General features: G+C 40.2%; 6 protein-coding genes and 1 pseudogene across 21 annotated transcripts; 3 read left to right on the plus strand and 4 right to left on the minus strand.

Moving 5' to 3' along the window:
* Positions 1–66,378: 66,378 nt before the first annotated feature.
* Positions 66,379–114,714, minus strand: YTHDC2 (YTH N6-methyladenosine RNA binding protein C2). Of its 6 annotated transcripts, XR_015700931.1 has the most exons (31): positions 114,359–114,706; positions 113,858–113,948; positions 109,591–109,787; positions 107,600–107,799; positions 106,811–106,977; positions 102,483–102,585; positions 101,116–101,272; positions 99,491–99,598; positions 98,258–98,406; positions 97,716–97,851; positions 97,224–97,350; positions 96,099–96,164; positions 94,966–95,144; positions 94,695–94,791; positions 94,522–94,609; positions 94,342–94,422; positions 93,309–93,391; positions 92,171–92,276; positions 91,909–92,028; positions 91,267–91,539; positions 90,598–90,724; positions 89,865–90,070; positions 89,126–89,321; positions 87,871–87,980; positions 86,067–86,359; positions 85,459–85,636; positions 84,225–84,428; positions 82,203–82,385; positions 80,901–81,004; positions 77,183–80,732; positions 66,379–68,612 (listed from the first exon to the last, which is right to left on the minus strand). XR_015700931.1 is itself a non-coding variant. In XM_087741419.1 (30 exons), exons 1-29 carry the CDS (start codon positions 114,555–114,557, stop codon positions 80,924–80,926), a joined length of 4,305 nt encoding a protein of 1,434 aa, XP_087597545.1. In that variant the 5' UTR covers positions 114,558–114,707; the 3' UTR covers positions 66,385–68,612; positions 80,901–80,923. The 6 variants fall into 6 exon arrangements, 5 of the variants coding, with proteins under 5 accessions (XP_087597545.1, XP_087597544.1, XP_087597548.1 ...); XM_087741419.1 differs by lacking the exon at positions 77,183–80,732 and having other exon boundaries at positions 66,385–68,612; positions 114,359–114,707; XM_087741418.1 differs by lacking the exon at positions 66,379–68,612 and having other exon boundaries at positions 76,821–80,732.
* Positions 114,715–137,401: 22,687 nt separating this feature from the next.
* On the plus strand, positions 137,402–354,132 carry MCC (MCC regulator of Wnt signaling pathway). 4 transcript variants are annotated; one of them, XM_087742443.1, is made up of 19 exons: positions 137,402–137,674; positions 159,728–159,975; positions 173,650–173,861; positions 281,955–282,068; positions 288,974–289,116; positions 295,379–295,515; positions 299,498–299,661; positions 304,843–305,049; positions 315,232–315,378; positions 315,704–315,793; positions 316,479–316,627; positions 318,362–318,502; positions 319,703–319,803; positions 322,467–322,650; positions 330,532–330,766; positions 336,898–337,104; positions 338,090–338,187; positions 349,454–349,576; positions 350,620–354,132. In XM_087742443.1, exons 1-19 carry the CDS (start codon positions 137,538–137,540, stop codon positions 350,798–350,800), a joined length of 3,018 nt encoding a protein of 1,005 aa, XP_087598569.1. In that variant the 5' UTR covers positions 137,402–137,537; the 3' UTR covers positions 350,801–354,132. The 4 variants fall into 4 exon arrangements, with proteins under 4 accessions (XP_087598569.1, XP_087598570.1, XP_087598571.1 ...); XM_087742444.1 differs by lacking the exon at positions 315,704–315,793; XM_087742445.1 differs by lacking the exon at positions 159,728–159,975 and having other exon boundaries at positions 137,545–137,674.
* A 645-nt stretch (positions 354,133–354,777) lies between these two features.
* DCP2 (decapping mRNA 2) lies at positions 354,778–388,900 on the minus strand. 2 transcript variants are annotated; one of them, XM_087742150.1, is made up of 11 exons: positions 388,771–388,900; positions 374,776–374,927; positions 372,983–373,110; positions 372,474–372,572; positions 366,549–366,701; positions 364,770–364,882; positions 364,558–364,665; positions 363,655–363,778; positions 362,979–363,086; positions 361,188–361,239; positions 354,778–360,494 (listed from the first exon to the last, which is right to left on the minus strand). In XM_087742150.1, exons 1-11 carry the CDS (start codon positions 388,821–388,823, stop codon positions 360,331–360,333), a joined length of 1,254 nt encoding a protein of 417 aa, XP_087598276.1. In that variant the 5' UTR covers positions 388,824–388,900; the 3' UTR covers positions 354,778–360,330. The 2 variants fall into 2 exon arrangements, with proteins under 2 accessions (XP_087598276.1, XP_087598275.1); XM_087742149.1 differs by having other exon boundaries at positions 354,778–360,497.
* LOC148050453 (endogenous retrovirus group K member 24 Gag polyprotein-like) lies at positions 385,471–388,384 on the plus strand (annotated as a pseudogene).
* Positions 388,901–403,782: 14,882 nt separating the features above from the next.
* REEP5 (receptor accessory protein 5) lies at positions 403,783–427,505 on the plus strand. Its single transcript, XM_087742091.1, has 5 exons — positions 403,783–403,997; positions 404,208–404,301; positions 417,322–417,460; positions 423,605–423,773; positions 425,142–427,505. The coding sequence occupies exons 1-5, from the start codon at positions 403,880–403,882 to the stop codon at positions 425,189–425,191; spliced, it is 570 nt and encodes a 189-aa protein (XP_087598217.1). The 5' UTR covers positions 403,783–403,879; the 3' UTR covers positions 425,192–427,505.
* Positions 427,506–431,389: 3,884 nt separating this feature from the next.
* On the minus strand, positions 431,390–439,295 carry SRP19 (signal recognition particle 19). The gene is made up of 5 exons (XM_087742362.1): positions 439,186–439,295; positions 438,055–438,130; positions 436,956–437,027; positions 435,651–435,762; positions 431,390–434,570 (listed from the first exon to the last, which is right to left on the minus strand). The coding sequence occupies exons 1-5, from the start codon at positions 439,227–439,229 to the stop codon at positions 434,437–434,439; spliced, it is 438 nt and encodes a 145-aa protein (XP_087598488.1). The 5' UTR covers positions 439,230–439,295; the 3' UTR covers positions 431,390–434,436.
* An 11,876-nt stretch (positions 439,296–451,171) lies between these two features.
* APC (APC regulator of Wnt signaling pathway) lies at positions 451,172–546,382 on the minus strand. 7 transcript variants are annotated; one of them, XM_087741345.1, is made up of 17 exons: positions 524,219–524,330; positions 512,663–512,815; positions 496,204–496,288; positions 495,058–495,259; positions 488,404–488,512; positions 486,644–486,757; positions 481,596–481,679; positions 472,868–472,972; positions 468,962–469,084; positions 466,012–466,390; positions 464,737–464,832; positions 463,654–463,793; positions 462,114–462,191; positions 460,685–460,801; positions 459,790–460,004; positions 453,502–459,359; positions 452,984–453,148 (listed from the first exon to the last, which is right to left on the minus strand). In XM_087741345.1, exons 2-17 carry the CDS (start codon positions 512,795–512,797, stop codon positions 453,120–453,122), a joined length of 7,869 nt encoding a protein of 2,622 aa, XP_087597471.1. In that variant the 5' UTR covers positions 512,798–512,815; positions 524,219–524,330; the 3' UTR covers positions 452,984–453,119. The 7 variants fall into 7 exon arrangements, with proteins under 7 accessions (XP_087597466.1, XP_087597465.1, XP_087597467.1 ...); XM_087741342.1 differs by having other exon boundaries at positions 453,250–459,359; XM_087741340.1 differs by lacking the exon at positions 524,219–524,330 and adding an exon at positions 546,367–546,382 and having other exon boundaries at positions 451,172–459,359.
* Between the last annotated feature and the right edge of the window lie 30,334 nt (positions 546,383–576,716).

Genomic DNA, 576,716 nt, shown 5'->3' on the forward strand with positions numbered 1-576,716 from the left:
AAAGGGCATTTAGCTATTAAAGGTCAAAACTCACAGTCTTACACAGATATTTCAAATTCCTTTGTGGGATTGTAACTTGAAAATACGCTTTTCAAATCAAAACAGATGTGTATAAGGAGAACATTACTAGATAAACAACCTTCACTTTGAAGAAAAGAGAGAAAGTTTCATTACAGCAAGTGAAAACACCTAGGTGCAGGGATGTGGGGGAGCAGGAGGATGTAGAGATGTTTCCTGAATACATCAAGTTTAAAAATGCCATGTTACCTGTTGAGAAAATGCCAGCTGCTGGCTGGAACAGAGCATGGAGAAGGTGTGCATTCCAACCACAGCCACTCAGCCGGGCTTGGAGTAGATCAGAGAAGAATAAAATACTGAGTCTTCAGTGTTTGTTTCAGTTTTGAAGAAAATGTTGACATGTTACTGAAGTATTACCCTGTTAACACGCAACTAATTCATCCTTACAGCAGCTCTGTATTATTATTATAATTTAAAGGAAAACAGACATAGGTCAGAATAAATTATTTACCGAAATGACATGAGGCCAGTGACAACACCAGCATTAGACTTCCTGTTAGCTCTAGGTTCAATACACTTGGCATATCAGATAAAAACATGTTAAAGCGTTCACCCTTTCCATTAGTTCACTGTGCTGGTTTTGGCTGGGATAGAGTTAATTTTCTTCATAGTACATAGTATGGGGCTATGTTTTGGATCTGTGCTGAAAACAGTGCTGATAACACAGGGATGTTTTAGTTATTGCTGAGCTGTGCTTACACAGAGTCAAGGCCTTTTCTGCTTCTCACACCACCTCACCAGTGAGTAGGCTGGGGGTGCACAAGAAGCTGGGAGGGGACAAAGCTGGGACAGCTGACCCCAGCTGACCAAAGGGATATTCTGTACCATATGACGTCATGCTCAGCATATAAAGCTGGGGGAAGAAGAAGGAAGGGGGGGTCATTCGGAGTGACAACGTTTGTCTTCCTAAGTAACCACTATGCATGATGGATGCCTTGTTTCCTGGAGATGGCTGAACATCTGCCTACCAATACAAAGTAGTGAATTAACTCCTTGTTTTGCTTTGCTTGCATGTGTGACTTTTACCTTACCTATTAAGCTGTCTTTATGTCAACGCACAAGTTTTCTCACTTTTACTCTTCTGATTCTCTCCCCCATCCCACTGGGGGTGGGGTGGAGTAAGCAAGCAGCTGTGTGGTGCTTAGTTGCCAGCTGGGGTTAAACCACGATATGATTTGAACACCATACCTTCAAATCAAACCTTACATTCTATACAGTCTTTGAAAATCAACAGCCATAAACATATATTTCCAAAAAGTCACAATCACAGTGAAATTTGAAGCAGTAAGAACAGTCTGCCCTTGAAGGGAAGTGAAAAGCAGTTCACAACACTGCAGCATTTTTTCTTTTTTTTCATTTGGGATAAACAATACATGGCTCAGTATATTTGCCATATGACCAAGGAGCCATTAGAAGAAAACTTTTGTACCAGGGTTTTGTCACCACCAAAGCACTTGTAAATTAATTGTGCTACCAGAGGTTTCCACAAAGGAATTCCTGCCCTGTAATCAGGGGGGCATCCAGGTTTTCTGCAAGAAACATGTAAGAGTAATGCTGGATCATGGAGGGTTAAAAGTAAATAGAGAAAGTACACCTCACCCAGCTATCTCCCCATCAGGACTTCTGCATCTATGAATTCTATAGGGCAAATAAGTGCCACATAGACATCGCCAGCCTGAGGAACAAGCAGAATTTAAGAAGTTCAGAATTTGCACAGCATTTTACACAGAACCAAGTGAAAAGGATCCTAACCAAAGAAATTTGCAATGGGCAAAGCTGTCAGGGCAAGGAAAATCTGCTGGTGTGAACAAAGTAGGGCAATGAATGCAAGTACATTGGGTAACAACACGGGACTGTGCCCAGTGCATATTTCATGCCACCCCAGTACAGCTGCAGATTTTCACTGTCCTATTCACTCTAGACAACAGGGCAGTAAAAGAAAAAAAGCCCAGGGCCAGCAAGGCCCTCCTGGGTGGGTTCCCATGGCTGCCCCATGGTTAGGCAGCCTCCATGGCTGCCAAGGTGGCTGAGCTGTCAGAGGGACATCTCCATGGTGGACAGCTACGATATGGCAGGAGAGGGTCCAGTGCTGAGAGCACACCCCTGTTCCTGGCAGACAGCCCGACAAGGGCATGAGGGAGGAGAACAGCAGCCACACATGCCTCAGGAGTGACCGGCACAATCTGGGCCTTCCCAGCTGCAAAGAAGCTGGAAGACCCCCTCATCTGGAGCTGCATTGGCATCTGTTGAGATGCACTCTGTAATGCTCCTGGTGCACACATAAACCATATGTGCTGTGGCTATTTTCGGAGCCTGGTGCTTAGAGTCAGTGATTGCTCATGCCACATTTGTCAATGGCTATATTTGCGGGTTTTATAGTTCTTTTGTTTTCCCTGCATATTTTTATTTGAAAAATTGCAAGTAACTAACTGTCACATATGGCTATGCTGAGACTTAGGCCTTCATATTCATTTCTATAGCAACACACTGATTTTGCATTCAGCTGGGTGTGTAACACAAAATAGAACGGCAACTGTTATTCAATCATAAGCAAACTAGAGCTAATGGGAAGGGTTTTTTTATTCCCAAATTGGATCTACTGAGGATATATTCATATGGTATATTCAGTGAAATTCAACCCTCCCACACTTTGAGCTATTCTGCGCAAACCATCCAAAAGCTACATGGCTACAGCCAGTACAGCAGTAAGCCTGACTTGTGAGCCCTGTTTGAGAGGCAGGACATATTTGTTCAGCCTCAACACACTGTGGCTTTTGGTTGCCTCAGCATGCTGGCTGAGCAGTTTGGTGTCTGCACAGGTTGAGGTGTATGGGAACTTTCTGCCAGAGACTTCCTTTATCAGCTACCAGAACTAGTGAACTGGAGAGCAGTCCACTAAAAAATAAAAGGTAGGGATCTTGTTTTCACATGTAAAGATTGATACTTCCTGCAAAATAGACTGAAAGATCCCAAAATTATTATAAATGCAATGGCCTGCTGCCATAGTGTGTTTTATCTCATTCTGAAAAAAGCCTAAAGAATTTAACAAAACTCTGCCAGGTAACCAGTAACTCTTCAATAGCAGCTACATGCTCCTGAAGCATGTGCCCCCTGCTTCCCTTTGGAACTAAAAGTTTTTACCGTATAGCCCTTGAACTATGCAGCTATACAGGATAATTTAAAATAAATAAACAGACGAGGGAGGTCCATTTTGACTATATTCATGAGGACCTCACTGTGATTTCTGTTACATTTTTACAAAGTCTTAGGAATTTGTTCAAATTATATTTCCTAAGTTTTTGGGGGCAACATCAGGAGATATGCTCTTTCAAGTTTCTGTCTATAAACACAGGTACTTCTCTGGAGCATGGGGCCATTCAGAACACTGGGGACTCGATTATATTCACTAGAGGGACATTGGCTCAGCCTTGCATCACTTCATTGCTAGGCACAGTGCCATCTAAACACCAACCTGGTTGGGTCTTTGGTAGAGGTGGTGAGGAAAAGAAACCTTTTCATTTCTATATTGACACTAAATTTTAAAAACCACAGAGCTTGAAGATTCACCTGGGCTCAAACATGTCAACTCCCAATTTACAGTGGAAAATTGGAAAAAATACTCAGTTTACAGCTGCAGAGCTATGGATGGAGGGCAGTGTTCTCTGTTTGCCAAAATCTGAATGTAATTGAAAGTCAATGACTGTCTGACATAGCCTACCTTTTCACCTCTAGAAACAACTGAAACCTCCTTACACTTCTAGACACAATCTATTTCATATGTGGAAATCAAAATGGATCTAATAATTTTCCCTTATTTTTATTCCCACATTTTCTAATAAACATTTTAAATATCTGGTGGCATTTTTGCAGGGTGCTAGGCCTTGCTTTCATACTAGATGCTTGTTTTGTTTTACTGGATAGTTAAAATTACTGAATGTTGGACCAGCAGAAGAAGCTACTTGATGCTCTAGGACTTTCAGAAACATTTGTCAAGCCTGTTATAGAAATGCTCCCCATAGCATCTGAGTGGGCAAAACAAGCATAGCACTCAGCTGGAGCCAACACAGCCATGTGTTGTACTGTTTACCACTAGCAGGAGCTTGACAGAAAAGCCACAAAGTCACACAGGGTCATATTGACACAGTTGTTGTCTGCAGGGTGCATAATCCTTCTGTTCTGCTTAGTGTCCAGTTGCCTGTTCAGTGGGGACAGAACACCTCAAGAACAGTGTGGCTCAACTAAGAAGAGGCCAGATGAGTCCAAAAAAAGGCAATTAGAGATTCAAATACGTAAGGAAGACAAGATGAAAATATGTAATGAATTGAGTTGCTGTGGTTAAGAAAAGACTGGAAAGAGAGCTGAAGACAGTCTGCAGCTATGCAGAGAATTTCAGCAGAGAAAGAAGGAATATTTTTCAGCTATTCTGTAAGTAGGACATAAAATGAAGGATTCCTCTCAGAAGTTACAGGGTTTTCTGTGTCCTATTCTTAGCCACCCAACTCACTCCTTTTACCCCATAGGGACCCTAGGCATCTAACTTTTATCTTGTTCCTTTTAGTAGGTAGATGAACACATAAAAGTTACAGGCTACAAAGGCAGCTTTAAGGCACTTAGCACTAATTCCTCAGAGAGAACCTAAGCTGATTCTCAACTTTACAAATAATATTATAAAATAATAAATATTATGAAATAATACAAATTTAAATGTTAGCTAGTTTATTTCAGGCAGAAACAGTAATTCATATTTTGAAAGTGACTAAAATATCAAGTTACTACTTTTCATTTTATATCTAACACAGTGCTTCCCTTTGTTGACAATTCTCATTAAGAACAGTTGTCACGTATGAATGGGAGCCACATCTGCTGTAATTGAATCAAGAAAAATATCACAACAGAAGTCTCTAAAAGGTGTTTTTTTCCCATAACAGCAAAAGCCTTTACATTTTAAATGTTAATGAGCAGTTAGAAAAACTTTTCTGACATGTAAAATAAAACACAAATTTTAAAAAGTTTAATTATTTTTTATTCTTTCAGAATCCAGATGAAAGCCATTAACATTACTAAATGGCTAGAGAAGATTTAAAGAAGAGGGATTACAAGTAAATTGTCGACTAAGCTCAGCCTTAGTAGATGTCATAGTGTACTCCAAAGCAGTGGTCCTACTTCCAAATGATTGGCTATTCTGGGAAAAGCAAACCTCATGTTACAGGGCTTAAATTCATTATTCATGAGCCAGCACACCTCTTGCATGCTTGACTGCAACCTGAAAAGGATTGAAAAGCCTTGATGTAATCGGTCTGCTGAGGGCATACTCAAAGCTGGTGGTGCAGACTGCAGGCTTAGGAGTGCCATCTCAAGTACGCATGGAGGCTACCCCATCCAAGCCAAGCAGCCAGGACCTCCTGCCTCTTCAGGCATGCCCTTCCTTCCTGGAGGTTGTCAGCACTCAGCAAATACAAGGGGACTTGACACTGCTTTAGTAAGAATATCGCTGAACAGTATTCAAGCCTTACTTTATTCAAAACAAGCTGCGTCAAACCAACTTACCCTCCATCATTGTTTTGTGTCAGCAGGTAGAGCTAGATGGGACGTAACTTTAGATAGATAGGCTTTAAGATAGACTTACATCATATTCTCAGAACCAAACTGAGAAGAGAAATGTGGCCAAGATAAACTTACTGAAAAGCATGATTAAAGGTGAAAAGTGAAGTCAGAGTAATTGACCAGAGGCTCACTCTCAAGTAGGGAGGATGCATCAAACATGGCCCTGCAAAAAGCTGTTCTGAGTGTGATTACTCTATACCACAATCAGTCGTATAGAGCAGGAAGCATTCTATGGACAAATCTGTGGACAACTAAAAGCTTGAGGGGTTACGAGGACTGCAGAAAAGGAGTAGGATTCAAAATGGTCTTGATAAATTGGAGAAATTATTTGAAATCAGTAAGATTAAAGTGCACAGTAAAGTGGAAAGTAGTACATATGTTGAGGATCAATCACATGCATACACATGCAAAATCAGGGAAGGGTTCTGGAATGTATCACAAACTGAAGATGAGTGAACAAGACAAGAGTATGACAAAAAAGGCAAATCTCATTTTACAATATTGTATGCAAGACACAGCAGCTGATACTCTGCTTAATTTAGTTCTGGCAAGGCATTAGCTGTAGTATTTAATCTTGTTTCCAACACACGCTTAGAGAAAGACAGACTATTTAGAGAAAGTTCAGAGGAGAGAAACAAAAGGTACAAGAAGCAGGGAAAACAGCACCCAAGAAAAAAAGCTGAAAGAAATGGGCTTGATTAGCCTACAAAGAACATGGAGACTGATCATCAAAGCAATCTGCAAATACATAAAAGGTTGCAAAGAAGAGAATAATGATCAAAAGTTCTCCATGTCCAATGCATGATGTGACTCAGAAAAATATTTATTCACAAACTTAAGATAGATATTTGAGAAAGCTTCCTAATTATAAAGACAATTAAAAAGCTCCAGTAAGAGACATTCCTCAGAGAGACTGTTGTGGTTCTGAGAAATTGTTTGCTAAATATCTTTGGGTGACATCACCTTAGTTTACTTGTCCTTGTCTCAGAGCAAATGAATACACTGTCTGACTTCCCGAATTTCCTTCAATTAATATTTCTGATTATAAGCAAAAGCAAACCCACAACAGCCCATAAAAATACAGAAATAGTAAATAAATGCATCTAAATCATTTTAGAAAACTTAATTTATGTGGAAGGGTTTTATTGTAAAAATACACTCAGTCACTATTGATGTAAAGCACTTAATCTTTTTTAATTTCCTTAGATACTGTAAATATGTTGCTGTGAAGGATTATCTAAGTAAGTGATATTTAAAGGAAAATGTAGAGGCAAGATTCATTTTCTGTCTTTGAACAATACATCACAGGAGGGGAAAGTCCTTCCAACATCCATTTCAGCTCTGTCAGTTCGGGATTGTGAAGAGAGAGGAGCATTTAGGAGCATACTTAAATGTAGATGAAGAATACCTCTTTCCAAAAAAAGCCCTGAAGTTCCAGGCAAGAGGGGATTTTCAACATTTCCACAAACTCAGAATTTTACATAAAAAAATTGCTCAGGAAATGCTGAAATAGGAAGCTATCTCATTTCAGGAACACCTTGAGCCTGCTGCTGTTCTGATAAATTGCCATGTGAATTTCCTCAGAAAATGCATCTGGGTCTTCAAGGTGGCATGCCACGTTTCCCTGACTCAGATGCCCTGAATCCAGCATCAACAATTTCAGGCCCAGAAAATCAGCTCGGCAGCCTGGAAACATGGAGGTGTCACAGCTGCTGTCTCCCAGCAGGAACACCAGCAGCCAAAGAGCGGCAGGATTCAGCTCTTGGAGCCTCAGATCCTCACCTACGTAGAGAGACAGGAAAGCTTGGCTTGGCTGGCGGTCCCAAAGGTGCATGCCTCTTCAGCTCCAGAGTAAAGTTACAAGATAGATTTTCACAGAGCTGGGAAAAGAAGGAAAGTCTGCTGGGTATTTAGACAGGTTCTTTCAGAAACCCCTTTTGGATTTGGGCGAAAATTGCTCAACAGAGGATATTTCAAAAGAGGCATTTTTTGCACAAAATAACTTGCACTTTCTGATCAGATGAATTATAGAGTAGTAAAAGTGTATGAGAACATGTAGAAAGAAATAAATCTAATTGTGAGATGAGTGCCCAGCATATGCTCTACCTTTCTATTTCAAATATAAGTAAAAATAAAGCAAACCTCTAGCACAACCCAAGTAAAGGGTAGCAGCAGAACCAATTTTAGAAGTAACTGGTTTTCAAATTGCACTCACAAAATCAGTGTATGGATTTTGCTTCCACAGGCAGAAGATAGGAAGTTTGAAAAGATTCTGTCAAATACAGCTGTGCACTAAGCTGAAATTCACATGGTATATATTTTCATCTTGAAAGTATATTAATGGGAAGAAATGGTACAAGTCAAAATTTTGATGTGCTGGCAGGCTGTTACCTCAAAGCCAGCTATGAATGTTTCACAAGTGAGCTTTAGCTATGCACCATTTTCTTTCCAAATTACTTCAGTGTGGAATAAATTTTGGGAAGATTTTTACTAGCTTCCATGTTTTGCAGGAGTTAGTTATGAGTTTCAGACTGTAGATTGGAAATTGCTGCTGGAACTTTCTAAGCGCCACATCTCATTTTTCAGACCAAATTGATAGAAAAATATGTCCCCAAAAATGATGGATCTTGAAGGCCTCATTTACTTTTGAAGCCTTTATTTACTTTCAACCTAAGCCCTTTTCAGGATTCCCTCAGGAAACAGTAGGATTTTTTGCATAAGTAAGAAATCTGGGAATTTGCCCAAACACAGGGCAGCTGGGGAGACAGGAGAAAAAGTAGCAATAACATTAAATTACTCTAACTAAGGATTTCTCAATAAAGGAAGGAGAAAAGCATTTTAAGGGAAAAGTTGGAATGATTCAGGACAGAACAAGCGTTCCCACACCTGATGAGAGGTTTTCTAACATTTTGATATTTCCACACACCCAGAAAAGATACTATCACCATGGGGACACAATATAATAATAGTAAGGAATGGAAGAAATGTATTTATTTGTTCATTCCTCTTTCTACAAAGTCTGCCTGCACAGCCATCCCAAAAGAACTGCCACAAGTATTCCTAACCTTTGTGTGTGTGAATGGCTGCAGAAATAAGGAAGGTCTGGAAAAGGCTAGGGGTGTTAACAGGTAACATAATCAGTGACAGGCAGAGTGTTGATGAGAATATAAAGATGTGACTTGTGACATATGTGAGAGAGAATAAGGATGGAGGGGTATAAACACTGTGTGGAGGGCAGTATACCTCCAGGGCTGAAGAGAGTGGGAGTTGTTGGTGGGAGCTTTCACATCCCTTAGCTGCCGAGGTCAGCAGCTCTTGGCTAGGACATCCCCTATGTGGAAGCAAGACATAGAAAATTTGGGAAAAGTTGTCACAGGATCTGAGAAGAAGCAAGAGGTGGGAGAGAGGTTTAAGACTTAAATTTATGCCAGTTCATATTCACATGACTGCCATGCTTTTCCTCTTATGCAGGAGCTAACTGAAGCTACAGCAAGTCAAGACCTGGGACTGGAACCAGCTGTGTTTCCTCAGTTGCGTTCTGAGGGAGGACTTGTGATGCTTACCCTGATGTGCATTCACTGAAATCTCAGGACCCATCCCCTCTTCCCAGTGCTCTCCACCAGGTTGCTACCAATCTTCATAATGCAAGACAAATGACTACAGCCATTGCATAGCTTTGGAGACTGAATGGTTAAACTGTGAATATGTTTGTTCTCTCAACACTGAAAGGGTAACACTGTAATATAAATATCTCCCTCAAAAAGAGGATTCCTGGCAGACATTAACAGACCTTTTGCACTGTCCCAGCTAGTGAAGGTTTCTCCAACATAAGTATCATAAATACTCATCCAGATGAGTGTACCCTCATCCCTGGTCTGAATATGTCAAAGACAGCATACATTTCACTGTCCAGGACTAGGTGTAAATAGATCTGGAAAGTATAACTACAGAGGAGATAGGTTAGAAAATACAAACAAACAAACAAACAAAAGAAAAAAACCCAAACAAACAAAAAAAAAAACCTACTAAAAATAAAATAAAATAAAAAAAATCAAGCTCCTGGAAAGAGCAAAGAAGCAAAGCTGCCAAAAAGCATACAAGCTGACCAGGTCAGTCAGGCTTTGGTCATTCTGCACTCCAGCTTCTCTTTAACTCACCATATTTGCTGATCTCCGTTACACACTGTCTGCAGCTTTCATTTTCGCTATTCTTCACATGTCATAAATTGCTCTTCTCCCTGTCTTTTGCCACAGCAACAGTATCTCCCCTCACCTCTGCTGCTGTCACATACTGACAGACTTAAGCTATCAGAACGTGGCTTTCTCAGAGAATATTTCTCCCAATGCATTTATTCTGCACTTGCTTTGGGAAGTGACAGTGCTCATGTTCACAGTCAGCCAGCTGTGACCTCTTCTCCCCTGGAACTTTTCTCCTGATTTCTCCAGGGTATAGACCCTGCAGAGACAAAGAATTTTGTATTGAGGAATATGTCCATAAGCCTAAAAGGCCCTTGTGCATTTCTTGTATGAATTCGAAGGCATCACTAATTTATACCACAGTTGCTCTGGACTTGTAGATGCAGTGCTTAATTTGGGTCAGTCTTATTCAGACTTCATTAGGATGATGTGAAACAAGAGCTCAAAACCTTCTTTGAATCATAAAGAAGTTTCTCTCTCTCTCTCTCTCTCTCTCTGCCAGTTTTATTGTTCTTCTTTACTTGCTTAGGCTATAAAATACATCTTAGCATAACAGTATTAGTAGAGCTACAAAGAGTCATTATGCTGTTGCCAGAAAAAGAATACTTGTACTGACATCTGTGTTCAGAAAGTGAACCTGACAAGAGCGTCAGCCCTGCTACTGATTCCTGATGCCCAGCACTTTGGAAGTGATTTACCTCACTGCCAAGCCAAAATAAAATTCTCGAATAACAGTATTTTAGTAATCTTTGCATTCCATTTGCACTCATGTAAGTCACAACACATTTGACACTGAAGGAGAGGCTTGTCTGTTTCATGGAAAGTTTGTAATGTGACCAAATTATCTTTTTGAAATCTTTGTGTTGACCACTTTGACCCTGTTACTGTCTGAAATTCAATATAATACTAGCAAAGCTTGAAATTACATTAAGAAAATGTCAGTAGTGAAAAGTGTATTTGTAAATCCAAGGAAGAAAGTGTTACAATTTTTAAATTATTAGATTTATGTGACATTTTGACCTTGTTACCTTCCATAAAAAATATAGCGCAACATTTAGATTATTTGCTTATCAGTCTTTTTAAAAATGTATTTATAGCACATTTGCACAAAATCTCTATACCTCCTTAAGTCAAAGGTACACACTCCAGCCAGTGTGGGTATTGCAGCTTTTCTAGTCCAAATATAAAGAATACAAACATAGCCTGTAATTTTACAGACTACTATTATTGTAATTTATTTTTCCTATACCACTGGATACAACAGTACACAAGATACAGCATGCAAAGACAAAGGAAAATTACTGTCGCTGCACCAAAGACCTAACACAGTAAAGAGAAGGGTTTCTTGTGAAAATTGCTGGGTTCTTTTAAAATTTAGTATTGTGATCAATTCCCAATACAGTCTTTCCATGTTCCTACCATAAACTCACTAACCATGCTCAACCTAAAAATCACACATGATGTCATCTTTCATCTCATATAAAACTAATCATTCATCCTTTTGACACTGGGCAGTCAGGAACTAGAGAGGGTTACTAAACTTACCAAAAGTATATTCCTAACCTTCCAGAAAAGCAGTCGTCTGGATATAAGAATATTTAAAAGATGCGAATTCTCAAGTCTCTTTCCCAGAACATGAAATCTGAGATTGTAATAATGTGTTTCATCCTATGATGTTAGAACACTATCAAAGTATTGCAGAGGTATTGTAATAGACTGCTTCAAAAGTGCTGAGGTTCTTAAAGCTGAAGAAAGTTCCCAGGTAGGAGTTCCAAAAAAACCCAAAGCTGTATACCAACATCCTTGATTTTAGTGGAACAGAGACTCCAAAGCAGTTTTCAAAGGACCACTAAGTATCTGTCTACAACTTTGAGCACCAGATCTTTTAAAAAGTCTGCCCCTAGAGTTCATGCCACTTTCCATTTAAACTGGAACAAGCCTACTTAGGAAAAAACAGGCAAAAGTCTCCAACAGGGCATTATTTTTAGGTAGGCTTCATTTTGCCAGATTTGAACTTCAGTACATAGTCACCATTTTCTCAAACAGTATGTCAGAGGTGACACCCTTGCAGACTTCAGGATTTGCTTTTCTTCTCAGTTATGAGAGTATAAATCACAAATATCTCCACTGACCTCATTGAAATTCCAAGAGCAAAGGACTGGAGAACTAAGCTCTTGGCATCTACTCACAACAGCCTCTAGTAGATTGTGTATGTGTGTAAAAGAAACCAAATTGTTCATAAGGATAAGAACAGAAAAAGTAGAATTGAACAAGTGCAGAAGCATTCCAAGTGACACATGCACAGTCATTCCTCATTTTGCAAATAATTGTCACAGAGTGAGTGGGAAAAATTGCAAAAAGGAAATAATTTTCTTAAGCTTAAGTATCAAACTATTAAGGGAATAAAGCAGATAATCACTTAACTAGAAGACACATAGATGTAATAAATTTTGAAAACACTGATATAAAGTTATTGACTTAAATTTAAAGAATGCTGTATACTCAAAGCAAAATTGAAGACCTCTAGCTGCTACTAAATTAATATTCATTTAGCAACATGCATGGACTAGCTGCTCTAACTAAAGGATTTCCTATCAAAGGCCAAAACATAGGGTATAGAAGACAGCAATCGAGTTGTCTGACGTGGCATGAGATGGCCAGGAGCATCCCTTTTGCAGAGGAACTTTAAGCAGACATATCTTCATCAACAACATAGACAGTGGGATCAAGTGCACCCTCAGCAAATTTGCAGAGGACACCAAGCTGAGTGGTGCAATTGACACATCAGAGGGACAGGATGCAATTCAGAGGGACCTGGACAAGCTCGAGAAGTGGGCCCATGTAAACCTCACGAGATTCAATAAGGCCAAGTGCAAGGTCCTGCACCTGGGTTGGGGCAACACCCAGTATCAATACAGGCTGGGGGATGAAGGGATTGAGAGCTGCCCTGCAGAGAAGGACTTCAGGGTACCGGTGGATGAAAAGCTGGACATGAGCCAGCAATGTGCTCTCGCAGCCCAGAAAGCCAACCGTATCCTGGGCTGCATAAAAAGAAGCGTTGTCAGCAGGATGAGGGAGGTGATTCTGCCCCTCTACTCTGCTCTGGTGAGACCCCACCTGCAGTACTGCATCCAGCTCTGGGGTCCCCCGTGCAGGGAAGACATGGATCTGTTGGAGCAGGTCCAGAGGAGGGCCACAAAAATGGTCAGAGGGCTGAAACACATCTCCTATGAGGAATGGCTGAGAGAATTGGGGTTGTTCAGCCTGGAGAAGAGAAGGCTGCGGGGAGACTTTATTGTGGCCTTTCAGTACTTAAAGGGGGCTTATAAGAAAGAATATAAGAAAGAAGGGGACAGAGTTTTAGTAGGGCCTGTTGTGATAGGACAAGAGATAATGTTTTTAAACTAAAAGAGGGTAGATTCAGACTAGATATAAGGAAGAAATTTTTTATCATGAGAGTGGTGAAACACAGGAACAGGCTGCCCAGAGACATTGTAGATGCCCCATCCCTGGAAACATTCAAGATCAGGTTGGACGGGGCTCTGAGCAACCTGATCTAGTTGAAGATGTTCCTGCTCATTGCAGGCGGGTTGGACTAGATGACCTTTAATGGTCCCTTCCAACCCAAATGTTTCTATGATTCTATACATCAGACATATTCTACTTAGCCAGTAACTCCCCACTTTCCAAGTATTAAGAAGAAGCAGGACACTTTCTAAGCATAATCTAAAGCATGACAGTAGGAAGACCACATAAAAAAATAGATTACCACAACTGTTAAAGGGACTCTATCCAAGTACTGCAAGTCAGGCTCGTTACTGAATAGATTTATTTTGTGTTAGTATTGAGGTTCCTAACTTAAGGAGCTACAAATGGCTGTGACCATCCATCCTTGTCACAAGTTAAGACTTAGATGAGTAAAGACCACTTCCTAAAGAACAGTAGATTTTCTGGACAATCAATTCCAATCCAGGTTTCTTTTTTCCTTGTCTTGTTTTGTATTCCTTCAAAGTATGCCCTTCTTAGCATCTAATATCCATGTGCTACTTATCTTTGAGTATGCCATCAGAAGCATATCAAATCTGATTGCATTGGGATCATTCACCCTTGAATGTCCACAGAAGTCTTTCTTCCCATATTTTTTCTTGTTTCCTTAAATCAAAACAGAGTGTGTTCTTCTTGGAGAAGAAGAAAGTGAAACATGGCCTTGCACTTTTAGAGACACATGGTTTATGTCTTATTTTTTCCATTATTAGAGAAAGACTGATAAATTTTATGACTAAATTCGGGCCTTGTTTATCTCAATCAACATCTCATCCTTGTGTGTTTTTATAAAAAGGTCTCATGTAATAAAAGTTTCAGACTCATCCTGACATCCATTTTTGCTCATTTCTGTAATGAGCATACGAAAAGTATGTCATGATTTAACGCCAGCTGGCAACTAAGCACCACACAGCCGCTCGCTCACTCCACCTCCTAGCCCCAGTGGGATGAGGGAGAGAATCAGAAGAGTAAAAGTGAGAAAACATGTGGGTTTACAAAAAGACAGCTTAATAGGTAAGGTAAAAGTCACACATGCAAGCAAAGCAAAACAAGGAATTCATTCACTACTTCCCATTGGCAGGCAGGTGTTCGGCCATCTCCAGGAAACCAGGGCTCCATCATGCATAGTGGTTACTTAGGAAGACAAATGTCGTCACTCCGAACGTCCCCCCCTTCCTTCTTCTTCCCCCAGCTTTATATGCTGAGCATGACGTCATATGGTACAGAATATCCCTTTGGTCAGCTGGGGTCAGCTGTCCCAGTTTTGTCCCCTCCCAGCTTCTTGTGCACCCCCAGCCTACTCACTGGTGGGATGGTGTGAGAAGCAGAAAAGGCCTTGACTCTGTGTAAGCACAGCTCAGCAATAACTAAAACATCCCTGTATTGTCAACAGTGTTTTCAGCACAGATCCAAAACATAGCCCCATACTATGTACTATGAAGAAAATTAACTCTATCCCAGCCAAAACCAGCATGAGGTGTTTTTCATCTATGCATTTTTTGCTAATATATTAATGATCAGTAGGAAGAAGTACCTGAGGATCAGGTGCAGTTGACACAATGGTGATAGCTCTGCTCTGAGAAGTAGTTAAGCCCCAAGGCACGTAAAGTGCGAAAGATTGAAACTGCAACCAGATTTTTCAAAAGTAAGCAAGATGCAACATAAGGATGCAACCCTAAATCTGTGCATTTAGCTTTACAATCCTACATTTAAAGGGTTTACCTTAAAAGCCTTTCATATGTCCAACACAGACAGCCCATGAAAGATCTGTGAATAGCCCATTGCTATTTCCTGGTTAAGCCATGGTGCCTTTCCTTCTGCTGAGTGCTCTCCTTCACTGTCAAAGGCCAGGCTTATTGATCTGCGTAGGAGCTCGCTGTACTGCTGCTATTAGCTTTCAGCAGTCCTTGTGGTACCGCAATATCTTCCAATTCTGAATGTTAGAAGAATTCCAAGGGGGACTGTGGCTCAGCTTTCAATGGGCTCTGGAAAGTCCATCCATGATGAGCTGTGTGACAGCTGCAAAAATGTCCATAAAAGTAACCCCCATATTCGAGATTCCCTAAAAAATTAATCATAGAATTGTTAAGGTTGGAAAAGACCCTTAAGATCATGAAGTCCAACTGTTAACCTAGCACTGCCAAATCCACCACTAAACCATGTCCTCAAGCACCACGTCTACCCATCTTTTAAATACCTCCAGGGATGGAGACTCAACCACTTCCCTGGTCAGCCTGGTCCAGTGCCTGACTACCCTTTCGGTGAAGAAGTTTTTCCTAATATCCAACCTAATCTTCCCCTGGCACAGCTTGAGGCCGTTTCCTCTCGTCCCATTGCTTGTTACTGGGGAGAAGAGACTGACCCCCACCTCGCTACAGCCTGCTTTCAGGTAGTTATAGAGAGCAATAAGGTCTCCCCTCACCCTCCTCTTCTCCAGACCAAACAACCCCAGCTCCCTTAGCTGCTCCTCATAAGACTTGTGCTCTAGATCCTTCACCAACTTCTTTGCCCTTCTTTGGACACACTCTAGTACCTCGATGCCCTTCTTGTAGTGAGGGGCCCAAAACTGAACACAGTACTCGAGGTGCGATCTCCCTTGTCCTGCTGGCCACACTATTCCTAATACAAGCCAGGATGCCATTGGCCCTCTTGGCCACCTGAGCACACTGCTGGCTCATGTTCAGGTGGCTGTCAACCAACACCGCCAGGTCTTTTTCTGCCAGGCAGCTCTCCAGCCACTCCTCCCCCAGCCTGTAGCGTTGCGTGGGGTTGTTGTGACCCAAGTGCAGGACCCGGCACTGAGCCTTGTTGAACCTCATACAGTTGACCCCGGCCCAATGATCCAGCCTGTCCAGGTCCCTCTGTAGGGCCTTCCTACCCTCCAGCAGATCAACACTTCCATCCAACTTGGTGTTGTCTGCAAACTTACTGAGGGTGCACTCAATCCCCTCCTCCAGATCACCAAATGAAAGTATTGAACAGGACCGGCCCCAATACTGAGCCCTGGGGAACACCACTCGTGACCGGCCGCCAACTGGATTTGAATCCAGATTTGACTCCAGACTCCAGATTTGACTCCAGACTTTTAAATAAGCGATTTTTTTTTTTCCATGAAGACCAAGATGGTTGTGTTCCTTGTAATTTCTGAGAGTCCACCACTGCTGGTTTATCCAGTCCCAAAGGACAGGTCTAAGTAAAGAACATGTTCTCTCTCTGCAAAAGGAGTTAAGGGAACAATAATAGTTTTGGCCAGTTCCCTCCCTGCAAGTAGTAATTGAGCGAGAGAAGTTAGCAGCTATCCCAAGAGGTGTAACAAAGACTATAAGCTCTGAAAAAAAAAACAAATTCTTGATGTTTGTATGACAGTTAGATAAAGCTGAAAGTCCTAAGTGGACTGGGAGATTAGAGTGAGATACAGATGCACCTTGCCAGCACACTGAACAAGAGATGAATGTCAGGGTTTTCATGCTCCCTCTTACGTATGTTTTTTCACTCACTCTTGGTAAGACCCATGATATGAAGCAAAACAATTTCTATCAACCCAAATACATGCGATGAGATGTTCTTAAAAGGAAGAAGATACGGAAGAACTGTCATTGGTAGACTGTATACCATTTACAGATTGCAGAGAAAAAAATGAAATGTTTTTATGAAGGGAAGAAAAGTTTTCCATTGTTTCAGGAAAAGCTCCAAATGCCTGTAGCTGCAATATATTTTCAACTAGTCTTTACCTGGAAACATTGCATGCAACACAAATTGCATTATATCAAATTAAAATTATATGGAATATGCAAAGGAAGATTAAATTGGTACAAAAATTAGTAGACTGGCTTTTCTTTTCACCACAAGGCTCCCCCTTTATATATTATCTGAGAAAAGCAGAAATCGTTCTAATTGTTCATTCCTGGACTGCATTTTAATTGTGAATTAGATCTTCTGCCCTGTAATGGGTCTGGCTGCGACGGACTAAACTTTCCCCAGTGCAGCCCATCTAGAGCTGCGCTTTGTATTTGTAGCTAGAGGGGTGTTGATACCACTCCAGCGTTTGGGCTACTGCTGAGCATCTCTGGCATATCTCTCCAACACCCCCACACACCCCGAAGGCCAGGAGGCTGGGGATGGGCAAGAGGCTGGGAAGAGACACAGCTGAGACAGCTGACCCCAACTGACGTTTTCTTAAGGAACATCATGACAAAGATATTTTGCAGCACTCATACCCGTAGAGTTTATTAGTTCTTTTCAGTCTACAAAAAAATGCAACTGGAATTAAACAATTCAAAAAGAAAGAAACTCTTTGAGTTTCTCAACTGGTTCAGCATGGACATAATTACAATTCTGTTTTTTCAATTCCACTGAAGAGGTAAAAAATACATTATTTACAAATTAGAACAATTTTGGTCTGGGTACTCCACTGCAAGACAAACTCTTCTGTCAACAGCTACAAATTTGAATTCTGTCTCAGGAGATATAAAACCAAATAATTCTCATGTTAAGATGGTTTTCATATAAAGAGCTATGGCTACTGCAGTCCTGTAGTCTCCATAAACGTGCCTGAACCATGGTCTCCTGATACTGACTTACTTCCCACTTGCACGTATATCACTCAGCATAGTGTCATCAGTGCATCTGTTCCAAGGGCTGCCGAACCTGGTGTCCTATACCTGCTATACTTGTAGGTAAAGAAATTTGTTCATCTTACAGTGGCATCTTCTTACAAGTTATGGCCAGAAGAGCAATATGAGGTACAGCACAAGGAATTCTTCCCTGACTGGGGAGAACATGTAACTGGGGTCAACAGAGGGTAACCTGGAGCTCACTGGTCCACGAGTTCAGGCTCAGGAGTCTCCTAAAAGCTCAAACAGCAGAACTGAGTGCCCTTTGCCAAGCCATGGAAGTTCATGGTCTTGGTTGCTATGCCCGCTTTGGCACTGTATTAAAAAATTAATGCTCAATAGCAGAAATCAAAAAAAGAACCATCCCCACAGTAAGAGGAGTGATCAAATGCTCTTTGTGGGTGGAGGCAGACAAGGGAACAGGAAGCAATTTCTAGTACAGTAAAAACAATTGCTCCTCCAATCAGACCTCAACACTTGGCCTTGTATGTTTCTTATATTTTTTGTTGATGGCAGGGAGCTTTGATAAACAAGTTTGTACATAGTGAGAGCTGCATTTGCCAAGATCCTGCTCCAATCCAGTGCCATCGAACGGCTGCAAGATTCACTGCTATTCACTCCACACTGGGAGAGATTTGGCAGTTGTCAAATGCCATTCCTTACCACCCTACAAAATGTTTTAGCAATGAGTAAACATGAAAAATATCATACTGAATTATAAGGAATAAAGGAAGAGAGGACAAGGGGAAAGGAATAATGATGACTATGATGATGATGATGGTGATAGTTATTACTGTGACTACTATTATTAATGATAGTGAAAATTAGTAATAAATATTCCAAAGTATTAGTAAAGTAATGGCACTCTGTAAATGACAGTAAAAATAATGCAGTGATTCCATGGCTACTTTTGCCCAACAGTATCTTCTTCAGTCCTGATTAGGTTTCAGATAAACACGTATTTTCAATTGCCCTCTTCTATCACCCCAGTCTAGATGCTGAGAGTAAAGGTGGGCCCATTCTTTTAATAAAGATTTTTTTAGGATAATTCGTACTCGCAGTGTTCTGCAAACATGTTTTCCGTGGTAACTGTGACACGCATGAAAACACCTTTTTTCTGCCTTTACAGACATGATTTGTAGAACTGCCATTGACCGAAACTCTGTTGGTAATTCTGTTAGTGATACATTGGAAGAAATACAACACAGCTCTTTGTATTTCCATTGCTAACAAGAATAAAGTAGCAACAAAAAAAATTTTCTAAAATCACAAAAAAATTATTTAATAGCTTCAGGAAAGTAACTTTTTGAGCAGAAGTGCCAGATATACATGCACATTTCAAAGCAGAGCAAGAGCGTTCTTTCAAACACTGGAGAGGTCTACTTTTTAAACCCAGTATTTCAGAAGCTGTGATCTCCAGATCTGCCTGATTCAAGATTCAGGTTTCTGTGCTTCTTCTGCAACAGGTAAAATCTTCATGTGTTCTGTTGCAAAATACGTGCTCCACACACATGTCCATCACCTGTTGAACTTTAAAAGTGCACATTAACCTTCAGAACATGCTAGTACTACTGAAAGGTATATTTGGAAATTAGAAAAAGAAAAAAAAAGAACACCTTTGAAACTATACTTTGAAACTATAATCTTTTTTAAACATTACTTAAAAAAATACATTTGATCCCGCTGTCAAGAATTCAATTAGGGTATTTCACAGGTAATGATTTTTTATTTTCCAGTTCAATCATCCATAAAATGGAATCCTCTGTGTGACTACTGAGACATTTTTAATTGGGCTTTTCCTTGCAACCAAGCAGAAGGCCCATAGAGTAAGAAATTAATTTAAAAGTTTGTTGTATCCTCTAGCTTTAGAGGGAAAACATTGTCATAAGGTAAGCATGGAATTGCCCCTCACTTCCAGAAAGAGACTGTTCAGACCATGCAGTTTGTGACTAGTGAACAGGGAAACATCGCTTCTACTAAGCAAGCTTTTCCTAGGCCATAGGATGGCTCACAACCCGGTGTGATGGGCATGTCAACTGCATGTTGGCCAAATAAGGGTAGATAGTGCTGCAAGGCAGCACTGTTTGCCTTGAATGAGAGAGAAAGCTGAGAAGAGAAGCCCCAACAGAAAAATCAACTCCCTGAAGATAAGTTCATTCCAAGACCTATCAGAAACCCCTCATATGCAACAGCCTCTCTCAAAGGTGAGAGTGAGTGGTTTAAGCTGTTGAGATTTCTTGGTTAACTGATACCTACTCACGATCTGATGGGAAATACTGTTGGAAACAGTATTATCTCTAAACGCATCCCTTGTCCTCAGAAAGTTCCTGCTGATTCCCCTCATTTAAGAGTCTGTACCATGGTTTGTCAAAGGTTCCCATAATGATAGTGATAGCCTTTATCCATAGACCCTAAAAGAAACAAAGACCAAGAACAAGCCATGTACCAAAGTTTGCCAGTGCATCGACTCAGTGACAATAAATGTTTATCCAAAACAGAAACATCAAAATCCATGAGTCCCTATCTAGAATATAATGTACACTGGACTGTGTCTGACCCTGATCACTGCCTCTGGCACTGATCCTGACCTGGACCTGCTGCTCCGCATTCCACCTTTTTTTCAGTGAGGTCCCCACTCCCATCTGCCTTGTTACCTTGCTTGGCTCCCAGCTCACCTTCTCTTACAGAGCAGCCAGCCCTCACTGCACCCTGGCAGAAACAAGGTGTGTGAAACTGAGCAGACGACAAACACTAAAATTACTTCACACAGACTAAAAAGGACAGACATAGACAGTGACCAATGGGGAGGCAGTGTGATGTCTTACATCTACATCTATAAACATTCTAAAAAGACAGGTCTGGGAACCTTCATCCACCTAGTGGATGAAAGGAAGGCAGTGGATGTAGTTTTTCTGGATTTTAGTAAGGCTTTTTGTACCATCCTTCACAGCATCTTTCTGGACAAGCTGTCCAGCTGTGGAATGAGCAGGTTCACAGTGCGCTGGGTGAAGAACTGGCTGAAGGGCAGGGCTCAAAGGGTTGTAGTGAATGGGGCTACATCTGGCTGGTGACCAGTGATGTTCCTCAGGGTTCAATTCTAGGGCCAGTTCTGTTCAGTATATTTATCAACAATCTGGATGCAGGAGTTGAATGCACCATTAGCAAGTTTGCTGGCAATACCAAACTGAGAGGTGCTGTTGACTCTCTCAAGGGACAAGAGGCCTTGCAGAGGGATCCAGATAGATCAGAGCATTGGCCAATCATCAATGGTATGAAATTTAACTAGAACAAATGCTGGATTCTACACCTGGGATGGAGTAACTCCACGCACAAGTATAAATTGGGAGAGGAGTGGCTGGAGAGTAGCCCTGAAGAAAGGAATTTGCAGGTGCTGGTTGACAGCAGGCTCAACATGAGTCAGCAGCGTGGCCTGGCAGCCAAGAGGGCAAACGGCATCCTGGGGAGCATCACACCCAGCACAGCCAGCCAGTCAAGAGAGGTGGTTATCCTGCTGTATTTAGCATTGGTGCGGCCTCAGCTTGAGTGTTGTGTGCAGTTCTGGGCCCCACAATTTAAGAAGGATGTGAAGGTACTTGAATGCATCCAGAGGGGCCACCTCATTGCTCTCTACAGCTTCCTAAGGAGGGGAAGCGGAGAGGGACGTGCTGATCTTTCCCCCTGGGAAACAGTGACAGGAAGCATGGGAATGGTTCAAAGCTGCATCAGGGGAGGTTCAGACTTGACATGAGGACACGTTTCTTTACTGAGAGGGTGGTCAAACACTGCAACAGGCTTCCTAGAGAGGTGGTTGGTGCCCCTAGCCTATCAATGTTTAAGAGGCATTTGGACAATGCCCTTAATAACATGCTTTAACTTTTGGTTAGCCCTGAAGTGGTCAGGCAGTTGGACTAGATGATCAAGGTAGGTCTGTTCCAACTGGAATTATTTTATTTCTATATCTACAATTAGTAAGGTAACTACACACTAAAAATCACAGATTCAGCCTTGGTTTTATGGTTCATCATAATGGTCAAGCATTGGTTTTATGGGTCATCATAATCTTCCTCAAACATCACATATGGTTAATTTCTTTTTGTCCAAGAAGAAACAGTTACTCATCTCTCTCTCTGCCCTAGGAGCTAAATGAGCTGCTTGGCTGTCCCTACGCTAACACCTCCTATACATCACCTCTATAAGACATCATTCCCTCCAAATTGTCTAGTTTTTCAATACAAGCTAAACTCAAGGCATGTTCTCAACCTACAGCTAGTTTGTCAGATAGCTATTTCTGTATGGGTTTTTTATGTATGTATGTGTGTTTGTATGTATTCTGTATCTTTTATTTCTGTATGTATTGGGATGTATGTATTCTGTTTTTAGGGATTGTGTGCCTAAAAGTTTGTCTTTTTTTTTTTTAGCTACATTGGTTGGTCTAAGAGCTACCACCTCTTGCCCTACAAACACTGGCTTGCCTAATGTCTAACGGCCTTTATTGCTTCTAATAAATTTCTCTTAGAAGATCAGGAAGGAGGATTTCACACATAAGTGCCAGACAGGAAAGACAGAGTGCAGACTAATTAAGGGACTAGCTCTTGATTCAGGAAAGAAATATAGCTCTAATCAGTTATAATACTGGTTAGAAGTTATATGCATGGGAGAGTTTCCTCAGTGTGGTCTCTCTTCCCAAACTCCAGTTGAAATACCCCATACAGATCACGGCATCCCCTTAGGTGTTACTAAATTCAACATAAGCATGATCATCTTTCTTCATCAATAAGGCTATAAATTAAGCCCTTCAATTGCTAAAGCAAACTGTAATACACACACAGACAGTTTATGCCATGATTATGTACAAAGCCCCAAAAATGCTGTCTCCAATCTTTTTTTAAAGACTTAATGTTATTCTGAGATAGTTTCATTTTCATTCCCTAAATACTCAGGGACTGCAGGATCAACTGTAAGTGAAGGACTATGGAGCTATCCTCTCCTATAGTTCTTGCTAAGGTGTCCAACTGTCATTGCACCAAGTTCACAGTAGGGTTAAATTCAGTCATTTGAATATAATCAGTCAGAAAGTCTGGTGTCAAAAACCAATACAAATTTAAAGCTGAAATTGAGCTTACTTGCTTTGATCTCCCTTCTAGAGACAATACCAAAAGATGTGATAAACATGACACGTGACATGAGTCATATTAACTACAGTTTGGCTCCATCTGCATCACTAAGAGCCAGGCAGGTTGTAAACCTGCTAGGAGAGTATGGTGACCTGGTAATACAGGTAAATCTGTAGGGACACTTACTGAAAAATTTCCCAGTATGTGGATGTTTTTACAAAATTAGACATTCCAGGACATATGAAGACATGCTTAGTGACCTCCTTTCTTTCTCGAAGCAGGTGATGTTCTTCATTACCAATGTCCCTCAAATTCTATTAAGTAAATCATAGATAACTGATCACATAACCATTTATGGGATAATAAGATAATGAGAATTGCAAAAGAGCAATTAGAAGAGATCATTACCCTAGCCACTGTCAAGATAAACATAACAGAATGAGACAGCATATATTGTATCTGACAAGCTCTCTGTAGTGAAATCACCAGAACAGTGGCCATCAGGGGAAATGTAGCGTAGGGGAGCAGTTATTGCTTACCTTTAAACTGATGCTGATGGGGCTCTGAAAAGGCTTTAGAACAAGCAGCCATCAAATACAAAAGAATTTCCTCAACTTGTAGTTCCAGGAAGAAATATGAGACATAGAAGGTCTAACTTTGGGGCTTATTTTATTATACTGTGACATTATGTCATCTTAAACAGCTCCTGCCCTGTTGACCTGCCAAACAGGAAGGCACGGGCACAAGCCCTGACTGTTAGTTGGGCAAGTTCCCCAGCTGTACCTCTTCATCTACTTCTGATCATCTCTTCAGTGTCATGGGAGCTCCTGCTGCTGATCAGAGGATTTCCCTGTCTACAGGAACGTGATGGGGACCGACATACTGACACCTTTAAGGTCCAGTACAAAAAAGACAGTAAGCAGAACTGGAATAACCCTTTTATAGTTCTGTTGGTTTTACTGATATGCACAAAGACAGGATCTCACTCAACATGCTTAGGCTGTCACTGAGTAAATAAAATTTAGCCTTGATACAATTAAAGTCCCAAATGCAGTCTACACTGCCATACAAGTAAGTCTTTTGGATTCCCAGGAGTCGGACAGCTGACCTTCTTATGGAGTCAAAAGTCCGTATCTTTTCCCACTTCAGATGTGCTCTAACTTTAAATTGTTAGAGAAAAAAAAATTCTCAGCAGTGTTTACCAAGAGCTGCTTGCAATGCACAACAGTCAGTCCTTCTGAACTCTTTAAGAGTTTGTATTGTAGAATTATGTGTCTCTTGTACTAAGAAACTTGAGGAAAAATTGCTATTAAAGGCTTCATGTCTCCTAGGATTTGTAAGTCTTGTATGGATGATTCTCTTGGGATTTTTAGTCCCCAAAAGTATCTAAGTTAACAGCTGTCAAGACTAGTGCACTGGTAGTGTCAGTAGCCATGAGAATTTCAGTCAATATCTTATGTGAATATTTAAATTACATTCCTAAAAAAATAATTAAAAAACAAACAAACAAATAAACAAACAAACACACCAACTTAATGTATTTTCGTTGTCACAGGTCAGGTATTAATTGTTGCAATCTGTGCAATTATTTGTTACTTTGTTAAATTGTATTTAAATTTTATTTATTTTTTTTTATGCATGGTTGCCTTTCTCAGGCTGCTTTACCCAATTAGCCTGTTCTTGAACATGTACACTCTTAGCTTACTGATAATTAAAGCTTCTCATTGTTGAAAATAAATTGCACACTTATCTACCACTTTCCAGGAAATTAAAACAAGTCAGACAATGAACCTGATAGATCCCTGAAAGGGATTTCCCTGGCTGTATAGAATTTTTCTCATGGGGAAGTTAAGTATCCTCTTTGCTTTAATGCCATTTGTACTCAAAGACACTGAAGTAAAACATAATGATCCTTTTTTCCCTCAAGGTGGTTGCCCTGTCAGGAATCCACAAGCTGATGCACAAGTTAGCATAACTTATCTAATGTTAACATGACCACAGCATAGCACATGGTCTTAACCCTTGTGACAATTCCCCCTCTTAGAAAGGAGTGGATGCATGCTCTCATAATTACAGGAGACAATCCATGGAATAGCCTAGCCTGCTGCAAGGAAGCCATTATGTAGAATTACTTTAATCACACATCTTAGAGCTGTGTAAGTAAACGTGGCCTCAGTAGGAGCTTAATGTTTATTTCACCTTCATCTTCTTCTAAATAAGGATGATCAAAAGTATGTAACTGCCTCCTTAAAAGTACCTATTCCCTATTCTTCCAGTGCAGAATGCAAGACCATCAAGTGAAGCTAGGAGGAACAGGATTCAAAACAAACAAAAAGCAATTGTTCTTGCTGCCAGGGGTGGTAGCACTCCAGAAGGCCTTACCAGCGTATGCTATCATGCGAAACATGTATTGGGTTTCAATGGAAGAGCAAGCAAGCACTTTAAAGACAGATCCTTCAAAGCCTTCTAGACAGACAAACCACATCAGATTCACAAAGTTGCCCTCTGATAAACAAAGTGCGAGGCTTGGGAGAGTACCTGGAAAAAAGTACAAAGTATATTTGCCCTGTTACTGTTTTCCCTGGCATCTGCTCAGTGGCTACTGTTGTGGAAGCATACGGCACTGGCAGGGGTTCAAGTACAGCTCTTGTGTCCTAGCCCACCAGCTCTTATGTTCTAGCCCACCATCCAGTTCCCTGAGGATATTGAATAGTGCTGGACTGTGAGTTGAGTCCCAGCATTATATCCCTGCGCTTGATCTCTCTCCGTTTTGACAGTGAATGCTACAGTAACAGTCCAAGGATATCTTGGCAAACACAGGAGCAGAGAGATTATAAACTTGATTTGGACTATGCCTACATACTTTGTAAGAGTATTAGATGACACTACCAAAATACCACTATATTGTTACTAATATGACATGTACTGCTTTCTCCCTACTAAAAAGCCTTTTGAGTTCATTCTTAGCAAATTCATGTTCACTGTTTTCCTTGGTTTCTTCTAGATTCAAATATTTTCTTTGGTCATTTTCTACAGACTTTTTCCCTGGCAACTGAAGATAATGGCAGTTGATTTTCCGTTCTTCCTTCACTTTCATTTTTAAATATAGATAACACATTTGTTCTTGTTAATTCTTCCATTGCCTCACTGAACATTCTCTGGTCCTCAAAGATAATTACTGCTTGCTCTGGGACTGCTGTAGGCACTTCTTCAAGGAGGACAAAGCTCTGTAGTTACATATCAAGCTGACCTGAGAACACTTTACTTACCTAGGTACTAAGTCGTTCTTTCCCTGTTACACACTGAGGTGTTATCCCTTGAAGATTATGCTAGCTTTCTGATTGTGGTTGATGTCTTTGGTAAAAATCACTATCAAAAGATACTAACTTTGGCCTTCTCAAATTCATGTGCCAATAATTTTTCTTTTTTTGGCACACCAACCCTTCCCTTGTTCTTCTGTTTACTGCTAATACACTAATAAAATGACTCCGTGGTACCCTGTTAGTTTTGCGACTGTTTTGTATTTTGTTTTTTCTTAAGCTTATGCTGTACTTCCATCCTCACACTTACTCATCTGACCTAGTTTCCAGTTCCTGTAAAACACCTTATCTTTCCTCTGCAATGGGGTGCAGTTTTGCACTTGTGCATTTTTGAATGAAAGCAGGTATGGCCACTGTGAATTCAGCATTGTCTATGTGTGTGAGTCATGTTCTAAGCTTGACCACAAGACAGTAAGGCTCAGAAAATCTAACTAATCATCCCACATCTGGAGCTCTGTAGGGCTTGTGTCGGCGCTAGGCACCAACATGCTCAAACAGATGCGCTGGCAAAAAGTGCATCACAGAGTAGCAGATGCCTGGGGAGCTTTTGTATCACAGGAAGATGTAGTAATGTGCTTGAGCCTTTCCAGTTATGGGTGGGTGCTCATCCGAAGTCTTGTGCATCCCTGTATCCTATATAGGTGACTCAAGTCTTTCTTTCAGTCTGACACATGGTCTCAAGTAACAATAACCACTCATTGTCTTTGCTGATTTTCAAGCGAAAAATTTTTTCACTGATAGACAGGCAAGGTCAAATAGTTGAGATAACTCAATACTTCATAAATGTTCTTTTTCTGGAAAACTTATTTTTCTTCCACCTGAAAGACAGAAAATCTTCACCCACAATCATGCACAATAAATACTGTCCCTGTATTACAAGAAAATTGTTAAAGTACTTGGCAAAGCTGTCTTATTGGTATTGTATTTCTACACTAGAAAGGAAAGGAAGTAGAATATTAGACTCTCTGGGGTGAACCTTCCTTAAATTAGCACTGCACAGCAAGAAAAGACATTAACTCTACAGTACAAAAATGACCGCATCATTCATCATAGATCACCAAGGCCTGTAGTTTTCAAGGTTTCCATACTAAAAATACAACAATTTAATTAGTATTATAAACTGTGCAATGCTTTACTGCCATCTATTTAATATAAAAATGTCCAGATTTTGGTATGATAAATATCCATTCCTCATCTAATATCCAAAGGCATCCATTGCTGATCAGCTGTCTCTGTGCAAACTATGATAGAATTTATAATATAAACCATTGTTATTGGGATGATTAAGTACAAGAAGTTGAATCTTGCTCTCTGTACAGTGGTGTAAATGCAGAGTAAGACCATTAACTTGCACGGCATTACCCTACATTTACATTGACAGGCAACATGTTTTCAGTTATAGACATGTTAGTAACAGATGAAGAATGCTCCATACGCCAGTATTCTGCTGTTTTACACGCAGGCTCGCCCTAGGTCCTGTTCTTCTCCCTCACCGCCCTCCTAAATCTTAAATATATATGTTAAATCTAGAATCATCGAGTCACAGAATGGTTTGGGCTGGGAAGGACCTTTGAAGATCGTCTAGTTCCAACCCCCCTGCCATGGGCAGGGTCATCTTTCACTAGATCAGGTTGCTCAAAAGTCCCATCCAACCTAACCTTGAACACTTCCAGGGATGAGGCATCCACAACTTCTTTAGACAACCTCTTCCAATGTCTTACCACCTTCATTGTAAAAGATTTCTTCCTTATGTCCAATCTAAACCTACCCTCTTTCAATTTAAAACTGTTGCCCCTTGCCTTGTCACTACAGCCCCAGGTAAAATGTCTCTCTCCATCTTTTTTATAAGCCCCCTCTAAGTATTAAAAGGCCGCAATAACGTCTTCCCAGAGCTTTCTCTTGTCCAGGCTGGACAACCCCAATTCTCTCAGCCGTTCCTCATAGGAGATGTGTTTCAGCCCTCTGACCATTTTTGTGGCCCTCCTCTGGACGTGCTCCAACAGATCCATGTCTTCCCTGCACTGGGGACCCCAGAGCTGGATGCAGTACTCCAGGTGGGGTCTCACCAGAGCAGAGTAGAGGGGCAGAATCACCTCCCTTTACCTGTTGGCAATGCTTCTTTTTATGCAGCCCAGGATATGACTGACTTTCTGGGCTGCAAGCGCACATTGCCAGCTCATGGCCAATTTTAATCTACCAGCATCCCCAAGTCCTGAGGCTTTCATTAATCTCCTATCTTTAATGAAAACCCAAGAAAATCAGAATGTATAGACTATAAAGCAGTCTGGGGAGTATATGCATGGAGGGGAGGCTGTGGGAGTGGCAGTGGATGCCACTTCACTAATATCTGTCCATCACTTCTGAACCCAGCGGGTTATGCCAGTCCTATAGTAAATCAGTGTATTCAGTCACTACACTTACTCTGCCATCCCAGCCTCAACATTTAGTAAACCTTCACTCCTTGACCCCAATCCCAAAAGCCGGTATGGTTCCTCACATAGTTGCTTCTCTCACAGCTGCTATGGGCTGTAGAAGGTAGGCACAGAAGGTCCACCTCGCCTCAGCAGTTTGGGGAGAGGGAGAGTGGGAATGGGAAAGCAAGGAAGAAAGCAAAGGTCTATGCAACCACAAAAAGTTGGGCTCTTCGTAACAGAAGAATGGAGCACACAGCCCACCAGAGGCAGCAGAGTACCAACGTTATGTACAAATGACACAGGCAGCTGCTTGGAAAATTTTGTGTCCAGGCTGCATAAACCAACTCAGCCTTTCATACCGAAAGTTTTACCTTTTGTACTTATTATGAAACCATAATCAGGATGAAATCAAAATGATTCTTTATAAATTTATCTTAGAAAATCTGCAGAATTACTAAAGTAGATCCTGCTTTGTGGTAGATAACTCTGCAATAAAATTCTATTAAATTCTGTGGGACTTACTGTTCAGCAGAGAGGAATTTGGGGACACAATAACCATTCTAAACCTCTATGTTTGTTCTCTAACAGGTCCAAGAGAGTTTCTCTGCTTGTTTTTTGGAAACAGTAAGAATGTTCTGTTTCCTCTTAAGGAATATCACCGACATACAGAATGGGTTGGGAAATCCCAGAATGGGCTATGAAAAATTAGGCTTCATGAAATTCAACATACAGTCTGAGTGAGGTAAGCAGTTAATTTTTAGGAAGCAATCCATTCTTGTCAATGTGTTCATGTACTTAAATCAAACAACAAGCAGAGCAGAACTTCCGCACAATAGCTACTGGAATTCTACCAAATCTTAATGGAAAAAGCTTCCAAAAAATAGCTTCAAAAAGCTGCATTTAAAGCTAAAATTATATAAACAGTTTTTTCACTTATAAATCTGTGTTCTGCCATCTGTAGAAATGGAGACAACATGCATTCTTACGCTGGATTGCTTACCTGCATAAGTCAGGCCTCAGATCCACACCACGTAACATTCTAATCTTTAATACGTTTGTTCTATAGGTCTGCTGTGTGCAGAGATAAAAGCATTATTAATAGTGTCCCAAAGTAGCTCACAAAACATCACTTATTATTCTTGTAAGCAAAAAGTGGAAAGAAATCTATAACCTTTGGGCTTTTAAGAAAAGCAGAGAATATAATACGGATGAGTAATTGGATACAATTTGTCTTACTCATATATTACTAATATTGACATTCACACAATCTGTTTCATACACTTTACAAATTAGGGGCTGAATTAAAGGAAAATTCTTTGGTGCTGAACACATTTTACTTATTTATTTATGATTAAAAATGTAATCACTGTACAGATGAACAGAAAATCTGGAAGATTTTTGTGATGCTCCATGCAAAAGATAAGAAGCAGGCAACACACCAGGAAATCTGGTTCAGCAACACAGCTTTAAAGTCCCTATCATTTCTTGACACTTGAGGAACATTGTGTTGAAGAGCTAGGATGCTATCTCTGTCTCAGTTGCAGGTTAATCAATCGTGGCAGATCTCAGACTGCACCTCTACCTTCAGCCAACACCTGATACAGAAAACAGTGTCTCTAAGTGAGGAGATGCTACTGCTTGTTGTAATTAACAAGACTTTAGGAATAATGGTCTGAAAATAACAAGGAGAACTTGCTTTGCTGAAAATAATGGCCAAACAAAGAAACAAGAGGGGAAATTACTGCCAGCATAACAACAACTTTGTGTAACAAAGGAAAGCTGCTTCTCACGACTGCTGTGGCAATGGGAAGAGCATTATAGTTGACTTCACAACTGCCAAAGACTTTGGGCAGATGCCTTGACTGTATTACCTTGACAAGAGCAGGTGTCTCGGCTTTGGCCTTGCTGTTTTTAAACAGGCTGGGCTCTGCAACTGGCAATGATGCAAGCCAGTATTTTTGCAGGAACACTGAGGGCATATGAATAGAAGAAATAAATTAATTATTATGCAGCATTTCATATCCTAATTACACATATGGATACAGCACAAGTTAAATAGTACTTGTTACAGCATGATTAGTACAAGGTACAGAGACTGTGAGTGGCCCTCCCCCAGCATAGTCCTGATGTTATCCCCTTCAAAACATTTTCTGGAAAAGCATAGGTTGTGCTTTGTGGGGGCTTCTATTTTATCATTATGCTATTCATTCACCCAGCTCAAAATTACAATTCAGTTTTGAATGGGTATGGAAGAACAGAGTTCAGAGTGGGCATTTTTCATCCCTATCTTATACCACCCCTTGCTGCAGAGGCACTGAGTGTTGGTCGAGTGTGTCCAGACCCACAGGGTCTTCCTTGCAGGAAGGAAGGAAGGAAGGAAGGAAGGAAGGAAGGAAGGAAGGACGGAAAGAAGGACGGAAGGAAGAATGGAAAGAAGGATGGAAGGAAGAAAGAGCAGGGTTTGATGAACTGGTCATTGCTTCACTTTGTATGTATAAACCCTGGGAAGGTGATGGAGCAACTAATCCTGGGAACTCCTTCCAGGGGCATGAAGGACAAGAACGTCATCAGGAGTACTCAGCATGGATTCACCAAGTGGAAGTCATACTTGACAAACTTAAGAAACTTCTATGATGAAATGACTGGCTTGATAGATGAGGAGAGAGCAAGGGATATTGTCTACCTAGACTTAAGGAAGGCTTTCAACAGCATCTCCCATAAGGTCTTCACAGAGAAGCTGATAAAATACGGGCTGAATGCACAGGCAGTGAGATGGACTGAAAACTGGCTGAACAGGCAGATCCAGGGAGTGGTTATCAGTGGAACAAAGTCTAGTTGGAGACCAGTAACTAGCAGTGTAACCCAGGGGTCAATACTAGGTCTAGTCCTGTTTAACATCTTCATTAATGATCTGGATGATGGGGCAGGGTGCACCCTCACCAAGTTTGCTCATGACACCAAACTGGGAGGAGTGGCTGATATGCCAGAAGGTGGTGCTGCCATCCAGAGAGATCACGACAGGCAGGAGAAGGGCCAACAAGAATCTTAGGCAGTTCAACAAGGAGAAGTGCAATAGTCCAGCACCTGGGGAGGAACAACCTCAGGCACCAACACATGCCGGGGGCCGCCCAGCTGAAAAGCAGCTTGGCAGAAAAGGACCTGGACATCCCAGTGGACACGAAGCTGAACATGAGCCAGCAACATGTCCTTGACCCAAAGAAGTTGAATTGTATTCTGGGCCGCATTAGACAAAGTACTGCCAGCAGGTCAAGGGAGGTGACCCCTCTCCTCTACTCAGCACTGGTGAGACCACATCTGGAGTGCTGGGTCCAGTGCTGGGTTGCCCAGTACAAGAGAGACTTGGACATACTGGAGAGAGTCCAGCAAAGGGCCACCAAGATGATGAAGGGACTAGAGCATCTCTCCTAGGAGGAAAGGCTGAGAGAGCTGGGATTGTTCAGCCTAGAGAAGAGGAGGCTCAGGGGAATCTCGTCAATGTATATACATACCTGAAGGCAGGGTTCCAAGAGGGTGGAGCCAAGCTCTTTTCAGTGGTGCCCAGTGGCAGGAGCAGAGGCAACGGGCACACACCGAAACACAGGAGATTCCCTCTGAACATCGGGAAACACTTTTTCACTGTGAGGGTGATGGGGCACTGGCACAGATTGCCTAGAGAGGTGATAGAGTCTCCATCCTTGGAGATATTAAAAAACTTGAAGACACAGTCCTGGGCAATCATTTTGTTATTCTGTGATTCCTCTACTCAAGCAACCTTTTGTGTTTCTGGGGATGTAAGACTAGGGAAACTGCTAGTTTGAGCCAAGGCAGCTGTGTTCACTAATCTTACCCCCCAGTACAGCTGAGCTCACCTGAAGCAACAGTAGAAGGACAATTATGGGATTTGCTGGCATGCTGAAAGGGAGACAACCCTTCCTCCCTCAACTGCTGCCAGACTTCCTCATTATCAAACCCAATTTCTGGAACCAGATGCTAGCTGCAGAGTTCACCGCTTTGTAAATACATGTAAATATGAATTATTCCTGCCTGGTGTTATTTCTCAATCATATGAAATGGGAATCCTACCAGTCCTCTGATAGGTGAAAGATAGGGTCTCCAGGCCAGTTGTGACAAGGTATCCAGCTGTCAGTTGGCAAACCTTTCTACCAGGACACTAACATTTATTCTGTATCTCTTTCTTTACCAATGAACCTGCCCAGTCTTTATCATCTTCATACAACAGTTGGCTGCTTTGATACTGTTAGTTTCCTTTAGCAATGGAAGTGTGTTCATGCTAGACAGAGATTGTTTCACATCAAAAACGTATTTTAGAGAGGCATCTTCTGTGTCAGGGAAGAGAATTTGTAGTGTCTTCACACCTTTTAAACATAAAAACACACTTAAATCTCAAATATTCAGTGCAGAAAATGTTATCTCCTTTTATCAGCATTTTCAACTACACAAATTTTACCAAATGAACTAATCTGACACCCTTCTTCCTAGACACAGACAGACATTTGAAGAAACACCTCATTAACATATTTTTAAAAAGCATACCAAGCTGGATGAAGCAACAAAGATTTTAATGAGAAGTTTTTACTTTGCTAGGATTGCAACATTTGACAGTTTTCCATTTCATTGATTTAGCACAGCTCTTGAATTCTTACATGGCTTCAGAGTTTTTAAAATGACCAAGAATAAATACTATTATATCATTAAGGATTCTGAGCTAGACTGATAGCTTAGAGCACAAACAATTTTCACAGAGTTAGACTTAAATTCTGTGGTGATAATTTAATACAGAATTGAAATCTTTATTCTCCTTTAAAAAGAAAAAATAATTTCTGCTCTCAAAAGTCAACAGCCTACCTATAAGAGACTGGTGGAAAGTTAGAAATAGTTTTTTATTTAAAGGGTCATTGAAACACAGCAATGCAAGCAAGGTTTTCTTGTTTAAATTCTGTATTTAACTATCTTTTCAAGTTTCCAAAACAGTAGTGATGACGTGGGGATTTCACATCCTTGTTTTGAAAAAAACATTTTCCTTCTTGTCATCTTGTTTCTGTTTGGAAGACAGTATATATAACTAGATGAATCTAGCTGAGTATACCTACCTATCACTAACCATACACAGTCTGCTACCAAACACAGAGTGATATGTTCGCAGTTTATGAAGACTGACTTCTAGGTTTTCTCCAATTTTCCTCTTATATAGTCATCTGATCTGTCGTTTATAAGCAATCATTGATTAAAAACATTTTTTTTCTGATAGGACAGTAATATCCCAGTAATTATTCTTAGATTTAAAACTCTTATGAAAGCATGAAGCAGTGATTGGACTCAAGTTGAAGAAGGAAAAAGGCAAAAAGGGGAAGGAATAAGGATGTTAAGTGGAGATTACAACCTGACTTTCAGCTGGAAATGTTCACATTAGGTGGCCATAAGGGTTCCTTCCACAGCATAAAATGATGAGCAGTACTACAGAAATTTATGCTGTACTATGCTAACAGAACCAAAACATTCCATACCTGGGGCATAGACAGCCTCAAGAAAATTCTCAGCCTCTGACAAGACTAGGAACTATGTTATCAGATTAAAAGTGCAATTTCCAATCAAACTCTGAACCTTGAATAGCAGCTAAAAGTAACAGATCACATGGTCCATATGGATATTTTCTATGGACCAGGAATTCCCATGGAACTTAGGAGGAAAAAGGAAGTGTATGGCTTTGAAGGCAAGGTCAGGCTACACAGGAGGACTACAGAGTTGCTGTATGCCACTGTAGCGAGAAAATTTGTATGGCCAAAGCTGAATTGCAGTCAGTCTCACTTTGGTGCCTGGTAATATTATGGAGAAGATTATCTGGGAGTTACTGAAAAACAATTGAAAGACAATGCAGTCATCAGTCAAAGCCAACATGACTTCATGAAGGGAAAGTCATGCCTTACTAACTCAATATCCTGTGATGACAAGGTTACTGCCTAGTGGACAAAGAGAAGGTAGTGGATGTGGCTTTTTTGGATTTTAGCAAAGCTTTTGATATGGTCTCTCACAGTATCCTTCTGGACAGTGTCCAGCATACAGCTGAACACATACACAATATGATAGGTGAACAATTGACTGAAGGATTGGGTTCAAAGACTTGTTAGTAAATGGGCTGACATCTGGTTGGTGGCCAGTCACCAGTGGTGTACCCAGGGCTCAATGTAGGGCTTCTATATTTGTATTAGTTACCTGGACACAGGAGTTGAGTGCACACTAAGTTTGTTTGCCAGCAATACTGAATTAGGAGGCACGATTGATTCCCTGGAGGGCAGAGAGGCCTTACAGAGAAAGGGATTGATTAGAGTGCTAGGCAATCACCAACATATGAAATTTAACAAGAACAAATATTGGATTCTGCACTTTGGGATGGGGTAGTCCTGAATGTATGTATAGACTTGGGGACAAAAGGCTGGAGTGCAGCCCTGCGGAAAGGGATGTGGAGGTTTTGGTTAATGGTTCTCTCAATGTGAGTCAACAATGTGCCCTGGTGGTCAAAAGGGCCAACCATATCCTGGGGTGCATTAAGCACAGTATAGCTAACTGGTTAAAAGAAGTGATTGTCCCAATATACTCAGCAGTGATGCAGCCACACCTTGCGTGCAGTTTTGGGCTCCCCAACATAAGAAGGATATAAAAATATTAGAAAGTGTCCAAAGGAGGACAATGAAGATGGTGAAAGGACTACAGGGCATGGTTTATGAGGAGCAGCTGAGGATGCTAGGTTTTTTCAGCTTAGAGAAGAGCAGACTGAGGGGTGACTTCATTGCTGTCTACACCTTTGTCATGAGGGGAAGCAGAAAGGGAGATGCTGATTTCTTCTCTCTGGTGTCCGGTGATGGGATGTGAGGGAATGGCTTAAAGCTGCGTCATGGGAAGTTCAGATTGCATATTAGGAAAATGTTCTTCATTGAGAGGGTGGTCAAGCACTAGAAATGGTTGTAGCCCCAAGCCTGTCAGTGTTCAAGAAGCAGTTGTAACATGCTCTTTGATATATGGTTTAACTTCTAGGTTGCCCTGTGTGGAGTCAGGAGTTGAATTCAACGATCCTCATAGGTCCCTTCCAACTCAGGATATTCTATGATTCTTTAAAAAATTGATTTGGTAACCCAATATTCATGAAACAGCACCTCAGAAGTACTGTCTCTCTCTCTGAGCATGCTCTTCTGCAAGCTACTTTGTGATGTGGAAACTAACTATGATTCAATATGTATTGTAATAAAATTAACTATTGGATCATTTTTGGCAAAAAACATGCTAATATATTTGCATTCTTATAAAGATTACAAATGTTGTTGACAGGTCCATCAGTTGTATTGTAAAAGAGAAGATGATCAAGTCATGCAGTTTATATTCAATGGGGTTATGGTAAGCTAAGAGGAGAAAAATCATGTCCCCGGAGGAGATTGTGTGCCAGGCTTTATTTCATGAGATTCTACATTATAGTCCTTAGTGCTATTATTATTCTCTTATTCTCTTGCCCAGCACACCAACTTTATTCCCAAATGGAGGCACAGTCCTATTTATGCGTATGTTATCATCATGCACCAGCAGGCTCTGTTCTGGTAGTCCAAACTGAGTTAGATCAGCTGTATCACCATGTCTCAGATCACCTATCTTTCAAGCAGCAAAAAAAGAAGTGTACATTGTAGCTCACTAGTATTTCTTACAATCATCTAACGTATTAGAGAAGAAAAACATAGGGGAAAGGCTTGTAGCAGTCTGGTACCTGATGAGATCATACCCATTTTCCTAACCTGGTTGATGCATTAGTCTCATCAGCACAACATATTGCCGACACCTTATTGCCACCAGGAAAGATTAGCAGCATTTCAGGGTGTGTATTTGTTGCGCAGTCACTAAGGACTTGTATCTGTTCCTATTCTGGCAGTACTTGTCATAACAATGAGCTCCTTTGGCTGCTGTCTGGACTGTCATCTTTGCACCTCTGCAGAAAATTCAGTTACAGCCTGGTTCTTGCAGCACTTAATTCAACAGACGGTTTCTAATTGACTTGAATTACAGCAATAGGCTTTTAGAGTGCCAGGTTATACAGTAGGCTAAGACAGAATAAAATTCTTCTGTCTTTAAAAACAGAAAAATAGAGGGGGGAAACGGAAAAAACCACATACAGATATGTGGAGAAAAGGGGATGGGGATCGGTCATTCATTATATGTGTGCAATGTATACCTGCAATGCCGAGAACAAAATTACAAAATAATATTAACAATGTATGGGCATACCTATTTTTTTCTCAAACCAACTTTTACTAACTTGTTTTAAGATTCTTTCCTGGGATCTTGGACAAAATGTAGGAAGAAGGGAAACGGAGGCAATCAGAGCACTGAAAAACATCAGAAAAAGAAAATCACTTTAGTGTTGTGGCGATGAAGACTGCAAGGAGATGCTATCTACACTGAAATTAGAAAAGGTAAAAAACAAAAAAAAAAAAGAAAAAATCTATAGCTTTCAAGGCTTACAAGAAATTAAAAGAAATAAAACAATGTTGCCAAAATGAAGATTATATTGCCATTGAAAAAAATCACCTCTGTTACTGAAGACATAGGTGAGCTAAATCTATGCCCTTTGAGAGGCTCCCTACACATCCTGACCTCCATCAGCTGACTGAGTCCAGGATAGCACATTTCCCTGATCCATCCCAATCTCTCCATAAGCTGCAAGAACAAAATCATTCATATCAGTGAGACTACAAATTCTCACAGCTCTGCTCACTCTTACATTGCGTTTTTCAATATGTAAAACCTAGCTAACTGCCTTTATGATCTCAGAAAACAAAGACTGTTAGAATACAATAGCAAATGCTTTTATAAGTTTTTTATCTTTGTATTTTGTGAGGTTACCTTAAAAATAAACTTTTTGGGTTTGAAAGTCTAATAATACTGGTACTGATAGGGGAGAGCAAGACTCCCTGGAAATAGGACAAAATATTTGCATTCATTGGTCTATTTTTTTCATCAAAATGATATTTTAGTTTCTGAGGAATTATAAAGAATGTCAATAATAGTATTTAGCAAAAAAAATCTGGAAAACCATCTGCACTAGAGGATTTCCATTAGATCAAAGAAATAACACATTCAAGGAAGCAGCTACCACATTAAATATTTAGAATATAAATGGCATCTACAAAAGATTGGACCTCTCTCTGTCTTCTCTTTATCACTTATTCCTATGATATACTATCAAGAGTTTATTAACTGTAATTTGGGAGCTATTTGTTGAACATCACCATTGCTGAGATATGCAGGAATCTCATGCTTATTTTGATAGAGCTTTTATATCACTTATTCTATGGTTTTAAAAAGTCCTTTTCCTGATAAGAGGAAGAACATACCTCTGGGACACTGGGCTCAAAGATTTCTCACATGAATATGGAAATCCAGCCCATACAGTTACTACATGAATGGGCCAGAAGTCTCCTGTAACTCCAATCTTGTTCCCATTTCTCAAAGTGCTGTTGAGTAAGAATATTCAGAATAAGGAGTGGCAACATCCACCTGTGACTGACACTTATGAAAACTTCCCATTATCTGGAAGTGTCCATTAAGGATTCCTGGATCTGACTGGTTTATGTCATCAAAAGTTACAGATCCTAAAGTGCAGCAAAAGTACTTTAGCAAATTTTGAAAAAGAAAAAAGAAGGATAATATACTTGTTATAGTATAGCTTTGTTCTGTGTTTCACCATATTTACATAGTACAGGTGTCCTTTTTAAACTTGCTACTGGTGGTAGAGGCAACTTCTTTCTTTTTTCCTCCAAGAAAATTTAGAATGGATTTAACCTTGCAACAAAGCTTCAATATAAACTTAAACTTAACTTCCTTTTTTCCCCCAAATTCACATTTTCAGGATATTTTAATTCCATATTTACTTGTGAAATAAGTTCACGCTGCAAGAGGTATCATTTTTTGTTTACATTTTTTTTTCCTCAGTTCTGTACAACATAAACATCAGAGCAGAATTCACTCTAGTCTCTGGCAAATATTTCCATCTTTGACTGATTTTGAAGATAAATACCCTAGTGAATCACAGGAATTATTTCCACCCCCACAAGTATGAAGGTAAACAAGCATAAGGGTAAACAAGTTTTAAAGTGTTCCCATTCAGTGCCATGATTCCTCAGAGGTTCTCACACCAACACAACACAGGTTAGAGAGTTATCGTTCATGTCTTTCAGTCAGAAGCTGCTGTTCAGGTTCACATTCATTTCTGAAGTTTACTAAACTTTAAAATCTTCCCAGTGAGACTTTACAGAAATGTTTGAGTCTGTACACAACTTAAGAAGAGCTTTTTACATGTAACTTTTATATGTAATGACTATAACTTAAAATTAAAATGGTAGTCACCACGTAAAGCAACAATGGTTTTAACAATGCAAAACAAGGCAAGAGACATAACAGGAGAAAAACTATATAAAAAATTTCAGGAGGGTCAGGAGCCAATAGCTCTCACTCTGGTGAGTACTGTCTTTGACTCCAGCAGTTCAGCCAGCCCTGACTTTTGATCAATCTTCCACAAAAGTGGTGGTTTTCAGATTTCAGTGACCTGGATGGGCCAGAGGCTGCTGTGGCGGTCAAAATTGGACATTTTGGAAAAAATTGTGGACAATTCTGGACAAAATTTGGCTGGAAGGCAATAGGGCTGAGTAATTAGTCTGTTCACGCTAGTGACTGGCATGCATCAGCACAAAGAAGAAGGGTACCCAGGATTTCTTTCATGCTTCAGTCCTGGCTACCAGCAAGCAGCCAGACAGAAAGCTGAATCTTAGTTTTCTCAAGCTTCTGCTCAGTTCAGCAGGAACTTGGCTTTATCTCCTTTTCTCTGCTGTCTGCAAACATAACTCTGGTTCTTGGATTTCACAACAGCGATAAAATGGCAAACCCAAAACTGCAAACGCTTGTTGCAGGTTTTTGCGGGAGTGCAAGAGAAATATTCTTTTGATAACGAAGAGCAAGCTATAGCAGTCAAAGCTGACTCTGAAATTACTCACAAGTGGTTTTAACATAGTTCAGTGGATGATTCATTACAGATTATTTTGCTAGGCCGTTTCCCAAACTTTCAGTGTTCACTTTCACGCTTCTCAGCCTGCAGACTGTCCATAGAGAAGGTGACCAGGGGGATTCTTTATGCTGCTGCTCAGCAGTAGCCAAATAATTTTATTTAGACAGTGTGCATTGCTGATGTCCTTTCACATCTAAGCCTTACTTCTGGTGTAGAGTCCAGCCCTGTACTTTATTTAAAGCTTAGCAGCACTGTATGTTTCACGAATCCAAGCTATAATACATCTTGAAAGCTTCTTTATCCTGCAGAATCTGAAAAATACACAGCACAGTCAGGGCTTTTAATTTTTTTCCTGTATTGTCAAACTGATTGTGCAGATACAGAAAGTTGGCCCTGGACATTTGGATGGATGGAGGACAGTAGGAAGTTCATGTCCTTCCTGGGTATGTACTAAGTCCTGCCACATAATGGCTGTTGATAAATACCTGGTAAATGATTTCTCCTTCACCTTACATTCATCACCTGTAGTGTAAGGCTCGATCTTTTTCATCTTTCAGCAGTGCTGGAAAATTATTGCTATATGTAAACTTCCCTGAGATTCTTGAATGAAAGATCCTATAGAAGAGTGACATAGAAGATAGAGGAGGGAAGTTCTCTGGATAAAAGTTTTACTTAATTTGACATTACAGTGATGATGAATTTATCTGTCTTGCAGAAAAACACTTAAATATTTTCCATAGGAGAATGCATTGATGTGTGTGAATACTCAAAAGAGAGGAATATGCCTGTTTATTAGTTAACACTCCTTTAATGTTGGTATTAAAAACTTTGAATAACAAGTGCCTACAGACAGACTGCATAGTTTGAAAAGCAGTGGCAAGGGACTCAGTGATTTCTGAAGACAAGTGAATACAGACAAGAGAAGAAATGAGCAAGGGAAGGATTTGATTAAGGACGCGTGCATCGAACATGGCAGTTCATAATTCTAATTATGTTAATAGGACTAACATGCTTCAGCCTGTCAGTTGTATTTAAAATTAGCAAAACACAATGCTCATTCTCAAGATGTGCACACCCTTTCCCTCTGAGCTGCAGGATGTTAGAGATCACAAAGCAGCCGTCACACGAACAGCAGCAGGCAACAGCAACAGGGAAATGAAGACCATCTGGCTAAGACAAACTTAAGTAGTTTCCAGTCTATTATGTTTATGCACTGAGCAGAGATAGTGCTATGTTAGTGGTAGAAGGCTGTCTTGTTTTCCATTTGACCAGAAAACAGAAAGACTGCATGAAGCCAGAGCAGCAAGCAGCTCTAGCAGAGAGGTCACCCTCCCATGTATAACTAACCAAAAGTACCACTCAGGGCTAGCAGAAGTGAGGGCTGGCAGGGAGAGGTGCCTGGGGGACACAGTCTTTGGCCTCTCTTTACATGTCAGGTCTAGAATTACAATGACGTCATGTGCGAAGTGGTTTTGGTGTGCTGGTCAGGCCTCTCTCACCACCTGAAGAAGGACGCAACCACAGCAACGTACTGTCCCACCTTTGAATCCTCAGTATTCCCTGGCTTTGTAGACCAAATCCACACAAGTGATGCTGACTTGTTTTGGCACTGTCTATCTAAGCACACTAGCTTAAACAAGCCAGCACTGCAAACACGATGGCTTGAGGGAAGACTTGGGTGTTGCTGGCTCAGAAAACTTCTTGTGCCTTGTGACATTGTGTTTCTGGCACTTTCTACTAGGCAGAGCAACATTTCACAGATATAAACTATACTCCTAGGGTCACATCTCCAGTGCTTTCTTTCCTGTGCTGGCCATTTCCAAGCAGAAAAGCAAGGGTGCCACAACAAGTAAGTGTTTAAGTGTGAGGAGTCTCACACTTCCCCTGCTCCTTTCGCCAGTAAGATCCCAACGAGTGGAGGTGTTTGCAAATAATTTTTTAAATGGCATTTTTCCTGATGTGAAGGAAGGAAGATCACAGTACTTCCCTAATACTGACTCACTGGAGCCTACATGGAATAGTAGGAGTGGATGGTAGTATCTGTAGGGTTCACCAGGCTTGGCAGCCTCTTGGTGACATCGTGAAGGCAAGCCTCCCGGTAGGCAGCCAACTTCTCTAGAGAACCTGTCTGGACAGCAAATGGGTGCTTTGGTGCCTCTCAGTAAGGCATGTCCAACCACTGACAATTTACATGTGTTTCCGGTGGCACTGGTTCCAATACGGGTGGATGGCTGGATGAGCTTTGCATGGTGGGCTTCTCCTGGACCCTGTCCTTTACTCATGTGCTGGCTGGGGTTAAACCATGACAAGCCCCAAGGCAGCAAGGCCCTCTCATCCTCTCTCTCCAGGTGCTGCAAGCAGAAAAGACACCCCCTTAGCAGGCTGCAGGGCCATGGGAGAGTGCAGGACATGGAAGAAGGGCTCAAATCACCCGTGAAAGCTCACACTTCTTTTATTGGTGGCTGGGAGATATACACCGCTGGCTGCACTGAGGCACCACTGCTTCCTACCTGTGGTTTGCCCGTCTTGTCGGCCACCTCTCTGCTGCCTTCTGGCAGGTTGCTGAGCCTCTGGCCAGGAGCTGGGCCCAGGGTGGGGCTATCGGTTCCTTATTATCCTTTCTTGGATATTTAGAAAGGGGCTGCAGAGTGACAACATCTTTGTTTGTGGCGAATTTCCTCTTCCTCCCTTTCTGCGCCACTGGATCTATCCTTCAGGCTTTGCAGCACACCACATAAATGTTGGCAGTCCCTGCCTGATACTTGCCTGCACTCAGCCTCCTCCAAGTCTCCTTGGTGCTCCAGGAGCCAGAAACTCATCGAGTGGTGGCCAGCCGCAGGGGTGCCTTTTTTATGGGGCTGGTGACAGTGGGCAGTGAGGTGGTGTGTGCCATCAAGAGGCTACTGTGATGGTGGCCCACACATGGCCAAATATGCCTCCAGGTGGTAGCATTAACTGCTGATGAGGGTGCCAACACAATAAGATCCTGATTCCTGTGCAGTATGAGCTGGGGCCACTCCATGGCTCCAATGCAGGAAAGCTGAAGGATGAGAAAATTAAAGGAAGGTGCTCGACACAAATTCAGCCTGGCTGGGGAAGACAAACAATTGCAATTACACTCTGTTTTACAATCATACCCAAGTATGTTACAATTCAAATGTAACAGAATGCCAGCTGGTATCCACTCTTACCTAAAAACCTCATGGTAAAGGGGGGGGGGGGGGGGGGGGGGAGCAGGGGAGGAAGAGGAAAATTAACAAGAACAGGAATAGGAAAAGCAGGAGAAACAGGAAGAAGAGAAGTAGGAGAAATTGGAGGACGAGGAGGAGAAATCAGAAGAGGAGGAGGATGCAGAAAAGGAGGAAGAGGAGGAGGAATAAGAGGAGTAGGATGAGCAAAAGCATGAGATTGTGAAAGCAGAGGATGACGACAAGAAAGAGGAGGAAGATGATCAAAAGCAGAGTGAGGAGATGGAGGATAATATGTGGGGGAAAAGAACAGGAGAAAGAAAATCAGAAGGAAGTAGAGAAAGAGAAAAAGAAAGAGGAAAAAGAGAACAGGAGGTGGAGGAGAAATAAGAGAAGGTGGATTAAGAACAGAAGGAGGAAAGGAAAGGAACAAGGGGGGAAGAGGAAGAGGACAGGCAAAGGAACAATAGAGGGAAGAGGAGGAACAGGATGAGGAGAAACAGGACAGGAAGGGGAAAGCGGAACAGGAGAATTAGGAGGAGGAGGAGCAGGAGGAGGAAGAAATGGAGGAGCAGGTACAGGAAGAGGAGGAGAAGGAACAGGAAGAAAAGGAACGGAAACAGGAGGAGCAGGTGGAGGAAGAAGAGGAGGAAGAGGAGAATAAGAAAGAGGAGAAAGAGAAAGAAGAGGAACAGGAGGAACGGTATGTGGTGGAGGAGCAGGAACATGAGGAGGATGTGCAGGAGGAAGTGGCAGAACAGGAGGAAAACAGGGACTGAGACTAACAAGTCCCCATGGTCACCTGCTTTCCCTTTCTCTTCCAGTTGATGCTGATCAAGCCCCAGGCATGAGCAACCACATTTGGAGTACATCATTCCCTATTTGATGGGTTGATCTTGGCTGGCCACCAGGTGCCCTCTCACTTCCCCTCCTAAGCAGGACAGGGGAGAAAATAAGACGAAAATTCATGGGTTCAGATAAAGACAGTTTAATGAAAGGAAGCAAAGGTCACATATGGAAGCAAATAGGAAGGGGGGTGGGGGGGTGGGGGTGGGGAACATACAAAAAACCAGCCAACCAAACAAAAAAACCCCAAACAAACAAAAAAAACCCCATCAAACCCAAAAGGTTGTGTCATCTGTCCCAACTATGTCCCCTCCCAACCTCTGGCCCACCCCCAGCTCACTGGCCTTTGTAAGGAGAGAGGTTGCAGAGACAAACCTGATGCTGTGCGACCACTGATCAGCAGTAGCCCAAACAGTGGTTTGTTATCAACACCTTTCTAGCTGCAAAGACAAAGCACAGCTCTATATGGACTGCAGTGGGGAAAGTTAACTCCATCCCAGGCAGACCCATTACAGATGCACACAACTTCTCTGACAACAAATATCTGATGCAAGTTGAATAATACACTATACCTCCAGAAATTTTGTTCGTTCCCCTTGAGCTGTGGGAAGGGGGTCTGTGAGTGCATTTGTGAGGCAGATCTGCTTTCTCTAATTTTTATGCCTCAGCAAAAACATTGCAACATTCTCCTCCTTCTCCTGCTTCTCCTCCACCTGTTTCTCCTGTTCTTCCTTCTCCTCTTTCTTCTGTTCCTCGTCTTCTTCTTCTCCTCATCCTCCTCCTGCTCCTCCTCCTCCTGTTCCTCATCCTCCTGATTCTTCTCCTTCTGTTTTCCTATTCCTTCTGATTCTTCTCCTTCTGTTTTCCTATTCCTTCTGATTCTTCTTCTGTTTTCCTATTCCTTCTGATTCTGTTCCTTCTGTTTTCTAATTCCTCCTTCTCCTGTTCCTCTGTTCCTCCTGGTTTTCCATTTCCTCCTCTTGCCCCTACTGCTCCTCCCGTTCTTCCTCCACTGCCTCTTGTTTCTCCTCCTCTTCCTCCTCTTGTTGTTCCTCCTGCTCCTGTTCCTCCTCCTTTTCCATTCATTATCCTCCTTTCCTTCCTTCTCTTCTTCTTTCTCTTCCTGTTTATTCACCTCTTTCTCCTCCTTCTCCTCGTCCTTCTTCCCCTCAAATTCCTCCTACTCCTCTCCTTCTTCTTCATTCTCCTTCCCTTTCTTCTCCTGTTTCTCCTGTTCCTTATTCTGTTCCTCCTCCTCTTTCTCTTCCACTGTACTCTGTTCATTCCCCTCCTCCTCCTCCTCCTCCTCCTCCTCCTCCTCCTCCTCCTCCTCCTCCTCCTCCTCCTTCTCCTTCTCCTTCTCCTTCTCCTTCTCCTTCTCCTTCTCCTTCTCCTTCTCCTTCTCCTTCTCCTTCTCCTTCTCCCCCTCTTCCTCTTCCTCCTCCTCCTCCTCCTCCAGCTACTCTTCCTCTTTCTGTGTTTTTTTCCTTCTGGTCCTCCTCCTCCTGCTGTTCCTTCTGTTCCTCCTGCTTGTCCTTCTTCTGCTCATCCCCCTCCTTCTCCTCCTCCTGCTCTTCCCTTCCTTCTTCTAATCTTCTCCTCTCTGTTGTCCTTGTGTTCCTCCTCATTCTCATCTTCCTCTTTCATCTTGTTAATATCATCCTCCTCTTCCTCTTCTTTTTCCTCCTCCTCTTCCTCTTCCTCCTCTTCCTCTTCTTCCTCTTCCTCCTCCTTTTCTTTCTCCTGTTCTACCTTTTCCTCCTCCTCTTCCTCCTTCTGCTGTTCCTGTTCTTTCTCCTCCTCCTTCTCCAGGTTTTCCTTCTTTTTTCCTTACTGTTCCTCCTCATCTTGTTCCTCCTTCTCCTTCCCCTCTTCCTTCTGCATGTCCTCCTCTGCCTGTCCCTCTTTATCCTCCTCCTTCTGTCCCTCCCTTTTCTTTTTCTCTTGTTGTTGTTCCTTCTGTTTCTACTGCTACTATTACTGCTACTATTACTACTTCTTTCTCTTCATCCTCCCGTTCCAAGCCTGTTTCTCCTTCTCCTCCTGCTACTCCTGTTCTTCTTTCTTCCTTCTCATTTTCCCTGTTTCTCCTTCACCCCCCCTCCTTCTGTTCCTCATCATGTTACTTCTCCTCCTCTGCCTCCTCCTCCTGTTTGTTCTCCTCCTTTTCATGTTATTGTTCCTCCTCCTGCTCCTTGTCACATTCCTCCTTTTCCTTTTCCTGTTCCTAGTGATTGTCCTCCTGTTCCTGCTCCTGTTGCTCCTCCTTCTGTTACTCCTCTTCCTGTTCTTCCTGTTCCTTCTCCCCCTCCTCCTGTTCCCCCTTCTTTGTTCTGTTCTTAAACATCCTACTCCTATTTCTCCTCCTCTTGTTCTTCCTCCTGTTACTCCTTTTCTGCATCCTCCTCCTCCTCCCCAAGTTCCTCCTCCTCTTGCTTGTCCTCCTCTCCTTCATTCTCTTCCTCCTGCTTTGCCTGTTCAAGTTCCTTGTTATCCTGTTGCTCCTCTTCCCCCTGTTCCTCCTCCTGTTTTGTCTTCCCACTCCTCCTTTTCCTCCTGTTTCTCCTCACCCTTCTGCTGTTCATCCTCCTCCTGTCCTCCATTCTTCTGCTCCTCCTTTTCCTTCTTCTCCTCCTGTTTCTCCTGTTACTCTTGCTGTTCCTCTGTTTCCTTGTGGTCTTCCTCTTCCTCCTCCTTCTCTTTCTCCTTATCCTAGTGTTTTTTCTCCTCCTTCTTTTCCTTCTCCTGTTCCTCCTGTGCCTCCTCCTCATCCTGTTCCTGCACTTGTTCAACCTTGTCCTCCTGTTTCTCCTCTTCCTCCTCCTGTTGTTCCTCCTCCTCCTATTCCTACTTCCACTGTTTCTCCTGTTCTTCCTCCTTTTTCTAATTTTCCTCCTGTTTCTCTTCCTCCCCCTGTTCCTACTTCTACTGTTCATCCTGTTCCCTCCTCTTTCTGCACCTCCTCCTTTTGCTCCTCTTCCTTTTCTTACTGTTCCTGTTCCTTCTTGTGTTCTATTGCCTTCTGTTACTCCTCCTCTTCCTCCTCTTATTCTTCCTGTTCCTTCTCCTGCTTCTCCTTTGCCACCTTTTCTTGTTCCTCTTCTTTTACCTTCTCTTCCTCCTTTTCCTCCTCCTGTATTCAAGTAGTTCATCATCAGTCCTGAACAAAGCAGGTGAATTTGTAATGCTACTGTGACTTCTTATGTGATGGTTTCCATTTTCACAACATGTGGCATGGTTGACCTCTGCTCAGTCTGAGACTCACTGCAGTTCACAAGTATTTTCCTCTAAAGAGCTGTTGACTAGTTTCCCTGTTCTTTACTGGAGTGGTTTCATCATGCCTAAGATTGGTGCTTTGAATTTGTTCCTAATCTGTGCCTTAAATTGCACAGACAATTTTAATTTTTGAGATTACTTTAAATTCTAATCTCATTCTACAAATCTGCCATCTCTCACAGCTTGATGTCACCTACAAACTTATATATTCTTAAATTGGAATGCTTTGTCCCTCATTAAGGAAAACATAAAATAACACTAAGAAAGAATTAACAGGGCGTTTGTGAAAGAAGCTCATGTGTCACAGTTCTACTAGAGTTCCCAGAGGGAATCCACAAATATGTAAATGCAGGCGAGGGTTGATTTCAGATTATAAGTTTATGACAACCCGGTCAGAGTCACCCAAAAAACACTAACAAAAAGATGGAAAGAAAGATCCTCTCATGCATGATAACAGCGTAGAAGTATAGCACTGCTCAAAAGGACAGAAAAAGAAGTTGTATTTTTTTGTATCATCAGTCTCATAACTTAGTTGGCATTCCAGAGGACAAATCTCTGGTTTGTGCAGAGCTCCAGGAAAGTCTCTTTTATTCCTTTTTTAAGTGTAAATAGAGCTAATAAGCCAAGACATGTTATTACCAGCTAAACTGACAGTAACAGCTGTCCCCAAGCCCCAAGTTATTTTCCCTTCACATGGTCAGTTGTTCTTATATAATTTGTCTTGCAGCAAGCTGTACACCACCTCTCATTCGGGTTTCTGTTCTTCATTGCAAATGAGTTTGTGTTGCCTCCACTGGCACAAGAACATTATCAATCATGTTGTCTCTTCCTTTGGATGACTGGAATCAGTGGCTTTCCTTCTAGGATTTAGCTATCCCTTTGTTTTTGCTACTATTGTAGTTCACATGAGGGAAAGAGAAAAAAAAATGATGATGATCAGGAGAAAAAGCTGTGATAACCAGTCTGACTAGTGCTTCGCATTTGGGGCAAACATTGAATATTTTACAGTCCTCTCCCAACTTTAGTATAATGTTGCAGCAGTTGTGAGGTAAAATGTATCTGCTTAATACTATTACTGGTTTTTATATCAGTAACAGATGCAGTCTCTTTGAAGTCCCTGCTTAGATAAAGGAATGCATTAAAGCGAATACTATTTCTTTTATCTACCCTTATGAGAAAGAGAGCAATGGAGAAAAGATGTTTTCCTTTTATTTGTCACTATTGTGGGACAGGAAGTTCCTCAACTGATGAAAGAAATAATCATTATATCAGTTGGCCTACTTAGGCAAGAGAAAGACATGAAACAGAATTTCAACCAGCCACACCTCCTGCCTTCCGATCATTTGTCACATTAAAAGAAAAACTCCTAGGAGCAGGAATGGAAAGTAGTTGTCAATGTAAGGTTTAAATTCATAGATCACAAATGCAGCTGAGATGTTGTGATTACAGTAAGTTGCCTAGAGATGCTCAGGTCTGCAGCAAGATGCTGCCAACAAACCCTTATGTTGACTTAATTTCGCTGCACAGATCCATTCTAGTCTCCCAGTCCAATGTTTTTCTCATCCTGATTTTGTATTACAAATTTCATCCTTAATTACATTTAACACTGTGCTGCTTCTGCCAAAGGACACCAGACACTAGGTAGATCTCCAGTAACTCAGATCCACTTGAGGAGAAGCCAAACAGCAGTTTTAGGCTCCACTGCGCACACAAAGTGAGAGTAGCTGGGGGGTTGCAGAGACCATGTTCTGGGCAGGCTGCAAGCTTCAGAGTGCCCAAATCTCGATAATTGCCTTACACTGTGTCCCCAGAGAAACAGCAAATTTTGAGACAATCTGAATGACCATGTGGATTTTCAAGATCTTGACCTTTTAAACAGCAATTCACCATCTTAGCTCTAGCTGAGCTAGCACACTGCTATAATTCTTTTAAAAATACAGAGTAGCTAAAGAGTACTGAGGTCTGACTGGCTTCACAGTCAGCTGACAGTAAAGGCTGCTGGATCATTCATCTTCTGGGTTTCACAAACTCTATTGCTGCAGGCTAGCTTGTCATTTAAGGGTCTTAGGCCCAATAGCCCTCTGGTGAGAGAAATCACTTAGCTTCCTGGGAGAAGGGATGAATCCCAGGTCCCACCATTGAGGGCTGTGGATGAAAGAGAGGACTGCAAGAACATGAAGAACACAAAGAGGTACAGATGGGGGCCAGGAAAAGAGATGGAAGCTAATCTCAACAGGGAAAAACTGGACTGAAGAAGGACAGGAGCCTTCTCAGCAGCAGTGAAAACCCTGATGGGAATACCTACAGCAGAGGTATGCAAAAGCAGAGACATAAGCCTAGCTTTTGGCAAGCTGCACCCTGAGGAAGCTCAGACACAAGCTGCTCAGACTGGGAGGTTGCCCAGGGCAACCCAGGATGCGTGCTAAGAGAAAGACACCTCCATTAGACTTCAGACAGGTGTTTGCCCTCTTTCACTAATGTTGAACTGTGCTTTGGAGAGATAGACAGGAGACCAAATAAGAGGGCAGAGGTGGGGAACATAAGAGGTAGAAAATGGCAGTAGTCAACTTGTACAAATGTTTGGCATCTGTTTTTATTAGATTTATAATATTTCCATCAGTCTACAAGCCCCAGATCTTAGCAAAAAATACATTTGCACAGTTTGCAGGCAGAGAGGATTACTAGATACAACTGCTTTTTAAGTGCGTCTGGTTTCCTGGTATCCTAACAACTATTTTCGGAGCTGTTAAAGACTTCACTTGAATTTCTGGTCTAGCTTCAGCAGTAGCAGCCAAGACCCTCATCTCCATCCATAAAACTATCTCCAAGTTACACTACAATGGCCCAGATCAGGGCATGTATATATTGGCACTGGAAAACTTAGGGTTAATGGGCCCTAAATCCAATACTGACTATCACTGTAGGGTAAAATAGCATGACCTGCTGAAGTGTATAAGCCACTATCTATCTCAGGAACAGTGGAAGTGGTTCAGCTCTTATTATACTGAAGAAAAACTACTGAGCACTGAAGAAATAACTTCCCTTATGCCTTTATCCCGACTATTTGTCGTGTCCCCGTATCTCTCATCTCCTGTTATCTTCCGTGTGTCTTTTAAAGTTCAACATTTTAATGTTTCCTACTTTTCTCTACCATTTGGGTGCTTGGCTAACATTTTTTACCCATAGCAGCGTATTGTCACACTCTTCTGATAACAGATGTGAAAGTGAAGGTGACATTCTGCTCTTGAAGAATAAGACCATAAGAGTACTAAATAAAACCTAAACACATTCACACACTTTAGCAAGAGAAAGCTGAAAATCCCAAAGTTAAAATAAAAACAGATTGCCATAATCTAATTACCTTTTAACTAGTAATATACTGGGCAGTAATATAGTCAACTGGAAATGTGATTTGAAAACTTATTTATGTATATATACACATATGTATATCTATATTTTTCATCTGTATTTATATAGGTGTACGTAGTGCATAGCTTGAAAAGGAACTTACTACAAATCTAAAATATATGCTAAAAAGCATTTTTTTCTAATCCACAGAAAATGAGCAGAATCTCTGTTGGTTACACAACACGCCAGGCACAGTTCCTTTCTGAAGATAACAGAGTTTTCAACAACTTTGAGGAGTTTTAACAGTGTGGAGAAAGTTCCACTTTTTGCCAGTTCCAAAAGTACTTTAAGAAACAGTACTTCAGCTTTCATGCTGATTTCACACTTTCAGCTGTATTGCTGACTCCGGAGGTGACTTATAGCTCACAGATACCAACTTTTTTTTTTTTTTTTTTTAAAAAAAGAAAGAAAAGGAATAAAACTAATGTACAGGAATTTAAAATTCAGAGTCAAGCCTGATTCTTTAGCAAAGTCTAAGTTTCATCCATAACCCTTCCGTTTGTAATACATAATGTTGTTGCTGGGGTTTTTGTCTCAGTTTGCCATTAGAATTCATAACCACAATGCAGAGACAAATTTATTATGTAGTGTGATGTATTACTAGAGGTTGCCCTTAAGATCTCATTGGCTTAGATAACATTACCTCAAGATTTACACAATATTCCCTATACATCACATAGAGAATACTGAAAAGAAGATAAGGCTATTTTTACACTTTTACAAGTGTCCTTGTAGAGTCATACAGAGCAACCCCACCTCTGTAGTTAGGATCTTGAAAACAAAAAATGCAAGTGAACACTGGGAGTAAAAACGAACACAAGGAAGAACTGCTCAAATAAAGCAATTGAGGCAGCAGCAGGCACACATCTGTTGTTGCTGGGTTTAAGAATTGTGAAGGTCAAGCTAGCACAACAGCAAAATTTAAGGAAGGCAGCACCAGCGCAACTTTACAAGGTGCAGACAGGAAAGGCAGGAGGGAAAGACAAAGTTCCCAAGATAAGCAGAAAAAGCAGTTTTTGTACCCCCAGAGTACGGGCTGCAAGCACCCCAAGGCACATGGCCATTTCTGCTCCAAGACAGGATGGTTTGACTTTCCCTCCTATGCAGGAAAAGGGAATTTTGCTGTTGCAAGGGGCTGCCGCATCCTTCTTCTCCCCGGTTCCTCAGGTGATGTTGCCTAAGCCGTGGAACAGATTTTAAGGGTGACCTTTTGCGGCATACGGCACCTCTGCATTGCAATCACCAATTGTAATGACGACAGCATCACAGGCAGAGGTGAAATGATCCTATAAGGGATTTTGAACTATAATAATTCATGTTTTCAGTCTCTCACAGAGACTGGAAGAGTGGATTCAGGCTAGACCCATAAATACCCTTGGTAGAGGATAATTAGGAAGGGTTCCTTATTAAAAAGTATCCTACAGCTGCTGTCACTTTGACAAAAAACAGCATAGGAAATGACAGCTCTGACACTTAATAAGAGAGCGTCATCACTGGGGTAGAGTACAGGCATGGGAATTAAGAGATTTCTTTCTTGTCCAGTCACGGATTTGCTCTATGGCCACAGTCAGCACAACTATTCTGTTGTGTTTTGTTTAACCTCTCCATGAAAGAGGAAATTGCAGGCACAGCTCACTGCATGGTCAAGCTAATCTGCTTAATATTTGTAAAGCTGAAAGGGCAGAAGGCAATATCAAACTGCAGGGTATATATTTCATGAACTAATTCAGTAGTTCTCCAATAAATCTGGCTTACAAAATGAATTTCTGTGCTGAAGCAATGTTGCTAGCAATTTGCAATTCCCCCGGAATATGTAATATATTTATATGGAAACCAAATCTTTGCATTACATCATTGCCAAGAGGAAACAAAATATACATTTATTGCAGAAAATGCATGTAAAGAAATAGAATAAATTAAAATAATACGTGTGTGTAAACAAGGACTTTAAACAACTTGAAGTATCACTTCTTTCAGTGAAGCATTTGGAGCTAAATAACCTTGAATATAAATTTGTGCATAGCAACAGAAGTGAATTTGACAGTCAGCTGTATTTACGTTCTGTGCTATTAGCTTTTTAAAACATAAATGTCTTGCTTTTACCACTCATCTGGTATAAAAGTAACTTTTATAGGAGAAAATTTAGGGTTTGATCCTCATCACCCTTGGACAGCAAGGAAAGAAAGTGCTTGAGTACAACTAGAGTCTCAGGGGCAGAAATTAGGTTTTACAGAAAAAGAGAAGTGGAGGAGAAAGAAACACTCCCCGTTCTCCTTTTGACTTACTGCACTTACTGGTGTACCATTTGACCCCATTGGTAGGCTGTCTCTGTGAAAAGGATGAAGATAACTGTCCTCATTTCTGGCGTGGCCCCCCTGTTATGCTGTGTTGCAGCAGCTTTCAATCACTGCACTGGCCCATGGTCACCTGGAGGTCTGAGCACCATTCCTGTTGCGTACGTGAAAAGCAACTAAGAAAAGCAATTCATTGCTCTGAATTCACTTGACTGCTGTCCTCACCTCAGATGGAAAATTTTCAAGGGTGTGCAGTCAGGAGGATGCTGTATCACAGCGCCGACTGGCACAAGAGAGCATTGCAGTTGCAGGGCAGAGCGTACAAGCGTGGGAACCTGCAGAAACAAGCTGCTGCGCAAACGTCTGCTTCCCCCATTTCCCTGCCCCATTGCCCGAGGCTGCTTTGCAGGCTGGGGTCTTCTGCTGTTGCTCCGTGAGCGAGGGGGACAAAGCAAATCGGTCTATTTAGCACAGAGTGCATTGTTCCCTCCTGCCCCACACATTCAAGCCCCATTGTTAATGCACAGCAGCTGTGTACGGATTCAGCCCCCCAACACACACCCCCCTCCTGTGGCCAGGTGGCAACAGCCCCCACAAAGCGTGCATGGACTGCAACAGGAGGCAGCACACCAAAATCACGCTCAAGCCCTAGGAAAACTTCTTCCCTCAGCAGCTGTCCCAGCAGTGCACTGACCTAACAAAATCAGTTAGAGTGAATGGAGAGCTTCTCCATCACCACCTTTTTTCCTACTTTGATCCTATTTGTGTCACAGACTTAATTCTTGTCCTGGAGGAAGGATGCTGTGGCCATGACTAATGCTCCCTTCTCACAAACATGTCGACTGACCTTCCCCATCTCATCTTTCCCTGAAACCAGGCTGGTTTCAGATCAGGCGCCTACTGGGGAGCCCCATCCTGACAAAAGGATGGAGGCTACTGATTAACTGCAGGGCTTTCTGGGTTTTCACCATTCATACTTGTAAGAGCTGAAACCTTGCAGCATGAAACTCAGCAAAATATTTCCACCACCACCACGCAGACACACACACACAAAACTCAGCAAATTGCACAGAGGTTATGCAGAACATGGAGTCGGGATTTCATTTATTTCTTTTTAAACACTCCAGCATCAAATCTTATACCAAGAAATTACTTTGGGCACACAATGAGTGTAAGGAACCTCAGGGTACCAAGTCAGATGAAACAGGCTAAGCATGATTTAGATTAAACTTTTATTGTTAGCTCAAGTTAAATAGTCAAACCTAAATTTTTTCTCTTACTTGGGGAAAAAAATCCCAAGTAACTGGAGAGTGGAAGTCCACATAAATCTTTTAGATCTCATATGGATTTTCTTGTTAAAAAGAAAAGAAGGATAAAAATATATTTTTTTTTCCTTGAGAAGATAGTGTCAAGAACAAACCTATCATTAAAAATATGAGCAGCAGACTGGGGATCTCCCCAGTCAGCACCATGTGTCTTCCAGGCGAGAGGAAAACTCCCTGTAAGGCAGACAGGGAGTTTGAATTATTAAAGCTGAAGGAATAATCTACTCAGACTTATCAGAGCAGGGTTCTCTCTCGAGAGCTGGTGGGGTTTTTCCACTGGCAGGCAGACTACGTCATACGTGAGCTGCATTTAAAGCAGTCACCAGCATATTTCTATACTGCTTTCTCAAGCAGAATTTCTATTGCCGCAAGTATTTTCCTAAAAAAAAAACAAACCCACCATTCCACCAGCCCCCCACTGTTAGAGATGTTCAAAAATCAAATGAGAAAGTAGGGTTAGATTCTCTGGTGAATATAATGTAATTTCCCCATCATTTCACTGATTCCACAGGAGGGATGTTTTTTAATTGTAAGTAAGTGCACCTAGAAGTGCATAATGCAGCAAAATGAAAATCCATGGGCACAGGGTTTCCCAGGCAACCTCTTATCAATTGTTTGTTTCTCAGTGATACCATTTGCTGTGCTATAAAACCTTGAACATCCTCATCTGTTGCAGACTGAAAGAAGGGGGGGGGGGGGGGGGGGGGGAGACAGAGGGAATCACCAAAACAAGAGGTTCATTCATTGAATATATGAATGCTACATGATTATTTTGATTCCTAAGAATAATTTTTGAGCTATCTGCATGCACATGCTGGTTGTAAAGCAGTGCATTTAAGCATGAAAGGAACTTATTATCCTAAATACTAAAAAAAGTATTTTCAGTCTCCTACAGAAAATGTATCTTGTATCAAAAAAAAAAAATCCTGGAATCCCTGTGAAGTATTTCTGGCTTCTTTCATAATTCAGTTGTGTCACTCACATTTAGTACGACTTTCACCTCCTGAGGTTTCACAAGAAGAAATGTCAATCACACTGAAGACTCATATATAAACGATCACTTGAATTGGAAACTGCCTCAAAGAGCCAGGCATAAGGGAAAGCAACGCTGACGTACTGCCAGTCTCTTCTCTCCATGTCAGTTGCTTTGTTTCTAAATTCTCCAAGATGAGGGGCAGAGGAAGATGCTGGGGGCTGTGCTCTCACCTGCCAGCTTTGCCTGGTGTTATCACAGGGGGCTGGAAGCGCCAACAGAGCTGAAAGCTTATGTTTTGGAAAAGTATTTACACGTCACAGAGGTCCCTACCTACACTGAGAAAACAAATTAAAAGCCTCCAATTACTAAACCCAAAGGCTTTTCAGGTAACGAGAACACCACCAGCAATAAGCTTTCCCTTCTCACTGACAAAACACTTGCAATAAAAATTCTCTTGTGAATTTATGCAGCAGCCACATCTCCCCCTCATCTTCCCCTCCAGCTCAGTTCCCTTTCCCTGCCCTTTTCTGTCTACTCATCTGCATGAAAAACTGACATTTGGATCAGTTCTGCCAAGGTGGGAAAAGGGGATGATCCAATAACCTAATATCCATGCAGTTACTACGAGATCACGAGCATATTTCAGGGGCTGTCTTTCACCTCCCCTCCTGCTGCCCTAGCCACTCCAGCTCCTCAGCTACAAAGAGAAGGAACACCATGTTGTCTTTTTCTCCCTCTGTGTTCCCTTCAGACAACGATGAAAAAGCACCCCACATCTTAGCGCGTACACACAGAAGGAAACAAATCCTTGGGTTTTTTTATTGTCACCTCATACAGCAAAACCACTGCAGCCTGTTGTCATGGGCACACCGCTTTCTGGATTTGTCCCTAATGTGATTTAGATTGGCACTACATGGAATCACACGGTCTGGAACCTGCAGATCACTAATAATTAGCAAAGAGGTAAGGGAAAATATTCATGCCAATAAACTGAAAAGGGCAAAAGCTGACTCCATACTTTGAATACTAAACAGACAAGCACCACCTGGACACGTTCAATTACACTTCTATCTTTTTACTGCAGCTTGATTCCAAATTTTATAATTAAGTCACGAGGTTAAAACACTGGGCAGAAAGGAAACGTGACCCAGCTTTGGTAACTGCAATAACTGATAAACAGCAAGTAAAGCAAAACATGCACCAGCGATAGCTTACAACTCAGTGAGAGAGAGCTTTTGAGACTCCCAAAGTAACACCTGGTAACAGTTATTAAAAAATTACAAAAGGAGATTTATTTCATTTGGTACCCATACCAAACAATATAATGCAATTTAGTCCAATTGTTTATTTTTGTTGGCTATAAGTAAATACCACACAGATAATGAACATTTCACAAATAAATTGAAGCAGAAGACAAAGAAATTCTCCTAGGTCCCATCTACAAGAGCAGAGGGGAGATTATCCAGCATTACTATTTCACAAAAGTTATTCTGGAACTTTTAATCCACTTCACAAGGCAGTTAACAAATCTAGACCCTGATCAGTTTTTATTGCAGAGCGGTGCCTCTGGATGGGAAAGCATCTTGCAAGAACTGCTTCACTGTTGCTTAGTCTGCGACAGGCTGGCCAGCCTGCTCTTCATGGAGGTAAAGCGCTGGACGGAAAAGAGAGGTGTACGGTTGGTATGGGTTAAATCACTTTAACATCACAGGCACCACTTCTAATTGCAAAACATCGCCTTCACAGGAGTACTTCAGTGCAGAAAGAAGTCTCACCAGCATCAATGCCCTGATACTGTCAGGAAGCAAAAGTTCTACGGGACTTCCTTACATGACATAGCTATGGAGGGCAAAACAACAATGTCATTTTTTAACTTTATAACAATATACACAAAATATGTTAGAGCTTCTCTCCACTCCAGACCTCCAATGAAACTTATTCTATAGTAAGAAGAGATTTTGGAAGTTTTAGGAAAAAACCCCAACTCTGCTCCGGTTTTATTCACATTTTTCTCCACAATACTTGTCACCATGCAGACAGGCCATAGTTCTCCTGAATTAAAGCCCTTCACCGTCACCTACCTTCACTGTTACCTGCTGGCTGCTGGGTAATACAGAGCTTAGACTAAATTAGACTCACAGTTGAAGAAATCAAAACTAGAGGTCTTTTTCCTCAAGAAAATGAGGAAAAAAATATTGGGATGCAGCCCATGATCTTGCCAATATCAGTCTCCCCTTGTAAAATGTTTTATTAGCTTATAAAAAACCTTACAAAACATGATCTCATTACAGCTGAGTAATCTTAAATCTTCTTCAAATAGTTTTTCCGCATATACAGATGGCCATAATCCTTAAAAGCCCTCTATTAATTACCTCAATTAGATGTGCAAAACATAATAGATGATTGAGAAGTTCACGGAAGGAGAGAGTGGCTCACAGGCACAGAAACAGTCAGTTTTTGATGTGCAGAACCCTTCACCTTTGTATCACCAGTTCAAAGCTGACCAGTATCAAAGGATAGAGAGGTACCACCATCTAACAGCAATTACATGAAATAGTATGAAATTACTGGGTGTTTCCATCCCGGACCCAAAGAGAGTGCCCTCCTCAAATCCAAAATCTCGCAGCTGTAAGGTGTAGTACAAGGTTTATGTTCCCAGTAAGCAAAGAGCCTATGCTACCCTCCCATTGTATTTGTGATTTTCACCACGTTAAAGGACTTGCTGCTCGTTTCACCATCCTGCTTAGGCAGTGAGCTCTGCTGTAGGCACAGGTCTGCCTCCTGCAACCAGGCATCCCAGGACCACCCTGCAGCCACAGGCTCCCGTGATGGTTTTGCTGGGATCGACACCACCAAAATGGCTTAGCTGCACAGACATCTCCAGAGCGTTTTATGAATGAAAAACTTCCAAATTAGAAAAAGTAAATAAAATAACTGTTATGATAATCCCATCATTCCAGCAGCAGCAGAAAAAGACCTTTATGACTGATTTTTCAGCAGCAGTTTTACCTGGTATAACCTGAAGAGACCAAACCAAAAGCAGTTACCTGTGCACAACCCTGGCATTAGAGTGCTGTCAATGGCTCTTTCCAGTTCCAAAGTTAACTGAAGAACCAAAATCTCCTTTCCCTCTAAAGAAGTATCAGTTAAATTTTGAAAGCTTGGATCCATTTTGAATACATCACCAACACAGCTAACAGGCTTCATCATTTTATTACTTTGCAATAAAATCCAAGCAATATTGGTATTATTGAGACCTCCCCTGCTACAGTATGAGAGAAACAGAGCTACTTTACTGATGGTACAAGCAGGAGCCTCAAAGCCTAAATTGTGTTTTTTTCCTAATGCTTCATAATAAAGGAAAAAGTGTGGCATAATTAAATATATTAAAAATGAGCTTTCTATCAAGGGTAAACAAAATGAACCTAAAATATTATCATAATTACAGCTGATCTGCATTCATTTCAGATGTGGAATCTGCAGGGTTACTAAGTAGCAGCATTAAAAAGCTGCAAAACTAAAAAGTTATTACAGAATTCAGTCACTTACAGAGGCAGCACAATTTTCACATATAAATATGAATCATGTCCTCTCAACCAAAGCCTACTTTTTAATACAGAAAGCACAGCTGAAAGCCTATTTTTTCAGAAAATGTAACAGATCTTCCTTATGAATGAGGACATTTCAAAGGCTATTAGAGTTTTCAAAAGGACTTAATGCCATCAGCCTGTGGATTTAAAATGTTTACCTGCAAGGGGAATGTTCTAGAAAGTGCTGTTCACTTTCTTATTAAATATGATTTCTGGTTAAATAAAAAAGTGAGCTGGATACTCACAGATGCCTCCTAAATGCTCCTCTGACCAGCAATGCTAGGGCCTCATCCACTGGATGTGATAAACCCAGGTAAGCTGAAAGATAAGCTTCCTCCTCTCCTGTTTGATACATGTCTGTACTTGGCTGTAAAATGGGAGCATGACATTAGAAATAAGTGTAATAAACACAGGCATCTTTATAGGAGTACCATAGTCTGATTCCACAGTGTCCTGACAGTTCTCCAGCAGTCTTCAGTATTATAGTGATGGGATGTTTCTGCCACTCTTACAGCCCTCTTGTCTTCCAGATATCGTCAGTAATAGCATCTTGGTATTTTCCACGCTGGAAAAATCTTCCCTTTGCAACCTGATTTGACAAGGCATAAGCAAGAGATAAAAGCCTTCAGCTGGGGCAGTACGAGCTGTGGAGCTGCACAGGGTGCACATTTCCTGGCGTGAAAAAGCAAACTAACATGGTGTGGTTTGATTTTTAGCTAGAAGCCACCTCCATATCAGGGGGCATCATCAGTACCCACAGTGACACTGATATGGTGATGCTGGAGTAGCCATGACATTTAAAAAGGAAAAATGTAGAATTAAAAAGTTCATGAGATGAAAATTTAAAAGTCACTAATGTCTCTCTTAATTTCTTGACTGCTGCCAGTAAGTACGCAAGAAGCTCCTCTAAAAGGCCTGGTCTACAGCAGAGAAGGTTAACGAACCCTCACAGGACAGATACAGCTTACACAGCAAGACTGTGCTGACGCAGCTTATTACTACTGCCACAAATGAAATAACCTATATTGACTTGTTTGTCAAAATGAGTTGCATTTGCACTAGGTATTTGCTCTGCTGGTATAAAAATGCTGATTGTTTAATTTTTTACCCCACAACCCTCACAGACATCACTAGACTTGAAAAAGCTCTTTGCAGCAACCTGTCCCAATGCCTTTTCCTCTCCTTTCTCTATTGTCTGCATTTCAAAAACTACTGTTCGTAAGGTTGGTGGGTAGCCATATTTCTGTATAAGTCCTTAAGCATTTGTTGTTTACTGCCCTTAACAATGCTTTCTTAGGAAGTATTTTTCAGGGGCAGAGGTGAGGGAGGAGCGTTACTTTTTATTTTTAATTAATGAGACCTCAGAAATTAATTTTGGAGTGCAATTCTCAGGAACAGGCTCCCAGTGCAAAGTTTTGGTGGTACCATTCGGCACATGCACAATTCCCAAAAGACATGTAGGAATATCTAGACAGGTTGCTGTGGACTTGGGAGAATATTTCTTCCCCCCCATTGCCTGTCTAGTCCAAAATCTGGTGCTCATAGATTAAAATTTCTGATAACCAGCATGATCAAGGATGACCATCCAGAAGGTTCTTCTATTGTTTCATTGCTTCCAGTGTTTTTCTGCTCCCTCTTGATCTATATTAAGGATATTGCAAAGACAAATAACTTTGCAGATGTAGGAATGGTAACCAGTCTAAGGAAAATTGTATTTGCTGGAAAAGGAGAAGCAAGCTACGGAGAAGCACATGTCAAAGGACAGATAAGACTGAATCCATTTATTTTAGCACACAGTTACTCTGTATTCCCTTGCAAGCTTCACAGCACAGGCTGCAAGCAGCAACTGCCAGAGAAAAAAGAATTGAGCATGTCTTTTCCGTTTCTTTTTAATACATAGGCAAAGACCAAGACTTGTGCCATACTTTGGAAATGCAAATTCTACCCATATCATCAAAATTTTGGGGGACAACTGGAAATGCAGTAACTGTGATAAAATTGAAGGGTTTTTAACAACTGTTGAAAATTAAGCTTAATAAGCATTATGAACAGATGGTTCTTCTGAAAGTCCAAGTCCCCTGCACATTATTCCCTCTGATACAAAAAAACAACTATCTTCTCATTTAAGGGAAAAGACCATTCTGGTTTTGAAGAACACTTTTGTGTCTCCTTAGAGATCAGGGAAGCATTAGACAGTGCAAATACATTTATCAAAACAGAATCTTAGCATAACCATATGTCAAGCTCAGCACTTTCTTTACTCCCTTCTGTAAACTGGCTCCAAGCATATTTTTAAACACTAGCTTTGAAAATGCAATATCAGATGTCACCAACCTTCCCAAGGTCTTCACAGCTATAGTGCTAACTGCCTGATGATGGAAGACGTAATTATTCACATACACTCTCTCCTCACCCCCAGTTAAATTAAGTTCCATAACAAATCATTTGTCAGATTGAATCAAATCGACCAGCAAGAGGTTTTTTCCAAACTTGCAGTTTCTTATGACAATGTAAAGACAAAGCTACAATAATTAAAGAATAGTAATCTCTGTGTTCTGTGGTCTTCTTCGTCCTTTATTCATGAATCTGTACTTCCCACATTTTACGCTTTTCTTGACAGAACATCACCACCTAGTGACTGTGAGTGCTTGTGGGAGCTTCCAGAAACCAGATTAGCAGACCTTGAAAAGAGAAGGCTGATAGGAAGAAAAAAGAAAATGAGAGTGGTGAACAATGCTTTTTGTTATTTACATTGGAAAAATTTCCTAAGCAAGCTGAAAGAAGACATTCTAATGAAATGCAGGAAGATTTTTACAGGTTGATTAAACGATTAACAGTTAATTAACAATTTATCATCTTAGATAAGAAAAGCTAGGCTTTTAGCTCACATTATCTCAGACCAGTTTAGCTCAGGAATAACAGGTATAATTAGAATTAAACTAAAATGTAAAATATTAAGAAGGAGGCAATTCAGACGATGTCAGGAAAGCCTTCCCAGCAGCAAGACCTATTCAATGGAGATACAGTGTCTTAGTTCCGTGTCATATTTTAAAAGCAGGCTCTACGTACTGTGGAATTCAAGCCCATATTTACCACCACTGCATAGAGTCCAATGGATATTTTCTTTCTCAGATTTTTTTTGGCTCTGAGATATCTAAGAATCAAGATAGAGATCTCATTTGTGGGTAAGGTTCTCATAGATAAATTGCATATTATTGCAACCATTATTAACATGTTCCTTTCTGTGAGACCATACCACCACTCCAGTTATACTCTGTTCACCTTCAGAGTAATTTTACAAGACAGAAATACGAAATAAAGACTAACTCAATAAGTATTTTACCTTTTCCAAATATTAAAAAAAAAAAAAAAAAGAAACAAACCAGATTTTTGAAGATGTGTACATAGACCTGCAAAATTATATGTCATTGTTACCTTGTGCTGAACATAAGCAGAAGATAACACACATTTAAAAGCAGGTCAAATGATGTTGTTCCCAAAATCATTTCCCCGAAGTGGACATAACTGGAGTTTATAGCTTGATCAGACACTGAACACAGCTATACCTAACGCTGAGCAGTCTCACGAGTCTCTGCCAAAAGTAAGGGAATAGTCAGACAATTAAATTGCCTCACAATCAGTTTAACTTGGGAATAATGACCTCGACAGCAAGGGCTCTTCCAGGGAAGTTCACTCCAGCATATTGGTAAAGTGCTTTGACTCTTAAAATGCTTGCTAAAGCATTTTCTCCCCAATTCTTTCATTGCTTAGAAGTACATTGAAAGGATCATATTTATGCCTTTCCTGCCAATAAAGTTCAGTTCCTGGTCCTGTTCCAAAGCTTTGTGAATGACTTTTCCCACAGCTGCCAGGGGGAATCCTTTAAGGGAGAATTGCACATGTATCACTGTGATTAAAAATAATGGCAGCAGAAGTTAACAAGAAACAAAGCAGGGTAAGAAATAAAGGTGCCATTTGAATGCTCTATGAAGAAAGTTGAATTCAAAAACCTGAGTACAGGCCCATTGAACCAACACTTGTTTTGCTATAGATGTCAGTTAAAACAGGGTCAAATCTAAGTTACGATACCTGGCTTTATGCTTGTCTTTCTTAACTTCTTAAAGATGATATTCATTCAAATAAATCTCTGTTTTCTTATTGTTTGCAAGAGTACAATCTTTTCACCGTGAATTTGACCTAGACCAGTAACCTAATTTTGTATATTTGAGAGGCATCACTAATAACAATTAAGTTGCTGTCAAGCAATATTAGCTACAAAGTAAAACAAACTAAAACAAAAGTAAAATGTACACATATCATACTGTACTTCTTAAAGAAAGCAGATAAGACAACTTAGCATGCATCATTGCTAGGCTCCATCAAAAATATTCTTGAAGCTATTGAGTACACCCTGGTTCTAAGCCTACAAATAAATACACTCCTACTAAAAATTATTTTCCTCAAAAAGCAGTAGCTGGAAATTGTGAAGAGGTGGTCCAGTAACAGGCTACAGGCTAGTTTTATTTTAACACTAAGATAAGGTGGCACAGTCTTATCCTGTGATGATATTGTATTTTTCAGTGGTCAAGCAAAATATGGACTTTATTCACTAAAACTAAATTGCCCAGTGATGTTCTAATTCACTTACTACAGTGAATTATTTCTTTTGGCTTCCCCTGCCCTGAGCATCAGCTTTAAAGTCAGACTTCTGGAGTTAATGATCATAAATGAATCCAAAAGTAATCTGAACTGCCTTTTCCAGAACAAATCCTATTCAACAGCCTTATTAATTTGAAATTAGCCTCCAATGTTTATTATTTTTGTTTATCATCATAACTTTCACAGTTTCTCTTGTGCAAAAGAAATGTAACTCTACTTCTCACACCTCCAAAGCAGAGACTGTTACTCTTCTAAGATTTACAGGAAATTATTTAAGGCTGAATTAGGCAGTAAGAGGGAATTTTTTCCCACCTAAAAAAAAAAAAAAATCAAAAATTCCAAAGTTATCTATTATTTTTAGAAATTCGTTCATGTTACGAAGTTAATAGAAAACTTTTGCTTACTCATCTTCCAAACAAGGCCACTGTAGCAAACTCAAACATTGCTCCTCTCCCTGACTAAGGCTGGCTACTCCCTTTCTCCAGCCCACAGACTGCCCACTGAGGAAGCATTACTCAATCAGACCAAACATTTCAAAACCCAATAACATGTTATCTTGAAACATACAGTATTTTGTGCCTGGTGTAGCATATATCTGGATATTTAACAAATTAAAAAGAAATCAGCTATTAAGCTTCCATTTTATCATTATCCTGGCTCTCTAAACGTATCACAAACCTCATTACATTGCTAGAGGTCATGTCATCCTGTACATCTATTAGCATCTGGGAATCTACAAGAAAGGAAGCACAAAGTCCTCGAGTCTCTTTCATTTGATTATAGACTAACAGACTGACGTCAAGGTTAGTAACTGCAGGGAACCTGGTAACATTCATTCTTCCTCTTTACAAATGGCAGCAGAGCCCCAGAGCAAAATAACCATAGCCAAGCTTTAAAAAGAAATGCAACCAGCTATGCGTTTTGGAGTGAACTTACACCCAAAAAAAGGGGGGACAAATCCTGCTTCTGGACAGAAGCACAAGACGTCATTCCCTTTGAAGTTTAAAAAGTTTTCATGCAGTGCCAAACGGCCAGGAATTTCTTCAAGAGGCAGGTCTCCATTCTGGTGTCCTTAAAGCAGCCCTTGAGAAAAACAGTATCAACCTGTCCTGGAGACACATGACAAGAGAAATGCTTCTATTTTAAAGCACGCTGCATTCCTGGTTGTTTCCCAGACTATTTGCTGAGTTTTTGCTGTATGTCATGGCATATGCAAGCAGAAATCTAGTTGCAAAAGACTCAAGTTGCGGACACAAATATTACTACTACATCACACTGCAGGCCAAAACATTGATAACAGTCACAGCTCTTTGTGCTAGGTATTGTATTTCAATATGCATGTACTACTAGGAGTTTGTGATTTAAAGGAAAACAGGCTGCAGTAAGTGAGAAGAGCAAGACAGCTATAGGAGATTAAATAAGAAGCATACTAATTAAGAACAGAGCACAGTTACATAGGCTGGGTTTATAAGTTATCAGTTTCAGTTCAGGTGTTTCCAGAACAGAAGAATAAATACACAACAAATTAATCCGAGGTGAAGATGGGCCTTTTTGGCTTCCTGACCACAATACCATTGGCAACATTCTCTATTACACCTCTTCACAATAGCCCATTACAGCTCTGCTGTGGTTTCATATCACTTTCATAGTACAAATTTAATTCTAATCCAATGTCTAGGGCCAATGTGAATTATAAAATTACCACTATTACATTATACTTACAAAGACTTAAAATTGTGATCCAGCCTGGGCATATTGGGTCTTGTATGGTGGTAGATAAACTTGGAGTGTGAGTACAGGAAAATATGGAAAACTAGAAACTAGATTGGATTAAACAAATCATATTTGGTAGGGAAAGAGAAAGGAAGAAGAAAAGTTTCTTTTCAAATCAATCTAAAATACAATGATTTCTCTAGGGTCTTCTTAAGTTTCTTGTTTGTTCTCTGGAATAAACTTCCAAACAAAGCCACCATTTTCAACTAAAAGAATAAAGCTTTAGTTTCCAAAATTTCTGACCCGAAACTTCTGTTGGCTAAATACAAACCGACTCTGCCATACTTCTTGGTCCAAAACTACTAAGTTTACTCTTAGACATTAGCATATTGCTTACCTATAGTTAAAATAAACCGTTAGAACAAACGTAGCTATTTTCTTCTCAATAATGATACAGTCGTTTTAATATATAGTGAGAAAGTTCAGCAGCCCCTTTATGAGTGTTCTTAGATGTCTGTAAACCATAAACCAGGAGGACAGTGAAGGGACAGAGGCAAGGAATTGGTTGTCTGCGACAACAGACACCCTGTAGTAACCAAGTCCCCTTTTGCCCCTGCAAGCCTGGTTCAGAGCTGTCTGAGCAATTACTGCATCTGCAGAAACACAGCCCTGCCTCCCATGGTGCCCGGTGCTGCCCGCTGCATACCACAGGCTGAAGGGGTGGGGGGAAGGGGCTTTTTTCTCTACCATCTTTTGCCTGGAACTAAAAAAATCTGAAAATTTACTCCAACTTCCAAACCACAGTCCTTATGGAAAGAAGCCTATTACTGGAGTCTGGACGAAACACAACTACTATCTCTAACAGCATAATAAGCCTTCAGGTACAAGGTAGGTTTATGAACATCTTCTGTGCTAGGTCAGACTTAATGGTCTATGTTGTACAGGAGATGAAAATATACAATTTAATGGCTTTTTCTGTCTTTAAAGATTGCGTAAAGTCTGGGAACATCCTGAGCAGAATAAACTGGCAGTCTCCCACAGGAAATAGCAGAGAGAAAGCAGCCCTGTGAAGAACCAGGAGTTATTTGAGCCTCAGCTGAAATCCAGAGAAAGGAGGAGGGCCAGGTAGAGGCAGTAATGCATGACTTCCTCTCCTTTCCCTACCTCAACACTTCTTTCACTAGGCTTAAAAATTCTGCGCACTCACCTTGCTCAAGATGTGCATGATCAGACATTATTTAATTGGGTTTTGAAGTCTTTGAATTATGGTAAGAGCATGCGATACTTGGTCACCAGCAGAACAAATAAAACAGAAGCTAGAAGCTTCCGGCAATGAGGAAAAAAAAATCACTTCTTTGCAAAACAGAAAAAACAAAGTACAAGATTTATAACCAAACATTCAAGTAAAATATGTGGAAAACAAAACAATCCTGGCAAGCAACAACCAGAACCTAACTGTTTGGACTAACTTCTAGATGTCATTCCCCAACTGTATCTTGGCATTTGCACCCTTTTCTTCCCCTGGCACAAGCCCAGGGAACTTCAACCAGTTATTCTCTAAGCTTTCACTACACTTCTCTAGGAAGGTCTATTTGTTATTCCTGTCACAATAGACTTCTTCCCACATTACACTTCAATTAGGTCTAGGATCACCACCAAAGGAGCCAGGTTAGGCAGCCGATTTTTTCCTCTGATTTTGGCACCTTCAGAGGCAGTGCATCAGCCTGATTCACCCCTGCCTGTATTTGGTACTAACTATTTGCAATCCAGCCAAACAGGATTCCCCTGCAGAGTATGAAAGAAGCCCAGCTGCAGCACAATTCACAGTCTATGCATAAGTAAAGACAGAGGGATCTATTTTAATGAACACAGCAAAGCAGAAAGCACTATGAAACTCCCCACCTCTCCAGCATGGAGTTGGAGCTTAGCTCCATGCTGTACTTGCCTTCACCTTTCCTTAAAGCAAGTGTAGGTGATGGGGAGCCTTCTGGTGGTCCCTCCAAATTCAGAGATACTATTTTGTTCTATCTCTGCTACTCAGCACCTTCTCTCCATCAGTAAATGCAAACCAAACCCAAACTTTCATGGTTCCCTTAAACAGTAAATAGGTACATCCTAGTTTCCCCACAAACCACTGAGACAATGCTCCAGGACACTGCAGAACAATTCACTGCAGAGCCACTTCAGGCCAGATCAATACAAAAGCTTTTATCTATTGTTTCATTACACAATGCTTCATACAGCTTCCACTTTGACAGCACAAAGACAAAAAAAAAAAAAAAAAAAAAAAGGCTGGAGGTTAGAGAAAGACACCGGTCCATAAAAGCTGCAGTTTATGCCAGGTACAGAGTACACTGTGCAATGGGAACACTCAGAGACTGAAAACTTAGTACAAATTTTCTCTCTCCCTTCAATAAAAAACTGGCTGACAAGCCAGTTTGAGACCTAGGAAGAAAAGGCACATTCCACCTTCTACTCTTACAAAGCAAGAAATTTATTTCTTAGGGCATAGGGGTCCTTGTAAGTAGACTTCCTCTAAATGCCATGTTAATGAACAGGAACGACCACTTTGATCACACGGAGGGAAAGGGTTGCAGTCAGAGGGAACAGGGCTAGCACCTTAATTTTTCACAACCAAATTACATGTCCAGCATAAACTCAGTCTCCTGGCTTATAGTGTATAAAGCGCATGTTTGTAAGAAAGATAACAATTCTTTCCTCCTATTTCAATATGAGAGCTGATGTATTTCAGCAAAATCATAGGAAAAACAGTTACTACCCTTAGTCCCCACTTTAGGGGGAAGATCCTCCTCACCACATTCCTGCAGTCAGACCCAGATAAAATCACAAGTTACCCAAGATAACAAAGTGATGGAGACAAATCACATAGTAGCACAAATGACAGTAACAGCACAGCCTTTTTCAAAATAAATGCCACAAAACATTCTCTGTATAATGAGCTGCTGTTTCTCTCCCAATCCCAATTGAGGGAATCAGAAGGCTTTTGAAATGCCAGTCAGAAACAGTTCCAGTGCCTCCCCTGCATCCCAATACCTAGTATGGTTTTTCTTAATTACTGTTCTGCAGATGTCATTTTGTGGTGCTCCCTGATGATAGGAATCATTATTCAACTTCCCTTTAAAAAAAGAGAGGAGGAAATCTTTGGAGGGTCAAACTGCTTCTGCCCTCAGAGATGACAGGGTGACAGATGGTGTCATTTTGAATATTCATCAAAAGCCAAAAGTAATTGCATTTCCAGTGAAGTGGCAAAAAGAGTGATGGAGGTCAAAGTTTCTGAGGCTTCAGAAGCAGCTGGGGAAGAGGGCAATTCAGGAGTCCTCAACGGAGATGTTCAGTTGTCATTTCCCTTCATCGTGTAGTAGCTGTTTTCTTCACCTGCAGAGAAAGACTTGAATACTAGAAACTGTCTGCTTTGTGAACACATCCACACCCAAAAGTGCAGCAACAGAGAAAGGCTGGACCTTTCTGAGCTTTCACAACTCATGGCAACATTCTACACTTGGAAAACAAAACTTCTAATAATTCCATAAAATGCACACCATCAGGTGTCCTCTATGGCTCACATTAAACACAGTTCCAGCACGAGTCAAAATAATGAAGAGGTTAAGAGCAGTCCTGGCAAGACTACAGCAGTGGAGAACCCATATGTCTTCATTTGTGCACAAAGTTCAGAAATATTTCATATAAATGGGTTCAGTTGATTTCCTGTAATTTTTTTTAATAAATTAATCACAAAGTTTCTTTTGCACTCTCACGCTAAAAACTAATAAAAAGTTTTATATACTTAGCACTTACTGCAAAATTTGAGGGCAGAATAGCAGATCAGGTATCTAACTTGGCTAATTTGTTTTTATTTTTCTTACATTGTGTACACATCCAATTAAAACTTTTTTTTTTTTTTTAGCCTGCTATGTTGGAGTTTTCTACTAAGTAAATGCGTTCTTTTTCCCTTCTTGATCTGGGGGCTCTTTTGTTCATTTCTCATTCACATTAGATATTCCCCATTTTTTACTTCCAGCATTCTCAACAACTAACTCACATACACCCCTCTGTTAAATAGAACTGACAGAAGATATTCCCACTGAGAGAGCCAGTTTTCCTATGGCTGATTTTGAGAGAGAACAGTTGCAGTGCAGCTAAAAACTGCCTTTGACTTTCCAGCTGTCTGCTGCCTCAACCAGACAGTGGATTCAAGCAGAACCTGCAAGGCACAGCTTCTTCTTGGGAAGGCCTGTTCCTGAAAGGATTGCACCTTGATCGGCAGAGAGAAGTAGTAACATGCCAAGAATTTGATTGTTATCCAAGTAGAGGGTTCTTGTAGGCTATCTTCACCATTTTTAGATAAATTAAATAGAGTGCTAAAGCAGTAATAAATCTATCCCAAGGGAAAAAAAATAGGAGACAAGGATTGATTTTAAACTACTTGGTGCAAATGAGTATTCAGTTCTGGATTCAAGATTAAAATATGTACAGTTTTTTAAAAAACTTTTTTTTTTCTTTAAAGCTTAAAGCTTCCTTTTCTTTTAAATCTTTAGATATCTTTTTCCTCTCCTTCTTTCTGATCCAGTGAGCCATTCATATCCCTGGTAACCTTTTTAGTGGCTGCACCAGGTCCTGCAGTAGCCTGTTTTAGGTCTAACCTAACTTTCTAATCACACTGTGCCAGAGTTAAGGCCCAAAAAGTTAAGGCTCTAAACATCCAGTGGCATCGGTCTGGAGCCTTTAGAGTTGTGCACTTTACTTTTTTTGTTGTTCTTGTTTTAACATTACTGCAAGTAGCACAAGTGCATATTATAGCAACGTCTCAAGCAAGTACAAGACCGCTGAACCTTCTCATCTCTCTTCTGCGTGTTCATAGCAGTCACCGAGAGCAGAAATGCAGATACCTTTCCAATGTACATGGAATTGATCTTACCTCTTCTTGAAAATCTTACAGAAGTAGCACAAAAAAAGGAAGAAAGAAAATCATAGAATCACAGAATATCTCAAGTTGGAAGGGACCCATAAGGACCATCGAGTACAGCTCCTTGCTCCTCGCAGGACTACCTAAAACTAAACCATAAAACAGAGCGTTGTCTAGATGCTCCTTGAACTCTGACAGGCTTGGTGCTGTGACCACTTCCCTAAGGAGCCTGTTCCAGAGGGTGAGTTCACCCTCTCAGTGAAGAACCTTTTCCTAATGTCCAATCTGAACTTCCCCTGATGCAGCTTCATTCCATTTCCTCGTCTCCTATTGCCAGTCACCAGAGAGAGGACATCAGCACCTCCACCTCCGCTTCCTCCTGCGAGGAAGGTGTAGACTGCCATGAAGGGCACCTCTCAGCTTTCTCTTCTCCAAGCTGAACAACCCAAGTGACCTCAGCTGCTCCTCCTAAGTCTTGCCCTTGAGGTCTTTCACCATCTTGGTTGCCCTCCTCTGGACACACTCCAGTAGTTTGATGTCCTTCTGATATTGAGGCACCCAAAACTGCACACAGGACTCGAGGTGGGGCTGCACCAGTGCAGTGCAGAGTGGGACAATCACCTCCCTTGACCGGCTAGCTCTGCTGTGCTTGATGCACCCCAGGATGCGGTTGGCCCTTTTGGCTGCCAGCGCACACTCATGTCCAACTCGCCATCAACCCAAACCCCCAGATCTCTTTCCGTGCTGCTGCTCTCCAGCCTCTCATCCCCCAATTTGTACATATAACCAGGATTACCCCATCCGAGGTGGAGAATCTGGCACTTGCTCCTGTTAAATTTCATACGGTTGGTGATTGCCCAGCTCTCTAGTCTACCCACATCTCTCTGCAGGGCTTCTCTACCCTCAAGGGAGTCTACAGCTCCTCCTAGTTTAGTATCGTCAGCAACCTTACTTAATGTACATTCAATTCCTGCATCCAGATCATTTATAAAGACATTAAAGAGCACTGGCCCTAAAATTGAGCCCTGTGGAACCCCACTGGTGACTGGCTGCCAGCCTGATGTCACCCCATCTACTGTAACACTTTGAGCCCGACCCATCAGCCAATTGCTCACCCATCGTATAATGGACTTGTCTAGTTGTGTGCTGGACATTTTGTCCAGAAGGATACTGTAAGGGACAGTGTCAAAAGCTTTGCTAAAACAAAAAAATCTACTGGCTTCCCTTGGTCAACTAGATTGGTGACCTTGTCATAAAAGGAAATTAAGCTGGTTAAGCAGGACTTTCCAGTCGTGAACTCGTGCTGGCTATGACCCATAGCTGTGCTGTCTCTCAAGTGTTTTTCAGTATCTCCCAGAATAACCTTCTCCATAATTTTACCAAGCACTGCAGTGAGACTGATAGGCCTGTAATTACCAAGGTCTTCCTTCTTACCCTTCTTGAAAATTTGGACAACATTTGCCAGCTTCCAGTCAACTGGGACCTCTGCAGACTCCCAAGACTGTTGAAAAATAATGCAGAGAAGTCCCATGATAGCATTGGCCAGCTCTTTCAGTACCCTGGGATGAATCCCATCGGGCCCCCTAGATTTATGCACATCCAGCTGGAGCAGCAAGTCTCAAATAAATTCAGGGTTGGCTGGGAGTTTATCATTCCCCCAGCTGTGGTCTTCCAACACAATGCTCCAGGAGTCCCAGGGCCCATCATCGGTGTTACAGATAGAGGTGAAGAAGGCATTAAATGTCTCTGCTTTGTCTACATCCCTATTTGTGAGGTGACCCACATCCTCAAGCAACAGACCAACGTTACCTCTGAACCTCCTTTTGCTGCTAACATATTTTAAAAAGTCCTTTTTGCTGTCTTTCACAGTGCTGCCCAGCTTGAACTCTAATCAAGCTTTGGCCACATGGATTTTATTCTTACAGTGGCAAACAGCATCTCTGTAGTCCTCCCACGTTGCCTGGCCTTGCTTCCAACATTCATACACTTTCCTTTTCCGCCAAAGTTCCAGAAGATCCCTGCTCAGCCCAGTTGGCCTTCTGCCCCGCTTGCTTGACTTCTGACACTTTGGAATTGCCTGCTCCCACACTCTGAAGATATGGCCCTTAAGCTTACAGCTCAAACAGAGTAAAACAAAATCATTCCAGAAAAATTCTGTTGCTAGAAATCTAGGACAACAGAAACAGCAAGGAGCAGAGCTCAGACTGTTACAGAGAAGCCTAGTGATGTCTGCACTTCAGCTGGGCGAGGAGCCACATTTTCCATGTGCTAAGGGACCAAGAGCTAATAAACAATCTGTAAATCATTTTTATACACAGTATTTCAGTAAGAGGCACTTCACAAGCATTGCCTAGAAAGCTCCTGACAAGCAATGCAGACAAACACCTCACTAAGAGGCTGGGAAGTTATAAGCAAGTTAAACACTTTATCAAGTTATAAAAGATCATGGAGAGAAGCCACACCAGGGCTGGGAGCTGGATCCTGAACCCTGTCCTGAGCTGACCTTTTTACGAAAAACCATCCTCATGTCCATCATTTCTTGCAGGTAAGTAGTGTTCCACAGAAGTAATGTTTACACAATAAAAGTATTAATTAAAGCCTCTAATAACTAAGATATCCTTATTGCCCTGGTCTCATACTGTCTGCTTTCCACAGCAGGGGGGAACGAACCTTAAAAAACAACTTTTAAGACAGATCTTTTAGTATCTACCTGAAGCCTAGTATCTCTTGTCCTTCTCCTCTTTAGAGAAGCGCAAACTCATGGATGAGTATGTCAGATATAAAGCAACAGGCTACCATAGAAATTCCTCTCCATAATTCACTGCTGTTCCTGGGGAGAGGCCATTTCATTTGCACCTGCTAATAAATCTAGGTTTTGTTTTAAAACAGTCCCCAGCAGACAAGAGCTCATATGCTAGCCCACAGCACCACCTAGCTTTGCTCTGAAGGATCTTCAGAGTCCTATTTTTCAAGACACCAGTGTTTATGTTCCTTCAAGGTGAACGCTTCTTCCAGTATCACCCCTACTCATCTGGTGTCTCACCACTGATACAGCAAACAATTCAACAGCTTTGGCATATTCAAAGCTCAAGAAACTTCTCACCTAAAAAAAAAAAAAAAAAAAGTAGTACTGATGTTCATAGGAGTGTTACAGAGCTACTTTATTTACCCTTCCATTCTTCTACTGTCTGCAAACTGGTGTGACCTTTCAGCCCACAGACACTTTCTGTAACTCTTGTGTCCGCATTTACCAAAACCTGACAGCATCTGTTGTTGGTTTGATTCGTTACTGAGTGGAGCACCATCGATTAAAACAAACCTCAGTACCTATGAACTCCACCACTTAACTGATTTTGTGTCTGGGAAATTAAAGGCTCCCTTTGTCCCATTTCCAGCAGTATTTCCCTCTCTAGGAGTGTTAAAACAGGGTGCCTGTGATCTCTGACTCCAATCAAAATTGTCCAGGCTTTTCAATGAAAAACGGTACATTCCCACTAAGTTTCAATTCTGACAAAAGCACGTTTTCTACAGCTTTCAAACTTGAGTACTGGGAAACAAAATAGCAGATTCTGTATGCGTCCCGTGGGTAAATGCACCATGGCACAGTTTTTAATTACCTTCTGACCTCATCCAGCTTCAATGCTCTGAAGAGGAATGAAAGCAGAACAAAGTAGCTAAGCTATACCTCAATGTCAGACTAAAAAGCAATATAAATATGGCTACTGCAGTCTTCTAATCTCCAAGCTCAGCCACTGTCCTTTCTAACAGATTGGCTCAGTGCCTCTGAAGACAGAAGACCCAGAGAAATTCACAGATGAAATCTACACCACATATACCTCACTTTAATCAGTTCAATTCAATCAACATAAAATAAACTAGGGCATTAGTTCATGAGTCTCTTGGAAGCTTCACAGCCTGTTTGTAAGGTGTCCTGTGGCCCTTCTTTTCTCTTTCCTCTCCCTCCTAGATTGGTACTTCTTATCAAGTCCTGAGGCTTGTCCTAGAATAAAAGGTATATCCCTCTTTCGTATAAAAGCGGTGGACAGAGCACAGTGATGACACCTCATTTAATAAGGTTTTAGGGCATGTAAAAACCAAGTTGCAAGACAGATTTCTTCATTACTAACTGCATTTAAACTAATACAAAAAGCATGAGTACAAAAGAGTTCCTTAATCTGAGTAGAGCCATGAAAACAACCAAAAAAGGAAGGTTTCTGCTCTTATTTTGACAGGACACACTATAAGCTAAGTCACAGCAAGCTTGTCAGCCCACCAAAGGCTGGTACCCTTTTCTGCACAGCTTGCTTTTAAAAAAATTATTAAGATGTTTTACAAGAGCGGAAGATATTAAATCTATTTCACATGTGTCACACAATTTCACTGTCAGTTTCTGCCAGTGTCCAGAACATCCTCATACAGGAGCAATTTTGGGAATTGTGTTTCGTTCCTTAATCGTATTTGATTGCTGCTAGGCTTCATCAGATATTCCCTATAGATGGAACAAAGCAGTACATTTAAGAGCCTCGGGCTACAACCTTTGCTCATACCTCAATAGTACCAAATGCAACATGCCCATTCACACAGCCAAAGTTACAAGATCAGGCTGTGAATCTCAGAGCTGTGGATTATCCAGCATAAGGCAAAAAATAGTAATTTAACACCCACATGGTATGGAATTAGCTTTAAAACTCCTTCTGGGCTTGACACGAATAAAAACACACCCTCCCTTCTGAATTGCCTCATCCAATTATGTGCTGTGCTTTTTAGTATTTTCAGGACTCTTTTAACTTTTTGTTCTCTAACGTGATCCAAGGTATTCCCTCAGTCTGCTTTCCTGAGAACTGATTTGTCTTTAAACCCAGACTCATACTTTCGTTTTAGGCGACACTCTTTCGACATCTGCCAAAAGAATCAAAACAACAAATAAAGCTTTTAATCCAGAGCAGCATCACTCACTTTCTGCTCTGTGGTACCTGTTAGAAGATGCAACAAAGACAGCGGCAAGATAGCAGCAATGATGGCTGAAAGCAACACAGCATAATCCACAGGGAAGGAAACAGTACAGCTAAGTGTGAGTAGAAAGATGTAGAGCAACAGGAGACAAACTGCTAATGCTATTCAGATAGTAAGGGCAGTGACTGAATACATCTAGAAATCGGCTGCTCTGGAACAATCACTTCAGCCCCATATGAGAAAAAAAAAGAAAAGAAAAAAGAAAAGAAAAAAAAATTGAGGAGCTACAGAAACGACTCTAATTCACTTTAAAGACAAAGCACCTAGGGATAACTACGAACTGATCCAACCACAACTCAGAGAAATTGGCCTGCCGGGTGTGAGCTATGATTTCATTTTGACAACAGCCAGTATCAGGCATTTAAAATGGAAGCTGCAAAAAATGCCACAGTAAAAATTTAAGCCACAAGCACCAGAGGAAATGTCTTTGTAGATGTTGTGATGATGGAGCAGAAATTATACCAGTTCAATAGTGGCAAAAAAATGCAAAAAAGCAAATATTGAAACAGTTGCAACAAATAAGCAATTTTAGCCTACAAAACATTTAACAAACAAAATATTTAACAAAAAAAAAATATTTAACAAACTTTCTTTAGTTCCTAGAGAAATGAACTAAATTCTGTCTGTGGCAAAACAGCTTGCCACCTTTACCTTATTTTCAGACATATATTCCTGAGGAGGCAGCACACTTCAGCCTTTTCTCACATGAGCCACTGGCAATGCTCTTACCTACTGTCTTGAGGAACATGACTGGTTCCTCAATCAGTACTGCTCAGATAAGCTTTGCTTATGTCCTGAATCAATACTGCTCAGATAAGCTTTGCTCATGTACGAACAAACTTTGCAAACCTGTGGCTGTCATCCACAACCCTATTTCTGTTCCCTTCCTCCTCACTCTAGTGTTTATGGACAACTGTCTAGCTTGCAAGAACTTCACTTACTCTAAAGCAGAGTAAACCAATTCCTGGCTGACAGCCTCTAAGCTGGGATTTTTACTGTTGCACAGAAGATGGTGATGAGCCATTTGTCCCATTTGTCATCACAGATACAAGCATTCTCTGAACTGCATGCTGTTGCTGCCCTGGTATTTTTCAGATTCACCTCCTTGCCCTTCATGATGCTTTGTTTTCACTTCAGGTCTAATCACATTCAGTCATTATCAGGCAGAATCCTGGTACAGAGCTGCAGTGCTGGAGTTCTTCCACAGACTGATAATACTGCTGGTATCATCACACACATGGCTACCAAGATAACTCTCTGGAGACCAGGGTGATACAAAGAGCAGAGTGAAAACAAAAAACGTCAATACGCAGGGTCAGGAAACGGGAATGTGCTTGATGGCTCAAAAGAGCGCTCTTCCAAAACATTCAATGTGGTGGTTTTACAGACATAACATGAAACCAAAGCAGATGATTCTGCAGAAAGAACTATCCGAAAATTCATTGCTGCACAGTGAAGTAACTGTAGAGACACTTTGCATGGATTCAACTGAAGTAATGTCTGGCCATAAAGACACCATTATTTCCACTGGATGAAACCTAGCAAAATTTGTATGGATGACAATGCAGAAAATAGAAGGAATTTACCTGAGAAAACAAGGTCACTTTCCTCTGAGTTTCAAGAGTGGAATATTTTACTGTAGACATTCAGCCAGACTCACTCAAAAATAATTTATGCTGATTTATTGAAAGTTACAGTTCAGAAATGTGTATTACTACGGTATTACCAAGAAACAGTTGTTCATTTCAGATTAAAAAGGGAATGTCAGCACATTGAAGAAGGGATGACACCACATGTATTTTTATTTAGAAATAAAATATTTCTGCAAATGACTTTGCACAGCAAAACAAGATTGCTATGCAACACATTGTTCAGTGTTCATTCATTCAGAGTAACTTCTTCTAGTAATTTAGTTCAATTATGAAAACACTTAAATCTGCTTTAGATATAAAATATACGATATGACGCTCCCTGCCAGACTGCGGCATAGACCACTCGCAGTATTGCTGTTTATGGAAAAAGCATTTACCTTCAGTTTTACAGACCATCTGTTACTGTTGCTGAATGACAGAAGTCCACAGGACGAGCAGCAGCAACTACTGGTTGACTCTGAAGTGGTCTCAGAAGTCACTAGGAAGCGCTGATACACTGTGGCACTGAGCGTACAATTACAGAGATCAGAGGTAAGCTGCTTTTTTTTTTAAATCATCATCATCTAAAAACCAGTGTAATTATCTCCTTACAGATCAACTTTCAATTCTTCAGTAGCTTCAAGAAGAGTCCCCTAGATCTGTTCTCTAGACACTACTCATCTCTGATACGGTCTTTCCTGAGTTCAGATGCTAACAGCAATCCTGAATGCATATGCATGAAGTTATGTGCAACTTCACAGGAAAAGGAGAGAAAGCAGAAAATACAAACAGGAAAGCAAGACAGAGTAAAACTGAACAATGGATTTTCAGCTTATTAGAACCAAAAAGATCACATTAACTGTCCACACCGTCAGCATGGATTTACCCTCGTTTTGTCAGCATTAAAATCAAAGACATGTGAAACGAGCAACATCATGTGAACCTTGTTTTACAATACTTGCTAAAATGAAACCAACTGTATGAAGTCTGATTGCCATGAAAACGTTTGCAAATCCTGCAAGAAGAGGAAAGTAGTTTCAAGTATACTTTAAAGCATCTCAATACATAATTAGCTCCTGTGCACTCCTCTTCTTTGCAGACCCGTAGGGGCATTTTTAACTACCTGCACATGAGGGATAAGAATGGGCATGGCAGAAACTACCTTTTGTAACAGCTGGGTCCCCATGGGGCTGGGTGCTGTGCCTGTAAGACCAGTGCCTATTGACTTTAAATGGGCTCTGAGTGGAACAGGACCCATTTTGATTAGTGGGCGTCAGTGGGACACGTGGGACAATGCCCATATAGGTCTTCCTCTGCCACAAGGGCTACTTCTGAAGTGTGATTGATAACCAGCCTAGCGATGCTCAATTCCCAATCTGTGGGCTTGGCCCAGGGAATAGCCAGGGGCCTTCAGTCATCTCAGTGTACTTCTCTGAATATACGCTAGTGCTGCCTGGAAGACAGTATCTACACTTCTTGTGGGAAGCTGTAGTTGGATCCTAGACCCCAAAGTCAATCTCCAGGCTTTCCAGTCTGAAATTCAGATGGTGTCCCCCCCAGTCACGTAACATATTTGCAAGACAGGTTAAATAATCCACAGTAACAGATTTGTGGTAGCACTCGCCTAGTTTGGCTAGGTCTGTGCTCATGAAAGAGCATGTACAGGCACCTGTCATACTTCCAGTAGCATCATACTCTGTTTTAACAACTGGTCGGATTACTAAGTCTTCAGGAAGGGAGGGATTTGACACAGCACTGTCTGAATCTGAATCAGATTAAGTATCATCCCTGTCTTCCAGGTCTCCATATAAAGGAACTCCCTTTTCCACAGCTTCCAGATGATGGGCAAGTTTTTCCCTGACAGATACTGCTACATGGAGGACCATGTGTTGCTCTAGTTTCTCCACCTTAGCCGGACAGCTTTTAACACAGGCAGGAGCTAGGGTCTTCTCCTCTACTGCAGCCCCAGTGTCCTGCTGGGTGTGGGCCAGTTCTTTTCGCAGGTAGCCAGCTTGGGCCTGGGCTGCTTTCAAACGCTACTCGGTATCTCTACAGCAATGAGATAACAGATATAAGCAGGGGAACTCTCCCTTTGTGTTTCTGTCTTTCTGACTTTCTCTAATCAAAGTAGAATCTGACGTTCACGGGCAGGGCAAGGTCCCAAAATAATCGACTAAGGCACCCACTACAAGGTCAGGGCTAGTCATGATGCAGTGTACCATATCCCACTTCTGACACCAGAGGGCTTAAGGCAGCTCTGCCAAGTTATAGGTTCAGGATATGGTAAGAGACACCAGACCCAACAGCTTCAGGGATAAAACAGTTTATCTCTAAATAACAGTACATGAAAAAATACAGATCAGTAGTACAATTACCTGGGTCGTAACAACAGCAAGTCAAGTAATTCACCAAGACTGGACTAGACCTAACATCCGGGCATGCAAAGACTTACATGACCATGGCTGTCAGGCAGGCAGCAGGGCACGACCTCTTCTCCAGAGAAGTAACCCAGACCAGCCAACGGCCTTGGGGAATGCAAATTCCTTGGCTGGACTGTCCTTTTTATCACTGAGCCGCAGAAGCACTATATGGGCTTGTTAACCAAACATTACACCCCACCTCTGCTCCCACTTTGTGCCAGCTCTGTCCCTGGTGTGCATTGGGCCCAGGAATCCTGTACACGGCAATACCGCCCGAGATTCCTTTGTGGGCACGGGCCTGAAGTATCGTGTAAGGCAACGTGAGCCTCACAGCTCCCTTGCATGCACTGTCTCCAGAAATACCGTATGAGGCAATGCTAGCCTTATAAGGATCCAGTTAGTCTTGCAAAGGCAAAACCAACTGTTTACGTATGGAAGTCACAGATTGCAAGAATGAATACACGGGGTACTCTGAACTGTGCAAATATTCTTAGCAGGTATGAAAAACTTCAGCACAGGCTCAGAAAGCAGAAAAAGCTCTTGGTTTAATCTAAGAATGACCACGAACGTAGTGCTGACAGTGAGCAGACTGAATTTATACCAGCCTTATATAACAGTTTGTTAATGACCCAGGAGAAGTCCAATAAAACAAAACAATAGTAGTATAGAAGAAGAAAGAAATTGAAAGAAGAGGTATAGAAAGCAAGCATGAAGACTACATTGAAAGATGAAGGAAGCTGTACTGGTAATTTTTTTTTTTTTTTGAAAGAAATAAAAATCTTCTAATAATGCCCAAGTTGGTGAACTATTAAGAGTACCATTTGGCAGCAGGCCTCTGAAAGACTGTTTCAGTTTGCCAAAGTATGAGTACCTTCAAAAGGTGAAAAATAACTGAAACTGCAAACACCACTGGACCAATCCACTCTCAAAAGTCCCATGTTCCTTTCACTTATGTATTTAAATTAAAATTTTACATTCTCCAGCTGCCCAGTTGTTCATGTGAATGTATCCTGCTCTCTCACACCGTGCTTATAGAAGTTCAACAAATACTTATGGAATCTTCCAACACATTTGGAGACATCTATTTTCAATTTATTTATTTTATGCAAACTGCAAGACTGATTAATTACTATTACACTGGTTTCTCTCATACATTTTACTGTGTTGAGAAAGCTTTAAATGTAAACTGTATATTTAAACTGTCTGCTGTGCTATTTTAAACCCACAAACAACTTATATGTGGTCCACTGTTTCAAACTTAGTTTTGAACTTAACCATGTTTTTAAATATCAACTGCACACTACTGTAAAAAAATAATTCAGTCTAAACAGGCTGGTGAATAATGTTATGACATTTCTTAAGACAAGGACATACTGAAACCAACATAATTCCCTCTTATTTTTCCACTGCTAGCTGCACAGCATGACTACCAACTGCAGGAGCTGCTTGTGCTGCCTTCTTCCACATCTTTATATTGTAGGCACGCTGCTGGTTCTAGTGGTTATAGCTGATGTTTCAACAACCACAGCTAAAAAAAAAAAACAACAAAAAAAAAACAAAAGGAAGAGAATATTTAGTACTACGTGTACCTGTTCTTCCACAAACTACAAAGGAAAGACAGTACTGTAATGATACATTGTATATAGATATCTTTTCCTCTATCATAAAAACAGCAAGTAATGCATGAAATAACTACCTCTATCACATTACTTGACATGCTCAATCAGTTGAGTTTTTTCCCGCCAAAGGAATACGGTCCCAAAGCTGTAGCAACTGCTCTCCAACTTGTGGTTCCAGCTCCTAGAAATGAGCAGGAAATCAGAGAAGTTATTTGTACTGCTACTATTGAACATACAGAAACTATTCATAACAAAATTGTTAGATGAAGTTACTGGTGATTGCTTTCAGTCTTTCTGAAAGAGCTTTTCCTTTTGCTATTGGGACATATATGAGAACTCCCTGAACAGGAAGTTTTTTTCACTAAGGCTCAAGAGAAGGTAAAAACTTTCATAAGCAACCCTGGCCTACGGGTTGTTGGGGGCTTCTTTCCTTCACACTAAGATGTCAGTTCTTAAGAGGAGAATTCTGAGCAAACACACCATATACAAGAACATATGCACCCTATACTTTGTACCTCCCACAGGTCACTTACTTATTAACTAAAGATCATTATTCTCCACATTTTTAATTTTAATTCCATCAAGTGTGGTGGAGAATGTGGAAAGGCAGGTCACAGGTAATACAGCGGCTCTTGGTGGAATCATAGACATTAATATAATGTTGTTTTTAAGATTGTTAAAGACTCTTTAGATCTTAAGAGCCACTTACAACAGAAGTACTGTTAACTCCATCACGTTACGTTCCTTTCCTCATTCTTACAGTATGTTCCTTTTCTCACTCTTACAACTGGAGAGGTTTTGGGGAAGTAGTGAGAAGATGATACAAAAAGTTTAGCTCTAGAATCTCGTATCAAGGAGATATTTTGGGAGGGGACTAGGGAGAGTGCAGAAACTGCCACAGAGAACTCTTGTGCCAATTCTCTTCCAGCTTTTTGTAGCTGCATTTAGCTTTAACAGATCGGAGAACTGTCCTAAGCTTTATTCTACCTCCAATCTCAAGATTCTTTTCAGTCTTTACAGGAAACTCAAAGCTATAATTATGAATAGTTATTTGGGTGTGACAGACTATCTCAGGAAACAAATTTGAACAACACAGGGAAAAAATCTCCAGAACCAAAATTACAAATTCCAAAAAGCTTTTATTTTTGGAAGCATCCAGCTTTAAATCTTTTTTTAAATGCATACTAAGCAAGAAACTGCTTTGATTTTATCAAAAAGCCTCCATCACTTCAACAGTAATGTACAATGTGCATCAATGAACTGTGATTCAGATTAACAGATATACGAGGACAGTTGAGATAAATGTTAAGGCTAAACAAGGTAATAAACAATACACAGTTCTATTAAATAAAGAAAACTTTAGAAGAGAATAACATTACCTGGCCATCTCTGCTTATTTGTACTTTCTTATTGTCATTCCAAGGGTTGAGCAAATGGTGTGCAAACTGAAAAGGAATGCTTTCTTTTTGGATCCACTCCACCTTAAATACACCTCCGAAACCAGCAGATCCCCAGTCTTGACTTTTCTCAGACCCTATCTCTGAAGCCATTCTAGCAAAACCCTGGAGCAAAAATTGAAATATGAAAGGAAAGACATAATTAGAGCCTATCTGCTTACGTTGGAATTAAATAAATGACTGGACTTCATACAAAACTTTCAAATTAGTTTCCAAGTGATTGATACGCTCTCCCCCATGAAGCTGGATCTTTTAAAATGTTTACATCTAGAAAGTTAAAAGACGTATCATTTGTTTTTCCACTTCAAACATCCCTTCTAGAGTTCGACCACAGAGAATGTCTCTCAATTAATCTCTCACAATTACCATTAAAAGTTTTTTTAAGCTTTGTAACAGAGGTTGAAAACCTGTAAAAACATTTGAAGCATAAGGAATCAAGATGAATGTTCTACTATATAATAGTCCATTAGCTATTCTGTTAGTTGTAGATATTTTTTGCAGAAATCCATTCCTCCCTTCCCATGTTCCCCCTACGATAACAAACTTTCACACAGAATTAAGAGAGTGTAGCTGTTCTTCAAAGAAAGAAGTCAAAGTTGCTTTTATTTCCTTCCTCAACGAAGCGGGAAGAAATTCCAACAAGGTAAGCATTCAGAAAGAAAATGAAAGAAACCCCAAATGCAAGATTGCTTCTAACTTATTTAAGGACACCCCTCCTTGGCCACACACCAAACAAAACAAAACCAAACCTACCGCACACCCAACTTATCAACTATTCAGGAAAATTTATGCCAGTTATGACTTAGGAGTCCAAGAGATGCAGTGCACTGCATAAGTTAGCACTACACAGTACTGTTTTAAGACATGCAGTCCCAGATAGCTCAAGCCAGATTTAAATGGAAATTAATAAAAGGAACAGAGGAAAAATAAAGGTGGAAAGTAAAGACAATACTAATAGGAATGTTAATCTTGCATTCCCATGAATGTCCAGTGCATTGTCAAAACTGGAAGGGCAAGGTAACATCAACCACCAACGCTCTGGACTTCAGCACGACTTCCCCTCCCAGCTTCCTCGTCTAAGACCACAAATACAACAGCCCATTTTCAGTATCATGGAAAGTAATGCTGGAAATTACTTTCTAATATTACATATGCATTTGCCAAATCATCATATGTGTATCTCACTGTAATCCTTCAGTGGTATCACCAAGACAGTTGTATTTGGACTAGTTCATTAGATTTTAAGCTTAGCTGACTTTTATGAATATATGAAGAGGTAAGTTGTACTTTCTTTACCTAGAACAACCGAGTTCAGCCTTCTCTACAACACAGCTAACATGCAACTTTGCTCTACCAGGTCAAGTCTAACTTCAAATTGGCTACAAATTTGTCACCAAGTTGTTGACAAATACCTTGCTAAACCTGAAGTCAAGACACAGCTCTGGAAGAATCATGGCCATGACTTTCCATCTTCCTAACTTTTAGAAACTACAGTTCAGGCAAAACAGATTTTATTAAAATTTGCAATAAAGACAGCTATGAGTTTCCTGGCTTTAGAAAGCTGTGACTTGATTATAACTACTTATTCACTTACAATATTTATTTTGGCATGCAGAGAGAGAAGTAGCAATCCCCTGCTTTGTTTGGATTTGTTTGTTTGTTTGTTTTGTTGTTGTTGTTTTAAAGGATTAATGTAGGGTATAAACATTATTCTCACTCAAGATGTTTGGAGGCCTTTGAATGACAAACTGAGTTAGCTAAAAGGGCATATTTCAGAGAAGAATGAAGTACTCTTCCCTCAGCAACCAGATACATTTGCTTGCTACTCTACTTACTAGAATGTCAGAAGTCATAAACAAAACCCTCCATACTACACATAGTCATTTGCTGCACTCTCCTAAACCATCAACCAAAGCTAATATTTAGTATTAACTAAGGACTCACCTGAAAGTGTCCAGACCCTTGAACAGAAAAGATTAAGTAAACCATGCTGCTCTCCCAAAAGGCTCTATTTAATTTTCGTTCATTACTTGGTGTAGTAGACCATATACCCTTCTGCTGAGAAATATCAATGTTTTGCAAGTTGCTACTTTTCATTATAAAGTACCGAACTGGCATATTTGTTCTTGGTGAAGGAGATTTGGAACCCTGGAAAAATTAAATTAAATTAAGCTACAATAAAATAAACCAGGCTTTAGTTCTAAAGTTTTACACACATGAAGACAGAAATCCCGTGTCTGTGCTCCTACCCTCCTCCCCCAGATTCTACCAGTTGATACTGTCTGAATTGGTTTTAAAAAGCATTTCACATCTATTTTAGATTTTTTTAAGCACTTTCCAAAATAATAATTCATTCATGAGAAGCATCAAACAAGTATAGCAGAACAGGCCTAAATAATGTAGTAATTAATTACAATTTGAAGTCTGACATACCTTCAGATGACACAAAATTAATCATTCTAGACTGTAGGCTGAAGCACACTACTCACATTTCCACCTTCAGGAAACATAAGTTTTCTCCCTTTTACATTAGCTAAATTTAAAAACTGAAAGACTTAAGAGGAAATATTAAATCCTGCAATGAGTCCATGCCTAGAGGAACAATGGATCTTCCTCTCAGTGATCTGCTTAATATTACTGCAGTTTACTATTCAAGTACATAGGAAGAATTATGCCAGTAACCTCATTAAAAATGTGTGCTTTGTTAAAATAACCATCATAAAAAAAGCAAGCAGTCATAATAAGGCAGATAACACAAAACTTAAAGAGAATCAGTATCAATGTATGCTATTACAGAAACAGAGGAAAGCAGAATCAAAACAATTCCTAAGTGCGTGTATACTAATTTAGAACAAAAACTAATACACCTTCACTGGTTATTATATCAAGTTTATAAAAAAATTCTGATTTTTTTCTACTTTGAATAGCTTTACCTCAGCAGTCTGCAAAGAATAATATTTTTACTGTATTAAACTAATGTAACAAGGATATTTAGTCTAGATTTTAAGTTCCAGAAAGAAGTAAGTATTATGCTATGCAGTTGTTAAAAATGAAAATCTAAGTCAGGTTCTTAATTTATCAACATAATACCTGATAGTTACTGAAAGAGATCAGCAAATTTATTTCTGAAATTCTATTCATTTTGAAGAGTGGGGTAATTTGTTTACGAGAACTCTACCTTTCCAGATATTGGAGAAGAAGGACTAGCACAGGGGCTAGGATAGCTACTGCTGTCTGTAGACTTCACTGATGATTGATCTGACCTGTCATCTGAAGTTCGTTTGGAGTGCAGAATGTTTTTTTCTTTGTACTTCTTTGGCTGGTGAAGTGCGGGAGGCGTAGATTTCATTAAAACTCTAAAAAGTAAAGGTAGATACAGGACACACCAGAGTTTCATAAGCAGTCACAGAACAATTTATATCTTCATATCAGTCTATTGCATGACTAAATATATTACAGTAATTCCAAAACATACTAGACACTAACTAAAAAAATACTGATAATGCATTGTTTTTGAGTGCTTAGGGTTAAACTTCTTCTGCTACTTCTTCCTAGAGACCACAATTCAAGGACGATATTCCTGACTGCTCTCTCAAACAGCAGGCACACATATGAAATACTTCTCAATGAAATCACAACTACAACACAGCATAGGACAGTATCAATTCTTTCAACTGTATTTCTGTTGTTTCTTCCTTCCTTTTTATTACTAGCAGAAATACAAGTGATGCTTTTATAACCAAATAAATTACAACCTACAGTCTTTAGAAGATCTCAAAAGCTTACTTTTCAGCATTAGAGGAGTCATCAGAGAATTCAGTTTCTGCTGAGCTTTTTCTACTGTTGGTTGACCTCCACGTAGATGCTAAAGGAAGTTCTTCAGAAGTCATAGGTCTTGGTCTCTGACCAATTCCTGAAGGCTGCTGCAAACCTGCAGACTGTTCTTCAGTACTTAAAACAGCTACAATTGCTCTTACAGTTGTTTCATCCACTTGAGACCACGGTTTAGAAGGAGCTCGCATACGACGCAGAAATAAGCTATGCCATTTCTGTCTGAGTTGCAACAGCAAACCAGCAGCCTGTAATGAATTTCAATTCTGTTAAAGACTAATAAATATTAGATCAGACAGGTAAGGTTACCCTACGTCTTTCCTATCAGGCAGTATCTGGCATTCTAAAATGAACAGGGTCCAAACTGAAAGGCAAGACTGAAGTGCCGGGGAGGGGGAGAAAACCCCACATTTAAACTAAGCTGTTAAGTTACCTTTTCTTTCCTCAGGTGTAAGATCATTTTATTTCATTTAGCTCTGCACCAGATTTAAAATTATATTGTAAACCCACAGGATTTTTTATTTTTCACTTTAAAATTTTATCTTTAAAAAAAACCCCATCTTTTCATGCTTTATGCCCTTCTTCTCAATTCAGTCTGTATTTACGCACTCTTCATTCATACCTGAGGGAAAAGACCTCAAAGTGACATTATTTTTCTTACGCAGGCTTCTGCTCAAATGAGATGACTGAATTTAGAAAACTACAGTCTAATCCCCACGTTATCAGAAATGCTTTCATTTAAAAAAAAAAAAATCACACTTTTGAACATCTCTAGAAGAGACAGTACTATTATTAGATCTGGTAAGTCCAAGTGTTTCATAACCCATAAACTACTCTACCACAGCCAGAGCTTCTCAATGACATGAAGACTTCTATCTTCAAAAGGGATTTTTTTCCCCTTTTTCTAAAATTGGACAGCAACCTTCTTTCAGCAACTCCAACTTCAAATGCTTCATTTTGATCCAACTTTAGTCATCCTTTCAGAGAAGGAAATACATAATATGCCATTGTGACTGCTCACTCAACTCCTGCTCAGGTTTTGGCTAACCCAGCTCATGCTACGGCTTGATGTGTGCTGGCAGCAGTGTCATTAGGTCAGAGCAAGAGCAACACACAGGCAGGAGAGGGGAATAGAAAGAGCTGAAGGGCCATTATGCAGCCACTATCACCTGCAGTTTGCTGTCTCCTGCAGCCATTATCTTTTGTCTGGTAGTTTCATCACAATCTGCTAACTTACGGAAATGGACCAAACCTCCAAGCTGGAAGGTATAAAACACAGCTTACCCAAAAAGCTTTTGAAGCAGATCCAACAGCAGCTGGACTGCTGAGGCTTTGCTGCTTCCTGGTGTAATACAGGGGACACCTGCACCGTGACGGAGGAAGAAACATGAGCACTCTCACCGTCGGCTACGGAACTAATCCTTTTTCTCTTTTTGCTCATAGGTGCACGAATTGAGAGTTACAGGTTGTAACTTATGAAACCTTACGACTTGAATGGTGAATAAGTGAATTCACATGAGAGGCTAGTCTGGGCAAAAGGGGATTGAGCCCGTTTGTCTGTTGTATTTCTAAATGAGCTCATGAAATAAAGGTTAAATAAGACTACATTGTCCTGTAAATTTGAGAGAGCCAAACGGACCACAACAGCCATTCTTACAGAAAATTATTTGTTACTCAAATGTTTCAGAAATCTTTTTAGGAAGATACAACACAAATATCCTTCTACAAGAAACAAGCACTGAAGTGATACATTACTTACTTCAGGGTCCAGTTTGAGATGGAGCCATTCATCTAGCTTCAGTAATGCCAAATTAGCAGTTGTTTTGTCCTCCATCTCACTATCACTGTTATCATTAGATACCCCATCCCCTGAATTAAATATAAAAGGTGCATTAACATTTCTATATAATTTCCACTTACATACAAAAAACTGAACACTACTGTATTACCAGCAATAAACTCATTTTCCTTCTAAATTTTATTTTAAAATGTAAACATTTGTAAAACCACTTTTTATTTTCTGCAAATACATCTCAGTGAAAAGTCTTTGCTTTAGTTAGCGGAACTCAACTATCCAGACCTGCTGAGGACCCTGCTACATAAGCACCTGTATTGATGTGATCTGACTCACTCATGTACCTTCATCAACATTAACAAGCCATTACCAAACTTTTGCCCGACGCTATCTGCAAAACCACACCTTGCTCTATGCTTTATTTCCTAGTAAAACAGCAGATTGTAAGACCCATTATGAAAAAAATAAATAATATATACATATGGCTATTAAGTAAGATTCTATTTTTGTTTTTTAAAGTGCAATGCAGTCAGTATAAACACTGTTTTAAGGGTAACAGTTTAAGAGCAAGACAGGAAAGCTTCAAAAATAACTTGGACTCTTACTTTGATTCAAACTACTATTTCTAGAGAACTGGCAGCAGGATGGACTATTTTTGCTTCTACTCCTACAGCACTCCATTTAAATAAAAAAAAAAGAAAATTTCTATATATTCTCTGTTACTTCTAATTAATAGTAGAGCTAATTGTCGTTAAAAGTTATCAGTAGAAAATAATCTTTAAAACACATCTTTCAGCTGGAAGCAATACGTGTATTTGGCATACTGACAGTTTCTAAATTATTATTCAGTTTGAATAATCTGGTTCAAAGTATCAAATAAACTAGTCTGTACAAAAAACATACATACTACACTTTTCAGCATTAGTATTGTCATTAGACTTTTTTTTTGCATTTTTTATTTCATTACAAGCTACATTGTAATTTCTGAGACTTCAGAACTACGTAAGTGTGATTTATGGATATGAATCTACAAGGATTCACAAAACCGAGACATTTATTACAGAGTCTATAAACTATTCTTGAACAGCTACAGGAACTATAGCTCTGTCATTTTAAGAATTAGCCAATATAAGTATTAAATATTCTTGAAAAATAAGCCTTCCGTATCACATACTAGTATATACCAATGGAAACATTCCAAATCCAAACCCCACTATACCTCGAAAGGAGGAAGGTTCCTGCAAAGCATTACTCGGTAATCTAGCTGGTCCACAGAAGAGTGACACAGTGACAGGTGTTACAACAGAACAGCATCTGATATTTGCTATCCTGTGAGCTCTCGTCATTTCATCATATATAAGCCAGTCTGTAGGGAGCGCCTGAATGGCTGCAGCTTGCCCATTTGCTGGGGGAATCTGTGCAAGAGCAAATAAGACTAGGCTATTTTACCCTGTTATTTGTAATTAAAATGAATTTTAACATATTCCTTATTTTATATATGTAGAAATAAATACATAAACTTATACACACAAATAAAAAAGCAAGAGATAATTCAACCAGACTCACAAATTGTCTTACCGCCTTGAACCAGAATATTTCGCTTTAAAAAAGGATCTAAAAAAATATCAGTTTCAGAGCAGAACTTCTTCCTCCTATTATGAGCAGGGATTGTTACATCTTTAAAACAGTTTCATAACTAGGGGTTTTTTTTACCATTTTGTCTCATTCCATCTAGAAGAAGCACTAACTGAACTAAGTTTTGATTAAATAATATTGGAAAAACAAACAAACTTCTAGTCTTTATTTTTATCAACTCCCAGGAAAAATATTTTCTAAAAATGTAGTGTTCAATGCACATGCTGCTTTTAAAGTACTGAGAACTATGAAGAGACATTTCTAAAATCTTTGATAGAGTATAGTGCTCTTTTTTGTGAACTATAAATTCAAAGTGGTTTTACCTTTTTATACTGAGGTTGACTAAGAACAGAGGTAGGATGAAATCGCACTTTCTTCTCCTTTGGTCCAGTCAAAACCAGGCTTTCTCTGTCTACATGCACTAGATTGGGATACATCCCAGCCACTAAGGCCGCTTTAACTACAGCCCAGTTTTCAGAGTTAGTATTAACATCTCTAATATCGGCTCCTCCTCTGGCTCTAACAAAACCTGAAGAAAGAAGAGGACAAAAACGTGTTATATTCGCTTGTATTTAGGATCTACTTTTTTGCTTCTCAAAAGGAATTTGAAGAAAAAAAAAGTGAAATAAACTACAAATTTGTTGCATTTTTCACTGCTGCCAACCTTAACAGCACCAAGAAAAAAACATTATACTGAAATCCTTCCTGATAAGGGGTTTTATACTAACATAGAATAGAATTACTTTTTACAACACAAAGACATTTGCTATGGAAATAATCTACTAGAACGTAAAAATCCAAGGAAACCTATCTCACACTGAAAGCCAGTGGCATGTGGAACAATCAGGGCACTTTCAGTTAGATCAGCTGTTCCCCAGCCACACTTCCTCACTCTAGCATCTGCACCATGCCCAGCATGAATGTGTACTGGTCTGTTTCAAATTAAGGAAGGAAAATGACACCAGTGAACACTATTCTTGTTACAATTTGTATACACTTGTACTAGGTATACACTTGACTCCAAAACTATGTCAAAATTTTTTCTAAGCTATTTACCCGAGGCTCTAAGCTGGCCAAGCAACTGTGTTCTCATTCCTACGATGATTTCCATCGTGGCTTGAGACAGGAAGTTCCTTTCACAGAAGGGTCTCTCCCAGCCATCACTGCGCGCCTTCTGCCATGCCTGTAAAGAGTATTTTTCACATTTGCCTATTAATTTGATTAGCTAAAATTAAAAAATGCACTTTTTTAAAAAAAATGACATTTACATCAATAAAACAAAGGCAAAAACCATTCTGAAAGAAAGGAAATGTATCAAATCAGATTTTTTTTTCTGGTTAAATACTAGATTCTCTTTATCCATTCCCTAAATTAATATAATGACCGTTATGTTAAGTTATTATAAGATCATTGTATTAAGTTATTATAAAGATCATTATGTTAAGATAATTATTTTAAGTTATCAGTGTATCCTTATAAAGTGGCACCTTGTTGGACCATTCAGAATTTAACCAGGTTTGAAAAGATAAACAAAAAATCTGACAAGAAGTGTTCCCTCAGAAATTTATGAGTCCAATACACAGGAAAGACACTAGGCAAAAATAAAGTTTCTTCTCTAAGGACTTAATCATAGTCAATCATTCTACATCCAACTTGATTGGTACATCATTTACTTTGATATGTGATCTGTTGCCATTAGTACTCTTTCTGAAGATGAAATAATACCTGGAAAGCCCTGAGAAGCGCCATATGGTCACTAAAAGTTCCTGCAGTAAAACGTTTTCTGCACAGCATGGCTGCACGCTTTTGAGAGGCCAGTGTAGGTAGGACAAAAGGGTCTCGATATGCAAGAGTGCAAGCAATAGTAAGAATAGGATCCAGGCACTTCAAAACAACAGCACACAACACCATTTTACCAAGGTGTGGCTCTACTGGTAATTCAGTGAGATGATAACCAAGTTCAGTGAGATCTTCCCAAGGGTCCATGGCATCTATTGTCTGTTAAAAAAAAAAAAAAAAAAAAAAAAAAAAGGAAAAAAACCGTGATGGGAGAAATGGGCAAAATTCATTTACAATAGAAGCAGAAAGGATGTGAATACTGGGCATTAACTAGACTTGTTCCCAAACACTAAGAAAGCAAGTCAAATTCTTAACAGTTTGAGATGAGATTTTTAAGCACTCTTTTCCCTTAACATTGAAAAATACATCCACACACACAAAATGAAAATAGACAACACACAAAAACTCAAAGCATCCTTAAGTAACTAAACAACAGTCTCAGTACAGACAACACTCACTAAGATACGTTGCCACGCCAAAAGTATAGAATCAAATACAATTCCCATCTAAATGTATTCCTCTGCTGACCTTAAGCATTTGCACAGCATTTCTCACAATTAAAGCTGGTGGAGGATCAGGAGCTTTCATCAGAAAGTCAACAATTGAACAATTAATTGGAGCAAGAAGTTTTGTGTGTAAACAAAGCTCCTGCAAGTTAAAAAAGCAGAAAAAGATTGTTAAGATTGCAAAAAAAACCCAATCACCCACCACCAAACACTTTTTGGAGTTCGTAGTACGGTTTGATGGTAATACATTTTTTAAAAGTTATAATTTGTAACTGAACATGCACCTGCAGCGGCATTCTTAGAAGTTCTGGAGTCTGAAATTCCAGCATATTCTGAAATCGGAGCCTGCTGAAGAGACGAAAACAGACTCCAGGCTGACAGCGCCCAGCCCTTGAAAATAAAATATAGGAAGTCATTGAAAATTAGAATTCCTTTTAAATATATAAACAAACAAACAAACCAACACACACACACAAACTTAGAATGGAAATGTAGAAGCAGGTCTAAGAAAAGGGTAATTTTGTCATTAAGTGTAAGTCCCATATTTAAGGTGAGTTTTCCAGTACATGAATTATTTTTGATAGTATGGAAACGTGTTATTATAATTTTACGCCAACAAGATCTGGAAAAACAAGAATAAGGCCTATCTAAAAATCAAGTGATGTGGGTTTTTTGCTAACCTAAGATCAATCCAAATCTCAACTGTCCTTTGCTGTAAGGAATATAAGTCTTAAACTTCATTTCTTGCTTTTCACATCCCCCAAACAGCTGGAAGTTACTCTGGGAGTAAAAGGTAGAATGAAGAGCAAACAACTTGTGAGTGAGGGGACAGAGACAGCAAATGTTCACATTTACACTCAAATTCCTGCAAGTTAATGCCAATATCCTATCATCAAACATAGGCATTTTTTGTTACGTATGCTCGTAGCCCTCACTCAGTGTTGGGAAGAATATGATAAAGGTCTGTTAAGTCATGAATAGTTTGGAGAAGGTGAGTAAGGAATTACTGCTCAACATCTCTTCTAACATAGGGATGAAGGGGCATCAATTAAAAACTAGCAATAGGCAGCCCTTTGCCCACAGGTAAGTTGTGAAACACCTTATTGGACACTGTGGCTCCTGGTGCTACATGGGAGAAAGAGGAAGGAGAACATGTTCACGCGGGGAAAACAACCTAGTCCTAATGTAAGCTTTGGGAAATCCCTCAGTGTCACTTTTCTACACCTTCGGAAATGACTCCAAGGAAATACATGCTGACCCTTACTCTTCTGTAGAGAATTAGCATTGGCCATTGTCCAACATGATACTGGACTAGGCTAGTAACATTACCCAGTGTGGCTGTTATTACGTTGTGTACTTTATCCTTAACATACAGGACAGTGGATATCTGCAAAATAAAATTCAGTATGAAGCTTTTATTACCTGCCTTTTCTCTGGATAGCACTGGCTTTTGAAATCCACACCATTTTTAGCATTGTAACACAACTCAGTGCATCAAAAGACTTCTATAAAAGCAAAGCAAGGAACATAAAACCAAGATTGAATAGGGTACGTGAAATAAAAGTTACTAATAATTTAGATGATAAACAGAAGTTCTCTAAAAAAACCAAAATAAATAATAAGCACCAGCACCTTCTGGCACAAAGGTATGTTCTAAAGTACTTAGTTGCAAGAGAATTTGTGCTACCTCCTTCACAGTATCTTTGTGTCACACAGTTTTCTAAATTAAAGTTTTCTAGTCAATAGGTAACTGTAAGTCAATAAAAGACACAGATTGTGTTTTGTCGTTTCACAAACCAAGCAAAAACATGTTATTATATCGAATAACATTTTCCTCTTTGTCTCATTTGGAAATTACATCCTTATTTTCCTCCATTTGATGCAAAATTGCAAAAAAAAATGTATTACCATGACAACGTCAGAAATTTGGTGTGCCTATCTCCTATGAAATCCAATTTATTTTCTAAGCCATATACTAGGTCTTAAACTGCCTCATTATGTTATCTCACTTTTCTTGAACAAGTAATTGGGGAATGGGCATTCAAGACATCAAAACCAATGCTTAAAAACTTAACGAATTCGACTTGGGCTAGATACAATAGTAAGACAAAGAGAACTCCCAGTGTTCTCTACGTCTCAGGAAGATGTCAGTCTAAACTGATGGAATTGTTTTAAAAATCAAACAAAAATACTAAATTGAAAAAAAAAAAAAAGATACAGATACATCAATATATCAACCTGCAATAGCTTTTCCAGGGTTTTTAAACAGCTAGCTATTTACAGTATTTGTCATAAAACAAATGGATGCCAAAACTTCTCAGTGAGTTTTGTTGCTTGACAGGCACTAGCTCTCAGTCTACTATAAAAAAAAATAGTTCTCCAAAATTTATGTATTTTTTATTTTAAAATAACACTAGGAAGTTTACTTCCCAAAGAAAGTTTAAGCCAATCATACCTCTTTCATCTTGCCTGAGTCAATAACAAATACAACATCATTGACTGTTATGCTGGTTTCTGCAATGTTAGTAGAAAGAATCTGCAAGTAAAAAAAAAAAACAACACCAAACTATAGCAACTACAAAAGCAAAGACAAAATAGATCAATATAATATCTGCCAAAGTCCTCTGATACTTGCTATTTTGCGGACGCCAGAAGGTGGACTTTTAAGCACCTTCTTCTGATCCAAAGTCTGCATATTTGAATGAAGCATGAAAACTTGGTATCTAATGCAAAATAAAGAGCACATTTCAGGGATCTTTAAAAGAAACAATAAAAACTCAAGACAACCATAGAAACGAGGGGTTTTACCTGTGAGCATTATCAGCAAATCTCTTGTCATCAAAAAGAATACGGTCCCTCAGGCTAACTATCTCATCATAGCCAGGAAGAAATATTAAAATTGCTCCTAAAAAAGAAGTTGGTTTGCAGAGTTAAGCAGAAAGTTCACTTCGAATATATGTCAGTACTGCGTATACTAGCACTCAGAAGGTTTTACCTATTTGGTATTACTGAAAAAAGAGCACAATTAATCAGAAGCTGAATCCACAGCAATTTATTGGGAGCGTGTGTATATACCTACCAGCATCACAACTATGACAGATGTTATAAAGTAAATGCATAATCAGGTCCAGATCCACTTTTTCATCATCAAAACTGTGATGATAAGCTTTCAACAGTTCTCTGTCCTCTGCACTAAGGTCACTACCACTTGTTTGGACCAGGGAACTTTCATCCAGATTTCCAAATTCCACTGAAGCACTAAAACATACAAATACACAGGCCAGAGTCAAGGTTGTTCACTTCAGGTTTGCATTCAGCCATCAATTCAAATTTAGATCACGACCAACAAGACTACTTGTCTCAAATTTTCTTTTTAAAATGTAGCAGAACAGCATCTCCACAATATTATTACTGTTCGCTGATTTAAGTGTTAACCCAGCAAAGCATGCAACTTCAATTTTTAGCATTATCTTTATTATACCTCATTGGAACACAGCCATAAGCAAATGTGACAGAACTCAAAGAGTAACGACATCATTTGTTTCTCTGTTAAAGGAAAAATATTTAAATGAAATGTATTTTCTAAACACTTCCCTGCCGTAACAGTTAAGCAGGTACTACATTAACTGAGGCTACACTAAGAGAAATTATAATATAGCTCTCTACAAGACTGTAACTACGGTAAATGTAAGTTAATAAAAAAACAATTCTTGAATGGCCTAGTGTACATGTTACTCATATAAAGTTTCTTTAATGTGGCTATCATGTACCAACAATACACAGATAAAAACACACAATAGATTTGTTTCCGAAATAAGCATCTGAAATTAAAGTGGAACATGGTATAGAATCGGCATCTCCTCTGCATATTTATTTAAGTTACTATAATCACATCCTGCCTAGATTTATAATCATGATAGCAATGTCCATATCAAGATGATAAACACTAATAATATAAAAGAAGTCCTACACCACTACAGCTATATTTATCCTAGGAGTTGTGCAAACATAATCACTACGATACTGAATACAAACAAACTTTTTTAAAAATAACTATGTTTTTGAAATATTCCTATTCTTAAATAAATCTTGCTATTTAGGACAGAGTTTAAATCATAAAAAGCTAAAAAATGTTCTGACTAAAAGAAGACAAAACATGAATTTCCCTTCACCATGTTATACAACTGTTTCTGCAAAGTAGTTATAGCTTACCTGTAGGACTCCAACAAGTCAACAACCTCTGTCTGTCCAAAGCGTTTAGCCCAGTCCAAAGCCATCCTGAAAGAGTTGTATAAAAATCTTTATGAATTTCTCACTTCGAAAGAAACATATGAATAGGACATTACATGAGGAGGCAACTAACACCACGCTTTTCTATCAATTTCTGCATTATTGTTTAATCAGTGCTGTTATTGTTGGATCTGCAACTTCCCACTTTAAAGTGCATAAACAGATGTAATACCTATATGATTCTCAGATAACTGCAATTCTTTCCCAAGAAAGAATCCCAGTTTTACACAGAAATATATGCAAACATGCAGAAGGAAATGAAGAAGAAAAATGTGCCATTCCTTCAAAAACTGCACACCAATGTGCAGAGATAAGCCATGCCTTTCTGCAGTACCCTTTACTAGCTTCTTTAAATCATGCTGAGAAGTCACACCCCAGACATTTTTCTCCAAAATGTGTGAAAACATTGGGTTTTTTGATGTCTTACGGAAGTTGCGCACCTTGCAATGCAGTTCACTGCTTTCCCTTTAAACTGCATTCCTTCCCAAGTTTTTCAAGTGGTAGTACCAAATATCAGACCCCTGGAATCCTAATTCTTGTCTTTCCATATTGCAATTATTTACTATAGTTCCCTGCTTATACGAAGACACAATTCATGGACACAAAAATCTTAATTTTTACAGATTCACAAATATTTTTACATGATACAATATATTTACAGATGTAATACAGTAAAGATCTTTGCACCTGTAATTCACTATTTTTAAATCTGCTATAGATTACTCTCTTAAAATAAGAATTGCCAAACATTTCGGGTCTAATTCAATCAACCCAGTGAAAAAGATTCCTATTTTTCTTCTTACCAGTGTGTTAAATCAGACTCATTGAAACCAAGAGTGTATATGCCATATTCGAGACTGTTTAATTAAGAGTTCAATTTAGAATTTACAGAAAACAATGTGATAACAGAAGTTAGAAATTGTTCAGACTGTCAAAACCTATTAGTGCTTACAGTAGTCTGATAAGTTAGCAAATTAGTTTAGATGTTACGGAAATTTCTTTCTCATTTATATATTGACAAACAAATCAATCTCTGTTTGTTTTTACCAGCCATTGGATGATTTGCAGTGGATACTTGCTCCCATACTGATCAGTTGTTCTACTTGACTCAGAAAGCCTCTCCCTGAAGCAATCATTAGTGCAGTCGCGCTGGTTTCACTGTGCCTATAATCAACTGAGAAGTTCAAAAAAAGATCAGCAAAACCAATACAAACGTTGTTATTTGTTTATCTATCTGTAGTATGAATATGACTTTCAAAACCCAGCCCAAAGAGAATTTGTTTCCTCACTTCATCCCACCAGTCTGTTCATGTGAATTTAACACTATTTTAGAAACATATTACAACATCTGTCAATACTTCAAAACAAGTACAACAACAAATAACTACAAAAGTCATTAATTCTGCTAGCCATATTCATTTTTTCAACAGGCATCAGAATTCAAAGGTAACAACATTTGAAATTGGAGATAAAGTAGCCACAGAAATTCAAGTCATTTTGTGGTTGTTTTTTTCTCATGTAATAAGATGAGAAACTTACCACTGACATTTTCAGTTAAAATGAGATGGAACACCTGAGCAAAGGAATCAATATCTTTATGCAACCAGATATCAGAAAGACAAGAATCCATTTCTTTTATTAGCCATGGTTCAAGGCAATTCGCATCTTTTTCAGTCTGAAGAGAAAAAACAGTATTGAAAGATTAATCTCTTCAAAGAGTTGTCTTTATTCTCATATATTAGACACGACAAATTTGAACAGTTTTCCAAGTAACAACCAGAAACAGAGCATTCAGATATCAGTTAAATACAACACAATAAATGTATTGTATCATATGCAAGTACTTCAAACAATAGCAGTCTAGCCATTTGAGCTAAATAAGTTATGTACAACCATCATAACTGAAAAGCACACTCTAGCTCGAGTAGTTCATGCTAATAAAAAAAAAAATCATGTTTTAAAATATGTTAATATCCTTCTAGAAACTCTACAGGAGAAATATCTTTAGAAAACAGGTTTTAAATGGGTAGACTAATACAACATGGATTTAAACATCTCTTCCAACAAAAGGAAAAACTTACCAGTTGATTAAATACTGTGTCACCACCATCATCCAACAGATTATACTCTTCAGTTGCACTTGGGACAGATCTTTGTCTCTGAGCATCCAGTTTGCTATTATTTTCTCGAGCAGAACACCACTCAGTAAGAGTGCTTTGTTGTTTTTCTTCTAGAATGCATAAAGTATTTCCAAAAGACGTTTTAGAGTTATCTAAATTATCCATTGTTTTCAGTTACAAAAAGCAGTTATATCAAGTCACAAAGTTTTACCTATTCAATCTCCTTTATTTAATTAACACTGTTACCAGTCCAATATAAATTCCACAATTATGGGCACCCAAAGTGCACCATTACAAATAACTGCTATAAGAACAAGGTAAACAAAAATACCATTTGGGTGCTTAACCCCCTAGTCTCCAGTATTCCAACTTACTGCATTCAAATGAGCTTCCTAAGTAAATATTTTCTACACAATTCTCAGTCCAGATCTTTCTCCAGAAGTGAAATACCAAAAAGAAGTTGATATAGTTCCTGCATGTAACAACTAATTTTTGTGTACAGGTAGAAGAAACAGTAGAAAACACCAGTGCCTTAACTGAACTTTTCTATCCACAGTGATCAGAGCTGAGCACCACCATAAATGTACAGTTAGGATTTTATACTATAGCTTTGGTTTTTGCCTTTTTTTTTTTTTTTAAATACACACTAGGATCATTACTTTCAGCTGTCAGGAAAACACCCCCAAATAATATAACTACTTAATCAGTTGAAAAACAACTATATTAAGTTCAAGTGTGCTAATGCTTCTGAGGTATATATACTAAATACATCCATGTCTGAAAAATGCAGTGAAAAACGTGACTAATAGGAACCACTTCTGTGCAAGATATACAAAATCCTGCCCTCTTTAATTGCTGCACTTTAATTTGCACCCAAAAGTCAGCACATAGTTTTCACAAGGGCAAAGGCCCCAGTTATATGCAATTCTACTCCATAATAATTAGGAAAAATACAACATTTATCAACTGAAAGCAAAAAGAATGCAACCATTGAAAGAAAGTGAAAAATATTTTTTAAAGTTACATAATCTAATTCAATAATGTAAATACTGAGAGATTAAAGAGAATTGCTGTCATCTACACATGTCTCATTTAAAATTCTGACTGGAATTTTAACAGAGAATCATCCTATTCAGTTGTTCAATCAATCAATGAGGCTCACTGCCAACCCTAATAACTAAGAAGTCCACCAACCTCGCTGCTTCTCTTTTTTGTACTTTACCATCTCTTTGTTTGTATACCCAGTGCTTCGTAAAATGTCCTCCAAAAACATCTCTTTAACTTCAAAAGGTCTTCCTTGTACTGAAAGTATAAATAATTCATAAAATATTAGATATTCCCTAGCTTCACTCATAATCTTAATTTAAGAAAAGTATTTTTGTAGACACAAAAAGTGAATTAAACATTATTAGGGCCTGATTTAAGGAACTATTACTTTCCTTGAAAAGTCTTGTAAGAGTATCTTCACTGGAGTTTATTTTCTTAAGATTACTGGGCCACAAAACAAAACAACATTTCAAAAGGGAAATGTCAGCTGGGTACCTTGTTTCTCATTAACCTCTTCAATTCTATTAAGTGTTATAGCAAGAGATGTTCAGAAGACTGACAGTTATTATTTACAATTTTATTGCAATGAGAGAAAGAAAATAGCTATTTTTTTTAGGGTTCAAAAAAGAACTCACTGTGTAAGACTGCCACCTGGATTACAAAATATAACAGCAACTAACACAGCTTTAGTGCAAGATCCCACAAGGAGACAGCCACCTTTGTATTAAACTACTTTTTTTCATGAGAAGTATATGAGATGAACTTCACTCAATTTCCTCAATCACTTCAGCCAAATTTGGCTTTCTTTACTGAATACCTCCTGATACATGAGACATTCGAATGGTCATTATCTCCTAATAATTTACCCTGATTTCTTTTTCAATTATCACTGTTTTCTAGACCTTATTTATGGACATTGAAGGATTCTTTTTCACAGGAAGAATTAAAACCTCTAGATCTGAATTTCTGGTCCCTTAGCAGACATTTGCCATAGCTGAGTTTAAATCACCTAGGACTTCCCTCTTCTTCAGAAAGAACTAGCTAAAATTCACATAGTTTTAGAAGCTGTCATGGAGGAAGTCTTCCAACATTGATCACAAACTCTGTGTATAACAGGAACCCACAAGTACAAAATGTTGGTTTCTGTGGTCAGGATTTTGTCAGCTATATTGCTGAGGAAGGATCAAATCTTTTTCATTACATTAACAGACGAAGTACCTAAACCCTCTTCTTTTAACTCTTAAATTCTCAAAAATGGAAAAAGGAAAATGTCTTTTCAATTGTGATTAGCCTGTGAAGACTAGAATCATGTGATTAAAACAGGAAAACCCAATTTGCCTCGGACTGTATTTCTGAAGTGAACAGGTGCAGTTTTCTGTGTTTTACCCAGTAACCAGTAGCAATCGCTGTGAGGACTGAAGAACTAGAATCTACCGGAATGAATTAACATATACCACACTCCTGTAGATATAGGGTCTATATCACCATGGATATCAGCACTTTAAGAACCTTCTCCTGCTTCTTGAATTGAACATGATGGGCACCAGGACATCCCTGCACTTACAGAACTCCCTGAGATAAAAACACTTCACCCTGAAGTAGGTGCAAATAATTAAGAAACAACAAAAATGAACAAACAATGAACAAGCATTGCTGTAACTCTCAGTGTATTTATCATGTTCCCTTATTCAGAATGGTTTGCTACAGTTTAATAAGATCTGTAAGTCCTGGAGCAGGTACACTCAGATTTAAAAATTTACATAAATACTTACTGTGTATTACTGGGCAACTTCCAAAATACCTGATGAAGAGATTTGCATCTAGAGCAGCACTAGAAATAATTAGTTTTAAATTAGTCTGGTTTTGCAATACATCTCTCAGTTTTATTAACAGGAAGTCACTGAACCTATCCCTCTCATGTACTTCATCCTATAACAAAAGGAAAAAATAAAACAAAACAGTTAAACACCACAGATCCAAGACTATAATTTTTCACAAACAGGAACTTTTTTAAAAACTAAAATACATAATTTGCTGGTAAATTACAAACACATTAAAATGCATAAGTCTAGTTTAAGTTAGGATTTTTTAAAAAACTATCCAAAAGTCAAAAGATATTTCAAAAAGTTTTATAAAGATATCAGAGCAGACTGCACTGGTAATGCACAAGCCACACAGATCTCTAATTCAGAGGTTAAAGTGAACTTCTGAAACTTTTCTAATTCTTATATTTGAATCTCATTTTCAAGATAACGACATAAACCACAAATCTTACAAATGTTATTTTAAAAAATTCTCACTTCGTAACTGATGAACATTTAAACAAATGTATGATACCACATAACCAGAAAAAAGTTAGATAGCTTACATCCATTAAGTCATGCACAAAGCTTATCATCAATTAAGGCACATGATTGATTAATCATATTTGTTGGTGTGTGCTTCTGTTCTATGTTATGAACTTATGAAGCAGGGACCCAAATACAACATTTTTAGACTGAAGTCAAGAATGTATAAGTCATTCTCACACTTTTGTCAATTTGGATAAACAAGCAGACACCTAAAATTATCATGAATTTTTCTGTCTTCAGCAGTGGAGAACTTAATCTTGCTGTAAACATTCTGGTTCCACTGACTTATCAAACTCCACAACAGGAATATTCACATAATCATAAACGAACACACTTAAATAATATGCTGAAAATTAGACTACTCATCATCTTGAAAACATTTGGGCAAACAAATAGGCCACAAACCTGTTACTGCTAAAACAAGTACCTGATACAAGAAATTCTGACACACTTACATTGAATCATATCTACATAAGCCTCCCTAAGGCTTTTCTGCTGTCTGACAGAAAAAGCTTGGAAAAATTTAGAGCTCTGTCCTCCACAACTGCATCATGATTCCAAAAATAATTATTAGCATAAACCTAAAATAAGATACTTACACAAAAAAACACCCAAATGTGTACATGCTACAATAAAGAGTCAGTAAGTCTTTAACATTAATTCAGATTCTAAACAAACAAAAATGCCTTAAATGCTCAGAAATTAATAAAGAAAACTAGGATCTCATCTTCCAATTAACAAGTAATACATACTGCTCCACCTCACATGAAATACAACAGGATTCTTACCACAATAATATGTGTCACAGTTGATAGAGTGCTGTCTCCTGCCATTAGCGTGCGAAGTAGTATGCCATTAGTGCAAAATGTTAACAGTGTCTTTGGAGAAACCCTATTGAACAGTTCATAAAGATACTTCAGGTTTTTGCGCCATTTAAATGTTCCTAGCTTTCCGCTACTTACTGAAAATTAAAGGATTGAAGAGCTCCTCACCAGAAGTGGAATTAGATCATAGTTCACCAAAGAATTCATGCATACTATTTTTTTTTTAAACTATGCCTATTCCTAGAGAGTTCCTAAGAAATCTTAGTGCTTATGCTCCAAAACTTCAGACAATGGGTTAATTAACAAAGCAAGACTCAAATTTATGTAAATAAATAAGCAAATGAAAGACAGCCTTAAGAACCCCTCCTATGTTGTTTAATTTACTGGAAAATTCAGTGTGGACTGCTTTGGAAAAACAGGTTCCAATTCTTCAGCATATGCTTGGATACAATACAGTCTTTGTATTTGCCCATATATGGTTGATTGACACTGGCTGGATGCCAGGTGCCCACCAAAGCTGCTGTATCACTCCCCTCCTCAGCTCGACAGGGGAGAGAAAATACAACGAAAGGCTCATGAGTCAAGATAAGGACAGGAAGAGATCACACACCAATTACCGTCATAGGCAAAATCAGCTTGACTTGGGGAAATTAGTTTATTACCAATCAAATCAGAGTAGGATAATGAGAAATAAAACCAAATCTTAAAAAACACCTCCCCCACGCCTTCCTTCTTCCTAGGCTCAAATTTACTCCCAAATTCTCTACACCCCCCCCCCCCCCCCCCCCCCCCGAGAAAGGCACAAGGGGATGGGTAATGGGGTTGCGGTCAGTTCATTACACGTTGTCTCTGCCGCTCCTTCCTCCTCAGGGGGAGGACTCCTCACACTCTAACCCTGCTCCAGTGTGGGGTCCCTCCCATGGGAGACAGTCCTCCACAAATTTCTCCAACACGAGTCCTTCCCACGGGCTACAGTTCTCCATGAACTGCTCCAGCATGGGTCCCTTCCATGGGGTGCAGTCCTTCAGGAGCAGACTGCTCCAGCATGGGTACCCCACGGGGCCACGAGTCCTGCCAGCAAACCTGCTCCAGCGTGGGCTCCTCTCTCCATGGGTCCACAGGTCCTGCCAGGAGCCTGCTCCAGCACAGGCTTCCCATGGAGTCACAGCCTCCTTCCAGCATCCACCTGCTCTGCTGTGGGGTGCTCCATGGGCTGCAGGTGGATATCTGCTCCACCATGGACCTTCATGGGCTGCAGGGGGACAGCCTGTCTCGCCATGGTCTTCACCATGGGCTACAGGGGAATCTCTGCTCCAGCACCTGGAGCACCTCCTCCCCTTCCTTCTTCATGACCGTTAGTGTCTGTAGGGTTGTTCCTCTCACCTATTCTCACTCCTCTCTCCAGCTGAAATTGTGCAGGTTTTTTTCCCCCCCCCTTCTTAAATACTTTATTGCAGGGGCACTACCGCCATTGCCGGTGGGCTCAGCCTTGGCCAGCGGTGGGTCCATCTTGGAGCCAGCTGGCATTGGCTCTGTCAGACGTGGGGGAAGCTTCTGGCAGCTTCTCACAAAAGGCACCCCTGTAGCCCCCCTGCTACCAAAACCTTGCCACTCAAAGCCAGTACATCATACTTGACTGAATCACAAAGAAATCAACTGATCCTTTCCAAACGCTTTAATTTTTCTCTTCAAGAATTTCAAAATCTCTAAAAGTTACTATTCTAGTACCTGTGGCAAAGTTAGCTGTGCAAGTAAAACCACTACCTTCTCCAGCACTGCCACCTTAAGTACTGAAAGGTTCCTTTATATTGTACTCTGCAATTGTTTTCTGGAACACATGAGCTTGCTAGTTATCATATGCATATTTCTTTCGAAGTCTGGAATTCATTCCTCCTTTCAAAAATCCTCCTACATATTAAATTCAAGTGTATTGGATTTGTGTAGAAAGGTTTTGGTAGCAGGGGGGCTGCAGGGGGGGCTTCTGTGAGAAGCTGCCAGAAGCTTCCCCTGTGTCTGATAGAGCCAATGCCAGCCAGCTCCAAGATGGACCCACCGCTGGCCAAGGCCGAGCCCATCAGCGATGGCAGCAGTGCCCCTGCAATAAAGTATTTAAGAAGGGGGAAAAAAAAAAAATCTGCGCAATTGCAGCCGGGGAGAGGAGTGAGAATAGGTGAGAGGAACAACCCTGCAGACACCAAGGTCAGTGAAGGAGGAGGAGGAGGTGCTCCAGGCGCCAGAGCAGAGATTTCCCTGTAGCCCATGGTGAAGACCATGGCGAGGCAGGCTGTCCCCCTGCAGCTCATGGAGGTCCATGGTGGAGCAGATACCCACCTGCAGCCCATGGAGCACCCCACAGCAGAGCAGGTGGATGCTGGAAGGAGGCTGTGACTCCATGGGAAGCCTGTGCTGGAGCAGGCTCCTGGCAGGACCTGTGGACCCATGGAGAGAGGAGCCCATGCTGGAGCAGGTTTGCTGGCAGGACTCGTGGCCCCGTGGGGTACCCATGCTGGAGCAGTCTGCTCCTGAAGGACTGCACCCCATGGAAGGGACCCATGCTGGAGCAGTTCATGGAGAACTGTAGCCCGTGGGAAGGACTCGTGTTGGAGAAATTTGTGGAGGACTGTCTCCCATGGGAGGGACCCCACACTGGAGCAGGGTTAGAGTGTGAGGAGTCCTCCCCCTGAGGAGGAAGGAGCGGCAGAGACAACGTGTAATGAACTGACCGCAACCCCTATTCCCCATCCCCCTGTGCCTTTCTCGGGGGGGGGGGGGGTGTAGAGAATTTGGGAGTAAATTTGAGCCTAGGAAGAAGGAAGGCGTGGGGGAGGTGTTTTTTAAGATTTGGTTTTATTTCTCATTATCCTACTCTGATTTGATTGGTAATAAACTAATTTCCCCAAGTCAAGCTGATTTTGCCTATGACGGTAATTGGTGTGTGATCTCTTCCTGTCCTTATCTTGACTCATGAGCCTTTCGTTGTATTTTCTCTCCCCTGTCGAGCTGAGGAGGGGAGTGATACAGAAACTTTGGTGGGCACTTGGTGCCCAGCCAGGGTCAACCCACCACATCAAGGAACACATCCAAGATGGAATTGCTTTACTTTACCCATCTCTACTCTTCTGTCTTCTTCAGTAGCCTTCTAGAAATCATCATTGCTGCCTAACAGTTAATAAAACTTAAAAAATTAGACTCCTGTGTGACTGTGAACACCTCCACTCAATGTCTTTTTTGCCCAGAGTTGGAAATATTGCCATCTCTCCCTTTTGCTCTCTATTGAGTGAATCTATTAATTCTTTTTAAGCAGGACTTTTTGCACTGTTTCCAGTAATTCTTCCATTTGGACCTGACCTGACCTATACTTTGTTCTTCTTCAGCCAGCGTAATACTTCCACACATTAATCATCACCTTATTTGCAATTCATCTTTACTAACTCTTTTAATCCCTTAATAGCCTTGTGAGCTGTTGTACACATATTCAAATTCTTCTTTAACTTGGCTTTGTTGTTCAAGTGCATTCATTTTCATTAGCTATGTGATACCTTCATCCATATAAGCAACATAACCAGCTATACCTTTTGCCATCTTCTTCTCACTCATATCCCAACTGCTGCCCATTCCTGGAAACCCCACTATCTACACAGTTCAAAGAATTTAGAAACCACACACAATCTTCAGACTTTCATCCATTCCTGCTCTGCTTCAGGAACAAATTCCTCAGGTGACCTAGAAATGTCTATTGTTTTATCACTTCATGCTTTAAACATAAAATCTGAAACACAGTAAATTTAACCCAAACTAGATTGGTAAATAATGCTTAACTTCATCATTCATTTTCAAATTTTGCTTTTTTTCCTTTTATGTTCCCTATCAACTCTCACTATATAGCATTTGTTACAGCATGCTGGTCTTCCTACCTATCTTTGAAGCTTGCAGAACTTTTGGATCTATATATGTTAGAAGTAGGGAGGAAAAAAAAAAAATAAGAAGAGGAAAGTGTAGACTTGATCTGAAAATAAGACAAGGAATTCCACACACACAGCCAACAAGAAATCAAGAGAATGCACCTGCAACTCACTTACATAAGACAACTTACTACATGAAACTGCAAAATACTGGAGGAAAACTGTCCTTTTCACTCTTAAGTATTCCATTACCTGAAATAACATATCCTGCCTATACTTTACACACTGAGGTTTTACTAGGCTGTATCCCAAATATACTGTAATTTAAATGGACACAAGACTAAAGATACCAACACAAGATCAGCTGACTTTAAGACAGATCATTAGTACCTGCTTTCTAATCGGATCTGATAACCAATTGTCTGGCCAATCTTTTCTCTTCTTTCTGCTGCCACTCTTTCAGCCACAGCAACAGCTGCCAAACGTCTTGGCTGAGTGCAAAATATACGACAGGGAGTTCCATTTTTGTAACAGTCGTCAAGAAGGAACTGAGGGATCTGTAAAGAAGTGGTTTAAATTTACTTTTTAGTTTGATAAAGTCATAGCTTTTTTACCACAGTGAAACAATTTAACTGCGTCTCAACATTACACAGATTGCAAAAGGATTCACAACAGAATTATCACTGCAAACAGACTTGAAGGGGCAGAAAGGCAGCAAAAAAAAATTTCTTATTTTACATTTAATCTGTTTCAAAAAAAAAAAAAAAGTTGAAGCTTCTCTCTCCTGCTTCAGAGAAACCTATAAAAAAATACCTGTAGGTAATCTTTCATTTTAACACAATAATATTCTACTGTAGATACTAGGAACAGAACTACCTTTAGAAGAAAAAGGGCTATAAAAAATCATAGCTATTTTCTCTTCAATATTTTATACTATAGTAATGAAAAACTAGCATCTATCAGAAAATTGTGCAGAACGATTTCTGCTTTTAGTAAGTATCTTCTGGCTTAGTATTTCAAAAGCAAGAAAGTGAATTAAAACACAAGACTTTCAACTATATAGGAAAACAAAAGCCTTAAAACGAGCATAAAGAAATCCCTTATTACATAAATATTACAAAATTGGCAGTAGTTTTGTATAAATACTGTTATCTTTTTTATTTCATTAAAGAAACATACTTGAGTAGTTTTTCCTGATCCAGTCTCTCCTACAATCAAAACAACTTTATTGTCCTTTATTATTTTGACAATTTCTTCCTGTTTTTCAAAAACTGGTAGTGATTGTCTAAAGGAATCAAACTCCGATTCCCCTCTTTTCACTGGAACCTGGGGGATACCATTGTTAAGTCGTCCACTTGTCTTGTTCACTTCTCTGTTTTCTGTGAAGAGAAGTTAACAATTTACTTAGATACAAAAGAAAGTCACTAAAACATTGCTTAAAAATCGTACCTAAAAATGAACATCTCTGACTTTATATGCGTTCCTATAGATAAAGTGACAAAACCATCATACATTTAAAAGCCACATTCATAGTAACACATCCTGTTACAGTGCTTGAAATAAATATTGTTCAAAGGAGTTATTACTTTCCTAGACACTTTGAACAGACTACTCCAGTGCATTGCTCAACGTCAAAAAAGGCCAGGAAGAGCAAAACAAGTAGAAACTAAACCCAAGAAAAGCAACCTGACATATTTTCTTGGCCTTTGTATCATGTTTACACAGTCACACCTCCACAATTTGCCTAGAAACATTCACTGTACAGTTAAACCTTTAAGTTATTCCAAACTGACCAGCATGTCTTCTCAGAAAAAGATAACTTTATTGTGACTCTCATGCCTTCTTTCACATCCTCCCTGGCCCTTTAGGACCTCCTTTCAGTCCATCTTACATAACCTAATGCTCTAGTCCGTAAGATTTGTCTTAAATCATACAAATTGAGCCATGCTTTATCTAGACCCCTGGACCCACACAGCACAGTGTGACGTATTAGAAAGCAATGCCTAAGCAGCCAAAGCACCTGCACGTCTTCAGAGGAGACTACTTCAAATCCAGCATTGTAAATGCTATTCTATAATTCCTTAATAATTATTTTCCAGAAGAATGAAAAGCTTGTTGTAAATTCAATCATACATATTTAATGTGATTTACAGATCAATATATTAAATTACAAGCACTGTCTTACCAAGACAGACACAGGCTGACAGATTAAAAGAGCCAAAAATCATTCTGGAGAAGTAAAGAAAGATAAAGTTTACAGTATTCATTAGTTTATGCCTTACATTCCTAAGGAATTGCTTTTCAGTACTTTTATTACAGTTTCTCTCTGTTCATTAAACAACCCTATAAAACAACTGAAACAACTGAAAAAGAAAACTAGCAAAGGAAGCACTTAAAGCATGAACCATCATAAATCAGAAATATCCAATAAAACAAGGCATACTGGTACAAGTGTTTTCTGTGCACTACGCCCAGCTTTTTGCACAGAAACACAACATAACTCTTACGCTCATAACTCTCAAAGCAATAATCTTGTTAAAAGCATTGTTTAAAAAAAAAAAAAAAAAAAACATAACACTTCATAAGTTTGTCTTCCAGTGAAGAAGGAAGACAAACTTTCCTATTCTAGAAATCAAGAAGTCTAGATAGTAGTCTGTTAGGGACAAAATCTATTTTAGAAGCCAACGGAACAAAAAAATAAACTTATTTTATCAAGAACAGGAATTTCTACAAGCAGAACAGCCAGTCTCATTTTCTCATAAGGGTGCTCTTATATGACAGTCACGGTAACACTCCTCTCTTCAATCTCACCTTATGGGACTTGCAGGAACCACATTTTAGAAATGTACTCTCAAAAAAGTTTGGTTGGAACTGGCTCAAAGATTCAAAAGTAACATGGCATAAGGGAGACATTGGAATGTGGGTGACATGACTGCCTAAGCTCCTCATGACACCAGTTTTAAAAGACCCTATATTAACAATTAAAAGTCAAGAAAACTAATGGGTTTGTTTGGAGGAGAGGGTTTCAGTTGGGACAGGAGGGGAGACAGAAAAGAAAGGTTTTTGTTTTGTCATTGGGTTGTGGGTTGGTTTTTTGTTGTTTTTTGTTGTTGTTTTTTTTTAAGCAGTGTTGATTCACCAGTCCATATCAGAAGACACACTGAACGTACCAGATTCAACAGCACACACACTTCCTCGCTCTGTCTTTGGCAGAAGTTCTGTTCGTTCTTTATTTGTGACAGGAAATCTCTGAATTAAACTCCGAACAGCATGTTTCGTGCTGGGAGCCAAGCAACAAGTCATTACCGCACGTGTTAGTTCTGATCCATCCTTCTTCCTTACAGTCAGGTATCGATTTGCTCCTTTTCTGGGAGGAAAAAAAAAAATTTATTTTAGGAATAAGTAACCTATTTACCACTTTCATAATCTTTCACCATAATCTTTCAAGATGGCTGTCAGATTACTTTCAAATATAATGTCATAAATAGAAACTTCCAAATAATGTCCTATGTAACATAACACACATCAAAATAACAGCAGCACCCAGAATATCCACCACCAAAACCACCCACTATTCACACGAGGTAGTGCAGCACAGACACTGCAGACTTCAGATGACTATGCCCAGCACAACCTTACAATTAGGCCTCCGTAATGTAACGCTGTTCTGCTGCCTTTCTGTTAAAGGTCTATCACTGCATTTGCTTCCCAAAAGACAGCCAGCTCCATCAATCACTCTATCAATCAATACTGAGAGGCATTACACAAAACTGATTTCTAGACTAATATAAGAGATTTAGAGGTTAAAAATCAACAAATAGACATAACAGACAAACAAGCAGCCTTCTAGTGATATTCCAAGCCTTAACGAAATCCAGTAAAACAAATTAGATTCCCAGGTTGTTTGTTATCAAAGATTGACAACATAGAATGAGAGCCAAAACACTTAATTATAACACCGCATTTGTTCTCAGACTGAACTCAGATACTGAAATGCAAAGAACTGTCGGAAATATGTTTGAAACTGAACTGTCTTGTGCCTGGGCTACAACGACGTATCAACACTTTGAAAATGTCTTCTCAGGATAAGAACAGAAGCTCACAGTAAGAGCCCAGTGCCCCGTCCCTGGCAGGGGTGGCACAGCAGTGTGTGCGTACGGGGTGCAGGTACCCAGGTGCTGGCAGAGGCAGCCTCTCTGAGGAGAGGCCGGGGCTGCCCTGTGCCGGATACAGCCAGCTCCGACAGACCCACCGCCGGGCACAGCTGAGCCCCTCAGCCACAACAGTGGTGGCTCTAATAACATACTTAAGAATGAGAAAAAACGCTGCACAGCAGCTGTGAGAAAAAGGAGTGAGAAAAATGTGGGAGAAACAGCCCTGCAGACACTAAGGTCAGTGAAAGAGGAGACTGAGGAGGTGCTCCAGGTGCTGGAGAAGAGTTCCTCTGCAGCCCATGGAAGAGATCACAGTAGGGCAGGTTTGTCCTGAAGGAACTTCAGCCCGAGGGAGAGACCCCATGCTGTTTTCTCCCCATGTTTTGTTGAGGACGTTTTAAGCAGCTTAGAACCACAGAATCACAGAATTGTTGACACTGGAAGGGACCTCTGGAGGTCCTCTGGTCGAAACCCCTGCTCAAGCAGGGTCAAGTTGCCCAGGACCACGTACAGACTGCTTTTGAATACCTCCAAGGAGGGAGGCTCCACAACCTCTGTGGGCAAGCTGTGCCAGTGCTCCATCACCCTCACAGTCTGTGCCCATCACCTCTGCTCCTGGCAGTGGGCACCACAGAAAAGAGCTGGGCTCTGTCCTCTTTGCACCCTCCCTTCAGGTATTTACAGATATTGACAAGATCCCCCTGAGCCTTCTCTTCTCCAGGCTGAACATTCACAGCTCTCTCAGCCTGTCCTCATAGGATAGATGCTCCAGTTCCTTCATCATCTTGGTGGCCCTACACTGAACTCTCTCCAATGTGTCCATGTCTCTCTCCTACTGGTGATCCCAGCACTGGACCCAGCGCTCCAGGTGTAGCCTCGCTAGTGCTGAGTAAAGGGGAAGGATCACCTCCCCTGACCTGCTGGCAACACTCCTCCTAATTGGGGGGGATAGTGGGGAGCTGGAGAGACAGCCCTGATGCTATGCGAGCACCGCTCAGCAGCAGCCAAAACATTGCTGCGTTATCAACATTGTTCTAGCTACAAATACAAAGCACAGCACTAGGAGGGCTGCTATGGGGAATGTTACCTCCATCCCAGCCAGACGCAATGTAATACACTGCTAACGATGTCTAGAGGAAAACATACTACCTATGAAGTGTTTATAGTAAGTTCTCTATAAGTATTCAACATACGCTTGCTTAACTCAAAGGAAAAAACTATGGTTCCCAAGCAATAGCTTCCCTTATTTATCCACTCAGTGCAACAAGTACAGATACAGTAATGAATATTAACATTTAAATTATACTCCTATCTAGAAATTCAATGATGAAAGCCAATCATGATCAAGCTTTTAAAGACTGATCATTTCAAAAGTTATTGCAAGCATAAATACTGAGGAAATCTGGGGAGACTAAACACAAGTAGAACGTTTGACTTCTTTGTAAAAGGAAATCTATGTTTCTTATATGTGCAATATATTATTATAGTAAAAAAAAAAATACAGTTTATGTTTCCTGGGTGAATATTCCCTTTTTCTCAGCTTTTTAAATTTCAGTTCCACTATTCTCCGAGCTTCATGTCACCCTGAACACTCCACAATTTAAAAAAAAAAAAAAATGGGGGGTGATTGTTGCACTCTGCACTGCACTGGTGCAGCCCCACCTCGAGTCCTGTGTGCAGTTTTGGGTGCCTCAATATCAGAAGGACATCAAACTACTGGAGTGTGTCCAGAGGAGGGCAACCAAGATGGTGAAAGACCTCAAGGGCAAGACTTAGGAGGAGCAGCTGAGGTCACTTGGGTTGTTCAGCTTGGAGAAGAGAAGGCTGAGAGGTGCCCTCATGGCAGTCTACACCTTCCTCGCAGGAGGAAGCAGAGGTGCTGATGTCCTCTCTCTGGTGACCAGTGATAGGAGACGAGGAAATGGAATGAAGCTGCATCAGGGGAAGTTCAGATTGGAAAAGGTTCTTCACTGAGAGGGTGGTGGGTCCCTGGAACAGGCTCCTTAGGGAAGTGGTCACAGCACCAAGCCTGTCAGAGTTCAAGGAGCATCTGGACAATGCTCTCAGTTTTATGGTTTAGTTTTAGGTAGTCCTGCGAGGAGCAGGGAGTTGTACTCGATGATCCTTATGGGTCCCTTCCAACTTGAGATTTTCTATGATTCTATGAAAACAACCACCAAAAATACCACAGAATCTACTAAGAAGCTGCTCAGAAACACTTACAAAGCTCTACAATGAATCAACAAGGATTCAAGCAGCGTTTACTAGTTACAGTTAAGGACAGGCACCATACAACTCAAGCATATTCCTGCTAACCATTCACACATACCTGACAAGGCTTTCTAACACCCCATGTTCCCAAAATATGATGCAAAGATACACAAGTTCAGCCAAATTTATTGTCTCAGGCATCTGTGGCAAAACTCAGCTATAACACTCGCGAGACTGGAACCACATTGGTAGCATAACCTCACTTGAACAGCACTACACTTGAATAAGATCTGAAACCAAACTACACATTCAACACAATCAGTGCTGTACAGCACTTACTGCCTAATTAAGTATAGATCAAAGAACTAGCATTTTACACTACCTTTGCAAGAATCATGAAGTATCACCAAAAATGAGGAACAGCAAATGCTGCTACCATTTTACAACAGTCCCTGCCCCCCCCCCCCCATTATACATGACACTCCATCTATCTGGGTTTTTCCTGCAACTTTTCCTTTCCTGTTGCTTTGCTACCTGAACTCCCAAGGGAATCGGATTCTCAGCTTTCACACAAGCTCATCAGGTCAATGAACATGGGTTTTCTCTTCAAAAGACCAGAGCAAAGTAAGAGAAAGAAACATCATCATACCTGCATATGAACCCTCTTCTCCTGCACTTCTCAACAGAAGCGCTCTTTCTGACGTGCTACTCCAGCTTACATTTTATCTACCAAGGTATGAAACTCTATGCAAAACCCTTGGGCACACAATAGTGCATGAAAAACAGAACCGATCTTGGTGAGAAGTCTTTTATATGGACCCATGAAATCCACAAAACAGTACAAGGGCAAGCTATCTCAAACTAAGCACGTCACAAGTTTTTTTAAGCAGACATAAAGCAGAGCACAAAGATACTTATTTTTATCCTACTTTTAAAACTTTTTTCCCTTGTACTATTCCCCGCAACAGTGCAGGATATGCCAGAGAAACAGATCATTTTAGTGCTAGTCATGAAATTCCACACATTTGCACCAAAAAAAGAAATAATAAATAAAAATCAGGCTCCAACTTACCCTTTACTTTTAGATATCAGCCCAAGAGACTGACAGAGCCGGTGAACAAATGCTCTTTCAGTACTAGTGAAAGAAGAAGGAAATTCCATTTCTAGAAAGATAATTAAAAAAAGCAAACATAACAACGCAACATGCAGTATTCTTGACATATTATCTCGATGTTATGAGTTTTTCAGTCCCCAAACCTATCTCGTTCTCCCGTGAACAACAGGACCGACGGCAGCGCTGTATTTTCATACCTGTAAGCGACGCGGGGTTCACGAGCAAGCCGTCTTATTCGGGCAGAAAGGAGCTGAGGAGCGGCTTCAGCCGCTGAACTGACGAAGAGCCTCCGGGCCTAGATGTCCGTCACCCCCACCCGGGGCCTCGCCTCCCCGCGCCGGCCCAGGCCCGCTCCCCGCAGCCGCCCCGGCTCCCCGCAGCCGCCCCCGCCTCGCTGCCGGCTCCGCCCGGGCACACCTGGCAGGCGGGCCGCCCCGCCGCCGGGCTGCCGCTACGTACCTTTCTCCTCTCCGTACCGGAACCGCTCCAGGGCGAGGTTCACCGCGATCTCCACCTCCTCGTCGACGCGGATATCCTTCAGCCCCTTCCCCCGGCCGCGGCCCGCCGCGGGGCTGGCGGAGGCGGCCGCGGCGGGGGTGGCCGAGCCCCCCGGGCCTCCGGCGGGCTGCCGCGGGGAGACGCTACTGGGCCGGGACATGGCTCCGCGACCGGCGGTGTCGCGGCGACGGCGGGGGGGACCGGCGGCGCGGGAACGGCGGGCGCAGCAGCGCCAGCCAGCAGCGGGCCCCCGGCGGCGCAGCGTCGTGACGCCAGGGCGCAGGGGGCGCGGCAAGAGGCGGATCCGGGGGCGGGGGCGGAGGCGCAGGGCGGCCGCCTGCCCCCTGGCCCCACGGGCGGCCTACCTTCAGCGGCGGGCTGCGGCAGCGGGGCGGCCGGATGGTTCTTCCTCGGGCGTCCGAGGCGCAGGTCCCCGCGGGGGGAGCCGCCGGCGTCCCGGCCCAGGGAGGGGGAGGGTTATTTTCAGTCAGGGACGCCCTGGGAGCAGTCAGCAGGAGGAAATGGCGCGGGCGGTGCGGCGCGCTGGCGGCAGTCGTCAGCGCGGTTACGTCGGTGAACGTGAAAGCTGAGTAGTGAGACCTGCCGTCCTCCGCTGGGAGGGGTGGCGAACGGGCTCTGCTGATGTCCCAAGCACAGTTAGGGTGGGGTGGTGCGTCCCCAAAATTGAGGTCAGCTAGATACAAAGTTGTATTAGAAATGGAAGGAAATTGTTGTTTGTTTGTTTGTTTGTTTTCATTAGGCTATTAAAGCGTGTGTCACTGAAATAGTGTACAATCTGCAGTGACTAAAAAAGTTGCATTGATACCTGCCTGGTCATAAGTTATGTAATTTAATTGAATGACATTAAACGTAGGTAAGATCATTGCAGTCCTCACTGCTGTAGAGTCCTCAATACTGTAGAGTATTAGCTGCCCTCAATTTCGTAAAATGCAAGTAATTTTTCAAGATGGCACTCCAAGGGGAAGTTGTTCAGCCATTTAACATTACAGGGGATTTGTTGGTGTCTTGAGTATTCTTTAGATCCGTAAATAACCCTTTGGCTGAAACGATTGTCTTTTCCTGCTGTCCTTTGACTCCACGCTGAGGACATGAAGAAAAAACCAAAACCCTCTTGGACATGACACAGGATTAGCTACTGAAGGTTGCTACTTGGGAAATGTCATTCAGTCAGAAGAAGAATACTTTGAAGAAGAGCGAATTATTCCTCAAGTGTGAATGTAAGTGGAGAACTAAATAAATAGCAAATAAAGTGACTGTCTGATGTAGCTGCTGGAAAAATCTCTCTTAATAGTCCTCTACCAAAGCTGTATACAGAGCTCACTTCAGCATAATTCTGCACTGAGAAGCGGCACTGGAGCTGAAGGTTTGCTCTATTGTAAGGTTGCTTTCAGAATTTTCTCAGTTTTTTTAATCCAGGTACCTTCCTATATATCTGTCATGGTTTAACCCTAACAGCAACTGAGCACCATGCAGCCACTCGCTCATGCTCCCCCTCCTGCTGGGATGGGGGAGAGAATCAGAAGGGCAAAAGCAAGAAACTTCATGGGTTGAGATAAGAACAGTTTAATGATTGAAATAAAATAAATTATTATTGTTGTTGTTATTTGTAGTGAAAAGGAAAACAACAGTAACAAAGAGAGGAGCAAAACTCGGGAAAAACAAGTGATGCAACCGCTCACCACCCACTGACTTACGCCCAGCCAATCCCCCAGCAGCGATCAATGCCCCCCAGCCACCTCCCCCCAGCTTATATACTGAGCATGATATCATATGGTATGGAATAGCTTCTTGTGCACCTGGCAGAGCAGGGGAAGCTGAAAAGTCCGTGACTAGTGTAAGCACTACTAAAACATCAGCGTGTTATCAACGTTATTCTCATACTAAATCGAAAACACAGCACTATACCAGCTATTAGGAAGAAAATTAACTCTATCCCAGCTGAAACCAGGACAATTTCCACCCCTTATTCCATACCATATACATCATGCCCAGGTCCCGCACTTTCCAATACATTCCAGTTCATCACCACCACTTTTCCTGTCTTTTGATATATACACACAGATATCATTCCCTAAGTCTACGGGCCATTCCTCTAAAACGTCCGTTGAGTTCATTCAGTCCACGACTTTGGACTCCATCTGTCATAACAGTCTTTGAGGGCAGGAGAGATGGTGTGTGGTGCTGGATTGCTGCATGTTGAAGCCAGTTCTGGTTCCATCACCTCTGCACTTTGCTCGGTTTCCTCAAAGTTTGTTCTTCATTAATCTGAGTGATTCTTACTGTAATACCATTGACATGGCATATAGCTACCATACAAGTGATGATATATAGTATGATATAGTATTATATAGCAATTACATCATACAATTCTGTTCATTGACTATTTTCACTCAAAATCAAATCTCCTTGAGGTACACATTGGACTTCCCCATCCTTCCACATCACGCACCAAGTGCACCCAGGTCCTTGAGCAAAAGCCATCCCACGGATGGGTTTGCCTTTCCCTGAGGCAGCATTAACCCAGACTGCCTTCCCCAGCATATTTTTTATGTGCACTACAGGGACTTTATCCCTTTCTAGAGTACATACATGTTTTGACTGGACAGGGCCAGCTTGATTGGCAGATGCCCTAGAGTTGACTAACCAGGTGGCTTTTGCTAAATGTGTATTCCAATGTTTGAATGTCCCAGCACCCATTGCTCTCAGTGTAGTCTTCTGCAATCCATTGTATCGTTCAATTTTCCCAGAGGCTTCTGCATGATAGGGGATGTGATATACCCACTCAATGCCATGCTCTTTGGCCCAGGTGTCTATGAGGTTGTTTTGGAAATTAGTCCCCTTGTCTGACTCAATTCTTTCTGGGGTGCCATGTCACCATAAGACCCAGGATGTCACCATAAGATCTTGGGTTCAAGGCCCAGGATAGCCTTCTGGGCAGTGGCATGGGGAACGGGATACGTTTCCAGCCATCCAGTGGTTGCTTCCACCATTGTAAGCACATGGTGCTTGCCTTGTCGGGTTTGTGGGAGTGTGATATGATCATTCTGCCAGGCCTCCCCGTATTTATATTTCAGCTATCATCCTCCATACCAGAGAGGCTTTAACCACTTGGCTCGCTTGATTACAGCGCATGTTTTGCGTTCATGGATGACTTGCGCAATAGTGTCCATGGTCAAGTCCACCCCTCGATCATGAGCCCGTCTATATGTTGCATCTCTTCCTTGATGGCCTGAGGTGTCATGGGCCCACTGAGCTAGAAATAGTTCACCCTTATGTTGCCAGTCCAGATCCACCTGAGCCGCTTCAATCTTAGCAGCCTGATCTGCCTGCTGATTGTTTTGATGTTCTTCAGTGGCCCGGCTCTTGGGTATGTGAGCATCTACATGATGTACTTTTACAACCAGGTTCTCTGTCCGGGCAGCAATATCTTGCCACAATGTGGCAGCCCAGATGGGTTTGCCTCTGTGCTGCTGTGGTGGTGCATTCACACCCCCCCAACTCTTTTCTTCTTGTGCCCCTGGCAGAGCATTGGACGTGAAGCTGCTTTACAATCTCAGTAACTCCCATCAAAACTTGGCCTTTGTGTAACATGTTTGGCAGTTAAGTGTCCCTTGACCGTATCAAAACTCTTACATGGCTGAGGTGGGAGCAGCACTGTCTGTCCCAGGGAGGCAGCCCTGACAACTTTGGAACACATTTTTCGTCTGTACTAGTCACCACCTGGCAGCCTTGGGGCCTGTCTTATGTAGGCTGTAACTCAGGAGGATCTGTACCAGCATCACTGGAATTTTTGAGAACTTTAGTAATCTTCAACACAGGCTGTGAAAGTAGAAGGGAAATTTACTGATGCCTAAAGTCAATCATCTCATGACCCTATAAACAGTGGTGCCAAGTTGAGACCCTTTGAGCTCTCCTGGACCACAGTGGGCTGCACCAGAATCTCCCTCTGAGCGGGACGCCTCTCAGAGCAGTGAACTCGAGCTGATCTCTGGTGCTCCTTGCTCCTCAAGGTTTGACCCTCGCCCGTTGAGACAGTCATTTAAAGTGAGCATTTCGCTAAACCCGGGGGAATTTTTATTGGTACCTTTAACTGCACGTATAATGAGTACTTAGGCCTATTGTGCATGTGTGATATAAATATTGTAGTAAGCCTCATTTAATCACTTTGTAGATGCTAGATTAATTAATGATCAGTTATAGCTAAATTTTGTGATTCTCTCCTTGCTGCAAACAAACCTTAAACTGTTGCTAGACATGTATAATCCTCCTTTTCCTCCTTGTATTTTCTTCCAACTCAACTTTCTTTCTTTCTCTTTATATATATATATATTCCATTCATTTAATAAGTAATAGAGTGAACCTTGCCATCAAACTCTGTTAAATCACACTTTTATAGATTTCTATTAAAATCGCTATTTGCAAATATCTTTGATGGTGATTTTTTAAGTAGCTTAACCACTCATCCATGACAGCTGCCAGTTGCTCTGCTTCCATTGCTGTAACCACCCCCACAGGGCATTTGCCACCATCCATGAGTCAGTATAGAGATAGACCACTGGCCACGTTTCTTGTTCAGCAGTATCCAAAGCCAGCTGGATGGCTTTCACCTCTGAAGACTGACTCGATTCACCTTTTCCTTCAGCAGTTTCTACAACCTGTCGTACAGGACTCCACACAGCAGCTTTCCACCTCCAGTGCTTCCCCACGAGATGGTAGGACCCATCAGTGAACAGGGTGTATTGCTTCTCATTTTCTGGCAGTTTATTATACGGTGGGGCTTACTCAGCATATGTCACCTCCTGCTCTGGTGATATTCCAAAATCTTTGCCTTCTGGCCACCCCATGATCACTTCCAAGATTCCTGGGCGACTAGGGTTTCCTATTCGGGCCTGTTGTGTGATCAGTGCGACCCCCTTACTCCACGTAGCATCAGTTGCATGATGTGTACGGGGGACCTTCCCTTTGAACGTCCAGCCCAGCACCGGCAGTTGGGGTGCCAGGAGAGACTGTCCTTCAGTACCAACCACTTCTGAAGCAGCTCAAACTCCTTCATATGCTGCCAATATCTCTTTCTCAGTTGGGCTATAGCCAACCTCGGATCCTCTGTATCCCTGACTCCACAACCCTAGGGGTCGACCTCAAGTCTCCCCTAGTGCTTTCTGCCAGAGGCTCCAGGTAGGGCTGTTCTCCCCAGCTGTGGTGTAGAGCAATGGGATGGCACGCCAAAGTTCAAGGAGCTGCGTGCTACTGAGATTCCTCAGGCTGCTCCACGAGGCAACAGGCACAATGAACCACACTTGAAGTGTTTCCACACAAATGCACGCAGCCTGAGGAACAAGCAAGAGGAGCTAGATGCCTTGGCCCAGTCCCAGAGATACGACATCATAGGCATAAGCGAAAGCTGGTGGGATGAGTCCTGTGACTGGTGTGCCATGATGGATGGTTCCAGGCTCTTCAGGAGGAATAGGCAGGGCAGGAGAGGTGGGGGGTGGCATTGTATGTAGTGGAGGGGCTGGAATGCACAGAGGTACCAGTTGGCAATGGCACAGTTGAGAGCCTCTGTGTAAGGATTAAGGGACAGACAAATAAAGCAGATGTCATTATAGGAGCCTGGTATAGGCCACTCAGCCAGGATGACGACACGGATGAGTTATTCTTTAAGGAACTAAGGGATGCTTCCAAGTCATCTGCCCTTGTCCTTATGGGGGACTTCAACTTGCCAGATGTCAACTGGGAATACCACACAGCTGGTACAAGCAGGTCTAGAAGATTCTTAAAGCATCTGGATGATACCTTCTAGGTACAGGTACTAAAGGAACTGATCAGGAAAGGTGGCTTCCTTGATTTGCTGCTTACTAACAGAGAGCATCTCATGGGGGAAGTGGCGATTGGTGGCTGCCTTGGCCACAGCAGCCACGAAGCAGTCAAGTTTAAAATCTGTGGTAACAGGAGGAAAACTGCCAGCAGGACCTCAACTCTGGATATGATGAGAGCTGACTTCAAGCTGCTCAGGGAACTACTTAGTAAGGTCCCCTGGGAAAAAGCTTTTGAAGGTGCTGGGGTCCACCGGTGCTGCTCACTTTTGAAGTACCACCTCCTAAGGGCACAGGACCAGGCAATTCCAAAATGTCAGAAGTCAAGCAGGCAAGGTAGAAGGGCCGCTTGGCTGAGTAGGGATCTTATGCTAGAACTAAGACAAAAAAAGAAAACGTATGAGCAGTGGAAGCAAGGTTGGGTGACAAGAGAGGTCTACAGGGATGTCATTCGCCACTGTAGGGAGGAACTATGCGTGGCCAAAGCTCAGCTGGAGCTGAAGCTGCCCAGTACTGTGAGGGACAATAAAAAGGGCTTTTTTAAATATATAAATAGCAAAAGGCAGGCCAGAAATAACATTGGCCTGTTACTTGACGAGCATGGTCACCTCACAAACAGGGACATAGACAAAGCAGAGACGTTTAATGCTTTTTTTGCCTCGGTCTTCAACACCGATGATGCGCTCTGGGGTTCCCAGGTCTCTCTGGGCTAGAGAACCATGACTGCGAGAACGACAAACTCCCAACCAACCCCAAACCTGTGCGGGATTTGCGGCTCCATCTGGATCCCTATAAGTCAATGGGACCTGGTGGGAGTCATCGCAGGGTACTGAAAGAGCTGGCTGATGTCATCGCGAGACCTCTCTCAATGATTTTTCAATGCTCTTGGGAATCTGGAGAGGTCCCAGTTGACTGGAAGCTGGCCAACGTTGTCCCAGTCTTCAAGAAGGGCAACAGGGATGACCCCAGTAACTACAGGCCTGCTAGTCTCGCCTCTGTGCCTGGCAAAATCATGGAGATTATTCTGGGAGTTATTGAAAAGCACCTGAAAGACAAGGCAGTCATTGGTCCCAGCCAGCACGGATTCATGAGGGGAAAGTCCTGCTTGACTAACTTCATTTCTTTCTATGACAAGGTTACCCACCTAGTTGACCAAGGGAAGCCAGTTGATGTTATCTTTTTGGATTTCAGTAAAGCCTTCGATACTGTCTCTCACAGTATCCTCCTGGACAAAATGTCCAGCATACAGCTAGATAAACACATAAGGCAATGGGTGAGCAATTGGCTAATGGGTCAGGCTCAAAGGGTTATAGTAAACGGGGTTACATCGGGTTGACAACCAGTCACTAGCGGGGTTCCGCAGGGATCCATCTTGGGGCCAGTGCTCTTTAATGTCTTCGTAAATGACTTGGATGCAGGACTGGATGGTTTGTTATCAAAGTTTGCTGATGACACAAAACTGGGAGGAGCTGTTGACACTCTCGAGGGCAGAGAGGCCCTGCAGAGAGATCTGGACAGATCAGAGACCTGGGCAATCACCAACCATATGAAGTTTAACAAGGGCAAGTGCCGGATTTTGCACCTGGGACAGGGCAACCCTGGATGTACATACAGACTGGGGAACAAGAGGCTGGAGAGCAGCCCCGCGGAGAGGGATCTGGGGGTTCTGATCAACGGCAAGTTGAACATGAGCCAACAGTGTGCCCTGGCAGCCAAGAGGGCCAACCGTGTCCTGGGGTGCATCAAGCACTGTATTGCTAGCTGGTTGAGGGAGGTCATTGTCCCTCTCTGCTCTGCACTGGTGCGGCCTCATCTTGAGTGCTGTGCACAGTTTTGGGTGCCACAGTACAAAAAGGATACAAAGCTACTCGAGAGTGTCCGGAGGAGAGCCACAAAGATGGTAAAGGGTTTAGAGGGGAAGCTGTATGAGGAGCAGCTGAAGTCACTTGGTCTGTTCAGCCCAGAGAAGAGACCTCACTGTGGTCTACAGCTTCTTAACGAGGGAAGGAGGAGGGGCAGGTACTGATCTCTTCTCCCTGGTGACCAATGATAGGACCCAAGGGAAGGGTAGGAAGCTATGCCAGGGGAGGTTTAGGTTGGACATTAGGAAAAGGTTCTTCACCCAGAGGGTGGTGGAGCATTGGAACAAGCTCCCCTGGGAGGTAGTCATGGTGCCAAGCCTGACAATATTCAAGAAGCATTTGGACACCACAGGGTGCCCCATGGTGTGTACTCTCTATATTCTCTCTCTTGAGCAAAAGAACACTGACTCCTAATAGCTGAGATACTGGTCCATACAGGTGGGGAGTAGGACATATCCTCTTTAAGTTGCTGGGCCTCCCAGGACAGTTTCTCCACAACTGAAGATGAGGGAGGAAGAGAGACTTCCTTCATATTGCCAGAGTTGGCCAGCCAATTCATCCACCGTTTGTCCTTCTCCATCTTTCCAGGTCATTACTGCCAACAAGTTGGTATACAATGCTGGTGTGCTCCGCACAAACTTCTGCCGAATGGGTCGTGTGCACTTGACTTCACCTGGATCTTTGGATACCTGCTTGCTGTCCAGGTCACCATAAATCACCTCCAGCATGGCTAGTTCCCTCAGGGACTGGATACCTCTCTCCGTGGTGGTCCACTTGCCTGGGTGACATACAGCATCTTCCCTGAAGGGATATCTGAAGGGAATGAGACACGGACTCCGCATATGAGTTCAGGTGAAGACAAGTGAAGACCCTTTATTTTTACAATCTATCCATTTTATAATATGATCTAGTGTTCACGAGCAAGCAAAACTTATTTCATTGGTTACTGTCTTACATTCACGCATCTCTTCAGTGTTACTTATTGGTTCTTCAAGCTGGTGCACACGAATTCCTCTTTCAGGGATGTATCCAATCTCATCCTTATTTTTCTGCCTCTAAGTTTCACAAACTTGTTTGTAACAAGCCTCAAGGCCACAGCTGCATTCCTGCGAACCTGTAACAAGCCTCAAGGGCACAGCTGCATCTCGTCAAAGTAAAACACGATCTCATTTATTCCCACAGATATCTTTCCTTCATGCCTGACAGGAGTCACCTCCAGAGGCTGAAGGCTTTTGCCCCTTTTCCAATCACTTTGTCAATGCTCCCTTCTCTAGAAAGGGATCCCAGCTGCTTGGCTTCCCCACCCTCCAGTTCCAGGCTACTGGCCCCATTACCCCAGCATCGGAGCAGCCAGGTGACAATGTGCTCGCCTGGACGACAGCTGAAATCATCTCACATATCTTGCAGCTCACTCAGGGATAGAGACTGGGTTGTTACTATCTTGTTTATGAGTTCTGCCTCTTACTCCTCCTGTTCTCATGAAGGCCCTGTTTTAGCTAGTCTGCCTCCTCGCCATAGAGACAGTATGCTTCTTCCTCCTGCTCCCTCTTAGGAGAATCGTCCTCATCCCTTTCTAAATGAGCTGACTTTTGCTTCCAATATTTCTTCTTGTGTATAGGGGCAACTGATACCAGCATGGCTTGGTTCCCTGGTTTAGCTGCAGTGCCTGTGGCCAGGGTTGGAGTAGCCGCTGTGGCTGTTGATTTGTTTTCCCTCTCTTCTCCCTGAGGGTGCTGCGTAATACCAAGCAGTGTTTGGTAGACACTAGGCACGGCCCAGCACAGTGCGATGAGTTGTGCCTCTTTGGAATAACCACAGCATTTTTCTTTCAAGCATTCTATTACTTCATCAGGATCCTGCAGTTGTTCGGGAGCGAAGTTCCAGATCACTGGAGGTGAGAATTTCTCTAAGTACCATGCCATGCCACCCTTGACTGTCCAGTGTCAGGGCAGATCTCTGGATAGTTTTTTTAAATAGTTATTTAAACCTAAACAAGATCTGAAACACATTCAGGAGACATAGCAATAGGAGAATGCTGGTTTGAACATCCCAAGAATATTCAAAATTCTTGAGAGCTGGTGTAACTAGCCAGAAGGAGAAAGGGAAGGTGAAAGAATGGGGGAAAGCATCCCCCCGTCTTCCCCATAGATTGGTTCTCCAAGGAGAAAAAGTGAAGCATGTCATTATTAATAATTTCCGAGAGATGGCGCCGGAGGTACGGAGATGACAGCTATACCAAATAATTAAACCCAAATGAGTTTTTTTGACTAGTAATATCGTATCGTAAGTCGATGTTACACGGTATAGTAAAATGACAATCCTGATCCACCTCCCAGAGGTGATAAACAGCACCACAGGGAATGCATACTGCAAGTAAGGAATCACATAATACAACCATGCGAACAAGTAAAACAGCATAGTGACCAGAGGCTATTAAACTAATATAATGAATGCTTATAGCAAATTTATTTTAACACGCTTTGGTCAGATTTGTCATTATCTCAACCTTTTGTGCCCCATGTGGGGCACCAAAAAGGACTGTCCTGGTTTAACCCCAGCCAGCAACTGAGCACAACACAGCTGCTTGCTCAGACTCCCCAGTGGGATGGGGGAGAGAATCAGAAGGGCAAAAGTAGGAAAACTCAGGGGTTGAGATAAGAACAGTTTAATAATTGAAATAAAATATTACAACAACAATAATAATATAAAATTGTAGTGAAAAGGAAAACAACAACAACAAAGAGAGGAACAAAACCCAGGAAAAACAAGTGATGCAACCACTCACCACCCACCAATGCCCAGCCCATCCCTGAGCAGCGATCACTGCTCCCCCAGCCAACTCCCCCAGTTTATATACTGAGCATGACGTCACATGGTATGGCATAGCCCTTGGGCCAGTCTGGGTCAGCTGTCCTGGCTGTGCTCCCTCCCAGCTTCTTGTGCACCTGGCAGAGCATGGGAAGCTGAAAAGTCCATGACTGGTGTAAGCACTACTTAGCAAACACTAAAATATCAGTGTGTTATCAACATTATTCTCATCCTAAATCCAAAACACAGCACTATACCAGCTACTAGGAAGAAAATAAACAATATCCCAGCTGAAACCAGGACAACATCTTCAACCAAAGTACTTGATGCTATTTCCTTATAGCTGTTTCTGTGACATTCAGCACTGTCATGTTAGAGCACATCACGTTTATTATGAAAAATTAAACTCTTTAGCTTAACCAAACAAGGATTCCTCTTATCTTCCTTAGTATCAACAGTAATAAATGAGAGATCGTAACTCGTTTGAAAGAGTCACATCAGAAATGTTTAATTTTGAACCCAGATCTGTTACCAATTCCTGTGTCTTAACAGCATTATCTTGCCTTCCTATAAAAAAAAATATGTGATTCTGCAAAATGATTCCTCAGGCCTCATTCTGATCTCAGTTTGCAACCTGGTGTATACAACAGCTCACAGAGATAATAACTAGCTGTTATGTTAGGTCTCATCTATATAGTTAGGAGTACGATAAAGCCTCGGTGCATCCTGCATAACAAATTTCTTAATACATAGCTTGCTTCTTTCATTGCTGTGTTGGCTCTCCAATGCTATTAAGTGTGAAAAAACAGGAAAGTGTAGTCACTCAAATAAAAAGACATGACTCAAAGCACACAGTGAGGATACACATGGAGAAAGAAAGAATCATTTTTATATACTCCTGCTGGAAAATAAAGCTGCAGCCTGAATTCACAGCTAATGTAACTCTGTTGGTAGCATTACACTAGAAGTTAATCTGTCTCCAGGAGTTTAAGACAGGAACTCATAAAATATTAGTGAAATAAAGGGAAGCCTGGCTTAGTAAAGTAATAGTGTTTGAATTTAACACATTGTAAAGATGAGTGGAGTGCTGGCACACTGAGCATGATTTAAACTATCTGCTTGCTATAGATTTTCACTGTAAATGCACCTAAAAAGCCCTCAAACAGCCAATAAATCATTCTTCCTGCTGATACAAATTGAGGGAGTCAGCATTTAGGTAACAAATTCTACTGAACACAGAGTAGTTCCATGCTACAGTGAAGCAGGAAGAAGATTTTCTTGTTAAGGAGTTGTCACCCATATACTGCATGCTGCAACGAGTGCTGTGCCTTGCTAACTAGTGCCCTGCTAGTGTAATCTGCACTGAGTGTACAAAAAAAAAAAAAAGGGCGAAGACAGAACTGTGCCTTAAGCCCACATCTTGGGGCAGCTGTGCAAACCAGTCTCCTGTTCTGGTGAATTTACTTCCAGATACACTAAGGGTGATTCTAGATCACCTTTGAGGTTGCCCTCCAGAGCCAACTGGCCTGTGTGCAGGCGACTGCCCTGGGAAGGAGAAGCAGCAACATGCTCTCTGGAGCGCATGGGATCCAAACATGTCCATACTAGCGTGGCATAGGGCATGCTTCATCATGGTGTAACACAGGTCCAGCTTCCCATTAGTTACGTCTTCTCTCAGGCTTTTGAGAAAAGACCTTTGCAGACATAAAGTTTCTATGCGCAAAGGAAGTGCTCTTCTGCATTCAGACAGATCTTCACCCTGTCTAGCATTCTAGCTCCAGCTCAGGTCCATATGAGAAGTAAAAGTACAACAGGAACATACAACAGATCTTACTGAAAAACATACATACAAAACAGTTTTTGTCTTTGTTTCTATGCAGGTTCTTAGACAAGGTGGTTTGTATGTATTCTTTATATATTTTCTGGTAAGAAAAATTACTGGCTGTAGATTTTCTTATTAGAATTAACTACTTGTAAGACTTTTAAAATCCTTTTTCATGGTTGGCCTCAGAAATACCTTCTGGCTAAGGCTTACACAAAACTAATAACTCCTGCAGTAAGAATCATTTTCTTCTATCACCATATGTCCAAATGCCCATATATTTTTTTATGAGAAGCATTAAAAGGCAGCAGAGTTTTATGCTAAAATACATCTGCATGTTCAAATACAATTACGCATTCTTATTTTACCCTCCTCAGAGGCACTTTTATTATGTAGCAATTTTTGCTGGCTTCTTTTTGCTTTGCAGAATATTTTCTCTCTCGTGAATACTATAAAATTCCACAAAAGATGCCACTTTTGAGAGAAAAAGAACTGCAAAATAAGTTTGTAAAACAAAATTATCCATTATGTGCTATCTATGTAAGTGTATTGTGTCAGATATGAATGCAAAATAGTTAGTCTTTTTGTGATTTTTTTTTTTTTTTTAGATTTTAGTGTTGTAAGCCTTGTCATCTGTTGAAATATCACGCAAGAATCACTGATGAGCTAATATTATTCTGCAAGATCAGGTTAGTGAAAGAGCATAAGATTTTTTTTCTTTTTTCCAGTTCCTTGATTTCAAAAAAGACATTGTGATATGTTTTTATTTTAGGCATCATAGTAAACTTGTAACCAGATAGGCATTGGCTGTTATGGTTATTAATGATCCCATAAAATGAGCTATGTATTTACACATATTTAGGGAAGTATGGCTAATGTGAAATTATAATGGGACATATTTGTTTAATAAATTATCTCTGGTGAAAATGGGCATCTGTTGCTTTCCTGCACATGACTGTATACACTGATAGTTCCCCAGAACTTTTGCTGCTGATGCAGGCTGTATGTGGATGATTGCTTCCTCCCCATTTATGTTACCTCTTGTATCATGTACTGACACATAATTTCTTGTTCATCTGTTCTTCTACTGCCCTTATTCACTTTAATTTTTATTTATTTTTGAGACATAAGGGGAAAAGTCTATTGATCAGTTTAACCAATGGTCTATCAGTGTGCGTGTAGATAAATATTTATATGTGTTCTTCTACCTGTCTGCTCTCAGTCCTTCCTTAAATAATGTTGGAACCTTTTCAACAGTTTAAACCAAAAACGAAGGAGGGAGTAAAAGTCTCAGATGCCAAATTCCTCAAAGTTTAATGAAAAGAGACAGCAGAGTAGAAGATAGAAATCCTACTCCTATTCAACTGAATAGAAAGGCCGCAGCGTGAGCTCACAGTCCTTATTATGTAATGGAAAGACTTAAAAAATGCATCAAGTCCAGGATAAATGTTGGTCAAAGTTTGTATCTTATTAAGTCTAGAAAATCCAACTAACTGCACACCTCTGTTAGGGATTCATGGAACCAATTCTTTTATTCATTGCCACTCTTTTACGAGTTACACTAATTTTTTCTCTGCTCTCATTCACTGCCAAAACATGTCCTCACGAAGGGTTTCAGGACAAGGGTGGTAGGAGGCCTCAGAGGCAGGGCAGTATCATCTGGTAACATCCAAGTTTGGTGGACATAAGGTAAAGAAGAAAGTGACAAGCTATAGTTTAAGTCTGCAGTCTTTGCCCTGGAAAAATACTGCCATGGTTACTTACATTTGAGTCTGTCTAAAGGCACAGAAGCTGTATCTATATATACAAACCACACTGTTGTTCTGAGTCAATTCCTGGGAGCCACAAGAATTCAAGGCACCAGCCTTACACACTCCCAGCTAACCTCTTATTTCTGAATCATTTGGCTCACTTAGGTTTCATTTCATTTAGGTTCCAAGATAGGAGTTTCTTTTCTTTTTTTTTTTTTTTCCCCCAGAATGGAACATTCAAAACAACAATATGAATCTAGAAGGTAAAGTCTCACTTTTCTGTTCAGTGGAGAGAACTGCTGAGAGCAGGAGTTAGCGTTGACCTCAACTGGTCCATCTACACCATACTGGAAGCACAACACAAAGGTATCAATCTCATCAAAGAAAGCAGCAGAGCTGCACTAGCATGGTGCCATGCTTGAGCCAGCTGGGACCAGGATGAGATTTAGAAGCTATAGTGACAGCTTCCCTTTCCAGAACTAACACTCAGTTTTCTTCAGTCAGATTTTTACATTTTTAAGGCATATGTAGTAAAAACCAAGCTCCCAAGAAAGATACGTAGAAGAGTTTCTCTACGTACGATAAAAACAAAGAAAAGGCATACTGGTTATGTAATTTCTTTTAAAAATTCTGACCAAATCACTCTGAACGATAAATTACCCCTATGGGTCTGCAGTAGGCTTTTCTCTTCAGTGAATATACTGAACTGCTTATCACTGCTTCCTGTTCCAATTTATGAAGAAAATTATCTCCTCTACTCTATTTTGGAGAGGGGAAAATGCTTAGATTTTGTTTGTTATATATATTTTTGTTGGCTGGGAAAAAAGTTGTAAAACTGCATTGTCTAGCACAATTCTCTGTCTTCTATGATAAGACATTTGTCAAACAGATCTCACAACATGAAATCTAATACTGGTTATGCACTTTTTGTTGGACCTTAATGAGTTTTCTTTGCTTATTTTGTGCTTCATTAGTTCATTTTTGTATTCTTTCCTGTTTATATATTTTCCATTGTTAAATATGGTATTTTTTGATACAAAATAGAATTCATGTAACAGTTTCCTCATTGACACGTTATTTGATGGTCTTTCCTTCAAGGTTAGTGCTTAGAAACCAAGCTGTAAATCCAGTAAAATGTCATATTCGTTTGTTATAAGTAATCTTTCTCTAGTAATAATCATATATTTGTCTTTGGTTTGGCTATCCAGATCATGATCACCCTTTTAAGTACGTCTAACTGTTACATAGTACAATTGTCTCTACTATATTTAGGATTTAGCTTTAAAGTATGTAAAGGATATTAGCTACATGAGTCTCAGTTACGGCATAATCTGTTTCACTGTAGCTGATTCAAAGTATATATTGTCTGTACAGACACCTCACTGACTTTATTGGGGATTTTTACTTTACCTCGAATACCACATAGCACCTGTAACCCAAAATCACTTTCAATTCTGCACAAATCCTGCATGCTCAATAATTTAAGGCAGAAATCTACGATAGCAGCAGCAGCAGCAGCAAAAGGTGAGCAATATTATACATCAATCTCTTTTTCTTCTTTGTAATTTGCTCCTTTAATATCCTGTGGAACTTGGAAACTCCATAAAAACTGATGTTGAAGGTTACACAGTTCTCTAATTTATTCTGTCATTGTAGAACTACTTCTCTCAGGTCCCCACTTTGAGCAGTCCAGAGCTTGGGCTGTTGAACCTTCAGGGGAAAACAGCAACCTCCTGTGGAGCCCAAGGCGTCCAGAGAGCTCAGCAATATATCCAGAATGAGGGCTGGGAAGGACATAGTTCCCAACAGGGTCAAATATGCCCCAGCTCTTCCCATAACTGTCTCTACTACTGCTCCCTCCTAAAATGAAAAGCTGTAGTTTCCAGGGCGAGCAAATGACAGAGAGCAGGAGGGAGAGTTCAATGATCCTGCACTAACAGATCTTACTACATCTGGAACTGTATCATAAAGGCAGCATGAAAACTGCAGGGATCCCATGTCTTATCAGGTTGAGGGGTAGACTGAAGGCAGAAAGATTTCATACCTGTCATTCATGTGCTCGTGTCTCTGCTGAAACTGGAATTCAGTGGAACTGGTATGTCCCCTAGAGAGATTTCTTTACACTGAATTGTCATTTCCTGATAGAATACTGTTTCACTGAAATATTTTGACCTAAATCACACCTGCGCTGCAGGAATTTTCTGGAGCAGTGAACATGTTTAACTATTGCAGCCATCAGTAGTCTGCAGAAATAAAAAGTTATCAAGATTACCTCATCGTCACAGCCTACAAAAAGGCCATTTATCTTTACAAGTGTCCCCATTTTTTTCAATCAAAGTAGTATTTTGTTAACAGAGATACAGATTCAAAGAATAAACTTTGATAAAAAACAGTGGAAATATTCAATATCTTTGTTTACGTGTATATAAAAGAAATGCAGGCAATAAACATTGTCATGTATGCAGATCCAAATTGTGGATCCACACGCAAGATCCAGGACCAGCAAATTGTATTGAGTAGGAGAGTGGTTTAGGACATTTTTGGAGAAAGGGGCAAACCTGTTCTCATTTATATTCATTATCATCAAGCGAAAGTAAACTTTTTAAAACAGAACAGTTTTCCAAGGTGGTTGAGCATTACAAAGGTGAAGAATGAATAGGAGGCTTTGCAAAACATGGCATTAATATTCTATCTGAATGAAACTATTTTCAATCTTAGATAAAATATCTCAATTTTCTTTGTTTCTCCTTTCTCAGGAGAAAAAAATCACAAAAAATTGTCTCACCAAAAAAGTTACTTTCTTTTGAAAATACTGTTTTAAGAATTTTCAACCAGCTCGGCTTGATAAGAGCTCCACAGTAAAGACTGCGTAAGACTTATATTTGTAGCTAGAGCTTGAAATCTTAGGTCTGTGATACGAGGTGGATCTAAACGAAGTAATGTGAGAAGGATAATACAGTGACTCCAGACATCAGGATTTAGATGAGAATTTAACTAGCAATTTCCTAGCTAAATCATGGCTTTGTTGGTATCAAATGCACTTTATTGTATATGAAGATGTTTTAAATAATATTTATTTAAACTCACATTATACGTCTGTTACTTTAAATTTTGTTATGGTGAAGACCAATAAACAAAGATGGCCTCTATCTGAAGCTTGCTGAAATACAGGATAATATCTCCTTTGATACCACCAGGCATTGCTTACAATCCTTGTGTGCGTCAAAATCTTCACTCTGAATATCTAAGCAGCTGCAGCAATTTAAATAGCTAACCGCCCTGATCTACATTACAGTAACATCAGAAGTATGCATTTTGTAAGTAAGTTATGTAATAGAAAATAAAGTATTTGTGTTAATTTCACTTCCTTAATTAAAAAATATTTTTACATAGGAAATAATTTTTACTTAGCTGCTACATAGGTTGGGCACAGATTGCATAGCCTAGGCACAGATTTAGCTAAGGTGTATAGATGTGAGCATATCATCCACATCTTATTAGTGTGGTGTACATGTGCAAAGTCCTATGATACGAAAGTGCCTGGTGGCCGAGCCGGGCCCACCCGCGGGCCCACATCCCAGCCTGGCCTTGGTTGTCCCCAGGGAGATGCCCAGGGGCTGACCCCCTGCCCTGCTCCCTGGCTCTGGGTCCCCCCCGTGACCCCCCAGCTCCCCAGCCCCCAGAGCAGCCATCCCTGCTGCGCCCTGGCAGGATAAGCCACTCTTCGTAGGAGTCCCAGCCGTACCTCAGCTGGTGTGCAAAGATGCCTTGGGCTCCAAAGGCATTCAGGATCATGTCTGGGAAAAACGGCTTGAGGCGTAGGACAGATCAGCCAGCCAAGCAGTTTCCAAATCATGCTTATCTGCCACGATTGATGGCAGCACATTCTTGTTTATTTTTGACAAAAAAATCATGTGCCTACAAAACAGATATGCAAAACTTCCACAGAAAGTGACATTTCCACAAAAATAAACAACAAAAAAAGAAGCTTGGGACATTAAATGGTTGCACTTTATTAATTGCTTTAAAACCAAACTGTTTTCTGTAACATTTGTAACATGTTCCTAATGCCTGACATTTACTGCTGTCTTGGAATACAAAGTCTTTTCTTCATTTGGCAGAAGTAATGGTGCACCAAATGCAAAGAGTTCAGGGATTTTGAGGATTTTGAGAGATGAGGTCCAAGTGTGCCAGACTTGGCACTACCTCCCCGCTGTTCCTGCTATATTCTCATTTTTCTGTTGTTGCTCTGTTCTTGTTTGAATAACTACGTAATTGGCAACTCTTAAAATGTGCTGTGTTTATAAATGTGGCCTGAGCTGCTGGCAGGTATAAAAAAAATTGGAACGATGGAAGCTACTTGTTCCTCTTGCCCCATTTCTATTTATTGGCTGAGGCAAGGGCAGAACATTGCTGTCCCATCACTGAAGTGTAGTCTGAGGCCCAACTACCACGTACAGCTAAAAAAAGTGGGTAGCAAATTGGCTTAAATCAGCTAAATAGCCTGCCAGATTGCACTGTCTGTATAGGGGTGCGTGACCAGTACCCCCTGCTCCTGGTAATGTGGTTAGCATAACTAATGCCATTTTCTAAGGCAAGGAGCAATTCTCTGTGAGCGAGGGGGGTCACACATTTGCTCCCTTTCCCTTGTTATCAGGCCGTCACGGCCCTGTGCACCCAGCAGCCAAACCAAACGGATTTCTTCTTCCCCTCCCTGCTGGCCTCAAGGTTCCTGGGGGCCAGGCCACTTACTCCTTCCTTGCCGGCCTTGAGGGTGCCAGGCACCCGGCCAACCCGGTGGTGGTGGCAGCCCCATCCCAGAACAGGGAAGCGTAACAGCACCCAGAGCACTGTCCATAAAATCAAGCAGTTACAAGTCCTCATTGGGGAACCTGGACCAGAGCTGCTGTGGGACAGTGGCACCTGGGACCTCCCAGGGGCCAGGGATGCCTCCACCGTCATCTGCTTCCTCCGCAGACTGAGTGACTCAATTTCTTCTATATGTTTTTCGAGTCTAGATTACGATTGTTATACAGATACAGCAAACCATGTATTAAGATCTGACCCAATCTGCAGAGGGTCCAGGTGATTAGAATTTATAAGTTAAGTTGTATTATAAATTCTGTATTATGCCACTTATAGATTCTCTATATTGATTTTGCTTGTAGAAATCCTGTGCCATTCTAATCACAAATTCTGTGCTATACAAATCATAATATCCTGTTAAGAAAATAAAACTTTAATTGTAACTACAATTTAGTGCCGTCATCATTCTGCCAAGGATCCCTAGAACAATTCGTCTGTCCCCTTAGCGTCGGGTCACAGTGTGACAGCCACTTTACAGGGAATTGCCTGTTACCTGAGACCCTCATGGAGAAACAGGGAACTCTAGGAGGTGTGTTTGGCATAACTCGAAAAGGGATGGATGCAGTATTTAGGAAATGGGAAGGGACAGTATTCTGGGGAACTGGACTCCCAATGCTGAGAAAGTTTTGCGTTGCACACCCTGGCTACCTTGCTTGAAGAAATATTACTAAGTTAAAACTTACTGCTTGAAATCTTAAGTTACTTGTTGTTTTGTCTCTTGGTTTTGAAGGAGGTTAATTGCAGAGTGCTATGGCTGGAAGCTAGGTAGCAGGAAATTTTTCTCTTTTTTGGTCAATTGATTTTGGTCATTTGGCAGTTTTCTATGTAGAGTCACCTTAGCTGCTTTCTTCTGCAAAACCATATATAGTTAAATTTTGAGACATGTACAATGGGTTTCCTTTTCCATTGTTCAACACCTGACTTGACTTTCAGATACCACACGAACTTAAAACTCCTGTTGATTTGGTGTAAAGTCTTAGGAGCCCAGCAGCTCTGGAAATCAGGTGTCTCATGCTTATGTTTCAGACATCTCAGATTTTGTGTATATAAATACTGGAAAATAAATGCAGCTGGTACTACTACATCATTGTTATTAATTTTTGCAATGGCTGTCTGGTATATTTTTATATTTGCTTTTGGAAATCAGGTCATTATGGAAAGCTGATTGTAGAAAATAATCTAATATTGAAAAATTATGGATTCATTTAACCTAGATGAAAAGATAAACAAAAACCAGAATGATGGTTAAGATCCCCAGTTTCAAAAATAAAACCTACAAACTCTTCTTTTAAGAAACGGCAAGCCTATTTTCCGAGAGGGGACAGGCAGCAGTATGGAGATCTCACTCCTTGCCCTTCTTCCTTGTTCTCTCTTCATAGCTTTCCAGACACCACGCACCCTTCCCACCAGGGACAGTGAGAATGCACTTCAGGAAGGATTGTACCTTCTACTGCACAGCATATTCTCTGTTTTAAACATGGTTTTTAGGCCATCTGAAACACATTTTTGGCTGTAGGAGTGAACTGCCACATAATTCATAGCAGGCACCAGAATCTGGGGAACTACAGCTTAGAGTTCTGCCTCCCAACCAATGTGATACATCTTTTTAAAAGTTAGATGTGGATCATGATACAAGCCAGCAAGCTCAGCTGGTTTCACTGTCTTGCATGCCATACCACAGCTAGGATATCAGCTGGTCCTGTCAGCTAGGAGGAACTGGAAGGAGTGATTTTTTTATTAGGAAAAGTCAGAAACTGCTGCAGTGCGTTTTCTTGGGACTTACCTTGAAGATGCAAAAATTAACTGCAACCGATCCCTCAAAAGGGGAAAAGCTAGCAGGAAAAACTCAACATATAAATAACCAACTCAGAAAGGTCACTAGCAAGCAGCAGAGCGAATATAAGGAATGGATGAATTCCTGATCTGCAAAGAAAGCGACTGCATGAAGCATGCGGATAAGATGAGAACAAAAGATAAAAGCGCCAACTGGGAAATTTAGCTAGATTAGCGAAGACGTGGGGGATTAGTTCAAAAAAAGAAAAAGGTGAGAACTGGCTAACTGTGAGGCTTGGCAGATAGCATCAGGGTGGAGGGAGGTCGTTCTTGGAGATTCTCATTGCTGTGTTTTGGATCCGGTGTTGCTACATTGGTATTGGTGGCTTTGTCAGGAAACACTGTTTCAGGACTCTGTATGGTTAACAATTTTAATTCTTAATAAGAAGCAGCGTGTGCTGTATTTGCAGAATGTGTGCAACAATTCTCATGTGTGGTGTGGAACAGCTAGTCTATGGGATCTGGCTGAAGAAAATGGTCTTGTGACTGCCCAGCTCATCCCATCCTCAATGTGAGACAAACAGCTGCAGTAAACAACTGGTCTCACACATCAGCAACATCCTACATAGGAATGAGAAAAAGCACGTGCTAAGACTGAGAGTCGGACCATTGTAGGTCAAAAGATGGAACGTGATGTAAATCTTCGAAGATGACACACTACAATCTGAAAGGAGGATACTTTCAGTATTCTCTGCTTTCATTGTCATGAGAGTATGGAAGGGTGTTGGCTCGATACCCCAGTGCTCCGGTCATCCAGCAGGAACCAGCGTGAGCAACCTAATTTGGAAAACTGCAGAGACAGACAGAATATGAGAGTGAGTGTATGCATGCATGCACTTGCAAGTAGTTTTAGTTAATAAAACACCATAGAGACTCTTTGCCTTGTAATGACTTACTTAATCAAGGTACAATAAATATTAACGGTTATATCTATTGCCATCAGTTATTATACTTGAAAGGGACTGTGCAACAAGAGAAGCGCGATAACTTTGCTGACTTTACATATTCATGAGCCATTGTCAACAAGAAGGAAGATCAGGTTGTTATGTGAGAAGAACTGTATATCTTCAAAGACTGCAGTAAGAGGAGAAGGATAACATCTGATACTATGGGAGAAATGCATGTCCATAATAACAAGGGGTTTTTTTTCCATATACAGAAATAGGTTAGGAAAAAACTTAGCTGACCTAATTAATCACAGGACGATGGAGTAAGAAACGTAATGCTACTGTGAAACAGGCAAATGCTGTTCTAGGCTGTTTCAAAATATGTCTTTCCAGTACAGATAAAAGATATTGCCATTGGTGCTGTTGGTGTATCAGTTCTTTTCACATGAATAAGAGGACTGATTAAAACTTAATTAGGTGTTGAAAAGGGTGCCAAGGATACTAAAGGAAATGAAGAAGCTATCCTACACGTGTGAGATAAAAATGTTTTTTCATCTGTCACCATGAAGACTGCAAAGAAAATGACTTTTCTCTGAACCCAAAGGAGACAGAAAGACAGGGAGGGTATAAGCCATGAACAAGTTCAGAGCACTATCTGACGATGAATTGTTGGAGCAGAAAACCAAATTACATACTTTTCAGGTAAAATTTGATCAGCGGAAAGGAACTGGATGCTGGTGTGCTGTGCCCCAGAACGCTCCCACCTGTTCAACAGCCCATCGAACAGCCTGAAGTGCAAACACAGGGCTGCCGACTACGTCGGGTTTGGCGGTAGTTTTTCTAGGCTCGGCTTCCCCAGGCCAGCCAGAGCCAAACAAGGCTGCGGCGCTGCCGGAGCGGGGAGCTGGGCCTGCCCAGTGAAAGGAAAACAAGCGACCCCCAGGCCCCAGACGGAGTACGGTTTGCCCAGCTATGAGGGCAGCTAGCCCCGATTTGGCTAGGCCACCGCCGACGGTGCCGCCCTGGTTTCTGGCACCGGGAAAGAGGCCGGCGGAAAGATGGGCCACGGTGGAGGCATGGAAGCACGATGCCGGCGCGCACAGGCGGGGAGCGGGGACCCTTCGCCGCCTTCTCCCCGCTCCCAGCCCAGGCGCTCTGCGCTGCCAGCGCGGCTGCCGGAGGGCCCCGTCCCAGGCGGGGCTGCAGCGCGGTCGCCCAGGCCGGGCCGGGCCACGCCGGCCTCCGGCCGCTGCGCCCCGGCCCCCTGCGCGCCCGCCCCCGCGGGGCCGCGCCTGGCGGAAGGTGGACGCGGGGCCGGGGCGGCGCGGCGGGGCTGCCCGCCCCCGCCCCGGCTTTGTGCTGCCGCTCGCACTTTGCAGGCGCGGCGGGACTGGGGATCCCGGGCGCCTGAGGCAGCCTCGCCTTCTCCTCCTCCTCCTCCTCCTCCTCCTCCTCCTCCTCCTCCGGAGCCGGGCGCATGATGGCGGCAGCCGCCGTAGCGGAGGTGAGCAGCGCCGGCAGTAGCAGCAGCGATACCTCCAGCACGGGCGAGGAGGAGAGGATGAGGCGCCTCTTCCAGACCTGCGACGGCGATGGGGACGGCTTCATCAGCAGGTAGCGACGGCGGGAGGAGGTTCTTTGCGCCGCCGGTGCGGAGCCGTCCCGTCCCGTCCCGTCCCGTCCCGTCCCGTTCTGTTCTGTTCTGTTCTGTTCTGTCCTGTTCTTCCCCCCCCGCCCCCGGCCGCCCGTGAAGCGGCGCCTCAACTTCCCGGCGAGTTGGAGGAGTTGGCGGAGCGCAGCCCCCGCCGCCGCCAGGCCGGGCCCTCCGGACCGCCCGTCTCCCCGCCCCGCTGCCCGCTCTGCGCGGCGCGGCCAGCCCCGGCCTGCCGCGGCCGCTACCTCACCCGGCGCAGCGGCCGCCCGCCCGCCCGGGGCTCTCCCTCCCGCCGCGGGGACGGCCGCTGGCTCCCGGCGCCAGGGCTCCGAGAGCAGGGCTCTGGCGGTGCCTCGGGACGGAGAAGCCCCGGGGGAACGGAGGGTGGGCAGCCAGCGCCGGAGGGCTGCCGCTGCCAGCGGGTCTGGAAGGTGACGCCTTGGCGCCTGGGTGGGCTTTGTCACCGAGTGCACTTGGCGGGCGATTTCTTCACGGGAAGAAGCAAACCTGGTCACAGGTCATCTCTGAGAAACTTCGTGCTGATCTCCCAGATCACCTGGGTTTATTTTTTAATATGTTTTTATCAATATCCTTGTTATACAATCTCAAATTCCTCTACGGGTCCCCAGTTCGTTCTGGGATTGCGACCCAGGGTGGCAGATTTTGAGGGGGAAGTGGTGAGCTTGTACCTTTGCAGTAAATAGCTGGAAATAAGCCGTAATGAAATGCTGATGTGTGTGGAAGTACTGTCAGTGTGTTTTGGTCAGGACTGGGTTTTATTGGAAGGATATTTCTGGAGCTAGTCCTCTGCTCTCACACCACACTTCAAAAAATACTGACCTTCCAAAGGCGAGATTTGCCACAGGTGGTGGGAACTTGCATTTTCAAAATGAAACCTGTGCTAAGTTGCAGTTGGTAAGTGCCTCTAGAGAGCTGAGTCAGAGCGAGGGAATTTAAGTCTGTCATCTAACCTGAAACCTAAGAGTATGACCCTGCAAAAAGGCTAAGTAAACTTCAATCCCCACTGTCATCTCTTTGGAGCCAGAAAGTTGTTGAAAATCTGTAACAGCTGGCAGTCACTTTAAAAATAAAATTTAAGGGTCATGATACGTCTTATCTAAACAGCTCGCCAAACACCCTTTTTTGCCCCAGTCTAATGATTATTTTGACAGTTGTGGTTCTGAAATGTAAACTTTGAAAATGTATGCCTCCAACCAGTGTGGTGAGATCGCTTCTCTTTTAATCTGTTTACTGACTTCATGGAAATGATTCTGATGTCTGAAAACTTGGATGTTCACTTAAAGCGTATGCTGCCTCCTCAAAGTACACTTGCTGATCTGTACTCTGATGCTTTTCTGCAGTGTAAACTCAACAGACTTCTGTGTATTTAGAATTTAAAGACTTCGCTGAGCAAATGTTATAGTGCTTCATATGGACAGTTGAGGGATGCTACCGTGACACAAGCCACTCATTTCTGATTGACTTTTTTTCTAAATTGCCTAAGTTTTGTTCCAAATTTGTATTTCAAAGTGGGTGTTTCTGAATGTTGCTTGAACTACACTGTTGAAAGCTTTGAAAACTCCAGGGCCTGTCTGAGGAGGGTCATTGGATTTCAGCAGGAAATGGAAATAAGGCCCAGAGGACAGTGGTTGGAAGTCCTTCAGAGTTGGTGGATCCGTTGTTGAAGGCTGCAGAAGGGAGTTGTGCCTTCAAGGCAGAAGGCCTTGATGAGAGAACACAGTGTTATAAATTACTGTCTTCCCTTACATTTCCATATTTGTGAGAAAGTAGTGAATGAATATTTAACAAATTATCTTTGACATGAGAGGGAGTCATTTACTTTTCTTGACTTCATTATCTAGCCTGGGTAATTAGTCTTGTAAACGGAATGCGTTCCTTGCTTTGTGTAGTGTCTCAATTTCCCTCATGATCTATTTTATGGCAATGGCTTATGCAGGAGCAGACTTGCCCAGTGGTTTTTGGATGTATTTGTAGTATGCACTACCATAGTCTTAGAGACAGCTCTTTCTGATTCATGGACACACAGTGTCCCTGTTAAAAGTATACCAGTTGGGGTTTTGTTGTTGTTGTTTACAGTCTCAGTGTTTAGGTAATTTCATCTTTTCTTAGTGTAATGAATTAAAGACAAAAAAGTTACATCTGCTTTTACACTAAACTTAATCTTGCCATTCTGTGCGTACTGTTTGCCTTGCTTCTGCTTTTTGTTTTTTCATACAGGCCAGTTGCTTGGTTTACCTGTACCCTCTTCCCTTGCTTCCTTGGACTTTCCTTTGCTCATCTTTGAGGGTAACTATTTCTTTGTTGCCTTCCTTGTAGCCCCAGTGGAGATGGTAGGCTGACTTCTGCACGTTACTGCGCCTTTTACAGCAGGTTAAACATTGCAATAAATGCCGGACAGAGAAGCCAGCACTGTAAAATCGTCTGCTTCCTTGTGGACTGGAACTGCCTTTTACTAGTTTGAGCCTTTTCAGAACTTACTTATTTTCAATGCAGTGGGGTTGAAATTTGCAGTTTCGCAGCTGTTACTCAGCATAAGTTGTCATATCTTCCACAGTGAGTATCCCTTCTCTTTTGCTTGCAGGGCTGAAGCTTGGTCCGTCATTTGTTTGCATAACACATGCAGCAGTTTGTTTGTAAGATTTCTTTCTTTCCAGCTCCAGAGCTGTTACGGAAGAGAAGATCTTTATTCTTGCAGCAAAGGCAGGCATTTTGTATGCATGTTTATTTAGTTCATATTGCATGGGGAAAAGAGCTATTTGCATTCCTAATGAAGTAACATGGTGTCTCAGCTGTGGAAATGCTTTGGTGTGCATCAAACTGTAAACCTCTTCACATAATAGCAGGGAAGTAAAGGCACAGATGGAGAGGAGGAGCATGTCCTGAGATAGTGATTACTTTTCAGGCTCTAAATAGTTAGGATGATATTGAAATGATAAAGCATAATTAAGTGTGTACCGTTGGTGGTTATAACCCAGAAGAAGCTGAATGACGGGGTGTGAAATGCTAGGCCTGTGTCTCTGAGCATTGCATGTGGCATGTGCATGTTGAAATTTTGCAACATCTAGTTACGCAGAAGTCCTAAGAAAACACAAGAGTTTCAACTTCTTGGTTTGTACTGTAATGGTTTTTGCTTCTTTTGGGTTTAATGTTAGATACTTAATTATTTTAACATCTTGTAAGCGCTTGGCATTCTTCTGATACTTCAACAATGAGAGGTAACTTTACCGAAAGAAAAACCCAACTGCAAAGCAGTTCCTGATTAAGGCTGAATTCTGAACGCTTGAGTTCAGCTGGATCAGCCTTGCTGCGAGCAAAAGGCAGCCTTAAACACTGTTTACAGCATAACTTTGTTTTTGCAGCTGTAGCTGGATTGTGTTGTTATTAACAAAAAGCTGTTAACTGAAAAAAACACTGATTGCATTCATTTGTTTTGCTTTTTATTCTGTTTGCTTTGAAAAGCTTCAGAATCTGATGTTACAGTTAAAAATATATTCAGCTTCTGAGGGTTGGTGCATGTGGGAGGACACCTGCTGCTTCTCCCCCCTTCCCCCCTTTTTTTAAGGTCAGCACATGTGGCCTTGGCTAATGTCGGTGAGGAAAATGAGGGCGTACTGGGTTTTTACAGGTGGCGGGTTAGATTAATGTCTTCTTTAGAAACTTCATTGCCTTCTAGTTTTATTATATGTGGATTTTACTGAAGTTCCATTTAGCACATAACAATTTCATCTTTACGACAGAAGTCACTAAATGGGTTTCCAGATTATTCTATTCTAACACTGCAAGGTCTAAATAGGGTAAATTTGAATCTGCAGGAAATACTTTTGCATAAAAAGTGAAGCTGTGAGCTATGGTGATAATGGGTGAAGGAAAAAAAAAATCATTATTGAGTTACAAACGTGTAGTTTTCTGATTTTAACTTTTGAGCATGGATAAGTAATTTCTAGGGTTATGAAGTAGAACGGTAAAGCTAGTGTTTAATTCAGAGGGAGAATTGTCACCGTGTTAACAGTAATGGAATGAAGTTCTGTTTGTAGAGTTTGTTTGAAACTATTTTCTTCCATGTACACAGATTTTTTTACACTGGGGTCAATATCTTACAGAAAATCTTCGGTAAAAGTAGAGTAAGATGTTTAAAAACCCATAAAACTACCGATTTTGTATCGAGGTTATATAGCCTGTTAAAAGGACGTGCTGAAAGACTGCCTTGAAGGAACTTGTTGGATTTGATCTGTTATCTGGGTGGCTTTAGTGGTACATAGCTTTGGGAACTCAAAACCTTTGCAAGGACAAGCTGATACTTCCCTGTTTAATGGGCTGCAGGAGCAGGGCGTTCCCAGCCTTCCTTCTGAGTGTATTTTGGCACCCCCCTCGGTGTTTCTGCATCCAGTGGCCACATGCTATTAGAAAAGAAAAAAAAAGTCTTTTCAAGAAGACAAAGTATGTATCTATTCATTATGTTTTTAAGGGAAGAGGTTTATGCTTCTATGCTCTCTGTTAGTCTCCACCACAGCCATTATCATTAAACATTTTTAGGTGACTGCTTTTGCTAATGTGCTTGAACTTCTGTGCTTAACATTTAAAGAGGTACCTGTTCAAGCACAAAAGGACTGATTAAATGAAAGGAACAAAATCAATGTGGGCTGTCTGTGACCAGCCAAGTTACTGCCTTGGCTGTTGTGCTGTTGTTATTTGGGGTATATAAGACTCAAAATACATATGCTGTGTCATAGCAGGTTAGTAATTCAGGCTGACATCCAGTTAAAGTTTTTGGTGTATAATTAAATAAGCTGGGGTTTTGTAGCTGTGGAAGAAATTGTGAAAGTATTTATTGCTATAATCCAGGTTGCAAACTAGTGTTCATGTAAATTCATTTATTAACTTGGTTCAACTAGATCCATTTACAGGATCCTTGATTTTTTTTTTTTCTTTTCTTGCAATTTTCTTTAAGTAAAATAGGTACTTCTGAGAAATTAAGTGCCCAAACTGACTGCCTTGGAATCTTCTTAAATAAGTGGGTAGAGAGCGGCCTTATAACTGGAGAATTTTGGAATAAAAATAATCCTTTAGTTATTTAAAAACATATGGTCCTTATGTAAAACATGAGGTGTTTTACTCTTTATTGCCTGAATGTGGGCCAAACTTTTAATTGATTGTAGTATAGTAGCACATAGTTTGTCCTATTGGGTTTGACTTGATGGGTCTTCAGGAGAGAACATGTATGAAACAGAACTATGAAATGACAAAAGTGTCCTTGATTTTTGTTTTTAAAAAGTAGTATTAAAGTTACTTTTTCCTTAAAACAATCCTTTGCTATTCCTTTTTTTACTCTCCCCTTTAAAAATAGGTAATTATTGTAAAGTGTTTGGAGTGAATATAGATGTTTCCTAAGACTGTAATCTAACTCCTTGCGGCTCTTTGAAGGGGATACAGTATACTTTAGGCTATAGCTCCATATGAAACCACAAATCAGGTTCATACAAAGCATTGTCAGACATCTTGTCCAAGCATCATATGTTTTGAAATTCAAATATAAATTAGAGGTAGTGATCTGAATGTCATAGAAGATGAGTAAATGATGAGCTCAGAACTGCACGGTACCTTGTTACGAGGGGGGAAAAAAATGAAGAAGCCACTGGTGTGGGGTAAATTGTGATGAACTTGTGAAAGGTCCTGTAAATAAAATAGGTAAATGAAACAAGTGCGTAGTATTTAACATAGATACTTAGTGAGAACTAAATGGATAGATTGGAGTTCCAAATGCATCAATAGGGTAACTGTTACACTTTTACTAGAATTACAGACGACGGAGGTTTGGCCTTGTGTGGTTGCTAGCCTGTCTCTTCTGCTACTCTTCAGTGTGCGGAGGCATGCTGTGTTAATGTTGAGGTGAAACATTCATTGCTCCCAAGGGAGCTGACTGCAATATGTCGAGGTCTTCAACCATGTAAGGAATAGACCTACTGCATGGCCATGAGGTTCTCAGACTCTTCCTTTCTGCTGTGTATTTCTGTGTTTGGCAATTAATAATTTCCCAGTGTTGGTGGGAGATGTCAAGCAGAATGCACACAACTCTGTTGACAAGAGCAGAAGGCCTTTTTCCGCAAAGGCTGTACTTACCAAAGCAGTTTTGACAGTGGTAGCCACAAGAAAACATAGAGGAAAAAAACATGAGCAGGCTCTTCCTGTCACTATGTTTTCTTTCTTTAACTTCTGGTTATGGTCTGCTGTGATTAAATTGCTTTCCTTTCATAGATAGTCTCAGGACAAGTAGGGTAAAGGTGAGCAGAGGCACTTGTATGGGTGTAATAATGTGGACTTAAGAGTGTAATGTTAAAATGATGCCTCTTCTGAAATAAACCCAGCATACAGACCTTGCAAAAAGATCGGAACAAGAAGCTTTTCTATCATATGGTCCGTATATACACTAGTAACCTCCTGGAGACTGTTGTAACTTGGTAGTTGCCTCTAAAATGATACCAAACTCTGTAAATGTACAAACATACACAGGCAGGTTTGTCAAAGATTTTATCAGCCTCTTTTGCTGTTGAGTGCATAAAGCTTTACATACTGTACATGCAGTTCTGCAGCCCCGTGGTGGTAAAACACGGGGATTACGCATAAGATGATCATTTATGAGCCCATGCAAATACGTATAGTCAGGATCTCTGAAAACTTCATTTGGGCATGAGTTAATACTCTGCATGTAGATGCTTTCTAGTCCCTGCAGGCTATTCTGTGCTGGTTGGAAGCAGCATCAGGAACAAAATGTGTAAGTAGAAGCTGCCGTGGGTGCTCAGGTGTCAGCAGACTAGGGAATGATAAAGCCATATATCCTATAAGTAAGAGGTTTAAAAAGATCAACTCTGTAACAGAACAGGTGGAAATAAAAACTTCCTTTGAAGACTTGTGAAAGAAGTAATATTATTCTGCTAGTTTAGCAGGTACTGGGGTTTCAAATTTCAAAAGCAGTTTGGTGCCAGTACTGTACAGTTCTAAGTCTGGCCTCAGTCCAGCTGTCTAATAAGGGAACATCATTTAGAAGCAGTCTGCACAATGTCACCAAGATGGGGACAAGGCTTTGCTTAGTCCTTGCGTTCAGCTGGCTCTTCATATTGCTGGGCTGTTCTTACCGTGGAGTTGGAAAAGTTGTTAGGCCCCAGTGCAAGATTTTTATTCTCACTTGAGATCTGGACTATTTGCTCTGTGTTTGTTTGGTTGGTTTTTTTAATCACCTGAAAGCATCACACAACTCAGTTTTAGGAATTCAAGCAAAAAACTGCCTGAACCTTAATAAAACGGACTTTGTACTTGCACTAGTTTTTGACTGTGTCTTGAAAACAGTTTCAGCTCCCAGGTTCTGTTCCTAGACTTAATTTTATTTTTCATCCATCTCCATTAAGAAGCTGTCACAGGGTCTGTGATCCATGTAACTGAAGGAGTGCTTTTATATGGATACATGCACAGTACTTACTGTATGCCACATAAGATGGTGAGTGGAAGCACTGTGCTGTTTTTTACATGATTGTAGTCTGTTTTCTCTGTTTCTCTTGGGACTTGCCTTAGTCAATGGTTCCACAGTTGTACAGAATTCTGGGGGTATTAGTCTAACTTTGTCCTCTACAGGTCCTCTCAGAGCATTGTAACAAAAAAAGGAGTAAGTTATGGGGGAAGACAGGTGGGCAGATACAGACGAAAAGCCAGAGTGGTACCCTGCATGCTTAGTTTAGGATGAAGAAAAAAGTATCCCTTTGTTAAATATTGATCTAGAAAACATACCAAGAATCAACATTCGTTAAAGGCTTATGTATTTCAACTGTATTGTTACAACTAATACACAGTCAGAGGAATATGTTCCAACTTGAATTTTCTGAGCCTTTCATATTTTTTAATTAGTTAGCTGTCCAGTTCTTATGTACACATCAGACACATGAAGGGGTATAATACATTTTAGCTGGACCTATTAATGTTTTAAACTTAGTAAAGTTAGCTGGTGTGTTTTATACAGGTTATTACATTTTTCTTTCCTCATTGGTATGAGTAATCTGGGAAAAGTAACTTAAGTATATATCTCAGGCTTGTTTTTACATGATGTTATTGTATTATTTTTCTTGGGGGCTTGATGTCCAGGTAGATTGTAATGTAGAGAAACTGAGCAAACAGTGAGTCACTTGAGAATACAATTGCCAAACTTTTTGATCCGTTTGAAAGTTACCATCAAGTTAACTTGTAAGTGCTGAAGTTGCTTCTTATCTTTATTAATTTTTATTGAATTTTATTAATTTTTAATGTGGTTGTTGCTAATACCATGTTATTGGGGTTATTACTGTAAGAGAATTGAACCTCTCTTTAAAAGTCACTAATTTCCCTTTTGTGGCCCTGGAAGGAAAAAAAACCTAGTTGTTAAACTGGGGTTTTTTGCCTTGTGTTTTCTTGGGTTTCCTGGTGGCAATTCTGAAAGATTATAATTTCGCTAATATGCTTTATTACTCTCCTCCCAATGGTGATGGGGAGCAGGGGACCTCACAAGATGCTTAGGTGCCTGGCCTTTCTAGCAAATCCATAGCCCTAGGCTTATAACATAGAAAGCACTGGTGGCTATACTGGCAGTATGGCTGGGACTACAGTAAATACTTGAATTTCTCCTTCATGAGTGATTGCATCTTGTTCTGCTTATGGCAGACAAGGCAGTGAGCATCCTCCTTAACGACTGTTGGTTAGCTCATGTTTCTAAGGAGCAACTTTCTAGATATTTTCAGTATTAATTTGCCAAAACCCGTAGTTTGAAATCAATGGATGGGTTGACTGCTTTGGGAGGCACGTGAAAGAAGAGTTCTGCCAGTGGGTGGTTAACACCTTCTATTTGTCTGTCTCCTATTGTTTGTCCAGTTTGAGGATGCCAAGTGCAAGTATTTTGCTGGCCATTGTGAATGGATTCTAAAACCATTAAAAAAAATTATTTGTCTTTGATTGCTGAGGTAGGGTAGTTAGTGTCTGAAATTGATTCAAGCATCAGGTCATGCATGTTTTGATGGGGAACAAGGAACAAGATGGCTGGGCACCTGGCCTTCCTTGCAAATATACAGCCCTAAGCTAGGTGCCCGCACTCCTTATGAAATGAACTGGGAAGAGTAAGTGGAGGTTTCATGTTTTTTTTAAGTCGACCTATGCTGCCAAATGAGTTGTTCTGCTGTGCACGGTCCTGAAGTTTCACTCTGTCTGCACTAGAAATTGTTTGGTCAAAGAACTGCCCTGGCTGAAAACGAGCTCAGTAAGAAATATTTCTTTCCAGCATGGTCAGTTCATGGTTCTGGCTCGTTATATGACTGTGTGACTTTTAGTGTTCGCATAAGACAGGGTAAGAAACTTTAGCCTGGGGTTTAGTTGTGATCCCTCTGGTTATGTCTGCTTGATTTTTAAACATGGTTCACTCCAGATGCTAAGAAACATCTCTAAAAGTTAATTCATGACCATAAAAATGGCATTGTTTTAAGAGATATCAACAGCAGAGGTTTTATTTAGACTCTTGGTATCTCAGCTGGTAAATGAAAGAGATTAACAAGGCTAGTGTTGTGCCTAATTGTGTGTTGTCCAAAGGACGGGCTTCAGATGGTGTCTGGAGCAACATAGTTACGCTGTGGATATATGGCTTTTCAAATCCACCTTATTTTTACTGTGAGTGTTCACATGTGTCTTTTAGAATAAATAGTACATATGTGGAATTCATCCTAGCATAGTGACTGTTGGTATGCATGACCTTGTATGTTAATTAACATAGCTGTAATGAGCCGTAATGATTAATTGTAACCAGCACATTTAATGTCTGCTTTCTTCTGAGAATTTTTCTGCAGCAGTACTTTCTTATATTTAATAGAACAAAACAGTATTTATGTACTATTAGCAGTTATTCAATGAAATCCCATATGCAATTTTTAAGGGTAAGTTGGGTAACAAAGACCAGACTACCTCTGAACGAAAACTATGCTCCCTGTAGTTCCTACCATGTGGTAGAGTCTGTAGGTTGAACTGATACTGTGTTTTAGCAAAATTTGAAACTATTAAGCAGTACGAAGGAAAGCATAGAATTGTTATCCCACTTTCACTCAGTGTGCAAAAAGCCGAATAACACACAGAGTCAAGATATTTGTTAATTTCATGTCTGCGTGGAGATGGGTGCTAGGTGGTAACTCCACAAAGCTAGCACACCGTGGTTAACAAACAGTGACATTTTTATACATTCTGAGTAGCTGTTATCAGTATTTTCACAATTCCACTTATTCATCCTTGCTTCTATTGGTTCTCGCAAGCCTCATCTCCCCTTAAAGGTACAGCATGTTTTAAATTTACAGAGCATTCTCTGTACGGATCTTTGCTTGGCGGGGGGAGGGGGAGGGGGGGGCTTCATTGCGGGAGGCGTGGTTTTTACTATGTTAATTAGGATAGTTCAACTGATTCTCACTTCTGCTTTATCAGTGGCCTTGTTTTCTCGTGCTTATCTTGGTAGTTCCTTGCTAGACTGTTTTGTGGTGTCCTCCTGTTTCTTCTCTCAGGCCAGGCCTTGTTAACTATTTACAGAGGTTGATGAACGTCCTCTGCCTTAACATCCTTTGTCTTATTTCTCACATATCTCCAACAGAATGGCAGAGATTTTATTGACAAGCTCTGCTTCTCTGTTGATAAATGGACCTTTGTTTGCCTGCAACAGTTCTATCTCCAGAGATTCCAGCCTTAGCCAAAAATGGACACACTGTTCTCACAGGTCACGAGATGCAGTTTGTGTTAACAGTTTGATGTAGATGTTCAGAGTACACCATTTAAGTGATTTCTAGTGAGCAGAACGCGTGTTTGTTGTGCCGTCTATAAAACACACGTTTTCACTCTGGAAGTTGCCGCGACAGACTGGCAGTCTTGTCCATCTCTAGTATGAAATAGGGGAGACACACACACTGTGGTGGGAGGTATTGACTGTCGAGGGAACCTTCCCCCTGCTCTTCCAGAAGAAGGAGTAGTAGTGTAGGCTGCCTGCCTGGAATAGTACTGTGAGAGGTAGCCAAGCCAGGGCAGAGCTGCGAAAGTAAAAGCTTAGCTGGTTGAATTATGGATAAAACATACAGGGTTTGGGGGCTGGTTGACTCTTAACCCTGTCTTTTTCCTGCTGCTGCTCAGCATGGTGGAACTGGGTCAGGTTGCAACTTAATTGTGAACTGACAGAACAGGCATTGGAAAATGCAGGGCAGAAAATGAAACCAGCAAGGAGTTTCAAGTGTAACAAAAAATGATCCTGGAGCATGGAGACAGTAACAGGAAAACCAGGGAAAGGGTACCCAAGAGAGGGAGCCACTGAGCTGTGATGGCTGATGCTGAGAAGAGTGAGATGTTTTCTCTTTTTTTGTTTCTCACACTGAAAATATCAAATATAGTGAGATGGTTCCTGCGAATAGGACTGGTCACAAATACCTTGGAAGGAATGGGGGAGAAAGAAGTTAGAGAGTACTTGGATTTGTTTCAATTAGTTGTACTTGAAAATCTTGATGCAAGATTCTTAAAGACAGCCTCACGAAATATCTTGCAGGTTTTTTTCCTGAGATATTCCAAAAGATAGAAGTAACGGAAAGTGGGGAAGAATAAAATATGCTTCTTTTATTTAAAATTGTGGTGAGATGGGAATCAGTCTGCAGACAGCCTATAACTGGCTGAATATGGATTTGTTAAGAAAAAGTTCTGTCAAATCCATTTGATTGTTCTCAAGTCTAGTAAGAGCAGTTAGTGGTGGAAGAGAAAAAATAGATACCTTCTGTCTTGTCTTTATTAAGGCTTTTGATGTTGTTTTACGATGCTTGTAGGCAAGCCAGGCAAACAGAGTAAGGGAGGTTTGGTTTGGGGTTTTTTTCAAGCTATACTTAGAGATCGTTAGATACTAATAGTTTGTTTTACAAATAAAAGACTGTATCAAATTGAAATTGGAAGGATGGCCTGGGCCAGATCAGTACTATTAAGATCTGGATGACATGATAATGAGTAACCTGTCTTAAATTTGAGATGACATCTTCCAAGCTAAGGAAAATTGGAAGACATGTTGGGGGATAAGATTGGAGTCAAAATTAGTGTTGACAAATTGAAGGTATGGTCTGAAAAAAATCAAGTGAGATAAAGTAGGGATAAGTACACGATAACACATTCAGTGGTAAAAATACAGGATGTGTGATTGAAGAAAATCCTTTGAGATTTATAGTAGGTCTCACGTTAAATTTGAATTAACAGTATCATGCTATTGTAAGACAGGACTTCTACTTTCAACTTTTCTACTGTGTATGCTTTAAGCTGGTGTCTAGTTTTGCATGCCGTCATCCATCAGGTTGGTGGATCAGTTGGAGAGAGACAAGAGCAGCTCACTGAAGATGATCAGAGATGTAGAAATTGGAGTTCTTTACTCAAAAGAAGGTGGGACATCTGATGATGGGTTTTAAATGTGTAATGACTGTTTTTCTTATCCACTGTGATTGCAGAAAACAGACTGTTGACTTCCTTTCTGAAGTAATGTTCTGAATTGCAGCTGGGAAGCTTTAAATTAGGAAACTTGCAGGAGAGGACAGTGAAGCACTAGGACAGATCACCAACGGAGGCTGTGGCAGCTTTAAAAACAGCTTAGACATGCATCCATCAGTTATGATGTGGGTATATTTTTTCCTGTCATTGGGTACAGTGTTGGATAATTTTCCTTTGCAGTCCTGTCCATGGTCTCATTACGTGCTATATTTCTGTGGGGTGAGATTTTAATAACATAAGGCTTGTTCAGCTGACCTATACAATTCTGAGAATGGAGTTCTGCACTACTCCTCTTTAGATTTAAAACACAAATAAAATCTCCTTGCTTTTCCTTCATCTTTTCATTCAGTTTCCTAGAACAGACTCGTACCAGCTTCCTTCCCTCCAAGCTATTATGTCTCTTTTTTCTTCTCCTGAAGCTTCTCTGACTCTTATTTTCCCTTGATCCCATAACAGCAGCTGTGTACCCTGGTTCTTTTCACTATGCCATGCTGGGAGAATAGATCATGTTTGAGAAAGCGGGAGTAGTTTTTCTTTAGAATGGTTTGAAGCAATATTGTGCTCCTAGTGCAGAGGTTAATAATTTCTGTACTTTAAAAATGCTGGCATGATGTGGTCAGTGCCATGCTAGGGTTAGGGTTAGAGGGCCTAACACTCCTCTGTTCTCTCTCCTTTCTTACACAGGCTAATTTTCCCTCTGAACATGGCCACCTTGTTTACTTCTGCAGCACTCTTCTTGTCTTCTTTTTTTGAGTCAGATGTGTTTTCTCCATTGTTAGAACTTCATTGCCTGTCTTCCACTGTTTAAGATGTTGTTTGCTGAGTTTTGCAATTTGTCTCTTGTGCTTGTAGGATAATCAAGCAAATGTGCAAGACTCCATATAGTGCCACATAGACTCCAAATATGCAGAACCCGGTGGCTGTGGAATAAATACCTCCTTGTGGGACTGTGGTCTCTTAGTGACCTTCCCTCATGCCCCACCCCCATTTGCTTTCAACTTTATGTTTACATTTTGCTTTCATTCCTACATATTTGAGGAAAAAGTAGAAAAAAAATCCTGTAACTAGCAAATGTCAACCAATGCTCTTATGTTTTCCCAAGTTTTCATGTAGCATGAAAAAACATCTGCGTGAATTCCCTTCCTGATCACAATGAGATGTTAAAGCTGAAGCCTCAGTCTGAGTTCTCAAATCCCAATATCAACAGTATCGCTGCTCAGCATTTTAACAAGTGTGTCCAGCTAATGTGCCTATTCTGCATCCCATCCTGCCTCACATTATTCATGGCTTGCCAAAAACATCAGCTTAGTTGCAAATGTCTCCTTTACAACTTTTACCTTGTGCTGACAAGATATTTCATACACAGAAAAGAGAAAGTTTGGGGACAGTAAAAAGGAAATGGAACTTTACATAAAAAATGAACAATATGGGCATTACTGCATGTCTTTTACATTAATTTAAAAAGTGGTTTGTAAGTGTAGGTGACTACAACTAGGTACTCTAGTACTAGGCAATAAAACCAAAATGAATATTCTTGAAACAAAATTCATTTTGTTAAACAATGTATTGTCTGTTCCAAATATACATGTAAGAAATTGTTTACACATCAATTTGTCAGTCTTTCTGTGTATGAATAGTAGTGATGCGACTGAATGCACTTTATTAAACTGAGATTAGAACTGAGGGCCTTCTCCCTTAACAGCAGCTGCCAGGCAGATGTATTGTTGCAGTAAGTTTGTAGTTCTTAATTCTTTGCCCTTTCTTCAGGGTGTCCAGGTAGAGTAGTAGGTGGAAAGTTCCAGTAGTTCTGAAGTTGTCCTGATTGTTACTTCAGAAGCTGTAACTACCGTCTTGCTTTACCTCTTCCTTTAAAAGATAACATGGAAATGCTGAATGAGTCTATCAGGGTGATCTGCACCTGAGGTAGTAATGGCTTTTATGTTAAAGCATCAAAATTAGCAATAATTGAGTGAATTGGAGAATAAAAAAATACCTATTAAAGTATTTATACGTGAAACGGTCTGTGGAAACTGGTAACTTGAGATTGTGATAAAGGTAATGAAATCTCATGTTTCTGAGTGTAAATTGAGTAGAGGATCAGAATGTTCTTTCTTGTGGCCATTGCTAGTTCTGAAATAAGCATTTTGTACAACCTGCTTCATGTGATGCTTAGGGCATGTTATCTAGCCATTTCTTTCTCCATCTAAAATTCTGATAGAGGTTATCCTCTACTCTGAGCAAAAGGTGTCACTCTGTGAGCCTTCTGGAAGTTCTGGCTGAATATTGAGCTCAGTGAAAACCTACCTGTACTTTGTTTTGCAGGTGTTACTGACTGTTTTCTCAACTTTCCTCCCAAAACTTTACATGAAGTATTGGTCCATGTAGTCTTTGTGTGATGCTATAGTTTATCAGCTGTACGTTTGTACTGACTTCAAGTTGTAAGAATGAGATGATGAGCTTTTATCTGAAGGCTTTTTCATTGATGGCCAGTTAAACAAGTGAGCTGGAGGACAGCTTTTTTTTATAAAGTTTGTTGATGGATGAATTTGTGTGAAGTCTGAGTATTGGTCAATGTGATGCAATTGCTCTGTCTGTTGAAGGTCTCTACATGTAAGAGAGTTGCCATAGGTCCTGTGTTGCAAAGGGGAAGATGTGATTGCCTGTCCTGGTAGGACAGTGAGTTGTGGAAAGTGAAGAAAATGAGCAGGCTGTCTAATGATACAGGTAAACCAGAGGCTAGTTTGCCTCTGAGGGGAATGGTGCTGTTATTGGCCTAGTGCTGGGTTATCTTCCTCTGTAGTGAACTGGTGTGTGAAGCTAAGTAAACAAAAACTATTCCCTCTCTTACGATCAGTTTTGTGCTGGTTTAACTGCCTGCTGAGACAGCCCTCGTGGAGAAAAGTGTGGGGAGACAGGTGGGAGAGTGGGATCATCACTTTTGACAGCAGCAAGCTGACCTACTGTATCCCAGTTTCTTGCTTCTACTTCTACAGAGAAGTAGAAAACAGAGCAAAGGAAGCTGGGGACAGACTGCTTTGGGAAGCCAGAATGATGGGCAGGAAAGAGGACTAGAAAGATAGAATTTCAAAGTAGAAAGCTGCTTTCCCCTCATCTGGAGGGAAGCTGATTGGCAGGGCAGAAAAGACTGATGATTTGCAGGAAATCTTTCGTTGGCAGAAAGAAGTGAGGTACTTCTTGGGAGATTTTATTTGACCTAGGTCTAAATCAAAGACTGGTGAAGACATAGAGGCAAAAAGTATGTTTTTGTTTTTGTTGCATCCTGCTTTTATGCACAGTCTCAACTAAGAGCAGTTTTAGAATTCTGCATGCAGAACACGTCTTATGAATTTAGACAGGTGTTGCCTTTGCTAGATCAAATCCCACACAGTGAGATTCCTGGGGGAGGATGTGGTTAAGGTATGTGGAAGTCTTGGTCTTACTTGCTTGTCTTCAAGCTCCGTGAAGGCAGTGACACCAGCTGAAACCTGTAGAGGCCACATAGTTGAAGCCCAGACATAGAAGTCTGGAGGATGCTCAGCTGAAGGGAGAGACTGTTGGCATTTTCTGTGACATGGCAACCTTCATTCAGACCAGATTTCTCTTTTTCTCTTTTGCAAGGGCCCACAGCTTCTTAACGAGAAAGCAAAATCAGGTATTTTAGGAAAGTACTCTTAGTATGAGTAGCAAGTGTGAGTTGTTTGAGAAAAAAACAATTCTGAGATTGTTGCCAGGATTGTTTCCCTGCAGTTGCTCGTAGAAAAGTCAAAGCTAGGGAACTGGTGTAATTCTATGACTTAAGCAGTCAGGGGCTTGACTTGGCTGTGAGCCCCAGAAACAGAGCAGTCAGGTAAGTGCCCGGCAGCAGGTGCTCTGGAGATTTGTGGCTACACCAGGGAACTAAATTAAACACACTCCTACCAAGCATAAAAGTGATCTAACTCCAATCATCCCAGTATATATTTTATATCGGCAACTTCTTATTGCTTCGTTTTCTGGGGATGCTACAGAGTACTCCCATTAGACAGGCATTTCCAGGTTAGTCCTTTTTAAATTAATGTTTCAAACAGATCACTGTTTATCTACAGTATTGGTCTAGAAGTGACTCATGACACAACTGTGTGGAACAGGTCTTCTTACATTGTTTGTTTATTTACTCTACTTGCCTCTAGGGAACTTGGGTGCATCTTTAATTTTGACTTTTATTCTTCAAAGGTATTTGTGCATCTAGACTGCAAGTTGCATAAGCAAAAATTAAATGTTTCCCAGCAAAACGACCATACCTTTTTAGTAGCTGAAAATGTACGTAGTGGCTCTTGGTGTTATAGAGTGGCTGTAGAACCATCCTTACCAGACTTCCTTTATAAATTTGGTAGAACATAAGATGGGAAAGGAACAGGAAAATTACTCTACTGGTTCTTTTCAGTCTCAGAGCCAAGCCCTTGCAGGTATTGTGCTGTGTGCGTGTATGCTTAGCTAGGTAGTTCCTCATGCTTACCAAAGCGATAATCAGAACAAGGTAAAAGTGAGTACAGCAGGGAGCATGGCTGTTCTAGGAAAGAAAAAAGACTATGTTATGGATCCTGTTTTGGTGTCTAACAGAAGTCTCACTCATTTTAAGTTTGATCTTCCATTTACAAAAAAACCCAACCCAACCAACCAAAAAACCCAAATAAAAAAATAACAACCCTTAAACACTTAATCTTGTAATTTTTAGAGTATGCACCTGTATGCTTGATATATATGTTTAACTGCCCAATATTATTATAGCATACAGTACGTATGACAGTATTTTTGTATTTAATTTCTCTTGGGGGAGAAAATCTAAATGTTTCAAATTTATATCAAGTTATAAGTTGGGCTCTTTTTTTAATTGTTAGAGAAATCCTGTGTTTTTTAACTGTGTTAGTAGAAATTAAGAAGATGGAATGTGTAACAATTCTTGAAGGATTGGTGGATGGCTAAATAATTAGAACAGATTGTGACAGAATAACCTGATGTTTTCCTGTTAAAAGAACAGTTTCTTGTGACAGCAGGAGTTGAGCTTTACAGCTTCCTTAGCTTTCTTACTGGCTGTTTTCAAAATTTAGGTATCATTGACCTGATAGCTAAAATGTCCTTAAAACTTGTTACATGGTACTTTTTTTTAAAGTATGTTTTTCCAATGAAAGTTAAGTTAATTCAAGGTTAAATTAAAAGATTCTATTTAAGCAAATTATTTTTTTTTCTCCTAGTGTTGGGCTCCTTAACCTAAAAATATTCCAGATTATGTGTTTTGGAGAAAAGTTTTAATATTATGTAGCAAGCTTGCTGAATCTAAAATATCTTTCTGATCTGTGGAATTAAAAATGGTTTAGGGCCTGTGTTCTTGCACTGATGTCAGTTAATACGTATTTTTATGTGGAGTTTTTTACATGTTTGGGATATAGTCTATTGAGACTGTTAATAGAAAGTGATACTATGGAAAGTCCACGTTAGTATATTTTTTCATGTGAACTGTTACAGTTTCCATTTTGTTGTGGTTTATGTTTTCATTTTTTCATTGTCTGAAAAGCTAAACTTTAACCGCAATTGAAGTAATAAAGCTGACTGTCTAGATTCTGTTTTCCAGTTGCATACCTTGGGCAAAACCCAGGAGACTTACTGAAGAGAAAATGAGGCACAAAAAGAGAAATTAAGCCTTACCAAGATGAGAAACATTCTAAATATTTCAAAATATTACAAATTATGGTATTCATAAACCTAACTGGTCCTGTGACTCTTGTCTACTCTAATCCTGTGTTTTTCAATAACTCTGTCTATTCTGTGTCTTCTCAGTTTTTTTTCCAGTGCTCATCAGCTTAAGGTGAGAAAGACTGATTTGACATAAGACAGTGTTTAATAAAACAGTTTTGTAACAGGGTGGCGGGTATTCATATATTATGTGTTAGGTAATACTTTCAGAGCATCTGAGTAGCTTTAAATGGCCAACGGTTTGGACTCTGTAAAGTTCCTACTTTTGAATACAGGTGAGAATTCATTTGAAATATGTTTAGGTGTGTTGAGTGGGTTCTCTAACATAGAGACTTCCTGTTCCCAACTATCTCCTGTGTATCTGTCACCATAAAAATGGATCCAAATTTTGTAGTAGTTAGTAGAAAAATGTCAGTTAACTTTCACAGAATAGAGAACATTTAGGTTTAAGAGCAGATGTACTGGAATTATGTACATCTCTCTGCCAAAGATAAGCTTTTGTCTGTATTGAACTCGTGTCTTAGGAGAGACGTTTATAGTCATCTTGATTTTAGAAGTTGAATCAAAATAAGTGGCTGGATTATTTTATAAATAAAGTTATTTTCATTAAGAGGATTCTTTGGAATCTCGATTTGGAGATGTCCTTTGTGGGCTGTACTGAGATGGAGGCTTAGGGCTGTCAGAGACAGGGCTGTTGTGTAAGGCGTGCTGCCCATGCCACAGCCTGATCCCACCCCAGCGTGGCAAAACAACTCTTCTGAGGCTAGGGCAACAGACCCTGGTCCTGAAAGCCCCTGGCAGAATCGCTCTACGCTGCTTCTGCTGATGCTTATTTCAAAATTAGCACTCTCTGGGGAGCCCCTCAATCTGTGATGCTGTATCTGATCTGTTACAAGAGAACACATAGCAGTAAGTCCACAGTAGTTCCTTTGTAAATAGCTGTTCGTGGCCTTGTTGCTGTAGTTGAAGTGATGCATAAAGCAGGTTGCTGTCAGTCGGACCACATCTTTACTACCCTTAAAGTTAATTCAGATTTAGCTGTTGGCATCTGAATTCGGGCTAGCTCTGCTTTAAATTGTTAAGGTAGACATAGCTTAATTGCATTTCTCATTTCCCTTGTGAAAATTTGAATGCTTTGTCATCCTTATTTTTCTTGCAACACCTTGTGAGATTGGTTTGTATTGTTGTCTTAATTTTTAAAAATGGGGAACTGAGCCATGCTAAGATTATTTATTTATTTATTCATTGACTGGGTTCAAAGCTAAGAGCAAAACTGACCAAAATTGTAACTGCAAGTATCAATCACTTATATTTGGCCTATGTGATATAATTTAATTCTCTTATAATGAAGTTATTTCTTGTCATAAGTGGAGATTTTATTTTATTTATTTTTCTTTTGTTAAAATATGTGGCAACAATGTAATTATTATTATTATACTCCAGTTTTACTGTAAACATCTCTGCCAAGAAGTCCGTTGGCTCAGCTCTGGAATTCCTGCATGGAACAGACTTACAAAGCTCCACCCAATGTACACCTTTCTTTCTGTAGAATAGATAGACCTCGATCGTGACATTAAATTACTTAAGTGAAACTGTTCCTGCAAGAACTTTGGATATTTCACTGTATCATGTTTTCATAGAAACCTTCTGAATGATGTTCAGATATTAGTAATGAAATAATAATACCACTAAGTATGCTAATAATTCACATAATACTAATATTGTTGCACATTTCTTTTACCTTCCTCTTAGAGAAAGGTTTTGTACAACATAAAAATAAGCAACACTTAAAAGAAGACATGATGTATTCATACTATTTGTGGTAAAAATCAATGTGGTAGTATGATGCAGTCCAGCTCAGAAAGTACTTAAGAAAAGGATGGCAGGAAAGAAATAGTGAAATGTGAGAGTGGCAAAGTAGTGGTAATTTTTTAAACATTTGACATCAGAGAGGATGGAGCACAAAGAAGATTTTGATAGTGTAGAGCAGCTGTTGCTTCAGATCTGACTGAATTGGGTTACCCATATTTTATTTAGAATGTAATTAGTTGTCGACAAATATGTATCTGCTTTCCTTCAGCTGCTGGAGAAGTTGTTTCAAGATTTTGTTTCCTTCTCTCTCCCCATGCCTCTTCCTCTCTAAAGTGAGATAGGGCTAGGTGGGAGAGGAGCGGGAAGAAAAGAGGATGAAAGAGGGTCTTTTGGCTCTCCCTTTTTTTGGTGGCTGAGTCTTTCCGAGTAGCAGCAGAATGAGGCAGGCCTGAGTCTATCAATTTTGTCTCCTGCTGTTTATGGAAACTATGAGCATCTGGAAAGGGGCAGAGGTGCTTTCTCTGTATGCTCAGGAAGATTATTTGGTCTGGGTTTACAGTTGCAGAGTTGTGTTTGCCCAAGAACAGCAGTGGTTTCTTTTAGTGGTTTACATTTTGAAAAAAGACTGTATGACAATGTCTTCAAAAAACCCCTCCCTTTTCTGACCGGTTGATTTAGTCTCTGATGCAGGAAATGACTGAGGAATTTCACTGAGCTGCCTGTCCGCCACTGTTGGAGAATATCAGGTGTTTGTCTAATAGGCCACTTACATTCATATCCAATTCACATCCAATACCTTCTTTCCAGTTGTTCCCTGAATCGACTTGTTAATGGGTTTTCACCTTTCTTTACTTAGTTATCAATTTCTGATTCATGACTTTTTTTTACCAACTGCTACTGTTGAGAATTCTTTCAAAATACTTAATCTTACCTCAGTTTTGAAAAAGAAAAAAGAGTGGTAGAGAGTAAACCCCTCAGAATATGTTCTCCTGAGACTAGTGCTATACCCCCAATTAAGCCTAAGGTATGTTCTTGAGGTTCTTGTCTTCACACAAAATAGAAAATGGCATTGGTCATAGTGTTGCTGAATTTTTTGCCTGGATAGTATGCTTAGGGTTATTTGCATGCATCTCTCCTATTGTATAAATTTGTAAATGTATCGTATGTTGTAAGTATCTTCTGTGTTGATTTGGTTGCAGCTGTCTTTTGGCCACTCGCAGTAGGTGCCAGAGTATTTTTCATAGTACTGCCCTCCTCCCCCTTTTGTGAGTTTCCTTAAACAATTGAACCAAACAAGCTTCTTAAGAGGGCTTTGTAGTCAGAATGTTTAGAGACATTCTTGAAGCCAGTTAATGGAAGTAGTCATTCTCTTTTCTGCTGTTTTCTTTGTCCTTATGTTTTTCCTCTGTAGCTTACTGCTGTTGAGTGGCAAAAGAAATTTCCTTGGCCTGTCCTGAGTAAAATGGAAACTTAAGTAACCATTGATCTAGTCAGAAGATAATTATTTACTTTCTTATTATGTCACCGTTTCCGAAGATACTGTGAAGATCAATGCTAGGCTTCAGCTCTCCCTTGTGTCTGTCTCTGCTAGTAGAAGTGTTAATAACAGCATGAAAATAGAGGTTAACACTTAAAGAAAAATGCTCCCTTCTTTTCCATAGTCTTCCTGTGTTATAATTTCTTGCCAACCTCACAGTTCCTTTGTTGGATAGACAAAAACAATAGTTGGCTTATTGGTTTTGAATGTCTGTGCATTAATGCATTTCCAGATTAGACAGAGTTAGTATTCCTTTTCTTCTAAACTAAATTGTTGTTGTTTTTTTTTTCTTCTCTGTTCCCACTTCTCCAATCTTTCTTCCACTTTCATCCCTCCCCTGCCCCAATTTTCCCTCTAAAAATATCCTTAGGAATGACTTGCTGATGGTGTGCCGCCAGCTGAATATGGAAGAGTCTGTCGCAGAGATCATGCACCAGCTGGGAGCAGATGAAAATGGAAAAATTTCCTTCCAGGATTTTAGTCAGTGCCGCATGCAACTGGTACGAGAAATCAGGAAAGAGGAAGTGGAGCTTTCTGTGATATCGGATGACTCTTGTAAAAAGAAAAAGTTAAGGGATAGGATAGCTTCCTGGCCAACTAGCAGCAATAACAGTTTAGGTAGGTATTACTTTTAAACGTCATGTTGGTGTAATTTAACAAAAGATAAACTCTGGGGGTTTTGTTACCAATTTTACTGGCATCAGAATTTCTCCTAAAGGGCTTTGTGACTATGCTGTGGCATAATTTCATCATATATTAAAGTGCTGTTGTAACTGATGCAGTCTGGTCATCGTTATATCGCCTAGAATGTGTGCAGAACATCATCTTCTAAAAACCCTAGTTGTGTGAGGCAACGATCTTTCTTGAAAGGACAAGAGCTGTGGAGCTCAGCTGTTAACTGAAGATCCAGTGAGCTCCTTGTTGTCTGTAAGGACCAGACAGGTAGGTAGGTAGAAATATTAAAAATGAGGATGGAAATATTAAAAATTAGGTAGAAATATTAAAAATGAGGAGAGAAATAATCTTAGTCTTTTGTCTTTCAGATGTAATATACTGTAGGAATGTGGATGTTTCTTGGATGCTTTAAAAATCATTCCACTTGGTTGGTGATCTGAATGCTGGAAGTGCCAGTGATTTAGAGAATACAAAAATTCTCCTTACCTTTTGCCCTCCCTCTGCCCAGTACAAAAACAAAACAAAATAAAAAAACCTTGGCATGCCATCTACAGGAACATGGGATGTAGAAGGGATTGTCTGTGTCATTGAGTCCAGTCCTTGATAGTACTGTGGTCAATCGGCATTAGAGCAGAAATGTTAATACCTATGCAGTGCTTCCTTTCATCCTGTAACAGATGCAAGAGACCAGAGGACACAACAACTGTGGTCAGAAATCCCAAAATGCAAGGTACTGTGGAAAAAGCTGGGGATGTTGTCAGTGCTCTAGCCCCCTATAGCAGCTGCATACTAGCTAAACATGACTGCTGGCCCATGATCTAGAACTGACCTACATCCATGCTTCAGAAGAAGGCCATCACCCTCTGATTGTATTTAATTAGAGCTGTGTCCCCTCAACGTTTTGCTTAGGCTACATAAGCCTAGATTTTTTAAAATACTTTTTTAATAAGATCCTCCATTATTCATCCCAATAGTTTTTCTTTACATGTGTCCTACATTAAGTTAGGAATATTTTTGCAGTCAAGTATACGTCATACATTTTCCTGGAGAGTTTGCTTATTTGTGTTCCGGCTCCTCATGTAACTGACCTGTTGTCAGAGTGCAGTTCTCTCTGACCAGGTTCTTTTAGATATTCCATGCATGGAGGGTGCCATGTTTAACATCAGATTTATTTATTTGAAGATAGTTGGTGTTACACGGGATTTCTGATTTAGCAGAGTGATACAAAACATACTGGAAACAAAATACAAATACAAGTTACACATGGCAGAATATAGCAATTGCAGTACACACTTCAATCACAATACCAGTGTGATTCCTGTTACCAGGCTCTCTAATATGCTCACCATGACCACACTGGGCATCCCCAGTCTGACTGGGAAGACATCTGAGGGTTAAAGCCAGCTCAAGCCCATTGCTCTCTTTTAAATTCTTTTGTTAGTTGTTTATGTTTTTATAGACTTTATGTTGGGCTGAGCCATGTATATACCTCTCCCACGTTGGCCTGGCTAACTCAGGGAGACATTCGCACTCTTTCAATGAACATAGGGAGAAACCTTTACACCACCAGCTGATCCACTCAGCTGTTGATAGCTGTTTATCTAAAGCAAAGACCACCCTCAGGTCCCCTTGGTGTTGACATCAAGTCAGCTTCTTTGCAACAGCTGTGGTCAGTAAAACCCTGCATTATTCCCTGAGCTTCATGGGCACATCGCCCTGGCCCATCTCCTCTGAGCCTTCTTCCATGGTAGGGGTTTACTGGTCAGTCACACCTGTCTTTATTTTTTCAGTAGTCAGTCTCCTAGAATGTAAAACTGGGCTTGTGTTGGTTTAGGGGTTTGTTTTGGTGTTTGGGGTTTATTTATTTATTTATTTTTGTGTGTGGGTTTAGCATGTTGTTCTGCCTTCTAGTAGCTCTGCACATGTTTTTGGCTGGTCAGCTCAGGCATTCAGATTTTCCTTGCTTGCTTTGCATTGTTGGTGAATTCCATATCTTCGTGTTTTTTAGGTTGACTGCACTTCTCCCTCACCATCCCATCGTCTCATGCTCATTGGCTTTTCTTTTTGGCTTCTCAATGTGGTAAATCTGTTTCATAGCTCTGTTTATTCTCCATCTCATGTCTTTTACTGTTTTCATGGTCATATTTTGTCAAAGACATATTTTGTTGTTAACTTTTCCTCTGTTTATCCTTCTTCCATATATACTCTTGAATTGCAAGATGACTAACTCTGTAATGTCTATGCCCATTTCTCCATTACTGTCTATACTGAATCTTCGTAATCCTTGGGTTCAATTGCATTTCCAGCCCATGAATCTCTTCCAGGAGCTGTATCAGACAGCACTTCAAAACCAACATAGTGCCTATATTTTTTTTTAATTGGATTAAGGATGGTGTGTGTTCCCTAGCTCATATAATTATCTTCTGCTTCTGTTGGCTGTTTTTTCCAATACTGCCACTGTCGTATTTTCCTGCAAAACAGAAAACTTCTGCCCTCAGACCGCTATACAAAGTTTCCCTGTTTGCTGATCAGATTTCTGGCAACTTGGGTTTTAAAATCCTTCTTAGACCAAACCAGCCTAATAATAATAATAATAAAATATCAAAAGATAGGTAGGTCCTAAGCTTTACCAGAGAAAAGTCTGCATTACAGTCTCAAAATGTATCGCACAAAGAAATCTTACTAATTGCTGCCAAAAAATAGTTGTAGATGAACATTCAAATTTGTTAATATATATGATTCAATCCCTACTCTTTTTTTTCTGTTTTCCAATTTCTGTTAGTTGTACAAGAGTAATTTAATGCATTTTTAAAGTTGGTGCATGACTTCATCTTTCTTTTTGTAATTTTTTTTTTAAAAGTTAAGTCCAGAAGACCTTTGAATTTCCTGCCTTGGTTTATTTCCCTCTGTGCTGATGAAGCCCGACTATTTTACTGTACTGTGTTTTTAAACCTATAGGGAATTCATGGGTTTTGTACTTGTCCTGCTTTGACTCTTGCAGATTCTGTAAGACTTTTTAATAATTAGAGAACACATGGATATGCTCCTCCACGTAAACAAAAAACAGAATGGGAGGAAATAATAATAATAATGAGCATTTAGAATGCAACTGGTTTTTATTTGGTTGTAAAAGAAAACCATTGTGGCAGCCCTGTTCAAGATGTTCTACAGATCTTTTTTTAAAGAGGCAAGGAGACACCACTGTAATGTATTTCTGTGATATAAACACTGCACAGAGTATGAACCTAATGAGAGCTGAGGAATTATACTTGCAGTCAAGCTTGAATTATGATCTGCATATGCTTCCATGCCTTTCATGTCTTTGAGGGCTCATGTAACTACTCGTTAGTGATCAAAGAGTCAATTGTGTTATATTGACTGTTTGCTATTGCTTTCTAAACATTGTTTAAGATGGGAGACATCATCATGTGCAAATTCAAACATATAAACTTGGTGTTTGTTCTTTTTCCTGGGTATCTTTTTTTTTTTAGACAAGAAAACTGTTTTTAATAAACATTATTTTCAAAGATAGTTTACAGGGCTTTTTTCAAGACTAATTTCTACGTAATGTGTCAGCTGCTGATAATCCTTGAAAGCTGTTACCATGTATCCATGTGGGGTGCATAAATTATAAAATTTCAAAATTCATTTAACTGCCACTGAGTAGCAGGGGTCTTAGTGGTCTGAAGCAAAGGAAGCTAGCCTCAGTCATGGACGTTTTTACACTGTGAGTTTGTATGTAATTGTGCAGAGATTACCATTCAGACAACACTTTGCGCAGGCTTTTCTTGTAGCTGTTCACAATTTTCTTAGCAAAGAGTGCAAAAACATATGCATATATCTAAATAAAAGATTATCTTTGCTACCTATAATTTTTGCATTTCATTATAAAGAAAATAACTGGCAAAAAAAGGTCCTAAGAAATAATGACATCTAATCAGCTTTTTGCTGCTTGGATATCCGCAACTCAAGGCTATTATAACGTATTGTAGTTCTTACTCTACAATGTTAATGTCAATGGGAGCTTTAACAATAATTTGCAAGTAATAACCAGTAATTTTTCTATAAGTGAAATGGAACGTGAACTCTGTTAATATACTTCTGATGTTGTTTAAAATCTAATAAAAATTAATAAAATAACTTTTGAAAGTGTTGCTGGAGTCTTGCAATGACCATATGCTATCTGACTTTAATATGTCATTTCAGTAGGAAATACAGGAAGAATGTAAGTTACTGATCAGATCTGTGGGTCCTATTTCCAGTTATGGAGACTGAAAGCCATGATAAATAAATAAATCTGTGTGAATCATCTAGTGAGTGATGGAAGTGGGTTGCTTGGCAAAGGAGAGCCTATAATACAGCAGAACTACATGTCTAATGATTTACGGCAGAAAGTTGCCTGAACAGTTGTGGCTTCTGTCAGGTGTTTCAGTGTTATATAGTTTTATATGTCTTATGTAAAAGACAGAATTAGAATTATTTATATTTTATGTTGTATAGATTTGTCTAGTTCTTTACAGGTAATTAGCAAATTCAATTTTTTCCCATGATAAAGAATAGTCTATTTCTAGTACCCATTGGTTTTGAGGATGAACAAGAAATGGTACTGTTCATTAGTAAATTCTTCCTTTAGACGGGTGAATGGTTTTGTGTAAAGCTGCATGTACTTTCTGATTTCATATTCTAGACAAATAATTATGAATGTTAGAGTCCATAAGCAATCCTTGTCTGTAGGTTAGTAGTTAGTAATTAATTCATAGCCAACTCCCCTGTTCTCTTTACTGAAAATAAGTCCCTTGAAAATTTGATATGATAATTTATTTACGTTGTGGATCAAGCATGAGAATTAATCAAAGGAATGGTAGAAATTCAGCCTCAAATTAAGCTTATGGGTAAACATGAGAGGCAGGCCAGTTGGGGCTGAAAAATCATTACTTTTGCTTTGCATTAATTCCATGTTTGATCTTAGTGCAAATAAATTGCTTTCAAGAAACTGATGCAGTGTTTACATTTATTTATGCTATATTTAATTAAAAACTACAGAGCTCATATGGACTCAAAGGTGTGCTGCAGATTTTATTGAGATTTATGAGCAAACTTTCACCTTAGATTTGTTTGACTGGAAAAGCTGTGAATATCTGCTAGGCCAAATTTAACTACATACGAACTTAAGTTAACTGTAAGCAGTTCAGTTTATTACTTTCAAATATTCTTTTGATACTGCAATCTTTGTCCAAAGCAGCACAATATAGGTATTTTTTTTTTTTAATTTTTTTTTTTAGAAACGTAGAGTGCTAAGTTTTATGAGCAGCAAAACAAATGAACCTGGATTTCCAAGGGACTTGAAATTGACAGCTGACTAATCTTATGAAAACTGCAATGTATAGCACGTGTTAAACACCAGCAAATCTACAAAGGATGGAAGTCATCCTTGCAGAATGGGTTCTCTGGTGTCTGATAGGGCAACAAACTTGGTCAAAGCTTCCTTATGGTTTGAATATTTGTAATCTGCATTAGACCAGAGGTTATTCTGAAACGGTATCCTGTTTCTGGGAGACGCTGGTTTCTAGACTGTTGGTAAGTCATTCCTATCATCCATTTCTTGGGTCTGAATAGAGGAAATGGTTGTCATGTCTACTGATAATCTTAAATCGTTTCAGATTCAAGGACAGGTGTATGAATGTGTCATGGATAGTGTGCTTTTTTTGTTTTATGTTTCATTATTCCCTATATAGCCAATGCCAGTCTGCTAGCAAGTACCGAAACCACGGTAGTTTACAGGTATGCATTTCTGCAGTGATTGAAATAAATTTGAAGAAGGTGATTCGATGGAAATTCCACTAATATTTGTTAATGCATGGCTTGGGCTACTGGTTTAACAAGCCCAGCTTCTTCATCCACAAAGCTGTGTTGCATGACTGGAAAATTGTCATGAGAGAAACTTTTTTGTTCACTACACATAGCACTAAATGTTTTACTTTCTCAAGACTTCATAAGGAATGAGTTACCTGGTACAAACTTCAATTGTCTACTTTATGGTTTTGTTCTTGGCAAGCTCATTCTTTGTCCTAATTTTCATGCGGGCATTCAGTTTATTTCTTTCTTAAGACTTTAGGTAGTTCTTATACTTGGTGAAAATCTGCTTAGAAAAATATGTTATGGAGTGTAAAAAAATCAAAACCCAAAAGCCTAAAAAAAGAGATGCTAGCATTACTTTAGTAAGTGAGAGTGCTGGTTAAGTTTCAAACTGTTCTAATTTCTTTAAGGGTGCATTTAAGTATTTCCCAGATTTACTCTATAGTTATACCCTATAGTGAGTCTGGCAGCACAAAATTCAAGAATTCCTGAATTCTGAATATACCAGTATTGGGGATACTTTGGTGAACCTGAAATACAATTGAGGTTTTGTGATGATTTGAAGAAACATGCCAGTAGAAAGGGAAAATGTTATAACTGTAGTTCAGGGACACAGGGGAGACGAAGCGTGAGCTGACTGCACTTGGTGTACACACTACACTTACAATATCCACCTAAAACTGTGTATGAGCCTTCAGTGGGCATAGAGAAACGTAACTGGAGATTTATTTTACTGAGTTACGTCTACAGGAGAATTCTTGTCTCTTGTGAGTATCAGTTTTATATTTCTCAAAGGTAAATAATTTTACTCTTTCAATCGAATCTTGACTTCTCTTTCCATTTGTTCTTTGTCATATTTTCATGCCAAAAACATTATGCTCTATTAGGTCATTTGTTTGATACTGATGAGTATTTTTGTGATCTCTGTAATGCTATCAAGTATGTGCATGGTATTGTATGTTCCTAGTACTAGTAAAGGCATATAAAATGCTGTTCATACTCTTTCAAAGTATACTTTCTTGTCTTGGCATATCGAAGTGTTCTGGAGTTTTTGTTCTTTGAGGGGTTTAGAAAACACTAAATAAACAAAAATTATCAAAGGTGTCAGATGCATTTTTCTGAGAAGTCCAAGGCTTTTCTTTTTTAGAGCAAAAATGATGGATTTGGTTCAATTTTCCTCTTAGATCTAATTTCATTAAACAGATTTCTCCCATGGAGTAGGTTGCCTTAGTTAGTCAGGGTGGGGTATAGCTGTGTCTTCCTTCCCTTAGAGCTTGTTATCCTCACTTGCAGTCCTAAGGAGAAAGGGACTGAAAGAACATAGCCTAACGCAGTACCTTCTATGCAGTGTTCGTCAAACCAGATAAGGGTATGGTAGGAGGAACAAGGCTTAGATAGTGATCCCACAGAGCCTTGTCTTAGAGATTCCTCATTTCCCATAACTGCTTCTCCCATAGCAAATTATTTCCTTCTAGGTCACTGGAGAAGAGTTGCAAAAAGTTCTGATGACAGCTTCATCTAGGACTGAAGGCTGAGTGGAGAGTGCATTTAAAAATTATGCCTCTGCAGACTTTTTTTTCCAAAAAAAGAAAACCTATTGTGTTGTGAGTTCTCTTAGAACTTGTAATGGGTGTTTAGCAGACATCTTTCTATATTTTTAAATAAACATTCTCACCCACCTGTGTATGTGAGGATCAGTCATTATCTTCACTCTTGCCATGCTATCACTCATATTGTTTTGTCATCTGATGCAAAATAATAAATAGGTTTTAAAGTGTATTTCCTGTTAAATAGGAAAGAGTTATTCTAGGTGACAGACTTCGGACATGTACCAGGTGGTAACCATGGACAGTGAAGCTGGAGCCTTTGGTCTTTGATTCCTGTATGGGAGTGGTTCGCTGACTTGCATAGAGCCTTTTGTAATTATCTCGTGGTTTTAAGTAAGTTTTAAGTAGGTTCCATTCCAGACATAAATAGTTCTACCAGAAGATTTTTGTGAACATAAAAGCTATCCCCACTTTCTCGTTAGCTTCCTATAACTCTTCCGGGAAAAATATCACAGACAGCAGGATGTGAGAGAAAACACTTGTTTTCTAATGTGTTATGGAGAACACTGGTGTTATGTAGAAAACAATGGAAATAGTTTCAATAGTTTCAATAAGTTCCAAATGTGAATTTATAATTTTCACTTCTGTAGTCAGGTTGGCTTAGTATAAAGTTGATCCATCTTTGGAGCATAGCTTCTTTTCAGTTGTTTTGATTTACTGTACCTCATATGTTCCTTGAGCAATCAGAGCTGTGTTCAACTTACAAGTCTTCTTTAAAGTGCATTTGGCCCTTATAATTTTTGCATCAGCTTATGGGAGTTGAATGTCTGAATGTCCAAAGACTTATTCTCCATTCTTCTTGGTTTCCTGCCCTACCCCCTGATTTTATAGCTAGGCCTACTCCTTGACGTCTTATTCAGCTGACTGCTAAGTGCAAAATGGCCATTCTTTGTTAATTTTGTACGTTCTTCCCTTCATTCAGTGGTGCTTTTACCACCAAAACCTTTATTACTGGTCAGTAGGGAGCTTTGAAATGACTAGTGCTTTTCGCAAATCTCCCTGTTGCCTTCCCTGAATAATAGAATAAACACTCGAAATTCCCACTCTTTTTGATAGGTTTTCACATTTTAACTGTTGAATGAAAGACTCACAAAAAAAAAAAAAAAAAAGCTGAAAAATAGCAATTCTTCTGGTAATATAATGCTTTTGGAATACAGAAGGATTTTGTCTTCCGTCAGTCATAATCTGAATTTTGAATACTGAAAAAAATGGAAGTGGAAAAGAGGGGAACTGTCTGGCTTACCTTAAAAAACTGCAAAGTCACTGATTGCCTAAATCTATAACATGTTTATGCCTATTGAGTGATCCAGTGTGTGAAATGAGATACTAAAAATCAGATACACCATATTTTCAGGAATGGTTGTATACATATAGTAAGGCATGAAGACAATGTTTTAAAATAACTATGCAACTTCTGATTACAAAATTATGGCTGATTGAAATAGGTTTTGAGACCAGAGGCTGGCACTGAACTGAGAGGACTTAACTCTCTGCCTACTCAGCAGTAAAATCATCATATTCTAGAATGAAATTTCTCCCAGAAGCTGCGAGCTGTGCCCAGTGCGCATATGAGTTATATTCTGTGTTAAATGTCAGAGTTCCTCAAATAAGTTTAAGTAACTAAATGCCACTGATACCTCATGAAAAACAGTGATCAGACTTTGGATCTCTGCTGTTAAGAACCTCCTCATTGAGTGAGATCTAGCTATGTGACCTAGAGGCTGGTTGTGCTCATAGCGTCTTACATCGTCAGCTGTCTTCCTGTTTGCCATTCATAAGCCAGACTCATTTGAGAAGCTGATGCAGGGCTAGTCTTACAGTGCCTCACTTTTCCTGATACCTCAGATCCTTTCAGCAACTAATACATCTTCAGTACCCTGCGATCTTGTTGGGTTATCTTTCCTACTCTGTGAGCAAAGGTGAAACCACATAATGCTTGGTCTGTCAGCATAGCCTGGTAAAGCTAGCCTTTACCAAACCAAAAAGCCTGGCTGTATGGGTAGACTTGTAGTTATGGTAGACACCTGCTTCTCCTTTGCAGGTTCAGGTGATGAGGTGACACCAGTACCAGAAAACAGGCCTCTGTGCTGTTACTGAGAGATTTGCAGGTGATAAAGACTGAGCTAGCAAGAAGTCTCAATGCAGATGGACAAAGTATCCCATCATAGTAATATTTGTCAAGGGAATTGATTAAAGTTACTTTAAACAGCTTTGGTCCAATTCACCAACTGAAATTTTATCCATGATTATGGAATCTTGTATGTGTATGTATCATCAGACTAACCTGTCATTTGTTTTTCTTAAATGTGATATCATATGTCAAAGTTTAAATAATTGTAAATTGTAAGGAAATAAGCAAAAGCTGGGGCTAACAAAATGAACAGGAAAACCTGCAAAAGACAAAATCTTTAAATAAATGTTTCAGGCAAGATTTAGGTTGCCCTGCTGTGATTGATCTGACTGCTGCTAATGGATCCACACATACTCAGATGCTCTACTCACCTACTCTACAAAAGAAAGAAAAAGTTCCTATTAGGTACTGAATGTTTGCTATAACGTGAATTTTGCCCAGAATTAATTACAGGTCAAGACAGGCAAGTCCTAGTAGTACTAGGAAGGCAATTAAAGGAATACTTGTGTAGAAGCTTGTGTAGAATCAGAAGCTTGTATACTGCACTTTTAGAGAAGTCTGATGTATGCATTCAGTCCAAAAAGGATTGATTTAACTGTCTTACTCTGGAATTGAAGTGTTACTTATATAATTAGAAAACAATTATATTCTTTTATATTACTTGGCTGATACAAATACTGTGCAACTACTTTTTTTTTTTTTTTTTCTGCTTAGTAGTTGTAATAACATAAATTTTCCGGCATGCTTATTACCTGGGAATTTTCATTATAATAATTTTGTTTCATTTAATATATACATTTCATGTTTCATATGATTGTAAGTGTAGAGCAACAGGGAAAACTACTATGGGATGTGTGTAGTTCTGTAAAGACTAATTGTTAAACACCGATTTAGGAGCTATAGATACGTAGTTATCAGGTCGGCTATCAGCTTTTAGTGTGCCATCATACCTAATGATTCCTTCTTTCTGATTACTACTGCAAGAGCAAGAATTGTATGTTAATCACAGCCAACATACAAGAGTTGTATGTTAATTCCTGACTGAATTTTCAGTTACAACTGAAATCTCAGTTTTGACAACTCCACAGTTTCCCTGCAGTGCTGAGACTTGAAAGGTGACCCAGGAGGACAGCACCTTAACAGCCAGAGTTTTGGAATCTGTTGGGGAAAATAATGGGCAACTTTAGAGACTACGGTTAAGCCCAACATAAAATACTGGAAATGCCTTCCTTTGTAGCAGTCATCTCTCCTTGCATTTTTTAGTATGTATGTTTTAAATTAGGAGTGCAGAGTTGAACTTTTAAGAAAACTTGGGTTAAAAATACAGTCATGAAAACCCAATCTTTCCTGGAGTGCCTGATCCATCTGTGACTGACAGGTGACTTCTGAACCAGCTGACTATTACAAGTGCTTCCAATCTGATAGCAGATGGTGCAATCTATGAAGGCCACTTGGGTCTTCAACAAAGCTACTGTTGTTAATTGAATCAATGTGAAAGCTCTTTTGCAGAACAATGCCGTTTGAGTAACAGAAATTTAGTGCATGTACTCAGTTGAAATACATGCCATATTTAGCTCTGTAAAAAGAGGACTATCTATGTGATGTAACCGTCTCTCTTAATTCTGTGGCTATGCTTGTGCAGATAAGAGTAACAACTCTTCCCGTGTTGTTATCAAGCCTGGGAGATGGCAGAACTGATCCCCTGTCTCCCTCAGGCTCCTGAGACATTTCTGCTGCTTTGGCTCTGTGAGCTGCTGATTTTTTTGCTGTACGTTATACTGTAGCCACAGGAGGGCAGAGGTACCTAACGTTTGTGCATAATCACTAGTAATAGTATGGTGCACACAATGTAAAATATCGCTGGTAGCTCTGTTGGAAAGCTTGCAGCGTGTAGTTAGATTAAGTACGATGGTGCATGCTCTTGGTGTAAATGTAATTGAATTAATCTCTAATTGTTACCTGTACCTGTGGTAATGAATCATGGTAATTATATTAGTATAAAATGTAATTCCTTTTTCTGTTGTGTTACCTTCTACTTACATGTTTAAAGACTAGCATATTCTCATTACAGTAAGGCAGGAAAACCACCTCTGGGTTTCCTAAGTTGGTTTGTCATGCATAACTGCTTTACAGGGTGTTAGAGTGTTGACCTAAAGCTACAGATTAGGTCTTGCTTCCCCTCTGGCTGGTTTTCTATTTGCACTTTTGCAGCTTCAACTTTCTTGGCGAGGGGGAGGCGTTCTCCTAATAGTTCATTATACAGTTTATTGTTTCTCCCTGGCATTGTACTGAATAAGTAATAACCACTGATTAGTGAATGCTCACTTAGAATGCTAATGAATATTTGAGAGAGAACTAGCTCATAAACAGGAAAAGCTTTCAAACTAATAGGATGGCATTACAGACAATTACTTATGGTTTGATGATGCATGGTGGATTTAAGAGTTTTGCTCTAGTCTGTAGCTCTGGATTCTGTTCTGACTTTTTTATTAACTTAGACTGTGCGTTTGGACAAGCACTTAATTTTTTTTTTAATCTTCGTTATGCTACATATGAAATTTTACAGTGCTGCTCAGGGTTATTAAATAATCTAGTGTCTACCATGGAATGTTTTGCCATAGGAAGTTGTTAAGCCTAAAACATAACAAGATTTTAAAAGGAGTGGGACAGTTGTATGGGAAGCAGAAGCACCCAGGGATGACATAGTTACTGAGAAAATAAGAAAATTTTGTTAAATTTGATTTAGGGTTTAAGCCTCTCTCTGGCTGTAAGGAATGGGAAGGATTGTATGTGGAGAAACAGCAACCCTACAGCTTCATGATACAGGCACTTTCTCTGAAGCATTCATTGTTTGTCCCTAGCTACGTGATCATATTCTTGCATTGATTTGTAATGAAACACCTTGTGATTGATGTGTCTCTGAAACCTGAACTGAAACAAGCAATCCTGAGATAAGAAAGGCAGTGCTAACATAAAAATTGATGATCTATACAGCTAAAAGATTCGTGTATTTTGTTGGTATTCAGTAAACAAAGAGAGGTGAATTATGGTTTTCCTCTTTTGTTCTTTGATCAGTGCTGCTTTTCAATCCGACATAGTAACTGACACTTTCATTCAGTGGCCCGTAGCTATGGTAAATAACACGGTTTTTACTCTACACTAAATAATGTATGTAAATACTTTTATTTTGCCTTCTGGATCTTGTAATTTAGTAAATGATCTGTGCATTGAAAATGTTATTACCTTTTTTTTTCTTTCTGGCATTGTCAGCATGTGCAAGATGGGGAGTAATGGCGGTGGAGCTGTTTGATTTTTTTTCTTTCTGGAAAGACAAGCGGGCTTATTCATGTGTCAACAGTGTGCCCTGGCAGCCAAAAGGGGCAGCCATGTCCTGGGGTGCATCAAGCACAGCAGAGCTACCTGGTCAAGGGAGGCGATTGTCCCACTCTACACTGCACTGGTGCAGCCACACCTGGAGTCCTGTGTGCGGTTTTGGGCACCTCAATATCAGAAGGACATCAAACTATTGGAGTGTGTCCAGAGGAAGGCAACCAAGATGGTGAAAGACCTCGAGGGCAAGACTTTAGGAGGAGCGGCTGAGGTCACTTGGGTTGTTCAGCTTCGAGGAGAGAAGGCTGAGGGGTGCCCTCATGGCAGTCTACACCTTCCTTAAGGGGGGCAGTGGACAGGAAAGTGCTGATCTCCTCTCTCTGGTGACCATTGACAGGACACGAGGAAATGGAATGAAGCTGCGTCAGGGGAAGTTCAGATTGGACATTAGGAAAAGGTTCTTCACCGAGAGGGTGGTTGGTCGCTGGAACAGGCTCCTTAGGGAAGTGGTCACAGCACCAACCCTGTCAGAGTTCAAGGAGCGTCTGAATGGTGCCTTTAGTCATATGATTCAGTTTTAGGCAGTCATGTGAGGCGCAGGAAGTTGTACTCGATGATCCTTATGGGTCCCTTCCAACTTGAAGGAAGTCCACACAGTCCATACTACAATGTATTTCCATTTCTGCATTTTAGGTGCCTTATCAGGAGCCAGAGAAAGCTGGGAGTATGATTCAGGAGCAAGAGACCTTCAGAGTCCGGATCTCCAGAGTCATTTTACACTACAAAAGGTATTGGAGTATGGTGGAAGCAATGTGACTCAACAGGCTGCGCCGCAAAGACTTCTAGCTCAGGCCTCAAATTTTAGCAACTCTGTTGGAGGAAGCTACTTAGAACTTGCCAACACTGTAAGTACATTTTTGCCTTTGCTTTTAAGTTTTGTAGAAATTTTTTCTTGTGTTTGTTTGTTTGTTTTTTTTTTTTTCCAAAGAAGCATATTAATTCCAGCCTTAGAGCCTCTGAGCCTTCATGGAAACAATGCCATGCTTCTGTTGCCTTTCACTTACCGGAAAACCAATGCGATTTTAGCAGTTGGTAGGCATATAGCATTTCCAAAGCTTGTGTAACTGAATTTCATCAAAACGGGTAGGATTCTGTGAGGAGCCAAGCCGAAGTTCTTAATTTATACAGTTTAACAGAAGAGTTGTGTCTGAAAACTTCCTACCAATTAATTTTTTAAGTACGGTGTCAGATTGTTCAAAAGTGTTGTGCAGAAAAATTCTTCTCATGTTATTTCATTACTGCCCACTAGATTGTTTGATAATTGTTTTAAACCCTTGGTGTGCTAGCACTGTGCTTTTTTATTTCTACAGACAAGAAATATTCTCCGTTGTAAAAAAACATATAACTGTTGAAGGAGTAGGGCATTTTTTTGCTTCCCCATCAGTGTATTGGGATCAAGTTTGTGTTTTAATTTTAAGCCAGGCATGTTATAAAAGACCACCCATTTTGTAGCATGTTTCTTATTTATATTGCACAGGAATTTAAGTGGAGAAGTAAAAGATGCTAAAATGAAAGCCAAAAGTTTCTCATTTTTAAAATGACTATTTATTGGCACACTTGACTTTGGTGAAATAGACTCCTAGTTGATAGTATCATAGGATAATTCAAGCTGTAAGAGAACCTCAGGAGGTCATCTAGTCCAATATCATGCTCAAGACTTAATGGAAGTGATTGCTGGCAACAGAGGAAAATCGGCTTCTTTAAGCTGCCTTATTTGGAAAGAAAATGATGAAAAATATTGTGAAAGTGTTTTCAAAAACCTTCTAAGTTTTATTTAAGTTCCTGAACATGAGCTGATATAGGACCTAAAGTTTCCATATGCAGAGTGAAAATATGTAGATATTAAAACTTAGATAAGGGAGAAAAGAGTTCAAGGAATTTGACAGTTCCTTAAAGGAATTGTGTCCTCATTTTCCCTAGGAAGGATAGTAAGGGATCAACTGCAATACATCATAAACCCTTTGATCTTCAAAACTGGACAGAAGCATATGGAAACTGGAAAGAGTGGTAAACAAGCAGGCACACCTGTATTATAAAGAGGGTAAGGTGGAGGACCTGGGAAATTATAGGCCAGTTAGCAGCTTTATTTATATGTTCCAGTAGTTTTCTGGAAATGTGAGCAATTTGTGTAGATTTGTAAAAGAACAATCATGTCCACCCGATCTAATATCTCCTTTAACAGAATAGTAGACTTCGGAGGTAGAAGAGAAACAGTAGATGTTGTATTTCTCCAGTAAGACATCTGGCCCTGCCTTGAGTAACATTGGCATCATCAAGACAAGAAACATCATCTAAATATAACTACTAATAGGTGGATATTGGACTGGTTGGAAAATTGTGAGGCACTAGTTTTCGAATGTTTCCTGAGCTGTATTCTCTCCTGTGTTATCTGACTTGTATGAAAACACTGCCAAACTCAAATCACACTACAGGGTAAAACAAGTACTTCCCCTCACTGAAAACTTCTCTCACAATAACCCATTAAAAAGGTGCAAATCTAGGTCTAACGAAGATAGTCAGTGAATCAACGTACAGTTTCCTGTTCAGTTATACATGTTCCATAGGCTTGATTGCCTTGCTGAAAAATTACCATTTTGGAAAGACATGACCTGTTTCACACTTGATTAATTTAAGGGAGGTAGAATGCACTTGAACAGAAGTTTTAAGTAGAGCTGCTTAAGACCAATATACTGTGCAAAAAGAGTGGCTTGCATACTTTTGTTTCTGGATTAGGAACTGTGAGTTGCTGTGTCCTTTTTGGATCTGGAGTTCATTCAGGTTTCAAGGTGGGTGTGTACTAATACATCCTCTATCTATGCTCCTGGCTGATGATGGTTCAGAAATGATGGGCTTTGAGAACCTGTTGAACATTTGCAAATATGAAGACACAGGTGTGCAGTGTTATTCAAGAATGCATAGTGTGAAGGCTACGGCATTGCTATGACATGTTAAAAATAAAAATGCTGAAGGCTCATAAGAAATAAAGATCCCCAGGTATTATGGCTTTCTATTCCCATCTCTAAATTCCTTCTATGCTTACTGTCATGAAAGATGCCTGATCTTTGGTTTAACAAGCATCTGCTATACTTCTGCTTTTAAATATTCTTTCTGTGTTCTTTCAAACCATAGTAGAATCAGCAATATGTAGAGGAATACAATACCATCTCCATTTGACTCCTGCTGAGCATTGGTGTCATGGGTCATATGTACATTTTTGCTTTGGCTTTATTAAAATGGAGAGAGAAAGAAAGGGGAGAAAACGAAGAGAATGGTTTACTTTGTTTTTCACTGTTTACATTTATTCCCTTTACACGATTTTTAATACTGAAGGGCATGCTTACTGCAGTCTAAATTCAGTCTCTTTAAAGAGAGAAACATAGCCGCCTGAGAGCTGTGATTTAATATGGGTACTTCCTTCTCTGTCTCTTTCTCAGATTGTTTTACCTAACTGCATTTGCCACAATGACAAGCTGAGCTGCTCCCTTGCATTCATTCTCAGAAATGGCAGATCTCAGCTTTCACATTTTTATGGGTTGAATCCAGGGAACTTTTCCAGTTGTACACAGGGAGCTGGGCAGACTCCTTTATACTGTAACCAGGATTACTTCAAAAAAACTGATGGAGGTTTAATAACTGCATTTCTTCCCTTCGGGAGTCGATTTTATTTCTTTTTGTAAAGCCATGTAATAGAAGGACAAAGATTTAAAAACAGACTCTGTGTGGACATTTCTCTCCAGAACTCTAAATGCTCCTAAAGTTAACCAGAGAGATTTGTCGTCTTCAGAACACTTACGAAAAAGCAGAGCAGAGCTTTTCTGTGTCATCCTGCTCCCAGATGAACAGTTCCTGGCAGCTTCTCCCAAATGCATCGACACAGGCCATATGGACACACTCTTGAAAGCAATGTTTTTTACATTTCTTTGCAGAAGTTTAGACTTCGGACTCAGAGGTCTAACAAAGTAACTATTGTATGGGTGAACATAAATCAGCTAGGTGCTTTCTGGTTAGAAGTTATGTGACTGTTTCTCTCTCAGCACCTTGAAGTGGTTTTCCCTATTGGAGTGTCAGTTCTTGTTACTTAATTTCCTGTTTTTCTTTCTGACAGCCTTCTTTTGATTTTAAACTGTGCAGTCAGGCTAAAGATATCCCTGTGGTGATCATGTACTTCTACAGCATAGATTATACTCCTCAGCCAATAGAGAGGGTCTCCACGCTGCCCTTAAAAGTTTTCCATTTGCAAAAGCTAAACAAACATCAGTCCGCTATCACTTTGCTTAGTTTATATGAAGTGATTTTTTTTAATGCATTGTTGAAATCCTGTGAATGGATAGCTCTACAGAGCTTTATAAAAACATAATACCTGCTCTGAAGCGTTATTCCTATTCCTTCACAGAAGCAAGGCAATTTTTAAAAGTGCTGTTTGAAATTTAACCGTTCATACTCATTGCATATGTTTTTATCTGTTTGTTTCACATCATTTTGCTATGTTTTGCTTTATTAACACATGTTCAGATTCAGCTTTTGTTTTACCTGCATAATTTGTTCTGTAGTCTTCACAGGGTGTGTAACCCTTTCAGCGTTTTTCATGTTCATTTTTATACCTAAATATTAAGAACACATTTCTCTTTATAGCTCTTCACCTTGGTGCCAATATTTATGACTAACATATTAACCTTTAGTGGGACCTGTCAACACCTACTGATGATGTACCTGTTTGTGCCAGTAGGTTAAATACTACAGCAAATATCTCTGATGGGAACCCTTGTATGTGTTCTGAATGTAATCATTTACAAGCTTGGTTTGTATTGCATTGGGATGTAAATAATTTAAACACTCTTCATGGATAGAAAAGAATTCAAGCATTTCAAAGGATTTCTTTGGGTGTGTGCATGTTTGGGAGTTGTTTTTTATTTGTACTTGAATCTTCAAAGTTGGACAAGGATCACTAATGTGGATAGCCATATAACTGTAGTGAAATAGCTGATTTGTGTGGTGTCACATGTATTCACTTCCCAGGCAGCCATGCGATCTTGATGTGTTCCGTGTGGTGCTATCAGGAGGGATAGCACTCTGTTGTAGGAGCTGAAGTATCGCTGTTTTCTGAAAACATTGCACAGGGCAGCATCTTAATATGATAGGCATATTTCACATTAGAATTCCAATGAAGTTTAATAGGCTGAAGCAATAAGATTTGGATATGTTTAATTCCCTTTTCATATTGTCCTTGCACATGATTAAAATAGACCAGATTAACTTGATTTTTTTTTAGCAGAATGTGTGCATATAAATGCTAATACATGTCTGTGTGCTTACTGCTAGTTTCTGTTGCCTTAATTCAGTGTTGTTTAAAGATGGATGAATGTATTTGTTGTCACAAGTAGCTACGTTTACGTAAGTAAAACCGATTGGGATTGTTTCATTTGCCATGATGATATGATCTTGCACCTCAGTTCTTTTAGCTGTAAATAACTGGTTTGCTGAGAAAGTCTCTGCACAAAGATCTTACATTTTTAAAATATGACCCCAAGTATGTTGATATATTGTTTGTTTGTTTGTTTGTTTGCTTGCTTGTTTGTTTGTTTTAACTATCCAGTCCCTTGACTGGTGTGATTCAGGATCCTTTAATCTCTGATTTTTCCTTCCAAAGACACTCCAGCTATATTGGAAGCTCTTTGACTGCACCTTCCTTGCCAGAGCTCTTTTGGTTGAAAACATTTAGAAAGCTTTGATGATGGTATGGTTGACTTGCAGATGGGAAGAGTACAACCATATTTTTGAGAATAGAGTGTGGTAGGGTTTCTTCATGACCACTTGCTTTTAGAAACCCGTCTTGCTGTTTCCTCCTCAAAGCAGCTATAGATGTGGTTGTTCTTACTAACTTAGAGAGAAGGGCATATTTAGAGTTGCCAGCATTTCTTCCTGCGGTATCTCGTTGTTCTGGCCAACAACTAAGCAGGAATAATCCTGCTTTATCTTGTGCAGGGCCGTCAATGCAAGACGGATGTGTCTAGGTAGGAGGGCATTGGCGCAGATGGCTTCACCTGCCAAATCTGCACTTAATTCTCATCTGAAAGGGGAGCTGGTTTGGGAATGTCTCCATCAAGAACAAAACAGAAAGCTAATGCAGCAAGATTCTTAATGCATCTTCTTGTAACTACTCTGGTATATGCTCTTCCTCAGCTGTTTCTGTCTGATTTGCATGTGTGTGTACCTTATTTGGAGGTAGTAAAGACTTTGTTGACCTTGGGAATAGACCGTTTTGATCGTGCGTCTGTGTGACAGGGTATGCTTTCTGTACAGCAGAATTAAGGTGACTAAACCAAATGCAGTTCTGACTGTGGACTCTGTGCCAAATGCAGATACCATCTCTGTTGGGTACACAACCCAAGAGTTTATAAAGTATGAAGGCATATTGGAAAAATTCATAGCAAAGCAATAGGTAGTTGTATTAGCATTAGTTTCTCAGCATGATCACTAGCAGATGAGAACGTAATGTCTTTGTCTTAGGAAGTGTCATGTTCTCTGAAAGTAGATATTCTTACTACGATACCTCTTTGTTAGTCAGGCTCAGTGAATGTTTTGCGCTGCTAATTTTTCCTCCTTAAGAGCACTGAGCTGCAAGTTATGACAGACAGAACCATTGTTTTGAGAAAGCTATTCTTTTTAGTTGACATAGTTTATACTGAGTGGTAATATTCCAAAAGTCACTATTACATTTTTCAGAGACAGATGGCTTTTCCTTTTCCACCTAGATGATCTGCTCCATAATCAGGCAAACCTAACTTGCTGTAGCCTATTTATATGAAGAGCTTATGTGTATAAAAGAGCACACTTTTAAGTGCAGCTGATTCCGGATAACTGCTTGAAACAGCATTAATGGGCTGTTTCATCCCAAGTCACAATAACCATTTGTGTGCTCTGAGATGCATGTAAATGTAAATTAAGTGATACACATGTAAATTCTGTACTGCTGTCATGTTACTGAGCATATAATGGTTTCTTGCCGTGCTTTAATGTTATAAAATGTACTTAGTACTTTAGCGAGAGAATATTACAGAAATGCTTGGTATTTGGCGTATATCCACATATGACATTCTGTGATGAAATTCAGAATGCTGAATTTAATCTCTTTGTCCGGCCCTTTTTCCACCACTTCAGACCATTTGACAATACATCAGTTATTCTCTTACTTCCTACCTTACCTCCCAGTTTGACTGTAAGACAGCCAGCTGATATTTCTAGTGTCCTTTGCTGTGTGACTAGCAGGGGATGTGCCTATGTAACCAACAGTCTTTCCTTACAAAGATCAGATTATCCGCTGATAACAGATGTCTGCTTGTCCATCTTATGTATATAAGTTTTTATTTGGCACAAGTCACTGAGAAGTTAGTGTGTTTAGAGAGTAAAACCCTCCCAAAAAGCTGTAAACCTCGTATGTGTACTGTATTTTTTTTTTTAAGCTACATTTTTGGATCATTTTAACTAAGCTAGTAAATGTCGGTTTTAAAATTGACTCCTTAAAAACAGGAAGGATTGTCTGCCAAACAAAGCAACAACACTTTTGTAGGGGATGGGGAAAATCATAGAGATTTGTGGCAGTCTAGGTATACTCTTACAGATATCCTAAATACGAACCATTTTCTCTATTGTTTAATTTAGAGCCATCAGCTGTAAATTAAATATGAGTTTTACTGAAATCACACAGGTATTTCTTTTGGGAAATTATCTTTTAAAGGAGAAGTATCAAGGAAGTCTGAAGACCGAACTGTACTGTGAAAGGTAATTCCATGGTCGGGTTGTAGGGTACTTTTGTTTGGTGTCCCTGTTAATGGGAACCTACTGTAAAGTGTCTCATCTAATTTCTGAAGTTTTTATGGCTTTGTAACTCAGTAATATTGGTAGGTCCTTTTCTGGAAAAGTCTGGCCCTTTTTCTTCTCCCCCCTGCTTCCAAATCTCTGCTTTTAAATTAAGCTTGTTTGTTCCTTGGTTTGGGAAGGTCTGCTCCTTCAGCTTCCCCACCCCTTCCCTTATGGACAGCGAAATTTGGCCCCAAAGCATCAGGTATCCCATGTACTCAAGGCACATCTTTTTGGATGGGAGAGAGTAATGCCTTTCTGGTCCCTCTGCATGAGGCTAGTGTGGATAAGAAACACTTAGGTTCTGTGATTCTGTGTTTTTCAAGGAATTTATTCAGTGTTATAGCCACTTTGTAGGATATGTCAGAATTCAGTTACCTGCGCACAGATTGATTTTTCCGAAGTTATTTTGTTGGGGAGTCTGTTCTGTATTTGGAAACCAGTGCATAGTGTTACAGTAAACCGTGGGAGCCGGGTCTCTTCCTCTCCTCCCCTTGCAGCCATTTGTTTTCTGTGTCCTAAGTGCAACTTGTATTACAATTTCTTTTTCATGCCAATGAAAGCTCTTACCATAAAAATGTAGCCTAATGATTCCTTCAGCTGGAACCTTAGTACGTAGGAAGGCCTGAAGTTGAAGAAGATTCTAGTGGTGTGGACAGTAGACCCTACTCTTTACAAAAGATTTGTGCCCAAGATAACCTTGCCTTTTGTGCCTTTGCTTCTAAACTAGGCATCATTTCCATTCTGCCAGGCTAAAAATAGAATCTGAGAGTTCCATTAAAGCAAGAACTGATTATTGGAATATAGATTCAGGAGGCTTGGCTGGTCAGAAAGCAGGCACAAAGGCAGTTTTGTCTGACAGACGTTTTTTATGTTTAGGGACGTAGGAAGCTGTTTGCTGTTTGTCTTTGATTTCAAGCCAGCATTGTAATGCAGTTTGTTTGTCTAAAGCAGGCATCAGGTGTAATAAGATTATGCATTGTGTTTATACAGTCCTGGCTTCCATAGCCCTCTAATAGTGCTTAGTTATTCATTTTTCTCTTATAAGTTAAAATGGACATTATGGATTAGGTCTGCCAGGATTCATCTGTTTTATATGAAAGATAGCTTTTTTGTCTTTTGAACTTATTGGATGGTAACAGACATAGAGGTGAGCAAAAGGCAAATTATAAACTTTCTTGCAAATTCCCTTCAGTAGCCTATATGCTGAGGTCCTTTATTCCTTTTTTGGAATTCTGTTACTATTTCCATCTGCAGATGATCACAGCACAATGTGATGGGTGTCAGCACAGGGCACATTTGTTCAGGCAGCCTTTTAATAGATCCTTTTGACTGAGGCTTTTAATTGGATCTTTTATGTGACAGTTGAACAATATCTCTTACAAGCATATAACGAAGGTGAAGTGCACAGCGTGATGGGTTTTGACCCAATTCTGTGGTTGTAATTGAATGATGGGAACTGGCGTCTGGGAATTGGAAAAGAGGGTCTTAACAAGTGCTATAGAAAAGAGGGTCTTAACAAGTATGTGTAAGTAGATGTTTTGAAGGTCTACGGACGAAGTATCAGAACTTCTAATTTAATTTAGTTGCAAGGACTTTGTATCTTCCCCCCCCTCATTGCTTAGAAACTGTCTTTTTGCATTCCATTTTGTTTGCTGTAGTTAAGGGAGCTCTGGCTCCAGTGCATCTGACCACATCTTTTTACTCTTCCAAACTGTTTTTTTTCAAGCTGTCTGAAATGAAGAGCCGTTCACCTGGTACATTGGGCCAGCAGCCCTGCACACAGCTCTGCAGAATACAGTATTAATATTATTACCTCGCTTGGCAGTGGTAAGCTGAGCCTGAGGCCCAGGGTTATTCTGTGGAAGCAACATTAATCTCCTGGATTCTGGTGTGCCAGAAAGATTACCATGTAGCTGTTGTCACACGGTCTTCTGTTTTACCAGCTTTTCTGCCTGTTCTCTGGGTGTGGACTGTTGACTTAACATGGTTGCAGGTGGCAATGCTGACCTTCTGTGTATCCTCATTTATTAAACAGATGAGAAGATTTATTCCTCCTCCCCTTCTACATGCATACTAAACACTTATGTTTTGGTTACATGATATATGGGAATTTTGATAATAAAGTGAGAATCTTAACCACAGTGCACAGTTGAAAATGGACTCTAAGTGCTTTTGCAGTTCAATGCTAGTTCAGTTATAATGGAGTAATCAACCGTTATCCTGCCAAGCAAGCTAGACAAGGCAGGGTTTCCATAGAAGCCTGTCAATGCCATGGTTAAATTCATCAAGATGCTGCTGCTCCCTGGAATTGTTTCTCTGTCACTGTCAGGTCTGGGACATTGACCTGAGGCAGTGCAGGATGCCGCCACTGTTCAAACTCCCTGCTTCTCTTTATGTTCTGGATTTTTTTCAAATTAATACATATAGTAGTCAGCACAGATGTTTTGAGGAACTATTTTGGTGCCAGTGCAGAGAAAATGGGAGGTGAGTACTTCTGCACAGGTGCTCTCTTGCGCTTACTGTTTCTACTTTTTGTGAAGAACTGTTTCAGCATGATTGCTTCATTTTGGGCTAGAAAACCACATTATCACTTCTCAGCTGGGAGACAGATTATGATAATAGCTATGTTGCAGTGTATTGGTAAACTCCACTTTTCATCATGGTAGGAAGCAATCAAAGTAAACTTTGGGTTTCGGGAAGGGCAGTGTCTGTTCTTTGAAGAGTTCATCATGAAATAAGAACCCCACTGATGTACCCAAGTGAGGTTTGTGCCTTTAAGCTAAATAGCCATCTCTAATTTCCTACACTGAGTTTTGCATTACTTTACCTACTTGAAGCTATAATTTTAGGGAAGTGACTGGAGAAAAAGACATTGAATCTTTCTACCCTATGAATTTTTAAAGAGATTATAAGAGCATATTATTGGTTGAATCTAATTTTTACATGAATATTGATTGTCTGGTATGCATTATAGAAAAGGAGGAAAAATTCTTTGTTTCTGTAGCACCTGCAGGCGTGCCAGGTGTATCTTCATAATGATGAAATGTCTTGTGCCAGGATTCTAAATTGAGAAGACAGAACAAACAAGACTTTTTTTTCAGAAATGGGTTTGTTTATTTGCTTTGGTTTAGTTGATTGATAGACCCTTATCTGAGAGTAAACACTAGAAATATTTAGCAAGTCATTTCTAAACTTAATGAAGTAAAGGACTATCCAGATGAGGCCTGAAAGTAAAGAAGATTTTAGCTTTGTAATCCTGTTTCATGAACCTGAAGTAAGTGTAAGTGGCTTGAGAAAGGTGTAAACAGGTCTTGGGTTGTAGAACCAAACAGACCATACAAAAAAGTCAGAGATACCATAAATGCTGAAGCAGGGTTGTTTGCTGTCCCTGCCAATGTAAAATGAAACTGACAGATATGAAGGCTGAGGTAGAAATGGGTGAGGCAAAGGTAAGGCAGTCTTGAAGATTATGATAAGCTTAAACGTAGGAAGATGTATAGGAAAAAAGTCACTGGAGAGATTTAAAAGACACATGGCAAAGAGTTAGAAGGGCAAAAAATTGAATTTTATAGACCAGATGGGGGGGTAGAATAGAGAGCTTGGATTTTATATTTAGCTATCCAGGGAGAGAGAAAAAAAAAAAACAAACCAAATCACAGAACACAGACCTTTAGAAAAATAAATACTCATATTTACTGGATAGTAAATAGTTAGGGAGTTGAGAAGTGTTCTGTAGACTAACTTGCTGATCTTCATGAGCAGCCACTAAACTATGCAGCCAAGGAAGACAACAAGTGAAATAAACTTCCAGATGAGGGCTGTAGGAATTCAGTTACAATAATCTTAAATTTGTTGATAGTAAAATAGATCTGGTTGAAAACTAGGGGGTTTGATTCACCAGAGGTTTTATATATAGCATTTCAGCTCACATCATTGTTGAAGTAATTTTTTTAATAATTTCTGCCAAAATGAAAACTCTGCAAACCCTCTAAGTGCTCAGTGAAGTTGATGCTGCTGTTATTTAAATGCTCATGCCAGCCAAAAAGTCTTGTAGAGGTTCAAGGAGGGATCTGTCAGACACTTGCCTTGCATTTGCCAGAATTCATCTGATGATTGAAAATGTTTCAAATGGAACATTTCAGTGAATCCAAACTTCCAAATGCTTGTATATACATATATATGTACATTTATATACATAAGTGTGTGTACACACGTGTATATAATATGAGTGTATATATATGTGTATACTTGTTTGTATAAGTATGTATAGTATATATACAAATGTCACACACACTACGTTACACAAATATGTGTGTATATATACACATGTAGTCAGAAAGTATACATCAGTTCATCTGTTAAACATTCAGAAGAGATCTTGACCACAGATGGTGAAATGGGATGCTTGGCTAGGTGGGGGCGTGAAGCATCCAAGTACAGCTCTGAGGTAAACCAGGGGCCAGGATCCCTCCCCCTACTTTGTGTCGCTTACATGGTCACTGATCCAGGTCAGGGAATTGTGTGTTCAATATGCCACTGGTAATGGAAGTCAGAGTGGAGAGAAATCTTAAAATTAGGGAAAATAATTACAGACTGACCACACATAGATGTCTTGGAAGAGTTCAAGAGTAAAAGAGAAGTGGGCACCTGATGAACCGGGTTGCTGAATGTCTGCAGAGACGAGATCATGACTGTGGAGTGGGGACTGGAACTGGAAATGGGAGCGTGTGAAGGACAAGATACAAACCCAGGAGAGTTTAGGACTAAGGAGAGAATGTAAATGAGGAAATCTCACTATCAGGGATTGGGAAAAATAGGAGAGACTTAGCAGGGGAGTCCTGGCAAATCTTTCTTATGCAAGTGAGAATTTTTGAAAGAGATTCAGTTCACAACTTATAAATAGGAGGGAATACAAGTTCTGATAAAGTAGAAGAGTAGATAGGTAGGATTAATCCACAAGCATTTTACTAAGAGTAGTTGTATTTTTAGTGCAATAAGTATGCAAAACCACAGGCTCTATCTAGAGAAGTTAAATCAGAATGGCTACCAAGATTGTAGGGACTGGAAATGAATTTACCTTGTGGTTAATAACTGGAGGAATGCATGACTGAACTGAGGGAATGCTGGACAAGGAAGGGAAGCTAAGCAGAAGTATGGTGGCATGAACTGTAGTTTACAGAATGGCCTTGATTGTGTTTTTAAGCAAGGAGCAAATGAACAATGATGATAATTAGGTGTCTGCAGCATGAAAGGACCATAGAAATTGCTGCCGTCTCTCCCTGTCGTCCTCACGGACAAGTATCTAACATGAATAACAGGCCTACATTGACTTCCTGGTCCTTTTCCTATCCTGACTTAATGCTGAGGCTCTGTGGGGTCAGAGGGAATCAAACTGAGTGTGATGGCTTTGAATGAAATGACAGAAAATGAGAGTGGCTCTTTGACAGGTTGGTGAGTGGCTTCATGGCGTGAAATACTGGAGGATGGAAAAAGGGATCAAATGTGAACTCCCGAGGAGACTGGTCAGGTCAAGGACATGACTTTTTAAGTGAATTAAGTATTTGAGGAAGGGTGGACAGGTAAGAGTAGCTGATTGAAGTGCTATTTGGAAATTAGATTATTCGAGACATGTTATCTGTTTTACACTAATCGAGATGGTGTGATTGAAGGAAAGAAGACAAGTTTGCTTGTGTTTTCTTCAGAGAGAGTGCTTCATTCTTCAGTGTAAGGTTACTTGCAATTGTTTCAAATGAGTTGGATTTTTTTTCTCTCAACCTAGGTGCATAACCTTCACTAGTATTAATGAGAACAGTTTGCATCAAGAAGAGCTTACCATCCCTTTCAGCCTCTCCCTTTTAAATCATAGTGCATTAGTGCTATTGAATAAAGAATTTTCTGGAAACATTATCCAACTACTGTATTGAATTTCCGCTTCCAAGTTTAGCCTTCATCCTAACCTTCTGACTGCTACTGTTTTGTCCATGGAAATTTAGACTTTGGCACTACACCTGTGTATTTTGTGCCAGTATAAGAACAACATCATGCTGTACTCAAATTGTGTGCAGTAGATTTGCAATATTTGAAGGTGTAATTTATTTGTGTGTGGGATTGTGCAGGGTGCTGCTCTAACTGTAGGGATGATATTGAAACAAACAAATATGAACTAAATGCTCAGGAGACTTCAATTAGCTGCATTTCAATTACAGAGCTAATTAAACAGAACCAACCAAGAAGGCCTTATTGGAATTGTGATCAGCTAATCATGCATGTTCTATGCAGAGTGAAACTGCTTCTCAGAAAGTGGTACACATTATGCTGAAGAATATGTGATACATACATATTTAATAGATAATTGCTTTTATGCTGTGGTTTTCACTCCGCAGCTGTCAAAACAAGGAAGGAACAGTCCTGTGTGGCAGTTGTCACACCTGCTCCAATAACTGTTAAGAAATATTGTAATTACTGAGAGATATTATGAGGGAGAAGCCTTGTAAAATAACTACAGTGCTATTTTTTTTCCTGTGGCAGTTTCAAAAGTAAAGGTGAGAAGGGTAAGAGAGTTGTATCTTGTCCCGAAAGGATCCCTTTACACCAGCTGATAGAGTAAATCTTATTAAATAATTATTCAGATACAATAAAAAGGTAGACTCCTCAGTGAATCTCAGATACATGTCAATGTTTAATAAGACTAAACAAATGGAATAGAGTGGCCATAGGATTATTAGATCAACAATCAGCAAACTGGCCACACTAATGATTGTTACTGGATAATTCTGAAATTATCTTGGGAAGAATCTGTCAGTGCAAATGCACTTACCTACAAGCAGTATGCATCATGAGTGCTTTAGAGGTACAGAAAGCAGTAATTGATCAGAACGCACTGAGATCGAGTGGAAGCCCAGGCCAGTGTCTCTATCTTGACAGAATACGTTTGGTGGATGTTGTTTCTGAAAGCCTCGGTGACGGTCAGGTTCGTCCAGTTTCTTGTTTCCTCCTTTTTGTTTGTATGATAGTACACACTGGGGCATCCACTGAGAGCATGTCCTCTTGGGCTGAGTGATATGTATCTGTAGGTTAAGAGATTCCTCTTTCCATTCCCATCCCAACCCCCTCCCCGACTGTAGAAGCTAAAAAACAAGACAGGCACAAGATTGAGGGCAAGGGAGCATCGCTATCCTAGGCAAGGAACTGAGTCAGGGAGAGAGGGCATGAACAGTCAGCCACCGAACAGAAACAGAGAGGGACTGAGTCCAACAGACATCTCTCTCTCACTGGATCACAGGTTGCACTGTTCTTTTCCTGGCAATGCAAAATTGGCATACTTGAGATTTTCCTTTGTTTTCTTTGAAGCCTGCCTTTGGCACAAGCCAATGGGAAAATATACTTCAGCTTTGACAAAGTTCTTAGTACCCTGGTACTGTATTAGATCACTTACTTGTTTTTGCAAATGGTGATACTGCCTGGAGATGATGGGTCAGGTCTATCTGGGAATTTAATTTTGTGATGTAATATTTTCATTCAGTTAGGAAATGGTCTCGGAGAAATGCTAGATAACATGACATTTCACAGAGGAACAAGTTCTACATCTTCAAGTATTCAAAATGTGTTCTCAATGCTACTGAGTATTTAAAAAATGTGATATAATAGTAACTATTCTAGGAGAATTATTACATTTAGTTTTGGCTAGCCCTCCACAATAAAGAAATGCCTGCAAAGTTTATAAGGACATTGAAACAAGCAGTGCCAGTACTTATGGGTTAGTTAAAATTAACAGTTGATGCTTTCCGACTGAGAAATGTGTAATCCTGTACCGCTCAGTGCAAGCATGCAGAGATTGCAATGGGAGTCAGCTGGGGTTAAAGTAAAATTTTTCACCGGGGTTTGGTTTAACTGTTTCATTAATTTGCATGTGAGTTGCAATTTTTAAATTTTAAATAAGCTTTGTTCTGAAAGTATCTGCACGTATCACCCATGTTCTTGTGTGCATCTGAAACTGTGAATTCTGCTGTTGTTTTTCGGTCAGTATCTCTGTCTCTTTCCCCCATGTTACTGTATGGAGTAGGAAAGAAAAAAAATCCTGTGCAGCATATGGGTACAATACAGAGTGGATCTAGTTCAGATCCTCAAGTGTCCCGCACCATTATGCTTGGGATGCATCTGTAGTGCCATGTGCTCTGGTCTGTCTGATGGCTAGTCTGCCAGGAATGGACAACAATGGTGAGTGAGGGAAGCAAATCAAAACTTTTAATTTCTGAATGCCTGCTTATAGTCAGCTGGGAGGTATTTGGAAGTACAGGGATATAGTATGGTAAATGCAGTATATTGAAGCCATAATTAATATGGCCTTTCTTTTAGAAAAGGAAAGCCGTAGAACTTTAGTCTTAAGTAATTCTGAGACTCATCCCTGTGTTGGTGAACCTGTGATACATGTGACAGAATTGGACAAGGATCAGATCAGAGCAGATGCGAAGCAGATTATAAAAGTTGATAGGGGTAGTGATGCAAAATACAAAAACTTTGTCAGCCTCCTATTTGTGAAGGCATAACTTGGAAAAGATAAAACATTTTCAAACGTACTGTGTCAGCTGCAGGAATTTTTGAACTGAAGTTGTTTTTTTTCCTCGCAAATGAGAAATGAGGTAAGTCATTATACAGTACCTTTGTTCCTGGGTATGAAACGCTGTTCATCACATTTTAATGCACAGGAAATCAGTGTACAAAACTGCTGTGGATATGGTGTTGCATACTGCAGTCTGGAGGCCCCCGCATCTTCCTGGAGGCCCCCGCACCTTCCTGGCTTCCTCCCCGCTGGAGGGGGGACGTGCAGCCTGCTCAGTGTGGCGGTGTGCTGGTTGCTGGGGCTGAGACAGCAGCCGTCTGCCAGCAGAGAGCACTGCAGCCCCTTGCCGGTGTTTGATGGGCGATAAATGGAAACATATGGCCGGAACAAAGCGGATGAGTAAGGAGGAATATACAGAGGAGCGCTGAACGTAGAGACAGAATTGAATGTAAAGGTGAGACAGGGAGGATGCTCTCAAGGAGGAAAATAATGAAGAATGGAGGCAATGCAAGGTGGGCGTGAAAAGGGAAGGGGAAATCAAAAGATACAGACTACTAGAAAGCAAACCAGAGAATAGGAAAAATACAGAAAAGAGAAGGGAAAGGCTGGAAAATAGACCTGGAGGATGGAAGTAAAAAGTCTTGTAAAGAGATTGTGGTGATCCCCTTACCCCCTGAGCCAGAGGAGAGTTGCAGATCCTGATGCTGGGCACGGAGGAAGGACAGGGACCCAGAAAGTGCTACTGCTTTTTAGTATCATAGAGCGATATATGTGTGTTTATCTTGGTTCGTGTTCTTAATGCACTTTCTGTATTGTCATTTGGATGAGTTATCCCTATGTCTGCATACTGATATTAATCTGTGATTAAAGAGGACGAAAAAAAGTACCACAAGACAATTTTCAAAATGTTGCTCTTGAAGACCATTGTTTCCTATGTAAATGTTTTTGCCAGGGTGCAAGAATTGTGCCTCAGCTTGTATAGTATTTATTCCTGTTTCTCATGTTTGTTTTTTTTTTTTCTGAACTCATGTGACGCTTCAGTAATACATTGTATTAAGATGATCAGGTAAATTTCAGTTGCAGAGTATGGTGTTTCCTACTTCTAAGTCCAAAAGTGCATCATAATCCAGCATCACGAAGTGTGTGGGGCTATCACTATTTTAGGGGATGCAGGGAAGGGGCAAGGAGGTTGTCAGCTCTTGCAATGGGTGCAGCACATCCACAAATCCAGCTTGTTAAGGATTTTTCTAGATTATTAGTTGAATGTTGAAAGCAAATGCTTTTTTCTCCTCTTCTTCCAGTAGCATCTCCCCGAAGTCTTTGTAAAATGTCAGGGTGTTACGTAAAATCTGCAGCTCTCTAATGGTGCTTTTGGGCTTATTGTGACCTTTTGAAATCATTACAACCCCCACCCCCTAAAGCCCCCCAACTTTCCTTAGTTAATTGCACATGGGAATATGGAAATAGGAATCCAATTTATTGTTATCCAGGTGGCATTTCCTGTTACTTGGCTATATAGTTTTCTGTATGGTAATTAGTATGCGGAAAGCTGGAAAGATGCCTGTAATTCCAAAATGAACTCTCTGTAGCTCTCCCCCTCCCACTTGCACTCTCGTTTTAGTACCGCCCCTTCCATGCACCCTTTAGCCAGCAGCAAGACAGCTGTGTTTGATCATAAACCACTTAAACTCCAGGCTCACTGGCAGGGGAAACTTTAGCGTGAAGTGCAGCATTGGTTTGTCTCGGGGAGGAGAGCTTTCTTCTCTTTTCCCTTCTCCCTCCCTGAACACCAAAGACTGTAGCAGCACTCTCCTTTTAATTTCTCTGTGAACTTGCACGAAGCTCACCAAATTTTTCTGAGTACGTTAAGTGGCATTGGGAGATACCCTTAAACAGAGTTGTGGAAAAGAGCAGCATAAAACAGACAGCAGAGATGAAGCAGGACTTGCAGATGGACTAAGACAGCCCTGGGATCCTGGCAAGCAAGCAGTTCCTTCCCTGCGTTCTCTGAGCGCTTCGCAGCATTAACAAGTCTCTTGCACTAATGGATTGCCTGTGAAGTCAAAACCAGTTTGGCTCTTTTAGAAGATTTTGCATCATTAATTTAAACTATCAATGTGGAGTAAAAATGGCTGTCTAAAGCGAAATGTGTAAGACGGAAAAATTTTGGAGAAGAAAGTATTGAACCAGTTGAACAAAGCTTCGAAGCATTAAAATCTGCAGAAATCATCAAGCCCTGAGAAGTCTTAATCATGAATTCTGGAGTTGCTATGAAATATGGAAATGACTCCCCTGCAGAGCTGAGTGAGGTAAGCAGTTTCAGTGCCCTTCTTTATGCTTTAAAAAGAAACGCTCCCCTTCTGGGCTTTCAGTCTGCAAGCAATGCAATTAAAAATTAATAAAATGTGTATCTTGCTATAACTTTCTGTGACAGTCAGGAAATGACCTGAACTTTTCTGCTGCTTTACTCTGAGTGAGTGGTGAAAAGCAAATGATTGTAACCATGTAGAGACATTTTTCCTGTTATCCTGCAGCAGAGATTCCCCTGCCTCCCAAGAGCTGTGTTTATACCCAACATTCATCTTTGCAGTAGGTGAAATGTGGAGATCTCAGTTGAGATTAAGCAGATGGTGACTAATTTAGGAGGGAAGTGGGGTCAGTGGAAGATGACAAATATTTATTGGTAAGACAAAAACATTGGCAGAAGTTGTGTTTGCTTGCATTTAGCCAAGGTGATGTTGTTTCTTTAGGTTAGATGAATTAGGTTACTTTCCTTCCTTGCCTAAAAGAAAACAAGCCATGGGAAACTTTCTGCTTTTCCATTGGAAACCATAGTAAGCTGTTATTTCTTAGAGTTGTGGGTATGTCTGTTTTTTGTAAAACATGATTGTGTGTGTGTTTCTAATAAATTTGAAATTAAAGCCATATCAGATGTTATGCAAATGCTTAATAAATATTTTAGAAGTGGCATATTTTGGCAGTTACTGAAATGTCTTCAATATGTCATCCTATGGGCTTTACTGAGAACTGCTAATTTAGTTATGCTATGAAATCCCAAGCATTTGATTAAGGTCATTTTGTAGAAAATTGAATCTGCAGTCTGTATTGCCCCAGTTTAACTGAAATGCTTCTCTTGCCCTTTTGCCCATTCCTTTGATACATCTTTTAATGTAACATAGCCTTTGTTTACCTTATATGTTTGGGGTTTTAGGAATATTAGATAGGATATTCTTAGCAGAATGCGAGCATTAACAATTTCTGGAGTTAATTGTACAGAGAAAGGAGACATTGAGGCATAGAATGGAAAATAAATCAATAGGCTAGTGAGGGGGACAACAGTGTAGGGCGAAGCAGTGTCAATGTGTGAGACTTAAGCAAGTGCAGTACCCTGCCATGCAAGAGGAACAGTAGGTTTGTGACTGGGTAGTTCTTGTGAAAGAAATTTCATATGTGTTCCTCCTTTAAGTACGGAAGAGTTCAATTTCATTAACTCTGTGGTACTTTTTCAAATAGTTGCTTAGAAATTGTGTACTGGCAATGCAGCACAAATGGAGTTCATAAACTCAGCATAAAAGCCCAGGTTACTTTTGGTAGGTGTCTGGCACAGTGTTTCTGGCTACAGTTGTTTTGATGGCCTACTGATCACTGCTTTCTATCCCCTGAACATTTCATTTTCAAGACTGTGCAGGATCACATAAAGCATGGAGTGTTGCAAAGATTTGATACTTGGGTTGTTATTTGGAGCAGACAGTATTTACTAGTAGCACTGCTACCTTGAAATATTACCTATTCAAGTTTACTTCACACATCCACAAAGTAAGACTTCTGTTGTAAGAAGTACCTTTTTCTTCTGATGTTTTAACATGGGAAATATGAAAGAAGTTTGTGACTGTGCACCATGCAACATTTTTGTTGGGTTTTTTGGTTTGTTTTTTCCAACAAGGTTACTTTAATACTTAATTTACATTTGTACTTTGGCACTACAGGTAACTTAGAAATAGGCGCCTTTCTGACTGCAGACATACCAGGGAAGATCTTACACTCCTAACTTTCCGCAGCTGCTAATCATCATTTCTTTGCTGTTAGTCTTCATCTTTGCAATTTGAGCTGCTTGCGTGAGTGTGCTTTAGCCTGTGTCACTGAAAGGGCCAGGTCAGCTTCAGCATTGGTCTAGGATAAAACAGTGTGATTTGAATGAAACATGGAGGCCTTACGGAAGCATCATATTTCACCTCCCGTAGGGGAGAAGACACGTAAGTACTCTGAGATGCAGTTAGTTGCTCATCTTAACCTTTAATTACTCAACAAACTCCCTGTAATTTGTATGCTTATATTAGGCCTTTTCGCATTGGTGACTGGTACTGTTTTGCTTGCTGTAATTGCAGATAGAAAGCCCTGGGTAAAGCCTGTACATATGGTTTACAGATCTATGTTTCTCACCTCGTCATCATGCTTTCCCCCTTTTCCTTCCTTTCTGGCTACATTTTTTGTATGCCATGTTTATTTTTGATCAATGGAAGACAGTAGCATTGTGTTCATTTAAACAATGGAAAAATTTGGAACTGGCTACAATAGGAATTTGATTAAATGCCTGCTCTCTTAGTGTGTTTCCACCTGCACCTCTACCTCTGCAGTCAGCTGAAATTTTCACGTTCCAGTGGGCTGCTACCAGTGTATACGTCTGAATGGCAAATATGATAACAGACCAAGAAAGACTATGATTCACATGGTACACAGTGGGTTTTGGTGTAGGTGCCTTGATCTCTTTATCTCAGTACATGGAGCTCTAGGCATGAAACTACTGTTATTGAAATAAACAGGAAAACTGCAAAGCCCTGAAGATATAGTAAATGCATTCTTGAATGGATGCATTAGACAAAATAGAAAATGAAATTATTGCAACTCATTCCATTTGTATTGAAACTTCCTACTTGAGATTTACATCCCTCTTTGGGAAATGGGCAAAAATTAAGGCATATCTTTTTTTCAAGACATAGTGTCATTGTAGGAATTCATGTGTGGTTGATGTTTGCTGTTCCTAAACTCTTGTCCCAGAAATCTTTATAGTATTTATTTACTCCCCTTGCCCCTGTCCAAAGGTCATGCAGAAAGCAGAAAAAAAATCTGATTTCTGTCATAGGTCAGTCAGACTTCTATAAAACTCATGCTCTGTGATTCCCTCGCTCCGGAGTTCAAGCTGTTGTTTATTGATACGTGTATCAGTACATGCTACCCCACTTCTTCTGCTTCTCTCTCCCTTCAACCTTCTCTTTCTTCCATCCTAAGAAAGAAGGATTAGCCAATGTGCTGTTTGCATGGTAGATTCAGTGTGTTGTAACTGCATGGAGAGGTAGAAGAAGCATTGTTATTACATAGCAAGGTTTGCTTGGTGGTGGTGTTAGGTTTGAGGGTTTTTAAATATATCATACATTAAGAGAGGCAAATCTGAAAAATCTAGAATTTGCAGATTGTTGCGGTACTCCATAAGAACGTACGACAACCTTTGGTACCTTTGTCAATAACTAACAGTGTCCAACCAAGCTCAGTTCTACTATTATGCAACGGGCCTTCACCTGTCAATATTATGACTTAACATGATTTGCAGAGTTTGCTTTTTAAGGCTTGATCAAAGAAGGATGTGATTTGTATGCAATACATGACACTCAAATTAGGTAAGTGCTCTTTGGATCCCTTCAATTTTTTAGTCATACAATACTGTAAACCTTTAATGTAATCACAATGCATATTTTTAAAGCCAACATTGTGAACGTTACTGAAAACATGTACATGTAAACAGTTTGGTGCACAGTAACTGCAGTTACAGGCTGTTTTTTACATAGTTAAATATGAAACTTTATATCAAAATTTATATGCTTTGTACATATTCATTCAGTTTTTCTGCAGAAAGAGGTGTTTCTCTAGAAGGAGCTGGATTGTCTAATCTGTATCTTCTTCCGAATTCAAAGACACCACCTTTGACTCAGCAGGTCCCTGAGCCTCGGACGGCTTTCAGCCCCAGCATTCTGGGGAGGTATCACTACATACTAGCTTTGTTCTCACACACTCCCCTGGCCATCCACTGTTGAGATGGTGTGCTGAGGTAGGGAGATCTGTGGTCTGACCTCGTACACCTATTGGGCTAAATGTGGTCAGCAGTTATGCCCATGCCTAATTCTGGGACAGTTTAAATTAGTAGTGTAGGAACATGAAGGAAATGTAAGTACTGAGCTTAATGATATTTTTCTCAGTTGCCTACTTAAGGGCTAAATTATATCTTTGGATTAAGAGCCAAATTATGTTCTCGGATATACTTTTCATTAAAGTGAGCCTGTGAATTTGCTGATGGTAAGACTATGCCTAAGAGATTCTGTTGTGGGGTAAGGACTGGTATTATAGTATTGCAATATATTCAGCACTTTAGATGCAGATCATTTGTATAATGTAATTATTTATTGTATTCTTTTAGCACTTGCTGTATAAGTTGATGGTGTATAACTTCTAAAAAGGATATATTCTTTTCTGCACAGCAAAATTAGAAGATACCATGCTGCTTTAGGTGCATACTTTATATCTTCTGCTTCTTTCTTTCTGCTTGGAAGTCAAGTGTTTAGGATGTGAATGTTGTGCCTTGCAGCATTAGATACAGCGACATATTCTTTAACATTGACTGGAATAAACAGATGGGCTATTTGTCTTGGAAAAACGAGTAACTTATTTGTTTGCTTTAACGATGGGGTATTTAAAATTTTGGGGAGGGGAAGGGAAGACAGGATTCAAAGTTTGTATTTGTGTAGGAAGCAGAACAGAGAGTTCCTAAGAAGGGTTTCATCAAAATCTTACATGTAATACCAGATGTGAAGAAGAGAGCACCAAGTTTGAAAGACTTAAATTGTGACTTTTAAAATAATTTTACAGTAGGGCAATATTGCACTTTCTTTTAAGATTTGTGTTCCACTACTGCTAAACTTAGAAATTACACTTTGAGGAAAAAATGATGTAGAAGAAGAATTACAGAAAGAAAAGGGGCTACATGGCTTGAAGTTGCGTACATGAGGCCGGTGAGTAAATCTGAGGGGAGCTGCAGGGTGAGGTGGGTAACCAGCAGAAGTGCAGGATATTGGGCCAAGCCTCACTGGCAAGGGAGAAGTTCAACAGTGGCAACCTCCACCCTGAGATACTTTCCCATGTGTGTGTCTGTTCTTTCAGAACAAGTGTCAGCTTGTGCTTACACTGTACGTACAAGTGAGGAAATGGCACTGATGGAATGGGAAGCAGGTTTTGTATGCGTTCAAGGCTAGGATTAAAGCTCAAACGATCTCTGTGTTTTATCTTCCTGGGTTTAGTAGTCTTCTCGTTATGAGAGTCAGTGAGTGAATGTCACCCTAATATTGCATCTGCTTCCTGAATGGTCTCCAGCATGCCAGTATACTTCCAGTACTTCTTGTGAGCAGGTAAACATCATTTGCTACTGCAATTCCGTCTCTGCTACTGGATGCGGCCATGGCCGTCAGTGTCAAAGGTGTATGCAACTTGTAATGTGTAAAACTGTACTGCATCTTGCCAACAGAGAAGGTATATGTTTACCCAATCAGAAGATGTTTTGGGAAGTGTGGAAAATCCGTATTCTTAATCCTTTAAAATATTGCAGCCTTGAAATAGAGTGGAATGTGGTTATCAAATACTAAACATGGCATATTTTAGAATTATTTTAACCTTGAAAAAGTCACGTAACTGATTTCTTTGGTAACAGTAGACAAACCAAAAAGGTGAACAGTGTTTGCGAACTGCTAAAGTCTTAGAAAAGTGAGCACAGCAACCCAGTAGGGTTAGATCAAAGTATCTTAAGGAGAAACTTTCTTAAATGGATTCTAGTGGAGATCTGAATAAAACTTTCATCTGGTGGTAGCAATAACACCTGTAGCCTTACAAGAGTGTTCTCGGCTTTATTGCCTCAGATATGCTGAGGTAGAGTTTGCAAATCTTCTTTGGATGAACTCTCTCCTCTTTCCTGGTTTAAATGGGCTTTGTGAAGTACTAGTCAACCTAGCAAACCTGACATTTTCCCATACTGTGTGTCTCAGTAACACTGATGTATCTGTCCTAATTTAAAGAAAAGATTACAATGGGAAACTTTAATGGATGTGCTCCTGGACAGTGATTATCAAGTCTGAATACAACTTTTAGATTGGAGGCAGTTCTGCTCTATTTCATAGATCTACTACAGATTATTTATCTCTTTGAAAAATCTAATTTATTTTTATAGCTTATTTTGAAATCTTATGTTAAATTATATAGGTGAAAGCATCCTTTGAAAGGGGAACGTCAGCTTTTCTGGAGACATTTTGACATCTACAGTTTTTTAACAGACAGGTTTGCTGGTATGTTATCAGTGAGCTGCACTGCTGATTTTAGGAACATGAATTAGAACATGAACGTGAATCCATAGTTGAGCTGAGGGGGTTCTGGCATGGTCAATGTATGTAATTTACAGTGTGACTGATACATGGTATTTCCAGTGTAAAAAACGTAGTGACTTCAAAGAAATTTTTTTTTCTGGATTTGCGTGAGCTGCTTATCAGGCACAGAGTGTGTTCCAGGCGTGGATGTTATTAAATTGAAGCACTATAAAAAGATTAGTCAAAATGCCCAGACACTGTCAGCACAGATAATGCTCTTCTGCAGCCTCCTAATGAAAAAAAGACAAAGATTATGTAACTTATCTGCCTGATATTTTAATATTCCTTGCTCCTAAAAAAATCATTTTTGAAAAATGCTTTATGGGCTGAAAAATTAGTTAGGACAAATATATGCCTTGAAAGTAACATTAACAATGTATTGCATCCCCTAAATGCTTTTAGAGACTTGATGTTTTTATTCTTAGATAAAAAAGCCAGAGTTCATTCCTGGGAGATTTTTGGAGATAAAGATTGTCATCCTTTCCCTTCTCCCCTTCCAACCTGTGTTGAAAAAGAAAAATGTATTTTTGTCCTTGATCAGGTTTGGACATACCAGGACATGGCTCTGTGTGGGAACAATTGCAAGGCTCTCCTTCAGAAGGTATTTTTGTGTGTTCCTCTGCAATCTATGGATTTGTAGTCTGTAAAGGAACACATAAAAAGAAGCTTCTGAAAGAAGAATCCATAGATTGCAGAGTCAATGTTTGCAAAGGCAGAAGTGTCTATGCTGTATGTATGTGCGAAGAGGGGACACAGAGAGAGGCTTTGTAATGGGATTGGACAGCTATGGTAGGGTGTAATGAGGTCTTTTTGTTCTGGAGCTCTGAGTAGTTTGATATACGATTGAAAAGGAAATGTGTTCTTGTTGCTTCTGGTTTTTTTCCTCATGTTTAAGTTATGTTGTCCTTATGACATTATGTGGTATTTCTAGTTGCAGATTTTACTTGTGCTGGGAGTTTCTGCTTCCTAAATAGCATGGAAAAGCCTACTTGAGCTCTTCTGTTACGTGGAGTAATAATATACCAACTTATGTGCCCTGTAGGGAAATGTGATGATCTCTGAATTCAAAGATTCTCTGTAATGGAAGGATGGAGGTTTGGTGTGGGGATCTCTTGCTGGTAAAAATAGTGTTTTGACACTGGTGGCAGTCTGCATTAGTCAGTCCTGTGTCAGGATTTGCCATATAAATGAACCTGCTGCATGAATGATTTGTATGTTCTGAAGATTTAGATTTTTACCATCTCTAATGAACAGAAATATTCATTAAGACTCTGGAAATTGGCCTACATATTCCCGCTCTGCTGTTGTAATCATACATGAAAATTTGTCATTGAAATTGAAATATTAATTGACAGAAATCTTTTCAGTCATACAGAAATACAGAAAGAAGTATTTCTTCAGTATGCTTAGATATACTCTACCTATGTGTCAATTTTTATCCTAGATCATAAAGTTGGCTAGAGAGTATTGTCTTTTTTTTTTTTTGCAAGTGAAGCTTCTGAAAGCCTGTAGTTGGTATCTAAAATTCTAGAGAAGAAAAATAAACTGGTTTTATTTTCCCTCAGTTTTTCAGTATTGTTATTTGTGATGACATTTTTTTTTTTCCAGGTAAGACATTAAGCCAACATCTTGGCTGAAGAGGGGCCTTGGTGGTAGAATAGAGATGGCACCAGAGCTGTCTGGGACTTGGGCTGTGTGTCTTTGTGTTGACTCTAAGTAAACCTCCCTGCTGCTCTGCGCATATCTTTTCTTTGTCTTGCCTGCCTTGACTGTAAACTCTCCTAAACTAAGGATTGTTTCTTATTGTTAGTATGGTGAAGCTGTGATGGGACTGCTGGTCTCTATTTGAATGTGCGTAATTAATAAAGATTTGAGTCACTTAAAGATCCCAAGATACTTATAATGAAAAGTCAGATGTCAGCAAAGAGTTGTGGTAGAACTCAGAATATGGCATTACAGAGATGTTACGTGAGCTGGAAGCAATCATGGTAACAGGTAGCAGTTTCCACAGTGGCATTAAGTCATTCACAGTCCACTTCTCCATTTCGTGGTCTGAAATGCTGTTTGGAGTGCTAGTTTATGCTGGTGAACTGCTGTCTTGATATGCACATCAAAAAAGCTACTTCTCTCAGTGCAAGCCTATATTATACAAAATACTTTAAAACAATATGTATGTAAATATTTAGCTTTAGGAGGTGAACCTGAAATTGAAGCAGAAATGCTTGTGATGTTTAAATTTGTGTTTATTTTTAAACTTGACTTAACTGTGTTCAGATCTTTGTTTCTGCAATATCCAGGTGTCTCTGTTTTAAAGTTAAATATTTCTAAATGCAGATAAAAATGTGATCAGTGTGCGATGACTGAAGAATTACTGGCATTACTTACTATCTTAAGAGCTTTTTACTTAGAGTGCATCATTGCTTGTTGATGCCTGTATTGTTCCACTGTTTTCCTTCACCTTTCAGAAAAGGTGTTGCAAAGGACAGTTAATTATTAATGGCTGCAACTGTAATAATAAACACAATTTTTGTTATTAAAGTACAGAGCATTGAACAAAATAAGGTAGAAATAGATTACCTCTCTTAAAATACTAGGTTTGTCTTTGTGTGTTAAATACGTATAGTCATTAAGGAAATTCCAAAATTTTAGTCCAAAATTTACTTTTATAATAAAGCTTTTTAAAAATGTTTATTGTAATGTAAGACAGAGTTAATATTTTTAGGTGGAACTGATACTGACATCTATTAAGGTTGCTTCCTAATGTAAACTCCTGTTGCATTCTAGCTTTGCAGGACTTTGACCGTTGAAATTGCAGTCTTTCATAAGCTGAATTTCTTAGGAAAATTATCAGACAAAATGTTATGTTTGTTTCCGCAAATGAAGCTAGTGAAACAGACAAGCTTCCTCGTGTTAAAAATACAAGAACATCTGGTGATTCTTTCTGCTGCCATGCTGGTTTGCCGTAGAACTTGCAATTTGCCAGGGTATTGGCATTTATGTGATTTTTGGTTTAACTGATCTTGTTAAAGTATTCAGGGAAGGAGGCAAAAATGTTTACAAGTGCTCAGTACAAGATTTGTCTAGATCACTGCAGCTAAAGCTTCTGCAGTGAAGATTTCCCTGAGTGCTTTATCTTAGAGATTAGTGGAAGTCCTCCACAGTTGTTTCCCTGGGTTTTTGGGTTAGGCTAGAGTCACAGTGACAAGGTGTGAAGATGTCTGCTCTTACTCTGGCTCCAGACAATTCCCACTCTTACCCACCCAGTCCAGCCTTGTCAGTTTCTGAAGATCACGCTTTCTGATTGAGAGTTGTAAAGGACAATGGCTGGACTTGGAAATCAGGAAAAGGCACAAGGGAGAGTAGACCCTGTCTGGCAGGTACAAGGGAGTCGGGAAGGTGGGCTGGGAGGAGAAACGAGGACTTGAAGTGAGGAGGTGGCATAGAAGGACAGGGCAGCAGAGGTGCTTGGGAGTACGTCTTGGGCAGGAAGCTAGGTGTGTTACAAGGTGTCTGTGCTGGGAGATGAGAATGGGGACCTCTGAGTTTGGGAGGAGAGGGCAGCTGAGAAGAGTATGGGTGAGACCTGGCTGTGGGCCATGGAACAAAGAGGTGGGGATAGAGGAGAATGGAAAAGAAGCCCAGAAAGGAGAGACTAGATCCGAATATACAAGCGTATAGGAAATATATGCAAGCTTCCCATCTGTGCAGAGGAAAAACATCATGCAGTTGTAGTATCCATTTTAATACATTAGTGCAAAGGCTTTGAGTTATGTTTGTATTAACATTGTAAATCCAGCACTTTTAAGTTCAGCTGTTGGGTTTTGAACCATGATATTGCTTCTTTTTTTAAAACATGGTTGTTTGTAGTATTATTGATTGCATGCTAAATTTTGTAAATTACCATCGCTAACCTTTGTAGAATTTTGGAAATGCTTCAGCAGGTGGTTGCTGGATTTTATTGCAGATTACCAGGATATCACTAGAATGTAATATATCACAAAGTAGAAATTTGCATCAGGCTTATGGAAAAAGGCCATCTGCTGATAACTTAAATGAGATACCCTTTTAAAAATAGGCCATTTATACATTTTAAAATGTGAAGATATCTCAGTGTTTGCTAGAATCATAACAGCACCTCTGGTTTCTCATCTGCCAGACCAAATTTTTGAAACGTTTCCAAAAGAGTAAATTATTTAGTTGCAGTGATGGAATCATAATTGTCAACACAGAACTATGATACATGGTTGTGATGACAGAGAAACATAAGATCATTACTGTGCTATGTGATAAATCCGAAATTATTTCATTGACGACACAATGCCCTTCTGAACCACGTTTACAGAGGTTTGGATGAAGCTGGTGTTCCCACAAAAGAGCACAGGTGCCTATCTTTCTAAGTCTATCCTTTGTAGACTGTAAGCCCAAACGTATCATTTGCTTGCAAAGACATTATGTTATCTGACCTTCATCTACAAGAGGTTGAGATAACCCTACCCCAGACTGTTCTCATTTGCTATAAAGAGTTATCCTTCAGAGGGCTGAATGCATCTAGTTTGATAACGTTTTGCACTTTGCATCCTATCTAAATTGCACAGGTTGCTTACTCTTAAACTATTGCCAGGTATTAAGCAGTAGAATCTAGCATGTTGTTAACTGTAGTTGAAGTTGATACTACCATTCTTCAAGTGTCACATCAGCTATATTATTGTTTCTTGGACTGCCCGGGCTAGTGTGCTTGAGATGGATTTTGCAGCCACATACAGAAACCAAACTGGTTATTGTCATCAGCTGAAAAGACCAGGTACCCACTTAAGAATGGTGTGCTGACGACTGTCCTTTGCTGTTGCTAAATCTGCATGAGATAAGTTCATTTTTCTTCCCCTTCTTTTTCCCTTTTGCTTACATAGGATAGTACAACATATTTTTTGCAAGTTATTGATGCTGCTGTTGTCTGATTTACTAAGTTAGGTGGGTCTTTTTATTTAAACTGATTTGCAGATGTACTTGGTTCTTTTTATTTAAACTCATGGTGGTCTACCTGTTCATCAGCACGTTCTTTCTCTTTGTGTATAGTAATCTGATTCCTGTAGGAACAAATTATTCTCTCATGGTGCTTGGTATACCAGAAGTCAATGTTCTGCCAGGTATAACTAACCTGGTGGAAGGTCTGGCCCATGCTAAATAAGCATGCAGTTTCTTTCAATGGAATCAGTAAATAAATTCTTTGAGGGAAAATTTTTCTCTACCTGTAGCATGATGTGTCAGTTAACTGCTGTGAATGATACCAGTATGATAGCAATATTGAGGTGACTGCTGTACATGAAGGAAAAAAATTGGTACAATATTGCACATGATGCTTTTCTTCTGTCTTATAAGATGCTGGTTTTAAGAATGGATAGAATCTCTTTATTTCTCCTCCTCTGCTGATGGCTATCTTCCCTGTGGTGCAAAGTAGAAAAAAAGTGTATTGATTCATAACAGTTAAGCCATGATGGCATGGAGATCTGTATTAATTTAGTTCCTCTGTGAGAGATCTCTGCAAAACAGAACTACTTTTTTTTCGTGCTTTTTAAAACATACAGATTGTGTCTCACATCCTGCAGGGCTGAATACCTGTGAACACTGATAATTATTTTTCTTTGTGAAACTCCATGCAGTTGAATTTCAATACCTACCCCTTCTGCAATGGAAATAAATATGCTAATTGCTTTTCATGAAAGTAGATTTCTTCTTTCGTGTGAGAATTTCTTTAACTTCCTATATTTGTGTATTGTCCATTATGCTGAGTCTCTTTTTATGTCTTATTTAAACAGTTTTAAACCTAATAATTGAAGCCAATGAGGTTTAGGTAAGTGTCTTATCTCAGAATGTTACATGAAAATATTCTTCAGTAATGAGATTTCAGTTTCTGTTACAGAATCACAGAATGGTTGAGGCTGGCAGGGACCTCTGGAGGTTGTCTGGTCCAACCCTGTGCTCAGGTAGGGTCACCTAGAGCCGGTTGCCCAGGACCATGTCCAGACGGGTTTTGAATATCTCCAAGGATAGAGACTCCACAATCTCCCTGGGCAACCTGTGCCAGTGCTTGGTCACCCTCACAGCAAAAAAGTGTTTCCTGATGTTCAGAGAGAACCTCCTGTGTTTCAGTCTGTGCCCATTGACTCTGCTCCTGTCACTGGGCACCACTGAAAAGAGGCTGGTTCTGTCCTCTTTGCACCCTCTGTGCAGGTATTTATATACATCGATGAGATCCCCCCTGAGCCTTCTGTTCTCCAGGCTGAACGGTCCCAGCTCTCTCAGCCTTTCCTCCTAGGAGAGATGCTCCAGTCCCTTCATCATCTTGGTGGCGCTTTGCTGGACTCTCTCCAGTATGTCCATGTCTGTCTTATACTGGGCAGCCCAGCACTGGACCCAGCATTCCAGGTGTGGCCTCACCAGTGCTGAGGGGAAGGATCACCTCTCTCAGCTTGCTGGCAATACTTTGTCTAATGCGGCCCAGAATACCACTCAACTTCTTTGGAACAAGGACACATTGCTGGTTCACGTTGAACTTGGTGTCCACCAGGACCCCCGGCTCCTTTTCTGCCAGGCTGCTTTCCAGCTGGGTGGCCCCCAGCATGTCCTGGTGCCTGGGGTTGTTCCTTCCCAGGTGCAGGACTTTGCACTTTCCCTTGCTGAACTGCATGAGGTTCCTGTCAGCCCATTTCTCCTGCCTGTCCAGGTCCCTCTGGATGGCAGCAGGACCCTCTGGTGTATCAGCCGCTCCTCCCACTTTTGTGTCATCAGCAAACTTGGTGAGGGTGCACCCTGCCCCATCATCCAGATCATTAATGAAGATGTTAAACAGGACTGGACCTAGTATTGACCCCTGAGTTACACCACTAGTTACTGTCCTCCAATTAGACTTTTTTCTACCGATAACCACTCTCTGGGCCTGGCCATTTAATTGGTTTTTCACTCCACCTCACTGTTTGCTCATCCAGCCCACACATCAGCAGCTTCTCTAGGCAGATCTCATGAGAGATGCTATCAGAGACATTCTTGAAGTCCAGGAAGACAATACCCACTGCTGTCCTCTCATCTACCATGCCATTGTAGAAGCTGATCATGTTGGTCAAGCATGACTTGCTCTTGGTGAAGCCATGGTGACAACTCTTGATGATTTTCTTGTCCTTAATGTGCCTGGAAATTATTTCAAGGATTAGCTGCTCCATCACCTTCCCAGGGATTGAGGTGAGGCTGATGGGCCTGTAGTTCCCCAGGTGCTGCTTCTTGCCCTTCTTGAAGACACAAGTGACATTTGCTTTCCTTCAGTCTTTGGATGCTTCTCCCAGTCACAGTGATCAATCAAAGATTATCATGAGTGGCCTCACAATGACATCTGCTAACTCCCTCATCATTTGTGGGTGCATCCCATCAGGGTATGCACTTATGTGCGTCCAATTTGCTTAAGTCTGCCCTGACCTGATCCTCTTCTATCAAGGGTATGTCGTCCTTGCTCCAGCCTTTCCCCCTGGCCTCTGGGGCCTGAGATTCCTGAAGGCCGGTCTTGCTAGTAAAGATTGAGGTGAAGAAGGCATTCAGTACCTCAGCCTTTTCCATGTCCTGTGTCACCAGGTCCCCTGCCTCACTCAGCAGTGGGCCCATGTTTTCTCTAGTCTTCCTTTTGTCGCCTTTCTACTTACAGAAGCCCTTCTTGCTGTCTTTGACATCCCTGGCCAGATTCAATTCCATTTGGGCTTCGGCTTTCTTAACCTCATCCCTACATGCTTGGACAGTGTCTCTGTATTTCTCCCACATTACCTGTCCCTGCTTCCACCGTCGGCATGCTTCCTTTTTGTGTTTGAGTTTTGCCAGGAGCTCTTTATTCGTCCATGCAGGCCTCTGACATTTTTGCCTGACTTCCTGCTTGCTGGGATGGACTTCTCTTGAGCTTGGAGGAGGTGACGCTTGAATATTAACCAGCTTTCTTGGGCCTTGTTCCCTCCAGGACCTTATCCCACTGGACTTTTCCATGGAGATGTTTGAGGAAGGCAAAGTATGCTCTCCAGAAGTCTAGGGTTGTGATCTTGATTTTTGCCCTCCTCTCTCCTCTCAAGATCCTGAACTCCACTGTCTTGTGGTCATCAGAGGGATCAAATAATACTTCTGTAAGTGCATGAAATATTGTGGCTTTGAAGATGATAGGAGCATAGTATATATTGGAACCAAAAAGGAAAAAAAAATTAAAAAGCACTAGGGAACTTTCTGTGAATAAAAAAACCCATTCACTTCCAAGAACATTTAGTAAGTTAATTCTGTCAGAAACTTCTCTGTCTTGGAGTGGCAAGAGAGAGTAATATCCTACCATGATTAATTCCTTACAGGAAATACACATCAGAAATTGTCAGTTTATTTAAATGCTTCATTTCATTCTGCAGAATGGTATGATTAGGATCTAGTGGATTTTGCATGGTTCTGCTTTAAAAAAAACAACAAAAAATAAATGGCAAACTACTACAAAGGATGACCTATACTGCTTTAAAAAAAAAAGAAGGAACAGAAAAAAGGAAAACCTTTCCAGTGTTCCTCTTTGTGCCCTTGCTGCTAATTTTTAGGGTAAGTTATAGTAGCTTTCCATGGAAGACATTTTCCTTCCAAGAGAACAAAGGAAGAATTTTGCAGTTTTAGTTCTTACCAGATGTTGACATTATGTATGTTCTATTGCATGTATTGCTGCCTTCGTAAGGATCTGAAAAAGCAGTACTACAGAAATCACAGTAGGAAAGTCTAAATTTAGATTTTGTTTTGGAAATGCAGTAATGTGGGAGTTTCTAGTGATAATGAGTTTGCTGTTAATCCAGAATCCAGCTCGGTTTGTTCACCTAAATCATCTTTGAAATTAAACTTCCATGTCAAAGACATATTCATAGTAAATTCAATCCAAGAAGAATCTGAATAATTCCTGATGTGGGTATAGGTGTATTGGTTGTTTAGTACTGCATAATACCAAATTCCCTGGAGATGACAGACCTGTCCGGCATATCTATGTGTTACTGTCAGTGACTAATGGGACACCATTTCTGAGAAGCAGGAAATTCTGCAGTGATCAAAATCCATACATACTCTGTTTAATTCACAGTTTATAAGCACAGCTCCTAATGGATTAAAACAAAGTTAAAAATGAGTAATCCCCTTCTCCTTTCCCATGGAAGGGACCGTCTCAACACCACTGTTCTATCATGGCTACGTGAGCACTCAGTTTGCTACTTGGCACAATCAGGGTGGAAGTTCTCCACGGTGTGGGAGAAGCAGAGAACAGAAGTTAGCATCCATTGGGAGAGGGGAGGAAAAGACTGGAAGATGGCTAGAGAAAATGAACCTCAAATTTATCATACGAAGTTAAATGAGTTTCTGATTTGTGAACATTTGCCATTATTGCTGATTCATGACTTCAAAGAGGTGTCAGGACGTTGTTCTGACAACTCAGTGTTCATTTTGTAAATCTAAAAGTAGAGATTTTTTTTTTTTCCTTCTCTCTTGACTGTTTAAACTCCATCTATGGTCTTATATTCATATGGTTTCTTTTTCATGTGTCATCACCAGAGCTTAAAAAAAAGATTGCAAACACACAAATGAGCAATATTAAGTTACTGCAGAACAACACAATATCTATGGTAAAACGTACTCTGTATATAGGAAGTTAGGATATTGTAAAATATTTAAATTAAAAGAAAAGAAAATATTCCCTACTTATAAGAAATGTATATAAAGACACAAGAGGACACTCAGGAATTCTAGAACTATTTTTGAAAGGGTTTTTTTTTTTAGCTATTTCACACCACCTGTGTTTTTTCCCTTCCTTTCTTATACAGCTGAAAATACATGATCAAAAACAGGTTTGCCATTGGGTTACCGAGAAATTAAAATGATGAATTTATGTGGTCTTTTGGAGTCAATGAAGTAATTCACAGTCCAGTTATAGTTCTGTTTTTCAGTGTTTTCTAGATTATTTTTTCCCATCCAGCTGGGCTATGTCTAGACCTGCTCTTTTTATTTGGCCAAATGGGAATTGTGAACAGTTGGTAACCTGAAATTATCTGTCTGATAATCTTATCCTGGAATGGTTAAAGGACCAAGTTGCCAAGATTTAGTGGGTATTATTTAGGCGTGTCTTTTGTACAGAAAAGATAAATAGAACAACTGATAGAGTTATCTTTGTGTTGAATTTGAAATGCCAGTAATATATGATACCATTGCAATGACAGTGATGCTTTGTACTTTATAGTGCTTTTCATTTGAGGAGCTGAAATAAGCTGTACACTATTACTGATGCAGTTCTGTCATTGCAGTGTATGAGAACTTACATTTCAATTTGTTAATTACATTATGTTACATGCTTTATCAGAAATCTTGTTAGTCAAACTGATAACTCAATTCCAGCTGCCTTGCTTGGTCTTGCAGAGAGGAATGTGTCTTATTGGGGCATGGTCATGAAATTATACTTAAAAAAACGTTTTATAGAAAAGATTTTTAGAGTATTTTAATGGTAGGCTGAGTTGGGACAGTCTTACTTTATAAGAATGACAGTGTTGCAGCTTTTCAGGAGATTTGATGGCATTGCTTGAAGAGATGTTTTGATTTAGTAATTTTGAGAGAATAGATTAAAAAAAAGGTGACCATGACATATAGGATTTTTAGACCGTGGTGTCTCCTATCTGTGTATTTAAAGATAAATTGTTAGCAAAACTGTTGGCAGTCCTTTTTCTCCTACCTCGCAATAGTTGTATTTAGAGCCTGGAGGCTCAATTAGCAGATGTTTATTGAATTTTATAGTTTGCTTCTGGGTAGGCTTTTCTGCTTCTCAGTTTTCTGTGCCTGCAGCTCATTCTCTTCTGTCTTCCTTAGAGCTTTACTAAATGCCATGTGCATTCTCAGCTTTCACTAGCCCTTTCTTTCAGCCTTCTTGCAGTTTCTAATTTATTGCTGCTGCCCTTGATCCCTTTGCTTTTTACATGTGCCCATCTCCCTCTCCTCTGTCTCTGTCTTTTTATTTATGTTACACTCTGAGATTGTGCATGGTCCTCTGGAGCTCTCGCTGATAGTCTTCAGTAAAGGAAGAAGGAATCCTGACTTTTGCAGAGTTGACCGTACGAGGCTGCAACTGCTTGGAGAAAGGGGACGATTCTGTTGGCATAATGGCATGGTTTTGCCCTGTGATTAATTAGCGTGATGTTGTAGCAAATGAATAGTTACAATTAAACCAGTGTAATAACTACATACAATGAGCAGTAGCACTAAGGCTAGCACAGACATGAGCAGGGTGATTCCAGGTGATGTTGGTCCAGCTATAATGCAGTGCTGTGCTTTGACTCGAAACCACTCCTGGTTGTGTACCCATAGATTTAGAGTTCCTGAGGACTAGACAGTACTTAAAATCCTAATGATAAAAATCAGATTTCTGGAGAGCTTATGGTTAAGTGTTTTGTCTTAGGACTTGCTTTTTTTGCTGCAGAGTACGCTGAAAAGTCAAGCTTCCTTGGCAGATTTTGACATTGTGAGGAGTGGTTTTATGGAGAGCTCACAAGTACTGCTGGCCAGGTTGAGTTTTGCTGCAATCCCGGATTTTGCAAATAGCTGTTTGTTTAGATTTTATGTTGCATTACTCCCCTGCTGAACATAAGTGATAATAGATCCTATAAGGATACTTTACCTTTTCCCTGTGAGCCCTCCTGCAATCTCCTGAAAGGTCCTCCTCTTCAATAACTTTTTCCCGCTGTAGCATTTGAGAGCTGTCTGAATGTAGTTAGTTCTGGTAATTCTGAGCTAGATTCCCAATAGTAATTTGCAAATGTCAGATGTCTAGTAGTTCCTTAGCCCCAGTGCCACTACTGTTTCTTCTCCATGCCTACAGTCAGAGTCTTATGGCAGCTTAAAAGGGAAAGCAAAATATTTTAAAGAGAAGAAAACATAACTGAATGTTTTGATGTTATTCTACCAAATATTGTTGTTTCTTTATAAGAGAATAAACGGCTTTGAAGTTTAACTTCAAAGTTCTGTTCAGTCCAGTGGTCTACTAACTTCTCTTTGGCATTTTAATAGAAATTATGAAAAACAATTGATCTAGATAAACTAAGACCTTTGTGACCAGAGTGAAATCATTGACATTTTGGCACTGCTACACTCATTAGTGGTACTAACCCAAGTGTTTTGCTTTCAGTGCTGCTGCATTTCATGCGTAAAATTTTATATGCAGAAAGATAAAGACCTTGCAACCTCCTAATTAGCAAATCTAATAAGTGGTACACAATTTATGGTTATGCGCCAAGTACATTGATTATCATTATGAAGTCATTGCAATATAATAATGTAATTTGTCAATATAAATCAAAATCTTCCTCATTTAGTGAAAATTTTTGTAAGCCACGTGAAAACATTGCTTCTCATTGGGCTGAAATAAAATGAACATTGAAGTAAAAAGAGAATGCAAAGGACAGAGAGTATAGTTCTTTGGTAGGTTGTGTTACAATAAATATGTTTTGCAAGCCTGGCAATATGTTAAAATTTTAATTGAAACATATCTGTTTATAATTTGGAAAATATAAAAATAACACCCTTATTTTCACTTTTTTGGTGACTCTGTTTTTGTCAAAGAGCTTTTAGTAAACCTGAAGTGCATTCCTAAGGCATCTGAAAGCTGCAGTTTCTATAGCACTGCTGAGAGGGTTCTGTTTGGTTTTAGTAGATAGAATACTTCTATCTAAGACTGGGTGACATGAAAAAAGTAATTAATTGATATTGTTGCTTGATCAATAGTTACTGGCAAAAAATATTGATTGTCTTAGTAGTAGACTAATAAAGATCATATGATTCTATGTTAGTTGACTAGATGAGGATCTACAATCATTTTCCTTGGAACAATTCTATCTTTCCTCCTTTATTTCTCACATTCATTTGAATTCTTAAGCTTTTCCTGGATTCATGTTGCTATGTTTGAAGAGGAAGTTATTTCTTGTATATCAGAACCTTACTCTTAAATCTGTTTTTTTTTTTTTTTAACCAAACAAGGCAGTGCCAACACTGGCATTTTTTAAGCTCTCTGTTATATTAATATAACCTACAAAGTAAGTATCAGAGCCACCAGAACAGTAGGGCTCACAGTGTCTTCTGGTTTGCTGATAAACACCATGCACTTATAAAGCTGTCATTGCAATTAGGAACCCTAATAGGAAATGGCTGAATTTTAGTATAGGAGTGCACATTCAGTTGGGTCCTAAACTGCAGTACAGTGACACAATAAATTTAACTTCAGGAGCCCTGTAGAGTGTAGAGGGGAGAGAAAGGGAGAGGGAGAGGAAGCAAACAGAACGAAAAAATTGTACTCGTCATTTGGAGTTGTTCAAAATATTTTGACATGTTCATTTTTTACCAGCACACTTCATACCAGATCAGGTAATGCCTGAACTACCTTACTTTTATGCCTGATTATCTGTTGTCTGTGCTCCAGTAGTCAGTATAAAGGTACAAGCTGGTATAAATGCTGTTATCATTCCTTCTGGATTATTCATTGGAAATAGAGACATGTCACTTTGCCCAATCCAGATGGAATTTGTTCCGCTAGGGGTCTGGTGGTGTTGAGATACGGTTTTAATAATTGTGGTGCCACAGCCTAAGCAGTAGCTTTCAGACATTTATAAAGTGCAGATATAGGAAAGGGCACAGAGATGCTTGAGGTCAGTACTCTGCTTCCAGTGTTGTGCTGCTGTACGGGCAAAGTATGGAAGGAGATGAAAATCAGAGTAGAAGGAGCTCTTACTATAGATAATCTGAAAAATTTTTGGTATTTTTCATGGAGGACTGGAAGATAGACCTAGATACAGAAGGCAAGCTTGAAAGAGAAGTAATAATAAAGGACAGTAATTTTTTTTTTTTTTTTTTTTTTGCATATTGGGACTCACATGTTAACACAGTAAAACATTAAAACAAACTAACATTTGAGGATGTAACTAATCTTGCAAATGATTGATGTTTACTGAGGTAGGCCTACGCATGTTTTTAGTGAATTTTTATATGAAAGCTGAAGTTGCCAGTATGAAATTAATTCCTACTTTTATTAAAAAGCTCAGTGCAGATTTTAGCACAGCATTTTCCAAGTGTTCTGTGTCTGAATGAGAACTGGCCTAGTGTCATGTGATTCTGTTGAAAAGTTTTTATGAGTGTTGGGAAACATCATACAGGATTTTTCTATCTGTTCCAGAAAATAGATGTTGTTTGTAATTTGGAAAAAAAAAAAATTAACAGTGGTCCTATTTTTCACTTCATTAAAGCTTGTGAACTGATTGGCGATGGGTAGAGTCCATACACAGAGAAAAAAAAAATATTTTAAATTCCTTTAGGAAAAAGCAAATTAGTATATTGAAGCTGAACACAAGTAAAAGATAAAGTGCTTTCCTTTTAGATCCCAAATGACAACGTATATGATCTATTACAGAGTTTTATGCTGGAGTAGCTGCAGGACATGAGCAAAAACACATGGGAATTTAATATCCTTGAGCCTCCTAAAGCTGCAATCCAGTCAACTGTTGTTTGTGGCATATAGCTTTCAAGCATTACAGCAGGATTATTTGGACCTTTTTCAATGTGTAAGATTCTTGGCATGAATTCCAGTCGAGGTGGAGCAGAAAGCCATTAGAGAGAGCAGAGATTCCAAATGGCTAATTGTTTTAAAAGGAAGAGCAGTAAATCCATGTAGTGTATTTGTCCCAGGGCAAGGGGAAACTGGGTGATCCCTCCATTCCCATACTTAATTTAATGAGAAAAGAAATTACTCTTACTTGTGTCTATTTATCTACCTTTACGGGGTTGTTCTGAGCTTTCGTTAGTGTTTGTACAGTGTTTTGAAAACAAAAAATACTGTGTAACTTCTACATATTACTTACCCCTTCCAAACTTCGCTTGTGTAGGAAAAAAGACAGCTGGTTTTTATTTAAGTTAGAAGAAGGTCTTCTGTAGGAAAAGTATTTGCTGATGGAAAGAACCAGTCATTGTTTGGATAATTTTTTTTTAATTATTTTCTTAAGCTAAATTATTTGCAGAATCACGTTTTGGGAAATGAGGCTGACACATTCTGCTCTGTAAGTATCTGGATTTCATTTTTTCCTTCTTTGCACAATTGATTTGAACCTTCAGGGTCTGGCCATTTGTTTCTCATAAACTCTTGGTCAATAATATTCTAGCTTTGTCCTCATCTTGTTATAGTCTAAGTGGACTGCTGTACTATCTTTTTGGGCTCTCAGAATATTTTATTTTAGGGTTTTATCAGCCTCTCTAAGATGGTTCTCTCTCCCTTTCCCCCTGCCTTCAGTTTTGAATCTATGAGAAATCCAGATTTCTTGAGGAATGCCATGCACTTTTTCTGTTGCTGTTGTGCTGATACGTTTTCCTTTGTTAAGTGTGATATTAAATATGTTTTTTCCCATGTTTTTCTTCATGTTTTCCTATTCCTTTGAGCCCTGGATTGCTCTGGCAGTGTTTCAGAGCAAAGGATATTGTTTTCTCAAAGGATTACTTGAATTATATATACAATTTAAAACCTGATGATCACAAGGTCTGTTTCTTCATATCAAAATACTGGTCTTCGTTAGACTGAGCACACTAGAGAACGTGTCTGAGAGGCATGTCTGCAGTCTTACAGCCACCGTGAAAGTAGGTAGGATTAATTTTTTAAAAAAGGACCCTCTCTACTTTCTACCAGTTCTCATCCTGATTAGTTTTTGGTCCTTTTTGAAGACCGATCATTTGACCTATTAAATGAATATGCTGTTTTACTGTGGTAGTAATAATAATCTAAAAGCAATTACTTGGGCAGCTGTCTGAAGGGCTCTGGTATTTTGAAAAGCTTATCTGCTATGAATCATGGTGCAGACTGTTATTGAAAATCCAGACTGCCCAGTCTTCCAAAGTAATGTTCTGTCTGGCATCTTCTGAGCAGGGCATAGCTATCAATGAAGCAAGAAAGATGGCAGTAATTCAACCAAGTCCTTATCTCTGCTCTGATACGTAGCTAACAATAAAGGATGCGGGAAATAAATGTACTCATATTAATACATCCATTTCTGCGGTATGTCTTTAAAGCAGGTGGTGATACCTGATAAAGCAGGTGGTGGAGAGTTTTCACTCTCCTAGTAGATTTTAGCAGGTTGTAGGTTTTCTTTTTAAAGAATTAGCTCTTCTGTAAACTCAGCGTTTCCATGTCTGTCTCCGATTTAAATTATATTGTTTGATAATAGTGTACATCTGTAGCTTTGGCTGAGGTTCTTAGGATGAGAGTCTTTAACTCTAGGGCACATGATCTAACATCTCTCCTTGGCACTTGGTTCTTTTGAAAAGTTTGTTATATTAATACCTGTTCAATCTCAAATCAATTAAGTATTTATTTTGCATTGAAATTTTGTCCAGGTTTTTTCTGTGCCTCATGGTTACATCATGCTTTCGTGACTATAGCGAGTTCACTATCTTGATAAAGCAAAGATTTAAGAGAGCTACTCTCCCTTGATGACTCATCTCCTAAAGAATAACGAAAGGGCTTGATACAGGAATAAATTATTCTTTAACAGACAGTGATTGGTCTTGATGGAGATGAAAACTGTGGATGAAATAAAACAAGAATGTCAAGCTCATTTCATAAAAACTATCCTGGTATAATCATGGCTTTCAGGGGTCAGGGGTCTGTGCAAGTCATGAGGAATCATAATTTGCACAAACCATGTCCTTTTGGTCTTATTGACTGTATCTTTTAAGAGCCACAATTATGCAATGCAGTTAATCATCAAGGGAGTTTGGGTTTATGGTATGCATTCAAAGTATACTTTTTCTTGCTGGAGCTTTGTCATTTTTGCTTTGACTAAGTGCAGTAATAAATGCTTAATTCAAAGGGATGCTGTCAATCTGAAGGAGACTCCTTCTTTTATTTCACTTTTTTAGTTGAGAGGAGTCTCAGAGACTATGCCAATTCCCTTGCCAGCATTGTGATTCTATGGCCACTCTGCTTTTTGCTTTTTTCAAGGTGTTTTTCTTTCCAGCAGACAATAAGAAAATTGATTAGTGTATAATAAGCTTTATAAAATATGCAAAATGTAAAATATGTAGATTTTCCCCGAGTAATAATCTTGATATATCTGGTGTTGTGCCCTTATTATTTTTTCAACTTCAGGAATTTCTGAACCTTCTCAGCATTCAGATTCTTGATTCTTTTGTTATAACGTACTACATTCACTAGTGAGCTGAAACTTCAGTTTGAAATGTACTGTGTTAAGGAGCTGATGGACAAGCTCCTGCACATGTTGCTGCAGCAGGCTTGAGAGGCTGCCATTCACCAACTGTCTGCGCCACCTCTGTCGGAGGCTGCTGTTCAAACAGCTGCCTCTGCTTTAACTCTGCTCAGCGTAAAGCCCGGCTCCTTTTATTTTAAATCCCCATTCGTTAGAAGTATTGTCCTCTCTTTAGTGACCAGTGAAGAAATCCAGGTGGGGCATCCCGAAGTGTTTAGGCTCACCACTGCTCAGAATGCTTGTTCTGCCATTGATGGCTGAGAAGTTAGTTTCCCATGATGCTCCATAAGTGATAATATGATTTTTTTTCTTGCTTAAATGCAGTCTGGCTGGTCTGTAATAAACTCCCAACTGAATCTTAGGCTGTCATTCTTTCTGAAATGATCCTCAGATTCTATTTCGTCCATGTTCTTCCTTCTTCTAGCCTGGCATATAGTTTACAACCCATTCTTCTGCTCTCCTTTGCCTTCTTTCCTTCTTTCCAGAACAGTATGTGTCCTTCAACATCTGTGTTCAACTCACTGTTTTCCTATAGTGCCTGTTAGCTGTACATGCCATGGATGCATGAATGTAGAGACTTGCCAGTTGTTCCCATTGATGTCCTCCAAGTCCTAGCTGTGTTCTGCAGACACAGCTCAGCTGCTGTGAAACAATCTTCGGATTTTTTTCAAGAAATAAATTTTGGATATTTGTATGGGTTTCTGTGTCTGTAAGTATATTTGTAAATACTTTCAGCTAAGACATTAAACAGTACTTTCTTGTTTAATTCTTGTATTGATGATTGGATCTTGCAATATTTCTAGTAACAGTATATTATCTTGGTTTCTATGAACTTGCGTCTTGAGAAGGTCCATTTCTTTCCCCCTCTAAGTATCTATTTCATCAGCTGTTTTAACAATGATTTTCCAGTAGTCAGTGGTATAATGATGATTTAGTCTGACAGATACGGCAACTAAACCCTTTCTCTGAATTCAGAGGAATCATACCATCCATTTCTCTTTGGTGGTCACAGGTTGCATGTTGCTTCAAGGCTCCACAAGCTGTTCCACAGACTTTTATAACCGTGCACAAGTAATACGTTCTCTTCACTGAGATTTTTGAAGTTGTGGTAAGACAAAATGTTACAAATTTACTTTAATGTATTTAAGGTTGTAATAGGTAAACATAAAGTGAAATTGCTATATTTATGCATTCCATTTATTTCACTAGTAGACTTATTAGATTTATTTTACTGAGACTTTAAGGACATGGTATTGTGCCAAGTATTGTCAGCATTTGCTGAAGTTAGGGTTTAGCAAAAAACTTGATGATTTGGTCAATCCACCATCTCCTGCCTACTGTACTGAAATGAGTATGTGCTAATACCACTTGAGTGTAAAACCCATCGATGGGGTTTGAGCACAGATGAACATGAGATCATATAAGACACTGTGGTTTGTAAGGAAGTCACTGAGGTTCTGGCAGTGTCTTCTGCTGACTCTGCTCTAAGAATGGCAACCTGTGGCAGAAGGGACAGCGGGACAGTGGTAGCTTTGTAAATGGCTTCCACGATGTCTTGTCCGAGTGCTGTGAAGCCAAGTTTGCCGCTAACGTCTCTCTTTGGATGTGTTGCTCAGAACTGTGCAAATGCCACAGTGAGGGACTGCATGGTCTGTTTGTCAACGCACTTGCAGGGATACCGTCGTTACTGATGCAAGTGAAGTGCTCTCAGGTAAAGTTTTCTAGCTGTTACTCATTATGAAAGGCTTAATGCTGGTAGGCACGCATCCTTTTCTTGGGTCTTGTCTATGTCAGTGGGTTTGCTGACTTTCTGAATGGATGTGTCACTCATGCTATGTATCCAGCATAATTATTCTTTGTCTTCTTGCCAATTTAACTGCAACTGTGTTAACGTTTTTGTCAGCTCAGTTATGATAGCTAGAAACACGCTTTCTTTCTCTTTGCTCTCGGCTGAGGTAAGTGTGCTATCAAAACTCCTGTTGTGTAGATCTGATGCAAAATTCCCATTTAATTCCTCTACCTGAATGAGGAATGCAAAGTTATGTTCTAACTATACTTTACCTGACAGTGCAGAAAAATACACTGATACCACGGGAAGAACCCCCTCAAAGCAGCATCAATCAGTTTCTGTAACAAAATCACTCTTGTTTGTTTGTTTGTTTGTTTTTTCTTTTTCCCTTCCATGTAAATTGTGCCAGATTTTCTGGAAATATTTTCATGGAGATTGGATATTCTGTGAAAGCTTAGTCTGTGACAAATGCAGATCTCTTTTGCTCTTTGACGTTTTATGTTTACAGTACCTCTCAGCACCTAGACAAGTATGTGGAGGAAGCCTGATAATATGTTTGAGGAGACTGATTACAAACAGACTACTAAAGTAGCAAAGGCCTAGGTGCTTTTTACTCATCTTTTTGTACATATTGGTGTGCCCAACACCTTCATATGAGGACAGAAGACTTTCTTTAAATGAAGAATGAAGTAGACGCCTTAGGGAGTGTTAGGCAAAATGCCTTACAGACACAAACTGAGCATGCTTAAAATAAAAGCTGTTAGAGAAACTATGAATTCATACCATAGGTATCAGCATGGCTGCTGTAACTCTTAGCCTGACAAGCAAAAGTCTGGTTTTGCCTTAAAGTGTAGCATCCCCAATCTGTTGGCTACTTTTTGCACATAACTTTTTGTCACTTGTTTTAGAATTCATCTCGTATCACCTGGCATGCAGTTTCCACAAATCAGCATAGAAGCTTTTCTTGTTCACTTGAATTGTTATTTTTCCAGCCAACATCTGTTGGTAGCAGAAGAGCAAGCAGTAAAGTATTCCCAATGCTTTTACTACTTCGTGACACCCTTTGTAGCACACCCCTTGCACCATAAGGAACCCTGTGCAATACCAGGCAGAGAGACTCTGTGAATGAGACTGTGCATCGGACCAGACAGTACATGAGTCATGGGGTTTGTAGCCTTACTCTGGAGAGTAAAACCCACTTCAGATCTTTCTCTGCAGAGTTAAGTGTTGACACAAAGTGTCATGATTTCAAGTGTACTTAGTACTTTGATGCAAGCAAGCTCTGTTCCAGATGGAAGTCCTCAAACTCATCTCTGCAGTGTCTCAACCAGGTGGATTTTTTGCCTGTGTGTTAACTTGTGGATCTTTTCTTGTGCCATTTTACCCTTGCCACTAGAAATGTCTAAGATCTATTTATATAAATAAAAAATAAACCCACTATTAAGCTCATGTTATTAAATAAAATATAGATAATAGAGCTTGCAAAATTATTATAGAGAAATAATTTCTAAAACATATAAAACCATCTGCTTTAAGTAAGCTGTTTCCTACATAGCTTACCTTTATTACACCAACATTTAATAAATTATGTTGGTTTGGTTTGTTGTTTTTTTTTTTTTTAAACACAGCAATGGCTTCAGTTATTTGCATTCTATTCTAATAGAAAAACTTAAATCTGTAGCTTTTGTTTACTTACTTTTTACAGTTCAGACATTCCCTTTGCAAATATGCAGCATTTCTGAAAATGACTTCTCCAAGACTCCAACGGACTTACTTCAGACTACTCTGATGTGGTTATAACATCTGTCAGTAGAAGCGGGATGCTTATTGCACTAAGCTAATCCCTGTCTACAGCAGATTCCTGAGGCTTAGAAGTTAATGGCATGAATAACTAAATTCTTTTCAGAGTAGTGTTAATATTTTCACTTTCTGAAGGTAGCAGGAGGGCTGAGTAGCTCATTCCATTGATACATTACGTTGAGGGTGTCTTCTGAGTGACAGTCAGCCTGCTCTATTAACATTATTCTGTAGCTTGCTCTTTTGCAAAAAAACCATATATTTGGGGAGAAAAAAAATTGCAGGGACTGTTTTTCCCTTACATGTTTTGCCACAATCTCATCGTGAAGGTCATGAGATATTCTGAAGTTTTCCAGTTATCCTGGAAATATCCCACAGGAGTTAAATACTATGCTCCTTGTACACTTTGGGTATCCTGTCCAATAAAAAAAAGTCCTAAGGTCACCTAGTTTTGGGGATTTCTCTGGGTCATTTCTTCCTTAAAGTAACTTTTCAGCATTTCTGTTTATCATGGAGACTTGTATGTACATGCAATTGTTTATTCTTGAATACCAATTTCCTGCTGTCCTGTTTACTGAAATACAAATTTCAGTAAAAAGATGGCTAAAACAGTGTACATTTCAGCAGTTGCTGCCCTGAGTTGATACTAATCTCTGAGATTGTACAATGCATTGTATATAGCGACTGTGTCTTAATTTTCCTCTGTCTTAAGTAGTTCACAACATAATAAGAAAAGCAAAAGTGCAACAGAACCACATGATAAAAATAGTACTGTCAACTCATTTATCCATTTAGCATTTTAAAACAAATATTAGGAATTACTGCCTGGCTTGGGAGGGAGTTAAAGTTGCACATTTATATCCCTAAAATGATTTGTTTAGGCTTAGAATGGAACTAATTTATCTAAATAAAAATAATATTGTATATTTTATGGATCATAACATCTATTTTTACAACTATGAATATACATTTCATCCTCTGATAAACCCTGAGGAGTTACCTATTTTGCAAATAGTGAAACTGAGCTATAACACGTCAATGATGAAATTGTTCCTACTCGTCTAATTTTTGCTACTCTGAAGTTAAACACTGCTGCCAGTGATATGTCATTGCCTAGTTCTCACCACAGCATTGCCATTGATTCTGTAGTTTTAGTCAAGTTGCTTAACTTCTGCTTCTGAATTCCCTCTTTTTTCATGGACGCAGTATTTTTTACAGTTGGTATTTTTCCAGAGATACTAACATTTTATGTTTGTTTTTTTAAAAAAAAACAAAAAATTTCAAAAAGCAAGGGAGGAGCACGGGTTAAAAGCAGTAGTGTAGAATGAATGTTAAAACTACTCCCTCCGTTTAAGTGCAGGGTGTTGTCTGTTTTTTTTTATTGGTTGTTATTTGTATTTTTCCTGCTAGTAAAACGCCACTGAATATGCAAAGTGGATATAGAAGAAAACACCATGAACCCCATCTGTGACCACATGAAGCTTACAAGAAAGCTCATGGATTTCTGTCACCCTTTGTTTTTATCTGTTGCTTAGGGAACCAGGCATCAGGTATGTTTTAATCAAAAACAAGGGGAAAAAAAGGAAGGACAGGACAGGTGGAAGGGAAATTTCATCCTTTATATCTCACATCTGGTTCAAGGTTGTGTACAGTTTGTAGAGCTGAACTTTTAAAGTACTTTGTCTTCCAGTTCAAGCTACCATTCATGCAGTCAAATATGTCTGACCTTCAACCAAAGCCTAGCAAAACAGACCAATGTGATACTAACCTGTACTTGCAGGTAACAAGGTTATTTGTGTGTTACCTGTGACTGTGATTTGTGCTGCATCAAGAGCAGCAGTAAGAGGTATAGCACTTCTAAGGAAAAAGAATTTGCAGCTGGAGGGAGGAGAGAAAAAATTGAGACTACAGTATACATGAAAACACTGTCATGATCTGAATGGGCTTAACTGTTAATAACGTGCCTGAGTCTTCAGCTGATGGAGCAGCAGAAGAGTATGAGAGAGAAGTAAGTGTCTGTCTATCCACTTAGAGTTGAATCCATTTAGTTCATAGACAGGAGTCCAACACAATTGTGAATGAGAATATACTTCATGTTTACAAAATAGAAGTGCAGCAAAAATGGGGAAAAGGCATTCCCATTAGAAGTGTGCTCACATAAGGACCTGAGCTGACAAAACTGTGCCTTATCTACAGACTATATAGTTACATTGACTATTCCTGTACGTCATTCTCTATTACTTGGTCTTGGACAAGAGGTATACTGTGTGTCAGGTTTTCTTAACTTATAATGTGTAGTTCTGCTACCCTGCCCTTGTGGATTTCAGTTATAAAATTACACATGTACACACATGCCCCCCCTATTACAGCTCACTCCTCCATCCCCTGCTAAAGATCTCCCAAACCTCACATCAGTGAGCTGGTTTGCTGCTGTGACTTTCAGGTATTTAGGCTGTGAAATTAATTGCGCATCCCTTGGAGGTACCCGTACTCATCTGTAAAGTGTGCTTCATATGCCGAGATGTACTAGCAGGGGCCTTCCAGATAAGAATCTCTGGATGCTGTAGTAGTTCGTATTGTAATTTGAAATAAATGTGGTATTCCTTTACAGCTGAGTTTTTGGAAAGAGTCTGTGGAAGCTAAATATCTAAATCCCAAGGAAATCAGTTTGTAATCTGAAATTACTAGAGTAACTGGAAAACTCCAATTTGTATTTCTGGAGGCAGATTCCAAGATTGTCTCTCTAAATCTGTGCAAGACTCTAATCGTGTTTCAAGTGAGCTTTCTTCACCCGTATCTTTTCAGTTCAGAAAAATGCTGTAAGTTTCCTTGTGACATTTAAGGGAGTGTCCTGGTTTCAGCTGGGATAGAGTTAATTTTCTTCCTAGCAGCTGGTATAGTGCTGTGTTTTGGATTTAGGATGAGAATAATCTTGATAACACAATGATGTTTTAGTTGTTGCTAAGTAGTGCTTACACCAGTCAGGAACTTCGCAGCTTCCCCTGCTCTGCCAGGTGCACAAGAAGCTGGGAGGGGGCACAGCCAGGGGGGCTGACCCAGACTGGCCCAAGGGCTATTCCATACCATGTGACGTCGTGCTCAGTATATAAGCTGGGGGAAGAAGGAGGAAGGGGAGGACGTTCGGCGTGATGGCATTTGTCTTCCCAAGTAACGGTTATGCGTGATGGAGCCCTGCTTTGCTGGAGATGGCTGAACACCTGCCTGCCGATGGGAAGTAGCGAATGAATTCCTTGCTTTGCTTTGCTTACACGCACAGCTTTTGCTTTACCTGTTAAACTGTCTTTATCTCAACCCGTGAGTTTTCTCATTTTTACTGTTCTGATTCTCTCCCCCATCCCACTGGTGGGGAGTGAGCGAGCAGCTGTGTGGTGCTTAGTTGCTGGCTGGGGTTAAACCACGACAGTCCTTTTTGATGCCCAGCGTGGGGCACAAAGGGTTCGAGATAACGACAGATTTAACTGGAATGTGCTAGATTGAATTTATAGCTGTTATTGCTGTTCAGATATTACCCGGCAGGCTTTTGTCCTTGCCATGGGGCTTGCCTTACTGTATATTAGAGTCTAGTGCTCATTAGTGGCTGTCTCTATAATTAAATTAATTCCATTAAATTCCATTCTATAATGGACCAATACAGTCCAATATTAACCTCCATATATAAACAAACAGGAAAGGTATTGGTGAGTATGTGCTCTGCTTTTCTCCATGTAGCAATTTATAGCTACTAATATATAAATAGCCAGGGTGCTAATTTGGTGGCCTAAAATACCTAAAGTTAGATGGCTAAATACACTTCTAATATATGTGTTCAATAAAGTCACAAAAAATAGTAAATCAAGTCAGCTTCCCTCCTTTTCTTAACTTATTTCTTCAAAAAGCAGCCAATCTCAACACTTACCAGGAATAATGTTTATAATGGTCTTCTGTATTCTTTCAGGCATTCCTCAGTCCTCCCGAATCTGTTTTCTTGTTTGTCCACATGAAGAATATTTTAACTTTTGAGCTGTTAGGTGATTCAAAATGATACCGTTTCACATCTGAGGTGGCCATCTGAGGTGGTCCAAGTTTTTCTCTTCTTCCAGAAAGGCTGGAGGTAGAGGTAACCAACTGTTTGAATTTCTTTGGCATTTTAAAAAAATTCTGTAGATTCCTTCAATATCGTGTTTCAGATGACGATGAAAGAGGTAAAGTAATACAGTATACCTTTGCTTGGCGTTGCAGAACCCTTTAACTGTATGTTTTTGAAGTCTGTGTTAAGCAGTTTGACCTCAGAGCTTTGCTGACCATGCTCATTTAAAGAAAAAACACAGCAGTCTTGTTTTTCCATAGTCTCCTGAGCATGCAGCGCATTAGCTAGTTACTGGTTACCCGTTGTGTGCCAGCCTGGTTTCAGTATGCCTGGGACGTCTGAAGCTGGGAATGTTCCAGTGGCGGCAGCAGCAATTCCAGTTCTGATTAGTGCCAAGTCCCTTTTTTTAATGATCCTTCCAGATGACTTAGGTGAACAACAACTTCAACAATATTTCCATGCAAGACACATCGCCCTAGCTAAAGGGAGAGCTGTCATACTGTGGGGCTGCTAAAGCCAGTAATTTTTGGAAAAGAGCTTAAGAAAACAGTCCCATCTGAAAAAAAAAGTTGGTGAGATTTAATGTTCGTGTGAAAAAAAAAGCATGTTCTATTATCTAGAGTGCTGTAATTAATTAACACCCTCGTGATGAAAGGAAGTAGAGTTATTTCCATATTATATGTGAGAAAACAGTAAGGGCTTGTCCACACAGGGCTGTTTTGCAGTTGTCCTGTTAGCCAGTGCACTGCTGTATTTAAACAGCTGTAATTATACTGGTAGAATTCCCTGAGTGAGACTCTCCTCTGAGTAAAAACATGCCCTTTTCTGGTTTGAGGTGTACTGCTTTGGAAGCAATTTGAACTGAGCCAAAAAAAGAAAAACACCCCCAGCTTTTTGGCTAAATACAAAACAAGACCAAATGCACAGTAAGTTATACTTAGTAACTATGGTGTTTCAAACATTTCCCTCATCCTGTATAGCTTTCCTGGCTAGACAAGCCTTGAATAGGTTAATAATGTGCTTCTGTCACTGTTTGTCGTGTTTGTTAATACTGTATTGCTGTTTCCTTGTGTCTGCTGTCTTCTCCGTGTATAATTTCTACATATATTATAGATCGTTCGCTTGGCCTAGAGAGCTTCTTTTGCAGAAGGGTTAATATGTACAACATTAGTGCAAAGTCAGATCTAAGGGCAGTATTCTGACCTGTATCACCTTTATTACAGGATGTACAGCATTTATTTGTATTAATGTTAGATGTTAAATACAGTCCTATTAACATTTAACTGAAATGAAAAATATCCACGTGGAAAGCTCTGCAGCTCAAGTCCCACCTGTTAGATCAAACCCACTCCCAGGAAGCTAAAAAGTCTACTGCAGACTAAGCTAATTCTTGCTGATGATGTAGAACTGGGAAGAAAGTGGAAAAAGAGAAGACATTAAGTGCAGAAGGAATTGTGTCAATCTATTTTGCTGTATTCCTTTGGGTGTTTTGGTCATATGGCTAGGTTAAGTCACTTTAAATGTTCTTCTTTGCAATCTGGTATAGCTGGTATTTTTGCTTTGTTTAGAAGGCGCAGATAAGGTTTTTTTGTTTGGTTTTTTTTTTATGGTTTCATGATGACCTTGGAAATTATGTCAACTGCAAAACTATACATTGCAGATGGAAAGATCCATAAAATCATCTGTTCCATATCTCTGCCAGTTTAAGAGTGCTTCCTAATGTGTATTTTCTTATCCAATCTAGCTGTACACTTCCTAAGTCATGGAGTCTTTAGCATTTCCTTCAGGAGGTGATTATACAACTTCTATGAATTTTGTTATCAGGACCCCCCTTTTTTAAACTTTCTCTAAGTATTCTTTGTTTTACTCCAGCATTCTTACATCTACCTTTTTTTTAAAACTCTCTGCATTTCTGTATTTTCATGTGCATAAAGGAGTTGTGATTTTTCTTTTTTTAATTGCAACAGGGATGCTAATGTGAGTGCACTAGCTGAATTTTCAAGTTAATAACTTGAATGTTCAGCTGCCAAGTAGTTCCTTCTGGACAATTATTCATTCCCAGTCTTTAAACTTTAAATTTCTTTCTTGTCTTCTTTCCACCCTTAGTATGGTTAAATTACACAGTTTCTTAGATAGGTTCATGTGCTTAGTAACACCGCATAATAGTAAATTAATGTTAACCCAAGTACTATTCAGTGGAGTAACCTTTGTCTCTCAAAACCATAATTATTTTCTTGCATTTCAGTGAGATTTCCAACTGTTTCTAAATGCTTGTTGTTATATTTTTCTTCATCTGTATGTTGGTCCATATTAACTACCTCATCATTAATAAGTTGGTACAAGCCCCTCACTCATAGGAAAACGAGCAAAACAGCCTCTTCTCCTCCCAGTGAAGGAAGGAAAGTAGAAGTTAACTTTTTTCAACTCTTCACAAAAGTTCTCTTTCACAAGACAAGTGCTCTTTTTTTCTATGTTTTTGTGTGGCTGTGTACATCTTTACATCTGGATGCTGTTGGAGAAGTCTTTAATAGTCTTGCAGCCACACTGTAAGGTGTAAGAGAAGGCATTGGACGAGAAGTGTTTCTTATGAAGAGAACTTAACAACTCTTGAATTATGCCCAGTGCAGTTTCACAGTGGGAAAGTTGTTCCAGGATATACACCAGAGACTATCGCATCTTTTGTATATTTGAGTTTCTTTTTTTTTTTTCCTAGAGATAACTTCTAGTGACTGTCTTATCCTAAAGGTAGTAATTGGTATGAACTTTCATCTATGATCATTTTAAGGTGGAAGTATTTACCCCCTATGGTGTTGGCAGGTTAAAAGCAGTGAGGATGGAAAGCCGTATGAGGGGGAAGTCTACTTGTTAACTTGATTAAAAGAGCAAAGGTTTTTGGTTGGGTTTTTTGTTGTTGTTTTTTTTTTTTTTTTAAAGTGGTGAAATAAAATCTGTGTCAGCACACAGATTTTTGTGCTGTGTGTCATCACTTGGCTTGTTACTACTTTACCAGTTTCTTGCCTTGTGTTTCTGACCCATTCGTGAAGGTTTCCAACCTAAGGCTGCAAAGAGTCTTTGAACATTTCTGGGCTGTTCAAGAAATGTACTTGGGTAGCCACCAGTGCAGACACAAGAGAAACGGTGCCAAAAATGTTTGTTGGAGAATTACATAAACAAGCAGTTCTCATTGGAAACGTAGCATTTCGGAATCTTCCCACCTCACCACACCAGTTATACCCCATAATCCCATTCTGACCCATATGAGACTTTCAGACTGAAGATTAGAGCAGCAGGGTTGGCTGGTAGGTTGTGCTTTCATCAGCATTTATGTGATCTTCCAATTATGTGCAAGTGCAAACCCTTTAATTTTTGAAACTCGTTACTGGTTAGTGCTGGTTTGCAGAGTTGCTTGTTTAAAGGGTAGAACTGTCTGTTCAATGGCTGATAAGTGATGCATTAACTTTGTGAATCAAACTACCTTTTCTTCATTATTTTGTTGAGGCCAATGGTTGAAAACCATTTTTGACATGTTTACATTGTTTGAAGGAGAAAATTGTCTTAGGACATCTTGAATTAACCAATATAATTACAGTTAGTTTTCGTATTTTAGCATTCAAATAATTTGCATTGTATTACAAAACATGATGTACTGGAGAAGAGGAGGAATGTTCAGTTTTGAGCATTTAACATGACTAAAATTAGATTTAGTCATAATGTGATGAGCATTTGTGCATGTCGTTGATTTGCTTGTTTGTTTTCATAGATGCTAACTCCCTGTTTCAAAAGTAAGCATATTTATTTATTTTTGCTCTGAGGTCCAAGTTCTGACCTGTTATAGGAAGTTGGACCTTTCATTATCATTACTGAAAATTATCAACAGGTATGGAAAAGCAGAGTTATTATAATCTTTATTGTGCTTACTACCACCTTAAAAACAACAAACAAAAGGAAAAACAAAAAAAACCAACCGAACAAACAAACTGAAGTTTAAGAATTGTCATTTTGAGGAAAGCCTTCTGGACTAAGAGAACCTAAACAGCTACTCCTACCTCTGGGCAAAATATCTTTGTTTAAGGAAACATAACTTACTATATTTCTTCTTTACTTTTGTATCATTGTTAAGATGCAAATTCTGGATGGATTAATAGAATATGATGTTATCTATATACTGATTTATTTTTTTTTTTTTTTAATCTCACTGCTCAGGGCACACACACACATATGTTGCCTTGACACATGATAATCCCATGCAATGATTTAGGCACAATTTTTATTTCTTGACTTCTGATATTAATCTAGCCAGAAGTAGTTTAGGGCTGATGATATTTGACAGGAAGAACAGGAAATGCTGAAAGAAACTTTTATTTTCCTAGTTCATTTGATTTTGCTGCTGTTGCTGAAGGGTGTAATTCAGACACAGGATGTAGAGTAACTGCAAGAAGATTTCCATTCCATTTAACAGTCTAAGATTTTTTTCAGGTTTTTCTTCACCATGTGCCCCCCCAAACCCCCCCAGACACATGTGGCCCATGGCACTTTTTTTTTTCCTGTTTTTATCTACATCTTTTCTTTAGCTTTCCTAAATCAATATACTTCATGAGAAAGGAGGAGTCAGTGAGAGAAATGGTTTTCTCAAATTACATACTGCTCATACGTGGCTGTGCTTGTATGCATATTATAATCATTGCTTTGTCTCAATGACAGGTCTGAATCTATATCATTTTACTCCGCCTCTGATCTCCTGTTTTGAGATCATAGTCTCTAGTAAAATAACCCTAATACAGTCATATATATATATATATATATATATATACCTTAAAATCAGTTTATGTTCCTTTCCAGTAATCCAGGAGCCTAAAGCCATTTTCATCTGACAAGGATTCTGCTCTCTCCTCTCCTTTTGTTCTGGCTTTCTTGAGTAGAAGCTGGCCCTTTCTGTAAGATAAAAAAAATCTTACCAAAAATAACTTTTAATTGTTTTACAAATAGTACACAGTGGGAGCAGTAAATAAAGCTTACTCTGGCAATCCATAAATGCTGGAGGATGTTTAATAAAATCTGTTTAGGTAAATACAGCTATCTAAAAGTGTTTCTTATGCTTAGTTCAGCTGTTCATGATGATAAAACACTTTGTGTTTTGCAGGAGATAATGTTTCTATTGAACGGCTGCAGAGTCAGTGACAAATGCTCTTCTAGAATTAGGTGAAGATGGAGCATTGGCCACCACCAATAGTGGGTCAGATCTGTAGTATGGAGAGAAGCTGCACACAAAGGGAGCTTCTGGGGACTTGATCTACTGACCTGATTTCCCTGAGACCTGTGTAATTGTCTGTTGTGTTGTAGGATTTTCCTTGTGACCTCCTGTAATGAATCTTTTTCTTTACTGATTAAGTTTCAGTAAGACTTTCGGTTTCATTATAAGTTCTCATTTTGACATCTTAGTGTAGCATTACTTCGTTGTTATGGCATGCTGCCTTGATTAATTAGCTTTGAAATGGCTTGCTTACCTCTTATTTTAGTTTGCTCACTAATAGAAATATGACTGTAGAAATGAGCAAGTTAATGTCCCAGTGTTAAGCACTGTATGAATTGTAAATGTTGTGTAGCTGGCTATTGTTAATAAATGATAAAGAATGTTTTATTCAAATGGGAAGGGAGTCTTCTGGTTTGGGGAATTTCCAGAGTAACAGAAAACTGCTTTTACTAGAATTGCTCTCATGACTTTCTTGGCCTTTGGTGGCCACTCTAGATTGTTCCTGGTAGGGTACCTATTTTCCAGATACTATTTTTACCTTTGATTGGAAGATGCAGTGTCCAGAAATTATTTTCAAGAAGCACTACATGAAATACCTTTTGCAGCATAAACTGTGTTTGGTCAACTGAATTTAAGTATCATTTCACATTTAATTTCGTAAAGATTTTGCCCAAGTAAGTAAATAATGCCAGCTTTTCTGACACATTTTATTTTCTGGTTTTTTGAGTAGATCACAGAAGTATTCATGAGCACACAGGGAACAAATCAATTTAAAAAGTCAAGTGATGGCAGAGGTTGGATACATAATCCAGTTAAAATCCCTGGCTTTTAAATTACAGGAAAAATATTGAAGTCGAACCTCACTGAAAAGGAAGTCTACCTGTGTGTCGTTTGAAATTGGGTGATTGGATGCTTTATCACTATTGCAGTTCCAGCCATGTTAACTTTATATTATACTAGGGACTGATTTTGAAACTACAGTAGTCACCTGGACTTTGCCAGAGTAATTGAAGAACTGGCTACAGCATTTGTTGATGTGACGGAGAATATGGCAGAATGCCAAAGTTTGGCTATGGCTTTTCATGCCTGGATGCCTTTTAAAATTTTGTCAATTTTACAGGGCATCATAAGCTTTGTCTGTGTGATTTATGTGGCAGAAGAAGGGAATGTGGTTTTTTGTTTTCTGACATGAAAGATACTGAAAATGACATGTGGTTCCTGGTGCTACCAGTGAAAATAAAATATCAAGACAACTATAGCTTGTTAAGCCACTTAAGATGAATTAATTTAACTTCTTTAAATTTCAAATTTGAACAGGCATTGCAAAACATAGTGCCAATTAACAAGTTGTTCATCATAGAAGAAACCAGACGTTAGTGCAAATAGAGCTGACATGTAGTGTAGTCACATGTACCTTGGACATTTTAAGATATGCTGACCAGGTTAAATAACCTCAAAGCAAATTTAGAACAGAACTAAAAAAACCTAAAACCTTCCTGATTACTGATTAAACTCCACTTCTAAATCACAACCTCTCAAGCCATTCCTTTCAGAGTTACTGATGAGTTGGCAAGGACAGAGCGTGCTACACTGTTTAAAGTTTCACAGCTGTCAAGAAAATTTGCCTGAATGTGAGCAGGATTTCCTTCTGGAAATCAGACTAACGAGGAAGTAGCAAAAGTGGTTAAATGATGTTTCGTAACGGACTTGGCTGCACAGAAGGAATGTAACAGGTAAAAGGTCATATCCTGTAAACGAAGTTCTCATTTCTCACTTGCCAGTAGCTAACGAATTGTAATCAGATACACTGTGCAATGTGGTTGAAAGTGGAATTTTAACAGAAGATTTTAGTGGATTAACTGAATTCTGTAGTGCTTACACAAAAACATTTACAAGTCCTGGACTAGAATAGGAAGGCATGAAGACTTTTCATCTCTTATGATTAGAAAGATAGTGCTGGTCTTGATTGTGCCACATAGTTTGAGCATTAACATGGGCAGGTCAGGCAGTTTTTTGCTTCTTACAGAAAATAAGGCCAGATATAAGCGAATATTAGCATGACTTGGAAGACACTGATGGAAGACACTATAGCAATCCAGGATATTTTCTGTGTTTCTAAGATAACGAAAATCTCGTCTTCGACAGCAGTGCTGCAGTGTTGTCACTATCAAGTGAATTTAGTCTGTGCACAACTGTTGCTTTTCTCTGGACCTGCTGTGTAACAGAATCCCTCCATGATGAATGGAACTGCTTAGTGAAAAAGTATAGACTGATTCACCCACTCACTCCCCCAACCATCCCCTTTAGGACCCACTGGAAAGATACAGGAGGGAAGTGTGTGGTGGTGTTCTCTGATGCTTTGTGTGAGAGGAAGTCATGTTTTGCTGTCTTTCTCTTCTGGGTGTACAAAACATACCAGTTTTAATCATTATTACTTTAAGAAAAAAGGAAAAAAAGGAAAATCTCAGTGTATTGCTTCAAAGGGCAATATTTTGTTTGTTTTGACAAGGTAAATCTAGTGATTTTCCCTTCACTCCTTTTTCCCTCGAAAATAAAGAAATTGCAGAAACCTGCTCATATATGGGTAGAAAAATTCTCTTGAAAGTTGAGTTAGAAGTTAAACTAGTTAATTTAGAATTAAGTTAGAATAAAGGTCATTCAGAATTGAATTTTAAAACAGCAAATACTATACTGATGGACACTTTCACATCCTGAATACATTGGATGGATGCGTCTAATACAAATTTACACAAAGTAGACAATGAACCTTTTGATTTTTTTTTTTTATTTTTTTTTTGGACCAGATGATCCTTGAGGTTCCTTCCACCCTGATATTCTATGATTTTGTAACTTTTTGTTGCTCTTAATCTGTTTATTTACTCTTAGCTACTGGAGCAAAGCCAGATTTCTTCTCTCATGAAACAGAGATATACTGGAACCCTGTGGCATTTAGTTCTATATGTTTGTGCCACTGCACACAAATGGCATAGGCAACTGGAAGAAGTCAACCTGCTTAACTGTCCATTCCCCACAGTCTCTCAGAGGACAGCCAGGTTGAATGCCTAAGGTCTTCCATGGGAAGAAGACCCAGCCAAGCCATTGTCTCCCAGGAAGGAAGAGATGACTGGCTGCCCTGACCTTTGCGAGTGCTAGTAGTTGCTAGTAGTAGTTGCTGGCTAGCACTTGCGGGTGCTAGTAGTTGCCTTTTCTGGATTGGGGATTTTAGGAGGCTGCTGGCTAGACCAGTTTTTTGTGAACTGAAGTCTATTTGCCTATAAAAATAGTGGGTAAAATATAAAGGGTAGTAAAACAAACAACCATCTCTAAGGGAAGCATGGTTTATGAAGGAAAAATATTCCTTTGGATTAAAAACAGATTTTATGTTTTTCTGAGAATCCTTCTGTTGCCACTTAATATTTCTGTAGTTTTTATATGTCTTGTTTCTGTCACCATTTTTTTTCCCTTTTTGGCTCTTGTGAGAAGATTCATTCACAAATTATTTAAAACTGAGTAGCATTTTGCAGACCAGAACCGAAGCAAGCTATGCAGGCTTACTTTTGAGGGCATGATCTTGAGTATGCTCGCTAGAACAATGTTGTTTTCAGTATCACAAGGTATAAATAAATAAAGTACATATTATATGTAATGTAATAATATGAATAAAGTACAGGTACACTTCTATATGAGACCCTCAGAATAGTCCTTCTAAAACAAACAACTGTGAAAAGAGAAATATATCAAGCAGTATGAGTGTGTGGGCTCCCCTGGGTCCCTTTATGGTCTCTCCATCTCGGTGAAACCTAAAATAATGTCATGCTCTGTTGTAAAAAGAGAAATGGACTCCTTCCCCTTTCAAACAGAGAATAAAAATAAAAGTACATATCTGATGCTGCCCCGATCAACTGCCATTCGCAGTGTGCCAGGAAGACTGCTGATCATCCCCTAATCAAAGCAGCAGTGCAGGAGTTAATGATTCACACTCTACAAACCACTACTATCACTAGCACCTAAGCTACTTCTGTCAGAGATCAGTTGCTCACATCCCTCAAAACTTGAACTACTTCTTAACTTGCTTCTGCATCAGTTACATTCCCGTCACATTTTGGAGTTCTCTCTGTGATAGTAACAGCTGAAGACTGTTACTGCTTTTCAAATTTGCAACATAGAGGAGAGAAAGCAGCTTTGCAAAGGAGTTGATGTCATGTTGGAGCTCACCGTACTGTTTTCTGAGTGTTAATTCTCCTTTTCAGGAATAACATCTTGAAGTTGTGTGTAAGGTCAGAGTCTCTAAGACAGCAGAGCTTTTTCTGAACCTCTCATTCAGTTGGAATTGTAATTTAGGCATTACTTTAGTTCATTACCTCATGTAGAGGAAGTACTAGTGAAACTGTCAACTGTTGTACTAGAGAACCAATAAAGAGTAAGGTGCAGTGGAGTACCAACTGGCCCCAGTGTGCCATGATCCTTTTTGTAGCAGATTAAATACAGAGGATGTAGAATAGCAGAGAGATAAAGACGTAAGTCAACTTGGCTGAAGTTGACAGGGACTAGTTGGCTAAGTCAACAGGGACTAGTATTCCTTTGCAGTATCTCAGTATAGCATGAAATGCTTTTGCTGTTCAAAGTTCAGGAAAAGTTTCCCCAAGGAAAGAAAGATGGATATATACTTATTTTAGAAATGGGCTATTTGCATACATAGAGCACTGCATCTATTAAACACTAACAGAAAAAACTTACTGATTACCCCATGCATGTAACCTATTATTAAAATTAAGTATGTACACAAATGCAAACAGAGCTCCTCAGTGAATATTACTGTGTCATAGAGGTATAGCAGTCTTTGGATTCTACTAAAACAATAATACTGTTGGCGTCTTAGAATACAATACAATAGTTCATTTGGTAGGGACCTACAACGGTCATCTAATCCAACTGCCTGGCCACTTCATGCCCAACCAAAAGTTAAACCAAATTATTAAGGGCATTGGCCAAATGCCTCTTAAACACTGACAGGCATGGGGCTTTGACCACCTCTCTAGGAAGCCTCTTCCAGTTTTTAACCACCCTCTTGGTAAAGAAATGCTTCCTAATGTCCAGTCTAAACCTCTCCTGATGCAGTTTTGAACCATTCCAAGGCGTCCTGTCACTGGATACTAGGGAGAAGAGATCAGCACATCCCTGTCCACTTCCCCTCCTCACAAAGCTGTAGAGAGCAATGAGGTCGCCTCTCAGCCTCCTTTTCTCCAAACTAGACAAACCCAGAGTCCTTATCCATTCCTCACAGGACATGCCTTCCAGCCCTTTCACCAGCTTTGTTGCCCTCCTTTGGCTACATTCAAGTACCTTCACATCCTTCTTAAATTGTGGGGCCCAGAACTGCACACAACACTCAAGGTGAGGCCGCACCAACGCTGAATACATCTGGATAATCTCTTTTGACCAGCTGGCTGTGCTGTGTCTGATGCACCCCAGGATGCAGTTTTCCCTCTTGGCTGCCAGGGCACACTGCTGACCCATGTTGAGGCTGCTGTCAACCAGGACCCCCAGATTCCTTTCTGCAGGGCTGCTCTCCAGTCACTCCTCTCCCAATTTATACTTGTGCCTGGCGTTACTCCATCCCAGGTGCAGAGTCCAGCATTTGGACTTGTTAAATTTCATACCATTGATGATTGGCCAATGCTCTGATCTATCTGGATCCCTCTGCAAGGCATCTTGCCCCTCAAGAGAGTCAACAGCACCTCCCAGTTTGGTATCATCAGGAAACTTGCTAATGGTACGTTCACCTCCAGCATCCAGATTATTGATGAATATATTGAACAGAACTGGCCCTAGAATTAAGCCCTGAGGAACACCACTGGTGACTGGTCACCAGCCAGATGTCGCCCCATTCACTACAACCCTTTGAGCTCTGCCCTTCAGCCAGTTCTTCACCTAGCACACTGTGAACCTGCTCATCCCACAGTTGGGACAACTTGTCCAGAAGGATGCTGTGAGGGACAGTATCTAAAGCCTTACTAAAATCCAGAAAAACTACATCCACTGCCTTCCCTTCTTCCACTAGGTGGGTGACCTTCTCATAGAAGGATATCAAATTAGTTAAACAGGACTTTCCCTTTGTGAACCCATGTTGCCTGTGCCTGATGATTGCATTGTTCTTAAATGCCTTTCAATAGCACTTAGTATGATCTTCTCCATAATTCTTCCAGGAACTGAGGTTAGACTAACAGATCTGTAGTTCCCTGGGTCTTCCCTCATGCCCTCCTTGTAAATTGGAATGATGGTGGCTAGCTTCCAGCCAGCAGGGACCTCCCGAGACCTTTGGTAGGTGATCAAGAGGCGTACTGCCATAACATCCTCTAGCTCCCTGGGATGAATCCCATCAGGGCCCATCGACTTGTGAACATTCAGCTGATACAGCTGGTCCCTTACAATTTCAGTGTCCATGAATGGAAAATCGCTGTTCCTACACTCATGGTCCTTTGACTCAGAGGACCAGACAGCCCAAGGTATCCATATTACTACAGACTGAGGTAAAAAAAAGCACTGAATGCCTCTGCTTTTTCTTCATCCCTGTTAGTCAGGTGACCATCTTCAACAAGTATCGGTCTGATGTTTTCTTTAGGCCTCCTCTTGCTATTAATGCTTAAAAAAGCCCTTCTTGTTGTCTGACACAACACTGGCCAGTTTCAACTCTAATTGAGCTTTGGCCTTTTGTGTCTTCTCCCTGCATATATGAACCACAGCTCTGTAATCTTCCTGCAAAGCCTGACCTTGCTACCAGAGATTGTACAATTTCTTTTTCCTCGAGCTCCACGAGGAGTTCCCTGTTCCGCCAAGTTGGTCTTCTGCCCCGCTTCCTTGACTTATGACACAGTGGAGTTGCCTGCTCCTCTGCTTCTAAAAGGTGATTCTTAAAAACTGACTCATGGACTGATTCTTAAAAACTGACTCAAGCACTCATGGACTCCTAAGCCCTCAAAAGCAGATTCCCAAGGTACACTGCTAAGTAGCTCCCTGAATAGCTTCAAGTTTGCTCTCTGAAGTCCAGGGTAGCAACTCTGCTGTCCTTTTTTCTCCTTACACTGAAAATTTTAAACTCAACCATTTCATGATCACTGGGGCCAAGACAGCCACCTGTCATCACATCCCTCACAAGTCCTTCTCTATTCACAAACAGCAAGTCTAGGAGGGCATCTTTCCTAGTTGGCTCACTGAGTACTTGTGACAAGAAGTTATCTCCCTCCCACAAACTTCAAGAACTTCCAAGACCTGCTTGTCACAGCAGTATGATATTCCCAGTTGATGTCTGGAAAGTTGAAATCTCCCATAAGGACAGGGGCTACCAATCCAGAAATTTCTCCTAATTGCCTATAGATCTCATCAGTGCTAACACCCTGGCTGGGCAGTCGGTAGTAGACAGCCACTGCATCTTTGTTTTCCATCCCCCTAGTCCTCTCAGCCGCATTACCGCTAACTGTAAGAGCTGTACAATCAAACCTCCCCCTTACGTAGAGTGTGACACCTCCACCTGGCCTGCGCTGCCTGTTCCTCCTGAACAGCCTGTAGACCTCCATCCCAGCACTCCAATTGTGGGACTCATTCCACCAGATCTCACTAATACCAATAATATCATAGTTCTGGGAACTCACCAATGCTTCCAGTTCATCCTGTTTGTTTCTTGTACTTCGTGTGTTGGTGTACCAGCATTTCAGATATGCTCCTGAGCCCTCCGAGCTCCCAGGAGCAACATAAATGTGCCTGCTAGCATTGCCACCACCAGGCGATTCCATGCCAATCCTTGGCTTATGTTTGGCAATCCTGTTGGTATCTCCTTCCCCCATCAATTCTAGTTTAAAGTGCTCTCGACCAGTCCCACCAGCTTATACCCGAAGACGTGTTTTCCCCATCAGGACAGGTGGATCCCATCAGGCCCCAGCATACCTTGTGCCTCGAAGACTCTTCCATGGTTTAAAAACACAAAGTTTTGGAGAGGGCACCAGTCCAGGAGCCAGGTATTGATAATCTTGGGCTCACCTGTTTCTTCAAAGTCCCTCCCTATTACTGGAAAGATCGAGGCAAACACTGCTTCTGCTCATGATTTTTTTTTTTAGCATTCTTCCCAGGGCCCTGAAATATCTTTTGGTCAACTTTAGACTTTTTGTTGTGACATCACTAATACCCACAATCTCCTCCGTTTTCAGCTGGGACCTTTTTTTATCTTAGAGATAAAGACTATTTTGACTAAACATTTTGTCTTAAAATTAAAGACTACGTCAAACAGGACACTTATCTCATGATACCCTTCAAATACATGCACAGTTGCAGAGCTGCTTATCTGTGGAGTGTGATGACAGTGGTACTGTTGTGTTTATAGCTTAGTTTTCTACTTTTACTCTTTCTTTGGTTCCACGCATATGTAGAAAACCTTTGCATAAAGAAATGGTAGTGAAAATTGATCAAATGCAGTAATTCATTGTGGGTTCAGCTGATATTGAGGTTGAAGTTTAATTCAGGAGTGTTGCACTGGATTACTGAAATACTTTGGGCTCTTGATCCTGCTGTAACACAAGAATTCCTGGCTGTGTATGACTGTGTGTTACCTGGTGTACGTGTGTGCGTGCATGCATGCTTACTTGCTCATGTTACAACTCTGAAAGCTGAAGAAATGCCTGCTTTAGATATTGCTGTCTGAACTCTGCCAATTTAACAAATAGACCTTTTCCTTAAACTGCAAAAAGAATAGATGCTCTCACAGATGAAAAATTAAGTAATTTTAAAAGTTTGTTAGATGCGCTGCCAAGTCCCCACATTTTCATAGTTTTATTTTAAATGGAGATTGGGAGCTGGGACAACAAGCTGGTTTTGTGAACAAAAAACACCAAGCAACATTTAAGCAGAAATCTGATGGTTAATACTTGCTACTAGGAAAGGTCTTTTTCTTTCAAAATGTTTATTGTGGAAAATCAGTGACAGTATGTCTTCTCTACTTGCACTTGCATAACATCGTTCTCCTCCTGACACTTTAAATTTTGAAAGTACCTGAACAAAATTAAGGAGTAATACTGTGTCACGTATTTCAGTTTACTGGTGTTTTGCATGCTGGCTTGTTTTTGGAACGGTTAGATATTTTGTATTCAAAATGGACATTATTTGGAATTGTTTATGTGTAAGGCTAAAGTGAGCCTGGTTGAAGGAGGGCTTGCTACGAGTTCGAAAGGGTTTAAACATACCTGACATAATGATTGAGGATTGTTCAGCATTCAAAATAATCCTTCTGCTGTTGTTTATATACCTTCTTGTGATGTTTTTCCTTCAGATGTTTTCCCTGGTAGTTGCAAAATGCAAATACATGGGTAGATTTCATAAAGCTTGCACATTTACTGATTTGTTCCTCTTCATGTAGTTGTTTTATACATGCATATGGTAGTACGCATAGCTTCAGTCACTGAAAATGACCTTAGTAATAATCCTAGTAGTTTAAAAAAAACAACAAAAAAAACCTCTCTCCTAAATTTAGCCAAATTCACATAGCTGTGATTTCCACAAAATGTTTCAGTGATGCAATATGGGTAGAAATTTTATCATTTAGTGTCTTATTTATTGATATTGAAGATTGTTCTTGTATTGCTCATTATATTTTGTGATCTGCATGTGAATGACCCTTTCCTTTCAGCAGACATCACAATCACTGAACAACTGTATATTATATTTCACTGTTGATGAGAAGTTGGTGTCATAGGGGCCTGGGGACTGTTTTGTCCCCCAGCAGAACAGTTCATCCTGCTTTACTCCCAGCTCACATTTAAATGCCCCTGGGAAGAATGGTAGCTAGAAGCAGGCTGTGTGAATTGTTCTTGTGTCAGTCCAATTCCTGATGCTGGGAGGTGGTCAGGAAATTTAGGTATATGCACTGAAAACCCGTTCTGAGCTTGCTTTGATTTACTGGGCATGTCCAGAGAGTCTGTGCTGGCCATGGGCGCACACTGTTGGCAGTGTATGGTTTCATCATGGTGTTGTCGGAGTCAGGATTGTACTCTGCTGTGGCAAGGTTGCTTTGATGGGTATTGACCTCTGTTTAAGTATTCACAGGGAGTACCATGCTCCTGAATACTCTGGGAAACTTCAAAGTGATTTATTTGGCTTTAGGAAGGGAAGGATCATGAAGCTTGGCTACACTTGAATTCTGTTAAGGTATGTGCTCAAATGTATCATCATTTTTCTGCTGATATCTGAGTGCACAGGTATGACTGGTACCCACTGCTCCCGAACCCCTGGTAATGTGGTTAGCATAACTAATGCCATTTTCTAAGGCAAGGAGCAATTCTCTGTGAGCGAGGGGGTCACACATTTGCTCCCTTTCCCTCGTTATCAGGCCGTGATGGCCCTGTGCACCCAGCAGCCAAACCAAACGGATTTCTTCTTCCACTCCCTGCTGGCCTCAAGGTTCCTGGGGGCCAGGTTGCTTATTCCTTCCTTGCCAGCCTTGAGGGTCCCAGGCACCCGGCCAACCCAGCGGTGGTGGCAGCCCCATCCCAGAACAGGGAAGCGTAACAGCACCCAGAGCACTGTCCATAAAATCAAGCAGTTACGAGTCCTCATTGGGGAACTTGGACCAAAGCTGCTGTGGGACAGTGGCACCTGGGACCTCCCAATGGCCAGGGATGCCTCCACTGTCATCTGCTTCCTCCGCAGACTGAGTGACTTCTATTCTTTTCTATGAGTTTTGAGTCTAGATTATGACTGTTATATTGATACAGCATGTAGTAAGATCTGACCCAATCTGCAGAGGGTCCAGGTGATTAGAAATTATAAGTTAAGTTGTATTATAAATTCTGTATTACGCTACTTATAGCTTGTACTATACTGATTCTGCTTGTAGAAATCCTGTGCCATTCTAATCACAAATTCTGTGCTATACTAATCATAATATTCTGTTACAATTCAGTGCCATCATCATTCTGCCAAGGATTCCTAAAAGAACCTGTCTGTCCCCTCAGTGTTGGGTGTCAACAGATGATAATATTTCATACACAGAATGCTTTTGAATTATTAATTATGTTAAGGATTATGAAAAAGTATGTTTGTGAGCTTGAGTTATCACATGAGATACGGCACAAATCTCTGCACTAGCTTTGTTTTTCCCTTGAGCTTTATGGACTGTTGCTACAGACAAGTATTTCCTTCTTTTGAAACAGACTTAATTCTGTTTCTGCTTGAAAACCTTCATTGCCAACAGAGGATTCTGCCAGCATGTCTGATTCAATCCTTCTCCATATTTTGAATGTTTCTGAATAGAAGTCGGTAGCGTATTGTCTTCTTTGGGTCATTTTGAGATATTGTCCACAGCTTTATTTTGGGAAGAGATGTGTAGAGAGAAAGAGATAAGTAGATAAATGGAAACAAAGATATTCACACTTCCGATGTTTCACGCTGCTGGCCATTGGTTAAAGGATCCTTCTGCTTCTGTTCTCACTTGAGTGCTATTGTTTAGATCATTGCTGCTGTCATAGGGTGGAAACTCCAGTGTTCATGTGATGTTTAAACTTCTGCTGATGCGCTGCTACACACATGAAGAAAAATTGACTTTTTTATTTTTTGGGTAGACATAACTTGTCTAGGTCTTGTATGTTTAATAGACTAGAGATTTAGCTTTCAGTTAACCCACTTTGGGCTGAATTTTGACTGGGGTGTAAGCTGTAGGGATTCACAGTGCTGTTACATAGCTTACCTGACCATGCTAATCAAGTCTCACTTTTCAGCTGCAATCCTTTCTTCCAGGAGCACTTCTAACAGTACTAATCTCATCAGGGCATGATACAAAGAAAGAACAACCAAATTGTTCCTGATAGCAGCAGTAGTAGTGCTGGGGGCCTGGTTCATTAACTGGAAGTGAAGAGCATTCCACTCTTATTCACTAGTCTTCATACCTGTGTTTGTGCTGCTGAGCTGCTCTGGAGAAAGCCCTGTGCAGAATTTGTCCTTTACCTCTTTACATTAGATTCTCCCTCACAGCCCTGGTTTCTTTGGCGGTAGAAAGAAACAGTACCATTCTTAGCATACCAGTGAACATTTTCCTTCTGTAGGCGCAAACCTCCCTGTCCTGTAATATTCACCGGGTGGTTTCATCTGATACCATCACCAAAGTGGTATTTGAGATTGCAGCTGGATGGAAATACCTCTGCTGCTCATCTCTCCTCTCTGCTCCAACAATATTTTCTGCACTCTCTCAAATGCAGGTTCTTTAAAACCAAGCTGTCCTTTCTTCCTTCACACATTGCGTTCTTGGATGATTTGATGTATGAAATCTGTATGACGATGTGATCCCAGCTTCAAGGATTTTAAACTCCTCAGAAGTGCTAAACTTGTCCTCCGTGTTTTGTACTCTGTTAACTGCTCTGTATTGCATTCTCCCAAAGGAAAATCCTCTTTTTAAAATTACTTTTTTCCCATTCCCTTAGTGTTTACTTCTAAACTTATGTGCTGTTTAGTTACCTAAATCCCAAAGATACCTTGGTAAAACCTCGGTGCGTATGCTTAAAGTGCTTTCCTTGCAGATTGATCACTGATCTCATCACCTGCTTCTTCTGCTGTACTGTGCTGGACTTGCACTTCCAGTCCTCAGCTTCAGTCTCCTAAAGAACTCTCCGTCTGTTTTCCTCTCCTTTTCCTATTACTCTTTGTGCTTTTCCAGATTCTTTTCCTTTTCAGACAGTATCCCCCTGGAATTTGTTGATGTTAGTGAAAACAAGCAGCACTGAATTTGAGGGGAAGCGAGGTAAAAGAAATTGTTCTTGCCCACTCAGGCAGCAGCCAAACAAGCTGGCGTACAAGCCAAACGATTTGGCATGGGTGAGGAGGTGGAAGGTTCTGGGCAGAAAGCAAGAGCAGGGCTGGCGCTTTCCTGTCCTGAGAGGAGAGTTTCTGTTTCGCTCTGCTTCTGGGCTATTTGGGCTGAATCAACTGGCTGCACGCACTGTGGGGGTCTGGAGATGAACTTGAGGGAGTGGGACCAAACAGCTCTGTGACAAAATAGAAAATCTTTAATAAGGAAAACAAGCTTTTGGGAGTTGTAAAATTTAAGTTGATAAATGAGAAGATAATTTCTTAAGCCATGTGTAAGAGCTAAGCCCGTACGACATCAGACCAGAAGTCCAACTACCCCATGGTCTGGTTTCAAGTGGTGGCTGAGAATAGATGCTTGTTCTAAAGTCAATGAGGTACCGCTGGGCCCCACCAACCTTGTTCAGCAGGGGACTTCTGAGCTAGAGCAGGGGACTTTCTGAGCTAGAGCTGTTTTGCGGGTAGGCCATTCTGCTTAATGGTTTTGAAGGATTTTTCTTGCATTAATGGAAATGTTAGTTCTTTGAATCCATGTAAACTGAAAACATCAACAACATTTCAGGGCAGTGGTCCCAAAGCCTGGTGGCACGTTATTTGAAGGTACCTTTTTGTTTGTATTGAACCTGGCATCTGATCGTTTCCAGTGTCACAACTTTATTTTAGTATTATGAAGCAATAAAGAGTTATTCCTTGCCTTCCTTATCCTTAACAGTCAGATCTTTTGTAGTCTAATTACTTTTCTTGTTGCAGCCTTGGATTGTCCTTGCCATCCATCTTTGTTTTATTTTTAGCTCACTAATGTCTTTACATACCTGAGTTTGTTATCATTTGATGGCCTCACCCTCAGATTAGCACACCATTTTTTGTGTTTGTTGAATTCTTTTCCCAGAAACATTTTTAAAACAGATTTTCTTAACATTTCCTCCTTATTTTATTTTATAGCACAGGTATTTTTTCTTGCTTAGCATGTGTCGTGGTTTAACCCCAGCTGGCAACTAAGCACCACGCAGCCGCTCTCTCACTACCCACCAGTGGGATGGGGGAGAGAATCAGAAGAGTAAAAGTGAGAAAACTCGTGGGTTGAGATAAAGACAGTTTAATAGGTAAAGCAAAAGCTGCACGCGCAAGCAAAGCAAAACAAGGAATTCATTCACTCCTTCCCATGGGCAGGCAGGTGTTCAGCCATCCCCAGGAAAGCAGGGCTCCATCACGCATAACAGTTACTTGGGAAGACAAATGCCATCACTCTAACACCCCTCTTCCTTCTTCTTCCCCCAGCTTTATATGCTGAGCATGACGTCATATGGTGTGGGATAGCCCTTTGGTTGGTTGGGGTCAGCTGTCTCGGTTGTGTCCCCTCCCAACTTCTTGTGCATCCCCAGCCTGCTCGCTGGTGGGGTGGGGTGAGAAGCAGAAAAGGCCTTGATTCTTTCGTCATAGGACCTCCTATGGTGTTGTGTTTTAGATTTTTAGCCAAAACAGTGCAGGTAACACACTAATGTTTTAGCTGTTGCTGAACAGTGCTTGCACAGAGTCAAGGCTTTTTCTGTTTGTCACTCTGCCTGCCCCCAGTGAATAAACCGGGGGTGTGTGCAAGAGGTTGGAACGGGACACAGCTAGGCAGGTGACCTGAACCAACCACAGAGATATTCCATGCCATATAACATCATCCTCAGCAGTAAGAAGGAAAAGGACGGGGTTTGAGGGGGTTAGCCATCTTTTGCTCAGGAACTGGCTGGGCATTAGTCTGCCGGTGGTAGGTGGTGAGCAAATGCCTTTGCATGACTTGTTTAGTTTTGTTTTCTTTCTCTCTTCTTCCCCTTCTCGTTCACTTATTAAACAATTTTTATCTTGACCCACAAGTTTTCTTGCTTTTACTCTTGCTTTCCTTTTACCCTGTCCCTCAAGCACGTGCCTGTGTGATGCTTAGCTGCCTACTGGGGTTAAACCACAACAACTCTATAGATATTTTCTTGTTTAATAAAATGTGTTTACTTCCACCTTCTTGGGGAATAGAGCATGTCTATGTTATGACTGTACAGATAGAGGCGTAAAAAGGGGTTATGGGTTGGACTTGCAAGTGCTTCACTGTCACTTTCATTAAAACAGAACAAAAAGAACATTGTTTTTAACTATAAAGATTAAAAAAGGGTGAAAAATTATTTGCTGCATCTTCTGTAATATATGGTGATGGCTGAAAGCCTCTAACGAGAACCAGTTATTAACATTTGAGTTTTTAATGTTAATCGCTTGATTTTTTAGTAAGCTATAATATTACTCAGGTATAGTTTTGGAATATTGTGTGTCTGTAGTTCACTGGAGATCATGCTGAATCACCTCAGCATTCTTCCTAACAGCTTTGGCACACACTGAAACACAGGAGTTCCTCCTGAACATCAGGAAACACTTTTTCCTTGTGAGGGTGTGTATTGGGTTTGCATGGCAAGGTTTTGGTAGTGAGGGGGCTGCAGGGGTGGCTTCTGTGAGAAGCTGCCAGAAGCTTCCCCTGTGTCCGATAGAGCCAACGCCAGCCGGCTCCAAGACGGGCCTGCTGCTGGCCAAGGCTGAGCCCATCAGCGATGGTGGTAGTGCCTCTGGGATAACATATTTAAGAAGGGGGGGGGGGGGGGGAACCTGCGCAGTTGCAGCTGGAGAGAGGAGTGAGAATAGGTGAGAGGACCAACCCTGCAGACACCAACGTCAGTGAAGGAGGAGGAGGAGGTGCTCCAGGTGCCAGAGCACAGATTCCTCCGCAGCCCATGGTGAAGACCATGGTGAGGCAGGCTGTCCCCCTGCAGCCCATGGAGGTCTACGGTGGAGCAGATACCCACCTGCAGCCTGTGGAGGACCCCACGCCGGACCAGGTGGATGTGCCCAAAGGAGGCTGTGACCCCATGGGAAGCCCGCGCTGGAGCAGGCTCCTGGCAGGACCTGTGGACCCGTGAAGAGAGAAGCCCACGCTGGAGCAGGTTTGCTGGCAGGACTCGTGACCCCGTGGGGCACCCACACTGGAGCAGTCTGTTCCTGAAGGACTGCGCCCCGTGGAAGGGACCCATGTTGGAGTAGTTCATGAAGAGCTGCAGCCCATGGGAAGGACTCATGTTGGAGAAGTTTGCGGAGGACTGTCTCCTGTGGGAGGGAGCCCACGCTGGAGCAGGGGAAGAACGTGAGGAGAAAGGAGCGGCAGAGACAACATGTAATGAACTGACCACAACCCCCATTCCCTATCCCCCTGCACTGCTTAGCAGAGGGATGAGGCAGAGAAGCCAGGAGTGAAGCTGAGCCCAGGAAGTGGGAGGAAGGTGTTTTTTAAGATTTGTTTTTATTTCTCATTTTTCTACTCTGACTTTTGATTGGCAATAAATTAATTTCCCCAAGTCGAGTCTGTTTTGCCCATGACGGTAATTGGTGAGTGATCTCTCTCTGTCCTTATCTTGACCTATGAGCCTTTCATTATATTTTCTTCCCCTTGTCCAGCTGAGGAGGGGAGTGATAGAGCAGCTTCGGTCTTCGGCATCTGGCGTCCAAGCAACATCAATCCACCACAGGGTGACCAAGCAGTGGCACAGGTAGCCCAGAGAGGTTGTGGAGTCTCCATCCTTGGATATATTCAAAACTCATCTGGACACAGTCCTGGGCAGCCATGTCCACGTGACCCTGCTTGAGCAGGTAGTTGGACCAGATGACGTCCAGCAGTCCCCTCCATCCTCAACCATTCCATCATTCTGTGATTTTTTTTTTTTTTAAATGGCTAATGTTATGATGAAATATTATCATGGATGCATATTAATCTGAGGAGCTGCTTTTACCATTAATAAAGATTTTACCAGACACGGCTGGGAATGTTGTAAATGATAACTGCAAAGCAGTGAAAGAAAAGAGCAATAGTGGTTAACTTTGTCAAAGAGCTTTAGAAAAATCATTTACTTTCTACTCAAGACGTAAGGTTGTTCAGATGAAGGATAGTGATAGGAGGGGGACATGATTCTGTAAATAGTTGTTTATTAAAATATTCTGAAGTAAGGTTAATATGACTGCTGATTGGAGGAAATGTGTTCAGGAGCCAGGGTGCGTCTAAGTGTTAAGTTTGGTGCATGTGCAGACAAATCTGTTTTACATGGATGGAAGTACTGAAATAATTCTGGGAAAAGTTTTGAGACAATGTAAGAGGAAAATCAGTGGGGAGATATCTCAGTAACAGTAATTGTAGTCATGCAGCAATGTAAAAGGGAGCAATTTTGTGACATCAGTGAGAAACTGACTCTAAAATGGGGCTATTTGTAATGGGAAAATATTTTTGTAATAATAATTTTGGGTGACAAATTAATGGCTTTGATTTAGGCTTAAATTTCGACTAGAATCTGTTACCTCTGTGATGCTTATACAACAGGAGTATAACTGATCTGAAAAAGGTACAGAAGCTACCAGGTTCTCACTTTTCCGTAACTGTAGTAAATAAGGAGTGGAAGAATGACATCTGACACTGAAAAATGCAAGTGTAAAATTTACTTAATTACTATTTTATTGTCTCACACCTGAGTAGACCATGTGATCTGCTCTTAAAATATATGCATATAGTGGATATATGTCTGCACATAGAGTATGTGAACCTCTTGGGGGAAGAGTCAAAAGCATTTTTAAAAGAGGTTATCTTGAGCTCTCAGTCATGCTCTCAGGCAGGGTGAGTTTTTATGGCTGAGACTGTCCAGCTGCTGTTACTGCCTTTCCGAGGCTGCTGTTGTCTGTAAGAGGTCTGGCTCAGCTGGACATCCACTGGGCTTCTCAGCCACATCGTTTGCATTGTTATACAGTGATGCAGCCAGAAGCCGGGAATGATTCATGCTCAGCGGGGCGATGGCTGTGAGCTGCAATGGCTCGGGAAGAGGTATGTATTCTGGAGGTAATCAGAGAGGTCGGCTAGGGGGAAGAACTGCTTCAGCTGCACCCTCTCACTCTTGCTGGCAGGGTGAGTCAGAGCCATTGGCCATGCCTCCTGCCCTCCTTTCACAGCAGGTAAAGGATACAGCTGCAGTTTTTGTTACAACAAGAAATGTTTTTGTATTTCATTATAAATTCCTAATGGAGAGGAGACAAGGTTGTTTTCACAACAGCTGAGCTAAACCCCTGCAATCATCTTCTGTAATCCACCTTACCTGGTTCATCCAGTGATAAATAAAAACTTCAATGCGAGAGTTGTTATATGCCAAGTTTTCTGAACACCAAAACACATCTTTTTTGTGCTTAAGATGATGATACTGACATCCACACAACCTTGCTTTTTCAACCATGCATCTATTTAAAACTATTTCCCCGCCTGAAATGTGGAAAACAGTGTGATAACATGGAAGTATGGAGTCACTACAACTTAATAGGATTAAAAATATGAGAAGCTGGAAGAATATTTGGATAACTTTTTACAACTAAATCAGTGACCTGTATCAGAGCATTCTGCTGGAAACTTCTCCCTCAAGCCATATTGCCTGTTGGCCCATAAAACCACATCTCCGTTTGCTTAAGGATTACGTGCTCTCATGCTGTCTCTGTATTTTTATATAAAAATTAGAAGTATGAAAACAGTATTACTGCATAAAATGTTTTATGTTGACAGTGTTTTAAAGGATTACTGTATTTGAAAAAGAACAAACACAGCAGTTGTCTTTAGCTTATACACTTGTGATTATTACACACTTGAGTTGACCATGTCTCTGATAAATGCTGAAAATGTTCTTCAAAAAGTTATGGTGGAGTGAGTCTGATGTTGAACAGGGTTTAGGCAGAAGTGTCTCCAGAATACAGAGTCCTGAAGTACTGTGTCCCCAAGTATGATGTGTGTCAGGCTGGAAGCTGCCAAAAACCATACCTACACATCAGTAAAGTAGAAAAGCCGTTTTGTTCAGGATTGTATCTTTGCACTTCTGTGTTGGTATTAAACATCTAGACCATATGTGTAACTCAAAAAGAAAACCTGGAATGTAAAAGGCAGATGGTGGTTTTGTTACGTATCTTGCGGAAGATGACCGGTAGTTTTGTTAGTGATAAATGAAGCAGAATTGAATATAGTAGCTAACTTATTAGTTCATATAGCAACAGAAAAAAAAAAAAAAACAAAACAAAACAGAAAAAAAATGTTTTCTTTAACAGTACAGCTGAGCTGGTGTTACCTGAGGAGGCAGAAGGAGAAGGTGCGCAGAGCTGAAAGGTGCAGTTACAGCACTGCGGGTTTCCTAACTCTAATCATGCTTCAGCTGTTTTGCCTCCACATTCCAAGCAATTTGTAGTGCTGCAGCTCTTCCAAACAGTTTTTATTGTGTGAAATTATTAAGAAGATAGGTACAGTATGCAAAAGCTTTCTCTCAAATGCTTGATCTGCTGATTACTACTGTACTTGAAAGGGTGGGAGAGGTAGTTAACTTGAAGATAGATTTCTGAGGTAAACCACTTTGGTTATCTTCTTTTGTTTTGACTTGTGATAAATATTGAAGGAGTGAATCCTGGTTGCCGTCAAAAGGCAAATGTTTTTCTGGGAGAGTTTTCTCAGTATTGAATGCCCGTGGGTATAAGGAATGTATTAAATTAAAAAACAAACAAACAAACACACAAGCTTTTAAAATGTGGATGTGTAAAATATAACAGTTAAATCAGTTCATTGGAAAATCCTGTGTTCTAAAGAAAGCAAGAATTTAAAACTCAATTTTAAATATATTTCTGCCTGTATATGGGCTCAGGCTGTCAAAGAAATTGGTTGAAATAATCATATAAGAGATTAGGTATGTACAAAACCTAATTAAGAATATGAAAACTTGAAATAATTTTATCTTGTCAATCTAATTGGTTTTGTCTCTGACACAAAAATGTCTTTGTACTTAAAAAACATACCTTCAACGTAAATCTTACTAAAATGTTTCTATTAAAAGGGTAGGTGTCCACTACTATATGTGAATGATGTATTTGACAATGCCAAAACCAACTAGAAGGTGAATAAATGTTTTGCTCGGGTCATTTCATTTAGGTGCTATAACTGTGGGATACTTTGCTCTCACAAGGCTTGTGGAAACCCACTTAAGTCATGCAAGAGAACTGCCCTGGGTCATCCCCAGGTGCTCATCCTAAGGCAAGGTGCAATTTCTTGAGCTAAAACAGTGCATTTAGCTTTATCTGCTGTCTGGAGAGCTGCTGGCTTGACAATTGCAACTCTTGGTGCTAATGCCTGGGTGTTGCATCCAGTGCGTCCACTCCATGAGGCACCAGAGAGACGATTGCTCTGCTGGAGAGCGAGCTAATTCGGCTGCTTTGTGCAAGTTAGCGAGGGACTGCTCCGTCAGCACGACCGTGGGGTGGTAACTTGGGGCAGTAATCTCTGGATCCAGAAGAGGACAGCCCTCCGTCTTCTGGGAAGCGTGTTTGGGAGGTGCAGAATCTGCCTGATGCAGCATGCTTCAAATTAGCATTGTAGGTGAATGTTTCAAAATGGATCTGGCAAAACCAGTGTTGGTGAGTTACCATATCAAACTTGTCACAAAGGCAGGTAATTGCTGGGTGGGGTTATACAGCCTGTGTTATGCAGGAGGTCAGATTAGATCATCACTGTTTCTTCTGGTTTTAAATTCTGTGATTCTAATGCAACCAGTTGTTCCACGCAATCACTGTCCATACCTGTTTATCACTGTCACACCCAAATCAGCTTGCATCCATATGTGGCTCACACTGCAATAGAGCTGTCTATTTTCCAGGGCATGAAGAGCTTTCCCATAGGTCAATGTGGTAAGCAAAATGGAACTTTAAAAGTTATATACTTGCATGAGATAGAGTTAATTTAGGGGAAGAGAGGGGAATTGAAAATTATGGAATTTTGAATTAGAAATTCAGGTATTCTTGACTAACTTAAGCTAAATCAGTAGAACCTGTTTTAAAGGGAGGCAGCACTTCACTCAGGGTTAGAAACAGGAATAATAAAAACACATAATGCAGCATTATGTGTTATGCAGAATTATGTTATCATTATGTGTTGTGTATGTTATTATTATATATTTGGTATATTATAACATATAACGTGTTGTTATTATATATTATTATGTTCTTAATGCAGAATTAAGGACAAAGTAAATGGGTCAGCTTGCAGTAAACTGCTCTTGCTTGAAAGCCTTTTGTATGATGTTGGCCGCATTCAAATGAACATTAGTCTGTTTCCATCATTGGGATTTCAGAGTACAGGTCAGGACTGGCGAAAAGACTAGTTCAATCGGATGTATTGTATTCTTGAAAATATGCCGTTTTGCAGTTCAGATATGTGTAAGCAGCCCTATACTTGTTCTGGTAAATCTTCATCTCTTTATTTTTACAAGTGCTGGTTACAGGCATGAATTTACCTGTGCATGCAATTTTATGCCAAATCTGAAGGCCTGAGTAGCAAAAGTTTAACCCTGTTTGCATGAGAGTTACTGAGAGAGAGATAAAAGGCTAGGTTTTCAGACAGAGTTTGTATGCGTGGAATATGTAAAAGCTGTTACATAAATGTACATATATAAAAATACAAAAGAAGAAACTAACTGCTGAAACAGTTGTTGATTTTTTTTTTTTAGCTTGCATAAATATAAGTTAATTTTTAGTTCTGCAGATTGAAATCTATTGGTCATACTGAACTGGTTAATGTTACTGCAGTGCTGTTTGCCATGTTTGTGAGATATAAAGCTCTCCTCTCCCTGAGTTCATTGCTTCCCAGAAATAATTGTTTTGCCAGGCACATTACTTTTTGAAGAAGGGAAGGGAAGACATGATTTTCAAAGAAGGACAAGACCGGGATGCATGTCAGAGTGCTGCTCCCATTTTAATACGGTTTCAGTGAGCAACACTCTATGCGCTTACTGCCCTGCCCCAATTTATCTGTTAGAATACTTAGTCTGATTTGGAGCAATTCAAATGGTAGAGTTGCTATGGGTAGAGTGATTGTCATGTAATATTAATTAGGTTGCTAGTAACTGTAGATTTCCCCCCTTTCTTTGCAAGGTCTGGGATAGGATGATGAGTCTGTTGAGTGTTTTCCTCAGTCAAACAAATACTGCATCTGAGATGGTATATGAATTTTATTCAACAAAGCTCATTAAAAAATTACTGAGAAGGCTTCTTTTTAATGGAAAAATGAAGAAATACTGCACTCACTGTTATCTTTGACATGTTGCAAACATTTTTTAAATGTCCTTCTGACAGATGGTCTGCATAGCTCTTCTCTGGAATCAGCTATGCCCATTAAAAGATGGAACATAAATAGGTCAGATGAAGCTGCTAACTGTTCTAATGTAATTCAGGAGCACTGGGCATAAGACAGGGTTTTGGTACAACAGCACATCTTTCTGATTATTGTCTGAGGAATATGTTGCAACCTATCCAGAGGAAATTTGTGTATAAAGCTGTTGCTTTTATTGTATTTTTCTCTGACACCCCTTGCTGGTTTTGTTTATATGGTTTGGCTGGATATTTGGTGTGGTTTGGCTGGATATTGATTTAGTTTCTCTGAAACAAAAACACAAATTTAAAAAATAATGATTTAAAAAAAAATCTTTTTAAAATCCAGTTTGCCTTTAGAAGAACAGGAAGAAGGTTTAAAGGCCGAAAGTAAAAAAAGATTTGCTACAGAGGCTATTTTCGAGCTTACCATTTCTGCAAGGTGCCCAGGGATTACTCTGGTATTACTATCTTACTTATTTGTTAGTTGTAAACAGATATATTTTGGGTAAGTGGGGAGGTGGTTATAGCTACTTACAGCTTTTAGGGTTATCATTACTGGTTGGCAGGATGCCTGTCTGTGTCTCATGTCAAATATTTTCCAAATGGGAATGCTTCAGAGGCTGGTCTTCCATAGCCCACGCGCTCGTGTGCTCATTGGCGTTGGCCGTTTCATTGTACTGCAAATGTGAAGTTTTTACCATTTTCCTTCAAAAGTTCCTTCTTATAGTATGAGAATTGGTTGTTCATGGTGGTACAAACTATTGTCAGAAACGCCTATCTCTGGTCTGATTCTTTCAAAACAGTTTTATTTAAGTGCTTTGATGATGTCAGTGTGCTGGTCAGAACTTTGTGTCTTTGAGGATACACTTAAATGAGGATATCAGAGAGAGTTTTTCACTTTAGTTACTAGGAAGCAGTTTAAGCAACTTTGTTGAGCTGATTTCAGTTGGTTTGTTTATTTATAGCATAAAAGGGGGAAAAAAAACCCAGAAGGAAACTTTTGAGCATGCAAGAGTCTGAAGCGAATAAATCCTGAGTAGTTGCGCATCATCTAAACCATCTTTTAAAATATCTCAGTTTGATGATGAACCCGGAGCAGCTCCTCAGGGTTGCAGAGGCATGCCAGTATCAGTTATGAGGAAGGGAATTGGAAGCACAACTTGGCATGCGTCACAAATGCACAGCTCAATGGCGGTATGGCACTTGGGGCAGGAGCAGAGTCTGAAACAGCTTTGGAACAGAGCAATTATAGAGAAATTTTGAAGAATGCACTGGAGATACCTGTGTACTTAACACTGGCATAGTAGAAGAGCAGGACTATGCGGGTAACACTGTATTTTTTTTTTTTTTTTAAATCATGTAATGGTAAAGGCTTGCAAGGCAGGACGGTTGTAGAATGTATACAGAGACAATGACTTGGTGAGATAAACCTAGAATGACTACTAGTGCTATTCACCTGGTGGGTGAGGTTAGGAGCTCCTAAAACAGTCTGTCCAAGGAAGCTCCATGTCACTCAAGACAGCTAACAGCCATTATTTATGGAAGTATTGTCAAATAATTCAGTTTTGTTTAAATATGTTGCTCATCTTGAAGTAATGAACAGGATTTAATTTTCTTTATGGTATTCAATCAAATTTTCAAATTACTGCTTATAACAGGAACATGTATCTATACAAAAATATTCATGTATTCCAGTGTTTAACTCAATATGTGCGAGTGTATGTATTTAGGGAATTCAGTTTTCAGTAAAGTAGCTCAAAACTGAAATTTGTCATTCATATTCAAAACAAACTTGTGATTAAATTTATCATCCAGCCACATAGTGCCAATTAATACAGATTTTTTTGGTGACAATTTGTGCAAGAGATGGGCATTCTCTTGCAAATTATTGACTCTTTATAAAAGAGCGTCTTCTTTCCATAAGAAAGCACTTTGTAATGTTTTTGTACTAAACCATAGGGAAAGAGACAAAAATATTAGTCTGACCAGTAGTTAGTTGCCTTTCTAGACAAAGGCTTGCAAGCAGCAGTGACAAATAACATGCGCTTTTTCAAATATAAAGCATCATATGCAGACAGTAACATGACAGTCTACATTGCGACTTATGAAGTTGGCTGTGTTTTTAGGGTCTGCAACCCAGAACTTTATTTGGAATGGATTTTAGTATGGTGACATTCGTAAGCTGAGTATTGACAATGATATGCATTCTTTTTTTTTTGTCCTCTGCTGCGCTTTAGGATCCACATACATCCTGTATATGTCATGTTTTCATGGTTTCTTATTTTTTCATTAATGATGATGAGAGCTAAACATTTGGGTTTTAAGAACTCAAAGACTTCACGGAAAAGGAGAATATCTTCCTGTGTGCTTTTATACTTCTTCTAATACATGCCCTTGAATGCCCCTTGAATGGATAAAATCGTGTGTTTTAATTTGCCTTATTAAATAATGTAGTACTGTTTTGTCAAAGTGATATTTAGCAGCGCAATAACAGATGAATATGCATATCTTTAGATTAAAATAACAGTTTCCCTTTCTGCTCTGTTTCTAACCTGTGACTTTTAACCTTACGTTGAACTGTAGAGTGTTGTGTCCTCTGTAGTTGTATATGCATGTTTATTATCGTAGGTTTGTTACTTGGAAATTTACTACAAATGTGAACACCTGAAAATAAATCTTTTGCCAATCTGGAAACGTGATATGCAAAGGGAATGGTCTTCAGCCTCCAGATTAGGTCTGCAGAGTACCACTGAGACGTAAAGTAATCTGTGGTTTGGGTCATCCTGAAAGCTCTTATTGATATGAGATGAGTCTCGATGGAGAAGTCCTGCTGTCACATGTTCATCATATACCGATTGAGAGCAGGGGGGTTGACTCAGAGAGAAGGCTGAAGCTAAGGTATTTCCTATGCTGCAGAGACTGAGAGTGTGAAAGGAGCTAATGCTTCATTAAGCCGCACTGATTAAAAAATTGCAGAGTTTCGTTAGACATAAGATGCTCTGTTCACTGCTAATGGGACAAGTAAGCAGTTTATTAAGGTAAGGGCATTATTCTTCAAAAGCAGATATGAGAAGCTTTGTTTATTGTGTATGTGTGGGTTTTTAAAGTGCAGTTTGCTGCTTTGCTCTCGCCAAAAAAAAGAAAAAAAATTGGCTGCTCTGTAATATAGCATTGTCAGAGAAACAACTGGAATGCAGAAATGCCTTTGAACTCAGGATGGATTTGTTTTTGCTTCCCAGGCAGTCAGCATCAGTGTTTTTAACAAAAGGGAGGAGGCTGATTACCACAAGGTTTCCTGTTCATGTGGATAAGGAGCTTTCATAAAGAAACAGGAAAGCAGAAATTCTCACAAATAATCAGTATTCCGCTGCATTTTGTGACAATCTGTGCAAACTGTAAATGAAGCAGAAATAAGTATGTGCAGAATATGGAGGGCTGTGTGGAAGGTGCTGAGAGAAAACAACGGCCAAAAATGCGGAATTATGCCAAGTGCCCCTCCAGCATTGGGCTTGAAGGCACTTCGCGAGAGGTGTGTGGATGGGCGTTCATGCTGGTCCCTGCAGGGGATACAGGACAGCCCGGGTTTGTAGGTGAAGAAGGAGCGGGTAGAGCAGGAGGAGGTTTTCCTCCTGTTGGAAGAAGGCAACTTTACCGCTGCTGGGGGGCACGGCACTTACTCAGGGTGTACTTGAAGGACTAGTTGCTGGACTGGCCACTCCTCTCTTCCAGGGCATTTAGCTCTCGCCCCTTCCTCTCCCAAATATGCGTACACATACGTGCACACGCTCATGAACGAGAAGGGCTTTCAGAGGAAGGGCACCGTTGCTGAAACAACTCCTGTCCGCGCACGGGATTTTGCCGGGGGAGGACCTGAGCGGGGAGGAGTTCCGCAGGGCCGCCAGGCTGGGGGGCCTGGGCGCCGGGTGGAAACCCCCGCCAGAAACGCAGCTCGGGGTGGAAGCCCAGGCGCTGGGTCCTAGGTGAGTCTGCGGGTTTGTTTTTCCTTCGAAAAGCAGGACGCAGCCGGCGTTGTGTCCTGTTGCAGCTCTGTAGCCGTGAGGCCGGAATGCTGAGGCACCTTTATTCCCACCGGTCTGGCTTCCCCCCCCCCCGCCCCTCTCTCCCACAACTTTACTTGGCTTCAGCGCCGTGCTGCCGTCACGTCACGGCGACGTGGTGCGTTTTTCCCGACCGGCAGCTTTTCCTTTGTGGCCGTGGGGCGGGGGGAGGGGCGCGGCGGGGAAGGAGGTGGGGGCAGGGAGGGAGAAGTTGGCGGGGGGGGGGGGGGGGGGGCGCGGGCAGCGGGCAGGCAGCAGGGTTTTCCGCAGGGAGCGGTGTGCGGGCAGAGCCCCGGCGCCTTCGCTGCGGTGCTGAGGATGAGAGACCCAGGTAAGGCAGCCAGGGAGCAGGCGGCGGTGACCGGGTGCCTTCTTTACGTGTCGCCCCCCCCCCCCCCCTTTCCATTTTATGCAACTAAAGCTTTTTTTGCCCTGTTTTACAACGGGGCACGTACCTAGGGGGACTGCAGACAAGTGCCGGCCCGTGTGAACAAAACAGAACTTTTTTCTAATCTAAGTGTTGACATAAAAGTGCTGGGCTTTGGATAATAAATGCCCCCGTCCTGTGTGTTTAACCTCTGCGTGATCTTAACTGGGAGGAGCAGCAACTTAAAACATCATTCTGACTTTTTTTTTTTTTTTTTTTTTTCCTGCGCTGTAAATACCTTTATGTTTATGTGAACGTGGGAGCGAGTAATTAGCTCAGCGGGTATATCAGAAAGGATTGGGAGCAGCCTTATAAGTCATAAACTCTCTCAGGTGTGTGCTGGTATTGCTAGCCTGTATTTCAGAGGTAAATGTAGGTTACACGGAGAGGAAGCGCTGTGGCGCTGGGTGGTAGTTAAGCGGCCTGGTTATAAAGATTTCAGATATGTGAGATACTGGGAATGGGAGCTCCAGCAAAAGCATGGAAGGAGGTCGCCTATTGGATGTACAGGTGGGATGACCTACATGGCTGAGCTGACCATTGAAACTTTAAAAATGAGAACAAATTTTGACTTTACTAGGAAGGTTAAATCAGTGAAGGATCAAGAGAGTTACAGGGAAACTCTGTGCTTTTAAAAAATAAACCAAACAAAACCTCATGGCATAGTAAATCTACTCCTTCCCTTGATCTGAAAGCTTCTCCATAGCTTTTAATCACCTCCATCCCCACAACTAATGCAGGAGAAACAATTAACAATCTTATTCTATGTAAAATGTTCAGAAAATTTTTGCAGCAGTTATGTAGTGGAAATAAATACAGCATCTTGAACTCCTTAACTAGAATTGTCTTTCTTTTTAAAGTAGTTATTTAACAAATTCTGCCTGCACTTGTATTACAGCACCGATTGCAGGGAATACACTGTTGACAACTTTTTAAAATGGCTTTTTACCAAATTTTACCTCAGTATAAAGAATTTATACCATTATATTTTGATCAGCATTGTACTTGTATTGCTAACTGGAAATATGGCAGAGGTCAGCTGCAAGAATAGACCTGGTTTTGGTTATCAGGCCTTTTTAATTTGCATCAGTACATTTATTCTGATGCCACATACAGGTTGGTTGTACATGCTGTTTTGCTATGAACCTACCGGGCAGTACGGAAGAGCTAGAGACAAATAAAAAATACAAGATGATACTTAATTACAATAATCATTAGTATTTGGACCACACATCTGAATACACTGTATTTGAGGGAGACTTAATTTCTGTGCATTCTTACCTAGAGCGTAAGCTCTTGCAGACCAGACTACCTAGGTGTTTCCTGCATGTGGCAGGGCCTACGCAAACTCGTCTGTTGCAACAGATAATGGTAATAGAATTTTCTGATTAAAAAAATATATTTTTTTCAATGCGCATTTCCCCTTTAATCTCAATCATTGTATAACAGCTATTGTTACAGCCTTAACCTGCTTCCACATCTTTGCATACATTAAGATTCTTTTACTAGAAGACAAAGCAAACCCCCAGTCAGCTCTTGTGCATGCTAGTACAGGTAAGCCCCAGCAGCCTGTAATGCATTCGCTTTATTTCCGTCTTATGAGAAAAGGGCGCAAAGGACAACGGTGAAGGCTCCTGGAACCCTCTCTAATTAAGAGCTGCTGTGAGAGCCACAGAGCTCATGAGAATTGGAGCAGATGTAGGAAGGGGAAGAATTATACATGATTTACTCAAACAGGAAAAGTTCTTACTGCTAAGTCCACAATAAAGAAGGTAGAAAAGGGCAGTCCATTTCACTCTTTCTTTCCATCTGTGTGACAGGAGTAATGAATGTGCCTATGCTACATCCAGGATTGCTTCTAAACATCAGTTTTCACTTTGAGTTGGCCAGCGCTTCTGAAGAATGCTGCAAACACTACCTCTACTTTGTTAAATAGTTGTTACTTGTTTGGGAGGCAGAAAGGATTTATAGTACAGGATCCTCTTCTCCATTTACCTCCCTGTGGCTTAGCTCCTTTCCTGTTGTTGAGGAAGTTGGGAGGGAGCTGTGTTCCAAAACATGCTCTTGGGAAATCCAAAGAATCTTTTCTGAAGATATCTACGCTTTAATTCCGCCCCCCCCCCCCCCCCGATTCTCAAGTTTGAAGGCTTTTTAGCAGTTACAATAATAGAAGGATGTGCAGCAGCCTTCCCTTTTGCTGTGTGTTTCTTTGGCATCATCTAAGTAACATTGCAAACAATTATTGCTTTGTTTTATGCCTAACTTACTGTTTTGTTGGTGCAGGCCGTTCAAAGTGTCTGACCTTGTTTGTTTGTTTTCTTTTTTCCACTTCCTTTTGGATGTGCTTGGGCTGGTTTACATTAGCACTGTATCCGTCCTGTATGAATCAGTATACACCAAAACTTCACACCTAGAGAAGAAGCCACCACCTGTCTTTTTGCTATGTTTCTTTTCCTTCTGTTAAAGGAGAGTCTTTCCAAACTTGGAGTGAGAATGGGAGGTATGATGGGTACAGTGCCCGTTGCCGCTCTGGACTTGGAGAACTCACATTCGCCATTTACCACTCTATTAGTCAGTTCTTCACTTTGTGTCAGCAGCGAGAGAAGTTCAAACGCATTATTCACTTCCTTCATTGCTATCACAAGGGCAGCTGTTGCATAGACAGGACTCAGGTGTTTTTATTTTTACCAGTACATTGTCTATCCTGCTCAATATTAGAAAATGACGTGGTACAGATTACATCAGCCCAAATACAGTAGGGAATAAGGAATAATTTTAATCTTCCATGCAGAGTATTTCATTAACTATGTAAATTTTATTGTTCTTGTTTCCTCTGAAATGCAGGATTTTAATCAATACTAAAGACAACACCTCAGATAGGTTAGTTTTCTGATCCAGTGTGGTAAATCCTCTATTTTTGGCCAAAATATACACATTATTATTGCTATTAGAGACCTCCCTTCCCATCCCTTTGTCATTGTGTAACACTATAGCAAAGTGAACAATGAGAGCCAGTATGTGCGGTCCGAATGTTCAGCCATGTCGACGGGCCTTCCTCTTGTGCATTCTTCCTTGTCTTTGTTTGAACTCATCGTGTGCTTTACACGTCCCAGTGTCACTGGGACACTTGTCCGTGCCTGGAGAGGCAGGCATGCACGTCTTGACACGCTTGCTCACGTGCTGTCTCTGACTGTCTTTTATTAACGCTCCCAACCCAGTTGTTCACACAGTCTGTCCCTCAGAGAGGGGATAAGTTTCACCTCCCCTTGGACAGGATGCTCTGGGAGGCGTAAGCAAGGATCTAGAGGCTGAGAGGGAGAGATCACAGCCCAGTAGCAGACTTGCTCATTTCTCACTAGGGTCGCCATTCTGCTTTTCAGAACTAACTTCGGTACACCGTACTTATTTTTACACCATTAATTTTCAGATTTAAATTTGGGGAAAGCCGTCACAGTCCAGCTTACCTGACAGCTTTTTTCCCTCCTCTAGGGGATGGTCAGTAATTCAAAAAACAGGCAAAAGTGAGCCTTTCCCATGGAACTCTATAAACACGTGAATAAAACACCTGTGAAGACAGGGTCAAAAAATTCGACACAGAGACAGTGGAGATGTTTTGAGGGGTGGTACAGGCTAGGATATGAAGACAACAGCATTTTTCCATGAAGTTTTAGGCATTCTGGGGGAATTACAAGAACAGTCAAGAAATTACAAGCTTCAGGAAGAGCCTCGCTGTGAAGCAAGTAGAGTTAGCCCTTCTGTCTTGCTCGTGAGTGTTGCCAAAAAGATGGTGCTAGCTTTCCCACTCCAACGAGATGGAGATCAGGCAAAGAGAGAGATCATTGGTGCATTCCTTGTTAGTGGTGTGGACAGAAGGCACAAGTAGGCAGTATGGTGTGACTGACTCCAAACACAACTCAAGCAGGAGCTAGCAGCGTAGGTCTGTGGGAGTGTATGAAGGTGCAGGTACACATTGAAGAGACTGTGATAACAAGGAATGCAGCTTAAGCTGTGACCCATTGAGTTTCCTAGTGACTCATGAAGGATGGTCATGAGGACTGAGAAAATAGGTATTTCCTTGAAGTATCTCAGCTGAGAGAGTCTTGCTTTGTTCTGGAGAAGCCTTTCAGAAGGAGAAAGAGGTACCGTTCTCTAACAATGGAGACAGCATTTGTCCCCTTGATCGTTGCGCTGGGACTTGTTTCACTGTTGCAGACTAGTTCTATGCTCTTGACTAAGAACTGAGGTTCATGGTCATAGAATCCCTTGGGCTCGCTTCCTAAGCAGAGTTTGCTTGGCTTCCTCTATGATTTGGCAGTTAGCTTTGCTATCGTTTTTGTCCAGTTTTTTCTTCTGTTAGAGCTTCCATAAAAAACAGAGGTTTAATTGTAATGCATATGGAAGAAGTTTTATGGCCATGGCCTTTTGTCAGTTTTCACTCCAACAGAAGGAACCTTTTGAATGTGGTAAAACTCATTTCAGATGAGTTCTGAAAAGCTACAGTGCACGTAACCCCCATGTGCTATACCCATAAGTCACTTTGTGTTCTGGTCATTATAGAACAAGGAACAGATTGGTATTTGATGATTTTCCAAGTTGCTTCTCTTTGAAATTAGTTGTGCATTAGTCAGGCCTGCAGAGGCAAACCTCATCCTTGCTGAGTTGGATTACAGCCAACATGAAAGCAGCAAAGTCAGTATCACTCAGTTGGAAGTGAACTCCCTCATTTTCTAAAAGCTATTTTTAGGCGATTGTTGAAGTCTTCTCCTCTGGCACAGAGTGTTTTTTCTGCGTTTCAGTGAGTTATATAACATCTCACTTAGGTTTTGGAAAGTTCATTTTAACAGGCTGGATTAACGCATCCTTTCAGTTCTTAAATTTAGGTAGTAGATTTAAAAAAAATATTGCTAGACTTAGTTACTTCCTGCTTCTCATTTGCCCTCTTTGTCATTGTTGTAATCACATACTGAAATGAAATTAGTCTTTGGAGTGTGTTTGGGAGAAGGGAGAGGATTGAGGTGCTGTAAGTGATACGGATTCTCTCACCTGGGAATCCGCTGGGTTGCTCAGTGCTGTGGAGCACTGTGGTGGGTTAACCCCCCCTGGCAGCCAAGCCCCCAGCCGGTCACTCGCTCGCTCGCTGCCCCACAGTGGGATGGGGGAGAGCATCAGAAGGGCAGGCGTTCTCAGGGTGTCTTCTGTGGCGAGCCAGAAAGAATGCCAGCCTAAAGCAAGATTAGAAGAATGCCAATCAAAACTATACTAGGCTGTCCAGTTAATGGACTTACATGCTTTCCTGCAGTGTTGCTCATTTATGGCAAGTATGACTCTTCTAAAGAATTCAGGCACAATTCTTTTATTCTTGCCAGAAACACATTTTAAGAGAAGCTATTAGCTTACGCACAAGAGGTAGCAATACAGTAATAAAGCTCTGTTGGTATAAATCTAGTTGTGCTGATAAGTTTTCTTTGTTTTAAATGTAAGTTACATTTGTTAAGGCTTTTAGGAAAAGAATAATTCTATACTTTCATTTTTTCATGGGCTTTTTTCCCTTTTTTTGTTCTCACATATACTTTAATGTTCTAAAGACAAGGGATGAAAAGGACTAAATCCAAGGGCAGTTTTTAAAGGTGTGACAGAACACTAGCTGTGGCAAAGGCCTCAGAGATTATTTGGTCAGCTATTGCAGTTAGTGCAGGATTTCTCTCTGTTCTGTTCCTAACACTAGTGCTCAATGTACCTTTGTCTGCTACTACTGTCTAGTATTTTAGGACCTTTTCCAACTCTTCAACGTGTTTTAAATAATGGAAATCCAAAAATGTCTCTTGAGAGATTGTTCAAATTGAACAAAATCATACAGTTAGAAAAAAATCATTATATACATCCCTTTCTTATTCTTGTGGGACAAAATGCATGTCCTCATTGGGTCCATACCCTGGAATTAGCTGCTCATGCTCCTTGTCATTTACCCAAATTATGCATCTCAACTTCATGTGCCTGTACAGATGTACAGGCAGAGATGTACAGATGTACGCTGATGTACAGATTTGTTGTGATGAAGATGGCAGTTGAGAGTAGGTAGATGGGCATGGAAAGCAATCAGGTCAGTGGCTTTATGCTTCTCATTGTTTGTTTTGGTTTTTTTTCTCCTAAATTTGCCTCAGTACCTCAGTCTCTGCTTGGTATTCAATTTCTCAGGATTGAATGGATTATTCCAGACGGCTTCTTACCTGAGCTGCACAGACAAGAGCTATCATCTGCCTGACTCCCTAACAAGAGCCCTGCCATAAAGACACAGTTCTTTCTCCTGCTGCTTCACTTTCCCTCTGTGCCTCCCTCAGGGCTCTCCCACGTGTTAATTCACTCTTAGTGTAATATCCCCTCATCTTGTATTATCTGGCCTTCTTCCAAATTCACTTTAATTTCCAAACCATCTTTGTAGGTCTTTTGTATTGTTTCTCAGTCTTCACTGATGTTTCCAGCACCACCCCGTTTACTCTCATTTGCAGATGTCATTAGTTCATTTTTAGTTCCCTTTTGTAGGTATTGAAGAAGTTAGATAAGACAGGACTTGCCAGTTAATACCTCTGCATAGCTTAGTACTTTGTTTGTTTACTGTATTGTGGCATTGTTTATATCCAAGTGTAAGTTAATTAAATTTGAAATAAAGTGCTCCTGAGACACTTGAAGTTTCTACTTGAATGTATTCTGTGGTTGCAACACCTAGGGCTTTTTTGTTTGGGTGTTTGACTGGAATTTTTTGTTTTGTTTTGTTTTAATAAAGGCGTGGTGGCAGAATGGAAGTGAAGCCACTTCCTGCTGTGGCTTTATTGCATTTCTACAAGGGTGCTTGAGAAGGCTTTTTCATTATTACTTCCAGTTTATTTTTTTTTACCTCTTAGCAGCTGGGCATTATTGGTGAAGCTCTTTGGCTAACAAGTAAAAGCTATTGTGTTTTTAAATCCATTGAGCCTTGCACTCTAGATCCATTACTTTCTACGCCCATTATGGCTATGCATCCAGTTTGGGTCCTGCCAGTCCCATAAAGATAAGTGAGTCCAGTGGAGGGCTACCAAGGTGATCAAGGGCTGGAGCACTTGCTGTGCGAGGAGAGGCTGAGGGATCTGAGCTTGTTCAGTCTGATGAAAGGATGGCTTCAGGTTGGTGTAACAGGAGCCCCCTGTGCCGGCAGGGTGGTTATCACGGAGAGGGAATCAGGCTCTTGCTGAGGCACACAGTGGGAGGGTGCACAGACAATATGCATGAATTGGAATGAGAGTTAACTGAATATATGGGAAAAAACTTTCCCTGCGAGGACAGCCAAGCCTGGGAACTGGTTACTTAGAGAGGCCATGCAATCTCCATCGATGGAGGTTCTCAAGACCCAACTGTACAAAAAGTCCTGTGCAACCTTGATTCTGCTGGGAGCAGGAGGTTGGGCTAGAAACCTACCGTCCAACGTGAATCATTCTACAGTTCTGTACCATTCATCAGCCTTACACCACCGCTGGTCTTTCAGACTGTTTGTGTCTCAGGGTTTGCTTCCCTGTTTAAATAACAGTAAGTACATCAAATTAGCTCTAGTTTCATAGGTCTTTTAAAATCCAGGTTGCATTTCCAAACATGCTTCATACGTACACTGACAGATGTATTTTTATCTACTGATAGGTGTTTTGTAAAGAACTAATTTGGTCATCTTTTAAAATGAGGGCAAGAACTGTGTTTGTCAGCTGGTGCTGTATTGCCATGATGTCTGACAACAGAGCACATTACTATGATTAATTTATAATAGAAAACAGGGCGTTCTGAAACGACCGCAGGGTTCCATGAAATGTGAACAAGTTGGAACTAACATAAGCTGTATCTATTATTTCAATTCCCATCTGAGGTCCTGCTTTCTTAACTATAAATAATGTACAGCCCCTTTTACATACTCTGTTCTGGACAATAGTGCTCAGTGTAGCTTATGTATATCTTTGTTCCTTTTTAGTTTACTTTCTCCTCTGCATTGTAGCTACTGTATTAAAATATTTTAAGGTATGGGATGATGATCTATAAAGTCTTGTCTGTTTGTTTCTGGCATGGGGGGGGGGGCTGCATGAGCTTTTCTTGTTTCTCTGTTCAGCAAAGACAGATTGAAATATCTTGATGTTAATACCTACTACACAACTTCCAAAAAAGTGTTACCAAATTTTAATGTCTACAGTGGAAAAAAAACCTCATTTCCATGTGCATTGTACATGCATACATACTACAACAATAAAAGCATTTCTTTCATTCTTTCCATGTTTTTGCTTCAGACAGATAAAATCACTGGTGCATTTGTGGTTTTATGTGAATGAAACGTCTCTTCTCAATTACTATTTCAAAACAAGCTTGCTAATTCCCATTGTCCTAATCTGAAAACCTGTCAGTGTCACCTCACTTTTCATTTTTTAAAAAAAGAGTATTGACTTTAGAGTTTTATTAGGTTCTAAGAACTAACCATTTTTATATCAATAGTGTAGCGTATAATTTGTGCACAGCAGAATAGGATAGTAAGCAGTGTTAACACTATGTGGTGCCTGCCAAAATATATTCATAAAATTCATTGGGGGCCAAGATGGTTGAATGATTAGAGCACTGGTCTGGGAAATGAAACACCTGGCTTCCAGTGCCAGGTCTGCCATTCCCTGTCTGATGTTTGCAAAAGAAAAGCAATCTCATTTATTCTTGTCTGTGGAGAGAAATATCATTACCCACTTCTGTAAAGTGCTTATATGATACTTCTCACTCAAAGATTTTTTAAGCATTATTAATTTTACTTTCTGACTCAGCTTAGGAAATCCCAAGGATCCTTAACCAGTAGCATGTGGTGTTTGCAGGCTTTAATTCAGAAGAGTTGACTGTAATGAGCCTCCCGACTCAGTCTTTAAATGTGATACAGGAATTTCTAGATGTAATGCTACTGTCAGTGTTATTTGGAAGGTCAGGTTAAATGACTTGGACTCCAAAAATACGAAATTATCTGGGGTTTTTTGTTGTTGTTTTGGGGAGATGGAGGGTGGTGTTGTTTGGTTTGTTGTTGCATGTTTTTTTTAGTGTAACATGTAAAGTACATCAGTTAAATGCCACAATGTTATTTTGATTTTACCTAGCTGAGAGACTTAAGTGAAAGATGATCGATTTTTTCCTAAATCTCTGCCCATGTGATAATTTTTTTGAGTTGTTTGAAAGATCATAGTGTAATTCTGTCACACCAGGCATAGAAGAGTCTCCAGTCTTCCCATAGTCTGTGGGGGGTGTGGAGGATGTAATACTTTCAAAGTGGATGATTCAGACTTGTGGGAGAAACAGCTCCGTCCCATGTGTAAGGATTAGAAACCCAAAATCAGCTCGGGTAGAAATTAAGCTACAATGCGTAGACCTGCTGGGATTTCAGAGGGCTGGGACATTCCCATCTGCGTACATTCTGCCTGTGGCTGAGGAGTGGGTTGAGAAGACAGAGTGATTGATTATCACAGTTTCCATAATTTTTGTTGGCAGTTCAAATCTGTCCGTTGATAGTTACATAGCTGAGGATGTAAAACAAAACCTAATTTTCCCTTGGCTGATTTTGCTGCATATGTTATCTCCTGCAGTATATAGTTCTGGGGTATGAGATAACGCTGGAACTGTTAAGTCAGTAACACTGCAAAAATGTGCATGAGTTGTGCAGAAAGATGTTTATGTTTAAATGCAATGTTCTTGCCTAGAGCCATCTGGTTTATACTGTCCTCAAATTCTTTTCCAGATCTCTGTCTTATTTTCTGATTTTGTAATTTAACGGAACATTTGCTATTAATTAGAAAAGAAAAGCCCTTAATGTCCTTACTCAAGAAAAGCAGCTAACTTAAATCTCAGGAAACTGAAGTATGTTGATTCAGAGCAGGGTGGTCTAATTCATAGCACCATTTACAGACCAGGTCCACACAGACTGCCATCACAACCTTTGGGAAAAAGGGGGGTTGACTATAGGGGAAGCATCTGTAAGCCCTACAACTGAATGTCTCCATAGATGCTTGTACACAGCCTGGTAAGGAAGCTGCTAGCTGCTGTTGCTGCATCCTTGTACAAAAAGGAAGAGAAGGCAGAATTGATGATTCCAGAGTATGGCTGGTGGGCAGCAGTGAATTATACAGCCAGCTGCTTCTGCCTGCAAGGAGGGCCATAAAATAGGTGTTGCAAACCTTCTGTCACCACTGGAGAGTTTCAACCACTGTGACTCAGAAAAAGCTCTGTTAGTCACAATGCACACGCACTCCTGCTCTGTTTTCTAATAGCAGCCCAAACTGGCATGTATTCTTATCCAAACCTGGAAAAGGGAGAAAGGTTGGGGAGATAAGGGCTCCTGTGGCGTTCCACATGTTGCACTCTTGTAGACTTACTCTTGAATCTCATGCTTTTGCCAGGCAGTGGAACTGAACTCAGCAAAAAGTTTTAACCAGGTTAATATGAACCCAGTTTTGACCCACAGCACCTTGAGGAGACTGTGAAATGTTCTGCTGGTGCAGTGGGGGGAACTGTTTCGGTCTCCTAATACGTATATAAATGGAGCTTCAATGGAGATTTTGAGTGTGTATGAACTGTGCATGAGCAGAGCTCAGAGAAGCAGATTATAAATTTGGTTCTCTGCTCTTGAGACTGGACAAATGGGAAATCTCAGTAACAGGATTAAAGAGCAGTACAAATTACATTTATAGAAATACTCTACTGGAGTTATTTGAGAAGATAAATTTAAGAATCTCATACAGTTGGTGGATACAATCTGAGGAAACATTTCTTCCTTTCCTGCCCCTCACCTCCCTTCCTTCAAGAAAAACTTGCGCTTAAATTTGACTGGATGTAGATATATGGTATGTTAGGAACATGAAAAATTGCATTAAAATTTACATATCTGTGACAGCTAAGCCACACCGTACATGCAATTACACTTTTGTGATTACAGTTTCTTTGAAGTGGGAAGGGAACAGTAGGACTGAGGCTTGTTTTGTCTCTGCTATGGAAGTTTGGTGGACTATGTTTTTTACAAACTTTCTTTCTCAGTCCAGGTCTTAGAAATAGCTCTTTCAAAGTGTGTCCTAAGAGAGGTTGACGCCTTTTTATTCTAGCAATATATAGCATGTATCAGTAGGTTTTTATTTAGAGTGGCTCAGACTTTCAAATACACTGTCTGGTTCTGGAACCTTAGAACAAGAGAAGAAAATTACTTACTTTTCCCCCTTTTTCTGGGTCAAATCCAATGTTATTTTTTCCTCTTCGTTATAGTGGACATTTGGATTCCTGCTGATTAGATTGCCTTATGTTAGAGCAACTAAGTTGGCAGGAAGGTATGCCATTGTGTGGCTCAAATAGGAGCAAATTCACCGTGGCATCTGTGGCTCTTTCACCCTTCCAGTTGTTGAGACTGCAAGAGTGCTTTGCAGAGTGCTTTGAGATAATGCTCAATGACTGAAATTGAACTGTGTCTGGAGCATTAAGTTGAGATCACAAGGTAATGATTCTTCCTTCAGAAGGAAACTGTTGGCTTGCTTTTAGTTTGTTCGCCAGTCTTAAGCCCCTCAGAAATTTCAACATCTGCATGGCTAGAAGAAAGAGTCTCAAATACAGTCCTAGGTTCACTTAGGGAAATTGAGTAAACAGTTAAGCATATGTTTCAGAATCAGTTGTGTGATGCCAAGAGTTTGCTCTGAGTCCCAGGTTCTGCAGTGAGTTTTTCCAACATGGAAGGCCTCTGGTGGGGTTAGAGAAAGAGTAAAAGAAACAGTGATGGTGAAAGTCTGTTTCTAGGACAGCAAGCCTTGTACCAAGCACAGAATGCTTTCCTGTGATTGCTCCCAGGAGCGTGGGGAGAGTGGGAGTAGGGATGTGCGCGTTTGGCTGATCAGGGGTTGGTTTGCAGACACTGAGTGGTTGCTGCTTCTACCCAGGTAGTCACTTCTAGCTTTGCTGCTTGTACTTCAGTGAGAGCTATGCAACTTGTTTCAAGATTGGCTGTTTTTTAATAACAGTTTTGTGTAAAATTGAGTCTGGGTCCATCTAATAACAAATTCAACTTGCGAGAACTGGATGAGATGCCTGAGGCATAGCTGTGTATGAAAGGTAGCCAGCAGTACCTTCTTGTGTAGCTTCTTCGAACGGACATAATGCTTTCGTGTTACTTGGAAGTGGACTGAGAAAGATGGGCGGTGGGGTTGGGAGGAGGAGGAACAAGCACCTTCTTATTGCAGAGTAAGAATATCCTTGTGAAGAATTAATGACAGCTTAATTAATGTTAGTTTTCCGCAACTATCACTTTTTTAAAAAAGCTGATTTATCTTAGCAGGGTTTTTAAAGTTTGTTTTTTCAATATATATTCCAAAATATTCTGGCAAGTGATTTAGCAGTTAGGTGCATTTCAGCTAAGTTAAATCATGAAACGTTCCACAATTTTGAGCAGGTTAAAAAAAAAAAAAAAAAAAGACAAGACAGGTTACTTCTTAATGTTGCTGCTCTTTTCCAGCAGTAGCACATTATTTAGACTTGGCCCTTGCTGTTATAAATCTGATCCTTGTCACAAAGTCTTTTTTAAAATATCTGTTTATTGACTTCAATTTCTAGAAAGAGGCTTTGAGATTTTATGCTCTCTGGGGCTTAGATATCTGTGGCAGCTGAGAGTGCTGCTTCTGCTGCATACTCAGCATTGCAGCTGAAATAGGCAAAAATGGTGCCTGCAAACAGAAACAATATTAATTGCTCCCTGCAATTAGGTAAATAGCTGCATCGGTGCATAACAGCAGGAGGGAGAGGGTTAATGAGGGCGTAATTCCATCCTCAGAGGGACCACAGGGCTGACTGGAAACAGCTGCTGTACTGGAGGCCCTAGGCTGCACAGGACGATGCTGTGGTGAGCCTGTCAGCTTTGGTGAAGAGGGGGAACAGAAGAATGGTGCATAGGGATGATAATAATCCAGAAAACAAAGGACATAGAAAAGTATCCTAGGTCTGGATCCCTGAGAGAGGGAGAAACCATAACAGGCTGGAGGGAAGGAAGGGAAAGTTGAGGCTGGAATTGCAGACCAGAGGAGGGGGTGCAGTCACCTGCATGCCCTTGGCCTCTCTGTGTGAATGTCAAGGCTTACAGTTAAGTCAACATGGCATAGTGTAGGTGTAGCTTGGATATTAAAACAGCACAGCTGTGTTAATGGCATGCTTGGCTGAGCTAGCTGGCTCTGTTAGAAAGTGGGGGAATGCTGCTTAGGATGGAGGCTGGGTATATACGGCAGTGATTCACCAGAACTGCGTACTTCTGATGGCATTTGTCAAAATGTGAATGAAAATAGGAGTTTGGTTCATTGATGTCAGCAACACAAGAGTCAAGCTATGCACAGCTCTGTGGGACAGGAATAATTCAGGTATTTGTCATCTCTGGTACATACCATGATGTCATCACCTGAAAGTTGGCTTCTTTCTCTTTCTACACCTGTCGTGCATAGACATGTCCTGTGTTCCTACTTACATACCAGTAGTTGTTACCAGTATTCATACACAAAACCTTTCAGCAGATGCCTGTGCCTGCATTTTGAACTGATGCTTGCTTCTGTGGCTGAGGATTCTCGTTAAAGCCCCAGAACTGCTTTAGCTTAAGCTGGAACCTACCCACTTCATAGAGAGGAAACTGCTAATGCCTTTCCCCCTGCTTTCTCCTAAAGACAAACATTTTTTCCTGCAATTGGTAGTTAACTGAGGAGGGGGGCGGAAACCAACTTCGACCTTCTCAGCACAAAGAACCGTGGAATATACCCCAGAGATATACTTGAGAACACAAGGATTGGTTATATACAGGCTAGATTGGCCCAAATGTTAATATAGCAGAGGCCAGTGATGTAATATATGCATGGATTTAGATTGCTGACAGCAAAAAATGGTTAGCCTTGCCAGCTGTGCGGCCAAGCACTGTCCCACAGGGCTGTAATGTGTCGAGCACCAGAACTGTAAAACCAGAGTGCTCCAAAGAAGGGCAAAAGGGAGGATCAAAAGTGAAAAGAGTGCCTTCTGTTAAATAGATTAGGGCATGTCAGCCTCAGATGACGCGGGAGAAAAAGGGGTATATGTTTTGAGAGAGCATTATAAATTCATGAGTGACACGAAGAAGATCAAAAGGGACAAAAGTTATCCTTGAGGTGCAGAACATGCAAAGTAATACCCGGGAAGCATTACAAATGTGTACGCCGTTCTTATGCTTTTTCTTCAACTTCTGTGATTCAGCGCTCTCAGAGGCAGGATGCTGGACTGTTAGGCTGTGGTCTGGCCTGATACAGCACTTCTTAAGTAGGCTCTTTGAACCAGGAAATTTGCTTTAAGATGGGAAAGATGTAATCCTATTTTTTTTCACTGATGTTTCTTCAGTTAGAGTGATTACTGTTTCATTATTAAAATTATGTTAAAGATAATACTTTTTAATATGTCAAGATTTTAGAGCCCACAGAAACTATTTTTGAGAATGTAAATTAAAAGTAAAATAATGCATCAATGTAACTCTTCACCTGAATTGTCAAGTATCATGTTAGACAAATGGTGAATCCATGGAATATGAAAAAAGTAATTTCCACTCTCACTCTACCAAATTATGTGAGTAATGTGGCACATGCTGTATAAAGATACAAGCGAGAATGCTGTGTGAGTGAGGAACATGCTCTGAGGAATTAACACAAAATAGCTTTAGCTGTGGTATCAGCAACTGTTTGGGCCTATGTAATGTGCAGGGGTGAAAAATAAACCATGTGTTAAATGGATTAATGCAGTGTTGATTCTTTTCTGTCAGGACAATTAACATGAGTAAAATATTTGCCCTACTTTAAACAGATAAGGAGGTACTGTATTGTGTTCCTCTTAAGATTAATGTTCCTATATGGGCAGCAGAGAGCACAAGATTTATTTCCTGAACCTTATGTAGATTTATAGCTGTGCCAGTTACTGCTTGAAAGCTCTTTATGAGCCATGTTCACAGCGAGTCTTTTTTTGTGTATGTTAGTGAAAGTGGTCGTAAGAAAGATGCAGACATTTTGAAGTGTTAAGCGGGATGTGTGACACATACAATGCCTTTAAATTATAAATTTTGTCCTCTCATGACCCCTGATTTTTTTTTTATATGTGTGCATATGTGGGCATGCATTTGTATGATATAAACATAAAAAATGCATTTTATTAAATGCTTTAGAGTTAACTTCCTGTGCTGTCCTGACTTCCTTAGAGAATTAGTAATGTTTTTTGTGTTATTATTTGATGATTTAAAGCAAAGAAAATTACACTTAAGGAGAGAATGACAATCTCATGGGATGTGCACTTTCCATGGAACTGTGCTCTGGACTCATAAATATCTATGCGACTCCTGTTTATTTAATAGGATTGCATGGGTGAAATATGGGATTGAATTTGGCATGCAGAGTCGAAGATAAGGAGTGAACCTGCCTTGGGCTTGGTAGAGACAGGCACGTAATGGTAGAAATACTATATAAGTTGATCTCAAAATGTTAGAGCAATTGCTATTTTTAATTTTTGTTTGACTGAAGCTGTCAACTTTGCTAATTAAAAGCATCTGTAATTTCAATAAGTGCAATTAAATTTTGACTGTGTGTATATAACAGTAAAGATTAGTTGTCCAGTAGACACTCTAAAACATTTAATTCTTTATTTTTTTTCAGAGAAATTGCAGGGAAAAGGTCATATAAAATGAGTAGTCTTAACCAAAATACATAGTAGTCTGGTTAGAAATGGCTTTTCCATTTGCAGAAATTTTTGACATTTAAGAAAATTGTTATGCACTTTTTCCTGACAAACAAGGGATTTTTTTTATGTCAATTGAAAAAGAAAATAGAGGCATCCTCACTTGAAGAAGAACTAAAGCTCATCTGTCAATTCCCTGCATCTGAAATTATGATACAAAAGAACAAAAATGAGCTCATTGTGGGAGCAGAGGTTATGAGAAACAGATTTAATCTTGTACTAGGGTTTACCAGGCACTTTTTGCCACCCAGGAGCTGTGCAGAGTTGTGAACTGGGCTGAAATTCTAACCATTGCATTCATGAATGATGCTTAGTTTGATTAGCTTCAGGTTTATAATTACTGGCTATTTGTACCTTTGAATTACTTTTGATGCTATCTTTACAAATTGCTGTGACCAGTTGACTCAAACGTTCTACTATGGTTTTATCATGCTACAGACACCTGATTCTCTGCAAATTTTACAGCTACTTGCTTTTATATTTGGAGAAGCCTGCTAAATAAATGGCTGAAAAAGAATGAAGCCACTTGAACAAATGCTACAGCTGACACTACAGACAAAGATACCATGTTGGATTATTAGTCCAGTGCACAACAAAAGAAAGTATTTCTCCTGAATGGAATAATATATCCAGGTGTTACTGAAATGCTAAAAAAACCTATCTACATAAATTCCTATTCAGTAAACAGATTGAAGTGTGCCAGCTGTGCAGACTTCTGTGTGCTAGTGCAATTGATAATAAACGTTTATCAATGTTTATTTTGACCTTTTCAGTTGTTTGTGCACCGGAGGTTCCATTGCTTAAAATATAAGCCATGTAGTGACTCCAAAAGAAAAACACATTCATGCAATTGAATTTGTTTGAAAAAGTCTGGTTCATGAATGGCATATGTCTGTGCCGTCTGCTTCCTTCTGAAGGTAGCTGACATCAGGATGGAGTTTGAGGCATCATACAGAAACCTTGCGTAAGGTTTTCTGATGGTTAGCATCAGATATGAACATGCAAATAACTGGTATCAATTGGAGGACGACAAGGTGGTGGAGGGCATTTTCAGTTTCTCAGTCCTCCCACCCACTGCTTTGGTCTCACAAAAAAAAAAATAGTGGTTTTCACTAATGCTTTTTTTTCTTTTTTTTCCCCCATGTTTTTCCAGAAAGAGGAAGGGGTTTTAAGTGGAATTCTTCAGTAAGAGGTTTATTTCAAATGAGTTATACCATAGAGAGCAAGAACTTATTTGGATAGACTTATGAACTGTTTTTAGAAGGAAGGGAGTTTGTTAGGATAGAACGTAGAAATTGTGCTTGAGATTTTTCTTTATTTAACATGCTTTCATCAAGAATTGAAGTTAGTTGTTTATCTAAATATAAAAAAAACAAACACTAGTTACTGATGTACTAAAACCCAGCTAAGCAGATGCTTTTTTAGCTTTTTCTGTTGCAAACAAAATCCTCTAACAGTGTTGTAATAACTCTCTTTTTGAACCTTTTTTTTGTAACATGCTCATTTTTAAAGCTGATTAATCACAGAGCCTTATCAGGGCTGTATTTCGCGACAGTGATTGTTTTCTATCCAATTTGTTAAAATTATAGTTTCGTTAACAACATGCAGTGCAGTGGGAAAACTCAACAGGAAGTAATGCAAAGTCTCCCGCAGTTTGCCATCCATTTGCAAAGCTTTCAGTAAAATCAGTCCGCTTTTCCCTGGTGCATTGACCAGGTAATAAGAAAGAGGAGGCAATGAAAGATGCAGGACTTGAAGTCTGGAAATGCCAAAATGCACTGGATGTTGCGTGTGAGTGAAATACTCAAAGATAACGTTACAAAGGTTTATGGCATGTAGCTAGAGTAAAATTGTGGAAGCTTCCTGCAGGAACTGAAGTTATGGTAGCATAGGTGATTTTCCTGCCTATGGATTTTTATTAAGTTTGAAGAAGTTCATTCCCCTTGGGGAAATTGTGCATCCAGTTTTGAACAGGTTGGCTGGTAAAGATCGCTAGGCAAAAGAACTGAGACCTGCCTAAAAGCGACCTAGGGGACAGTCGCTTGTGCTAAGAATTGACCTCCAATAGTGAGACACTGACCTGGGAATGTAGCACGGACAAGTCTGAGATTTACAGCCAGGAGTGTAAAGGTGGGCGGTAACTTGGTAAACCATATACAACTTGAATGGTGTTTATAGAATGTTATCTTTCTAAAAACATTTTAAAAAAACACTACTTTCTTGTAAGTTGGGGGGTCACTGGAGACCTCAACTCGTTCTCTGCTTGTTCTCCACTCACCCTGACAAATGTGTAACTGGTGGGTGCAAGTACAGGTACAGGGGGTTCTGGGAGGAGTGGCTGTCAGAAGCTCTATGTTTTATCCTCAGGCTGGTGACCTGAGGTTAAAGAAGCAGGGAGGGGAATATGACGGTCTCAGAGATGCAGCTAACCTTGGAACGATGAAGTATTTAAGAACTGAACTGAATGTATTTTGTTAAACAAGCACATGCTCATCCAGGGAATTTTGCTGCCATAACTGGGGGTTTTAAAGTTGTTTAGCTGCTTTAAAAAATTGTTTTAGAGCTGTAGTTTTGAAAGCTACATAATGGATGTTCTAATAAAGCACTTTAGGGCATAAGCTGACTGAGAAAAGCTGGGAAGATGTTTTCTCTCTATGTATTTCAGACATTGGACAACTACATTCTAGGAGGTTTAGCTGATGGGTTTGGTGTGTTGTTTTGTTTGGAGTTGTTTTTTTTTTTTCCTTGCTGAAGCATCAGATTTTGGCTTATGACAGAAACAGACTGTGGTGGATCACTGATTTGACTTTGCAGTACAAATTTTGTTCCTCTAAATTTATGGTGACAGCAAATCATGTGGGTCATGCTGGAGACAAAGATCCTTCTATCACTGTACGTACAGCTTTGTTGCTAGTCCACAGTCTTATCTTTGGAAATCAGAAATAATTTTCTGGTCGAGAAGTTTTGAAAAGCACAAAGGAACCATGGGATGCTTTTTAAAATTATTACTAAATTAGCATAATAAGTAGTATCTTAATTTTTTAGTGGCTCTTGAATGGTGATCTCTGTTTTGAAAGATCTGGATTGTTCTCAGTCAGAAGAGACTGAAGTTGAAGGAGCAAGTCGAGGTAATATAAAAAATGGTGGGACCATTGGAAAACAAGTCGATGTGGATGAGCTTACACCCTGTCTGTGATGTTGTTGTGTCCAGCACTAGAATGTGGGTCACCTTAATGCAGAGGATTGAGTGAGGTGCATTCTTGGGATTAGTTTTCCACCGCTTTCTTTCCTGAGGGGAGAATGGTATACCCGTCATGTCAATGGTGGTCCTTGCAAACTGGAAGGGAACAGAGAAAAGGGTTTTGGCATCCTGAGATTTACAAGGGATAAGGATCTGCACTGAACCTCACTGTTTTTCTCCCTTCTCAGTTCATTTTCTCCAGTTGTGTTGGGTAGAAGGGGAGATGGAAAAAAATAGGCCTGTTTCCTCTTTCCATCAATTCAGTGATAAAAACGAAGAGATAATTTCCCTTACTTAAATTATATTGAGAGTAATTGTAAGGAGGGTAGGAATGCTAAACAAGTTCATTGAAGTGGGATCAAATCCTACTTAGTATGGACATATCAAGCCCTCCCTAGCTCATAATAGTGTATTAATATCAATTTTTTATTTTTGTTTAAAGAAAGGCTGTGGTTGCAGACAGCATGTTGAGACTGAGTTGAAATGAAGACAGTATTTGGTCCTAAGCGCGGTGTCCCCACCACCCCATTTCCATCCCCTACATTACTGTTACTTTGCTCCCTTACTGGGAGTGGAAGTGGCAACAGGTTCCTCCTTTGGAGGACAAAAGCAAGCCTGAGCCTTCATACATGGTGCAAAAGCCAGTAAGAGGCTATTGGTGTGGACATGTGAGCTGCCCTGCAATGGGACAGGTAAGGTTCTTAAGAATCCGAAGAGAGTAAACTTTGCAAAGTGTCGTTGTTTTGTGTAATCTCCAGATTCCGATGTTTGTCTCTTTTGGTTACTTTTAGGTCTCGCTTTTAGGCTTTTCTTCTTATGTCACCTAAAATTTTCTTTTCCATGAAGGTGTAAACATCTGTTGTAATAGAAGTAGAGCCCTTGATCTAGCCGTCCGGCACACTCAGAAGTACAAATTAGCCCAATGCTCCATTCATCAAGCATGAATTGTCAGAATAATTTTTCAAAGGAAGATCTTTTCCATGATTACTTTTTTTGGTTTTTGTAGTATGTTCTAAAACTGATCCTACTCACAGGAATAGCATCAGATTACCTGTTCCGTGACACTTTTTGAACAATCTTGTAGTGTTTTTTCTTTATGAAACACTTTTTACTGTGATGGAGGTGGGAGTTTTTTGTTTGTTTGTTTTAAGAAATGGTTTGAAATATTCACAAGTGTCTGCAAATGTTAATTTCAAGTTTAAAAAAAAAATCTCAGTTGAAACTGTTTATAAATGATGCAAACAGATTGAACACATCTTCTGCAGATTTTTCAAATTAAAACAAAGTAGGTCTTACAAACATTTGGTCTTTGTTTTTCTAGAATTTGGATGGCTCCATCCTGGCTTGTGTTGGCACATTATTTGTTTAGTATTGCACAAGCATATGAAGTAACTGTCTAATGTCTAATATGACAATAATTGCTTCAGCAGCATAGTCACAAAATGTCCATTTTGTATATCACTCTAAAAATTTGTAGGCTTTTTAGTAGCACATAAAGGTTTTTTTCAAACATAGTTTCAGGGCATATTTGTAGGCCCACCCAACAATTCAGTGGTACCGCTTTTTTAGTCATTTTGACTTTGCCTTAGGTAGTTACTTAAAGGGCTGTTGACTGTGGTATTTCAGGGCTACGCGCTAGAGATCACACAACTGAAATTGTATAGGGAATATCGAGCTGTCCTGTCACTGCTTCTGGGGGATGGTTGTTCTTTTAAGTTTTTCCACTCCATCTTGTCAGTACATTCACAGAAATGGACTTTGATTTCATCAAAGTATTTCATACATAATATGAATATGTATATTTCATCCATATTTCATATCCAAATTTTTCATCCGTATCCAAATCGAAGTATTTCATCACTTGGACCATAAAAGTACACCTTTCATGGAGCGTGGCCAGGAAAAGGTGGCATGAAAATTGTGTAGGACCGATAAGAAAAATGGTTGAAAGCAGCTACACATTTATATAACAATCACTTTAAGTGTATTATTTGCAAGTAGTGCTGATCTGTGCTCCTGATAAAATATAAACTTGACAACACCTGTGATTTTTTTATGTACAGCAAATGTCTGTAACACAAGTTCTGTATCTTTAACTTCTCTCTTAGAAAGTTTTTTAAGCTTTGCCTAGTTTTTCCTTTGAAGTGTTTTGTTTTTTTTTTTTTTAAGATGTTTCCTGGTTGTGTGAACCTGTGTTATAATTTCTTTCATATTTTTTGTTCTGTGTAAGTTTTTGCTCTTCTACCTTTATTACATCTTAAGTGTATCTGCCATGTGTTAGCATGACAGTTTCTCATTCACCTCAGCAGATGAGTGCCAGCCTTGTCTAAGCTTTTCCTGGCCTAACCCTGATATTGTTCTCTACTGCCATTAATGAAAGTTAACAATGGACAGCACAATCACAGCCCTAAGACTCCTGAAGTCAAAATCCAGGCAAGGTTTTGTTGTTCTGTGTCTTAAAATGTGTTTTTCATTATGAACTTACATTACCAACCTTTTTATTTCCTTGGCAGCAATTGTAGGTTTTAGTCATATTTCCCTCTTTCCCTTGAAGAAAAAGGGTGTCAGAAAATACAATGTGTAGGCATTTATTTACTGCCCTTTCTGCAGTTTTAGCTGGGATTCTGGCTGTATTTTCCATGCTATCCTCTATACCTCCCATCTCTCATCTTACAAAGTAGCTTGGGCTTTCAAATCCAGTGTACTGTCTAGTGTCATTTGATAACAAAAAAAATGGAGGGGGTTTCAGAGATGAGGCAGCATTCTGAATATTTGATCAGGTGTTTTTATGTATACTGCCTGTCATTAAATTAAGTAGTAGCAATACACAGAAAACATCTGTGTTGTGGGCTGTTTGCACTAAATGAAATGCAAATGGGAAACAAAAGAGAGGAGAAGATGTTGGAGCCCAGTACTCTCTGACCAGGTTCTTTTAGGTATTCCACGCATGGAGGGTGTCATGTTTAACATCAGATTTACTTATTTGAAGATAGTTGATGTTACATGGGATTTCTGATTTAGCAGAGTGATACCAAGCATACTGAAAACACAATACAAACGTAAGTTACAGGTAGCAGAATATAGCAATTGTAATACACAGTTCAATCATGATACCAATGTGATTCCCATTACTGGTGTCTACAATACACTCACTGTCACAGTGCTGGGCTTCCCCAGTCTCACTGGCAAGACGTCTGTGGGTTAAAGCCAGCTCAAGCCCATTGCTCTCTTTTAAATTCTTTTGTTAGTTGTTTATGTTTTTATAGACTTTATGTTGGGCTGAGCCACATGTACACCTCTCCCACGTTGGCCTGGCTAACTCAGGGAGACATTCACACTCTTTCAATGAACATAGGGAGAAACCTTTACACCACCAGCTGATCCACTCAGCTGTTGATAGCTGTTTATCTAAAGCAAAGACCACCCTCAGGTCCCCTTGGTGTTGACATCAAGTCAGCTTCTTTGCAACAGCTGTGGTCAGTAAATCCCCACATTATGCCCTAAGCTTCATGGGCACATCGCTCTGGCCCATCTCCTCTGAGCCTTCTTCCATGGTAGGGGTTTACCTGTCAGTCACAAGGGACACACACAGAACAAATAAATTGGTCTTTTGGTGTTTGGGTGCTTTATATTGGTATATGGGTTGGTATCTCCTTACCGTGATTTTGATGCTTTTATGGCTCCCTTGTTATATCAGAGGTTACATTTCTGAACATCTGTTCCCAAGCTGATGTGCAGCACTACTGTAGCCAAAGAAGGCAGGAAACAAGAGGAAAAAGGTAGGATTAGTTCTTTAATTCATAGAGAAGGACGTACTTAGGTCCTTTTTGTATTTCTCTGTTGAAAATTGCAAACATATGGAGTGAGTACAACTGGTTTTAGCAATATGGTTTAATTAGTCTGGTACCAGGCTGAGGGAAAGAAAAATGTGGATCAGACTTAGTGATGAGGATCACCGTTCACAGTGGCAGGGAAAAATGCTGAGTATAAGAGTAATTGTACTGCTTTGCAGTGCTTTCACCTTAACCTATCATGTTTTCAGCACCCTCCTTCATTGCCCTTTGCATCTTTCTCTTGTGTTCATGGCCTCAGAACACTTCCAGCAATATGTACTACAGACATGTCAGTAGTCCCCTGCTTCCTTGGCACTCAGTTCATATTACTATCCCATCCACTTTTGTATTCTTTTCCTGGCAAAATTCTTGAGAAACCTGACTGCCAGCAAATATTATTTTTAATTTACCTGCATAGAATATTTCACAAAACCCAGAACCAAAAGCAGTTTTTAAAGCACCATGCAAAATATACATCATTAAATCATGTCTACAGCATTGCATGAGATGTCTGTAGGAGCAGGTATAATGGGGAAGAGATTGCAGTCATGAAGGAGGCTGGAAGAGAGGTCAGGAGGTTGCTTTTCCTAAGCTTGTCCTTATTTTTTTTTGATTATTGTATCTGTTAAAACTTAGCTGTACAGTGGTTTGCGTTTTCAAGATAGCATGCTATGCACAGTTTGCGATATTATTAATAATATATAATAGTAAGTAATAATTGTTATTATATATTTAATATATAAAAACTTGTCAGGATAGTATTGGGTATAAAATGTGGTGTATGTATGTTTCAGTAAACTACCTGCTGTTGTCCTTGCAGAAGATTTCATGGAAACTGTAGCTTCTAAAAGTTAAGATAGCTGATGCCTTTTTTATTAATACTATGCATCTAATTTCTTTTCTGAAAGAATTCTTATTTCCTTGGATGATGGTAGAGAAGCAAATTGGTTGGCTTGTCTGATCCCTTTTCAATCTTTGCTCTCGCTTGTGTTGACGTTGCCTGTCCTGTTGGACAGTTTGGGTGCATCAGCATCACACAGTGGGATTTTTCCTGTTGGAATTCAATACTAGCTGTATTGGGTCAGTCTGAAGTTTATGAACAATACAGGCTTTGTCAATGAACTGTTTTCTCTGTATGAAGTAGTTCTCTGTAGGAGCTGTTGCTTAAAGGTTCAGACTGGTACCTTGTACAAACAGAAATCTTTGTGGTGTCTGCGTTAATTTTTACGAACTACTGAGGTTTTGATCTGTTTCATAATCTTATGTCATTAAGAGGCAGACCACATGGAACTATAAATGTCTGTTATGAATGTTAGTGATAGTAACTCTACCTTGTCTATCACTGTTTGCTGAGGGCAGAAAAAAGCAGTATGCCATATGGCTAGCTGCATTGTCCTCTCTCTTTCTGAGTTGTCATATCCCATAGTGATTCAATGCTGTAGAGTCGTGACTGTCATACTGCCTTCCGGTTGAGATTTTTAAAGGGAATCTTTCTAACTTTAATAGTTTGGATTATTAAGTTTGAATTCCAAATGTGAGCTTTTTTTTTTTTTCCCAGAATGCCTTTTTTTGTCAACTGTAGCTCTTTGCTCAGGTGTTTCCTTGTTTGTGTTACAGCAACATCCAAAGATCCAGTTCCCACCCTGCTGTGTGCTATACAAACACACTGGGAAGCATGGTCTGTGGGAACTCTCACACCTTAAGGGAAGATGCAGCAATACTTTGTAACACCTTTTTTAATGAATTGGGGACGAGAGCTTAGCTCTGCCAAGAATATACAGCTACACTAGCTGTGTTAACCTTATAATGTATTGCAGCAGTAGCTGGAGGCACCCCTTGCATAGGACTTACTGCTGTGTGCACTGAGTAGATACATGAAACCGGAGGGTATCCCAAGCAGCCCTCCTCTGTATATGATAACTTCCTTTTGTCTAGTCTGCCCTTTCAAGTAACTTTCTTTTTTTTTTTTTTTTTTATTGTTTTATTAGTACTGGGAAACTGGACTGGTCCAATTTATGAAAGGAAAGGGTAATTTTGGATAGTAAAGGATGCAACAAACTTTCCTTGTAATTAGTAAGGAAATCACTTGGTTACTTGGAGAAGAGAGACCCTATATTGAACGGGGAGGCTGATGTAACTCACATATTGGATACCTTTGTTTGGCAGGAGCTGCCAGGCCAGGCAACAGCGTTGCTATAAAACTAGACACAATTCATGCTGTTTCTTACCCAGTTTGGTGTGTGCTAGGGGACGTGAAGAAGAGCTGAGCCGACTGCAGTGTGGGAAGAGGACAAAGACAAATCCATAGGAAGTCCGCCTCATTAGTTCCACTGTTTAGGAACAAGTTGTTTTTTACTGAGATTTTTAAATTAACGGTGTCCTTTTATATTACCATGCCATGTGTATGGACATTATTGGTCTGGTATTTAATTAAAACCACAGCTGGCGATCATTTAATTATAGTGTACAGAAGGGAATGCTACTTACTTGACTATGTAGCATTGTTTTATTCAATTTAGAGAATTGTAGCCATTTTTTCATATGTTATTTGAAAGCTGTGGTGAAGGGTGCAAGATCTGATAAACAAACTGGTGAGCTTCATTGCAACACTTCCCCTCTGTTAAGGGAATAAGGTGAAACAGTGGCTTGTAAATTCACCAGCTTTCCTGAAAATTGGAAGTCAATTATGAACAGATTGGTACAATTAGGCTGGTTCTTGTTTCTCCACACTGTAAAATCAGTGCAGTTTCCTGTGGTAGAAAGGAAGGCCTTCTGCTGAAGGCCAAGAATAGTTAAAGATATTCAGGGTGTTTCTGGGTTTATTAAGAGATTTCAGCGTACATACTTGAAAGAAGCTGTGTAGCATATGCCCGCAGCAGGCCTGAATTACTGTTTTTTCACTTGAGAAATGAGGCTGCCTCAAGAATCTTAAACCTACTGCAACATAGAATTGTGTACGTGTATATTTGTACTGAAATGAATAACTTCATGTGTGTAAGACATTTTTGTAGCTGACATAATAAATGCTTTCAACTGAACTCACAAATGAGGATGTCCACAGCTTCTAGCATAACTAGTTACACTGCACTTAAAACTGCAGAATTCACATCCAAAAATCTTCATAAAATTGTTTTCTATCTTGAAGCCAGAGGTGACTTTTTCTGTAACAATGGGAATACTGTAAGTGAAGGAGCTGTTGCCAAATGATCTAGTCTCTTTTCTGTCATACAGCTACTTTCACATGTCAGTACGTGAAAAAACCTATGGTTTTGCTGGCTTCCAGTACTGTAAAGGTAAAACTGATATCAAAAGAGGACTCATTAGCAGATTGACTGGAAATGGAAGAAGAAAAATAAGTTAAAAGTGACCCGCCCAGTAAAATGTCAGAGTGAATGACTGAAACTGGCTGGAAGACTAGAAACAGGGTTTGTGTTTCAGTCTGAATCTTGGCAGCAAAGCAATGTTTGCTGTGTTACTTGGTCTGGTGTGAAAGGTCACTTTTGTTTTCTCACCCGGTAAAACTTGGAGTTGCTTCTTGACTACTACAAAGAAAGACTTCAGTATTAGTGGCTAGTTTTCTTCCTGGACTTCTTGGTTGTAGTTGTCAATATGGAGTGCTGAATTCTAGCTGATGCCTTCGGTGTAACGATGAATGGGGTATTTAAGGACAGGAAGAGCATGTGAATGGGTTACAAGTATAGGATTCTTTTAAGAATTGTTCTTGATTTCTGAATTATGTAGCTAACATAATTTAGATTATGTTAGTTATCCTAGTCTGCTATATATTTCCACGTGCTATCAGTTAAATGTAGAACATCTCTTTCATCAAAAGGATCTACTGCAGAAAGAAAAACAGTTCAGGTTCTTCATATGGGGCTTCAGTAGATTAGAATCACTGAAACGCACTGACGTGGGACCAAGGAGAACAACTACAGAGCAGTAGCTCAAAGTGGAGTAAGCTTCAGTTGCAAAATAAAACCAAATCCTATGCATGGAGTTATTCCCTTCACCAAACTGATAACCTCTATATGTCTGAAGGCATCAAAACATGATACACCTTCTTTTATAATACAAATCTGAGTCAGCATTTAATGTAAGGTTTTATAACACAGGATTCAAGCTATTTCCTGTTAAACTAACGTTAGAACTAATCTACATATTTCCAGCTGAATTACACTTCGTCGTATTTATCCTTATAATGTGTTTTGTGATGAAGGAATGTGTGGTCTGTCTGGAGAGGAGAATTCCATGTAAAAAGTATTTAGTAGCATATGGATTTCTTTTAGGCTTCTGTTATACTAAAGTTCATTAACTACTGCAGAAATCCACAGATATTGTAGCTGCTGTATAATACTATATCTTCTTTCAAATGCTACTGCTACATGGCTTGTGAATTGGTTAATTTGTTTCTTTCCTTTTGTCTTCTAGCTTCATTTAGCAGCCCTGGCTTCATTAAAGGGAGACATAGTGGAGCTTAATAAACGTCTACAACAAACAGAAAGGGAGCGTGACCTGTTGGAAAAGAAATTGGCAAAAGCACAGGTGAGCAATAGTTCAAGATTCTGAAGATGATCTTTGGTTTTGTGTTGTCCTTGTTCTTCAGAGAGGAATATGGTATGTGGGGAGAGGATAAAATATCTGAACAATGTCACAAGTGAAAAGAATTTTAAGACTGCAAGAAACATAGTTGCCCTGGGTTTTAAGTTTTATGTGCTGATGACATTCTTCTAAAAAATACTGAGAAAGAATTAGATTAGTTTTGTTTTCAAGCCAATATAAACAGCGACTGCTTTGAAATATTTTAGAATATAAAAATTGCAGCATACTCTCAGTGGATTAGGTAACTGATTGCAGAGCCTTCCACTCCTGGGTCGGATTCAAACACAGCACAAATTAACACTGATCAAAAGCTATTGCCAACTGGCAGTGCTTTGGTGGTATATGAGAAATGATTTGTGATCTCAGTCTAGCTTCTAGCAAGCCAGTTTGTATGTATCTGCTGTGGAATACAGTGTCAGTGGAAAGCCAAGAGATTAAATAAGAATAATGACCTCTAATGCTTTCACAGCTCTTCAAAACTAAATTTTTTTTCAGATCAAGATAAATGTAGAGAGGCAAATGCAAACAGGGAAAACTGAACTGTTGTTCTTAATATTTCCCTCTTCTGTAAATGAAACCTTTGTTTTCAGATACTGTCATTCTGGCAAATACCTTTTATAAGTACTTTACATTTCAAAACTAATTCAAAATACTTGCTCATTTATATTTGCCTAGAGACGGCCAAAGCATTTTGTCCCGTAAAGTAGAGCATCTTATTTGTTGCCCAGAGAGACTGTGGAGTCTCCAACCTTGGAAGTACTCAAGCCACCTGTACCTGGTCTTGGGCAACCTGCTCTAGGTGACCATCCTTGAGTTGGGTAAGGGGTTGGATAACGACCTCCAGAGGTCCCTGTCAGCCTCAGCCATTCTGTGATTTTGTGAATTTAGAGTCTTCAGTATTTACTGCACTTTGGTAGGGGCTTGTATCTGTGTGTTGCTTAAACTCAAGCCAAATGTAGAAATGTTTAAGCAGCCTAGATTTTAAGGCTCTTACTTCAGTCCTCCAACCATATTTTGGCCCTTGTCTGCATTCCCTGATGTTTTTTCAGCTACCTTTAAGGTTTTGGGCCTTGTAAGTTATACTCTTATGGCAGACCATCAATGCAACATCCAGAAGTAAAAAACACTTTAATGTTTTTATTCCCCTAGATATGTGAGCCAGACCCATGCTGGGAGTTAACACTGTTTATCAGCTATAATCCTGAGAGCCTTTTCTAATTTCTACTGCACTCTGAGGTGGAGTCCGCTTTCTGACATACAGTTTGATATGAGACTGCATTTGACAATCATTGAACAGTCGGATGGATCCACTGTATCCAAACGATCCACATCATTCTGCATGACTACACTGACTTTGTTGTTATTTATAATTCTGCAAGGTCTTATGGTAACCACAGGTTTTTGTTAGTGTTTTAGTTTTATTTCCAGATCTTTGTTTAAAAATACATATGTCATCTCTCAGCCAATGGAGAGTGCCTTGTAGGTGCTTCCATACGGTAATGAATCCCCATTGATGGTGACTGGGATTAAGGATCAGTCCTTAATAGCAATTCACATGTGCTCAGTTAGCACGAGATCAGTTCGTGTTTTCTTTGATGGGTTACCAATTATGCATGTGTATGTCGTGTATGATTTGTATTGCTGAGGGTTTTTACATGGTCTCGGGCTGTGTGTGTGTGTGAAGACAAGCGTAGTGATGATTGCTACCTGAATTGAGAATAACACAAAATCAGAATATCTGAAAGCTAGCATGCTTTTTAATGAACAATTTCTGTAAAGTTTTAATGTTTTAGCTCTTCTTAATTTTTTTTTTTAAAAAGCCCTCAAGTGGATAGAAATTTTTGGGCGTGTGTATTAAATAAAATACAATCTTTCTTAAAGAGTAAGCCATTAAACAAGCACAACTCGTATATTCAATGTGTTGGCTATGTTTAAGTACTGAGATAGAAAAAGAAGAAAAGGTAAAGTGGTTTCAACAGAGTTTAACTGCATCACTTCCAAGTACATGGTCCACTTCACACAATTTTTTGAACTTTTCCTCCCACTCCACAGAGATTCATCCAAATTCATATCATGTATCATATCATATCATATCATGTCATTTTTTCCTCTACAACCTCTGTCTAATGCATTTCTTCCTCACTAATGTGAATCAGAGGTTCAGAAGGCATAAATTAAATAAGAGGTGTTTGAGGTTCTGCATAACCATATTCAGATGCTAGTAGGTCAGTATTAAATCTTTATTCTGCATCTGGATTCTACTTACAAAGGTAGCACGTGTTTCATTTCAGCTGGCGTGGTAAATGCTCTCTGGAACAAATAGCTCTTAAACCACATTTTTGGTAATACCTTTCCCATCATTTCATGAGGCATGTGAGATACTTTGGAAGAAAGGATTAGTGATTTGCAGAGTGAAGGTGATTTGGGGAACCACAATTCAAGTAATAGATGACAAATGGTGAAGAAAGATAGTTGGATAGCCTGTGCTTAAAATTTTGTAAAAGGACGTAATTGATTACTGGTTGTTGTATCATGCTCATTCCAAAAGTGCAGTCTGTGGAGACCTGCTATAGCATTTGCCTACAGCCTTCTAGTATTTCAGTAAAACAGCAGATCTCCTTGTCTCGATGTTTGTATCAGTGTACAGTTTGGCAATGGAGTCACCTCTTGAATGAAATTTGCTGTAAAGTACTGGTCAACCACAACTAATGTCTTCTTCCAGAAATCTTTCTGTGGTTATGAGAAGAATAGTAGTGCTTTCTACTAGCTCTGTCTGGCACAGTATCCTGGCTTTGATAATGATAAATAGTGGATGTCTGAAGGGAGAGCATAAGAAACACATATAGAGAGTTGTCCTCCTTCATACTCCTCCACCTTTCTGCCAACATCTGTGAGCAGGAGGCTGCATCACATTTAATAGTCCTCTATGGTCCTATCCTCCGTGGATTTATCTAATCTTCTTTCTAATCCGTCTACATTCTTGGCATTTCCTACATCCTCTGACATTGAGTTCTGCAGTTTTATGATAGAACACGGGATTTAATAACATGCTGAATGTTTCAGCAAATACAACGAGAACAGACAATTCACTTACTACATCTTTCTTATCATTTCATCTGCTTTCACAAGCTAGTCCTGCTCTCTCGTTCTTTGTGGTTAGTCCTTGTAATTTTGCAATTTTATAATAGCTCTAGATACAGGGTAACAAAGACTGTGCTGCATCATTCTGGATCCTGTATCACACAGCAATAAGTCCCATTACTGCAGTAATTATTCTTTACCATCCTCTCGATTATTCGGAATATAGGGAGGGGCAGCAGAATTTCAGTATCAGAATAAAACCAACACTCTGTAGGCATATAAGAACATGTGAACTTCACAGGAAAGCTTCAGTTTCTCATTTGACAAAGTAACTTGAAATAGAAACGCGTGGTGTTCAGATGAACGTTGAAATGACTTGTTCTGTTGTGCGATCTCCTTATCTCACGTGGATAAGTCCTGTGTACTTGTATTCTTCTTCCACATCAAGTAGAGACAGAATATACCCCCAAACAACTAATTCTGACCATGCATGTTTTCGTGATTGAGGATTTTGCACGATGGACTTGTGTTTATACTTAAGATTAGATTAATGGATTGCCACTTTAAAATCTGCCACTCCTCTAAAACTGAAATACTGTATTAGTTGAGCAAAGATTTTTAGCTCCTGTGAGCCTGTTAGACAGGTTTATCATTGTGGCTTATTCAGGTGATGACTTGTATTCTTGGTGAACAATGCCATAGCCAGTGTTTGTCTCTGCAGGGCCCGAGGCGCTGGGGGTTCTCTTACGGAGCACTGATGCTGGTGGTTCTTTTTTTTGTCCTCTGACTGAACACTGCAAACTTAATGTGAAGGTTTGCGCTGGTAGTGTTTCTTGTGCTAGGAGTTCGTGTACATTAATAGGCAGTAGAATCATGTCGAGACAGTATCCTTGGGTTAAAAAATCTTCTCTTACCATCGTTCTCCCTCATACTCTTCTTGCTCTTGTGGTTGTTTCCCAGAATGAAGAGGTCAGGCAAAGGTGTTTCCAGGCATTGTTAATTTATACTGTCATTGAAACAACCTTTTTAGTCTGTACCAAAAATCAGCCAAGGGTCACTGACACTGAGAACTGTGCTGGAAACTTCTCTCCTGACGTCAATCGTTGCTCATCTTTTGCAGCCTCTCAGTGGATTATCACTGTGTTTGCTTTCTCAGAGAATTAGAGCTCTTAGTGGTTTTGATCAGAACTTAAGCATGAGGCTGGAAGAGGGATGAGGGAAAGGGTGTAAGGTATTTACCTTAAAAAGTTTGTGTGACTGACATGCAAATAAATTGCAAGAGCTAAATGTGTACACCTTGGAAAGAAATAGAAACTGGTGGCAGATCGTTGTTTTGAGGTTCAAAGGATGCAGAAACTAAAGCATATGATGAACAGGTTCAGTATCCCAGAAAAAAACTTTAGCAATGGCTACCAAAACATGCATTTGTTTCTTTTCCCTTTTAAGCTTTGAGATGAATGTGCCATAATAAGGAACAATCCTGTATAACCAGAAGAATTTTTCACTGCTGCATTTTGGGATTTGTACTGAACTATGTTTCCATTGTTTGGATGCTTTTGCCTTTTTTAGTTGAGACTTGTCATGGCTGACCAGAACTTACAAGACGTAACTCTGTACCCACCTCCAAGGCAGAGCAGTCCTTCTTGGCGCCATGTCCTGTCTTTCACAGAGGTTTCCTTTCTGCCTTTTTGAGTTACTTTTGCCCAAGATAATCCAAGAGCCCTTTTTAAAAAAATCAAATATGAAGCTGTTGTCTTATATTGTCAGACGGCTGGTTGTTCACAAAGTATGTCTGTCAGTAAATGATGGTTATCCTGAAAAATGATGACTGAAAAATGGCTGGAGAAAACAGAAAGCAAGTCTGGTAATGTGGCTGAGGTCCATTAGCAAGAGTCCATATATCTTCAGTCAAGATAAACAAATTCTGCTTTTCAGTGCACAGCTTAGAAAGACAAAAATTGTTGTGATAGCGTTTTTATTTATTGTCTGAAAATAATTATTACACACTCCATCTGAAGCATCCTTTCGGTTTAAAAGGAAAAAAACAGTGCATGTAATTGATCGATCTGAAAAATGCTTAGGTAGCGTTTGTGGGTATCAATGTGTGTCAGAGGAAATTTAGGTTTAGAAAGGCTGAATAAGCAATGCTTTATTGCACTTATATCTTTTCTAAAGCTTTTGTTAAACATTTTCTCTGTGTTATTTCTGCACTTCGAAAGCCATGGTAGTTCTTCAGCCAGATATGATGTTAAGATACAGAAACATGAGAAATAAGTTGTGGAATGATCCTACAATAACAAGTCATTAAATGTATAACCATGTCAGTTGCCAAAACGAAGTCTTAAAAGCCAGGTGAACATTATCAGTCTTCTAAAATGTGACCCTTTGCTCTCCTCTTCAGTGTGAAGATATGGTCTGTTTGCCTTAGCGTAGGTGAAAGTGCTTTTGACTCCAGCTGGAGCAAGAAACTGTTTTGTTGTAGTCTGTGGAAGAGTGCTCTAATGTCTGGGCTACCTTTCAATGTGCATATTCCTGGAACTTAAAAATACTGAAATAAATTTTATTTAAAATTAAAAAAAATGTTATTGAAGCTCAATGTAAATTTTAGTTTTCAAGCAGTCTTTCATGTAGATGACGTTCTCAAGCTGTGATTATGAGTGGCTAAAAAATAAGAGGGCAAACTATGAAAATTGGAGCATACCTGCCAGTTTGGGTATAATTTTCATATTTATGATACAAAGGGTTGAGAGAGTTACTTCTCTGTTGAGTGTTCACTTGATTTGAAAAAATAAATTTTGATGCAGTATTGTTGGAGGACCTCATACATTACTATAAATTGTAGCTTTTAGTAATGCTACTAGGTTCTTGTATTACATGTCTTCAGTTAAAAAGTGTGGGTTTTATGCCGTCAGTTGGCTTGTGAATTTTCTTTTATTGATAGCATAGTACATACCATTCTGTGGTTGCAAGGAGGCTTGACTGTTTTCTGCAGAGGGTCAGAAGCAAAAAATTAGAAGTCTTGCTCTTTCCAGCCACTACCAAGCATAACTTCAATCAGCATGCAGTGTTGGATTGTAATTGCAGTAGGTTGTAATTGTTTGCTGCAATTGATGTAGAGTGTGTGCTGGCGTGAAGAGTAAGCCAGAGAGGCTGGACTTAAAATTCTGTTGGAGAGGAAAAGGAGGATTTCATGGTACGTATAAAAAACAAGCAGCCATGTAACCTTTTAATTTTTCAAATAATAAGCATTTTATTGTAGAGGATTAAAATAATAAAAAATATGCTATGTTATCTTTAAAGGCTAATAAAACCAAATACTCATACTAGAGAAGAAGTCAGTAACCTCAAAGTGTAGTTACTTTTCTTTATAATAATGTGGTTTCTGCCTTAGGACTTGTTCTAATTCAGACCACGTTGGGAAGATCCTTGAAGGTTCATGATGCATCATGAATCTCATGGATTGAAAGATGAGATATTTATAGCTATTTTGAGTTGCAAATGGCATTTTTTGTTCAAGCAGGAAGGGCAGCTTCTGCCGTTTAGAAAAAAAATAATAAAAATATACTGCATAGTCTTTCAGTTCCTATAACCTTGTATTAACATACATTTGTGTACCTGTCAATATTTTGCATCTGTTCTTTTACCTTGCTAAGGCGGTGTTGGTTTGATGAATGAGACGACCATTAACGGTGTGCATTTTTGCTTTGTCTCTGATCTCTGTGCAGTTATTCATAAGGCCCTTTCTGTTCCTTGCCTCTCTGCTTTAGTGTGAACAATCCCACCTAATGAGAGAGCACGAAGACGTGCAGGAGCGAACAACACTACGCTACGAGGAGCGAATCACAGAGCTGCACAGTATCATTGCTGAATTAAATAAGAAAATTGATCGGCTACAGGGAACAACAATAAGGTACAGCAACTTCCTGGAAATTCTGGGCCAATGCAAGAATGGTGTAAAACATGGTGTGAATTATACTCTAAATATAATTTGATGATGACTTTAAGGTAGGTAGACTTGTTATGACTGGTACCAAGTACCTGCCCGTAATTAAGGTATGTGTTTTGCAGAGTATCATCCCAAGGCTCAAAAGTGCTACAGTCTCTCTGGCAAAATCACACTTTGCAAAACCTAATAAGCACTGCAAAGAACTGCACTGTGCCATCTGAATATTCCTCTAGCATAACATATATGCCAGGGTACCAGATAAGTGATAGCAATGGTGGATAAAGGAAGATGTAGCCACCCAGCCTGCGCCTCTGCTTTTATTTTGTGGCATCCTACAGATCACCTAAGCCAAATCACTTGTGGCGAGATATATGGCTCAAATGGATTTCAGTAGGTTTTGCACCTACTTGTGCTGGTATTTGTGACAAAACACAATGGTACAAATCATGTTGTTGCCTGTCCTCAGAGCAGCAAAGCTTGGGGTATTACACTAGGTCATTACTTGTTACTGTGTTAAAATAAACTTTACATTTGACTACAGGAAAACACTTATTTTTCCTCACTTCCTTTTACCCGTTATGCTCAACCTAGAGAAAGTTGGACTAGAACGAGGAAGGAGCTTCTTAAAGTTTAGCTTGTGAGGATGCAACTAAACTAAAATCTATGGATTTTCTCAAGAACGTCAAATTAGATTTGACACTTTCATAGGTAATGTGGACACGGTGCTCTACCCACGTAGCAAATTTTCAGTTTTCCTTGTCTATTAGCTGCAAGGTTTTCCAAGAACTGCTTCGTTTGTTCTTCCTTGTAAACGTTTCAGTGTTGTTACAACTACTCACTTAACCTTTCATGAAAATATTTATATGCAAAAAGAAAAAGGTTTGGTGTACCATAAATAAGAGAAAGTATCATCACACATTTATACTGGTATAAAAGCAGTGATAGAATCACATTATGTTAATACTATTTAAGAAGATAAATACTGCCAACTCTGAGATGGTCATAACTAGTGATGATCATGGTGAGACTTTTCAGGTAAGTATTTTCTAAACTGGTAGTACTTCTCTGAAAAAAATCCCTGTGACTCCCTTGTTCATTCATGCTTGATACCTTTGCAGACAAACTTCCCATTCGTCTTGTTTCGAGTCACCTTTCTTTTCAGCATGATACTAGCTGCCCATCCCACCCTCCTCTCTCGTAAACCTCTACCAATTGAAAAGACTGGTTGAAAAGCAAAATCTGAGAAGCTTGAGAGCTGCATTGGTATTTTTTTCTTGAATGGCAGAAGAACTCTATGACATTCAAAAAAAATATTACATAGAATCCATAAAAGCTGTTTGTTTGGAGTCCCTGTGGCAAGCTAAATGCCAAGTGGTGTTCAATTACAAAATATTGGAATCAGGTGGATGCTGTGAATGTTTAACTGTGTCCATAAACAAGTCAGCTGTGGCATGCACAGGAAAGTGAGGCATATGAACCGAGTTTGATGGGAAGTGCATGTGGCTTCTTATGAAAAGTGCAGTTTTGCTGCCTTTTTGCAGGGTGCAGGCTTTTGAAGGCATCAGAACAATACCGCTGCAACAGGTACCACACCGCTGTCATGCCTCACCTGTTTGGTCTTACTGTATGAGAGCTCATTTTGCTCAGACGGCTAGGATGCCTCTTCTGTTTTTATTTGTTCTGGTTTTATTAGTAAGAACAAAAACATTTATTAAGTGAGTGGATTTTTTTAATTTCTTTTGATGGTTGGACGAGCTTGTTTTCTTTGGCAGGCCAGTAATTTGGTGTCTGGGGAATAGAGGAGTAATATTCCTCCTAAAAATGGCAAGCAGAGGTAGAATTGGAGGCATTCCATAACGTTTGTAAAACAACTGACAGAAGGAAAACTCATAGTTCCTGCTGTGACTTTTCTGTAAATCCGCTCTGGGATCTACTTGCGTCACTCTTGAGAAGCTGTTCCATCCCACAGAGCAAGGGTGGTGCAATTGCTGTCCTTGCTGGGACAGGTGTGACTCACAGCACCCCACCCTTGGCTTGTGGGGACTGTGAGCCTGGGAGCTGGAACAAAACAGTCCTGAGGGAAAGGGTTCTGGGAGTACGGCTCTGCTAGGGCCTTGGCATTTATACTTTCCTCTAAACCAGAATGCATGAGGGATTTTGACTTGACTGTTGGATACCTGCAAGTAATACTGAGCGGAGGCTTTACTTGCGCTATCACAAAATTTAGGCTGTCTTTCTGGAAACAGTTTTCTTGAGTTTACATTAATTGCATAACAGATAAATGTTTCCCCAGTGCTGACACAGAGATGGTTCGCTATTTTCATGTATCATTTTTAGGCTGTAAAAATAAACTAACGTGTAACTTGATGTACTGCTGCTTTATGGCATTTGTCATGGTTCCTTCCCAAAATATTCTGGAAACAATTAGAAGAAACCAGAGTTTTGTGGAGGGTATTTGACTATCCTCCTTAAGTTGTATTATCTTTAAATTTGTAGCTCTTTGTTTGAATGTGAGTAGTACCCTCAGAAAGTAGGGCAGAAAGTAAGCAGGAAGAGTGCTTAAATCTGAAGAAGGTATTGCAACAGTTTGAGGGGTGTTGGCAGGCTGTATAAGCTAGTTAATATTCTCCATTCCGAGAATTTTTCTCTCTTTGTTTTTTGGTGGTTTTTTTTTTTCCCTTGCAATGTCCGGGGTTTTACACAGCTTGAAGTGTAACGGCTTTTGCTCATGTGGTTTAGTAATACCAGCTCTAGAAGAGAGCTTAAGTCACATGTCAATGCCTGTGCCTCTCCCCAGGTATATCTGATATGCTGCTTTTAGTAACAGTAATCTTACAGGAGTATTTTTAGAAGTTTCCAGGATTGTTCTAGGTTTGCTAGCCATTTCTTGGGTACAACAAGTTCCATGTGTGTGGCCACATGATGTTAGCTGCTGCTCTTGCGCTACGTTCTTCCAGTGTTCCCTAAGGAAAATGAGATCACCATGTTTGTGGGAGCCAGCCAACATTCATCTGCAATTGTCTCATGTCCCTGCTGCTGCTCTGGACAGCCCAGCTAGTTTGAAAGCCCAACCTCACCAAAAAAAAGCTGAAATACAGCTGTAACTGATTTGATATTAACGCTAAAGAGACAGTTGCCTATACTTCTACTGTGCAAATAGACGAGCCTCTTGCTTGCCTAGTTCTTCGTGTGTGACAGTGCAGAATTTACCCACTACCAGCTCAAGAAGGTAGCAATTTGGGAGCAAGAAGACACTGAAGAAGTGGTCCACTAGGATGAGGATGGTTTTGTTGTTTTTTTTTTTTTATTTGAGCAGTCTGGAGATATAAACCTTGGCTCTGTTTTTTCTTGGAGAATTATAACTGTGTGACAGTGTCTCACTGCTCTTGTCTACATTATTAGGGAGAGAGTGGGAGGAGGTGGCTAGTATTTTGCTTAAGTTCATGATAAAACTCAATTCACGGGCTTTCGTCAAACTGCAAGACTGTTGGGCAGAAGAGCCTGTGATGATTGTGCAGCACACGTTTTGTCAGCCTCTTTTACAGTGAACAGCTTTCACTGAGTGGTACTAGCTTGGCGTTCCTGTTAGCATGTCGAATGGATGCCAGTAGCAGTGCTCGCTATTTGATCAAGTTTTTCTCAGTGTCTGTGCAGCAGTTGTCATCCTTGGTTGCACCCAAACATGAGAAAAGCCATAAGTGAAGACATACCTGTAAAACACACTTTTTTGCTCCAACATTGATCCCAGGCCACTCTGTGATCTCGATCACTCTGTGATCAAGAACAGCTTGATCTGGTCTTTGCTGCCTCCAACTCACCATGACATTCCAGCAACTGGGAACTGTCAGGGCCCATAGGAGAACAACTATCTGCTTTCTCCAGCCAGGCCCTAGATGATGGCAGCAACAAGGAAACGGTAATGCCTCTGCCTTCCGGGTGGTGTGGCATGAGTTCAGTGGCTAGCCATCATCAGCTGCTGAGCACCTTGCATTTCCAATGCCACTGGAAGACTCTTCTGTTTTGAGGAAAGAGGAGTCTCAAACAACATCTTCTGTTACTGCCAACTTCAGTTTTAAAGACAGAATTTATATTTGTGGTGCATCACTCCCCTCAAATTTCCCCTTGTGTTTTTAGCCCCCTGTGAGACTGGTGGTGGAGAGACCGATTGACCTTGCTGTCGTTTTACCAGAAATGGATTTCTGATCTTTCTGGTCAGCTATTAGAAGCATTAGTTCATTCAGAAACTGACTTCTGGCTTGAACCATCGGAAGGGTGTCCGTCCTGCCATGTGACATACTTTTCAACTGCCCCAAGATACTGAGGGTGCTTGAACCCAAAAAACAGCACTAGTGCTAGCTAGATGAAGCTGTGTTGGATTTTAAACAGAAAATCTATGCAGCAAGAGCCAAAAAAAGAGTGGTGAGAAATTATTGTGTGTGACATTGTTTTATGATCAATACAGCCTCTTGTCCATTTGTAGAGGTAGTTCAGGTTTTAAAAATGTAAGGACTAATTGTTTCATAAATGAAAAAATGAATTACCCTCAGATCAAAAACATGCAACTGTTTGAGTGTTTGGCAATTGTTTTTGTCTAAAGCTAATTACTACTGGCTTGTGCTGTGGCTAATAGTAAACGAGTTCACGGAACATTAACTCACACTTATGTGTCTTCGTTACACTGTTCTAATTCCTGCTATTCATAATTTAGTTCTCACACTTTCTTAAACATGTATTGCATCGTTCATTAAAGACCTTTCTTTGATCTAAATCTCAATTTTAACCAGCTGACCTGCATTGTTGTTTAATAATAGTCACTAAGTGCTTCTGATAGAGTCAGACTTTCTTTGCACTGAAGCAAATGTAAGGGGTAGAAGAGCATAATAGTTCCTGTAGAAATTACATCTCAGTACCTTGGGAAACCCTGCTTGGCAAGCAAGCTGAAATTCCTTTTCTGAGTTGGCCTGGTTCATAAATTGTCACTTCTGCTACTTTGAGAGCAGACTTGACTTCTGTCATTGTTCCCGGTATGCATGGGCCATCTTCTCTGCTGTTTTGCCTGGCAAATCCAGACACACCTCCAGGCTAAATCCAGCAATATTTCTGCAAGAAACACTCATCACCATGTAGCATACACACAGAAGACTTAACATTACAGATGCCCCTCCCAGATGCAGATCCCTGGATAGCTCTTTGCTATTTCTTATTGTTTCCAACTCCAGACAGTTCCATTCTCACACTTTTCTGCTGAATCTGCAGCAAAATTAATCTCTGCGTTTGATTTAGTGTGTAACAAAAGCATGGCTGTTTGCTTACTTATCAGAAGGCCTCTGCACCTGGATAAGCTGGTGTTTTTCTCATGTTTAAAATACATACTTTAATGTCAAAACAGTCACTATGGAAGTTAAAAAAAAAAAAAATGAGTTGAATCAGCAAGTGGATCAAAAGAAAAAATGTTTACCAGTGTTCTCAGGCAAAGCTATTATTCATTTACTTATCTTCCTTCCCAGTACTTTGAACTCTTCGTGTGTAGACAAGAGGGAAAAGCCCTAATTTTTTAAGCTCATTAGCTTTAGTTAAAGTATTCTGTGTCCTCAATTTTATTAGTAGAACCAGCTTGACAAATAAGTTAAAACCTAGGAAACTGAGGCTTTTTATTTTCCACTAACTCCAGCAGTTCAGTGCTCTACTCACTTATCCGTTCTCTTTGTTTTGAGAAGAGAAAATGAAAAACCTACCTGTCCCCAAGAGCATTTTGATACACATATGCAGGTATGCGCATCTGCACGCTTGCGTTGCACACAAGCCGATGGCATCCTCCAACTCAGACCAAAATTGGTTATTGCTAATCCACTTAGGGATCAAAAGCCACTTGGGCTGATCAAGAATTGTCAGTTGGGGAGTTATTGCAGGGCAGCGTATGTCCTTCTTGCACACGTCCTTGCTTGCATTCAGTTCCACCCGTTGTTTCCTTGTACAGTGGTCTGTAGTAACAATGAACTGAGGAATAAAGAAATGGCAACCAGGCACTGGCTGCTGCAAGTGGATATTATGGGCATAGCACATTTGCTTTGCAGTAAAGGTTATAAACTCTTCTCTACTGGCTGGATAAAACACTTACACTTGTGTGGATTGTATCCCGTGGGTCAGCTTACAGGTCTGAAGTAAGTGTCACAGAGATACATATTTCCTCAGAGGATTTTATTTCTGCCTTTGCTCTCTCTCCCAGGGAGGAAGATGAGTATTCAGAGCTACGGTCAGAGCTCAGCCAAAGCCAGCATGAGGTTAACGAAGACTCACACAGCATGGACCAGAATTCTGTTTCGGTACCAGAAAATCAGTCCACCGTGGTCACTGCAGACGTGGGTGAGTTATACTTATTAGTAGACATAATGCCTTCTTGCAGCAGAAAGGCATCATAGCATTTGAAATGCAAATCCAAATGTTTTGTCAGGAAATAAATGAATCTAGGCTGTGTTAATCACAACAAATGCTGAACTTCTCCACAACTATGAACTTACATGTGAAGAAACCTCTGTGCCTTGATGTAGCATAGCTATGGAGTCTACAATGAAAAGATTGTTCAGGGTAGCTCATGACTTTTGAGAAGGAAGAGGGAGAAAAAGCAATTCACATACCTTACGTGTGCCTGCAACGTAGTCTAACTCTAGAAAAGAGTTGGAGACAGAATAAAAGTTGGGGGGAAAAGCATGGGGAACAGAACTGTCTGTACAGTTCTTTTACAGCCTAATTATAAAGGACGTCTGCACTTTTTGAAAATTCAGAGCCTTTTAAAGTATGGAATAGGGATAGCTTACTGAAACGGATTTAGGCAAGGATAAATCTGACACAAGCTGTTCAAATACAGTGCAAGGAGGGAGCACCTCCAGACAGTCTGTAACTAATTTTTTTGGTTAAGAACTAAGAGGGCAAGTATCCTTCTTTCAGAATTTCATTTATTTTGTCATTCAAGCACAATTACTGATCATTTGAAGAACCTTCAAGTATGGAATAATTACTCCATAAAGTTTGCAATATAAGCATGAGCAGATACCAGGCCTTCAGTATGAAAATGTTTTAAGTGTTTGGGCACAATTACTGCGCACCGTAGCTGTAGACTAGCAGAAGTCTGGTGTAATCCTCACTACAATTTCCAGAATTCTCTTCAGAATACTATTTCTCTGTATTTAAAACCAAGTAGTTGATCTTCATTTTCTTCCCTAGGTAAACTAACTGGGTGCCTCGGAGCTTCTGTGGGTGGTACTGTACATAAGCAGTGTTTTAGGAAATAAGCAAAATAGCAGTCTTAAGCCCTATTGCAGAACTTGGGATCCTTGAATATTAAGCTGTTAACTCTACATGAGGCTTTGATGGTTGTAATGCAACATGCAATCTTTGCTTCTGTGCATAAGAAACCGTATTAACCCAGTTCGCACTTGTTTGGAGCACTGCACTTCATTATTGAGAACTCTTTGCTGTTTTTTCCAGTACAGTGCCTTTTAGAGGAATGGACCTGAGAGTAGGCTGACTTTGGGGCATAGTATTCATTGCCCTCAAGTGGAGTTTAATAATGTAGAAAACATGTTGATATGGTAAGCAACCATACAAAAGAGATTTTCTGTATGATGTCTTGAACTGAAAGGAATACACCAGCTCTGGAGCTGTATTTGTTTATAAATGCAAGACCTGCCACAGAACATTTGTGTTTCAGTGTCTTTAATTTCTAGAAACATTGATAGAACAATATTAATAATAATGTAATCACAAAGTATCTGACAAACAGTGTCTGAATTCGAAGTATACTTAACAATGTTGTATGGAGTCAAGATATTTTAGCAGAGTTTTTTATATTCTTAAAAATGAATGTTTTTACTTTCAAAAGTTAATGCTTATTATTAAGTTCCTACTTGAACAGGTTTTAACATGAGGACTTTTTTTTCCTTTAACTTTCTTTCCTTTTTTTTCTCCTTTCTTTTGACAAAAAAAAAATCAAACTAATTTACTTTTCAGCATTTATTTTGGGGTTAGGGATTTGATTTTGTTCTTCATGGGGTGGAGCTGAAGCAGGGTTTGTGTACATTAGCAGCAAGTTATCCGTTTACATTTCTGCTAACAGTGGGAAACATGGCAATAAAATTAAATACAACCACGGACAAAATAAGAATGGTAACTCTGAGCATTCTTGCATTTTTTCCATGTTTTCCTTCTGTACATAGACTCTGTCCTTTTTGGGTTTTGTTTCCATATTCCTGTGAAAATAAATCCTTTTGTGTATGTGTGTGTGTGTGTGTACACACACACATATATATAGACAAATATGTCTATATATATATGTGTGTGTGTGTACACACACACATATATATAGACAAATATGTCTATATATATAGACAAATATGTATATATTTTTATATCCTTCTAGATAGAGGTATATAAGAATAAAGAATCATGACCTAATAACCATGTGCATGACCTTGTTTACTGCCCTAATGGAATGAGCATCAGTGACTTACTAAAACCAATAATATGTCTTGATACACTAATGCATGTGGATATGCTGCTCTATTGCTACAGACAATAAAACACCAAGAGCTAAAACTGTGAATGCTCTCCAGTATGTTTTGCAGAGCTTGTGATTGGGTTATATTGGTTTTCTGTGAGAAATGGTGTTCTCATTATAGTAAAAGCTTATTTTCTGGGGAAAATATTATTGTAGGAACAAAATGCAGCATACAAGGTCTTGTGAACATTGTTTAAATGGACAAAATGTCTGTTTTAGAAGATGCTATGGAAATAAATAAATTCAAGCAAACAAAATACAGGTTTTTTTAATTAAGCGTCCTGCATGGTATATGCTGCTCATAAGTGAGTGTTATAAAGAGATCGTTGGTATTACTACAACAGATGGGTGGCTACTAGTCAGGAACTAGTGAATATGACTTCACAGTAAAGTTCTGAATGTGTTGCCCATTCACATTTTTCATACAATACTGTGACATCATTCGAAACTCTTCTTTTTGGTCAGCAGTAGGTTCATGTTTATGTGCATTAGGCTGTGGAGTTAGATTTGTGGTAATGAGTGTACAGCTTTTTACTTTCTGATCATCTCATCCCTTCATCCAACCACTTTCAGTCTTCTCTTGCATAGAGACATTTCAAGGCAGTCTACAACAATCTGGTGCCTCATGTCTGTTAAATTTCAGACACAGTTCAATGCCACACTACTTTAGTCCCCTATAAGAACGACAGCTATGAGGCTACTAGGGAATTCTGACCATGATGAAACGCTTGCAGGAGTAGTATAGAAATAACACCCTCCAGCAAGTATGCCTGCCACTGTTTTTAGTAAGATATAGGAACTGCTGGTGCACTGCTGTCTCATAGTGTGCTGTGCAGTTGGTAGTTATTGCAAACTCTTAACTAGTAAGCCAGAAATACTAACTAGCACATTCGAGAGACAGCACAACGGTGAATTTAACTGTGTGTCTGCCTTAGGAACTGCCAATCTCTGTTGCCAGATGTGAGCCTAAGAAAAATGAAAATCATGTATGAAGTGAGCTAGCAAGGTACTGAGACCCACTTGTTTTCACAGAAATGGAAGACTCTGTGGCAGTGCCTAAGGCACTAGAGGAGCTTTGCCTAAAGACAGAAAAGGAAGTGATTCTCTGCCACTTTTTATAATTAAGATAGTGTTGTTGTATATGCTGCTAATATGGTTGTAGTATGGAACACAGCAAAGAACAAGGTGTGCTGTTATGATCCCTCAATATTCTGTAGTTGTGTTTGGATAAAAAATAGCTATAAAAATGAAACTTAGGCTCTAAGATAGTGGTAGGGATCATTTCTGTAAACACCAGGATTTTTTAAATTAGGCAATGCCTAAGTACAACCACAAAAATTCCTCTGAAAAATGTCAAGTCGTAATGTCAATGAATGTACCAGGCAGGAAAAAAGGTTGAATTTACAGAAAAAAACCTTTGAGAGTAATAAAATCAGGATAATAGGCCCTGAATGGCAAAAAGAATAACAAAAAGGAAGTGGCATAGTGTGTGAGCATGTGGTGTCTTAAAATGTTGTCCTTCAGAAAAGAGAGGTTTTTGAAGAAAGAATGAAACTTCAGATAAGTAGGGGGAGTGTTATTTATCAGATGAGAGGTAACTCATGATTTCAGCTGATGTGGTTACAGTATTTAAGCCTATCAGGTGGTGAGGAAAAAGTGGCAGATTGCAAGGACTTTCCTTGAACGATATCAGTCCTAGCTGTTCTGCAACAGGCGCTTCCTGGGTTAGAGCTTGTTTTTTCACTGAGGCACTAATTGTTGCAATATTTGTTTTGTTTTGCTTTCTGTTAGATAACTGTAGTGACTTGAATTCAGAACTGCAAAGAGTGCTGACAGGTCTGGAAAATGTTGTCTGCGGGAGGAAGAAAAGCAGCTGCAGTTTATCGGTAGCAGAAGTGGATAGACATATTGAACAACTCACTACCGCCAGCGAACATTGTGATTTAGCCATTAAGGTAAGGGTAACATTTCTAAATGCAGCATGTACATTGCCTGAGACACCTGATCACATCCTGTAGTAATAGCATTTTACTTCCAAAGGTATCAAAGTACTTCACAGAAATCAGCTCCAGCTCGCGGTGTGTGTTGGGTAAGCAGTAGTACACCTGTTTTACACTGAATTCTCCAAGGCACAGGAGGACCTACTAGTAGACTTTCAGTCTCCAATCAGAAACGTATTTGTCTTATGCTCCTTTCAGAGATAAGAGAAACAGGGGCACTCAGCAGTTAATTTACTTTCTGAAGGTTATCCAGCAAACAACTTGTCACTTGCCCAAAGTCACACAACTAGTCATTGATGGGTAGCTGAAAACACAGTATGTAATACTCGCTGAAATTCGAAGATAAAACGCCACAAACTATGCATAAGTTGTGACTTTGCTGTCTTAAAATATGAAGCTAGTATCTAACACAAAGCATGTGTGGTATATTAATTCTAATGAGACAAGCCAGACACAGGAACAAATAATTCAACTGATACTTGTATGTCTTGGTTTTATTGTGCATGTAACAGAACAAGCAGACGGATGCCTGATAGCACGTGTAATGAAGGGATTGCAGTTCAGAACCTGAAAGTGAAGGAACCGTAGAGTATCTCACTATAGACAGGGAAAGAGCTGAACAAGTTTTTTGTGTCAGATGGAAAGGCATCAGTGACTCGTTTATATAAGAACAAATATATTGACAGTTTGTTCTTGAAGTGAGGAGGTCCGTGACCATTCTAGACAGCTTAGACAGCCCTTTGGCATACTACTGGGAAAGGTCCTCTCTGTCCCTGGTGGTGCCTCAGGAACAGAATGGCCTATACAGAAATTACTGTTGAATAGTAGTTTGAAGAATGTGTGTATATTTGAGAGAGAGAGAGACAGACTGACTTCTGGGTCTCTTGGGAACAGTCTTAAAGCAGTTTATTTGAGTATCTCAGAGGATTAGGATCAATACTTTGAATGTTACCCAGTATTATCTGGAGTTTTAGGGTTAAGTGTTCTCAGAAGTCAGTGTCCACCAAGGGAGAGATCGTGGATCCTGGAAAACAGGTAGAGATTGGTCTGTGTGAGGTCCACAGAGGTCTCTGAAGTGAGAGGAGATGAAAACTTCTGCAGGAGGTGGGTTCAACAAAACGTCAAAATAGCTGCCATAAGCTTAGTTCTCAAGCTTTTTATTTTAACCCCTTTATTTACTGTTGATTCAAATTAACTACAGTCAAGCTTTTATGATGATAAGTAACTGTCAGCAGCTTCTTCCTGGTCCAAAATGCAGGCCTTTTATTTTCATGCGATCTCTACATGCATAGCCAGTTTTGGGGAAGGCTTTTGCCCACTGCCCATGATGTAGAGCCCGGGATTGTTTGTGTTTGACAAGTGATAGCATGCAAAGGTTATTAACCTTTCAGGAAGGTAGGAATCTCTCTGACAAGCTCTGATTATGTGCTAGGGAAGTGTGTCACCAATATGTATAATAAAGCAAATCCTACACATAGAGCCCCTCTCCACAATTCCACCCATGGCTGCAGGTCATTTCGCCTTTTCTGCTTCCTCAGACAGAGAACTGAGAGATGTTTAAAACAAGTGGAATCACGAACAGCAATCTGAAATATTCTGACTGTCTTTGCTTTGACTGTTTGCTTTTTTCTTCACTGGTGGACTAATGCATTCAAATGTTTTGAATCCTTCTGCTTTGATGGTTAAATTTCACCAGGTTTCTTTTAATGCTGTTGCTGGCAAATGTTTTTTGTTTCTTTTATACAAATCATGTGACCCTAGTTAGCTCAGTTGTTTCCGTCCCACAAAGAATGAGAAGACCTTGAAATGAGATTTATCAGATTGTATGACAAACTGAACAGTTACAAAACTATCCTATGTTTAAGAAAATTTCCACGGAGTAGACTGGTTAATGCTTGGTATATTTTGAAGAGTAAATAACTCTCACTAACAGATACCTACCACTAAAACTGTAGCAATTAAAAAAAGATGTAAATATTTCCAAACATGAACCATTCAGAACATGAGAACAGCTGCACTGGATCGGACCAGAAGTCCGTCTGTCTAGTGGCAGATGCCAATGGAAAGACTGCATCAAAAAGGACATGCATAATATGTCCTCCTTCTCCTTCCTTCAAAGATGCTTCCAGCAAGGTGGGTGTAGGAACTTCTTGAGCCAGAGATGATGTCTTTGCATTTAATAGTCATGGGTGGAATTTTCTTCCATGTTCGTATCCAATGTGGTTTTTAACCCATCTAAATTTTTGGCCTCCATAAATTCTGGTAGGAATAAATTCTACCGTTGAGTTATGCCTTGGAAAAAGTGCTGCGTTTTGCTTCTTCTAAACCTGATACTTGCTGATTTCATCTGATACGATGTCTGTAACACAACACATCTTTTAAGGAAACTAAGGCAGAGAGTATTGATAGCAATGTCAGACACAAGACTGGAATTACCATGATATGACATCCTGCCCTGTGCTCAGAACATTACATTGCAATTCAATCCTATAATCCATGCAATTTATCTGCTGTGCAGCAGCATGCCGGATAAAACTGCTCTGTAATACTGCTTTGAAGAAAAATAAACAACACAATAGTTTATGTAGATATATCCATATACAATATTTATGTTTTATTTACTGTGGAGGATGGTAGCACGTCGGTCATCAAACCGGAGAATTGTGGTAATAGTTTAGTCAGCAAAAGGATATTGACCACATCAAAACGAAGGAGCATAGAAGCAAGCAGAAAGGTCCCTCAGCTTTGTTAAGGACTACAGGGCAGCCCTTAAGTATGACTGTCAGACCCATGCTGATGCTGTCACTGCCTGAACTTTGTACTTGTGTGGCCAAATGGTAGCAATGGAGTCTGAAGAAACAGCAGCAGCCTCTCTGTCTGAAGATACCTCCATGGTGTTGAGCCACTGCTGCTGCTTCCTCATGACAGTCCTTCCTCTTTCAGCGTTGGTCTGGGCTTATCACCCCCAGCAGTGCTCTGAGGAGGAGAAGAGGCTTGGGAAAGGGAGGGGTTGGAAAAATAGCAACTCTAGGAGCATGGGGAATAAGGAGGAAGGAGGCAGCAGCAGAACTTGGCATTAGAGGGGCGAGGAAACAGCAGGGGAAGTGTGTGAAAGAGGAGAGGAGCTTTGGGGGAAGAAGGGAGAGGAGAAGACAGCAACAAAGAGGCACTGTTTAAAATAAAGCTGGCATCATCAAGAAAGAATGCTCCTGCCATTACAGAGCTTTTCTTCACATTGTAAGATTATCCGCCCTATGCTTATTCAGAACTTGAACTCATCCTCATGCTGTGTTGAAATCACTTACCTTGTCATAGTTTGAGACATACAGGTCCAAGTGAAATGTAAGGGAGAGCTGCAGCTTCTTTCATCTTAGAGATGTTGCAAGGCATTGCTCTTTTAGAAAAGTAATTTAAGCTTACTACCAAATATGTAAGCAGAATTACGGTGTAGATACTCTGTCAATGGAGTTTTACGTTTATGACCCTAAACGTATTGCAATTTTATGGAAGAGAGACATGAAATATGATTTAAAAGGATAAACTGAACCTGATTGCAAAATTTGTGTCTCTGCTTTTTCCATAGAGGTGTTTTGAACTACTTGTTAAAAATAGGGGTTTTTTTTTCCTTTTGTATGAGTGTTTTTTCTTCCTCACTAAGGAGTCTTGCTGTAGCCAAGATTTATTCTTTAAGATTAATGTGTTGATAACAATAAAAAAACAACTTTTCATTATAATGGAAAAATAATAAAATTTCACTGATAGCTCAGTGTCAGACAGTGCTGAAAACACTGGGAAGATTTTTTGCAGGAAAAAAAAGGAATTGTATTTTCAACTTGGTTTGTCATTTTCAGCTGTACTCTAGTTGGTTCTTTTAGTCCCTCCCAAATTAAGGACACGAACTTCTGTTAGTAATTTTTGTTGTATATAAAAATTAAGTCCTTTTGAATAAAACAACTAAATAGACTATTTTTAACCTTGGTGCATGAGTTATTTGTCTTCCATATTAAACTTAAAAGTACAGGCTTTAGCTATTACTTGTTCTTGGATTATCCAATGAAATGAAACTTTCTAGGTTGCTCATTACATCATATATTAATTTATTTTCCATGTTTCTTTCTACCATTTTAATGCAGACTGCTTTCAGGAGATTCAAAAGCTTATAAGCAACAATTGGAGCGGGTTTGCTTCTGGCAAAGGTCTTCCATAAGTGAAAAAATGTAACACGGGCACAGCATACGCTGTGTAGTAGAATCAGAACTGCACGTAGTTACCGGACACCTTGAGTGTTATGTTGTGTTTCAACATGTTGAATGACCAGTCTGACAGTAAATTTAGGCATGGCAGTATTCCCTTGCTGGTGGTGTGTGTGTGTAGTTTAGTTTCACCCAGTGGAAGCTGCTGAATATCCTTCATGCTGAATGGTGCCTACAAGGCACAGTTCTGAGCAAGGGGATGGGGTGGGAAATGCTGAATGGCATTCTGTGTCCCAGAGAAACCCAGCCTTTTTTTAGGCACTAGAAAGGCTGTAACATCTTCTGGTATAATGTAAGCCCAGCCAAGGCCAGTTTTCTTTCTTTATCTCTCTGTCACCTCTAGGAAAGAACATGCTCAGGGACATGGGAAAGAAGAGTCCTCTTTTTTTACTGTCCCACTCTTTTCCTTGCCCTTTTGTGGAGTTGGTCTAGAACCAAGAAAGGCCCCATGCCGTGCACATTCACAGACTGCTACTTTCTGCCTGTTACTCAGGCAGGGAAACAACAAGCACAGTGCTCACTCATGACAAGGAGTCATTAATTTGTTTTAAAGTGTTCTGAGATGAAACCACTGGGATTGCTGTTCCTCATGAGTGACCTATGTTTTATTTGCATATAAGACATCCGTCTGCTTTGGTGTTGGTCAGTATGAAATATTGTCATAAAATGGTCAAAATATCAAACAAAATAAGCAATAATTTTGTTTCATGTTACTTATCAAACAAAAGAAGCAAACTAATGGTGTTGTGGGGCTGGGTGTGCACATGTAAGTATATATATATATATATAGTTGCCTGTTACACACTTCTGTCCTGTTACCGTTAGTCTTGTTCAGTCATCTTACTCTGCTTCTTTCTGTTTTTTGACGACTGTATTCTTGCAGACCGTAGAAGAGATTGAGGGTGTACTGGGACGTGACCTTTATCCAAATCTATCTGAAGAGAGATCTCGATGGGAAAAGGAGCTAGCTGGCTTGCGGGAAGAGAATGAGAGCCTCACAGCCATGCTGTGTAGCAAGGAGGAGGAGCTGAACAGGACCAAGGCCACCATGAACGCTATTCGTGAAGAAAGGGACCGACTGCGTAGAAGGGTAAGGCTGCTGCATAGATGATGGCTTCTTTTTCTTCCTGGCCTGTATAATTTTGTCACCAGAACAGGCTTCTCCTTAGTCTCACTTCCTGTACTGGCTGTAGGGCTTTTTGTTTTTAAAGCTAGGCTATAAAAATTAAAGAACTAGGACAAAACTGAACATAATTGAAAAAAGAGTGTGTGATGGACAGCCAAGGTGTACAACAACCTGATGTCAGAAATCATGTGTTAACAGAAAACCTTATACTCACCTCCGAGGAAGCGTATGTAACTTGTCTATAGAGAAAGCAGATGTTCATTTAGTTAATTTTCCTGTGAGGCATTTTTTTCCTTGTAAACAACAAATATTTCTTTGGTTTTTATGGGAATTCACTTTGTGATTGGGAAAAAGAAAATGAGCAGGACTCCTGTCAGTGGGTAATAATTCTCAGAACTGAACAATGAGTAGTCCCAGCCATGTCCTGCTTCCCCATGTGCATTTTATGATACTGCAAGGTCAGATAAAGGCCTTGCACTTTGTGTGGAGACCAAAGTAAAAAAAAATGGAAATTTGTTCACAAAAAAGATGAAAGATCCAACAGAACATGACCTCAGTGTCTGTTACTTTTAGAATTTGTTTGCTTTATCCCTGTTAAAGCTGCAGAGTTTTGGCTAGATATGAAATAATTTTGTTTTTAAAACAGGCAGTTTCACGTTTGTGTTCAATTTGAGTGACAGTTTAGGCCACTGTATCTTGGTAAAATTATTGGAAGTATTGCTCTTTACCTACTGGCAGCAGAGCGACCTTTTATGCAAATACTGTGTTTCTAAACCAACATTGTTCTGTACTGAGTATCATTTTAGCATGATGCTGCATTGTGTGAGACTTCCAGTCTTCAGATATCGAGCCACAAATTACCTTTGCAAAACTCTCTAGCCTCTCTTAACACTAAAAAAAGGTACATGTGATGAGGGAAGAGTAGTAATCTGCTATCATATAAAACAAGACCACTTCAACTTTTCCTTTGTAAAGTTTAGTTTTCTTACATACCATAAGTGTAAGTCATTTTCAGTCCTGATGTTTTTGGACTGGTTTTATAGTTACACTTCTTTTTAAACAGAGGCAGTACTACCCCTTGAGCTACAGAAGTAGCATTTATGCGCCTGGTGAATTATTGCAGAATTGCGGGGGGCAAGCGGGCAGAGAATAGAAACATGTGCTTGTGAAATTTGCCTACACAAATGCAGATATTGACACTGCAGATGATACAGATCAATATGGAGATATGAAACAAGAAAAAAATAGATGGCCTTGAGGATAGATTTAATAGAAAAAGATTTAAATTTTGAGAAGTATGGAATGCAAGTTAAGGTGTCTAAGAGATTGATAACAAGAATTTATGCTGACAGCCAGGTGCTCCTCAGTTAAAAAACAAAAAAGGGGGAAGAATTTGTGTTTGTACCCTCTGGGATCAGCATGGCTGAGCTGTGGATGCATGGTGGCAAATTCAATACTATGATGTACCAGATATTTCCAGTAGAGATTGGAAGGACTGTATAAAGAGTGGTGAGATCTGATCTGGAATGTTATATGTAGTTCTTATCTCTTACGCTTGAAAAGGTTCCATTTAAATTGGCAAAAAAAGATGCAGAAGATGGTCAGAGAAATGGGCGGCTTACTTGGAGAATTGACTTAAAGAGATTTTCCTGTTCAACTTGGCAAAGCAAAATCTGAATTTGATTTCTCTTTACAAGTGCTGGAGAAAGCAAGTAAGAATGGGAGCTAATGGCTCTTCAAACTTCGGGACAAAACTGGAGCAAGAACAGATTAATATAAACGACTCGTGGCTATATTAGGCCAGAAATTACACTACGAGGTGTCTAACAGAGAGGATTGTGGTTCTGAAGAAACAGTAAGGAGTATGGTTACTGACTAACTACTTTGAAAATGGAACTTTAAAATATCAAAGTTGTGTTTGTATAATGAAATGTATGACTATGCAAGGATACCTACTAAAACCCAGATTGTTACATTAAGATTGTATCCAAAGGAAAGCAAAAAAGGTGTACTTTTAATTGGCCCAGTTAATACAACTGCATTAATTCTAGAGCTAGCCTTAGTATCTCTTGACAAAACTGTTATGTTTTGTCTGGTTGCCAGCAGTAGCAGAGGGGTGGATTAGATGATGAGGAAAATGCTGTTTAGTTCTGTGTATGCGGATATTTCTTGACTTGGTCAGTCTATATTGGATTCCCCAGTGAACCAGACATTTGTGGAGCCACACAAGCACTGGCTATGTTATTGACTATTTCACAATTTCCTTAGTACAGGCATGGCCTAGGACTGAAAGGATAGTGTGTTAATCATGCTGATCTAGTCGTTGCTGGCCTGTCTATTGGAACTGTTAGCAGGGATGCTGCCTGTGTTGCTTCCGTAACAGAGAGACATCAGTATCTCTGGTGGAAACAGAATTGAGGCCACCAACTTGTTTCATGTAAGTGGCTAGATAGAGCAATTGTCAGATGATAGCAGCAGTGGGATGTTCCTGACCCGAACTGTGTTCAGACGACTGACCCCAGAGAGGGTGTCTTGAATTGCTCTGTAGAGACTGTGAGCTGTCTTTCGTATGCAGCAAGCCAGTTTAAATGTTCATTCTTCTTTAATTGAGGAAATTCTTCTTGAGCAGATGGGATAGATGTCTTGCCCAGTAGACGAAGGGTTAATGTTGGATTGGCACAGAGCATAAGAAAATCAAGCAGCCCCTATATTCAGGCACAGCTGGCAGGTGGTTTTTTTTTTCAGTCATTTTCATTTAGTTTGCACCTATAGAGGACTTCATTGAAATATGGTTTTTAATATCATCCTGAACTTGCAGAACAACTGGTTTATTGCCCCCACCAGAGAAGGCTGTTCATGGCATATGACCCCCTCAGCAACACTATGTAATTGTTGCACTGCAAACCATATTTGCATTTTTAATGTAACTTTGTGTCCATAGTTGCAACAAAATAAATGTTTTCTTTGACCTATTAAATATGTTCTGTATGCCGCCTGAACTTAGAGTCACTTCAGATTATTTCCCTGGAGAGTGGGAAAGGAGATCCAACTAAAATGTAGTTATTGTTCTTCTGAAATTAAATTGGGTGAAGCGAATAAGCTTGAAGTTGACCAGATCAATAGGTCTGTTACTTTAGACCAATGTCTGTAATCAAGCAGAGTGCTTTCAATACATTTTTCTCAGGCTTGTTGGAGGTTTAATTTAATTAGGTATTTACTGTGCTCAGTTAGCAGATTGAGCCGCTTTCTAGAACAGTAGCTAAGAAACAACATACATATGGAGTTTGTTTCTCACGAGTCATTAGTAAATGAGGTAATCGCTTATTTCTGTAGGCTGCCTGCAGTGTAGGAGCTAATTTCATAACACAGAGGTTTATTTTACCTCTGTATGATATTGCCATGTTAAAAATAAAATCTGTTTAAGTCTGGGCTAGTCAACACCGTAGAAACTGCTTACGCATAGCTGACCATAATCCTGAATCCAGTAATACAGATAAGGTGCTGGGGAACTTCTGTACCAGTTCACAAGATTAACATTATTACTACATGAGAATAAGGTTGTAATCAGGTCAGCACTATTTACAACTGCTATATGCAGTAGCAGGCTTAAATAGTAGTAGAAAAAGTAATATTTGTGTTCTTACACAAAATCTCTTGTATCCACCAGGGGAGTCAGATGAGCAGCACTGATACAGCATATAAACTCCATCAAGTTGTAGGTTTTTTAATTACTGTCCACAAAAGTTTCCAGATGAGTAGTGCCTCAGCACAGTCCCAAGCAGCCCATTGGCAATAAGAAGCAGTGGTGTGGGCAGTGTTTGGGCTTCCCTGAGGCTGTTCTGAGGAGCTAAGTCTAAAGTGAAAAGGCGGTTCCAGCTCTGGAAGTCTGTTAAGTCTGTTCTCTGCATAAGCCATATGTCAACTTGTTGAGTTAATCAAATGCTTTTCGTTGTGAGAATTATTCTGTATCTGCTTCAAACTCAGTGGAATTCACCAAACTGACCAGAACAAAACCAGACTTAATATTTTAGCTGTCTTTGACTTAAGACCTTCATGAAAACATAATCTTCAGAGGAGTAGAAAAGTACCATTTTAATGCATGATCAGTCCCTCCAGCTGCCCAGATTGCCCCCACTCCAAGAAACTTCATTTTAGCATGAGGGCTCTCCCAAAATACCTTGTTCTTGCGAGGAGTTGAAACCTACCCAAACCACAGCGGGAGTCAGATCCTTGGCCTCGCCGGCGTTCTTGAGCCCACACTGTTCTCCGATGACACAAAGCTGGCACGAGCTGCTTGACTGTCCTTTGTTTGGTGTCATTCGTGTTGGGATCGGAAGGTATTGTTCCAGATTGCTGGAGAACACTGGTATGTTATGGGCCTTTAGAGATTACTGTCAGCTTGCAGAGCTTAAAGTGATCCTTGAACTGTTCTGTCTCCTTGTCTCTCGGTGTGCACCAGAAACCTGAGGTAGCAGCCAAAAGCTATTCCCATTCTCTGCCTCCTTCAGTTGCATGGTACTTGCTTATGCAGCAGTATCTCCGCTTAGCTGTTAACGAACTAGAGCTTTGCTTCTGTTTCCAAGGTTGTATGCAAATGCTGTATGATTAACCTGAAATTAAACGAGAAAAAGCCTGAGATAGGCTTACTGCCCTCACTTGTGTTTGTTTCTGCTGTGTGCTAGCCTGGATCAGAACACCTCAGTTGTGCTCAGAGCTTTTAGGGAATCCACCCTTCACCTCCCATGTCACGTCCTGCCATGTCCTTGGTTTCCGTTGCTTTGCATCCTTTATAGGGGTGCAGCACCCAAATGTTTCTGCATGGAGCCCTGCATGAGGGACTTTTTTCTGAAAGGTCTCAAAAGTGGAGGAGTGCTTGCTTGATAAAATATTTGTATCACCCAGTGCACTGTAGCCTCTCCTGCTACTTAAAAAAGCTGTATGTATAAACCCTAGTAGCGTACCTTCTCCTGTAGCTTGTTGTGTCTATGTGTTGCTCCCTTTCTCTGCTCCTCAAAATAGTTATTCAAACTGCAGATTGATTTTCAGATCTGCCAGAGGAGTAGTGCTCCTAGTGACAGTTAAGTTCTTACATATTTCTTGAAAGTAGACGTCTTTGCAGAGGAGAGAGATTCTGTAACGCCTCCTTTGAACTGATGAGTGCAGGCCTAACCTCTTTCAGCCCCAGAGAATTTGTTGAGGAGGTGGCCCTTATAAATACCAGGAAAGACTTCTTTACCATACTCGGTCAACCACAACAGACAGCCTGTAGGAAATCAGACCTTGTTAGCTCCAGTGCTCACGATTTAAGAAGAACTGAAAATTATCTGGCTGAAAATAATCACCACTAGGCCTGACTTGAAAGGTTAGGGGTGCTTTAGGCTGGGAAGGGCCCTCACCGCTCAGAGCAGCTTGAATTGTCACACTGGTATTTCATTTTCCATCTTCCCCTCCACAGGTTTATTTCTAATAAATTAGAAAGTGGGAGAGGTATATTCATTTCCTGTGGTTCGTTGCACTTCTGTATAACAGGGGAAAAAAATTGAAGCAGTATTAAAATGCTGGGGAAAAAATGTTATTACTTGAAGAGTTCAAAGATACTGCATGATGAAACAGGTCACAAGTATGGTAGAAGGAGAAGAATCACAGGCATGCCCCTTATTTGAAACTGGTTTAGGAATAAAAGCAGCCGGTGTCCTTTGAATGTAGAAATACGTGGCAAAAAGAGGCAGTTTGTAGCTGTGTCTTTTTCTTTAGAATGTGTTAGCAAATCATGTAGTTGTGAGTATGCATGTGTAAAATGCGAAGGGTAAAAACATGTTGTTTAGATGCATAATTATAGATAATGAGCATATTCCACCAAAGTATTTTCTATAACCCACTGTGCATTTCTGCAAACACATCCATGATGCCTGTTCATCACTTAAGAAGTCTTTCATAAATCCAACATTACTTATAGTGTGTTAGCCCCTTTTCTCTTCTGCTCTTGGTGTCTTTTTATTTAGTTCTTACGGTACTCATGAGAAATTATGCTTTGTTTTTCCCTATTTCCTACTCCAATTCTCAACATTCAAAGGAAAAAATGAGAAATGCAGCTAAACAATTGGTTCATATTTCTAAACACCAAATATTAATAAATAAAACTTCCAGTTATTTAAGTTTATATTAATAACTTGGGAATGTCTGTTTGCACCTGACTTACCTTGGTATCTAGGCTATCCATTGCTCTGAAGTCTAATGGCTCTGTTGCCTTGTGTCTCACTTAATGCCCTTGGTCCCACTCTTTCCAGGGTTCCAGTGCTTCTTTACTTCTGTAATCCTTTGGACTTCCTCCAGCTGTTTAGAAGATCTTTGCTCTTCCCTTTTTTTAATTGTGGATTTCACAGATGTTTCCCTCGATTTCTCCTTTTTTCCTCTGTTCTTGCTACCTCTTTTTTTTTTCTGATCATATAATTAGATCTGCCTGTCAGCCACTTTCCATCTCAGTTTAGAGTTTTAGGACTTTATGGCAATTTTTATATCCTTCTGAGTGTTTCTGTCTTTAAACTAGTGTGATGCAAGGGCTGAAGAAATCTTTTTTTACATCCCTCCTTGTTATTCCTCCCCAGCTCACAAATCCACACTTTCCTGTCTTTCAGTGGAATTTTTTTGGTTTGAGTTCTTTACTTGTCTTCACCCATCAGATTTTGTCAATTTTGTCATCCATTTTCTGTAAGATCTTCCCTTCCTCTCTCTCCCATTTCCAAGTGTTTATTGTGTCTCATGTGCAGTACTGCAATTACCTTCATTCTACTAATAAATGTAACCTTCAGAATAATTTATATGACATTCCTAACAACACTGAAGACTTGTAGAATTATTGAGCAGGGATGGCCAGACAATTTTTAATCATACTTTTTAAATTAGTCTTTTCATAACTCATGCATTCACCAATCCAGGGAAGAAACGTGCTCTTCTGAACCCTTTTTTTCTTGATCCCTGTTCTTTGGTCTTCCTTTATTTTTATTCTGTGATTCTATTTTTCCTGTAGAATTACTATTAGTAAGTAGTAAGAAGTAGAATTCTTGTAGAATTACTACTAGTAAGAAGTACTTTCTGGGGAGATGGTGCATACTGCTCTATTTATGGTGGAGCTTTTGGTGACCAGAAATAGTTACCTAAGCTGTCTCTGGGCAGTCTGGTGGGTGGGCAACCCAGTCATGAGATTCTGGCTTGGTGAATGTGTGAATTGTGAGATTGGTGATTTTACAGGTCAGACAAACTTGCCCTGTTATCCTGCTCAGACTTACCATCCAGTACTCAGTGTTGCTAAAGTTAGTGCAGTTATTTATAGCAATTAATTCAGCATGTAATTTCTCAAATGAAGGCCTGAATCAGTAAATACATCAAGAAGCATGAATAAGCAGACAGTTTCTTTAAGGTGTGGTTGCTTCTATGATACAGCATTAAAGCAGTGACTTGCATAGGTTGATAACTGTGCTGTGCTCTGAGTTTTCTTTTATAAATGCTTTCATGAGCAAAGCTTTGCCTGGCTACAGTCTTAGCTCTGTTCGTTTTTCTTTCTGTTGCTAATGTTGTTTTTCAGATCCTTAAGAATAATGGGCTTTGTAATCGTGGCCAATAGTCACTGCTCGGTAATAAAACATAGACTAAAGGAAACCTATCTGCATTAAAGTTTTATATAATATTGTCCTTACATAAGGTGGTTTTAAACTTTGGAGTCAATAAATGATTAGCATTTTAAGCAACTTTAACACTCTGTTTCCTGGTTGCCCTTAAATTTGGAATGTTACTTGCTTTTGGACTGAAATCTTCCAGGACTAGCTTCTGGGCATAGGTGAATGTTTTAGCAATTTAGCAATTTTTAAGTCAGACGTTGAGGCAGGGATTTGATTTTATGAAGAATACATCCTTGGTGGTTTTCCTGTTTGTTTGCTTTTAAACAATGTTGTAACTTAAGCACTTGGGGAATTTAGTTTGGAACAGCCTGGGTTAAAAGAAATAGTAATAAATGTGATTTTGATTTAATGAAGTTTTGGAGTTGCTTTTTTTTTTCCAGTGTTAATGCCATGGTACAAATCCTATCTCCACTGGCATTCCACATCTGCAAGCAGAAACATGCATACATGGTTTATTTCAGTTTTATGCGTATCAGCAGGCTGAAATGATTGGTTTGCATCAGTAGAGCACTTCTGTCCTTAAGGTTTGCATTAGTGCAGCTGTACCCATGTTGAAATTATATATGTCTGTATGGACAAAGGAGGCCTCAGCTGGAAATATGTACAAGATACATGCTATGAATGTGCACTTTATACACTCTGCTCAGTTAACTTCATGAAGTAATTACAGTTAAGATGTATAATTCTGGGGCAAGCACCCATATCCATTTTTCAGCAAGTTACTTTAAACATTGGGAATTTGATTTGAGGTTTTGTGTACTTCATGTTTTTTTTAACAGAGACACCAATGGAGTCATTTGAATTCATTTTGTTTAAGGTGTAGCGCTCCTCCACGACTGAACAGGGAAGTTATGAGTGCAGTTAGCCTTTATGTGCTCTTATTGTTGCCACCTACAGCTTTTTATTAGTAACATGCAATTCTTCTGCTCTGCTATGTAATACACATGTTTTTTTTCCTCTTTTTTGTAATGTGCACATACCTAAAAATTCTGCTCTTTTGACAGTAAGTCCTCAGGCAACCTGACCTTCAGTTTGCGTACGACAGAGGGAGAGGCAGGGGTGCTCCTCAGGGAAGTATAAGCAGACTGTAGGGGATCGCAGAAGGCATAAAATACTGCTTTGGTGACTGGAGAGAGTTCCAGCTTGAACTCTTTCCTCACTGCAGTAGGTTGAAGGCATCTGTATATGTTGTGCAGAGAACATGCTGACTGCTCCTTCTTCATGCAGAGACTGCTAAAGCACTGACCATGCACTTGGTGAGCCTATAGCTGAAGCAAGCCTAAGTTTTAATGCAACTTTAATTTTGAAATTTTTTGACTAAGGGGTTTTGGCTTGCTTAATCAGTTCTTTGTGTAAATGTATTTAGTATAAAATTCCACCTTGTTTTAGCAAATAGGAATCAGAGTTGCATTTCATGCTACAGGGGGATATCAAATGGACTGAACGTTTATTTTACTGGACTTTTGGTAAAATTTCACCAGTTCTGTTTTGCAGATGGACTGTTCCAACAAAATCAGCATAGAAACTTGCGTATTAAAGTAAACACTCTATATTCAGGGAAATTTCCTCTTCAGGTGGTTTCCTCCCCCTTCTCTCATCTCACACTCCTTGTTTGAGATTCTGTGGGAAAAGTGAGCTCTGTCACTTTACCTTGTGGCATAATTGTTGTGTTAACCAGACCATTTATTCTTTGTCTGTTAAGAATTTTTCCAAGGTAAAAACTATAATCTTTAGCTTAGCTATAGTTTGGCTCCTGCAGACTTTTTTTTTTTTTTTTTTTTTTTTACCCTTTAGTACTGAAAATCTTTTGACATCAGTGCTACAGGTATCTGATGTGTTATGAGGACTGTGGAGTGTTTGCAGTGTATGTTTACAGAGATCTTCTCTTTACAGAGAACTCTTGGTTCGATACTTTGCTGGTATTTTCCTGTCTGTACATTACTCACTATAGTGAGTAATAAAGGGTAGCTTTACTTAACTGTAAGCATGATTAACGTTTGAATTTCTTTGACCTTTAAATATGACAAAGTCATCCTGTGATATATCTATGTCAAGAGTTTTTTCAACACTGGAGCTTTCCATTAACAGCAGGATACTCATTTGATTTGTTTAGGCATCGTAATCTTAGGCTGGAGCATTAGCTTCACCACAGAGAGAATAATTTCTGTACATATAGTACAACTGCACTGAAGGCGTTATATAAAACAAGCTAAAACTTTGGGTAATTACTCTACAGTATTACATTGGCATATTTCCATATTGCAAATAGTTTAAAAAACTGACAACAATGGTATTTTAAAACAACCTCCATTCATTTCCTCCCCACGTGAAAACTTCACAGCCACCACAGGACAAAATACAACTTCTGTGCTCAAGCCAGAAGCAATTAGGGTTGGCTAGACAATGAGAAAATCTCCAAACTATTTAAGCCACAAAAATGGAAAAAACAGAATGTTATGTTTTATTGTAGGTTCGGGAACTGCAAACACGTTTGCAAAGCGTGCAGGCAACAGGCCCATCCAGCCCAAGTCGTCTCACTTCTGCCAATCGACCCATTAACCCCAGCACGGGAGAGCTGAGCACAAGCAGCAGTAGCAATGACATTCCCATAGCCAAGGTGAGCTATTGTATCTTGCAGTAACACTTCTCATTGTCTGGGAGAAGCAGGCTTCGTTTTGCACAGCTGCTGTGCAAGCATGTGATTAACTGGGAGATATCTAGAATCCCCAGAGAGTTTTTTGGGGTCCTAAGCAGGCCCATGAACTTGAGCTGCAGAAAGGAATTAAGTGCTAATGGTTGTAACTCTCTCAGTTACAAGACAGGTGTCAATTTTACAGTAGTTGACTTCAGGTTTGCAAGTTTAGCTAGTGAACAAATGCATTTTGTGTAATCTCTATGGAGTGTGGGCTCCTGTGTAACCTGTGCAGCATTCTGACTTACAGATTGCTGAAAGAGTGAAGTTGTCAAAGACAAGATCAGAGTCTTCATCATCTGATAGACCTGTCTTAGGATCAGAAATCAGCAGCATAGGGGTAAGGACTAATAATTATGTGCATGCATGATACCTTCTGAAGATAACCTGTGTTCCATTAAAAGCAGCGTTGTTTCCTTACTAAATTAATACATGAGCTTACTTCAAAATACTTTAGAAGTTATTTTAAGAAAAATATTTCAACAGAGAATATTTCACCCAGTATTAGGATCTAATTTTCTCATAACTGATGGCTAGAATAATTTTCTGGGTGACTTCAAGAGGATGGTTTTGGAGTCAATTCCTCCAGAATACTAGTCTGCAAGAAAAGACTGTTCAGTTGCATTTCACAACTTCCAGTCAAGAGAGAACTGGCTTCTGCTTTGTATTGCCAATGTAAACCCACAACACTGTTGTTACTGTGTGTTAATATTTGTTTCACTGAAGAACTTACCTCTGACCTTTTGCTAAGCTTTCAAGAAAGTAAATAACTTGCATATTAGGCTTTTTAAATGTATGATGACATAGTGGGCTTTGTGCTTTGGTTAGTAGAATTTTAAATCAAAATAGCTTCTTGAAGTGGAAACTTGTAAATGTTCTATTCAATGTAAAATTCATAGTAAAAGCTGAATAATGAATGCCTTGAAGTGAGCGTATGCAAGGAAATGCAGCTCTCCATGCAGACTGCCTGTGGGAGGAATCCAGTGGTTATCTATTCACAATGATCTGTTAACTGCCCTGTGCAGGTGTCTAGTACTGTGGCTGAACATTTGGCACATTCCCTCCAAGACTGCTCAAACATCCAGGAAATCTTCCAGACTCTCTATTCACATGGATCTGCTATTTCTGAAAGTAAAATCCGAGAGTTTGAAGTGGAGACAGAGAGATTAAATAGGTAAGGTGAAAAGTTAGAAATGCTGAAATTTGTTGTTTGCTATTAGCTTTGTTAAAGTTACTACTTTTTTATCCTTTTTGAACATTTCTTACTTCAGTCCCAGCTCAACTGTGGCAGCTGCAGCTAAACGTGGAATGTAGATGATGAAGAGGAGATTGAATCATATGCTAAGGATTCTTTCCATTAGTATGACAGTTTGGTCATGCATTATTAGATCAGCATGGCACCTTCATCTGTGACAATTTGCACTGCAGAGTGTCCTTCTCTATGGCTGACCAAGTAGACATGGCATCTTTTTTCGTAAGACACATCACTGCTAGAAATAAGGATTCCCACAACTTACTCTCCATCATTCTGGAATTAGCTTGTTTTGTTTTGTCCTGAAGAAACAGAACTACAGCATTAACTGTATCAATGAATCTACTGATGTATGGTGGTGTGGGATATATAGCAGTAAACAGACTTCTGTCTGCAGAAGAAAGATTGCAGCTTTCTGGTTGCAGTTAAAATACTGCTGGTATTATCATTCAATAAGCTCTATTAAAACCAATGCTTCATGTCCTCTTTGGCACATAAAATCAAAACTGTGACTCAGGAATGTGAAAATTGTGTCTCAGCATGTTTCCTTCCAAGTTCTCTCTTCCCTGTGGCTATCTCAAATTCAGTCTGATCAGTACAATATCTCTTTTATTTGTAGCTCATGTTTTTGTAGTGCTGCAAAATGTGATTCTTTGTTTTTCTTTTTTCTTTTTTTCTTTTTTTTTTTTTCTTTTTTTTTTTTCTGTGCACTGCACAATTATGATTTGACAACATGTATCCTTATAGGAGGTGTCAAAGAAGATAGAGGAGATGAAGCATCTGAGAGTTCTAGCAGCTAGGAAAGTCAGGCCTTTATTCTGATTGCTGAATAAATGGTATACTAGCCCTTCTCCTTCTTGTGTTTGTTAAGAAGCCAGTGATTTTAGAGTTCTGGATGGCACTGATTTCTTCATTAGCTAGTTGTTCAAATCTTGAAATCATTTGCCTGTCTGTTTTCAGTGTATGTCCAACTCTCATGATTAGGTGTAGTACATTGATGTGTAGTGCAGTTATCAGCAGTGAGAATAAACAGTACTGGTATTCTAAAGCCTCGCTTTCAGATTCAGAGTTAACCTCATTGAGAAGAATATTACAATTAAGTTCTGATATGAGCTGCTGTTTGGCTATTGCCAGATCTTTCGGAGATTTCATTGCCTCATTGAAACTTTGTATTTTGGAAGTTACCTCTCTAATCACAAACAAAATATTACTTCAAGTGAAACCGTTTTTCTGGATGTTTCAAAGAAAGGGGGCATTTATGCAGTTCCATGATCCCTACACACACCCACACATAGCACTAATGAACATGCCACTTAAAACAAGAAGGAAATGTGGCAGCAGGAGGTGAGGAATGGAGGCAGAAAAAATAAGGAAAAGGTTGATATGAAGCTGTCCTACGCAGTCTTGTGGCTACAAAATAAGGGTACAGCTTTCTGCTTGCTGCTGTTGCACAGGGTTATGGGAAGGAGAAGAGACTGTCCTAAGAGAAATGACTATCCTCTTGGCTCTTGATGTGGGACACAGAATGGATAGATTTTGCTGTCTTCATTAAAAACCTTGTGTAGACCAAAGGGTATTTGTTGTTTAAATTATGATTGTTCTAGACAGTGTCTGCAAGCTAAGTTTGAAGGTTGCAAATTACTTCCTTTTCCACAGCCGTATTGAGCACTTGAAATCCCAGAATGACTTGCTGACAATAACACTCGAAGAGTGCAAGAGCAATGCGGAGAGGATGAGCATGCTTGTTGGGAAGTACGAGTCCAATGCCACAGCCCTCAGGCTTGCATTGCAGTACAGGTATGTACCTACGCAGAGGGTGTCTCAGCCAGAAAAAGAGGGAGCGGGGGAGACCTGATAAAAGTCTTTGAGAGTGAAGTTGTTGGTGTACCATAGTAATACTGGGTTTTTTTGTTTCCTTCCTGAAAAAATGCCCCTTTAGTTAAACTACTTGACAAACTACAGAACTGAAGTTACTGATAAAAGGATGTTTCAACCCTAGTTCACCAGGAGTAGTGAGCTCAATCTAATAGAAATATACAGATTTATCTTTTCATTTTTAAATACTGAATTAACATTCAAATTCAGGGTTGTGTGTAGGCTCAAACTGTCTCTGCTGTATCCAGTCTTAAGACACAGGTTCTGTGTTAGGCTGGCACCTTTCACACGACCAGTAGACCGAAGAGTAGTATTGTACTCCACATAATCCAGAGTGACTTTATATTACATCAGTTGGAATTGTGGATTAATTGCTTGGTATTTGGTTACAAGTATCTAAATTTGTTATAAACTGTATGTAAAAAGATGGTGTCGTTTAACTCCTTCAACTGCAACTAATTTAGAACAGGCAGTTCTGGTCTTAAGACAAATTGTGTGCCTTTTAAAGAATGTATTCTGTTACTGTCAGCCTTGAGCAAATTACAAGGAAATGTAAATAGCAAATAGGTATATTCATGTATATATTTTCAAAAACATTAGAATGCAACAGGAATGAGTGACTCACAACTGTATTTAGAAGCTGTTGTGTTTTAAGGAGGAAAACATTACAGCCAGTACAGCGCAACGTCTTTTCTTTTTTTCTTACTATACTTTGCATAGTATAGTTGTATAGTAGAGTACAGAATACCGTATTTTGTATAGTAAGAAGGCCTGAAAACAGTTTCTCAAAGGGATCTGTTGACCACCATTCATATCGTTGACTGTTTCAAACATGCTTCTGGAGCTCACTTCACATCAGGTCATTCTCTTCTGTTTTAACTTGTTACATTGATTGAGGCCAACCTCAGACCATCATAAGGAGTGAGAGACTGTTGAATGCTTGTGATAGAATCTGTGTGTGTTATCTCATTTAATATCCCCGCTGCTAGACAAGTAGTAGGGAACCATGCAGTTCATCAGCTACTTCTTTTCTTTTTGTTCCTGTTGCAGGTATTCTTCCTCCCTAAATTGCAGATATATTTTGTGTGATTTTTGTTTTCTGTGGTTTGTTTTCTCTTTCAGTGAACAGTGCATAGAAGCATATGAGCTGCTGTTGGCATTGGCAGAAAGTGAGCAGAGTCTCATTCTTGGGCAATTCAGAGCTGCAGGTGTTGGTTCTGTTGGTAAGATGTCAATGAATCACTTTATTTAAATATTTTTTTTTGCATGTCAGTTAGCATTAGAGTTAGTTGTAATGGTGAATCATCTCATGACCCATCACTTAAGAATGCTTTCTGGTCTTTTCTTGTTTTTAACTAATTAAATCATTTTCCACACCCAAAAAGTAGGGGAAAAGAAAAAGAGAGACTAGAATTAAATCATAAAATTTGCCAGCAATTTAAATTAACCTACGTATACTATCACAAGGGGATGCCTATTCTGGCAGCGGTGAGGTTGCTACAGGCATGCAACTGTACAGAGTGGAATTGTTAAACAGTATGCATGAGCATACGTGGCTTAGGGCCACACAGCTGTGGTAACTGCAAGTACAGATTTTGTTTGAACCAGCAACATTGACCCCCCCCTAGATGTTGAGTATAGTCTATGAAAAACTAGGATTAGGACAATATAAAGGTAGCATTGAGTAGTTACCAAGAAAACGGCTCTAGTTTTTCACCCCACATTTTACCTTTGCTCTGAAATTTTAAAACATTCTATCTTATGTTTTATTGTGTTGTCGGGGATATTAGCCTATATGTCCTGGGCTTTTTTTCTTTTGTGGATAGTTAATCTTGTGGCTAGGTGTTGTTGGTTTTTAATATGCTGCTTGCTAAGTAATGGAATGAGGGACTATCACAGGTACAATTCGGAAGTATGTTTGAAGCTTGGCATTGTGGCTGGCTTCACTTTTCTGATAGAGGTGTTTACACAATGAACGTTAATCTGGGTTTTATAGTCCCATTCCTTTTACTGATAAGAGAAGGTAGCCATAGTAATCCTCAAGTAGAAAGAAGGGAAACCTTCAGAGAGAGAAGAATAGCTCTTCATACTGCACTGAGGCGGAGTAACTGCCTGGTTGAGAGAGTATTCTAGCACTAGCTTCTCAGGAATCACTGAAATGTAAACGGGAAGGTTTTAGAGACAGTGATGATCTGGCTTTAGAGCCAGAGGACTGACATGGTCAGCCTCTTGTTTCAGATGACTAGCTGCACTCAGCCCACAGTCGCTGTGCTGCTAACCATGCCCCTTATTTTGTATCTCTCCCAGTGCTAGAAGCAGGCCCTTGTGTACCTGTCTTGGCCTGTGCAGTGTGTGCTGTACACTAAATGTTAAAACGGATGTATGAGATGTTCATCCACCTTTCTTCCAGACTCTGGTCATTTCTTTCCACAATGTGCTAGGGAGCTTTCACTGCTGGCAGAGATCAGTGATGGGCAAAAGTAAATTTACTTTTGGATTTTCTGTTCACATAGGTGGCAGAAAGAAATCTTAGAAGGGAGAAATACTTTGGGTTTGAGTAGGGTTTCATGTCACATGCATTTTATGAAAGAGAATGTAGTTTAGTTTTTATAGGTGTCTGTCTACAGCTCTTAATTATGGTATTATCAGTTACAGCCCTGTGATAGAAATAGTGCTAATTTCCAATTACATAACACAGCTTGGAGGAAGTTGTGTTTGGTTTATGTACCTTTACTTCACCATGAAATTTGATTAAAACACCTAGATAAAATAGCAGATTTGAAGATCAGTCAAGTTTTATATCAACATCTGTGCGTGGAAAATCCATGGGAGTTGCTTCTGCATCACTTAGAGCTGAGCATATCCAGCTGATCCTTACAGACCATTCTCCCTTCCTTTCTTCCGCATTAATGTTATTTCTAGTGCATGCACTTCACTTAGCAAGTGTGAAGTATGGGTAATTGGTCTTTGTCTCGAATAAGAATGAAATTAAAATCTGACATAGAGCAAACTTTTTTTTTTGTACTCTCTGACATCTTTGCATTGTATTTGGTGAAGTATGAATATGTTGTAGCTTTGTTCAGACTTTCAGTGTAGCCACTGATGTGTCTTACTTTAATGACTTGACTCCAGCTGGAGTTAGGACTATAAGAATAGTGACAGCAGTGGTTTCTGTTCTGCCTCTGCTGAAGGGATGGCTTACCAGCTGCATAGATGCTGCACAACCACTAGAAATTATAGCAAATTAATGAACACCAGTGCTAGTTTTCTTTTGGTTTAGTATGCATGACTGTAAACTCTGAACGGCTGCTTCTAAGCAGAAAGGCAATTCTTCCAGCTGGAAAGGTAACCTGTAAGAAGGTGTTCTGGCAAACCATTAGGCTTGAGATAAAGGTGCTTGTGAGAAAAAGGACTGCAAATGACCGCACTGTGAAGCAGCACTGGACTGATTGGAATAAGAGTTGTAATTTAGTCTGAGGATTTTCCAGTGTATTATTAATGGTTGGATTTGATGATCTTAAAGGTCTTTTCCAACCTAAACAATACTATCAATTATTCTACTAATTTGAGCACCCCAACCTAATCCTAATGCACAGTGCACAGCCTAACAAACAGACGAGCTAGCTAAGATAACAACATCACTTAAGACGTACCCAGAGCAACAAGTAACTGGAGCTTGTGGCCGGGAGGGAGATGCATTCAGGCCGGTAGCCCAGTTACCACTGATGCTCGCACAGAAGTGAAGCTGCTTTTACATCACAGATTGGTAATCTATTGTCATAGTCTTGGTATAAACTGAGAGCGCGTAGAAGCCTCTCTACTCTCTTGCCTTAATTTCCATCACCCTCCTCAAAGCTCTGAAACAGATTGTTTGCTTGAAAACTAGGGGACCAGACAGGTGATGAAAACATCACCCAGATGCTTAAGAGAGCTCATGACTGCAGGAAGACAGCTGAGAATGCAGCAAAAGCCTTGCTGATGAAACTAGATGGGAGCTGCGGGGGAGCCTATGCAATCACTGGCTGTAGCGTGCAGCCCTGGGAAAGTTTGTCATCCAACAGCCACACAAGGTAACTGCAACTCATCTGCTCTCCTAATCACCAAGTGTTTGATTTCAGACCAAAAGTTATGTTGTATTGTAATTGCTGATTAAGTGCAAAGGTCCTGCACATGGGTCGGGGCAGTCCCAAGCAGAAATACAGGCTGGACAGAGAATGAATTGAGAGCAGCCCTGAGAAGGACCTGGGGGTGTTGGTTGATGAGAAGCTCAGCATGACCCAGCAATGTGTGCTTGCAGCCCAGAAAGCCAACCGTATCCTGGGCTGCATCAGAAGAAGCGTGGCCAGCAGGCTGAGGGGGGTGATTCTCCCCCTCTACTCCACTCTCATGAGACCCCACCTGGAGTGCTGCGTTCAGCTCTGGGACCCCCAACATAAGAAGGACATGGACCTGTTGGAGCGAGTCCGTAGGAGGGCCACGAAGATGATCAGAGGGCTGGAGCACCTCTCCTATGAAGACAGGCTGAGAGAGTTGGGGTTGTTCAGCCTGGAGAAGAGAAGGCTCCGGGGAGACCTTATAGCAGCCTTCCAGTACCTGAAGGGGGCCTAGAAGAAAGCTGGAGAGGGACTTTTTACAAAGTCACATAGTGACAGGACAAGGGCTGTAATGTCTTTAAACTGAAAGAGGATAGATTTAGATCAGATATAAGGAAGAAAGTCTTCACTATGAGGGTGGTGAGGCACTGGAACAGGTTGCCCAGAGAAGTTGTGGATGCCCCATCCCTATTAGTGTTCAAGCCCAGGTTGGATGGGGCTTTGAGCAACCTGATCTAGTGGAAGGTATCCCTGCACATGGCAGGGGGGTTGGAACTAGATGATCCTTAAGGTCGCTTCTGACCCAAACCATTCTATGATTCTGTGAACTACCTGCCTTACCTCAGTCCACTGGCTTCTTTGCTTTGATTTATAAGTCACCATGCCTCAGTGGTCTAATTGTCTTTAGACTTTGAGCAGCTCCAGCCAAGAAGGGTTTTGTATAAATTTGTTGCAAATGGGTGGCTCTGAACCTTGATCTTCCTCGTAAAGGGCAAAACCATTACATTTGTTTTACATCAGTGATTTTCTTGCTGTTTTATTGGAACTCAAATCATGTACTTCTTATTCATATCTATTGTATGCAGACAGCACAGATGTATGGAGAACCAGAGATCAGAACTATGCTTCCATCGGCGTTTTGGAGTGCTCGAGAATTATTTTCTAAATGTTGCAAATCCAGCCATTTTGTTTTAAACCATTTCCTTTCCCTTCTCATTCCCCTTTGCTCCCCTTCAAATTCTTCCTCCCCGTGCTATTCTTTCACACATGGAGTGGCAAATGAACATCATGACAGAGTGGATTCTTCCATGAAAGGCTGGATATTATGGTTTTTCTGAAGACCTATAAAATAATGAAACTTAAATGAGCTATTATTGCAGAAGTGTTCCAATTCAAATACATCTGCTAGCAACTTCATTTTGAGTCGTTGCCTGCCTGCAGTGTAATTGTACTCCGTGCAGTGAATATGTGTGCTTGTGTATGGTTACCGATTTGGCAAGCATCCTGGATAAATATAGATGAACATTTTTCTTTTTAAAAGTTATTTTGGTTTCTCAGATTCACTCTAAAACTTCATTTTAATTCAGTTTTTGAGCCAGTTCTTTATTCAAATGCTGTCATTTTTTGACACTTTTAGAAGTTTATTTTAGTACTATATCATTTCCTCTTCTTGCTGATGCCTCCTCCAGAGGAGATCTTATTTCCTGCCATGTGACTAGCATGGAATAGCTAAAAAGTGAGCAAAAAGGTAACCTGAGGGAACAGGGTCCAAATGTGAGGTAAATTTTAATTTTTTATTCACACAAGTTTTATGATGCACTTCCAGTCCAAGAAAGCTGTATCTTTATTCAGAAATTAATGTGCCAGCACCTGCACTGGTAACACATTGATCCCTCATTGTACCAAAAGCATTTACTGGCCTTGGAAGGAAATTATACAAAGCTATTTCAGGTACTTGACTTGCCTCAGTCTGCATGCACTTATGCCATATCTACACCTGCATGTGAATATGTTGTAACTGGCCACAGGAAGCAACACCTCTACCTAGGCTGAGCTTGTTTTCCATTCTATTATCTGAAATGGTCATTTTCAGGTGTTCGTAACTGCCTCAGTATTTTTCTTCTTTGTGAGATATCTGGTATGTAGTCAGGGCATAATTTTTTTTTCTTGAAAACAGTTTAGATAGTTTCCAGTATTGACAGGGGGGAACTTGGGGGGTGGGGGGGAGTGGTGTTCCTGTTTTAGTGTTTGTTCTCCTAGCCTTTCACTGAAAGTGTTTGGTAGCAGTATAGTCTCTGCAGTCCTTGCTTTGTTGAACACCATTTTTGTTTTTTTGAGGGGGAGGATAAGCGAGGGAGGTGTGTGTGTTTAGGGAGGAAAGTCATCCCTCACGCTCATTGTTTACCATGAACTTTTGGTGGTCAGCTGGCAATGTGTGTATGTGTGCATGTAACGTGTTGGCTGAGTACATAAAATTTCAGCACAGCATGATTAAAATGGCATAGGATTTCAAATTTCATCAGTATAAACTGTGTCATGAAATGTAAAAATGCAAATGTAAATGCTTCTGTGTGCAAGAGAGGTGTTTTAGCTTGAGTCATTATCATAGTAGGATAATTTTTCCTGGTGTGGAGCAAGATATTGTACGGAATAAGGTGACTATTATTATCTGCTTTGACATATACAGAACATGAGAAAGAAAAGCTTCTCTCACTCACCCAAAGGGCACACAGCAAGTCAGGAACTTGTCATATGGGCATCCCGATCTGATCATCACTTACACTTTGTCATCCGTCTCCCCTCCCTCCACACCCAGTGTAATTTGTCTTCCTAAACATACAAATCAGTGAAAATATTTCTGAAACTTTAGCTTCTCCATGAAATACAAATCTTCTCTTCTTTCCTTCTGTTGTGTTCAAGTGATGTGTGGTAGAGGTGTTTTCAGATTATTCCTTCCTGTGGACGCTGTTTCAAAATAGAGGCATCCCCTCTTCACCTTACAGACACATGACACTATGCCAGCCCATAGATGGAAAATCAATGTTGGTTCAAAAGGCACACACTTTTCTATATTTATATAAGTAAATGCTCTATCGCGGGTTTAAAAAATTGAAGATTTTGTCTATAACTCTCCCTGTCATTCTGGATCCTTTTTGTTTCTCTCCAGGACACTACTCCTGCTTTTTGGAGTTATCCTGCCTATGTTGCCAGCTCTCTCAGCCCATTCATGTGTGCTCCCTTGTCACTTTGCTCCCTGCTGCTCTAGACAGACGTCCCATTGCCGCAGCCCTCCAGCCCTCTATGATTCTTTGATGTTGATGGTTTCCATTTCCTTTCCTTTTCCATTACAACAGCAATCCAAGCAGAGATAGGAAAGCAGACTGCAGATTTCTAGCTGTTTCTGCAGGCTTAATGTTTTTTATTAGTCTTAAAGAACTTGGCAGTCTATAAAACTGGGGAGCAGAACAAGCCCACATCACTAGTGAGTGGTGTGTGAACCACCATTTGGGGACCACTGCACTGAAATGAAAACATTTTTGTATTATGTGGTTCAAACATACTCCGAATCTGCAAGACTGATCTTTTGCCATAGCTGTTTTAGTGTTGCAGGCTTTTAGTTGCAGATATGTATTGCTGCCTTTTCCCTTTGAAACCAACTGAGTAAGGAGGTAGCGGGATGATGAAAACTCTCCTTTGCTGAGACTTGTGACAAATGAGTAATTCTCCCTGCTGTTTGAAATCCTGTAGAATAGGGACTTATAATGGAATTGTTGACCCATCTTTAGCTTTGGCATTTCAAATGAGATTCTGAATGTCAAATCACTGAACACATTCCTGAGAATAAATGCTTGGTGAGCCACTAGTGACAAGTGGTTAAAGACTGTAAAAGGGAGCAACTGAAATGAAAATAAATGAAATGCAATGAAAGGGCATCACAGAAATTGTTATTGGTGAAGTGAATAAAAATAATAGCAAGCATCTCAACTCATTTGGCTGGCAGCAGCACAATAATGTTGCCGATTCGTTTTTTGAAAATAGAAATAGGTCTGCAGTGTAGTTGGAAGTCATAATTATTTTAATGGACAGAAGTTAACTATAGACCATACATTGCACCTTAAAAAGAAGGAAACAAAAGAGGACTCCAGTTGTAACACTGAGAACAGTGGATTTTATTACCTGCAGTGCTAGTAAGCCCAGCTTAACATCAGGATTCATGGGGGGAAGGATCTGGTATCCTATATGCACAGGGAATTCTTTTCAGTATTATGCAGTGTCACAAAACATCTGAACTCAGCCAAATGTAGGACTATATCTCTCATCAGAATCACCTCAGATTTCAGGTAAGTAGCTGACAGACAAGATTATCTTGGCTGAACTGTGAAAATAAGTTATTTAGAAATATCCCAGCAGATATCTTACTGTTATCTATGTAACACTTCATTGCTGGACTGAACTAGTCTCAGAAGGAAGCAGGGCGGTTTCACCAAAAGTTCTGATTTTAGCCAAATTGTCTTTTGGATGGTTGGAGTATTTTTCAGTTTCTCAGGAAGATGCCTTCTTTTGGCATTGTGCTGTTTCAGATCTCAAGCCACAGCGTACGCCTAGAAGATGGTTGGCCCATGTGTACTATGTATCAAATGCATTCTTTAAAGTGTAAGGTTGTGTGCAAACATGTAAGCAAGTTTTGTGGATGCAGTTCTGACAACATTATTTTAGTTCTATCAGCTTTTGTATTATCTGCACCATTGCTGAATTGCAGAATTATTTATTGACTTGATTTTTAACAGATGAACTGAATCTTATACAGGGTTTTATGGACAAAATTTTGTTGTGTACTGAAGTTACTCACACAAAGGCACTGTTGGAAGCCTCATTTATATCCATCCACTGCATTTTATACACGCACATGTGCATGCGAACACACATATGCATGCCAGCAAGTAAAACTGCATGTTACACTATACCAACCTGCATATTTTCCACAGGCTGTATATGAAAATTAATATGACATCATCCAGGCATGACATCATTCTAAAAGACTTGAGGGATGAAGCGAGTGGGAAGAACATTTCTCTTTGCTTCTTCTGAATACAACAGCAGTTAGAATGAGCAGATTGATGTTGTATTCCCGCCAGGTGTGATGAAATTGTGATCCTTTCTCTATCCTTACCTACGCACTTGAGAAATGAGAAACTGCACCTCTTTTGCAACAGTTTTGTGTGGTTTTTGGATGGATGCATTATTCTACATATGCATTCTGTCGGTCTGTTTTCCTTTGTCCTGATTGCTGTTAGAAGGGAGAGCAATATCTGAAATTCAGGATCATATGCTCACCAGCTGTGGGCCCTTAAACAGAGCAGCAATGGACTAGTATTATGGCTGTGGAGAGCTGTATGGTGGGGCTTTTGGGGGAACACACCCTGGCAGAGCTGTGCTGTGGGAGGTCAGAAACACTGCAGCGTTGTTTCTGTCCCTCATCATGCAACCTAATTTTTACAACAGTCCAAAGTGGGCTTTGTACCCCAGCTTTCTGCAACCCATACTGCTTCCAGTCTTCTGGCTAGGGCCTTGCTGCTAAATGTGGGGCAAGAGGAAAGGTTCTCATCCCTTTTTGTGCTGTCTGAGACAGCTTCCTTGCTAAGCTCCCCTTACCTTCTTTAAAAAAAAAAAAAAAAAAAAAAAAAAAAAAAAGAAGAAGAGCAGCTTGCTAGCAATTCACCAGAGGAGCCAACTCAGCTGCAGACAGGCAGGCAGGCAGGCAGGCAGCCAAGACTGAAGTAAAAGCAGCCTGAGTATCACTGGCAACAGCCCAGACTGCCTTCCTCAGTTTGGACGGCTCTCCCCTAAAATATACATGCATAGCTGTGGATCTTTAAGGGCCAAAATCTGTGAATATCCAGTGAGTACGAGGTCCAACACAACATAACAACAGACTTTCAGCATTTTTGTTCAGGTTTCATTCCCAGCAGGAGAGCTAGGTTTTCTTTCCTTTGCAAGCGAAAACTGAGATGAGCGCTTTGTGTCCCAGGATTTGAAGCCTGTGTAGGCTTTAAAAGCTGTCCTTCCTCCAACAACAGCTGTTTTACATTTAATCCAGAAAAGCTGTGCAATTACTGTCTTTGGGTGCTGAGGAAACTTGCAACATGACTTCAGTACAGAATTAAGTTTCTCACATTGTCTATCCCCATGATTTTTATATCAATATCTACTGCAGAGAGGTATCTTTAGACTCAGTAAAGCAAGATTTGTTAAGTGTTTTGAGATTCTCTAATGAAGAACTAAGTATGAACAAAAATTTGTTTCAACCTGAAAGGGTTTCTGTGCAGTGTAGGTACTGCGTGTTTTTAGCTTCACTGCAGATGGAAATGGATGAAAACAAAAGCAAAGACCAGTTTACCCTTGTGGTAAATATGGCACTTATTATCCCTAAGAAAAGGAAGGAATAATGGGAAATTGACAGAGAACTGTAGTAAAGAACTGTAATGTGATATTTCATGAGAGGGAAGGATTTTGAGAAATCTTTGTAGACCTGCCAATTCTCTATCTCCTCCAAGGCTGTGCTTGGAATTTGTGGGAAGATTGGCAATTATTTCAGGCACTTAAAAATCAATGTAGCTTTAGCTGAAGTAGAACCAAAAGAAAAGAGAAAAATCAAGTATATCTTGATAGGCTTCCCCTTTTTCACATGCATAATATATTTTAGGACATCATCCTGACTCTCACAGCATGTAGCGGGTGGGGCTTTTTTTCTTCCTACAAAAATGTTGAACAGCAGTGCAATTTGATACAGAAAGTGATTTATTCCCCTGCTGATAACTGAGATCATCTAGCATTCCAGACAAGCACAGTTAATGGATGACTTATCCCTCACCCGGCAGCTGATTACAGGACCTCAGGAGACAGCAGGCAGCTTTGAGTGAGGTTATAGAAACAACACGGCATTTTATTTTCCTTTTAGTGTTATTGCAACTATATTCAGCCCTGGAATGCTATGGCTGTGTCAGTCCCAGCCCCCTGCAGCGCTGGCATGCGTGTAGGTGGGTAGGCAGCACTAAACCACCCTTGCTCTAAGACATTCGTTTCTCCCTTTCTGTGATCTCTGTGTAAACATTTGTGGGGCAGACTAACGGACAGTCATTTGGTGCCTGTAGATAGGAAGTTCCACCAAGTCTGATGATGACTTTTTATTAAAAATCCTGCTAATTTATGGGTTGGTTTTAAACCCTTCCAGCCCTGAAGGAATGTCAGTGTACTGAGGAATACACCTTAACATGAATTGAAAGATGCTACCTCCTGGCATCTGCCAGTGGAATTTTGCTCAGGTTGATTCCTACAAGTATCCATTAAAAATAGCTGAGATGATAACTGGTATTGCCATCAGCAGACATAAATGAGGTTTGGGCTGATTCTTTTTTCTTAGCAGATGCTTCTTCCCAAAGAAGATGAAGACTCAGTGGCTGAGCAACAGAGAGAAGCTTGCCCTGCTAGGGTATTCCTAAGACATCTTAAGTAGCTTTTTTTTTTTTTTTTTTAAATTAAGAAAAAGTTTCTTGTTTCAGAAGACACCGTTCCAGAAAATGTAATTCAGTTACATGTCACTAGATAGCTGGCTTTGCTGAGAAGTTGTCACATGATTCAATTTTCTCATGCAGCTTAGAGAATTAATTTCTTTTCTGAATTTGTCACACCCCTCTGCATCTTCCTGAGCATTGCAACGTCCAGTCCACACTACGTGTGTCCTTTCTATGAACTTTTAAGTAAGACTCAGATGCGTTGATGAAGTATTGGGAGTGTTTGATGTAAAAATATAGATTTTTCTCCGAGATGTGTTTTTAATACCGTTCTTTCTCTTTCCAGTACTACCAGCTCAACTGCAAGCAGTTGTGATACGGAATTTACAAAGGAGGATGAGCAGCGGCTGAAGGATTACATCCAGCAGTTGAAAAATGACAGGGCAGCAGTAAAACTGACAATGCTGGAGCTGGAAAGCATCCACATTGATCCCCTTAGTTATGACGTTAAACCTCGTGGAGACAGCCAGAGGCTAGACCTGGAAAATGCGGTCTTGATGCAGGAACTTATGGCAATGAAGGTATTTTATTTGTATCCAACAGGCTAACTGCACTGCTGACAACACCCCTCTGCTAAAAAACATGCTCAGTCACACACATGGGAGGCTTTGATAGTGATCACTGGGTAATAAAGGGTAACTTTGTTGAAACAAATAATAAGGGCTGAAAATCCAGTAGTCAGAAAGTGACAGAAGGCAGTGCATTAACAGTGATGAGCTATGTGTGTTTTGAATTAGGCGAGAACTTCATCCGTGGATCTAAACTTGGAATGCTCTCCTTGACAAACCAGATGCTCTCTCTAAAAGATACGGCAGCTGAGTTGCTTGAGGGTGACCAAAAGCATGATACAGCACTTCCCAAGAGACAGTTCATTACTTTACTTACAAGCTTGCAAATGTGCATCTTGAATATTTGTGAACTGAAGCAGAACAAATTCACCTCCTTTTAATATTGCCGTGGGAGGAGGAATGGTCTGTCAGAAGCTATCATCCCTAATGCTTTCCAGCGGTCGGTCACAAGTCCAGAGCTGTTCTAGGCACTGTGTTGCAATCTGTAACTCGGTTCAGAGCCCAGGCAAATAGTGTGGTGTGTACTGATGTGCAGTAACAGAGGTTTTCAGAGAAAATTATGGTCCCTCAGGCCTGGTTCATACGACCGGTTCTAAAGATGTGATCTAGAAAAACTGACCTTTATTGACCAGGTATAGAGCTTATATCATTTTAAGTCTGGCCTCTGTATTGACTTTGAGAGAGGTGAACTAAAACATAGGAATATATTAAAGGCAATACAAGCACTTGCCTGAATTTAGAAATTGTCTCATTTTGGTTCAGTTTAAATAAGTTTAATTTCTGCATGTTAGCAAGTCCTATTTTAGTCAACTAATGGCAGATATGTCAGATGATGGTATCACATGGGACAGCAAATCCTAATAGTTTCGTAACCTTCTAAAGCTATAGATTTTGGTTCAGATGTGCTACTGTTGGCTAACTGGTAGCTTAGTAATGATAATTACGTTCTTAGTGGTGCTGCCTTTCCGTGACAAATATGATTTTGCAATAATGCATTACATATTCGCAGTTCAGAAAAAAAGATTGCCTGCTACCAGTCTGAAGATTTAAAGTCATGTTAGTTGTATCAATATATTGTGGCCAACAGCAATATATTCCCCATAACTAAAGCATACAAGATGTACTGGAAGACATTAGTAGATAATTAGATGTATATTTCAGATATCACACTTTCTTCTCCTCTTTTGCATCCAGATCTTCCCTGAAATCTCTTGTACACCATTCTTACCTCTCTCTTTAAACTGATCAGTAAAGGCAAACTGCAGAGCTATCCCTTGTGATTCGTCCCCTTGCATTCCCTGACCTGGCAGGAACACCAACAGTTGCATATCATAATTTCTGGCACAGTTTTGAGTGCTGGTAGTCCGTTTGTTCACTGAACAATCATCTAACTTGTTTTTGACATATGGTGTCCACTCATAAGTTTGGGCTGGACCTAGCACATTGGGTTTTCACTGCAGGAATTGCCCCTAGAAGAAGAAGAAATCTCTTGGTTGGTTTGTGTGCAATGCATGCTGGAATAGACACACATTTTACATAGGTGGCTGAAGTCAACTTAAGTCACCTTCTGGTACAGAGAAACTGGCAGTATAGTTATTCATTATAATTTGTTGTACTTTGCTGGAATTCACAACGGCAGGAAATCCCTAGGGTTCTGAAAGGGATATGGTGAAAACTCAAGTTTGTCAAACCTTGGGATCGGTTTGCTGGTAAGTGATCTCCTGCTGCAGAAATTGAAAACTCCTGCCTTTCTTCTATACATAAAGCATTACAAAAGGCACAGCTATACTCTGCGTGCTTTGGTCCCAAAAGAATGTGCTACCTTATGAGCATCCATGGTTGTTGCTCAGGTCTGCATTACACCTTGCTCATATGTTCAGAAAGCCATAACATAGCGGAACCTAAGGGCAGGACTCATGAATGTCTTGACTTTCTGAGTGTATTGTTTGTATCTATTATTTGGAAGATGTACATCATACAGAATAGCGTATGCATCTGTCTTCTTCTGAGACAACCAGAGAATTTAAATTTCCCTATGGTATTTTATTTAACTTGAAGCAGATGGACTCATGTGTACTGCAGAGGACTTCATCATGTAGCAGCTCTTAATTTGTTCCTTTCCATATTTCTAGCAAGGATGATACTGCTTGATTGAGCTACTCGAGGATTTCCTGCATTGCTGTGTCTTATGACCTGCTGCTATCTTCCTGAAACTTGTATCTGTGTTAGAATCTCTGCTGCATCTTTTGGCACCTTTCATTTATGACTCTCAGTAAAAACTGATTGCCACATCAGTCATTTTGCTTCTTGCATCTATGTGTTATCCTGATAATGTTCTGAAAATGCCTTTACACCATTAGTTCTTTATTAGTGATGAAAATGATCCCTAAAAGATGGTTTGGAGGTGGTTTCTTTGTTGCCCTGTTTATTTTTTTTACTGATCCAGAGCGTAAGATGTAGTGGTCCACCAGTACTTTTGTAAAATCCAATTCTTTGCTTCAAACAATAATTAACCATGTTCCCGAATACATTCTCCTCTGCGGTTTGTCATCATTCAGTGGTCTTGCTTTGAGGTCAGTTGTTGTCATGCCCCATTTAGCAAGGAGATTACTTCTGATGGGTGTAAATAATTCTTGGTTTACAGCCTTTCTGCATTTCAAAGGACTTAATCTAGATAAGAAATCTCAGCTTTCTACACTGATAGATTCTCTTTTGTGTACACGTGGTGATAATATTGCTCATAATGTGCTTTGAGACTACAGTCCCTTTCCGGAAAATGTTAAGAATCCTGTTGTCCACCTTTGTTACAGCCTTTCATGCTTTTGTAGATGTATATAGTAAAATACAGTTATCTAGAGCATGGCATTTATCTGCCCTGGTATCTCTTTTACTTCTGAAAGCTGGTATATTCCACCTTGTGTACTGCGATTGTCCTGGAGTCCCTTTTCATGACTTTTAGAACTTTTTGTCACATAAAGTCCTTTCTGGTTTATTCTTCTGACATGACCACATCCGACACAAATTGTAATTTTTTGAGGATGCTGTGGCGTTTCTGATTATATTGAGTCAGGAGTGTTTGATTTTCGTTCAAGTTTTCACCCAAATTCAGAATTACAGTATGACTGCAAGTACGAAATACTCCTCAAATTCAGTTAATTAGTCCTGAAATGACTGATAGATTTGGTGCTTGAAGCTTGTGAATTTGCATGGGTTGTATAAGTCTTCTGCAATCAACTGGAAGAGTGACCACTTCCTACATTCCTGTCTCAGGGTTTCATTTGGTAAATGGCACTTTTGCTTCAGGCCCACACTCTGAAGAAGCAAATATGTTAAACTGTAAAATGTTTCACCAGCATCCTGTAATTAGAAAAAAAAGGGGATAGTAGATATACAAAGGTGATATTGTCATTGAAATGAAATTTAGACACTATCTTTAGAAAACATATTTTCATGGAAAAAATTATTGCATATGTAAAGACTTATTAACTCTCTAAGTAAACCTGAGCTACTTAAATTTTCCCACGTGAGATGGGAAAATTTGCCTCGCAGATTTTATGTGTCCATAATCCTCCACTGTAGTTTTAGTTTTCAACTTCAACCTTTCCATTCCTTCCTGTTCCTTCCCTGGGAGTCTCTGCAAGACAGTGGCTGATAATTCTTCCACTTTTGCCCTGCCCTCGCTTCTCTACTTCAAAGTCACATTGTCTTGACATGAGAAAACTAGCGTATTGGGGGCGTCGTTTTGGAGCCCATGATATGTCTTCTGGGACAGGGTGCAAACTTGTGAATTCATATATCATGATCTAAGCTTACTGTCTTTATAAACAAAGGAGTTAACCATTGGTCCTCAAATTTATTTTGAGCTAGGATATGTAGTACAAACAAGCATCCAGTCTTTACGTTAAAACTTTTAAATGATGGGAAAAATCATCACATTCATTGTTGCAGTGGTTCAATTCACCTTTTTCTTTTAGGAAATAAATGTCCCTTATTTCTACGCTGTATTTGCCTAGCTTCAATTTCCAGCCTGGGAAGATCTTGTCATGACCCTCCCACATAGATAACCCTCTGTCAAGAGTATCTTCTGTTCACCCAAGTGCCAAAATACTCTGCTCAAATTACTTCTCAGACTTCACTAAGCAGGCTGAATAGATTAATGGCTTTAGAAATAGAGGCTTAAGAAGCTAAATGCATACACTTAAGTATACCAGACAATACAGTTCAACTTCTATAACTAAATTTCCCCATTGTTATTTATCAGTATTATGTACATTTTTACTGTTGACAAAGTAAATTAATGGTAAGTTTGCCTAACAACTAAATATCTGTAAACCACATTGAATGAAACTGATTGTGCTTCTAACCTTCAGTTAACAAAAAAGTAGATGAATAAATGAATTATTTTAAAGCTTATACAAACCTTTCCAAGCCTGAGGGTGTTTAGGATATGGATTTTATTTTTGCATGGTTGGTGATTCTGAATAAGCCAATGATTACCTGTGATTACTATATGCTGGTTGTAACTGTGCTACACGTGTTTGCACTGCTTACACTTAATCCAGACAGCAAATTTTTGGTAGGAATGTAGATTTTCTTCTACAGAAGAAGTTAGTCTAAATATGTGCCAAGATTTGTGTTTGTATAATCTTTGTTAATAATGGATATAATATAAAGAGCATTATTTTTGAAGGATAAGGTAAGATACCTCTGATATTTTTGTGACTAGAATATGGGTTTTTTCATTTAAAAAATAATTTTAAAATAGTGATTTTTTCCTAGGCTGGCCGCACAACATGAAACTTCTATCTTTCAGAGGTGTTTACACAGTGAACAAGTCTAGAACTGAACTGTAATACAGAAAATGGCTGCATGAACTCAGTATTCACCCATGAGGTGACCTAGGGCACAGCAAGCCTCAACAGTGAGAACATGATTCTGGGTTGGGTTTGTTGCTTTTTTTTTGGTTTGGCGGTCTTTTGTTTGTTTGATGGTGTTTTTTTAACACGTAATGTAAATTATGTTTTAGGACTATCTCTTTAAACGTTTTGTGGATGCTGGGTTTTCCTGGGTTCAGAAAATAGCTAGACATTTCCTGGAATAAACTTTGTTGAAGCATTGTTAAACACAAAGAGCCTTCTGATTCAGGATACCCATCAGCTGCTTTTCATGGAGGCTGGGAGCAAGTGCTGAAAGAGGAGTCACTGCACTTGTGCCTTGTTCTTACACTTCTGCCCAGCCACTGTCAGAGCAGATGTTAAAGCAGAGGTCTGTCCCCAGACGGCAACTGTTGTGTTACAGTAGTTGACAGCTCTGTCACAAATATCAGAGTGGCAGAAGAATTACACATGAGAACTAGCTCTCAGAATTGAGCTTCTTTCTATGAAGTACCAGTGTCTTTCTTCTGAGGATCATATTTGTGGAAGGATATAAGCAAGCACAATTTTGTCAACCTCCTGTTGTGTATAGTTGGGATTCTGGCCATCTAGAGGAGGGAAGTTAAAAATGGACATCTGATGGTGCCATACCCAGTTGCCCTTTTTGAGTAACTCATTCTACCACAGAGGCTGGTATTACAAGGCAGGAATATGTGATCTGTGTTTGCTGTCCTAGTCCCTCAAACCTATTCCACTGTAATGAGGTAAACCAACTCTAATTCCTATGTATCAGTAAGAAATTGGAATCTGGCATTTAGGGAGTGGCTTGACAAAAAAGTCAGACACTCCTGTTTTTAGGGCTATGGTCTCTGAAGGGCAAAGTAGAACCAAGGAAATGTCAGCAGCTGTGGCAACTCTCTCAGATCCCTGATACTCTAGTTTCAGCACCACATTAGTTGCTCTGTTGCCTCTGACCTTATTTCTGAGGCTGATTAAAGGATGGCACAGCTCATCATACTCACTTAGTCTTAGATATACTGGTCTTTTGACAAATATACTATGTGATTATAAAAAGCCTTCTGGATGCTGATAGTGTTCTCCATGGAAAGAACACTCAAGTAACAGGAGTGGATGAAGCTGTTGTTTAACCTCGTCTATCTTTAGGTATATAGTCCGTGAAGCAGCATGCTGATGATGTTTCTTCAACAGGAGGAGATGGCAGAGCTCAAGGCACAGCTTTACCTGCTAGAGAAGGAGAAGAAAGCATTGGAATTGAAACTGAGCACTCGAGAGGCCCAGGAGCAGGCCTACCTTGTCCATATTGAGCATTTGAAATCTGAAGTGGAAGAGCAAAAAGAGCAGAGAATGAGGTCTCTCAGCTCAACCAGCAGTGGAAGCAAAGACAAATTGGGCAAGGTCAGGAGTTGAACAACTTTCCAAAATCAGCATAAACGTGATTTATTGTACCCCTCCACTTCCTATAGCAGTCTTTAGCATGTTAATCATTCTCCTCTTTTGTCTATGTGTATGTCTTTTCTCTCTTCTCCAGTTGTTAGGTGCTTCTTTCCATGCTGTGACTTATGAGGACTTTGCAGAATTACTGTTAAGCTTGGGCTAACATAAGGTTGTCATTTTGGGGAGGAGTACAACAAAGCCATTCATGCCAAACGTACAAGCTACTGTGGTTGAATATGTTGTGTCTTGCCTGTTGCCACTCATTGGAAATAGTGGAAGAGAGTCTGAGCAAAACGCCATCCTCCCACTACTCCAAACACAAAATATGACAAAATAGAGCTCATTTCTATGAAGCAGTTAGAGCACTGTAATGACAGTCTCTTTTTCCAAGTCATACAGTTTGTAATGATTTAAGAATGAAGACTTTTCCCCCTTAGTATAATGCAAAATAAACAGATTTCTGCATTTACCTTACTAATTTGCATGAAGAAATAGTGACACCTAGAAAAACTTTAATCCTGTTGTTTTAGTGCTGTGTCCCCAGAAAACCTCAGTAATATGTTTAAAAACAAAATCCAGAGCTAGTGTATAACTGTGTCTTTCTTACTTGTTTCTGGCAAAGCAGCACCTGAATTGTTTGACCCAGTGCTTCTTTGTTTCAAGTGTGGTGTCAAAAGTAATATAAAACACCAGCAGTTGTGCACACTGTAGCAGAATTCTGCAAATCTGTGAGCTATTGTGCTTTAGGAAACATTTAGAAGGATTTGTAAAGTGTTAATCCGTTAGTCCATTTCTTAGTATGTTGATACACTGCCATGTTGTTGTGACATTGTGATGTTTATTTCGCCTCCATTTTAAAAGTAGCTGCAAACTAAGAGGTTTTCAGAGTTTTCCCATTAAGATGGTAAGTAACTTCAAATTAAGATGGCCTTTCCTCATTTCTCAGGAATGCAGCGATGGCACCGCGACACCGTTAACGCTAGCTGAACTGAGACCGTACAATGAGGGTGAACTGACTGCTGAACTGACAAGTGCACTCAGGCGGTAAGTGGCTTCCTTCACCAGAGACATGACTTGTTCTGTAGGTCCATGGCAAGGTTTAGTTCTGAGCCTTCGCTCTTACCCTCAAGTGATTTTAAGAGTGATCACAGATTTTGCCTGTGAGGGAAAAGGATCGAAGTTCTTCTGACCTTCTGTCTTTTGCTGTTCTTCAGCTGATGAAAGTCCTCACGCGGTGCGTAGTTCCATTCCATTCCAACCTTCTCCTTGACGTTCTCTAAAATTCAGATTAACTGTATCCCTAAGAAACCCTCAAAATGTCAGAAGTGTCCATATTCAGGCAAGAATATGAGACACAAAACAGTGACATGACTTGCTTGAGTGCATGGAGAAAACCTTCAGTGAAGACAGGATTTGAAGTGTGACCTTGGTGAAGAAGGTTGGTCACGGATTAGAACTTGGGTAGGAGTTACAGGAGTGGGAATTGCAGTGATTTTGATGACTCAGATGCTGCATTTGCCTCCTGATGATGTAAGTAGAGCCACAGTTCAATTACAAATGACATTGTTGGGTGAAGCATTACCTTTCCAACAAGAGAGAAAATTGATGTCTTGACAAACTGCTTTTATCAACAGCCAGGTTTTAAGCCACAACTTTCAGTACAGTTATCCATTAACTAGATGTTTGTTTGTGCAGCAGTTTTAGCTGCACCGGCTCTGTGGTAAACTTCATGACAAAGATATTCACTGTTTCAATAGTTGTTTCAATAGTTGTTTCAGTACTTGTTCCACCTTCTCTAAGACGTGGCTATCTAATATCTAATCTGGTTATTGTCTTTAGAACCTATCCAAAATGCTACTAAGAATTTTGGCTGGGAAGAGTGTGTTTTGCTTTTCTGGTGTTTGCATCCCCTTTAATGGTGGAACGTCCTCTCAGGCAGCTGTGGTGTTTCATTCCTGAAGTGCTTTTTTCATAGGTGCAACTTCTAGTGTTCCTAGGGACACTTAAGCCTGAAAGGCATTATGTAAAAACGTAAGATCATTACCACTGCAGAATCAATACATCTCATGCCATTTGCTTAATAGTCTGGCAGTTGCTGAGTATTTAGTTTGCTTGATGCAGGAAACAAAATTCTGTGGTTAAGATAATCAAAACTCTCATTTGTGTGGGAGCCCATAAAACCCATCAACAAAGTCATTTGCATAAACATTGCATAGAGCCATTGGCCTCCCCTGTAGCACCCCCACTCCAGTGCCGGTGTGAGCAGCTCCACTGGCATTTTCTGTCTTCACTCAAGCTGCAGCTTCTTCCTGTTCTTGTTATTTGTTCCTGGATTTTGAGAGGATGCCAGTGACCTTAGTTAGCAGAGGCTTGAGCATAGTCATGAAATGTGGTTTGCTGACAACACAGAGAAAAAAACTTTGCTTTATCTACTAGGCCTTAAGTTGATTAGCATGGATTTCCAGCCAGGGGCCTAGCAAGTACTGTTTGTCAGGCAGAAATGGGGAAGAAGAATAATCGGATTAAACTGTACATAAATTTTGGAGTAAAGACTCTCTGTGTAATGGAAATACGACTGTACTAAATGTGATTGCTACTGCCAGTGGGGCTCAAGCACAGTTCCCGTGAGCTGTGTGGACAGTGTATTTTTCTCCCTAATCAGTGTTGCCAGCCAAATCAGGCTGAATGCTTAGTCTCCTTATCCTGAAGTCTTCTCTCTGAAAGTTGGTAGAAGGTCTGTCTAGCACAAGGAGAAAGCTTACTGCAACCTGCTTAGCCACAGCTATGCTAAGAAATACCAGCAGTTCCTAACTGGCAACATGGATAAATGGAGCCTCAGATGCCACAATGAAATCTATACCATCATGGATCCACAAAAGAGTTTTAAAAATTATCAAGGTGCTTTTTCCTCTTTAAGTGCTACAACAATGCAGAATGGCCTGAAGTGACTGTGATATATTTAGGGACAAAGTGGATTTAACTCTTTGCACTTGGCATGTGCTGATCCCTCAATGCTCTTCCCGCTTGTATGGGAAAACAAGTTCTGTCACTGTGTGTGAACCAGGAGCGATCCTGGTGCTTCCCCATAGCACCCTCTTCACCCACCAAAGAAGCAGGACCAGAACTCAAAATAAAAAATATTGTGCCCAGTAACTGTGTTTGCTGGGGGGCAGGAGGGGGATGTGAAACAAGTGAATATCGCACACTGAATCTGTGGTCTAGAGGCGATATTTGAATGCCAATGTTCAGAAGTATTTCAGTGCTGGTTGCAATTAGTGCACACATCCAGCAATTGGACCTATCTGTTGTTACTCCAGGCAGTAGACACTTGTGCAGGGGACAGCAGCTGCAAGAACAGGGGCAAAAATCCATTTGCTTTTGAGTCTTCTGTTTGTCAGAAAATGTGATATCAATCAGCAGCCCAGTTTGCTGCTCCCTCCCCATTCTGTCTTCACAGAGATGAAAGCCCTGGCAGCTCCCCGCTCTGCTGCTTTCCCATTCTGTCCTTCTGTTGCTGCAGAACTGTCAGGTTCTTCTCAGTTAATTGAAATAGAGTGAAACCCAAATAAAACAGCGGGATGCAGTTACAGTTTGGATTTTGGTTTGGAAGCATGCATTTGTTCATACTCTGCAAACGGCTTTGCAGCAGAACAGTCTTATCCACAGAGGTAGCCTATCTTCTCTCTGCAGATGTGGATTTTTCTCATAAACTGGAATCCAGCAGCATGCTGTGAAGCTCCCTGAGTTGTCATTGGTAGTGCCCATCAGCAGAAATTCGAAGCAGGAGCAATTCTTCATTTATTGTTTCATAACGTATTTGTTCTAGTAGGACTCAGGGTTTCCCATAGTAGTGTTCAGCATTAAAACCCATCTTATGGGCTTTCCACAGAAATTGCTTTTCTTTTCCATGACCACTATGCTAGCTAGTAGAAATGTAAATTATCTGCAAGTTCCATGTTGTAGAAGTCACATCTAGGTTACCAAATTTCTGGTGTTGCAGGCTAAGGCCACTAATTTAGAGACACATCCTGTTCCAGCCAAGCATAAATACTTGCTGCCAGAGTCTTTAGCAATTTTGTTTCCCTGTCTCTCTGTTCTTGATGGAATGATGGAATGTTTCAATGGACATGAAGCCTCTTGAGTTTTTTTCTTAAGTTTGACATATCCATAAACGAGCTTGTTGGCAGGAAATACTTTATTCTTGGGAGGGCAAATATGTGTTCTCAGCAGCCTGACACCTTGATGACTGTGCCAGAGGCCAGTTTTATGAGAGAGGATCTGGTTGAATACCCCAAAATCAGGCACATCACACCGTCTCTGAGGGAGACCTTAAAATGACATTTTCCATGCTGGTGTGTTCTGCTCTGCTGTGGCAGGGGAAGGGAGAACTGTAGATGACTTGTATGAGTTTATAACTTAATAGGCACATACCAGGTTATAACTGCCTCCTTCCTGCCATCTCTAATGCATTTAAGAAGAATTCCAGATAGGAAATGCTCTTGCTTTAGCAAGGTGATAATAATGGTGATACAACTAATCTTTTTTTTCTGCTAAGTTCTGTTTTTCATTCCATGAAAAATGGCCAAGCTGCCAAGACTGAAACTTCTTCCTCTCCCCAGCCCATATTAGAAATGCTTTGACCATTGAGCTCCTTCTGCAGTCTCTCACTGTACTTCCAGTGCCTGATAACTTTTCTGTCTGTATAGGCTTGTATTTTGTGTATGTATGTGGAGAATCCTTTATAAGCATTAAAATATTTGGGCAGGAAGGATGTGACAATACTAGGTAAGGGCCATGGCAGACAAAACACTTCGTAACTAGACTGAGTGTTCAGACCTCAGCTGGGTCATCAGTTGGCACAGAATTATGATCTCTGGCTGTGCAGAGTTATATGAATTGTGTCTGTCTAGACATGTTTCAGTATCTCCCTCATAAAAGGGTGACTTTCCATCTGGCAACACAACAAGGAAGCTATAGATTTACTATGTCTGATGACTTTTGAACTGAGCGATAACCTAGTAAGTGATGCTACTAATTGGGAAGTCACCATGGAGAGGGAAAAGGGCGGTACTCAGTATGACTGGTAAACTGTTCTTTTTCTCTTAACAAAAAGTACATTTTGCACGGAGCTATGGTCTTGCCTCTCTGGAAGTGGAAACTGCAGGTATTTCTAGTAGAAGACAGAAAATCATCCTATTGCAATAGCTTCCATGTGTCTACTGAGACACATTAATGTTCTTTGCTGTCTTAGGTCCTTATGCTTTTCTGAAGACCACTGTCCTGTGTTGTGCCAGACTTCTTGTTTTGAGAGAGCCACTGTTTCAACAGAAAGCTGTGCCAAGGCATGGCAGTGACTGTTTCCTGACACAATGTCAGCCAGAGCTAAATCAGGCTACCTTCCTTTATTTTAAACTTCACGTGACAACATCTTAGCTTGGCATGTTTTCAAGGTCCACCCTTATTTTCATGATAGCAGGATCCAGGAGTAGGTAGAAGCATCTCTGAAATTCAGGCCTATCTTGACCATCAGTAAGGCTAAGTCTTGGAAATGAAATGAGAAACGCCTAAAGCAGATCATATTCTAATGATTCGGATTTAAAATGGCTCTTAAGAATTGAATAGTAAAATCCTCTTTCTGTTTCACCAAAGATAATAGTGAGGGGAGGGAGGCGGTGGTTGGTGTTCAGGAGCTACTGATGAGTTTTTCCAGTGCATCATCAGCTCCACTGACGTTACATTTGCTTGTTTCCTCTCATTCTCACATCTATTAAATGGGGAGATAGGCAACTCTGAGACATTTGAAAGCCAGAGACTGCCATGGATTGCAGTCATTGCAAATTTCAGGAATCTCTGTCTTTTTTTATGACTGTGCAGTCTCCTGCCGTGGTTTCCCTTGGCTGCCTGAGGGGTTCAGAAGGCATGGCCTGTCTCTGGAAATCCCCCCAGAGAGCCCCACTGGGGGAAACGTTCTCGAAAGAAATGACTCGTGGTGATTCAAGGGACAGATTCCTCAGAAGCACTTCGGGTAGCTATTTTTTCTACGTGCATCACAGATAACCGTCCTTTTTTCTTTTTTTCTATTTTTGACATCAAATAAGTAGTTCTCCTTACCACTGTGTGGTTATCTGAGCTGCCGAGCTGCTGTGCACTTGGATTTAATCGTCACAGGGAGCTCCAAATAGCTCCAGGTCTGGAGAGTTTCCAGGTTGGGCTGGCAAAGCTGGGCAGGAGGTTTGAGCAGTGAGTGCGGCAGGCAGGCTGCTGCCTCCCTCCAGACCCATTCTCCCTTTTTGCTGCCTGTCTGTTGTTTCCAGGACCACACCTGGCCTGTCTCCCTGTTGCCAGTGGTGTAACACATGCCCGTGGTACTGTCTGGTTTTTGAGATCTGCTCTGAGCATCTGACAATCTGCAAAAAAGCAGTATGGTATCTTGCACCGGCAAAGTGGTTTTTAAAAGCACTCTGTCTTCTCTGTGCTCAGAAAAGGCTACCTTTGCGTGGGCAGCAGGCAGTACAGGTGTTCTCGAGCCCATGGATGCCTGAGGAGGTAAGACAGCAAGATGTGGCATTTGAAGAGGGCGATTTTTAAGACTCTCTTGGCATTTGCGTAGTGTTGTTTTGTTGCCTCTTAAAACAGTTCTAGTATATATTAGTTGTTTTCCTTAGCAGGCCAACCCAGACCAGTGAGGCAGGCACGCGTTCGAATTGGCTGGGGGATTCAGCGTGCCAGTCTGATGTAAGATGCTAGGTTAAACTGCTGATGAAAAGATAATTTATCTGCATTCCTTTTAAATGTCCAGCTGTTATCTCCTGAGAGAAGAGGAGTCAAATGCCTACAGAAAACAATCATGTGTCACCCTGTTCAGCTGTGGAACTGGAGAAGGCAGAGAGGGGAGTGAGGGAACATGCCAGGCTTAAAACAACAGGAGGATATTAGGAAAGGGACTAGGAGTGAAGCGTGGGATGGAAGGTGTGTGCCTCCCCTGCAAAGCGGGGACCATGCAGAAAGCTAGGGGCCATGCAGGAGGTGCATCTCCTCCCTCCCCTCCCCAAGCCCCTCGTGCCTGGGGGCTGGCCAGCCTGCATGGGTACCTATGCCCAGGAAGCCTGGGGCCTCTGTCCCCCTGGGCTGGCTGCCCGGCTGCTGCGTCAGGGCGTTGTGTATGTGAAGCTCCGGGGCAGATGCTGAGCTGAAGCTAATGGTGCCACTCCAACAGGGGAGCCAGAATTTGAAGGGCTCTGCTCGTAGCAGGCGGTGCTCCCTGGTGGGTAAATGGACGTTCCTAGGGATGGCAAGACGTAGGATACTCAGGCCCCCTGACTCCTCTGCCTGGCTGTGGGAAACTTTCTTACCTCCTGATTTGGAGAGAGCTTGTTACTCCTCTTTTGCTTCACATTTGGCAAGAGCTGTGGGTGCTCTTGACCCCAGGGCAGAGGGGGCAACAGCTTCTGCTTTCGCAAGAGTGGAGTTAGCTGGGTACACTCCAAGCCAGGGGCAGAAAAATCCACTTTCTGCATGCCAGGGAAGAGCAGCTTCCTGTTTGCAGCACTGGGGAATTCTCGATGAAATGAGCAAGGGCAGGAAAATCCGCCTGGGAAGACTTCTGGCATATGAAACCCGAACATGTCTGGAAAAGCCCAGACAGGAGGGAAAATATAAGGTGCAGAAGACCTTGCTTACATTACTCTGGGCCAAATATGGTGTCATTGTGTGGAGGCCAAATTGACAGAAAGTGCAGAAATGTGCCCAATGTTATATAGTTTCCTTTACGGCTCTGGCAGAATTCCCCACTGTCAGCAGCGGTAGCCTTGAAGCCAGAGAAAACGTTAGGGCCTGTCCACTTGCTTTCCTATCCAAACCGTCCTGTAAGTCTGAAACAAAGAGCCCTTGAAAACTGCTTAGCAACTGCCCACTGAGTGTTCTGATAGTGAAAACACAAAACAAAAGTCTTTGTTACCAGCATACTAGGCATTTCACTGAGAACAGTGTTTTTAGCGGATGTTGGAGTAGGCTGTAGGCCTCCAAATACACTTATTTTGAGCTTTTCCTTGGAAAGGGAGCAGCCAGGGATTTCCCCAGCTGACTTCTCGAGCACCCCGCAGCAGAGAGCCCTTGTGTTGGACGCGAGCCATGCCCTCAGATCATGAGCTTGTTCCCTCTTCTGGGAACACGTGCTCATTTTCTCTGTGTGCACGAGGTGCTGCGGCTGTGTTTTCCGCAGCTCCAGCGGCAGTAGCCAGTTGGAAAAGGAACTGTTGGGAGCAAAAGCTGTGCTGAATTCTGAAGTCTGAATTGACTTGTGACTTGGGGGCTCACAGAAATTGTGTTCTCCTGAAAATACTTGCTTCTCCTTCCCTCTTCCTATCAAAGTACACACATAAATGCTTTCTCAGGATCCATACTGTTCTGTATTACAGCCCTGGGGCACGATAGCAGTGTGAGTTCGGCATGTCAGCTTCTGTGCGAGTTTGCCCTTCAGACTGTGGAGGGCTGCCTGGCAGCAGAAGGCCATGCCACAGCCATACGGCGATCCCTGTCGGGAGGGTGTTCGTATGGTTGTCGCATCAAATGAAGTTCCATCCCTGGTTCGCAGCTTTGACGCATTCTCATCCGGGAAAAATGCTGCACAGGACTAGGGCTATTGTTTTAAAATATTCTGTCTTATTAAGCCTGTACTGGCTGATTCTTCATATCCTGCTGATTTATAATAGCAATCAGGAAAGTGAAGTGGTGCTAGAAATCCTGTAAAGACAGCTAAGCCTGTAATGCATTAAAGGAATCCAAATAGCACCTCAGGATTCAGTATCACTCCATTCATTGCCCAGCTAAGCAATCAGTTTTGGAGAGACACAAATAAGGACAATTCTTTCTGTCCAAACTGAGGTAGTTAGTGATAGAAATGGAGAGAAGTGGGAAGAGTTAGCATTACAAGACATGGGATTTTGACGAAGGGATATAGCATTTGCTGGCCAGCCAATAAAAGGTACGGCTCTGAGGTCTCTCATCTGCTACTAAAATAGATGGTGCAGCACTCTGGGGAAATCCTTACATGTTTTTTGCATGTAATAGCCATTAACCAAGTGTACATGCATCTCCATTTCCCAGACTAAAACAAGGTATTTACTGTGCCTTTACTGTTGCTGCTGTCTGTCTAGTCAGATGTTACTTGTTGTATGAAATGCCTCTTGAAGTAAAGATATTTAGATAGGCATGTTTTAAATCGGGAACACTAAGCATAAAAGTAGATCCCTATGTGTTGTTTTTGTAAGATTTTTGGGACATTTCAGCACGTGCAATCAAACTGCCCATTGCTTTCCCTGAGATTAAGGTGGGAGTAGGCACTAGCTAGTGCTGTTTTCACTGACTTCGAGACATCAAGAAAAGCCAAAAGAACTGCGTGGATCTTGTTAACTCAGGGAATACATATGTTTTACTGATATAAATGTAAATCTGAGGCATCTATAGATGTGAAGGATTACCCACTGTTACCTGTTTAGCTAGATGGTTCAGAACTTGCATCTGAAAGTTGTGTAACGAGCCTGTGGAGGCCCAGGGTGCTTACCGCTCCGCTGGCTCTCTATCTTTGGCAAGCAGCAAGACAAAGACGTTACAGGCCAAATGTAAAGAAATACCTCTTGATGTTTAGCTGAGTTCGGACTGAACATGACTGGCTGAAAGGTGTGAGTTCAAAAACAGACAAAAGGTGATGTAATAGTTTTATCAGGTAACAGTCACCGTAGCAAGCAAACTTTACCATGCATGACAAGTTCCTCCCAAGTTTTCGCACTGTGTTTCTTTTCCATGCGGCTTTTGTTACCGCAGGTGTGTTAAGGACTTCAGCGGCAGTAAGCTGTGGCTCTACAGGGTTCTTTGCCATGGGACTGTGTGCAGTGTTTTCACAGCTATACCTTTTCTTGCACGTAATGTTAAATCAACCTCACGTGATTTTTAGTTTTCTCTCCCCATCCAAATACTGTGAATGTTTATTCCATCGGACTTGCTGTTCACGCTAGGTTGCAGTGCTACTGAGCCTTCCCCAGAGCCTCTGGCTGTGGCGTTTTTTGGAGCAGACAAGCACCAAATTTACCCTACTCTCTTCTGTCCTGTCAGCAGTGCCACACACAGGTTAGATAATGGGTCTGGCCTCTGCCAGGTCTGATCTTTTCTTATTTGTCCTCTATTGCAAGTAAAAGCTGGATTTTTTTTTTTTTTGTTCCTGTCTTCTTTGCAGAACACAGATTTTGACCGTAGACTTTGCTGAGTCTTTCTGACTGCTAAGATAGGATATAAAAAATAAAATTTATATTTGGGGTGGGTGGCAGTGAGCTTTTAACCACTAGGAAAAAAGATTGCAGAATTTGAAAACTGAGAGTATGTTACTTCAATGAAAGGACACATAAAGAATACTGATGATTCTTCATCAACAAGGCCCCTCTTATGTCCTTTTTCATTTGGCAAGTAAACCAGCGTCTGCAGTGTGTTGGGATAAACTGCTGACTTGGAATATTTCCCCGGCTGACTTTGTGAAAGCCCTTCTGTTGTTGAAGCCCGGCACAGTGGAACACGCCGCATGTGCTGTCCTCCTCTCTGGTTATAAAATGCTGCCGTTACCAGGCCGGCCTTGAAACTGCAGGCTTCCAGCAGCATCCGTGCACTCTGTGCAGAGCTGGGGATGCTTTCACAACCTTTAGGGTATGCGTTCCCATGGGGCTCAGTGGGCTTATGTGGGAGCTAGTGGTAGTCTTGTTCTTGAGAGGAAATCCAATTTACTTACTTAGCAGCACTGCACCAAAAACAGGAGGGAAAGGCAAATCACTGCAAAGTGGTTTTAGGCAGCAAAGCACAGACAAATGTCTCCGTACATGCAAAGTTCCCAAGTGTAAGGTTCGACACTGCAAAATCTAACTTTGCCCCAGTTTAGCCCACCTCCATGTCATTCTTACCCCCCTTTTTTTTATTTTCAAATGTGATGTTTTTCTCTCTGGGCTGTCTGTGCTATGAAGATGGGTCAGAGAGAACGGCTCCTGGGTCTCCACATCAGCACCCTTGCACAAGAGGTGGGACAGTCCCATGTCTGCACAGGCGCGGGCTGTGGGCAGCCATCGGCTCTGCAGCAGCGAGTTCCCCGGGAGGAAGCACCGGCCTCGTGCCACGTGCTCACCTCCGCTGGGAAATGCTTTTTAAAGCCAGCCTAAACCCCAAGCTGTAATGCTTATTCCTCCCCAGAACTCCGGTCTTGTTCGCTTTTTCTTTCCCTCATAGAAATATTTGTAATGTAAAAATATTACAAGGTACCTTCCATTTTGTCCCACTTCATGTAATTAGTTTTTGGTTCATAATTGGTAAGTAAATATTGGTAACTATATTGGCATTTTAAACCTCACTACTGGGGCTTATTTGAAAGAAAAAGAGCACCTCATAGAAGAAAATGCCTGTGCTCACTCTTCTTCTGTATTTCTTGTGCTTGTCCTTTTCTCTGTCTTCTCTGTGTTTTCTGTATTCCCCTCTCTTGTTCTGTTTCCCACTGCCACGTGGACTGGACTTGCTGGCTCTGAAAAAACCCTAGTGACCTACTGTAATACAGACTGTAGTATAAATTACTCAGGTAAATTTGAGGCAGTAACTGAAATCAGTGGAATTGTTCTGAGGGTGGTGAGGCATTGGAACAGGTTGCCCAGAGAGGTGGTAGATGCCCCATCCCTGGAAACATTCAAGGCCAGGCTGGATGGGGCTCTGAGCAACCTGATCTAGTGGAAGGTGTCCCTGCACATTACAGGGGGGTTGGACTAGATGACCTTTAAAGGTTATTTCCAACCCAAACATATGATTCTATGGTAATTTCTAAATAAAAGGGAATTTGTTTAGTAAATTATCTTTAATAGCAATCCTGCTATGCTATTTTTAATTAAAATTCCTATATCATTACCATGATGTTTGATTTCCCTTGGTAGTTTTCTTTGCTGTCTCATTCAAGACACAGTAGGTGGCACGTGCCAGGTATCCTTACATATCTTTGTGATTATTTCTTAGTGTGATTCAATACATACAAAACCAGGATCCACCAGAGAAGTTTGTTTTCTGTTTTGTCTCCTGCTTCTCTGATCCTATATTCTAAAATGGTGAATGTTATAAAAACCAATCTGTGGAAAAGTTTAATGTAAGAACTACCTCCTGTATTATCCAAGTAGTAGTAAGGAGAATATTTTCAGCCTGTCAGCCCAGCACAGGATAACCATTCATGCACTTGCAAGCTGAAGTGTTATTTGTGTTTTGAAAATAGTTTTGTCCCTCTTTTTTTCTCCTGATCCAGGGAGAAGAAACTGAAAGCTAGAGTGCAAGAGTTAGTGAGTGCTTTGGAGAGACTCACGAAGAGCAGTGAAATCAGACATCAGCAGTCTGCAGAATTTGTTAATGACCTTAAAAGGGCAAACAGGTAAAGGATCTACCAGCAGATGGATGTACCATTGACTTTTTTTTTGCCGTGTTCTGGCAATGCAGTGTAATTCTTCCCCCTACCTTAATGAGCAGTTTCTGGATCCTTGTGTTCAGACAAGTTGACTCTTTAAGGTTATAGGTAGAGATGGGGGAGGTGTAAACCTCCCATGTAGGACACTGAAAACTACATAGCTAAGAACAGAGCAGGGGAAATAGGTTCATCTTAACTGAGTTACTAGTAAAATGCATTATTATTAAAACAAACAAAACCCTCTATTTAGTCAGATTTATGAATCTGTTACTTTGATTAAAATTGCTCCCTTTTACGTGGCTCCTGCCTCTGTTAATAAACTGGCTTCGATAATCACACTTAAATTTTATTGCTCACTCAGTAGATTTTACTGGCACTGTGTCTGGATGACTGGGGATATGGTGGACTATAGCTGCCCTTCCTGCAAGGAGCCTATCGCTCACAATGTAGTTTTTATTAATAAATTATACTTGAAAGCCTTTGTGGTGTGGAGCAGTACCCATCTCAAGCTTTCCTACACAGTCAAGGTGGAGGCACAGAAGATCCTTAGCAGCTGACAAATTAGCACAAGATGCCATCCTCTGAATAGAACTTTTTTTTTTTTTTTAATGGAAAATGCAAAATCCGTGCTGGATTTTCTAAGCAGATTCTGGCCGTACAACGTTTTTGTAAATCATTACATGTTTAATGTTGTGGTATCCTGACTCACAAACAATGCTCTGCGAGGTCATCATCAGCAACCTCTAGTTGGCTCTTTGAGCCATATTTAAAAATGTTTTCAGTAACCAGTTTACTGGTAAAAGTGTGTACTCGGCCCAAAAAAGACAGAGAGATTAGCATTGATCTGGGTTTGGATCTAATGCATTTTAAAGCACTAGCAAGTTTTAGGAAGATCATCACTACCCAAACTTTGGAGTTCCCTGAAGGTGGGACTTTGGGGTGGATTTTTGTAGCACTGGCTATGAGCAAGCCTTTTTGAATGACCTTGTATTGCCTTGTATTTCTAACAGCAACTTGGTAGCAGCTTATGAAAAAGCAAAGAAAAAGCACCAAAATAAGCTGAAGAAACTGGAATCGCAAATGATGGCCATGGTGGAGAGACATGAAACACAAGTGAGGATGCTCAAACAAAGAATAGCTTTACTGGAAGAAGAGAACTCTAGACCACACACCAATGAAACTTCACTTTAAGTGCATCTCTTTCAAAGATGCTTAGTGCCATTACAAATTTCTTGCTTTTGGAGGCTGACTTTTAGGTAGCTTCAAACGCTAAAAGCTCTGAGTGTCAATGCTGACACACTTAAGCACCTTCTCCGGGATCCCAGAGAGGTGCAATGGGGATAATATAAGTGTTAACCTTAAGGACTGTTTCATAATGTAAAATGGCAGTGCCTGAATTATCATGCTATAATTATCTATATTGTCTGTGTCACTATGTCTATATTCATACAGCTTCTCTTCCATTTTATGTATGTCCCATGGGTGACAGTGTCACATAGCAAAATAATTCATGTTAAGAGGTTTTAATTTGGGCAGTTGGGGATAATTTGAGAGCTTTCCTACTTTCCGAGCTCCCTCTGCACATAGCTCTGTATTGTACCCTCAAGACTTGCTGCTGTGGTTAAATCAGTTAAATAAGCAGCTGCAGAGTGGAGGGATGATAGGCTGGCTTGCTTTTTTTGCACCATACTTGCAGTACTGTCACTCACAGGGCAGATCAGGTAGGAAAACTGTTGATTTGGAAAAAAAAAACCAAGAAACCCTAGTTGCATCTCTGAAAACTGTGATAATGGTGTATTTCTTACAGTTTGTAAGAGAACTAAAGGCTGTGAGTTTCACCATGCCAGATAGATTGTCTGTGCCAAGGTTGGGTAAGAAATTATAGGAGACCTCCTGGTATTTATATTGCATGGTGTTTGCAATTATTTTGTGAAACAGTTGGGTTTTCTTGTTAATACATTATAGCCAAGGTTTTCTTTAAGAAGCTGGACTATTTTTGTCACGTGTATAGTGCTTATTATAGCTTTCTGTGATCAAGAGGTAGAATGTCTTCTTTTTATACTTGTTTTGACCAAAAAAGGTACTTATTAGGAATGTACCTGTTTAATATTGAATACATAGGCACAAAACTATAAATGTGTAGGTGTATGGATATACAGCCACAAACAGAATGTGAATGGTGAAGTCTTCATACAGCTTCTTAGGTTAGTTTTTGTTACTGCTAACATTCTTTTCTTTTGTGGTAAGTCACATCATGTTACTGTATTATCAAACTGACTGCATTGAAAATGTTGGCCTATTATGGTAATGAACATTAAGCAAAGCATGGGGATCAGGATGATTTCTCTAGGGAGCAAAATATAGGAATCTGCCATAGCACCTGCTTTATTCAGAATTTGCTTCTTCTTGACTATGTAAAACAGCTTCCGTGTTTGTTTTAACATGCCAAACTAGCATCCATTAACTTCATTAGCCTGTTACTGTGTTACACCTCTACTTTGTATTTTTCAGGCTCTGTTTTCGAGTGAATCTGATTTCAGGAGTTGTCTATCCTTTTTGCTTTACATGTTGAGTTGCACCTCAAGTTTTATTAGCGTATTTGGAATTGCAATAACTTCTCTCATTTATTCCTCCAGCTTCTAGTACTAAGAAAATATTTTTAGAGGACTTGAACCGTTTTTGTCTACCCTTGGGTTAGGCCAGGCAGCCAAAATAGTTGTGGGAATTTGTGTTCAGAATATGGCATTATTGTTACGTCTTGGTTACATCTGAAACTGTAGCATTTGGTGTTCACAACATCTTATTCCTGTAGTTGCTGTTTTCTTCTTTTCTTAGGGCAGTGATTCCTGCTTCTCTAGAGTCTGATACATCAGCTACAAAGCCAACATCATATGTGACTGATTGCAATAGCAAGTTAAAACAATGCTGATTTCAAAACTAAGTTGTAGGCAGCGATGCCCTGGGATTGGTTTTGATCAGTGCTCTTTCTCAAGATAATTGCACTCTTAATTTATAATGCAAATGGAAATTTTTGCAAACCAGTCTGTTGAGGGAGCAGGCACATTGATTTCTTACTGTCTTTATGGTTTTGCTAAGTATCTTTCTATGGTGTTTCCCTTTTTTAGCCAAGAAGTTTCTCACCAACAGGAATGTGGGGTTTTGCCGTAAGCTTCAGTGGTAGCTGATGACATTCGTTTCACGAAGAAACACAAAAGAAAATTATCCAGTGTACTGTGGCAAAAATGCAGTTACAATTTTGTCTTCTTTCATCTGAAACACCCATGTAACCTGAGGTCATCTCAAACTGTCCATGTGAAATACCTTTCACTTAAGGTGACTAGAAACCACTGCTGCACTGCATTTCCTCTTAGGCTCAATTTTTTTCTGTCTTGGTAGCTAGAGAAGCTGTTAAACATAATACAATGAAGCTTAAAGCATTTGAACTGAAACCTGTCTGTAAAGGAAAGACACAAATTAGGAAAGCTTAAAATGCACCCGGCTTTAAAGGCATAAAAAGCTGCAGTGTCCTTCAGTGCCTTTTTCAGGCCCAACGATTTGCCGCTTCTGCATAAACTGAACGTTGTTCTACTACACTTACCGCATATCTTCCCTGCCAACTGTGCTCTAAAATATAAATCATCAGTAAATGTAAGCCACTCCCCCCTTCTTCCCACAGGGCTTGTAGATGGAAAAGCAAGACTGGTATTGTACAGCCTCAGCAGTAGCTACAGTTTGCCAGACCACCAGTTAGTTCGCCTACGCAAGCAGTTGCTGCTTCATTTGTTGGCATACTGGAAAAGGCCAGTGGGGAAGTGGTGAAAGGTTTACTGTTATTGTGAAAACCGTTTAATATTAACAATTAGCTGCAGTTTCAGTGTACCTGTTAAAATGGCACCAAGCCTGAGAATAAATGCCAAAAATGCTCCTTTTATGCAACTGTTAAATACCAGCACACCAGCCTATAGAAGAGTGTGCAAATCACCTTGAGTCACAGCAACCTAACTCACTTAACACTTGTGCAGAAATAATACATTTGCAAAGCAAGAAAAATAGATTCTTCTTGCCAACAGAACTTAAGTTGTTTACTCATTAATTAATCTTAGGGTGTTTTTTTTATTTTCTAAGTCACCAGAGTGCATGAAACTTTGTATTTCACAGTGTGTTCAGCAGGAAAGTACTTTTTTCCTAATTAAATATATAAATCTTCACCAGCTTGAATGTACTGTTAGCTATTGCGAAGCACATGTGACTAAGTTTGCATTAATGTCAGTATTGTTCTACTGGTTTTATTAGGATTTTCTCCTCCTTTAATACTGTACCATACATTGTAATTTTAGAAACTTTTCACCTTACTAAATTAGCTTTAAATGTGTTGCTGCTTTTTAGTTTCCTAGCTGCTGTAAAATAGCTATTTTGTGTTTATTTGATATAGAATTGTAAAAACTGCATTTATTTATACAGAGACATTTATAATACTTATTTTACAAATGTTCTTATATTCTGAATAAATTTCTAATGCTGTTTCTTTGCCTTGGGCGTTGTTTTACTATACCTTGTCATCTTATTGTCGAATGGGTCTGCTTAAAGGTACCACAAAGACCTTCTCCAAGGTAAGTTATTGAGGGACATGATACGACACTGTCAGGGAAGCTCCCCATAATAGGGACATGAAAAGTTGGTTAAGAACTCACTGGAGATCTGATCACAGGTTTAACTGAGCTCAGGAACATTAGTACTTGCCACAAACCCTCTGCAGCTTCAATGAACACTTTATAGAAATGGAAGGGCACATAGGAAACTGTTTCCACACATCCAGTTCTTTTAATAACAAGCTGTATGGACCAAAAGAAAATGGCTATTTCATAAATACTTTAAAAGCACTGATTGAAGTTCACATACTTCCTTTCTCCAGTACATCTAACACCTTTTAAAAAAAATTTTTTTTTTTTTGCTTTCTCTTGTGTTCAATGGACCCCTTGTCCACCTTTACAATTGACTTTAAAAAATAATACTTCTCGTCCTGGCACTGTACCTAATCAGTGCTGCTGACTGGCTTAAGGCAACATTTAAACATTCCACAGTGAAAGAATAACCTGTGCCAGCAGCACAGGCTTTACATTTCACACTGATCAGCAATGCTTATATTCATACTTCAGTACTTCAGTAAGTTTATGTATAAAGTCATTTAATTTTACAGAGAAAAATTACAGTATAGAAGAAAACATCAATTTAGTCATAGCCTCTTAAATGGTGTGCTTCAGTTTCTGAATCAGTGAATAACAAATAAAAAATCACAATCATCAGTACAACAGATGTTACAGGTAGTTACAGATTTTATTTATTAAAATTGAAAAGTTGACTAATGCAAAACTTTCTTCAAGATAACATCATGGAAGTTGAATAAAATCTGTAACTTTACATGGTTTTAACCCTATTAGCTGTACGTACTTTCTACTTAATTAGCACCGATATGCCACTTACATACCAGTGAGGAAAACAGATCAAGTTCTTGAGCTTTAAACAAACAGGAGGAAGACATAACCCTTCATGCATGAGCCATATAATAAAACACTGGCTCCCTATTTTCTGCGAGGCATGCAGTGCTGCACAGAAAAGTGTTATCTTTGGGCAGCAATACCTGAGTCAGCCTGGGTCCTGGAACATGTACGGCTACCTAGCATTATGCCAAAGTTCATGAACAAAGCCCCACCTTCTTCTGTGGAGTCTGTTTGGCTTTTTAAAGTGCCTTGCAAACCCAGCTCAACTGCTCCTCAGGGCTGACGTACAGCTTCCACATACTGCAGTGCCGTGCAGACATAGTAAAGTTACTTAAGGATACTGTTTTAAGTTATAGACTTCAGAAGTACTTGCTGAGAGCTCTTAATCATGCAGTTTTGCATACTCTTCCTGCATAACAAAAATATGTACCCAACCAGTAAGATATAAACGGTTCATCTCCCTAGTTTAGTAGTTTTGCTCAAACATGCTTAAAAAAATTTGCAAAGTAAGTTTTTCTCACAGTGGGAAGTGTGTTAGAGAGAACTGTTTGCAGTATCTATATTCTTAAAAAGATAAAAATGCCTTGTTTTAAAATGATAAATGCTCCATGAGCTGTAATCACTTTCTTAAAGACACTGAACTGTAACCCATAATGGAAACTAGAAGGTAGTTCTTCTGAGCAACAATATAAATGCTTAACAATGACAAAATACTCAGTGTTTTCAGTAAATTTCATAGTGGACCTATTCAAAGTTAAACATTCTGTACCCTGTGAAATTTTGATAATTACTTAAAAGCAAGCTTTCTTTTTTTCCTGCAAGTATTGAAGGAGGAATTGAAGACACTTCCTTCCCAGAAGTATCCCAGAGCTGAGAACAATTTAAAGATAAGGGTTTCTGTAAAGTTGAATCTATACAGTAAGTTAAGTCTAGCTTAACCTAACGTTTTCAATGAAAAGACAAGTTAAAACCCAAGCATTTAATTTTAATGTACTACTACTAATCCAGAATACTTCCTCTTGTATGATCTTGAATACGGCCAAGGTAATTGCTACATATGTTGTCTTCCTTGTAAGTAAGTTCACAATCTACATGAAACAGTGAAATGCACACACAGCACAAATCCTACTGCATCTATCAGTGCTTATGTACAGGATTAAGAACAGTGCAAATACTAGCATTCAGCCTACTTTCATTCTTGAACTACATATTGCTATAAATGCATAAGAACAAAAACCTATTATGCAAGAGTAGTGACATTTCCAAGCCTAATTTACTGTAAAAGCACCTTCAGTTAGTTTGTAGAAATTTACCATCTCTTAAATAATTTTGGTTGCTTCAAAAGCTGAAATATTGTAATAACAAAAAAAATCTGAGATTATGAAGTCATGTATAAGCACCAGATTATTTAACATTTACAGTGCAAGACTTAATTTCTGTAAATAAACTGATTTTAAATCAAGAGAGGCTATTCTACCAGTTCTCAATAATTTTTAGCTTCCTAACACATATAGAGTATAACTTCCTAAAAGATGAAGGCACCTGACTTTACCTCTGGAAAAAAGCTCTGTTGCTCAGAGTTTATAAAAAAAACAGGTAGCTGAGGATTAAACAGCCCACTGACCCAACAACTGGACAGCCAGTCACCCACAGAGCAGCAGTACCATCTTGCACCACAGGATATTAGAGCTTGGATTCTTCATGTAGACTCTTGCTCTTCACACCAGAATGACTCAAGTGCTATAAACTGCAAATCAACAAAAGCAACTCTACTACAGTAAGTATAAGTTGGAAAAAATAATTTCTCATCTGAAATTACAATCTGAGAGCACGTCTGTTAGGAATAGCCACACCTGAACCCTGCCTTGTTTTGAAAAGAAACTGTTACATTCATAACAGCCACAGGTAGGTGAAGGAAAAACACAGTAAATATTGTTCTCAAATCACCAAATTAAATCAGAAAAGTTGGAGCACAGCACAGAAGCCTGGAACAGTAACTAGGCCCAAAATTTTATTAGAAACTATTTATGCAAGTTTGGTCTAAAGAATTTACATTGTGTTAAAAAAATACTTTGATTGTGCAATAAATAAAGCTATTTCCCCTCTTCTTCCCAGTACCACTGTTTCCAGACTTCAAGCTATACAAGACACAGCTACTTTCAAAATCATGCATGTACATCAAGGAGTTGAAGTTAACAGCATTTCAGCACCGAACATACATCATTCAATTAGGCAGATGACTCTTCAGTCCGAGTTCAAGGCTTAGAGCACTCTGTGAAGGAGAGATGCTAAAAATCTCCCACTAAAGCAAGGAGTTTATGTAGTACTAGAAACTGCAAACTAGTACTAGATTCCCAGTACCCACACAATAGTAGTTCATTTGTTAAATGTTTGTTTATTCCACAAGTTCTTTAATTTCAAGAACACCAAATGACCATTCATAATCTGAATAACCCCTTACAGGCAAGCATTCTCAAACTGAGCAATGTTTGTTTTTCAAGTATCTTGACATCAGCTCTGAAGTCTGACATGCAAACAGTTACTTGTTTCTCTGTGTCTAGCTCCCACAAAATAAAAACTCACAGAACTAAATTCTATATCTCACTTGTTATTTCTTCACTGTTTTACAGAAGATAATGTAAACTGTACTTCTAAACTTAGAAATATACTTAATTATAAAAGGATAGTGAAATAAGAACATAAACAATAGTAAACAATTCAAAATGTTCACAGTGCAGGGCATGATGGAACCCGTAAGGTAGATCACATGCCACCACACTTTTACATTGTTTTAGAAACCTTACTGAGAAAGCAGAAAGCAATGCTACTACAAGAAACAGTACCCTTATACAAAGAAGTAAGTTATTGCATATTTATCACATTTATTTGCAACTCACATTAAGGCTAGATTTACTAAAATCATGACATATGTATAAGCCCCACTTTGGGTTGCTTAATGAAGCAACCAATTTCTCTTACACTGAACCAACCTTTCACTACAAAGAAAAAAAAAAAAAATGACCCAGTGAATATAGAGGGCAGCCAGCATCTCCTATTCATAGGACACACTTGCTTCCTTCCAAAGACTTCCTCTGTCCGAGATATGATCTCCCAGACAGCTGACAGAAGCTCCAAGTTCACTGTTTCATCAACATCCCCTTTATTTCACAGAGCACTAGATGAAATATAACTAATTTATCTGAAAAGTCAACTTACTTATTAAAGATTTCCACAGCCTGATATTTAATCATGCCTTAGGAGAGTCTTGTTAACTCCACAGGCAGTAGCAGCCTCAGGATATGAATACAAACTTCTGCCTCACCATGAGTAAAGGCACTTTTGCTGGGAAATCAACTACTTGCACTAAAGAAGTAACTGAAGATTAGTTTTCACCTGAAGCTGAACAACATAACCTCCTCCAGCATTATCCCACCTTCTCAATTACTGTTCTTCACCATTTACTGTTTCGAACAGCCTTTGGATACTTTTTTTTTTTTTTTTTTTAAAAAAAACAAAGTGAGACAAAGCTAGATTGAGCTATTTCACAATTTGGTCTTGAAAGACAAGGCCCTCGGGACTCTTGTCCTCCAGAAGGAGGAAAGGCTGCAGTCTGTTTCTCCTGTTGACTGATACAGAAGTCCAGCGTTCGTATCGCCAAGATTATTACAGCATTAGAGTCCCAAACCACCTGCTGACAGGCAGGTAAATAAACCAGGAGATAGTTCTAAAGCTATTTCTGAGGAAAAGCACTAGGTAACAGATCAGGTAGGGTAGATGAAGTAGGGTGGTTGAAGGAAGACCAGGATTTTGGTTTTGGATGACACGAGTTGCATAAAGACTCAGTGCATGACCATACACTGTGATGAGACAAGGGCATAGTTCATTCAACCTATGAAGTGACCAATTACTCACCTTTATTTTAGAGAAGAGTCCATTTTTAAATCTGGGACAACATGCTTGCTACCACAAGCTACTGTGACAAATCATTTCAGTGCATTTCTCTCAACTGCAAAGCATGTGTTCAAAACCCCTTAACTTGAATCATGAAGGTGATTTAACAGTTCGTCACCTCAACTCTTACTGTTTTTTTGACACCCCCCCAATCTTTGATATTTTTACTAAGAAAGCATTGTAGCTGAAAACAACTGAGGCTACATCATTTAAATGCTAACTGCAAGTGCAATTCAATACTACTGGATATATACAGAGCATACACTACACAAGAGATCTGAGGACAACAGCACAGAATACAATACTGGACACCCTTAGAATAGTTATTGCAAGCCTGATTAAGCCATTTAGTGTCACACAATGACTCTATTATCCATGCACCTGCCTTCCTCCTCAGCAAGATCTACAGAGGCTTATTTACATTCAGGATAAATTCTACACTAGTAACCTCTCACAGACAAAGTTTAAGCTTTTCTTTTTTTGAAAGCAGCTGCAACTGGGATAACACAAAATTTTGCAACTTCTTACCCAGCTGGGGACAGTGCATAAGAGTTGAAGCTAGACACTGAATGGCTAAGTTCTACCCAGTTTGTGTATCCTTACTGAAGACAGAAGCAGAGTAGGTACAAGAAGTCAACATGCTATAGATTTGACTCCAAGTACCACAGAGAGCCAGCCAACAGAAACTATCAGTGTGAAGGAGGACAGGTATTTTGGGCAAGCAACCAGGACAGAGAAATGATGACAGGCTGAGGCTAGGTTTGAAATGTGCAACTTGGTTTCAAAATCACTATAACAGAGGAGTCCTCTGAGAATCAGTTTCATTGCCACTGCCATAATATTGCAATGTACTACACAATGACTAACAAGTCCAATAATTTACATCAGAGAAGTTAAAGTTTAGCAAGCTGGTATACTCCAACAGTTAAAAAAAAAAAGTCAATGACATTCTACAAATCACACAGCAAGTTATAAAAAAAAAACAAAGAAAAAAGAATGCCCTCTAATGCACAGCTAGGAACAAGTGAACTGAACACTGGAAAGGTACTTTTGTGGACAAAGGCTATACTGCATTTAAAGTGCAACACTTGACTATGCCACTCCCATACTGCAAAGAGAACAAACCCTTCCAAACCACCAGTCAGTCCCTGCATTGCATTTAAAAACAAACAAAACAAAAACAAAAAAACTCCTGAGAAAGAGTAAGGCTGGATGAGAAACCCCCTCAGTTGCAACAGGCAAGTCTGATTTTTGTTCCTAGTAAGTTTGCTGTCAGAGGTCAAAACTTTTCATTATGGCATCATGGTCAAACTTGAAACTCAAGAAAGCTCTTGATGAGAAAGCAAATTTGTAATGGCCATTGCATGCCACAGAATGTTCCTCTACATGTTCTGGCAGTAGGTCTTCACTGGAGCAACACATCTCATATGCTGCATCTGCTTAAAGAGAAAAAAGCATGAAACAAATTTTAAAAAATAGTTATCAATAAGAGTATCAATAACAATACAAAGCCATACCTCAAATGTATATTCAATTAATATTTATGACAAAACCTGTATGTCTGGTCATAAACAGAAGAAGGTAACTCAAACAGCTGTGTTTACAAGTCAGCTAGTGGCTAGAACAAATCTTGAAAGTCACAGCAATCTGGGGACACTTTCAACAGCCAGTTTTACCCACAGGTGCTGTTTTGCAAGTCATTTCTTAATAAGGAGGAAAGAAATATGGCCCTATTTTCTGAGCAGTAAGTAAAGAACCATGTGCACTCTCCAAAGTAGTCCAGTAACAACTGCAGCTTATTACTAGCAGGACAGAAAGCCTTGAACCAACACTCAATTACCAGCATTGTGTTGACTCAGATGCTATTTTCCTAAATGAGATTTCAGTTACTTTTTACTCAGCCACCTGGTATAATCTGTCTTAATAATTAAGAAGAAGAATTGGAAAACCAACATGAAGCAGCACATGAAGTTAACAAAAAGGCAAAAAAAAGAACTCAGGCTGCTCTAGAAAATATGGCTTTATAACATTTGGTAGGTTAGCACACAAGGAAAACCCTCAAGCATCATTATTCAGGTGCCATCAGCCTGTAACACATGACAATGGATGAAAATTCAGACTGCACTTGCCTGTTTCAAAGTTATCTTGAAGTCTTCTTGGATTAAGCCTTTTTTCACATTTCTGGTTAAAAGAATGATTATACATTACACACTTCAAAAAAAAACTGCATTCTATTTCTTACGGGTATAGCTTAAGCATCAGCTAAAAGGCACGCTGTTTATATTTGCTTTAACACACCTCCTGATGCGTGAATTATTTTACTTATAACTCAGCATGAATTCTGTCATGTTACTTTATCTAGTAAGCACGTTTCAAGCCCACAAGTCCTCCAGAAGCATGCAACCTTTCAACAGTCAACAAACCATTTTTAAAATGCAGGCTTTTAGGGAAAAAATTTGAGTGCTGTCTAACGTTTTAAGCTGGAAAGGTCTTGTATATGATGTTGCAGAATCAAAGTTGCATATCCGTAAGCCTGTTCTTCAATTGGCTTGTCCCAAAAAGCAAGGGGAATGTATTTGCAAACACGCTGCTACTGCCAATTAAATTAGCATGTACTAGAGACACAAACTTAGAACTCTCCAGGGAGGAGTTAAGTTTTAGCCCCAGATATGCTGCTGTAAGTGTACAAATACAGACAAAAGTATAGCCCCTTGCATTCTGTGCGAATGAAGAGTTCCCTGGCCTCCAAATTCTATTAGAAAATTATCACTGGGACATGTACTATTTAAACTTCAAAAGACTGACAACCATGAAAATGCAAATGAAACGCCACGGAAGTATTTAGCGAAGCCTATAAAGAGTCTACAAAGTAACTGTGGAGTATTAACAGTTCCACCTGCTTCCATCAAGATCCTACAGATTCCTGTTAAAAGTTTTTTCTGTACAGCCAAATTTCTGGTCAGTCAATTCTTTGACTTTTCATTTTTCTACTCTCAGACCCAAACACAACTAACCATTTCTTGCTACAGTGAGGATTTTACAGGACAAGAATTTATGGTTTCTGCACTTTTACATGAAAAACAGAGAGAAGGTAATAACCACAAGCCAGAATGAGAAGAATCTAGCTTACAGACAGTAAACAAGAAACACTAAAGCCTGGACAAGCCAGCTGAACTGCAGGGAGAACTGGGGCTCACTGCTGCACAAGAGCCAACAGAGTAGAACTGGAGAGCCATAAAGATGGGGCGGAGGGGCAGATCGAAAAGATATTATATTAAAAAAAGAGAGCTATCTCAGTGAGCCTTCTCCCACCCAGCAGAACTGTGGGGACAAAGACAACTAGTTACTGAAGGAAAAGGTAACAAACCAGGAATGTCATACTGGAATTTACAAACTGCTGTAGTTCTACTATATGATTAAAAAATTATACAAGATTCTGGCATTCAAGTCAAGTCCGCATCTCAATCGTTTTGCTACAGAGAAGGGAAATAATAAGCATATGCATTACTACTTTGTATCTAATTGTTGCATAACAAAACTCCATGCCCACAATAATATATCACACATGAATAAATAATACACGTACTACACTGACTTATTATAACACGCTACAGTAGGCTACTACCTGAGAGGAACCTGGAAAGCTGTAGGATTGTCTACTGAAACAGCTGACAAATTTTCAACTGCTAAAATAAGACTTACTTCCAAAATACAAACTTTGAAGTTTAGTATGCTTGTCTATAGATGTATATGCATACAAGGTAAGAAATGCCGTATTTCTACAAATACATACCAAATATTCTGATCAAATATACTTTTGATAGATATGCGCTCTACTCTCTTTCAGCAGGACATTGGCCTGGACATTTGTTAAGCATTACTGGAACCTGGTAATGAGATAGTCACTGCATGTTTCTTACCAAGGTATGGTTTTGCTTGAGTGGTTGACTGTGGACTCCATTTGTTCGCTTCTTTTGGCTGGAAGTGTCTGGATACTGCTTTCTGCCATTGCTCCTCAAGCTCTGAGTCTGCCATTAAGTCCAAAACATAGCAAAGAGAAGAGTTTAAATGGCAGCATTTAACATCATTGCACTGATGCTTCCAACTTATTAGATAAAACTTTCTTCCAAATAACCTCAAAACATGTGAACGATATCTTTTGTAGACAAACTGAAGCACCCTGAAATTAACCAAACACTCATGCAAGTTACAAAGAGTCACCAACAGTTACTTAGTCTCTCTTGCACTGTTACAGACACTGTATTACACCATAAATTCAGTTCAGTGAGTTCCCATACACTGATGCATATATACTAGTGGTACCCAAAATACTTCAAAATGGAAGATGGAGGACACCAAAAGGGTGAGTAGTAATTGCTACCTATACCTGAAACAACACAGCTACCACCTGATACCCACCACCTCTAATGTCAGATAAACCTGAGAATCCCCAAGACTCCCCTCTCTGCCATGTTTTTATTTTTGCATGCTATAGTGATAAAATTCAATATTTTCGTTCCAGAGAGGAATCCTTATGAACAAAGACATGCATTTTAAATAGCCCAGATGCATATGTTTGCCTAAGAAACAACTTACCTTTATTTTCAAAACTTCAGACATCTCAGGATGATTATATGGCTTCTGTGGCTGTTTTGGCTTCACCCACTGCTCTCCTGAAAAGCCATCTGTAAACACCTGCTGACTACAGCGAAGTTTGGATCTAGTACAGGAAAACAAACAAGAGTTTACAACACAACTTCAAACCTATTGATAGCAGAAGAGAAATATGAAAGAATTTTCTGCTTTTTGAGAACAACTTAGAAGACAAGCTTAAGTAACCTAGTGTGGAAACTGTAACAATGCTCACTGCATTCACCCAACTTTGTTTTGCCTGCTGGTAAGAAACGTATGTTCTGCATAGACAGCAGGCTCAGTCCGCATTAGCATTTGTCCTGTTATTGTCAGTGTTGGTGCTGACCTGACTCAAATAACTGGAGCACAGCCTTCCCTTTGGGACTACAGGTTTTAAAGTTTGCTCTACCGCTTTTAGCTGAGCTGAATCAAAAGCCAGCAGCGCTTGTTCCCCTACTGACCCCCACAGGTTTTATCTAGCTAGCTACTTCTGACTTGACTTTACAGTCCTACTTTAGAGAGTCCTGTTTTGCCTCTGCGGAAGTGCCAAAAGCATTGAACTTCAAGCACTGAAAGTTATCTACCTGTTTTAGCTTCTGTTCCTTGGATTCCCATAGACAGGACTCAAGAAATTATCTCAGTTCTGACACATGTCAGAATTCACCAAAAAAAAAAGTGTATCATGACATTAATTAACTTACCATCCTATTTACAGTCCTATGAGATATGCCTGCAATTTTTTTTTTTTAATTAACCCATTCTATTACTGGAACACAAATCCTCAGAGAAAGAGAAAGGACAAGCACCTTTGTATGACCAATGTTTTATAGAAAGGATATAGAGGTGTTAAACTGACCTGGTTCTTACCTAGCTTTTTCCAAGTTGGGCTTAGAGGGTGTGCTCCCTGTAGATGAAAATCCATTGTCGCTATCTGAGGAATCCCCATTCCTTCTGGAAATCCATTCCCTCAACGGCCTATGAGCAAGGAGAAGTACAAGATCTACTTACTAAAACAAATCTAAAGAAATTACAGTTCTCTGAAAGGCACTGGCCTAGCATTTGCCTCATCTCAAACATACCTGATGAAGGGAATTGCCATAAAAAATTTGTTAGGTGCCAAACCCAGCTTGGACCTTGGGGTCATGTCATTTCTGTGGCATGGTAATTTGTCAATGGAAAACCACTCAATATTCTAGAAAAACAAGAAATAAAATCAAAATACCCACTACTGTAGCCTTACAGAACGTTACAAATGTGTATCAACAACAATTATTTCCCTTAATTAAATAATTACAATGGACGACTTTAATTAACGGACCACAACAGGGTTTTTCACAAAAGGTTAATTAACAGTGGGGTCGTTCTTCTGACTGCAACTACAGAGTAACAGATGGTACAGCACATACTCATTGCAAGATATGGCACCTAAAATATGAAAGGTACTGCTCAGCAACTAAATTCTGAATAAAGATTTCGAAAACCAACCAACCAAACCACTGCACACTGAATGACATAAAGGCAGAAGCTTTAAACAACTTTCAAAGCCACTGCTATTCTTGCTATTTTTATTTAAAATGCCATCAAAACTAGACCACCAATACTAGTTCAAAAATTATCAGAAAGAAGGGGATTTAGTTTGCAGAGTAAGTTTCAGTTTTTGTTATCAAAGAAAAAAACATGGGTAAAGGATAGTATTTGTGTTATAACTTATACATTATAGTTTTAACTATTAAAACTGTATACTTTGAAGAATGGGGAACGAAATCAGGAATTCTGAATATACACAGTGTAGAAGAACCCACATGTGCTTTTCTATTGCAGAACCTAGCCCCAAAGGCCCAGGTCCAGATAAGATGCATATTATGGAAAGAAGTTACAAACTGAACAGGTTTTCAACACAATTCAACAGAGAATACAAAAATGGCATGCCCGGTTGTATTACATCAGATGAAGATGGTGCTTCAGCAGGGAGACAAAAATCTGTCATGGTAAGAACTCTTCATCACCCCCACACAGATGGTCACTGTTATACAAAGCAGGGTATTTACTGTGCATTTCAAAAAACCTCAAAGTTCATCTTTTACTTTGTTTTTTGAAAAACAGGTCTCTAATGCAAGAAATTAAGAAACTCTTGTCTAGTAAACTACAAGTACCTTCTCCTATTTAGAAAGCCGGATGCCCTGTTCAGTGGCACCATCTGCATGAAAATATGGGCATAGCTGTTTTAAACTGAATTGCAATACAAGAAAGATACTAAAACTTCACAGATTATGGATATCAGGAACAAAATTTCCAACAAGTCTACTACCTGAGTCTTTGCTTCTCTCTTTCACAATACCTTTTAAAAGCCTAATGGTACACAAACAATCCAAAATAGTTCCCATTTTGGGTCCCCTTCCCAACCTCCTCCTTAAAATACCCTATTGTCTAAGTCTGGATGGTATTAGCCATGAAAGAGAGAACAAAACCCTTAGTTTCTCCTTCTGATACGTAGGCTTTTGTACATCACAATAATTACATCTTCAGAAGAATATGTAGTTATATAGCAGTTATAACTAGGAATAACATGAAATGATCAACACGTACACCACCTAAGAGAAAAGACGGGGAGAATTATAGTTTGACAGCATGCTCTAATGTTGTTTTCATGATGAATGGAGACATCAGACAGGTGGTCAAGAATGAGTCTTTGCAGTAGAGTTGCAAGACATTGACAAGACCCTACAGTGCAGAGATGCCATTTGTACCTACTGTTTGAGGTATTCATCATGCTTGGTATTTTCATTATTTTACAGACCATTAGCTTTAAAAATCAAGCTCCACAACAAGGTTTCTATAGATTCAAAGATAACACATACCCGAATTTCCCTTCTAGTTTTAGGGTTGAATTTTGTGTTCTTGGGAACTCCTGGAATGATGTACAGCCGTGCTAACTGATCATTAATTCGCAGCTCAATGTATTCTTCTTTGCAGATATAATCTTTTATGTCAAACCCAGTTTCTTCAAACACCTGAGAAGCATATAGATGAAATCAGTGTCCGTATTCAGATTTATCTTTTCAGAAACTATCAACACAAGGGAAGGAATGACTATTTTTTCAGATCTATCCATGACAGCAGACGACTGCTGGGAAAAGCAATAATGCAAAAATAAAAGCAAAAAATGCACAATAATAGAAGTATCTAATATCCTATGTGCTTTACATTTCTCAAAGACAGACAGACGTATAATAAAATTTGGAACAACTCTATTACACCTTCATGTAGCTATTTATAAATATGGATGGGGAGTCTCTAGCTACTCCTCCATGCTGCTGGATGCATGGAAATCTTATTCACAGCAAAAACTACTATTTGGGGAGTAAAAACATCTTCAAATTTTAGCAAATTTTACTTGCACCTCAATTTTTCTTCTCTTTGAATAATCCTTCTACTTCATGAACCTTCTACCCCCAATACATATAATTTTTACATTCATAACAAAACCCAGCAATAGGGTAGCAAAACTTTTACTACAAAATTCAAACTGCACGTTCACACTGACAAACAAACTTAAAACTGCATTGTCAGCTACTCTAAAGAAAAAAATACGAGTGTTATACCTGCCGGAGATTACTAGAAAGACAATGAGGTTTTAAAAGAACATTCTCTTTGCATATTTTATGGTCTTGCAGTAAAGGCTCATAGATTCACAGAATGGTTTGGGTTGCAAGGGACCTTCAAAATTATCTAGTCCAACCCCCCTGCTACAGGCAGGGACATCTCTTCCACTAGATCAGGTTGCTCAAAGCCTGACTTCGAAATATTTACTTTTGACAACATTCTCAAATATACAGGGTTTACAATATAAAAAGATTCACGACAAACACACCTAATAGCTTAAATGAGATCATGCCTCTAAGCTTGCTAAGTAAACACTCATTTTTAGAAACTTCCTAGTCCTCAAAATCTCTGCAGGAAATACAAGTACTCAGAAGACATGCAGGATTGATACCACTGTCCAAAATATTTCTGCCCAGTCAGTGGAACATGCATGTGAACAATCACTCACAGAACTGAATATTAATCCCAGGGCTATTAAGCCCCACTGCCAATAATCCAAAGGCATAAGTCCTCAGTTAAATTTTTAAAGACCAGATTTAGAATTAAAAAGAGGGACAGGATCTTCAGTAAAACCTCTTCTCAACCCCCATCTCCTGTGGGTACATACAATGAAAAATGGAACCAAAGAACTGCATGGAAAATAATAGTAGCAGAAAATACTCAAAATATGTTATGCAAAACACCAATGTATGTATCAGTTGTAAGTTCCATTTTTGAAAATGCAGAGGAAATTAAGCACAAATAGGACAAAAGCAGAAGTGTTTAATACAAAGCAAATAATTGACCAGTTAGTCTTCAAATTAGCACATACAACCCCTCTTATATCAAAATAAAGAAACAGCCATCTTCCCATGTAACTACACTAAGAACAGCAGCTTAGGGAAAAAAAAAAAAAAAAACAAAAAAAAACAAAACAAAAAACAAACCCAAAGAACCCCACCATGTGGGAGTAAATGAGATAGTCTTTTACTTTGACGAGATGCAGCTGTGCCCTTGAGGCTTGTTACAAACAAGCTTGTGAAACTTAGAGGCAGAAAAATAAGGATGAGATTGGACACATCCCTGAAAGAGGAATTCACGTGCACCAGCTTGAAGAACCAGTAAGTAACGCTGAAGAGACGCGTGGACGCAAGACAGTAGCCAATGAAATGGGTTTTGCTTGCTCATGAACACTAGATCATATTATAAAAGGGATAGATTGTAAAAATAAAGTGTCATTGTCGTTGTTGTCGTCATCTTCACTTGTCTTCGCTTGTCTTCGCCTAAACTCACACGCGGGGTCCGTGATTAATTGCCACAAATGGTGACCCCAACGTGATTTAATCCTACGATGTGACTCGATCCTACGACGTGATTCGATCCTACAACGTGATTCGATCCTAAGAACCGTGGACGAGAGAGCGGCCGGTGGCAAGCCCAGCTGAACTTTTTTGCAGCGCTGAACTATACTGCAGCAGACCAGAGAGCTGCTTGTCGACAATCAGTCGCCTTGGGAAAAAGAGGTGAGCAGCTGGGAATGGGAAAATGGGGGTGAAAATGTGCTCGGAAGAAAAATCTATTTTGCGTATATTTTTGCGAATTCTTGCAAAAAGGGACATAAATTATGATGAAGGAAAGGTTCGGTTGTTGTTAACTTGGCTGCGAAAAAACGGGCAACAAGCGAACGCAGTGACTGTGCTCTGGCGACACAGCGTTTACTGAAAGACTCTTTAGAACAACTGGAGTCAGGCCAAAAGGCTGCAGCCTCTGCTACCGCTCTGGAGCCAACCCTGCAGGGCACGCCCGAAACACCGCCATCGGGTTCGTCCCCCGACATGCCCTTGCTCGCAGGTGCTCCGTCTGCACCACCCTCCACCCCGCCGCGCCGCCCCTGCCCTCTGCGCCGCTGTCTCCTTCACCTGCTCCTATGGCTTCAACACCTCCGCTGGACCTCCCGACCCCTGCAGCCAGTACCCCTCCACTTCCCCGCCGCCCCCGGCCCCTGCTGCGTCGGCACTCGTACCGCCTTTCTCTACCGCTCCCGATGCCGATACTCCACAAACCCATAATCAATTGCCGCCCGAGGAACGGGGGGCGTCAGCCGCTGCTGCGAGGTGGCAAAAGATTAGACACCAAGCGTTGCAAGCGGGGATACAGCTTTTTGTTCAGCGGTAGCGTGTCCCGTCATACGCAGCAACGCAAATGTCCCCGATGAGCATGAACCTTTTGGCTATAATGTTTTAAAAGATCTACAACAAACAGTTGCCGCACATGGACTGGGTTCTCCTTTTACCCAATCCCTGCTACGGGGAATATTTACAAACGAAATAGTACCATTTGATATATGCACGCTTACTAATCTTATATTGACCCCAACGCAAAAGGTGATCTTTGAAAGCACCTGGCGTACCGCCTGCCAAAATGCCACAATTATCAATATGCAGCGACAACAAGGCGACCCTTTACAAGGGGCAGGACTCCCACAGCTTACAGGATTTAACAGCCGCACCACAGAAGGGCCGAGTTTTTACAAAATCGCTACAAACAGGTAATTGGGAAGGTCCTTTTGATCTGCTAACCTGGGGCAGAGGGTATGCTGGTGTCTCAACAGATGTAGGACCTAAGCGGGTACCTGCAAGGTGCGCAAGACCGGCTCTTGCATCGCATAACAAGAACGAACAGCAGAAGACACTGAACTCCGAGAAGACTGATGGGGAATCACTTATCAGATAACTCCAAATTAATCCATAGAGCCATCAAAGATTTGAAGTTAGCAAATTGCAAGTCAGTGATGGATTTGGTTGGCTGAATCACTTACTAACAAGTTGGGGAATTGGCTGGTGGATAATGTCTCTAATCAAAATGGGTTTTTTCTTGTTACTACTATTTTGCACTACAATAACGATAGTTTCTTGTCTAGTGTCTTGGGTACAGAAAATGCTGTAGAATATGATTAAACAAGCTTTTGTAGTAGAAACACAAAAAGGGGGAATTGTGGGAATAAAGGAGATAGTGTTTTACTTTGACAAGATGCAGCTGTGCCCTTGAGGCTTGTTACAAACAGGTTCACAGGAATGCAGCTGTGGCCTTGAGGCTTGTTACAAACAAGTTTGTGAAACATAGAGGCAGAAAAATAAGGATGAGATTGGATACATCCCTGAAAGAGGAATTCCGTGTACCAGCTTGAAGAACCAATAAGTAACGCTGAAGAGACGCGTGGACGCAAGACAGTAGCCAATGAAATGGGTTTTGCTTGCTCGTGAACACTAGATCATATTATAAAAGTGATAGATTGTAAAAATAAAGTGTCATTGTCATCGTCGTCGTCATCTTCACTTGTCTTCGCCTAAACTCATACGCGGTGTCCGTGATTAATTGCCACACCACCACACACTGTATAAATTAAGAGAAGATATGCTTTTCCTCCATACTTACTCTTTCTAGTAACACCAGTGTTTTCCCTTCCTAAATGATCTTTCCAGATGATTTAAGTGAATTAATTGTAGAAACTCCTTTTACCAAGAGAACCATCCATTTAGTATGGTTTTACCCTCATCAACTTCTGAAACAGTACTGAACTGGGTAGGCACTGTCCAGTGAAGACCTCTTCAGTTAGACCTTATACAGATGCAGTCAATGGTTTTAGACCTGTGCTGACTCCAGTAAAAGCAGTTAAAAGATTTATGCACAGATACTACAGACATCCCAGTTCCTGGCCACATGTAGGCCTTGAAGAATTTGTCAGTTTATCCACAATGACAATCCACCTTCACGGAAAAAGGTCATAGCAACAGTGTTGTTCACTAGTGTAATCTAAATCAATTCTCCAAATTAAAAACACCACCAAAAGATATTTTTCCTAGTATAACTGTGCCCACTTTAATGCTTTTGTTAGCATAACTTGAAGCAAAGAGGAAGGCATACTTCACGTCATTCCTTCCAGAAGCAGTTATGCCTAGTTTGTCCTGTCCACTGTGTTGTGGTCCATATAGTTTTATGGTCTCTTCTCCCTTCAGTTCAGTCCTTTAGACCAACCCTAAAAACACCTGACTAGTAAAAGTTCAACTGAACAAGCTATTTATGGGGTAGGGGGAAAGAGACATGCATTGAATAACCAAGTTAACCTAACTAATTCTCTGCTTATTGTTCCCCAGCCCTTGAGTTCTGCAATGACAGCCTGCTGCACCTGTAGCTCAGGTGTTTCCCTCTTTGGCAAGTCATTTGAACACTATATAAATAATGTTCTACACTCAGAGACCAGTAACTGCTAACATGAAAGTGTATTTCATGTGTGTCCATCGCATAATAGTGCAATGTTAAGATCTAACACCTTCTTTTGCTTTTCCAAGTCCACATTATATGCAAAGCACCATCAGGAAATCAGAAACACAGGATTTTTGATTCATGCATCTTTGACAGGTATATTTAAAAAAAGTCCATGATTTCTCAGATACTGATTCAGTCCAACCATGAAGAAAACCAATGCATCTTACTACTTTCCCTCATCTTAACTTTCCCTCTCAAAAAATCTGGATGTATTATGCTACATGAACATTGAGTTTATACCAGTAATACTCTTTTACAGGCTATTTTTAATATGCAGCTTCACTATATATCTAGGTCTCCAGCAGCGATAAATCCCACAAATTATCTTATTTTTCAGATTTTACTTGCCATATACATTGATGCTGGTTCTTGCATCACTGAAAAACAGAAAAGCAAAAGTTCTTCACAATTTTTACATAATCCTCAACTCTTTAGCCTCTTCACATAGCCCAGTGTACATAAGCTAAATTCCCATTCTTCTACCGTTTTACAGTTATGGTGGCCCTTGAAATTAATATTTCAAAAGCCACAAAGTACGTAAGATTTCCCAAGCACCCAAAATAATCCTTAAATTGATAGTTCAGCAGAGAACTTTAAAAATAGTACTCACTTAACTTAGTAAGTTAGTGCAAAACAATTAAAAACATTGAACAGTGATTTTTAAACTATATAACCACACCCTTAATTATCACTCTGGAACTCAGGAAAGCAATAAAAGCTACAGGAGAAGACTCCTGCAGGAACAGACTATTTATCTACCTGATTTCAATACAGAGATACCCAAGTAAAATGTCCTTTCATCTAATGCATATATCCTGCTCTCAGCAACATTTCATTTCTTTAGCTTAAATTTAAGGGAATCAAATATAACTCACCTCTCTAGCAGCACAGTCATGAGGAGCCTCTTCTTTATTTACTTTCCCTTTTGGAAATCCCCAACCAGACTTTGCTAAATAGCCCTGAACCAAAAGAACCTGCAAAATACAAGGGAATGCAACTGTCAAACACCCACTATTCAAACCAATTTCTATTAAATGTCTTCCCTTCACTGTCCCCTGCTTCTCCAAAAAGATACTTTACCCTGGAGGAAGGAACCCATTAGGTTTTCTGTGTTCTAGCAAGAACTGCAAAATTTTTTATGGGATCATGCAACTCAGAACAAAAAAAAACCCAAAACTGAGTAGGAAAGCAAGCAGAAGTATTTTTACTGTCTCCCATATTATATTTCTGTACACACTCAACAGCGTGAAGTAACTGTCAGGTCTTTATGAATCTGAAGCGCTTTTTTTTCCTGCAGATGAAAAATGTAAACAACAAAAAAATTACTTTCTGCCAGCATATGCCATCCTTCCCTCTAGCCCTTCACAACTATTTCCATACTTACATTTTCAAGTGTCTCATCGAGAATAATTGCACCATAGGTTGGCACTCCCATTTTGTATTCTTTCCACTCATCTAAAACCTTTTTTACATCTTCACCTTGAGGCAGTAAAAAAGGGCAGTGATTGAAGAGTACAGCAGCATGTTAAGGAAGATAAACTTAAGCATCCAGTTTCAAATCACACGCAGACATACAAAAGACACCCACTCAACATTTACAATAACCACGCTCCCTCCCCTAAGTGCTTTCAAGATATATTCTCTTGGAAGTAAAAAAATATTATGAATAATCCATTACCAAACTCTAAAGGTCGGAAAGCATCAAGTACTTTGGCAATTCAATACAAGCCGAGAGAGGAAGCGGGAGCGAGAGAGAAGATGGCACATGGCTGCTTGTTTGAAGGAAGGTCTCCCCTAATTTTGAAGAAAAAGTACCCACATAACAGTTATGTTGAATATGTATTACTCTTAAACACTTTTTTTTTCATTTTGAAGTGAGTGAGACAGACAAAAATACAGTTTCATCTCCTGCTTGAAGTAAGCGGAGATAAATTTTTCCCACAATCATTTGTTAGACTATGGTACAGAATCTGTACTTTAGTATTTACTATGCAAAAAAAAAATATTTTTAATGTCATGAAGTTACAAAGATCTAACTTCTAATACACTTTACCAAAACTCGCCAAGCAGAGAACACATGAACGACCTTTATAATTCTAGAACTTTGAAGGCAAATCTACAAGTCCTTAATGAAAGTATTAATATTATATATTACATACAAAATTATATTACCAATTAAAAATATTCCATAGCAGAGTACTTAAAGATACAACACTGCAGCAGAACTAATATTTCTGGCAAATGTGAGCTGGAGAGGGACAGATGTAATGAACAAATAATGTCTATTACACTGTATTTTTCCTGTACTGCCTCCAATTACTAGAACAATTCTGTTGGTCTGAAAATATATTTATAATTAAAAACATACCTAAAATAAATAAAAGATACCTGCATAATATCAAGCAACAGAAAATTATCATATTTTTACAGTTAATTGTTAAAAGCTGTAGTGTTTCAAAGTACATCCCTTACCAAACTAACAGAGAAGTATGTTGTGTAGTGCAACCACAGACAGTAATATCGTGAAAGTTAGAAGCAGTACTCCAATCCCGCGTCAAGCACATATGGGAAAAGGTTAAAACTAAAACATTGGCTGGATGAAAGCCAGGAGTTTTTCCCCAGCAAGGACTAGATAGCGTACATTCCAGCGGCCCTTATAAGCTATGAAAAAAGCAAAGGCCAACCGTATGAATTCAGTAAAAATGCACCCTCTCCCCACCAACAGAACTGTTTCTTGGAGCAACTGTCAGTAATTCCAACAAATACATAACCACTGCCCATGGAGGAATACATATCACCTTCAGCTACATTAACATTTATGTCACTATTTACTTGGAAAGGGATTAAATTAAGGAGACAAAACACCACAAAGAGCTCCAACAGCTCATCTTTGAAACCAACCTAATCTGCCAAAGTGCAACCATGAGGAAAAATCCTCAAAGATCAGAAATTACCTGTTTTCCATAGTTCTTTAGCAAGTCTGAGAAACACCCCTTTTGTGGATGCCACAAAATGATGGAAGCAATGAACGGATAAAATCACATACCTAGCAATACTAACTTTTAATCGCTAACACAGAAACCGACATTTTCCTGCAAGTACGAAACTTCATTAACAATATTCAGTTTGCACTTTATTCACTGAGACAGAAAACAATCACAGTAATAAAAAGGATATCAGCTTTAGCAAATTCTCTTATCCCACACTGAGGTAATCCTGGTGTGTTTTGCATGTAGAAATCCAAGTAAAACCAATGGGCAAGTTCAATCTGAAAGCACACTCTGATTGCATTGTCTCTCTCTTCACTTGGAATATGCAAAATAAATCGGCTGCCAGGAAAGAAGGAAGAGTAAGATTAGCCCAATCTATCGATTTAAATAAATCTAACAATAAAAATGCATTGCAACAGTGGAATTCCTGATCCATCAGCCCAGAGAAACAGATGAGCAGATCTTCCTGGTGGTCTGGACAGCAAAAGGTTTTCACATCAAAGTATAACACAGGCTGACACAGACAAGGTGCTGCCTTCAATAGCACCCACGTACAGGACTCACACAAAACAAAAGCACAGAGAGCCAAGTCCCCTTCTCTTCTTCAGCTGGCAGAGGCAGACGGTTGCTAGTGCAGGCACAAACTTGACACTCTCCAGGTTCACAAGTACATGCACATTCACTGTCCCCCAAGTACCAGCACGGCTCCCTCTGTCCACCCAATACGCCTGCCCAGACCCCAGGCCCTCACACCCATCACACAGGTCCCTGCCTCATCGGCTGGCCCGGCTTGAAGTTTGCCAGCAAGTCTGTGCACACAACAGGTTTGGGGAAGATAAGACACTTGCCCCCCCACCCCCACCAGCTGCCACCAGGCACATGGGCTGCAACCTACGGTTCTGCTGCAGCCGCCGGCACTCTGCCCCTCGCTCACCTCGCTCTCCCAGTTCCCCGGCAGTAGCTGGTGCTCAGGACACTCGCCGTTCCCACCCCAGAGGCTGGAAGCCGAGACCCCCACCCATGCAAGCAGCTGGCACTGAGACATCCCCCCTCACTCCAGTAGCTGACACCCTGTCCACTGTCACACGTAGCTCTCATCAGCAGCTGGCACTTCATCCTTGCAGCACACATGTACGTGGGGTAGAGAGTGAGATTACGCACAGAGAAAATTAAGAAAATATTTAACTAGGAGATGTAAGGAGGTAGGACAGACTGTGGCAATTGGGTGAAAAGCTCAGCCAGACGTGCATACTGACCCGCCCAGTTTTACAGCCCCTCTAACAACCCTTTCTGCCTACTCCTGCTTTGTCCCCACCCTGCTCCCCTTCCCCTGCAGCACCCCTCCCAGCCGGGTGCACACCCCCAGTTTACAGCCTTATCAGACGGAAACGCCAGGCTGATCTTCCTGGAAGCGGTGCCTGTGATGTCTCGATGGCCCATCTATTAGTGGGACTGGCAGGTTTGTTTCTTGTCATTGTTTCCACTTTTGTTTTCTTAGGTCTGTGTCTGTATATTTTTGGTTGTGATTTTCCCCTTTTTCCCTCAGTTTCCTAGGAGCAGGCCCCCTCTCAGATAAACTTGCTGGAATGAACATTCCCACACCCCCACACACCCTCATCAATCAGTGGCCAGGTTTGGTTCTCATCACCGCCTCCCTTATCACTCCTCCCTCAGGTTTGTGTCCCTGTACATTTTGTTTATGGCTTCCTCCTTTTCTTATTATCCTGTTTTCGCATTAAAAAAAGTCCTTGACCAGATACCCTTAACGAAGCAGATACTCTCCCTTACATAAATAACCTTATTCATTTCAACAACATTTTCCTACTTGCCAACTAAAAACTGGCAATACCACCCCCAACTGCTCCTTTCTTTTTGAAGGCTCTATTACTGCTGAAAATAGCCCTTACATATAAAGCTGCTGTAGATTAAAGGTAAAAAAATAAAAGTACATTTTATTTTATAAGTAGTTGATAATGTTTTCTTGCCCCAGCACTGCAGCTGAACGTAAATCTGAAGATAACAATATGCAGAAGTAGTACCAAAGAGGAATAAGAACATGCCAACGTTAGGCTTAGAGTCACAAGAGCAAAGCCAATTAGAACACTATTTATTAATCAAAAAGTGACCTCCTAAGTTACTCAGGGTAACTGAAGTACTAACAACAGGCACCTCTAGGCTGTAGTAGGTGCAGGCGCCCGGATGCCTGCAGCAGGGGGCTGCAGGGTGGCCCCCACTGCAAAGAGGCTGGGGCTGCCCCACGCTGTTCACAGCTGGCTCCAATGGACCCACCGCAGGGCACAGCTGAAGCCAGCAGCCAAGGTGGTGATGCCTCTAGGAAAGCATATTTAAGAAAGGAGAAAAATGCCAGACAGGCAGAGGAAGAGAGAAAAAGTGTGTGAAACAGCAGCCCAAACACCAAGGTCAGAAGAAGGAGGGAGAGGAGGTGCTCCACGGCAGAGCAGATGTTCACACTGCAGCCTGTGGAGGATCCCATGTCCAAGCAGACGGATATTGCCTGAAGGAACTTCAGCCCATAGGATTGACTCCACACTGGAGCAGGGGCAAAGCATGAGGAGGAAGGAGCGGCAGAGATAAAGTGTTACAGACTGACCACAACCTCCATTCCTCACCACCCTGCGCTGTTCCAGAGGGAGGAGGTAGAGGAGTTGGGAAGGAAAGGGTGAAGTTGAACCTGGGAAAAATGGGGATGTAGGGGAAGGTGTCGTTTAAATTTTCTTTTCTTTGTTTCTCTCTATCCAAATCAACTTTAACTGGCAACAAACTAAATTAATTTTCTGCAAGTCGAGTCTGTTTTGCCCATGATGGTAACTGATAGGCAACCTTCCTGTCTCATCCTGAGCTACAAGCTTTTCCATCCTATTTTCTTCCCCATCATGAACTGGGGGAGTGGGTGGCTGGGTGGGCATCTGGCTGCTGGCCAAGGTTAACCAACCACAGTCCTGAAGTCAAAAGATGGGGTAACAGCACTTGCTTATAGGAGAAAGAGAGCACCACGAAGCCCCAAACCCTACATTAAGACGTTGTACCTCCACTTTTTATTCAGTAAAGAACAACTCAGTAGCACAAGACAGCACGACAAAAAAAATTATGTGGATACCTGTGACTTGTTATTTAACAGAATGGGTCAGAGCAGTCCTACTGAAGTTTAAACACACAATCATTTACCAAAAATAGAATAAATTGTATCCTGGCATTGTGTGATTCTAAAGGGATTTCAGAGCCTTGGGGCGGTTGGTCGAAGGATCAGGTGCGCAGGTAGTGTTTTCTTCGATCCTTTCAGTAGCAGGGAAGAATATTGAACAGAACAGGCAGACCCAGCTGATCAAGACGTGGCTCCAAGGCTGGCATCATCAGAACATTGTTTTTTTCGATCATGGGATGGTCTATTCATCCCCAGGTCCACTGACATCCAATGGGATGCACCTTTCTCAGAAGGGGAAAAGGGTTTTTGCTCAGGAGCTAGCAGGGCTGAATTAAACTGGATTGGAAGGGGGAAAGAGACAATACCAGGCTAGTCAGTAACAAGCAATGGGATGGCACGCCGAAGTTCAAGGAGCTGCGTGCTACTGAGACTCAGGCTGCTCCACGAGGCAACAGGCACAATGAACCACACTTGAAGTGTTTCCACACGAATGCACGCAGCCTGAGGAACAAGCAAGAGGAGCTAGATGCCTTGGCCCAGTCCCAGAGATACGACATCATAGGCATAAGCGAAAGCTGGTGGGATGAGTCCTGTGACTGGTATGCCATGATGGATGGTTCCAGGCTCTTCAGGAGGAATAGGCAGGGCAGGAGAGGTGGGGGGTGGCATTGTATGTAGTGGAGGGGCTGGAATGCACAGAGGTACCAGTTGGCAATGGCACAGTTGAGAGCCTCTGTGTAAGGATTAAGGGACAGACAAATAAAGCGGATGTCGTTGTGGGAGCCTGCTATAGGCCACCCAGCCAGGATGACGACACGGATGAGTTATTCTTTAAGGAACTAAGGGATGCTTCCAAGCCATCTGCCCTTGTCCTTATGGGGGACTTCAACTTGCCAGATGTCAACTGGGAATACCACACAGCTGGTCCAAGCAGGTCCAGAAGATTCTTAAAGCATCTGGATGATACCTTCTAGGTACAGGTACTAAAGGAACTGATCAGGAAAGGTGGCTTCCTTGATTTGCTGCTTACTAACAGAGAGCATCTCATGGGGGAAGTGGCGATTGGTGGCTGCCTTGGCCACAGCAGCCACGAAGCAGTCAAGTTTAAAATCTGTGGTAACAGGAGGAAAACTGCCAGCAGGACCTCAACTCTGGATATGATGAGAGCTGACTTCAAGCTGCTCAGGGAACTACTTAGTAAGGTCCCCTGGGAAAAAGCTTTTGAAGGTGCTGGGGTCCACCGGTGCTGCTCACTTTTGAAGTACCACCTCCTAAGGGCACAGGACCAGGCAATTCCAAAATGTCAGAAGTCAAGCAGGCGAGGTAGAAGGGCCGCTTGGCTGAGTAGGGATCTTATGCTAGAACTAAGACAAAAAAAGAAAACGTATGAGCAGTGGAAGCAAGGTTGGGTGACAAGAGAGGTCTACAGGGATGTCATTCGCCACTGTAGGGAGGAACTATGCGTGGCCAAAGCTCAGCTGGAGCTGAAGCTGCCCAGTACTGTGAGGGACAATAAAAAGGGCTTTTTTAAATATATAAATAGCAAAAGGCAGGCCAGAAATAACATTGGCCTGTTACTTGACGAGCATGGTCACCTCACAAACAGGGACATAGACAAAGCAGAGACGTTTAATGCTTTTTTTGCCTCGGTCTTCAACACCAATGATGGGCTCTGGGGTTCCCAGGTCTCTCTGGGCTAGAGAACCATGACTGCGAGAACGACAAACTCCCAACCAACCCCAAACCTGTGCGGGATTTGCGGCTCCATCTGGATCCCTATAAGTCAATGGGACCTGGTGGGAGTCATCGCAGGGTACTGAAAGAGCTGGCTGATGTCATCGCGAGACCTCTCTCAATGATTTTTCAATGCTCTTGGGAATCTGGAGAGGTCCCAGTTGACTGGAAGCTGGCCAACGTTGTCCCAGTCTTCAAGAAGGGCAACAGGGATGACCCCAGTAACTACAGGCCTGCTAGTCTCGCCTCTGTGCCTGGCAAAATCATGGAGATTATTCTGGGAGTTATTGAAAAGCACCTGAAAGACAAGGCAGTCATTGGTCCCAGCCAGCACGGATTCATGAGGGGAAAGTCCTGCTTGACTAACTTCATTTCTTTCTATGACAAGGTTACCCACCTAGTTGACCAAGGGAAGCCAGTTGATGTTATCTTTTTGGATTTCAGTAAAGCCTTCGATACTGTCTCTCACAGTATCCTCCTGGACAAAATGTCCAGCATACAGCTGGATAAACACATAAGGCAATGGGTGAGCAATTGGCTAATGGGTCGGGCTCAAAGGGTTATAGTAAACGGGGTTACATCGGGTTGACAACCAGTCACTAGCGGGGTTCCGCAGGGATCCATCTTGGGGCCAGTGCTCTTTAATGTCTTCGTAAATGACTTGGATGCAGGACTGGATGGTTTGTTTCAAAGTTTGCTGATGACACAAAACTGGGAGGAGCTGTTGACACTCTCGAGGGCAGAGAGGCCCTGCAGAGAGATCTGGATAGATCAGAGACCTGGGCAATCACCAACCATATGAAGTTTAACAAGGGCAAGTGCCGGATTTTGCACCTGGGACAGGGCAACCCTGGATGTACATACAGACTGGGGAACAAGAGGCTGGAGAGCAGCCCCGCGGAGAGGGATCTGGGGGTTCTGATCAACGGCAAGTTGAACATGAGCCAACAGTGTGGCCTGGCAGCCAAGAGGGCCAACCGTGTCCTGGGGTGCATCAAGCACTGTATTGCTAGCTGGTTGAGGGAGGTCATTGTCCCTCTCTGCTCTGCACTGGTGCGGCCTCATCTTGAGTGCTGTGCGCAGTTTTGGGTGCCACAGTACAAAAAGGATACAAAGCTACTCGAGAGTGTCCAGAGGAGAGCCACAAAGATGGTAAAGGGTTTAGAGGGGAAGCTGTATGAGGAGCAGCTGAAGTCACTTGGTCTGTTCAGCCCACAGAAGAGGAGACTGAGGGGAGACCTCACTGTGGTCTACAGCTTCTTAACGAGGGAAGGAGGAGGGGCAGGTACTGATCTCTTCTCCCTGGTGACCAATGATAGGACCCAAGGGAAGGGTAGGAAGCTATGCCAGGGGAGGTTTAGGTTGGACATTAGGAAAAGGTTCTTCACCCAGAGGGTGGTGGAGCACTGGAACAAGCTCCTCCGGGAGGTAGTCACGGTGCCAAGCCTGACAATATTCAAGAAGCATTTGGACAACGCCCTCAGACATATGGTGTGAATTTTGGGGTTGTCCTAGGCAGGGACAGGAGTTGGACTCAATGATCCTTGTGGGTCCCTTCCAACTCAGGACATTCTGTGATTCTATAAAACGGCCTAGGAACTCAACAAATGTTTGAAGACACTGGGTACCTGGCTCTAGCTTTCAACTTGTTTTCACACGCTGCCAAGTAACATTTTACTCTCTGAATAAGAACGGAGGTGTAACATTTTACTGTCTGAATACAAATTCTATGTGTAGAAGTCTCTTAATTTAGTTCACCAGCAGGGGAAAAACTGTGACAGCTTGGAAAAAAAACAAAACAAAACAAAACAAAACCCAACAAAAAAAAATTAAATGAAAGTGCATTAGTGTTTTTAATCTTATTTTTGTTATCCTTAGGAGAATGGTTTTGCAATGAAAGCATTTAACAATAGTCACCACCACCATTATCCCTTATACTCAATTCTCACACAGATCTCTAGAGCTGAATATAAAAGCCTACTTGTTATTTTATACTGTTGGAAAAAGTTGTGGGGTTTGTTGGGTTTTTTTTAGTTGTGTGGGGTTTCTAAGGGCTAGCTTATACTGATGCTCTAGTACAGGTGACAGTGCTGTATAATTTCAGTATTAGATTCTGTGAAGTCAGCTATGAACATCTGACTCTGAACGTACCCATTACAGCAGGTAACTTTATATGTTGAGCTCCCCAGGAGAAACAAAGCCCAGGGCCTGAGAGCCTTTCAGCCGATGTACTTGATTTAATAAAGCCAACATGCAAGAGAATTTTTAGTAACATGCATTAAAAATTCTACATTTAAGCTTAGCTATAACCTATATGAAGTTATTATATATTCCACTGCTCACAGTGTGGAAAAACACTAAGGTTCATATCAGAGAGAACATCCACAAGTACACACTGAGCCTGGAGGGTTTGGGTTTTTTATTCTCCCACAAAAGAAATAGGTACACTGAGTTTCCCTTGTCTAATTAAAAACTTAATTTGATGCCGAATGCTACAGTTACTCCCAAATAGCCAAACTTTACCCTCAGCAAAATACACAATCACACAAATACTGAAAGCGAAACTTCGTACGAGTAACCCTCCTAGAAGTTCACGTATCTCAAAACTGAGTTCCTTTAAGTGACCACAGACAATACAAATTTGGAGTCTTAGCCCAATTAACTGTACAATTGAACAGTATTTATCGCCCTAAGATCAAAATTGATTACTACAAAAAGAAATCCAGTCATCCTGCACAGTACCTAAAAAACTTGGAAGCTTTAACTCACAGTTGCAAAAATAAAATAATTGGTAAAGGTTACCCAGCAGTACTTCGTGTTTTTTAACCTACTGGGCTCAACAAAAACAAACAAGCAAACAAAAAAAAGCACCACCACACCCTCCCCCCAGGACATAAAAAAATTAAGATACCAGCTAAGGCACCTTTGTATGCCTTTGCAGCTAGCAACAGCCATGAGAATTACCTGCAGGCATTAAAACAGCTGTAGCTGCCCCAAACAGTGGAATTATTATTTAGACTAACTGGCTGAATTAGTTGGAACAGCTGCAAGCAATCTGAGGACCTACACATGAGCCTCTTTGAGCAGCCTCTGTGTGGAACCTCCTTGAGCCTCTGCCTAGACAGGAGCCCCTGTGAGGAATTTAAAGAAAGCAGTTCAGCTTAAAGGAAAATCCAAACACATTTTAATTCAGCAATGCATTATGTTGACGGAATTAGCGCCAGCTCACGGTGGTCCTTCTGTCATAAGGAAACCTATCAAGCAGGTAAAATGGCAGATGCAGTGAGAAGCACTGATGATTGCAACTCCTGGATACACAAACTTTTAACAGCTAAGAGTTTTTTGCAGAGAATCCAGGCCTTTTGCTTCAGGACAAAGGAAAAATATTCTTGTCCAAAGACAAAGTGTAGAAGTCTGACACATATTCTAGCACTCTCAAGATACAAATAAAACCAATAGTTCTGTTTTGTGGACATCTAAGCTCTAACTTCGCTTTCCGGTTTTCCAATACACCAAAAAAAAAAAACCAACCTAAAAAAAAAAGTCTCAAACTACTGGGCAAGCTTGACTTGAAAGCAGATTTATTTCATTGTTTAGTTTATTAAGAGTAACGTGAATGCTTGCCATCTCCTAAAAATTCACTAACACTTATTTAGATCTACAGCTCACACTCCTACAGTTCATATAAAAAGATACTAGAGAATTCATATGGGTTCTGCAACTTTCCAAACCTGTTATACTGAAATTATAATTATTTTAGTACTGAAGTTTTATTTGCTGACAGAACTTCTAAAAAGAAAAAACAAAGTAGAGGTTGTGCTCAAAAATATGTTGTATCTTCTCAATAACTAAGTACGAAAAATTGCTTGGCTCTTTCTACCAAAATTTCCACTAATATCATATATAGACTGAAGAACGCGGGAAGCAACAGATCATTTAATAACCCATTTATAGCCAACCACCTGAAGCACAGCACCACTGATCTTCCACTCATTTAAGGGTTTATCTTCTCCCTTGAGCCAAGGCCTATCAGGCCCAGTCACTCCTCCAGTGCACACCAGAATCCTTTCTCTCTTTCCCACAGGGAAGCCTGACTCCTCTCCTCCTTTCAGTTGTTCTGTCCATGTCCAGGCAAGGCAATGTATTTGAAGCAGCGCTGATCTGTTAGCACTAATGAAAGTCAACCCCGCGAATTAGGAAAAGATAAAGAGCAAGACAGATGGTAACTACAAGCCCCTGACCTACCATTCTAAGGGTTGGTTTTTTTTTTTTTTAATTAAAGCCACACAACTACATTCATACAATTATAACACAAAACACCATTTCCAAGGTAGAAGACAACAGCAGCTCAGGGGAACACCGCAAGACAGTGAAACGGACCCTATAACAATGTAAGAGCTGATTACTCACGTGCCCTTCTATCACTCACCCCACAGGAGTGACGCTAACAGGCTATTTCAGTTTTGTAAGCATTGTGATTCCCCTTTGGATTTTCTGAAGAAGTCTTAAACCCTGCCTCACACGTGAACAGGCATCTAAGAAGACAAGCCACATCTCTCCGTAGTGAGCCCAAAAGAGACACGATGGAGACACAAACATGCTTCAGAGGCCGGACTTCGAGAATTGAAAATGTATTTGCATATTACCAACTCTGACTCTTACATGAGATACACGACAAAATGCTACTGAGCGGAGCAGTTCTAGCTTCCTGTGGTATTCTCACTTCCAAGCATTTTCACTCATTTGAAAACAGTAGTTCCAGTAAGTTGACTAGCCTTTTTCTCTAGTAACCTTTCCTTCTTGTACATAAATACTTCAGAAGGGGTCCTTTCAAGGTGGTAAGACAGAAGCATTATTTCATGTCAAATATCACATCCAGTTTGGGGCATGAAATTCTGCGGATGACAGATTAATTAAAAAGTCCAAAGGGCTGCATCACAGATGACCAGAGCTTGAGATCATAAAGGGAAAAAGCATCCCCACCCCACCCCCCCCCAAAAAAAAACCCAGAATCTGTAGGAATAAATGAGATAGTGTTTTACTTTGACGAGATGCAGCTGTGGCCTTGAGGCTTGTTACAAACAAGTTTGTGAAACTTAGAGGCAGAAAAATAAGGATGAGATTGGATACATCCCTGAAAGAGGAACTCACGTGCACCAGCTTGAAGAACCAATAAGTAACGCTGAAGAGACGCGTGGACGCAAGACAGTAGCCAATGAAATGGGTTTTGCTTGCTCGTGAACACTAGATCATATTACAAAAGGGATAGATTGTAAAAATAAAGTGTCTTCGCTTGTCTTCGTCTGAACTCATATGCAGAGTCCGTGCCTCATTCCCTTCAAATGGTGACCCCGATGTGATCCGGAGGAGGCAGCGCTGCAAGTAGCATCTGGAGGGAACCCAGCTGAACGACTCAAGCTGACGGCAGGACCGCGGCTTTAATCCCAGGACATCACCTTAAGAAACAGGTGAGCAACTGGGCAGTAATCATGGGACCTAACATATCAGCTGAAGAAGAAGCTATATTTAAACTTTTAATGCAGCTATTAGCGAAACGAGGAGTAAAGTATGACGCATATAAAATAAAATTATTACTGAAGTTCTTGCAAAAGCAGGGGGCTCCCTCTACAGTCTCTGCAGTATTTGATGTGAAAACTTGGGAACAGGCAAGGGAGATGATTTGGGACGCGGCGTCCAGAGGGGACACCACCGCCACCAAAGTCATGACCACTTGGCGATTAGTGACTGAGACCTTGCGCTCATGGCAAGCTGAAAAAAAAGTACAAAATGCAGTCGCTCAAGCAGCGCAGATAGGGAATGATGAACTGAGTGAAAGCAAGCCCCAAGACAAGGAAGCTCTTATAGACTTGGGGGAAAATGAAAAGAATGAGAACTTGGTTGAAACAAACAAGGGAACAGGACTCAGACCACCTTCCCCCAAGTTCCATTCCAACGAAACCCACTCCGTCCTGTCCCGCGTGTCCGATGCAGCCGCCTGCGCCGCAGGCTGTACCACAGCCTGAGCGAGCCTTCGACCGCTGGGATCGGTGGGAGCAGCTCCGCAGGGAAGCTTTGAAAGATGGAGAAACCACGGGGTTCTCGTTTCCGGTGCGGGTACAAGATAATAGACCAAACGAATGGATCCCCTTTCAATGGGATCTGATTAAGGAATTAAGGAAAACCATCACTGTGTACGGTTTAAACACGCCGCTGTCTCCTTCACCTGCTCCTATGGCTTCAACACCTCCGCTGGACCTCCTGACCCCTGCAGCCAGTACCCCTCCACTTCCCCACCGCCCCCGGCCCCTGCTGCGTCGGCACTCGTACCGCCTTTCTCTACCGCTCCCGATGCCGATACTCCACAAACCCATAATCAATTGCCGCCCGAGGAACGGGGGGCGTCAGCCGCTGCTGCGAGGTGGCAAAAGATTAGACACCAAGCGTTGCAAGCGGGGATACAGCTTTTTGTTCAGCGGTAGCGTGTCCCGTCATACGCAGCAACGCAAATGTCCCCGATGAGCATGAACCTTTTGGCTGTAATATTTTAAAAGATCTACAACAAACAGTTGCTGCGCATGGACTGGGTTCTCCTTTTACACAATCCCTGCTACGGGGAATATTTACAAACGAAATAGTACCGTTTGATATATGCACGCTTACTAATCTTATATTGACCCCAACGCAAAAGGTGATCTTTGAAAGCACCTGGCGTACCGCCTGCCAAAATGCCACAATTACCAATATGCAGCGACAACAAGGCGACCCTTTACAAGGGGCAGGACTCCCACAGCTTATGGGGGATCCACCGCTAAATCACCCAACCTTACAGGCACGATCACGACCAGAGATATTAGCACAAGGCAGAGACCTTGCCTTACAGGCATTACTAAGAGTGCTAGATGTTGGAAGAGCGACAAAATCATTTACATTAATAAAGCAAGGGAGAGGAGAGGGATATATCTCATTCTTAGATCGTCTTAAAGAGGCTTTGGAAAAACAAGTTGAAAATGCAGAAGCAAGAGGGGTCCTACTCTTAAAATTAGCCTTTGAAAATGCGAATACGGACTGTAAAAAAGTGCTTTTGCCTCTAAAAAATCCCTCCTTAATGGATATGATAGAAGCTGCCCAGAAGGTGGGGTCAATGTCCCATAATATGGCAACATTAGCTACAGCTTTTGCCGCCGCAATGAAAGTACAGAAATCATGTTTCTTCTGTGGAAAAACTGGACGCTTTATAAGAGATTGCCCACAACTCAGAAAAAGAGATACGACGAGCTCTCAACAGATATGGACTTGAAATAGCCCCTGAAAAAGTGCAAAACAACTCAGCCTTGGAAATATCTGGGCTGGAAAATCTTGCAACAAACAATTGAACCTGCAAAAGCAAAAAGGGGGAATGCCAGGAGCCGCTCCAGCAGACAGACTAAGCAAAGCCATGTATGTGTTAAACTACCTGAATGTGTCTGAAAATAATATTCCTGTTATTATATCTCATTTTCTGTCTCTTCAAGCAAAAGATTTAACAGCCACACCACAGAAGGGCCGAGTTTTTACAAAATCGCTACAAACAGGTAATTGGGAAGGTCCTTTTGATCTGCTAACCTGGGGCAGAGGGTATGCTGGTGTCTCAACAGATGTAGGACCTAAGCGGGTACCTGCAAGGTGCGCAAGACCGGCTCTTGCATCGCATAACAAGAACGAACAGCAGAAGACACTGAACTCCGAGAAGACTGATGGGGAATCACTTATCAGATAACTCCAAATTAATCCATAGAGCCATCAAAGATTTGAAGTTAGCAAATTGCAAGTCAGTGATGGATTTGGTTGGCTGAATCACTTACTAACAAGTTGGGGAATTGGCTGGTGGATAATGTCTCTAATCAAAATGGTTTTTTTCTTGCCACTACTATTTTGCACTACAATAACGATAGTTTCTTGTCTAGTGTCTTGGGTACAGAAAATGCTGTAGAATATGATTAAACAAGCTTTTGTAGTAGAAACACAAAAAGGGGGAATTGTGGGAATAAAGGAGATAGTGTTTTACTTTGACAAGATGCAGCTGTGCCCTTGAGGCTTGTTACAAACAGGTTCGCAGGAATGCAGCTGTGGCCTTGAGGCTTGTTACAAACAAGTTTGTGAAACATAGAGGCAGAAAAATAAGGATGAGATTGGATACATCCCTGAAAGAGGAATTCGCGTGTACCAGCTTGAAGAACCAATAAGTAACGCTGAAGAGACGCGTGGACGCAAGACAGTAGCCAATGAAATGGGTTTTGCTTGCTCGTGAACACTAGATCATATTATAAAAGGGACAGATTGTAAAAATAAAGGGTCTTCGCTTGTCTTCGCCTGAACTCATATGTGGAGTCCATATCTCACTCCCTTCAAGAATCCATGTTTTATGAAAATTTAAATGTGTAGCCTTTAGGATTAGAAAAGCCAACCGTTTCGCTCTGAAAGGACGGACAAGCGGGAGAGGACAGTTTCGGACTGAAGGGTAGTCCTTTGGCTCTCCCTCCCCTGTCTCACTGGAGCATTCCCTTCCAGCAGGGGTCAACCAGCAGAAGGGACCTCCTGCCACCCCCTCCAAATGAAACCAGACTTCGAACGCTAACTATCACATCAGTTCCTCACTACAGACGTCACATCAACCTTATGCTTCTAACTCTTCTCTCACCGGCGCAGACACGGCTGACGCAGCTTTACTGTCCTCGGCCCAGCAGCGCGAGCTGCTGAACGCCGCCAGAAAACCCCACAGACCACGTTCCGCCTTTCCTTCCACGCCCGGCTTCCTCCCCGCCGCCGGGCCAGCCCGACGTCGGGTTCTGCCGATGGTGCCGACGGCCTAGACGGCAGAGGAGAGCTGGCGGGCACCCTTCCCGCCCCGCCACGGCAGCTTCCACCGGGGGGCGGCGCCTGGGGCCACCAAGCCGTCAGGGGGGCGGGTGCAGCCCCACACAGGCACGGGGCGGGGGGGGGGGGGGGAGGGGGGCGCTCCGAGCCCCTTCCTTCCGCTTCCCGGCCGCCGCGGGACTACGGACGCCGCCCCTTTCCCCGGGCCCCGCCGCTCCCCCCCTCGGAGCCCCGCCAGCCCACGGAGCGCTTCAAGCAGACCTGAGCGACCCGGCCCCACGCCACGCCGGCCCGGCCGCCCGATCCCGCGCCTCGCACCACAGGACGGGGGCGGGGGCGCCGCCGCCGCCGCGGGGGGGAAGGGGGAGGCGCCGACCGGCCCGGGCCGGTGGGCGTGAGGCGGGCTCAGGAACGCCCCCGCCCCGCGGCTACCTGCACAGGTCGTCCAAGACGCTGCTGGGGATCTCGGCCCGTTTGGTCTCCATGGGGAAACGCGGCTCATCCCGACGCGGCGAAGCCCGAACCACGGTGCGGCGGCAGGGGCGGGACTCCTTAGTGCCCGCCCGGCGGGGCGCGGGGCGGGGCGGGGAGGCGGGGGGAGCGGCAGCTGCCTCCGCCAATCGCCTCGCGCCGGCGGCTGCGGGGTCCGCCCGCCTGGCGGCGCGGCCGGACGCGACGAGCCAATCAGCGGCAGAGCTCCTCGGGGAACGGAACCCTCAGGTGATCGCGGGAGGCAGCCAATGGGCGCCGCGGCCGGCCTGGGGCGTCATCGGTGCGTGTGTGCGGCGAAGGCCGCCCGCCGCGTCACGCCACGTCACATCGCGTCACGGCAGCCGTAGCGCTGCCATCTCCGCCGCCGGTGGCGGCCGGTTACTGCCGGCCCGCGCAGGCTGCGGCGTCCGGCGGCGGCAGGCGGGAGAGCGGTCGCGGTCGCCGCTGAGGCGAGGCCCCCTGCGCTCGCCCCTCGGCTCCCCGCCGCCCTCGGCCAGCCCCGCAGTTGGGCGTGCGGGAGTCGGCCTCCCCCTCCGCATCCACGCGTCACGTTCGCTGCGGGCGGGGCGCTTCAAAATTCACAGGCTTTGGAGAGCAATAGGAGGCCTCTAGCACCGCGTTTCCGTTAATTCACGTTCCTTACCGTCCAGGCTTTGGGCTGAAGTCACGAAGTTCAGTGCCTGGAGATGCTTAAACCTCGCACCGTGAATAACCAAGTACAGAAAACATTTTTAACTGCCGTGAAGACGAGCGGACGAGGAAGACGTGCCAAACCGCAACGTCTCCGGGCTGGCGTTCGCGGGCCGTCACCCCTGCGGCAGCCGGCAGAGGGTAGCGCTGCTCCCGCCGGCTGCAGGCGGAGCGCTGCTGCTGCCGCCGCTGCTGCTGCTGCCGCTGCCGCTGCCGCCGCCGCCGCCGCTGCCGCTGCCGCTGCCGTCGCCTATGGTTTCAATGGGGAGTGAATATTTAAAACATTTCTCGCCGTGTGCCCTCCCCACTTCCACGGCAGTCTCACTGAGGTTGCCACTGCTGCAGTCCCATCCTCCTCTGCGCCGGAGCACAGGGAGCTACGCGGGACAGAAATGGTAGAAAAATTGATGTATAAAGCATCGAATAGTTTTCTGCTTTAGCTACCAGAACCAGCAAAACCAGCTAGGCCAGTATCAGCAGAGGAGGGAGGATAGGAACGGATGATCGGGAGGATGATGGGATGATCGCTGCACCAGCCTGGAGCAGCTTGCCTGTAGTGAATTTACACGGTATAACCTGCTGAAAGCACCAAAAGGAGGATTTCGCGTTTTATGCTCCCCTCTGCCACTCTGCCTCTAGCATTCCACCAGGCCCCTTGTACTGAGCCAATTCAACTCCCCACTTCAAATTTCAATCTTTTTAGGAGAAAAAGATTAGTGGGAAAGAAAAAAATCTAGAGAAATACAACAAAGAGAAAAACAATCTAGAGAAATTTTGTCTCTGGCTGTGCTATGAAATTAAGCACTTAATATTAACGCAGTGTGCTTACAGGCTCATTTGAATAAAGAAAGGAGCTAACAAAGACACCAGGCTGGTGTTACCCTGAAGACATAAGTATGTATGTTCACAACTGATTTCTTAACTGTTAGGGACAGAAAGTAAGAAATGTATCCTTTGCCTCCTTTCCAAGTTAAAACAAAGAACAAGAAACTCCATGGTAGCTCCAGAAGTACAAGGGAAAAGCATTCAACCAGGCAGAGAAGGAGCAGTATCGTAAGAAGACTTCAGAGCACAATCTTAGTAGAAGCAGCACATTTACATATATTGGTGCCTCTCTTCTGCAAACTCTCTGCAGTGGTATTTGGCAATGATTTTCGTCTCACTGCCTTTATTGCTGTGATATTTGAGATGACGGGTGGCTCGCATCAATGCTGGCTTACAGAAGTACTTTGGCAGAGGAAGGGAAGTCAAGCACTAACAATACCATTAATATGGCTAGACAGAGGGGCAGATGGAAGGGTCTGAGTGCAAATGGGTAAATCCCATTGCTTAGGGTTCCAGAGAGTTCACTTTCTACCAGAAAGGGTAGACATACAAGATTCTGTAAAAGTTACATCTGCATCCCTTTCAGGTATCAGGGTACTCCTCCTGCTACTGTTTTTCCTCACTGTACTACACCTTCCCCCCCCCACCCCCCCGCTCCGCCCCATGCGGATGTGGTACCAGGAGCTCCAACTGATAAGGAGAAGAAAAAGTGTTTTAGAAAATGCACTTTGACACCTTATGCCATCTATGCTACTACTGGCCCATTCATGGTTTCTGGGAAAAAAAACCTAATAAAATGGAAAAGTAAATGTGTCAAATATTACCTAAGTTATGAAACACTCTTGGATAATAAGCTGCTTAACATAGGAGAAATGTACTAACTGAAGAACATGATGAAAGTTTATAGACAGTGCTCCCAAGCCCTCAGGACAGGAGAGTGAAAAGAGACACATTTGAACATTTCTGCTTGCTTCATTTTTGAGACATTGCTGAAAGACTCTAGGTTAGCCAGAACAGAAATGTAAGAAAAAAATATGTTCATAAGTGGGATTTGGAACTATCATTGTGGATTCTTTTTTCTCACTTAGAACCTTGTTGTACGTTTTCTAATTTCTTTGCTAAAATAACGTGCACACCTTTTACCCATGAGCTCATGCAAAGCAAGTTTAGTTAAAGCTGACACATCCAGGTTATAATATTTCCCTAGAGAAATCTACATGTAGGCCCCTCCAGGGAACTTGCATGCACACGTGTTGAGGGCAAAGTTGGCAATGCCTCTTGTCAAGCTGCAAGGGCAATTAGGATAGTAGGAGAGCCAAGTATAGCATCGAGAATTTTACCTAGTACCCACAACACCTCGCAGCTCCAAGCAACCTGCAGAATCACCTGGCGATGTAGTGAAACGGGTTTTTAGTCTTTGCTTCTGAGTCAACCTTGGCAGTCAGTCAGAAAGGCAACAATAAGATATTTGGAAAATAACGTCTGTTGCCTGTTTGCACTGGCACAAGGAGAGAAAGTAGCAGAAAATAAAAAAGCGGTCAACCGTTTGCACAGTCAGAAAGGAGTCTCAGAAGAGGAGCTAGATTGCACAGGAAAAGCAACAGTTGAGGGTGGAGAAGCTGACCAAAGTGGAGGACAGAATTGCACTAACAGGAGGACACTCTCAGAAGCCAAGAACCAGCCAAACCCAGAGCTCAATACGTATGTGTTTGCAACTTATGTTAATTAGAATAAAGACTGAGGCAGAGCCTGGAGACCAAGTGAGCTGGTCTGAGGCTTGCCTAGGTCATCAGAAAATGGCATTAATTCCGCTCAGCCCTTCAATAAACAGTTTCTATACTAAAATCTCCAACAAAGAATAGCTAATGGAGGTAGCGGGGAAGGGGGCTGAAAAGCGGTGACTTAACTTTCATAAGCAATATGAGCTCAGCACCCCCAGTTGCTGCAAGCTGATCAAATTTCCATAAAAGCTACAAGGAGACAATGCACGCACTACTCCCCTGCTCTGCTCAGTTAGTGTGTTACATGGGAAACAAGGTGAGTGGGAGAGCTCACACAGACCTGTATCTCAGGTGGATGGTGGATATACTATATAACCAATACTATATAATCCGTGCTGAGAAACATAAAGTATTTTGAAGCAAGGTTTAGGTATAGCAAATCATCCATGCCAAGTTAATGAAAAGTTAGGCTTAAATCCAAATTTATCTCAGTTCCGTGACTGTTACGGATAGATAACCACAAGATATTCTGAAAATAATATGGCAGGGTTTGTGATTTTTTTTTATGAAATAGAAGCACCACAGAAAGGGCCACACATGTAGTGATGCACAAGAAATTATAATAAGATGCATTCAGTAGAAGATTTGGATAAAGTATGGTAACGAAACCTGAGTGAGGTTCTCTGTGTGGCAATTAATCACGGACTCCGCGTATGAGTTTAGGCGAAGACAAGCGAAGACAAGTGAAGATGACAACAATAACGACAATGACACTTTATTTTTACAATCTATCCCTTTTATAATATGATCTAGTGTTCACGAGCAAGCAAAACCCATTTCGTTGGCTACTGTCTTGCGTCCACGCGTCTCTTCAGCGTTACTTATTGGTTCTTCAAGCTGGTGCACGTGAGTTCCTCTTTCAGGGATGTATCCAATCTCATCCTTATTTTTCTGCCTCTATGTTTCACAAACTTGTTTGTAACAAGCCTCAAGGCCACAGCTGCATTCCTGCGAACCTGTTTGTAACAAGCCTCAAGGGCACAGCTGCATCTTGTCAAAGTAAAACACTATCTCCTTTATTCCCACAATTCCCCCTTTTTGTGTTTCTACTACAAAAGCTTGTTTAATCATATTCTACAGCATTTTCTGTACCCAAGACACTAGACAAGAAACTATCGTTATTGTAGTGCAAAATAGTAGTAACAAGAAAAAACCCATTTTGATTAGAGACATTATCCACCAGCCAATTCCCCAACTTGTTAGTAAGTGATTCAGCCAACCAAATCCATCACTGACTTGCAATTTGCTAACTTCAAATCTTTGATGGCTCTATGGATTAATTTGGAGTTATCTGATAAGTGATTCCCCATCAGTCTTCTCGGAGTTCAGTGTCTTCTGCTGTTCGTTCTTGTTATGCGATGCAAGAGCCGGTCTTGCGCACCTTGCAGGTACCCGCTTAGGTCCTACATCTGTTGAGACACCAGCATACCCTCTGCCCCAGGTTAGCAGATCAAAAGGACCTTCCCAATTACCTGTTTGTAGCGATTTTGTAAAAACTCGGCCCTTCTGTGGTGTGGCTGTTAAATCTTTTGCTTGAAGAGACAGAAAATGAGAGATAATAACAGGAATATTATTTTCAGACACATTCAGGTAGTTTAACACATACACGGCTTTGCTTAGTCTGTCTGCTGGAGCGGCTCCTGGCATTCCCCCTTTTTGCTTTTGCAGGTTCAATTGTTTGTTGCAAGATTTTCCAGCCCAGATATTTCCAAGGCTGAGTTGTTTTGCACTTTTTCAGGGGCTATTTCAAGTCCATATCTGTTGAGAGCTCGTCGTATCTCTTTTTCTGAGTTGTGGGCAATCTCTTATAAAGCGTCCAGTTTTTCCACAGAAGAAACATGATTTCTGTACTTTCATTGCGGCGGCAAAAGCTGTAGCTAATGTTGCCATATTATGGGACATTGACCCCACCTTCTGGGCAGCTTCTATCATATCCATTAAGGAGGGATTTTTTAGAGGCAAAAGCACTTTTTTACAGTCCGTATTCGCATTTTCAAAGGCTAATTTTAAGAGTAGGACCCCTCTTGCTTCTGCATTTTCAACTTGTTTTTCCAAAGCCTCTTTAAGACGATCTAAGAATGAGATATATCCCTCTCCTCTCCCTTGCTTTATTAATGTAAATGATTTTGTCGCTCTTCCAACATCTAGCACTCTTAGTAATGCCTGTAAGGCAAGGTCTCTGCCTTGTGCTAATATCTCTGGTCGTGATCGTGCCTGTAAGGTTGGGTGATTTAGCGGTGGATCCCCCATAAGCTGTGGGAGTCCTGCCCCTTGTAAAGGGTCGCCTTGTTGTCGCTGCATATTGGTAATTGTGGCATTTTGGCAGGCGGTACGCCAGGTGCTTTCAAAGATCACCTTTTGCATTGGGGTCAATATAAGATTAGTAAGCGTGCATATATCAAACGGTACTATTTCGTTTGTAAATATTCCCCGTAGCAGGGATTGGGTAAAAGGAGAACCCAGTCCATGCGCAGCAACTGTTTGTTGTAGATCTTTTAAAACATTATAGCCAAAAGGTTCATGCTCATCGGGGACATTTGCGTTGCTGCGTATGACGGGACACGCTACCGCTGAACAAAAAGCTGTATCCCCGCTTGCAACGCTTGGTGTCTAATCTTTTGCCACCTCGCAGCAGCGGCTGACGCCCCCCATTCCTCAGGTGGCAATTGATTATGGGTTTGTGGAGTATCGGCATCGGGAGCGGTAGAGAAAGGCGGTACGAGTGCCGACGCAGCAGGGGCCGGGGGCGGCGGGGAAGTGGAGGGGTACTGGCTGCAGGGGTCAGGAGGTCCAGCGGAGGTGTTGAAGCCATAGGAGCAGGTGAAGGAGACAGCGGCGTGTTTAAACCGTACACAGTGATGGTTTTCCTTAATTCCTTAATCAGATCCCATTGAAAGGGGATCCATTCGTTTGGTCTATTATCTTGTACCCGCACCGGAAACGAGAACCCCGTGGTTTCTCCATCTTTCAAAGCTTCCCTGCGGAGCTGCTCCCACCGATCCCAGCGGTCGAAGGCTCGCTCAGGCTGTGGTACAGCCTGCGGCGCAGGCGGCTGCATCGGACACGCGGGACAGGACGGAGTGGGTTTCGTTGGAATGGAACTTGGGGGAAGGTGGTCTGAGTCCTGTTCCCTTGTTTGTTTCAACCAAGTTCTCATTCTTTTCATTTTCCCCCAAGTCTATAAGAGCTTCCTTGTCTTGGGGCTTGCTTTCACTCAGTTCATCATTCCCTATCTGCGCTGCTTGAGCGACTGCATTTTGTACTTTTTTTCAGCTTGCCATGAGCGCAAGGTCTCAGTCACTAATCGCCAAGTGGTCATGACTTTGGTGGCGGTGGTGTCCCCTCTGGACGCCGCGTCCCAAATCATCTCCCTTGCCTGTTCCCAAGTTTTCACATCAAATACTGCAGAGACTGTAGAGGGAGCCCCCTGCTTTTGCAAGAACTTCAGTAATAATTTTATTTTATATGCGTCATACTTTACTCCTCGTTTCGCTAATAGCTGCATTAAAAGTTTAAATATAGCTTCTTCTTCAGCTGATATGTTAGGTCCCATGATTACTGCCCAGTTGCTCACCTGTTTCTTAAGGTGATGTCCTGGGATTAAAGCCGCGGTCCTGCCGTCAGCTTGAGTCGTTCAGCTGGGTTCCCTCCAGATGCTACTTGCAGCGCTGCCTCCTCCGGATCACATCGGGGTCACCATTTGAAGGGAATGAGGCACGGACTCTGCATATGAGTTCAGACGAAGACAAGCGAAGACACTTTATTTTTACAATCTATCCCTTTTGTAATATGATCTAGTGTTCACGAGCAAGCAAAACCCATTTCATTGGCTACTGTCTTGCGTCCACGCGTCTCTTCAGCGTTACTTATTGGTTCTTCAAGCTGGTGCACGTGAGTTCCTCTTTCAGGGATGTATCCAATCTCATCCTTATTTTTCTGCCTCTAAGTTTCACAAACTTGTTTGTAACAAGCCTCAAGGCCACAGCTGCATCTCGTCAAAGTAAAACACTATCTCATTTATTCCTACAGATTCTGGGTTTTTTTTTGGGGGGGGGTGGGGTGGGGATGCTTTTTCCCTTTATGATCTCAAGCTCTGGTCATCTGTGATGCAGCCCTTTGGACTTTTTAATTAATCTGTCATCCGCAGAATTTCATGCCCCAAACTGGATGTGATATTTGACATGAAATAATGCTTCTGTCTTACCACCTTGAAAGGACCCCTTCTGAAGTATTTATGTACAAGAAGGAAAGGTTACTAGAGAAAAAGGCTAGTCAACTTACTGGAACTACTGTTTTCAAATGAGTGAAAATGCTTGGAAGTGAGAATACCACAGGAAGCTAGAACTGCTCCGCTCAGTAGCATTTTGTCGTGTATCTCATGTAAGAGTCAGAGTTGGTAATATGCAAATACATTTTCAATTCTCGAAGTCCGGCCTCTGAAGCATGTTTGTGTCTCCATCGTGTCTCTTTTGGGCTCACTACGGAGAGATGTGGCTTGTCTTCTTAGATGCCTGTTCACGTGTGAGGCAGGGTTTAAGACTTCTTCAGAAAATCCAAAGGGGAATCACAATGCTTACAAAACTGAAATAGCCTGTTAGCGTCACTCCTGTGGGGTGAGTGATAGAAGGGCACGTGAGTAATCAGCTCTTACATTGTTATAGGGTCCGTTTCACTGTCTTGCGGTGTTCCCCTGAGCTGCTGTTGTCTTCTACCTTGGAAATGGTGTTTTGTGTTATAATTGTATGAATGTAGTTGTGTGGCTTTAATTAAAAAAAAAACCAACCCTTAGAATGGTAGGTCAGGGGCTTGTAGTTACCATCTGTCTTGCTCTTTATCTTTTCCTAATTCGCGGGGTTGACTTTCATTAGTGCTAACAGATCAGCGCTGCTTCAAATACATTGCCTTGCCTGGACATGGACAGAACAACTGAAAGGAGGAGAGGAGTCAGGCTTCCCTGTGGGAAAGAGAGAAAGGATTCTGGTGTGCACTGGAGGAGTGACTGGGCCTGATAGGCCTTGGCTCAAGGGAGAAGATAAACCCTTAAATGAGTGGAAGATCAGTGGTGCTGTGCTTCAGGTGGTTGGCTATAAATGGGTTATTAAATGATCTGTTGCTTCCCGCGTTCTTCAGTCTATATATGATATTAGTGGAAATTTTGGTAGAAAGAGCCAAGCAATTTTTCGTACTTAGTTATTGAGAAGATACAACATATTTTTGAGCACAACCTCTACTTTGTTTTTTCTTTTTAGAAGTTCTGTCAGCAAATAAAACTTCAGTACTAAAATAATTATAATTTCAGTATAACAGGTTTGGAAAGTTGCAGAACCCATATGAATTCTCTAGTATCTTTTTATATGAACTGTAGGAGTGTGAGCTGTAGATCTAAATAAGTGTTAGTGAATTTTTAGGAGATGGCAAGCATTCACGTTACTCTTAATAAACTAAACAATGAAATAAATCTGCTTTCAAGTCAAGCTTGCCCAGTAGTTTGAGACTTTTTTTTTTAGGTTGTTTTTTTTTTTTGGTGTATTGGAAAACCGGAAAGCGAAGTTAGAGCTTAGATGTCCACAAAACAGAACTATTGGTTTTATTTGTATCTTGAGAGTGCTAGAATATGTGTCAGACTTCTACACTTTGTCTTTGGACAAGAATATTTTTCCTTTGTCCTGAAGCAAAAGGCCTGGATTCTCTGCAAAAAACTCTTAGCTGTTAAAAGTTTGTGTATCCAGGAGTTGCAATCATCAGTGCTTCTCACTGCATCTGCCATTTTACCTGCTTGATAGGTTTCCTTATGACAGAAGGACCACCGTGAGCTGGCGCTAATTCCGTCAACATAATGCATTGCTGAATTAAAATGTGTTTGGATTTTCCTTTAAGCTGAACTGCTTTCTTTAAATTCCTCACAGGGGCTCCTGTCTAGGCAGAGGCTCAAGGAGGTTCCACACAGAGGCTGCTCAAAGAGGCTCATGTGTAGGTCCTCAGATTGCTTGCAGCTGTTCCAACTAATTCAGCCAGTTAGTCTAAATAATAATTCCACTGTTTGGGGCAGCTACAGCTGTTTTAATGCCTGCAGGTAATTCTCATGGCTGTTGCTAGCTGCAAAGGCATACAAAGGTGCCTTAGCTGGTATCTTAATTTTTTTATGTCCTGGGGGGAGGGTGTGGTGGTGCTTTTTTTTTGTTTGCTTGTTTGTTTTTGTTGAGCCCAGTAGGTTAAAAAACACGAAGTACTGCTGGGTAACCTTTACCAATTATTTTATTTTTGCAACTGTGAGTTAAAGCTTCCAAGTTTTTTAGGTACTGTGCAGGATGACTGGATTTCTTTTTGTAGTAATCAATTTTGATCTTAGGGCGATAAATACTGTTCAATTGTACAGTTAATTGGGCTAAGACTCCAAATTTGTATTGTCTGTGGTCACTTAAAGGAACTCAGTTTTGAGATACGTGAACTTCTAGGAGGGTTACTCGTACGAAGTTTCGCTTTCAGTATTTGTGTGATTGTGTATTTTGCTGAGGGTAAAGTTTGGCTATTTGGGAGTAACTGTAGCATTCGGCATCAAATTAAGTTTTTAATTAGACAAGGGAAACTCAGTGTACCTATTTCTTTTGTGGGAGAATAAAAAACCCAAACCCTCCAGGCTCAGTGTGTACTTGTGGATGTTCTCTCTGATATGAACCTTAGTGTTTTTCCACACTGTGAGCAGTGGAATATATAATAACTTCATATAGGTTATAGCTAAGCTTAAATGTAGAATTTTTAATGCATGTTACTAAAAATTCTCTTGCATGTTGGCTTTATTAAATCAAGTACATCGGCTGAAAGGCTCTCAGGCCCTGGGCTTTGTTTCTCCTGGGGAGCTCAACATATAAAGTTACCTGCTGTAATGGGTACGTTCAGAGTCAGATGTTCATAGCTGACTTCACAGAATCTAATACTGAAATTATACAGCACTGTCACCTGTACTAGAGCATCAGTATAAGCTAGCCCTTAGAAACCCCACACAACTAAAAAAAAAACCCAACAAACCCCACAACTTTTTCCAACAGTATAAAATAACAAGTAGGCTTTTATATTCAGCTCTAGAGATCTGTGTGAGAATTGAGTATAAGGGATAATGGTGGTGGTGACTATTGTTAAATGCTTTCATTGCAAAACCATTCTCCTAAGGATAACAAAAATAAGATTAAAAACACTAATGCACTTTCATTTAATTTTTTTTTGTTGGGTTTTGTTTTGTTTTGTTTTGTTTTTTTTCCAAGCTGTCACAGTTTTTCCCCTGCTGGTGAACTAAATTAAGAGACTTCTACACATAGAATTTGTATTCAGACAGTAAAATGTTACACCTCCGTTCTTATTCAGAGAGTAAAATGTTACTTGGCAGCGTGTGAAAACAAGTTGAAAGCTAGAGCCAGGTACCCAGTGTCTTCAAACATTTGTTGAGTTCCTAGGCCGTTTTATAGAATCACAGAATGTCCTGAGTTGGAAGGGACCCACAAGGATCATTGAGTCCAACTCCTGTCCCTGCATAGGAGGCAACTGATTGTCGACAAGCAGCTCTCTGGCCTGCTGCAGTATAGTTCAGCTCTCTGGTCCGCTGCAATAAAGTTCAGCTGGGCTTGCCACCAGCCGCTCTCTCGTCCACGGTTCTTAGGATCGAATCACGTCGTAGGATCGAATCACGTTGGGGTCACCATTTGTGGCAATTAATCACAGACTCCGCATATGAGTTTAGGCGAAGACAAGCGAAGACAACTGAAGACAAGTGAAGAAGACGACGACAACAAGAATGACACTTTATTTTTACAATCTATCACTTTTATAATATGATCTAGTGTTCACGAGCAAGCAAAACCCATTTCATTGGCTACTGTCTTGCGTCCACGCGTCTCTTCAGCGTTACTTATTGGTTCTTCAAGCTGGTGCACGCGAATTCCTCTTTCAGGGATGTATCCAATCTCATCCTTATTTTTCTGCCTCTATGTTTCACAAACTTGTTTGTAACAAGCCTCAAGGCCACAGCTGCATCTCGTCAAAGTAAAACACTGTCTCATTTATTCCCACACTCTGAATCCTGCAGAGGTGGTAGGAAACCTGTGGAAAAAGAAAAGCCAGTGATCATGTTATTTTATGTATAGAGAGCTGCGGTAAGCCTGCACTGAAAAATCTGCATTAGGCTTTTCCTAACATTACTGTACTTTACAGAAATAATTTTCTGATTTAAGACTTTGCAGGCAAGCATTAAGTTAATGGCAATAACATGTACATTGTTGTACATACGGGACAAGCATGCAGTAAAGCACAGTGCATGCTGTAGTACATGACTGCATGGTTTACTTAAGGCAATGTTGAACTTAAACAGGCTTAACCAGCTGATCCACGTAACGGATTTACACATCCTTTGGGCACTATCATCCACTCGAACTCCAAGTTAATCAGATTGTTGGAGGAAGTATGCACCTGTGCTAAAGCCAGAGGCTAACCTTTAACTCTGGGTGGATGACAGGAATGGACCACATCTTCTGGGTGAGAAGACACATAGTGTGGAAGACAGGTAAAGAAGTCAGTGAGCACATCTAGTCCCTAGGCCATTCTGATCCTAAAATCAGACTAAATAGCTTAAAACATCAAAGTAGAGAAGCAAAGATACTATTTTCATTAACTGGAAAATAAAAGTAGACAAAAAATTAGGGTACAAAAAGGGAAAATGAAGAATGGAGGACAGTAGAAAGGAAATAACCCTGTTACATGCTGTTTTCTTTTAGTTCCTTTCAGAATGCAACCCTCAGCGGGCAGAACACCCGGCCTGCCAGACGGCATGTCGTCTAAGGGTACATACAACTCCTCTCCCAGCCCAGGTGCATCCTGTAGCCTGTGACTTTAGATGCCACCTCTGGTATTTCATGATAACCTACAGCTAGAGGCAGAGTAGTCTGGACGAACTGGCTACTATTGCATGTGCTTTGGTTCTGATATCTAGGACACCACTACTTTCAAAACTTGCGAGGTGGGAAGGCACTCATCTCTTGCTCCTCCACAGGCTAGTCCTGCTGGATTTTTCTTCTTTTCCTCATCTCCAGCAGAAGCTCCTTGGGCAGATCGCACGATCCTCCTTTAACCTTCCTCTCCAGGCTAGCTCCTTCAGGCTACAGTACTCCTTCCTTGTTCATAGTTTCAGGCTCTTCTGGGAACAAGGAGCACTACTCAATATTGTGTGTTCTCCGTGTTGTGTTGGCAAAGTGTTGGTGTTTTCTAGTACAGTACCCTACCTTTGTTTCTATTTGCCTTTCCAGTTTGTTTCTTCTAACAACCCATTTTTCTCTTGCTCCATTAACAATTAAAGCATCATAAGCAAAACAGTTACGCACGTTACTGCTGAAAGGAATTTACTCAGCACATTGTAATACACTGAAAACATTTTTCTAGCACAGATCAACTGGGGAAGATATTAATGCCACATTTAAAATTATGTTTTTGAATAAAAGAACAAAAATGCAAACAGAGAGTTACTATGAAAACTCAGCTGGAATTATGGGGTTTTTTTAACATTTTTATTAGATTCTCTTTTCTGTAATAGTTCAGTGTCTTATCTGCTCTCTTCCTCAGTCCTTTAGTCTTACAGGTATGATGAAAAAAACAATTTTTAGAAGGACTAAACAATTTTTAAGTGTGAGGAGAGAGAGCACGGGAGATAAAACAAAAAACCAAAAGACCAGAGTAAGTTTCCATGGGGCTTCTGGCACCCCTGCAAAACGTGGTCCAAGTCCGCAGATCCCTTTTCAGTTTAAGAATTGCTCATTTAGAACTTAGCAGGTCCTGTAATTCCTTGACATCCCAGTATACCCATAAGCAAAATAAGAGTCACACTGCTGTCTGCATCCTGTGGTGATGCTTACCTTATGTCACTTGTAACCCTTAGGCACGTCAGAAGAGCAAAGTATTCTTCCCCCACAATATCCTTCTCTCTAAATTGGAAGGATAAGGATTTGATGGGTGGACTGTTCGGTGGATAAGGAATTGGCTGGATGGTCGCATCCAGAGGGTAGTGGCAATGGCTTGATGTCCAGATGGAAATCAGTAACAAGTGGTGTCGCTCAGGGGTCCGTACTGGGGCCAGTGCTGTTCAATATCTTCATCAATGACACAGATAGCAGGATCGAGTGCACTCTCAGCAAGTTTGCAGATGACACCAAGCTGAGTGGTGCAGTTGACACGCCTGATGGACGGGATGCCATCCAGCGGGACCTGGACAAGCTGGAGAAATGGGCCTGTGTGAACCTCACGAGGTTCAACAAGGACAAGTGCAGGGTCCTGCACCTGGGTCGGGGCAATCCCCGATATCAATACAGGCTGGGGGATGAAGGGATTGAGAGCTGCCCTGAGGAGAAGGACTTGGGAATACTGATAGACGAAAAGCTGGACGTGAGCTGGCAATGTGCTCTCACAGGCCAGAAAGCCAACTGTATCCTGGGCTGCATCAAAAGAAGTGTGGCCAGCAGGGTGAGGGAGGTGATTCTGCCCCTCTACTCTGCTTTTGTGAGCCCCCACCTGGAGTACTGCATCCAGCTCTGGGGTCCTCAGCACAGGAAAGCCATGGACCTGTTGGAGCAGGTCCAGAGGAGGCCACAGAAATGATCAGAGGGCTGGAGCACATCTCCTACGAGGAAAGGCTGAAAGAGATGGAGTTGTTCAGCTTGGAGAAGAGAAGGCTGCGGGAAGACCTTGTTGCGGCCTTTCAATACCTAAGTTTTTCTTAGGTGAAGGTAAGACACACCAAAAAATGTTTAGAGGACTGATTTGTATTTTCTGGCACACTTACGAGTGACACCGGTTCGAAGAAGGCATAGAGAGTCTATGTTACTAGTTGTAATGCTGAGTCAGATGCATATGAGTTGCTGGGAAGGGTCAGCCCGGCCAAGGAAGTTTTCAGGACTGCATCATAGCCAATAAATTATATTTAGGTGGCAAGAACATTGCGCACACCATGAACTCTGGGGTACAGTTACAGCGAGGAACCGCTGCCCTCAGTCCAGTCACACACCTTTTGGGTAGCTGTGCAATGATGATGTCGTAACCTTTCTTCTACATCATGTCAGTTCCTACCATCCGCTTCTGACTTTTGCTCATCACGTCTGAAATTAGCGGTAACACATACTGCTCTTGGTTTTTTAAATCTTTTGAGCAATTTTGGGCGGCTGGAGCTGGCTATGTGTGGGCCCTCCTTCTCCTCAGCTTCGTTTACGCAGGGGATTCACTACCTGCTCGCTTAAACAAGCAGCACCTTCCTTGCAGCCACGTCCCAGGCCGCCCCTCTAAGCTTAAAAACCAGCCCCGGCGCCTCGGCAGGGAGGCGGCCGCCGCCGGACCGGACCGCGGGGCGAGGAGGGCAGGAGGCCGCCGGCAGACCCGGCTCACCCCTCCCTCCGTGCCGCAGCGCGCCCCGCCTCCGGGGCTCTTCAGAAAGGCGGCGGGGGGCCTTGCCCAGGCCCGGCGGCGCCCCCCGACCTCCATTTCGCGGCGCGGGCACGGCTCCGAGGGCCGGCGGAAGATGGCTCCCCGCTGCTTGCCACCGCCCCCCCCCCCGCCGCTCCCCGCAGGCCGGGGGCGGCGGCGGCGGGGCCGGGCGCGGTGCCGCCTCCCGCCGCGGCGGTGGGTGGGTGGGCGGACGGGCGGCGCCAGAGGCGGAGCCTGTCGCTCGGCCGCCGTACGCCCGGGGCTGTGGAGGCTGAGGAGCGGGCGCCCGCGGCGGCCTCGCCATGACGGCGGCGATGAGGCAGAGGTTTGACCGGTTCCTGCACGAGAAGAACTGCATGACCGCCGTGCTCGAGCGGATCGAGAGCAAGACCGGCGTCAACCGCACCTACATCGCCACCGGTGAGCTCCGACCCCCGCCCCGCCGGCTCCCCTCAGGCGCTGGGGGCCGGGGGGCGCCGGGCCTCGCACCGGGGCTGGAGGGCGGGGGCGGAAGGGCCGGCAGCGGCGGCCGCGCCCTTCCCGCTCCTCCGCGTCCTCCCCCGGCGGCGGGCGGGGACACGTCCCCCTCCGGCGCCCGCGCTAACGGCTCTCTGCTCTCTCCCCGCGCAGCCATCGTCGGGGCGGTGGCCGTGTACCTGGTGGTGGGCTACGGCGCGTCCCTGCTCTGCAACCTCATCGGCTTCGCCTACCCCGCCTACATCTCGTGAGTGTCGCGACTTTTGCCCCTCTTACCACGACGGTCGCGTGTGCTACCCGCGGGGGAGAGGATACGGTTGCGAAATCACAGCCCCGCGCTGGCGCGCGGTCTGTCGCGGTGGCATTCCGGGACCAGGCTCCCCCGTGTTTCTCCCGCCCGCCCCTTTCCCTGAGCACGTACAGGCGCAAGGTGCTCAGTGAAGAGCAAGGTTTCTCCCACCTGGCAAGTGCTACGTAAGAAGTTACAGGTGGGAGGTGCTGGGTAATTTCCACACCTGAAAACCAGTTCCCCTGGCGCGTTACGTTTCGGCTTTGGGTTCCTAGCTTTGTCATCTTCAGTGGGAAGCTGGAGCCCTGCGTCTTACCTGCTGCTGGTAACAGGAGGGAGAGTCGCCGTTGTAACAGTATTTGCTAAAACTGGCAGCGGTATTTCTGGTTGATGACACACCCAGATGCGCAGGAAGGCGCTGGTGCAGTGTCATCCTGTGTTTGATACAAAGCACTAGGTAAGGTAACAGGCCGGAGGCAGAGATGCATGAAGGAGTGCTGTTTACTCCAAAACCACCGAGCTGATGAGAGGGTGGAAAGGAAGACACTCTAGCTCCTCTTGGGTGTAAAAGACTTAAAAATATTTTATTTTTTCAAAGGAAAGCCTCCTTAGATGTTTTGGTTTTAAGAATATCTGGTATCTTTCATGGGCATTATATTGGTATTAGACCAAAATGTATTTCCCGTTAAGTAAGACCACCGTGGACTATGTTCCAAGAGACTTGAGAAATGTACTAAATAAAACCTTCTGCGTAGCCTAGTAAGTTCATAAAATGGAAGTCCTTCCCAGCTGTACTGCTGTATCGTTGAAACAGAGGGCTTGCCTTTTACGTAACTCTCTTTAAATACAGTCAGCAACTTTTATAAAAGATGTTCTCTGTAATTAGCTCCTGGGCAATACAAAATAGGGTCCTTCTCCTTTGTTTTTTTCAGAGATGTTGGAGATTGATTTAGTTTTTGACTCTCTTGAAACGTCTTATGGTTGTGATGCTTAAAACTAAGCAACACTTTTCTAAATGCTGTTTCCGGTGAGCACTAATTTAGGAGATTATAGGCCAAGAACTCTGGAGAAATTTAGGTTTTATTTTCTGTAAGGCAATTCTTAGTGAAAAGATTAGTTAAAAGGTATTTTTTCATTAAAATCTGAAAGTGAAAATAGCCAACAAAGCTTCAAAACCTTAAAATAGTTGTGTAGGAATTACGTTTATGTAATATTTTGTGTCTGACTTAGGTCACTCTTAAACTTACATAATTACTTTCTAAAATCCTATTTAAATTTTTAAATTTGTTTTAAAACTGGTTTGGGATTATATTTTAAATCCACTGTTATGCAACTATGGTGAATAAATTGATAATAAAACCTCTTAGAACTCTGGAGGCAAGACAGTAGCAAATCAAATATGAACAATGGGTTTTTATCTTCCAAATTTTTTTCTTCTAAATCTGGAAAATAAATTTTTAAAAATCTTTTTGTAGGGTGTCTACCCTTTTTCATGTTGGAAGGCGGTTTTAAATGTATCTTAATGTGAAAAGTTACCTCCTGTATGTTAGTACTGTGGGGTGTTTTGAGTTTGTTTGTTTGTTTTTCTTTTGGTAGTGGGTGCATATGCCATTGTCCTTGGCTGCAAATTTTACTTAAATAAAAAACCATGAGGAATAACATGCATATCAATACAATGCCACTTCTGTTTTTTCCAATTCATGCTTAGTTAATGCTTTCCCTTTAGCTGTCTGTTTAATGCTGAAATATTTTTAGGAGAAAATTATAATCTTGGGTGAAAATCTAATTTAAAACGCATGTGATGTGCTGCATGCCATTGTCTTTCAGTGGCAGTCTGCAGCCAGCTTATGAAGCCGCCTGCTGACAGCACAGGTGGGCTCGATCCCTTCCCCTTCCCCTCCCAAGTACAGAGCTGGTACGTAGCATTTTCCCACATGTGTTGCTCTGCCTGCAAGCCTGCAGAGCCAGCAGTGTGGGTGCAGAGGAGACATGGGAGGACGTATGCTACTGCACGCAATTTCGTGGTCTTGTTAAGTTTCCCCTGTTTTGGGAATGAGGTGTGTGGACTCAGGACAGGCAGTATTGCCCTTGCTATCCTGTACAGCGTTATGGGATCAGTCTGATAGCAGCACACCGGGACATCTGTGCTGTCTCCTGAGATGGCTTTGAGTCTGGAGTCAAGCATGGGCTGCCTGACCGTGAAAAAGAGCAAGAACCCTCTTTGGTGATTACCCTTCTTCCACCATATGGGTTTCTTTTTATCTTGGTGCTACCATGCTGCTCTCCATATCTACTGTAGGATCTCTATCCTAACGCATGGCTAAACTGCAAGAAGATAAAGCTGAATTACTGGAGTGATTTCTGTTTTCATTTTTGCTGCTCTGGTTCCTGTACTGCAGTTAGGGTACTGCCGAGCTCTGTCCCCATGCTCATAAAGCATAAAGACCCAAAGCATTAATAATGCTAGCCAGGGTGAGACAGCTGAAGAGCCTGCTATGTGAACTAACCGTAGTGAGATTTGCTTCCTAGCACTGGGCAGAAAACAGTTTTCAGCTGTTTTCATCAGCTGCAAATACCCTCAAATGGCTTTTGCTGTAAAAGCTGTGGGTTCTGAAAGAGGTCAGGAGCTGTAAACGGAACATATTGTGCAGGGTGTTAGTTTGATGTTTACGCAGGTGTTTCAGCAATGGATCCAAGCCTGAAATGTCTCAGGTACTGAACGAGAAAAAATAGGTTACTTTTCCCCAGTTAACTTACTTTCTTCTGTTGTGAAGTAGATCAGTGTATCAATTCTGCATTGTCAGTGACTGAATTGTTTAAAGTGAGAAACAACAAAGTACTGGGTCAGGCTTCTGTTCAGCAGAAAAGACACTCATGAAGGAGTGGGACAGGTGTCCGTGTTCTGCAAGGGAGATGGCCCCCTGTCCTTACAGTTGTTTAAAATGGCAAACAGGTGACTGGGTGAGTGACCCATTAGGCATGTTCCAAATCTGTTTTATTGGGATTTTAGTTCTGGGTTACCTTGGTCACAGTAGTTACTGTTCATCTCTGTGCTTGACTGAAAGAAAATATATTGGAAAAAAAACCCAACCCCAGAGAAGGATGCTCAGCTTGGATTTCGGTCTGTTTGCACATGAAACCAGGACACTTTTACGGATGTGCAGGTATCTGCCTGTCAGGCCTTGTATAATTCTGTAGTTTATTTTCTTCCATTTACATCGTGTTCTGTATTCATTGTCAGCGTGTGCTGTGCAGCAGGTGCGAATTTCAAGTGGAGAAGCGCTGGAGGCGGTAGGCACTGGGTTAGACCTGGCAGATGGGGTGTGCCTGGCTGTCGGTGTGAAGTGGTACAGCTGCAGCTGCGCTGCTGCCTGCTTTCACATCACTGTGGTGCTGGTCTTGGCCAAGGCTCAAAGACAACGTGAGGGGAGGGGGCAGCTCCCTAGCTAATGCCTGTTATAGTGTCAGGCAGGCACAGCTCTTTCCCTTCTCCTTTGCTCATGTTCACCTTCAGCTTTGCTTTGTGTGTCTGTACTAGTCTCATACGCAGAGGAGTTTCTTCTCTAGCAATACAAAATCTTCCCAAAAATCCAAGTCTTCTATGCCATGTCACCAGCAAGGGCCCACCCGAGGCTCTTAACATAGGCAAAATTAAGCAGTAGTTTTCCAGGTAAACGTTATCTGTCTGTTTCCCAGTAAGTCAGACAATCTGGATTGAAGTTTGTCATAAAATGCTAGTCTTATACCCTAAAATTCTGTTAAGTGCTATGTGATGAAATAGAATAATTAATTTTAAGTTGAAATCCAGTATTTGTTAGCAGGCTTTTGTGTTTGCAGTAGACCAGCATTGAAAAGTTCACCACGGATGATAGAAGCAACTTTTTATACTTCTAGCAAGCTTTAACTGCACAAGGCAATATTCAGACTAGTAGATGGAAGAAGTGAGTGTTGGCAGTATATAAATAACATTGCCAGTGTTTTCACTGCTTCTCTGAACTTTCCAGAGCTAGCCTGTTTAAATGTAGCTCCACCCATAGCCAGTGGTGGTTAACTGCCTCAAAAAAATTAGAGAGGAAGAGTGAGTGCAAGCAGGAAGGGAGCCTTTGATGACTAAGAAATGCGTGCAAAGGATCAGAAATTTCAGAAGTGCTGTCATGTTTGGTTTAAAAATTGCCAAGATGGAAATAGCTTTAGGCAGTAAAATGTCTGAACGTATTACTGGTGTCTTCAAGGGAGAAAAGCAATATAGTACAATCATGCCTCTCTCTGCTTTGGCTAATTTTATGCTGTTACTTCAGTGTAGCTGTTTTTACTATGTAAGTGCTGCTCATGGCATTTTACAAACAGGAAACAATCTAGATTGATTGTAGAGAAGTATAAACACGCAATTCAAGTGTTAATTTGAATACTGTCATGGTGTCTTGAGCCTGTCTCCTAGTTCCTTTGCCTCTTCCATACCTCTAAGACAGGAACGCTGTTTTTCTTTGGTCACAGTTGTTTAGAAAATGTAAAATCATTCCTGTATTTGTTGAGAGCTACAGCAGCAAATTTGCTTTCTCCTAAGAAGTTCTGAGGAGCATGCTTACTTTTTTCCTTCGTGGAAAACGCTGCGTGATGTGCTAATGTTCAGAAGTAATGCTCCACTGCTGCTTTATAAAAGTGATTCGAGAGAGCTGGTGTGTCTAACCAGATTCACAACACTCAGTATAAATACAAGCAGAAAGTTTCCAAATTTGTCTGCACTTAATGCTGTTTCCTCTCCCAGCTGATACTCTTTTCAAGTGGCTTTAGACACTAAAAAGTGTCTTTTGACTTTTTTGTATCTGTTCTACCAAATCAGTTCCTCCAAACATACTTGCTTTTTGTCTTTTAGGTATTAGAGTGTCATGTTTAAAATAAAAGCCATCTTATCTGTTGGTTGGACAAATTATGTGCTTTCCTTTCTAGAGATAGCAAGTGGTTAGATGCAAGAGAGTCTAATATTACGATAACTGTAGGAAAATATGAATTTATCTTCCGTATCTTAAATTTAGGTTAAAAAGTTAGAGGTCTTTTTTTATACAGATGGGTCCACAATCTGAATTAAACTCATTGAAAGATTTCCAGTTTCTAATTGATGTAGATACTATTTTTAGGGACTGCGGATATGTTTGAGGGACAAATGAAGGCATTTTAGCAGACCTTCTTGGTCAGGATGCACTGCAGTACTGCACCTTGCATGCGCTCCTCTCTCTTACCGTATTGACCTCTAGCAACTTGGTTGATGTAGGCTTACAGAGGTTTAGGGAATAGTTAGACTTGCATCAGTGGGGCTTGCTGGAATATATTTTTAAACTACCCTTCCTCCTGGTGAGTCACAATGCTTCTAACATTTAATGTGTGGCACTGCAGATCCTAAATGCTGAAAAAGTGAGCTTAAAGTCAAAAAGTGAGATTAAAAACATGCGGAGTACGGTTAGTTGCTTTTCTTGTTTTCCTCTTTGTTTTGTTGTGGTGATGTACTCCAGTTATATTTTGAAAGTCTTTCTTCACAGCCATGGGACTATCTGACACAGGAGAGCTGGCCACATCTTGCTGTCCCAAAAGGAAGGAAGCCAGCTTGTCACTATGCATACGATGAACAAGATGCACAGTTTTTAGATGAGGCTAATGAGACTGTCTTCGGCTGTTAGGAAAAGAAACGCAGGCTTTCATGTGAGGGTCTGTGAAGACTAGATTAAACTTCAATTTTTTTAAAAAGAAAAACTGCAAAATTTCGTTGCTGCACAGCTTAGGAGCTAGCACTGTACCAAGGAAGGAAGTTCTTCAGGTCTCTGCAAACCAGCCTCAACCCAGAAGTTAGTCCTCAGCCTAAAACTTGAGTCTCTTTCCCAATCCCTGATGAGTCATTTTTTAAACTACTTTCAATAATTAAAACCGTAGGATTTCTGTTTCTAGTTTAATAACTCCTTAAACGGTGATTACCTTGAAACAGCAATGTTTTACCAAGTGAGACAAGTCTGAAAATGTTGCACCATGATTTCATGCTTTACTGTACATTTGTATAAATTAAGGCCATGCTATAATTCTTTTGCCAATATTGCAGTAGACAGAACTGAAAAAACCAGTAGTAGAGCTGTAACAAAATTACACTTGAAATAGTCTCTGCAGTGCGGCATAGGTTGACAGGAAAATGTAACTTTTATTCTTTCCGTATTGTTGCAAGCACATAGCAGGGGCCCAGTTCTTCTCCATTTGGTCACAACAGTAGTGTTTGATCGCTGTGCCTGCACCCTAAACAGTAACAGCTGTGGAGAGGCAACCAATGCATGTGAAATGTTTTTTTTTCCTGCTAACAAAATTGTCTGTCACCAATAGAGAAGCGTTGTGTTGCGGATCCTTAGCAAGTGGCTTCCTCTGGTGGGATGCAGCATGTTCTGCGCTACGCAGGTAAAATGTGGCTTTTCCCAAAGCTCCCTCACTGCACACCACTTCTCTTTCTTGTCAATACTTTCAGGAAAGACACCCTGAAAGTATTCTGTAATATAAGCTGGGATCAGAGGTTTCCAAAACAGTGTTTTTTAGACCCTAGCAGGCAGTACTGGTCTAATGGCTAATGTGTACAAGTACAGCCAGTAGTGAAGCTGGTAAAGCTCAGCCTGAGACTGTGTACACGGGTGAGCCCCGCTGAAGGCTGCAGTGACTTTCCTTGCCAGTGTTAAGGGTGGAAGTGGAGGAAATCCCGCTTCCAGAGAGAGTTCATGGACAGCTTCTCTGGGAGTGGAGAGCTGAAGCCTGCCGGAGCTCCTGCTGCCCAGCACCACCCGCATCGCTTGGCCTGTGTGGCAGAACAAGCAGTAACCAAATGGTTTGTCAGGCTGGACTGAGGCATTGACGCATGTTAATCCCAGCAAAAAAAGCTTGCGTGTCCGCGGGTGTGTGTTTTGGGGAAGCTGGTTTTAAGCTGAGTCAGAACCGGGGAACTGACTCATTGTGTGGCTGTACAAATACTTGTTCCGGAAGAGACTGGGCCAAGAATGAGCAGAGAGCAATGAAATGATTGCTGCTTTTTTGCAGGAATCTAGCTTTGTGCTGAGTTACCATGTAGTCTTAGGACTCGCTTCACTGGTGGGCAAAATGGCATGTGCTCCTTTTGTGGCCTCAGTCTCCATTTCCTTTGAAGAAACGAAGGTAGAACCCTTTGTACTAGCGTCATGTTGTTTGTTGTTGTCTTCTAGTAACTGAAAGAGGGTGGATTTACATTAGCTATAAGGAACAAATTCTTCACTATTGAGGGTGGTGAGACACTGGAACAGGTTGCCCAGAGAAGTTGTGGATGCCCCATCCCTATTAGTGTTCAAGGCCAGGTTGGATGGGGCTTTGAGCAACCTGGTCCAGTGGAAGGTATCCCGGCACATGGCAGGAGGGTTGGATCTCTAAGGTCCCTTCCAATCAAAACCATTATATGATTCTATGAATATCTGTCCCTGCACGGACAGTGAGCCCCCCCTTGCTGTCCTTCATTAGTTTGTCTGCATCTTCTGGGTACATAAAATTTTGAGAGAGGGGAGATGGTAGACTTACACTGCAGCAGTTTTGTAAGTGCATTTGGCACAAAGATTTTTTTCAGTATCTGCAAATGCATGACTGCTATTGGAGTCAATAAGGACGAGGAAAGATGGATGAGAGAAGGCTTTTAACTGATGGATGAAAATGTAGAAGACAAAATGATAAAGCAAATACAAATACACAGGTACTTGTTTCACTGAAATGATGCCAAATGTCACGGAAGCAGCCTGCCAAGATGAGTCTGAAATGCGGATGACAGGGAGGCACCAAACTGAGGAAATATCTGGTGCAGTGGAGTGTTGATCGCACACAGGTGTCTGGATAGGTAGCTAGAAGTAAATTATTTTTGAATCACCAGAACCTGCCGTAAAGAGTTGGGGCAGACCAGTAAGTATAAGCCCTAGAAGTACAGGTAATTTCAGCGTTTTTTTTAAGTTAAATGGGAAAAAAAACGTTATGCTTGGCTAAGAGGGTCACAAATATTCCTGCTTACTCATTTAGTATAGCTCTGATTAGAAAACTGAAGGAAGGAGGCACGAAATGGTCCAGTCTTCCCTAACTACAGCATGAATGCTGGGCTTAACAGAGGCTAACCTTTTGTCTTAAACTTGTAACTTTATTTATACAAGAGTCATGAGGTACATCTTGTAAATTACAGGGATTTGAGTGACCACTGCGTATGAGACTACAGCAATAAAATTTGGCATTTCTTTCTTTATTTCTGGCTTCCACATCTTATTAGCTGGACTCAGCTAAAAAGAGAAAAAAAAACAAAAACAAAACAAACGCTCATAACTGGTGTACTTATAATATGCTTATTCTCTGAGTACTGTATGTGTGAATTAACTCTAACAATGATTTGTTATGTCAGAGCTAATTCAAGAGTGTGTAATAGTCACTTCTTGGAAAAGAGCTGATTTTTCGTTGAAATGAGTCAGATGCTTTAAGTGAAAGAACTCAACTTGGCAGCTTACTAAAATTAGACCAGTATCTGTTACTATCAGGTAACAGGATAAAGTAACCACACTTGATCTAGAGTTCAATTTGACTGATTCTAGGATGCACACAGTCAAAATTGAGCTGGTACTCTGATACTGTAGCTACATAGCTGATATGAGCCCTGGGCCACTGGAGAGCATGGCAGCCCCTGTTCTTCCCTGTTGGCATCACCAGCTAGCAAAGTTATTGAGAAACATCTGGCTGAAAATGAAGTTTTTTACTCAGCTCTCCATCTGCCTGCACAAGTTGCAATGCTGGCCTATGGCAGACCACTTTCACTGCTGGACAGGCATCTCTTTTTGAAAGAACTGAGCTGTGGTCTTTACCATCCAGTCTACTGGAAGCTGATCCTAGTGACTGCTCTTACCTCTGATGTGCAGAACTACTGTAAATAGTTGTTTGAGGCTTTATTTGAAGTCCTCTACATTTACTGTGTAAGCACCATATAAAATCCTTTGTGATGTGTAATTACTACACATAACTAACATGGAATTTAGTGATATCAGTATTGGAAAAAACTTACAAAAACCTGACCGTATCTCTTTCCTTTTTAAATTTGAAACTATAGGCTTTGGATGCTCCTTCCTTTGTTAGGAATTCTTAATGTTATGTGCTAAAGAGACTGACTTATTTGCTCTTGCAACGTATAAATAACCATTACAAGAAGGCTATCCTAAAGTTGGCTGTACTACCAATGCCTCCTGATCTATATCTTTTCAGTTATTGATGGAGATTCCATTTTGAATATCAGACTGATTGATCCATGACTTAACATGGAGTAGAATAAAATGTTCTTGGCTTGAAGTAACATATATGATGTATCTCCTAAGGTTGATTGTGCAGAGCATTACACCAGGATAATACCTAATAACTTACAGAATAACTTATAAGTCTAATTAGGGTGGGATTCTCATGTTGAAAACACTACAGTGATAAATGGACACAAAACCTATCCGTTCAGATACTCTACATAACTTGCTGTACTTATTTGTTCTTGGATAAGGAGTATTTTCTGTGACTTACTATTGAAATAGTGTATAACTAGCAAAGGACTTTTGTCCTTTTATTGAACAGGGGCATGTTAGACTATGGATTTCCACTGGCAGTCTCAGCTGAGGGATGTATTTCCCATTGAGAAGTAGATTATTTATAAAATACTTGCCTTTCCTTGACTTCAGATAAAAGTTTCATTTACCGGTGGCCCTGGTATATCCTGCTTTTTCCTTCCATCCCTCCCACTCAATGGGATTGGGACTGGAGTCACTGCTAACAGATGCAGTTTGTGCCCCTCCTTCCTTGCTGAGGTGGCTGTTCCCTTAGTGGGTGTGGTAGGGGTCTGCCACCTGAGTTTGTCTGATGTGCCTGCCTAGATCAGGCCGTTAGAGAAGGGGAAATGTGCTGTTTCCTACAGTGTGCAAGAAAACACCGCATGTGGATTTAATACTGCATATTGGCTTATTAAAATCAGGTGGGGTTTTGACTACTTGTAGTACTGCTGCTTGTGACTGACCATGAAAGTGTCTTGTTTATGTAAGCCCTTCAAGACATCACCTTAAGGAACTGCAGCAGCAGATGGTGAACATTCAAAGGGAGCACACCCATGGCACTGCATTTAGGAGCTCTCAAAGGCCATCCATTTTCACAGGAGAGAAGATAACAGAGCATGCCTCATTGACACAGTGATATGTCATCTGCCCTTTGCCACAAAATTGGAGATTCTAAGCTTTTTTAATGAAAACTGATTTTCATGAATACTAAGATGACTTTAGTAATGTTAAAAAGAATTAAACAATACTTCCTTAAATCCATAGATGGCTTCAGACGATGACTGGAAAACAGCAAGGCTGTTAGTGGTTTCACTGCAGAGTGTTCTGTCACAAATACCAAGCTAGCATGCTTATTGTGGTAAATTAAGCCTTCCCCTGTATGCCTCTAATGGAGAAGTTGTCAGCAGAACCAGAGAAATCACACGATGAACCCCTACAGCAAATTTTCCTTAACACTGAGAAACTTTGCAATTAGTTCCATTCTCTCCTTCATTTATCCACCATTCTAACTTCCCTACTAGTCACTTCTACTTTTTCTTTCCCTCCAGAAGTATAGTTTCACACCTTGAAAATAGATCAGTAGCCCTCTCCCATACCTCCTGTGGTGTTTGTTGTGGGTTGTTTTGGTTTTTTTTTTTTTGTAGGGCCCCTGCACCAGGCAGTGTTAGACTACCTGAGAGGTGAGGGCATAGAAAAAATGTGGTTTATAGTGGGAGGGCAGAAGCAGCTGAAGTTGGCACTGTCTTTGAGCAGACTGCCTAGACTACTGTTTCCTAACGTTGTGATGTTAGCAACAGCAGTAAGCAGACCTGCTGCCGTCCACCTGTGGAAAACCTGTTCTTCCAGTTGTGCTGATCAGCAGTACCTCAGTAACAGTGCCTTATTGTGCATGATGGGGTATGGCAAGGGCCGTTGCTCTTCCCGTTGCAGGACCCTGCTGGCCAGCCACAAACTCTAATGGAAATAATGCATAAATTAAGTATCCGATCCTCATATTGCATTTCAGAGTAATTCAATCCAGTAGCTGTGCCAGTTCTCTCTGCATGTGGTGGGTTAGCCAGTGCTTTTGCTAAAACATAAGGCATGTCACGTGATTGATTTTTTTTTTTCTCATTAATTAAAAAAAATAACAGAACTAGGAAGTGACAGAGTCCAAAGGGTTTCTCAATTCACAAATCAGGAAATGTACTCACAGCCAGCCATCTGTCTGGTTTCTATTTTGTAAACCTCCCTAACTCCCAGGTTTTTTTTATGAACTAAAAGGAAACTTTGCACCTTTGATATGTCCCACAAGTGCTGCTTCAGCAACAGTATAGCTGATATTAAAGGAAAAAGTTATAAAAGAATTAAAACTAAATTCATTAAACTGAGTCTACAGGTTTTAATCCTACAGCACGAGTGGAGAGGACAAATGCTAAATTTTTAATACTTCTAAGCTTTACATTATCAGGCTTACAGTTGCTAGCATTTCCTTCCAAAACTTCTTACAGTGCTAATCTGGAACTCGGCAAGTCCAGAGTCTCCACTGCTTTTACTGAAGGAAGCGCATGTCCGTCTTTGTCTCAACTTCCTATTTTTAGAACTGTGTAAACTTGAACTGCGTTCCCCTAGCAATTGGAGAACAAAAACCCAGTCAGTCATTATGCAGGAAGCCCAAGACTTTACTAGAGGCTGCTCCACCCTGTTCTTAATACCGTAGTCTATATCAGAATTTGCAAGTCCTGTAGGAATGGATTTATAGAGCAGAACAACTGGTGATGCAGATACGTAGTCCTCACTGTATGGGGCAGGGCGTACTGGATCTGCTCTGCTTTTGTAGACCAGGTGCTTGTTAGCGGTTAGAGCAAATCTTGTGGTTTACCTTTTCAAAGAGGAACCTAGCGCATGTCCATTATGAGTAAAGATATTTGAGATTCACTTCAAAATCCTGAACTAGATTTAAAATTTTTGTCTAGATGCTATTTGCACCAGGAGGTGCTGGTCTGTTATGATCCCGGTAAGAAAGGCATTCAGATTCTGTAAAGCTTCATTTAAATGCTATTTATTAGAGCTAACATTATAGAGAAACAGAGAGTAGTATAGACAATCTTATATCCCTGTAGTTGCTGGGAACCCCAAGTTGTGCAGCAGGCCTCTGATCCACACACAGCACATTGTACAGACCTCATCTGTAGACAAGGGTACCCCATTTTGATAATTTAAGCTATTGTAGGCTTTTTCTTTCAAGACAACAACTCTATTCATCATTCCTACTGTCAGAGAGGAAAGATGTTCACTGTTAGATACAGGCAAGGCCACGCAGGTGGTGTCATCACTGGTACCCAGTGGGAGCTGCCTGTGGGATCCTCTGTTTCAGTGACCTTGCTGAGTTTACCCTGTGACCAGGGAATTTGTGCAGCACAGCACAGGCCTGAAAGCCAGGCTGTATGTGCAGCACAGGCCTCTGCTCACTCAGATATGGATCACTAATGCTTCAATGTACGATAGTCTCCTGGTCAGGATCACCACAATGCATCCAGAACTGGAACTGGCCAGAGATTATCCCGTTTTCCCTGTCCCACAAACTGTATCATGAACAAGGTGAGGATGCTCAGGTTTTTTGTTTGGTTTTTTTTGTTTGGTTTTTTTTTTTGTAATCACAGAGCTAGGAATAGCTTGAGTATCTTTTCTTTTTGAAGTCTGACATGTAGGGAAAAGCTTTGCTTTTCAAAGATCTTGGGGACATTGTCTGTATGATAGATACTACTTAGTTCTCTTCTGTAGAGCATATAGAGTAATTATTATGAGGACTTAGATTTAACAACAAATCTGAGTCATAAAAACTTCACCATTATAGATGAGACTGATGTTACTGATCTGCTTACTTGTTTTGTTTTCCTTACAGGATCAAGGCCATTGAAAGTCCCAGCAAAGATGATGACACGCAGTGGCTGACTTACTGGGTTGTGTATGGTGTTTTCAGCATAGTGGAATTCTTCTCTGATATCTTTTTGTCCTGGTTCCCTTTCTACTACATGCTAAAGGTATGTTAGTTCATGTAACCCCTCTCCTAAAATGACAGCTTTGGTGTAACTGATATAATGTCTTCAAGAATGGATAGATGACAACATATTCCCTTGGAACCATTCCCGGGTCACACCTTATTTTTAGATGCAGGTTACATGTAATTTAGCACTATGAAAGTGATCTTTTTACGGCTCATGGTTTTGTGAGACAAGAGGGGAAGTTGGGATGGGTGGCAGGGAAAGGTCTGCCATGTTTTAGGAAAAAGAAATGGTGTAGCTGTACCATAGAAGGACAGTTCTTTGTCTTGGTGTTCAGGTAAATTTGGGCAAAATGCCAGCACATGGTAAACCTTACAGAGCTGCTCTATTTTTGCTTTAAGTACATTAGCAAAAGTGGAGAGTAAAATCACAAAGGCAGCAAAAGGAAGTGTTAACATCTGTGCTACAGGGAGCAAAGAAGGAAATTGCAATATAAGAATAGTTCGAATCATCCGGACTTCATTTTCAATTAAGCCTGCTTTCTTGAAGGGAAGTGGCAGGTATCCGAGGACCTTGTTGCTAATGTGCATTTGTTAGTGTGGTTTGACTACAAACAGTGATTTGCTTAATGTGTTCCAAGCTTTGTTTGTCAACTAAGGCATGAGTGTATTGTCAATCAACTTTAACATGTTAAATTATTCTAGGAGATAGCCAATTACCGTGTATGCTCTTGGGTACAAGACATTCTAGCTTGCTGGAGAGTCAGTTGTTTAGCTTAAAGAACTGTTAACCTATTTTCTGTTTCAGTGGGCTGTTCTACTCCTTTTCTTTTGCTTTGTTAGCCTGCTTTAGTCCCACCAAAGTTCTTGAAAGGATTTACTTGCCACCTATTGTGGTGGGGTCATGTAAAATCTTAAGGGTAAGGTCTGATGTTGCCAAATGCTTTTCCCAGGAAATGCCATATTTTAAAGACAAAAATTGACTTGGAGAGCTTGGTTATGCTTCTGCGTTATTCCTGTTGAATCTTTAACAGGCATCAACTGTGCAATCATTTGGATGCTTAAATTTCCCTAGGTCCCTAAGAAAAAGCACGAATTCGAACTACTGCTTCAAATTAAAAATATTCTGGTCTGTCTCACAAAGTTAATTCTCTTTCTCTCTCCCCCCCCTTAATTTTTTTCCCTTAATAAAAAATGAAAATATATTTTCCATTTTAAGCGAATGGTTTTGTAAAATTTTTAAGAAGAATCTGCTGATTTTGAAGTTTAGCATGGGTAAAACGCGTGAAAGTTTTACTGTTAACTGAAAGTTACTCAAAGTTTGTTATTCAAAGTACAATTTCATCTGATCTGAATAGGATCCAAAAGGATTGCTTATGGCACTGGAAGAATCTGTTCTTAACCACTTACACAGTTATTTCACATCCCCAACTTCACCTTACAGTTTAGCAGGATTATGACTTTACCCATTGTCTGCAGTGATGTACACTCACAATTGGGAATTCATACAGTGTATTTTCAGAGCTGCTCTTTTAACTTCTTGGTGGTAAAAGACGTGGCAATGATTTCTTCATGCCAGCACAGCACTCCTGAAGAGCACGTGCAATTGAAATTCAGGTTGACCTAGCAAATAAAGACCAACCACAAATGGCTCTGATAATACTGTATCAGAAGTGCCACGTTTACATGCAGTGGTGGCATCAACAGAAAGCTACTTTTCTCTGCTCAGCAAAAGCAAACACAGGAAGCAATTATGGTAAATGCACAGCTTTCTACAATAGCTGCTGAAGGCACATAGAAGTCAAGTATTTGCTCTCAGTAGTGGGTAGTAGGAGAGGTTTACTTCTGTGATGCAAAGGCAGACAGAAGGTGTTGGCTGAGAATCAGAAAGCATTGCTGACTGGGTGGAAGGATGGAAGTTACTCCCTGTGGGGAAAAGGAGGAAGCAGGCAGCTCCCAGCTTTCAGTCCATCCACGAGTAAAACCTCTTGTAGTTTGTGATGTCTCCAATGAAACAGAAGCCCAGATATGTCATTCATGCAAATTTCAAGCTCACTTTCATTTTCCAAATATGCTAAATTTGCATATTCACATTTATTTGATACAGCTTGTAGCTTCCAGTCCAGACTGAGTTTTAGCTGCTCAATATTTCCACGTACCTTGATGTGCAGGGCTGAGACACTGATCATAGCTGCTCCCATATTCCTCTAAGTCCAGAACCTAGGCTCTGTCACCTCAAAGCTTTCAGCACACTAGGAGTTTTTACAGGTGGGAGAAAGGCGTGTTCAAGAACTCCTTTGAATATGTTATGATATTTGCATATGCATTTGTTCTCCAGTTGAAAACTGTTTTGAGATTTCTTGGGTTTTGTGGTTTTTTTGTAATGCCTACTTTTTATTTATCTGCTTTTTTTTTTTTTCTCTGAAGCACAGGACATGCATGCAACTCGTTATTTCATGTGTATGTGATCTGGTTTTCAATACTTCTGTTAATTATTTGAAGATTTCTTTGGCATTCAGGTATTAAAATACTGTAGCGAGTGAAGCAGGCTGTAGCAGAGGTTATCATCCTAGGAGTATTCTTGGTAATGGGAAGGAGAGAAGACTCCCGAGTTCTGTCTTGAAATATTAGAATGCTATTTCTGAACAGAGTTCCTAGCAGACATGTCACACTGGGTGCATTATGCAGACTGCTGCTACGAGGCACTCACTCAAATGAAGCAGTGGGAGCTGTCATTGTGAGTGTAGCGACACGCCAAATGTGGCAGTCTGACTCTGCTTCACGACAGAGATCCTCTCCTCTCACCCGTGCACCCCGTGCAATTAATTATTGGTTTCAACTAAAGAGCTACTCCGCTTCCGTTAAAATAAAGACCTTGTTTTAATGACTGCAGTTGTCTGTTAGGAGTGTGTTCATGTTTGTGGTCATATGAGGTGTGTCTTGGGTTTTGATAGTCTTCTGTCTGTAGACGCTTGGAACTGGCCATGGGCATGCTTGCGGTGTTCCTCAGCTTCCTCTGCTGTAGTAGCAAACCCAGCGGTATTCGGTTTTGTGCTGCCAGGCAAGAACAGCTGCTAGCACCAGATCCAGGTGGGTTAGACCCAGCTCTGGTGTCTGCCTAAGGAAGTCACCCTATTACACAAATTCCATTCCTTCCTCTGGCTGGTCTGGAGGGTCGCAAAGAATATAGGTTTTGGGTTGGTTTTTTTTTTCAGTTAACAATTTTATCACTCTGAGCTTTCTGGACCTTTTTACAAACCACTCTATTTTTAATAGCTCATGTTAGTTCACTTTCACGAGAGACAAGGGAAAAATAAACTAAGTCTGACATTCTCAAGCTTTGAAAAGACTGAGATTTGCAACTTTGGTATGTGTCCTCTAGAAAATGTACATAAATGTCTATTTCAGTACATTTCAAAAGTAACAGGTATTTGAGAACAAATCTATAACTATAAAAGATTTGATTTTTTTTTTCCTTGACTATACTGTGACAAAGCTGTAAAATCAAAATGACTGATTTTGTTCTTAGGCGAGAAAAGGGAAATTTCCATTTCTTTTAGTTTCAGAGGAAGTTGGACTTACAGCTGAGGGATTTCCTAAAACAAAGGAGAACTAAGTAACATCTTTGTATATTGGGACAGGTAAAATAACTATCAGTAATTGGCCAGGTATTCTTTAACAGGAAATAAAATTAATATACTTCTCAGCCTTTAATGAAAGATAACAACATAAGATACTAGAATTTATTCTTCTGTTACATTAAGTTCTAAATAATAGAAGCTTTTGAAAACTGATATTCCATCACTTTTTGCCTTTATTTTCTCTGATCATGCTTAATGATACTACATCAGTTGCTTCCTACTGGTGCCAAATTTTATTGCATGTTGAATTATTTCTTTTAATTCATTGAAATGTTCCTGGTAGGCGTTCTCACTGGTGGACACTTTAGTTTGAAAAACCTTTCTTTGTCTTCTGGGCAAACACTCTTTTTAAGTCATTCTGTTCTGACACCACAATGAAATAGTTTAAAGAAGAAAGCTTAAAGCTTGCCTAAGAGGGGTGAATTGGTTTGGCAGAATCTTCTGTAGAAGGCAGTTGTTATCCCCAGGAATCAGTGATCCTTTTCAAAGAGACAGCCTGTCAAGGTACCTCTCCAGCTCCAAATATATCGTAACTGATTTTCTCTGGGGCAAGGGGAATGAGAAATGAGCTTAAAGAAAAAAGAAGTAGCAATCTCCTCCAAAAACAGTACATGTTTTCTTCAACTGATGTGCATCAGGGGATCAGTTTTGCTGTGGTGTGCGCTACAGTGAGGACAAAGCCAAGGTTTTACAGGTATGAAGAGCAGAACCTACAGAACATTCAAGCTCAATATTCCTTATGTGTGGAAGAAAAGAGGGGAGATATTCTAAAATATTTGGAAGGCTTGCCTGAAGAAGACTATGTGGTTTTCATAATTGAAAAAGGATTTCATTATCTTTTTTTTTTATTTATTTTTGTTAAACTCAAATCAGACCCTTTCTTTTAAAATAACCTCTCATGACTTAAATCACTTTGTAATGGCCAAATTGTTATTTAAGAGTTTCTTGTGTAATGCCAAAACAAATATTTGGATGTGGTTCTGTCTTCGCAGTTTTACAGTGGGACATCAGAAGTATGAGGGGAAGGAGAGGAGACAGAAATGCCTGGCTAGGCACAGCGGGATTCTGAAAAGATACTGTGATAGAACGAGTTTCTAGGAAATGCTTTTGTGCTATGCAGTGTACTGGAAACCTCATAAATAAGAAACTTTGCTTATATTTTTTTTTTTAAATTACTTTCAGAAGCTCTAGCACATGCATTGAAACATCTCTTCGGCTGCTGTAGATACTGCTGTGGAAACTGAAAAACTTCTGAAATCTAAGCTATTTAAATAAGTGGTACTGTATTTAAATGCAGACTTTTAAGTTGCTTACGGTTTTATTGTAGTTTAAATGATTAGTTTGACTTTTAGTGCCTAACTTAGCTAATTGTGTGGTGGTTTTTTTTTTCAGGAGGAAGAGTTGAGGAGTTGTTGTTGGTTGTGTTTTCTCCCTCTCTCCCTCCCCTCCTAAAAATGTGTGGAAATTCTCAAACATTTAATCATGTCTAACCAAAACAAAGCACATTTTGGCTGAGGCTAGGGTGGTTTTGTTTCGTGCTGTAAGAAAAAATGGTCTATGAAAAGCTGTTCTGCCTTTATTTTCTGGAAAGATTTTTGACACGGAATAATATCGTTCTATTTGTGTCTGGAAAAAACAGCACAATTCCTGAGAAAAATTGCTTCATTTTGTTGCAGTTTTATCCTGCAAAATCTTTATATACATACTTTCAGAGCTCAAGCAAATTTAGTTAGGGCATTTCCTGTCCCTTAAATGTTTTGATCGTGTTTTGCATAGCTATCTTTGTATTGCATATGATGGTGGAACTGAAGCCAAATAGAGGTACTGCAGTAGTCAAGACAGGTATTTGTAATACACGTAACAGCTGTCTTTCCAATTCCCTTTGTGAGATGCAGAAATATTACCCCACGCACAGTGCTGTTCACTTTATTTTTTTTTTTTCCAGAGAGCAGATTGTGCTATAAAAGCTATGCCTAAACTGTGCGATCCAAAAGCATTACCCTTGCCTGTGCGCAATGTGTAGGTTGGATATATCTTTCCTCCTTGTCGCTTTAGCTCTGGGATGCACAAAACCCCATTCTTTCCCCTGCTGCATTTTCAAAGCAGGGAGGCAGAGAGGACAGGGATACGTTTTGGCTGGATTTAAGTGATTTAGGGACCTAGACCTTCAGTCAGGCCTGTGCCAGATAGTTTAGAAGGAACCAGAGCGCCTAACATTTTGTCTAATCAGGTTTTATACTTCCACCTTTTAAAAAAAAAAAAAAAAAAGTACATGCAATCTTGCTACACCTGTTACCATATTAGCTTTACTACTACAGCCCTCCTCCTTTACCGTATCAGTATCCATGAAATTATTCCAATATAAAGATTCACTGTGCGTAACTATACTGACGTGCATACTTACGGGACTGTGACCGTTCAAAGTGAAGGGGACGATGTACTGTTTTAAATACGCTCAAGTCAGTGGCCCGGTCAGGAAGGCACAGTACGCCTTGTCTCCTGTTCGTTTCTTCTACTTACACAGATGTTCTTGTTCGTTGTAGTGCGGCTTCCTGTTGTGGTGTATGGCTCCAAGTCCTTCTAATGGGGCAGAGTTTCTCTATCATCGAATTATCCGGCCTTTCTTCCTGAAGCACGAAGCTCAGCTCGACAGCGTTGTTAAAGACCTGAAAGACAAGGCTGCAGAGACTGCAGATACCATCACTAAAGAAGGTGAGGAGAAGGCCATTCGTTAATCACAGCAAGTAGGAGGAATTTCCCTGTGCAACTCTAATATTACCATTAATATTCATCATTTTGGGGGAAAAAAATTGTAAGAAGACTATGTAAATTATAATGGAGAAGTTAAGTTTGGGTGAAGATGCCAGGAAGAGAGGATCACAGTGGATCTTACTTTCTAGACTGCAGTTATGCTAGAATAAGTGCAAGCTGTATGAGTGGAAGAAACGGCTCGTTAGTTTGTGTGTCTTCCCAGCATACGTATCACTGTAAACGCTCTCTCTAGAGGCAGGTCCAGACATCCTCACAAGATACTTTCCATAAATACAGTTATTGTTTCAGTGTATTCTTGTGTCTCCTAAAATACCGTCTCAAGTACCTGGTAGCATAGAAGGGTTGCCAATTGTGTAGTAAAGCAACTCCAATAAACAGCAACATATGAAATGAAGTTTTCCCATCTATAAGTTTTTGTACTTTTCCTTCCTCTGGAGATCAAAGGATTCTGAACCCACTCTTAAAGAAATTACTTAGGTTTTTATTTGGTTAGAATAAATTTTATCACAGCCTGTAGAGTGCTTAATTTTTGCTTTTATTTCCTTGCATTCTGTAGTGGACCCTCATACTCTAAAATATCTGAGGATAGTTTTATGAATAAGAGAAGGAAATGTATTGAGTAGCTCAAATAAAGGTTTATTTAAATTTCATTTGAAAGGAAATTTATTTGTAAGATATTTCAAAGCACCTTAAGTCTCCTTTCCCCCAAGCAACGCATGCAGTCTCATTTCCTCTTACCAACTTAAGCACTTTTCGTGTCAGTATTTAAATGATCTGCCTTTATCAGCTACGCTTGAAAATTTGCTGCATGACCCTTCCTGAATAATTACCATTAGACAGGTATCTTAAATAATATTCTTCCATGTTGGATTTTTCTGTCCTCATTCCATTACTAGTTTTTTCTTTTTCCTATTTTTACATATAAAGATTTCCACATGTATATATTCTTTTAAGAAATCATTCACATATGCATGCATGCACACACACATTAGCGTTATTCCAGCCCTATTTCATCAGCTTGGTAGTAGATTTCTTACTGTTAACTTGTACGTCCTAAACACTGTAAGCAGCTCTAATTCATTGATACTATAGTTATAAGCCAGTTTGTGCTGTTTATTTTGCTGCTCCTTGCTTATGGTTTATTTTTTAAAATCTTTATATGATCAGTTTTATCACTATGTGTGTGTATGTGTATACAAAAGCTATGATTTTCTTTTGTGACCTAAAAGGAATTTTTTTTTTTTATGCAGCTGAAGAACACTGAATAAGCCACTCTGTAAGATTAAACTTGCTTTTCTTTTCCTGTAGCCAAGAAAGCAACAGTGAACTTACTGGGTGAAGAAAAGAAGAGCACTTAAACTGTTAACTGGATAAAGCTTCCCTACGACCTCCTATATGAAGCTTGATGTTACTGGGAACTGTGGTATAACTTTAATAATATTGCCTTGGAAACATTTTGATATATTAAAGGAATGTGTTGTAAGTTTGCTTACTACTTTGCTGTGTCTGTATAGAAAGTAAGCTTTTTTATTTAAAAGCAATGCAGTGGGCAGCATCTGAAGCTTAATGAGAATATTTTATTCATCTTCACGCAGAAGAAATCTTTCAGTAATCTTTCTGCAGTAACATAAATAAAAAGTATATATCCCACAGGCTCTGCACTTTAGTTGTCTCTTTGTGTATGTAATTACTCTTAACACTTTGACTGTGGTGCATCTGGTAACATGAAGCTATTGTATAAGGAAAATACTGGTCTGAACGGATCTTCTTGAATATACAGGAAATTATTGTGAGAGCTGGCATAACAAATGTCTTCCCCACCAATACAGTTGTAAATGATGAAATTACGTGTTCTAGGCACCTGATCACAGAGATTATTCACTGTTGCATGTTTCATTGTAACACAATATTTGGTACAGTGTGTGTCTTCTTAAATTAATAGATACTAAATATAGGAAAGAGTAACTTCATTCAAGTGATGAAGCTTATATTAGCGTTAAGTAATTAGCCGGAAATGGATGCATTAAATTGCACAAGATTAGCACAGAGTGACTAAAGTACAACTCCTTGCCTCTTCTTGCTAAATAAAGTTGTCATCTAAAATCGTTAATAGAGTGCCTTTTAAGATCACACTCAAAAGCACAAACCACCTTTCGCTAAGGAGCGATACCATTACCAACACTTTTTCCTAAAGTCCTGCTGAAATGTTAACTGCCCAGAAGTACATCATTAATGGCGTGGACTACAACCTCCCATGAGCTTTTTCTGCTCATAAAAATCTGTAATCTCTTCTGCCTGTACTAAGAACAACTCTGCATGAGCACCAGAACTTCCTGAATAGAGATGCTGTTGTTGTTACTTGATATATTCCTGACCAATCAGTAAGAAGGCAACCAAAGTTGTTAAGAGAACAAAGGCTTTTTTGCGATCAATGGAAAAGAATATAGTTTTGTTTAGATCTGCATCTGTATTTACTTTTTCACACTGCAGTATTTTCAACACATTCAGCATGAGTTACTGAAATCTCCCTGTTCTTATCTCCGTGCTGACATCTTTAAAGCCTACAGTAATGCTATGTCAGTTCTTAACTCACAGAACACACAGAAGGTAAGCTTAAGCTTTTCATTTGATAAAAGGGGACTTCTGGTCCACATTCTTAAATTCAAAAGATTTAATCTTAAAATAGACTTTTGAAGGCTTTTGGCTTTCTGCAACAAGTTGGTATATAAGCACTCACTGTAAATTTCCAGATGCAAGAACTGCAAAATAATAAAGCACACAGTGCAACTCAGCAGGTCAGTTTTGAATTTGAGAGATATGTGTTATAAGAAGAGATGTGAAAGTGACTTAAGAGAAAGCATTTTAAGCTCTAAGCTGGAAAACGCAGCCCTTCACGGCTGTCAACTCGGATAGGGAAGTATGAGACCCACTGGGCATCATTTTCTGTAGGACGGCATGCAGCTTTTCATTTGGAGGAAAAAAATGTAAAATATCACAGCTAATCATTCCATGACAACTTTTTGTTATGAGTGGATGTGCTGAAGAGGATAAAGTTTACAGCAAAGCTGTAGATGTAAGCAAGGAAAAAGTTTGAAGTGACTCACCATTTAAGTGGTTTAATTTCTTGTCTTACCTTCCTCTGTCTTACGCCCACTGAACTTTTCTGTAAGCCATACTAAACCCTAGTGCTGTGTTTTAAACACTACCAACTGTGTATATCTACTACTCAACAGTTCTTCCACTGTTATTAATGGGGATAATATATTTCTAGGTAAGTGTTAAAACATTCCCTCACATCTCTCTTAGGACTTAACAGTTAGGCTTTAAATCAACTTCTTGTTGATGTCTTTACAACTTGGTATTTCTTGACCAGCAGCTAAATTCAGTGCTCCTTTGTCAGATTTCTACTTGAACTACAACTACCATCTGTTGTTAACAGAACTTGATCTTGTTGTTTGCCTTGATGCAAGTAGAAATGACTGAATTTCTGCAGCAGGTTATCCTTTCCTGCAAGTAACTCCACCGGGCTGGCCCCACAGATCAGTGCTCTTCTCAAAAGTCTTCTTCACAACATTTATGTGCAAATGTTGGTACATGCATCTGCTCCGTGTCTGTGCTGAAGTTGTAATGTGCTAAATAAAAATGGATGCAAATAAAGAGATTCTTACAGGACTGGTATGATGCCTCAGTATTTCTTAAGAACCCTATACCTCAACACTGAAAACCCAATTACTTTAAGAAGGCGGAAGGTCTTTACAGGATATTAGCTTTTTTTACCCAAACTTCATTACTGTGGAACTAGTAGAAACCTCTCCAAAAGCCTGAAGGAAGTACTTGTGCTCCATGACTGGATCTCAGGGTGCAACCGAGCTGTTAGAGAGCATCAGGCCTTAACAGAGGAGTTTGTAATACAGATCTGTTCTCAACAGCGAGCACCGCCAGCAGCTGCCTGCGCAGCGCAGCTTTCCGGACTTCATAGCCTTGCTTGCCTCAGGAATCAGCAAGGTTTAGCGTTCTTCAGAAACAAGAGAGAGGAAAAATGGTGAACTACAGGGATTTCAAAGTTTTTTCCTTGCCCATTGATTTTCTCGTGTTCCAGAAATGACCTAAACAAATAATGCTGCATAGTTATTGGCAGGCGGGGGGGGGTTACACTTACAGTTCTTCCTGCTGCCACAGTAAGTAGGACGTTTATTCTGCTTTGTCCTACACATTTCCAAACTCAGCACAAAGGAAAATGAGTTCAGAAAAATATTTTTAAAAACCCACGATGATAACATCACCACTTGTGATACTAAAATGAAACCGAATTCTGCAAGCCAAAGCAAGATAGTTAACTAAGAATAGAAATCCTTGTAAACAGTGGAATGTGTGACTACTATTTGTCAGGTCAAACCCTCACAACTTTTTTTTAATTTGACAAATTTAAGAAAGTGTCTTGGGTTTGCATTCCGGTCTTGTCACCTCTGTTTAAATAGCCTGAGAGTCAACACAAATCTGTTACAATTAATTCCTTGGTCACCTCCCACGCCCATTTCAAACTCAACCAACAATAACTTCCTTATGCAAAGGAGGAAGAACAGAGTTTTAAAAAAAATGAAATCACAAATTCTTGTAGGTCATGAGAGACTGTCAGTATTTCCTGTAAACTGCGTGTTTACGTGACAACGTGCAAATATAGTGAGCACCAGTCCTGTGTTTCCAGAGAACTTCTACGTCCAGCGTGATGGAATGAAAGAGCACTTGAGGAATAACAACCTCGGATCGCTAAGGGAGGGGGTCCCTGGTTGTACCACCCCACTGACATAGCTTTCTGAAGAATAGATTTCCTACTGGTACATAAAACATTAAGGTATTCCAGAGCAAAAACTCCTCAGATGACCACATGAATTAGTCAAGTAAAAATAATTGATGATGCACTTCTTTCTTTGAGTTCAGCATCTTATTTTTTTTTTTGGAAGGACATGTAGTTGACGCCTTTGCGGAGGCTATGGAATTCCACAAAACAAATAACACTTTATACACCTACCATTTTGTATTATTATACCCTTGCAGGGGGAGAATTCTTAAAGCCTTCAATTAGATATGTCTAAGTTCTGCTATCTATCTGGCAAAAAACAAAAACAAAAACAAAAACAAAACAAACAAAAAAAAACCTAAAAAAAAAAACACAACTCAAAGCTTGATAGAGGGAAAAAAAAAAAAAGACACACGTACTGTTTCGTAAGAAACAGCATTACAGCGCAGGCTGCTCAGTTCCTACTCGGAGTTTCCCCTGCTCTCCCCCAGGTCCCATGCTACCACTGATGGTCAGTTTCCTCCCATCTCCCTTGCACCAGCCACTACCGTACACTCAATTCTCTTGTCTTTGCGGGGCCTTTAGCAAAAGGCAGCCCAGCAGATTAAATGCAGCTTGCTCGGAGCAAATTGCCAACCAAAAAAAAAAGGATAAACACTCATTCTCCTTGCCTCTTCTTGTCCCATCTGGGGCATAGAAAGTTTCTTCACTGGATGATGCATTACCGTAGTCTTACCTCCTAATTTGACCACTTAGCTTCATGGCTTGTGGGAACTTACTATCTTCGAGCCCTCTAATCTTTTTGTCATGTTAACCAAATGACTCGATGGGCTTAAAAGTTATAAAGCAATAGATGAAGAGAGTATTTGTATTAAGTCTTTTTTCTTTAGGGGGAAAAAAAAAACTCTTTGAAAAGTGAGGTTATTTTATCCTAAGAGGTTAAATAACCCCTTAAAGGCCAGTCTGTAACAGGAAGAAGCAAATAACTGGTATCCAGTGACAGGATTCATGGGAATGGCTCAAAGCTACAACAGGGGAGGATCAGACTGGAAATGAGGAAACATTTCTTTACTGAGAGGGTGGTCACACGCTGGCACAGGCTTCCTAGGAAGGCGGTCAACGCCCCAGGCCTGCCAGTGTTCTGGACAATGCTCTTAATAATTTGGTTTAACTTTTGGTCAGCCCTGAAGTGGTCAGGCAGTTGGACCAGTTGATCGTTGTAGGTCCCTTCCAACTGAACTGCTCTACTCTGCTCTATTCCAGTCTATTCTATGCCATGCCGTGCCATGCCAACACAGCTACATCTGCAGCTACAGAGAGAGAGAAGGAAGCAAGGGAGCCACACCATCTCCCATGCTCGCAGTACAGCACATACAAACATTCCAGACACATATGTGCCCCAAAAGGGAGTTCTGGCTCAAGGGCTCTGTCATGGTTTCAGCTGGGATAGAGTTAATTTTCTTCCTAGTAGCTAGCATAGTGCTGTGTTTTGGATTTAGGATGAGAATAATGTTGATAACGCACTGTTGTTTTAGTTGTTGCTAAGTCGTGCTTACACTAGACAGACTTCTCAGTTTCCCCTGCTCTGCCAGGTGCACAAGAAGCTGGGAGGGGGCACAGCCAGGGGGGCTGACCCAGACTGGCCCAAGGGCTATGCCATACCATAGGACGTCATGCTCAGTATATAAACTGGGGGAAGAAGAAGGAAGGGGGGGACGTTTGGAGTGATGGCGTTTGTCTTCCCAAGTAACCGTTACGCGTGATGGAGCCCTGCTTTCCTGGGGGTGGCTGAACACCTGCCTGCCGATGGGAAGCAGTGAATGAATTCCTCGCTTTGCTTTGCTTGTGCGCACAGCTTTTGCTTTACCTATTAAATTGTCTTTATCGCAACCCACGAGTTTTCTCACTTTTACTCTTCCGATTCTCTCCCCCATCCCACCGGGGGGGAGTGAGCGAGCGGCTGCGTGGTGCTTAGTGGCTGGCTGGGGTTAAACCACGACAGGCTCTAACCACTAAGCGCACACAAGGAACAGGATATCCACACAGGCAAGTTTTTTAAGAACAGCTATTTTCTGCAGACCTGGTCTTTGAGAAATTTACTTCATGGACGAAGATGGAGAACTACATATGGTCATACATTATTGTCACTTCCCAAGTTAAAACACATTTCAAAAGAACCTTCTGAAACTCACTTTCTTTACATTAAGAACTGAATAATGGTGCCTGTGCTTCTGCTGCAGCAGCTACATGCTCTCTTCCATACATCTGAAAGAACAAACATCTAAAATATAGATCGATAATAAAGCATCTACCTCACAACAGTGCTGAATTTTCATTTTTAGTCATCCCTTTGTTGTTTGCCTGCCTCTTCAGATCTGCTTAAGGCCCAGTGTCCATGTTCCCATCCGGTGCTGACACAGAAATCATCATTGTAAGGATTGTTATAAGGATTCTGAGCTCACATGTCCATTTCCAATGTTTAATTTTTGTCTAGGTACCCAAAAAACAGTATAGGAAAATAACAAGTATATATTTTTAATTAGCTAGACTAGTATCTTCTGGAGGGACACTATCTCAATATCCATATTCCTCACATCTTAGATGCAGAGTAAATTCCCACTCAGCGATGCATGTCTTTGTTAATGTTGCCACCTACAGGAAACCACAGCGTCTTTTTAGTAACAATGCTACTTAAGCGAATTCTCACTGAAAACTGTAAAAGCGAGACAGGTGAAATAAGGAGACATCCATTATCAGCCCGTTTTTCCCCTCAAAAAAAATATTTTTTTATTGATAGCATTGAGACCAACAGTTGCAGTACTTCTATGTTTTCACAGCAGCCTTGTCTCCACTCCCCGTCCCGCAAGGGCCTCTAACCATCTTCCCTGCTCCCTGAGGGGAACCGAAGGGGTGAAGGGGAGAGGGGAAGGGTGCAGAAGAAGGGGGAAAGACCTGCAGACGAACCTGACTTACCATCCTGACCCGCTTGTTTTTAATCCTTTTAAGGAACCCAGTTTATTAAAAAGCAGGAAATAAAGAAATGCAAGTCTGGTTTGTAAGCTTAACCCTGGCAGGAAAGGGGGAGTTGTGTTTAACTTTCTGATATCCAATTTAGGAACAAATATCGCTCACATAGTGTACTTACTCTAAAGCCAGACAGAAATCAAAAAAAGCAAAATGCTGAGCTCAGAGATGGGTGGATAAGCAGGCAGGGGTTGGGGGAATCAGACTTCAACTCCCTAATGGTAGTAATCATCTGATGTCCTAGCACTGCGTAATTTGCTTAAAAAGAGTCAGCTTTACCCAAAATACCATGAAGATTTGTTAATTTTATTAAATCACAGTTTTATATATTTGAGCTCAATGTGACTCTTTTCAGAAATCTTCTCAGTCTTTTTTGTAAGATCCTTACCCTTTAAAATAGGTTTACTGTTTTGGGTTCTTTGATTGGGAAATTTTGGTAAGCAATGCAACTAAGATTCTTTCTTCTCCACATGCATACCACAGCACAGACAAGTTCTTAAGATATTTAATTTCTGGCCACTGTAAACTGATATCCTATGAGACTTAACCTCCATATTTTTCAGCTGTCTGTGGTCTAAAGCTCTGATTTAAAATACTTCAGCATAACATGATCATGACTTGGCTGGAGTCACTCCCCTCCACTTAACATCACGGAGCCGAGTTACCTTGTACCAACTAATTTTCAGAGAGCTCTCACTTTAAATGAAGTTTCAGAAAAGTTACTCAGCACTCAGGAAAAGCCAGGAATAACTCGAGCCCCACAGCCTGTGGGCAGTTACGGTCTTTTAGATCACAGGTGTATCTTCTACTCTTGCTCGCATACCTCACTTGATATTTTTCCTCATATACTAACCTGTAGCACTTCCCTAACTCTACAGAGTGGATGTAACTAACCACCTCTGACCACGTCCAGTTGTTTTCTGTAACAAAAAAACCTTTCAGATAGCACCTGCTCCTGCTGTTCCTACCCCACGGCATTCCATCAACTCACACAGATTCCATTTAATTAACTTCTCAAAATGCGTGTTTTCAAGGCCAGACACTCCAAAGGTAACTTGTGTAAACTGTTGTATCAGCAGAAAAAAACCTGAAGACATTTGTACGACCGTGGTCAACTACAGCCTTGGACCACAGGACTTCTCCTCCTAAGCCATTCTGTTTTAGAGAGCCTACATACTGCTACTCCCACACTGGTACGGCGCTCGGCCTAAGGAACTCTGTCACGGCAGCTTTTGGATTTGGTACAACTGCAGTGAGAACGAGAACGCATCCTCCTCCTTCATTAAACAACGCAATACAAGAACCACGCTTGCAAAGGATTACAGAGAGGAAATACAATTGACTTTGAACTATTCACAAGTCCAGGGCTCTATGCAGTTGACGTCGATGCCAGTAGGCACCAGTAGTGCATGGGGCAGTGGCAGCTCACCATCTATTTGAAAAAGATGCAATTGAGTGGAACAAGAAATATGAGAACATAAGAAAACTCAAAACTACAAGCACAAGTAACTTGAGCAGGGATATCATCAGGAACTTCATCTAAAGTTTCATTACTTCAGAATACTCATTAAATGTCTAGAAACATTTTGAATGCTGTTTATCTTTAAAAAGGGAAAAAAGTGATGCCACAGAATAGCACACCTGATAGACAAACCAGACAAACCCTGGAAGAGAATATTGCCACAGAAAACATTATCAAAAATAACCTGATACCTTGCTTCTAGCTGTCATCTGAGAAAGCATTCAACTGACTTTGTTTTCATACAGTAAGGACTGGAAAACTCATGCAGGATTTTTGTTTTTAAATGCAAAACAGGTTCTGCTGCTTCTTTTTCAGTCTCCTTATACTAAACCATCCCTCATTTAACTTGAACAGTACTTTTCTTAATTACTTCGAAGGAGTCTTGCCACTGGACAGCTGCTCTGACCAACTCATCTTCTCCAAATAACTTTCTGTCCCTGTCTGTGGACTACATAAAAAAAATAAATATTTTAAGTTATTGCAAGCCTCAGCCATCTGAAATAGTATTTGACAGGTAGAAAATAAAGCTGTATTTCCTAAGCTCTCAAACAACTACCCAAAATAGGATAATACAGTATCCCATATTATACAAGACACAAAAGGGAGCTATTTTTTTCAAATTATCTTAAAATTTTACAATATTATCCTTACAATACTTGTCACCGAGTTCTTTTCAACAGGCTGTGGAGGAAAAATTAACACTTTTGGAAAAGTATTCTATAAAATCACATTTTTTAAAATTAACATGTCACCTTTATTAGTACACTTGACAGTTGTGAAAGATTATTAGCAAGGGAAGGTCACAGAGCAATAACTTTACTGATTTACATTTTTCTTTTAGTGACAAAGACTCTCCAAAATTAAGACAATCACTTCACTAGCATAGAGAAATGGTTTACTAAGGCAACCAGTATTCGGATATCTAGTCTGCATAAGAGTATTTATTTATTTATCAAAAGCTGCATATTTCTTCTGGAAAGAATAATTCTCCCACCCACCCCACTGGCTTATGCTCTTCCACTTTTAAAAGTGGGTGCTAGCTTCAGACTTGCAGGTTGTGTGTAAAGACAGATTTATTGTTACACAGATGCGAGGCAGCGACATGCATTCCAGTTCCAAGAAAAGCAGGCAGTTCTATTCAGTTTCACCTGTTTATTTCTTGCTTGTATCTTTCACTTCAAAGTTGCAGCAAGTAATGTGTCCATTCATATTTGTCCTAAGTACAACTATGGGATGTAACAATTATTCCAGATGTCAGCTCATTTCTTTTTCTTCCCTTTACCCTTCTTGCCTCCCTCTCCTTGCTGAAGACTTTGATCGCTACCTCCCATCTTTTGGGTTCTTGTTTTCAGTTTGGGAATGGTTTCTGCAGCATACAGCATCACTGATTTACCTAAAAATACAGGGAGAGATCAATGCATACCTACTATGTTAAGAACATTTGCATCATTTTCAAAATCAGAAACTTCAGTCCCACTTTTAATCCCACTTTAACAGATTTATGTTAAACTAGATATAAAGCCTAGGAGTTCTGCTTCCTTCCCCTGTGTAGCTAGAGATTAGTGAAAAACTCTTACCAACCTTTTTTTTTTTTAATTCTAAAAAAAGTGCAGGACTGATAAATGTCACAGCACACTGGAACTGGGACATAACCTGACAATCTCCAAAGTATCCACATCCTTCCTGTTACTCTTTCCCTTCACCTTTTAATGGCCTAAAATACCTGGGACAGAACGACCGGCAAAAGCTGCAAGCATTTTTAAAAAGGTACTGCTGTCTTCCAGCAGGAATATGGCTTTAAATCATCTCCTTCTGACCAACAGCACTCTTACGCTACTCTACATTCAGTGTTCTTCTTGCTCTTTCCTTAAGATACATGCTTCTTCAGATATATATTTGCTTCCCTTTTACACACTGACTACTCATCAGGAAAAATGCAAAAGACTAAACTACTTGTCCTTCAAGATGAGCTATTCTTGTTAATCAGTTAAAGGGAGTTAAAGTTAAAGCTCCATTGTTAATTTATGAAAACAGCCAGCAGAAAACTGAAGTCAGTATTGTAGTTTATCAATTTGGCACTCATGCTGATGGCTAGCTGATGCATGTAACCTAAGAAAAAGGTAGGTTTTGATATTACAATGGCTAAATTCTCTGTTTTGACTGTCAACAAAAGAGTAAGCCAAAACTGAACGGCTGCTTTGCTCAACATAGCAATCACACAACACTCTTCACAACCCCCTCCAATCCAAGTGCTGAAGAATCAGCAGGATTAAAGACAACAGCATTTTACAAACTCCACTCAATGCTCACACATCAACTTGATTTGGCTGACTTACACACGTAAACTGATTTACGTGAAGTTGTAAAATTTGTAACAGTAAAACTAATTAAACAAGATGGTAACATAACAGAATAATCAAAGTCTTTCTGTTTTAGTAACAGATAAAGTGCCTAACCCAGGTACTCTACTCACGTGTTGGAAACTGAGGTAAACATGGGTTGCCATCATCTTGTTTGAGCTGGATTCGTACTCTGCCTCTGTACTGCATGTCTCTGTTCCACTCTCTAGGATACATCTTATTTTTCTGTCATACACAAGGAGGAACTTATTATCCTAAGTACTGGAATAATTTTCTGCAAAATTTGTCAGGCAATCAATCTAAGTCATAGCAGCCTGGAATTCTTCTGAACAGATGCAAACCATAACTGTAGCTCTCCAACAGTGCCACCCACCATTTTAGCCATTGCAGTAGTATCCAAAGCGACAGCATAACTTTTTTGGAAGCACTACTGCAACCAGCTACTGGTACAGAACAATTTAGTGAGTAACCTACTACGGGGACTCTTCTACTTCCCCACCAGTCTGGGCTGCAGTGACACAGGTTTTGTTTCATCTCCACAGCCACAAACCCTTCTGGACACCTAGAGACAGTATGTCAGGAGGTCACAGTCTGAGGCCTTTGGGTACTGATAGCCTTCATTCTTGTTAAAACATTACAGGTTTCTTACTGGTACTGGCTATTTCACAGGCTAGTGTGCACTAACAGGAATATATGTGACTCCTTCTGAAAAGCAAAGTGATGCTGTACTGGTTTTTGGATACCAGTCACACTCTTAGATGAGGACTTCCTTTAGTACAGAAGCGATAGAAAATCCAACAGTATTTTAAATTAATAATTATTTCAGAAAATGAATTGCAAAAAGTTACCTCTCTAGAAATCCAGACTCATTCCCTAACAAAAAAGTAACCAACTTAAACTATTTAAAGGCCAAGCAGGTACTGCAATAAAAAATTAACATTCTCTGGCTAAAACGTGACTCCAAAGGACCCTGAAGATTTAGAGCATCAGAATCCTATTCCTACAGGACAGTCATTCCAAAAGGTAATCACCGTTCATTAAAAATATGCCTTTTTTAAAAGCTTAATATGCAGAGTGGCAGCTTGCAAAATTAGCTTTTGTTCTGACACATTTTTAAGCATCTAGGATAGTCTTCTCAGAAGGATATTTAAATAAAAGTAATCTCTTTGCAAGCTTAAAAAGTGGCATTGTCTCAGAGATCCGGGTTATTCCTGCCTTGCATACAGTTTTCCAACATTTACTTCAGCAGCTTGGTCAGTTATTACTCAAAGCAAGCAAATACCTTGGCTGATAATAAAAACATCTCAATTGTAATTTAGCCTGTCTGTAAGAAAAGATATAATGAAAGAAGAACAGAGACACGTACCAAGTTTGTGGGGGTGTTTTTTGTGTTTTTTTTGTTTGTTTGTTTTAATTACCTCTAATAGCACATTGAATCCAACTGCTGCACATACATCTTGGATTTCTGTAGATGTGGGATTTTCAACAGCCTGTTGAAACAATGTGTTACAGTTAATTATTTTTCAATGATGAACTACCAATACAGCAACAGTTAGCAGTTTCCCACCGTATACTCTATAACTAAAAAAGGCAGATGGGGAAAGAGAAGGTACTTCAAATAATGACAAATCTACTGTAGAAGTCATTTGTGAGCACTCCTACGGTTTAGAAAACATAAAAAAAGAAAAGAAGATATAAGATATCAGTAAAACAGGAAACAGATGAGAAAATTAATTAGGACAGGAGCAAGTACAAGAATCACTTAGGAAAAATAATTGAAATGAGATAACATTTATTATATTTACAAAAAGACCAAAAGCCATGAATCAGCAACAACAAACTTATAGCAAGGACTGAAGGAGAAAAGAATAGAAACTTCCTAGGCACAGGGCAGCAGATTCCTCCCATACATAGATCTTTCACTGGCAACTTGCATGCTCAAGAAAGACTTTAACTATTGTAAGAAGAAAACCCCAACACTAAGCAGTGAGAAAAGCCCTTTATATTCCCACCACTGCTTGTTAAAAACATTACAAAGGAGTGAGATGATCAATAATTATTTCTGCACAGATTAAAAGCAATGACAACTACCAAGTCTATGTGCCACATGCACTCTTAAGTTCTATCTTTAACAGCAGCAAAGGGGACAGGGCACAGAATATAGGCACATATAGTCAGTCACAATCAAACAATCATTAGCTAGCTGTTCTTTTCTGCATCGCTTTCAAATTTGGCAAACTACTTATGCAGGAGGTTGAGTGCATTAAGCTTCTCAATACTTCACCTGCTTGCCAAAGGTGCTGCTCACAGGAAAGCAGACACTTAAACCCAGTGCTCTTCTACCAAATTCACATGCTGACACTAGGTTATCTTCAAATACACTGTACTTTCCAGTTACAGAGCTACTTCCCATGGGGGATAGGAAAGGTAACAGCTTTGAGATTTATTTTCCAACTCTCTACACACTACTGCATAGCAAAACAAAACACCGTATTTCCCCGCCACCCACAAAATTACTTTGTCTATAGGTATCCTTCTTCCTTCTGCTATTGTCTTCTTGTTATTCAAATATGCTGGATAAATGCAGATGAATCTAAAAAGAGAAAACAGTGAGTTTAAGTAACATCAACTCCTTAACTGTTTATGCAATATTTTCCTAGTAAAACAAAAAATAAATCTCACGGCTACAACACAGAAGTTCCCACAGCAGCTTAGAACAACCATTTGTTTTCCCTAGACCAATTAGTAAGATGTTGCAGAACCCCATTTTGAGTTATCCAGGACACTGCATAACCATTTGGCTGAAATGTTCCTTGCGTGATACCACTTTTTGGGCCACGGTGCATACGAAGGACAGTGCTATTTATATTGAGAAGAAAAGAAGGTTAAAAGAGAGTGTTTTAACCCACTTCTTAAACCCTTGAAACCTAGAAGGAAAGATACACCTTTCCCTGAAAGAATTAAAGAAGGTTTCCTGAAAAGGTTTTAGTACGCTAATTGCTCACTAAGTTCTTGATAAAAGCAAGAAGCAAGGGGTTTGGTTTTTTTTTTGCTACAGAACTTCTTTTTCCTATTCACACACAGAAAAACTCAGATTTGCATAAGTTATGAAGCCTCTGAAAAACTATGCTTAAAAACTTAAGATTTTCCAACAGATTTAAACCTGTCAAGCACATATAGGGGACAAGGGTGACAGAACCCTTAATAATTCTTCATAGACAATAAAAGCCCAACTAGCTGAGGCCTACAAGGAGAGGCTGAAGAGCGCCTGCCTCTGAGTAAGGAGCTACGACAGCATAAGAAAACAGGGAAGCAGAAAGTGAGCAAATAATCTGGAGCAGACTAACGTTCGGGGAGCTGGAGACTGACACGGATCGCTGATCCCTCCTGCCTCCCAGGAAACATCTCTTGCTGCCTCTAAAACTACCCTCAGTCACCTCATTCCTCTTCTCCTCCTAAATACCTTTTCACTGATATTTTCCCCTAAATACAAGATCCCTTCGCCACCCGGGCCGCCCGCCCCCTCACCGCCGGCCGCGGCCCCAGCGCGCCGCCGGCCGCGCCCCGCTCCAGAGAAAGGTGCGGCAGCCTCCGACAGGAGGGCAGCAGCTGGGCACGCCGCTGCTGGGAGGGCACGGCCCGCGTTACCTCTCCTTATCAGCCGGAGACGTGGCGGTGGCGGCGGCGGCCATGATAACGGCAGCACCAGCGGCGCCGACCTGCACCAGCCTCGCCCCTCTTCCCCTCCGCCAGGAAATCCCGCCCCCGCCCTCCCGCTTCTGAAATCCCATTGGCCGGCGGTGCTGTCTGTAAAGCGCATCACCCTGTAAGGAGGCGCAACGTCTGCGCCGCTGGGCCGCGCATGCGCGTTTGCGGTGGGAGCGGGGGGCGGGCCGGGAGGGGAGGCCGCGGCGGGCGGCGGGGGAGGGGTCCCGGGGCAGGCCGTGTTGGGACACGAGCTCAGCGGCGTCCCGGCCTGTGAAAGCAGGAACTCTTCGGTCGATGCCGGGAACGCTGTGCGAGAACGATCCAGTACTGAGAAATCAGTGTGGTAGCTCGCCGCAGCTGCGGGGGCGTAGGCCGCACCGCCGGGCTGGGCCGCCTGTGCCAACCGAGAGAGGCCGCATCCAGGGTGAAACGTGGAGGGCGAGCAAAGGTTCCAGTCAAGCTGGCAGAGTGACTGATGTCTCTCATAAACCACAAATGACCAGAAGGTGACACTGCAGGCTGGAGAGCGCTGTTCCCCTTCCGTGCCTTGCGCAGTACTTAGCAGAGAGAAAACGGTGGGAGGCCTGGCAGCCGCCACCAGCTCTGCCTGGCAGCCTGCAAGGTGTGCCATCTTGCTGGTTGTAGGAGAGTGCAGCAGTGGCGATACGTACCCTGAATCGAGTACAAGTGCTAATAAAAGATGAGCCCCGAGGGAGGTGATCAGTGGCACTAAGTCTAGTTGGAGGGCAGTAAGTAGCAGTGTGCCTCGGGTCAATGCTGGGTCCCATACCGTTTCACATCTTCATTAATGATCTGGATGACGGGGCAGAGTGCACCCTCAGCAAGTTTGCTGATGACATCAAACTGGGAGGAAGCACTGATACACCAGAGGGTCCTGCTGCCATCCAGAGGGACCTGGACAGGCAGGAGAAATGGGCTGACAGGAACCTCATGCAGTTCAGCAAGGGGAAGTGCAAAGTCCTGCACCTGGGGAGAAACAATCCCAGGTACCAGGACATGCTGGGGGCTGCTTGGATGGAAAGCAGCTTGGCAGAACAGGAACTGAGGGTCCTGGTTGACACCAAGTGGAACATGAGCCAGCAACATGCCCATGCAGCAAAGGAGGCCAATGGTGTCGTCGGCTGCGTTAGGAGGAGTGTTGGCAGCTGTTTGAGAAAGGTGATCCTTCCCCCTTACTCAGCACTGGTGAGGCCACACCTGGAGTGCTGGGTCCAGTTCTGGGCTGCCCACTACAAGACAGACATGGACATACTGGAGAGAGTCCAGCAAAAGGAAAGGCTGAGAGAGCTGGGACTGTTCAGCCTGGAGAACAGAAGGCTCAGGGGGGATCTCATCGATGTATATAAATGCCTGCAGGGAGGCTGCAAAGAGGATGGAGCCAGGCTCTTTTCAGTGGTGCCCAGTGCCAGGAGCAGAGGCAATGGGCAGACACTGAAACACAGGAGGTTCCTCCCAAACATCAGGAAGCACTTTTTCACTGTGAGGGTGACCAGGCACTGGCACAGGTTGCCCAGGGAGGTGGTAGAGTCTCCCTCCTTGGAGATACTCCAAAGATGTCTGGAATGGTCCTGGGCAACTGGCTCTAGGTGACCCTACTTGAGCTGGGAATTGGACCAGACGACCTCCAGTGGTCCCTGCCAGCCTCAACCTTTCAGTCACTCTGTGAAATTCACAGGGCATATTTTGTGCACTGTTACACTCACCAGTTAAACTTCATGCAGCAGCTATGTACCAGGAAAAGAACTGAAGGTATTCAATATTTATCCATGTTCTTGTATTTTTTTTTTTCTGCTTCACCAAAGCATCCACCTCCCCACAATGAAATACTGAAGAGGAGGGTGCTGAGACCCAGTGAAACACAGTGGTACTCCCAGGGAAGAACTGCAAGTACAGTTCATGAAAACTTGGAAGAATTAAGAGTTACGGAGAAGCTTCAGAAAGAGTCAGGGTGGCATTCGGCACTATTAACAAGTTATTTGTCTATTGAGTCTTTTGAATGATGGGCAGTTTTATTGTCTTCTGTCTTTGCTTTCATTATGTCAGAAGTGAATATGCTGCACAAAGTACTTCAGAAAATACGAACAGTACAACTGTGTGGCCTCAGTAGTAGCAGCTTTCAAAAATGTGACTGCAGCTGTCCGGTAGCAAGGCAGCGATTTGACAGCACCTCACAAACATGACTCAGCAAGTTCCTCAGCTAAAAACAAAAGGTTGTGTAAACGAGGTGTGTCAAGTTATGCAGGAAGCTTTTGATACGATAGTTCTGCAGTGCTAAAGACAGATTTTTGGAGGGTTATCTCCCAAGTACCATCGAGCTGGCCGATACAGAGTTAAGTGTACCTCTCTAAGAGGTAATCTATTAAAAATAATTACTTAGATATTTTTTGTTGCACAACAACAAAATGTTCTCATCTTGTTAACACTAGCTTGGTAATGGATGTTGTTGTTTCTTTACGCAATGTTTTTCTTTTAAATCTCCATTGCATACACGCACTTGTGTGCCTATTAAATGATTTTCCATTGAGATCCCCCCCACCTAAAAAGTCTTAGAGCTGCCATTACCTTGGTGGTTGTTGTCTGCTTGTCCAGGTTTTCAATGCTTAATCTGTGCATCAGCCACAGTGGCAGAAGTTCTGTCAACTGAGTTCTGTCAGCTGCTGTCACCTGCATTCAGCAAGACAGAGGCAGGCTGTAGGGGAGGGAAGGAGGGAGGTGGGCAGGTCAGCAGCCTTTGTAGCCTTGGCCTACAGGCGTTTCACCTGCACTCACCCTGCCTGGCAACTGGATCCCACAGTGGTGGGGTTGTGCTTCCCAAACACTGGGCTATGGGCCCCGTCCCTGTGACTGGGGAGAAAGGGGGCTTAAAGCTAAAAAAAAGCTTCAACAACTGTTTACACCATTTAATCCTCCATGACTGTACAGAAAATGGGAACTGTGGACAGACTAGTTTTCATTATGTTAGCTCTGTCTCCATGCAGGCGTTCAGTATGCAGGGCATACTTACGATTTGACCATTGCATGAAACATGGTCATCACTAAAACAAGTTACAAATTAAGCTTATTGCTGTTTGGTTTTGTCAAATAACATGCATAGCCCTTTCCTTCTGGGACACATAGGCTTGAACCCACCAGAGGGATATAAACATATATCTCTCTCTGAAGGACAGTGCTCTAGCAGAGTTTAAATTGAAGAACAATCTAATGCTTTTAGGAAAAAATGCTAAGAAATAGTTATTTGGTATTACCACAGCTTCATATACAATTACATCAAAAATAGGCTAAAACTTCATGAACAAATATTAAAAATTTACTTCTTCACACTGTTTCCCCCTCACCTCCCTTAGATTTTCTGCAATGTTTTTAGTTTCTCAGTTACGTTGTAAAGCAATTTCTGGTGCAAAAGGGGCTACCATTGGACGTCAGTGTGAGAAAGCGCTGCTCTGACGTTACATTAAAGAAGGCATCGAACACAGCTGCAGTTCGTGAGTGGCACAGTACCACCATTGCATATTAAAATTGCTCTCAGTCTTTCCACTTAAATCAGGACACTGAGAAAGCTTTTGTGTATTTTTAAATGTTGTTATATTTGAGAATTGCATGTTTTTTCCTTTGAATTCATACAGCTTTTTAATACCAACATATTAGATTAATGGCTTCTCTTTTAAAACAATATTTAAACTTACTGTAACAGCACAAAAGCTACATAGCCTGTATCAGTATTTGTGGCAATGACAAAAATTATTTTCCACATCCCTTTCAGATGGAAAAAAATAATTGAAAAATTGTTGGAAGTGGAGTTTGTGGAGTTACAGATTCAATCATATGGCATACATGACTGACCACAACAGGGGAAGCATGTCTTCTGCAGATGCTATTATTACATACCAATCTCATTTCCTGGTGCTAGAATTCACAATATTGTGAAACTAACATGCCTAAAATGAAGCGCTGGGTACAGACACGTCAATGTAATCCCCATCATCACTGTAGAATGACTTCATTGAGTATATGGCACCCAGTTACTGCATTTGTTCTAGTGCCATGAGAAATACATTTCAGACTTGAATTCTGCGTATTTCTAGCCTGAGGAATTCAGAGACAGAAGTAGGTCACAAAGCACAGTAGCTCAGGCACATTGTAGCTACATGCGCTTCCCAAATATCTGCTGTCCCTGACATCAGAAATTGAATGATGAAGCAATCAAAACCTGACAGCTTTTAAACGCCTTAAAGAAATATGGAGAGAAGGTGTAATTGCGGGTGAGGATAGGACTCATGTAGGTCTGCAGCAAAATTTCAAGATTGCAGCTAATGCCTTTGGTTAGCAGCAGGGATACGGGTCTCTGGAAGCTGTGTGTAACTTGGTGAGGTTATTCCATTTGCGGTAGCTGCAGGGGAAGGGGAAGCGGGGGGGAATGAGCACTGCACTGCAGGCATCTCAAGCAGAGAATTCCCTCACTGCATGCGCTGTCAGCAGCAAGTCAGGTGTCCTTAGTCAGACTCTATTTTTACTGTTAAGGGTGTCTGGGGAAGTAAAATAGCAAAAAAAACCCCCAAAAAACAACCCAGCAGCAAGAGCCCTGTACAAGTGTGAAACAAATTCAAAGCGTTTGCGATACAGGCTGGTACCTTTCACCTCAAATAAATGCAGATACCCTAATAGAACTGGGAGCCCAAGAAAATGTAGATGGTTTGAGGCAACTCAGTTCCTCTGTATTTTACTGGAAGTGTTGTGTACAGATGCCAGCTTATTCAGACCTAGCTTGCATGTTCAGTTTTCTCTAACCTGATGTTACACCGCCTAGACTAAACATGCTAGAAATGCCTATATAATAATTGGACTAGTGAAGTCATTTGAGAGGAGGTATATTTTCAGCTAGATTGGTGAAACAGCTCTGTAACGGACTGCAGATAAAACGCAGAACAAAGAAAGGGGACGTAGAGTGAAATCTTGGTTGGTTCAACAGACGTTGAAGAGAAGGGGGCAAGCTGAGAAGTATTTTCTCCACAATCTTTATAAGCAAGGATTCAAAAAATATCTTTTTAAATAAAATATAGAAGCTGGGGAAAAAAAAAAGAAACTGTTCAGAACGAAAACATACTTCATGAAATGTGACTTTAAGGTGGAAGTAACAGACAGGTATAAGCTAGGTCTGTCCAACAGAGAACTTCCAACAGCATAGAGGAGAGAGAAAATAATGCTGTCCTTCGTTTAGTTTCATAAAACTGGTATTTACTTGCCATGAAACTTCAACATCCAGAATTAACCATACCGTTCTTGGTATATGCCACTTTAAAAAGACTGTATACAGCACTTTCCCCAAAGAATTGGTTATTTTAAATCCATAGACTACCCCAGTTCGTTCAGTCTTAACAATCCCAAATCCTGTCTTTTGCATACGTGTTTTCTGGAGAGGCACTACCTCATGCCTGTCCTACAGAGACAACATTCTGTATTAGCAGAAGCATCGCTTTTGTTCATCTCAATGGCAGAGGCCTATAAACTATCTCGAAAGCCTGTCTTTCTGTCATCTGTTCATCTTTTCTGTCATCTTGGGGATGTTCATGCCTTTTTAAGGCACGTGGGATGTTCTAAAGCCACATTAGGCTTACTTGTTTCAATCTGTGTAAGTGCTGCACCACAAGAGCAGCTGACAGAGTGGCCTTGAAACAGTCATCCTGACTTGTATGCTGTTCAGACCTAAAAGTCTTTTGGATTATGTCACGTAGACCCAAGCCTTGACTTACATGAATTAATTTAGAAAGCACAGCAGACAATATATACAGTATTTCACTGAGATACAGGGGAGACCGTCAGGCACCACATTGCCAAGATTCTATCCAAATCCCCATTTAGCTGGCAACAAAACTGGAAAAATGGAAATAGAAAAATAGGGATTTTATACCCATCTCTCATTCCTTCATATTTGCAAAGACTATGTCTCTTAAGTACAGATCTCAGTTTTACACCCAATCTTCCTTTGGCCTTCTGTTTTAGCCTTGTACAACAGCTGTCAGCTGTGTAAAGTCACAGCTATGTGCAGTCAGTTTGTAAGATCAAAAGGAGCCATCAAGCATCTGTGTGTGACAATAATACAATATTTGCACTGAATTCATAGCTTTCACTTAAGCTAAGGGATTTCTGTTTGTAAGAATTCCAAATTACTTAAACCACTTAAAAGTGTAAAATAATCCATCACAGTTGTTCAACTGCTCAATTATAGTAAGAAAAAAAAGATGCCAACTCCCTTTCATCACACAATGGCATAATAATGATAAAAAAGATTAAAAAATGGGAGTTTTCTCACCATTCATATTATAGCTTAATTTTTACATCTACCTTCCTGCTCTTCCATAGCTACTTCCACTCTAAATGTGTGCCACCACAGACCTTTCCAATAATCTAGGTAAGATGCACAAGCAAATCTGAATTCTGTGTTACGGTGTATCCAAACTGCCTTTCCCCCCTGCCCCAAACAATATGCTTTTCGTACAGAGGATTGTTAGAAGGACGGACAGAACTAGGCATAATCTACCTTCATTTGTATTAAATGTAATCACTCAAAATCTCCTTGTTTTCGTGATCCCTACTGACTTTAAACTGCAGGTGATAGTAACAATGCTTTTTCTTTATCCTGAATAAAAATGTTTAAATTACTACCACTGGAATTTCCTTTTCTGCATATAAATAAAGACTTAAGTGCATCTTTCTCTAGGACACTTCAAAAATAAGGTACCAGCTAATCAGTCCTGAAATTAGAACTCATCTTCTCAACTACGAACAGAGCACTACAAATACTAGAAAACAAAGGATCTTAGTAACTCAGCAACAGTGCCTTTTTTTTTTAGTTTAAATGCTTCTAACTATGTCAAAGCCTAAAGTGAACCTAAGAGTGCAAAATATGAATGTACATATGAATACATGTTTGTGTGTTGGGAATTAATCAATCTAGGTCCCTTAATAGTCTAATCAGGGACTAAAGAACGCATTCATTATGGAAAAGAATGGAATTAACCGAGTCTCTGCTGTGCTTATGAGCCATAATGAAATAAGCCTTCTTGTGAACCTCTTGTAAGTAACAGAGAGCTTATGGAATTACACTGTGTTGCAACTAGATTTTGTTTTGTGCAGTTCGTTCTAAAATGAAACATGTTAGAGAACAGAGATCTCTACTGGTGAGCCACATGTCTCTCAGCTTTTTTCCACTTCTTGTTTATCTGAAATGTGACTACCACCAAAATGAAACTGCATGGTTTTTTAGAGCATTTGTTCTGATATGCTGAGTCATTGCTGAAGTGTCTTAACAGCAACTTCCTTTTTAAATGAAATCATATTTCTAATACAGCAAACAGACACCTAACTTGCAGTAGTAGCCAAGAAAACAATTCCACTCTGACAAGGTGCAATCAGGAGGAAATTTTATATAACACTGCAAGTAATAAATAAATTATGCATAGCAAGACTAAATTCAGAATTAGTATACTGTGAAACAAAATACATTAGAGTAGTTGAAGAAAGAATTACAGAGTTAGGATATAAACAGTAATGCATCTCAGGCAGAAGCAAACAACAAAACTGAAGGAAAGATAATTGTGGGCTGAGTTTGTTCAAGAGAAACAACATTTACAGGTGGGAAAATGCATCTGATCTCAGAGGACAACAATTTAATTACTTGCAGAGAACTAGCACAAGCTTTATGCATATTAAATCCCACCAAAAAGTAGGGCATTAGGGATACTGTTTGTATGTATGGCTTGAGGTCTGAACAGAAGTGAACAAGCTACCCTCTACATCTGCCTGATACCCTAATTGCAATTCCACAGCCACTGAAGCGAAGGATGCTTTCATGAACAGCAATAATTTCTTGAAATCTTGAAGTGGCAGAAATGCATAAATACATAAGCCTGTAACTATGTGGAAATTTCCTAAGAAAGGTTATCTGCAAAACTATACTAGGGAGGCATTACCCAGACTTAGAGTAAGGAAACAGCACATCTGGTAAACTGAAAGTTGACAGCAGGAAACCTGTGTATTAAATACATACTCTATATTCACGTTGGCATCGCAAATTCCCTACATTACACCTACATTAATTACTGTTGTGAACTCTTAAGCTCTTCAGCACCACAGCAAATTCCCTTGCACTTCCAATATGTAACCAAACACAACACGTAACCAATTAACTTACCATTCTGACTAAAAACCTTAACTACATTAACATTCTCTATAAGCACATCTATAGATACAATCTGTTATTCTGCATATAAGAGACTATGAAGCAGGAATGTTATTTCTATATGTGATCTGAAATGAAAATAAAAAAGTGCAGACATCCCTTCTCGTTATACTTAAAAAGTGCAAAGGAGATGGCTGTGGAACCAGACAGTGAATACATTTGGGTAATTTGGTATTACGAAGGTCGTCGAAGTTTTAAGCATGTGGAGAAAGTCATGCTTCATATTAACTGACGCTTCACTTCTGATTCGCAGCTTCACCCGAATCACACATCCCATCAAGAACAAAGCTGTCAGACAGGTGGATGAGACTTTGCAAGGCATTACAGTAGGTATATGAAGTTAGGTTTAGGTGGAGGTCTACACATGATTGTTAGTGATACCCTTATGGCTGTTCATGCTATTTAATGAAAGCTGGATGAGAAAAGACAGTTTGGGAGGCATCTAGTAACAAGAGAATGGAAAGGCTTGTAAGAGTCCACCACATGTTCCAGATCATCCCTGCAAGTAGTACTGTCTTCATTAGGAAAGGGATATGTCGTCTCCCTCTTCAAGCCTCTTCTAGAAAACAACTAGTTGCAATATATCTTTTTACGGGAAGGATTTACTGCACTGAATTTAATATTGCAAATTTAAAAGTTGTCGCCCAGAAGTTTACATATGGTAAAAAAAAAAAAAATTGTTCTTTGGGTATTTTCAATGAAGAAATACTTCTTTTCCACAAGCCCCACAAGAACTATAGACTTATGTAGCACTTCTGAAGTTAGTTATCAGAATTTCCAGGATAAGGGACTTAATCTGAATATACTGTATTTAAATGCAAAGTGCTAGGGGCCATTAGGCAGAATTTCAGAGTGAACAGTAGTTAAAAGTGAAAAAAACCCCCAACTTTAATTTGTTTTTGCTCTCAAAAAGGGTGAGGAACGTATCTGAAACCTGGTATATTGGCTTAAAATTGCCTGTAATGGCTTGATCCAACTCCCTGACCACCCATAAAGGAAACTATCCCAACCTCTTTCTACCAGCCCTAGCTGTTTATTTGCTTTTCTGCTGGCTCAGGCGGCACTTGTCCAACTCTGCACTGAGCAAATTCAGCATACTAAATGCAGCACTAATCTTACTCTGGTCATCAGTTCTGCTAGGTAAGAGGCGAGCTGGTCCACTGAAGGGTCAGATGAGTGCCAGGTTTCACAGCTGGAGCATGGACAGAAGAAAACTTTCAACAGTGCATGCTGTTGATTCTATAAATAATACGGATCTTTATCCTAAGAAGAATGAAGAAGCGAACACACTGTTTTCTTCTTGGTAATCTCAATTTCTGTTAAGGGGGATGGGAGGATAGACAGTTCGGAAGTACTCCAAAGTGACCATCAAAGAATTCAGCTGTCAGATTATCAGACAAAAGTTTTGCAATTCATGGTATACTGGTATACTTTCAAAATAAAACCTCATTAATTTGTGGACAAAATGTTCTCTCCTGTGCAGCTTATGCAATTTACTGGGGAAGATACAAAAGTACATCTCTGGGACAACATGGCCGAGACTCTCTGAAATTGTCACTTTTCTTTCCCTCCCCCTTTACCCAAGACACAGCAACTAACTTGCCAAAGCCACCAAAGATATTAGCCTATGCTGAACAGTACTGTTGCTTACTGAAGTTTATAGCGTAAACTGTACTTGTATTCTGCAGCCAAATCCTGCTTGAAACAACATTCCAGTCTCATCAGGAAATCCTGGGAAGGCTTTCAGTTTTTAAGCTGTCATCTCTGACAGAGTTTTGAGAATTATCTTTAAGCTTTCAGGGGAAAATATTCTGATAGAGACTGCACATGAAAAATAGAAATAGATTAATTCCCCTTTAAAGTTTGCAATATTTAGTCAGAAGACCTTCCACAGAAATTGAGCAATAACCTTAACTGTGGCACGCTGCAAGAAACTAAAACTAAAGTACATTTTAAAAAGTGAATTAATTAGAATTTGTGGGGAGGTCACATTTCTGCATCAAGAGGACAAAGCTATAAGCCAGTCTGAAATGAGCTTTATGAGTGTATTTTCAGTATAAACTGATTTTTAAGTACAAGTTTGATATATTCTGGATATGGTAAGCTAATTCAAGGACAACTAAATGTCTGAGCACCAGTCACAAAAGTTCTACCAAAATGTGTAGAAAGAAAGGCAGTGCCTCCCAGAAGAACAGTAAAATGAGTCTTGGTTTCCTTAGCTCCTTGCTTTTCTTGGTTTTGTCTTGACATAAAAAAATGTCCTCTTACCTGCTGTGGCAACTTCATAAAAATAAAATCAAGGAACAAGAGTAAATCTTTAGCAGCATAAATCAAATCTGACTATCATGAATCTAGACATCATTAACAAAATCCAAGACCAAATATATTTATTACAGCCATTTTTCTTTTTTTTTTTTTTTTTTTTAGATTTTATACTTCTGGGATCTGTTCTTATAGTTAAGCTTAGAATATAACTTTGTGTCCTCATCACTAAGATAAATCAAACATCATGGATGTCCTTAAATATTCTAAAAGGGCTCTTAGTGGATACTAAGTGTCTTAGATAAAGAATCAGAGAAATGTAGATCTGGAAGGGATTTCAAAAGATCACCTAAGCCCATCTCTGCACACAGGCAATATGAAATATACTATAGTCCATCCCTATGAGATGTTTCATAAACCTCTTCTTAAAACTTCTATAATGGAAATTTAACAACTCCCATGGGAAGCATATTTCAGTGTATCACTACCCTTATAGTTGGAAAGTTTCTCTCATCCGTCTTTGCTACAAATATAGGTTAGTTATGAGGATATTAAGAGAAACTTCGCAATTATAATGATCATGAAGTACCTCCAAGACTATCTAAAGAAGCCACTACAGTTTTCAAAGACATTCTGGTGTTTGATACGCATACAATTAGTTGTTGTTTCACCTCATCTTCTTCTGATTCCCTCAGTTATAAAACTGAAATCAGAATTTCTTTAATGAGATTGACTTTACCTTTAAATTCTTGAATCGACAGGCCACAGATATAAAGCCAGTGTTAAACAACTATCCTAGATTATGTGGTGTATCTTCATGCTAGTAGTTAAAAGCCCAGCACAAAAAAAGTATCACATCATTTATAAGAAAAGTGGTCTTGCATTTTAACGTCAAGGATGGAGTTCTGTATTCTGCTCCAACAGGAAGTCCTGACTTTGGACACATCACATAATCTCTGTCTCTATTTAATCTTTAAAAGGACACTAATATTCATATTAAAAGTTTTGTGACAGTACTATATGCAAAATATTTCAAGTGCTAGCACACGAGGGGCGCTGCTTGTTAACAGATTCACCAAATGTAGAAACATGGAGTATCTCTAGAGCAAATCTGACAGGAAGCAAAGAACACAAAAGCAAATAAGACAGCATTTCTGCCAAACAGGTTATTTTTGGTATTGGCTTTTAACTTTATCTCAGTTGACTTCTGTCTGCTGATAGTATCTCAATTCTGTTCATAAACAGTGCATGTCTTATGGTTAACTCAAAATAAAAATGGATTAATTTCAGTATCAGATGAAGTACAAAAGCCACAGATGTGATACGCTCTGCAACTTGAATCCTGAATATAAATTATTTAGAATGCTAACTTTAGAATAGGCCAGTTGAGATACAACAAAACTGATATGCCGTTTCATGGTTTGTTCAATCATGCACAGTTTGGTTCATGTTCTGTTCTCTCACGTTTCTACTTTAAACAAATTCTCATCTAAATTCAGACTATATTTATATTCTTAAAGCACATATCTGTCTTTTCAGTATTGTTCTAGCACAAACCACATTCGCACTAAAAAGGTTTGAGGCAGCAAATGTCCTGGTTTGTGTATAAAATTGTTTTTCTACTATGATAACAAATTTCTTGCTGCCATGGGATTCTTGCAATATTTTCCCATTCATAATTTTTAAAAAATAAATTAAAAAAAATGCTTGAAGATTTCAAATAGAATTAAAATTTCATCTTATAGTCACTATTTCACATTCTACATTATTTCCCCCAATTAAAAAAAAAATCTTTTGGTTTACAAATACAATTTTGGTACATACAATATTGTTTCAGGCTTGCAGTCATGAAAACAATTATACTGCTTGGCTACTGGAAATACCCTGCGTTTAGCCTTGTTATGCACCTGAGATGTGTGAAACTGTCTCCATTACAAATATATTACAGAAGACCTAGTGCCTGATCCTGCAACTGTTTAGGCATCCTACAACAGCCATTTGTCAGTGATAGGAAGAATGAATATTGGAGGTGCAAGATTCTTCTGGATCAGGCCTTAAATGTAAGTGCATTATGCAACACATTATATGGTGACATCTCAAAATAAAATACTGTATTTTTATGTAATGCAGAAGTAACACACACAATTTACATATAGTAATAATTTATTCTGAAATGTTCATTTTAGTCTCTGTTGAGACATCACCCATGTCTCATTAATAAAGGAGCAGCCATCTCACCTCAAATACCAGAATATACAACAAGTTACAGCATAGCAAAAAAATTCTACCTACTTTAAGATAAAATCTAATTCAGGTAAAATAATTTTGTTCAAGGTTTTACAGTTACACAGTTTTCCTTTTTTTTTTTTTTTGCAGAGCACAAAGAAAGTGTAAATTGTTACACCATAACTATCTATGCACATTATGTGACCACAGAAATGTTAATCATTACTTCAGAAAATGAACCATCAGTTCCATTCATGCAGAAAAGCAGGCTGGGAAAGCTTGTTCAGCAGAAACCATATTACTGTGAATTTCACAGCCACATGATTAATTATTGGGTTAGATGGACTCACAAATACTAAAACTGAGTATACTTTTTTTGCATAAATAATACCAATTTTTCCCTGATGTAGTTTAGTCAGTCTGTAATCTAGAAATGATTGATAAAGCAATATGACTGTATCATCCCTATCTGCAATGTTCCATGATTTCAACGACAAGCAATATTTAAAGGATTATGGGATGGGATGCTAATTAAATACATGTTAAACATACTGTACAAATATACTTGCGTTAGCAATTTTATTCCAAACTGTCAATCAGGTATTCCTCCAAAATATTACCAGTGAAGACAAAGTATACTATCAAATATGGCTTCCAGAACAAGGACCCTCTAACAAGAATCAAACCTATTTACAACAAATAAGAACAACAAAAAAGTTAATCCCCATTTTTTTAAAGTTTCATTTGAAACAGTTTCTAAGTAGCTGCTGTATATAATACATCAGTTTTATTTATTTTTTGTTGCACTTAAACAGAAGTTACCAGGTAAGAGCCAGAGTGACGTTTAGGACTCTGAGTTCCACTGGAGTCTTGATTTTCAGACTTGGAGTCACGTTTCTTCGTGCTGTTGTTTACCGGTGTTGGTATTTGTGATGGCCGAGCAGAACTATTGTCCACACTACTCTTTCTGCGGCTTGGATTGTAGTTGAAAGGAGTCACTCTTGCTGCAACAGCACCAATGGGGGAGCTATGTTTGCTTGAGCTACTGGAACTGAATGGTGTACGCTCGCTTACAGTACTTTCATTATTTTCTGGTGCAGGAACGGGATTATTCTGCAGAGGCTTTGTTTCAGTGCCTTTCTTGTCTGGACTGTCTATCTGAAAGAAAGAGTTCAGACGGTTTTCTAAACCAATGGTACGAACAGGAACACCTCCATTCCCTGCAATTTGTTTTTCTTGAATCTCTTTAGGATCTTTACCATTCACACCCCCTTTCTCTGAAACACTGTCAATAACAGGCGGAGTATTTCCAGTTGGGGACCTTCCAGATCGAGGATTGTTGATCGGGCAGTCCTCTATCCTCACCCACACATCCTCTGTCTTAGAGACAGCTGGTGCCATCTGATAGATGAGCGTTTTGGAATCGGAGCCATTTGTGGCACCTGAGGAAGAATGCTGAGGATCATTCATTATCTGAGGAATTTCATTTTCTTTTATTTTTCTCCAAGTACCTTTTGCTGGTGCTTGACTTTCTTTACTTTGCTTGTGTCCAGAAAGAGAACTTCCATGTTGCTTTTCATCTTCACTTTTTGCCTTTTCACTGGATTCTGAAGAAGCTGACAGAATTGAGGAGGAACTTCCAGTTCTTCGCCAAGTGCTTACACGAGGAAGTGACGAGGAATGCTTACTATGCTCACGTTTCCATGTTCCCGATCTATTGATCGGCAGTCTAGATGGACTCTCAGAATGAGAACGAGCTATATCATGACGTTTCGCTGGTCTCCCATCATATTCTACAGATGGGCTCAGATTAGGGGGTAATTTTCGCCAACCACTAGTCTGGGCAGTTGAATGAGTGGATAAAGACATATCAGGAAGAGATGGACTTAAAACTGGGGTCTGTAGTTGGGACCTTGTGGGAGAATCTGGCCTGGAAGGAGACAGAGATTCAAATGAAGCTGACTCTTCTAATTTCCGTCTTAGAGTTGGGCTCGGAGCTTCTTTAATGAAAGTTGACTGACGAACGAGAACAGGTCTCTCAGATCTGTCAGATTCACTTCCGCTAGATTTTGTGGATGACATTCTGGATAGTTCAGTCTTTTTGTTTGATCCTCCACTGCTGAGAGCTTGGTTTAACCCTTTTGAAGCAGACTCACTTCGTGGAATGCTACTGGTACTCTTAGGTAAGGCAGTTTGCTTTGTAAGGTTTTGCTGGCTCATCTGCCTGCCTGGTGATGTATATGACATTCTACCTGAACTTGAAGATTTAGTTGAAGCTGTGCTAGGAGATGATGTCCTTGGCAACTGAGACAGTTTGTTGGGAGGACTTATACCATTTCTTCCCGGGGAAATTGAGTTTCGGCCGGGAGATTGCAGAGGCCTACTTAATGGCTGCTGTTGAGGTCTAGATGGAGTGGAGTCTCTAGATCCTGACCTAGAAGGTCCTTTACTTGATCCACTCTGGTTCAACCCTGATGGTTGCCTAGTTACAGGAGCCGGCTCAGGTTTCACTGATGACTTGACTCCTCTTGGAGAACTAGTCAAACTTTGGCCTTCACTGGGACTCTTAGAGTTCGTGTTTTTCAGTGGTGGACCTTTTTTGGAAACAGGACTAGTACTTGAAGAACTATTTCGAACTCCTGGAATATGGATCATTGTCCTCCCACGTGAAATTGAAGGCACACTTGTCTGTTGTGGTTGCTTCAACTGGCTTGAAACTTCTGAATTGGAGCGAGCTTTTCCTGTAATTATACTTTTATACACTTTCTTCCCTCCTTTGATTCCCCTACTTTCGGATTCTGCTTTTTTAGACTCCAGTGTACTCTTCTCTCCTGGCTTAAGAATTCTTGGACCTTTATTACTAGTGAAAGGTTTTTCTTCTTGGTCTGGGGTAAGATGAAATGGTGACCCTAGAGAAATACCAGATTTTAATGAAAGGATGGAATCAGAGTCTGATGAAGCTTGTCTAGACAGCGATGCAGCAGCTGCAGCTTGATGCAAGCTACTAACTATAGAATTTGCACCTTCTTGTATAGCTTTCCAATCAAAGTTCTCTGAATCAGGTGAGAAACCATGTTCTGAATCTGGCCTCTGTATCTCTCTCAAATCCAGTGTTAAATCTTCTGCCAATATACCACCTGTATTTCTGGAATTATTTTTTTCACTTTCACTCTTTATTCTTGAGGGTTTTTTCTTTTTAGGCATAGCAGAACTAATGCATTCCTGCAAAAGATCATCTTCTGAGTCAATACTAAGAGAACTCAGAGAGCTGTTTCTAGAGAAACATACAGGAGTATCTTCAACATGAAATGATTTAGGTGCATAACCAGAAGTCTGTGGTCTGTTTGATTCCATCTGTGAATCAGGAGCCTCAGTACGTTTTGCAGGTTCCCCTTCTTTGTTATTATTTTCTTGATCAATATCACTGAGGGAACTAAGAGATGAATTGCGAGAAAAACAAACAGGTGTGTTTTCGATAGCAAAATTCTGCATTTTCTCATCTGTAGCTGCTCCTCTGTCTGGAATATCTTTAGTTGACTGAGAGAAAGCTTTAGGCTGGCTTCTGCCTGTTGGGTGTTTTTGACAAACTTGTGTCCTGTTACTTGGTTGCTGATTTGAAGACTGTTCTGGATTAGTGCAGTCTTTAGTTTCTGCTTCCTTTGCTTCTTTTCCTTTTCTTAACTCTGCCTTCTCCCTTGAAAGGTCAACATCATCATCATCAAAATCTAAAGAACTTAGGGAATCATTCCGTGAAAAACAATAAGGAGTGCCCTCAATAGGTGTGTAATGATGAGGGGAATCAAATGCAAAGCTTCCTCTTACACGCTCTTCATTATTTGGCAATTTGTCAGTAAAATCTCTTGAATTATTTTTAAGATTCTGTTTCTTTGCGTCTCTGTTCTCTGGATAGCTTCTTTCATTATTAATATTGCTTTTAGGCTCTGTGGTTTTTCTTATACGTGCTCTGTATTCATTATTTTGGGGAACAGGCTTTACTGGTGATGTTGGCTTCTTCTTCTCACCTTCTGGTTGGTTTTTATTACTTAGAGCTGAAGACGCTTGTTGAATTTGATCCATTATCTTCTTCACTCTGAAGGGTTTGTGACTTTTTCCTTTTGGCATAGCTGAGTTAATGCACTCAGCCAGAATATCACCCTCTTCTGTTTTGTCATCATCCAGGCCTGGGGGAGTCACAGCTGAGCTTTTTGCTCTCTGTGAGTCATCAGTACTTCTACCTTCTGTAGGAATGGTATCTCGCTTTTCAAACTCCCCTGACTCTGCTCCTGTACCGTCTACGTTGGCCAACTCACTCGGGGGTGATTCTATTGTGAGATCACTCAGAGATGTAGCTGTTGAAAAATTTATTGGGGTACCCTCAACACAATATACCCGTGGCATATCATCTCCCGGTGTAAAACTCACATGCTTTTGGGACTGCAATCTGCTTTGTGAAGGCAGAAGTTTGTAAACTGGCAACTGGCTGGGCTTTCTGGCTACAGGAGGAGGTATTTTTGGAGCAGATGCCTGAGAAGGCTTTTTGGCTTTACGTGAAGACTTTGTTGGCATTGCAGAAATAATACATGCTTCCAGTATTTCAATATCATCATCATCATCAGAATCATCCAGAATGTCTTTTTCTGCTTCAGTAGGCTTCTCCACTTTCTTCTCTTGGTCATCCTTTGTATCATCAGACTGTTCAGGTTCTGTTTCATTTCCATGTTCGTTTTCATGAACGGGAGGCATTATTCTTAACTCTACATCTTTCTGTATGAACGGCTCATCAAGACTCAGAGCACTTAGGCTAGAAGAGCAAGAAAACCCATCTGGTGTGCTTTCTGTAGCAAAATGTAATAGTGTATCAGCATCTGGCAGTACCTGAACTCTTTGAACAGCTGCATTTACAGCTGCTTGTCTAGGACCAGGCTCTCTCTTTTCTGCACTAGGTACTTTACCTTTAGCTACATCTCTTTTTACTTGAACTCCTTGAGCCGGGGGTGGCGTTTTACTTCTGCTTGGAGGCATTGTTTGTCCTGGGCTGTCTGGAAGGTCACTAGGACTTATAATACCACTTACCATTCCACTGCAAGGCTCGCTTTGAACTGAACTAGCAATTGAACGGCTTTCAAAACTATCCAGGGAACTTACAGAAGTACATCTGCTGAACATGAGTGGCGTTTCCTGCACATAATGTTCTGGTGGGCTTTTAGGAGTCTGTGCACCACTCTTTGAGGGAGATTTGGCACCTGAAGAAAATTCAACAGCTTTATGTCTAGAGGAATCAGAAGGAGACAAACTAGAAGTCTGAAGTCTACTGGATTTTGTTCTGATGTGTTGTGATGTTGACGTGATTTCACTTACTGCACCTTCTGTAGATAGAGCCCCACTGTTTTCCTTTAGTTCTGCTATCTGCAGTGTGTTATTAGCATCTGTCACACGTGTGGATTGATCACGTCCTATTTCATCTTCAGCTGATGACAAAGATGACAAAGAGCTACACCTTGAAAAACATATTGGGGTATCTTCCACACAGTAAGTTTGTATAGTTTCCTGATTAATAGAGGGAGTTTTACAGGAGGCAGTCTTTTGCGCATGACCACCTCTGCTCTGTGCAGAATTTGGGTGAAGCTGATTCTGTCTCTTTGAACTGGCTGAGGGGGCTGATGTGTTCCCACTGCTTGAGGAAATATGGTCAGTTTTAGTGCTTTGCACTGAAGAAGTCTTTGAAAAAGTAAAAGATGGCTTCTGAGAAGAAGGAGGAACTTCTGTTGAGTATTTTAAACTATAATCAATAGGCTGATCGACATGATGTTCCTCTTCATTGTACTTCATGCTATAATTAGTTGGTCTGTCTTCCTCTTCATGTTGTTCCTCCTCAGAGTAGCGTTCACTATAGTTGGTTGGCTTATCATCATCATAATCATCAACCTGGCACAAGGACTGGTTTACTTTCTGATTCATTCCAAGAGTTGAACCTACTCTGTTCTGATCTGAACCATTGGATCCTCTTGATCTAAAGGAAGAAACACACTCTTGCTGTCCAAAAGGTGACTGGTATTTCATGTGTTTATCATCTCCACTTTCAGTGTATACTGGGTACGTTGCATTTTGGCTCCTTGATTGCCTTTGTTCATTTTGTTTCATTTCATCATCTATTATATGCTTAGGCCGTGCCCATCTTTCATTCTGAGAGGGACTTTGCCTTCCAGAATTTAACTGTTCATCTGAGTATTTAAGACTATAATTGATAGGAGTGTCTAGCTCTCCATCATTGTCATCCATATGATTTGCACTATGAATCTTATGTGCCAAGTCAGCTGGATATTGACCATAACTACAAAATTTACTTTCATCATCTTCAGAGTAAGATTCAATGGAAGGTTTCATTTGGCCTCTCTTACCATAGCCATCACTGCTGCTGACACTATTTAAACTATCATTTGAAGCTCTCTTGTATTCCATTTTTGTATAAGGCACAGGACATGTCCTGTTTGAATTCTCAGATTTAGGAAAGTATGTATTTGAGTGAGTATGGGCAGTGGCTGATCTCCTTGGGGCATTTCTGTCTTCTGTCAAACAGTGCATTTCAGAAGTGGAACCAGAACTTCTGTCTTCTTGTGGAACATGCATGCTTGTTACTTCTTCCATAACTTTGGTGATCTGAGCTGCAGCAGTAGAAATCTGCATTCCTATTCTCTTAGAGGAGTTCCCAGTGTTCTCTGCAGCTGGATGATAGGTATTTAAGCCTACTGCTCGATCTCTATCAAGACTTCTGTCCTTCTCGGACCGAGAATTTTCTATGTTTCCTCTACTGGAAGAGGAGGAGCCAGGCAATACTGTAGTATTTAAATATGGTGAAAGTACAGTCACATTACTAGCATTAAAACTCTCTGATCTGCATATACCATCATCATGCCGACTGGAGTCCAAGACATACTCACTGTATATATTTTGCTTATGTCTCTGCTTATTACGGTGAGATGCTTTCGGGCTTAAATTATCAATGTTGTCAAAAGTCTCTGATAAATGCTGAGCATCTAATTCTGCTTCGAGTGCCTTTTGTTTTCTGACATGAAGAGATGGTAAGCTTGATCCTGGAGACATGATGTTGGCATCCTTATATTTTGCTGGCCTGTTTGCCATGAGGTTTCTTAGAGCTGCAGCACTACCCATGGCTATCATTTTGTGTTTTGAGTGGATGAGATTTTTCAGCATGCTGACTGCTCCCATGTCCCACAGCGCCTCCTGATCCTTTGCATTTCGTGCAGAAAGATTCCACAGGGTCCCACATGCATTACTGACTATTGTCAAACTGTGTGACTTCAAGTGTTGTAACAAGGTTTGTAAGCAGCTGTTCTCTCGCAGGATTTGCCTGGCATTGAGTAATTGAAAACAAACATCAGTAAGTGGCATTTCAAAAGGATAAGAGACAAAGCAAAACAAAAACCTATTATGCTAGAGGCAAGTTTTGCCCTTTGAAAGGATAATCATGAATTCTCCAGTGCAAATTTATCTCATTTTTCCTCTAGCTTTCATCTGAATATTAATCAAATATTATTACAAATATGAATAGTTAGCTTTTAGTACAGTTCATTATTAACAAGCAGCAGGTATTAATGTGTTTGCATATTCCTGCTATGTAAGTGAAATACTTGCCTTATCAAATGCATTAAAAATTAACTGTACTCAATTACTGCACTTAATACATGCATTCATATTAAGACTCTGTCTTAAGACAGTAGAAACTGTCTACTAAATATACATGTGGAACTGCTAAAGATTTTCAGAAAAAGTATACCCACCTATGGTCCTCATTAGTAGCAATTAAGCTAGAAACATTTCTTAATATTCCTCCTCCACTTTCTATGATGGCTAAAGTGTTTGTTTGGCTCCGGTATGTCAGTGTGCCGACTAGAAATGCAAGAGCACCATCAACAGCACATATGTCAGCTTTGTTCTCGGTACAGTGTGCTGACAAATTCCATAAGGCACTCAGAACACTTTTTAGGGTGGATTCCTAGGAAAATAACAGAACGACAGAATTAGAGAAGTTTTCAACTATTGATCACAACCTCTCAGAAATACGTAAGTTAATGTTAAGGAGTTATCTATGTTCCAATTTCTGCCTTCTGGACTTGTAAGCTAGATGCAGGCAGCAGTGCACATGTAAATACTTTTGTTCGCTTCTCTCCTTTCTTCAGCTATGGATTTGGTATTGCTTGTCCCCAAGTTTTCAGAAATACGTGCCACAATACTTGTTAGATGCCATAATTGTTAAAATGGCTTGAAGACTAACTGGCAGGGGAATGTGGGACGGAATATAATCCTGTCTGGATACCCAAAATATATCTAGAAAATTACAGAAGTGGTAGTTACCTATTCATTAACTCAAAAGGTTTTATTAAATTGCAAAACTATAAAAAAGGCCATTGCAACAGCACAGCTCATGAAACTGAAGAGCAAAAGCTGTCAACCTTTATAAATAAAATTACAGAAATACTAGTAGTTTTGAGATGTTATTGCTATATTGTGGTCTGCTGCCATGTTAACTCAAAGCAACTCCCTTCTTCAAAGCAAGTTACCTAAAACATTCCAAATATTTGACTAACTGCTTCTGTCAAAAAGGACAATATTTGTGTTTCGTGTAAAATAAATGCAATCTCTCCAAAATTTCTCTCAATCATTTATACAGGATACCTTCTTAACTTCTAAAGCACATTCCATCAATGCTTTCACACTGCCAACTTCTCTTAGAGTCTTTTTACTGTTTACATCTGCTCGCCAGGACAAGTTCCTCAATACACTTGCAATGACCTGCAAAACGCGAAAGAAAAGGAATGTATCTCAATATAGCTACTTCTTTAGCAGGTTATCAGACTTTCCTCCTGGATTTCTGGAATGCTGTGGATTAATTAACAGTGGTCACGTTCAGCTACTGAACTAGCCCTTTGGCTAAAATCTGCTTTTTGTTGTGTTGCCTGCTAGAGTGGTCTAACATTTCAGTATGAAGTTTCATCAAAGGTACAGGCTTTTCTGTGTGGGTACCTAAAACAAAGATTTGAAATCAAGTTCCCTGCTTTCCACTCTGGTTGAAAAATTGGTCCAAAAATTCGGAATTGTGCTCTGCTCTGATGTCAGCACTAGACTTACATAATCTCAGGAGAGATTTATATAATCTTTTTCTCATCTCTTCTGCTTGTGAAATAGAACAATAATACTTGCCTGTCTCTCAGATGGTATGATCACTTTGATTAATGTTTATAAAGCTCTTTAAAGTCTTTTAAAAATACACTTTTACAATCAGAATTGAAGACGAGTAGCCATTCAGCCTATGTCCTTGTCAGCAGCTAGACTGAGAAAGACTGTCACTACAGTGGACAGTCATTACATATTAAACTCCATCCATTTACGGGCCGCAGTAAGTGGAGACACACCACGAGGTGCTGGTGTCGAGAGTAGCTATGTATGACTTGTCAAGTCAAATGCAGATTCTCTGGAAATACAGCTTCCTCTACTTTTATTCCCCTATTATTTACTTGCTGCAACTGTAGGAGGAGTCACAACAGTGTATTAACCCTCCACGTAATCGCACTGCATTAGCACCATCATAATAAATCAGAGAATCTAAGATCACTCAAACTCATCTTTAAAACCTCCACTAAAAGATCAGTGTCATAAAAGTGAGTTTTATAGCGCATGTGCTTTGGTAAAAAACCAGAATATGACCCACAGTTAAACATTTTTACAAGAAGAAAGTTGTACTTCATAATTTGTGGAACGAGTACAGGTACAAACTTTGCATCAAAGTCAAGGTAGACAAGACGACATAGGAACAATGATAAAAAAAAAAAATCAGGCTGGGACGAATGAAGCATATTTCGAAGAGAGTGCCAAATTAAAAAAAAAGAGAAGGCTGGCTATGGACAGCACACTAGAAACCTCATGAAGATCATAGAATTCAAGTATAAAAATAACTGGTGGCAAGGCCAAATGAGTAGAAGGAAGGTAAATATTAAGAAAGGAAAACAGAAATACGGTATTTTCATACAATGCAATGAAATTCATGGCATGGAAAGTGATGGAAATGTCCAAGCTAAAGAAATATTTCATTTCAAAAGGATGTTACCTGCTGTAAGTCTTCACTTTCAGATTTCAGTTGGGCTACAAGAGCTCTCATGCAGCCCTTCATAGAACATAATGTAGCCTGTTAGGAATCAGAAAAAAAAAGCAAGTGAATAGTATTAAATGACAGGTTAGGTGGCTTGATTCTGCACAATGTGTTGATATTTTAAGCTAATCATACCTGAAGTTCAATAAAAGGTTAGTAAAATATGTTGCCAACAATAAATATTTGGTTTACAACTACTAAAAAGTTAAGCATAACTATCAGTTTCTATTCTGGACAATACGTAAGTGGTAAAATTGTACTAAATTTTCTATTTTTTACAACAGGTCTAGGACTCGATCTAGAACTTTACTACCTTAGAAGCCTTCTTTACTATGCGCCAGATATAAATCACCTGTGAGCTGGTAACGTGTTGTTACATACTGTCTACTGAGTCTCACAATCATATTTTTTTATTTCAAATAAACATAGCGTGAAAATAATATGAATATTTAAAACTGACACAAGTATAAAAACATTTCTGACATTTGAAGAACAACTTTTTAAGAATACAATAGCAACTGAAAAACTGTGAGGCTTATGTTGGAAATTGTTTGTGACAAAGCACAATTAAAAATTATTCAAAAACAAAGTACGTGTTAGAACGGTACTACTTGTCAGCTGGACAGCATGTACATTTATATCTGAGTAGTTTAGTTTATGATATAAACCCAGTAATTGCAGCCCTGTAGGAGTTACTGATTGGATGATGTGAAGAGCCAGTATTTTGTGAAGCAATTCAATTGCAGCAAGGATTTATGCTTTACTCTTGTCTAAACTTGGAATAAAAAGCAAGATATATGAAGCCTGTTAGTTCCATTCACTCCTGAAATGTCTTCCTCTAGAGTAGAAAGATAAAAGTCTTCTCCGTGTGAAGTTATTTTAAGATCCATAGCTTGGCAAACTCTGGGGCAAGAAATTATGGATGCTTTCTATCTTTTGAAAGCAAGGTCCTTGTCAGAAATCAGGGAATTTATTTTCTCTTACAATAATCTGAAGTAGTGCCCATTATGAGCCAGACGGGCTCCAAATATTTAAAAGCAAGCTCCAGCCTGAAAAGGTTTGCAAAATTTCATCAGACGGTAATAGTATTGTTAAATAACTGACAACTTTACATGATTTGACTCGATTAGCAGTTTTAGTTCAACATCCTCAGAAAAATCAGTCACTATCTGTAATTGTTGGTCCGTAATCATTATGTGCTATACTAATCTAATGCTCATAAAAAAAATTAAGCCACTAGATAAAATCCTTACTTTCAGTGACAAATTAAAAGTGACTTAATTTAATATGAGAGTTGATACTATACTTGCATGATGCAACATTCAGTTTGTGGTGCCCTCTGTCAGGAACAGGATGGAATGACAGAGGTATTTTGAACTTCTGTCTTGAGCTCAAACTCGATACCTTATCCCAGAGATTTTCATCACCTGTCTTGAGAACTACAATTCAAACATAGCTATGAAATTACATGACTGCATGTTTAAAACTCTACTCTTACCTTGTTTGCCACATCTCCAAAAGTCAAGTTTGTCAGAGCCATTCCAGCATACCTCCTTAAGGTAACACTATAGTGATCATTTGTAAGTCCATACATTTCACAATCCACTTGCAACAGTTCAGCAATGGCCTGCAAACCTCCTTTAAAAACAAACAAATAAGAAAATAAATAATACCTGTACTCTAATATCACAAGTACAGTACATATATACCAAGGAGAAAATTGCATTTATATGTACAGAACAAATCTCCAACATCTGAAAACGAGAAGGCTCAGAAAGAGAAATAAATTGTTAAATACTGACTCTGGATCTTGAATCCTGTGCTTAGTAGCAGCTGAAAGGTATGATAGCATGACATTGAGATTTCAGGGGACAATGGGAACAGAAGGAATTATGAGAAAGTAAGAAGCACGCTCATTTTTTAATTCCGCCCAGCCAAAATCATGTTTGACCAATGAACACCCAACAGTTACATAAAAGGCTATTTAGTAAATCTGAAAATTACTGATTTAATTATCATCACTGAATGTTATTTTCTGAGAAAAATACATAGAATATTCTCATCAATAATGAAAAGTGGCAAACTAAAGAAAATTGTATACACAGAATTTACTGAGAAAGGACTAAAAAATTCAGGCTGTTAAACAGGAACCAACTCGTGACAAAAAAAATCCTGAAAACAGAACACCAACAAAAAACCTCCCATCCTGGAAAGCAGTCTCCATTGTAAGCCCAGTACTTCTAAAATTGCAAATATTTCCATAATAATAATAATAATAATAATAATCATCATCATCATCATCATCATAATCATCATCATAATCATCATCATCATCATACTCCTCGACAATTCGTAATTCATGCCAGAAGAAAGAGTAACTGACATAATTTATCCACCGGGAAATGGTCTGGCTAATTTAAACCACATTCATCACTTAGAGGGGAACAACTGACACAAATGAACAGACGATCTGTTTAAACTAGTAGTAAAAAACAGCCATATATCCAGCGAGGTACAGAAGGAGTGTCAGCGTTTCCAGCAAGCTTCTCAAAGGAAGTCAGAGAAATACATTTGGTCTTACCAAGCTCATTCATCGCATGCCTGTGTTCTTCATCAAATGAAAGTTTCATCAGAACACACACAGCGGGACAGATTTGATGATCCACTGGAGCAGGCACTGATCCAGAAATAGGTAACAATTAGTATTTCCTAGGTGATTTTATCTAGATCGTAAGTTTTCCAAAGCGAATCTAATCTTAAGATAAATCAAATGCAGTTTTGTTCAGGGTTTGTATCTTCCCAGTAATCAATGAACAATTAGTTAAGAATATTACTAACAAATGTGTGGACTAGAAATATATTTGATGCTGAAAAAGAAATTAGAGGGAATCCTGAATGTATGTATTAAGTAAGAAATATGACTCCCAGTAAAAAAAAAAAAATCTTATTACTTTTAAAAATTAATAATCTTAGTCAAACAAATCAATAAGGTTAAATATTCTAGTGGCATTAAATAATACACCACCTAACGCAAAGCTGTTTCTTTGATTATGTCCTTATGAATGGTTAATTAAACCCTTTGTTTCATAAATGAGAAGTTTTTAAGTTCATAATTTTGTGAGCTAGATTCTGGCTAATGCACAAATGGTATTGGTACATCTTGTTCAGAGACCCACTCCTGCTAAATGGTTTTTGCGGTAAACTCCAACTGCCATGACGCAGACCAGTGATTTCAGTAGTGCTTCTGTCACAGACTCCTACAGCCTGTATTTACAGAATACCCTCAATTCAGAAAAGCAGCTACGCAATCGAGAAGGTTAAATCTTTTTTCTATCTGTTCCCTGAGAAAACTCCTATTCACTTAGACTGTCGCTATCTTCTATTTTAATACAGAAGTATTTCTTACATACAACATTATAAATAACAGTTCAGATTATATTGAATAGATTGAAATTATTTAATTTATTCTCTCTGTCCCTCTCCTAAACGAAATGTGCTATCTGACTACATCTGCATGAAAAGCAATTTGGGTTTATTTAGATATGTTTCATTATCCATTAAAATGTAAAATAGAATGAGTACATATTCAATATTCGTTTACAGACTATAAAACACTAGAATTATTATCTGGAAAGCACACCAAGGTCTATGATTTAAATAACAAGTTTATAAATAGGGTATAATCTCTGTAACAGATATTATTTCCTAACACTACCTCAACTTAAAAACACATACACACACATACACAAGAAAACTCACATACTTCAATAAGAAGTCAGATTAAAGTTGCACTTTCTGTAAATTTACTGTTTTCAATATAACCTTGAAACATTTTTAAACGGCTTGCAGAACCTACTTGGGTTTTTGTCTTGGTCCATGCCTTGTTCATGGGCTTCCTGCCATTCCCAACATGTTTCACAGTAAGCACGGATCTGCTCCAAAAGATGGAGCACGCGGATTTCCCGTCTGCCTCGCTTGTCATCAGGCTGGGAGTGAATGATGTTATGCAGTGCTGCGCTGGCTCTGGCACGGGCCTCTTTACTACCACGAGAGTTTCCTAACAAGACAGAGTCTTTATCGTTGCCATGTAAAAGCTGGATGAGGAGTGGAAGACATCCAGACTGACGCATGGCTATGCAGCTGTCCTGGGAGCTAGACATCGCCAGCAATGTTCTTGACATGTCATCTTTATCATGAGTACCAAGCATTGATAATAATGAATACACCATTTCCACCTGCAGGTCAAATGATTTTAAAAATACAGTTACATTTAAAAAATACACATTAAATTAAAAGGCCTTATTTAATGGTGCAAAAAACAGTGCTATTTAGAAATAATTAAGTACTATTACTACTTCAGCATTCATAATCTTAATAAATTTCACTTAGTGGTTAAATGGCTAGAAGTGGGTGGTAGCTGTATGTAACTATTAATCTACAAGACCAATGGCAAAGACTTCTACATTTCTATTGTACAAAAAGATTAAACAAACATACTAATGAAAGTGATTGAGAAATCTTATATTTAAAATTAATTCTGTCGCATAAAAATATGCTCTGTATCAATCACACTTTCATGTAAAGATGCTCTGCAGTGAAAAACTTTGTTATGTGGCGTTAAATACAATTATTCTAGACAAAGGATAAGAATGATTACATGAAATTTTAACTTGCATTGTGCTAAAAAAATCTTACATCCATGTATTTTGAAGTGTTCCTTTAAAATTATGTCAAATTAACTAATCATTTTTTGTTATGATGACTGACTTGCATATGGACTAGCTTATTTACAGCAATGGCAAAACTGAAGAGTTAAATTAACGCTTTTTCAAGTTTACAGGGATAAAACCAGTAAAGCAATGAAATGCTCATTTAATACATATAAAATACTGAGCATTTGTCAAGTTAAATCAAGCCACGAAAACCCAGCATTACACATTTAACTTGGAGTAATCAAATTTCTTGTTAAAAAAATAGCAATTTTTGAGGAACTCCCTTGGCTGTCATGTCATACAGTGGTCAACGCACTATGTGGTTTCTCTTTCCCACTGTTTTCTTCAATAATAGCTTTAGATCAAGAAATGCATTTGGTTCTTCTAGTGAACTTTTTGTAGAATAACAGGCTGTAGAGGATGATTTTAGATACTATCTAGAAACTTCAAACTCGCAAATCCAAGATAAACAGGAACATTCAAAATCAAAGCACAACATAAAGAAACTATCAAAAGGAATTGTAAAGTAGCAGAATGTGTGTTTCTTTAGAACATACCAATTAAGGAAGAAATGAGACTTTGGACTGTTAGACAAAGTTTTCTACTAATAACTAGATATTTGCACTGGTTACCAGACCAATGAATGATTTTATTTGGTTTCTTCAGAGACAATTCTAATGTGCCTGAAGATGAGTACAAATACTGAAATATAAAAAAATTGGGTAGCAGTAGGTAGACTAAGCAGCAAGTTAACATGAACTTCTCTAAATACTACAGGATTGCTGAAGAAGTAGAAAGCTTAGAATCTGTGAAACTGTATGATCACATGCAAAATCCACTGAAATAGTCTTGGAGCCAATTTTATGACAGCCTAGCATCCCAGTTTGGAGATTCTGTCTTCTTGGTCTGGGAAAAATCAAATACAGTATTAAAACAAACCACTTAGATTCTTAAAGGAGAGTGAATTTAATGTGCTTTATGCATGCCTTTAGATAAATACTTCAATTGGCAGCTTTAATCCAGTGTTATTTATATTTGGCAGGTAAAGATTTTGTCAGAGAATAAAGCTGAAGAAGCCACCAAAATCCAGCATCCAGGTTGTGGCAAATACAGTCTAGGAAAAACTAAAAACTTATTTGTCTGTCTGTCTCTCTCTGTATACACACACTGCCCACAGACACATCTCTTTCTGCATTTGTAAATGCATTCCTGTATTTAGAATCTCTACCACTTTCCCTTCTTCTCATGCATTAATGTTACGCTTTTCCTACCCCACGAGCACACTCAGTTCAACCCATTTCTTTGCCTCTATCCTTCCCTACTCAGTCCCTTTCCCTGCCTTCAAGAGCTCTCCCGTTGTCTGCAGTTTTGGGAATTCTACAATTTGCAATGAAAACTTGTAGACAGACAGAAGAGCTGATGTCACCCCCATTTGGTACACGCATACAGTGCAGGACTGAAATGACATCATTATAACGCTGTTTTAAGGCCCAAAGTAATTAATACTATGTCAAGCTAATAGGCCCTGCTTCCCAGAAGACTGTGCTCAGCACAACACCAATAGTATGTACACTGCTGCTGATTCCAGAGGCAGTATAAACTTCAGTGGTTCATTAACTCAATGTTGTGTTACAGATCTGCCCTTTTCTTCCCCTCTCTTTTCATGCTGCACATATACTTTGAGCACAGTCTTTCATGCACAGACATTTATCAACATGAAGGGCCTACATAATTTGTCCTGGGTTTGTTTGTCCCTTTAATTTCTTAGCAATTGCATCTGTTTTGTGGATTTGGACTCTGGAAAAGTATTTGAAGAACTGCTCTTAAAAGGGTTAGTTTTCATCATGGATTATAAATCAACATCACAAACTTTCTAGATATTCTAGTAATTTCTAGCAACCGTTTTTTCCTCACTGTAACAACTCATAACTGATCATCAAGTTTAAAAAACGATTTCTGTTTAAAAGTTGAAAAAATATTCTAAAATTTTAACTCCATAAAATTACTATGTGTGGATAGATCGTTCAACTAATATTAGTACTTTTGGCAGAAACAATGAGGTTATTGTATTAGTAAAAATGTAGCATTAGCGACCTGTGGTTTGTAATCTTCGGTTACCTTGGTACCCAGATGACTTGTCAATCTGCGAGGAACAGAATAGTTACTACTAGAGCTCATAACACTGGCTGTCTCATGGTCCATTCGAGCAGCAGAAGCCTACGAATTTAAACAACAATTCAGTATAAAACAAAGTCTGTGTGAAAAAACAACTATTGGCTAATTCAGTTTCAGCACTGGATCATGAAATCGTATTCACGGTAATGAACTGTCAGCTTAGTTTTGTTAAGTTAGGTCCTCTCTGCCCTGACACAATTTAGAGGTCACTGTTAAACTGGGTTTTATTAACCACTTTTCCTGAAATCGTCTCAATAGGGTTATATTTTCAATGGAATTATTTTATAATTACTATTTGCACCAGGAAGGAGGAGAAGTGGACTTTGCAACAAACCAAACTGTAATTTTTACAGAGGAAAAAAAACCCAGCCTCAACTTTTATGTCGGATTATGTAGTGCATAGGGGTAAGTCTGTACTTCTTCAGAACACAACCAGGTATGCAAGAACTGGCAAGTAAAAAGAGATTAATCTGGACAAGGAGTAACCCTACTTGAATTTGTCCATATCAAAAGCAAATTATGAGTGGATGAATCTAGTTCATTTTTTAATGAAAAGCTATAAAATGCTGACACTATTTGCTGTAATTTTCCTAGAAATTATTGTAAATAGCATGCTCATACCTGTAGTAGCAAGACCCAGTTATTCACATCTTTGTCCTCTTTTAAGCCATTTTGTGTATTCACATTTTTCCTTTTTTTACCATCTTTTATCCACTCACTCTCTTTGCCTTTTTTTCCTCCCCTTTGTTGTTGCTTTCTTTCATTTTCTCTGCTTCCTATCTGTGGATTTTCCCTTATTATGTCCCTGCCTTCCCGTTCACTTTGGAGAACTTAAAAATACATTTGAAGACCGAACTCTTTTAGTAGCAGAACACTGTTTTACTGAGGTAGACACCAGTCTTTTGTTGATGCTCTACAAAACCTAAAATCTGTTCATGAAATTATTAGCTTAATTTGCAAAACAACATTTTCAAGCTATCTGGATCAATGAGTATGATTTTTTTTCCAACAAAGATGTATCACACACTGAAAAAATCTGTATGGAAGATACTTTGAAATAATTTCTATGTGTTTTCTAGGTGCACCATAAAGAAAGAAGACTATTCCTCTCCAAGTATTTGCTGTTCACACAGTTCAACATCTTGAATTTGAAGTTGAAAGTGACTATTAGTAAAAGGTAGGTATAACTTCATGTAGTGTTCATCTAGACACACAAAAATTCTAGTTATACTGGAATATTTAAACACACATTATTATACTCACTTCGCTCTCCCATTTGAATCCGGAACATTTCATGCACGTTCCAGAATAAGTATTATGCTAAAAGACTAGAACTAGAAGGATTTATATTCACACAATTTATCCTGAGATATATTTCCTGTCTAAACAGCCCTTATTTTCTCTGTTGAGTACAGGAAAAAATAAAAATCTTAAAGCTTAGAATGAAAATTATATTGGATTTTCTCAATTATTCACTTAAACAATCTGCAGTGCTAGGAATATGGGAATGAATTCCCGTATTTTTACACTGAGTAATCCTTTCATATCATCTTGACCTCAAAGTACATTCAGAGGATTACAGGTTCAACATAATATACATGCCAGAATTCTCCATTATTAGGTTCAGTATGATCGTTTTATCCAAGAAGGTAAAAAAGACAGAAGTCTGGAGCACTACCTATTAAAAGTCACCATGGTGTAGACAGAAATAGCGTAATTTTTCTATCATTACCCCAAAACCATATCAACTTTGATTCCGATAACTATTTCCTTCAGAGCCATCATGTGGCCTTGCTACTTTGAGGATGCCAGGATGCCCACATGAAGCGTAGCTACATTTCTTACTGGCTCATAAACACTGATGTGGAAGAACTAGCGTAAGGTGTGTAGCCATTCATCTGGGAAAATGGGAATATGTTACGTGGACCCTTCTTGTGTAAAACCTTCTTTTTCAGTATCTTCTATCTGCCTACTTAATCTCATTTTCTCCTTTTATACTTCACTGTCTTTCACTCATTGTTTTATTATGCTTGCTGTTTACTCTTCAATTAGGTAATTTTCCCTATTTTGTGGCAAAATGTGTCCCTATTTTTCTTAACAAAATAGACAATCTCATTGAATACCTTTATAAAACTTGTGAAACAAAGGTATGAAAAAAATTGTACTTCAGCAGCAGGATAGTGAGTGTAAGGGAAAAGAGAAGATAGCTGAAAGATGGTGCAGAAAAGGACATAACTGAATCCTGAAAAATCCTGGATTCAACTGGCAATATTTCAATTAACATTGATTATATGACTACAAAATCAATTAGAACCAAATGATTTGGTTAAAACTTTTTTTTTTTTTCCTTCACTCAATTGAATAGTGATTGCTCAACATATATTGAGCTGGTTTATCAGAAATAACTGTTGAGTCCAATACGTTAAACCTCCTCTGTCTGGACTTGCACTGAAAGCAGCTAATCCCCAGATGTCTCTTTTAACACAGATTCAGTGCCCTATCCACCTCCAGGAGGAAGGAATATGCATGTTTTATACATTTTTATGAGGCAAAGTTCAAAATTGCACAAATCCTCAACATAAGATCTCAAATGAAGTATGAATGAATCTCCCACTTGCATACGTCTGCCAAGACATGACAATCCCTTCTTCCTTCCTTCCCTGTAAAATATCTGTTGTTCAGAATAACTCCCGATTCATACACTGAATATGGATGATACAGCCACAACACATCAATTATTTAAATACATTATGCTTTCAGACCCAAAGCAGCACGGAACTATTTTCTTCCCAAACAATAAAGCTGTCATAAGAGTTAGAGTCAAAGCCTCAAGCAATTGCTCAGATATGGCCGATGGAACTTAATTCCGAATGGTGATCAAACATATTTCAAAAGCAAAATTATGGGCTATGCTTAATGTTTAATCAAGTGAAATATTCTAGCCAAACCACAATTCTTTCTGATAAATCTTTTTGTACAAGACACTTTCAGAAGGACTTAAATAATTCTACTTCCCTGGAGTAGCAAAAATATTTTGCATATGAATTCAACTATTAAATTCGTAGTGCAAAGTTTTAAGAACACAAATTACTAGTGGGAATGTCTCAGCTACAGTTGGAAATCATTAAGGGAATGATCATTAGCACATGGTAAATAAATAAAACTATTTTTAGCCAAAGACCCAAGTCATAAATTTTTATAGATATTTGTTTTAAAAGACAAGTAAAGAATTTAATGTACCCCTGAAAATATTCCACTAATGTATTTCACTAATAAAAGGAACAGCAATGAAAGATTATTTAAAAGCATTTAAATAACCCTTCAGCCCACTTCCAGGAGATTACCTCATTGATACAACTGTTTCAAAGCTTTATCTAGAACAGTATTAAAGAAAAATTAATGATAAACCTGCCATTTGGTTCTCCTCTTTTTTTAAACATCAATGATATTTCACTGATAATTTTTGAAGTGCAAATTTGAACAATTTTCCATACTTAAACCATACTTCTAATATTACAGTTCTCCTACAACGAAATAAATTTTCTGTTAGTCGCTCTTGTTATCTCCTTCATAGCATTGGGCTCATTAATCATTTAAACAAAAGAAAAACGCTCCTTGTGTTATTGAATATTTATACTTCATCTTAGTAAAACATTTCCTTCCAATAAATACAAGAATTTTCTCACGTATAGATGGAAAGAAGAAAAACATGTATCTTTTTAAAATGAGCAGGCATACAAACACCGTAAGGTATCTACCAATATATAAGCATTGTACATTTTGAGTATTTAATTACACTATCAACAAACACAATAATCAATTTACCTGACCAGTACTGCTAGTTGCCATGCTGATTTCTGCTGCTCCTTGACCTTCATTCTGCCTCTCTGTATCATGGGAACCTGCATCATGCTTGCTTTGAGGTGCTCTCTGTTAATATAAGAGTTTATGAAATTACATACAGAAATGAAGTACACTTGACCATTCAAAGCTCTCTAGACTGTGAATGCATCAATGCTGCACCCTCATAAAGCCACTGAAGAGTACTTTGTGTTTCATAACCCTTAGCCTCAATAATTAACAGCTGAGACTGAGTGTCTTTGAAAAACTGCAAGATGAAAGCAAAGCATGTCCTCTGAGGATTATAGCCCTGCAAGACAAAGGATTTGCTGTGAGACACAGAAACACCATTTTCCACCAGCTGTGCTCACATCGCTATCAGAAATGTAACAGAATTGGGGCAAACAACTGTCTTCTCTGCGCCGCCCCGTGATCCATGCATTTACTGGAGACTACAGCTAGCATAGTTCAATTAAGCTTTGCATTCAAAGACGAATAATTTCTGCATGAACAGAAGGATATCTGTACTGTAAGAATCCATCTAAATTTTAAGGACAAACAGTGCAGGAATAACCACTTTGATGCAAATAAGATTTATATAACCTGATACTGATCCACCTAATCAGATTTTATATAAATAAATTCAACTGATCTGGCAAGCTGGCACAGACATGTTTCAGTTCCTTCAGGAGACCCAATTTTCTATACAACTACATGGAACTTAAACTGGTGTCCCTGCCACTGACAGGGATCATTAGATCAACATGAAAATCAGGACTTTGAATGCAGTTTCTTAATAAAGCAAATAGAATAACCAAGCAGTTATGAAGTGTGTGAAGTATCCAACATTACCTACTGATGTGTTCAAAATGTTTTAGATTTTCAGAAAGACATAAATAATCCTGTCCTTGGAAGTGGCTTGAAGTCTGGAGTTGAAAAGGTATCACCTTACCTCCGAAGCATGATTATTCTCATAGTATTAGTTTTGATGCCAAATCTCATTTTTCAGTTGCAGAGGCTACTACCTTAACAGACAACACTCTTGTATCCCTCTCAATTATTTTGTTTAACTACACTTGATATATTAAATTGAGTTTATGTGCGGCTCTGCAATATTCTTGAGTGGTACAGCCTATGATAGCATAGCCTGCCTCATCTTGCTTTATGAAAATTCCTCTTTAAGTTTTAGCAGAAACATACTTCTCTTCAATATATATACACTGAAACTTCTTTAGTTACCTGGTGATCAAACTCATACAGTGTCACTGGCATACTAGCTCTATTTTGTTCACAGAAAGACATTAGAGTCTTAAACCCAGAAAATATTTAACGTTGAACAGAATTTCAGAAACCAGTAACTAACTAAATACATGTGAAGTGATAATTTAGGGATGAACTTGAAAAATTAAATCTATACAGCTTAACTAAGGAATAAGATATGTCAAAGAACACAGTAGTATTAGACAAAGTAATAACATGAGAACACAGTAGTATTAGACAAAGTAATAACATGAGAAAATTGAAAACAATGATGGATAACATTTTTTTTAATATTGTATGTTCAGTTATGGAAAATGAGTAACCCACAAAGCAAAACTCACAAAATACTTTAGGAGACACAATGTTGCTGTTCTTTTAAATCTGATCGGTAATTTTAAAAGTCACCACCTCTGCCATTGTGTATGAAATGACATTGTCATTGATGCTCATACAATGACTAAGGAAATTTTGCTTCCAAATACAAGACTGGGGATCTAGTAAAGATCAGGGCTTGCTATATTACATGCTGAACGCAGTATCATGTACTATATGCTGAATCCTTGTCTCACAGTACTTTCAACCTTGAATAAAGCGTAATGATGAGTTCGACAAAATCTAGATATAAACCCCCAGTATCACTCAAGACAGAATTGTCCAGTGATTAGGTGACAGTAATTTTCAATTCCACAAAGAAAGTAGCATTCAACACACCTAGAGGTGAAAAGCTGAACTGTTCATTAGCCAGGCTCTGACCCACCGAGTCACCTGAGGGGGGGCAATGCTACTCCTCCAAGAATACTCTTGGGTTTGGGGCAAATTGTTTGGGCTACCTATTAAATAGTTTTGATGCATGTAGGGCACAAACATGGAGGTATTTCATTCTCCGACAAGGGAAGTTTCTGCTCTCCTCAGCACTCCCTGCCCTCCTCCCATTCACATACATTTTGTTTGGTACATGCTATTTATGAAAGACGTGGCTTCCCCTTATCCTCAAGCGCTCTCAAAAACATGCCAATACAAAAAGTAGTCAACGTAACACCCAAATTAATTTATGATTGTAAGGCAATTTTTAACAGTTACTAGCAAGGCTCATCTAAATGCAGTATGCGCTCACAACATGCACAAACATGTACACACATTACTGTCACATAAATCACCAGTTGGGCTTGAATGTCAAATCTGCAAGTTCACAGCAAAGAGTTTTTAACACTTCAGCTACCGAACTAATTTGAAGTGAGGAGCTGTTCTCTTCATGCAGACTGGCCCACAGGAGTTAACAGTAACAGAGGCAGCAGATAACAGGTATTTATTGAAAACTGATTCTTTATGTAAATATAAATAGATACTTATTATAGATGTATTAATATATATTTAATATAAGTACCAACATATATTTATTATAGATGTGTATTATATAAAATTAATATGTATTCACACACACGGATTATTAACATATATTTTTGTATAGAAATAGCATTACTGTAAATAAATTAATATTCATCTGACCGACTGTGGATTAGTGGTTGTAAGGACAGTATAACCACTGCAAGTATGTCCCCTCTTCGCACTACCTTCTAACACTGAATGTAGGACCTGTGGATGAAAATATATGAACTACCAACCACATCAGCAAAGAACTACAGAGCACGAACAGCAGCACACTCTGTAACCTCTACGTGAGTTACAGCAGCTAGAGAATGGCACACAGGTCCCCTGGGTTAAAGAGCACCACCTGTTTTGAAGAATGATTTTTGAAGGGGTATAAGCTGGGTTTATAGCCCTCTGCCATCACGCTACAGAAGTCACTTTAACAGAGTACGCTTGTTTGCTCTTGCAGCAAAATGGTGGAAGACCACACGTGACTATTACAGCAAGACAGAGCCGCTCCCTCCATCTTGTTTGCCGCTATTTTCTAAATGCTTCTGAAGTCAACAGTAACTATCACTTGTCAATTATTAATTTCCCTGTATTTCTAGCAGAAAAATCATAAATCTCTAGCTATTTTATGACATTTGCAAGCATAATAGGCCTTGATCATTTTTGCTTAGACAACCTATTACAAATAATTTTGTCTAATACTTTGTCAACATGAGTTGCCAAAGCAACCCCTTGTGTATTTATTAGGACAGAAGACTCTTCTATGCATAAACCACTGTTTTTTCCCCCAATATTCAACTACCCTAGTATTTTCTGTGTATTGAAAACTACAGATACACTATTATTTTCTAGATACCAGAAAATGTTTACTTTGCCGTTACTTCATATTAAACGCAATACACATACAGGTATAAGTAAGACGGTAAGACAAAGAACAATGCAACAAACAAAAATAAAAAAACATAAGATTGAAACAGTTTTGCTACAGTTGAGTCAAAGAAAAAAGAAAGTCTACTCAGTCAAATCCTTGAGAGAACTCCTCCCTATCACAGTTTTAACAGTTTAAGCTTGCTGAGCATAATCTCTGTACGGAATAAATACTTTACATTTTATCTACAGCAACATTGCCCAATGGAAATATTTCACATATTTCAAATTACAGATACTGTGAAAGAAAGGTCTGTACCACTATAACAACTTGAAAACCCCGTATTAAACACTTGCCAAGAATTTGCTTTTTTCTTTTAAATAATTTCAGATTTGTACCTGACAGCCAAAAATTCTCTTTGGAAGGGTCTAACTCTACAGTGGATTTCAAACCTTATTATGAAAATCTTGCAAAATATCTAACAGAATTATCACAAAATTTGAACGTACCATCGCTTGCAGGTAAATTACTTCAACTTTTTCTAGCAGCATTTATGAGACTTAGTAATTTGCCAAACCTTAAAAATGTGCTAAAATGTGAGCCAGAATTTTCTCTGCTTATTGATTTCCAAAAGCTATTTTTATGGTGCAGTATTATATTTGGTCTTATTCTACAAGATATATTGCACTTGGATTCTACAGTGATTGGCATCACCACAGGGGCCAACTGTATCAGTAGACAAGCTATTGTCTTTATTATTGTTGTTACTAAATCTTTATAAACATAAGGAGCACATTCAGTTTGCGTATCACTATATCAAGCACAGTATAAAAATATAATAAACGCCTCATGTTTATATTTTTCAGTTACATGGACTCCGCAGTCTGACTGCTGCTACGTTCTTCCTTGCCACCAGGCAATTTCAGAACTAGATCCAGCTGTTTTCCATAGCTGATGGCCATCCTTTGGAAATTATTAAAACACACTATTAAATCATCAGTAACTGTGTAGTGATTGCCTCCTTTACCACCAGCACCCTGGTAACTCTGTCCCAAAACGTGTAACTATACAGCCAGCCATCCAGATGCTTCACGGATAAGACACACCACAAAGAAACTTCAATACATTAGAATTTCCACATATTCAGCAGCCAAATACTTCGGTGAAAGGGCTGAAGAACTAAGACAAAAACTTCTTAAATTCTGTAGTTGCAGTTGAGATCAATGTTGTTTGAGTCCTTGAGCTTAAGTGAGTCCAAAATACAGCGTTTTTTTTTACCTGAGTAACAGATAAACACTCTGGGGACAGGATCTGTCTGACAAAATGGGGCAAAGGTATCCGTTGAGAGGCTGGCCAACCAGGTAGGAAGAGCTTTAAACTAGAAATGATAAGGGACAGAGCAATTCCTCAACAAACAAAAGTAAAGAAGTTGGGGATAGGGCAGGCAAGGCAAGCACCCTGGCTGATGGGAACAGAAAGGCAATCCACACAACTGAGATGAAGTGGAATCCCCTTGAGCATAGGCCTATGAGGAAGGAGGTGCAGCAAAAGAGCCCTGTGGGGAAACCTCTCAAGTCTGTGGTGGGGAATCGGCACGCTTGGGTGCTTCTCTGGCATACCTCTACACTAATGCACAGCGCATGGGAACAAACAGGAAGAGTTAAAGTGTGCGTAGTCATGGGGCTATGACCTCATTGGGATCATGGAGACGTGGTGGGAAAGCTCATATGACTGGAAGGCTGCAGTTGAGGAATACAGACATTTTAGGAAGGACAGGCTGGGAAGGCTCAGGGGAGACCTTATCGCTCTCTACACCTACCTGAAAGGAGGTTGTAGCAAGGTGGGGGTCAGTCTCTTCTCCCAAGTAACAAGTGATAGGACAAGAGGAAAACGGCCTCAAGGTGTGCCAGGGGAGGTTTAGGTTGGATATTAGGAAAAATTTCTTCACTGAAAGGGTATTCAGGCACTGGAAGAGGCTGCCCAGGGAACTGGCTGAGTCCCCATCCCTGCTGATAGTTAAAAGATGTGTAGATGTCGTGCTTAGGGACATGGTTTAGTGGTGGACTTGGCAGTGCTAGGTTTATGGTTGGACTTGAAGATCTTAAAGACCTCTTCCAACCTTAACGATTCTATGATTCTAAGATGAGCAAGGGGAGCTGTCCTTTATGCAAGAGAGCAGCTAGAGTGGACGGAGCTCTGCCTGGGGATGGGTCAGGAGTCTGGCAACAGCTTATGGGTGAAGATTAGCACGCAGACCAACATGGGTGCTGTTGTAGTGGACATCTGCTGAAGACTTCCTGATCAGGAAAAAGAAACAGATGACACCTTTTCCAAACAGCTGGAGAAAGCCTCATGTGTATGGGTCCTGGCCCTCATGGGGAACTTCAAGCACGCTGGTATCTGCTGGAGGGGCAATAGCAGGATGAAACATTCTAGGAGATTTCTTGAGTGCTCTGATGACAACTTCCTGACACAGGTGACTGAAGAGTGAACAAGGAGAGTTGTGTTGGACTTGATACTTACAAAAAAGGAAGAACTGGTCAAGAACATGAAAATTAGAAGCAGCCTTGGCTGCAGTGACCATGAGATGGTAGAGTTCAGGATCCTAAGAGGAAGGAGAAGGGCAAAAACCAGGACCACAGACCTGCATTGCAGGAGAGCAGATTTCAACGTCTTCAGGTATCTGTTTGGAAGAATCTCATGGGATACAGCCCTGCAGAGAAGAGGGGTCCAGGACAGCTGGCTGATATTCAAGAATCACCTCCTCCAAGCTCAAGAAAGGTCCATCCCAACAAGTAGGAAACAAAGCAAGGGCAGCAGGAGGCTTGTATGGATGAGCAAGAAGCTCCTAACTGAACTTGGGCATTAAAAAGAAGAGTACAAGAGGCAGAAGTGGGGTCAGGTGACCCAGAAGTAAAGAGGCTGTCCAATCACGCAGGGATGTGAAGGGCAACAAGAAAGGACTCTACAAGTACATAAACAGCAAAAGGAAGACGAGGGAAAATGTGGGCCTTCTGCTGAATGGGGAAGGGGACCTGGTGACACAGGACACAGAAAAGGCCAAGGTACTCAATGCCTTCTTTGCCGCAGTGTTTACCAGTAAAACCATCCTTCAGGAATCCCGGTCCCTGAGACCACAAGGAAAGTCTGGAGCAAGGAAGACTTACCCTTGCTGGGGAGGATCAGGTTAGGGAGAGCTTAAACAAACTGGACATACGTAAGTCCTAATCGCCTCATAGACTGCACCTGTGAGTGCTGAGGGAGAGGGATGATGTCATTGTGAGGCCACTCTTGAATGGTCATGGCAGCAGGGAGAGGTTCCTTAAGATTGGAGGAGAGCAGATGTCACAACTACAGGCTAGTCAGCCTCACATCAGTCTCTGGCGATTGAAGGTGATGACTACAATCCTCCTGGAAAGCATTCCCAAATGCATGAAAGACAAGAATGTGACTGGGAGGAATCAGCAGGGTTTTACAAAGAGGAAGCCAGCCATGACCCTTCTACAATGAGGTGACTAGCTTGGCGGGTGAGGGAAGAGCAGCTGATGTTACTTACATCAACTTTAGTAAGCCTGCAGACACTGTCTCCCATAACATCATAGACAAGCTGACAATGTGTGGGTTAGATAAGCAGACAGTGATGTGGATTGAAAACTGGCAGAGCAGCTGAGCACCGGAGGGTTGTCATCAGTAGCACAAAGCACAGTTGGAGGCAAGTCACTAGTGATTTACCCCAGGGTCAATACTGGGACGAATACTGTTCAACATCTTCATTATGACCTGGATGCTGGGACACAGCGCACCCTCACCAAGTCTGCAGATGACAGAAAACTGAGGGGAGAAGCTGATATACTAGATGGTTCACCCACCTTTCAGAGGGACCTGGACAGGCTGGAGAAATGGGCTGATGAGAACCTCATGCAGTTCAACAAGGGGAAGTGCAAAGTGCTGCACCTGGGGGGCAACAACCCCAGGCACCAGTACATGCTTGGGGGCCGCCCAGCTGGAAAGCAGCTTGGTAGAACAGGACGTGGAGGCCCTTGTGGACAAGTTGAACATGCTAGCAGTAGACCCTTGTGGCAGAAAGTCCAACAGTATCCTGGGCTGCATTAAGAAGTGTGTTGCCAGCAGGTCAAGGGAGGTGATACTTCCTCTCTACTCAGCTGGTGAGGCTGCATATAGAATACTGTGTCCCGTTCCAGCCCCTCCAGTACAATAAAGATACGGACTTACTGGAGCAAGCGCTGCGCAGGGCCACAACAGTGCTTAAGGGACTGGAGCATCTCTCATACGCAGAGAGGCTGAGACTGTTCAGCCTGGAGAAGAGAAGGCTCAGAGGGATCTCATCAATGTGTATAAACACCTGGATTGGCTACTGTGTCAGAAGGCCAGGCAACTTTAATTATACACAACACTGCCTGCTTCGCTTATAAAACCAGATTTTCCCCAAAACCCTGGAATTATGAAACCATTTTTTTTCAAAATGGAGAAATATACATGCCTTAGTAATCCAAATCCTGCTCTGAGCTCCACAATAGTTATTTTGGGTGAAGACAAACCATAAAATTTTCAGTCCAACGTTCAATTTATATTTAATTTACCAGTACAAGGAATGTAGCTGACCTTGTAAGTGAATTTCCACTATAAGAGCAGTTTTTGCTAACGGCAATTACTACTATGGACTTTGCAATTTACAGGAAACGTTATCTTGTATTTCTTAACATAGAACCCAATACTTTAACACTAAAAATATGCCAGGCTTCTGTACTGAAGTCTGAAGTCTGAAGTCTGACCCTTTTTTTAATCTTATCTTTCTCAAAAGATAAGCAAACCATGAAGGTGCTTATCAGTGATTCATACTTAGAAAGGCATGTACAACTGATTGTTACAATTATTCGCTAAAACCGAGACTCAGCCTTTATAATACATTGCATTTTGGCATTTTTACTGAAATTTCAAGTTAAACTTTCAACTGATACAACATTACTGATTAAAGTTCAGTAGTAGCATGAAGACTAATCCAAGTATTCCACCTTCAGTTCACTGGTAAGAGAACAAGTAACAGCCTACGTAACATTGACTGGTTGATTAACTGTGACATCACTGGCTGACAGAAATAATCCTGCCTACCAATTTATTCAAATAATCTGGGGGTTTTTTAGGAAAAAAATACCATAATCAAAAGAGGGCAAGTAATTGCTCACTAACCTCTGCTTCAGCGGCTTGTGATTGCAGGAGCTGTCGTATACGAAGAATGTCCTTCTCTATTTGTTGAATTCTCGCCACCCTCGCCTGAAATGAATGCATTTTCATGTTTGATTTTGTTCAAAAACTCTGTTTACTTACTCTATAGAATGACAATATGTAGAGTTTCTTGCAAATACAGCTGACTACAAAACTACTTTGTTCATGTGGTAATTCAAGAGTTCTTCATAATAAAACACAGGCATGATTGCAAACATTCAGAACATAGCTGGGTTTTTAATAAAACTGAAACTAATTTGGATATAATAGGTCATCACACAGTACACATTCAGGTACAGAAAAACGTCCCAGTTAACTTGCACAATTTTCCTGTTTTTGAAACTGACATTTTGTGCAGATCTTTAGCAAATTATTTGACTTCATCTTACATGTTAGAATTCTACTTGCCTTACAAAGATTTGAGAGATTTATATTTGCAGAGTGTCTTGAGGATATGAAATCCTGACTGTCTTCTATTACATCCAGTTACTATAACGATTTGGGAGTTTTGCTTATTCACAGCCTCTGAATATTTTTTGCTCCTGCAAATCTCAAAGAATTTAACAAGCTAGGTACGAAGAAAACTACATACTGCTTCTTTGGTTTGTCTGGGATTTTATAGACATCTCTGAATCCGAGTCTTTTACAGCTATATTGCTACTCATTTCCCACTGCAACCATTCTGTGGTTAGTAAAGGGAATGTTAAAAAACCTGAACATTACAGGATACATATACTTCTACAAGTTGTCATGTGAAGCACAGGATGCATTATGATTCTGTGAAATAGTACGTGTATAAGGTTGTATGTCCCTGTATGAGCTTGATAATTTAATAAATTGACATTAATTGACTTTAAAAGTAAGTAAAAAATAATTAGCCCAAGAGTATCAGGATATGAACAGAATACCGAACTGATTAAATAGTATTTTTCTGTGTGATGAATAGCTTAATAAAAAAAATCCTGATTCTTTCATCTGATTAACATTTACAATACTACACTAAAAAAGGAAAGGCTTTCTGCATCTACTGGACACTGCAAGGATCAGTATTATAACCACTCTTATTTAACACCTTTATAATCTGAAAACGGGAGTAACATGAACTTTTAAAAGGTGCTAATGCCAAAAGACATATGGAATAGAAACACTGTTATCTAGAAAATTTAGAAATACAGAAGAAAATATAATCACAAAATAGAATTAATTCCTGAAACACCCATCATAAGCAGCTATGGGGAATGCATCATAAACATCAACATTTAGTAGAGATGCAAAGCTATGACCATTCGTCTATTAATTTGATTTGAATTTGTAAAGCAAAGTATTAGAAAAAATGGAAATAAAAATCTGAAAGCTGCACACACAGAAGCTTCAGCACAACATGAGGCAAATGGATAATTCATCCCCCCTTTGCTCCTGGATCAAGAAATTCTTAAGTATTAGAAAGATAATAAAAATATATTCCTGGAAATAACTGCATCAGTGAAGTAATGCATAACTGACAGAATATGTCTCTCATTGTCTTTAAGAATGACTTGAATTTCCCCAAAATTTATTTTCTTTCTGTGTAACCAGCAATTTATTCCATAAAGGACATCAAAAGAATCTCAGTATCTGTATATACACACCTAAACGTGGGGAAATATTTTGTGCAGGTGAAAAAAAAATTAAATATTGCATGATTTGCCCGGTATCACTGATGGAGCCCTGAAAAGGGACAGAAATTCAATCCACCCTTCCCAATTTTAGTCCAGAGATTTAAACATCAGACCATTCTTCTTTCTGCTAATTCATTATTTGTATTACAGTGAAATCGAGGAGTTCCATTAACCAGGAGCATATTTTGTACCAAACACTGTACAAACAGAAAAAAGAATGCATTTCTTGCCACAAAGGTGTACACGCAAACGGCAAACATGCAAAACCAGAGGTACACACATCAAACCAGCACCAGGAATTGTTTTAGCTTTAAAACCCATACAAGAAACATTACTTTCTATTCCTATTTGTTCATAGTATACTCCCATTTATTGTTATATTTACTCATCACCTTTATTAACATAAAATTGTTGGATAAAGTAACTTAACATTTACATTTACAAATTATTTGGATTCCACTGCTCCAGTAGGACTTCTAACAAAAAAAAAAAATTCCTCCATATTCACAGTCATAGCAAAATAGTCACTTTCTAGAAAGTAAAAATAAAGAGTATTATTTTGTTTTAAAAAGGTTGATATTTTTTTTTTAAATATAATATACTTTAATGGGTTGGTCTACATTTACAAATAAGACCACTGGAAATCTTCATCTGTGCGAGACTCCAGGATCCAAATTTTCTTATATCTTTATGGTCTGCTGTTTTAGCAAACTTTTAAGGATCTTGAGATAAATTGTTAGGAGACTGAGCATTTCTTGTGAGATTTTAAGTAACTCTAAACCTAAAAAAAATTAGATACTTCTTGTTCCAGCATGAAGGAAAAATAAATTCTATGTGAACATGATTTCAGTCTTGGAATTGGAATTTTTGTATTTTACAGAAATTTAAGTTTGCTTCTACTTATTACTAAGTATAGAGGCTACAGTATTTGAATAGTCAAAATAAAACATGGATAAGTATGCTTTTTTGTTTTTTCAAGTAAGAACTCCCATGTGAAGTTATAAACTTCAGGGTGTAGTACAAGTTAGTGTAAATAATTAAACAAGCTAAAACACATTGCTAACAGTTGTCTAATGCATCTTTCTGAATAATTGTTGGGCACGTGCTTGTATACAATCTTCATAAAAGATAACATAAAAAGTGAGTTGCTGTGAGCTAACTTGCTTCAGAAAGAGGAGGTTAAAGGAAATAAAGCCCAATCATGACAGATTGAGGCTCGTGAAAGAGGAAGGCCATTATTTTAAGGTCCATGGGGAAGGGTAGCTAGTGCATCCATTACTGGGGCAACAGCACATTACCAGTTCTCACAGAATATATCTTTGGGACTCTTACTACAGAGATGTCGGCAATGCCAGCGTTTATATAGCTGAACTGTTCTCTCCCTCCAATCTACATTTTGCATTTTACTGTGTGTCACGATCAGTTAGGGTGGAAGGAAAATACAGAGCAGAAAGTTAGTCGAAAAACTAGCAAGTTCACTATACTTGCCAAATATGAACGCTTCAGTTTGCACATTTAAACATCACAGTGAAATAATCCAGAATTTGCTTTTATATATTTGTACATCAATGAACTTCTGCACAGTTTTGGCACATGTCCTTGGGTAAAGTGAAGCCAAGGGGAATTACCAGTCAAATTCACAAGAAGCACATGCAGACATAGTTACTTCCTATTTTGTAATCTTGATATAATCACAATAGGAACTGTAATTTCTGTAAGTATGTAAGTATTATACATACATATCGAGAATAAAACAGTTGTCATAAACCCAGGGGCAAACATTAATTCAGAAAACCATAAAATATTTCAACATCTTCTTGGTAGCATTTTTCCCCACATGAAATTAAAAAAGAACGAGCAAGGAAGAAGCTACTTTAGGGACAACTTACTTTCACAGTGATATAACCACAGTCAAATTGTTTCTCTGAAAAAATTCATTTATCCTCTGCCTGAGTGCAATTAGAATTTCATGGGCAGCCTACCCTACCTATTTAGCTTACTTCACCTTAATCTAGCTTAAGTTTGTTAGCAGCAAGAGAACTTTCCCAGAAGCTCTAGTGTCAATGCCCTAACATTTTATTCTTCAACACGGCTAACCAGACATCTGCAGGCAATCCTGAGTCTGCTCTGCGTTCACTCAGGACTGGCTGACACACGCTGAATTTGTGCAGGGCATCACCACTGCTGATGAACCTCGGTAATACAGCCATACGGCTTCCAGATCAGAGCCAGTTATTATCCAGGCAGATTAAACTTGGGTCTGTCTGAGTACATCTATACAGACAAATCCCTACGCAGCCTTTATGTACATACCTGACAACTGTAGGATATCTGTTTCATTAAATACTTATAACCACATGAATTTTCTGAAAACTCCTACTAAATTACTCACTTTAAATTTCAAAAGCAGCTTTTCTAATTACAAACAAAATTAATTAGAGAAGTTTCTTATGTAGCAAAATTTTGCGTTGGGTAAACCTGGCAAGAAAAATCGAGACTAATGAGACTATTTTTATTGGAAGGACTTATTTTTGTAACTGTCTTGGTTAAACCACCAGACCAGTCTTTCACCATAAAAAAAACCCCAAACAACAAAACAAACAAACAAACAAAAAAACCCCCAAAACCAAAACCAGATTATTTTACCAAGCTGGTTATTTACATCTCTGGAAATAAATGGTAATAAATAATTTGAATTGTCAGTCTACTACTGTGGAGGAATAGTTTTTATAACCAGCAAGCAACTGATTATTCCATTTACAGGTTCCACACAATTACATGCTGAGTTACACTTCCAAATGTGTAACATGATTTGCATACAGTTGTGCATGTTCTCATCATGAATACAAAACAACTTCTGGTAAGAGCAAACAAATTCCAGATATGTATGTGAATTATGTTTTACCTGAATACCTGCTTTCAAAGATTATTCCTTGAATACATGGTTTCTGGTTAAGGAAACTCAAAAATAGTAGCTGGATTTTATTCTAAACTTAAAAGCATGACAAAACCCAGCATGACAGATGCAAAATAAAGCAGTTGCAAATATATTTTTGTTTGAAGCTAGAATGGTAATTAATTATAAGCAAATAATAATTAACAAATATTTTCTTTTGAAGAAATTGTCTATTTCTGCCTAGTCACAAGCCTTCTTTTAAACAGGCAGAAGAGGGTACTTTTTGCTGAGTAGTTATTTCCTATGTTCTGATTCTTATTTTTGTATTTGAAAGGCTAACTAAATACTCTAAGGTATCACTGTGTTTACACACAGTTTAAAGATACAACTGCCAACAATTTAATAAAAATGCAGGAAAACTTTTTCCATTCCTTCTAATAATGAAAGACAAACAATACCTGTGCTCGCTTCTCCATGTCCTGACAAGTACCTAGTTGTTCTTCCATTGCAGCTCTGATTTGCCTTGCCTCATACTCCAGCTGCCTTCTGGTCATATCTGTTTGCAAGGAGAACTGAAATTGAAGTACAGAGAAGGCATTTTAGTAAATAATGTTTATGTAAACTACATATTTCTCTGAACAAAAGCAGAACAATTACTTTTCCACAGCAAGCTTCATAAACAAAGAAAACACAATAATAGATCCTTAAAATATGATTGCATTATTAAAAACAAGAACACATAATGTTGTTCAACTAACAGACTACCTGCAGGTTTTGTCAAATGACTAAATATAACATAAACATTGAGACGGTATCAATCATTACAAGCCTGGAACATCTGACTACTAAGGTATGTCAGCATACCAACAAAATTGTTATGCATGCATCTGAATCAGTATTTTCAAAAATATTCAGAGGTATCAAACTATTGCACGTAGTGATGGTATTCATACTACTGCTGTCTACCCTGTTTTTAACTATCCTGTGAAAAAGGCACAAGTGTTCAATTCATGAACAACAACACAGCTTAAGGGAAGACATTCCAACCAACAGATTTTTCAAGGCAGGAGCAAAGCACTTCACCGGCTTTGGAAAATTACTCCATTTGCAAATAAATGAGTCTCCAACAGCAGTCCTCCCAGAAGACTTCACCAAGGTCAATTCAGAGAGTCAAAAAGAGACAATCATCTACAAATATCTAAAATGCTACTAAAAAGAATGGGGCCTGTCATTCTATTGTGGCTTGAGTAAGTAGCAATGGATATAAATTACCACAAAAGAGATGTAGTGTAGATGTTAAGTAAGACATTCTAATCATAAGAGCAGCGAAGTTAATTGATTAGCTATGAAACTGGGGAGACAACCTTAAAAGCCACAATAGAGTGACACAGATACAGCTGACAGTGCCTTTGGGAATGGGCTGCACTTCTCTGAGATCCTTCTCAGACCTTCTCCCCTTGCTTCTGGTGTTCTGATAAGCTCAGCCATGACTCCGCGTTAGACTTGCTGAAGTTCAGCTGCTTCACCCCAGTCACAGAAGTGTTTCCGTTGTCTATTTCCAGTTCCAGGAGGCTGACTGATTCCTGATCAGGTATGACTCTGTAAAGATGGGCAACCAGGTCTTCCCAACACTGTATGTGCGAAGGAATGCACTGCAAATATATCCAAGCTGCCGAGGTCCAACAACAGGAAAACTTGTATTATCTGGGATATCAGACATCTTCATTATCCCAGATAATGGTGCCTTGACTATAAATAGAGATGCCAAGGTAAAAGCTTGGAGCAACACCACCTGCATAGGCTATCACACCACTTTACTTGCTGTTATGAATTAAGAGCTCCTCTGTAAATTGTCTCTTAGGCTAGTACTGCTCTCAAAACTAAAAGAATCCATTAAATAACAGAACAGAGAGAGAAAAGACCTTTGGGGGATAGAGTTAAAGAAGTAGCGTACTGACATGTAATTAATTTGTCATAACAACTTCTCAGTGCTCCTCTCTATCACTGACATTTATATATTGATAGGTATGAATTCTAATGTGTATAATTATATATCAAAAAATGCATTATTTAGGCTAAGTTAGCTTTACATAGTGAATAAAAAATGTTTTAAATGAAAATGATAGTAGAGAATGTCACAAAATGCAAATAATATACACAGCATCTAAATGGAGATCATAGCACCAGATACATGACCAAGCATGCTGAAGGTACTCACATTTTCAGTAAGGGGGAGACTATCAATCCTTTTAGTCAGGTTCTGAAGCTGGGCATAATACCAGTCCTTTTCTTTCTCTTCCTTCTCAAGCTCCGCAAGCAAAAGAGATCTATTAAAAATAGAAGTGGGAAATGTCTCACTATTAAGACCTCATTACCATGTAGGTACAGAAATAGGCATTGATACCCATAAAAAAAAAGTTAAATGAGAAACAAGGTTTGAAGAGGGCTCTAAGAAGACATTTGAGAAGGTGGGTGCAGTTCCCTGGCCCTGGCTAAGCAACCTATCCACTCCTCTGTGCTAAGCAAGTCATCAGCTTCTCGTGTATCAGGTCCACATCTATAAAGGAGGAAAACACCTACATTTCTCTACAAAACCACTTTGAAATCTAAAGCTAAGATGCATTTTGTGAAAGCAAAAAACAGTTATTAGTCACGTGCTAACTTGTATCCTGCTTCTTTTAGACAATATTGCTTTGTACAATGCATCAAACTACATTTAAGAAAAGGCCTGGATGTAACAGACACATATACATCCCTGAATCACATTACTGAATTAAATTACCTCATCCACCTTTGCAGTGTCTCCTTACTAACTTTGTCACCCACACCAAAACTATGGGTAAAGCACACGAAATCAAGCTATTTCTGTGAGTATTAAAAATACTTTAGAAGAGTATTTCCCATCAAATGTTATAGACAGGATACATTTGCAGCTGTTTAAAACATTTTAAATGGGTATCATATGCATACTGCATAACTGAGTAGTATATGAGAAAGATAAGAAGATTAATACATGTAGACTATAAAGAAAAAATCTATTAGAAATTTTACATACTATTTTATCAATCCTTCATGAACTACATTTACATAGTTGCAAATTTTATCAATATAGTTATATAGCATTCATTGTTACAACACTTTTCAAAAACAAATTTTCAGGCAAAATCTGCCTAGTAGGAGTATACAGAAAAGCCACCCTTGGGTTTGGCGGGGTTTTTTTGGGGGGGGGGGGCAGTTGGTGTTTTGTTTGGGTTTTTTTGTTTGGTTTTTTGTTTGTTTGTTTTGTTTTTTAAATACAAGTTTATTAGTTTTTTTATAAATGCTTTCTGCGAGTACTCTTCTTCCTTCTGACATTTTAATATTGCTCATTAACATTAACGGCAATGCTAAAAATCAACACTTTGCCAGAGGACAGAAAGCTGCATACAAATTTGCCCAGTATTATTTCCCACCCCTTAGCTTCTGCATCCCTGTCTCACATCGTGGTCTTTCTGAGTAAGAGCTATATGAACCTTTATAAAGCACACAAACACATGGGTAATTACTTTAAGTTGTTAAGGAACAAAACCACAGTATACAACAAAAATACAAATTTCCCCTGACTACTTTGATAACGCATCCCAGTCATGATTTGAGATTAAGATAATCATTCTACATGAGAGAACTTTAGGTAGAATTTAAAAATATGTATTTTAAAGGATCTGTTCAAGTTAGTTCCTGCTTTAAAAATGTTTCAAATTAGTTTTGATGACTTAACATTTATACTCCATTGCCAATGCAAGTGACCTGACCAGTGTTCAAATGGAAAAATTAAAATTGACAGGATCCCTCACTGCAACTGCAAGAGACTGAAAAACTACACACATCTAAGAGTGCTAAATGTTTTTAAACATAACAGAATGACATAAATCTCCAGAATTGATTCAACAGGTTGAAACAAAACTGTTTTAAGAATGTCAAGACTACACATTAAGTGATTTAGTGGGCAGCTTTTACATCAGACAGGTTTACAATCAAAACCAGTGAAAAGAAGCAGCAAAGCAACAAAGAACAACAACTATACCGTTGCAGGTAACTGGTTGCAGGTAACTGTAGCAGGATTACAGGAAAGCAGTAATTCTTCAGCCATAAGGATGGGGCTGGCAGGAATTCCCTAAGTCCTTTAGACAGGCTGAAGGAAAAGCTAATAGGTGGTGCTTGGGGAAAGCCTGTGAGGCAAGTCATTTTTTCAAGCCTCCCACCTGCCCATCCTCTTAACACATAGCCTGGGTGCCTGACCTCTGCGCACGCAGGCATTCTGCACAGCTCCCCTTTTTACCACCTTGGGTGCCCAGGCACCAGTTATGTCCAGTTTGTGAAATCAAATTTGCAAAAGCATAATTAATGCAATCCCTATAAAAAGTATTTTTACCATATGAGGATTTGCAAATGTGAAAGGACTGACTAATTCTGCCTCTGGATGTCAAGGAACTGGTAGTAGAAAACAGACGGATTACTTTCAGCTAAGTGAACATCTGATTAGGTTCCTCCTGTAAAGTGTAGGGTATTCAGTTTGTGAGACACGGTGTCATTCAACCTGTTTTGACATGCACAGCGGATGCTAGAAGCAAGAAAAGAACTTAGGAACCATCAGTGTTGCTCCATAAGCAACATAACGCATGACCTGAGGGCAACTCCTTTAATTTAATAGTGTCATTTTTGCTTCTGAGTAATGCTTTATTTCAGATTACTAGTTTGGTATCACTGCTCCATGAGAATTCAGGTTTTAACAATGTCTTTAAAGTCCCTCAGCACAAAGCCTGAAGGGTTGGTACAACTATAGCAGGTTGCGCTTCAATTTCCTTGAAAATAAGCCGCAAGTCTCTGTAGATGTGTCTGATAGGCTGCTCCCTGCACTTAACGTTACTACCAGATACTGCACCAACCAGAAATACAGCTCCTTCTCAGCCTTCTGGAACTTCTTGAGGTTAGGAGAGCATTTAAGGTAGAAGAGCTGCCACTGATCATGGAAGAAAATTGATGGAAAAACCCAGAGCAGTTATTCCATCTTTTCATACCCCAAAACTGTTTATATAAGGACTTTCACAGTATCAGAGAAAATTCTGTTCTCCCTCTCAAGTTCAGAGAGGACGCAGCAAGGCAAATGAAGCAAGCTTTTGGAACTTTACACTATTTTTATAAGTTAACAAAAAGTTTCCAATTTGAACTGCTTTTCTGAAGGGTGGGTATTTCGAAAGACTTCTCTAATGTGGTATTTTTGAAGCTCCCAACAATAGATGAAGCTGAATGAATGCAGAAAATTGGTTTCTTCTTTCAGAAATCTTTTCTGCATAATTATGCCAATGCTATTCCCAGTTAAAAGGCAGAAGGGAAACAAAGTATATGCTACTTGTGTTACGCAAATTACAATTATAATTAATACTTTCACTTCAGTTGGTAGGTGATAAAATAAAATTTGAAAATTAAACACTGCTGATAGATGCTGTAAAGACTTAGGTAAGTTGTACAGTCAGCCAAAGGGAGATAAGAGTAGGGGGAGAAAGAAGCCATGAGACAGAGAAAATGCTCAAAATCAACATGAAGAAAATTAAAAAGGAGTGGCATAAACCAGAAGGAATAAACAAGACACAAGTATTTTCATAAAAAATTCATCATAAGATTGCCATCTTTACTGGTAAATTACAGAATTTACAAAGGTGAGATAATTAAATTTACTGAATTGCAAAAGGCAAACCAACACAAAAAATAACCTGCAGTGTATTCTGAAAAGTTTTGTTGTTGATACAGTGTCTTATCAAATACACCTGGAAATAGCCAGAGAGAAAACAGGAGATATTTAATGAACAGTGTATTCTGAATTGGTAATCTAAAAACATACACACACACACACCCCCTTTTTCTCTTTTCTTTTTTTGACTTTGAAATTAGAGGAAAGCTAAGCAAATGAGAAACAGGCAGATATTTTCATCTTCATTCTGGTAAGTGGATCAATTGATTAATTCTCTGCCCCTCAGAAGATCACTTTTAGCCAAGCTAAATAATTTTTTCAACACAAACCAAATTTTAGCATTTTTTTCTTGTTTCTTACTTGTTTACATTAATAAACAGCTAGTTAATTAGTTTATTAATAAACACCTCACAAATTTGCCAAATTCACACACAGTTAATACATTATTTGGTCCTTGCCCAAACACTGTTGCCCATAAGCAGCACATACTGTTCCAGTGTGTTAAGATACTGAGTGGAAATGTTCCCTTGCTGCAGGTTTCCAAAAATGTTATTTTCTTCTAAATCATTTTAATATTTTGAGGCTTATCAAGTTCTCCGAGTTCTTTCAAAGTCTGCTTAAGTGCCCCAAAAAATTCTATTAGCAAATAACGCATGTTTATAGCAACATTTAGGAACACAGAAACTTAGTAAGTATGCCAAACAAGTTCAGACACAAAGCATAGGAAAATAAGTGGTTAATTTTCTTTCAGAAACTGTAGTAGTTTCAGATGCATGGTCCAACATCCCCTGCCCCAAGTTCTGATTCATTTGGCTACCCAGGGTCCACATCAATGCCCTACACATCCTCTAAAACAGCATAAAGAACAGGGCAGATGGATTATCCATCACTTCACTAATAATGAAGCCAGATGTGATCTGGCCATGCCTCTACAGATCATCTCCACAGCACAAATCTTTACCCCATCAGCTGCGACAGTAACACTGCCTAAGCTCATCTGAAATGAAAATAACCTTATCCCTTTTTTTCAGCTTTATTTGGAACAAAGACCAGTTCACTACCTAAGCTGTCTTCGTCGCTGAGAAAAACGTCCAAAGAACCACCACCTTAGAATCCACAAGAGTGGGAAAGGATCACAGACCATAAATCAGATGTGCTAGCCACCCTGAAGAACTCCAGCTGCTATAAATTAATACTCCTTGTTCCAAGTGATCTGGAGTTCACTTGAATCGTAACTACACTTAAAAGATGTTAGTATCACATGGATAAAAAAACAGCACTGGAAGAATACAAACAAGTACACTGTTTTGTCAACATGGAAAACGGCAGACACATTAGATTCCTGAAGACTGGTGTGAGCAAGTGGGAAGAGATTCCCAGATTCCTAAATATTCTTATACAGCTCCTCAGGAATCTAGGTTTTATGTGACAGAACAAATATGATTAGTGATCCTGACTAAGAAAATGAAAAAATAGAGTGGCTGCTAGAAGAGGCTCAATACAGATCCACAGGAAGTTACTTTCATTCTACTGATAGGACCAAAATAAAGGGACCTAGACATAGTGCCTTGGAGGAAAAGTGTACTCCTTTCAGCTCTGGACTGCAAAGATTTTACTGAACACCAGGAAAGGCCCTTTAGAGGGGTTTCTGAAGGGCTGCCCACAAACTGCTTACTACCCACCAAGCTTTTCTATTACGATTCTCAAAGTGGATTTTTTTTCTTGTTAATGACTACTAGGCATAAAAATACTGTGTTGCTATTTATTTGGCTTTGCAGCCCCCAGCTTGATATCCTATCCATTAAGTAGCTGTCAATGACCAAATCTTAGGAAACCCTGCCTTACAGACAGGCCTCTGAAAACATCTGGGATTGCACTCAGGTTCATTTTAAGATAGAAAGATGTCTTCAATGGAAACAGCTGCATGTCTCTTCCCTTGCATTTCCTTTGTGAGTGATTGATAAAGTGCTACTAAACTGTATTATGCCCTGAAAGTATGTTCTTCCTATTAAATGGATACCACTACCTTCCAAGAAAAGAAATTTCATTATTTTGTCAACACAGAACATCAGGTGAGAACATCATCTTGAAGACAGAGTAAGTATTTTTGTTTAGTTGACATTTTTGCTGAGAGAGCAAAATCACTAGGTCAATATCTGCTAATAGTATGTAACTGATCAACCAGCTAGGGTAGTTATAACCATTTGCAAAAAAGAGAAAGAGATTGCACCCTCACATTGTTACAGTTTCACCATTTATCAATAGTGGTGAAGAGATACAGAGGTGTTTGGGATGCACCCTCTCTCTAAATATATTTCAGATGCTGACAACCTGCTGATAAAAATAAAATAACCTTCAGCCAACAAACAGTAGCAATGAAATGCACATATGAAGCAGCAGTAGAAACTGTATAATGTGTTTTAAGATTTTTTTTTTTTGTGTGTGTGTGTGCATCTAAATATAGTGTAGATTCCTGGTTTCCTTACTTGTTAACATAAATATACCAGCGATGAAAACATCCCCTACTCTACTTGGCGCTTGTCAGGCCACACCTGGAATACTGTGTACAGTTCTGGTCCCTGTTATACAAAAAAGATGTGGACAGGCTGGAAGGGCTCCAGAGAAGGGCCACCAAGATGATCAAGGGTCTGGGAAGCCTGCTGTATGAGGATAGGCTGAGAGGGCTGGGTTTGTTCAGCCTTGAGAAAAGGAGGCTTAGAGGGGATCTCATCACCATGTACCAGTACTTAAAGGGGAGCTACAAAGAAGATGGAGACTCCCTTTTTACAAGGAGTCACATGGTGAGGACAAGAGGTAACAGGTACAAGTTACTCCCAGGGAGATTCCGATTGGACACGAGAGGTAAATTTTTCACAATGAGAACAGTCAATCATTGGAATAATTTCCCCAGGGAAGTGGTTGACTCCGCTACGCTCAACACATTTAAAACTCAGCTGGACATGATGCTGGGGCACCTCGTCTAGATTGTGCTAGAAAGGTTGGACCAGGTGATCCTTGAGGTCCCTTCCGACCTGGTATTCTATGATTTTATATGCATGGTAGTTAAATCCTAGGTGGGTCAGTAAACCTTCACATTAAAACTAGAAGTCAATCCACACTGGATGAATAAAGGAAGAAATTTACCTCTCTTTTTCTAGCTCTTCTAAATAACCAGTGCTTTCTCTGCTTCCATTCATAAATCCTCTTCTTGGAAACGATCCCATGGGAACAGGGCTGCACTCTCCTGAACGGCTTGACACGGACCCTTCCCGGCTCCCATATGAACGCACGGACACCTTTGGCCTTAATTTCACTCCAGGGAAGTTGGTACTTTCCAAGTTCAGTTCTGGATAATAAAGAGCAAACATTTTCAGAGTTGAAATTCAGCAGCACAAATGTAAAAGATCATTTCTATATTGATTTCTTATTTTGTGAACAAAATTTTTTGATGGAAACATTCTGCACTGGACTCCACAGAAGAACATAATGTGAACAAAACTAATCTTAATGGCACACTTGGAGAATACCAGTCGTCTGAACAGATGGCCAAACTGCAATCCTGACAATCAGAACAGTATCCCCACACGAGCCCGCCTGCCTCTTTTCCCAGAGGACTTAAGAAACGGGCAGAGTTTTGCATAAATGTCATATAAATTGTTCTTGCTGCCCACCTCCTAATAGCTTCTTTCTCAGAGATCCTGCAGATGCTTCACTGTCACATAAAAGATGACAACTGTTCACCGCAGGGCCCTTAAATGTATACATCCATGATGATATTTCTGGTACAGTGGTAGGGATAGTGGATGTATACAAGGAGTCAGTGGTCTGGGCTTGCTTTGCATATCCCATATAATGGCATGGTGCACATTCCAGCAGATGCTATAGGAAAGTAGGCATCGGGGGCATCAATCTGCAGCATGGTGGATACAGTTCCAGTAATATGACATGGAGAGGGCAGGGCATGCACACAAGTTTAGAAAATTGGTGGAACTAATCCATCATTCACTTAAACAAATGTATTTTTTTCTGAAGAACTGAATGAAATCCAAGTTGTGTCAAAAGCAATATGAAGCCCTAGGGCAACAGTAGCAAAAGCACAAAAGCAGCATAGGAACATTTTTTTTTGAGAATGTGTCTTAAAATGCCTAGCAAAAATAACAGGCATTGAGACTATGCCTAACCATCAAAGTCAGCACTGATAAGAAGGTGCAGCTGAGTTAGAAAATTTTGTCCCAAAGAAAAAACAACTGAGAAACAAATGAACCTACTTAGACATAATACTAGATTTACCTTTAAGTCGTTCCAGTAAGTCAATTTGTCCAGAAGATGCCATTGCCTCATCTTCAATACTTCCTTGTAGCTGTTTCAGCACCTCCTGTGAGAAATTAAACTTAATTAAGAAATCCTTACAATAATAAACCACAAAGTAAATACATCTTATCCTGCCCTCAAGTGCACATTTAGTAACAGCTACTGAGACACTGATGTAAACTATATTTCATGTGAGCAGTGATCAAGTGTACTAACTTTAATTGCCATCAAATATATTCTACAGTATTTCCCCAAGCACTGTCATGATGTAAAGTATAATCTGAATAACTCATCCTCTCTGGTAGTCCAGTCTATTGGCTTATTTAAAAGTTCTTCTCAAAGTGAATACCAGTTATTTCAAATTTACAGATGGAGAAATGGAAGCACAGAGAAATTGGTTAAATTTCTCCATCTGTGTACCTAAAGTTAGTCTTGTAAAAATAATTTGGATACATAACTAGAAGTTACAAAAGTATCTTGAATACAACATTTTTTTAAACCTCAAAGATATCAGAGCAGAAGAAATCCCCAGGATTTTTTTCTGCAGAGCCTTAGCACCACTGTAAACCAGCAAGTAGAGTCATATTATTCTTACTACCACTATTACCACCACCACCACCACCACACCTGTGAGGAAAAGACTTAAGAAGTCTTCATGGTATCATATTATTTGGCTTATTACTACTACTACTACTACCACCACCACCGCCATGCCTACAAGAAAGAGATTTAGGACTCCTTCATGCAGCTGAAGCTTCAAAGCCAAGAATAGTTTCAATAGCACACGGCAATATGTATGATAAAATTATACAGCTGAAGGAACGTACTTCTAACACACAAAAGGATTTGTAGTAAACAATGACTACTACACTAAAAGGGCTCTGTAAGGCCCCAGGTCCCACATGCTCAGTGGCCTAAATTCAGGTAGAAAATTAAATGCAAGTTAATGAATGCCTTTTCTATATCATAATGGCGGATACCTCAATTGCAAAAATAAATTGAAAAGACTGGCCACAAGGCAAAACGCTGTTATGGGAATGTAAAATATCAGTTTTCATACTGTGGCATACAAAATATTTTTAAAAGCAAGAACAGTCAGGAAATGAAAACAATTCTGAATAATGAAAGATACTCCATACTTTTCATACACAGACTCTACACCCTGAACTGTACTTCTGTTCAGACCTGAAAACTAATGAGTTTTACACAATTTAAAAAAGATCTCCACGTCACTGTTTTACTCTTTTAGGAGCCTAGCATACCTTACTGTCAACATTAATGGTTCTTGCAAATTGTACAGAAGGTACCTTTTAAATGCATTTTGCCCTTTTCAAAGGAAACAAAACAGCACCTACAAATAGTCAAGATATTCTTTAAACAGACACGCTACTGAGCTTTTCTGTATTCAAAGTGTTGTTCCTTGTACAAAAAAAAAAAAAAAAAAAAAAAAAGTAAAAGGATTTTGAGTAAAGAACTGCACAGGCTTCTGGGGAAATAATCTCCAAGCACTAGACTCAGAGCAACACAGTCACTGCAGCCACCCACGACGTAATTAGGTGCCAGTACTCTAGGAAGAGGAATTCTGGGGTACAGACACACTAATTATCCTTACACTGTTTTGTGGAAATAATTCTGCAGGTGGAGTTGAGGCCAAATTTCCCAATTTACATGTTGCCTAAGTGATGGAGTCAAGGTGTGTGTCTGCACTCACGTTTTAGTTTGGATCAGTCTCACGCCAGACTCCCATCTGCCCGACCAGCTGTACTTCAGTTCACATCGTAGGGTGATCTCAGAGTGTGAACCAAATTCCTTTCCGATCAAACCAAGCCAGCAGTTACACTCAAGACTGGTAATGGGCATGCACTCCATGGGACCAGAATGGAGCTAGTCCAAAACCAAAATCCCCTGAAACACATACAGTATGCACACAGGGTCCTCAACATAATGAATCTACAGGTCTGCTCTTACTGCACTACCTGTTAATGCTGGCATAGCCTTTAGGATCAAGTCTGGTGTGATAAAATCACTACTCTCAGAAAGACATCTCCACTGTGCTTGTGATTTTAAGTACATTCAAGGGCATCCTCATTAGCCATATGGCCCAGCCATCTCTATACATAACAGCTGCCTTGTCAGCAAAGTCAGACAAACAAGTAATCTGGTGTTTCTCAAAGAAGGACTCCTACATTATCTGACTTAAGGGCAGATAACATTTGCAGGCAGCAGTCTTCGCTTAAAAGCCTAAAAGGACAATGTGGATACGTGAAGTGGTCTTGGGAGTTTTGCAGGCTTCTGAAAGACCTGTCAACTCAGATAAATTTAGCAATAACTAATGAATCCCTTTCCCCTGAGAACAGCACCTTGGTGCAGGGAAAAAAACCCAAGCCAAACTTCCAACCCCTCCTCCCATTCCCTTCTCAGAAGCCTCTTCCACACGTCTCTGCGTGGCAGTTCTGCTGCTGCAGAAACCGTATGTTCAGGATACTTTCCTACATAATGAGTCCTCCTGCTTCAAGAGCCAACATTACAGCTAAGTGGAAATACTATCACCTTTTCCTGTGCTACCAAATTACATGACTGAGGTGTCCAGCCAGCTAGGGACTGCTCTTTCTGAATACTGGCAACAGTTAAACATTAGCATATTGGATCACCTTTCTCAATTTTCTCTCTAAATTCATTAATTTAGGCTGCAACTTTCAGATTTTAAATTATACCCTTTAAATTATACCCTTTTCTTCACCACCACATGCGTTTTTTTCAAGTTAGTAGGTAAAGCGTTCTTTTCTATGTTTTTCTACATTTCCTTTCTATAGTACCATTGCTAAGGTAACAATGCCATTATGAGGCTATGACATCAATTTCAAACTCAATCACGGCACACTCTGAAATCTAAGCTGATGAAGCAGACAAAGGTTAGAGAGGGAGATGCAGCCCCTGGGCCAAATACTGGTGGAAAACGAGGCAGCGTGCTAAAATGGCAAATTGGGGAATTTACAATTTTACTTTAATAAGGGAACAGAGAAGTTTTCTGCAATAACCCATTTGGAGGAAACATGGCAAGTTATCTGTTACTGTGATAATGTGAATTTTCATTTATTCACTTACTATAACTCCAGGACTCAACACTAATGCTGTTTATGTGCAGTTCTCCCATTTTTTCCCCCCCGATTAATACAGTGCTTTGAAATAGTACTTTTCCACAATGATTTTATATTACTTTTGATATCATGTCTGCTAGATAGTGTAAAATCTTCTCCACAAATAAACCTGAATCAATTTAACTAAAGTTAAATTAATATGCTATTCAGTTATGCAAGTTTGAATAAACGTATTTGTATCGGTTTATAGCATTATTCTAAGCAAATTTTTTACCAACTTAGTAGTGACTTACTGATAAAACACACAAATGTAAGTGCATCTATAAGGAAGGCTGCAAAAGTTCTTTCCTGTTCTAATTCAAATTATTTTAATGGTCACTTAGATATAGCCTAGTTTATCTTGTCCCACTGGAGAAGTACAAAAGAATGCTTTTGGAAATGAAGCTGTTCCCTATGACTCATCATCATTTAAAAAGGTTTCTGTCTTCACAGTCTCTGGACTGTGAAGTACAGAAACAATGTGAATTTTTCTTTTTTGTTTGGACTCTATGAATGTAGTCCTGACCTCTTTATGGATAATTAAATAAAAAAGATCAGACTCATCAGTAAGCAACTAGAAAACTACTGAGATGAAAAGCACCTTAACTAACAGTACATGCACCCAGCTAAGTGGTAAGGGTTGTAAATAAAATTGCTTAAGGGCTGTGAATTTACTCAAGGTGCTAATAAAGAACGGAACCACAGAGGAACAACAATAACAATGCCAGATTTCAAATCCCAATGAGTTAAGACTTAGCAGTATATTCAATTTTTGAGGACTGCAAGTACAAATATTAATATTCATATTTAGAATATTTCAAAAGATGGTAAAAAGACATTCTAGTTTAAAAATATACCTCTCCTTTGGCAGGAAAAGGAGCACTGATGACAATTCAGACAAATCAGATATGTGTGGTCTTCTGTAAACACTACTTGCACCCCCCTCCCCTTTAAAATAAAATAAGCTTTATTACTTGTATTCAGCTTTCTATAAGTTTTGTGTATTCAGCGAATGCCAAAGTGTATGAAAATCATCATGGAAATTAAATACATGAAATGCCTGGCAGCAGTATGCCAGATATACTCACAGGCCAGTATCAGCTGGAATAGAAGCCAACAAGATGTTCTAAAATTTACTGGATCTTTTAAAGGTAAGCATAAGTCTGCATTTAAAAAGACTTCCAACAAAAGCTATTCTATCAATCAATTTTTAGTAAGGCACTCTTCATACCTGTTCTTCCTTTTTAGCTAATAACTACACTTGGGCCTGTGTGAAGAGACATTCCTGTCATCTACATACATATACACACATAGACCTCACTGTGTGTTTCCTTCAATGTTTGCAAACAAAACCGAAATTGAGTTATCCTTCAGTTTAGGTTTCTTAGGTTAGGCTTACCTTGGTTACCACTATATTTACAACATTTGAGTATAAAAACAGGTTTAACTGCAAAAATACAGAAAGTGTTTACAATTTCAGACAGTAACTGAACATCTATCAGCACCATATAGTATGGGAATACTGCACACTGAGTGACTCAGAACTCTTATTTTTAACCAAATCAGCAGTATTTTCAAATGAGAATATTCCTGACAGCATTTGCACTCATGTTTTTAACCCAATATGCTGAAAACTTAACTGAAAGTGATTTTTGAAGTTCAACCCAGTGTTGCACGTTGTTTCTATTATTGGTTTATAAGGGCAGAAAAGAGGTAACGTGTACTAAACGCACATCGATCACTCAAATGCAACAAAAACATTAGATGTCAAAACAGCAGCGGGGGTGGGAAGGAACGGACACCAGAATTCTATTTTCTATGCATTTATAGATCGCATAAGCTTAAGTTCAAGGTCTTGCATGATCCCTCATAACTCTATGAACTTGACAGGGCCTTAATACTAGCACATATCGTGTGACACTCACAGGGGCCAAGTGAAAGCTATGGAAGAGGCCCTTTACTCCTATACATTTTGGAGAATTTTTGGAGAATTACACTGCTACTTAATCAAGTTTGGTGGGAGCCCTTCTAATGGCCTGAAGCGCCAAGCAATCACTCTGGTTCCTCAACCCTTCAACCAGGTCCAAATGATAACAGCAATGATGACAGCACTGCTGAGTGAGGTGAAACGCTGGAGCAACTCAACTTTAACCTTGTAGAAAAAGGAAAGCACTTGTTATGTGAAATGATGGTGTTCATTTTAATTTCAAACAATGTCATTTTCTAAAAGAAAAATATTTGCTTGGTTGCCACCATGCTCAAGAGCTGTCACTTGCTGTAACCACATACTGAAGTCTACTAAGTTTTTAGTGCAAGCCCAGTCAGATCAACTAACGTTATCTGATTTTATGCTCAGAAAGAATGCTGTCTGAAGTAATGTCAGTAACTATACATAGCACCAGCTCAATTTCACCTAAATTCTTAGGAAAAAAAATAATATCATCTTTTATTCAATTTCCAACCAATTTGGTTTCTGGTAGAATCTTTAGAATTGCAAAGATAATGCTAAAAAGGTATTACTTATTGTGAAATCATACCAACGAACTTAAAAAGACACAAATCAAACACAATATAATGCCACTGCTGCTTTACTGCTTAAATAAATTCACTGATATTTTAAATGTGTGTTTTGTAAGATGCTAAATGACTTTTATAACTGCATTTTTAGTTCACAAGAACTTATTCGCAAAAACAGAAGTTATTTGCAAATGTCTAACTGCCTTAGTTGTGCAGTCACTGAAGAGAAGTATTTCCCAGAATTCATCATTTATTCATTTTGCAAAAATCAGTTCAGCTTATGGGATTTTCTTCCACTCATACATTAGAATTTATCAAATGACCAATACACATTAATATCTTCAAAATTACTTGTATTTTTAGCAGTACTTTTAGAGGATCTATCCATTGCTCTGTCCCTTGCCTATCTACCCGTATTCTTCTGCCCAGTGCCACAATCCTGATGTGAGTCTCCTCTTCCCTCCTGAAAGGCATGGGGGCGTGGGGCACCACAAAAACATTCTGCATGTGCAAATCCAACTGAGAGTAAGGGAATTAATTTGAGAAGAAGATGAAAGCTCACATTAGGGGGAAGAAAAAAAAAAAAAAAAAGAAAGAAAAAAGCATATAGTGTTTCCTACTCTAACCATGATGACAATTTTCCCTTGAAATACTTACAAGCGCCTACATGTTGGGAAAGGAATTACTGAAATTATATGGAAACCAAGCATATATTGGAAAGAAAATACTGGATGAATTTACACAGCACAAGTTACAGAAGCTCAGATTTAGCACCTATTCCACAAATACTTACACAGGCAAGGAATGTTACTGGTGAATCAATGGCTTTTCTCCCTACTTGTTCATCAAACAATGCATTTGTTGAAAAACATTGAAAAATAGTATTTTCATGAGTTGAAAGTAAAAATCTTCAGAAATTTAGCCTCAAAAGAGGCACTGACAATGTTAATGGAAGACTACTAGGCAACAAAAAGACAGAAGCTAGTACTCTGCCAACTTGCCCCTAAGAATTCTGCAGACGAACAGCCTGTGTGTGTAAGACTATATGCAGCTCGTTTCACTCTCAAACTAGACTAGCTAGCTATTATCATGTACAGTAAGACTGTTCATACAAGCAGTTAAATAAAGCAAATATGAAGACCTGAGGAAGAAAGTAGGAATCTAGTATGGTTACTCTAAGAACAAAACAAGGTGTCACCACATTCTGTCCATTTTTATCACACTTGTTGTGCAGAACAGGATGAATATAAAGCTAAAACAGGCTTTCACCAAGAGCAGGGATATAGGCCTACCTGCTGTTCAAATGCCTATATGGCCAACCATTTGGAAGAGGACCTGACTTTCAAAGTGTCAGATCCTATGCTACTATTATATTGTCAAAGTTCTCCCTTATTAAATAGGTATAATGTGGAATTTCTACAGCTAGCTGATTCATTACCATGCACAACAGAAACAGTTAGCTTCTAGTGAATTCTTAAAATCTATATTACTTCAGAATAAAAAACATAATTCAGTTACACTGAAAGCAAAATATACATTATTATTCACTCAAAATATTTTGGTAGGTTGTACTGAATGTAATTGGATTTTAAGCACTGTCTGTCCAGGATGCCACATTGCTGGGTGAGATCTGTATCTCACAAATCTCAAGCGAATTCTATCCTCCTAGCTCAGCCGTCTGTAGACGGTGTTTCTGACGGTGACTGCAGCCACGCAATTTCCATGACATATGCAACCCACTCACAGTAAGAACATAGCTCATTCAGAGACATATAGTTTGGCTGAGAAATCCAACTGACAGAAGAGGATGGAGTTTCAGTTTAGTTTTAATACTGTAAAAAAATATTTTAAATAAAATATATTTTCTGGAAAAAAGTTCAGTTTTTTCCTGCAGACTGCATTTCTGTCAAGCAATACCTTTCAAGAGAAATATACCTGACTCTCTATAGATCATCATATACATGAAAATCTGTGTTTAAAGACTTCATTTGCACAGGTAAATTAGAAAATAACACTATTTTATACAAGGGTATATTTTCATCTTTACTGTGAGCATTAAGCATGCTAACTTTGGAAGGTTTTTTTGTAGAATAGGTGAAATTGTATCATAGGGAGTACAAACTAGCTGAAAAAATCAGGGTGGCATCGCCTACCTTACAGCTGGCATTTCATTAATGTTTGAATGTGCAAACCCAAATAAAATGCATTTTAAATCTTATTTTGGTGGTATTTTTTTACCTAAAGAGGAAAAAAAGTAAAAATAAACTCTATTGTGTAAATTACTATTTTTTTGTAGTTCATTTCAATCACAAGATTTGTTAGTGCTACAAGCAAAGAACAGATCTGGGGGTCAGATTCATTGCAATGTCTCCACCATTGAAAACTGACACAAAGAAGAATTTCACAGAAATTTCTTTAATTTATGCTTTTGATTCATTGATGCCCTCCATAGTTGCCTCCTCAAAAGCAGGAAACTTATTACACATTTGCTACTGCACCTTGAGCTGTTCTTCAAAACACTTCTAGTTCCTTCTACATTTCCCTTTATTGTCTGTTGTAATTTATGTTCCTGCTTAAAGCTCCCCTAAATCTGGGCCACAACAAAATTCAGTGAAGTATCAAAGTAATCAAGACAAAGCCTCTACTGTGTGCCAGACAGAGCATGTATCAAAACAAGCTTTAAAAAATGGAAGTCCAGAGAAGAAAAACGAGCTCTGTTAAGTCAGCAGAGTGCACAGTACCATACAAATAACTCCTAAGAGCCAGGAATACAAAGTATTAAAAAAAACCAACAACCTTTAACTTTGGCCACATCAGCCAGAACGCTGAAAAATCAGTCAGACAAAATGAAGTTGACTCATTAGAGTTGGCTGGAAGACGCATGGAAACAACGCCAGGACAAGGGCAGATTCAACACAGGCACCAATTTCTGAGGTACACTACTTGCATGGCAATGAGCAAATGAAGGGGATGCTAGAAGGTTCTCACCAGCTGGTGACACACAGGCTAATTAAGGAGGGAAAATTTATGTTCAACTGCTGCTCGTAACAAGCAATAAAGAAGTTTCTTTCACTACCACCTGTATCCAGGTAAGCAGGATTCTTCTCCAAAAAGCTGTAAGCCAGGTATGCACAGGCAGAACTAGGACGATGAAAAAAAAAAAAAAAGTGCCAGAAACAAAGGGTACAGTAAAAAATGCCAATGTGTCCACAACCTCATAGCAGCACAGTATTGACATCACAGGATGATCATGATGCTTTGCAACTGCTTCATAAATTGTAAGGAAACTATGGGATCATATGGGCAACGTAAATTATTCAAGTTTTCTGGACCTTTATATAATAATCTAACAACTCTGTTTTCATAAAAAAAAAAAAACACCAAACCCCACCACCCAAAACCTACCACTTTTAAATGTGACAAAGTTATCCTAGTGCCACCTCATACAGAATTTTTTGAGTTAAATTACCACACATTTTAGTCCCAATTGACATAAGTACAAATTTTCACCGAAAACGCTTTCATGAAATTATTTGCTAAACTGTTCTCCAGGAACATAAAAACTAATGCACTGGTGTCGTGGTTTAACCCCAGCCAGCCACTAAGCACCACGCAGCCGCTCGCTCACTCCCCCCCGGTGGGGTGGGGGAGAGAATCGGAAGAGTAAAAGTGAGAAAACTCATGGGTTGAGATAAAGACAATTTAACAGGTAAAGCAAAAGCCGTGCGCACAAGCAAAGCAAAGCAAGGAATTCATTCACTGCTTCCCATGGGCAGGCAGGTGTTCAGCCACCCTCAGGAAAGCAGGGCTCTATCATGTGTAATGGTTACTTAGGAAGACAAATGCCATCACTCCAAACGTCCTCCCCTTCCTTCATCTTCCCCCAGCTTTATATACTGAGCATGACGTCCTATGGTATGGAATAGCCCTTGGGCCAGTCTGGGTCAGCTGTCCTGGCTGTGCCCCCTCCCAGCTTCTTGTGCACCTGGCAGAGCATGGGAAGCTGAGAAGTCCTTTACTAGTGTAAACTCTGCTCAGCAAGAACCAAAACATCAGTGTGTTATCAACATTATTCTCATCCTAATCCAAAACACAGCACTCTAACAGCTACTGGGAAGAAAATAAACTATCCCAGCTGAAACCAGGACAACTGGGGACCATGCTACTTTTCAGGTGGCCAGAGCTTTGTGGTGTATCTGCTTAGACCTTCCCATTAACACTTTCTGTTGAGCTCCCAAGGACTGAAAAGTTTTTAAACAAAACAAAAAGCTAAACTATAAACCAGGATAATGAGCTAACCTTTTAATTAAAAATATTAACCATCCAAATAAAAAAAAAAAAAAGTTACTTCAAGAAACACTTCAGTTGCTGTTCTTCAGTCTCAGTACACACACACACCCTGGCCTACTGTATGCTTGCTGGGCAGATGTGAACTGCAGAGCGCTATCTGGTCCAAGAAAGGGCTCTCCATCACTGGCCAGGCAGAGATCTCTTATTTCCTACTCTACCACAGGCTCTTTGGGTTTCTTCTTCAGCCATGAGCTCCCAGGCTGCTGCCTCCTTCACCCCACTCCAGCGCCCCGCCTCCAACCTCTGAAGACCCCTCTCCCTCTCCTTCACAATGCTTGGGAGCTCTAGAAGGGAAGGAAATTCCTCCTCGTCCTCCTCCCCTCTTCTTAAGGGATCATAACCCAGCTAGGAAAAAAAAAAGAACAGAACCAATAGCAAATGCTGTCCTTTACACTGAGACGGACCAAACGCCCATCCACATGAACACAGAATCACAGAATACTTTGGGATGGAAGGGACCTTTGAAGGTCATCTAGTCCATCCCCCCTGCAATGGGCAGGGACATCTACAACTAGATCAGGTTGCTCAGAGCCCCATCCAGCCTGGCCTTGAATGTTTCCAAGGATGGGGCATCTACCACCTCTCTGGGCAACCCCTTCCAGTGTTTCACGACCCTCATCGTAAAAAATGTCTTCCTTATATCTAGTTTGAATCTACCCTCTTTCAGTTTAAAACCATTACCCCTTGTCCTATTGCTACTGGCCCTGCTAAAAAGTCTGTCCCCACCTTTCTCATAAGCCCCCTTTAAGTACTGGAAGGCTGCAATAAGGTCTGCCCGCAGCCTTCTCTTCTCCAGGCTGAACAACCCCATCTCTTTCAGCCTTTCCTCATAGCAGAGGTGCTCCAACTAGAAATCTTTTCTCCGAAGATAAAAGGAAAAAGGGAAAGGCAAGATGAAGCTAAAAAACACTCTCCCTTTGGAAAGAGATGGGAAAGTCCTGTTATCTGACACAGTAAGTGTCCCCAGCAAAATGTATAATTTCTGGTACCTTAGAAGAAAAACTGTTGTTAGATTTCCAAAGATGGGATTGCAAACATGGGTATCCATTAAATGTATTTATCTACCATCTACTTGAGGAACCTCATATACAGATAGATAGATACACACTACATATGTACGTAGCACAGGACAAAACTGTTAAGCTGTATGTATCCCAGGTCTCCGTAAACATGTCAGGCTTCAAATTCTCGTTTGCAAGCACATGGCTTACTATGATACACTGAACTAAAAATTCTTTTGCCAGTTACAAAAATATCTCCTAGCACCTTCTGTGGTTTACAATGAGGATCACTAAACACTGAGGATGATCAGAGACAGCCGATCAGAATACAGTAGGTTTACAAGGTTAAGTATCAAGAAATGGTGGCTAAGCAGTCTGTATGACCATAAAACGGGGTTTGGTGAGTTAAAAGAAAATGTGATCACCTGCTTACCCAATCAAGGAAACATCTGATAAAAGTAGTCACGTATTCCAAAACAGAGAATCCCTCAGCAGCCATTTTAAAGCAAACCTTAAAATTTAGGCAAGGGGGATAAAGGGTACCAAGAGTATCTGAAATCTCACGTCAATACAAGTGTAAACTTTTAAAAAAAAGGATGTGATTTCAGCCACTGGTATACCTAATGTAAGGGATCAGCACTTCTTTTTATTCTTATGGCTTATAGATCACAAAATGCTACTTCCATACAAGGCTGACAAAGAGTTCATGTCCAGAAAGTGTAACAGAGCATCAAAATATTGCAAGCCAGTTAGTTCCTGGAAGGTTCTGAACATAAATCTTCTGTTTTTATAAACAAACGTATGTTAGCAAACTCCAAGCTGGAAGCAGTACATTTTTCAGATTCCCTCTTTTTAATGAAACAAACAAGCTATTGTAACTGTTAAGTTGCTAACTTACAGGAAGTTACATTTGGGGATAAAATAAAATGCAACTTAGTCATATTTAATTATAAAATCACACTCAGTTCTAGTAACATACAAGCTTTCTCACATTCTCACAAATCCATCATAACAGAAACAAGAAGAAAAACAGGCACCATGGCATCTTCTTTACCACACTTTTTACCTTTATTTCTGCAAATTTGAGTATTAATTAATCAACCTCACAAAGTATGCACAACACTGCCATAAATCTGGAATATTATATTCTATAGGCTTAAAATTTCTTTTGCAACCACATTACGTCATCTTAGCTTAACATTGTACAAACACATTCAAAATCAAACTCCTCGAAATATCTTAGCACTTTTTATTTAGTCAAAATCCATTCCAGCCCAACACAATAGCATCACAAGGTTTATTACCCTGCTGTCTGATTAGTGGAAGAAACCCACAAACACCATCCATGTCAAAAATAAACCACTCTTGGGGCCTGCACTGGACATCATAGTAACTAGCCCTCTAGGACTTTGTCTTTTAAACCTGCATTCCTTAAAACAAACAAACAAACAAACAAACAAACAAACAAACAAACAAACAAAAACACCCACAGAAAATTATTAAAACTAAAACCTTTATATGAGGACAATGATCTGTGGAAAAGCCACCCTCCACAAAACAGAACCACAACAAAAAAAAAAAGAAACATGAATAAGCAGGTAATGATTTTCTTAGAAAAAGAATTTAACCATGTTTAACCTTGTTTCTTTTCAGTGTATATTTAGCTGGTTAGAACGTTTCTCAAAAAATTTAAAGATATCTGAATCAGTTCTACTGACAGTTTTCCTGTTTTATTATTGATACGTGTGGACACAATACAGAGGATATTAAATCAGCTGGAAAAATCATATGTATATTAAGTGTACTATATAAAGACAAAAGAGAGAACGTTTTGCCTACAGAGCATCACATATACTAAGGATAGCTTTCTTACACAAGATAATACACATTACTCATTTACTGTAAAATCCAAGCACTCAGAGAGTGAGTGTGGAAATCAAGCATGATGCTACTCTTTTGCTACTTCTTGAGTACCTAAGTTACATATATCTATTTCTCCCCAGATTTTATATGAGGAAAAATGCTGACATGAATTACCTATGACAAAAAAAAAAAAAGCCATCCTTAACAGAAAAATCCTTGGCTTCTACAAGAGCCATGGAGGAGATTCTTCGTTTGCAACACACATCTCAAAAATCGAGGTCTTTTTCTGACAAAAAGTCTCCTACATTTACATGCACAAAGTATAGCTCACGTTGGGATTGCTTTTTGTCTCTTCATGAGTTTTACGGGTTTTGAATTTAAATAAAACTTGTTAATTTTTTGCTAAATTCATCCATAGTCTGTGTTTTATGCAGCTACTGTTACTATCTACATCTAGACACTGAAACTGTTTTTCTTCATTTATGGGCCAACATCATTATTTCATTGACCATCAAACAGCGTATTTGTTGATTTAGAGAGAACATTTTATCATACGGGACTGCTTTATTTCATCTGACAGTAAGCCAATAGTAACAACTGAATTTCCCAAGTTAGTCATAATACTCTGAGGGATTTCTTTTGTTTGAACAGTTAATCCCTAGGACAACACAAATTAAAAAAACAATGTGGACACTGTTTTACTAATCATTTTGGCACCCCCGTTATCACATTTATCTTTGTTTACCCATCATGTTGTTTTCTGGTCAGCAAATGTACAGTTTTCACTTTTAAGTATGAAATTCAGCTTTAAACATGAAACATTCAGACACTGTTCTTATATAGGTCAGTAGTAGTTTATAATAAATACATGTGGAAGATGAGCTCATGTTAAGCTTTTAATTCCAGTATGATTACCTTACATTTCTGAAATGGAGCAATTATAAAGACAAGGCACACTTACACAACATTTTAACACTACTACTTCCAAAATAAATTTCTTTAAAGATACCATATTGTGTTTAAAACGCCCTTCCTATTGCCTTTCACAACCCATTAAAGAATATAAAGTAAAAGAGGAGACACAAGCAAACACGTTAACAATCCAAAGAATCACTGTGAGATGTTTCAGCACTAGCCCACAGATCAAAATTCATGGTGCAAGAACAGTGATGTTTGCCACAGAACCACAGCTTGTCTTCCCCAGTGCTGCGCCCCTTCTCCCATTAATATTTGGGATTTTACTTGGCAGGAGGGTCTGTTAGGGCTCTGTGACACTTACATGCTCCTAAAGGATCTTTTTTTTCCAAAGTATTTGGAGTTTTAACTGCTTATACGGTAGTCAAAGGGCTTTCAATCTCCCCTGCTTTGGTTCTTCTAATTATTTTTCTTGTAATTATCCCTAATTATGGCACTGGAACCATACAAACCATGCAGTTTCTTTCAGTGGAACAAAGCCACAGCATACTTTCTCCAAAAGCCTGCAAAACTACAATTATCTCCCAACTAAAGGTAATCCTGCAATGATCCCCACCGAACTTCCCCCACAGACTCCAACCAGACTCCAAGATCACTCCCATACCATCCTTCACGTTCAAGTCAAGTCAAAGCTAGGTTTTGACCCTTTCCAAACACATCCAAAACACACAAGGGAAAGAAACCGCTTCTTGGTCCAGGTGCAGGAGCAAACACTCCTGAGGAACACAGCTGATTAGGATTTCTTCATAGAATATGGATTAAAAAAAAAAAAAAAATCTAATTCATCTGAATCATCTCCTCCCCATCCATCCCCCAAAGTGCAAAGAAACATATTGAGTTTGATATTTGAGTTGGAGTTTTTTTAGGATAAATTCCTTAGATCTAGAATGGCATTTCAGGAGAGAAAAAAATGCAGCATCTACTCTGAATATGCTCATATGCACTTCTCTGTGGAGTGTAATAGAGCCACTTTCTGTTTGGTGGTCTGCCAGGTTTGAAGGACAGAAAGCTGTTCCACATCCCAAATTAATGCCCTAGAGACCAGCTTATACAGCTGGTCTGTCTTGAGGTCAGTGGAAATTTAATTATCTGCACAAAAGTTTAAAAAAAAAAAAAAAGGGAAAAAAAGGAAAAATAACTGTATGGGGTCAAAGAAGGGGGGGGGGAAGACATTTTCACTCCTTTTTCAAACGATGAGGAAGATCATCTCTCCTGTTCCCTCCCTTATTTTAGACTGCAATGACAGGGAGGGAAGGGGAATTACTGGCAGATTTGTTATAATATTATTTTAAGAAAAACAGTGTAAATGATAGAACTAGCTTTCAGATACATAACTGAGGAAATAAACTATTTTTTTTTTTCCACAGCTACTAATGCCAACCACTGTTTCAAGTATCTGGTGTAAAGGACTATAATTTCCTTTCAATTTAGGTAGCAAAGCCATGTTCATTTTACTCTGCAACGCAAGGATTAAACATATGTGAAAAATTTGTGCCTCTTTCAAGTGTTGTAACTAGTGACAGTGCTTCAGAACACAAAATTCTTGTTCTTACAGTGAATATACAGGTCACAACCTACATGCTGGAGGAAAAGAAAGTTCAGTTCGAAGTATTTTTAATTGCTACATTCATTATATTACTATATTTAAAAAAATAAAGATTAGTTATAAAGGAACAGTAAGTCTGCAATATGAAGATCAGAAAGCAAGGTGACAGACATACAAACATTGTTTAATATTTAGAATATGCCTACCCTATACAGGAGTATATGCAGAGCTACCAACAATTTCTGAGCCATATTAACGGAGGTACCAAAAGCAGTCTGGTTTTGGTAGCTGTTAGCGAAAAGCAGCAGGATTTGTCAGCTTAGGAAGAGTACTACTACATTAATGCACCTATAATGCTTGTGAAATTCTGCCTTGTTCAGTATCATGGATCACACAGATGCAGCTGTGTATGTATTTTCCTACTGATTAAAATCCACCTGAATTCCAGCTGAGCCTAGTGTTTCCTCTTTGATAGGTGGCTCTGAAGGCCTACGCCTAACCAATAAACACCAGAGGGGACAGATCTGGGTGAAATTATTAAGTATGAATTTAGGCTTTGGGAGAGGCTGGAGAAACTGTGGGCTTATTTAAAACGAACTTTTCCTTTTGGCCTGTTAAATATTATAATTGTAGTAAACCTCAGAATTTTTAAACTTAAACTTCCAACGCTGAAAACCTCCAGTCTCTCCCATGTTTTCAAGAGCTGAACAATACTTCCTTTGTCAAACTATGTCAGCAGACCGGACTCCCTGCTGGTAAGCACAGCAGTGCTAAAATGGTAGCACTTATCATGACACACCAGAAAAGAAGCTACGAAAATCGGAAGCTGTTTCTAAAAAAACCGTTTTGAAATATTTCAATTTTCAAATTTAAAAAAAAATAAATAGAATTATTCACTAAGTAGATTCAGTAGTTTTTCCTTACACAGCCTGGAAAAGGACTTCTGTAGGAATCTAAAAGCACACAAAACTTGTTGAGCAACTACCAGTCCATGACACAAAAGGCAGAAACAGAAACACTGATGTACACAGGCACAGAGCTTGCAATACCTTCATATTAGATGCCTCAGTTTCCAGTTTTGTTAGGTGATTTGAGTTATCCTCTAGCTCTTGCCGAAGGTTGGAGTTCTCCATCTTTAATGCCTCAACTTGCTTTAACAACTGATCATATGAAGCTGCGGCCATCCTGGGCTACCCTCAGCCCTAAAAAAGTAAGAGAAAATATTAAATATAAAAAAAAAAAAATTCTCTCTCTCTCTCTTTCCCGTTTACCACTCAACTTTCTAAATATTTAATTTAAATCCCTTAAATCAAACTATTAATGCCTAGAACTAATGACAGTTCAAAGACTTTTTTCAGTGGGCTTCCATTTGATACACATGATTAAGCAAATGAAAGAAGTTCATTAACAATTGCATTAAGTATTAGGGGAAGCCAGAATACATGAAAGAAAATCATAGCATCATACAAAAGCATCCTTATTATTTGCATTTCAATTCTAACACTGAGAAACTTTGCAGATAATAGACCATATTTAATCATTTTTGGATAGACAACAAGTACCGTCAACCATATCTAAAAGATGCTGACTGCCTACGTATTTTATGAAACGAAAGATAGTCACAGATGTTCAAAGTTCCTAGAAATAGCACATGCTAAAGGAGATGTTGTATGAAAGGCAAACAGCAAATACTGAGGAATTTTAACAAAAAAAAAAAAAGGCATCAAATGTAATAGTAATCAAGTCTTTTGTAAAAATACCGTCCAAGACATAAAGATTAAAATAAATATACGTAGAAAATTCCAACACAAGAAGCGGTCATATTGCACAGTAGAATAAAAACATAAAAGGCTATTCTTCATATCAAGATATCGCATATTATTTTGGGTAATACTGTAACACCACCACAATTATTCCTCCATTACAAAGGACAAAGAAACAAATACTCCAATTTAAATTATAATAATCAAATTGTTTCCCACTTTCCAAACCAAAAACCATCAAAGTTGTTCATCTAACAATGTAAGTTAACTAAAACATGGCTAGCCCTATTTGAAGCTCTTTGGAGTTGAAGCCATCAATTTCTTATTCATCAGCCATTCAAGTGAACAAAAGGAAGCCTAGCACTTCATATACACACAAGTTACCCTTCCAATGTTGTTGCAGGAATTTCCTAAGTATTCAGCCTCTAACTCAAAGGAAAAAAATACAAAAAGCTTATGGGACAACATTCCTTTTCATTGTTACTGCAGTACTTTGGAAAAGATGACACAATTAAAAGCTCTTATTTAGCATTTTCTGTGTATCCTCTCACTAAGCCTTCAACCTTACTGCTTGTGTAACTTCTTACGTAATCAACTTTGCTCTTCCAGACGAATCTTAATTGAATCATCCAGCCTACTAAAAAACGGGTAAAATTATTCCAAAAGGTTTTAGCTCCCCAATACAAATTTTGAAAACTGTGTTTAATCTTTCCAAATTTAAACTCAACGAAACGTAAAGAAGAATATACACAATTGAAGACAGGAACAATAACAAAAGTTGTAGTGCATGTTTAGTTTATTTCCTTTTCAACAAGGAAGTCTTCATGCCCTGAGCACCTGTCATCATCAAAGACAGGAGAAGGAAGAAGCCTGCCACTTATGGAATTGTGATTTCCATGACACTACCAATAAGCTGAAGAAAAAAAAAAAATCCCTAACATTTCTTTTTCAAAATTTGGTCATGCTTTACTGGAGACTTCATTTTTAGAGAAATGAAGGCAATCTGAAACATCTACTCTATTCTGTGAACACTGTGCTTTTACCATCAGTCTGTCTCACCTAAAAGGTGAAGACCTGTCAAAGACAGTTGTAACCAAAAGAAAAAAAAAAAAGACAGACTGCTTCTGTTCTATTTCATGTATGTTTTTATTTAATAAGTAATAGTTTCCATTCTTATTAATAAAACCAACAGCTGTAGTTCACATTTCTTTTCGGAACATACACTGCATGGACAATTCTGCACAAGCCCAAGGAAAGGTAGATAGAAGTGGAAACATTTTCACATGAGTTGTCATAAATTAGTATTGTAATATTGACAGAATCTGTTGGTTTCGACGCAAGTATATCACACATTTACTCATTTACATCTAATTTACAGAAGTTGCTGTGCGCCATGTATTTGACATGCATTTTGATTCTAGCTAGAATATCTTTTTCTCCCATTATTTTAATTCATGATTAGTATGAAAGGACAGGTAATGATAAAAAATATCAAGCTTTCCCATTTTCTGTCCACACTAAGGAATTCTCACTCAATGAATTTGGAAGTTAAAACAATTAGCCACATTAACAAGATGCATATGCACAGAGAAGAAAATGGAGAAAACTGAACGAGGGGAGGAGCTACAGCAGAAAGACAGCAACTGCATAGCTCTGGCATTTTAAATGCAAAATAGGCTTAAATGTACTTATGTTTAATGAGTAAGAATCCAGTTTCTGAAGGGGAGGTTTGGTTCGTCTTCTCCCCCTCCTGATCTAAGTTCCTAAGCTTCCTTTTCTGTAGTTTATTTTCATAACATGGAAGTAGGACACCACCACTAAGAGACAGCATTCTGCCTCAGACTAGGAGTCACTTCCTGATTTATTCAAATGTCAAACTTACTCTGTGGGTTTTCAGATTAAAAAAAAAAAAAATTGAGTCAGCTGATTACCACAAGCTGGGTAATCCAAAACATCTTCGTTTTTTTGTTAAATAGATGCCCAAATGGGCAATAAGCGACAGTGCCACAGGCAGAAACTCACTCCTGCCAGTTTAGCATCGGGCAGGAGCCACGCTGCCTGACTGGAAAGGCGCCTGCACCAGCAGGAATCGCAGCAATGCCTGGCAGCTGCTCTCCGCTGCCAAGGCATTCGCATCAGCACCTCAGGATATGGCACGAATTTTAAAAAGAACCTCCTGAGGCGGGGGGGGGGAAGCATACATCTTATCTTCTGGGAGCATGGCGAGGTTTGGGCAAAGTGTGTTTGCAGTCAGTACATCCACACTGAAAACTGGACTGAAGGCAGCCAGTCTCTCGTTAGCAATACGCTGCGGGCCACCTAGGCACCTGCTTCCAGCCATGCCTGCCGCCCCACTGGCGGAGGCACCTGGACTTCTTGGGGGCATGCAGATGCATACCTACCTCCCTGGCCCTCCAAGGTAATTCTCCTTTTTCCTGCCTGTAAAGGAAGGACTACCCTGTATTTGAGGAGAACAGTAAACTACTTTTTAGAAATAACGGGTCTCACCTACCCCAAGTGCACCAAGGTGTTTGATACAGCGCTCTATGTAGTAACAAGTGATAGGACGAGAGGAAACGGCCTCAAGCTGTGCCAGGGGAAGTTTAGGTTGGATATTAGGAAAAAATTCTTCACCGAAAGGATAGTCAGGCACTGGAACAGGCTGCCCAGGGAAGTGGTTGAGTCTCCATCCCTGGAGGTATTTAAAAGACGGGTAGACGTGGTGCTTGAGGACATGGTTTAGTGGTGGACTTGGCAGTGATAGGTTAACGGTTGGGCTCAATGATCTTAAGGGTCTTTTCCAACCTTAACGATTCTATGATTCTATGTAAAACCAGCCACAGTTATAACAGAGATGAGCAGGAAAACTGTACATGGGTGAGGAGTAGCTCAAAGACAACACTGGGCAGCACTGAAAGCCAAACTGTTGGGCTAGAGGCAGGCTGTTAGCAAAGCTCCCCCAAAACTAGTCTGCGACAAGTATTTTTATGTATTTCATTATTGACCTAGGCACAAGAAGTGGCATTAAAACTGGCTCCCATAAATTCAAGAGGCTTCACAAGGTCAGAGGACTACATGTAATACGCAAGAAACTTGATGAACTGAGAAACAGAGCAGTAGAAACAGGGTGGAATTAAGTAGCATTACAACGTAAGGTCACTCGTGTAGGAATCTCGTCACCTGGAAGCAGCGCGCAGGGAGAAGCAACTCGAGCACCTCGGCAGCCAGCCCGCAGAGCACCCGGGCAGTGACAACACGAGACTGGCATGAGGAAAGCAAACACGATCCCTGGAGTTATCCAGTCATTTTACAAAGACATGGGTAAGAGAAGTTAACTTAAGTCGGTGCAGAGAAAGACGCTAAGTACCAGGGGACTAGAAGGTCTCTCATATGAGAAGAGACTTGACGGGCAAGCCTTTGCTGCCTCAGCACAGCAAAGGCTGGAATGATGCAGCTACACTTTGTTATTGGGGAGGGGAAAACACTCAAGAGGGAGAAAAATATTTATGTTAAAACACAACACCGACACAGAACAAACGGGTATAAATTGGCCATTTATCAACGTAGGCTGGCAGCATCCATTAGGAGTTGTAAATTCAGCAACATCGTTCCCTGGCTCACTGCACAGGAAGGAACTGGACTTAGCGGTTCAGAAATCCAATCTTATATTCCTAAACTTCAATACAGAAGAATACTGTACTTATTTTTGTATCTCCAAGCTATTTGTATCTTTTTCTCCTGAAATAATGAAATACCAAAGCCGTTTCACGAAACACACTATTATTTAATTTTAAAATGGGGGAAACAGACAGAGGTAATGCATGACCACAAAGCAGCTTAGGCTTTCTGATGCTGAACACTGCGACACCTCTCGGGCACTTAGTTTGTAGAGTAAAATTATAAGGCACCATTACACACAAGCTGTTCCACGTATACTGAGCTAAAACCCTCAAAATTAAAAACTGCCTCTCTTCTGGAAATAGGTTTTTACCAATAGCCTCAAACTAGACACATCAGATCAGAGTTCAGGTCTCAAAACTAATCCTTGGATTTATGCTCCACATTATTTGAGTACAAAACGACTATTTTCAAACACAGAATTGGTGGCATCAATAGAAATTGACTGTATTGCTGCATCCCCTTCTTGTAACTTCCCAGTGGTCAAAACACTTGCCTTGGGGAAGGAGTCAAACTCTGGACCCTCTCATCCAGACAGAGCTCACAGCCACGTATCACCCCATTCACAGCAGAAGCAACCAGTAACCAGTCCAAAGGAAAGCAAGGAATAGTTTACACAGGGCCCACTAGCCTGAAGCTGCACCACTGCACACACACACATACAAACATATTCAAGATTACTGGGGCCAGAATCAGCTGAATCCAGAATAAATGACTCCTCCCTCCCCCCCCCCCCCCCCCCATATGAAACTACCACAGTGGTGAGCAGAGAGGAAGAGGAACAACTGGGCTCCAATACCCATTTCACATTTTACCCAGCCCAAGGGAAAACGCATGACATGCAACACAACCCGCCTTTGTGAAGGTCACTATTACACTTCAGTCAAGCTTCCTTTTGCACTCTAACTGCGTTTCTTCTTTGCAGAGCTGTCATTATTTGAAGGGAGGAATGGAGATACCCCTTTCTCTAGACTTACTCCAAGAAATAACTCTCTCGGAATACAGGAGCCTTGAAATTTAATTCCTTCATTGTAAGAAGCACCTAAAATCTAGGTCTCCTACTTCTCTGACCCATATTTCTCATCATTAGGAGGTTTCCTCTCCATCTCCTATCAAAGTAAGGTGAAATTATGACAAGAAATCTCATGCTTTACTGAATCAGCAGCTCACATGAATATACACATCAAAGAAGAATTTCAAGCTGGATATAACTCTCTTACACACTAAAATAAAAATTAATGAGAAGCCTAAATTTATGCAAATGTACTGTTAAGATTTAGATATGCATTTTTCTACATTAAGAAAACTACACCAATAACAACTTCCCAGAAATCGGGAACTTAGATGTACTCTTTTTAGTCTCAAATCTCAAGAGACAGGCAAAACCCCCAATATTCTCTGAAAACTTACAATTTTTTATTGATCAGAGCCTTTTTTTTAATTTGAAATCAATAAGCATATATATTCAACATGCCCTAAAGAGGTTCTACTTAAGAACCCCAACAATTTGTGATGTATTAAATCTCCTTATGAAAATATTTCGGACTCTCATTACTATTTTTCATCCATAAAAGCTATCATTGTTACCAGAGCATCCTATTTTTAAAAAAGCAACTTTTGTAGAACAAATTAGTCTTAGTCTTTTCAAAACAGAGGCTAAGAATAATCTAAGATATAAAACCCTACCATGTGTTTTTTCAACTACAGAGACCTAGCACTGTCTATATGTAAAGCTAGATAACGTTTTCAAATAACTACAACCTATTTGTTTCAATTTTAGAAATCTTCAATGGAATAATTATTCCGTCACCCACAGTAACTGCTTGAGGGTGATTTTTTTTTGGGTTTTGTTAGCAAGTAAGTTGTACTGCTACTTCAGACATCAAAATCAGTGAAAAAAGGCAAAAATACTTTCTTCAGTAAGGTCCAACTCCAAAAACACCCATGTCAACCAAGGCTCCTGTTCATGTAATTGATTTTGGATTATGAACTTTGTTGAGAGTAGTAAATCAGATGTTTAACTCTCTAATAAGCAAACAGAATTTAGCATTCTACTACCACCACTGGTAAGCAGATGTGCTCCTGCACTCTGTAACTGAAAATCTTTCACAATGTAGTTTATCTTCTTAATATAACAACTTGCAATCATTGTATCTAAAGCTCATGAATATCTAGATTATCATTTAGTAAGGCTGGAAAGGACCATTAACTCTGATTTCTTTCTACATCCACAAATTTTACCCAACCATTCAGTGCCAAGCCCAATATCTGGTCTTTATTATTCTTTACCATTCTACGAATTTTTGTGATTCATTCCCATGTGACTAATGGGGAAGTGTTTCTTCAAGGGCATATCACACTGAGTACAGGGACAAAACAGTCATACTCTCACGAGAGGTTTTTCCAATTAGTTTAGCTTAAATACATTTAAGAATAGATTTTTTTTTAAGCACTAGGTCTAGGGGTTCTGACTTGGAAGCAGTTAGTGCTAACGCTGGGACAGCTGGGAGGGCTGCACCCATGCCTGCCCCCAGCTGTCTGCCCTACCCATCTCCACAAGCTTCCCACCCAGGGAAGAGCAAAGGGCTCAGCTGCTCAAGTGGCAGCTGCCTAAACCACTGCAGATTACTGCCCGACTACCAAGGTAATCTGAAATAGGTGTCGGTTTAACTTGCTGTGCTGGGCCATTAACCACAATGGTTCAGCAGCTGTTACGTGGCTATTTCCAAAAGAGGGGCAAGGCTGAGAGACAGGGCCAGGAATCCAGCACAGCTGTTCTAAGGTAAGCCAGCCCCGCATACTAACTTCAGCCTTAAACGGACCATTTTCATATAGTTACCTTCATCAATACATTCAAGAAAATAAAGTGAGGGTTTTTTCGGCCATTCTTATTTTGAACATATCAAACTATGCCACTTTGCATTAATTCAATTTCTCTGTTGACTGAATCCTCTGTCAGATTTTCCACTATTTTCTTTGAAGCTTGTCTTCAGGTTAAATGGTTTATATGTAAATATCCTTCTGCTTGTCCTTTTTCAACTCTAGCAAAATATCAGCACTTTAAGTGTGGTGTTTAAGAACTTATCAAAAATGGCTATCAGTGGGCCAGGGATTGTCTCATCCATTTCAGTTTGGGGCAAGCTTTCCACGCTTGCTGATTTAAAAATGTTTATCCTTCACAGGCCTTGTTTAATGCTCTCCTTTCCTACTCACTGAAAAATACTCCATCGGGCTCAGATTGTAAAAGCACATTATCCTGATTCTTTCCAGACAGAGCAGAAAAACTGTACTTCTGCCTTCTCCAGCATCACACTGAACAACTATGTTATTTCCACCTGGTGATTAGCCTATGCTTTATTAAAACAGCTTGTGTTCCCAGCATATTTAATCCTCCTATTCTTCCTATTCCTACTTGCATTTAAGAAACCCCAAAACCTCTAAGTCAGTAGCAGCTAGAAGGGACGCTATTTTGTTTGGTTTTTCCTCATCTGGGCTATGCGGGCACACAAATATAATGAAGAGTCTGAAAGTGCCCTAAGGCTTTGGGTGTGGTTAAAGAGAATTAAGAAAATAGTCAGCACAGAACGAGAACTGCCCGTCAGTGAAGCAGCGGATCTGACACCTTCTGCTCACGTTCTTGTTCGTTCTGCATCGGCATGCTCCGGTCACCAGAGGGATGCAGGAAGGAGAAGAGAAGAGCCACCACAGAAAACTGCTCTGCATCAGCTTGTTTTAGCAACAAGGGCTTTGACATCAGAAAGCGAACTGCAAGTTATGTAACACTACTCCTTTTAATACATTTGAAAAAGCTGACGTTGAAAAAAATCGACAACAAATTATACCAAGTGATAATCTCTAGATTAGGCACCCTCTGAATTCCTGGGTTTTTCAGCTGTGTAGAAAAAAAAAAAACAAGGGCCAGATGAAAAGCCATTACTATTATCAGTTATCCTAATACAATGTGAGAAAGGGTTAGTCCCTTTAAAAGGAGGCCACACAATTTTCTCCACGTCAGCTGCATGGAGAGGATTTTCTTCTTAGTTTTTCTATGCAATTCTGCATGAGGGTTATCTTTGTGGACAGCAGACTAGGACACTGAAGCGTTACTCTACCTGACCTTCCTAAATCCTTTTGACTGCGGGGGGTAGAGTAGAGAATTTTTTTTGTTTTGTTCTTCCATAAATGAATTCATAACTTGGCAAGAGCTTTCAATCCATTGTTATATTTTGGGATAATTCCTTAAGGTCAATACTTGGCCTGCACTCACCAACCATCATAAGCAGAAGCATCACCTGTTCTTCCTAACCAAAACTTAACTTGGCTGATGGAGGTTCGAAATAAAAAGTGACCCATGTTCTCCGCATTCCTTAAAAGACCAGGAGGAGAAGGAAAGAGAAGATGATGGTCTGAACTCTTGGCTTGCCTTCCTCATTACAAGTCAAGTATGATGGGCGTCAAGTGTGTGTGTGAGAAACAGAAATGTCCCCATGTTTAGGATTTTACTGAAGAATGCTAACAATCTGAAAAACATTCCTCTTAGTACAAAAAAAAGAGTGAAATTCACAAGTCATACATTTCAGGCTATGAAAAGTCAAGTTCAGTTTTTATTACACTGCCAAGAAAAAAGCCCCACTTCTTCCTTTTATAATTCTGGGTTGTTTAGTTCCTTAGCTGGTTAGTCATGCTGCATTCAGAACGCAACTGTGAAAATACGAAACATGATTTGCATTTAAATACTATATTGAACACAAAGCAGTCCAGACATCATTTGAATCATAATTTATATTGGACCAGGGATGATTCACAAGCCTCAACACTCATTCTTCATGATGATCATCTTTGCTATTCACGGCTAATTGTGTATTCCCTCACTGCATATGACTTGTTCCTGTTGGAAAACCACCAGTGGAGACTTGGTCTTCACTGACAATAACTTACTGTCACAGCATATCATTAGCAGTATAGCCTATTTTAAACAGGATTTCATGACATTGATGAAAAAATAATTAATCACATTTCATCAACATAAACATTTTACCCACTGAATTAAGACACATTGAAATCCAACATAAGAATTTAGAGTCCAAAGGAACCGATTTCAGCCACATGCATTTCCAGCTTATGCTGTATTACTCCGTATTGATGATATACTAATAGCGTACTATGACAACATATATCAGAATATTTACCATAACCGAGTATTTTGTACAAATGTTTTGGCAAGTATCACAATGGCATTTGAGAGATGACATTTAGGAGAGTCGGCACTCATTAAATTACTTAAAGTATTACATTTAAAAGTGATCTTTTAGTCAAGCTGCCATTTTTAAGAGTGTGACTACTGCTTTTTCCAGGAACTACTCCGCTCGTTACCCAAAACAATACTAAGACCGTTTCTTTTTAAGACTTAAAAAGGTACAGGAAAAAGCATCACCATAATAATCATCACAATCACTACCGTGCTTTTGTCATCCTCTTTCCTTTCAGAAAAAAAAGTGGTGAAAGCACCTCCACACCTATTGTATCTTCTAATATTTAAGCAACTGTAATGAACATCCAAAATGTTACAAGAGAAACATCTAGTATGACCAATTTACCTTTTGAAACCAATTCCTGCAAATGGTAAGTCCTCAACTGATGTTTTAAAATTTGACATCATCCAAAGCCTCTCTTACTGATAGACAGGAAATCTATGATTCTAAAAAATAATGGTATATATAGAAAATGTTTTGAGGGGATGTTTGCTATAATGCAGAAATTTAAACTCAGTCAGTTAGATTTGTCTTCATCAAACCTTTATCATATTTAACAGAACTGAGAAGGAGCAAAAAAATATTTTACCAGTTACTTCGAGTAAAATACAGAAGAGTCTGGTTCCAGGAAACTACTTTCAGTACACGTGTTTATGTGTATTTTCAAAGAACTGTAATTTTGACAAAATATTCATAAATCTATTAACTGCATTAGAAGTAACAGAAAAATTGACTAAATAGTAAAAACGGAGTAGAAGGAACATTAAGGAGCACTTTCAACAGAACAAACAGCAGAGGGGGGAAGCATTTAAAACCTGAAATTGATCTATATTCTATTATTCACATATGCACAGTAATTTACTGAAAATACTTCTACGCAAACTAAAGAAGCTGTAGGTTTCTCGCTACGCCTTTAAAAGGCATCTTTCACTGTACGACTATCCAAACCAAGCCAAAACCGGGCTCTGCTGATCCCTTGAAGAAAATCCCATCAAATGAAGAATGCTCCTTGGAGCTCATAGCCAGGGTCCTCCACGTAAGCCAACAGGAAGGATTTTAAATCTTGACCCAAAGGGTGAATAGGATGAAATAATTTGGCAGCATACGTGCCTTCCAAAAATCGCCACAGATTTCTGCAGAAGCAAGGAGCGTTCTGCTGGCAATGACCTAATTACTAGAATAAAAGCTGCGTATCTGACAAAGGGAAAGAAAGGACCCACTGCTTCATACATAATTTATTAAGATTTCCCACAGCATTCAGGTTAAGTCGCGGACCCAAGCATCTCTTTGTGATGTTAAATAAATTCGTCAGAAGTCAGCGGATCCCAGGGCGCCCTGGACGCGCCGCGCTCCCCCCGGAGCGCTGCTGGCCCGGCCCGGCCCGGCTCCCCTCCCCGCCCGGCCCCCGTCCGCCCGCGGCTCGCCCTTCCCGGCGAGGGGACGCGCTGCGGCAGCGGAGGCACCGCCGCCCGCCGCCGCTAACAAAGCCGGGCCGCTGCCACCCGCGGGCAGCGCCGCGGGGGCAGCGCCGCGGGGGCACCTCCGCCCGCCGGGCTGCGGCTGCCCGCCGGGGACCCCCGCCCCCAGCCCCGCAGCCCGCACGGCCCCGCCAGCGCTCCGCCGCGGCTTTGTGCCCCTCGCCGGCGGGGCGGGCTGGCGCTGGGTGCCGCCCGCAGCGGCTCCCCGCCGTGCCCGGCCGCGGGTCCTCCGCCGCCTCCCCGCGCCGGCAGCCCTCTGCCCGCGGCCCGGCGTCTTTCTGGGGTGGGTTTTGGGTTTTTTTTAGCCACAAAAGCCGCCTTCTTCTCCCTTCCCGGCGGCGCCGCAGCCGCCTCCCTGTCACAGGCGCGGGGAGCCGCCCCGCCGCTGCCGCCCGGGCGCGGCGGCCCCGGGGAGCCTCCGCCGCCGCACTCACCCCATGGCCGCGGCCGCTGCGCCTCCATCCCGCCGCCAGCGCCCGGCCCGGCCCGGCCGGCCCCGCCCGCGCCCGCCGCCTGCGCCAGCGCCGCGGCCAGTGCTGCCCCGCCGGTCACGTGCCGCCCGGCGCGGCGGCCCGGCCAATGGGGCGGCGCGTCCCGCAGGATGCGCCCGCCCCCTCGGCGGGGAGCAGCTGCGCCCCCGCCCGGAGCCGCGGCCCTCGGCACCGGCGGCCCTCGGCACCGGCCCGGCCGCCCTCCCGCGGCCAACGGCGGCAGGCGGGGCCCGGCGCTGGCAGCCGGCAGGCGGGGCACGCCCCCGGCGGGACGCTGAGGGGAAGGAGGCGGCCGGGCGCGCTCGGGCCGTGCCAGGGCGCCGTCCTCCTCCCCGCGGCGCAGCGCAGCGCGGCGCTGCCGCCCTGCCCGCCGCCGCACGCCGCCGCAGGCCTGCGCCGCCCGAAACCTGCTACCGCCCACTGCGCACGCGTGACGTAAAACACAGCCTGTGACTTCTGCCCGTGCGCGCAGGCTCCGGCGCCAGCGGGCGGGTAGGCTTTAAACCCCGAGAGGGCAGGCGGGGGCCTCCTCTTCCCCGCCAAAGCGCCCCCCGCTGCGTGCCGCGGCACCGGTACTCGCTCTGCATGGCCACGGGCAAGAGCCGTAACGCAGGCCCTGCAGAAATTACCTCACCAGCGCCCGCATCGCTTCAGTTGTGACGTCATTCGTTCGCCTTTCAATAAAAGGACACAAGGACGAAATACCGTGTAAGACGACAATCTTCCACATTTATATAAAGGAAGACACTTTGCTTTTGTATAAAAATGGAAGGCGGTTCTGCACGCACTAGAATTAAAGCTCATACAGGTCGGCTAGTTTTTATAGAAATACCCAGAGACGCTGCTCATCAAAAAGCCAACTGTTAGCGTATCCTTCAAGGGCATCTCAGATTTATTTGCAGTTCAGTAAAACACTGTTTTCAAGTGCTTTGCAGGTATGAAGTTGCCACTACTACTTGGTAGTTTAGTAACAGATCGAGTATGTCTGCGTTTAAGCTATACCAACTTCAAACAACGAATACCAGTTTAGCGATGGGTTGGAAAAAATCCAAAAGACAGAGCAATAAGCAAATCAATTCATGAACCTACTTCAGAATCCCCTTCCAGAGCTGATCTCTCTCCAAGGATAAGGATGCAACAAAGTATTCATGAAGAAGACTTAAAGCCCCACAGAAGCACACTACTGAATACAAGAGACCGCAGAAATTCAGCTGTTATTTCAGCTGTTTGAATTCGTAGTCTGTGTTTTTGCTTTAAAAAAAGGTTTTATGGGTAACAGGTACTGTGGGGATGATGTTTAAAAAAATCCAGCTCTAACATAAAAGGCAGCTTTGTAGAAAGAGCACAATATTAAGTCTTTTTAATCCTCTAGAAGAAGCATTCAAGAATAAATCTATGGGCAGTGCAGTCCATCTCAACAGAATAGTGCCTGATAAAAGACATCTGAAAAAGTGCAGTGGTTTCTCAACTAGAGCAAATGAATGCCCTTCCCTGTGGCACTTCACATAAATCATGGAGTTTTATACAAGCGGACATAAGGATAGATAGCTCATTAAGAACATATATCCTTACCTGCCTGAGGAAATTTCATTCTTCCTATGACAATTGCTTTGATTTGCATGAAACAAGCAGGCTCGTGATAACGCCGTGGTTGGGACCAGACAGACAAAATTAAAGGCACTACGGGCCTATGTATGCATGTGAGCAATTGCACTACAGATACTTAAATACTACTACTTTAATTCCAGCTGTTTTCTCATGGCTCCTTTTTCCAGAGTCACAGAAGGCAATACTCCACTCTCAGGACCAGATAACCTTTCATCAAATGTCTTCATGATTAAGGACATGTGTAACATTATGTCATCTGCTACCTTCAGCATGGTATCACACAAAATCCTCTTTGATTTCACCAGTATGGCTAGCTATACTGTCGCTTCAGCAGTTACGGTAAACCATTTTAAACAAAAGTTAAGTGGGCCAGTATTCAAGGGTGTTTCAGGCTCTATGATTTTTTGCTACAAAGCTGCTATTAATTACAGCAATGGTTGACACCCTTCTGGTTTTTCATCCACTCAATTTCATTTCAGACTTGATGTACTACAGACACTGAGTTCATACTCCCTCAGCTGTAACAAATTATCACATTACTCTTACCAGGTTTAAGGTTTAGAACCTAGCTAGGCATTAGATCTAAAGCCAGCTCACTTTATATCTTACTGATACACACCACTGTTCCTCCCCTCAGAAAAGCAAAGTGCTCCCAGTTGTTATTGTGCAGCTCTCTCCATCCTAAAATTATTTACATTAGCATAAGTGTATACTCAAGTAAGTATAGACATAGCTCAACACTTACGTTATCAGTGGGCAAGTTGTTGCAATGAGTTGTGGCTTATATACCCATCAGGTTGGTCCAGTAATGGTTTTAAATCATCTTAAGAAGTAGCAAGTGCAACGCAGTCTGGAGTGACTACTTTAAGTGTACAAAGACAATATCAGACAACCGATGCGAAAGAAAATGCCAGAGAAACTGAAATCCTATATACTTTAGAGCTACACTGCATATTTTGAAGTGAAAAACTAAGCTTGAGAAGTAGACCTAATTTTCTGGAATCAAAAATGGGAATATCAAAGACTGAAGGCTACATAATGTATTCCATTTTTTTTTTTTTTACACACATCATATGGCATTTTCTGCAACTCTGAAAAACTAACTATAGTTTTCACTCTGTGAAAAGATTCTTGTTAGTCCTGCTACTGGTTAGTCCTTTGGCTCTGGTTAGAGCCTGGTAGGCACAAGCTGTGTAAGTTTAGGTAAATGCAGTGGTGATGAGTGATGTTACGTTCACTGCTCTATAGCCTGAAGTCCCGTATCTATTCGCAGAACAAGCAGAGCATAAGCAGCAGCACGAATTCTCCAATACATTCTGCCAAGATGACAGCTGAGCGCGAGACAGAAAGCTTTCCCTTCCTTGTTCATAGCCATGTCCACTCTGTTTTCATCAAAATGGCAGCTTATGTTTTATGTCTGTGTCACATGCACTTGCCTCTGAAGCAAAATCCAGTATTAAGTAAAATTCAGTTTAATAAATAGCATGTCATTAGTAATAAGATGACCTTTCTCATACTGTATATTCCAGTGGTGTTGAAACACTGATACACAGCCAAACAGGTGAACGGTATTGTGACACATACTCTTATTTTCTTTCAAAACTGCTTTCTATGTGCAGTACTGGATTCTGCTAATAGAACTGATACCAATGAAACAGTATTTGAACAAAAAAGGTCAGGCTCTCAGGAAAAACTAAAACACAGAAAGGAAATGTACAGAGAAAAGTCATGTTTAGACTTAGTTTATTTTTGGTTAGTTATTTTCTATCTGGCAGAATGAACAAGATGGCTTTTTCATTCTTTGAAAGATGCCATTACCAAGACAGGTCTAGCAATACCTGCTCCATATTACATAAAAAAAAAAAAAACACCTTTAAAATCCATTAAAAGAATGAAAGCTCTGCATGTAAGCGATCAAATCCCAGGGACACAAAGCTTTAGTACTGAAAAATACCAGCTCAGTTTCAGTATTCAAAATACAATTACTTCTGTTATTTTGGACAAGATCCCTGCAGTCTACCCAGCACAGCATTCTCAAACAGCCAAATGGGAATTTTGCTCCAGAAAAGGAATTGGCAATCTTTTCATAGAATATTTGATGTAATCCATGCACTGAGTATTTCCCAACTTCTTCCTGCATTTATAGAAATCCAGTTTGAGACCAAATAAAGTTGTCATAACCCTGTTTCCCCCCCGCTACTAAGTAGGGCTAAATAGAAGCTCTCAGCAGATTAAGATCCACGTTTTAAAAAACATAAAGGACATTCCCCAGAATATTTATTTGCTTCATAAAATCAAGACTATTACAACAGAAAATGCAAGGGGTTTTCTGTTTTTAGATAACTGGCTCATAAATGGGACAGTTCTCTGTGCCTTCACAACCTCACCCTCTGCAGCAGTACTCTTCACCCTAGAAGCTTTTCACTATTTAATATATTTAAAGTGATTGATATTTCATTATTCATCATTGTACATGCACGGTACTACCTGCTTCAGAGACTCTGGGCACAGTGAGTGGGTTGGATAATGAGTTAAATACTCGCTCTCTGTTGCCAGGCACGAAGGTTGGCATTACTCGCGAATGTGAAATGTAGCGTTGCCAACTCAAGAGATCTTGCCTTCAGAACTTCACTTACTAATGTAAGTTTTACACATTGACTTACATCAGGCTGCATCTTTTAGAAAGGTGGTGTAAACAGATTTTATTAACAAAATAAACTGAAAAGATTTCACATCTGTTTTACACAGATGCAAATTTCATCTTAACACAGGACTTGATAAAATACTTTAGCAGCTGCTATAACCAAAAGATCCCCTCCTGCCTTTCAACTTTATTTTAAAAATCAATGAAGCTGAACACGCTCTCTGCTTCTCATTTCTTTGGAAATTGTGAAGTTGCTTTCACCTCTCTCACTACCACACGCAGACTGTGTATTGTTCTCTCTGAGCCTTGTCCTTACCATGCGACTGGGATCAGTGATAGTTTGTATATACGCACATTGGGAATACTCATAACCTGCTCCCATCAGCATTAATACCAGTGTTTTGACCATGAAAAGCTGTATTCCTACTTTGTCCATCAAGATTCTCTCAGAAATATTGCATGTTATTTCCCCATACAGATGACCTCCAACAATAAGCATTAGAAAGATAATCAGAAAAAGGTTTCCTGAGGATCAAAAACCTAAAGGACCACCTTTTTCATGCAGATGCAGAAAGGAAAAAAGAACTCTGTCACTGTTCCTAATGCATCATCCAGAGCACATGCACTCAACTCTTCTGACACTAATCCTACACAAATAGACAGGAAACTTCTGTACTGAGAATAAAGAATCAGAAATCAAGTTGTTCTTTTAAGATTTTCTATTACACTAATGTACTAAAATTCCACTTTCTTTTTTTCCCCAGAAGGTTATGCTACAAGTTCCTGAACTTGAGAAGATTTTTCCACAGGCAATGAAAGGATCTGTCTTTCACAGGAGTCAATTAACTACCGGAAAGTCATGTAACATAAACTAAACAAGAAAAGCAGAGAAATGCATGCTATTTAATTATTTCACAAATAAGTCAGATGTACAGAAAGCTATCACCTGCTCTTTAAATCCTTTACTATCTAATGCTCTCTATTGTTTGCCAATTCCTCAGTTTTGTCCAGAAGTACTGTGCTCTCTGGGGCATCTCCCACTCATGCTTTCTTCCCTCTCACTAAGTTTTTCCACCTGCATGCAAGTTTCTTGCTGCAATTTAAAGAAATGAAGATTCAAGGAGAAGGACTGCTACCTTCCTCACATCTGTTAAGATCTAGCATGGTGCCACAGCCCAATCTGTAATATTAGTCACGTATATTCTAAAATCAGTACAACAATAATGAAAAGAGTTTGCATAGCAAGCCATTAAACCAGTAAACTTCACCACCCATTTACCCGTTCTTCTATCTCAGCTATATAATAAACCCCACCTGACCCAACTTTGTTTCACGTTAACCATGGTTTCCTCACCCTCTAATTAAAAACATCACAGTATCCTGGTATTGTATCACTTTGTTTCCTCTGCTGCAGCTCTTTCAGGCTTGTTAGGTAGTTTACTGCACCTGTGTACTGTAATTACCACTTCTTACTTCAGCCATGCCTTGTGTTTTCTTGCCCGTCTAACCAGCTGCATGTTCTATTTTCAGCCTTGCTTTTATTTACCTTTCTTTTCCACCTCCTCTTAATACTATGGCAAAGCATGATAGTTGTTAGGCCTCATTTCTAACGGACTTTAATTTAGAGTACAAGCCTTCAAAGAAATATTTCTGGTCAAATATCAACAAACTGAGTTCCTACTTAATCTGGGCCTCACCCATAGGACACCAGGAGGTAGCAAGTCAGAGCAATGTTGTGCAGTAAGTACCTCAGATGAAGGGCAACAGAGAAGTTCAATACATACCTACATGAGATCTTGCTTTCCCCAACTAACTACAGATACGTTCATCTTACGCAATATTAACATTATGCATTAATTTTCACAAAACAATCCTATCCAAAAAGCTCTGTTGCAACAATGTAAAAGGAAGATAAAAAAGCTAAAAAGGAAAACAGAAATGGATGGTGCTCATCCAATCCACTAAAGGGGTGGACTTTTACAGAAGTTTAGAAAGCTGATTTTAAAGATATGAGGTAGAAAACTTATCATTTCTTGGCAATGTGCAGAAAGTGAGTTCACGTTGACCAGAAGAAGAGTTGACTTCCAAGTGTAGTTTCGTTCACTCCACTGATTCATGCATGTGCCTACCCACTCATTCCAAACCTCCAGCAAACTAAAGCCTTATTCAGCACTTTTGGAAACCTGTAATCACACCTTCTAACCCATCTTTAATTCTGTTTCTGTAATCTGTTAACTGTATTGAAGGCTGAACATCTATAGTGCTGACCACCTTCTGTATAGAAGCCCTTGTCTAGTGTACCTCAGGGATTCTCCAGGGAATTTTTTTCAGAGGAAAAGCTCTTCCTAGAGGACTTTGTTTATTAATACAGATTTCTCCTCTTTTCCTCATCTGGGCCATAGAGTAGAAAAATATTGAATGTTTAGAAAAAGATCAAGAATTTGATGTTTTCCCATGTTTCTTGGAGAGTGCCAGGCTCTGGATCTGCCTGGTCTCCACCAGAGCTATCTTTTGTAATCAGCGCACTTAGTCTTAGAATACTTTGTCCTTAGCTGTCGCACAGCTCTCAGCTCTGATGTACTTCTTTACCCAGGGCTGCACATGCATCAGCTGCTCAGAGACTGATTAAGGGTCAGACCCAGTAGAAGAAATTGAGTGCATACCTAGAATACTTACAGTGGCCTGAGTTACAAGACAAAGCCCTATTCTGCTTGTTCTTAGTATTTAGCACCGGCCATAAGAAGCTGCAGTATTTACATCTGTACGTGACAAATGGATGACCGCACATGCAAATGGATGATCAGATTCAGTTTCTTGTTACACTGTGGTTGACAGAGCTCACTGCTAAAAAAAACGGATGCTACATGCTTACCTAAGCTTTACAGTGAACCGAGGAGCACCCCAGAAGGCCACACCACCTTGACAGATGGAAGCTCTGTCACTCCATTGGAATATTTACCTTCTTCTTCACAACCTTCTTTTCAGTCCTCCCTTTGTTTGGTTTGAACCAGATGTTCTTAATGCAACAGTTGACTTCTTGTAAGCATTCTGACATTTTAGTAGTAATAAATCAGTTAAAAATCTATTTAGCTAAAGGTCATCAACATGTTTTTTGCCCAGAATATTGAAATGGAGGGAAGGTCAATTTTTGTGGAATCCAGTAAGCAAAGACCTTTTACAAAAAGGTATGTTAACCACCGCCATTCTCCAAGTCTGCTAAGAAAAAAAAATGTTCCAGCTATAGGCAAGTTCCTTAAAACTCACTGCATTAAGAAAGGCTGTGACAAGGTCTAGAAACACAAAGATCTTGCTAAGTCGTGGCTGTGAGTTCTCTCACCATAATCATAATCTTTTAAACACTTAAATAAAGGCCTGAGCCTCAGAGGCTCTTAGCTAGAATACGACAACCGTATCAAATCAATCCAGAAAAACTGTCCTTTACAAGCTGAAGTGTTGACAAAAAATATGAGGATACATATATCTTCCTTAAAAAATCTCAAAAAATTTCCACATTTCAGTACATAACAGTAATTCCTAAGGAGTTTGAAGAAGGACTACAAAAAACAGCTCAGTTTGTTAAGGAAGATTTATGCTGTATGGTTTAAGGAATATAACTTAACTGGTTTAGTAAAAAGTAGGCTGTTTTTTATTACTGTATATTGAAAATACTTCCAAGTTCGTCACAAGCTTAAAGAGATCCATCAGTTGGAAATTAGACAAACTAGAATTGAATTTCCTAACATTGGTGTGGTTAATCAAATCATAAAAGCTCAGTAGGAACTGAGCCCACAAGGTATTTCTTTAAGAAATATTGACTTTCAGTGTTCTGCAGCTTCTAATGTAAGGGTCATACATAACAGTGCTGGGATCCGTTCTGGGCTTGAAACGTATGAAAGTTCACAATACATTTAATCCTGCAAGAATTTAATTCCTCACAATGCTCAGAATGTGTTGCAACAATTATAATCAAGTCTCACACTGCTGAGATTTAGCTCATGGCTTGTTAAGGAAAGAAAGTCCTCCAGCTCTTTTCTCAGGACCAATGCAGAACTTCACCATTAATTGATTTCTGTGCGTGCAGAGATGAGCTGCTGTGGGAGGCAGCACTGCTGCAGAATGGACTTGTGCTCCCAGGTAGCACAACCCCCACGGACACCTGGCCAGCATGCAGTTTTCCTGCTCACAGCCATATTAATCATCAAACAATGATTCATGTCAGATTTTTGGGTTAGCTTTTGTTTTGTAAACGTTCTTGCTCTCTTCACCTTATTTATTCAGCATAAAAATGCTCCCTTGGATGATCTGGGTCTCACTCCCTTAGGGAATTTGCTGTTACACAAGCCTCTAGGCATTGGTGGCATACTAAGGGTTTGGTTTTTTTTTCCTCCTCTTTTGGCACACAGTTTAGTGTATTTACTGAAAGTTAAAAATCCACAGCCTCATTTCAAAATATGGGGGTTTATGGTGTTGGTGGAGTGGGTGCTAGGAGTTACGTTTTTGTTTGGGGGTTTTGAATGAACAGCATCTTCAAATCTTAATTTCTGTAACACTACTGAGGTTGAAAGAAGACTTTTTGCTTCCATTGGGGTGGTGTTTTTATAAAAATTTGATAAGTCTATAATATCTTAGGATATTTTCTCCTAAGAATGAAGGTTCAGCTTACCGAATAGTCAGTAAGGAAGAAAAATTCAAGTATAAGCTAGGAGTGGGTGACTCAGTCCTCCCTGTCCAGTATTCAAGCAGCATGAATACTTCTTGAAATCGATCTACCTGCTCAGTAGAAAAAGAACACGAAACTGAAATATTCATTGCATCTCCAGGCAAGCTGCTCCCAGTACCAAGCTCTATACATGTAGCAACAGTGCTGAATGATCCACACTTTAGGAGTCACACAAAGCTGGCCTTTCTTTGGGCCATTCTTCATCTTGGAAATCAACATGCAACTTCAGAGTAACAAAACCAGCATTTGAGACAGTTACCACTAAAAGTTTACCACTACCAAAGTTACTTCAGGTAAGTACTAGGAAAAAGCAACTGAAGAAGGGCTGATAGCCATGCCCAGAACAAATAAAGCATCAGTGGAGTTACAGCGAGAAAAAGGCACTTAAGTTTGTAAAAACTGAGAAACCAGGAGTGTTTTTAAATTCTTTGATCTAGATAGAGTGCATATTTGAGAGCCAGCTACCCTCCCCCAGCTTGGATCCAGGGCCATCAGCTAGTCAACTTAGACAATCAAAATACCTAAGTTGCAAACATTAAATCTTAGAACTGTATGATACAACTGCATGCATGATTAAAGCGTATAACATTGCAACTCTCTTGAAACACTCAGGCTAGAGGTACAATTTAAAATACTGTCACTGAGAGGAAAAACATCTTACTGATTACAGATACATTTTGCATCTCAGCCTCCAATCCCTACGGACATGGGAAGGGAAAATTTTAAATAATCACAACCATATTTAGAAAAGCTTCCCATTGCTAAGTGTACTAGGAGAACACTTTCATTTTCTTTCCTCCTAACACCTAACCCCAATACTTCAATCTTAAATGAGAAGATGTATTTTCAAAAGTCCCCAAGGCAAGTCAGCTAGAACACCAGCCCCAACTAGCTGAGATTTAGGGAAAACCATATTTGACACAGATCTTCCTCCTCAGCACGGATTTGCATTTTATTGATCCATTACTCTTTTATTACTGCTTATAGTTTTAATCAAGTACTGAATCCCTTAGTGGAAATAATTTGTGTTGTTTTAATGTTAAAACTCAAACTATTCAAGTTTAAAGTTTGCCTGGCACTGAATGATCCTGAGTAAACTCTGGCAGACATAACACATTGTTTCTACCCAAAAAAAAATTCCAAATAAAGTGGTCTTGCAGGCAAACTTAGTGCCTGCAAATCAAGATAAGCTGAGATGCCAAGAATTTAAGCATTTCGCACAACACTGAAGGGGTCAATTTTGCAAGCTAATTACCCCAGGTGGCAAGAGAAAAACAGAAGTCTTCACAGTAGGTAATACGTGTTCTGACAAGGAAGAAACAATGGAAGGGATCCCATGTCACTGGCAAAATCCCTTCTGTCGCATGAACAGAAAACCACAGTCCTTCTCCAGAAACACAGTTGGCAGTAATTGAAATTTTCTTATTTAAGATTATGGATTAATTGTTCCCCAGTCTCACTTCTTACTTTTTCCCCTTTCCCTGAATTTTTTGCCCTATCTCGTGACCAGACATGTGTTATCACTTGGAAATTTCATGCGACATTCACATCATGGCACTGAATCACTGTGTGATCAAACACGTATGTGACTGAAGTCATCTGGCCGAGTGGCTTGACTGGAACTGTTCGTGTGTGCCCAGATGTGCACCCATCACACAGAAGGGTACACCTGTGCTTCAGGCATATGGTAGAGCATGGCCACTCCACCAAGTCCAAGCACTTCCATGAAAGACTGTATAGCGTGACTTCACTGAAAGACAAGTGAGCTTCAAGAGCAGGGGCTTTCTAGTCTACACCTGGCTGATACTCTCCTCATGTTCTTTTATCTACTGTGTATTACCTTTCCTTTCCCAAAGAGTAAACGCTGGCAAGTGCTAGTAGTAAGCCTCATGAAAACCTTATTCCCCAGTTCAAATGCCTGGTAACGTTCTACACCACAGGCTATGAGCAGTGTAATTGCTTCAGTACAGGAACTGTGCCTTTTTATGGATCCGAGGTTTGCTCAACAGAAAGCAATTCTGATGTTTACAGGGCTTCTAGAGACTCCTGCAATATAATTACATAACAACCTAGGAAATGCAGAGCAGAGGCAAGAATGATGAAAAGCACTATCCATCCATGCTTGCAAATGGGGCAATAAACTTAAAAGAACATGAATTTAATAAAATGGACAATTGTCCTTCAAGCAGCAAACTAGGTGGCAGACTGCCCACACAATCAATCACTTGGCTTTGTAAAGAACTCCATCACTTGTAAGTCTCAAGTCAGAAAATTTTCAAGCAATAAACACTGATTGAGCAAGTAACAAATTCGTATGCTCCTACACTACCTATATTCACAGCAGTTGACATTAAAGGCAAGAATTAATATATTAGCAGAGAGCAAATGTAAAATTTAGCCATGGCAACCCCAGTATGCTGAAGGCAGATGTTTTGCCATTATTCTCTGCACAAGTTAAAACATTCTAAAACACCTGAGGCTTCTAAAATATAAAACAGTGAATTACAACCAGGCTTTGCCATTACAACTAGTTTCAGGTTCTCTTTGCTGCATGCATATGAGACTGTCACATGGACTCTTCATTACCTTTACATCATTCAAGGCACTGTTTCGCTTGTAAAAAAAAATCTGGACATCTTGCTCACAAGTAAAATTGAGAGAGAGATTTGGAACAGTATAAAGACAGTCATGTACAGACAACTACTTTTTCATGCAAATAAAGCAACACACAAATCCACTGGTTTCAGAGGAAGACAAGCTCTCTTTCTCCATTCAATTCATTCTTTTCAGCTTCCAGCACTTGAAACATTTTTTGGAAAAAGCTTTATGAATCAAGTCTAGTTCTCAAGGTCTTAACAATGACATTTAGACATTTAATTAGCCAGCCATCACTTGGACTGGCATCTAAACCTTTTGTCAGAGACCTAATTCCATGCCAATTCAAACATCCCATTAGTCTTATATTAACTAACAAGAAGTCTCATAATATTCTGGCTACTTGATTGCACTGGAATGCATTAACAGAACAGTGGTGTGAGTCTAACTGAAAGCAAGGACACAAATTTACAGTTTACGCACGTTAAACTAGCAAGCATATTTTAAGACAAAAATATTAATAACCACATTCGTGTATGAACTGGTAGTCAGGCATACTCTGTGCTTCCTGGTAGCCTGGATGCAATTATACTAAGATCCAAGTGGGTAGAAAAAAAAAAAAAAAGGATCTGATCAAATTAAAACTGTTTCATTGATTCCAAGCTGAGTCCTGATCTTAAACCTTTCTGGAGCTTACTCTGAACCATATTTAGAGACTTACACATGTGAATTAAGTACCATTATTCTGCGTTGACATTTCTACCCTGAGTCTATACAGAATTTTTAAAAAGTCATGAACATATGTAACAATACATATAAACAAATAAGCTGTATTTGGAACCAAAGAAGAAAAATCACATGAGCTAATGCCCTTTTTCAGCTTGTATTTCTAATTTAGATCTGTGGTTTTCCCTGAAATAACAACAAAACCCAAAATATAGAAAAATGCTAGAGGCAAATGGCAGGAACTCTGTGGGTTTTTTGCCTGCTCTTGCGGAAACAAGAATTTTACAGAAGTTTGAGTCACCACTCCACTAGACTGGGCTAAAATTAGAGTCCTATACAATGAAAGGCTTGTAGTTGAACAATTTGAATACCAGCAAACAAAACCCCAATAGAGTCATTCTGCTGAAATAGAGGGGAGGAGGAAGACTAGTACCAAGAAAGATTAAAGAAATAGATATATAAGGCAATTGGGAAGTGCTCAGAGTTGTGCTTAATCCTGGTATTGATAAAGTCTGTATATGAAATTTTTGTTACATTGTGTTATAAAAAAAAAAAAATCACTTTTGCTTCCTGCTGAAAAGCAACAGTGTGGAAGGAATATGGTCATATATTAGATTCTGCTAACCTCGGAATCTCATGCATCTCAGCATTGCCTGCTGACGCTGTCGTCTCAGCAGCGATAAGTGCCAATTATAGTGTCAAGGTTACTGGCACCAAAGCTTTTACTCCAAAACTGCTGACAAGGAGGCTTTTGATGCCAAAAGTAAGTAAATAAGTAAATTCTAATATAATCAGCATTTTTTTTTTTGTTGGTCTAGATCCTCATGTATAGCACCTGCTAACAGCCAACAATTTTACCCAAACTTCATTCCACAACCAAGGCTTTAATGACTAATACAGAGTAATCAAGGAGACTTTACATGAGCCCTTGGATCACCAGTTCTACAGGAAACAGCTTGGAAAGAGTAGAGATCTTGAATGTAGATCTCTCTGAGGAGAAAATACAGACGTTGCAAACAATCTTAGACAAGACAGGCATTTAACTCCAGAAATCCCATTATTCAAGGGATGTACATTGTTTCCTTTGTGGAATGTCTAATTCAAATACCCAAATCTTTTTTTTCACCCAACTAAAAAGCACAGTTGAATTCTAAAAAAGAAAAAGAACAATCAACAAAACAAAACGCACCGAAAAAAACAAACCCATACAAAAAAAGTAGTTCTGGGTTCAAAACAACTTCAGTCGTGTATCCCTTCTCCTACAGTAAACGAACCACAGCTACTTAGCCCTTTATGACCTATATGCTTTGCACATCATTAATGGGAGTTTTCTACTGGAAGGACTCCTAAACATGAGGAAGAGAGACAATCCTTCCTTGGGGCAAGCATTAAGGGCACTGGAAGGACACTAGAGCAGGACTGAAAATACGAACTTCTCTTTCGGAATGGAAGATGACTTCTCTGTCATGAAAACGAAGAGCCTACCTCTATTTGAAGCTTTTACAGAATAGCAAAATGATAAAATGGCCAGCATTTTCACTGAAATAAACAGGTTGCAACATGATACTAAAATTTCAAACCACGCACTAGATCGGCTACAGAAAAGGGTTTTTTTTACTAAGTAGGCAAGAGTAGTGTGAAGCTCACCCACTTTCTTAGGCCCTTACAAGTCATTAAGCAGACTTCTGACAATGTTTCAAAGCTTTGAGAACTAGAAGCCAGCATTTAATTGCATGAAAAAGTTCACAAATGAAGGCATGTTAAATTGCTGGTCTTAAGAATAAGCTTCTAGAATTCCAGAGTTTAACTACACTGCATTTAATTTTTACTGAATAGTAAAGACCAACGTGACCAACTACCAAGACCAATATGAGTACCAAAAGACTTTCCAATAAGAAAAGTATTTTCAATTATATTTTCAAAATGCATCCGATATCAGGATGATGTTTTGAAAAGAAGTAACCACAGAAAAACAACATTTAATCTGAGTAGCACAAACGAAGACAAATAGACAGTAGCAGTATTACAGTAAGATGTCAGCAACTTGAGGCAAAGTGGAAGTTCCTCGCAAGACTGACATCTGAATTTAAACCTCTAAAGACAGCACTACTATGACCTGCCTCCAAGAGGAACAACTGAGGAACTCAGTAACTTTTTTATTCAGACACTGTACACACAAAATACAACTTAGTAAGATTATGAACTTGTTTGATCAAACTACTTTACTCCATTTTCAAAAGGAATGTCTTCTTTCACAGTTTGATTAATTTTAGAGTATTCCAAAGGATGTTATACATACACAAAGCAACAGAGGTAACTCTTGCTGACTGAAGTATCAATTAATGCTGCCGCAGTTAAAAAAAAACACTGTTGCACTTTCTAACATCCTCTTTTCCAGATGGTTCAAGCCAGCAAGGAATTGATTGCATTATTAAAATAAATCAAAGATAAATGATGCATTTTTTACTCCAGATTTTTTTAAATATAGAAACATTTTAAATGTTTAAATTATCAATGATAATTGAATGCTTCACTGTTTCCATTATCATTCAAATAAAAATAAAAACTGTTGCTATATCACACTATTAGAAGAAACTTTGACCATTAAAGCATCTATTAGAATAACAAGTAGCACGACTGCTTCTTGTAAAACATGAACGTATCTGCTCAAATTCTTATACCACAGCCCCTTGAAAAGCTTAATTCCTAGAGTTACGACATTCCAGGACAGTACTGTTACCACGTCTGAAATAACACTTCTAAACAATTAGGAACTGAAAGAGTCTAACCTCCAAACTACTAATTTCCAGTGCCAGTAAGTAGGTATCAACATGGTAAATTTCCTTCCCAAGACATCCTTCATATGCTCTCAAACATATCCAAAGAAAGGTACATGAATGTTAACTACACAGTAGGACTTCCTAAAATGTACGTTTAGCATACAAGTAGTTTGTACATAAAAAATAGTACATATTATCTATGAAGTGCCAGGGAAGTGGTTGAGTCACCATCCCTGGAGGTACTGAAAAGACATGTAGATGTGGTGCGTATGGACATGGTTTAGTGGTGGACTTGGCAGTGCTAGGTTAACTTGATGTTCTTAAAGGTCTTTGCCAACCGAAACAGTTCTATGGTTCTATAAAAAAGATCATCCTATTCCTTAACAAAGAACCCACATACATGTGAAAAGAGCCATTTCATATGTAGCCCTCCTATAACAGCATTTATTACTGCTGCTTAATGGACTGTGTAAGTTTGATCTTCAGGTCTATGCTGCAAGGAATAACTAAACCTTCCCCTGCTCCTCCCCTCAGACAAAGCACTGAAATATAGGTACAGCTCTATCTTCACCTCAATTTTAACTTGCTCTGCAGCACACTCCTTTGTTTCTCCTAATTACAACTCTCTTACCGTCAACACCTTTTCTTATATTCTCCTCCAAATGCAAGCACAACTGGCATGAAAAGCAACATTAATCACATCAAACTCCACTAGCTTGGCAAATCAATCATTTCTGAGACTGGAGATCGGCTGCAAGATAAGACATTGTAAGCAAGAACTTTATACCCACAGCGCAGTAACAGCTACCTATCACAAACAGGAGAACCATCATTATAATTACTGAATTGTAGAGAAGAAAGAACTCTTACCAACTCTATCCTAGCAAGGAAGGCCACAAATTTATTACGAAGACTAGTCATGAAAGGCTATTCATTATAAAAACTGAAAAGATGAAACATTTTTCACAACAACAAAAATCTCTGCACACTATATGCCATATTTCTTTGGTTTTATTAATGCCCCTCAATTTCTAAGAAATAATTACAGCCACATTACATAAAACTACTCGGTTGGAGAGACTCCTTGTAAAAATTCTGATGTAGTAACACTTTGCTCCTATCACTCTGAAGATTAGTCTGTTTCTCCAAGGATAACACAAGTGGCAACATGGATTCAGATCTGTTCTGCTGTATATACCTCAATATAAAGTCTGTGACCAAAGATGTTCACAAGACTTTTGTCCAAAAAAAAAATCTTGCAAAGACAACCTGATAGGTCATTTCCTCTAAAGCTACAGGGACACATTTAATATTACAGTACTTTTGATTTTCACCACCATGTTTGAACCTCATTTCTTATTTATATAACCAGAGCCTCCATCTACATCGTATTTTTATTCACACTAATACTTACCTTTCCATATTCCCAAAAATCAGTTAAGAAAGATACACCTGTATAACAAAAAAACCCAACCAAACAAACAAAACCCAACCAAAAACCAACAACAACAAAACACAATAATTAAACAACCCAACAAATCACACATCAGGAGACAAACCAAAATAAGGAGCAGGAATCCACTTCAGCATATACAGTGATGTCTGTATGTTCTATCCTCACATGCTTACTCAGGCATTCAAATAATTTTTAGACACCGCACTACCTAAACATGGAGTTTGCAATCCAAATGCAAACTCCAGCAAAGCCTGTAACAAAACAAGCCAGAGGGGGCTTGAGGGAAACGTTTTCCATTGATCAACTGAATTTCAATGTATAGTGTACAAAAAAAGTTGAAATCTTACTCCAAGAAATAGCAGCAAAGCACAACCAAGTCATAAAACTCAATATATGACTCAATTAGCATAAAGTGAAAGAACAATGAGACAAAGTAGGCATGTTTGAGTAACATAACTAAATTTGTGTATAAAATTTGTGTGCTAAATTGGAATTTTTAACACTATTATATAAGAAAAAATATTTCTTAGTTCTAAAGGGATTCTTAGCTTAAGCCCTTTAAACGGAAGAACAGCAGCAATGTGGGATCTCCATAGCAGGGGTTTCAGAGAGGAGAAAAAGCTCATGTGATCCTGAGAACCTTTTTCTGTTAATAAAGGGAGAGCCAACTCACACAATTTATGCTTTCATGATTTCTTTGCACTCTTGTCACACAACAATGAGAAGTCCTAGTTTCCTTCCAGTTCCCTCCACATGCCAATTACTACAAAAAGGCCAATCTACTAACAGCCAAATTCAGTTTTGTGAAACTCAGCACCTTTCAGAATCTATTTAAAGCAACCAACACTCATGCATTAACTGCACAAATAAGAAGGCTTTTTATTGATATCTGATTTCCAGAAAAAATACACAATTTCCACTCAAAGAATTTAATCTATGCGTGAAAAGCTAAGCCTTAAGTGATGCCTTGCTGTGTCACCAAAGTTCTCTTACAAGATAAGAATAAAAAGTTCGTATCTTCAAAAAAAATTACAGCATTAAGAGAGGTATCATTATGCTATTTCACACAAGCCTAAATTCTTGTTTTGAACTACAAAGCGTACATGAGTAAGGTCTCTTCTTCCATTAGAGATTAATATTCTATCCGTTTGTGATTGCACCCCTGAAAATGCACCCCTGAAGAATAACACCACGCTTCTGAAAGACACCTCAAAATGCTATTGATCCTCAAACCTCAACGTTTTAGTTACCATTTCCATAGAGAAATCAAACTACTTGTGCTCTAATACAACTGTATTTACTAATTCAAAAGATATTCTTGTCTACTGAATTTTATTTCTCACCTGCTGAAAATCCATGTGGAAGTAATGGCAAAATGAATTCTCTCTGATCTCAAAAAGCGTTCATGTTTTTAAAACTTCTCATTTCCATTAGTGATGACTAACATTAAAGCAATCATCCTCTAATAAAGACACAAATGAAGATACTCAGGGAACCCAATCAATCTTTGGCAGTCAATCCAAATTAGCATATACTAGCCTTGTGACCATGACCAGCAAGCAGTATCAGAGGTACTGTTATAACAACACATGGAGATAACAAAACCAAACATGTATTATTCTTTTGAACCTTCTTGCCAGCTACCTACCTCTCCCATAACCTTCACTGAAACATACCATCACTGCTGAATATAGGCCTCCGATATTCTGAGCAAATGCTTACTGCCTAGTAGTTTTATTGTCCAGCTACAACTGATGCAACCAGATGCCAACTTTCAACTAAAATTGAATGGCAATCACTCAACAACCCAAGTTCTACAACAGCACAGCATGAGTTGCCATATCACAGGTTATTTTAACAAAGTCATACTTGTAGTCATAATTCAAGTTGATTAGGATCAAAATCCCAACAGTGTGGGGTATTAAATATCAAAACTTAGAACCTGGGTAAGTGAAACTGGAGGACTCAAAGCTAAGACTATACCGTAAAAGTGGTTTTGCTTTGCTAATGCTGTTAATAAGTGGATGATGAAAATAATATGAACTTGAACAGCAAACAACTAGAAGATCCATTTAAAGATCAATTACAACTACTGGATTCCCTTTCCCAGCTGAGTCCATGTATGCTCATTTAGTACAGCCATACTGCATTTTTAAACTTACAATGGAGACTTCATTGAAAGCTTGGCTCATAAAATAATCTTGATATACTGTTTTTTCGTTTAACATTCATAACATTGATACTGTCATTAAAACATGAAAAGTTAGCAGTGTATGTTTTATTCACCAAGCTGGTTACCTACATAATTTCAGTCCGTTAAATCATTGCTTATTCCATCACTATCGTATGAGTTACTAAAAATCATACTGTGAAAAAATGGTAACTTGATACAAAGAAAAAGACGCATTGCTTTCTACTGTCCAAATCAAGACAACTCAAAGGAGAATATACGAGGCACAACAACAACAAAAAAAACAGATTCCTACACTGAGTTTCAGATAGTGTGAGAGATCACAGAATTAATGGATTTCTACTGCATAATGCTATGAAACAACTTCTACAGCATAGTTTGACAGTGGAAACAAGATGCACACTACCCTACATCAGTGCTATACTTTCACGTGCCACTCATGATATTTCAGAACAACTTGCTACCATAAAATATTTCCAAGAGCATATATATAATACCTGTGCAACTAATTCTGTTGATTGCTACTGACCAGCTTAAAACAAACAAGAAAAGTAAACTTCTTTAAAACAATCCAAACTATTTTGCTTTTACTCAAAGAAAGAATTTTCGAAGTCTAGTCAAAATAAAGTTAGCCAAATCAAAATTTTCTTTCTTGATCATTACAGGATTAAGGAAGTTTTATTGTGAACTATGCTATTGAGTTTCAAATACAATCATAGAGGGATATAACTCCCTTACTCTAGAGATTATCTAGATATAATAAGATTCTAGAAATAATCTAGAAGTCTTCACTGAAAGTAATAAGTAATATATACACACAAGGTACTGTAAATACAAAATGCAGGTGTTCGTTGGGGCCCAAAGCTATTAGTTTAGCACTACTACAGATAAAAACAGAGTATCAGAAACTTTCTGCATACAGTGGCACAGCACATTGTTGATAGTATTCATTGGACATTCTAAAGAAACTGTAGTTGTGATGTTAGTTACTCAACAAACATTTTGTGCAACACATGCCTAGGTATCAAAAGCTGACATGCTTGAGCATGTATTTCATTGCATGGAAATAAGACACGTGGTAAGACATGTTCTTATGCTCAGTGTGTTTCCCATTGCATTATTTCAAAATAAAAAAAACATTTAATCAACTGTACCACTATTTGGATTTCCAGAGTTTGGTGGTTTTTTCCCTTTATACCACTAAGTATAAATACCTTTTACTTCATAATTTTTTTTTTTGAAACCTAAAGCATCCAAGGAGAGCAAGTACTTGCAAGGTCTTCCTCACTGGCAGAACTAGTCTAGAAATAGTCGTCACTATACCTAAAGGAAGTTGAAGTTGAAGGTGAAGCATAACAATGATCTCATGACATTCACTTTAAGACTAATACTTCTTGAGTGTTTAGGATTGGATGAACCCATCTGGCATACAATTTTTTTCAAACCCAGTTGAAAAATATAAGATTATAGCACCTAAATAGGAAAAAGGTTCAGTTTCTCTGCATTTCAATTATTCCGTTTCTCTGCATTTCAATTAGTGACCTAATCTTACTTAACTCTTGCCGTAGCCTTAACTTAGCAAAATGTTAGCAGTACTCCTGAAGCAAAGCTTTCAAATCAGTGCTTCTCCACTACGACATACCAAAATCTCCTCTTGTTCAATCAGTAGCTGGTAGAACCAAGTACACGACAACAGTTTCTGCAGAACCTTATTTTCTTTTTCAGAAAGTTAAGTTTCTACAACAGCTTTACCCAAGAGCTTGTCTTCCCAGTTTTACAGGCCACTACCATCATATTGTTCATAGCTGTGGGGGGGAGAGGACAACAACAAACAAGCCAGTTATATAGTTTAGTACACTCGCATCTTCACTTCTCCATTACTCTGCAGTTACACAATGAAGCTGACATTTACAGAAATCTGAACTATTTTACTTTACATTCAATCACTTCTGAAGCTACAAATGGCCGCTGAGGGGAGAATGACTTCAGAAACGGAGGCTGTAGTCACAGACACCTGTACAGATCCACCCCTCATTACAAGAGGTCAGAGAGGACACATAACAGAAAAAACAAGCCCTACTAATACTGGGTTTTGAAGTCAAAGACTCATCTAACAGTTATAGGAAGGTTTTTGCACGTCAAGGACTTTAAGTGTCTTTTCCTAGAAGACAGCAGCTGAGCTCTGCCTAAGACCTAGTTGCTGGGCCTTGACTCTATTGCTTTCGTATTTCAGTGCTATTTTAGCTGTCGAGCATCCGAATACTTCCTGGCAGATTTGGAAGAACAAAACCGCTAAATGAAAGCAAATCGCAGTACACTACCACAAAACAACAAAACAAAACAAAAAAACCCAATCAAACCAAAACCCAAAGAAAAAGCCACTACTGGCTTTAAGCAGCACCCCTTAGACCGGGCTCTCTCCGCCTGGGGGGCAGCACCGGCGGGGCTCAGCCCTTGCCCCGCCGCCGGGGACGCGGGGCAGGGGCGGGCGCCCGCAGCGAGGTGCCCACAAGCCCCGGCCGGCGCCCGGCTCAGACCCGCCCGCCGGGGCTGCCGCTAGCGGGGCCGCCGGCGGAGGCGGGGGCGAAGGGCCCGGTGGAGCGGGCAGGGTGCACTCACCTGTCCGCCTTGCTCTCCCCGCCCGGCAGCGCCGCCGCGACACCTCTGGCGCCTCCCGCCGCTGCCGCCGCCGGCGCGGACCCGCGGAGCCGAGAGCGGCGCCTCCTCCCCGGGGCGGCGTGCAGGGGGCCGCCGGCGGGCGCGCATACGGGGCGGCCGCTCCCCCTCCTCACCGGCGAGGGCCGGTCCCTGCCCCGTCTCCCCAGCTCCTCATCCCCGCGGCGGGCTCCGGGGCGGCCCCGGCCTCCTCCCCAGCTCCTGCGCGGGCCCGGCCCCCGCCCGGCAGCCGCCTCCCTCCGGCGCACCTCGGCCGCGGCGCCGGGGCCCCCTCCCCGCCAGCCCGGCTCCTCAGCCGCCCCCCTCACTCGCTTCCCCCGGCCGATCTCCCCGCCGCCATCTTGCCCGAGGGGAGAGGCGAGCGCGCAGGCGCCGTCCCGCCGCTGCGGCGGCGGCGCGCACGCGCGAAGGTGGGGGCTGCTCCGCCCCCCTCCCTGCGGCGCGCACCTGCCGCGGGGGGCGGGGCCGCGGCCGGGAGGGGCCGCCGGGGGGCGGGGCCGGGCAGCCGTTACCGGTCGCCCGCCGCCGCCGGGGCCGCCCGCCGCCGCCGAGGCCTCGGCTGCGGCACCGGGGTCCTGCCCCTTTTCTCTGTGTGCTTATTGGGACCTCGCCCGGCAGCCTGCGAGGCTTTCCCCCCGCAGAAGATCCATCCTCCCGCTCAGCCTGTGTTTGTCCGCGCGCTCAGTGAGCCTTACCACAAACGCCTCAGCTTCGCGCTGAGGCACCTCCGTCCCGCAGGCCTCTCCCTCTCCAGGCGGGCTCTGGCGTGCCCTGAGTGGGTGGAGAGGCTTTAGTGGCCAGCTCCCAACCGTAAAGATGGGTTGTACACCACGACTGATGGTTCTGCAGTTTGATAGCCAAGGTCCTTCCTCACTTTCGGCTGAATGTCACCTGCTTCAGGGAACTTTCTCCACTTCCAGGTGACAAGCCTATACACCCCTGTATCTCACTTCCCTATTTGGGCACGTATTTCCCGAAAAGTTACTTCAAGTCGATACAGCTCCTCTGGCCTCCCCAAGTGTGAAGCAGGCGTGGGGTTGTGAATCCCCAGCATCCCCAACTGCAGCCTAGGGCAGACAACTCTCTGAGCTTCTCTGTGCTAGCTTTGCCATCCTCGACCCGCCTCCACCTTTCAGACTTTTGTTCTTAAGCAATCTCACCAGTTTTGTAACTACCTTCTTTCTTTTGATGTATATAAAGGCCTTTTTACTACCAGTTTGAGTATCCTTTGCAAGGTGCTCTTCACATTCTTTTTTAGTCCTCTTCATTTCCTGCTTACGTTTGACCTGCAGTGTTTTACAGCTTTCTGTTCTCCTCATTTGGGCCTAGATAAGTTCTGCCTCCTCGTTAGTATCAAAGAACTTGCCTTGCCAAGCCCTCTCTCTCTTGGACAGACTCAGACATACTAGAGTCTGTCACAAGCTGCTGTCAAACCGCAAGTGTTTGTGAGTGTTAAACGGACATTTAGGAAAGCCAGTACATGCTGATAAAGAGCTGAGTCTGTGCGGTTTATGTTTTGATATTTTTTGTACTGCTTATTTTAGTAATGAAATTTTCCTGGGATTTTAATATAATTTTTGGTTGCAATTTCTGTCATTGCTGTGTCCTGATTATCGCCTTTTCCATTTCAAGGGCCATAAAATTGTATCCTACAAACCGTAATCATGAATAGCTAAATACAAACTGATACAAGTTTGACCAATAGAATGAAAATGGGTGTGATGAACTAATATTAGCTGTTCCAAATGGTATATTTTACATAATCATATGACATATCACACTGATTATGGCTTTTTGAAAGAAAATAGTTCTTGGTAATATTTTTGTAAATTCAGTCACCTTAGTTTCCCTGCCATATTGCCTACAAGCTAAAGGATGAGAATCATCATAATTTAATATTCTAAGGAGCTTGGATTAAATCAAAGAATGTCCTGCTGTGTGACAGTCTAAATAAAAAAAAAATTAAATGTCTTTGGTACACACAGTAACCCTCCTCTTCATAAAAAGAGACAAACTTCCAAAATTTCTTGAATCTAATGTATGAGAGTCTGTCTTCAAATAAATTTCCGCCTGACTAACATAGTGGCCTTCTACGATGGAGTGACTGCATCAGTGGACAAGGGAAGAGCTAGGGATGTCATCTACCTGGCCTTCTGTAAGGCCTTTGACACGGTCCCCCCCAACATTCTTACCTCTAAATTGGAGAGGTTTGGCTTTGACGGATGGACTGTTCAATGGAGAAGGAATTGACTGGATGGCTACATCCAAAGAGTTGTAGTCAATGGCTCTGTCCAAGTGGAAACCAGTAATGAGTAGTGTCCCTCAAAGGTCTGTACTGGGACTAATACTATGTAATATCTTCATCAGTGACATAGTGGGATTAAGTGCACTCTCAGCAAGTTTGCAGGTGACACCAAGCTGAGTGGTGCGGTTGATACTCTAGAGGAACAGAATGCCATCCAGAGGGACCTTGACAGGCTTGAGGAGTGCACCCATGTGAACCTTATGAGGTTCAACAAGGCCAAGTACAAGGTCCTGCACCTGGGTTGGGACAATCCCCAGTATCAATACAGACTGGGGGATGAATGGATTGAGAGCAGAGAAGAACTTGGGGATCCTTTGGATGAAAAATTGGACATGAGCTGGCAATGTGTGCTTGCAGCCCAGAAACCCAACTGTATCCTGGGCTGCATCAAAAGAAGGGTGGCCAGCAGGGCGAGGGAGGTGATTCTGCCCCTCTACTCTCTCTGGTGAGACCCCACCTGAAGTACTGCAACCCGCTCTGGGGTCCTCAGTACAAGAAGAACATGGACCTGTTGGAGCAGGTCCAGAGGAGGGCCACAAAAATGATCAGAGGGATGGAGCACCTCTGGTATGAGGAAAGGCTGAGAGAGTTGGGGTTGTTCAGCCTGGAGAAGAAAAGGGTCTGGGGAGACCTTATCGTAGCCTTTCAATATGGAAAGGGTGCTTGCTTATAAGAAAGATGGGAGAGAGACTTTTTACCAAGGCCTGTAGTGACAGGACAAGGGGCAACAGTTTTAAACTGAAAGAGGGTAGATTTAGATTGGACGTAAGGAAGACGTTTTTCACAATGAGGGTGGTGAGACCCTGGAACAGGTTGCCCAGAGAAGCTGTGGATGCCCCATCCCTGGACTTGTTCAAGGTCAGGCTGGATGGGGCTTTCAGCAACCTGATCTAGTGAAAAACATCCCTGCCCATGCCAGGGGGGTTGGACTAGATGACCTTTAAAGGTCCCTTCCAACCCAAACTGTTCTATGATTCTGTGACTCATTTGTGTGTCAGGTGGAGAGTCATAACAATAAAAGAAACTAATGTTGAAAGCAAATTAATCTCACAGTGCATCTCATTCAAGAAGACTGAAAACAGAAGAAAGACACAAGGTAGCAATTCTTTCTTTGTGTTTTCTGATTCAGTATTTCCTAAATCATCTCTGTTGAAGAAATCACAAACAATCCAAATCAAAACAACTTTAAGAAAATGAAACAACGGCAGTAGCCATATACCATTTGCAGCCCCTTGGTTCCTTGAGGTAATAAAGTGACCATATGCATTTGACTTTGAGCTGCACCTTTGTGCTGAAGTGCTGCAATCAGGACTATCTCCACAGGAAAAAAGTAGAGAGAGTATCTGCCCTAGCAGTGTGAGCAGTGTGAGCCTGACCACCCTAGAGGTATTCTGAGAGCACTTCAAGCAGCAGCTGCGGCGCTTCCGCAGCTATAGCTCCTCCCTGGCCCCTGTGGCTCAACACCTGCTGCACTGCTAGTGGAGAAAGAAACTTTGGCTTACGCACCATCTGCCTCCATGAAAGACAGAACAAGTCACTGTATCAGACTCTAGAGCTCATCTGCTTTGTACAGGATGAAGAGAGACAAGAGAGGTGGAAAAGCAATAACAAGTGATGATTCTCAGGAGACCTGGCTGTAGCTGCTCTAAATCGTGGCCTAAGGAAGCACATGCTATTAGAAATCAGTAGGAATTTGCTCTAGCTGTAACCTCCTCCCTCCCCTGCTGGGGAGTTCACTGAATAAGGGTGAATGGTATACCGCTGTAGCATAAAAGTAGTGGACTAGAATATGTTTCTTAACATAGCCTCTGAAATAATCTGCTTTCTTGTCTTTTCAGCCTGCTGTCCAGTCAGTTATCTGAAGTTTATTACTATTTATAGTTTAGTTTTTCAGAGCATGTTCAGATGATGATCAGACTAGTATTCCATTGCACTAAGTGTTTGACACATGTACACAAGCCAGTTTCTGCCCTGCATCAGTAACCATAAGACCATATGCCAGAAAGACCCAAAAATCTATCAGGTGACATAAAATGACAGCAGCTCTAATTCAATAGTTTGACAAATGAACAAGATGATCATACTGAAGATACCTTCTGAAAAGTTATAGCCTGTTCTAAGGGAGATTTGCACGCCAAGAAAAGTTCTCTACCTATTGGTCTATATCTTCAGATGTTTGTCGTAAGATGGGCCATTTTCACAAGTGCTTTCACAGTGGCATTTCTACAGCTCACTGTGAAAAGCTTTTCTGTTGGCCTAAGTTTTAAGTAAACACATGAAAACTAAATTATTTGTCAGTGACATTAACGGTATTACTAAGTAAAATCATATTTTCCACACTCTGAAGAAGAAAGCATTTCTCACGATGGGCAGTTTGCAGTGTTGTGGATTTAAACAGCGTTTTGTAGGAGTCATTTTGGCAACATTTACCTTTCAGGACAAAGGCCAGTCCAGAGGCCCTTCAGTAAGTAAAACTATAGGAAGAACCATTTAGATAGTAGTTTTATAGATGTCTGCTATTGAGGGACTAACCTTCTCTATTTAAGGATTGCCAATCACAAAGACAAATGACCCTTAACAAAAATGACTTCCCTTTTTTATGTTTGGTTTGAGCAATTAATAGTTTAATATTAAAATGCCACTCATTAATGTACTTAGTCTTGTGCTAGGCAACAGTAGATAGAGGTAGCTGCAATCAAGAGAAAGAAATGGGAAAGTAAGAACCCACAACACTTTATGCCTAGGGTTCCGAAGTATAACAAAGGACAAAAAAGATGCTTTTCAGGAGAAATAGTCCTACATCTGGATATTCTGTAACCCCAGAATCCTTAAGGTATAGTTAGAACTGTAAAGCTTGTTATTTTTTTTATAATTTTTTGTGCAGTTAAGTATCAATCCATCAATTAATTAAATCAGAGAACGTGGAGCAATGAAGCATGTTACGAATCATTGGTGGGTTGTCTGGTTCACGTTAAGGTTCACAGTTCTAAATGAAAGCAAGGTTAAAAACCACGAGACACTAGTGCCAGAAAAGAAATCCCACCTCGGGGTTACAGGACTAAAAATAGAGACAGCTCTTAAAGCCACATAATTTTTAGTTAATTTTATCCTGTCAGTCTAAAGGAAAGTGATAGTTGCATGGAATACGTCCAAGTTTCCTGTGCTGGAATTGAAGTGGGAAAGAAAATGAGGTATGAGGGTCTTGAATATTCATGAAAAATGGCTTTGAGTTTAGTCCAGAGAATGACTCATTTTGAGTTATGCTCAAGTCCAGACATCAGAAGAGGTCTGGACTTGCACCCTAAATCTTCAGCTTTCTAAAAGAAGGGTGGGGATTTTTTTTTGTGAAAATCAGATGTCTGCATTTTTAAATAACACTGTTACCTCCCTTGAGAGAGAGAAAGGGCAGAGAGATCCTAAAGACCAAATTCAGTTCATCATGTGCTTTACCTACTGAAGTCTATTAAGCCTAGAAGATTTTGAAATAGTTCTTGCTTTACAATAGGAGTAGTCAATAGGCAAGGACACAGAGTTAGAAATTTCCTCTTGGATTGCTCAAAAGACCTGAAAAGACTAGAGAAGCTGGTACCTAACAGATGGGCAAAGGAAACTCTTGAGGAGAGTTTTAGTTAAAAGTCTGCCATAGCTACCAAAGGTCAGGACACAAGTGGTAGAATATTTGGGGATATCAGAATCCAATCTCTACATCTAAAACGTTGCCCGTAACAGAAGAATTACACGTGGTACCCCAAGCTACTATATGCATATTAACAAAAATTGTATTATGAGTAAAGACAGGCAGCCATCTGCATGCTAACACTTCAGCACAGAGCAAATAGTAATGGTGAACAGTTTACACAGTGAAGATAATAAAACTAAGCTTATAAAATAAAGGTGTGTGAATTTGCTGGTGTGGTCATTTCCAAAATGGGAAAAAATATAGCCATGTTAAAATCTGTCTCTATTCTCCTGTGTATAGGAGTAACTCATTGCTGCAAACAGCAAGAATAATATGGATTTCAAATGAGCCCTTAAGCCAATAGAATTAGCATTGTTATTGAACAAATTTTTATGGATTATTCCAAATGAAGCAAACTTCTGTTCTCTTCCTCATTTTTTCTTGTGTTCAGATATGACTTCTGACAGAGTTCTTTATTAGGGAAGCAACTATGTAAAAGTGTGAGCTTGACATACTTTTCTTTTCAGTTGGTTGTTATGTAGAATAAATGAACTAACACTGCTGGTACCTGCACTTGCAGTTTTCTTAGAGGAAAAAAGTTAGAAACTAGGAGGGGAATGAGGCAGTACATGTCAGTGTTCTCCAGAATATGACATTTTATATGAAAGTCTTCATACTTTCAGCATGCTTATGCTCCAGTACACATTATAGTAATTATTTCCATATTAAGTCTTACTTTCTGTGAAATTTGAGTAAATATGGCAGGTAATACAGTGTGCTGTTTGGATAGGACATGGTTTTGGACACCCATGTAAGACTCATCTCAGGCATCTGAAGTTGCATTGAACATACCACATGGGGCAATTAATCTAACTTGTTTTGGACGCTTAAGATGAATTACCTGCTAGAGTTACCTGTTTCTGTCTGCTGATTATAAATGGAGTCTAGAGGGACCAATTTAGACTTAAATGTCTAGCATCTATATTCTTAAATGAAAACATATGAATCTTGTCTCATATACCAGTACATAATAAGACACAATAAAATAATCCAATAAATTAATGCAAATAATGCACTTTTAGCAAGCTATGTAAGAATCAACACACATAGATGAGATTTTGTGTAAAAGATGTAAATTTTGAAATTTGAAATTTTGACATTTCTGATTGTTACTATACTTGGTCTAGTCTTAAGTCATGTGATCTTTATCTGAGATACTGCTACTGTTTCCCTGAAAAAAACCTTCTGGAGCCTGAATTATCAGATCTAGGTGTGCTGGGTTTGGCTGGGAGAGAGTTAATTTTCTTCATAGTAGCTAGTATGGGGCTATGTTTTGGATTTGTGCTGAAAACACTGTTGATAACAGGGATGTTTTCATTACTGCTGAGTGGTGCTTACACAGAGTCAAGGCCTTTTCTGCTCTCACCCCACCCCACCAGCGAGTAGGCTGGGGCTGCACAAGGAGTTGGGAGGGGACACGGCTGGGACAGCTGACCCAGACTGGCCAAAGAGGTATTCCGTACCATATGACGTCATGCTCAGCATATAAAGCTGGGGGAAGAAGAAGGAAAGGGGGGGAAGCTGGGAGTGATGGCATTTGTCTTCCCAAGTAACCGTTAGGCGTGATGGAGCCCTGCTTTCCTGGAGATGGCTGAACACCTGCCTGCCCATGGCAAGGAGTGAATGAATTCCTTCTTTTGCTTTGCTTGTGTGTGTGGCTTTTGCTTTACCTATTAACTGTCTTTATCTCAACCCACGAGTTTTCTCACTTCTACTCTTCCAATTCTCTCCCCCATCCCACCAGGGGGGAGTGAGCGAGCAGCTGCGTGGTGCTTAGTTGCCAGCTGGGGTTAAACTAGGTCAAGTATAACTCAATTTAAACTACTGCATCAGTATCAGTGAGATCAAATGGCTACACTCATGACCATCTCTACTCTAGGTATTCTTTCTTTCTGAAAGTCTATAATCATAGTTCACTGATAGCAACAGTATTTGCAATGCTTATGTAAAGTTCAAGATAACCATAGTCTCTGTCCACACAATAGTCTGGAAAAATCTTTGAAGGCTGCCTAAATTAAAAGCTCATGAATATAACTACATCACTGATACAAGTGGGAAATTTTGCGAAAAAAAAAAATGGTTAGAGAGTCAACATGCTTCCTTGAAAGCTTGGTGGAAGCTTGATTTTGTGTAGTATCCACGCTTCCTTCATTTACATGATTCATTTACTGAAGTTTATATAATAATCAGTAATTTACAGGGGACGCTTATCATGGAGGAGTGTATTAAGAAGCAGAGTCTATCTAATTATCATTGATTTGATCATTGTATTGCAGCATTGTTTGAATCTCTGAAAGAGAAATGCTGACCTACTACAGCTCACGTAGCAGCTGAAACACCTGGTCCAGTCAGGGCACTGGGGGGGTCAGCTGCTCCATGGGGGCTGAGGGAGACCCCCGGACCAGCGGGGCAGGGCCAGCGGGGCAGGGGCATCGCCAGCCAGGGCCCTCCCACCACCCACAAACAGGGAGCAGGGTGGGCCAGGGGGCAGCCAGCGGCAGCCCCCAGCCTGGAGCATCAAACACCTCCGTGGGAGCAGGGATGGGTCAAGGCCACGCTGGGACATTAACCAGCGGGTGGGGGTCAGGATCAGGCACAGTGATGGGAACCAGCATCAGACACAGCCCCGTGACCGGTGGGCAGGTTCATAGTGACAAGGCAGTGCCGGGGTCAGTCCAGAAGTCAGCCGGGGGTCAGGGTCCAGGACCAGATGAACGGGGTGTGTGGCCAGGCACAGGCAGGGCTGCAAGGCAGCAGGAGCCGGGGCTCGGGTGGGGCTGAGCAGTAGAGCCTCAGCTGGAAGCGGCTCCCATGGGACGGGGTTCGGCCCTGGCTGGAAGCCACACCCTAAGGTCACTGGCTGGAAGGGGCAGCAGCCCTCAGCTGCATTATCCTGTGTTGGTCTGGAGCCCCGGACAGGAGGGAGCATGCTCTCAGGGCCCTTACAGGCATGTGTTAAGAGCTAAGAAATGGTAGTAATTTAGGAAAAATTAGGGAAAAAATACAGTTTTATGTTAGACCATGCCCAAAAAATTGTGCCAGCACCTACGTGACGAACCACACCTTAATCACAGTTCTTGTGCAATAGAAGCCAGCCAAGTTCAGCAACTTCCTAAGAAAAAAAAATATATATCTTTTGCTAGACACAGAATATAGATATCAATATTCTGAATTCATCATTAAAGGTGACATCCGTGACCACTTTCAAAATTCCTGGTATGTTAACAAAACTATACATCATAATCTTGTTTTTGCAGTAAAACAGATATTTTTATACTCCAGAGACAGGATATTTCAGCTCAGCTAAAATGTCTAGTGTTCTGCTCTCATGTGTTTCATGTTTTTATGGAAGGTAAACTGCAAGAGTTTTAGTCATGATTCAGAAATAAATACTTCTAAGTAGCTACTCAATTGGTTACTTGAAAAACAAAGCTGTTCTGACATGCCCATTAAGTCTAAACCATGAAGTGGAGACAGTATTTCCACATTCAGAGGTGTTACTACGATACGGATTTTTTGAGGCACTGCTTGGTCACAAATAGTGCTGATCAACTCGTAAATTCCAGCAGCAGCACAGCTGACAGAAGCTTTCATGCAGAGTGGAAGTCACAAATGCAAATCAGTTCTGAAACTGATGAAAACTGCAGTGGGATGCTGCAGGAGGATTGGAGAGAGATGTATGTTTCTTATGCGTCAGAATGCTGTCATTTGCAATCATTTCTGGGTCAGTGTGTACCACTTCCCAGAGTGGTAGAGCTATTAGGCACAATGTACAGATAACCTTAAAAAAAGATTATTTGTAAAGACAAGCACTTAAATATTAAGAAATCTGAAGGTTGCCTGTGTAATCTTCATTAATTTCATTTGCGTATGTATACTATGAAGCAATGCTTGCTTATAAAATCATGGTATCTTTTCCACAGGAACCAAGAATCACTCAGTGAACCACATCTACTAAAAATGTAAGAATGTGGTGTGGCTTAGTTACACTCTGTGTGAAGAACACGTCGTTCTGTTTGGTCTGAATGGGGATACTGCTAGTTTTATTTGAAACCCCTTAGTTCATCTGTTCAGAGAGATAGTAAGGAGTTCTTCTCTATTAATCCTCTCTCGTATGAAATGCCCTCTCAGTCATCTTTTTTCCCAGGATGAACTGTCCTAGTTGAGCTAGGCAGTCCTAATATGGAAGGTGTACCAAGTCTTTTACACCCATCTGTGTACCCCTTCAAGTTTTACTGTATACATTTTGAGACAGAGGCACTACAACTGTGCCTAACCTTCCAAATACAGGGGTACACAGCGACATTGTTGGGAAATAGAAGTCGACTATATCAGCAGGACCTTTCTAATGCATGTGATTACGGATTCCTTCAAAGAATGCCATTGGATTCATGTGTAAAGAGAAGTCATACAATACTGATACTGATTCTTTCCCAGTTGAAAGCATTTATCCACACTCCCACTAGTTTTATTTTTTTTGATGGCTTCCACCAACTTGCCCAAGGCATAAGTCAGGTTTAGTGCCCTGTAGTTCCTTTTCTGCACCTCCTTTGGAAGCCTTTTAAAAGTCAGTGTCATTCATACTGACCATTTTGCAGTCCTCTAATGCTTGAGCCCATTGAAAAGAGGTTGTGCAATCAGTCACTCAGCAATATCCTTCAGAGTCTTTAGAGCCCTTGTGTGAATGTCATCTGATACTGTTCCATTTGTTTTTCTCCTTAATGCGGTCTACTAACACTTGGATTTAAGGCAGGTTCTTGGTCACATTACCTGTATGGAAAGGTTTGCATTCCTGTCCTCCTTGTCCTCTTTTGTAATTCAAAAAGCTTGATTCTCACAGACAAGTTCAATATACGTTGATGTTTCTAGCAAGTTAGGTACAAATGAATCATGTAATGTATTGAGAAATATCCTTGTGATGAAGCAAAGATATAGTTAAGCTGATGAAAACACTGATAATTTTAAAAAGGATCGGTTACCTCTCTGAAAATATTAATTGATTTTCATATATTGACTCTACTATATTAAAAATAAACAATGTTATCAGGAATCTTCCACCTGTAAATGTAAAAACAAAAAAAAAATTGTTTCTTTTATTTCCAAGAACGTTGTCATCAGAAGAAGAGAAAAAATTGCTAAAGGTTTGTGAAATCTACGGAAGCGATGGAGCCAAATCTTGCAGGACTTGATAGACCAACTATGACTGCATGTTAGGAAGTCCCTGTTACGGAATATTGTAGAAGCTACACTTCTGCATGCTTATTTAGTAGTGCAATAGGACACAGTGAATAAGTATATATTTCAAGTCCATTTGAAAAACTTGAATGTGCTTGTATGAAACTGCTGAACTTAAATATTTGTAACTTTTAGAGTGCTAAACCAACTTTGCTTAAACATGGCTTAATATTTACATCACGGTCTGATTTTCTAAGTAATACTCATCTGAGATTTCTATTCCTTCTCAATTTTAGTTAATTAGGCACAAAATTTGAATAATCACATTTTTAATATTTTCTAAGTTTTCTGTAAAGTTAAACAAAAACACCTCGGGACTAGTATGAAGTATGTGTATTTCAGATGCAGAAGATAATATACAAATCTTCAAGCAAGTACAAAAAAAGAGAAAATTGAATGAACTGGGATCTAACTGTCATATTGGGATTGTTATTTACAGGTGAAGCAGCAAGTGTATTCACTGTGAAACTGTTTGGGTAAAAACAAGTTTTACAGCTCTCTGTGATTATAGCTGAAAAGTCCTATGAGAAGTAGCTTTAAAATATTGACACATACGCCTATAGCCCTGTGTGTTCAAGTTCTCTGCAAACTACAAACTACAGGGCAAGCACAGTGTCCGCTATCTAAAATTAAGATTTTGAATATGTAAAAACACACAAATAGAAACCAAGGGGCTGTTAACACACAGAAGTAACATGAGCAAGAGAATTGGCTTCTCCTCCTCCCTGAGTGACTGATTGTTGACATCCTTAGCATTATGTAGTTTGTAACACCATTATAAAACCAGCACAGAAGCTCAAGCTCAAGTTGTCAGAAGCTTAACTGTATATGAAAGCCTTGGCAGAAGCAAAACACAGGTTAGTTGACTGAATCTTTGTTATTGATATGAATATGTAACAGGAAGATTCCAGTCTAAGTAGCAATTACCAGGATAAATTTGCATAATTAGCAGCTGGAGGAAAAATCAAATACGGGATGCATCACCATGCACTTTTTTTTTTATTTTTAGAACCTCAGTTTAATTACCTCTGGCACTGTCACAGGTGCTACATGATTCTTAAATACTTTCACGGAACAGTTTGCATCTCAATATAGAGGTTGACTCCTGTACACATTCTGTCCTGCATGCAATTTCATGAAATAATCTAACTGGCTGAATTATAAATACCCTCTGAAAAAAAATCTGTGGTTCACTTCTTATGCAGTTCATTAGATGGAGAAAATAAGGAAGGACAGAATAGTACAGGAGGTCAATTTTACCCCTCTGCTTACCTGTAGCTGTGTAGCTATTATAGGACACTTAAAGAAATAACCAGAATATATGGATTATATATTACTGACTTGAAGAGTGGGCAAGTACCTATGCCCTCAACTCTGACATAAGTGAAACCTAATCTGGTAACTTAATTTAACAGTTATGAAAAAATCTGTGTCTAGCAATCTGGAAATTCACATCTAAGGTTTTGTACTTTTACAATTCTCAAAATTTATGTAATTTCTTGAAATACTATTCAATCAAAATTAATATGATTGTGCTAGGAATTCTGCCAGTTCCTGAAATGAAGCCATTATCCTATATTATTCAAAATGTCTCATAATGTACAACTTCATTAAAAAGCAGCCTAAATTTCTGGGTGTTCTCAAGATAGAACATTAAATTAAAGCAATGAACAAAAAAATTAGTAACATTAACAAACGACGATAAATAGTTAGAAGTAGGCCTGAGAGAAGACCTTATTTTGAGACCTTGAAAATATTTGGCTGCAAGCTTACTTTTTGCAAATCGGATTGATTCATAAATAACTGTTCAATATCCACACCTTTATGTTTTCATCATGTTAAAGAAGAAATGTTTACATCATTTTCTTTGACTAAAAGAAATGTGGGCTTAAAGTAGTTCCTGCACATAAAGACATTTATATTACTACTGTCTCCACCATCTCCTTCTCTCAGTTATTGCCTAATGTCTTTCTGATTTTCTCTGATTACTTACCATGTTTACAGAAATCTGCTCTGCTCAGCGGATACTATAGGTAAGGAAACAGAGACACAATAAAGAGAGGTTAACAGATCTGCCTTATTTGATTCTTCCATTAAAGTTTCTTATCTATAATCCATAGTACCATATATTTGATGGTTGAAATAAGGCAGTACTGCAAGAAATTAAGGCCTTGGTCACGGAAACATTTGAGCATTTACCTAAGTTTATTTCATTGAAGGAATAATGCTGTGCAAGATTATGGGTTTATATAAGCATTTCCATGATTACAAGCCTATGGATTATAGATAAGAAACTTTAATGGAAGAATCAATAGAATTCATTTATTCAGTTCTTCTGAGATCTGAACTTGAAAATATTGCTGGAGATGGCAAATATGTACAAACTTTCCTATACAAGCAAGAATTTTAAAACGATCAAATGCAGAGGATAAATTGTGCAAGCATACCTGTCTCCTCATGCCATGTACCTGCCTCTTCTGTGATGGGGTGGAAGATGAGGGGTGAGGTGTGAGAGAGACGGTGCAGGGCTTTTTCTGGATCAGTAAGAAAGGCTTGACAGCAAATGGCTTAATAACTGCTTTAATGAGACAGAATAAGAAGAGTAATACAGGTAGGGAGTAAATCTTATGTCCCTTCAGCTGCTGGGCACCCTGCGCTTGTGCAGCATCAGCTGGAGCCCAGCTGGATTTTCCCATGGCACACTGTGCAGAGCAGGTCCTGTCTGTGCAGAGAAGCCCTCCCTTTTGGTCCTGTGAGCTATTAAATATTTTCCTTACAAGAAAACAACTCTGTTCCTAAAGGATGCTGTAATGAGAACTTCTTGCTGCACTTCTACATAAAGGCAAGGCCAGGCAGGTGGTGTAATCGCTGGTACCCAGCGGGAGCTGCCTGTGGTACCATCTGTTCCAGTGAACTGGCTGAATTTATCCTGCAGCCGAGGAATTTGTGCAGCACAGCACAGCCCTGAAAGCCTCCCTGTATGTGCAGCTTAGTGCGGCACAGTGCAGCACACTTCTGTGCCTGCTCAGGTTAACTGTTATGTGGATCACTAGCTCCTAAAGGTGGAATGCTCTCCTGGTCAGGATCAACACCCTACCTAAGAGGAACAGTCATATTTTCTTTGAGAGTTCAGTGTAAGCATATCCCCCTTCATACTAAACAGTTCATTCATGTTTTCTTTTAGAGGTAAACTTATGTTTTTAAGGCTGTAAAAGTATGCCTCCTTCTAATGAGGGGCTGTTGTATCACACAGTATTGTATAAGGAAAAGAAAGAGGTTGTGTAAAATAAATAGACATTTTCAAATGAAATCTTATCATCTAGCATCTTGTAAAGTTGTTTTAGGTCAATAAATGAACCACCTAGTAAATAAAAAAAAAAATTTCAAAGGGTATAGTACAGGTGTTTCTGTGTATGTATTCCAACAAGGATGTTTTCTGTTTCAGAAATGAAGCACTGTTTGGAAGAAAGTAATGCTTCTCCTATCTGCTAAGAGGTACAATACACACATCCTTCTGTAGCGCCTTGTGGTTTGAATAACATAGTATATTTCACTGCATCCTATCACAAGACCTTGTGCATTATACTATTGTCTAACCTAGTATTGTATTCTCTTGCAGATTAAAGAAAAAAAAAAGAAGGAAAATAGAACCTATCTTCATGTTCTCTCCTTGTAAAAATGAATGGGATATCATAGCAGTGAGACATCAGTTGCCCCTGTTGACTTTGGCTCAGGTATTTGTGAAGATTTCTAAATCCAAGCTGGCATATATTACTACATTTCTTTTTCATTTGCTTTGTGTTAATTTTTCTATTCAAGACTAACTTTTTCTCTTTCCATATGATATCAACTCATTCCGCTTTTAACAGATTAGCAACACACATCTGTATATTGAGGCTATGTTTACATCAGAGGCTAGGTTAACACACAGACTTCTATCTCAAGTACAGTCTTACTGTCATGTCAGCATGATTTCTGGTGAAGCTAATCATTAATGAGTACAGTACATTAGGAATCTCTGTTTCCAAGCATAAAAACCTACACTTTGGAAATCAGTCCTTCAGTTGGATCTCTCCACTGCTTACACACTGGCATTGGACGTTAGTTTCTGGAGATTATATTTAATTTAGTAAATGTTTTAGCAATAAACATATTAGAATATTTTTGGTTGCATTTTTTAAGTATAAACCCCAAATTCTAAAAATGTTTCTGTATAGAAAGGAAATGGTAATGTCAGTTAAGCTAATAAGAAAGATCAAGCTTAAATATAAAAACATAAGGCTGCTTTCCACATATAAGTAGTTTCAATTTAGGCCTGTCTGTCTGGAGTCTAGAAATTATTTGGAATTATTTTGTTGTTGTCTTAAAATCATTGGTAAAACGTACAGGATAATGAGTATCATATTTTTCCTTCTTTCCTGTTTTTTTCATTTGTTTGTTTGGTTGGTTGGTTGGCTGGGTTTTTTTGTGCTAAATAGAGAGGACAGGCTACAACAACTCTGTTTCTATGTATTCTCTACTTCTCTTCTATAAATAGCCATCTCCAGGTGCTTCTGTGCAGTAACCAATACTGCTAAAGAATGTGAAACAGAACGAAATATTACAGTTGTCACATTGTCACTGGTCTGTTTTAAGCTTTTAGGCTGCAATTAGATCATCATCAAGCTATTCACAAGCCTTTTCATCCACATTCTAACCAGTAAATATTACATTGAATTTACCACATCAGGATGAGCACTAGTCTCTGGGAGTTCAAGTTGGAGGTCCTAAAAAAGGGTGGATTTTACACAGATGGGGGTGCTGACAGTGCTAAGCTAAACCAAGAGGACCATGGAGGCTGCATGACACAGAGAACTCTGTTTCTGCCTTATTCCAGTTACAGTATCAACTACTGTTTGGTTCCCTAATACCAGTGGGGTTTAGGCAACACAACATGCAAATAACGAAGCGGGGACTGGGGGTATGACATTTCCTCTGAAAAGCAGGTTGCTTTTTGCTAACAAAGGGAACCAGTGTTTTAACTTCCCATGATCATTATGTAGGTTGCATTAATCTTCTTCTCCAGTATATTGCATTGCCTTAGGGTACTCAGTTGGTTTTGAGAGAATCGCCACAGCGTAGCGATGCTTTCTGGGATGTTGCTGATTGCTGTGACCATACAGCATGGACACATGCATATCGCCTGACAGCTTTTCCTCAAGTACACACCTCCTGCTTATTCTATGTTGCCATTCAGTCCTTTTTTAATGGCTCCCCATTTGTATATATTTTACAAAGAAAAGATTCCCTTATGCATTGCCCCTTGCATTTTCCAGTTTATGAACACCTCCTAATGTGTTGAATTACTCTAATAAGCATGAATATACAACTCAGGATCACTTTGAAACATTAGTGTTAAGAGAAAGCATTCAAACTAATATCACTATACAACTGCAGTGAGGGTGATTGTATAGAAAAGTTTGCTGATCACACCTTGCATCAGTAAGCAGATTGAACATGGAATTACCTGCCATAAAATCTTTATCTTGGATACTTTGTAAATAACAATTTGCAGTGATATTGGAATCTAAAGAATTTATTTAGCCCTTTGTGGTGTCAAGCAAGTACAGCGTAGCAACCTTTGCTTATAAAGGAAATAGAAATGAAAAAGAAGTGAAAGTGGACTGAAGCCTTCTGGTTTAGTCAGTCCAGTCCATTCTGGTTTTATCTACAGCCTCCTTCTGCCAAAGAAGGAGCACTGGAAAAGAATTGTAAGGAATGTATTCAGACCCACTTGTTTTACACACCTACTTTGCAACATTAGGTTCTCAGAGTCACCCTCTTGGCTTCAAAGTCAACTAAAGGAATCTGGCGAGATGAGCAGCCAAGGCAGGTAGCATCAGTGTCTCGGTCCTGGTGCTTCCTTCTTCTCCAAGGGTCTTCCAGTCTGCTTCGTTCTCTGCAACCAGCCATCTCTGTGGACTGGTGTGGAGGACTGTTGAAGGAAAAAGGCCACAGCTCTGCCAAATGAATGCTTCCCCCTGCACCTAAATGTTCACAAGTAGAGCAGTAGGGCAAGGGCTGAACCTTGGCTCAGAGCCACATTTGTGGTACAAGCAGCCTGAATGCACTCACTGGGAGGGAGAGGCACTTCTCCCCACTGTTTGTTCATATTAGAGTAGTAGTGAAAATCCATCCCTTGTGATTAGTCATTTCCCAAAGGAAGTGTAGGGATTTTTTTGTATATCCTCTTATTGGAGTTGATGATGAAAACCAGAAGTTTGAATGTTATTTTCAATGGAAGAACAATAAGAGGGAAGTTAGGTAAATGAAAAGGAGGAAGGACGGACTGAGGAAAGGGAAAACACAACACAAGGAAAAGGAGAAAAATAAAAGTAAGGAAACCTGTATCTTAAAGTAACCAAGGGAGCATTTCATTATCTTGTATTTTTCTGTCAGTCTCTGCATATTGGCACAGTCACTGTGTTTAGTTTCTGTGTTATTGGTATTCTGCAGCTTCCAAAAACATGAAAGTGAACTTAGCTATTTTACATGAGAAAAGGAAAGTAAAATAGGAGACAAACAGAGCTGCATTATAAGGGAAATTATTTTATTCAGTGAGTGAATGAAAGAAAAGAGCGACAAGAGCTTCATTGCTTTAATTTATGCCTTTTGAGCTATATCCATCTGGGAGTTTTGCCTTCAATAGAGGCAGCTTTAAGGTAGTGAAAAGGGGAATGTTACTGCCCTCCATAGTCTAGAAATCATAGATTTGTTTCCTTTGATGGGGTGTTGAGATCCATTTTTAGAAATCATGTTAGAAATGTTATCTTTTATACATACTTCAGAATTACAAAATTTAAACTTTATATAGAGACTGTTGTCACAATACTTGCTGTTCACTTGTTTAATTAAACCTCAGGTATTCCTGTAGTTTCTAATCAGAGCTGAATAGTTAAGGAAAACTTGAGAAAAAAACATTCAAGTTTTATTTACTTTTTCGAGTTACTGGAGTAAAAATGATCTGTGTTTATTTTCAAGGTTAAAAAATTTAATACATAACTTGCTTACAGCAGTATTTTACCCACAGTTTTTAGCTGGGTTGATCTGTCAGGGAGGTGACTGTCAAATGGAAAAACAATAAGGCCAGGAATGAAGCCGTCCTATTTGTAGCGCTTATTTGTAGCATGAGGGCATTTGAAATGTTTTTGCTAAAAAACGATTCTAACCAGAAATGGCATTTTTTAATAGCCAAAAGGATTTTGGCCACTATCTAGTCATATTTCATAGACATCTGGAGTGATCCTAGCAAAGGAAGAGCCTTAGCTGAGGAACCCTGAGGTTGTTTACTTGCAGCACTGGCAGAGCATTGGTCAGAGATTCAATTCTTTGTAAGAGCATCCCTATTAGAGAAATGTTCAATGTTTTGCTGCAGATGTGTAAGCTAATAGCTTGAGTGGCCAGAGGGGATCATTGTGATCACGAACCTCTTGTGGGGATTATTTCTGTTTTATGCTGAGTGAGTGTTCATCATAAAATATGTAAAGAGTCTTGGGAGGTTAAGGTAGGAGTACTAATCACTAGGCTATGGAGAATACATCTGCATGATATTTAGCGCAAGTATAAGCTCTTTCTACCCATTTGACCAAACAGTCACATAATTGTGTTTGGTGCAGTTTTGAGGTTAAGCTGGTTGTACTGGTAATGCTAGAGGACACAAAAGGTACTTCTAGGTGACTGAAATGGGTTGATTGGAAATTGTATGATGAATGCAGAATTAAACAGTATCATCTCAGCTCCCTTGTGGGAATCCAGGGTTGCAGACAACATCCTGGCACTATGAGTGCTGCAAAGTTGCATTCTTTTCACCGATACACAGATGTGAGATTAAGTTAAAAAAACACCAAAAGCTATTCTTTAAAAACAAGTATTTAAATTTTACCTGCTTGTCTTGTCTTGTTTTTTTACATCTCTGTCTCAAGGGCTCTTATTTTTGGGGTCCCATCTATTAATCACTCATTCTAATCCATGTTGTGGTTTTTGCTTTGAATAAAAATGATTTTTCCCCACAGGCTACGATTGATTGACAGCTCTCTCATCTTTAAATATTTCAAGTGCTATAGCCACTTCTGCTTTGTACAGTCACATGCTGTGCTGTAAATATGTCATATACATAATATTAATACACGTAACTGCTTCACCAGGTAATTCTTTGCTCTACCTGATTTAAGCAAAATTCATTATATTAAATATTAAATCTATATTAGTTTCTTTGGCAGTGCATTTTGGAGTTTACTGCATCTGTAGAGATATCTGTCTTCAAAAAAATGAAAATTCTACCTCTGCGTTAAAGCACTCAGTGTTTGAAGACTGGCTCAAAACCCATGAATTATGTATCATATCTGACTGCTTCTTGCCTATGCCAGATTAGAAAAGAATGTTTTTCATCTTATTTGAGCGCTTATAACTGGAGAACTAAATGAATGCAAAATTTGACACTTAATTTTGTTTCAAAAATGCAACCACTAATTTCCAAGACTGAAGGAAGTAAATAGGCATATTTCTCCCTGTTTACTGTTCCAGACTCTAACAGTTGTGACCTACAGGACTTCCTGAGCCTTGTCACTACATGTCAGAGTTTTCTTGTGTGAATTTGTTCAACTGATCTTTAAGCATTTATGTTTTTGATGTCCGTAATATTCTGCATTAACAAATGCTACAGTTTAACATTTGTAGTACGAAAAATTACTTTCTACTTTTTTTTCTTAAATGCTTTGAAAAGTTTGATACTCCCTCAGATTACAATATTAAAATAAGATTTTATAGGAAAAAACTGTCACAGAAATGTTAAAGGACAAATAATGTGACATGTATTTTACTCAGCTGCTGTTGGGGGAGAATTGCCAAGGAGACAGCTCTTGTCAAAGCACTGTCCAAACTTTTTAATATTGTGAGCTGCTTGGATAATAGATTTAAGACTGCTTTGAGCATATTATAGTAAGGTTGTTTCCTGTATATATGACATGTTTCATAATCATTCCCCAATCTCTGCTTTTTGTCCTCTTGAGAAAATTAAATAGAAAGCTTCTTTTTAGATTATTATCTTTGTCTCATGAGAGAAAATTTGGCCAGATGTGGGAGCTGAAAATTCACCAGAGAACCATTGCTTTAGGGTGATCTTTGTCAAGCCCTGTTGATTTAAATTACTTACACTTTTAAAATGTTTAAAAATTTATATCTAAATATCCTTTAGCCTGTTCATTTCCTCTTCTGAAAGATGCATTCCTACTACCTTGTTATTAAACTTTACATGTATGAAAAATTGGGTCAGAATACTTTTTATTTTAAATGAAAGGGTGAAAAGAGCCATTGAATAATTCTAATTTCTCATTTTTCCCTACATACTTCAGCTATTATATTGTACTATCCCCTAGCAATGTGTCATTGCTTTGAGTTTTGTGTGACTCTTTTTTGGTTTTCAGAGCGTTAACCAGCTTCTGATATAATTATTTTAGTCTTATAGTATACTTCCTGTTTTTCTTGCTTGTTGGAATAATTCACTACTGTTTTTAATGTTATCTCTTTTAACTGCTAGTTTGATGGTCCCTTTTTTCCCCTTTATATTTCATTCTCATAGGAACAATTTCCTTGAATATGTTGAAGACTTTTTTCAGTGTGGTCTGAAAGGTAAAAAAGGATTTTTTTTTTTTTTAAATAATGTATGTTAAAGCCAGTGTTATTTTTTTGGGGGGGGGGGGGGGGGGGGGACACTGGCTTTTGCGTTTTGGATTCTCAGAATTGGTATTACCATGGTATACTACTGTCTAACAACACAAAAGTCTTTAATGTGAGATACTGTTATAGTTAGTTTGCTTTCTTCAGCAGTTTTGTTCTACTTGTATGCATTCATTCTGCTATGAGTTTGTTGCAATTTGAAACAAACAGTTTACTAAGCAAATTGTTTGCCCTAGATCTCTAAAAGAAGTTGTTGATACAGTAATGGAAATAACTTGTTTTATTCTTTTATTGTTTGTCCTGGTTTCAGCTGGGACAGAGTTAATTTTCTTCCCAGTAGCTGGTATAGTGCTGTGTTTTGGATTTAGGATGAGAATAATGTTGATAACACACTGATGTTTTAGTTGTTGCTAAGTAGTGCTTACACCAGTCAAGGACTTTTCAGCTTCCCATGCTCTGCCAGGTGCACAAGAAGCTGGGAGGGGGCACAGCCAGGGGGGCTGACCCAGACTGGCCCAAGGGCTATTCTATACCATAGGACATCATGCTCAGTATATAAACTGGGGGAGCTGGCCAGGGGGCAGTGATCACTACTTGGGGACTGGCTGAGCATCGGTGGGTGGGTGGTGAGCAGTTGCATCACTTGTTTTTCCTGGGTTTTGGGTTTTTTTGTTGTTGTTTTTCTTTTCATTATCATCATCATTATTATTACTATTTTATTTTATTTCGATTATTAAACTGTTCTTATCTCAACCCACGAGTTTTCTCATTTTTACTCTTCTGATTCTCTCCCACATCCCACTGGGAGGGGGAGGGTGAGCGAGCAGCGGTGTGGTGCTTAGTTGCTGGCTGGGATTAAACCACGGCATCATTATAGCACATAATTTACTAAGATGGTAGCACTTATTTTGCCAAGGCAGAAATCAAGAAAAGATATTAAATGACCAACCAAAAATTACAGAGAGAATATAGGTCACACATGTCACAACAACTGCTTGTTTCCATGTCCCCACTTACACCTGAATGTAGATCTGCAAAGGAGGGAAAGCATAATGTCTACTCTGAAAACACCTATGTAGAAATGAAAAGGAGAATAGACAGAGACCAATGTTTTTCAGCTTTTCCATAATTAGTACGACTCACTGATGTCACACCATCAGCAACAAAATTTGCTGGTAGGTTTGGTATTTAGAACAGCTGTGCACGAAGCACCGATTGTTATGTGCCAGCTGTGGCTCTGAAAATGGCAGCCCATAGATACTCCTTTAACTAAGGAAACAACAAAACTGTCATAACTATATTAATAGTTTTACAGAAAAAACTGGGGGATGCCTTCAGCTTATAAATCCAGATGTATTTCACCACCCATTTCCTGAGGCTCTCTTAATATTCCTACAGACCTATTCCTAAATCTAGTTAATGTCTACTGACTGGTACTCCTTATTTACAAAACAGATACAAATGCTCATGAAAAATCTTCCAGAGAAGTTGCTTATACGTGAGATATAGTGTGCAATCTTTTTCTAGAAATAGCTGTAGTCAATAAAATGTTCATGTAATTATCTTTCTGAATAAGTAGACCAATAAATTCCTAGTCAATGTACAGATCAAATTTATAACTGGTCATCTTGTACCCATGAGAGTTTTAAGAAAGACAGCCTTCATCTCTCTTTTCTGATGGAAAACAAAGTTGAAGGAATTAACCGTTTACATGCATGTCTATGTCCTGCACTAAGAGCAGTCCACCCAGAAAACTGTCAAGAGACAAACATTGCTTTGTCACGATGGCTTGAAAATAGTATCAGCTCTAGTGATCCTGACTATAAGCATTATATGTCGAGCAGTTAGTGATCCACCTAACAGTCAACCTGAGTGAGTCCAGGCCTGTGCTGCACTGTGCTGCATGTACAGAGTGGCTTTCAGGGCTGCGCTGTGCAGCACGAATTCCCTGGCTGCAGGATGAACATAGCCCGTTCGCTGGAATGGAGGAGCCCGCAGGCAGCATCTAACAGGGTGGCAAGAAGTTCTCCTGTGAACGTTCTTCCTGTTTGGCACTGGTAATGGTGAATAGAGTTGTTGTCTTGAAAGAAAAATCCTATAATATGTCAAATAACCAAAATGGGGTATACCCTGCCTATGAATGGGGTCTGCACAGTGTATTGCATGTGGGTGGACCGGAGGCTCATTCAGTGCTGCACAACTGGAGGTTCCCAGCATGTACAGGGACATAAGATTGTCTATACTATTCTCTCTTTCTTTATAGTGTTAGCTCTAATAGAGAGCATTTTAAATGATACTTTACAAAGTCTTAATGCCTTTCTTACTGAGACCATAAATGGATCAGCACCTCCTGGTGGAAAACATTTGGTGCAGTCAGCAGGTCCGAACAAGAAATGCTTTTCTGGAGAAAAAGATAGTGAGGAAGAGATAAACTGGGCAACTGACTGACCCTGCACACAGCCGTGGGGGGCAGTTGCAAGGCATTTGGCTCAGGTGATTTTCCCAGTGAACTGGGAAAGTGGGGAGGAATTTTCTGTATGTCCCACCTCAATCTGCCCCAAGTATTAACTTACCTCAGGAAACATAAAGTTGGGGAAAGAAAATTTGTGCTATGTTTGGTTGTTACTAATGTGCTTGAAATGGACATGGGGATGTGTAGAGCTGAAGTGAGCAGACCCACATGAGCTGCAGGCACAGCAGTGCATGGCAGCCCTTGGGGAGCAAACACTAGATCAGTTATGGTATAATATAGACATGGGGTGAAATGTACCAGTACTATGAGAAAACTATTTACAGTAAACTGTAAACCCAGATAAGCTGGAAGCCGTAAATACTGGTTCTGCACAGCACTGAATGATTTAGAGATAAATTTTCAGTCTAGAAATAGATGAGGGAAATACAGTCACAATTTTGCAATGTGATCCTGTCTGGAAATCCCATACTAATAATGTACTTTAGATTTATTGAGTTATGTGTGGATGACAACCATGTGGTGAAACTGTTCTAAGATGACATGCATGTGATTATTCCAAATGAGGCTGAAATGAGACTATATTCAGTATAAACAAGTAACAGTCTTATGAAATGAATGCCTGTTCAGCAGTTAATGTAATGTACTGAAATATAGTTTCAGTAAGGCTACTCACTTTTGAAGCATAATTCTATGTGTTAGTGTTCTTCAGAGGACAAAAATCTTCCTTGATCTTCACGTGACACTGTCATCAGCCTTTGACTTCCAAGCAGTTCCGAAGATATGAAGGAAGAACAAAGAAAGCAGCTTAATGTTTTAAATCTCATTTACCTTATGATAATTATGACATTTATTTCCAAAATGAAGTTACTTAACATACAGGGGCAAAGGGGATTACAGTTCTGCTGGACTGCAAGCACTCAGCATAAATCCCAAACTGTGATAACTAACTGCATTTATATTTCTAGTTGTTATCTATACAAATACTGTTCAGATCAAGACATGGACACAATTAAAATAGTGAACCCTCTGGGCTAAGGAGCCAGATTTAATGCTGGGATATTTATTCTTGAAAAAATAACACTCCAGGTAGGGAGAGTAAATGCTGAAACACCAGTCAGTCACTAAGCGAGAAGACATGTCCAAGGAGGGTTTAAATTTGTATGCAGAGGAGCTTGGTACTATTTTTTACCTTAGCACATACTGATATTATGAAGAGGCAGTTACAAGATATCATTCCTCTCCCATTAAACTTGGTGTGACAGAACGTATGTTTTTCAGAGCTTTCCAGCTCCCTCAAGGGAAAATATTTTTTTCTTCACTGTAAATGTAAATGAATTCTTAATGCTTTTGTAGAACTTATCTGATCCAAAAATATTTCATGTATAAAAAGTCAAGCTTAAAAGGGAAGTGTTTAACTGTAGAAAGATTTGGCATCTCTGAAATAGCTCTCTGTACTTATGATCAGAAAACCTATAGTGTTCAAATAAAATACACTCCATCTTAAAAGGTCTGCTCCAAGTGCCTAGTTTGAGTTTTGATGAGTTCAAAGCCTGCTGGGCTAGCTTTCTGAATTATAGGGAGATGAAAAGTTTCATCACAGGCTGCTGATTCTGCTTCTCTGCTTCCACAGAGTTCAGCAAATCAGCAGAGCTGCGCATGAGCTCCAATCCTGCAGAGCTCCTCATCGCTCAGTCTGCAGCGTTTAGCTGCTCAGCAAGACTCTTCTCGCTGCAATGTTGCCGCATTCCCAGATTTTGCAGGGCTGGAGTGCTATAGAATTAGATCCTTTCAGCATGATTAGCTCTTTCATCAGTCTCAGAGATGACACATGACTTTTTGCCTAGAAGTTTCTAGGTAAAGGAAACACGGATATTCTTGGTTTGGTTGGATTGTAGCAAAAATGTAGCCTGTTTTTATTTCCTGCACAATGAGCCCAATTTTAGCTTTAAAATAAGATATGTAAATGTAAGCAATTTATTATCTACATAACGATGTTGGATCAATACCATCAGTAAATGAAGTTTGGTGTTTTGAAATTCAGAAATGAGACATTATATTGGCACAGCTAGCACCTATAATTTTTATTTACATGTATTGAGTTTTGGTTTGCTTACTGGCAAAAGAAAGTTTATTTTGAGAAAAATTTATAGAAGGAAAATTGCTTGGTTCTAATTAAATAGAAAGTCAAAAATATAGGGCGACTAAATGGTTCCAAGTACTCTTGAAATCTTTCATTTCTAACCACCAGTTTGAGTCAAAGACTGCAGGGTCAGACTGACAAGCAACGAAAGTCTAACGTGGGATGACTGATGAGTGTTCCATTCCTCCCTGCTATGCGGACAGCTCAGTTTCTCAACAGCCAGACCTTGAAACACCGTTGTTCATAGCACAAGATTTTAAAGTAACCATAGTCACTCCCATAGTTTAGGAGATGCAGCTGTCGGATATCTGTGCAACTGGTAAAGAATGGGCAGATGACAGTACTACCCTTGTAAGCAGTCTTAACCCGAGACGGCCCCGACTACAAGTCAGTGTCCAAAGCAACAGGTTTATACAATGGCTGCTCGGTAGCATAAATAAATTAACCAAACAGTATATATCTTTTCTTGTAACTGGAAACTGTCACATCTGGTGTGCTAGTAGGAGTCTTAAACCAATGGAAACTCATAGGGAGGGAAGACAAAGTTTAGAAAAAGGACACCCTAAATGCATGCCACCATTACTATTGGTGTGCCATATGTGGCCTCTTGGGAAAACTAAAACGCAAGCTAGGAGTTAATCAGATGTATGTATAGTGAATACTTCTCATACTATATTATTTATAAAGTTTTTGGCAGACTTGAAGATGTTAGTGAATTGTAGGAAGGGCCTGTAAGCTGGAAAGATACAGTAATGAAGGAATCTAGGAGGACAGGGCTGCTCCCTGGAATTGAGGTGACTGCATTTAACACTACATTATTAATGTAAGTCAGGAACTTTGGTTCCCAAAGCTAACATTTATCAGAAAAAAAAAGAACAAACAAGAACTGCAAGGGCAGTAGCAACCACTCACCTATTCTAAGGAGTATCACTTGTTTCCTTCATTTACCATGTGAATAAAGAGGAAGATGAAACAGTTGAGTTTTTGCAGGTTGATTAAGGATTAAGTCTTGGTTTAGACTAGATAATTGTTTTCTTGGTAGGAAATATGATAGTTCAGAAAAATTGTTGCTCTGGAAAGAAAAAACATGTGACATTGTAACATGCACCTCTTTAATGGTAGTTAGATGGTTTAAACTTTCAAGGATTTTTAATTTGCCATTGAATATAATGGTAACAATCACAATAAAAACCAACACGCTTTTCAAAGATGATCTGGTAGGATTGATCAGATATATGACCACAGACAAAAGTGTGAAGGCATGCCAGTCTCCAAATAGGCCCAGGCAACACAGCAAGAAACATACTGTGTTGCCGGTATTCCCAAACTTGCCTTGGGTAGCAGATGTTCAGTGATTTTGTCTACAGCACCATTCTGTTTGTATTCATTTTGTCTATAAAAGCAAAGGATACAAGTTTCTGTTAGCCAAGTAAAGGGTTGAGTTCTCAATTGCAAAGCTAGAAACTCAGTTACAGGTAAAAATGTATTTAAACAAAATGATATAAAGTGAATTTAACATGAGAAGTGAAATCCAGCAGGCCAGCTAAGCTGTAATCTACCATGTAGTGCTCTTTTCTCAGGACAGTCCCACCAGGCTTATATGGTAGCTCTACGTGTCTGCTAGAGGCTTGTCACTAAGGCTTACTGTTTCCTAAAAGGTCGACTTCTTCTTATAACAAAGAAGAGTTAAATCTCATTGAAGTAATTTTGTTCATTGAAATATAACTAGAAACAAAAGTGTGAGGTTAGTTATTTGAGAGATTATGTATTTCACTGGATGAAAACACTTGCTCTTTTCAGTGCATTGCTAAAATGTGTTTTGGAAATTCATGACCAAGGAATTTGCCAATAGCTTCCTAGCTTATTTTTCAGTTAGCACACTATGTCATAAAAATTAACACCTATAAAATCACTTTTTTAACACTATCACGAAATTGGTTTCGCAATTTGTAAAAGAAATATAACTTGTCTTTCTAATATTTGTCTTACAAAAACTAAAAAACTGCAAATGTGCAATCTAATAATCTAATATTTTCAAAAATCTGCAGAACATAGAAAGATTTTTCTAATGAAAATATATAGAAATAATGATTTGTGGGATATACCTAGCCAGATGTATGTGCCAAGGCTTACAAATTTAAATATACTCAAGAGTCCCAAATTCTTTTGATAGGTGAGGAAAAAAAATGTTACATAACCCTTAAAATCAGGTTATACTTACCTATACTATACTTCAATGTATTTTTCAGTATATAAGCCAGGCAATTAAATGGAAGCAAAAGTTCATTTTCATTTTACCTTACTTTGTAACAGAGCGGTTGTAAAAGTTAACATAAATACTGTCATCTGCAAATGATACTTACTATCAACAATTGAACCACTTGGTCGCAGTTCCCTTTTTTATTCTCAGTTTTCCTAAAGTATTTTCATTTCCGTGTTGAAAATAACAGGGCAGGCATTGGGGTATTTCTTTTTCAACTGCGTAAGTAGCAAATGACTATTGGAATCAATTTATTGTTTCCATAGCTCAAACCACCAGTGATCATGTGTAAATATCTGTTCTTTCTGGCCAAGTCACTAATTGTTTCAGCTGCTTTGTCAGCTGAAAAAGGAACTAATATATCAATGTCAATACTTAAATGCATGTTCAATTCTGCCAAAATATAATAGGTTGGAAAACACCACTACTTTATTTGTGGTTACAGCCAAGTGATAGTCATGACGGCTGTTAAGCATTTAATGTCACTTCCTGCAGAAAGGAAGATGAAAACAAACATTGCCCTTGACTGATGTAGTTTGAGGGATACCTTTTGTTGCTGGAATTCACAAATCTGGCTTACACTTTAACTTTATACTGGTGTAAAATTTTGCTAGGAGTGTATTTTCCTATTGGTAATCAGGAGCAGACACACATTTTGTCTACAAAGAGCCATGTTGGTGAAGAAGATTGCTGCCCAACAGCCTCTCCCAATTTGCTAGTTCCATCCGTCAGAATTGCGGGATGAACTACTTGTGTGTCTTTTAACCTGTCCCTGGTAATGACCACTTAGGCAAACTTGCAGGCAGAGCAGAGGCAGAGAGGTGACACATGGCTGGGGGCAAGGCAGTGTATGAATTCTGCAAAAAAACAGTCCAGCTGCAGCCTTAGTGTTACAGCCGCTGATGGGGACACTGTTATGCCAGCATGCATAAGCTTCTGCTGCTAAAGCCTGTGCTTCAATGCAGAAATGACATAGACTGAATTCAGCTTAAACTGAATTCTTTCTGGAAAGATGATGTGCCTGAGTTATAGTGTTATTAAAGCAGTATAGCTGAGTGGCACAAGAATTTAAAGGACTGACATGAGCATGTAACAGTAAATTAAGAAGACTAGGCACAAATTGAGTTTCAGTGGGTTGCAGGGGCTGAAAAAATGTGGAAAGTGAAGTAAACTCATGTAGGGGAGCTACAAAGGAAAATATAGGTCAGCAATGTAACAAAGGGGAAAGGAAATAATGGAGGAAGCAGAGAAGGCTGAAGCGTTCAGCTATCTCTTTTGCTTCTCTCTTCACAGAGAGGCAATTAGAGCTTATTTGTGATTGCTGCCTGAACAAAACATAGTTTTAACTAAGGGTTAAAGAACCGGCAAGAAAATGGGAGAAAGAGCCTTGAAAGAATATAGACATAAGTTATGTGTATTGCAGTCAGCACTCTGTAAACCGCAGCAATTATTTTCAAGATCTCTTCAAAGAAAAAGGAATGGTAGGAGAAAGGCAACTGTGATACTTATCTTTAAAAAAGGTGAGTGGAAGGGACAACATGAAGAGTTACAGAGCAGTCCCACTTGATACTGATTGTTGGGAAGATACGGGAACAAATCATATATGACCGTTTCAAAACATTTGGATAATAAAGCGATAAGACAGAGCCTGCATGGACTTATCAAGAACAAATCATGTCAAATCAACTGAATTTCATTCTTGACAGAGTGACAGTTAGAGCAGACAAAGTGGGAAACAGCTGTTATATCTGTTGCCTTTTATGAAAAGCTTTATGGCTGTTGCCTTTACATTCTGTAAAGCAAACTAGTAAAACATGTTCCAGATTAAAGTACTAGTGCATTCATATAACACTGGTTGAAAGTCTGCTCTCAGAAATTAACTATCAATGAGCTGCTGTTAGAGAGAGAGAGAGAGAGAATTTCAGGCTGGGTCAACAGGTTACTGTCCTAAAGCCTTTGCTTAACAGTATTTCCATTCATAGTTGAATACATATTATACTTGTGCCATTTCCAGGTAACACCATGATAGGAAAGGTTGCAGCCACTCTGAGGGGCAGTATCAGAATTCAAACTTGAAACATTTTTTTTCATAGAAAAAGTGAATACCCTTTTTTCTTATTGAGTTCAAAATTAGTCTGGAAAACACCAAACCTCTCTGCCAGCAGTAGGGCAGTTGTTCAGAAAGTTGTGGTTTAAATAAATTAACAATTGTTATTATCATTTGCATGAATCCTTATTTTATAAACACAGACAGTAAATTGCTTTCTGCCCCTGGGGCACATCTATGCTGATCCTTTCCTTTTAAAATATAAAATGGTGGGAACACCGGTGTAGATGAGGTTTTTCTATGTTTCAGAGACGGTCTAAATGATAATGGCATTAAAAGGTTGTCAGTTGCATGTAGCTGGTATTTTTTAGTATTTCCCATTGTTGTTATCACCTACAAAGTTGTAAGTGAAAGCCAGAGCAGAAAACTAAAAAGTGTAAGCTAAAAGCAGACCTAGAGAATGTAGTTCATAGTAAGGTCGTTCCCTCAGTCTCGATGTTGATCCCTTTGCTTTTATGGTTTGTTTTTTTTTATTTTTAATTTTGCATCAAAATAAAACCAGCAAAATGGATCTAAATCTTGCCATGTTGCATCCAACATTCATGAACAGAAAAATGTTAAAAAATTGCGTGATATTTTTCCACAATAATTTGTTTTCTAGGATATCGAAAGAGCCCACAAAGTAAAGCAGGACCCCTTTTATATGAAAGTTGACACATCATGCGCTTTTCTCCTCAGTACTTTTCATGTGTGCCGAATTTGCTTTAAAAAACAAAACTAAAACAGAAGTAGTAAGAGATTGGTTTTTTTGACAAGGAAAAGTTCAGCCAAAAGCTCGAAGGTTAGCAGTACCCTTTCAAAATCACTCTGTTTTAATATATCAACCCAATGGCATATAGAGGAAATTGTTGGATAATGATTCAAGTGACTTAAGAAACAAGTGATGTGATTTTTTTTTCTAGCTGGAGGGAATAGATGGAAGAGAACGGCAGCACAGAGGGGAGGAAAATTACCATCCTCACAAGGTGGCATCATAAGCCAGAGTCAGGACCTCATTGTCTTGATTTGCTGCTGTTAAAATACCTGGGGATTTTGCAAGGGTTGATTTGCTTCTTCCAATGAAAGTTTTATG

Source organism: Nipponia nippon, unplaced genomic scaffold (genome assembly GCF_047370975.1).
Source record: "Nipponia nippon isolate SJK-2023a ecotype South Korea unplaced genomic scaffold, ASM4737097v1 scaffold_8, whole genome shotgun sequence".
Taxonomy (NCBI): Eukaryota; Metazoa; Chordata; class Aves; order Pelecaniformes; family Threskiornithidae; genus Nipponia; species Nipponia nippon.

Coding starts and splice junctions, on each gene's coding strand:
- YTHDC2 (XM_087741419.1), bottom strand. CDS start 114,557: ATGTCCCGGCCCAGTAGCGTCTCCCCGCGGCAGCCCGCCGGAGGCCCG. Junction 91,540..91,908: donor ATGCTGTGCAAATGCTTAAG/GTCAGCAGAGGA, acceptor TTTTTTTAACAG/ACAATAGATGCCATGGACCC. Junction 86,360..87,870: donor ATCTCAAACTGGACCCTGAA/GTAAGTAATGTA, acceptor AATTCATTACAG/GCTGCTGGTTTGCTGTTGCA.
- MCC (XM_087742443.1), top strand. CDS start 137,538: ATGATGGCGGCAGCCGCCGTAGCGGAGGTGAGCAGCGCCGGCAGTAGC. Junction 330,767..336,897: donor AGGAACTTATGGCAATGAAG/GTATTTTATTTG, acceptor TTTCTTCAACAG/GAGGAGATGGCAGAGCTCAA. Junction 338,188..349,453: donor CTGACAAGTGCACTCAGGCG/GTAAGTGGCTTC, acceptor CTCCTGATCCAG/GGAGAAGAAACTGAAAGCTA.
- DCP2 (XM_087742149.1), bottom strand. CDS start 388,823: ATGGAGACCAAACGGGCCGAGATCCCCAGCAGCGTCTTGGACGACCTG. Junction 364,883..366,548: donor AAACTAGAAGGGAAATTCGG/GTATGTGTTATC, acceptor TTGTTTTTCTAG/AATATTGAGTGGTTTTCCAT. Junction 364,666..364,769: donor ATGGCAATTCCCTTCATCAG/GTATGTTTGAGA, acceptor CCTTGCTCATAG/GCCGTTGAGGGAATGGATTT.
- REEP5 (XM_087742091.1), top strand. CDS start 403,880: ATGACGGCGGCGATGAGGCAGAGGTTTGACCGGTTCCTGCACGAGAAG. Junction 403,998..404,207: donor CCGCACCTACATCGCCACCG/GTGAGCTCCGAC, acceptor CTCCCCGCGCAG/CCATCGTCGGGGCGGTGGCC. Junction 417,461..423,604: donor CTTTCTACTACATGCTAAAG/GTATGTTAGTTC, acceptor TGTTCGTTGTAG/TGCGGCTTCCTGTTGTGGTG.
- SRP19 (XM_087742362.1), bottom strand. CDS start 439,229: ATGGCCGCCGCCGCCACCGCCACGTCTCCGGCTGATAAGGAGAG. Junction 438,131..439,185: donor TCTCCGGCTGATAAGGAGAG/GTAACGCGGGCC, acceptor TTCTCTTTTTAG/ATTCATCTGCATTTATCCAG. Junction 437,028..438,054: donor GAAGGATACCTATAGACAAA/GTAATTTTGTGG, acceptor TTGTTTCAACAG/GCTGTTGAAAATCCCACATC.
- APC (XM_087741340.1), bottom strand. CDS start 512,797: ATGGCCGCAGCTTCATATGATCAGTTGTTAAAGCAAGTTGAGGCATTA. Junction 496,289..512,662: donor CTGAGGCATCTAATATGAAG/GTATTGCAAGCT, acceptor AATTTCTCACAG/GAGGTGCTGAAACAGCTACA. Junction 486,758..488,403: donor GTCTCCCCCTTACTGAAAAT/GTGAGTACCTTC, acceptor CTTCAATTTCAG/TTCTCCTTGCAAACAGATAT.